The sequence below is a fragment of the Schistocerca piceifrons genome, chromosome 1 (assembly GCF_021461385.2).
Source record: "Schistocerca piceifrons isolate TAMUIC-IGC-003096 chromosome 1, iqSchPice1.1, whole genome shotgun sequence".
NCBI classification, from domain to species: Eukaryota; Metazoa; Arthropoda; class Insecta; order Orthoptera; family Acrididae; genus Schistocerca; species Schistocerca piceifrons.
In genome coordinates, this window is record NC_060138.1 from 914,705,293 (window position 1) to 915,282,008 (window position 576,716).

General features: G+C 40.8%; 1 protein-coding gene across 1 annotated transcript; it reads right to left on the minus strand.

Moving 5' to 3' along the window:
- Positions 1-42,912: 42,912 nt before the first annotated feature.
- LOC124717078 (protocadherin-like wing polarity protein stan) lies at positions 42,913-411,776 on the minus strand. The gene is made up of 44 exons (XM_047243768.1): positions 411,645-411,776; positions 409,113-410,527; positions 400,924-401,237; positions 390,561-390,727; positions 375,867-376,009; positions 362,281-362,457; positions 355,472-355,659; positions 347,808-348,784; positions 337,723-337,934; positions 328,418-328,634; positions 323,549-323,748; positions 311,148-311,297; positions 300,774-300,948; positions 297,496-297,621; positions 273,482-273,716; positions 270,325-270,529; positions 252,737-252,849; positions 240,283-240,447; positions 236,912-237,066; positions 233,975-234,141; positions 228,740-229,009; positions 209,883-210,048; positions 206,416-206,541; positions 204,659-204,798; positions 199,460-199,643; positions 185,614-185,813; positions 185,256-185,465; positions 182,486-182,672; positions 173,781-173,923; positions 158,959-159,136; positions 146,166-146,354; positions 145,806-145,947; positions 143,111-143,252; positions 132,213-132,431; positions 131,725-131,945; positions 126,767-126,913; positions 121,638-121,914; positions 118,839-118,954; positions 106,596-106,708; positions 98,167-98,313; positions 85,052-85,285; positions 84,666-84,869; positions 71,723-71,855; positions 42,913-43,697 (listed from the first exon to the last, which is right to left on the minus strand). Exons 2-44 carry the CDS (start codon positions 410,418-410,420, stop codon positions 43,670-43,672), a joined length of 9,510 nt encoding a protein of 3,169 aa, XP_047099724.1. The 5' UTR covers positions 410,421-410,527; positions 411,645-411,776; the 3' UTR covers positions 42,913-43,669.
- Between the last annotated feature and the right edge of the window lie 164,940 nt (positions 411,777-576,716).

Genomic DNA, 576,716 nt, shown 5'->3' on the forward strand with positions numbered 1-576,716 from the left:
GAACCTATGGTGGCAACATATCGTTCCCAGCAGTCCTGTTTGCTCCGCCGGATTAACCACCGAGCCCGGGCCCGCAGCTGTTTAAAGGCAACCAGATTCTCTAGGGAAGGATGATGCCGGTGTCGTTGTAGGGCTCGCCGGCGGTCCCAGATAGCGTCTGCAATCTCTGGTGTCCACCAAGGGACTGACTTAGGCCTTAGGGTACTTGAAGAGCAGGGGACAGTTGCCTCGGCAGCAGAAACAGTGACCATAGTGACCTAGTCCACTGCCAAACCAATGTCACCAGGAAGCGGGGCAATGGCCATAGTAGCTGATGTGTAGATTGCCCAATCAGCTCCACAAAGAGACCATTGTGGCAGGTGGTCAGGTGATTGGGATTGAAGAAGAGAAACCAGGATAGGAAAGTGGTCACTACCACAGAGGTTGTTGTGGATCCTCCAACTGAGGTATGGAAGAAGACCTGGGCTCCTAAGAGAGAGGTCAATGGCCAAGTATGTATCATGAGTCAAGCTAAAATATGTGGGAGCACCAGTGTTAAGGAGGCAAATGTCCTGCTGCGCTAAGAGAGCTTCAACGTTCCTACCCTCGCCCGAGATCTGGGCCCCACCCCATAAAGGGTGGTGGGCATTAAAGTCCCCCAAAAGGAGGAATAGTGGGGGAAGCTGGGCGAACAAGGCAGCTAGGTCGGCAAGAGGGACAACTTCATCCAGGGGGAGGTAGAGGGAACAGATGGTAAGTTCCATTCCTGCCCGGATTCTAACAGCCACAGCCTCGAGAGCCGTGTGAAGTAGCACTGGGGCACTAGGAACAGTGGCAAGAACATAAACACAGGCACCACCAGACACCCTGTTATATTCTATGTGGTTCTTTTAGTAACCCCAGTAGCCACACAGGGAAGGGGTCCGCCGAACAGGAAACCAGGTTTCTTGTAGGGCCAGACAAGTGGCAGGGAAGCGGCACAAAAGCTGTGTCAACTCAGCCAGGTGGTAGAAAAAACATTGGGCAATTCCATTGAAGGATAATGGTATCCAACTGTGAAGACATGAAAGAACCTTGAGGGGGGGGGGATAGGTTTCGCCTTAGAAGCACTCGCCGCCACTGATTGCAAAGTAGCCTGATCAACTTCCATAGGAGCTGAGTGTTGAGCAACATCTAGCTCCTGAGTGGACGCTAGATGCTCCACATCATCTTCAGGTGCAGTGAACTCCTTCTCTGTCTCTATGTCCTTCTCCTTTTGCTTTTTCTTCTTTTTGGTAGAGTCCCGTTTGTCCTTTGGTTTATCAGGCTGGGTGGGCTTTTCTGAACAAGTCTCATGGACCTATGAAGACCTGGAAGCCCCACAGACCTCAGATGGTGGCTTTTTCAGCTGACATCTGGAGGGGCAGTAACTGTGGAAGGGAGGGCACCAAGCAATCCCTTCCATGCGAGGGGAGCCGGAGGAGGTGGGCACTTCTCCGGCTCAGAGCTGGGGACTGAAGTCCCCAAAGAAGGAGGGGTTGTTACTCCCAATGTTGATAACAGGGGAGCAATGGAAGAGGGTGTTCCCCCAACTACCTGGGGGGCAGGAATAGACGGCCGGGCTGGAGGGCTCACAAAAAGCGGCTGAGCTTGGGTGCTCATCACCAGGGATGGCGACATTGAAGCTACTGCAGCAAATGTCGATGAAATGCGCACAGGGTGAAGTCGGTCGTACTTGCGTTTAGCCTCTGTGTAAGTGAGCCTGTCCAAGTCTTCCATTCTTTTTGATAAACCGCACAGTCTGACAAGCAAGGTGAATGTTTCTGTCCGCAGTTGACACAAACAGGGGGCAGCGAACATGGGACGTTGGGGTGGGAGGTACGTCCACAATCCCGACAGGTAGGGTTGGCGTCACATCTCGATGACATATGCACACACCTCCAGCACTTAAAGCAGCACATAGGAGAAGGGATGTAAGGCTTAACATCACATCGATATATCATCACCTTGACCTTCTTGGGCAGGGTGTCTACCTCGAAAGCCAAGGTGAAGGCTCCGGTGGTGACCCTACTATCTTCAGGTCCCCTGAAGACACGCCGTACAAAGTAGACACCACGGCGTTCCAGATTTGCAGAGCTCGTCGTCAGACTGCAACAACAGATCACGATGAAAAATAAGTCCCTTAACCATATTGAGGCTCTTATGAGGCGTGATGGAGACTGCAACATCACCGAGCTTGTCACAAGCAAGCAATACCCGTGACTGTGCTGGGGATGCTGTCTGTATGACTGCTCCAGACCTCATTTTAGACATGCCCTCAACTTTTCCAAACTTGTCCTCTAAATTTTCCACAGAAAACTGAGGCTTTGTGGTCAGAAATGAGACCCCATCTGTTTGGCTGCAAACCAGAAATTGAGGAGAATACGTCTCACCAGGTAATTAGACCGCCATTCTTCCCCTGGTGTGTGCAGGGAAGGGAACGATTGGGGGTCATTCTGTAAAGCATTGAACTTTCCTTTCTTAGAGACTCATGCTTGTGCACTATTCGTATTTCTTTTCATGGTGGTCCCACGAGCAGCTAGGGAAAGGAATGTCCACCCAGACAGAGCCCTGCTTGCCTGGGTAAGCCTAATACAACCAGGGAGTGGCAGGTTCCCCAAAGGTCGCCCGCTAGCAACTGTTCTACCTCAACAGCCATGCATCTCCTCGGCGCACAGCACACCTTCAGATTGAGGTTTTTTTATAGAGGTTTATACCATCCTCGCGACCCAGGCAGTTAAGCCAAGATACCCGGGCTCTGTACCGTACAACGTTCTACCATCGCCTCTTACGGTGGTCGTTGAAGCACGCTCAGAGCTTATGATATTGAGGACTGGTGGCGCTTCCCAGTCCCCAGCTCAGGGACCCCGTGGTTGCCAAGCCCGTACCCAGCAACTAAACGCTGAGCCCCCTGAGGGGGCCATTGTGTGGGCTGGCCTTATGGCCTCACCTATTCTCCCTGTGAGGGTTCAAGCAAGAATATGTGGGCAGGGGTTTGTTAGTTATTGGGAGCTCCAATATGAGGCGCATTATGGAACCCCGTAGGCAGATGGCGTTCAGGGCTGGAAAGAAAGCCAATGTCCACTCAATATATCTTCCAGGGGGTCTCATCTGAGGTGGCCTTCCCTGTACCTATCGAGCATATAGGATGCAATTGTCTGCAAGTTGTGGCTCACTTCGGCACCAACGATGCCTGTCGCATGGGTTCTGAGGCAGAGGTGGTGAAGACTGCTGGCCTCGCATGCTGAGTACAAGCCGAGCTTGCAATTTGCAGCATCGTTCTGAGAGTCAACAGGTTTTATTGGTTTGGAGCCAACTTAAGGGTCTCATCCACAGGCTCCATCAACTCTGTGACAGTCTTGTCTGCAGATTTCTGGTTGTGTTATCGGATGGGGATTTGTAGGACTCCCACTGATAGGTCAGCGGTAAGCAGCTACTCGGATAGTAGAGTACTTGTTGAGCATACATGGGGGTTTTTAGGCTAGGTAGTGGATTGAGGTCCTCTCATGAAGACTCGCCAATCGATATGCATATGGGTAAATCAGACTACATTCAGAATAAAAATGGTTCGACTGTACAAATTTTATCATTAAATTATCAAAGTATTTGTAACAAAGTTCCTGAATTTACTGTGCTCCATGAAAATTCTCAACCTCAAATTATTCTTGGGACTGAGAGCTGACTGATACCCAAAGTGGAGAGCTCTGAGATATTTACTGAGCTTTGGAATGTATTGGAAAGAGAGGTTAGATGCTGTAGGAGGGGGAGTGTTCATTGCAGTCAACAAAAATATTTTCTCTATTGAAAGACTGAGACTTGAATGGATTCATTGCAGGGGGTACAGACGGTCAGTCTTGTGAAGTACTTTCAAATGCACTTTCTGAAAGCTGTCTTGAGCAGCTAGTTCAGCAGCCCACACACATGGGAAAACCTCAGACCTTGTAGTTGCAAACGGGCCATACCTTATCGACGGCACCGGTATGGAGGTCTATGCATGAAGCATACAACAGCTACTACTGTCATGCATTGGCTACAGATCTGGCAGAGAAACTGTAAAAATTCTGGTCCCTTCTAAAATTCCTATGCGGGTCTAAGGATTCAATCCAATCACACATTGATCAGTCTGGTTTGGCAGTAGATGATAATAAAAGGAAGGCTGAAGTTTTAAATTCCACATTTACGAATTTGTTCACACAGAAGAATCGTACAACTGTACCATCATTTGACCATCACACAGAGTCCCAAATGGATGACATAGTAATAAGCATCCCTGGCATAGAGAAACAACTGAAAGAGTTGAAAATAAATAAGTCACCAGATCCAGATGGAATCCCAATTTGGTTTTGCAAAAAGTACTCTGCATCACTGGCACCTTACTTAGTTTGCATTTATCGCAAATCTCTCCACCAGTGAAAAGTGCCAAGTGACTGGAAAAAAGTGTAGGTGGCTCCTGAATAGAAAAAGGGTGAGAGAACAGGCCTACAAAATTACAGACCAATATACTTAACATCAGTTTGCTGCAGAATTCTAGACCAAATTCTGAGTTCGAATATAATAAATTTCCTAGGTACCCAAAGCTGATGTGCACAAATCAGCACAGCTGTAGAAAGTATTGCTTGTGGAAACCCAACTAGCTCTTTTCTCACATGATATACTGGGAACTATGGATGGATGGCAACAGGTAGATTCCATATTACTAGACTTCTGAAAAGCATTTGACACGGTACTGCACTGCAGACTGTTAAATAAGGTACAAGCATATGGAATAGGGTCGTAGATATGTGATGGCTCGAAGACTTCTTAAGTAATAGAATTCAATATGCTGTCCTCAATAGAAGGTGCTCATTGGTGACAAGTAACGTCAGGGGTGCCCCAGGGAAGTGTGATAGGACCATTGCTATTTTCTATATCCATAAATGATCTGGTAGACAGGGTGGGCAGCAATCTGTGGTTGTTTGCTGATGATCTGTGGTGTCAGGAAGTTGTCGAAGATCAGTGACTGTATGTCTGAATCAGAGGCTCAGGCGGTTCTCTGACCGCGTAGGCTGCAGATTCCTTGACTTGCGCCATCAGGTGGTGGGTTTCCAGGTTCCGCTTAATAGGTCAGGAGTCAAGTACACACAGGAGGTGGCTACATGGGCAGTGGGGGCTGTGTGCAAGGGACTGGGTGGTTTTTTAGGTTAGAGGGCCTCAGGGAACCACAGAAGGGGCGTCCGTCAGAAAGTGGGCAGGTAAAACACAGTAAGGTAGTTGTAGAAACGATTGTTGGGAAAGAACCAGAGTTCCAAGCCCTAATAGAAAGCACTGAATCTCAAATAGTTGTAGGTACAGAGAGCTGGCTAAAGCCGGAAATAAGTACAGCTGAAATTTTTTCAAACGATCTAACAGTGTACAGAAAGGATGATTAAATACAGTTGGTGGTGGAGTATTTATTGCTGTCAGAGGTAGTTTGCCTTGTAACGAAATTGAAGTAGGTAGTTCATGTGAAATAGTATGGGTGGAGGTTATACCTGACAATCAGACTAAACCACTAATTGGATCATTTTACCGACCCCCCCCTCCCCCCCCCCCCTCCCGCCTCAGAAGACATAGTTGCTGAACAGTTCAAAGAAAACTTGAGCCTCATTTCAAATAAGTACCCCACTCATACAATTATAGTCGGTGGTGACTTCAATCTACCCTCGATGTGCTGGAAAAATTATACATTTAAAGCCAGTGACAGGCATAAAACGTCATCCGAAATTGTACTGAATGCTTTCTCAGAAAATTATTTTGAACAATTAGTTCATGCGCCCACTAGAAGCATAAATGGTTGCGAAAGCATACTTGGCCTTTTAGCAACAATTAATCCTGGACAAATAGTGAGTGTTGTGACGAATACAGGGATTAGCGACCACAAGGCAGTTGCTGCGAGGCTGAATACTGTAACACATACAACCATCAAAAAGAAACGCAAAGTATATTTATTTAAAAAAGCTGATAAAAAAGCTTTTAACGCCTTTTTAAGAGACAGTCTTCACTCCTTCTGATCTGATCATGTAGAAAAGTTGTGGAATGTTTTGAAAGAGAGAGTACCGCCAGCAAGTGAGAGATATATACCACATAAATTAATAAGTGATGGTACTGATCCCCCATGGTACACAAAACAGGTCAGATTGTTGTTGCAGAAGCAACGAAAAAAGCATGCCAAATTTAAAAGAAAGCAAAATCCCCAAGATTGGCAAAGTTTTACAGAAGTTCAATGCGAGATGCTTTTAATAATTTCCACAACGAAATACTGTCTCGAAATCTGGCAGAAAACCCAAAGAGATTCTGGTCATACATAAAGCACAACAGTCGCAAGACACAATCAATGCCTTCACTGCGCACTAACAACGGTTAAGTCACTGATGGCAGTGCCACTAAAGCAGAGTTATTAAACACAGTTTTCCGAAATTCCTTTACGAAAGAAGGCGAAGTAAATATTCCTGAATTCCAATCAAGAACAACTGCCAAGATGAGAAACATGGATGTAGATATCCTCGGTGTAACAAAGCAGCTTAAATCACTTAATAAAGCCAAGGCCTCCGGTACAGAACGTATACCAGTCAGGTTCCTCTCAGAGTATGCTGATACAATAGCTCCATATTTAGCTCCGTACCTAAAGATTGGAAAATTGCTCAAGTCACACCAGTACCCAAAAAGGGAAGTACGAGTAATCCGCTGAATTACAGGCCCATATCACTAACGTCGATTTGCAGTAGGGTTTTGGAACATATACTGTATTTGAACATTATGAAGTACCTCGAAGAAAATGATTTATTGATACATAGTCAGCACGGATTCAGAATATATCGTTCTTGCGAAACACAACTAGCTCTTTATACTCATGAAGCAATGAGTGCTATGGACAGGGGATGTCAGATTGATTCCATATTTCCAGAAGGCTTTCGACACCATTCCTCACAAATGTCTTCAAATCAAACTGTGTGTCTACGGAGTATCGCCTCAGTTGTGCGACTGGATTCGTGATTTCCTGTCAGAAAGGTCACAGTTCATAGTAACAGACGGAAAGTCATAGAGTAAAACAGAAGTAATATCCAGCATTCCCCAAGGAAGTGTTGTAGGACCTCTATTGTTCCCGATCTATATTAATGACATAATCTGAGTAGCCGTCTTAGATTGTCTGCAGATGATTCTGTCATTTACCATCTTGTAAAGTCATTAGATGATCAAAATGGCTTGTAAAATGATTTAGATAAGATATCTGTGTGGTGCAAAAAGTGGCAATTGACCCTGAATAAAGAAAAGTGCGAATTTATTCACATGGCTACTAAAAGAAATCAGTTAAATTTCGATTACGCGATAAGTCACACAAATCTGAGGGCTGTAAATTCAACTAAATACTTAGGGATTACAATTACAAATAACCTAAATTGGAACGATCACATAGATAATATTGTGGGTAGAGCAAACCAAAGACTGCGATTCATTGGAAGAACACTTAGAAGGTGCAACGGGTCTACTAAAGAGACTGCTTACACCACGCTTGTCCACCCTATTCTGGAGTACTGCTGTGCGGTGTGGGATCCGCATCATGTGGGACTGACGGATGACATCGAAAAAGTACAAAGAATGGCAGCTCATTTTGTATTATCACGAAATAGGGGAGATAGTGTCACAGACATGATACGTGAATTGGAGTGGCAATCATTAAAACAAAGGTGTTTTTCGTTGTGACGGGATCTTCTCATGAAATTTCAATCACCAGTTTTCTACTCCGATTGCGAAAACATTCTGTTTGCGCCCACCTACATAGGGAGAAATGAGCATCACGATAAAATAAGAGCAATCAGGGCTCGCACCGAAAAATTTAAGTGCTCGTTTTTCCTGTGTGCCGTTCGAGAGTGCAACAGTAGAGAGACAGCATGAAGGTGGTTCATTGAACCCTCTGCCAGGCACTTTATTGTGAATAGCAGAGTAATCACATAGACGTAGATGTAGATGTTGCATTTGGATAATTGCTTCATGGTGCATCATTTTTCTTTTGTCTTAGAGTGTTTACAAAAATGAATATTTATTTTTTTGCTCCATACACAGTCCTATACCATTCATCCAACTCCAATGCAACCTTGGTGAAATGTTGTGTGCACACCGATGAGGGTTACTGAATTAGTACAAGCAATTTAAAATAAATGGAAAGTGACTCGTTTCAACAATGAAAATTTGGTGTGTCATTGCACCCACACTCGTGAAGGATTCTGAATTAGTACATCCATTTTACAATCAACAGAAGGGACATACGTCATTTCAAGAAATGTATGTATTTAATGTAGTTTAGTGATAGTTTGTCCATTTTTGGTGAACAATTGTGCATGCACAACATAACTGAATAGAATCAGAAAATGTGTGACATAACAACTGGTGTTAATGTGAAATTATAATTGCAGGTTGATATTAGATAACAGTTACATGAATTTTCTTTTCTTTTTCCAAGTGAATTTAACCCATAAGTAGGTCTACACTTGTTTGAAACAAATAAGTTTTCATGAAATTATTCAGGAAATCGGAATGTACATGTAGTCATCATAACATTCAAACATTTTAAAGATGTATTTAATGATTTTTAAAATGTAAATACTCACTTCTCATAATGACAAAAATTAAATGTCAGAATGACAGTGTATTCTGGATAATTTCTCTTACATATGTAATCAGAATCATTGCTGATACATTATTTGCAAACTGAAAATTAATGTTCCTTCACATTAACCTGCAGTAACTCTTGCACATAGTTTTATGCTACTTTTCTGGGGCACACCTCTCAACTTCCAGAAGACAATCCAGCCTTCTTCTGTCTTGGCTCTTCCACTCCAGGGATGGACCACACATCACAATAGGTAAGTGAGGGCGAGGGTTTCTTGGTTGTGCAGATCTTATCCACATCATTATATACCACTTGTTCAGTATGTGTATGATGATCACTATCTGAAATGTGGTCATATTTGCTCTCTGACCCATTATTTATCTTGTATTAGTTTGCAGTATGTTCTACATAGGCTGCAATGTTTTCACCATGTTTGAATCTGCAATCTATCACCAAGGAACGGTGGCTACAGCAGCTATGTTAACACAAGTGTGGGGTATTTTTTACCCAGGCACTAGAAGATGCACATTTACATAAGACAATGCATGAAAGTGGGGAACTTTCACATAGTTACAAGGTGGGACAGTTGGTTGAAAGGTTTGTGGAAGCTCATAGTAGAAGAATTTATCTAATAGTTCTACCAACATTATCAAAGTTTCAGTAGGATATATTTTATCCCAGTGTGTGCCTATGGATTAAAATAGTAATCACAAAGCATTCCTTTTGCTGCCACATCTCTTATGCAACCCAAATGACAAGCAAATCATCAATCCACACCTCAAGCACGAAAGAAGAGGCATCATGAGCTTTAGAAACAGACGAGCAATGGGAAGCAACACTGAAAATCGTTCAAGTGTGCACAGCTCATGTCTGTTCATCTGAAACAGATAAGCAGTGGGAGAACAGAAATCATAAGCAACGCCCCTTTTGCTTTAAAAGATAAGAACGGAAGGAACGGCAACAAAATGTAAGGGGAAAACTTAAAACTTAGCAGTTCATTCTAATCTACAATAAAAATAGAAAGCTGCTGATCTGTTGCCTGCGTCTACATAATGTGACTTTATTGCTTGTAGCTTTTGAAAACGGACAGATCAACATGAAAAATATAGTTCTTCAACCTCAGTTTTGACCCTTTTGCACTGACCATTCATAATGCCTAAATAGTGGTATGATCTTCGGCTACAACATGATTTTTGTTGTTGAAACTCTCGTCTGCAGAGAAAAAAAGGCAGACAGTGCTCCCACACTGGCATAATCAGCAGTTTGGTGGGTAAATTCAGTAAGAGCCAATCAGAATACTCCATTCATTCACAAGACATCCTTTGTGCTGGGACATAGGAGCCTCTACAGACTGGTTCAAACAAGATGGAGGCAAGGAATCTACAGAAAGTTCTGAGTGCAAGGTGATGTATTCTTTGTTCAGGTGTGCAACGACAAGTTGAAGCAGAACGTCCATCTCTGGTGTGATGGCGTCACTCATCTGATATTGTGGTATTAGTACATATCCAGACCAGTGGCTGTAGGACACTGAAAATTCCAGTCAAGCTACGCATACATCTTCTGGTGATGCATCAGCCTTGCTGGGCATGTAAACACGTGTGTGCGGCCGACAAGTTTCACATGTCCCATTAGGACTGCCAGAAACAATGCACCCTGCGCTATTCTGGGAAGAATTGCAAGATATTTCTGTATCTCGTTCAGAGGGAAGACTTGGATCTTATTTAGATAGACCTGTGATGCCAGTAGAACATTGAGAACCTTTTTGTTGCGCCTGTTATGGTGAGCCACTGTGCAAACATTTCACTGAGTGTGATCCATTATGTGAACATCTCGTTGGACTGCAGAGACAAAGGCACGAGATGTGAACATCATCGTGCCAGCAATGGTGTCTGGGTAGGCACAACTTTCGAGAAGTATTTCTCAGATGCCATGTATGAAAGGGATGCTGCTGCCTCATGTTCGCAAGACCTGAACTAACACCTGAGTGTGGTTTGGCAGCTGACAGCCGTGTTGTCACTTCACAGGGGCCGCCGGTGCATCCCGACTCCAGGGAGCATGAGTGGTGGCATTCTGTGCGCTCCAGTGGAGAGCGGATGGCAGGCGATTTCACAATCAAAAGTTTTTAACTGTGTAATTACATGTGATGCGTGCAATTGGAATTAAAAGAAAGGCGATCGATTTAATTACTTCTTACAAGACCTGCATCTTTCCAAACAGCAGAGAATGATGAGCAAGAGAAATCCAACCCCGGCAAACAGGTTTTTTTATAAATAAACAATATACCCTTGAATTTCCCTTCTGAGAGCCTTCCTCTCCACTGCCAAGCAGCCAATTTCCAGGTAGGAGAGAGGTGGGGGCGAGGGGATGGGGTGGTGAGGAGAGGGATCGATTACCTGAAAAATTCTTTAAATAAATAAGTAAACTATATTGTATACACTGCCTTGAATCCCATAAATTTTTTAAACAAACAATATTCCACTTATTGCCTAAACTGTTTAAACAATTCGATTTCCGAACAAATTCTTTAACTAAATAAATATACTATATTCCATACACTGCCATAAATAATTTAACATATTCGATACATTGTCTAAATTGTTTAAACAATATTCCATACACAGCAGTCATCCTCCAAATGACCAATCAACTGAGTCTTTTTTCCCGCCAGTTTCCGAGAGCAGAGGGGGGAGGGGTGCTGTGGGGTTTTACCAGAGGGGGGAGGTTAATTAATTGATCAGTTTAATTAAGTAGCCAGTCAAATTTATATCAAAAGTGTACCTGTGGTGGGGAAGGGGTGAGTTGGATTTTTCCTGGGGGTGGGGGATGGGGCAGCAGACAATAGGTTAAGTACCTGTCAATCAAAAGGAAGGAACCTTTTAGTAAAACAATAGGTTAAGGACCTGTCAATCAAAGGAGAACAATATGTTTGCCCCTGAGTGCATACCTGCCCCCTGATGTAGGCAACCCACACTAACAAAATGCGCTAATGTCCTTGTTGCCCTACTGCTTACTGTCGGTGTTGATGGCCCAGACGAGGCATTCATCTTTGTGTCGTGTAGACATCAAGGGTACACAAGTGGGCCTTCGGCTCCAAAAGCCCCTATCAATGATGTTTCATTAAATGTTTCGCATGTTGACACTTATTGATGGCCCATCATTGAAATATATCGCAATCTACGGAAGGGTCACACTTCTGTCACTTGAAGGATTCGATTCAGTTGTCATTGGTTCCACTCTTACAGGATTTTTTTCTGGCCACAGCAATGTCGGAGATTTGATGTTTTACCAAATGCCTGATATTCACAGTAAACTTGTGAGATGATCGTACAAGAAAATCCGCACTTCATCGCTACGTTAAAGATGCAGTGTCCCATTGCTCGTGCACCAGCTATAACATCACGTTCAAATCCATTTAAATCTTAATAACGTGCCATTGTAGCAGCAGTAACCGAGCTAACAACTGCGCCAGACATTTGTTGTCTTATATAGGCGTTGCCGACTGCAGCACTGTGTTCTGCCTGTTTACACATCTCTGTATTTGAATACGCATGCCTATATCAGTTACTTTGGCACTTCAGTGTATATGCGTGTGTAATTTTTCAAGATTGTAACAAAATATAATTGTCACCATATGATCTGAAGATGAACAGAGCCCGAAACGCATAATAAATAATGACTAGACTACTATTGCGCGACCAACCAACTATTTTAAAGCCATTTCTATTTTTGTGATTACAATGGTCGCTCACCTCTGCCACGACTTTTAGGCACGCCAACGATAGACCGCATTATGTGAAGTAGCTATTGTTGTCTGTTTTGTTGTTGTTTTGCACTTCGCTGTTGGGAGTGTTTTTCGTTGTACAATACGTTATGAAAACGAGTGATGAAGCAGTTCTGACCCATCCCGTGAGTCACCTACCGGTAGCCTACTGTTAGAAGGAAGTCCAGCGACGGTCACAACATTATACTGCGTGCGAAAGGAGCAGAAAGATTTACTCCAGTCATCTACAAATCTTCCGTGAGAGCTACGTCATAGGCGGGTCAAAGAATGGAGATTCTGTTTCCAAGAATTATTCAAAATGCTTCAAATGGCTCTGTGCACTATGGAACTCAACATCTAAGGTCATCAGTCCTCTAGAACTTAGAACTACTTAAACCTAACTAACCTGAGGACATCAAACACATCCATGCCCAATGCAGGATTTGAATCTGCGACCGTAGCGGTCGCGCGGTTCCACACTGAAGCACCTAGAACCGCTCAGCTACAGCGGCCGGCTCCAAGAATTATCCTGGTGAATTACCGAAAATGCCTGGGAAGAAAAGATGAGTTTCCATTTCAGATATTTTGTTCGAGATCGCTACGAGGGAATCCTCCAATTTGTCCGAATTACTTTATATTGTATTTCCCGTTCCTGCCGTATTGCTTTGTGTGTAAACATGGTTGCTTACTGTATTATTTCGAAACATTCTTATTACAGTGCAGACCCACAGTCAATGTAATTATCTTTAAACTTCCTACCACAAGGTGGAATATCAGGACACATCTCACAAGGCCGTGTCGTATACTAAAACTGTTTATTCCCTTATGAATCAGGTTCATTTGGCTTACATATATAACGCACATGAGCGCACACTGTCGCTTTTTACTGCGCCAGTGAGAACAACGTTTCGGATCCAACACCGCCTCTTTGGTAGAATGGTTAATACAGCCACATCACATTAAGTGATGAAGAACAAGACACATAAACGGGATAGTGACAGCGAATAGCCACATGGTTTTTACAGAAGTGTGACGGTTTCAGTCAATGCGAATAACAATCTGCCATTCACTGTGTCGTGAATTTTAATTCTATTTAATACTGTTTCGTTACCTTACAATATGTGTAGTGAACTACTACAGTCAGGACCATTATTAGCAATGTTAATTTGTACACATTTGTTTACTGCATTCACAAGGGTGGAATACTCGCAGAATACAAGAAATGTATTCGTAGTTGCGGATGTGGACAGTCTTCAACTGTATAATGGGATGATGACAATAAAAATTTGTGCCGGACCAGGACCCGACCCCGGATTTCGTGCTTATCGCGAGCGGTCACTTTACTGAGGAAACTATTATTATTGTTGCAAGTTCATTAATAAGTGTCATGATAAATGTTACTTTATAAATATATATATATGTATAAAACAGGAGACCCAATTTTAATTAACGCCTGTAGCTATTATAGATAATTTTCACGTATAAATACACTTGTATATTAATTGAAAGAGACATTGTACTAATGAGAAGATGTATTTTTAATTATCCATGAATTATTTTGTAAAGAAGTATCTATGAGTTAAAACGTGTAAACAAAACTCTGTGAAACATGACGTAGTAGGTGCATTCATTTGTCTAATGATATAAAAAGCAGAACGTGACTTGCCCTTCGTTACTGAGATAAGCTGCGTGTCACTTGCACACTTTTGTTTAACAATTATGTTAATTTGATGCTAAGTACCTGTTTTTATTTGAAAATTCCTTTCCTCGTTATTCACGTCGTATGTGATTCCATTATACATTGAAGAGATGTTCTGGTGCATTGCTTGGTGGTCAGAGATAAACACTGTCAGCGTTCGAAGCACGACTCACGCCCGGTACTCACAGCTTTACCACGGCTTTACTTCTGCCAGTATCTCGTCTCCTACCTTCCAAACTTTACAGAAGCTCTCCTGCGCAACTTGCAGAACTAGCACTCCTGAAAGAAAGGATACTGCGGAGACATGGCTTAGCCACAGCCTGGGGGAAAGGCAAAGGTTCCGAGTTCGAGTCTCGGTCGGGCACACAGTTTTAATCTGCCAGGAAGTTTCATATCAGTGCACACTCCGCTGCAGAGTGAAAATCTCATTCTGGAGACTGTCAGCGTTCATTCGCCGTTCAATCCATCAGATTATAATTCATAAATCCCTGAGATATTTTTACCGATCTTTTTCTCCCAAAATCCGGGCAATGTTATTATGCAAACCGCGTAATATTCAGAACAATCATTGGCCTCCAAAAAATGTCATCTACCAATGCACTCGCCAGTCTGATGTAATCACGACGCTGGAAGGCAGAGTTCAGCTTAATTAGGAAAGGGAGTAAAAGTTTTCTTTGCCATGCTTTTTCATTTCAATAGCATTGCCTCCTGCAAAGCAAGAAACATTAAGGTAATTTTCTCAACCAGTACTTATCAATTATTCAGTGGTTTTTTTTTTTAAATTCATTGTTACTAGCAGAGATAAAATCTATTAACATGACGTTTTAATTAATTAATCCATATCTATCTAACCAACAATAATATAAAATATCTTTTTTTTTAATTGAGAAACGGTACAATGACCAACAACAGTCCCAACATATTTCCCTGAGGCACATCCAAAATTACCTCTTCATCTGATAATGACTCTCCATCCAAGATAACATGCTGTGTCCTTCATATTAAATAGAATGTTGAATCAGATTGCCTTTCAGCTGTCTAAATTTCCAACTGCTATTACAGTTTTGGAGGTAATGAGTCAGCAAGTGATGATCGAAGGGATCGCTGCGTCAAAAGTCTACGGACACCAGTTAATGAATTCAGGCCCCTGTTTTGACTGGACCAGATGTGGGAATCTTCCTACACGTCAGTCAGAGGACCTGAAGATGGCGTAATGTAGCGCCGAAACTGGTTGCTCAAATAAAATAACAATTGGAAAGGTGTTTTGATTCGACATTCTATGAGTGTTGCCCAGAAAGTAGTGCACCACATTTTTTCTTCAACAATTGTTTATTGAACCTAATGAGAATTACACGCACAAAAAGATGGTGTTTTATCTACACACCCTATTTTTCCACGTAATCTCCATCCCATTCTATGGCCTTCCTCCAGTGCAAAATAAGGGTGTGTATGCCCGTCAGTATCACTCCTTGTTCTAGTGGCGGAGCCAGTGCTTCACTGTGTGCATTACCTCCTCATTGTGGAAGTCTGAGGCGGCTAGTTCAGGTGTGTCAGGTGTGACAGCTGTGGATGGTCTCCCTGACTGCTGCAAATCATTGAGCTCCACCGAACCGCCTTCTGATGACCTCATCCTCTGTGCCCAGCGACTATCTGTACTTCTGTCGACAGCAGATGCTCCATAGACTTTCACAAGCGTTTGTGAATATTCTCCACGGTTTCTTTCTCTGCAGGGAGAAATTCAATGACGGCATGTCGCTTGTAACGTACATCGCTTACCGACACCATTTTGAAACTTTACTGCAGCTACGCTATCTGTCGGAAGTGATGGTAACTTGGTGCACTCACTCAGGAGACTTCAAATAACACATTCGTAACGTTTCACATTCGTAGCATTGTTTTCGGCTGAACAAAAAAAAAAAAAAAAAGCGGTGCGTTACTTCCTGGGCAACCTGCATATACTGAACAGCCGAATTCCTGCAACCATCTGTAAGAAGATGTATTTACAGAACCCCTACCAAAACGTCCTCAGTCCAGTCACAAATTTAACTTGTTTCCCATACGATCCAACTTTTGACAAGAAGCATAGATGTTGAACTGAGCCAAATGCTTTTCGGAAATCAAGAAATACTGCAGCTTCCTGACCGCCTTGATCCAAAGCTTTCAGTATGTAAGGTGAGAAAAGTGTGAGTTGGGTTTCACATGATCGATGTTCTAGGAATCTATGCTGCTTGGCATGGAGGAGGTCATTCTATTCAAGATACCTCATTATGTTTGAGCTCAGAATATGGTCTAAATTACTACAAGAAATCCTTGTCAAGGATATTGGACGGCAGTTTTGTGAATCACTTCGACTACCCTTGTTGTAGACAGGTGTTACTTGCACTTTCTTCCACCTGCTAGGCATGGATTTTGGTTTGAGGGGTGTATGATAGATCATAGTTAGGAGAGGGGCTAACTCAACTCCAAATTCAGTATAGAATCTGATAGGGATTCCGTCTAGCCCTGGAGCTTTGCCGAATTTTAACCATTTCAGCTGTTTGTCAGCACCACAGACACTAATACTGATTTCACTCATCTTTTCAATGGTATGGGGATTAAATTGGGGCAATGCTCCATGATTTTCCTTGTTAAAGGAACATTTGAAGACAGAGTTAAGAATTTCAGCTTTTGATTTATTACCCTCTATTTCAGTTCCTGAATCATTCGCTAGGGACTGGACACTAAAGGCTAATTCATGCTGTCCATCATGACACTGTCACGTCCTGGCACTGTCATGTGAAGGTGCCTTCACACTGTCCAACGTCAAGTCAGTTCAAGTCACATGATCTCAACTCACATGGCTGGCCTCAACTGTTGTTTGACGGGACTTACGATCTTTGCAAGACCATTTTCTATTTTTTTAATGCGTGAAGAGTACATATAAACTGCGGTAGCGTAAATACGTCGATGCTGTAGTCCATATTTATCGAAAATTATAGTCATTAGAATCAAATGGTTTGCAGGCTGCAGGGATAGCTTGTTCGTTAGAGAAGGAAGACAGAAGTGCAGCCGGCCGAGGTGGCCGAGCGGTACTAGGCACTACAGTCTGGAACTGCGCAACCGCTACGTTCGCAGGTTCGAATCCTGCCTCGGACATGGATGTGTGTGATGTCCTTAGGTTAGTTGGGCTTAAGTAGTTCTAAGTTCTAGGGGATTGATGACCTCAGAAGTTAAGTCCCATAGTGCTCAGATCCATTTGAACCATTTTGAACAGAAGTGCAAAACAACACAAAGAGCGTGAATCTGAAAAACGTCATTACATGGCACAGAAGGGAAATTTCAAACACATACAAGGAGCTTGAGGAACAGGAATTGCATTTTATGTTTTAGAAAGTCGAAGTACCACTTTCTTCATTTGATATGTCAAATTGCTTCCAGAATTACTAAAAGGCACACAGTATATGAGCTGTCATCCCATCCCATGAAAAATTGGTGAAGTTTGGTTGCCAGTCCAGTGCAAATTTTTGTGTAATAGTCATATCTCCCTTAGTACCTTTCCCTTCAAGATGCAAGACCTACAGGTTTTCTTTCCATCATGTTTTTGGTTTTTAATATAAGGGGCGTTAAAAAAAGAAACGAGCCAGAGGCTTAATTACAGAGACCAGTACCTGTATGTTAGAAGTATTGACCCTGGCTGTTGAGACATTTGTCCCACTGTGACACAAGGCAGTGAATGGCTGTCTCATAAAATTACCGGGGCTGCGATGTTGACCAGTTCTGCAGGTACAGCTGGACATTGTCTTCTGAGATGAATCGTTTGCCCCTCACAGCCTTTTTAAGGGGACTAAAAATGACGTAATCACAGGGAGAGAAAGCCGGACCGTATGGAGAGTGGCCATGAACCCCGCATTCGAATTTCTGCTGGAGTGCCGCGACTGTGTTGGCCGTATGAGGCTTTGCATTGTCGTTGAGCAGAATGACCCTACAGGTGAGATTGCCTGGTCGTTTTGAGTTGATCACTTGGCAAAGGGTGGTAAAGGTTTGCGAGTAACGCTGGGCATTCACTTTTGTCCCATGCTGCAGGAAGTGAATCATAAGGGAGCCGTCTTGGTCAATGAAGAACGTTAGCGTAACCTTACCTGCACTTGTGCGGACAATGACATCCAACTGTATGGGTGGAACTGGTTAACATCACAGCCCCAGGAATTTTATGGGACATTCATTCACCGCCTTGTGTCACAGTGGGACAAGTGTCTCAACAGCCAGGGTCAGTACATCTAACATACAGGTACTGGTTTCTGTAATTATGCTTCCAGCTCATTTCTTTTTGAACGCCCCTTGTAGTTCAAGTGCCTTATTTGTATTGGGGTTAGCTAGTGAAACCACATAAATATTGACCACTTATGCTTGCAAAACTGTTTCACACACAATCCAGAGAGCCACTTAAACAATAAACAAACCTGCCACTATCACATATTTAAACAAACAACTTTAATACATTACTTGGTGTACACTTCGCAAGAAAAGCGTTTTCCACTGTTGCAGTGCATGAAGGTTGCAGTCCATTTCTTTATGAGATTACAAATGCCTGGCAATTTACAAACAAATTCCATTTACTAATCAGATTCTACTCATGGTACTTTTCTCAATTCATGTTGCAGCCATATTGCTATTCATTCCATTGTAAAATATTAAATACGGTATCACTATGAACAAAAATCCATGAGTGTAGTCAAGGGCAAGTAATGTGGTATGCTCATGTTATAAAATTCAGACAGCTGCCTCACTGCTTCAGTTAATCTTTCATCATTCATTTTAATTTTCACAAAGGAAGTAATGAAACAAGATAATTTATAACAAATAACAAACAACATACAACTGATATCAACCACAAAAGCCATGTCAAAACGAAATATAGAGATCTGAGCATGGTCATGTATTGCAACGAAATGAGCTTGGGGGTCACATGATCAACAACAGGTGGGTGATGTCAACAGTCAAAACTTTCTTCCCTAGAAACCTTGATGATGCCGTAAGTGACGTCATGCGGTGGGGCTGCCACAGTGGATGCAGCCATTTTGAATGCACTGCAGAATGTTTTGACGGAAAGCGGCGTGACGTGACGTGACGGACAGTGTGAATTGGCCTTAACTTTGATGCCACTAACAGCCTTTACGTATGATCAGTATTTCTTTGGGTTTTGCGAAAGATCAGTGGACAATGTCCTACTACAGTAGCCACTGAAGTCTTCATGCGCCGCTCTCTTCAAAGTCAAATGTGTTTCATTCAGCGTCTCTCTATCTATAGTCCTGTGCTTTGCTTCACATTTATCATGCAGTAGTTTCTGTTTTTTTTTTAGCAGTTTCTTTACAGTGACTGTACACTGCGGAGGCCTCCCCCATTATGAACTATTCTGCCGCAAAAGAGGGTAAAATCGAACACTGATGGTAAAATCGATAACTTGCGACTTTCTCTATATTGAGTCAATTATCTTAGATAAATTTTACTATTTTGCAGGGTTACTAAATAATACGGTTGAGCAGTAAGCTCTTCGCTCTACCATTGGCTGACGATGTGACGTCAGCGTGGAAGCAGGCGCTCACAAGCAACTGACAGGCCATGCGCATTTACTTTGTTTTTGACGAAAGGTTTTCTTTATATCAGAATTTAGATGTCAAAACTGCTTTTCTGCTGCTAAAATATTACAGTTAAAACTGATATCTTAGCTTATACCTAACGTATCGGTAAAATATCAGATCACAACTAAACTGACACACATGAAATGTGAAACGTTGATTCAAATAAATCAGAAACTGTTAATTTAATCGCACTGAAAAAAATTTACGTAACCGCATACCTGCTGTAAATTATGATTATATACATAAAAAACAAGTTTACTTACCATTTCTCCTCTGCAGTGAAGCTGCGAAGCAGTGTTGTAAATATGCATAAACATTCATAAGATCAGTCTTGAAATGCTGTGACAAAATTTGGGAGATGCTTACAAACACAGTATCACACGCAACTACACGCTATATACAGTAGTTCTGTCAAAAAAAGTATGTACCTAAACACACAACTTTTATTTATAAAACAGACTATGTACTGAATTGATTATTGTGTAGACGTATGCCATTTTCTCCCTTTTTTTACGAGCTGTCTCAGATATTCTTGCTCTGTCTTTCCTTGAAAGCCAGCACAAACGAATAAACGTGCAAGTTGTAGCGTAAATTCTATTTATCTCTTTGTGTATATCGGGGCAAAGCTCATCAAATATTGTACATAACTTACTAATGATGCACTTTTCTCTAGACAAATTGTCACTGCCATGAAGCTGAGCAAAAGTCAGCTCGAATTGGCTTTTTGTCTCAAGCCATGTTTCTGAAGGCACAAATAAACTTCCCCAGAAATCATGCACAACCAGCTGATAGGTTTTCCTCCTGCAGTTTACATTAACTCTTCCACAGGTGTGGCTAATGTTCCATCATACTACCCGCACCGATGAGCTATATATCCGGCGTGGTACTGAAATAGCTCCACGCTAAAGTAGGAACCCACAGATGCTGAGGAACTCTCAGAATTTTCTGCAGTCAGTTCTATCCTCTCAGTTTCTTTCTGACCTTCAACCACTGACAGTACTTCAGACATATCGGGAAGAATGCTACTGAACACTACTGCAGTCACAAATGTTCCTTCTTCATCAGGTTCAACAAAAGAAGCACTAGATATAGGGATATCGAAAGCATTGGAACTTAACACTAATAGCCTTATTCTAATTTTTATATCTACAAGAGTTGGATGGTCATAAAATTGTCCCAGGCCCTTTATAACAGAAAAGACGTTTTCTAGACAGTCCTGATTCAGCAAGAGTGTGTTTGACATCGTATTCTCTTAAGCCGCTCAATAGACCTAATAGTGACCAAATACATTTTATGAATCCTTTCTGTAAAGGTAACAAATGTCTTGATGATCCAACATACATGCTCTCTCAGCAGAACTTGCACAGACATTGCTCTTGTGCTTCGAAATGAGTTCCAAATCCACATGCCAGAGGTTTCTTACTTTCCAAGGTACTTGAATTGAGGACATATAAAGCATCATCAACCAGCTGTATGAAGTCGCTCGTGTCTCCTTCTTCTGGCATTAAACACCGGACAGCCTGAGAAGTTGTGTTAGACAGCAATTTGGTTGCTAAGCGAACACTCTGTCGGTCTCTACCCTTAACAGTGATGTGTTGCTGACTTAACTTTGGGCACATTTTCATCTCGCCACTGTCTAAAGCCAAAAGTCTCTCGAACAAGGATTTTGTCACTGCCTTATTGTCTACAATAATTCCTTCACCCAGCAAATGATACCATAACAGCTTAAGCAAATGTGGGACACCCACACACGTTTCCGTGTATCGCTAGGATGAGGGAAACAACTGCTTATGTGCATCTCGCCAAGCTCGTTCCAAACGGAAATGTTTTTTGCTCCACGTCAGCTATACAACCTTATACGAATTGCTGGCTAAGGCAACAATAATTTCATTCAAGGGGACAGCTGTCATGTGAATGTCAAAATCCAAATAAACAGGTTGTTTCCAACTTGCAAACAGCCCACGCACCGTAACAACTAAAACATTAGTGTGGGGTCCTAACACCCTGTCCTCTTCTAAATAATCTTCACGTGTTTGGCGCCGTGTGCAAATTCCACAATATTTTCTCAGAGCAACTTTCCGACATCTTCAAGTGGTTCAACCTCGCTGGTGGCTAGATACGACTGACGGTATCCGCACGTCGACACCCCGTTTCTAGAATATGCGCGCGAAGAATGCGCAGGCGCGGAAATCACGCATGCGCAATGATCTGCAGGTAAATGGTGCCATACTCAAACCCCCTCTGCCGAAAATCGCTGAGTGGCTCTCCAGCGCGTACGCTGTACGCTACTGTAACTAACAGTGCGGCCAGACGTTACTAGACCAATGTTTGACTGGTCTGTTATCGAAAAATCTTGATTTCCGCTTTTTGATTTAATAGCAGTCAATGCAGGGTTCCAGGCTGTGCTCAGTTGAAATCCCTCATCCCTGTTGATGAGATTGTCGGCTGTACAGATATGTATTGCTTCCTTAATGACGCAATCCCAGAAAGATGATGCCAGGGATAAAACTTTCGTCTTTTCATAAATCATACGACGTCCTGTATTCAGACAGTGTTCCGCAATTGCCGACTTTTCCGGTTGACAAAGGCATGTGTGACGCAGATGTTCATCACAGCATTCTTGTACTGTGCGGCATGTCTGGCCTATACACACTGCCCCACACTGACAAGGAATCTTGCACACACCACATTTCCTCAGTCCAAGGTCATCCTTAACCGAACCCAGCAGGTTTCTCAGTTCTGCAGAATTTGAAAAATACACTTAATGCCATATCTTCTGAGGACTCTTCCGATTCGTGACGACATGGCACCGAAATAGAGCAAAAAGGCCAAAGTGGTGGGTGTCTTCGTATCTTCATTCTGCTCCGTAGATTGAACTCACTTGGGTCTGAATGCATTACGTATCTGTCTCTCAGAATAACCGTTTTGTTGAAACAATGTCTTTAAATGTCGTATTTCACTCGACAGGCTTTCAGGATTGAATACGACATGTGCTGTGTGAACTAACATATGTAATCCACTACCGCATTGTGCAGGATGATGGCAGCTTGTAGCGTGCAGAAACAAATCTGTATGCGTTGGCTTGCGGTAGACGCTGGGACAAGGTTCCATCTGCTTTCCTTCGTACCAAAACATCAAGAAAAGGTAAACTACCATTTTTTTCCACTTCCATTGTGAAGTTTATGTTCAGATGGAGCGAATTCAGATTCCGAAGAAACGTAGGTAGAGTATCAAGTCCATGTGGCCACAGCACAAATGTATCACTCACATACAGCAGAAAACAAGAGGGTTTGAGAATGGTTGACTGTAGCGTTTTTTCTTCAAAGTCCTCTGTACAATAATTGGCCACCACAGGAGACAAATGGCTTTCTATGGCGACACTGTCCACTTATTCAAAATATTGGTCATGAAATAAGAAGTGTGTTGAAGTTACCACATGTTTAATTAATGCTACTATGTCCTCCTCAAACTTGTTCCTAATGAGCTCTAAAGACTCCTGCAAGATCACCTTTGTAAATAAAGACACAACATCGAAACTTACTAAGATATCCAACGATTGCAATCTAAGAGTTTTCAGGAGACCTATGAAATCTTTAGAGTTTCGAATATGATGGTCGCACTTGCCTATGAGAGGTGCCAATAATGATGTCAGATATTTGACAACAAAATAAGTAGGTACTCCTATGTTACTTACAACAGGACGGAGAGGCACCCCATTCTTGTGGATCTTGGGTGGGCCGTAGAGTCTAGGAGTAGCTGCAGCTAGTTGACGCAAACCATTAGCAACTTGCACTGGAATCGAGCTCCTCCTGATAAGTTCCAAAGTCTTTCTCTGGCTTCTACCCGTCGGATCACTTTTTAATTCACTGTATGCAGGATCGTCGAGCAATTTGTATATCTTACTGTTATATTCTGTGCGTGAGAGAAGCACAGTAGCATTTCCTTAATCAGCAGGTAAGATGACGATGTCTTGGTCGCTTCTCAATACTTGGAGAGCATTTCTTTCAGCTGAGGTGATGTTAAATTTGGACTTTTTAGGTGAAGCGTGAATCAAGATGTGGCGTGTTTCACACCTAATCTCTTCGGCAGCATCCTTAGGAAGTTTCAAAACAGCCTGCTTTATTCCACTAATCACATCTCAGATGGGAATGGTCCCTGGTGTAGGTGCAAAATTCAGACCTTTCTCTAGCACCGATTCTGCAGCATCGTCCAAGGCCTTCTTCGTGGTATATATATGAAGAGAGTAACTGTTCTTAAAAGAACAGATACCATTGATGACCATGTAGCTTCTCTGGAATAAATGATAATTAATTGTAACCCTTAGCTGCCGACAGGTGTTGTTGATATACCGGTACCTCGATAGGGACAGCTGAAAACGTGTGCCCCGACCGGGACTCGAACCCAGGATCTCCTGCTTATATGGCAGACGCTCTATCCATCCTTTTTTTTTTTTAATCTCATGTTGTTCGATATTGTTCGTTGAATTTGTTCGGGGCGGATGTCCGATGACACCTGTTCAGGTTCTTTGTTGATCCATTTACTCAGTTTTTTTTATTACAGAGCATAGCTAACCCTCTGACCGAGCATGCTGAGCTACCATACCGGCGTCCATCCAAGCCACCGAGGACACAGATGAATTGCCCAACTGCAGGGACCTATCCCTTGCACGTTTCCCGTGAGACCTGCATTCCCAGCTGTCTTCAATCTACATACGTAATGTACCTAATAGATATTTGCCCATTCACTCATTACTCGCGCGCACTAAGGTGAGGATTCCTGTAAGAGTTCAGGCAACCTGTACGCATTTGCACAGACGAAGGTCAATGGCTGGGTAGCCTTGACTTTACCCTCTTTTACACTACATATCTATCCATTACATGGTCAGCTATTCTGTGCTGAAAGTTTCGGGTTCCTCATAGAGATATGACACTACTGATTTTTTATCTAGTTTACTGAACATATATATCTTTCTGCTTCTTTTAGTTGTCCTTTAGTAATCATTGTTGTCACAACCACATCATGGTCACGGATGCAAGTTTCAATGTGGACTTCCTCAAAGAGGTCACGTCTGTTTGTTGCCATTAGGTCCAGTATATTTTAATCATGAGTGGGGTTCTGAATTATCTGTTTTAAGTAGTTTTCAGAGAAGGCATTTAGTAATGTTTTGCGGGATGTCTTACTATGCCCACCACTAATGAAACTGTAATTTTTCCAACTGATTGTTGGATCATGATGACGGTACAAATCCCCCCCCCCCCCCCCAAATAATGAAGTGGGTGAATGGTAGGCTTCAGAAAACAGCCACACTTATACTTGCCTTCAACACACCAGTATTGCCAGAATAGATCAAAGCTGGATACATTCATTTTAAGATGAAACTGTGTGCCAAACCAAATGAGGTTTTCAACACTGGGCACACCACTATGGGTAAAGCTACTTGTATTTAATGTAAAATTATCAGACCATTCTTTCTTTTGTTTCATCTCTTTCCCACTCCCCTTTCTCATACTGTCACACACACACACACACACACACACACACACACACACACAAGGACACAATAGAGCATAGTCAACTATTTTACAGAACATATGTATCTTTCTGCTTGTTTTGGTTGTCCATTGTACTTTGGTATCATTATTGCCACAAATGCGTCATTGTTGCTGATACCATTTTCATTGTGGGCATCCTCAAAGAGGTCAAGTCTATTTGTTGCCATTAGATCCAATATATTTCTGTCATGAGTAGGGTTCAAAACTATTTGTCCTAGGTAGTTTTTAGAGAAGGTATCTAGTAACGTTTCACAGGATGTCTTATTATGCCCACCACTAACAAAACTGTAATTTTTGCGGTTGATTGTTGGATGATTAAAGCCTCCACCGAAGATTACAGTATGATTGGGGGACTTACGTACAAGTAAACTGTGATTTTCTCTAATGTGTACATCAGGAGGTGAGTCTAGTGGGTGATAGAAGGATCCAATTACCATTTTATTCACACCGCTGATATCGAGTCTTGCCAAACAATCTTACATGCAGCTTCAATTTCTATCTCAGTGATGTGATGTCTTGTCTGTTGTGACAAATACACCAGCTAATCCTTTCAACATAAACTTAAAATTTTCCCCAAAAATCTCACTGCTATCAGTTTCAGGTTTCAACCAACTTTCTGTACCTAGTGTTATATAAGCTTCACTGCTTTCCGGAGCACTTTGAACTCTGGCACTTTACTGAAAATGCTTTGGCAGTTAACCACTAGGATCTTAATACTTTCACCCATGGAAGGCATTTTCTTTCAATCTTACACTGATACTTCTGGGTCTCCTACAGCTATTGTTATCTGGATTAGATGGAGAGTCACCTAATCTAAAAACCCCTTGTATGTCCCTCACACAGAGTCAACTACCACTCCTTATGAAATCCAAACAATGGCTTACCACCTACTTACATACACATGACCAGTAGCACTTGGACATTGTTGATCATAAAAAGCAAGACATGGCCTCCCCAGAGAAAGGGCAATATCAGCTTAAAAAGTTCCAATAACCCATGATGAATCCGATTCACAGTACCAGCATGGAGATTACTACAATTTACTATAACATAGAACCAATGACAACAATATTGCTTATATCGTGGGCTGAAATTTTTAAAAAATCTGTTAACTGGACAATCATTCTCAAAAGCATCATGAATTTCTGCACTTGTGTTGAAACAAAAATTGAAATCTGTAATGAATTTCATTGTCAGGCATCATGTTTTTGGAAACAAATAGTGTTTGATGTCTGCCATTGAATGACAAAAAAAAAAGGGCTGGCATGTGCACACATTTTGATCTGGTTGCTCAAAAAAAATCACACACCAAATTTATCAAGTTATCTCTGTACAAGTACCTATCACACTACATGAAATTAATCATCTCAGCAGGAATATCAGATGTCAACAATGACTCAGCTTTATTTGAAGTCATCACCAAAAACATGATTCATGTCCCATATGGAATACTCAACAATAATTCATCATGTGCATCAGTAGTAATGAATGATGGATATCCCCCCCCCCCCCCCCCCCGTCATTGACTATCAACTGAAGATGGTGTCAAATCCATCAGTTTTGTATGAAGCAGTGGTGTTGAAGTTGATAATCATTGGGTTGTACCATGTTCACTGTTATTCTAAAAAAAGTACAGAGCACACATCAGTGATGAGTGTTGCAATTTGGTGAAACTGATGAAATACATTTGCAAATATGCCAACAAAGGAAGTAATATGGCAGTTTTTGAGTGGGAAATGCAACAACATCTATCCATCAACATCAGCTAGGACACTACATTAATATAAGGGGGTGATCAAAAAGTTTATATCTGAAAACTGTATAGTCCAGAACTGATAAGCCAATCAAGCAAACTCACAATGAGCATTAAGACAATCATCCCACTGGTGCACCAGGTTGAAGATAGCTGTTTGTTAAAACACTGTGTCCAACTGCGTGAAGAAGTTTATAACTCCCCGCTGCGGGAATTGTCAACCCTTCAAGGCCTTTTTTAAGGGATAGAGGGCAACATATTTGCATGGAGAGAGATAGAACTAAAGGGCTAGTGCTCGAGTGTGTCTCATTTGAGACTGGCCTCCCAGTCTTCTGTCGAATTCCACCAACAGGGAATTTGGTGCACCATTGCACAACAGTGGTTGTGTCCCATACACATTCTTCATTTTCCAATGGATGTCTACCGGTGCTTGACCTCCAGCAACCTAGAAAACAGTAACAGCATGTTTGTCTTGTTTGGACACATTTAGTAATAATGTCACCACAGTTCACATTCCTGAATTTACTGCACACACCTCAGAAAGACACATTAGGCCATCTGCAGATTATTCACCCAAACAATGCAGAATGCTTTTACTTTTGTTTGCTGTTAATCAACGTATGTGGATCAAAATTCTTCCAAAAATTGATAACAAATAGTAAATGTTCAACCGTAAATGTGCCACTTATTGCAAAACTTACCAAGAATTAAATCATCTTGAAAACGACGCAAACTGGGATTCTGCGTTCACTGAGGCATCGAATACTGCCCACCCACAGCAAATATGCATGTTATTTGCAACCATACTGACAAAAAGTTTTCCACCCAATCCAAAATGTGTTTGAGAAAAACACAAAACCTACATGAGTGAGTAAACCCTACACCATTTGCATTCTATGAATAAATATCCAGACTTTCACTTCATACCAAATGTGTATAAAGAGGAGTTGATGTCGAATGAGGACATATTTTTGGCAGTTGATAACAAAGTACTCATACAACTGAGAATGGCAGCACTGAATTGACCTGCAGGTAATCTTTTCAGTCATTGTTTGCAACAAGAAATATACTTTGATGTCGATGAACTGGGTACATATTTTGAAATAAGTTTCTCAAGATACACCTCCATATGCCATTTGGACTGAAGGATGTGGCTCAGACCTGGCAAAGATTTGCAGATGAGGTGTTGAAGGGTCTGGATTTGTGCTTTGTATATGTCAATGATGAATTAATATTCTCAAGGACAGCTGAGTTGCATGAGGGACACTGTAAAGCAATACTCAACAGAATAAGGAAATTAGGCATTGTAGTAAATGAAGCAAAATGTGTTCTTCAGCAGAATCAAGTGACATATGCACCCTATCAAGGGAAAAGTGAAGGCGCTACAGAACATTCCGTAATAGAAAGATTATCAACAGTTGCGTCAGTTCCTATGAATCGTCAACCTTTTTATAGATGCCGTCTACCTGGGGGACAGCAGAGATGCAGACACCACTGAGAAACACAACAGGCAAGCAACTCCTGCTTTGGACACTGACCAAGCAGCAAGCTTTTCAAAAGGTAAGGGCAAGTTTGCAAATGCGATACTGTTGTCTCACCTATTGGCACTGTTGGCAATTGTGGACACCAACCAGATGGCTATTGGTGCAGTGCTCCAGCAAAGTGTGGGAGGAGGATGGAATCCTTTAGGTTTTTTTCATGAAAGCTACCAGAATCTCAAACTAAATGGAGTGCATATGACAGGAAGTCATTGACAATTTATGAAGCCATACAGCACTTCTGTATATACGTTTATGCATGGCAATTTATAATGTACTCTGATCATAAGCTGATCACATACGCTTTCCCGGGTATGGAAGAAGGCTGTTCTCCTCAGCAGTTCTGCCTACTGAAATTTGTAGGTCAATTTACGAATGATATTAGGCACATAAAAAGGGCAGACAACATAGTGCTGATTTTTTCCAGAGGATCAGCGCAATTTCCGCCACAGTAAATTATGACCAGTTAAGAGCTGATTAAGCTACATATGAGCAGCTACAACAACTGCTGTGAAACAACCCCACATCCCTTAAACTAAAACAAGTGCTGTGGATGAGCAGGGGAGCCCTACTTTGGTACAATATATCAAGTGCTCTACTGAGGTCATTTGTGAGGCAGTCGCTACAAAAGTCAGTTTTTGACAGCATCCACAGCCTAGCGCATCCCAGAATGAACATGACTGTCAAGCTGATGACACATAAGTTTTCTGAATAGGTATGACAGAGGGTTGCTGCCAGTGGGCAAAGATGTGTATAGCCTGTCAGAAACACAAAGTTGGCAGACAAGTGTATCAACCAGTGGGAGGCTCTCCAGAAATGACAAGTCTATTCTCTCACATGCACATAGACTGTGTGGGTCCATTTCCACCATTGGAGGGATACCGTTACTTGTTTACGGCTGTGGACACGCATACATACGGGGCAGAAGCATTCCGGTAGGAGATGTATCAGTGGAGGCGACAGCAAGGGCATTCATGTCTACATGGATTTCATGATTTAATTGTTCTGCCCGTGTCACAGTAGGGGTAACAACCTGAATCAACATTGTTTCTGGAAATATGCAGATTATGTGGATTCCAACACCATCATACAACAAGCTATGAGCCCTCAAGCAATGGAATGGTGGAGAGATGGCATAGAACTCTGAAAGCTGCACTTATGTGCCATGATAATTGTTGGTCAGCAGCATGACCACTGATTTTGTTAGAATTGTACACAGCAGTAAAACCAGACATTGGGGTGCCTACCTTTGAAATGGTTTATGCAGAAAAGTTACATCGGCTATTGGAGTTCTTTTCAGAAAAAACAGTTGTTTATGGAACCAGAGCTGCTGTACATATTACAGCAAGTAAAGCTAAATAGCAAAGCTACGTTCGACTAACGCATCACATCATGAAATTCAAAAGATGTTTGTACACAGAGACATTGCAACATGCCCATGTGTGATGTAATGAACTGATTCTGTGTGCATGCTACTGCAACCTCCACACTTAGAACTTTTCTGGATGTTAAGATGCAGTGGACATATGCTTCAAATGGAGTATAATGACCAACATTTTACAGTGTCATGGAAATGGATTAAGCCTTCAAATGTGCTCTCTAGGTACATGCATAAGCAACAGCAGGAAAAAAGGAGTACTGCAGCAGAGACTGCAGTCACGCTTGACAAATAGGCAGAACAACTGATGCACGTAAGAGAAGTTAACCAGGGCTCAAACAAATGCAGAGGGTCCGGTGATATATACAAGAGCGGGTCAACAACTATGATGTAGATCTCTGCTCTATCATTGAGAGGGAAGCTCTGCTCTATCATTGAGAGGGGGGGGGGGGGGGGGGGGCTGTGTGGGAGACGTCAGTTGATGGCAGCAAATGAAATACTGATTATCCTTTGGCCAAATGGTTGAGTTGTTTGCACTTATTTATTCTTTGATAATAACATTCTAGATACAGCATTTAGTAGCTGTCAAGAGAATTTTGGTTGTAAGCAAGTGGAATAAAGATAGTTGCCATTCAGCATTGGATAGCATTTTGATTTATAATCTTAATTATGAGTAATACCTATAATTTGATTTATGAAATTGCTTAGTCTCAGCTTTGCAATGTACAATGACAACCATAAAAAAACATGTCAGTATCACCTATTGGGTTAGTAGCTTAGTTACTTATTCACCCAGGGATCATATTATAATGATATTTAATATGTCAATCTAATTTAACAATAAAACATACTGAAATGTTAACCAACATTTAGATACACAGGCAGTTACAGTCCAGTTAATTGCAAAACTAAAGTTATATGACTGATTGACATCTCACCATCTGTTGCTCCACGCACTGAACTGTCTACAAACATTATATTTACTAACACACTTATGAAATCTAATCCCTACTGTTTGACAGGCACACTCAACAGATGAGAGACACATATGGAAGTAAGCAGTTGTCAATTTGTTGTTCAGTTTACTTATGATCCAAACTGCTCCTAGAAATGGTAGGATGTAACATCTGAGTGATTTGTTGGATGCTACCGAGAAGATGACACACACCCCTGGTTGCTTCAGCAACTTCAATAAGCAGATTTATTTGGTAAATAGAATCAATGGACATCTGCCCACGTAGATATTTATTAACAATCCACTTTGATTCAGCTTTGTCAAGGCCACTGACCTCCTTTAGCAAGTCAATTAATGAAATATGTTATTTAAATTAAACAGTGGAAACTCAATGTTGGAATATCAACAATATTAAAAAAAGGATAAATTGCTACTATCCTTAAAGATGATCGGTGGAGATCCAGACAGGCTTAATGAAAAGACTGTTACATATTGTAGCTTTCAGCTAAGGTCTTCTTCAGCAAAGAAAACACACACACATTCACACAAGCAAGCGCACCTCGTGCACCAACAGCCTCCACCAAAATATGAATGTCACATGAACAACTATCTGGAGTAGGACAGGGAAGGGTGTGGGATAGCAGGGTATGGGTGTGGGTGTGGGGAGAGAAGAGCACTGTCTGGCGCATTGTGCAGGGGCTAGAGACTGCCAGGTGCAATTTCAGGAGGTGGAGTGTGCAGGAAAAATTTAAATTAGTTATTGAAATGCATTTGAACGCTCTCTCTTTCACAATGAAACTATTTTTAAGTACTGTTAATTGCCTTAATATGTTAGTTATGAATCTTTGGTCATCATTTATTTTATTATTTATTTATTGATGATTTATTTATTTATTTATTGATGATCCTACAAATTTCATCCTCCTTATGATTAACAATTTCAGGAAGGGGTCCTGACAGGGAACAACTTTACCTGAATAGGCTGAAAAGTGTGTTCTGTGCCAATATGTGTTAAGGACAATGATGTTGATGATGTCAAGTTGAGTTAAAAATTATGAAGATATTAGTTTAGATTTTTTACCTGCTTCCCTGGAACTTTAAATATGATGCTGGCAACAATCAGAGCAAAATGCCTCGGACCTTTGGAGGTGACGGAGTCCCACTTCTAATTGACAAACCAGGGACTCCTAAGATACGACTCAGCAAACGAATGGTAACGAGATGGGGAGCTATTAATATCAATGGGGGATACTCTGAGAAGAAGGTAGAGCTAGCAGAGGCTGCAAGTAAGATGGGGTTGGACGTTTTAGCTGTTAGTGGCATTCGGGTAAGGGGGTGAGAAAGAAGAGGAAGTTGGAGAATACACGGTCTACCTGTCAGGAGTCAAAGCAGGAATAGCACAATGAGGTGTAAGGCTTTACATCAGGAAAGAAATGGAACCCAGTGTAGTTGCAATAAGGTATGTAAATGAATGACTGATGTGGATAGATTTGACAGTGTCTAGCAAGAAAATCAGGACTGTGTCAGTATATTCGCATTGTGAAGGGACAGATAAAGATAAGACGAATAGTTTTTATGACACACTCAGTGATGTAGCTGTTAGAGTAAAGGACAAGGACAGTGTTCTGCTCATGGGTGATTTTAATGCCAGGATTGGAAATCGAACAGAAGTGTATGAAAAGGTTATGGGTAAATTTGGAGAGGATATGGGGGCCAACAGGAACGGGAAGCAACTCTTGGATTTCTGTGCCAGTATGGGCTTAGTAATCACAAACTCCTTTTTTAAACATAAGAACATTCAGCGGTATACTTGGGAAGGCAGGGGAATCAGATCTGTCATTGACTATATGATAACAGATCAGGAATTCAGGAAGGCTGTGAGGGACATACGTGCGTTCAGGGGATTCTTTGATGATACTGATCACTATTTAATCTGCAGTGAAATTGGTATCGTGAGGCTGAAAGTGCAGGAAGTCAGGTCCATATGTAGGAGGAAAAGAGTGGAGAAACTTCAGGATAAGGAAATCAGGCACAAGTACATAACAGTGATCTCAGAGAGGTACCAGTTAGTTGAATGTAGTCAATTACAGTCATTGGAAAAGGAATGGACAAGGTACAGGGACACAGTACTAGAAGTGGCTAAAGACTGTCTTGGAACAGTAGTGTGTAAAGGTAGGATGAAGCAAACAGCTTGGTGGAACGACATAGTCAAGGCAGCCTGTGAAAGGAAAAAGAAGGCGTATCAAAAATGGCTACATACTAGAACTCAGGTAGACAGAGAAAGTTATGTTGAAGAAAGAAACAAAGCCAAACAGATAATTGCAGCATCCAAGAAGAAATCTTGGGAAGACTTTGGAAACTGGTTCGAGACTTTGGGTCAAGCTGCTCGAAAACCATTCTGGATTGTAATTAGCAGTATTCGAAAGGGAGGTAAGAAGGAAATGACAAGTATTTTGGACAGGTCAGGAAAACTGCTGGTGAATCCTGTTGATGCCTTGGGCAGATGGAGGGAATATTTTGAAGAGTTGGTCAATGTAGGTGAAAATACGATCAGTAATGTTTCAGATTTCAATGTACAATGGGATGGGAATGGTGATGGAAATAGGCTCACATTTGAGGAAGTGGAGAAAATGGTCAATAGATTGCAGTGCAATAAAGTGGCTGCGGTGGGTGAAATTAAATCGGGACTCATCAAATACAGTGGAATGTCAGGTCTTAAATGGCTACACAGTATAATTAAAATAGCGTGGGACTGGGGACAGGTTCCATCAGACTGGATGAAAGCAGTAATCACATCAATCTTTAAACATGGAAACAGAAAAGACTTTAACAACTACAGAGGTATCTCTTTGATCAGCATTGTGGGTAAAATCTTCTCAGGTATTGTTGAAAGGAAAGTGCGAGTATTAGTTGAAGACCAATTGGATGAAAATCGGTGTGAGTTTAGGCCTCTTAGAGGTTGTCAGGATCTGATCTTTAGCTTACAGCAAATAAAGGAGAAATGTTACGAGTGGAACAGGGAATTGTATGTATGCTTTATAGATCTAGAAAAGGCATATGACCGGGTTCCTAGGAGGAAGTTATTGTCTGATTTGTGAGATTATGGAATAGGAGGCAAACTTTTGCAAGCAATTAAAGGTCTTTACATAGATAGTCAGGCAGCAGTTAGAGTTGACAGTACATCGAGTTCATGGTTCAGAGTAGTTTCAGGGGTAAGATAAGGCTGCAACCTGTCTCCACTGTTGTTCATATTATTTATGGATCATATGTTGAAAACAATAGACTGGCTGCGTGAGATTAAGATATGTGAACACAAAATAAGCAGTCTCGCATATGCGGATGACTTAGTTGTGACGGCAGATTCAATTGAAAGTTTGCAAAGTAATATTTCAGAGCTAGATCAGAAATGTAAGGACTATGGTATGAAGATTAGAATCTCTACAACGAAAGTAATTTCAGTGGGAAAGAGATATAAACGGATTGAGTGCCAAATAGGATCAACAAAGTTAGAACAGGTGGACGGTTTCAAGTACTTAGGATGCATATTCTCACAGGATGGCAACATAGTGAAAGAATTGGAAGCGAGGTGTAGCAAAGCTAATGCAGTGAGCTCTCAGCTATGATCTACTCTCTTCTGCAAGAAGGAAGTCAGTACCAAGACTAAGTTATCTGTGCACTGTTCAATATTTCGACCAACTTTGTTGCATGGGAGTGAAAGCTGGATGGATTCAGGTTACCTTATCAATAAGGTTGAGGTTACAGATATGAAAATAGCTAGAATGATTGCAGGTACTAGTAGATGGGAACAATGGCAGGAGGGTGTCCACAATGAGGAAATCAAAGAAAAACTGGGAATGAACTCTATAGATGTAGCAGCCAGGGCGAACAGGCTTAGATGGTGGTGTCATGTTACACACATGGGAGAATCAAGGTTACCCAAGAGACTCATGGGTTCAGCAGTAGAGGGTAGGAGGAGTCGGGGTAGACCAAGGAGAAGGTACCTGGATTCGGTTTAGAATGATTTTGAAGTAATAGGCTTAACATCAGAAGAGGCACCAATGTTAGCACTGAATAGGGGATCATGGAGAAATTTTATAAGGGGGACTACGCTCCAGATTGAATGCTGAAAGGCATAGTCAGTCTTAAATGATGATGATGACCAATTTCACATCCACAAGGCAATTTTGTCTGGAAACAGTGGAAGGTACATTAGTATGAATTTACCAACACATGGTAGCAAAGAGAAATGTGGAATGAATGATATTGGCCAACACATGGCAGCACTGAGGGGGAAAAAGCCTTTCACATTGCTTAACCTTCTGAAACATTGCTTAAGATAACAATAAGTAAAATTTCCTTGGCACTAAAGTATGGCCACATTGCAGCCTGGAAGAGAGCAGTCTTTATCCTACACTGTTCATGGCAACTGATCAAGGGACAGCTGGGGATCAGTACGGGGAGATGCATAGAACTGTTAAAAAATGGGCACTGTAGTTGTGTTGTTCTAATTTCATCATCATATTTGCACTTTGCTTATATACATGGTAATTATGTGTATCTATTTCTTTCATTTCTCTTTGCATGTACAATGAACCATGGATACTATATGTTGATATGGAACACAATGCACCATGTGTAATTGGAGGGATAACTTAACAAAGACAACTCACTAAAAAAATCAGCAAAATTTATTTAAACAAATGTTTCACACATTTTGTAGGGCACAATAGTGCTTCACATCTTCTGTACATCAATAAATAATTTACATTAATTATGTTTCTGTGATCAAGCTTAAACAAATGCATGCTTGAGATCAAGGAGTATTCATGGCAAAAATAAATTATTAGCACAGTACATACTGGCTTTTAAATCTACTATCAAGATAAACACACTACTTACAAACTTACAAACATACATTACACATACATGGGCTGTTAAGGCCAAACACATGTTCCTTGATTGTGCAGCTGTGAATTTAGGCACATTAGCAATCACAACATATATGAGGCACTGACTGTATGGAACAGTTACATTGAATTCATTGCTGACAGATACACATCTATATTTATTAAATATGAAATAAATATACAACAGAAGAAACTATTTGAAAGGATGATAATATAGTTGTTTACACACACACACACACACACACACACACACACACACACACACACACACACACACACACACACAAAATGCCCACACAGAATGGAAAAGTTGGGGAAGGGAACCAATGGTTTTAATACATAATGCATGCAGCAGAATATCATAGTCTAGATACAAAAATTGTACTTTTAAAGCATGCTTATTGCAACATGAGATGCAGTGCACATGTAATGACATTATGCAGCATACAGCAGGTAAATAAATAATATTACTTTATGGAATGTACAAAGCTCTCATGGGAGCCACAAATAATAATAAATTTCAATTTGGCATCTTATTGCACAAATGAAACTTAAATTATGAACACATCAACATATGTAAAAATGAATGAGCAGTCTACAACATATCACATAGAAGTTTACAGAATAGTTAATAAACAAAATTATTCCAAAGGTAAGGCATGACAAGTTTGACAAATAAAAAAAAAATATTAAAAAGAAAGAAAATTACTAACAGTCAAATGAATGTTCTCTCTCATATCAGTTAGAGAATTCCTTACTGAAGAATTTCTAACTCAGTCATGCTACAATCACAACTGATAAACGATACAATACACTGAATAACATTTGTGACTACATAAATTATTCTACATATAAGAATACTGCCCAAATAAAATGCATTCACAACTTCAAACGTGGTGGGCCACATGCTTTGACATCATCTGGCCTTCATTGTGCCGAGTGGTCCCCTAAATCATTAATTACTTTAGTACTGTGTTGGCTGGAGTTAGTTTATGTAAAATATTCTGCACACAGAAATCAATGCAGAAACTTATTCAAGGAATATCAGAAGAGCTGATCTGAAACTGATACGCTTTTCAGAAAAGAAAGCAAAAGTATAATTTCTCTACCACCATAGCACAACTAACATCAAGAGATGCTGCCACAGATTGCCATATCATTGCAAAATATGTCTTCGAACTAATAAAACTCCTTAACACAACCTACTTCACAGTTCCATTCTCTATACTCATTCCCCTTATATACTGTTTCCAGTCTAGCTTCAGCCACATATTTACTTAGTTCTGCACACAATATAATATGATTGTGTTATGAATTACAAATTAGAAAACTCAAAACACTATTTGTCTTTGCCTCATTTGTTTCCAGATATTTCTTAATCTCTTTTTCTGTATCCTTAATAGGCAAACAAAATGCCTTATTCAATTTACAGTTAGCTTATTTTAAATTCAGAACGATAAGTAATGCAAAGTTTATAACAATCCCAAATATCTCCAGTATATCAAATAAAAAAATAAATGGCAATTTTTTCTGATGCAGTGGCTATTAAACATTTTGAAAGAATAAAATCAGGATGTTTGTCTCACAGGAGATAGGAGGCACTTACAAATGTAATGTCTGAGCTTTTGATCAGATTTTCTTAAGACATAAGGACTATTGTCTGCATCAGAAAATATGATGTGTCTGCTTATAAGGTATTATATTTGTTCATAAGCTTTTGTGTGAAGTGGCTTTTACTTGTACACTACAACTAACAATTTCACCTTGGCAAGGTTACTTTCATTGCTGAAATCAAAGTTTTCGTACTATTGTCTTAGTGTGCTTACACAGATTTAATGTCAACTGAGACATACAGAAACGCAGAGATGAATACGTAGGTGTTCCCTTGAAAAGTGTTACAGTCACTCCTACCTTGAGCACAGGAAAACTGCTTATGTTACTAATGGTCCTGATAGCCAATTGCACTGACATGGATAAGAACAGTAAGACCCCATGAACTGTTATGTGATGAAATCATAATAGTCATTATTATTCCAATGATTTCTGTAGATTGATACCTCCAATAAAAGTGTTCTGAAAATTTGCAAAAATTATTCAAGTCTGTATTATCATAAAGTGCCCATCATGCATAGCTAAATGAATATTACACAACAGCATAAAACAAGCTACTCACAGGCCATAACATGTTAGCACTTACTGGCATGACAAGCACATATAGTATCATGCACGATACTAGTCAACAGCAGTCTATGGCAATACCAGTTGTGATTTTGGGTAATTTTCTAACGTTATTTGGAAAATTCTCCCTCACATGTGTGACACACACACACACACACACACACACACACACACACACACACACACACACAGAGAGAGAGAGAGAGAGAGAGAGAGAGAGAGAGAGAGAGAGAGAGAGAGAGAGAGAGAGAGAGAGAGAGGGGGGGGGGGGGGCAGTGGTAGTGGTGGTGGTGGTGGTGGTGGTGGTAGTATGTACGTACATATGTATGAATGATTCACCCGAAGAATGTACACAGTAAAGGCTAAGGTATTAGTGTTATATTAAGAGGGTCACATAATCACTTAACCCACATGAGAATAGAAAAAAAGAAATAGAAAATTTAAATATTTAGAGTATTAAAAGATCAATGGACATAGATGAAATTCAAGAACTTAGTAAAAATATAACTGTGATTTTCAACATCAAATGATTCATTCGACTGAAATCTTTAATTTTTCAAAAGATGTGCTCATTTACAGTTTACTGTCTGATTGTGGGCTAACAGTTATGAGAACTGTCTGTAAACTTCATATAATACACTACATCAATTTATCTCCATATTTCTCCCTAATTCAATATATGACAGACACCTTTGAAAATATTTCATAGCTACCAATATGAACAATATAGATTATGATTTCCATCTCACAAGATTATCCATTCATAAATGGGAATACTATTTATGGAAGATAAAAGTGTGTAAAAATATGCAGTCACATATTCTATGAGTTGCATTTAAAACACATAGTCAAGTGACTGCAGAGTGTGTTCATTTTTAAGAAAAACCTTTGATCTTAATGCCTTGTCATTAAGGAAGTCAAAATAGACATGTCTGATTTTACAAAAGGCTATTTGGAAATTGTTAAAGGTTTTTAGAGATTGGTGGTGTACAGTACTGAAAAGTATTTATAGAAGGCTATGCACTTAGCACAAAGATTGCCATTTGAATAAGAATATCTTGATATTTGTGTTGCTAATAGCTGGACCTGGCAGTGTTATTCACAAATCCTTCAAACCTATATTTGTGCTGTGGTTTATAGAATTGTAGTGCCCTCAATCTAGTTCTACAAAACAACATGTTTTTTTCTCCTTTGTGAACTCTTTAAAATGGTATGTAGTAGAGAACACTTCAAGGGGCAGTTTAAAGTAATGGATATACAGGAAATGTTGGGAGTCTATTAGATGTATTTATAAACCAAGTTCTTGTACTCTCTTTCCTGTTCACACCTCCAAATAGGTAATTCACAGAAGTGATTCACAGTTCTTTCCTCACTCTAACTTATTCCATTATCTACGGGACAATGTTATAAAATCTCACAGAAACTATACAAACAATAATACAATTGATCAAGGAATGTCTGAAGTAGAATGGGAAACAGTTTAACACTCTTCTATAAAACTGCACAAAAGTAATATGACTGTGTGAAAAACAAACAATAGAATGAGAAAAACAAACCAATTGCTGTGTTAAATAAGAACTCCACACTCAACAGACACACAAACAATTTGGACACTGAACTCAACTTTAAAAATGTGTGTTTCTCTCTATGCAATTGTGCACCCACAGACACAACTCCCTCTCTCCCTCTGTGAGTTAATAGGCCAGTAAACAAGAAGCTGACACAGTAGCTCAGCTTTCAAATTTCCATTACAGGAGTGTGCCCCTTACTCATTTGAAAGCTCAGTCTTATTATGTCATTATGTAGCTATTGACTGCTCAACACTTCCTCTATATGATAAATGACTGTTTTCAGTTATACCATTGTTTGATAGTAATAGAAAATTACTTCAAAATCACACCCATACCTGTTAGTATGCCAAAAACTCACATTCACTGAAGTTCGAACTTAGAACCAGTCAAGCATAATTTTGCTTGAAAATAGTGAAATAGTGTTAGATATCCTGCTAATACTGTACACTTACCATTCAAAAGATAACAAAACTTTTTTGAGTTTCACTTTCATGGTCCACATACAATTCTTTTCATTTTTCATAAAACAACCTCAAAAGGCAATTAAATATTATTGACATAATTTTGTGCCAACTAAACAGACAAACAATCCTGGCTAAACTGTACACACAAAAGATAAGTTACAATATAATTATGTGAAACATTTCACTACAGATTTGCAATGCAGTCTACATAACAAGTGGAAGTTGAATTAAATTGAGAATAATAATTCCAGTACATGCATTTTATATACAGTATGTCAAAGCTGCATTGTGAATCAAATGCACAATGTGATAGGATAATATGAATGCCACCACAGTACAAAAACATCTATTATCACAGTAATCAAAAAGTCAATACCACACACACACACACAAAAAAAGAGATGGCCACAATAAGGAGAAACAGACAGATTCACAGACAGACAGTCCACGTTACTTTCAGAAGTCCAGCTCCCAGCATGGAGGACACAAAGACAAAAAAAATAGATGAAAGTATTCCTAATTCTCAGAGATCAAACACTGGAAAATTCAGGATGGAATAATGACAATATAATGAAAAGGATAGTTCCTACCTACCACATAGCGGAGGTGCTGAGTCACAGATAGGCACAACAAAAATACTGTCAAATGTAGCTTTCAGCCAACAGGCCTTCATCAGAACATACATACACACACACTTACACGAATGCAACTCACACACACGTGACCACAGTCTCTGGCTGCCAAGGCCTTATCAGACAGAGACAGTGGTTATGTGTGTGCGAGTTGCATTAGCACGCGTGTGTGTGTGTGTGTGTGTGTGTGTGTGTGTGTGTGTGTGTGTTGTCCAATCCTGATGAAGGCCTGTTTGGTGAAATAGTCTTTTTGTTGTGCCTATCTGGGACTTCGAATCTCCACTATATGGTGAATAGCAACTGTCCTTTTCATAATATTGTAATTCTGAGAGATCTTGATAACTTTCCTTCTGATAACAGGTCGGCCCTCTTAGCTTGGTGTCTAAGTGACAAGCCCCCATTGGGTCCACAATGTCCTCTTTCCTCCACTTACGAAAGAAGTTGTGGTTCTAAAAGCTAGGAGTGCTTTATCTATTTTTATGTGTTTCTACTGGGAGTTGCATCTCTTGAGGATAATTAATGTTTAACCTACCAGTATGTTTGTATAATTTTTACAATGTAATTTTCTTTTTATCAAAATGCACAAATGTCACACAAAAATCTTGGATGTTCTTAAAGCAGTGATGTACTGACTAGTATATATGGTTCATTAATGTATGTTATGGGTGCTTAAGGATATTTATGTCATCTGACACAGCAGTTTACATTGTTTATATGCTGGGGAGAGTTCAGAAGACTTATTTCCTGTAGAACCAATAGCAGATAAACAAATGTGTTACGTCAAAAGCACGTAATATTTACGACAAGAGTTAAATTTTTTGAAATGGCATAAAGAATTTTGTTCAATCCAAAGCTGAAGTGAAGATTTTATAATAGGGAATACAAAATGTAAGAACAGAATTAATCACCATGCACGTAGTTAGAAAAAAATAATTTGATACAAAATATGGAAGACTCAAAAAAGAGATATGAGAAAAAAATCACAAAAGGCTAACAGGAAGAGAATGGAAGGGAAATTTATTAAAGAAATGACAAATATGGGTGAATACGGTGGTGATATTGTCATCATGACAGGCTAAGCCCCAACATTTAAAATGGTTTGCAATAGGTAATTAAATGAGAGTTAAATTCTTTTAAATTTTCTGCCTTATAATACAGTACCTAATTCAGAAAAATTACAATTATTGCTGATTGATCCAGAGGAAGCAGAAATGCACATTCATTACACAGCTTATGTAACTCTTTAAGAAGTAAAACACATGGTTTTCCTAAAATATTTAACATACCATTAACATCTCTTGTAAAAGCTTCTAGGTAGCTTTGAATATAATGTCTGCATTAGTGTTCTACCCAGAATTTACAAAAATATTCGAATTTGTATGTTGCTCATAAAATTTAAAATTATACTTTAGTACAAGCCAATATTAAAAATATTTGTTGAGTACATCACACAATTTCCATGTATTAAAAAATTCAAATAATACCAGAAAATATACAATTTTGATTTTAAAAAACATGCAAGTTATGTTGTAAATACTGATGATATAGTATGAAGTTCTCAGGTGAAAATGCACAGAAGACATGAGTTCATATGAAAAACATAAGAATATATACAATCACAAAAGACAAAATACAAACACACCAACCAAAAGAAGTAATTTACCTCATATCATTCTCAGTATAAAATGATAAATGTTAATTTGGATTGAAAACTTCATATCCTAGCAAGAAACAATAGTTTTCTGATACATCTGTTCTGCAAGCATTCTTTAAATACAAACTGTTCTTTTTTTGCTCAAATGTTAGTTCATTTCCATACTGATAGCAATTCTTTTAGTTCAGATTTTACTTTCCTAGCAGAACAATGTTACTCAAGAGTTCCAGGGCTAAATTAGTTCACATTGTGGTAATTAAAAAGATATATACTAATTTTCATGTGTGCATATTGATTGTTTTGCACTATTAATGACTTTCTGGTCACAGCCTGTGCTGGCATCTGCACATTTCCTGACTGTTATTCATGCAATGTTCAATGGATGAACAAAATTATCTGCCCAGGTTTTCATTAAAATTGTCACATTCATAAACATTTAATAAGTTTTACAATGACACTTCTTTATGTGTGTTGACTGTCACCTCATTACACTAGAGGACCACACATCTTTTCTTTGAAGGAAGAAATTCACAGAATAATGCTATACTTTAAAAGTTAAAAAGTATTATTTATAAATGCTAGAGTATACTGATTGTTCAGTAGTATGCAAAACAAATATTTGAGGATGCCAATTTCAAAATCTGAACAATGCCTAACTCCACACACAATCAGCTGTTTTATTGTTCAAAACCTGCAACATAAGCCTTAGATGACCCAGTTATACAGCACTTTTGTTATGCTCAGGCCAACAAAGGAAATATCTTCTTAAAAATGCTACAGACTCCTGATTGCTGGATTTTCACTGAACACTGCAGATGGTTCACTGCTTGCTTTTCAGCCACATAGGATGCAGATATTTTTCTTCATTGTCACAATGGTAGCGTACAAACAATATCACAGTTAGGTACTGGCAGTCACACATGTATTAGAGACTAAAAGTGTATAAAGTTTTTCGTTGTGAAATACTCTGCACGGAAGCAACCATGTAACGTGCAAGAACCAAAGCATAATGTTCTCACTTTGCTCACTCACTACATAGTAGTCAAGAGAAATATCTCTTACGACGGGGTGCAAATCCTCTCTTATGATGGGCTGCAACTCCTACGTAGGGACCACTTACTTTATGGCACTTAGTGATAAAATACCAGTCCATCTAAGGTAATCTTCTTCCCCAACAGAGACAAGCAAGCCTAAACACAAATGTGCTTGTTGCATCATTTTGAGAGATACATATCTCTTATTACACTTTTTAAAATAAATAGAAATTAAAATACTGCAGACTCTCCTTTGTTGAGAAAAAGAAAGCAAGCAGAGGAAGGAGTAGTGTTTACATGTATGTCTTCCACATGACAGATCATGTCCATTGTTCTGTCTTTGAACAGAATATTCAAACTGGTGTCTCACTCATATCTTTCCTGCAAAAAATAAGGCATATTAAAGGCAATTAAAACAGGAAATTATTCTATCATTACATGTAACAAATGATATGTTGTACTGTGAAATTATTTTGCAGAAGGTGCATGGGTGTCATACAATATTCGTCAACAAAATTGACACCTTTTATTCTAATGAAGTAAAGCTCAGATATTTAAAAAATATTCAGTTTATAAGTGCAACAGAATAACATTTCTGTCACATTATATAGCAAATGTGATACTCACTGACGAGCCAGAACATAATGACCACCTCCTTGATAGCTAGTTCACCCATCTTTAGAATGAAATACACAACTGATACTGTTTATCAGGGATCTGACAGTTTATTGGTAGGTTCGTGGTGGTATGTAGCATTAGATGCACTGATCATGTAATTCACATAAATAATGGGCCACTAATTTGAATATGCTGTGATGGTGCCTGATAGTGACCCAGATGAGTGCCATAGAATTTACACCAGATGAATCTGGTTGCCAAAACATCAACGAGAGTTTACTACAATGCTTCTCCAACCACTGTAGCACAGTTCTGCCACCGAAACACAGACAGTTATACTGGTGAAAGATGACATCACTGTCCGGGAAGACTCTAAGCATGAAGGGATGCAGATGGTTCACAGCTATCAGTGTGTCTTCAATTACTACCACAGGTCCCATGCAAGCATAATACTGCTCCCACTAGCCTGCGTCCATGGTCCACTGCATGTTTTGAGCCGCCATTCACCTCAATGGTGGCATTTGTGGAGAGGACCATCGACATAGTGTAGCGAAAATGTGCTTCACTTGAAGAGCCGACATGTTTCCATTGATTGACGGTCAAATCCCAATGGTCCCATGCCTACTGCAATCCTAACTGATGATGTTTTCATGTCAACATGTGAACACATAGGGGCTGTCTGCAGCAGAGTTCCATGTTCAACAATGTAGGATGAACAGAGTGCTCTGAAACACTTGTGCATGCACCAGTATTGTGCCCTTTCTACAGAGATGGCACAGAACACCATCTATCCTACTTTACAGAGTGGACAGGCCTCCAAACCCCATGTTCTGTGCAGAGTCATGGGCATCCAACCATTTAGCACACCTAGTGGTAGTTTCACTGTCCTTCTGTCTCTTTCCATAGATGCTCACGACAGTAGCACATGAACATTTTAGCAGATTAGCCATTTTCGAGATGCTCATTCACAAGCTTCTGTAATAATCATCTGCCCTTTTTCAACGTCACTTATTTCAACAGATTTCCCCATTTGCAGCCCTTATCTTTGCTAGTGTGATCCCCCACCCATGTCTGTTCCACTTACAGACTTTTGTTACCACGTCATGTACCTGCAATGGCACCAGGTGGCATCCAGTGTTGTGTCGGGCAGTGGTCATAATGTTTTGGCTTATCAGCGTCAGCCACTCTATAAAATAAATAAATAAATTCAATGTCAATGTGAATTTTGCCACCTTTCCCCAGCATGGATAACAGGGATTTCAATAAAAATCTCTGTGTGTACTTTCGACTAGTCACTGTTAGTTCCACAGATGATTTCATGTCAGGCTTTTGGACATGACACAATATTTATAAAAAAAAGTGCTGTGTAGGACTTGGCACTCTGAAAAATGCAGCCATCTTTTGTTTCAAATAACCAATTTTTTATGATGATGATGACATCATGGTTTCCTCCTTGACACAGCAATTCTCTTGCTCATCTTATGGAATAAGCATGAATTTGACTATAAAAGCTAAGCTTTGTCTTAAAGATGTGGTTATAGGCCATGCAGAAAAACTGATTGCTGTCATGAACAGATAAAATTAAAATGGATGCTGGCTTTCTTATGTGCTATCACAGTGTGGTGTTTGGCATTAAGTACTTATAAGTATAGCTCCAGAAATGTCTTGGGTATATGCCCGATTTGAAATAGTCAGTGAAACAAAGGGTTATTTATCAGTGGTTTAACATTCTTTTATTTTGCATTGCCACTTGAGCTTTCATGAGCAAGTTGTTTCCTGTTGATAGAAATGTCACATTCAGCTAGGTTTCACTGTAATTGCAAGCACTGATCACCAGCTATATGCCTGCCAATCTGAGGTTCTGATAAAATACCAATTTAAGAGTCTGGAATCACCTATCTGCATAAGTGTCCATACCACCATAAATGGCCTTTAAACAGGAGGAACTCCATGCTGTGCATGTTACACAGCCTAATAAAAAAGTAAATAAAATATCCAGAAAGAGAGTAGGAAATGAAACAAAACTTCATGGGTGAGAAGACATGTGACATACTTCAACACTTAAAAAACTGAGTCAAATTTGCAATGAACTTGGCAGTATGAGCCCACTTATCAGTATGACACAGTATCCTCTTCTTGTCAGGCTGCATGCAATGATTTGGTTGCAAATGGTATCACAAAGCATTTGTACTCTCGAGGCAACTGTTGCTGCTGGGCACTGATATCCTAGATAATAGCAGTGAGATGGAGTTGTCGTCCAAGCTAGTTCTGCAAGTGTTCTATAAGGGTCAGATCAAGGCATCTTGCTGGCCAGAGGAGGACCTCAACATCATGCACACAGTTTAAAGAGATGTGTGCCACATGAGGACAAGCACAGTTCTGCTGAAAGATTGGAACATTATACTGTTGCATGAGAGGGAACACATGAGGACACAGGATGTTCATGATGAACCATTGTGCCCTCAGAGTTCCCCCAATCACTATCAGCTGTGACCTGAAGTCATACCTGACACCCCATCGCAACACTTGGAGTAACACCCTGTGCCTCTCCAGAACATTGGAAGAATGGGAATTCTCCTCAGGTCACTGCCATATTCATCAGTCATCCATAGTAATGCAGAACTGTGAAACATCAGTGAACACAATACAATTCCATTCACCAGCAGTCCATGCTATCCAGTCATTGCATCACACCAAATGCAGCACACCAAATGCAGCTGTTTGTGCTGTGGTGTGGCAATCTATGCATGGGACGATAATTCCCTAGTGCAGCTGCCGCTAGTCTCCAACCAATGGACCAATGGTACAGGATGACACAAAATATTGCAGAGTCCATTACTTGTTCTTGAAAGGAAGCAGTAGATGTTACAATATCTCGACCCTCCCTCGTTGTACTCACGCATGGTTGACTGGAACCTTGACACTGAGTATGCCTGCTCTCAAGTTCCTCTGAAGTCCAACGTTGATCTACTGTCACATCTGAATGCCCCACTAATCTGGATCTTGCAGTATTTCACCAGTTAGCCAAATGGAGATTGTTTCAAACTCTGTAAGGTGTTGATTATGTCACCTCTCATGGGTATGCGACATTTTCATGTCCTTCACAGTGATCACTCAATGTCTGATGCTATTCACACACCTTACTTCCTCCATGAGGCCTAGTAACAACACTAAACATGAACAACATTAATACACTCTAGCAGCACTTCCACCAGTCATGGAGAATTGCAACTAATCTTTTACATCCCTATGAATGGTGTGAACATGTACGAAGTTACATTGACATCTGATCATGTCTTCTGGGTGCTTCAATTTTTTGTCAGGCATTATATATCCACAGAACTTCAGCATTTTATATGTAACCTTGACATTTCAGAATTGCAGAGAGGCATTCCACATGAAAAGTTCCCAGATGGTTCGTGTCTCTTCTGTACAGGTGCCAAATCATAAAGTAGAATGGAAAACATTATTCCCCGGTAGAGGAGCAGTTCAGATTTTTGATGTAAACAACAGGCAGTTCATACCCTTTAGTTCAATTTGGTATAGGCAGCAGCATTAGGAATGCTGGTAGCAATTCCCATCTCGAAGTGACTGTCACCTACAATTTTGCTTCTAATATACCATACACAAAAGCAGTCAATTTTTCAAGCTGTTATTCAGCTAAGTTTGAAGGGGTAAGGAGGAAGAATAGGGTTTACCATGCTGTCAATGGTGTGATCATCAGAGCCTGCTTTGCATGGTACCCTGTAAGTCGAGGGCAAAAAATGATTTTCAAACCTCTGATGTGAGGCTGCCCTGAAAGAGGGGTGTGTTGTGAGAGTAGCATCGGCCTGCTTTATAAACCTGTTTTTCAGGGGCTACACATGCATATGGCGCAGCTGGGGGATGGACAGAGAATGGGCATAGGAGGGAATGGGTAGCCAGAGGGGAGTTAGAGGTGATGGACATAAGGAGGAAGGAGGAGTGGAACACAGAGAGAGGGGGAGACGTGATTAGGGAGAGGGGAGGCAGGAGATGGATACAGAGAGGGGAGGAAGGAGGAGCTGAAGTGGTATAGGGGAGGCAGGAGGTGGTGGATAGGAAGAGAGGGGAGGAGGAAATAGACTGAAAGATGGGGTCAGAGGAGAGTGACAGAGAGAGACAGAGAGAGAGAGAGAGAGAGAGAGAGAGAGAGAGAGAGAAGGACATGATTAACAGAGAGAGGGGGAGAAAGAGAAGATGGATACAGAGATAGGGGGGGAGGAGGAGGTGGACAGTGGAAGAGGCAGGAGGAAGAGGAGGAGGAGGAGGAGGAGGTGATGGTCAGATAACAGAGAAGGTGGAAGGAAGATATAGACAAAGTAGTGGTAGACAGACAGTGAGGCAAGGGTGGAAGAAATGGCCACACACACTGCATTGATAGGGAGGGGGGAGGAGGAGGTGATGGATATATTGGGAGAATGGGAGCAGGAGGTAGCAGACAGAGACAGGGATGGAAGAGATGAGCACACACACAGTGAGTGGGTGGGGGGAGCAGGAGTTGATGGGTAGATAGTGAGAGAGAGAGAGAGAGAGAGAGAGAGAGAGAGAGAGAGAGAGAGAGAGAGAGAGTGAGAGAGAGAGAGATGGAAAATGGGAGAGGAGGAAGGAGGGATGGACAGAGAAAAGGGGGTAGGTAAGGATGGAGAGAGGGGTGAAGGAGGAGGAGATGGACAAATAGAAGTGGGAGGGTAAGATGGACAGAGAGACGGGGGAGGGAGAGTTGGACAGAGAGAGGGATGGAGGAGGAGACGAGTGCAATATACGTGCAAGTGCATATGCAGGTGAAGCCGCGGGGAAAAGATTAGTTATAAATGTCAGGGGAACTGGTATGCCTGAGGTCACAGGCTGATAAAAAGTTAGAAACAGGAGTAATGGTGGTCCCCTCATTCTAGGCAGACTGCAACAGGTGTTGGCTAAGGTGAGGCCATGTGGCTAATGGCAGCACAACCTCAGTGGTGCAATATGCTTTATTGTTATTTCATCGCCGGCCGAGGTGGCCGAGCGGTTCTAGGCGCTACAGTCTGGAACCACGTGACCGCTACGGTCGCAGGTTCGAATCCTGCCTCGGGCATGGATGTGTGTGATGTCCTTAGGTTAGTTAGGTTTAAGTAGTTCTAAGTTCTAGGGGACTGATGACCTCAGAAGTTAAGTCCCATAGTGCTCAGAGCCATTTGAACCATTTGTTCTTTCATCTGCTGTTTGCGAAGTATATCCATATACAGTTGCACAAGAAGTTGACTGGTGCTCAAAAGTTGTATTTTGAACTGGTAAGATAACTAGATTTAGATGTGTTTAGATCAGATGAATAAAACTTATGTCACACTATTGCTTCATGTCACACTATTGCTTCATGTCACACACTGGTCCTGGTAAGTGAAGGTATGCTTATTTACTTGTGTTTATGCTCATTGTAGTGAAAGATAATTACAGACGGCCTTCTGGTTGCAACAGAGTGCAGAAATTTAATAGTCATGGAGAATCTTGTGAGGCTGGGCAAATCAGAACTATCCTGGTGTTTCACGTATAAAGTCACACTTAGCACCTTGGTTTGTATGATATCCCACTGGGATCACTGATTCAGCAAAGTTATATTGACGAGACAAATGTTTTGATTTAGTGGTTTTAGTCAAGGCTCCTTGAATTCTGGTGGAATTTGTCTTTTATTTGAAACTGATACTGATGTACACCGACTTAAATGGAGGACACAGGGCCTCAACAAGTTGTCTGTTTTTACCAGAAGTGTTGGGTACGGTATTTATTTTATGGTCAAACAACCTCTATCCATGCTCAGCATTTAATTCAAAGGTTTTACATGTACCACCAACTGGGATACAACAGAACAACTTGAGCAGGGCAGGTAATGCAGATGAGATTTTGGCTGGCTGGGGAGTTGCTGATGTGGACAGAGTTGCAACAATCAATAGGTAGGTTCACAGTAGTGCTAGATTCCAAATGCCTGTAACTCAGGCATCCATGGTTGTTAACAGTTCTTTTTCATAGAGATGGTGAATGTTTTGTCCTTTTCACCTAACTTTGCACAAAATTGATGCTAAACACTAATTGACAGATGAATAAGTTACAATATACAGCTTGCACAGTAAGAATAATGAAATGACCTCAAAACAGATCATTTACAGCCATGAATTAAATCTACTATCTTTGTCAAGCTAAATAAAGCTGTCCTCAACCAAAAGGTTTGTATGAACACCCCCATCCTTCACTAGGCGTGGTCCTATTGGAGGTGGTATCCCCTAGTCTGCTTCTGATCTCTGATCTAACTCTCCTAGCCAGTTATAAGGAGATCTAGTTTAATGTGGACTCGAAACCACTAGGCACCCTTGCATTTTTCGAATTTATAAATCACTGCCACATGTGAAAGAAGTGATAAATGATGATAAATTCCTAGACCAACTGGGCATCAAACATTGCCCATTTGGATTTGTAGTTTGCCGCTATCCACTGAGCCATGTCAATCAAGCTAATGACAGTCAATAATCCCAAACAACTGACGAAAATACTCTATCTTGTTTCTTCTACCTCCAAATTCTTTTAATGAATGACTGCTATAAGATGAAATTTATGCCAAAATTACACTCTTTCAATCTACTTAACTGGACAATACATTGTTAACAGTCTAACAAAAATATGGAACTAGTATATAGTCATTTTATCACAGGAGCTAAATGCATTTAAGTCACAAAGTCAGTGCAAAACATGATAAATAATACACAACAAATGGTATCAATAGAAAATACTAGTTACAGAAAACGTACTCATGAGAAAGTGCACTAAAGTCTAGTCTTACCTCTTCCCTTCATCACCAAAAAAAGGAATGCATGAAATAAAAAAGTTTTCACAGATCAATAAATGAAACTTACTTTCTAATCTATTACTCAATTACACAAACAATAATTGTACCAACACAATATATGAATAAATTGAAGAGAGGCACAACTATCTAAGGAGGAAACTCAAATATTTCATTTCAGCTGCAACAAATTGTTCTCCCAAGACTATTATATAAAGCGTGGCAGAAGCAATGACATACGTTTAGCAGAATTTCCACACTCTGAAGTACAATAAAAGACACACAAAACATGAAATGCAGTAAATGATTTATTGGGAAAATGTCTGTAATGGAATTTTCCCAGTGTTTTTCAAAAGTAATCCTGAAATGAGGGCTGGTAATTACAGTACACTGTTGAAATGATCCACAAAAGTTCTGTGGCCATAACACATGAGCGGAAGAGGAGAGGAGCAGGAAAGTGGAAAGATGATGGGCGGGTTCATTGAGGGTGAGGGGACATGGACAAGGAAAAGGTGAAAGGATAGAGGGGGCAAAAACTGCTGGGTGGAGGGTGTGGTGACAATAGGTTCGCATAGGTGAGATGGGGATAATTTTGGGAGTGGAGAATGTGTTGTAGGAGCTAGATTTGGAAAGGGGAGGCAGGGGGAGGTGGATAGGGAATGGACTGAAGGATGGGGTCAGAGGGAGAGGGAGAGGGAGAGGGAGAGGGAGGGAGGGAAGAGGCAGGAGGAGGAGGAGGAGGAGGAGGAGGAGGAGGAGGAGAGAGAAAGGGGGAAGAGGTGATGGTCAGATAACAGAAAATCTGGTAGCCGTGGGGAAGATGCATGTGGCCCAGACTGTGAGGGAACCACTGAAATCAAGGATGTTATGTTCAGCTCCATGTTGTGCCACAGAATGGTCTACTTTGCTCTTTGCCATAGTTTCATGGTTGCCATTCATTCTGGTTGACAGCTGGTTGGTACCCACATCAATATCTGGCCTCTGATGGGATAGAACAAGCCTGTGACACGACTGGCATAGGTATTACTGGGTGGGTGGATTGGGCAGTCTTGCACCTGGGTCTTCCACAGGAGATTATCCCTGTGGCAGGGGCTGGGATTGGGAGTGGCATAGGGATGGACTGGGATGTTGTGGAGGTTGGATGTGTGACTGAGTAGCACTTTAGGAGGGGTGGGAAGGATCTCAGGTAGGATGTCCTGCCTTTCAGGACATGATGACAGTTAATCAAAGGTCTGACAAAGGATGAGCACTTCTCTGTAGCTGGTGCTTGGGAATGGTGGATGGATTGGGAGTGTTTGGGGAAATGGGAGGGGATATATGTTTACAGACTAGATCTGGAGGATAGTATCTGTCTGTGAAGGCTTTGGTGAGGTCTTCAGTATACTGGGCAAGAGAATTCTTGTCACTGCAGATATACTGTCCCTGAATTGTATGGGATGCATTTTTTAGAGTGGAAGTGATGGCAACTGTCGAACTGCATGTATTGCTGGAGGTTAATGGGTTTAATGTGGACAGAGATGTGGATGGAGCCATCAGAGAAGAGGATGTCAACATCCAGGAACATAGTGGGTTGAGAGGAGCATCTGAGGAGAGAAGGTACTGAGGTTGTGAAGGAATGGGGATAGGTTCTCTTGGCACTGAGTCCATATCATGAAGATATCTTCAATGAAAGTGAACCAGAGTGGGGGTTTAGGCTTTTGGGAGGCTAGGAAGCTTTCCTCTGCATTGTCCATAAACGGGTTGCTATAGGAGGCTACCCACCCAGTACTTCCGATTCCTGTGCTGTCACAGATTTATCAGAGACTGGGCTACGTGTGAAAGCAACCATGCCATATACCAGCTCTGCTGCAATCATTGCTCAAATTTTTATATCAGTACGACTATCAACCAGTGGTCCACCATGATGAACAACCACTGCCAAACTGTGGACAGGAGCATGGTAGATCCCCTGTGCCACAATGTGCAGCTGAACATAACAGACTTGATTTCAATGGCTGCTTCACAACTCAGGCCATCTGGATGCTCCCCTCAACCAACAGCTTTGTTCTCTGCTCCTGTATTTATCCCAGTCCAAACCTACTGTAACCCACTGTCCCTATATCCTCCACCCAACAGTTTCTGCCCTCTCTGTCCTATCACCTCCTCCCTGTTCATGTCCCCTCACCCCTCATTGTGTGTTGCCCTCTGCCAGTGCACCCAACCACCTTCTCCCCTTCCCTGCTCCCCCCCCCCCCCCCCCCCAACCAAACACATCTGTGCCTCACAGCCTTCAGATCGAACTGTACTCTACTGTCCCTCCCCTATCCTGCACAACTCTGGATTGCCATTTTTTCATTCAAAGTGACAGCTGTATTGTGATCTGAGCTGTGAGCTGCCAGAGCTGGAGATGGCAGTTGTGTGCATGAGGTGTGCCAATTTGTATTAACATGTGTGAGGTTTTTTTTTCTGAAGTTGTCTTTGCCCTAAAGCTAAAACTGTAACAGTCTTTTTTTTGTGCTTGCCTGCAACTCAATGTGTCATCTTCAAGACAAGTAGTATCTATACTTTTCCTAATATTGTTGATATTCCAACCTGGAGTTTCTGTTGTTTAAGAAAAGAGATAAACCTTTTAAGTTACTATTTATGTATACTTCCTTAGGTAACTGCAGTTTTTGGCTGTCTCAGTACATCTCTGAGTTTTGCCTGCAAGGAGTGGGGAAATAGACTACACTTTAGCCACATGTAATCAACTGTTCCATCTAAACTAAATTACAACTTAATATGCTCTTATTAACACACAACACACAATACTTCAATGATCACATAGTGTTTGTCTCTTTCTCACCACTGGCACTGCTGCCATCGTTTCATACCTCCTCATTCACATATTCCCTCTCGCTCATACCTTCTCTTCTGTTGACATTCTTTATACATGTATTTCTGTCTCTAATAGCTAATAGCTGTTTAGTTTGCTCCCAGATGTATTGTTTGAGATTATGTTCAGTAACTGGAAGGTGTCAGCATTCCTAATTAGGTATGTCACTTCACCCTGAGGGTGTTCATGTCTCCTAGCTTCCGCTTGGAGTGGGCATGTGAACATACGAGGAGATCCCTTATTCGCCACAGTCACACAATGCTGACAGTCTCTTTCCTTTCTGGGTACATATTAGGTGTAACGGCTGTGTTCTGTAATGAAGCCCATTGTGTAAGCTACCATTTCATGATGTTGATCTCAGTGGGTGTTATAAATACATTTCAACAACAAATAATGTTTTTTTAAGGAATACAGAATAGGAAAAATTTATATCTTGCTATTTATGTTAACTGTAGTGGTAATTATTATGTTGCATGTATTGTAAGCAGCGTGAGCAAGGTGTAGTGGCAGCAGAGCCACCTATCAGAGATGACCTGGACCGCAGAAGCTGCTTGACATCTACAACATGAATCTGAGAAGATCCGGCCGACAACACTGGAGGCTGCTATTATTATTATTATTATTATTATTATTATTATTATTATTATTATTATTATTTTCTTTACTTTCTCAGATGATACGTCTGGTTAAAAATGGGACGTGACACGGACCTTGATCAAGCGTCACTTCCTTTTAACTGTACGGTATACGTTATATTGCATTTAGGAACTTTCGGGTAATTGAACATGTATCAATAATTACGGATTTCTGTAATTGTATATATAAGTTTGGATGTAGCTGTATTGTATTGATGTACTACTACTACTATTATTATTATTATTTCCTTCACTTTCTCAGACGTTAAGTCCGGTTAAAAATGGAGTGACGCGGACCTTGATCAAGCGTTACTTCCTTTTAACTGTACGGTATGTGTTATATTGCATTTAGGAACTTTCGGGTAATTGAACATGTATCAATAATTACAGATTTCTGTAGTTGTATATATATGTTTGGATGTAGCTGTATTGCATTGATGTACTGGTGGATATTGTGTGGTATGACTCCTGTAGTTGATAGTATAATTGGTATGATGTCAACTTTATCCTGATGCCACATGTCTTTGACTTCCTCAGCCAGTTGGATGTATTTTTCAATTTTTTCTCCCGTTTTCTTTTGTATATTTGTTGTATTGGGTATGGATATTTCGATTAGTTGTGTTAATTTCTTCTTTTTATTGGTGAGTATGATGTCAGGTTTGTTATGTGGCGTTGTTTTATCTGTTATAATGGTTCTGTTCCAGTATAATTTGGATTCATCATTCTCCAGTACATTTTGTGGTGTATACTTGTATGTAGGAACGTGTTGTTTTAAAAGTTTATGTTGTAAGGCAAGCTGTTGATGTATTATTTTTGCGACATTGTCATGTCTTCTGGGGTATTCTGTATTTGCTAGTATTGTACATCCGCTTGTGATGTGATCTACTGTTTCTATTTGTTGTTTACAAAGTCTGCATTTATCCGTTGTGGTATTGGGATCTTTAATAATATGCTTGCTGTAATACCTGGTGTTTATTGTTTGATCCTGTATTGCAATCATGAATCCTTCTGTCTCACTGTATATATTGCCTTTTCTTAGCCATGTGTTGGATGCGTCTTGATCGATGTGTGGCTGTGTTAGATGATACGGGTGCTTGCCATGAAGTGTTTTCTTTTTCCAATTTACTTTCTTTGTATCTGTTTATGTTATGTGATCTAAAGGGTTGTAGAAGTGGTTATGAAATTGCAGTGGTGTAGCCGATGTATTTATATGAGTGATTGCCTTGTATATTTTGCTAGTTTCTGCTCGTTCTAGAAAGAATTTTCTTAAATTGTCTACCTGTCCATAATGTAGGTTTTTTATGTCGATAAATCCCCTTCCTCCTTCCTTTCTGCTTAATGTGAATCTTTCTGTTGCTGAATGTATGTGATGTATTCTATATTTGTGGCATTGTGATCGTGTAAGTGTATTGAGTGCTTCTAGGTCTGTGTTACTCCATTTCACTACTCCAAATGAGTAGGTCAATATTGGTATGGCATAAGTATTTATAGCTTTTGTCTTGTTTCTTGCTGTCAATTCTGTTTTCAGTATTTTTGTTAGTCTTTGTCTATATTTTTCTTTTAGTTCTTCTTTAATATTTGTATTATCTATTCCTATTTTTTGTCTGTATACTAGATATTTATAGGCATCCGTTTTTTCCATCGCTTCTATGCAGTCGCTGTGGTTATCCAATATGTAATCTTCTTGTTTAGTGTGTTTTCCCTTGACTATGCTATTTTTCTTACATTTGTCTGTTCCAAAAGCCATATTTATATCATTGTTGAATACTTCTGTTATCTTTAGTAATTGGTTGAGTTGTTGATTTGTTGTTGCCAGTAGGTTTAGATCATCCATGTATAGCAAATGTGTGATTTTGTGTTGATATCTTCCAGCAATATTATATCCATAATTTGTATTATTTAGCATGTTGGATAGTGGGTTCAGAGCAAGGCAGAACCAGAAAGGACTTAATGAGTCTCCTTGGTATATTCCACGCTTAATCTGTATTGGCTGTGATGTGATATTATTTGAATTTGTTTGGATATTAAGTGTGGTTTTCCAATTTTTCATTACTATGTTTAGGAACTGTATCAATTTAGGATCTACTTTATGTATTTCCAATATTTGTAGTAACCATGAGTGGGGTACACTATCAAAAGCTTTTTGGTAATCAATGTATGCGTAGTGTAGCGACCTTTGTTTAGTTTTAGCTTGATATGTCACCTCTGCATCTATTATCAGTTGCTCTTTACATCCTCGTGCCCCTTTGCAACAGCCTTTTTGTTCTTCATTTATAATTTTGTTCTGTGTTGTATGTGTCATTAATTTCTGTTTAATGACTGAAGTTAATATTTTGTATATTGTTGGTAGGCATGTTATGGGGCGATATTTAGCTGGGTTCGCTGTGTCTGCTTGATCTTTAGGTTTCAGATATGTTATTCTGTGTGTAAGTGTATCAGGGAATGTGTATGGGTCTGCAATGTAACTGTTAAATAATTTAGTTAGATGTGAATGTGTTGAGGTGAACTTCTTTAACCAGAAATTTGCTATTTTATCATTTCCAGGGGCTTTTCAATTGTGAGTAGAATTAATTGCTTGGGTGACTTCATGTTGCAAAATTATCACTTCAGGCTTTTGTGGTATCATCTTGTACGTGTCTGTTTCTGCTTGTATCCATCGTGCATGCCTGTTATGTTGTACCGGGTTTGATCATATGTTGCTCCAGAAGTGTTCCATGTCTGTTATGTTTGGTGGATTGTTTATTTTAATGTGTGTGTTATCTATTGTCTGGTAAAATTTCTTTTGGTTTGTGTTGAATGTTTGGTTTTGTTTCCTTCTATTTTCACTTTTTTTGTATCTTCTGAGTCGTTTGGCTAATGCTTGTAATTTCTGCTTCTTTTCGTCTAATTGCTCTGTCGCTTCTTGTTGTGAGATTTTACCTAACCTTTTTCGTTTTTTTTCCGAGATTTCATTTCTTATAAATTGTGTTAGCTGTCTGATGTCTTTTCTCAGTTTTTCTATTTTGATCTGTAGCCTGTGTTGCCATGCTGGTTTTGTGGGTTTCTTCTGTGTGTTGGTTGGTTCTGATCTCTGCCTAGTGTGTATATTTAGTGTAGTGAGTGCTCCTATATAAACCAGTAGTTGTAACTCTTCCATAGTTGTGTTTTCATTTATTTTGTTGTGTATGATTGTGTTGATAGTTTTTATTGTTGTTTCGACTTGTGGGTTATTTGGTGGTCTATGCAAGAATGGTCTAATGTCTGTATTTGTGTCTTTGTATTCTATATATGTTAGCTGAAATTTTTCTTCTATATCTAACATCTGTGTCACTTCGTGTTCTATTTGTGCTTGTTCTGGTGGCTGTCTTAGATTTCGTTTTCCTCTGATTGTTTAATTGGTGCGTGTTGTTCTTTGTTTGTTTGCTCTGGGATGTTTGAGTCCATTACTGTATTTTCTTCTTCTTCTTCTTCTGATTGCACATTATTTTGTTCCAGTATTTGTTGTACTTGTTGTTTGATGTTTTCTAATTCTGACTGGGGTATCCTGTTATTTTTTATTATTACACGGATCTAATCAGCTAGTCGTTGTTCTGTTAAAAATTTTAATTCTGGGTATCTGGTAATAAATGTTGTGTATACTTGTGATCTGTATCCAGTTGTGATGGTTCCTAGGTTTGTTGTTGGTAATAACAGAACATGAGGTGTCGATTAACTTCATCTGACCATCTCATCCTCTGTCTTTGTTTTCCTTCTAGGGTGGTTGCAGGAAGCATATCCTGCAAAACACCTCTATTTGGATTTAAATCATTTTCCAGTTGGCTAGCAGTGTCGTTACCATTGTGGGCGAGCATAGGGTTCAAGCATCGTCCCCGACCATGACGGCGCTTGTCCGAGGCTTCTTTAGTTCTGTCCTGAACCAACTAATCACACTAAAAGGGGGGTTAGCCCTATTAGTGGTTTGTTCTTTTCGTCGCCTTTTACGACTGGCAGAACATACCGGAGGCCTATTCTTTTCCCGGGCCTCCACAGGGATTATTATTATTATTATTATTATTATTATTATTATTATTATTATTATTATTATTATTATTATTATTATGGTTGTAATGCATTAAAAGGTGAAGGTGCTTCTTTGTCTGTGGTCAAAAAGGGTCTTTTTCTTTTATTGAGTACGTGAAGTCAGAGAGAGACTTGGAAATTTGGTGATGTATAAGACTGCATACATCTATGTTAACATGTGGGAAGGTATTCAAACAAGCATATATTAATTCTCAACTTAGAGACAAGTTATTTGTTCTACTTTTCTGTGATGAGTAAGCTTAGTCTGGATGTAGTACAAAAATAGTTGGTTAATTAGCTGATTTTAACTCAACACCATGCGAGTAATGCAGATGCCAGACAGAGATTCATTGCAATAATCCTCAGGGAAAGTAGTCCATCAACAAAAGAAGTAACTCACAAAACACTCATTTGACGAAGACTTTAATATTTCTCGACAGTATCAGGTCTGTACCAGATAGGATTTGTAAAGGAAATACAGAAGATCCAAATAAGAGCAACACATTTCATTACAGGTTCATTTAGTGAACACGAAAGTATCATAGAGATGTTCAGCCAAATCCAGTGCCAGACTCTGCAAGGCAGGTGTTATGCTTTAACGTACAGTCTACCATTAAAATTTCAAGAGTGTACATTCCTAGAAGAGTCAATCAGTATACTGCTTTGTCTTAACAATATCTCACAAACAGACCATCAAGATAAAATTAGAGAGATTCAGGCCCACTTGGAGGCTTACCAGCAATCGTTCTTCCCATAAACCATACCTGATTGGAACAGGAAAAGTTACTTCGTGGTACACAAAGCACCCTCTGCCACTTGCTGACAGGTGGCTTGTGGAGTGTAAATGTATATGTAGATGTAGATTTCATAATTGTAGCTATAAAAAGTTATATCTCGTCTTTTTGGCAATTTTTAATTCAACACACTTACATGAAAGCAGAAATAATATTTAAACAATAACAGGTCAAGCAATTACAACAGATCAGATGCTTATCAATTTAAAAATAAAAATTACAGTATCTTTTTATATCTTTTGCAAAAATGAAATTATTTCTTCAATGCAATTGTCTATGCAATGAGACCTCTGAAACAGACATATTCCTAGGTGGCTCACACAGGTTAAAAAAGTATAATCTTTTCACCTCACTGAAAGAATATATACTTGGTGATTATTCAAAGGTTTCTGGGTGATAAACATGAGAACACATTACACTATGTGTATCTCCCAAAGAACAATCATACTGAATTCCACAATAAAACACGAATGCACTGCACTCAGCATATCTCATGGAAACGTTAATGATAAATATTCAACAACAATTATAATTCTCCCAACAGTTGTAGTCACGAATGACTGTGGTTGAGTTTAGGATCAGCATTCTCTGGCAAACAATGATCATTCAGTAGTGCTCTGTTGTTAATGTCAGAGACAATGCGAGCATTAAACCTGCTCGTAGCAAGTTATTTAGTAAATTTTTAGTCCATTTGCTGCAAGTTGTCATCGCTGATAATGGTGGTAAGTGATGAGTTCGGCACAAACATGCGAGACACATAATCTGCAGGGTACACACTGTCTTCATGTGCACAGCAAGTGTATGTGTGTATCACAACTGTCGTTTGGAACCAGTAATGATGCAATCTGTCTGTGCCTTGACTTGTGCGAACTGCCATCAGTCACGAACTGGAATTCATAATTAAGTCGCACTGGGTCAAAATTATCATCAGACCACAGGACATGTTTACATCTTTTGTCATGACTATTTTTCAGTAATCGGAACTACAAGAAAAGAGAAATGTAGTATCTAATAAAGTGCCAACAGGCCAATCAAGGTGTCAGAAAATAATAGCTGACATATCTGACAATGTTCTGGCATTATAGTTTTTACCTGACCAAAATAAAACAAAAACTGTAACTGGAGTAGCAACATATTTTATCATTAATAGGGTCTTACCACTCTTATAAAAGTTTTTGCAGGCTACCAGCAAGGACTGGTTGGTCAAGAGGATGCACCTATCTTCCTGCAGATCCGTGTTAGTATACTTTTCTTCAATGTTTGCAGTTTGGATGTACTGTATTTATTTATTGTCTGTGTCAGAAGTATTGAATATTGGGACTTTTGTAGAAGAGTGATTAATTTTTAAGGCTGAGTAGACAATTTTGAGAGTATAATCAATAGTCAATGTGAAAGTGAATGTGGGTGAAATGTTTAAGTAGACTGTGGAAAAGATGAGTGAGGAAAAGAATGAACTCAAGCAATCACAAGATGATGTAAAACATGAACTGTTAGTATCAAATGAAGAGAGAAAAGAATTTGTAATCAATAAATAAGGAAATAAAAGCAGTGTGTTATGATTACAAATGAGCCTGTCCCTCTTTAGAGTGGATGTTGAGGACCAATAGGATTACTGAATAGTGAAATATCTAAGCATAAACATGAATCAAATCAGAGAATTTTCAGTTGGAGGCAAGACACGGTATACTTGTCAAAGAAGTAGGTGAAGTGAAACAGCCGGAGGTCAGAATTCCATCTGGATTAAACTGAAGAAAATGACAATGGTAATGGAAGGGAACAAGTCATATCACATGTTAAGCAATTTGAAGTTAGTGTCACTGGCAAAACTGCCAAGGCCCAGAGGTGGGTCTTTGATAAGTTACAATTGAGACATGAGATGCTTGACAATGTGAGAGTGACTCAGAAGGATAAACCAATGAGTTTGCCAGCATCTGTGTACCTAGCTTCCTCTCCTTATGCAGAACAAAAAGATAGTATTCACAAACCAGTTTCACTTTCAGCAGACAAGTGGTTAGTTCAGTGTCACACATAGACACTGATAATCAACATACGGGTACACCTGTCAGTACTATGGATCAAGTGTGCTTGGAGTTAGTGGTAATGTGCAAACTAATAAGTTGGATGAGTTGCCTGTGGAGAATGTAAAATTAATTAGTAATAAAAGAATAGAGAATGTGGTTAAATTACCTAAGAAAAGAGCTAATGATAAACTTCAAGAAATATATTAACTGAATTACAAGAAACCAATCATGTCACTCCACTGACAAAGACAATGAAAGAGTATCTACAGAAGATATATGTTACTTTCTACGTAGTGTTATTTTTTATTTTGACAATATGTACTTTCTTTGTCGCAGTAAGAATCTCTCATCCTAAAGTGATAATATAAGGCAATTAAAAATATACAAAGCATGGAAGGCTTGCACAGTATGCGGACTTTGAAGAAATATGTCCATTTAAAACAGGAAGAGAGATAAAACATTTTCATTTTCATTGAATTGCAAGGAATCAGCTACATTACTTCCACCAGTAAAGATGGTAAATTTGTATATACTGAGGGATCATATATTCTTAAGGAAAGTTACTCCAATAATAAAAGCCTAGCAGAAGAAACACGATAATGACAAATACTCTGTATTAATTGTCAAACCACAATGGGACATTCCTGATTACACCATAGAGGCTAGAAAACAGATGTTGTACAAATGCAGTAGAAATCAAAAGGGTGAACAATGTAAGAGACGTTAGTGAACAATTAGTCATATCTGCCAGTCCATACAAACTATTTAAAATGGCTCTCATATGTTAAGTTTTGTATGTAACCTACTGCAATTTTGTTTTTATAGTGTGAGCCTAAGTAGGTGAATTATACAATTCTTAAGGAGTATTGAGCTGTGGGAGAACGGCTAACAATAGACTCAAGGGGAGTCTATGGTAAATATAGTACCAGCAAAGGTGTTCATCTTAAGAACGGGTTACATAAATGAAAGCATTGAGAATGCATCAGTGCCAGGTGATTTTAAGTGTGTTTGTTGAATGTATAGGAAAATTATAGAACGGATGGACTGTTTAGTGAACTAGCAGTATTGGTATTTATAATTTAGGGTTTATTAGGTAAGTTAATGACCTATTTGTACTGTTACCAGGGAAAAATTACAAGACACAGTAAATGTCCAAGGGAACATTTACCAGTGAGGAGGATAATTTGGAAAAAGAGTTTATGCTGTGAATTATAAATGGGATAGTGTATGATGGGAGGGTGCCAAGGGGGGTTCCCAGACCTATATTACCGTTTTGTTTCATCAAGCTAAGGAGCTGACGATGGTAATTACAGAATGTTGGTCGGGCTTGTAGGAAGCTGACTGTAATTTGAAATGCATAGTTATGTTGATACCTAGGGTCATAATGTAGAGGAAGTCAAATGATTACAACCTATCAACTGAAATACCTTATGCTCACATATTGACTTATGTAGGTAACCTCTCATGTGAGAGGAAGAGTGAATGTATTACAAAGTACAGTTGTGAAAGTTTGAAACACCTCTTAGTCTTATCAAAACACAAATGGATATGATAAAGTGGCAAATGGTAACACACCAGATAAAAAGGAAAATTTGAAGAATTGTTAGAAGATTATATAACAAACTGGTTTTTATTCCTGTACAGTAAAAACCTGAGGTTAAGGTATACTACCCATGGAGAAGTGGAGTTCCTAAAATAACACATGTTGACTGTATCCTTCAGCTCAGAAAACCTCTTGAAAGGAAAATGATAAAGATACAAGTTACATAAGTAGTATAATGATTAAATGACATTGTTGAGAATATCTATGTTTATTATAATAATAATTATTGTCATCTTGTTGCTGTAATGGCATTACTCAACACTGAGAGAGAAAAAAATAGGGGAGGCTATATACGATACCAGTTTGTAAGGCTGATCTCAATAGATGTTGTTAGCACATTTCCAACACCCAAAATGCCAGAGCCATTAATTTTTTATTTTTTTTTTTATTTTTTTTAAGAGAATTTGGAGAAGGATAAATTTATATCTTAGAATGTCTGTCTCCCTCCCCAAAGAACAACGGACCCTGTCACTGGTGGGGAGGCTTGTGCCTCAGCAATACAGATAGCCGTATTGTAGGTGCAACCACGATGGAGGAGTATCTGTTGAGAGGCCAGGCAAACATGTAGTTTCTGAAGAGAGGCAGCAGCCTTTTCAGTAGTTACAGGGGCAACAGTCTGGATGATTGACTGATCTGGCCTTCTGCGCTGGTACTGCGAACGGTTCAAAGCAAGGGGAAACTACAGCCGTAATTTTTCCCAAGGGCATGCAGCTTTGCTGTGTGGTTAAATGATGATTGCATCCTCTTGGTTAAAATATTCCAGAGGTAAAATAGTCCCCCATTCGGATCTCCAGGGGTAGCGGGGTGTTCTATGGATCAGAGCGTGGAATATCAGATCCCTTAATCGGGTAGGTAGGTTAGAAAATTTAAAAAGGGAAATGGTTAGGTTAAAGTTAGATATAGTGGGGATTAGTGAAGTTCGGAGGCAGGAGGAACAAGACTTCTGGTCAGGTGAATACAGGGTTATAAATACAAAATCAAATAAGGGCAATGCAAGAGTGGGTTTAGTAATGAATAAAAAAAAAATAGGAGCATGGATAATCCACTACACACAGCACAGTGAATGCATTGTCGTAGCCACGATAGAAATGAAGCCCACACCTACCTCAGTAGTACAAGTTTATATACCAACTAGCTCCGTAGACGAGGAAGAGATTGAAGAACTGTATGATGAGGGAAAAGAAATTATTCAGATAGTAAAGGGAGACAAAAATTTAATAGTCAAGGCGGACTGGAACTCAATAGTAGGAAAAGGAAGAGAAGGAAAAGTAGTAGGTGAATATGGAATGGGGGTAAGGAATGAAAGAGGAAGCCGCCCGTAGGATGTTGCACAGAGCCTAACTTAATCATAGCTAACACATGGTTTAAAAATCATGAAAGGAGGTTGTATATGTGGAAGAGGCCTGGAGACACTGGAAGGTTTCAGATAGATTATATAATGATAAGACAGAGATTTAGGAACCAGGTTTTAAATAGTAAGACATTTCCAGGGGCAGATGTGGATTCTGATCACAATCTATTGGTTATGAACTGCAGATTAAAACTGAAGAAACTGTGAGAGTGTTTCAGAGAACAAGGGCGATGTAATTGAGGACATTAAGAAACGATTGACAAGAAAGGGGGAAAGAAATACAGTAGAAGAAGAATGGGTAGCTTTGAGAGATGAAAGACTAAAGACAGCAGAGGATCAAGTAGGTAAAAAGATGAGGACTAGTAGAAATCCTTGACTAACAGAAGAGATATTGAACTTAATTGATGAAAGGAGAAAATATAAAAATGCAGTAAATGAAGTAGACAAAAAGAAATACAAATGTCTCAAAAATGAGATCGACAGGAAGTGCAAAGTGACTAAGCAGGAATGGCTAGAGGACAAATTTAAGGGTGTAGAGGCACGTATCACTAGGGGTAAGATAGATACTGCCTACAGGAAAATTAAAGAGACCTTTGGAGAAAAGAGAAGCACTTGTATGAATATCAAGAGTTCAGATGGAAAACCAGTTCTAAGCAAATAAGGGAAAGCAGAAAGGTGGAAGGAGTATGTAGAGGGTCTATACGAGGTCAATGTACTTGAGGACAATATTATGGAAGTGGAAGAGGATGTACATGAAGATGAAATCGGGATTAGACAGCATTCCATTAGAACTACTGTTAGCTTTGGGAGAGCCAGCCCTGACAAAACTCGACCATCTAGTGAGCAAGATATACGAGACAGGCAAAATACCCTCAGATTTCAATAAAAATATAATAATTCCATTCCCAAAGAAAGCAGGTGTTTACAGGTGTGAAAATTACCAAATTATCAATTTAATAAGTCACAGCTGCAAAATACTAACATGAATTCTTTACAGACGAATGGAAAAACTGGTAGAAGCCAAGCTCGGGGAGTACCAGTTTGGATTCCACAAAAATATTGGAAAACTTGAGGCAACACTGACCCTATGACTTATCTTAGAAGATAGATTAAGGAAAGGCAAACCTACGTTTCAAGCATTTGTAGACTTAGAGAAAGCTTTTGACAATGTTGACTGGAATACTCTCTTTCAAATTCTGAGGGTGGCAAGGGTCAAATACAGGGAGCGAAAGGCTTTTTCAATTTGCACTGAAACCAAATGGCTATTACAAGAGTCAAGGGGCATGAAAGGGAAGCAGTGGTTGGGAAGGGAGTGAGACAGTGTTGTAGCCTATCCCCAATGTTATTAAATCTGTATACTGACCATGCAGTAAAGGAAACAAAAGAAAAATTTGGTGTAGGAATTAAAATACATGGAGAAGAAATAAAAACTTGGAGGTTGCCAATGACATTGTAATTCTGTCAGAGACAGCAAAGGACCTGGAAGAGCAGCTGAACAGAATGGACAGTGTCTTAAAAGGAGGATATAAGGTGAACATCAGCAAAAGCAAAATGAGGATAATGAAATGTAGTCAAATTAAATCAGGTGATGTTGAGGATATTAGATTAGGAAATGAGACGCTTAAAGTAGTAAATGAGTTTTGCTATTTGGGGAGCAAAATAACTGATGATGGTCGAAGTAGAGTGGATATAAAATGTATACTGACAATGGCAAGGAAAGCATTTCTGAAGAGGAGAAATTTGCTAACATTGAGTACAGAGTTACACGTCAGAAAGTCTTTTCTGAAAGTATTTATATAGAGTGTAGCCATGTATGGAAGTGAAATATGGATGATAAGTAGTTTAGACAAGAGGAGGAGAACGGAAGCTCTCGAAATGTGGTGCAACAGAAGAATGCTGAAGATTAGATGGGCAGATCATGTAACTAATGAGGTGGTACTGAATAGAATTGGGGAGAAGAGGAATTTGTGGCACAACTTGACTAGAAGAAGGAATCGGTCGGTAGTACACATTCTGAGGCATCAAGACATCACCAATTTAGTACTGGAAGGCAATGTGGAGGGTAAAAATCGTAGAGGAAGACCAAGAGATGAATACACTAAGCAGATTCAGAAGGCTGTAGGTTGCAGTAGTTACTTGGAGATGAAGAAACTTGCGCAGGATAGAGTAGTATGGAGAGCTGCATCAAACCAGTCTCTGCATTGAAGACCACAACAACAACAACAACAACATCTGTTAACTGTACTGTAGTGGTAGTTATTACATTGTATGTATTGTAAGTGGCCTGAGCAATGTGTGGTGACAATATAGCCACCTATTAGCAGTAATCCGGACCACAGAAGCTGCTGGGTATCTACAACACGAATCTGCGAAGATCCATCTGAAAATAGTGAAGGCTATACTACTACTACTACTACTGAAACAACTGAGGATGTGCCACATTCAGGTTGGCCATTGAATGGCAGAGCCCCAGAAAAGACTGATAAAGTGTGGCAAATGCTGGCACAAGATCGATGACGGACTCTCAGATTGATTGTATAGGAATTGGGCATTAGCAAGGACTCGGTGCACACCATCGTCTGCTATGAGTTGGGTAAGTGGAAGACCTGTTGCTGATTTGTGCCGAACGAGCTAACAGACGCGTAGAAAGCAAAACGGGTGGAAACTACTGCAGATTTCATTTCCATGTGTGACCAGAATCCATTGCTTCCGAACACCATCAACACGGGAGATGAGATCTGGTGCTACCAGTTCGATCCGGAATCAAAACGGCAATCAATTTCATGGTGTCCACCGCCTTCACTGTGACCAAAGAAAAAGTCATCTGCAAAAATCAAAGCTGAACACACTGCTGATCGCTTTCTTCAATAACAACGGCATCATCCACAAGGAATTTGTTCTTACAGGTCAAACAAGTAATGATGCATTTTACCAGTCCATTTTGAACTGATTGCTGCAGCATATCCAGCAGTTTCGGTCAGAGTCGCACAGGACTGGAAAATGGATGCTGCTCCATAACAATGCCTCTGCACACAGTGCAATCTGTGTGCACCACTTTCTGATGCAGAAGATGGTAACTATTCTTGAACACTCTCCATACTCCCCTGATCTGGCTCCTGCGGACTTCTTCCTGTTTCCTTGCCTGAAGGCGGCCATGAAAAGTGAACATTGTGCAGACGTGAAAACCATCGAAAAGCGTGTGACAGCCATTCTGCGATTGATTCCACAGGTGGCCTTTGCTGATAGTTTCCAGAAGCTGTACGAACATTGTCAAAAGTGTGTTGTAGTGGGTGGTGACTATTTCAAGGGCAATTGAAAACATTTATTTGCATCTTTTGTTTTGTTTATTGTCTGATAGCACTCACCAAACTTTTTAGACACACCACGCATTGCTTTGTTCATAGTTAAAGAGCATCCACGGGAATTTTTCTTTTATCGAGTGTATGAAGTCGGAACCAGGTGCAGAAATTCAGTGATGTATAGGATTGCATATATCTACATTAATGTGAGGAAAGATAATAAAGGGAGTATATTTTAATTCTCAGCTCAGCCATGTTGTTTGGGTATGTTGGGAGAACACCAAAAAATATCATAATGGGAGATTTTTTGATAACAGGTAAAATGAAGAGGAAATTTTTTTTTTTTTTTTTCTTAATAGTTTGAAAACATGCGTTTTTCGCTTTCTTTTTTTTTCTTTTTCTTTCTTTTTTTTTTAAATTTTGCTGAATAAAGCTCCAATGGTCCAGCAGAACTTATTTTGTAACTGAAGGAGTTGTATCTCTTGCCATGTTTTGCAATTTTAAAGTCAACATAGTTATGCAGCAGCAGCAATTATATTTCAACAATAACAGGTCAAGCAATTACATCAGAGCCAGATGTGTATCAATTTAAAATACAAATTATAGTATTTTTTCTTAAGTTTTTGGGAAATATTAAATTATTCCTTTCATGCAACAATACTTCTGATACAGAGATATTGCTAGGGCAGTTCACAGTTGCTACTGAAGTTTAAGAAAAGTGTAATCCTTTCACCAAAGTAAAAGACTATACAGTTGGCGATTTGTTTGAAGTTTACTTAATGACAAATATGAAAAGGCATTGCATTTTGTGTCTCTAGCAAAAGAAGATCATACCTGATCCCAAGCTTAAATGAGAATGCATTGCACTCAGTGTGTCTTGTAGTAAAAGTAACAATAACTATCCGACTAGATTATTATGTGAAATAGTAACTACTAAACCACATCGGAGAATCTAATATGGAAGAAATGGAACAAATGAGATGTTTACAAAAGTTTGCTGTAGAGGATATGTTTCCAGAAAGTATATTAGAGTTTAACACCCTGTTGCTGATAAGGTCATCAGAGACACAGCACAAGTTCAAGTTGAACAAGGATGGGGAAGAAAATCAACTCAGCCCACTTTATAGGAACTATACCATCTCTCACCTTGCAAAATTTAGGCACATTATGGAAAATTTAAATCATATGGCTGAATGTGGATTTGAACGTCATTCTTCCAAAATGCAGGTCCAGTGTCTCAACCATTGTGCCACCACCTTCAATGAAATGCATTCAGAGAATGAGAATGGAATTGAGAATTTTCCCCTACTTCGATCCAGGAAATATGTGCAACGTGAGGTGAATTGCTAATTTTTATGAAGCGGTATAATGCAAGCTCCAATATAAACTATTTAAAAAATAATCAAAAGTGCCAGTTGACAAACATTTCCAAATGTAGATAACACAAGCCGCAATGAACAAATTTCTCATGGGCTTCTAGCAGAACAGTATAGTAGCAAAATGCAAGGAGAAAAGTGAAGGCTTCTTTCAAACAATATTACTTCATTCTGCCAGTACCTTTCATTTACACAGCAAAACACCCCTAAAACAAGTATAGTAAAACCAAATCACAATTCTGTCCATATTTCATCTGCTTAGTGACTCCTTTACCTTATGATATTTTTATAGTTCCATGGATTTTGTATAAGAACGTATGCATAAGGTACAAAAGTTGCGAAAGTCAAAGGCAGGCAATTATTTGGGGTCCAAGCAGTGGCAGCTGCTGTGAAAGAGAACAAGAGCACTTGAACACTAATTTTTGACACCTTGCAGATTTATTGGTTATTTCTCTTTGAATGCTGTTAAATGTAATTTAGATGCGGTAATCTGAAATACACGGCACTAAATCTACTGCACTGTGCTACATATTGCTCCACTAGACTTGGTAAAACTTGGCAACAGGGTCATTAGCACACCTTACTATCTTACTGTTCACGTTTTAAGGAGCTTCTGTGCGTAAACTGGTGCGAGATAATTGCCTTACGGGCCAAATACGAGGGTGGTTTGAAAAGTTCTTGGAACAGAATACGAAAAAAAGTACTTACATCACTGAAACTTTTTTTGTTTTCCAATGTAGTCTCCTTGCAGATTAATGAACTTGGTGCAACAATGTTACAGTCTCTTGATCCCACCTCAAAAATGAGTTTTCTCCAGGCCTGCAAAGGTGTGGCAACAATTCATAAGTTATTTCGCGTAATTTTGCCATGGCGACGGCACATATTTGCGGGTTCGCTTTGTCTTGATGGAAGATGACTTTCTTTCCTTGCTAAACCTGGCCTTTCTGGAGTAGTAACACATATTGGCTGGCCACTGCATGGATCATCATCGAAGTTCTCCTGACCAAATTTAAATTCATTTGTCCACTTGGCAACAGTTGAATATGAAGGAGCAGAGTTCCCCTGAGTATTCTGGAAATGGGCATGAATGTCCTTTGCTTTCATACCTTTCTTTACAAATTACTTAATCACTGCTTGGATCTCGATTTTTTCCATCTTTGCAAATCACTACACGGGAACAACAACAGATCCACGTCACCACCACAGCTCTCTTCCAAGTGCACTGACGTGGCATGTGTTTACAGGCAACAGTCCAATGAATATCACATGAATGACTCGTTGTGCTAGCGCTAACCTCTCGTGATGATTCTGGGAACTTTTCAAACCACCCTCATATATACGGATTTGATAAAAAATGTGCACGATTAATGGTGTGCACTGCTAGCCCTTACCACTCAACTACTAGTGAACATCAATGCCACCAGTAGCAGCACACTGCAGCAGACTTTTATCTACGTTCACCAATAATCCTGCTAGATGCTAGCACCCTCCACAAATATGTGAATTCAAACACTATATATTAAAATTAGATCAGATATCAGTATATGTTATAGTTATACTGACAGAAAAACATATTTTGTGGGATTCTAAATGAGACATGGTACACAAAGTCTTGGATTTTATCATAGAGTAATCCATTTCAGGTGTTGAGAACCATAAAGCACATCATCGTCGATTGTGAGACTGTAGTATTTATTTGTGCTTATGACATCTGTTGATCTCATAGTTTATCTGTACTGTAGGCTCAAAAAATGGTTCTAATGGCTCTGAGCACTATGGAACTCAACTGCTGCGGTCATTAGTCCCCTAGAACTTAGAACTAGTTAAACCTAACTAATCTAAGGACATCACAAACACCCATGCCCGAGGCAGGATTCGAACCTGCGACCGTAGCGGTCTCACGGTTCCAGACTGCAGCGCCTTTAACCGCACGGCCACTTTGGCCGGCTCTGTACTGTAGGCCCAATTGTACATATATATTTAAACATACATGAAAAGCAGCTCGCTGGTTTCTGTGATATTCACTTCAAAGGGGAAAGAGAGGGGGGAGGGGGTCACGATGGTGTGCTTTTGGCCCTTATGGCTCTCAGTGCCTCATTTGTATTCTAGTCAAGTGACGTTTTTGGCAGATAGTACTACTTGAATTGAATCATTTCTGTAAACAGCAGTTTGTGTTTGGGGCTCGCAGTCTACTGTGCAGGGATCAGCTTTCCTGTGGAGTGTCAATATGAACTCTGTTGAACCTGTATTAGGCACTAAAAGTAAAGAAAATTACCAGGAAAGGCTAGCCGCATAGAAATTGGAGCATTCCAGACCAGATTCGCTGTCTGAGAAAGTGACAAAATCAAATAAGCATGACTACAAGCGAACATTTAATAAAGAAGTGTATAATAAGCGTAAGTCATTATGTGGGTGCAACATAAGAATGCCTGATTTTCAACCCAGAAGTTAATTTGTTAACTAATACATGAATTAGAGAGTTTGTACATTTGTCCAAAAAGTAAAAAAGCACAAAAACTCCCACTTATACAAAAATGCAAAAGGGAGAGTAGCGAAAGCTTAAATATTATTTCGTTCTTACCATATACTGCACTTAATTATGCACAAAATAACAAAATTCCAGAAAAACAATTCCTTCAAACAAGTTATACATATCATTATTATTATTATTATTATTATTATTGACAGTGGCTGAAGTTGTATAAATATGTTGATGAGCATAACTGTTATAAAGCAGATGCTATTAATTTCGCACTCTCATATTTAACTGAATTTAAAAATCTGTGAACATCCAGAATTTGTGTCTATGAGCCACCACTACGTCCAAGAATTCATCATTGAGTTTACTTCTTATTGGCTAAATAGTTATAATTTATGAATATTTTGTTTATACACTATCTTCAGGAATGAATCAAATTCGTTTGACTGTACACGTAATTTAAAATCACTACAAGTACAAGAAACTGAAAAGTAATTTTAATGACTTACTCAGATTCTGAGATCACATTAGGATCATTCAAAGCAGGAGGTCGCAATAAGGGGCTAGGTGATGAACGTGCTTCAGTTTGTGGGTGAACTCTTCCTGAAAGAGGTACAATGTACGTAGTGTGGTCTTCCTCAGCTGTAATAGAACAAATATCACAGTATTCTGATATACCAAAATGTCTGATCGATGGCATTAACATGTCATATTTAAAGTTAAATGATTATTAGAAGCTTTTCCTTTTGGTTTTATAACATAGTCAGTTCAATAAAATATAATAAACTGATATAATCATTAAGAAAACATTTATCCTTTATTCATGTCGAATTCATTTCTAAGAATCAAGGAGGAAGTATACAGTGTTAACTCTGACAATCACAATATTTTCCAATTATTTTCATAAAATATTTTACTGGGAACATAACAAAATACTGCTTCAATGTGTGATCCCTTAATGCCACAAAACAATACTTGGTCAATTTAATAGTTTTACTTGCTACAGCATCTAGATAGATATAAAAGTTAAGTGAGTGACTGTTCACATCTTTTTTTATTATAGAATACATAAACTGTGAAGATGTAGCTAAAATGAATGAACATATGCTCTCTTCATTGTTACAATATGTTGATACTTAGTGAGAGATAAAAGTTTATTACTTACCGTGCTTAATAGTTATTTCCAGTTTCACTGATCCCATACAGGGCATCCCAGGAAGAATGGTCTATTTTCAAGGATATGACAGAAATAATTATTTGAAGCAAAAAACTTCATACGGACATATGCCCAATTTCAAATGGTTTCTGAGATATAACACATTTAATGTACACTGCTGTTTATTTTCTGTATTATTCAGAACACTGTCAGGTTTACACATGTGCACCAGTTAGTAATCATTACGCAATGTGTTTTTACAAAGTATCAATTGAGGAATACATATTTTTAACTTGTTTACCTCTAAGCATTATCATACACATCACACTACAGCTGTTGTACAGCTCACAACAAAAGTTTGAATATCACATCATGAACTTCAATGCATGTGTGCACTCTCAGGAGAATATGTTGTGTGGCTTGCCTCTGCACATTCCCTAATGAGGGCTGCAGCATCTATAATGCACTACCAGTCCAAAAACAAATGTCAATTAAATGTGTGCTGTCTCAGAAACGATCCGGAATAAGGCATATGTCTATATGAAGTGTTTTTCTTCGAATGGTCATTCCTGTCTCATCCCTGAATACTGACCATTCCTCTTGGGACACTCTGTATAACACAAACATGAATCAAATCTGATTACTGCCTCATAGCCCTTTCACATTAGTTACCAATAGTGTTGAGTTAACAACTGCAAACAATATAATGTACACATTTTTTGAACATGGAGAAAAACTTAATAACAAGTTATATCTGAAGGTCTCCAAGATGACTTCAACATTTCCTACAACTTTTCTGCTGGTGTGTCTTCAGGCCAAAGACAGCTCTCCATGCTACTCTATCCTTTACATGCCTCTTCATTTCTGAATATCTACTGCAACTTACATCGATCTGAATCTGCTTACTGTGTTCATCTCTTGGACTCCCTCTACATTTGTACACCTCACACATCCCTCCAATACTAAACTGGTGATCCCTTGATGTCTCAGAATGTGTCCTATCAACTGATCTCTTCTTGTAGTCAGGTTGTGCCATAAAATTTCCTTCCTCCCCATTGCTATTGATCTCCTAATTTAATCTTCAGTATTCTTCTGTAGCATCACATTTCAAAAGCTTCTATTCTTTTCTCGTCTAAACTGCTTATTGTCCATGTTTTACTTCCACACAAGGATACGATTCATACAAATATTTTCAGAAAAGACTTCCTAACACTTAAATTTACATCTGATGTTAACAATTTTCTCTTCTTCAGAAATGCTTTTCTTGCCACTGCCAGTCTACATTTAATATCCCCTCTACTTCAATCATAATTAGTTATTTTTCTGCCCAAATAACAAAACTCTCCCTCAGCTTCACCTGATTTAATTCTAATACATTCTAATACACACCAGTCGGGAAAGACAGAGAAGAGATGGCAGTGGCCCCTAGGTGAAGTGGACATATGCACCGTGCCCGACTGATGGCAGCCCACTCGATAGCAGCTTCAATGTTAGCCACTTTGTTATCTACCTCTATGTAGCACACGCTTGTGATTGTCTATTCTGAAGAAGACTGATTATTTTGTATGCCGCCAGTTGCTGGCGACACATCTATCAAAGTTAAGTATTGTAATTGTCTTGTTGTAATGAAACTAATTAATACGAGTTGTCTGATTGTTTGACTAGTGAACCAATTATGCAGGATACGTAGAAACAACAACATGACGATGAGGATGGACGAATAACATGGCGATGAAGACGTCCGTATAAGATGGTGCCGATGATATAGGAGCCATCAGCTGCCACAGATTGTCTCTGTTTTGTTTTGTCATGGGCTTTTGTGCCTTGCTGGTGCCTTAATTCTACCTTGTCTTTCCTTTGCAGAGGTGTGTTTACGTGTCTTTTCAGTGTCTGTTATAATGTTTTTGCAATTCCGTGTTTTCAGGCGGGCACTGCTGAACTTTACTTTGCTTGTGTGCTTGTTTTTCTTGCTTGCATCATCTGTTAATTGCATTTGCTTATTCCACAATGAGCAACCCACCTCTCCCACCTCCTGCTTAGGTGCTCAGCTGCAAGCAATAGATACAACACAGCTAAACACAGATGTTTCAGTTTCAGATGCACAGATTGCAACGCTTCTAAACATGGTACAGTAGTTACTGCATTGCGAGCACCTGAGCAACATGCAACAACTGTAGTTCCATGTGCCATACCACCTTTTCGCCAGTTTAACGAAAAAGAAGAGGAATGGCTTGAGTGGTTGCAACAGTATGAAAACCGCACATTCGCTCGCAAAGTGTCAGGTACTGTCAAATTACATTACTTTTTGTCAGTGGTAGGAAGTGCAGTCTTTCGCTTCATTCAGAAATAGTTCCCTAACACCACTCCAAGTAAACTTTCCTATGATCATGTTGTAGGTTCTCTAACTAACTATTATGACCAACAAGTGAATGTGGTGGCAGCTAGGTACCAATTCTTTCATTGCAACAGAAGGTCAGAACAAACTTATCGTGAGTGGGTAACAGATTTGTAGGCTATGACAACGAAATGCAAATTCAAATGTGGTTGTGGTGCTTTATATTCAGATGTTACATTGTGTGGTGTGATCGTGTACAATGTAACTGATGCTAAACTTAGAGATCAGATTTTGAAACAACCAGATCCAACATTTCATCACATAGTGCAAATTCTAGATCAGTACGATTCAGATGCCGTAGCGGCTGATAAATTTGAGCAGCCACCAATTTGTCGGGTTGGGTCGTCCCTGCTCACGACTGGCCCAGTAGGCAGCAACAGCATGCGTGCACCAAGCCATGTAAACAGGTGGCTACATCAGTGAATAGAATTAAGTCACGCCCTCGGTGCTACTCAAGGCACAAATGACAAGATTGCCCATCCAGACAAGAACAGTGTTATGCTTGTGGCAAGAAAGGTCACATAAAATCCATATGTTTGCAATGGAACAAACATAAGAATTCTGCCCATTCACAAAAATCTAGTTACAAGGCCCATGTAATCAATGCAGTGTATTCAAAGCCTGCTGCAAGCATTAGCAAAATTAGCAAGCAAACAGTTTCTTCAGTGCTACGCCAGTCTAACAAATTTTTTATTCATTTGTATCTTAGTGGAAAACGTGAAATTTCATATGGACATGAGTGCCTCTGTTACATTGCTGAATTGTAACACATATGAACTGTTAGGCTCCTCATGCCTGTCTACAACTAGTGCACACCTGACGGTTTATAAAGGACAAGATATACCCAATCTCAGAAAATGTACTTCGCCTGCTATGTATTGCTCACATACACAAACTGTGACTTTCACTGTGCTACGATCATGCAATTGTGGGACCATATTTGGACTTGATTCGTTTTATTTGTTTGGCTTCCAAATTCAGGACAATGTGTTGTCAGAGACTGCATTTAATGCAAAAGACAGTGTAGCTAGCTCGATGAAAGAATCCCCTGAACTCTTTTCTGAAGGTTTAGGCAAGACTAACAGTTTCGTTGCATGTATTACTATGAAAGACAATGCTCAGCTGAAAGTTTGCTGGGCCATAACTATTCCCATTGCATTACGGGACAAAGTGGCTGCTGAACTCACCATGGTAATGCAGGCACACTTTCACGTCTTCCGATTGGCCCAGATACAGACTTTGACACTTCCGCTGCATCTTGTTGTCACATTGATGCTCAAGATTCTGAATTGCTTTAATCCTTTTCTCTGAACTATGGGAAAATTGCACAGGCCATGGAAGCTGATTCAGATTTGAACATTTTGCTAAAATACATTCGCACAGCTTGGCCTCGCTCATTGCATATCATAAAGAACTCACATTTCAGCATAGCCTTGCTGTACAGCAAAGTGTGATTCTTGTTCAAAATGACAATGGACAGTCATGTGTGTTGATCCCCATAGCTTGGCAAAAAGAAGTGTTGCAGTTACTTCACCAAGGACACTGAGGGACTGTTCGTATGAAACAGTTAGTGCACTGACACTGTACTTGGCAGGGTATGGGCACCCTAATAGAACAGATGATGTCACAGTGTAACGTATGTGAAGGAAATCAGTCCGCTCTGCCACAAAAATTCTCTGCTTGGCCTAAGTTACAATCACCATGGCAATGTGTGCACACAGACTTTGTGGGTCCTTTTTAGAACATTCGTTGGTTGACTGTGGTAGACTCTTATAGCAAATTCCCTTTTGCTGCGCCAATGAACTCGATCACATCACCTAGCACAGTTCAAACACTGTCCTCTATTTTTTGCCTCAAAGGTTTGCCTGAAGTCATAGTGTCAGACAATGGTCCTCAGTTCACATCAAATGAATTTGAATTTGAAACATTCTGTGAACGCAATGGCACACTAGTGTACCATTCCATCCACAGTCCAACAGTGAAGCGGAACGTTTTGTCAGAACCTTCAAGCAGCAGATGGCCGAACTTTGCACTGCACTCACCAGGAATCAAACATTACAACTGTTCCTCACCTTCTATCAATCACATCCACAAGATGGGGCACTGCCAGTGGAGCTGTTTCACGGCCACTGCCATCGGACACTACTTTACCTGCTCCACCCAACTTAGAATCCAGCACTGAAGGACAGCAACAAGTACCACTTCGTGCTGCATAATATTGGTTTTCCCTGGGTTTTTAGCAGCAGCTAACGGTGGGCACGAGGCCAACTCCTTCGTTGACTTGGCACATGCATATATCTCATTTCAGGCCCAGACAGACCGCAGCACCGACATCACAATCAAATTCTCCACTTTCATGTGCACAGTGATCCTTCTGTATCTCTTCCCCCAGATTCGCAGATCCTGAGGACACCACGGCCACAGTAGTTGCCAGAGGGTGTCATCACGACACTGTGGGATGACCCCATGGAGACAGAGTCTTCGCCTCCTCTGCTTCCAGTTGTCCTACCGATGGAGATGGACCCACCCATGTCGCAGTGGCCGACAACTTCTCCATCTTGGGATGGCCCTCAGGAGGTGGACGTGTACCCTTCTGGGTGTTTTCTGGGGGACATTTCCACCAGAACGAAGGCCGGATGGCAGGGTATCACCAGAAGCCTGACATTCCCTGCAGATGCAGGTTCCAGTCCATCAGACCATCCATGCTCCTGCTCCCCCCCCCCCCCCCCCCCTCCCGTTGTTATGCTCCATATCTATGACGATGGACCATCACGCTAGGGGGGGGGGGGAGGGAGGGAGGGAGGAATGTTGGAATGTTACGGTGTAAGGTCAGCACCAGCACACCAGTCAGGAACGATAGAGAAGAGATAGCTGTGAGAAGAAGTCAGGCAATCGTACCTGAGCAACCTCCCTCCAGGATGACAATGCAACAGCAGCGGCCCCGAGGTGTAGTGGACATAAGTGCCGCACCCGACTGGTGGCAGCCCACCTCGATAGCAGCTTCAATGTTAGCCACTTCATTAGCCATCATTATGTAGCATAGACTTGTGGTTGTCTATTCTAAAGAAGACTGATTATTTTGTATGTCACCCTTTGCTTGCGACACATCTATAAAAGTTGGTGATGATGATGAAGTTTATTACTCCTTGACAGAGCGTAGGGGACGATGCGGTAGACCCGCACCGCTGTACTAGGCAAGGTCCTACCGGAGGTGGTTTGCCATTGCCTTCCCCCATCTGTAATGGGGATGAATGATGATGATGAAGATGACACAACACCCAGTCATGTCGAGGCAGGTGAAGATCCCTGGCCCCGCCAGGAATCGAACCTGAGACCCTGTGCTCGGGAAGCAAGAACGCTACCGCAAGACCGTGAGCTGCGGACTCTATCAAAGTTAAGTGTTGCCAAAATTATTTAATTGGATAGACAAAAAATCTACCCACCAAGCGGCAGCAAAACACACACATAAAACACTGTTGTAATTGGCAAGTTGTCAGAGCCAGTGAGTCCTTCTTCAGGCAGAAGGGTTGAAGGGGAAAGAACAAGGGAGAAGGAAGAGGACTGGAGAGGTCTAGGAAAAGGGGTAGATTTCAGGAAAGTCGCCCAGAACCGCAAGTCAGGGGAGACTTACCGTATGGGGTTAAACGTTAAGTATTGTAATTGTCTTGTTGTAATAAAACTCATTAATACGAGTTTTTTGATCAATTGTCTAATGAACTGAGTATGCAGGATTCCTAGACACAACACATTCCATTATCCTTGTTTTGTTTTTGTTCCTGTTCACATTATATCCTCCTTTCAAGACACTGTCCATTCCATTCAACTGCTCTTGTCAGTCCTTTGCTGTCTCTGACACAATACTCCCTGAACTTTAATTGCTATTCCAAGTTTTTCTTTGATTTCCTTTACGGCTTGCCCAATGTACAGCCTGAATTACATTGATGTCAGGCTACAACCCTGTCTCTCTTCTTTCTCAACCAATACTGAATTCAAGTTCATCTCCCTTGTATACAGATGCTCCACCATTCAAGCTTTCCCTTCTTTGCTTCGGACTGGTTTCCCATCCGAGCTCTTGATATTCATAAAGCTGCCTCTCTTTTCTCCAAAGGTCTCTTTTATTTTCCTGTAAGCTGTATCTTTCTTTCCCCTGTTGAACTTTCTTTCCCCTGTTGAAATATGATTCTAAACCCTTACACTAGTCTTCTAGCCATTCCTGCTTAGCCATTTTGCAGTTCCTGTCAATCTCATTTTTAGACATTTGTATTCCCCTCCACCTGCTTCATTTTTATATTTCCTCCTTTCATTAATTAAATTCAATATCTCCTGTGTTATCTAAGGATAAGTATTAGACCTTGTCTTTTTACGTATTTGATCCTCTGGTGCCTTTGCTATTCTGTCTCTCAAAGCTATGCATTCGTCTTCTACTGTATTCCTTTCTCCTGTTCTAGTTAATCATTGCCTAATCCTCTCTCTCTCTCTGAAACACTCTACGATCTCTGGTTCTTTAAATTTAAATAGATCTCATCTCCTTAATTTCCTACTTTTCAGCAATTTCTTCAGTTTTAATCTGCAGTTCATAACCAATACATTGTGTCAGAGTCACATTTGCCCCTGGAAATGTCTTACAATTTAAAATTTGGTTTCAAATTTGTCTTACCTTTATATAACAAATATGAAACATTTCAGTATCTCCACTTCTCTTCTCTGTACACAATCTTTTTAACGATTCCTGAACCAATCGCTAGTGATGATTAAGTTATGCTTTGTGCAAAATTCTACCAGGGGGCTTCCGCTTTGACCCCCCCCCCCCCCAGTCCGTATTCACCTACAATTTTTCATTCTCTTTCTTTCCCGATTATTGAATTTCAGTCCATCCCTCATCACAATTAAATTTTCATCTCCCTTAACTATCTGACCAATTTCTTTCATCTCATCATACATTTCTTCAATCTCTTCATCATCTGTGGAGCTAGTTGGCATATAAACTTGTATTACTGTCATGGGTGTTGGCTTTGTGTCTATCTTGGCTAGGATAATACATTCACTATGCTGTTCACAGTAGCTTACCCACGTTCCTATTTTCTTATTCATTATTAAATGTACTCCTACGTTACCCCTACTTGATTTTGTATTTATAGCCCAGTATTTACCTGACCAGATGTCCTGTTCCTCTGGCCACTGAACTTCACTAATTCCTACTCTATAGAACTTCAACCTATCCATTTCTCTTTTTAAATTTTCTAACCTACCTGTGCAATTAAGAGATCTAAATGATTAATGGAAAATCTCATAGAAAGATGTGAAACAAATACTGACAAAGAGATAGAGGGGCTGGCCAGTACTTACCTCAGCTCAGTACAGCCGATAGATAACACAAAACAAAACAGAAAATTTACGTTCCTAGCTTTTGGAACTTTGTTCCTTCATCAGGGAGAAGAGAGGGGAAAAAAGGGAAGAAGGGAAAGTGGATTTAGTTACTCACAACCCAGGTTATGAAGCAACAGGGAAAGGTAAACAGGGAGGGTAGCAAGGATGGAGGCATGGTTGTCAGAGGGAAGCCAAAGATATTCTACTGTTAAGTACTGTGCCAGCTTCAAACCAGAGAGGATGCATACAGAAGTAAAGAGGTATATAGTATAAAGATAAACACAACTATGTAGGATGAAAATATGCGTGAATGGCTAAAGAGGAGAGGGAAAAGAAGAAGACTGAAGAGTAAATGGGAGTGAGGTTGGTTAACATAGGTTCAGTCCAGGAGGATGGCGGGATGAAAGGATGTGTTGGAGTGCAAGTTTCCATTTCCGCAGTTCCGAGGGAATGGTGTTGGGTGGGAGAAGCCAAATGGCACGTACGTTGTAGCAGGTTCCTAGGTCCCTAGAATTATGCTGGATGACATGCTCTGCTACTGGGTATTGGGCATCTCCTAGGCGGACAGTTCGTCTGTGGCCGTTCATGAGCTCAGCCAGTTTAGTTGTCGTCATACCGATGTAAAAGGCTGTGCAGTGTAGGCATGTTAGCTGATAAATGACATGTGTTGTTTCACATGTGGCCCTGCCTGGAATTGTGTATATTTTACCAGCAGCGGGGCTGGAGTATTTTTTTTTTTTTTTTTTTTTTTTTTTTTTTTTTTTTTTTTTTTTTTTTTTTTGGGGGGGGGTTAAGGGCGCTCAACTACTGAGGTCATTAGCGCCCAGTCACTGTTGTTAGAGCACATGGAATCTAGTAAAACTCAAGGGGAGGGGGGGACACCAGAAAGTCCTGACAAAGATGCAGATAAAATAAGTAAAAATGTTAGATGTCTTTGGACAAGCCAGTCAAAGTTATAAAACGCAGAACATGAGCCGCTGCTCTAGCGTCATCAGCTAAAATATCCGGTAAAGTAGATGGCAAGGACAGGACAACACGAGATTGACTAAAGCGGGGACACAACATAAAACATGGCGCACTGTTAACGCTTGACCACAAGGGCACTGCGGGGCTGGGTCACCGGAGAGCAGGTAGCGGTGGCTAAACCGGCAATGCCCAATCCGCAACCTGGTCAGAAGGACCTGTTCTCGTCGAGATGGTCGGGAGGAGGTTGTCCAAGCAGTTGGGAGCAGTTTTGGCGCCCGGAGCTTGTTTCCTTGGAGGGATGACCAAGCATCCCACCACAACGACACAAGCCTCTTACAAACAACCCCACGAACGTCAGATGACGGGACACAATGGGAGGCTGGCCGAGGCAGGAGGACTGCAGCCTTGGCTGCAGCATCTGCAGCCTGATTCCCAGGCACTCCTACATGCCCGGGAACCCACAGAAAGCTGACAGGAGAACCATTATCAGCGAAAGAATGGAGGGACTGCTGGATCCGTTGCACCAAGGGGTGGACCGGATAGGGAGCTCCAAGGCTCTGAAGAGCACTGAGGGAATCAGAGCATAGTACATACGATGAATGGCGGTGGCGGCGGGCATACTGAACGGCCTGATGGAGAGCAAAAAGCTGGGCCGTAAAGCTGGAACATTGGTCGAGGAGCCGGTATTTAAAGGTGACGGCCCCGACGACAAAGGCATAGCCGACACCATCGTCAGTTCTGGAGCCATCGGTGTAAATAAAGGTGTGACCGGCAAGTCGAGCACGAAGTTCGACAAACCGTGAGCAATACACTGCAGCCGGAGTACCCTCCTTCGGGAGTGAGCTGAGGTCGAGATAAATATGAACCGGAGCCTGGAGCCTAGGTGGTGTCGGGCTCTCACCCTCTCTGAAGGTAGTAGTAAGGGGGCGGGGGGGGGGGGGGGGGGGGCTGGAGTAGGTGGTTGTGGGGGGGATGCATGGGGCAGGTTTTGCAGCGGGGTCGGTTACAGGGGTAGAAACCACTGGGTAGAGAAGGTGGTCTGTGAACATTGTAGGGTTTGACAAGGATGTTATGGAGGTTAGGGGGGCGACGAAAGGCAACTCTGGGTGGTGTGGGGAGAATATTGTCAAGGGATGATCTCATTTCAGGACTTGACTTGAGAAAGTCATATCCCCAGTGGAGTAATTTGTTGATGTATTTGAGGCCAGGATAATATTGGGTGACAAGGGGGATGCTTCTGTGTGGTCTGGGGGATAGGGACATTGTTGTTGGACGGGGAGGAATGTATTGCTTGGGAGATCTGCTTGTGGACAAGGTCTGCAGGATAGTTGCGGGAGAAGAGAGCACTGGTCAGGTTATTGGTGTAATTCTTGAGGGATTCGTCACTGGAGCAGATACGTTTGCCACGAATACCTAGGCTGTAGGGAAGGGAGCGTTTGATGTGGAATGGATGGCAGCTATCAAAGTGAAGATACTGTAGTTTGTTTGTGGGTTTGATGTGGACAGAGGTGTGGATGCGAGTTTCAACAAGATGAAGGTCAACATCCAGGAAGGTGGCTTGGGTTTTGGAGAAGGACCAGGTGAAATTCAGACTCGAAAAGGAGTTGAGGTTATGGAGGAAATTAAGAAGTGTTTCTTCACCATGAGTCCAGACCACAAAGATGTCATCTATAAACCTATACCAGGCCAGGGGAAGCAGCTGTTGGGTCTTCAGGAAAGCCTCCTCCATGCGGCCCATGAAGAAGTTGGCATATGGCGGAGCCATCCTGGTTCCCATGGCCGTTCCCCTGATTTGTTTGTAGGTCTGGCCTTCAAAAGTGAAATAATTATGGGTGAGGATGAAGTTGGTAAGAGCGATAAGGAACGAGGTTTTTGGAAGATCTTTGGGTGGGCGTTGGGAGAGGTAGTGTTCAAGGGCAGAGAGACCATGGGTATGTGGGATGTTTGTGTAAAGGGATGTAGCATCTATGGTGACAAGAAAGGTTTCAGGTGGGAGAGGAGTGGGAATGGATTTGAGGCGTTCTAGGAAGTGGTTTGTGTCTTTGATGTAAGATGGGAGTCTGCAGGTGATAGGTTGGAGGTGTTGGTCTACCAGAGCTGAGATACGTTCTATTGGGGCCTTGAAGCCTGCCACAATTGGACGGCCAGGTTCTCTTTGTGGATTTTGGGTAATAGGTAGAAGGTAGGGATACGTGGCTCAGGTGGAGTGAGTAGGTCTATGGAAGCCGTTGTGAGGCCTTGTGAGGGACCTTGGATTTTTAGGATTTTCTGCAGCTCAGTCTGGATGGAGGGAATGGGATCCTGGGTAACAACTTTGTAGGTTGAGGTGTGGGAGAGTTGACGCAGTCCTTCTGCCACATACTCCACACGGTCAAGTACCACAGTTGTGGAGCCTTTATCTGCTGGGAGGATAACAATAGAGCAGTCTGTTTTCAGCTCCTTAATGACACGGGATTCAGCTGGGGTGATGTTGGGGGTTGTCGGGATGTTCTTCAAGAAGGACTGGGAGGCAACACTGGATGTGAGGAAGTCCTGAAATGTCTGCAAGGGATGGTTTTGGGGGAGGGGAGGAGGATCCTTTTGGGAAGGTGGTCGGAACTGTTCTAGACAGGATTCAACACTGGGTTTAGTATTTGGGGGCTGTGTTTGGGTGGTAAAGTGATATTTCCAGTTGAGGTTCCGGGTAAATGGGAGGAGATCTTAAACCAGAGCAGTGTGGTTGAATTTCAGCATGGGGCTAAAGGTTTAGCCTTTTGATAGAACAGATGTCTCTGGAGGAGAGAGGGATCTGGAGGAGAGGTTTAGAACTGAATTGGGACTGGTGGTATGTGGCATTTGACTGTGGTTATAGTTGAGATTTGGTCTGTGTGGGGTATGTGCTGGGATTGGGAGATTGAGTAGGGTGGCTAGACTAGGTTTGTTGGCTATGAGGGGGGTTTGTTGAAGGTGCTGTTTTGTGTTATCTATCAGCTGTACTGAGCTGAGGTAAGTACTGGCCAGCCCCTCTATCTCTTTGTTAGTATTTGTTTCACAATTAAGAGATCTAACATTCAACACACCAATCTGTAGAATGGCAATTTTGTTTCCCCTGATGACGATATCATGCCGAGTAGCCCCACTTGGAGATCCAAATGGGGACTAGTTTATCTCAAGAATTTTTTACCTAATTTTACCTAAGATGATGCTACTATCATTTAACTATGCAATAGAGCTGTAAGCCCACAGGAAAAATTACAGCTGTAGTTTCCCATTCACAGTACCAGCATAGCAAGGCCATCTTGGTTGATGTTGGAACGTCAGATCAGCCAACCATACTGTTGCCCCCGCAACTATTGAAAAACCTGCTGCCCCTCTTCAGGAACCGCATGTTTATCTGACCTCTCAAGAGATACCCCTGCATTGTGATTGCACCTATGGTACAGCTATACAGGAATCACACACATAAAAAATCGAATTGTCTGCCTGTTCAGTACAATGTAAGTTTCCTGTTGAAACAAATGAAAGGTCTTTTGCAGTTACTTGGTACTTCTGAGTGAGCTAGAGGAGGCTATTGCTTGCGAGAACATACCTGTATAGGGAAAAAGGTACTTGTCACCTAGATGCAACTTCTCCTCCGTTTCAGAGCACTGGTCTACATCGTGAAAATTTTCTTCTGATGCTACCATTTTGTGCAGTTGGACTGAATCTGGATGTGGCAATGGATTGGGCGATGAAGTTTCATTGTCTGAGGGGGTTGCTGACCACTGGTTTGTTTGCAGGCCAGAATCCACCACTAAACATAAAACAGGCAAGAAATTACTAACTTAAGAAATTACTTAAATGTTGGAATATGAACTAATTTCATACGGGAATATCCTCACAAATGATTTTGTACTTAATTTTGGAACCAATGAGTTATTATGAGAGTTGCAAAGCATATTAGAAAGCCTTAAACTAACTGAAATTTAAGCTTACTGTTATTAGGAAGATATGCCTCTGGAAGCTGGCTAGACCAATGAGGAGCATACATGGGTTTTATGTTAGGAAAAAGCTGACTGTTGTTTATTATATTTAGTGTTGGAGGGGATTGCATTGTCCCTCTGTTAAAATTGGTGTTATTCCCACGATTCATTGCTGGAGAAGCTCTTGCACTTCCAGCATCTTCACAAATGTTAGGCAAATAACCTGTTTTGCCAACAGTAGACACCCCTGAAAAAAAAAAAAAAAATTCAGAAATTAGAAAAATAGCAACACTGCCTATTTCCAATTTTTACAAGCAATTTTATGACAATTTTTGAAAAACATTAGATTATGTTCTTCTTTGAGCCACTCCTCCTCATTTTGATATACTGTTTCATATTTTACTCTGTATAGAGTGATTCCTTTTATCAGTTTACACTAGTGAATAGACAGTAGGTGGATGACCATCATACAAAAGAAGGAGCTTCTTTTAAAGCAGAAGGCTTCCTGCGGAAGAGTGTTAAATATAAGCACAATAACAGAACTGCATCAGGATGAGACTCTCATGAAGTAAATCTGACAATTAAAACTTGCTGAAGGTTTATTGTGGTATTCAGAGGCCAAAAATGACTGCTTTTGCTAATACATTAGTGATTGCTATCACATCTTTACAGGAACTCTTTCACAACGATTTCGAATACTCATTCAATGATCCTATAGTCAAAAAATATGAATAATCGAGCACGGTACTGATGTTACAGGGTGACATGAATGTCATGATTGCTACCCTTAGCAAAAGTATATGGCTGTGATGATAACTTTCCTGACCAAAATACAGGATGGTTATAACCAAATTTTCACTGCTAGAGCCAGAATAGAAGGGAAACTATTTACATAAGAATAACCAATTTTATAGGAATGCTGTTCAGATTGTGTGCTGCATGATTTGTGTTCTCAGTAGTGTTAGTGACATGACTTGCTGTAACATGTAACACCCATCCACATGGTGATTTCATCTATGGACACCCAGACCTCTTGGTCGGCAACACTAATTCATATTTTGTTAAGCATCTCCTCAAAGTACACAGATGAAAAGTTCTTTCTCAATGTAGGTATATTTTGAATTGGAAGCGTTATGTACTCTTCCAAGAACTGTCTGAAGTGTGGCTTCTTTAGCTTCTCCAATGGGGCATTGCAAGACACCATCATCTCATACATCATACAAGTCCTTGAAGAATGACTGTATGGTTCAAGATGGATCTGTCTGCTCAAATAATAGTGTTTGGCGTCATTTTCAAATTTTCAACACTTCTCTTGACACAACTGCTGTATTTGAATTATTTAGGAAGTGCTGCAGTGTTGATAGGGATACAAACAAAAGGTACAGAGCTTAGCTAGCTTTTGGAATGCACTTCCTACAAGCTTGAAAAAGGAAGTGCATTCTGAAAGCTAGCCAAGCTCTGTACTTTCTGTTTGTTTACCTATCGACAATGCAGGACTTCTGAATTTTGGTAATTCATCTCCTTTACTCCTAAATTCAACCAGAACTTTCCATACATTATTAAACTGTTGTATTTGTAAATATTAACGGTGTTGTTGCACATTATAGTGCTTTTATGCAGCAACTTCAACTTCACACGGTTTACAAAATAACATTTTCTCATCAGTGTTGAAGAACTTCTCTCTAAAATCATGAACAAAACCTCACAAATTCATTCTGTTGGAGCAATTTATTTCTGGAATGCTGAACTAGACAGAGTTCGTACTCAAACTGAATAGTGTGACCACAAGTGTGATGTTTATTACATAGGAAGGCCCTCCGTTGGCTTCAAGTGTGTTTTGTCGGCCCTGGACAATACCTCATGTCAGCCAACTAATGTGTTACGCTTTTTGTCTACTGCAGTCCTGATAAATAATAGATGCTGTGTATGATTGTGACAATATCTCCTGACTCACTGTCATGTGAGTAACGTTTTCATGTAACTTGGTCTTGTGTCAAGAAAAAACAAATATATGCCTTTTTGGCAAAAGCTGGTTGAAATATGACCTGTTACTAAAAAATGTGTAAATATGATTTCATATCCATAGTAAAAATAGATTTTTCTACACTATGATACCTGGAATTGTGCATAAATTGTTGTAAATTCAACTTAAAAGTTCAGGAAAAAAGTATGATTTGTCAATAAAATCCTGACCTACTCATTATATACTGTCTAGTTCAAAGTTTCAAGCTTTCATATTGCAGTTCCAGCACCAAACTTATAGTAATGAGCTGGAAAAATCTGCTATAAGTTGCCAACCCTCACTCGATGCTGAACAACAGACATTTTGATCAATTCACTCTTCAGTATGTGATAGTAGTTAAAGTTGTTAAAAGTTTAGTGCAACGGGATTGGTCAGAGGTTAGTTAGCCACATTGTGGGTTTTATCAGCTGAAAAGAGGATAATAAATTAATTGTGCAATGCATAATTGTTATGTTTCACGCCCAAAAGGATTTTTTTTTTAATTTTGGTAATGTCATGTTTTAAGGTGTCAAGGAGACTTTAGTTGCTGTGGTGTAGTGAACCAGGGCACGGAGGGGCAAGTGGTCTCCACAATGAGCACAAAGCCTGTCACTGGTGGAAAGGTAGCAAGGACGGCTCAAAAAGCATGTTCTTAAATTAATTATGAAGTAGTTACAATGTTAAATTTAATAATTACAAAGAGAGGAAATGTAGACTCTAATCTAAAATCATAAATACAGAATGTTAACTGTTTTCTGAGCCATGTGAAGGCAAAATATATAAAAGAAACAGAAGGCTAAAAACACTAGCCAATGGGAGTGTCCCTTGGTGAGGAAACGCTTGACGGAAGCAACACTTTTGTCACTGCACATTACAACATGAGTGACCTGGGAATATGTCAAAGACTCCAGAGTGCTGCTAACACTCATCTGGGCCTTAGTAAATACAATCCAGCCCTCTGCCACCCTCTACCAATATTGTTGAAATGTCAGCTCTCACTTTGGAACATGAGCAAAATCTGCTTGTGCCATACAGACTGTTCAGGGAAGAGTCCCATCAATAAGCTGTCATCCATTGGTTGCAACATAACTTTCTATCACTTGGAAATGGGCAGTAGCTTCAGAGACTTTTTGGGACATCAATTAATAGTGGCCAGCAGCAGTGTAACACATTGGTTCAAATGTGTTTTGTTAATTGATGGGATAGAGTGCTCAGAATTGGTTCCTTGAATTGCTAACTTTGATTTCAATGAAGTCTTAAATATTCCTAACACTGAATTCAAATACTTTTTCATGGAAATTTGCTTAGGGCACAATACAGGAGCAGCAGAAAACAGCTAGACATAACTGCACTAAGAGCTGCATCATAAAGATTGCAAAAGTAGTGGCCATTCACATGACCTACAACTGTAGCCACGTCCTTTGACTGATATGATTCAGTTTCTGATGAGGTGTGTTTCTGGAGCTGTCAGAGCTCTTATTAATCTCTCTCTCCTAATTAGTAGTAATGTAAAGTCCATTAGAAGCTATGAGTAGTATTGACTCTTAGTGCTTAAGTTGTGTCAGACTCCTTCTGTGGAGTAGGACTGTTATTCCAGCATTGTCATTCTGGCATTTTCCTCACAGAGCTATTGTGGAGAGCGAGAAATGGCTATTTTGTATGTAAGAATTAATGTGCCGACAGCAGCAAAAGGGGCAAAAGAAAAATTGTGGTACCTTTTAATTTGTGTGTGTGTTTATAGCCACATACAGATGGGTGAAGCATGTAGGCAGACTTTCTTTTCATTGGCAGCAGCTGTGAATTGCAGTACGTGTGACAAACGTGCCAGTGTATGAAAATGAACAGATGTTTACATATACTGAAAAACTAGGTGATCAGAACCAAATCAGTTAGGTAGCTAATAGGATTCTGGTTAGTAAACCACAGACACTTTAACATGGTTCAAACACACAACGTTTCAGTGAACGGAGTGATGCAACACTTTCTTCACTAACAGAATTATAAAGTCCAATCAGAACAATAGGAAGCTAGTTAGTTAGTTAGTCACATGTTCCCTGGATAATTTTGCACGATAGATCATAATGATGTGAAACGAGTGAATTTACATTCACATCAGAAATTAATTTGTACATACAGCTAGATTCTGAACATTCCTAAGCTTTTCTTATTTTCTTTATTTACAAAGAGAAAAAAATTGTACAGGCGTTAGTAATTCCTATCCACCACATTTTACACATTACTGTAATAGAAATTCTTCTACAGAATAGGATGAATTGTCAACAAGAAACTTTCTCAGTTTATTATCAAATTGTACTTGGCTGTCTGTCAGACATTTTATGTCACTGGGTAAGTGATCAAAAATTTTTGTTGCAGCATTGTGCACGCCTTTCTGTGCTGACGACAACCTTGGTGTGGAGTAATGAATGTCATTATTCCTTCTGGTTTTATAATTATGTACTGCATTGTTCCTTTTCAAGTGGATTATTTACAACAAACTTAACAAGGGAATAAATGTAATGTGAAGCAGTAGTCAGAATGGCCAACTCCTTCAACGGATGTCTACAAGATGATCACGGGTGAACACCACATTTTTGTGCAATGAAGACTTTCTTTCTTAAAGATGAGTTACCCCCAGAACTATTATATATGACACTATTGAATGAAAATATGCAAAATATGTCAACTTACTGATTTGTTTCTCCCCAAGAATTGTGATGATTCTAAGCACAAATATGGCTGAACTAAGTTGTTATTTCCTCACCATGTGATACACTTATCACTACTGTAGTATTTCTAGATAGGCAGAACTAAATATGTTGTGTCTTTTTAAAATTGGGGGTGAGACCATTTGCAGAAACCCAGTCAATGATATTTTTACCATTTCTTCTGTTTATGTACATGTGCTTGGATTGATTACAGTACTAGTGTAACCTGCAAAAAGAATTAATTCTGTTTGTTGTATACTAGATGGAAGATCATTTACATAATGAGGAACAGTAGTGGTCCCAAGATTCAACCTCGGGGAACACCATATACGAATTCTCCCCCAGTCAGAATTATGTCCCTGGACTTTATTGCTTGAATTACTAAGTACAACTTTCTGCATTGCTTTGGTTAGATAGAACATTATCCATTGGCTGGCTACACCACGAATCTCATAAAAAATACTGTGATTCACACAGTCAAATGCCTTAAGAGGGTCACAGAAAATAGCAACCGGTACTATTTTATTATTTAATGCTTGTAAAATGTGGTGAGTGAATGTGTAAATGGCATTCTCAGTAGAGCAACCCTTCTGAAACCCAAACTATGATTTTATAAGGATACTACTGTTGCTAAGGTGAGGCACTATTCTAGAATACATCATCTTGTCAAAAGTTTTTGAAACAGGTTGGTAGTTATTGACATGTCTCTTATCACGTTTCTGAAAGAGTGTTTAACGGCAGCATATCAGAGTCTCTCTGGAAAAAATCCCTTGAGTTGGTGATGCATTACACGGGCACAAATTTTTAGTACCATCAAAAAAAGATACTTTTTATTTTTGAGAAAATGTATAATTTTCCTAATTTCAGAAGGAGACGTTGTTGATACATTCATATGATTGAATTTTATAAAGGTTACATTTTCAACATACTGTATGACTTGGCTCTTGAACTGACTGTCCCTATGTTTTCTACTATATTTATGAAGTGATTATGAAATGCGTTTGCTACCTGGGACTCATTATTTATAGTCCTTCCATTCAGTTCAATAGTGATGTTGTCTTGTTCTGTGGCTGGTGTCCTGTCTTCCATTTCACTACATTCCATATGGTCTTAACTCTGTTGTCGAAAGTACTGATTTCTGACATTATGTGCATGTTGCTTGATCTTTTAATAAACTTTCTTATCAATTTTGAGTAGTTTTTGTAGTGTGCAAGTATGAGAGGATCCCTACTCATTCTTGCCAAAAGATACATTTCACTTTTCCTTTCATGAGATACTTTAATCGCTCTTGTGATCCTTACTTTTTTTACATGGCTGTTTAGCATCCTTCCTGATTAGCTTATGGAGAAAGCTGGAGCACCCATCACAAACGAATATCTTCAGTGGATACTTAGAAATTTTAAGTACTGTGGCTGGTAGAAGCCCCTTGTTAGAGGTAAATATAATACAGGTACAGAACAAGTTTGGAAAGTAAGTACCATTTTGGAAAAAAAATCATAAAAACATTTTAACAACCAAAATTTATTTTTATAAGAAAGAGCATTTCTTAAAAAATTTTCCCACATAGTTGCCACCATTGCTCAGGCATCTGTCATAATGGGAACCAACTTTTCTATGAACTCTTCACAGAAAGATGCTGCCAGTGAAGACAGCCAGAGGTGAGAACTGGTTTTTGTATCGTCATTGCCGAATTGTTCAATACAGTTTTGAGTAACACACAAAATGGAGACATGCATTATCATAAAGCTACAAAAGTGCTTGCCTGAGCGTTCCCATGCCTTCAGTTTGAATTGAGTGCCGAAGTTTTTTCAATGTTTCACATTATCATACTGCACTGATCGTTTTACTTTTGGGAAGGAACTCAACAAACAGAATGTCCTACCTGTCCCTGAACACAGTGCACATGATTTTCTGTGCAAACAGTGTTGTTTTAAATTTTTGTTTTTTTTTGGAGGATTATGAATGGTCACAATTCTGTTTAAGAATTCATCTCCCCAGCACTGTATCACATAAGAAATGTCAAAGCACTGCCAGGTCATTTCATTTTGTGGACATCATTTATAGAACCCAACAGGAACACAATTTATGAAAATTTAAACAATTTGTAACACTCTCAGGCAAAACAGTTTTTGAAATGTGTGGAGACTCATCAAAAAGCATTATTCTTGAGAGCCATCTACTGTCATAAATTTTCTCATTTACTTTTGCAACCAAACCACCACTGACAACAGAAGGCTACCCACTCCATGTTTCATCATGGACATTGGTTCATCCATTACTGAAATTTCTGACCCAATTTCTCACCATTCCATCCATCATCACAACAAATGGGGGGGGGGGGGGGGGTGAGAGGAGAAAGAGGATGCCTTGATCTTTTGGTAATGAGATGCAGTGGGTTTGGTTTCTATGACAAAGAAACAGGGAAAGGCAGATGGTGTGGTGGAAGTGCATGACCCTGTGTAAGCAAATATGAGACTGAGAAGCATAAAACAAAAAAACTCTTTTCATAAGAGTGCTGCCTTCAGATTATATGGAGGAAACTGAGCTGGTAATATGTGAGAGGTGAGGATATAACAGCACCTCACGTAACTTATATAGTGGTTACAGAGAAAAAGTGACAGGGCTTACACAAAAGAAGATCTACTGGACAAAGTATAATAGCAGATGGAACAAAAAGGAGTAACAGGCAACAACCTCTGAAGTTCTTGCAACCAAAGGTTGCTGTGTGTCTGAGAATGTCCGCGACAATTTAAGACAATAGATACCAGCATAATGCAAAAAAGTCCTCAACAGGATGAAACTAGTGAGGTGTACATTTTGTAACTTATCTGCTTACACAAAATGCAATCTTAATGGGTATTATGCTACACTGTGTACAGGAAATTCCCATAAAACCTGAAGCAGAAAAACTTTAAAAAAAGGATAATAATGCAATCCTATTACATCTGCACCATTACACTTCATGTATCATTGTACTGACAGTAGACACCTCAATGAAAATTAGTTCATAGCAATACAATGTAAAAATTTGAAAGGAAACTCAGTTAAATACCTTGTCGACAGAAGAGGGGAAAGTTAGATAGCTTATGGAATGCTGAAAAATGGAACTCTGAAATAAGATTTGAACCTAAGGGCTTGTCAACAGATAAATGGAAACTGCAGATAAGACTACATTAAAATTACAAGGGATGAAATATGTAAAGGTGATATGTATCTTTAGGTAACAGATACAGAGAAATAATTAATATTTATACGCATCTCGGAGAGCAAATGTAATAGAGCGACAATTTCAATCCATCAAAAGATTTGTTGGAGATTAACAGATTTTCCTGGGCTGAAATTTCAAACTTCCTTGAATCAATTTTAGTTGTATATGAAAGCAAGCTTTTCTTTCCTTGTGTTCATGGCCACAAATAAAATAAAAATTTGACATATCACTCATTTCTTCAGTTTCACAAGGAACCAGTTTGACAGGGAACCAGCAACTTTATTAAATTCCTTAGAGGGTTTATTAAAGATTTTGTCAACAGTTGCAGTATTTATATTAGGCAAATGGTTTTGAACCTTAGAGTTACACTTTCAAACCTGGCCTATTGAGGCTGCACTGACAGAAGAGTTTAATTTTGAACTGGTGTGAGGCGTGTGTGGGTTGTGGCATTCATTTTGCAAACATTTATAAAGTATGTATTGCCAATTTGATGTTTATTATTAAGATCAGGCACTGTCAGTGCAGCCTCAGTAGGCCCGGCTTGAAAATGAACCTGTAACGTTTGAAACTAGTCACCTAATATAAATGCAGCAACTGTTGACAGACTCATTAATAAAAGCTTTAATGATCTCACTCATTTGCAAACATTCTGGATTCACCTAGAACTGATAATCAGATACATGCAAAACTGCATATTTTATATTTTTCTCGAAATAATATTTTAACTTAAGACTACGGTTGTAGCAAAGAACTTAAAACATTTTATCATAATACAACTCTCACTGATAAACTCCTAAATAGATATACAGTGTGTATGACTTTTATCTTTCAGGCTATGTTAAACTATGGCTGAAGTCAAGGCATAAGAGGCACACAATGTCACAGAACTGATATAACTTTTGTACCTCAATAAACAAACTGACAGGGTCATTAAGTTCTTTAATACTGTCTCTGATCACAACATAAAAAAAAAAGTAATAGCTACTGTGAGGCAGTCAGACCTTCCCACAATAAATGAAACGTTTACAGTGTAAACAGTAGGCAGTTAATTCATACCTGGTGACTCGACTTTGATCAAAAGTATTAAATATTGCAGGCCCATTACCATACCAAGTCCTGTCATACCACTGCTGCAAAAGGATATCAATATCCTTCTAGATAGGGTTATTTATAGGGACTCACAATGTAAATAATTTTTTGTTTGATCCAACATAACAAGTAATATGGCTGCAGGAGCACTATAAAAGGTGTCCATAAGTAACCATTCTCAAAATATATCTACATCTATGCTCCTGGTGGTGTGTACTTTGTGTACCACTGTCCCAGTGTCCTCCCCCCACCTTTCCTGTTCCAGCTATAAATGGTTCACAGGAAGAAAGATTACTGGTAAGCCTCCATGTGAGCTCAACTCTTTCTCATTACATCTTCACAGTCCTTTTATGAGATATATGTACAAGGAAGTAATATGTTCGTTACCTTTCCTAGGAACATACAGACTCAGAAATTTAATAGCAAACCACACTGTGATGCAGAATGCCTCTCTTACAGAGTCTGCCACTGGAGCTGATTGATCGTCTCTGCTACACTTTCACAATTACTAAATGAATCTGTAACAAAATGTGCTGCTCTTCTTTGGGTCTCCTCTATTTTCTCTGTCAATCCTATCTGGTATGTAGGAATACCATACTGATGAGAAACATGCAAGAATTGCATGAATGAGGGTTTTGTAAGTTATCTCCTTTGTTGATGGACTACATTACCTAAAGATTCTTCCAGTGAATCTGACATCTGCCTTTCCTGTGATTATTTTTATGCAGTCACTCCATTTTAAATTGCTCTGTACACACACTTGTAGATATTTTATGGAAGTAATTGCTTCCATTGATTGTTCTGCAATCATGTAGTATACAATAATGGATCTGTCTGTCTACATATACACAATACATTATTTGTAAGATATATGACTTTTTCCATTTCTTAGCTTTCCTGGGGAGTTTTTTTTTTTTTTTTTTTTTTTTCATTACTATTCTTTCGGACTGACAAAATTATAATATATTTCCACATGTAAAGCTCTCTAGTGAACTAAGTTCTTCTTCCTGATTGATTGTATATATTTTTTCCCACGTGGAATGTTTCCCTCTATTATATATATAATGGAGGGAAACATTCTACGTGGGAAAAATATATCTAAAAACAAAGATGATGTGACTTACCAAATGAAAGTGCTGACAGGTCGATAGACACACAAACAAACACAAACATACACAAAAAATTCAAGCTTTCGCAACCAACGATTGGTTCGTCAGGAAAGAGGGAAGGAGGGGGAAAGACGAAAGGATGTGGGTTTTAAGGGAGAGGGTAAGGAGTCATTCCAATCTCGGGAGCGGAAAGACTTACCTTAGGGGGAAAAAAGGACAGGTATACACTCGCACACACACACATATCCATCCGCACATACACAGACACAAGCAGACATTTGTATGTGCGGATGGATGGATGTGTATGTGTGTGTGTGTGTGTGTGTGTGTGTGTGTGTGTGTGTGTGTGTGTGCGCGAGTGTATACCTGTACTTTTTTCCCCCTAAGGTAAGTCTTTCCGCTCCCGGGATTGGAATGACTCCTTACCCTCTCCCTTACAACCCACATCCTTTCATCTTTCCCTCTCCTTCCCTCTTTCCTGATGAAGCAACGTTGGTTGCCAAAGATTGAATTTTGTGTGTATGTTTGTGTGTCTAGCAACCGGCCAGCGCTTTCGTTTGGTAAGTCACATCATCTTTGTTTTTAGACACATTTTTCCCCAGGTGTAATGTTTCCCTCAGTTTTTTGAGGTGGAGGGTGGCATGCTGTTGTAATTTGCGGTTGGCCTGTAGGAGGATGCTCTGAACAGCCGGTGTGGATGTGGGAGAGGAAAGATTGAGGACTTTTATTACGGATAGGAGTTGACGGGTGTGTTCATTGGCTGAGTTGATGTGTAGGTGAAGGATTAGGTGGGTGAGGGCAATGGATTGTTCAGTTTGGAACTGGTATAGGGACTGATGGAAAGAAGGGTTGCAGCCAGAGATGGGAACTTTAAGTGTGAGGCCTTTGGGGGTAATGCCAAATGTCAGACAAGCCTGAGAAAATAAAATATGGGAGTGTAATCTGGCTAGGGCGATGGCATGTTTGCAGACGGAATGTAAATAAAACTTAATGGGGTCCTTGTGGGAGTGTTGTGAGGGTGACATGGTATTAGAAGGTGGAAAGTGTAACATGAGGCTGAAATGAAAATGAAAATAAAAATATATGGGGAGAGATAAGAGTGAACTAGAAAGCAACTGGAGATCTGGTGTGAAAAAAGGCGAAAAAGTGTTGGTTAAAGCTGGGCTATGTTGATCCTGTGGTGAACTTGGGTTGGTAGACAACGATGTGCATAAAGGTTAGGTGGTTGTGTTGCCACCAAAACACGTTAAAGGGTGGAGAAATTCGGGAAAATTTCGAAAAAACTACGTGTAAATGTATTAAAAGGAGTGGTTTTGTGGTGGCAGATTATGAAAATGAGGCTAACAATTGTCTGACGAAGAAATAATGACGTTAAAACCTGCGGGAAGCGGCTAAAAATGATCAGTGATGTGGGAAAAATGGAAATGGAAATAAAGCAAAAGTTATTAGAACTAGCCGAAATGGTAGTTTAATAGGTGAAAGGAACTGTTTGTGAACTAGAAATGATGGATATTATAGCAGCGGTAGTGTTGAAAGCGGAAAAAAATTTGGTTATGGTTTGGAAGTGGCTTACGTATTAATGAGTATATATAGGCGGGATAAAATTGTATAGTAGATTACGGTAAAAAGAAGAAGGTGAATACAAAGTGAAACTACTGGTAAAAACAGAAAGAGTAAATAACATGACAGAAAAGATTTGGAAATGCAACAGTGACAATAACAAACGTAATTGTTGGGTTCAAATTAATGATATGAATATAATAGAGGGAAACATTCCACATGGGAAAAATATATCTAGAAACAAAGATGATATGACGTACCAAACAAAAGCGCTGGTAGGTCGATAGACACACAAACAAACACAAACATACACACAAAATGCAAGCTTTCGCAACCAACGGTTGCTTCATCAGGAAAGAGGGAAGGAGAGGGAAAGACAAAAGGATGTGGGTTTTAAGGGGGAGTGTAAGGAGTCATTCCAATCCCGGGAGCGGAAAGACTTACCTTAGGGGGAAAAAAGGACAGGTATACACTCGCACACACACACCTATCCATCCGCACATACAGAGATACAAGCAGACATTTGTAAAGGCAAAGAGTTTGGGCAGAGATGTCAGTCGAGGTGGAAGTAAAGAGGCAAAGATGTTGTTGAAAGAGAGGTGAGGTATGAGCGGCGGCAACTTGAAATTAGCGGAGGTTGAGGCCTGGCGGATAACGAGAAGAGAGGATATACTGAAGGGCAAGTTCCCATCTCCAGAGTTCTGACAGGTTGGTGTTAGTGGGAAGTATCCAGATAACCTGGACGGTGTAACACTGTGCCAAGATGTGCTGGCCGTACACCAAGGCATGTTTAGCCACAGGGTGATCCTCATTACCAACAAACACTGTCTGCCTGTGTCCATTCATGCGAATGGACAGTTTGTTGCTGGTCATTCCCACATAGAAAGCTTCACAGTGTACCCACATAGAAAGCTTCACAGTGTAGGCAGGTCAGTTGGTATATCACGTGGGTGCTTTCCCACGTGGCTCTGCCTTTGATCGTGTACACCTTCCGGGTTACAGGACTGGAGTAGGTGGTGGTGGGAGGGTGCATGGGACAGGTTTTACACCGGGGGCGGTTACATGGGTAGGAGCCAGAGGGTAGGGAAGGTGGTTTGGGGATTTCATAGGGATGAACTAAGAGGTTACGAAGGTTAGGTGGACGGCGGAAAGACACTGTTGGTGGAGTGGGGAGGATTTCATGAAGGATGGATCTCATTTCAGGGCAGGATTTGAGGAAGTCGTATCCCTGCTGGAGAGCCACATTCAGAGTCATATCACACACATTAAAAAGTAATTTGAATGATATATATTGCACAATATTATTAAAATTAATTTCTCTATTCTCTATTACTGAAGATAACATGTAAATCTATATTCTTCTATTCTCTAATTTCATAACACTCATGTTCCCTTAATGCACTTAGAAAATAATTCTATTTGTTTTTGTTCAATGAAAATCTCATTTGAACTAACCGACATCACGGTGTTGCTGCCTGCTGGAAGATTCCTCTTCATCACTGCTATGGCTTGAAGCCAATTCCAGACTGCGGCCATCTACTGATACTTCCGACTCTGAATCCGATTCTCGATGACGTTCTCTAACAGGACTTTCTTCCAAAACTGGAAAACCAAGTAGCAGGCATCATATTAGTGGAAAGACTCAAACTTTTCATGTTTACATCTGAAGAAAATGTTATGGAATTAGTAGCAATAGACGGCCATTCTCTTCAACTTGCAGATATATATATATATATTAGAGGGAAACATTCCACATGGGGAAAATATATCTAAAAACAAAGATGATGTGACTTACCATACGAAAGCGCTGGCAGGTCGATAGAAACACAAACAGACACATACATACACACAAAATTCAAGCTTTCGCAACAAACTGTTGCCTCATCAGGAAATATATAATACAGGGAAACATTCCACGCGGGAAAAATTATATATAAAAACAAAGATGAGGTGACTTACCGAACAAAAGTGCTGGCAGGTCGATAGACACACAAACAAACACAAACACACACACAGAATTCAAGCTTTCGCAACAAACTGTTGCCTCATCAGGAAAGAGGGAAGGAGAGGGGAAGACGAAAGGAAGTGGGTTTTAAGGGAGAGGGTAAGGAGTCATTCAAACCCCGGGAGCGGAAAGACTTACCTTAGGGGGAAAAAAGGACAGGTATACACTCGCACACGCGCACATATCCGCTCCCGGGATTGGAATGACTCCTTACCCTCTCCCTTAAAACCCACTTCCTTTCGTCTTCCCCTCTCCTTCCCTCTTTCCTGATGAGGCAACAGTTTGTTGCGAAAGCTTGAATTCTGTGCGTATGTTTGTGTGTCTATCGACCTGCCAGCACTTTCGTTCGGTAAGTCACCTCATCTTTGTTTTTTTATATATATATATATATATATATATATATATATATATATATATATATATATATATATATATATATATATATTACTTCTCAGATACTAGTTAAAGATGTTAGGATACATTAATACCAAGTACTCACAGTTTCACCAGTTTTCAAGTATAAATACTGGCAACAAAGTACCACATAGAACTGGCTACTTTCCTGAGAGGAGGGATAAGTACTAGATATAACGTTTCCCAAAGCGACAAAGCACGAGTTCTGAGGCTCTTTATGATCTAACACCTTGGAGGTCAAATATGATCGTTGTATAACAGTAAGAAGAAAAAGGCACATTGCTAAGCAATCTACATCTACATGCATAACCTGTGAATCATTGCTTAGGTGCAGGGCAACAGATTTGTCGAAATACCACTTGTAAGGGTTTCTTCCCATTCCCTACACATTGGAGTGTTGGAAGAATGGCCAAAAAATAAATGCCTCTGTGTGCACTGTAATTGGTCTAATATTGTCTTAGCTGTCCCTACAGGACTGGTAGTATACTTCTAGATTCTTCTTGGAGCTTAGTATGCAGACTTTTGCGGAATAATCTTGTAGCAGTAGTTGTCCATCTTCAAGTGTCAGCCACATCTGGCTTTTCACATTTGGCTTTTCAGAACTTCTGTAACACTTGCCTATTGGCCAGATAAACCTGTGGCCACTTGTGCTACCCTTCTTTACATACATTCAATACCCACTGTTAATCCTATCTGGTATAGGTCCAACATATTTGTGTAATCTTTAAGGATGACTTGCAAAAGTGTTTTGTAAACAATTTCCTTTCCCAGTCTCCTACCAATCTTCCAATTGCTGTTGATTATGGGTTTAAGAAGACTACATAGGTTTTTAGTCTCCCACCACTCCCCAGGACAGAATCAATGTACCCCATTTGTCTGCATCTAGAATAAATTCTATATGCAAGTGTAAGAAAGTGTTTTAGATGTTTGCAAAACATATATCTGAAATAGAATGTGGTTGCCAGCCCACTATTTGCCTCATGGGATGTGGGAAACGACCTAGAAATCACATTCAAGCAGGCTAGCACACCAGCCCTCATGATCTTTCACATGGATTCGAATTGAGGCATGAGCATCTCTCCATCCTGGAAGCAGACACTTTAAAGTGCATAGCTATCAGGTAGGTTCTTCCAGCTCTTTTACCTAAAACAGGGCCTATGTGATCTTTCCATTTCATATGCCTACAAAATGTTACACTAGGTATTTGTGTTAGGTAACAAATTCCCTATGTGATTCATCTATACAGTAGTCACATAATACTACAGTAAAACTTATTTTATATGTTTTTCACTTATACTTTTTTTTCCTGTCAAAATATCCATAGTGTGCACAAGTTATGATGCAGTGTTTCAGAGTGGATTGCTGGGAAGTGGATTGGTAAGGCTGATATTAGACTATAATAAAATTTGATAAGGAACTTTGTCAAAGTTATGCATTGGTCAATCAGGTTGGCTGCACAAGTTTAAGGTAAGATATGGCATCAGCTGTCAGAATGTATGTGGCAAAAGCAAAAGTGTCGATCTTGAGACAGTGCGAGATTGGAAGGAAACCTGTTTGAAAGAACTGACATCCCAATATGCTCCTAAAAACATTTTCAGTGCGGATCCTAAAAACATTTTCAGTGCGGATGAGAGGGACTTGTTTTACAACGTAATGCCGGACCGCGTAATGGCATTTAAAGGTGAGAACTGCAACGGAGGAAAACAAAGTAAACAATGTGTAACAATGCTGCTACGTGCTAACAGTGATGGGAGTGAGAAACTCCCCATACTTATGATTGGGAAATTTGCAAAGCCCCGTTGTTTTAAGAACATTGTCACATTTCCCACAAAATAAACTAGTATCAAGAAATTATAGATTATGACAAAAGTTTTCGAAAGCTGGTTTTGAAATGTCAATGCCAAAATGGATGCAGCAGGCCGGAAGATTTTATTGTTCGTACACAGGTGTGCAACACATCCTCCCCTTACTTCCTGTTTGAGAAATGTGACCGTGGAGTTCTTTCCACAAGTGAGCTCAGCCACTTGAACTTGGAGTAATACATAATTTCAAGTTGCATTATCACAAAATGCTCGTGCAGCATGCCATCAGGTGCGTAAACATCGAAAAAAAGGAAGAAATTAAAATAAACATTTTACAGGTAAGATTTTTATTTGCCATTAATTTCATGTTGTGCTACCGGAGCCAAAGAACACTCCAAGAAATTATTAATGAATTTGTTTCTTCTGATAGGCACTTCACTACATTGGAGCTTCATGGCACAAAGTTTCAGACGATACCATTCGTAACTGTTTCCGAAACGCCGGATTTGGAAATGAAGTCCATGATCATGGTGGAAATGATCATACTGATGATATTTCACTTAATGATGAAGACTGGAATCGACTTGAAAAGCAGGCATCATTTGAGGATTACGTGAATGCTGATGAAAACCTCGTCACTACAGAACCCATGACTATCGCTGAGATAGTTCAATGTGCACTGCGGGACATGGACGAGCAAGAAACTGATGATGAGGATGATAGATGATACAGAAGAGCCTCAGCATTCCTCTGTGACGTTTAACGATGCAGTAAATGTGTTAGAAATAATAAACAATTTGTGACACACCACAATGTTTCTGACGAAATAATGACAAAGGTATCGCGTTTTGAGGGTACAGTGTACACTATTGCCGCATCAAAGAAAAAACAAGGAAAAATTATGGACTTTTTTACAAAATGACATTCTCTTCTGTGTAGAGGTTTACATTTTTTTTACATCTTTGTTAAGTATGATACCTTGTAAGCCTATATAACATTTTGTAGAATGTAACTTTTTATTTACTGAATTTTTAATTTGTGTTTACCAATTAATTTGATAGTATGGTGCTATATTTCATATATACGTTTTTCACACTTACACTTTTTTTTTTGTAGGCTGTTCAAAAACGTATAATTGAAGTTTTACTGTACATGTTCGCATTTTTGTGAAGTACACAATTTTACATTTCTGAACATTTAAAGCAAGTTGCTAATATCTGCATCACTTCGAAATATTATCATGATCTGATTGAATATTTATGCAGTTTTTTTTCCAGTTAATACTTTGATATGGATATCTGCATCACCTGCAAGAAGTCTAAGGCAACAAATAAATGTTCTGCCGGGTCATGAATATACTACTTGAACTGCAAGGGTGCCAACTACATACATGTGGCACACTTCGAGTTACTTCTACATCTGTTGACTCTACATGCACTATAAAATGCTGTATCCTCCCAACCAAGAAGTCCTCTATCCTGTCACAAGTTTTGTATGGTGTCCCATAAAATCATACTTAGGTTAATAAGTATTGTAATTCAGTGAGCTGCAAGCACCCTACTTATCCCTCTTTTGGACTTTTCTAGGCTGTAGAAATAATGGAAGAAAATTAAGAACTAGTGAACATCCAGTGTTGCTTCTGCTTTCTTTGGTTACCAGACTGCAATATTCATTCAGTTTTCTAACCACTCAATAAATACTACACAAGCTGATCTGAAACAATGGTTAAAACACTTTATTTTGGCTTGGAAGGAGTGAGGTTCAAATCACCATCCAGCCACCCTAAAGGAGATTTCACTAATTTCCTTTATTCATGTCACAGAAATGCTGGAATATTTTTTTATGTGAGTAAGATAATCCCCTCTACACTTCTTGTTAAATATCATTAAACTTCCAGCTAAGAAATGGTGGTACATAAAATTTCCTTCCTTCCTAATGCCAGTAAATGTAGACAGCTTGCAAGCCTATTAGTGTGGTACAGAGATTTTTGTATTATCATTGTATGCTTTATTTGTTTATATTGAATATCCTAATATTCTTTTAATGTTTGCTCCAGTCTTGAACCTGTCGTCAGCTCTCAGATTAAGCCTTTAAAAGCATATGATGTTCCTATTCAACTCATGTGCAGATATGTGTACCCATCAAATTCTGATAGCGAGTTTATACCAGTCTGATACACATCAGAGGATATAGGCAATTCAATACAGTTTGGGCATATCTTTACATAGGTAATCATGAAACTGAACACAATAATAATTGCATTATAAAAAAAAACTGAGAGAAAATTGCTGGCCAGTACTTACCTTCCCATCTTAACTTATCGCTCTGCCATAGTCTCTGAACTGAAGCCAGCACTGTGTTTCCCAATGTACTATTTGCTCTCCTACTTTCTCTGACACTTTCCCATTGATATTTGTCTCACCCCACTCTCAAAACAGATGAATCCCTCTCATTTATGGGTCTCATAGCCTGTCCTTAAGTTTTAAATTGCCTCCCTCTCTCTCCTGCCTCCCTCCGCTGTCACCCCCCCCCCCTCCCCTCCCCAAGGAAGCAACTAATAGTTACGAAAGCTAGGAATGTATGTGCACTTTCTTATGAGTCTATCAGCAGTACTAAATATTTCACCTCTTTAAGGTAATTACTGCCCAACAATTCGTTACTTACCTTGAGTGGATTTTCATTTTCATACCAATATGAGCATTATTTATTTGTGCTTCCAACATTTTTCCACTGTCAGGTAATTTATAGTGAACGATGTTGGATTCATCCAACACATCAATTTCACATGAATGCACTGCACTTACACACTATAATCCAAACAGGGATTCTTACTTCTACTAAATCTGGTGGGATGAATTCCTTTACAAGATTTTAACAATGTACTACCCTTGTTAATTTTGCTTCACTGATTTTGACTTGTGCTTATATCACTGTGTGGCCGAAATGATTGAGCTTAAGTGTTGTGTCCTTATCTTAAAGCTTAGCAAACAAATGGAATACCATTTAAATTGATATTTCCCTGCTAATGTCACACTGTTAGCAAGTCACAAAATATTAAAAGTGGGTACCATAAGGGTCACAATTGGCTCCTCCTCTAACCAGTCTTTTTACGTGTGGCATGCCACAAACTGCATTGTAGAAAAACTTCTGGAATGAAACAAAGAAACAAGCACCCAAACAAAAGATGTAGGCAAAAGAAAACTCCTCATAACATCAAAACTGGGAAAGATGAACAATAGGTCAATTAAAATAACTTTGTACTTCACAGTTTGCAGTAGTGAGTGAGGGGGTGGATGGCAGTATTTGCAGTAGTGGAGCTTGAGAACAAACTACCACAACTGATTGGTAGCTGCCCCCCACCAAACAAATTGCTGAAATGTCAATCACAAAATTATTTTAATTGAGGTAGAGTGGCTATATAAACATTGAAAAAAATAATTACTTTTCCTATAGTAAAAAGTTAACTGTCATCAAACTTAAGGCTGGTTTGAATATGTTTTAGTAAACATAGTTCTAATGGAGATGATATGCTGGTACATTCCTCTGACCTGCAAACTGACTGTAGGAAGACCTACATTTAACTTTTACACCTTTCTATTGTTCTTGGTGCTTTTAAGGGATACACAGCATAATTTTATGTTGTCTGATTTAACTGACTCCTGAGACTGCATTGTACCAATTATTACTTTGTTTTACATTATCGATTTTGGGACACCTTGATATTTTGTTTCGCATTATCGATTTTGGGACGTCCTGTCCATTGTCAAATGTTCCTTAAAGTAAGGTACATCTAATGTGGGAATCGATTTATAGATCTAGTCACCATTCAAAGACCACAATGCCACGATTTTGTTAAAACTCTTACCATGTCAACATACTGAGCCTGACAAACCAGGCATTCACACACACACTAGTCCTAACAACTGCTGATGATTTATTACTGACCTTCACTTGTCCATATTTAGGTATCACATTGTGCAACTGACACTATGTGATGGTATTGATGGTGGTCGCAATGTGTATTAGCTGAAATATGATTTTAAGATACTTATGTAATGGTTCCATTTACTTGAATGGTATAAGAATTTTAAACTGTCCTAGAGATTCTGAGGGCACACAGCTATAATTTTAATAAGCTTGCTCAATTGAGTCTTCACATTACACTGTTTTCACATTTTTTTTGTCTCATTCTCTACTAGAAAAATATCCCAGGAATTTGTTGTGACACTGGAAGCTGTCATTACAGTCCATAACTGTTATCAAATAATATCATAAATCTATCACTATTCTAAGCTGCTAGTACACTTTCAAATCTGATTCATAAAAATAGATGCATTTCGAAAAAGCAAGACTCTACCTTCAGACACACAACTTTATAAGTATGTGAATACCTCACTGAATGAAAGCAACATACCTGTTCATTAAGAAAACAAATCAAAATCAATAAGTTTTTTTCTTCACTTACTTGGTAATCCTCTTTGGAAGTAAACAAGTACAACATATTCTGAAGTAGTAGTTTTTCAGTTTAGGAGGTAATTCTTTGTTTTTATTCAATGAGGTCTTCTTAGAGACAGGAAAAAATATTTTTATCACTAAATTCAGTGTTATTTTGTCCAATTTCAGTGTTATCTTTAGCAAAATTCAATATTTTTTATTTCCAGATTCAGTGTTATTTTTTGATAATTTTGGTGCTATTTTTTATCAGTTGTGGTGCTATTTTTTGCATATTCTAGCGCCATTGTTGACAAATTCGATTTTTTGGCAGATTTGCTGTTACTTTTTTTTCACAGATTTAGCATTACCCTTTTCTTTTTTTTTTTTTTTTTTTTTTTTTTTTTTTTTTTTTTTTTTTTTTTTTTTTTGCCAGGTTAGGTCTCACTTTTTTGGTCAGCTGCAATTTTGACATAATGTCATAGTTTGTTATGTCTTTTTAAGGCTCTACATGAACATCAGAAGGCTGCACACTGAACCTCAGTGTTGAGGGAAAAAGAAGGCAAAATTAAGTTTCAACATTCAATGACTATCAGTAATGGATATTGGTAAACTATCTTCCTCAGATTTATAAAATTTTGGCCACGGGAAAAGGACAAATGTCATGATAATTCGTAAAAATTGCCTATTTCACCTTTTCTTGCAAAAAAAAACTGCCAATTTCACCTTACTTTTCACATCATCATTTTCTCAAAATTTTCCTGTCCCTAGGTATTCTGATTTCTGTTTTGGTGCATGTCTGCATTAAAGGTGGAAGCTTGCTCTTCTGAAACACGTCAACTTTAATGTGATCATGTTTTAAGGTGATTAACATTAACTGCGACCAAGCTGAAAAATTACTTTTGATTGTTTAATGACAACTCATTTTCAACTAAGTGCTGAAAAAATTTTATCTTTTTGATATTATAAAATTTCTAACACTGAAATTGTGAAAATTATACTTCTGTGAATATTACAAAAATATTATACTTCTGTGAATATATGATAACAGAAATTCCCATGATGGAAGCAACGCACAAAAAGTGAGGGCAGGCAACCACTCACTTGCAGGCGAGTGGTGGGTGATGTAAATAAATACTTAAAGAGTGTACACTTGCACTAAATTTTTGATTTTCAATTTTTTATTTAATTTTAACACTGCATATTGATTTTACATTAATCACTTTACTTACTGTCTCCATGTCTGTGAAGGCCTGGCTCAAATCCTCTCACATATGATGGCATATCACTGTTTGAGTTGTAATTACTTGTACTTGTTGATGTGTTACGTAACTGTGTATCACTCCTTGAAGAAACAAAAAACAAATTCTTATTATTCACAGCTAAATTTTATTAGTTCAAAAACAGAGATAATCAAATGTCATGTTTTATTTTATCATTCCATTTGTGACTAAGCTAAAATTCCTATCTTTTCTTAATTGCCTTCTGTTCAGTTACACCATTCTGGCTTTTGAACAATAAAATTTCTCAATAAAACTTCTCCAATGAAAGCAATATCTTAAAAATGAATCCTAATTCCTAGTTTCCCAAAGATAATGAAACATAGCAGTTTGGTGAACTTCTACATCTGGTAACTGAATTTCTGTAATTATTGCAAAGAGAAAATGTGGGGCATATCATTAATTAAGATTAATGGAACACCAGAAAATGTGTCATACATGGAAAACAATATGTTAATTTAGTCCTGAGAAACCCGATACAGAACAAGATACATGTATCATATAGTTTACTGGCAATGAGGTCCTAAATTACATAGTAACAAGGATCAGTTTCATAAAAATCTGAACAGTCTAAACATAAGACTTGAGTAAATGGTCTGCCACATTGGATCACACTCACTGGTGCACCACCATTCAGCTATTGTTTTACATTTTGAGCAAGGTGGTCAGAAACTGGAAAATGAGAAATATCAAAGATGCAAACTTTGCCAACCTAGTTAAGCCCTCTACCCTCTGTTGTCTGTAACCTGTGTGGCCACATGTTTCATGCCAGTATTGGTCTGCTAAGCCATCAAAGCCATCTCTATACCTGAACTGTGAGGCAATACAACGAAAGCTTGGATATGTGAAACAGCTCATGACGACAACATAGGAGAAAAAAGTTCTACAAGATGTTTCAAAAGAAAGCTTATATCTGAAGAAATATTTGCACATGCACAACAAATCAGAGGAGAGTGGTTTTTAGGAATTCAGCTGATATGTAGCGTTTCTTGGGAGCAGACCATGCATCCCAGCAACCCAAGTGTGAGAATTTTACGAAAACCGTGATCCGGCAACCAGTCACCAACGTAATTTTGCACCTGCAAACAGCAGTAGTGCTTGCTCAGCAATGTGCAATGCAATGTTCTGCCATCAGATTTGCACATGCTGTAAGTGGAACACAGTATTTCCACAGCCGATGACATGGTGGGAGGCTACCTCCTGTCATTACACATCCAGCTCTATCACTAGTAGCATTCCTTCAGTGTTGTGAATTCAACAGATGCAGTCCCAGGATAGTTGCCTATCAAATCTAAGGCCAAGCCACTAGAGCTTCATCAGTTGGCGTCATCAACTAAGTGAAGCCACTGATTGACAAGCCTTCAACTGCGCTGATGCTTCCTGGCTCTGAACTGGATCCACCAACATGAGGCCACCCCACATATTGCTTTGCTCCTTGTTTCCTTTTCAATGGATTTTTCTATATCACAGACTCACCTCTTCCTCGAATTTAAATTCTTCCTTTGTGATCAGCATTTTATTTTATTTTTTTGAAAGCAGGAGGAAAATACAGCTTAAATGGATACTCAGCAAACCTTTTGAAAATTCAATACAATGGCAAAATAAGGAACTGGGGCAAAACTTTGCAGAGATCATACTAAAAAACACAAACTTTTTTTTAAAATTATGCCTTGTTTTCATTGTTACACTAAGAGCATTTAGATGACCATCAAGTGCATACCATCAGTTTAATGAGTAACATTCAGTAGTGGCCCACAAATAAGTCTCCTTGATTGATGTGATGAATTTTAACACTCAATAAGGCAATTTGCCACTTGGAACCCCATACTGTCTCAGTTACTTATCACTTCTTTCTGCGACTTCTACAAACTCTTTCCAAGATAGCCTCAGCCAATTTCTTCAGCCAATTAAAACTGACTACTCACTGTGCATGCATGTCGTGTGTTTACAAGTAAATCAGCTACTAGCCATATCGCGAGTAAGACAGTGGTGACAGTGATCAGTTGACTATGCTGAATGTGGAATTCTAAAATCTTGAAAATGCTGCAGACTATGCACGCACAGAAACATGAGACTATGGCATCATATGCTGACATCGGAAGTTAACCTACAGTTGCAGAGCTCACTCCTGTTACGAGGTGTGAGAGAAAAGTAATGAGACTGATTTTTTTATTTACAAAAGTTTTTTTCCTTCTCTGTTCTTTTTTTTTTTTTTTTTCAAACAACAACATTGTCCCTTTCAGAGTAGTTCCCTTTGGCAGCTATACACTGGTGGACTCATTGTTCCCAGTCTTGGTAGCAGCATTGAAAGGCTTCAACTGGTAAGACCGTTAACATTTCGGTGACATTCTTTTGAATGTTCTCCAGAGTCCCAAAATAACATCCTTTTAAGACATAATTTCAGGAAAAGGAGAAAGTCACGACTAGGACCAGGTGAATAGAGGGACTGTGGAACAATCGGAATGCCTTTCGAGATAAAAAATTCTGTGATGGAAGTGGCTGTGGAACATAGAAAGTTGTCATGTTGCAGTCCACTTGCCTGCAATGTCTGGTCTCACTCGATTCAAACTTTTCTGAATATTTATGTTTAACAGGGCACTTATTGCGCTTATTGTTAAACATCAGTCGGTCTTATATCACAAGAACATGCACACGTTCGGTGTTTTTTGTTTGATTATGAAGTTGAATGTTCCCTGAGCGAGGTTCATCTTCAACATGTTCTCAACATCCCAAAAATGATTTGTGCCAGTGAAAAACTTGTGCTCTTGATACGAAATGTTCCCCATATGCCTGTTTCGACTTTTCAAAGACCACACTCTCAAATTTCCCAAGCACATGTAGTCTCAGATGCAGACAGTTTTACCTAGTGAGCTACAATGCCTAAGAACGGTATTCCACTAAAATTGCTATTCTGATAGACAGATATGCCATGCATATCATCAGTCACCTCTTGCACCACTGACAGTAGCAGATCTCATCACCTGAAGATGTCAAGCAGTTGTGCTGATAAAATATTGTGGATTTTACACAATACAATTTGGTGGCAAACCCAAGAAGTTCATTTGCAACAGATCCATCAAGAAAGTCTGAGAAGCCACATTAATTATCGTTTTATTTAAATACTCCCAGCTATACCTCGGTAACTGAGAAAGTCATAAACATTTGAACAACAGCATTTATTAATAAAATGGAATCATTACCCAAACACCAGTTTGGATTTTAAAAAAAAAAAGCTGTTAATGATGCATAAGTTTTTAATCAAAAGAAATTTTTCTCTGGACTTCTGATTTACTGAAGTAAGCCTTTTGACCTCATTAAGTCAGAATCATATGGCACAAAAGGTACTACAAATCTGTGCTTTCAGTCTTATGTCACCAACCGTAAGCAAATGATAGAAACAACAAGCTCTGGGGAAAAAGATTTTAAGTGAAAGCCTTGATGAGCTGTGGTGTGCCTCGAGGCTCAGTACTAGTCCCTAATCCTCTTCCTACTCATTATCAATGAACTTCCACTAAATCTCTCAAATACTTCCCTTCTGTTGCTTGCAGATCACACAAATTTCCTCTTTCTGTCTGATGCAGCTCATTAAATCGAAGTACAAGATTAATGACACACATGACTCAATGACAAGAAATTGTTCGTAAACACGAATAAGGAAGCTCAAACACTCTTCCATCCATACTGAAACCATCCTGCCCTCACAAACTGATGGTAAAACAGATTGAGCAAGTAACAGAAACAACGTTTTTGGTGTGTCAATTGACAGTTTACTCCAGTGGGACCACGACAAAGAGAAACTTGAACAATATGGGCAGTCTCTGGTACGTGTTCAGTATCCTTGGAAACTCAGGAACTGTGTATCAGGGGCTTGTACACTCAGTAATAGCATGTGACATTCCTTTTTGGATGGCCACCAAATCTTTCTTCAAATAACTTAATATATTAAGAACTATGAAACTTTCCTGGTGTAAAAATTGTTCTATTATAATCTAGAAAGAGCGTTTCTTTATTATTATTTTTTTTTTAATACACACGCACACAGGCAACCTACTCTTCAACTATTACACTTCAATAATCACCGAATGGTCTTGCTTTCGAAAGAGAGCCCCAACATTATTCTGTAAGCATTTAGGAAGTGATGCCAAATGGTTCTAACAAACCGAGACACTGTTGTCTCTTCTCCTTGCGCCAACCAATCAAAAGCAATCTGCCTCAGATTCGCGCATGCACCCTGCAGTGCCACAGTGGCATGAGCCCGAAGCAGCTAGCAGCCAACACAAGCATGCTACTGTTCACAGTACCAAAAAGTGTGGTTAGAGTACGTACTACTGTTCAAATTTCGCTGGCCACATGCTTCCATAAATGCATGATAACAATAGGATATTGGCTGTGTTCTGGAAACTGTCATAAATGTAACATTATGTCATTTTATTCTCATTCACATTGACATCTTGTTTGATTTTATGTTTCGGAATATGAGTTAGGAATGGAGCGTAGTAGCAAATTGTACAAATATATTTACAGAAACACTCAAAAAATTCATCACTTTTTCCGTTTTCCATCATCCTTAGTTTCTTCAAAATTCATGGAGGTACATTCTGTTTATGCAACTAATTTTTTTTTTTTTTTTTTATTTTGTGGTTTTAGGGCGCACAACTTCAATGGTCATTAGCGCCCTGACTACTCTAAGAATGCACCGCGAGGCACAAGTTGACCACAACAACTAAAAGGGAAAACACGATAAAAGACAGACTGACAGGCATAGGATTAAAAAACAGCATCATCAAATGTCCTTAGCGAGGTTTGTCAAATTGATAAAACGAAGAACACGAGCAGCTGCTCGTGGGTCATCCGCTAAAATGGCATCGAAAGTATTTGGCAGGTTAAGATCGAGGCGCAGTGTGTTAAGATCTGGACAGGACATTAAAATGTGTCTAACCGTCAGCAATTGCCCACATGGGCAGAACGGCGCCGGCGCAGCCGTCAGCAGATGGCGATGGCTAAACCGGCAGTGTCCAATTCTTAACCGGGCTAAAACGACCTCCTCCCACCGAGAAGGGCGTGAGGAGGACGTCCAAGCCACGGGAAGAAGTTTTAAGGCCCGAAGCTTGTTGTCGGTAAGTGCAGCCCAATCGGCATGCCACAGAGATAAGATGCGCCGACAAATCACCCTGCTAAAATCGGACGAAGGGACGCAACAAGAAGCTGTCCGAGGCTGGAGGACCGCAGCCTTGGCCGCGGCATCTGCAGCTTCGTTCCCAGGGATACCGACATGGCCAGGAACCCACATAAAGCTAACTGGAGAACCGACGTCCACCAGCTGCTGAAGAGAGTGTTGGATCCGGTGTACGAAAGGGTGGACCGGATACGGATCACTGAGGCTCTGGATGGCGCTCAGGGAATCTGAGCAGATGACATAAGCAGAATGTCGGTGGCGGCAGATGTAAAGAACAGCCTGGTAGAGGGCGAAGAGCTCAGCTGTGAAGACCGAACAATGGCCATGGAGCCGGTATTTGAAACTTTGTGCCTCGACAATAAAGGAACACCCGACCCCGTCATTGGTCTTAGAGCCATCTGTATAAATGAAAGTCATGTCGATGAACTTCGAACGTAGTTCCAAAAAACGGGAGTGGTAGACCGAACCGGGGGTGACCTCTTTTGGGAGCAAGCTGAGGTCAAGGTGAACGCGGACCTGAGCCTGGAGCCAAGGTGGCGTGCGGCTCTCGCCCACTCGAAAGGTTGCAGGGAGTGAAAAATTAAGGTGTTGAAGGAGGCGACGAAAGCGAACTCCAGGGGGTAGAAGGGCAGAGACATACAACCCGTATTGACGGTCAAGAGAGTCGTCAAAAAAGGAACGATAAGACGGATGGTCGGGCATTGACAGTAGCCGACAGGCATACCGACAAAGCAGTATATCGCGCCGGTAGGTGAGCGGCAATTCGCCAGCGTCAGCATGAAGACTCTCTACGGGACTGGTATAAAATGCTCCGATCGCAAGTCGTAAACCCCGATGTTGTATGGAGTTCAGGCGGCGTAAGATGGATGGCCGTGCAGAGGAGTATACGAAGCTCCCATAATCCAGCTTGGAGCGGACGATCGACCGATATAGACGAAGTAGGACGGTTCGATCCGCTCCCCACGACAGACCACTGAGAACACGAAGGACATTTAAAGAACGGGTACAACGGGCGGCCAAATATGACACATGTGGAGACCAGCTAAGTTTCCTGTCAAATGTAAGGCCTAAAAATTTGGTTGTCTCCACGATTGGGAGAGCAACGGGACCGAGTCTTAAGGACGGTGGGAGAAACTCTTTGTATCGCCAGAAGTTAATACAGACCGTCTTCTCGGCAGAAAAACGGAAGCCATTGGCGACACTCCAGGAGTAAAGACGGTCAAGAGAACGCTGAAGACAGCGCTCCAGGACACGTGTACACTGCGCGCTGCAATAGATGGTAAAATCGTCCACGAAAAGGGAGCCTGATACATCAGCTGGGAGGCAATCCATTATTGGATTGATCGCGATGGCGAAGAGAGCGACGCTCAAAACTGAGCCCTGTGGCACCCCATTCTCCTGGCGAAAGGTGTCGGACAGGACATAACCCACACGTACCCTGAACTGTCGATCCATTAAAAAGGAACGAATAAAAAGAGGGAGGCGACCGCGAAGGCCCCATGTATGCATGGTGCGGAGGATGCCCGCCTTCCAACAGGTGTCGTAAGCCTTCTCCAAATCAAAGAACACAGCCGCAGTCGGGCGCTTCCGCAAGAAGTTATTCATAATGAAGGTCGACAAGGTAACCAGATGGTCAACAGCAGAGCGGCGCCTACGAAATCCACATTGTACATTGGTAAGTAGGCGTCGAGACTCGAGCAGCCAAACCAATCGAGAGTTAACCATTCGCTCCATCACTTTACAGACACAGCTGGTAAGCGAGATAGGTCGATAACTGGAAGGCAAGTGCTTGTCCTTCCCCGGCTTAGGAATCGGGACAACAATAGACTCGCGCCAGCATGCGGGAACATGTCCCTCAATCCAGATGCGATTGTATGTACGAAGAAGAAAACCTTTACCCGCAGGAGAAAGGTTCTTCAGCATCTGAATATGAATAGAATCTGGCCCTGGAGCAGAGGACCGTGATCGGCCAAGTGCGTTTTCGAGTTCCCGCATGGTGAATGGGGCATTATAACTTTCACAATTCGAGGAGCGGAAGTTAGGTGGCCTAGCCTCCTCTGCCTGTTTGCGGGGGAGGAAGGCAGGGTGGTAATGAGCGGAGCTCGAAACCTCTGCGAAAAAGCGGCCGAAGGCATTGGAGACAGCCTCAGGGGCCACAAGGACGTCATTCGCGACCTTCAAGCCAGAAACTGGTGAGTGGACCTTAGTGCCAGATAGCCGGCGCAGGCTACCCCAGACAACAGAAGAAGGAGTAAAACTGTTGAAGGTGCTTGTGAAAGCAGCCCAGCTGGCTTTCTTGCTTTCTTTGATAATACGACGACACTGAGCACGTAATCGTTTATAATTGATACAATTCGCCACTGTAGGGTGGCGTTTAAAAGTGCGTAAAGCACGTCGACGAGCACGTAAAGCGTCTCTACATGCTGCGGTCCACCAGGGGACCGGTACGCGACGTGGAGAAGAAGGAGGGTGAGGGATGGAATATTCAGCAGCAGCGAGAATGACTTCCGTGAGGTGTGCGACCTGACGATCGCAGCTTGTAAAGGTTTGATCCTGAAAGGTCGCCCTGGAAGAGAAGAGCCCCCAGTCTGCCTTGGAGATGGTCCAATTAGAGAAGCACGGAGAGGGGGTATGCTGCAGGAGATGGATAACACACGGGAAGTGGTCGCTCGAATATGTATCAGAAAGTGCATACCACTCAAACCGGCGTGCAAGTTGGGGAGTACATATAGAGAGGTCTAAATGGGAATAGGTGTGAGATGTGTCCGAAAGAAAAGTAGGGGCGCCAGTATTGAGGCAGACAAGATCGAGTTGGTTGAAAAGGTCCGCTAACAAGGAGCCCCTCGGGCAGGATGCTGGAGAGCCCCAAAGGGGATGGTGGGCATTGAAGTCTCCAGTTAACAAAAATGGTGCAGGTAGCTGAGCAATAAGTTGCATCACGTCTGCCCTGGTAACGGCAGATGACGATGGAGTGTAAACGGTACAAAAGGAAAACATAAAAGTGGGGAGAGTAATGCGGATGGCAACTGCCTGCAGGCCGGTGTGCAACGTGATCGGATCGTAGTAAATATCATCCCGGACCAGCAACATAACCCCTCCATGAGCTGGGATACCTACCACAGGGGGTAGGTCAAAACGCACAGAGGTGTAGTGTGCCAAGGCAATTTGATCGCATGGGCGTAGCTTCGTTTCCTGGAGGGCTACGACGAGCGGACGGTGCAAGCGGAGCAGCAACTTCAAGTCCTCTCGGTTGGAGCGAATGCTGCGAATATTCCAGTGAATAAGTGCCATCGTAAGAAAAGAAAGATGAGAGAAGTGGTCACCTCGAAGGCCGCTTAGGGCCTGGCTTCGAGCGAGCACTGCCGCCGCTATCAGTAGGCGGACAGTCATCGTCCATTGGGTCTATAGGGTCATCGGCCATCTCGGGAGGATGGCCGGGAGGGGGAGCTTCCTCCGCCAGTGAACGGCCAGATGTACGGCGACCAGCGGTGCGGCCAGGCGAAACGGATGACGGCCTGGGGCGGCAGCCGCTGGGTGGTGCAAGAGAAGAATTGCGCCGTGGCGGGGAAGGAGAACTGTGCTTCCTATGCGCCTTTTTGGAAGGACGTGTAGTGGAAGTACCGGTCGAAGGCTGGGAGGTCGAGGTACGGAGGAAGTCTGCACGGGATGGTTCCTTCTTGAAGGCCCGTGCATCTGACTTCGGTGTCTTCGTCTTAGCAGAAGCTGAGGAAGGTGCTCGTGTCTGTGGGGTGATGGGAGGAAGAGGAGACGTCGACCGCGTGATCTTAGCACTGGCCGAACGGACGACCGTGGTGCTGAAGGTCAGATCGCATGTCTGGGTTGCTACCTCCCGGGTAGTCCGAGGAGAGGCGAGGACAGTACTGTATTTCCCCGCTGGGAGCAGCGTGGGCTTCCTACTAGCCAATAGCTTGCGAGCAGCCGAGGTGGACACTTTCTCTTTGACCCGAATTTCCTGGATACAGCGTTCTTCCTTACAGACAGGACAGTCGCGGGAGGATGCGGCATGGTCACCCTGACAGTTCACACAACGAGGAGACGGAGGTGGACAGTCACCCTCATGGGCATCCCTGCCACAGGTGACACATTTAGCCGCATTGGAACAAGACTGTCGAGTGTGATTGAAACGCTGACACTGGTAGCAGCGCGTAGGTGTCGGGATATAGGGGCGAACAGAAATAACCTCGTAGCCCGCCTTGATGCGCGATGGCAGCTTAACACTATCGAAGGTCAAGAAAATTGTCCGGGTCGGTACAAGGTCATTGTTGACCTTTTTCATGACCCTATGGACAGCCGTCACGCCCTGCTCAGCGAGGAATGATTGAAGCTCCTCGTCAGTCAATCCGTCGAGGGAGCCAGTATAGACCACACCACGAGACGAATTCAAAGTTCGGTGGGCCTCCACCCGGACAGGGAACGTGTACAGGAGGGTGGCCCGAAGCAGTTTTTGTGCCTGAAAGGCACTCTCAGTTTCTAGTAATAAGGTGCCGTTACGCAACCTGGTACAGGATTTGACAGATCCGGCTATGGCATCTACGCCCTTCTGAATAACGAATGGGTTGACAGAGGAAAAATCCTTTCCGTCCTCAGTTCGAGAAACTACGAGGAACTGTGGGGCAGGCGGTAGTACTTTTGTCACTGTTGGCTGGCCACGTTTCCGTTTTTGGGTCGAAGTCGAAAGAGATGGAGTAGAATCCATTGCGGAGGAATCCCCCATGATTGCCAGCGTCTCCGATGGCGCGCTCCTTCCTTGTGGGGACCCTCTCAGAGGGCACTCCCGCCTTAGGTGAATGTTTACACCTCAGGTCACACCTCCCGAGAAACAGACGGAGGGACCAATCGGCATGGTCAGAAGGTATCAGCTCAGGCAATCACCCCTCCCCGGGCCTGGCCTTTACCAGGGGGTACGCGCGTGCCTTACATGTCTACCCAGGGCGGGGACTTACGCGTTACCCCGTCACCGGCTACGCGTGCGAACGCGTGGGTCGGCCTTCAGGCACGCACAGGGAGGAAGGAAGAAGAGGAAAAAGAAGAGAGAGCGGGAGAAAGAGGACAGACTGTCTCAAACGCCGAGGCGGAGACCAGAGAAGGCAAGGAGAAGAAGGCAATGAGAAAGCAAGGGGAAGAAGGCAATGAGAAGGCAAGGAGAAAAAGGCAATGAGAAGGCAAGGAGAAGAAGACAATGAGAAGTCAAGGTAAAGAGTAAGGAAGACAGTGAGGTGGAGAAGAGCAAAGAAAGGAACCAACAAAAGGAAGGAAGAAACGAGAAGTGAAAAAACCAAAAGGACCACGATGATAGGTCGTGGAACCGTCCGTCTCCGGACGCAGGCGCGAACTACCCCCGTGAGGGGGATGGACTCCTTTTAGTCGCCTCTTACGACAGGCAGGAATACCGCGGGCCTATTCTAATCCCCGGACCCGCAGGGGGGATGCAACTAATTGAAGGCAGCTTGTTTATTACCATACACGTTTCACTTCTTTTATTTGTGAATGGCAATAAACAAACTGTCTTCAATTAGTTGCATAGACAGAACATACCTCCATGAACCCAAAAAATTGTTTGAGAGAGTGTCAAAGAATAAGAAGAGGCATAGAATGTGGTTGTAACTCACTCCTAGAGATCCAAATGATGAAGTAGCCTTCTTCCCTATATGATACCTCAACGATTGGGCTCTTGAAAACAAAATTAAAAAATGCCTTTCCAAGGGCATGTGGTGAGTGCAGCTATCGAAGTCTGTTGCAGTTTATAACATGCATCTGATGAATCAAAATGTTTCATATATGATGGTAAAGTCTAAAAATATTATGATGGGGATCTTTTGTCTCTGTCTACTATTTTTAAGGATTTGATCTCAGATAAATACTTGTGACAAGCAAGAGTATAAACATGATAGCTGCTGGTTTCATTTGCAGTAATTTAAGTTGTGCTCTTAGATTCCTGTCTGACCACACACTAGGAAATCGCTACATATTCAGAAAAAGATGGTGAATTATTTGAGACAAGAAAAATGTAAATGTCACTGTCAGTTGTTTCACATTTCTTAAACATACGGAAGTCATGAAATTGAAGATACTCATTACTGAGAATGCATGTTCTTACATGTAAGTAACAATGAATATTTCAGGAAAATACTCAAGTTTGACAATTAATGAAGTCTTAGAATGCGTTACAAACATGAAGAGGAAAAAATATTTTCGTACCCAGCAGTAAGCGAACCTACAGCCTTTGACACTGCAGTTCGTTGCCTTATCTGTTCACCTACTACAATTTGTATGCCCTCAGCACTTTATTTCCAATAATTCCAGTCAATAGAGATGCAGACTGACTTTGTTGCTGAACGATGCGGGCATAAGATGTAAATGCAAGAAATTTTGGAAGTTTTCCTACATTGGGTTTCGCAAAATTCTTCTCCACTGTTACTTAGAAGTTTTAGAAACTTTTCAATAATTAATAAGTAAACCATTTGCAGAAAAAAGTACACAAAATCACCTGCAATTTCAGCTGACAATCATGTGATATATGTAAGCAGAGCCAACCTTTTGAAATTTAATGATTTTTTAAACTCTTTAATTACGTAAAAATAACAGGTATTCAGTGAGAATATTGACCAAAACTGTTTTTTTTTTATGTTATAATCATTCACAGTAACAATAATACATAACAAATTCTAAATTTAAATAAGTCACACCAAACCTCTCGGTACAGTTGTCGAAAAATCGGCAGGAAGACCGATCAGTAACAGCTCTCAGAAGCTTACAGAACAACAACATCGGACAAAGAACCAAAAATGACATACCTACTGAGGCTAACCTACAGCACCGATTGACATGAACAACACAGAATAAGGAATGAGTTGCTGCCCTCCACCTGGTCCTCTCATCAGTTTATAGGCAAAGAGAATTCAAATATTAGCAAAACATGGTTTCAGCAACAGTTTTGATGAAAAGAGAAAGAAAACACATTTTATGATTGTTATAATCAAACAAGGATTTTCACTTGCCTGTATGGGCTACTGCTAGTCTTTGTTGTAGAGCGAGATGTCGTACTGGATGTTGAGATGCCAATATGGCGGCGTGCTACATCTATGGAGCTGCTGTGATATGCCAGAGCTGATCGCTGAAAGAGAAATGAAAATATCACAATACATGCAATTTTTCTACCGACAAAAAAATAATTATGTAACTACTGAAATTCATCTACAGCTATATCACTACTCTGTTAACTAGTAAAAGCACTTGTTTGGACCAAGTGAGAATAACATATTTTATGTGCCTCTACAGCAGTTTCAGTGGAAATGATTCAATGGCTTCTGCTTACTCTCTGACTGCCACAATGAATTCACACCAGAATGAAGAGTAAAAACTGACAACACATTCAGTGAAAATATTTCATGCACATTACAAAACTGTCATTATTACCTAATGGAACAAGACACATCAAAATTATTTATGAAGCAATAGGAAGTCTAGGACGGAATAACAACATCATGGAAAGCATAGATTGCTATTTACCACATAGAGCAGGCAGTGAGTCACAGACAGGAACAGGAACAATGAAAAAACTGCTAAAATATTTACTTGTTGGCTTTCAAAGTTCCTCTTCTGAAGCAGAACGGACGTGCGCACTCGCACCCACACCCACACGCGCGCGCAAGTACGCACGCACACAAGCGCGCGCGCGCGCAAGTACGCACGCACACAAGCGCGCGCGCGCACACGCACACGCACACGCAAAAGCCCCAGTACCTGGAGAAAGTGGTTGCACGCACGCACCCTGTGTGTGTGTGTGTGTGTGTGTGTGTGTGTGTGTGTGTGTGTGTGTGTGTGAGAGAGAGAGAGAGAGAGAGAGAGAGAGAGAGAGAGAGAGAGAGGGAGGGAGAGGGAGGGAGAGAGAGCGAGTGGGAGAGAGAGAGAGAGAGAGAGAGAGAGAGAGAGAGAGAGAGAAACAAAAAAAAAGTCAGTGGGAGCCAGGTCAGGACTGTAGGGAGGCCGGGGAACCAATGGGGCCTTGGTCCTGGCCAGGAAGTCGTTGACAATGAAGGAGCTGTGACTCAGTGTGTTGTCATGGTGAACTTTCCACATGTCCTTGATATCGCTTCGGCAGTGCGAGACCCTCCTTTTCAGTCTTTTGAGCACTTCCAAGTAGAAAGCTGAGTTCACTGTAGTCCCGGTAGGTATGAATTCATGGTGGACAATACCTCTGACATCAAAGAAGACAATGAGCATGGTTTTGATTCTGGACTTGCTCATGCGTGCCTTCTTGGGATGGGGAGACAATGGGGTTTGCCACTCTGAACTCTGCCTTTTTGTCTCAGGGCCGTACTCAAAAATCCACAACTCATCACCAGTGATAACTGAGTTTGAGAAATGAGGATCATTTTCACACATTTCCAACATTTCCCAGCAACGAAACACCCGCATGTGCTTGTGTTTGTCGGTCAACACTTTTGGGACGAGTTTGGCACACACCTTTCTCATGTTCAAATCTTCAGTCACAACGCAGAAAACGGGTGTTTTTGACACATTTAGAGTTTGTGCTATCAATTGAAGGTTGAACCATCTGTCAGGGTTCAAACAATTGCACACACACACATCACATTTTCGTCAACTCGTGCGGTTGATGGCCATCCACTGTGAGGTTCATCGGTGATCTCCTCTCAGCCCTCCGTGAATGACTTGTGCCATTGGAAAACTTGTGATTTGGACAAGCAATCAGTTCCAAAGGCATGCTAAAGTAATGGAAACGTTTTGGTGGTGGACTTCCCAAGTTTAACGCAACATTTGATAGCATACCATTGCTCTACAGAACGATCCATTGTGCCGTGTCCCATGAATTCAAAATGGGGTTGACGGAAATGCATGTCTTGACTCTACGGCAGCTCGCAGCCGAATGAAACAGAGTGTTTTGAAGCTAACACCCCCCTCCACTTAGCCCAGCCGGTTACAACACGCTTGGTGTACCGTTGCGTCAGAAAAAAATTGAACACATTACTTATGGAATGCACTCTGTATGTTTCATGCAGACTTCTTAGGCAAATGTCAGAATTGATATACAGAGTTCACAAATATTGAAACAAGTGGCATTTGATGATCATTGAACAAAACCAGTCGTGACATAATGAATGTACCTTAATACAAGTGAGGTGGTTCTTATTAACATTATCATTTAAATAAAGCTAAAATTGCACTAAAATTAACAGCACAGACACACACAAAAATTTCCTGTGCTGTACATATCAGTTCTTAAGAATATACTAAGTTTAAAATATAAAAGTTCGATAGTGGTACTGCACTATAGTACTGTTAAAAAGTTACAGCTGCTGATGCATGTACACTACTTGTCCATAGCTTTCCAACTAGTGCCAACTGAGGACTAGTAGTGCACAGGACACTTGCAGATGGATAAATTTTGTTCCTTAGTGCCTACTGGAATTATTACAGTGTTTGTGATTCTTCATTTACTATGGCTACCCATAATATGGTGCATAAAATTATATTTTTCTATAACATGAAACTTCTCGTGTCTGGCAGGCGGGGTGCCACCTTCAACATATTATTTTACTAAAACTGTCACTGAGGTATTACTTTTCACTTCAATAACTTTATTTTCTCAAGAGCTGTCCCCTAATCCAGATTAAAAAAAAAAGTGCAACACCGTACACTATATATACACTTAGCCCTGTTGATTGAGTGTTGCACACGGTCATACTAACAGTAGTATTAATACACTACGAAACTAAGAGAAACATAGATGCATTTGTCAAAACTACCAACATGCTGAATTATAAATTTTCACTTACAGAAGCATGACCCGAACTAGCTGGCTGACTGCTAGTTTGCTCAGAAACTTCTTGAGGCACTTTGTGGCCCATGCACTGAAGGATGGCTACTTGCAAGTTTCGACGCACACGCACATTCAGGAAGCAGTAGCCACCAAGAGCAAATGTAGAATGGACGACTACAGCAACTGACAGCATGTAGAACAGTAATGGAGAATTCTCATTAACAGCCATAACAGAGAGAACCCATGCAACTCCCAAAAGTGGTAGAGCCACTACAGCTAGCCAGAGCAGCATCCTGCAACAACAATCAATGGTTATTCTACAATAGTTTTGTGGTATAACTACGAAATTTTATTCTTCTTTTATTTATCTGGGAAGACATATATGGCGGACATAAACAATTTTATTATAAGAAATACTGATAGCAATCAGCAAAGCAATACTCTACCTGAAAAGACTCAACTCTTTAACAGAGTATACATTGTGGCATACATTTGTAACAAGCTAAATACATGCACTGGATCAGGACTCACGCCTAGATCTGTGCCTTTTGCAGGCAGTGTGCTACCAATTGTGACTGTGTGGGACCCAGTTTGAGACCCAGTTTGGCACACAATTTTAACCTCTTACAAATTTTCAGTGTCATAATTATTCATTCACACATCAAACTATGTGAACTTTAATGTTTGTGAAAACTGCTACACCTTGAATACCAACATGCTTTGTTGCAGGTAGATCATATTATTATATCACTAATGTGCATTTGGAACCACTGGATAGAGGAGGATTGTACCCAGTACCATGCACTTACTAGATATGCATTGCCATTACCTCATCTACATGGTCATGACTGGACAACAACTTTGTATGCACTACTGGCTCAATACTGTAGCACTACAACTGGTTTGGCTTTATTGCGTCAATGACGATACATGCTGTGGGCCGGATTGGTAGCCTGCATATCATTGCTGAACTGAAATCTGATGTTTCATCTAAGTCCCTCTTCAACCTTTTTTTAAGTATCTCCTGTCAACAACTTAAGATTGTTTGGTAACAAATAGCAGCTCCTTTGTCATGACGGCTTTTTGCTGTTAAAGTTAATCTTCTGTTAAATCTATAAAAGTTTGATTTATACCTTCTATAATGGTTGTGAATTTCCATGTTCCTGTTTGTGACCTTTGTGTGTTCTTTCACTTGCACAACTGTTTCTAGCATGTACACCACATTAACTATGAGAATACTGATTCTACTGAATAGGCATTTACCAGATGTTCCTCGTTTCAGTTTTGCTATGATCCTCGAGGCTCTCTCCTACAGTATGAAAACTGATTTCATATTAGTGTAACGCGTCCAACTCCACAGAACTGTTTCACAAGACAAGAAAGAGTATACTAATCTAAAATATACTGTTCTTGGGGTTTCAGAATTAAAGTATTTTGAATTATTTTTATATCTTTTGTTGTGGCTACGTTGCCTCTCCACTTACTCTTCTCTTCCTCCTCAATTTTACAATCCTTCATATCTCATTTCTTATTAACTGAGTCAATGTTGCTACCCATTCATTGTGTTCACATTTATATGTTTTTTATTTATAGAAAGGTAGGTTAAAAAGTTTGCTTAACATAGTAATAAATGATAGTAGTTCACTAATGACTCAAAAAACGAAGAATACATTGGAAAATTTGTAAAACAGAGGCGATATCTGACTTTTTTAAAAGCTCAACAGATATAAGAAACAGGTTAAAGAAGGATAATGTGCCTAGATGCATAGAGCCAGTTTTACATCTGATTTGGTGGCCTCAACCGCATGGGTGGTCAACTGTAAGTGAAAAATGCCTAATAAGTGTGACACATTTATGTGTGTATGTTGTGTGTTTTTTATGTGTGTTTGTTTTATTATGTTGCAGAAGTGGGAGCAATGTAATGCAGTAGTACAGTGATGAGAAGGTGGTTTGAAACAAAGCAGAACCCAGGGCCGCAGGGAATAAACAACTGCACAGTTGTCCACACCAGCATCAGCAGGCAGCTGCAATCAATAAAGAAACTTGATTGTTAAAGGTGGAGGAGAATACTGTTAATTTACTTGGAAAATGGTTTTGAATGAAATTAACATAAGGCATATGGTCAGTACGGTCTTAGCTACAGAGATGGGTAGTTCAGTTTTGGCTAAAGAGTAAATCATTTGGAAGTAGTGGTCAATTGGGAGTGGGCTGGGGGAATTGTGGCAGTGCACCAATGATTTGTTTAAGTCAAATTGCTCATCCGGTAAGTCTTCTGAGATGCGTGTCTCACTGATTATTAACGAACTGAAGTTTCAGCCTATCAGTGTAGTGCAGTATTAAGGCTTTTTTGTGAGAGAAGTTGTTTACATGGGTGCGTATTGGAAGCTGAGCATTGAGATTTGAGTCTGCCAAAGGTTAATTTGAGGATAACTTAATGTGATTTATTTCAGTAATACTGGATGCACTGCAACTGCTGTCAGCCTTATGTGTGTTGGAGGAAGTTTTTGATTTGTTTGGTGATATTTGGTCCAAAGTAATAAATGTAGCGTGCATCTAACAAGGTCACTTAATGTTGATTGAGTCACAACTTTTGTGTATATTGTGGTATAATTGTGGCTTTGGGGCGATGTGCGAGACTGTGGCTCCATTGCGTGGGGAGGTAATTTTTTTGACAGACACTACAAGCAAGTGGGCAGAACGTTACATGGAAATAGCAGCTGGTGACTGATTTAGTCTGCAACTCTGATTTCAAGGTTTAATTTTGTCCTCATGGCAAGTAACCATGGAACCATTTGGCTGAGAAAATACAGTTGGCCCATTCATTTTGAATAGAAAGTTACGAGTGGCTTAAATTAGCATCTTTAGTTTGTGAGATATATTGGTCCAATGCCTGAAGTAACTCTGTAGCTTAGCCTGTTAAATGTTCGAGCTTACCGATAAGTGGCGATGACCTTTAGCGGTGAAAGAGAAACAAAACACTGTTGTTTAAAGAAAAAATTATACCCCAACTTAAAATAAATTGTAACCATCTGCTCTCTGTTGACATAACGAAAGGAAAATAAATGATTAAGGACAGCAGTAATTTTAAGAAAGAGAATATTATAAAAAGAAAAATCAGAATGGTTTACAAAAAGAAATAATTTACAAATAAGGGTCTAAAAAGTAATATGAAGTAATTCTGATGGATAGAGCAGGAGTAATCTTAGTATGTTTGAACAGTTAAAGTAACAAAACATTCTGTACTGGTAGTAAAGGAAGATCTTATCGATGGTAAGTCTGGCAAGGGTTTATTGCTGATTTGTAAATACATTCATTGCTAAATTTAATGAGAAGGTTTGTACTCTTTAAATGAGAATATTTAACCTTGAATTGCTGTATGAACAATATCAGGTTTGCCTTTTTTTTTTTTTTTTTTTTTTTTTTTTTTTTTTTTTTTTTTTTTACTGGGTATTCAGGTAACTTGTCCCACAAGATGGGCTTTCTGTAGGAAACTAATATTATTTAGGCAACAGAGTCTTATTATACTGATGATGGAAAGTTGCATTAACAAATTACATTATTGTGAAATTATTATTTCATTTGTTTGGGTGATATGATTATACGAGAGGTATTCTGCACAGCATCTGGTCATAAGTGACTAGACTAGTTATGAGCAGATTAATTTTTCAATCATATGTTCTTATCCTTGAATAGTTTTGCGAAGTTATCAAATGAACCACGTATGTGTTGTAAGCACAATATGTGAGTAATTAACCTTGAAAGTTGAGCATAGAAAAGGCTGAAGTCAAAGTAACCACAGTCCCTGAAACAGTTGGACTGTAGGAGAGATCACATGACAAGATCCTGTGATCTGCTAAAAGAAAAGCAGTCAGTAAAGATTTAGCATTTCGCTCTTATGCAAACATTATGACGGCGCACTACATTTGTTGTTGGCATGGCTAACTGTTACGTGCAGCACTGTATGATTGCAGATGCCTCAAGTAACACAATATTTGAACTGAATCATTTTATCTCATCACAACATCTTGTAAAGCTCTATTACCTGTGATTAATGTTGGTTCTCTTGGGTGGGTGAATCAGAGCAATGTGAGTAATCCAAGACACAACAAGAGCTACCAATAATGTTTTGTGCTGAAACGCTACATCTGGTGTAGACAATTTGTTCGTTATATTATGCATTACTAAGGCAGAAGTTCTTGCGAAACGTAGTGTTTGTGATCCCATCAGTGAATACTGGTTGTACTACACTCAGTAGAAGTGTTGTCTGATGAAGATTTATGGAGTGTTTGTGATCCCATCAGTGAATACTGGTTGTACTACACTCAGTAGAAGTGTTGTCTGATGAAGATTTATGGCTATCATACTACAATACACATAGCTTGCTAATGTATAGTCTTCGTAGCTGTGTGTTATAATACTGATCCTATAACAAATAAAATGAAGAGTAGCATATATTCAGTTGACTCCTTAATAAGGCCAGTGACCAAAAGGCGTACATTGATATTTAGACAAATTTACAGAAGTTCAAGTACAGTGTTGCTCATATGGATAGCGATTCATTTGCTAATTCAAGAACAGGACAGTACAAAAGGTAAAATTACTCCAAACCGTCTATCAGAAAACACTATGTGTGCCGCCAAGGTTAACATGAAATTAATTTTGTCTATCTCGAAGACCCATATTACTGTTCTTGAGATACAGATTGACACAATATGTAGGTCATACGCAACACATTGTATACACACAAGTATTAAATAGATTGGATATTTTAACACTGTCTGACAATAATTGTACAAAGTCTGAAATTCACCATCATAAAAACAAAGGAATTTATTTTTATTTCTACCCTAATACTTTAAATTTCTTTTTATCCTTGATCTGTTTCTTTCAGATTATTTCATACTTCACATACCCAGTATCCTCTATTTTTGAACTGTCACTATTATAAAATTTTTGTTTCTTTTGTAAGTTTACCTTATGTGCTGCAGGAAGCATGTATTTCTTTCAGTGTGATGTTCTCTGGCAATTATCAATTTTTCTTTGCATAATCAAGTTTATCTAATAACTTAGTAAGCACAGAAAAACATGAATATTTCTTTTGTAGTAGCATAGTCTTATGACATCTTATGAATGTACAAAAATTACCGTAAATTTCCAAATCCAAGAACATGGTCCTTCAAAGTAAACGCAGCACGAATAGAAAGCATCAAAATCCCCACGTTGCATGTGACAAAAACACAAATAGGTCCAATCTGACTCCATATAACAGATTCATACAGAGACAGCCAGCAACTGAAAATTTAAAAGTATTGACACAATCATTGTGGTACTATTGTCCTGATAACAAAGAACTATTTAATTAAGAAGTCAACAGCACTTCAATTTTGACAAAATTGAAAGACAAACAACAGAATTTAGCACTTGACGTAGATCAGATACTAATATTCCTATAGTTCAAGTAGATCAAATTTATAAAAGTCACTGTTACTCAATGCATGGACAGTACTCAATTATTACAGAATAAAATTTAATTAGTACACTAGAACACACATAAAAATAGAGTAACTTAAACTGCAAGTTTCACAACACAAGCAATAACTACTTGGATGATGAAAATTTCAAGTTGTGACGGTCAAAAGTCTTTGAAAAAAATCACATTTTATAATGAATTAAATTGTGAAAGAAGATAAAGCAAAAGCATGTAGCATGGAGAAATCAAACCAAGAAAAATATTTTATTTAATATAAGAGATTGAAAGCTAAAGACCATCAAACATCTTTTATTGCTCGCTGTACCCAAATGTATTTTGAACAATTATTTTATAATGCTGGGATTCAACTCAATGGGACTTGCACAAAGTCCTTTGAAACACCTAAATGATATGATTCTATAATTACAACACTAGTAGCCTAGTCCGAAGAAGTGGATGTAAATATGGAACTATAACTAGAGCTGGGTAATTACAACAGCAAATGGTGAGCTACTGAAGGAGGAGATGGGCTAGCACCACAACAGGATGACCATAAACAGCGAGGGCACGGCAGAGACCACAGATACACAATGGTATTGTGGCCATACCTGCCATAAGCCCATGCGATGTAGGAAGTCCATCACCTGCCTGTTATTGTATATGGGCTAACACAGCAGAGAATGCATGGTACGTGCTACCTCCACTATTCAACAGGTTGTGCTCAATTAGTTTCACTTGGGCTTGGAATCAATATGAATATATATTGGGTACTGATGCCTGTCAATGTGAATACATTTCTTACTGATTTCTGGTAATTTATGCTTCAGACTCTCATAATGCTTATGATAACAAACAGTATGAATGTTTAGGAAGTGCAGACCACTTGATTACCCCTGTTGAGTACTCTGTTCACGTTAATAAATATGATAGCTCACTAGAAAATATACAAGAAAATCTAGGGCACCATGTACAAAACTGTCTCACCAAGGAACAATAAAAACATATAACTAAGACAGTAAATAGCTTCTCATGTCACCAGTGACTACTACAATCCAAGCTTTCTGATACCTTAATTAATACACCACAAAATTTTGACATAACAATAACTTCGGGAGCCATATAGAACCCATCTCTGAACTGTGCAGGGTTCATTAGTATCTGAGCAGATGATTAACTGTACTGATATAAGAATTTTGTTTTCATTCTTTGCACACCCTTGTTTCCTAACTTTTTTGTTCTTTAACATCTAATTTTTCTCTCATGACTTCAGGCGACATGCTCCCTTAATCTTCTTCCCCACTTCCTACAGCTAGACCTCAACATCTCTGGTTTGTAAAGGTCATGACAGATTAAAGCTCTAGGCTAGATCATGACTCAAACTGCAGAACTGTTGCCTTTTGGAGAGTATTGTTCTTATTGATTGAGTTATTCAGGCATAACTCACGACACAGCATCACAGCTTCGATTCTGCAAATGTATCTACACAATGTTTCAAAGACTTTGCATCAAATGTCTAGGACTGATATATCACATTATGAAGAACAACTTTTGTAAGAAGCTAAATGTTTGCTGATGCTTCCTGGTGACACTAGGCATCCTTTAGTATTTATCAGTACTGGGAACATCAGATTTCACCGAACTAGCATGGTCTGTTAACCAGATGCGCTGCATATTACCTACCCCAGTACATTGATAGCAATTTCCAACAGGAAATCCTTAAGAATCAGTGTCTCTAAGCAGTGAAAGACATTTTAGAAATGAATCAGGAACTTTAATCTTGCTGAGCCTGCCCTCTCTCAAATCGAACAGACGACTGGATTATAGGCAATGCTCTGCCACTTCTCAGGCACACAATCAATACAAAGGAACACCTAGTGTCGCCGTGAAGTGTTCGTGAATATTTTTTCTCTAGCAAAAGTTGTTCTCCATGATGCGATCTTTCACTCCTAGAGGTTTGATGCAAAGACTTTGAAACACACAGTATATTCTACTTTCCAAATGTCACAGATACTTATCCACAACTTTATTTCTCCTTAGAGCATCATTCAGTGCCATATCCAAGAGAACTTTGAAATTCAGAAAGTAGGTGGTACAGGGTACAGCCAAAATCAAAGCTGTAAAGACACAATGTGAGTCTTGCTTGGATAATCAGTTGTTTAGAGCACTACTTGTGAAAAGTATGTGTCAAGCAAACAATTTTAATTTATAAGTAAGTTTCACAAAAGAGCAGTGACAATATCAGGACTTAAGACATTATATCCTGTGTACAGTGTTTTGATGTATGTCCCTCTCATAGGCTGCAACCTCCAGCAAATTAAGTGACTTGAAGAATAAAACCCACTTTAGGTAAGATTTTGTCAACACTAATTACTGTTTAAAGCTGTCTGTTCCTACCTCCAACCTGCGACCCAACACCAATAAAATTTCCTCATGATGACTGGCATCAAGGAAAGAATGGAGCTCACTGTTGCAGAAATGCGTACAATGTAATTGTCTCCCATATCATTCACTCATGAAAGTTTCCCTTATTCATACTAGAGACGCTATCAATATAAAAGGCAGTTTGCATTACTAAACACAATGCACTGCAGTACAGAGATAAAAATTAACAAAGGAAACATGTCTGTAATAAACATTACAATTTGAGTTTGTATGCCTTAATAGTACAGTAAACCAGTACATCAAAAACACAAGAATTCTCAAGACACTGTCAATGTCCATGTGAAAAATGCTTATTGCCCAATACAAAGAGCTATCCTGGCTAAAATAGTTCCTCTGACATGGTCATAACTCATTTCTTTGCCAGTTATTGCTTAACTGACCTTGTGGTCAGAATCTCTTGGCACTGCCGCTGACAAGAAATTACCCCCTGCCATTCCATTTATAAGTGAAGTAAACCCAGCAGTCAAATTTCCATGTCTTATAGTCTGCTACAGCTATTTTATCAATTAAGAAATCACAACTGTGCAGACAACTATAAAGGAAAGTAATAAATTAATAGGTAAGCTGTCATCAAACCCAAGTTTTGTCTGAACACCACAGTTCTTTGGTAGGCATGGTCCTATTGGAGGTTGTGTGCCATTACCTTCCTGCAATCTTCCGTACTGACTTACCCAGCCAGTCATAAACGCAAATTGTTTAGTACTGCCAATATGCATGCCTGACAGGTAAACATGGAAACACTATCCTAGTTTTTAGAAATATTAGTTCCTTCCTTGAGAAGATACAGGGTGACAATTATTGAACTATATGAAATAAAATTGTCATAACTTCTGAACAGTTTGTGTTAGAACATTCAAACTGCAAGGTTGCCTGTGGGGCATGACGGTAATTAATATGCACAGACATGGTTTGGTTTAGTGACAAAGTCCACTTTCATTTGGATGGGTTTGTCAACAAACAAAACTGGCACATGTGGGGGCTTGTGAATCTGCATTTCATGATCGAGAAGTCTCCCCACCCTCAATGGTTTGCAATGTACAGTCATGGAATAAGTGGAGCGATATTCCTTGAAGGAATTGCGACTACCAATCGATACATGAATGTTTTGGAAGATGATTTCATCCGCATTATCCAAAGTGACCCTGATTTCAACAAGATGTGGTTCATACAAGACGGAGCTCGACCCCATTGAAGCAGGAGTGTGTCTGTTGCCCTGAAGGAGCCTTTGTGGACCGCGTTCTGTCTCTGAGGTACACAGATACACAGAGACCATTGGCATGGGCCTCAGCTGGCTGCCATATTCTCTGGATCTGAACCCATACAACTCCTTTTTGTGGGTCTATATTAAAGACAAGGTGTACAGCAATAACCCCAAAACCATTGCTGAGTTGAAAATAGACATTCAGAAGATCATCAACAGCATCGATGTTCCAGCACTTCAGCGGATTACACAGAATTTCGCTATTAATCTGCACCACATCATTGCCAATGATGGCAGACATTTTGAACATGTCATAACTTAAATCCAAATATCAGTAAGAATTTCACATGTTGAATAAAGTGCGTGCACGTTGTAGTTTGTAACTAACTTACTTTTTTTTTTTTCTCCCCCTATAGTTCAATAATTGGTACCTTATAAGTTGGGGTCAAGTCACTCAGACTCCAAGGATGAGGGAGCCAACTGTTAATTTTGGGTCTCAACCTTGAATCTGAGTGAAATGCCTTTCTTTTTAAACTCTCCCAACATATCCTCCTCTCTTCCCTGGGGAAGGAACTAACACTTCTGAAAGCTAGGGTAATATAGTCACTTTTACTTCTATACATGTCTACTGACATTACTCAACATTTTGCATTCTGAAGGTAAGAACTGGCCAGAAACTCTGTTTCATAATTTATTGGTTTTCTCAACTGAATTTTCCCTTGATACAAGTACCTATAGATACAGGTATGCACATATCCAGTCTAAGTTCTGAGATTAGGTTACATATATACAACACAAATACTCAGTTAAGATGTGAAGTATCAGTCTCAAAATGGCAGGAACATACAAGTATAAAAGTTCATCTTCATTACCTTGTGATTCCCCATCAAATTTCTGTAATTAGATTCAAGTAACAACAGTAATTATTTGAATAGATTTATTAAGTTTTGTGTGAAGGCAGCAAATGTTAAAGAGGCAGTAAGTACTCACAAATAAATATTTCCATACTGATCAGCTCTTACACCAATCGATAACCCAACAATAACAGCTGGTAATCCATAACCAATGCTATAATAAAATCGCATTTGCCCATGATTTACATCACGCATCTCAGTGAGCATTCGATATAAATGCAGTGAGTCTACTAATGTCCAGCTAAAAGCAGTCAGCCAGAGGTAATGTAGTGACATTGCAATCAATTTACAGGGCACCTGAAAACAACAAGTGTGAAAAATTATGAGAACAGTGATTTGGTGTTCCAAATATTTAATTTATTATACGAGAATTACTTTTTATAATCTTAATTTGAAAAGCCCCCCCCCCCCTCCCCGCCTACATTAAACTTAGTCTTTACACTTCAAGATCTTTCAATACAAAAGCAGTTCAAAACCACTCAGGGTTCCCTCTTATATTTTGATTACATTATTTTTATGCTAGAAAAATGCAAAAACTGTACAGAAAGAAATTTACATACTGACCTCTTTCTGCACTATGGTTCGGCGTGCTTTTAATGCTACAAAGAATAAAAGTTCTGCCAAAAACACACAAAGTATCAAATTTTGATGAATTGAGTTGGAATTTGTTGCCACACCACGAAGTAGGGATAATGTAATTAATGACACAAGAAGAATCATTAAAGAAAGGCAGAACCCCGTATAAGTTGCAATATCTTCTCCAATAGATGGTTCAGGTACGTACTGCAAAAAAAAAAAACAACTTAAATGGAAACAAGTACAATAACAGTAGTACAATGAAACACAACTAGCATACAATGCCAATTATTTTAAAAAAGTAAGACCACTGTTTAGACAATCAGCTAGTCCTTTAACATCATATTTTATTCTCTGTGTAAAAGTATAAGCCACTAGCATTAATTTTTTATTAAAAATAATAGATGTATTCGGGCCTTGAACATTACATTTGGATATTGTTAGGGGTTATGATAATTTTTATGAGTTGCAGAGTCTTCACAAAGGTATAGTGTTGTGGCTGCCAGGAATCATGTTCCAGAATAAAATACAGGTACACATCATTGTTAATAGGATCTTAACAAGATAAGATTATTTCGAAAGTTGACACAAAGAACCTGGACCTTAACACAATAAGTAGAAAAGTTCATTGATAAAATCTTAATTTATGTTTATACTTTCAGCTACCTTCATTCTGGTTGCAGCAACAGTGGCGTAACTAGGATGCGGCAGCTGGAACATGTGTCCTGGACACAATTTTCCTTGGCACAGATTTGTGACAGGTGGAATCAATGAGGAAGGGTAAAAGAAAAGAAGATGGAGAGTGAAGATGGAGAGATAGAAAGAGAAGGAGGAGGAGGAGGAGAAGAAGAAGCAGAAGGAGGAGGAGGAGGAGGAGGAGGAGGAGGAGGAGGAGGAAGAGGAGGAAAGAAATGGACAGGTTGTCACTTAAATGTGAGGGGGATAAGATGAGTGAAAGAAAATCATGTAGTTCAGATTGGACTATGTTGACCAACAAGCTCACATCTCCCACGTATGGAGACACATGTTTCTGGTTTTTAATTTCTAGATGGAGCTACCCTTAGCGCACCAAATAAGCCAAGGTAACAAAAGTATAAAGAGTATATCTGCATTTGTTATTTTGTTAATTACAGATTTGCACTGGTTGGCAATGAAGCAATGAAAAATTTATCACAACATTGTTACATGTAATGTGACTTTGACTGTATGTTATTCAGTGCTTTGAATTGTGCCATACAAAAACCAATTATTGCAATATGTACCTTTTACACCATTTTAAAGTAATGTTGAGATCGATAAACAAATAAACAGAATAAGTAGCAAAGTGAATTCAATGGGTAAAAAAAAGAAGAAGAAGAAGAAGAGAGGGAGATGTCAGCAGGAAGCAAGTGAGGGCAAATCTGAAGTCAGTCTGGGTGTCAGTTACTGTTGTTACGCCACTGCATAGCAACCAATATTCTATGCAATGAAGTTTGTGTACAGTCTTATATTGCAGGTGCCATCTTTAATTTTTAGTTTGTCTACTATCCCCTCAGCTGTAGCTGAACAGAGACTCAGTTTCAAATGTGGAGATGGATTGCAAAATTTTATGTTATTTAGCAAAAAAGTGCCCTATGTATGACTTGAGCAACTCAGCTCTTAAATCACTGTACATCTTTGATGATATGTTCTTCATGTAAGTACTATTTGTTTTACACTTGTTTATATTAATGTAAACTTTTATTAGATAAGATATTTGATCTGACATATTCATTTTAGGTAATTACCTTACCTTCTGATGAGGTCACCCTTAGAGGTGACGAAACCTGGTCAAGGTATAGAGAAAACCTATGCAACCGGTTGGCAGATTTCTACATATTTTTCAAAAAAAAGTAAAAGAAAATAATTCCTCACATTCAAAAATGGTCAAGATGATGATATTAGTGCACTTTCAGTGAGAACAAAAGTTACAATGATGGTTTTGACATATTTATTTCTTGTAGAATATTGACATGCATGCAGGAAACTGCTCAATAGAAGGAGTAGTCACACAGTTTTAATTTTCACTTTGAAAAAAATAGTTATGTAATTAATTTTTTGTTTGTTTGCAGATACACATCTGCTATCCCAGAGCACAACTAAATTCCCACACAGTAGTACTTTAGTATGCTGCTAGAGGAGGCAAAACAAAAGGTGGAGCTCACTAAAATGTAGATTATTGTGTGTAATTCATTCTCTGCGTTTGAAGGAAAACAATGCACAACTATTCATGCTGAGCTGGTAGAAGTCTACAGCAACAATGTACCATCATGTGATACAGTGATATGGTGGCGGAGAAGGTTCCAGTGGTCAAACAAGTATGAAAGATGAAGAACAAAGTGGCAGACTATCTCTTTGTAAACAACCAGGAATCCCAAGAGAAGTGAAGGTCTTGGTACTTGAAGACTGGCGTATGACAATTGAAGCGATAGTGGAAAAAATTAAAATCAGTCTTCAATATGTTGCACGATGTTTTCAACATGACAGAGATCATCACCTGCTGTGTTCAATGACAACTCAAACTCATTCAAAAAGAATGTCGAACTGGGACAGCTGTGGAAATGTTGCAGCTGTGTTATGTCAATTCAGAAGACACCTTTAGCTGCCTAATCACAAGTGAAAGTGCTGGACGTGTTGTTATATTATGGTACTAAGGCAAAGAAGCTAACCAAGCAGTGGAAACATTGGTCCACCATCGCCAAAAAAGGCAAATATTCAACTATAATCAGGCACAGTGATGCAGAGTTTTTTTTTAGTGGTGGGGGGGGTCAACTGCCATGGTGTGGTGCTAACATATTTTACTTGTAATATGCTCACTAGTAAAATCTCCTGAGAGCTTGTCAAGCCAAAGCAACATCCACAGCTGTTCCAGGAAGCATTTTTTACTCCTTGAAAATGCTCCAGCTCATTCTGCACATGATGCTGTCACTCATATTCCTTCTTTGGTTTATCAAATTTTTCTTCTCTTTCTCTTTCCTTGGATGAAGAAGAAATCACTGCATTGTAGGCATTTTGAGGATTACTCTCCTTAAACAGCATTCACTGAGTTCTTTCTCTTTCTTTAAATGAAGAAGAAACTATTGCATGTTTAGTGGATTGTGGGTGAAAATGATCACAACCAGTTGGTGGGGGCCGTCTTCTAGTGTGTCCAGATGGACTCGGACCCCAGCTGCACTATCAAAGGGGCTTTTTGATGGGTTGGGAGTGATGATGTGGGTAGCTGTAGAAACAAAAACCGTGAACATAAGCAGTTCTCCATTAATTCATTCAATTTGGACAGTCATTCAGGTGCATCCTCATCTCTGGTATGGTTTAGTGTCCTCTTGTAACATTCACTTTTGAAGCAGGTGGCAAGGCAGTGCAGCATGTGATGCACAGCTGAGAAGACAGCACACTCAGCTGGTGAATCTGGCACAGTGGGACCTGAGCTGACAGCAGTCAGTGACCGATGCCCATCTGTAGTCATGTGGCAGTGTGTCAAACTGTAGAAGCTTCCTGGATGATGGTCAACATTCCAGTACGTTAGTATGCAGAAGCAGTGGTATGGAAGCAGAGCCTTGTGTAGCTCAGATGGTAGAGCACTTGCCTGTGAAAGGCAAAGGTCCCGAGTTCGAGTCTCTGTCCGGCACACAGTTTTAATCTACCAGGAAGTTTCATATCAGCACACACACTGCTGCAGAGTGAAAATCTCATTCCAAAAAACTACTTCTCTGAAGAATAATGCTGGTTACGAGAATTTATAAGACTCTCTCTCTATGTTTGAAATAATTTAGTAGTCGAAGAATACTTTTAACTCATAGTATATTTCAACTTCCACAGAGAACAAATTCAATATTTCCCACATACAAATATTTAAACTTGTGCAAGTCAACCAACTTATCTCACGTCAGATCCGATTAAATACATTTGCAAGCAGTGTATTTTTTTACAACCACATAATTTATGAACATGTCTTGCTTCTACTAAGTCCAACACGTGAAGTACAAGTAACAATTTTTCAACTGTTCTTTTTTCTCTTTACAATAATCAACAATATAAAACACTCCTTGTTCTTCCAATATGACTTCCACGGCGCGAGCAGCAAACACTTGTTGATGCCATTTGACCGTCGCGTCTACTTTGTGCTCGTGACTCCTTTCCAGCCTGCGCACACAAACATGGGTCGCGCAGTATGTACGTTCTCTCATACTTATTTTTAAAATATCATGGTAGAAGGACGAATGGTCCTCGAATTTACGCAGAATTTCTCAAATCACTACATGTCCCTCCTCTCAGTTCGAATATGAAATATTTTATACATAATCATTATGTACATTAATATTACATATTACAACAATTCACATTTCAAAAGTATGCATCCCACATTTTTTTTATTAACCATGCATAACCCTTTTATTTACTATTTAGTTTTTCTTTTTTCATTTTACTTTTATTATAAAACAGGAGTACTTCACTCAATGTTGGAGTCAATTCTTTTATATCTAGGAGTCGTGAGGCCTAAACCTTTGGGTTTCCAACCATACGCTACAGGTGTTCATGACACTTTAGTATTTTACTTTTTATTCTAATTCTTTGTACTGCTTCTTTAGTACGTAATAGTCTCATTAATTATAGACTGTTTGTAGTCTAGAGGAACTCTGGGCAAATGAACGTGTTCTTTTCGACCCTCGTAAACTCACATAAATCATAATAATGCTAGCGGAATATAGAATTCAAACTTACCAGAAAAATTCCCATAAAAATGTGTGACTTCTGTCACAATACTGTTCCTTTCCCCTAAGATCAGTACCTATACCTTACATGTGGGTTGACCGTATGAGTGCAATTCCTCCGTACATTCTGGTAGGTATGCTCCTTTATAACAAATCCCTATTCTTCAGGCCACAGGTCATCCTATCTCCATGTAGGTATGCCTGCCCTATATCCTTAGCCAATGTCGGGTACAGCCCCCTTATCCCTTATGAATAGGCCTCATGGTTCATTGCCCTATTATACATCTTCATGTATACTATAATTAAATATTCCCTGGTAAAAATAAAAATCTATTTAACACTTCACACTCACTTCTCAATAATTCATTTAATACCCTACAGTCCTTCTCTACTTTTCAACTTCTGTCATCTTTAGTAGATACTATGTCTACTCATATTATTCAACTCACAGTAGATACTATGTCTATACCTAATGATCAAGTCCCACTATTCTATGACACATCACTCCATCAGAGTATTTGCTACACTGACTTTACTTAATTAAGCTCCATAATTAACTCCAATCTGGCTTGTGTTCTCCTTCATTGCTCATGCCTCCTCCTTATGTATACTCCTTGTAAAATCATCATAGTTTTCTATACTTATGTATATATGTGATACGAAATCATCATAGTTCTCATATGTATATACATAGCATTTACAAATGTCTGCTTGTGACTGTGTATGTGTGGATGAATATATGTGTGTGTGTGTGTGTGTGTGTGTGTGTGTGTGTGTGTGTGTGTGTGTGCGCGTGCGAGTGTATATCTGTCCCTTTTTCCCCCTAAGGTAAGTCTTTCCACTCCCGAGATTGGAATGACTCCTTACCCTCTCCCTTAAAACCCACATCCTTTCGTCTTTTCCTCTCCTTCCTTCTTTCCTGACGAAGCAACTGTTGGTTGCAAAAGCTAGAATTTTGTGTGTATGTTTGTGTTTGTTTGTGTGTCTATCAACCTGCCAGCGCTTTCGTTTGGTAAGTCACATCATCTTTGTTTTTAGACATATATATATTTTCCTATATATACGTGCGATGTAGAATTGTTAAAATAAAAAACAATGTGTACATATTTCCTGATGTACACATACCTTCCCCCTACAACAATTGATGGTTCATTTCTCTCGACAGGTTTCTACTTGGTAGTTTCATTGTTTGCGTACTCATATATCTTTGTGTATGATGATGTGTGTTTGTGCAGCCTGATTCTTCGGCCTTCTTATCTGGAGATAAGTTGTAGGTTACTGGAAACCACGGAGAATATGAAGGACTTCTGTGACAGAAGTAGATGAATATGGAAAGAGGGAAAAAATAGGCAGATACCCAAAAGAGAAGTAAGAAAGGAAAAAAAATAGAAATGGTTGCTAAGATTGAAGAAGAGAAGGAAGATAGGCCCAAAGACAGGAAACCCTTCCCATCCCCCATCCCCCATCCCCCTTCCCCAGGATCCCTGCCTCACTGGTACTTGAGTGAGAAGCCAGAGGAGGTATGGTGTTAAATATCTCCTACAGAACGGCCATTCTCACCTTCACCCTTGAGGTCCCCAAAGAAAATCTTAGCAACCCCTACGGAACGGCAAATGGCGAAGAATCAGTCGCACTTGTGTGCGAGGTTTGTTTGAAAGGTGTGGTGTGTGTGTTCTGTGTTAGCCATGATTTATATGTTGGTGTAGATCATGTTTTAATCTACAATACCCACTCAGTTCAAAAATTATACAAACCCTCCCATTTACATCACATTTCATAAAAGGTATAAAATAATCTGTACCAAATAGAAAATTATACACTACTATAAAATAGTTTTCATACACACATAAAATCCTGTATTCATTTTATGTCATCTCAACATCACTCTGTTTAAATAGTACCATCATATTATACTTTTCACTAATATTCATTTCATTTCGTGTCTAGAGGTCACTGTTCGTTTGTGATCCTCTTAAGTTTTCTACTTGACTGTCATATCTGGTTTCCTACAAACTAAAATTATAGTATAGTTTAAGATTTCAGTAATAGACTAGTGGATGGTTTAAAAATAAGATTTGAAGGGAATTCAGTGCATGAAAACTATTTTGGAAGAAACACCAAAAATAACTCTGGATCCGAAGGTCGTCACTCCGCTCGTTAACACAGAATGTTAACGTCCCTGAGGATAAATGTGACTCTGCCCGGATCCCTGGTATTAACTTTACTTGAGCAAGTGCAAACCAGTACTTCTCATTAAATTTTGTGTAACAGTCTTCCCATGGCAAAACAATCATCACTTTACTAGGAAACATAACATCAGGTAAAGTTATTCTATTTTCTACTCTATCTTGGATAAATTTGAATCCTTTCCATAGTTCATGCATACCTCTCTTCGTATTACTAAACTCAGAAGATAAAACAGGAGATACGCTCAAGGAGATTACTACTGCAGCAACTTTTCGGTTTATCATTTCCTCTGCCTGTTCCTCCAGGCTACTTATATTTATCATATCTGAAGTTGCTAGTTTCACTTTAAAGTTTCATTCCACATTATCTACTCAAGTATTGATGCCTGAAATTTGCGATTGGGCCAGTTGTAATAACTTGTCCTGTTTCTCAACACTCTCTTTTAAAGTGTGTAATCTATGTTTTACAACATCAAACTTAACATTACATACACTTTGAAATGATCCTAATTTTTCACCAAGTTTATCTTCAATATCCAATTCTAACTTTTTAGCTAAGTCTTGAAATTGGTTACTCTATGTCTGACTAAAGTCAGTGAACAGTTGGTTTACATGACTGCTTAACGAACTAGTTAATTCCTCATTCAAATCTATTTTAAAATTTTCTACTTTAGTAGTTAAAGCGTCAAATTAAGTCTTCAAATTTCCCATACCTTCACATAAATTACTAAAGTCTTTACTTTGAGAATCTACTTTAGCACTTGACAATCCTAAAATTTCATTCTGAACATCCAATTTATTATTTAATTGAATATTTACTGAGTCTAATTTAAGACTTAGTTCTTTTCTTAAAGCCTCTGAATCTGCTCTTTGGGCTTTGATTACATATACTCCTTCAGACCAGTCAGGCACCTCCTCATTCACTTTCATTTTCATGGCTGGTTCTGAGTTTTTCCCCAATTCTCTGTGTATTATCCATAGTTCTCTTAGTTTTTGATCTAGTAATCATAAAAAAAAAAAATTGTACACTGAGTATAATAACTATACTAACAGTCTATTATTAAATAGTTTCTTTTTAACTTTACACTCAAACAATCATCATTTTGCGCTCACCCAGTATAGAGTTCTAGCTGTGTTGGTGAGTGGATGCGTAATCAGCACCGGTGAACAGCACTGCTGCCAGCGGTGTCAAATGTTGGTTTCAGCGTTGGCGAGCGTATGTGGAATCAGCACTGGTGATCAGCGACTGGTGCCGGTATCATCGGACTTCGGCTGGTTTCCACATCTGCATCCCCATGATGTGGGTGAGAGCCACTTACTCCCAACACCGGATCATCTTTGATGAATTATTATCGTCATATTTCTTCTAAGTCTAATATGTTGAAATCTTCTCACTTTTCTTTTACCATAATATCTTTCTTATGTCTTCTCTTTTATTGCATTTATTAATTCTCACCATTTGAACTTTTAGGCCGAATTCAATTCCATGAAACAGTTCTCGTCTTATTATACCTGGTTGCTATGGCAACGCATCATATCTTCTGCTTCGATTTTCTCTCAAAATACCCTTTTTTTTTTAGTGCTTTTCACTGGTTGCCATGTTCTAACGCTTTAGATGATAGAATGTGTGCAGCACATATACAGACTTTATGTTTTCACCAATGACTGATTTTTGGACTATGCAGAATAACATTCTCATATTCCACATATAAATATCTTCATCTTCTCATTTTTCACTTGCACTTCGAGCTTTAGAAACATGTTTAATTAACATTTGTAAACGAGTTGGTTTAACAACCACTAATAATTTTTAACATGTCTTGCTTCTAGCAAGTCCAACACGTGAAGCACAATTGACAATTTTTCAACAGTTGTTCTTTTTTCTCATTACAATAATCAACAATATAAAACATCATAAGATACATAAACAATCCTTGTTCTTCCAGTTCAACTTCCGTGGCGCTAGCGGCAAACACTTGTGCTGTCGTGTCTACCTTGTGATCTTGACTCCTTTCCAGCCCGCACACACAAACGTGTTGCACAGTATGTATGTTCTCTCACACTTAGTTTTAAAATATCATGTATTTAAGACGGTAGAAGGATGAGTGGTTCTAGAATTTACGTGGAAATTCTCGAAATCACTACAATATGTGCAATTCCGTCGATGAAATGTGTAGCACTGATCTCTTGTGCTGCAGAGAGGTCTTTCTCTGCCTACGAAAATGTACTGAGAGATTACAGAAAAAAAAGTTTCACTTTACAAAACTTAGAAATGTCGTTAATTGTGTACCTCTATACCAAATGTAACAGAAAATTTCTTGTTAGTTGTAGTGTTAGGACAGGGATTGTGGTCAAACAGATACACATTTCAAGTGTGTTTGTCTTATGCAAGTAACATACGAAAAGAATTTTTCAGTAAAAAACTTTTTGTTAAAATATTATGAAAAGAGAAAAGATTGCATCACAGGTAAGTATCTCAACTGTTTATACACTTTTTCGAGGGTCAGAATAAGAAATATTATTTTCCATAAGGATCTAGAACGACTGTGTCACAATTATAACAAAACTTTCCATGTTAATATTAGTGTTTATTTTTCATTAAAAAGACACCAAAAGGGCTAAAACTGTTTGTTTGAATCTAAAAAATGCTAGTCCAAGAAAATAAAGGGCTAAAATCTATCTTTTAAAATCCTAAAAATCCAGGCCCTAGCAATAATATACCAACACAGCAAGCAAAGAAGACCGAGAAACTTGAAGACAGGAGGGCCAGTTTAAAGCAGGAAAAAATTGAATCAAAAAATAGAAGATAAAAAACTGTAGAAAAAATGGAAAAAAAAAATCAAGAGAAATTAAATTAACTTGATGAAAAGACGTAATTTTGTTCTGCAAGCTTTCTAAGCAGATGATATAACCTACTGTGACAGACAACTTCAAAGAAAATTTGAGTAAGACTGCAGATAATTTTATTGGTCATGCTACTGTTATAGTGGGAGGTTTGTACACTGCTATTGCACAGACAAGGCACTGATTGTGTCTTGCCACTACCAACAAATAGTGTTGAGACACAGCAGCTGATGTTTCGATGTCAGACTACATGCAGAGAGACTTCATCGCCAACTGTAGCTCAAAGGAATATGTTAGACGGAAGAGTATACAACTGTCTTTACCATTCCATCTGTCTCCAACTCTACTTAGAATTGTTACTACTCGTATTTGGATATTCATGCACTCTCCTCTCTCTAACTTACTTTTTTACATCTTCTTATACTTTTCAATCACTGAGGCACGTCCCATAGTCATCCATCATATTCATACATCCCATATTCATCCATAATATTCATACATATCTACCTCATAAATATGAACTATATAATCCAGTATTATTATTGTTGCTATCAAGTTTATGATTTAGGTTTCCAGTTGTCAATATTATAACCGATAATTACAGTTTTCCTTTACTTCATTGACTCAAGCTTTCCTTGCTCCATTTCGTTTCATACTACAGTTTTTGGTGAGAAATGTTTTTGTTTTGATTATATCTGACACATCTCTTACCACGATCTGATCTGTGTTCCACTTTGCCATTTCAATACATGTTTGCATTCTTTCCCTTTCTGTTGGAAAAGTGGTGTAATATCATGGATGTGGAAAACTACTGCAAAGCCGTAATTGCCTAACATGATGCACCATTCATTTGCTTACATGTATGTTATATGCATATCAGATTGTAAAACATTTTCTTAAATTGGAATATAAACCATGGAAAGTGCTTAGCAAAATGATTATTGTTCACTGCACAACCCATTTAAGAAAAGAAAAAGATGTTCAAATATTATTACTATTACTATTACTAACAACAACAACAACAACAACAACAACAACAACATCATAAAGAAACAAATAGTAGCATTTAAGTATGTTAGTTAAGGGCTTATAGAAACTAGGGTCTACTTTAATTTTCCAAATTTACCTGTTGATCAACAATATCTACAAGAACAGCAAATATTGATAGGTGATTGCAGGTACAATTAATAAGAAATGGCCTGGTTATAGAAACTGTCCAGTCAGTAGGTATGTCTGTCAAACAGCCAGATCGTGACCATTCACCAATCCTAAATGGAAATCAAAAGACATGACAAAATTAAAATTTTGGGACAGCATTTGTGAAAGTAACATAATATTCCAGTTACCATATCAAAAGAATATGATGAATAATATTAATGTAATAATAACAGGAAAGTCAGATACCAATATATGCAAAAAGAACAACTGAAATTGTTGTGTAGTGTGGAAACTGTGGGATAGTGGGGAAGTGGGGAAAAACAGAAAACACACACACACAATAGTGAACTTTTAAACAACAATATTTTCAACTCAATTAAATTCACTGATATGAAATAAATGGAGGTAATGAGGATGAATCAGTGAACACAAAAACAATGCAATGACATGAAATGATATCAATTACATAAACTTAGAAACGCTGTGACTTTGCCAGACAGAGTCTCAAACTCTGGTTTCCTGTATTTCATTAGGCAGTCTGAGCACTCATTCCTGCTTTACATAAACTGTCCTTCCTATTAGTTCAAAACAAACATTGACTGTTCTTGATTCCAGATTAGAGAAGCAGATATGATGGGGAATCATGGCTTTCTCTGTCACACAGGTTATATATAAACTGAATTAATTTAAGTTTCAGTTTCACAGTTTAAATTTGCAAATGAAATCAATACAAGGATGTAGCCGCAGAAGTATGGTAGTTGACTGAATCAGGTTTGAATAAAGATTTTCATCTGGTTTGAATAAAGATTTTCATTAGGTACAACAAGATCATTTGACAGTGCAGAGAGAATACAGCAGTCTGTATTCGCTATCTAAAATTGTGTTCACTATGCAAAATACCTTACTGGAAGTAGTACGATGTAATTCATGATGTTTCTGGCAAGAAATCCGAGATCATGACAGTACCGCTGGAACGGTCTATACTTGCACAAAGGATGTGACAAAAAATGAACAGGCATTTCTCAACAGCAGTAGCCAAGAAAGGATATTGTTGTTTTTGCTATATTGGTACAAGTAGAATAACAACACTAATCAAAACTGACATCAACCTGAAAAAATTTTTTATTTATATGGCTTTTAATGTAGTTGTGTCACATGCGCCTCCTTCAAATTAATAACTTCGAACACCAAGCCATTAGAAAAATATTTGTTCTGGAACGCAAAGCATTATGGGACACTCAACTAAACTGGAAAAAGGTTCATAAGGAATCTGCTTGTTTATTTTCAAGAGTTATTAATTCAAAAAGTCCATAATTTTCTAGAAGAATAATCATATGACAAGTATGTCAAAACATGATTACTGGCAAACGAAAAAGTCAAGAAAGCACTTAATTTGGTAGTCGATAACAGGTGACTAAATTATACTTTACAACAAGTATTAACTGTGAGAAAGTTTAGTGCTTGGTAGGTTTTCCACAACTGATGAACGCCAACGAAAAGCAAATATTGAAATTAATTTTGAAAAATATCAAATATACTGTGCAGTAGCCTATTATTGTAGGTTATATGAAGATCAACTAAAGCATGTCAGAAATGAATATTTTGCAAAAATTTGGGTCGCTTTACAGAAATACTGTTGCACTCAATGTACTGACCTAAAATGGAGCTATGTAGAAAAATGAGTCACTTTTGAAGTTTTCTAAAAAAAAAAAAAAAAAAAAAAAAAAAAAAAAAAAAAAAAAAAATGGTATGGCCTAGACAAAGTTTCGAATCGCAGATCTCCTGAATACAAGTTCTATGTCATGTGCCACTTAAACCAACATAATATGAGGTAGTAAGCAAACAATACAATTTATTTGTTGGAGGATGAGGTTAGCTGGTCGAAGTGTTGAGTCAGCAGTTCCTTCAAAACATGCTATTTTTTATGCATACATAACGCACGAGCGTAATGGAAGTGAAGACTAAATTTATATTTTAGATATACATTTATGTTTTAGATATATGGGGATCAACTGGTTAATTATAAGCACATAATTTCAATGTGATTGCCAGGTGAACATGAACTATCACTGCAGATTATAGCTTTCTGGTAAATACAGGATATCACTGAGAGTGAGTCTGGCAAAGAAAGAACACATGGATCTAATCTAATGCAATTGCTTTTATGACTACAGACACAGTGAAGCCTTCATTGAAATATATGACTGACTGAGAAAATTTTGGATATTTGAGAAGACAATCCTTGCAGATTTCTTTACTATTCTATTCACTGTAACTGTAATATACTATCCTCTGATTAACACATTAACTGCTTTTTTATTGCTGTTCTGTTCCAAATATGATAAATGTTAAAAGTACATGGAGAGAAAGAAAAACAAATGGTATGTCACAATAAAAGTGAAAACAGATACCTACACAAACAAAAAAGCATGCACAAATCAAAACAATTGTGTGTGTTCTTCTGGGTCTACAAGTTTTCTCAGATGAAGAATTATTCTAATCCCTTCATACCCTTCATAGGAGGGACACCAAACAACACAATATAATCAAGTAAATGAAAAATGAAGAATCAGTGATTAATCAAGTCAGCACATTACTGCATTTAAGTCAATGCATATGAAGAACAAACAAGAAACAAAATAAGAAATAAAACACATACATACCCTTTCACAGTACTCCAATGGACACACTGTGGATTTATACGAGGAGAGATTGGTTGAATATCTGTATCCAGCCACATTCTTAGCAGTATAGGAGAAGGCAGAGGACCACTGTCTGTCAATGATTTGTACTTATTATCAGAACCTGTGAAGAAATATGGATTTTCAAGCAGTGCTGTAATTGTACAATGGATTCCCATAAGAAATAATAAAATAAACTACTACTTTAGTACACAATTTTATAAAAAATACAAAAAACTGCAAAAAAAAGCTACACTATTCAAGCGACTGAAACAAATCAATACTGAAATTTGAGGTCTTCTAGCATTTCACTGTCAGTTAAACATAAAGTTTGAAGCATACCTTGGTCATTAACTGGTACCAATATTGCAAGAGATATTATAGGTGATCCAACACGTAGTTCAACACCCCATCTTCGAACAACAGTCTCATCATATCTTTCAGGCAGCAATGTACCTACACTGCGATACTCTGCGTAACTCAGTACTGCCTGTCTGCTACCAAGAAAGCTTGTGTGTGTAGTCAGTTCCCCTGTGAACAATTTTTTTCACAGCATTAAGAGTCACAGAAACATGATTTAAATATTCATTTGCTGGCATTCAGACCTTGTATCAATTCAGAAAAATTCTAACAGAATTGATATTTGAAAATATAATGTAAATGGACAGACAAAAAATGTATTCACCAAGCAGTGGCAGGAGAACATATATATAAAGGTATTAAGCTTTTGGAGCCAGTGGCTCCTTTTTCTGGCAGGAATGTTGAAGGGGATGGAAGAGGGATGAAGGAAAAGGACTGGTGAAGTTTGCAAAAAGGAGTAGAGTTCGGAAATGTCGCCCAAAACGCCAGGTCAGGGAAGACTTAATGAATGGCATGAGAAGGAAAGACTGATTGATGGGGACTGTACTGGATAAGATTTCAAGAATTGATATTTAGTTTCAGCCTACCGAACAGAGTGGCTTCAAATAATTTTTCTGTGAGAAGTCTATACCTGTATGTTGGGTAGAACCTTAAGATTCAGTATCAACAATTAAGCACTGCGGCAGGTGTTTCTACCCTCATATAAATAAGTATAAAAAGAAAGTGTTGCCTTTCATCTTTTAGATAATCTTTTAATTACGAAATGGAATTAATCACACTATAAGTTATCACTGTGGGTCAGCTCTACTTGGTTTGATACAAAATCCGAAACTAACGGTTTTAGAACATTGTCAAGTTAAGTGGTGTACACTGTCACAATGTTTTACCATGTACTTCCATGTACTTCAGATTGGATCTTTCCAACTCAAGCTTCTTTCACTCTGTTTCTCAAGCTAATTGAAAAGCTCCTAGCAGTATAAGAATTACAATCATGGAAGTTGCGTTCATTCATAAATATTTCTTACTTTACAAACAAATCTCTCCATTACACAATCTTTCACTTTCTCGACCTTTAGTTATGCCCATCGTCAGAGGTACAGCTTTAAAATGATATGTTACAAGGGTGGTCCCATATGTACCTGGCCTGACCAGGAGATGGCAGTAGTTGTTGAAAAATATCTCTGGGTTAGAAAGTACACGATCTATGAAGCATATGTTTCAAGTCTGAAAACAGCACACTGTTTAGTATTTGTTTGGCAGCCATCAATAGCGAACATTGCGAGTGAACTTGTGAAAATGGAGAAAATTGGTCATCGTTATGTGATACAATATTCTTTTTCGAAAGGCCTCAGCGCAACCAATATTAAAGCAGAGCTGAATTCTACTTTGGGAGAGTCTGCTCCTTCATTGACAACAGTAAAATATTGGTTAGCTGAGTTTAAACGAGGCCGTACGAGCTGCCAAGACAAGCTTCGCAGTGGTCGACCAAATGAGGTAACGACTCCAGAAATGGTGAAGAAAATCCACAAAGCGGCACAGGATGATCGTCGACTGACAGTGCGCGAGGTAGTACACATAGTAGGAATTTCAAAAAGCATGGTACATTGCATATTATCTGAAAATTTGGACATGAGAAAACTGTGTGCAAGGTTTGTGAAGACGTTCCAATTAAGTTTTTAGCGAAGTTTCGCAGCAACAAAGCTGATTTTTTGTGCCGTTTCATAACCAAGGGTGAAACATGGGTCCACCACTTCACTCCTGAGACAAAAGAACAATCAAAACAATGGACACAAATTGGAGAACCAAATCCAAATAAGGCGAGGACAGTTTCATCTGCAGGCAAGGTCATGGCGTCAGTTTTTTTGGATGTTCGTGGGATAATTTTCATTTTGTAACTTTAAAAAGGAAAAATTATCAATGGCAAGTATTATGTAAACTTACTGCAACATTTGGGCAAAGATATCAAGCAAAAAATGGCCGTATTTGGCCAAGAAGAAAGTGTTGTTTCTTCAGGACAATGCACCGGCTCGCAAGTCCGTTATTGCAATGGCCAAAATTAATGAATTAACGTTTGAATTGCTACCCTAAGCACCCTGTTCACCAGACTTTCCTCCCTTGGATTATTTTCTGTTTCCAAACTTGAAAAAATGGCTCGGTGGTCGAAGATTTTCAACAAATGAAGACGTGATGTCAGCAGTTAGTGGCTATTTCGAGGAGTTAGACAGTTCTCATTATAAAAATGGCATCAAACTTACTGAACATCACTGGGAAAAGCGTACAGAGCTGAAAGGAGATTATACTGAAAAATAAATACATTTTTTCCAAAATTTTTGTGTTTTCTGTGTTGGGTCGGGTACTTATGGAACCACCCTTGTACATATGAAGAGCCTCCTTACGCATAAAACATCAGTACCACAAACTGTTCTACTGATCCAACTTTAATTTCAGAATACACCTCATCAATAATAACATAAATGGAGCAAAAATTGAAGCAAGACCACCTCCAACAGGAAATTTATCTCATTTGTTGAAGAGTGACTATTTTCACCAGTGTCATTACACTCCTGATGCCATCACACAATGTTAATGTGAGGCCAACATTTCTGTTAAAGTTTATACGACATTTTCATATTTCAACAGCATACCTGATAATGGAGTCCTAAACTTCAACGTCTCTACAAAATTTCTCTACTTTCTGCTTAGTGTTATGTCTGTCAGTAAGTTTAAATACTGAAAAATAAATCCCAATCATTTTTTATATTTAATAAACTAGGAATATTCAGTAGAATAGTCGGTTACAGTCTCAACTGGTTGATCTAAGTAGTATGCAGCAAATTTGCAAAGAGTGCACAGCTTTCTTTTGAATATCATGTATTACTATAGATCTTGTTATTGTAGGATGCATCGCAGTAACGCAGTTATTGTGCAGAGAAATGAATGTCTTTTTCTTGAAGCAGTCTCATCTTGGCTGCTGTTGAGTCAAAGAAAGGACGGCAGATCATTTGCTTTCCCTCCTACTTGTACACAGTACTGCAATTACATGTACTGGCCACTGTCCATTGAAAATTTACATTCACATACCATGCAACTGATATTCCAAAAACATGCTCCTCATATTTCAGTTCAGCTTGTGGGAGTTTCTTACGAAAAACACTTCTGGTCATTACACAATATATACAATATTGCAGTGCCTGTGCTATTCTGACTACGATGCATGCATATCCAAAGGAACAGGCACACCACAGCCATTACGAAACAATTCAAATGAATTCGCAATTACGAATAAGGACTACAATCAGCTGTAGAATGGAATGACAACAATGAAAATTTCTGCCAGACCGGATCTCGAACCCAAATTTCCTGCGTATCGTGAGCAGTCTCCTTACCATTTGGCTATCCGTGCATGCCTCATGGCCAAACCCAAACTTCCATATGTCTCAACCATTCGTTTACGACCTGTACTCGTGTATCCAATATGTATATTCCTGTACAGGTCAGATATTGTAATTGAAAGTCACTTGCATGCATGCATGTACAAAAGAAGTTTGTATCATAATCAGAATAACACAGGCACTGTAATATCATATTTATCTGCCGATACCAGGCAAGAGACTTTCAGGTACAATGTCTGACCTGTACAGGAATATACATATTGCAGGTATGATTATAGTTCATAAAAACATGGTTGGTGACATATATGCGTGTCCAAAGAAACTCTGCATCGTAATCAGAATAACACAAGCATTGCAATATTGTATTTATCTGCCGATACTGGGCAAGCAACTTTGAAGTACATACGGGAATATACACAACGGATGTACGAGTACAGGTTGTAGACGCATGGTTGATGACATATGGAAGTTTGGGTCTGGCCGTGGGTCATGCATGGGTAGCTAAATGGTAAGGTGACTGCTAGCAATATGCAGGTTCGAGTCCCGGTTCAGCACAAATTTTCATTGTTGCCATTCCATTTTACAGCTGATTGTAGTTCTTATTTGCAATTGTGAATTCATTTGATGTTCTTCTGATGATTATTTTTAATGTTTGCAGAAAAGATTTCTTATTGGACAAAAAATTACAGCAATGCCCATTTAAATACATATCTGTGTGTATTGGTTTACACACTGTACTATGTAGCTCTGTATCTACAGTAAATTTAAACTACACAGCTCTCACTTTACGTCTTTTTCTTCTTCCTCCTCCTTTATTTAATGTCTCAATTCTCCTTTCTTTCCAACTTTTCTTTTTTATTCACATCTGTCACAACACCCATCCAAATTAATTCACAATTTTCTTGTATTGTCTTGTTTTTTCTGTATTTGCACCATGTCATTAATTTTCTTTCACATTACAGTGTCTGACAAAAATGTGGAGCACTCGGAAGACACTGTTAGATGTCAACATGTACACATCATTAGCAGGTATGTAAGCGATTGGAGATGTAATGTTCTCTGATACAAAGAATGGCACCAGCATGCATTAATGTTGTTTTTGTTCAGTACTGTTACCAGGACTGGTAGGGTATATAAGTGCAATGAACAGTTTCAGGAGCTCAGTGATCACTGTGAAGGACACAAGAGATGGCACATACTCACGTGGGACAGCCTTATTAGCACCTAACAAAGACTGTAAGGGGCCTCATTCTGAGTCTCCATTTAGCCAGGTGGTCAAATCTTGCAATATCCAGATTTGTGGAGCATTTGGGTGTGACAGTGGTCCGACGATGATTTGTATGGGAACATTAGGGAAGACATAATCATTGTCAAGTTTCTACATCTACCTCTACCATATCTGACCACCACAAGAAAGGATCGCTGTATTGTGCACCAAGCACATCATAAACCCTTCACATATGTGCCTGCCATCTGATAACAAGTAATGGACTCCCTGCAACACTGTGTGTCAACCAACACTATTGGTTGGAGACAAGCACCATCCGGACTAAGGAATTACTGTCCCATGCAAGGGTAGGGGGCATGGGGGGCAGCTGCCTCCTCCTAAAGATTTAAAGATTTTTTTTTTTCCTATCGTTAATTCGTACTGGTCGCCCAGTTGGTGACACAACTCAGACCTCCTAGTCATGGCTGCCTTAATCTGAAGAATAATTGAAAATAAAAATTAAATAGTTCTGTATCTCAAAGTCAAATCTCACTGCAAGCAAAGAAAGTAGAGACATTTGAAAAAGAGCACTATCGGCAAGGTGCTCTATTGGACTGTGTAGTGTGGTTTATTTGCTTTTACTTGATCTGTGTGGCTCTACATTACACTAATTTTGGCCGCTGAATGTTGTTTGTCGATGTACTATAGATCCAGCACAGATGGAAGTAACGTTTCATATTTTTGAGCTAGTGTTTCACAATATAGTAAAGCCTCAGAAAAGTAAAAACCAAACCATTGCTTGGAATGAGGCTTGGTGTAGACAACAACCATTTGGTATGCAGCAAGCAATAAGAACTTCAAGAATAAGTTTAAAATGTGTTTAATTTGAGACTCGACAGGATAGCGATGATGATTATGTTTGGTTTGTGGGGCACTCAACTGCGCGGTTATCAGTGCCCATACAAAGTCCCAACCTTTGCTCAGCCCAGTCTCGCCGCTTTCATGAATGAGGATGAAAGGATGAGAACAACACAAACACCTAGTCATCTCGAGGCAGGGGAAAATCCCTGTCCCCGCTGGGAATCGAACCCGGAACCCCGTGCTCGGGAAGCAAGAACGCTACCGCGAGACATTGAGCTGCAGAAACCGACAGGATAGTGAAAAGCGTGATATGTATACAGTCATTACATCATCCAAGTAATACACATAGACAATCTAGCCTCTATCTGTGATTGAGCTCTCAATTTGCTGTTATCAAAGGTAAAAAAAAAGTTCATTTGTTCGTGAAAAGTTGTCATGACTCATGCAGTAGAGCATTCAACACAGGAGGGTTTCTTGCATCAATGGTAAACACACGGGATATTCCTCTGGAGTAGATTTTGCATTGTCACAACCAACAAGCTTCACTCTGTTCCACCAAACGCCCAATAAACTGATGCATTATCTGATGTGACATCACATTCTGAAGTGCTATCAAATCATTTTAAAATAGTAGCCTCCAAGTCTGTACTGGATAAGACAAACAGCAGGTGAACGGCTGGACACTGAAACCACTCTGCAGAACCTACATCTGGTGTCTGAGGCATGTAGCACTCTAAATCCCTTTTAGTGGAAATGAACTTTTGCTCAGGAAAGAAAAACCGACAACACTCTAATCCCCTACCCCACCAATAAGCATTAGCAAAAGACTGGCACTCAATGCTAGTGGGCCGTGAGATTGCACCTAGGACGGCAACAGTTTGTTGGAAGTACAGAGCTGCAGACAGATGTATAGCCACACAACATGGGTATCAGAACTTTTTTTGTGAGTGATTGCTTTCTGTTTTTATACACATACATTTATGATTACTTGTTAATGTTGATATAAATGTCTGCTATTGCATACTGTTGATTTGCAAAAAATAGTCATTAATATTTTGGCACCATATTTATAACCCTGTTTAAAACTGGGGCTTTGATTATGCCCTTTAAGCAGCAGAGCAGCATTAAACCATGTGTAAGGAGGAGGTATAGAAAATGGGGGTGACCCCTGTTGATGTCATGTACCAGTAGGTCTAATTTATTTTTGTGCTCTAAACAATACTGTCACACAAATTAGCAGTTTCACTCTCTAGCTAAAATTTGGATATAAAAGCAGTGAATAAAATGACAAATGGGTGACAAGTTAGAGTATCTCACAGCTCACAAACATGTCAGATCTCTTATTACTGTGGTTAAAGTCAATACCCGAATCCGCACATACAGAATGGGCAGAAAGAGAGGGAACCTCTTGACTTAAAAAGAACTTGCCCATTGTGCACCTACACAGTGACTTAATTTTTCTGCTACACTGGAATTCTATATTCTATAAATACATGAGACTATAGAATACTTACAATGTCAGCCAAATGGACAGTAGGACACAGAGACAGTACTATATGTGGAGCCCAAATTAAAACTAATGTATTGTGACGTGGAACCAATGCATTTTCTGTAATTACAATCAATAAAATCTAATTCGTTGTTTGAAAAATAAGTACTGTCTCTATGACATTCCAACTGATTTCTCGATACATTTTACTTGACTTAGACCTGCGGCAAAACATGTTGGCGATACCTGCTCTAACCATTAATGAAAATTAAAGAGCAGTAAAGTCACACCTCACTGGTACTTCTTAGTAGGCCTACATGATTGTTTTTAAGCAATTGTTTCTAATACAAACTTTTTCCTACGAGCAGATGTGCTATAAATAGAGTCATACTATTATTGTCGATGGAAGGTTTTATTCGAGCGTCTTGTGATTTATTATTAACCAGCTTTTTCTTATGACCTTCCGTGCATGTAAAGTGCCAGCCCGTCCTACAGCCACCAAAGCTTTGCTGTGCGGGCACAATTCATTTTTCACAACAGGTGACAATGTCCTGCGGTGTGCAGCTGTGTACACTTTTATGACAAAAATGTGATAACTCGGCTTCTAGGTTTAGTACCAAGATGGAACATGAACCAAGATGAAACATGTACCAGATTTTTTAGTTTTTGCTTCATGCTCCTATTAGCATACCAACAACAGGCAAAAAGTCTAAAAATAATAGTTTTGTTGTTTATTTCTGTTATAACGACTGCTCATATTAAGTTTTCTCAAATATCTCCTACGTATACACATAGGCCAATTACAATTTTAGTTATATGTATAGATGAGATACCGGGAAAGAGAATCTGCACAGTTATTACTAACGATTCCATATTTCAACAGTTGTTTGAAAATTGTCAGTTAAGGAAATGCTTATCCCAGTTCAACAGAGTTGCTCTTGGATCAACAGCTAAGGATGCACAAATCTGGATGAACTAGAGACTTTGATAATCTAGTCAACAGTGCCTTTTGTTACTACCTCCTCCTATTCACTCATATAAAAATAGATGAATAAATATTAAATTTAAAAAATAAAATTAAAAAGACTTCTGAAAACTGTCTAAACTGAAAAAAAAAAAAAAAAATATTTTTTTATTCTTATTCAGAAGCCAGTACACATTTTAGCAACTAATCTAAAAATAACTTCTTAGCGATCTACACAATGATAAATTTAATGCTGGTGTTTGCTTTCTGAATTTCACTTTGCTGTAGTTATCAATTTGCGAGTTCTGACTGGTAATTTATTTCATTAAATATCCTCAACATACTTGTTGCTATAATATAGTACAAACTAAATGACAGTCGCTGTTCATTTGTACTGGCAAAAATAAATGAATTCATGACAACTTCCCTGAAGCAGATAGTGTCTCAATAAGTGTTTATCTATTTTTGTGTGACTGTGGGAAAACTTATATGTGCTAATTATTTTTCGTAATATCTCAACAATACTAGGCTGTGATGTACAGTTTTTCTGTTTACTATTATACAATAAATCTAAAAAACCCTTATACAAATGATGTTGGCGTATAAGGTAAAAGAGATGTTAACAGAACACAGAACTGTTACCTGTAATCACTTTAAAAAAAACTTCTTTGCAAAGATGTTGTTGGTTCCCCCCGCCCCCCCCCCCCCCCCCCGCCAATGGCAGATCAACAATGTTAGATAGTTTGAATAAAATCTTAATAAAAAATGTATCACCTCTATGGTATGCAAACTAACAAATTTTATCAATAGGTAAATAAAACTTCAATGCTATAGTAAATTTCTGTTATAATTTTGTAGTAGGAGTTAAGAGAAAAAGGACAGAAGACAGAAACATTGATAGCGAGGAGCTGGATAACGATAGCGATCAGCAGGATGAAGGAGTACAGAATGAGAAAGACCAGGATTTTACAGCAGGAGATTCTCAATCTAGGAAACTATCTCAAAAGTCTGGAAGTGACGCTCTACCTTGTAATGATTATGTGGGTGTCATCTTGCCAAAATCCAGCAAAGGTATGTTTGTCATGGAGTCTAGGGGGAAAACTTTGGACATTGTTGACTTTTCCGGTTTCCCCACAATCTGATACCCAATTGCTACTCATTTTAAGGCTAATATTATAGCGAATGTGAAAAAGGCTGAATCATTCAGTATATTAGCAGATGAAACAGCTGATATTTCTGGAAGCAAATAATTATCGATTGGTATTCAGTATTTCGATGAAGAATCAAACAAAGTCGAAGAAATGTTTATTGGCTTTGTCTAGCTGAAAGCTCTAGATGCTAAATCCATTGCACAGACCTTCGACAAATTTTTGTCGAAAGTAAATCTTGTCCCATTAAAATGTGTTGTTTTGGGATTTGATGGCTGTTTGACCATGGCCAGTAAAGACATGGATGTTCAAGCAATCTTGCACAAAAAATACACGCAAGTTTTATTCTTTCAACGCCCTTCGCACAAACTTAATCCAGTGATCAATGACCTCAACAGACTTCCTGGGATTCGGAATGCCATGGGAACATCAAAGACATTTTTTTTCGTGAATCAGTACTCCAGAGGAAGTTTATACCCAACGTTTCATCTATGTGTGAAACAAGACAGAGTGAGAAACACAAAAATGTCAGCCTTTTCGAGGAGAATTCTCCCACTGTAATGGAAGCCTTAGAAGTCTTATCAAGTGGAGGAAATGGTTCAACCAGAAAATAATCTTTTCAGCACCATGGGCTGCTTCTGGCTTTCTGTTTATTGTTAACATAATTTTAATTGTCAAATATTCTGATTTGATGGAACCTGTGGTTAATGTTCTGCAGTCCATAAATTAGACACAGTCAAGGACTCACAACACACAAAATTAATTTTGCAATTGCTGAAAACTCACCATGACAATGCAGAAAAAATAACGGATGAGATTTTGAAAGAAGCTATGGCCACTGCGGAAATAATCAGTCTTGAAGACATAAATACAATGCCGCGTGTTGCTAGAAGTCAGCAACATTGAAGCAGAAAATTCATCGGAACTTTGGAGGTCATTTATAATACCTTACTTGGACTCCATCACTATCTGTCACGAAGTACGTTTTGCTAATGAAAACACTCTAGCATTCACTTCATCTAAATTACATACAGCCAAATGGAAACCACTGATAGGAGCTTGTGAAACCTTCACCTGATCTTATGATTTGTCAAACATTACAAGTGAATCTCAACTTTGGAAAAAATTTTGGCAGAATACACAGAATCAAGAGGAGCTAATTATTTGTGATATAATTAACAAGCCAAAAACTTTTTTCCAGAAACCCAAAAAGCTTTTAAAATTTTGATTACTCTCCCTTGTACAACATGCTCTGTCGAACGGTCTTTTGGCAGTTTAAGATGAATAAAAACTTGGTTGATAAGCACGATGGTAGAAAGTTGACTCAATGGCCTAGCAGTGATGAGCATACACAGAAAATTTATTTTTGATAATAAAGAAGTTTTCATTGACAAATTGTTGCAGGAATTTACAAAAAAATCCATAAAGATTGTGTTTTAACTAATTCCCTTTAAATGCAAGTCGTTTAAAACATTCATTTTAATTGTTAGTAATATTAACTGTTAATAAACAATTTCCTACTTGAATCACTGTACAAGAATTTATTCACTCCCTCATCCTCTTTCTCATGCTACTCTCCTAACACATTGGCTGGTGATGGCTTTGTACTCAGGGCTGGTGCTAGGACCTGTAGCCTCTGGGGAAGCGTTCTTGGGCCCCTTCCCACAATTTTTCATTTAAACTTTGGTTTTTTGGATATAGTCAGTAAATTTTAATGCAAAAAATCAAACAATGTTTTTTTTAGAAACTTTTTTAATGCTCACAGTTTACATAAATTCAACAGTATTTTCCATCACTTTAATCACAAGTTATGTATGTATATGTGTTTTTTAAACAATCCAGCAGGTTCTTCCCCCAGACTTTAGTTCAAAATCATAGTGCAGATACTAAATTTGCGCTTCTTGTGTATTTGTTTAGGCATCTGGGCTGATGATCCCCCTTTGGGGACCTGCATTGAGGGTACTTTTGCCCCGCTTACGCCCCCTCCCCCTAATGCCAGCCCTGCTTGTGCTGTCTTAAACTGTTTTGGCTGTTTGGATTATATTTCATGGCAGTGGAAAAAGTAACAAAAGGTTCTGAAATCTACCCACAACTTTAAAAAACAATTAAAAACACTGAAGTGAAAAATTAGTGAATACTGTGGCACAATTAACAGAATTCAACAAAAGTAACTGTTGTTGATATCTCAAAACAGTCGGGAAACATTTTCTCTGACATGGGAAAAGCATTAAAATTTTGGTGCTCTCTGCTGTACAGTAGTACTGTGGCGTGATATTAAGCAGATTAATAAAAATTCACATAAAGCTTATTTTAAGAAACCCTGAAGATTATATCTGATCTATTCACCCCCCCCCCCCCCCCCCCCCCCCCCCCAAGTCGTTGGGCTGGTGACGCCCTTGGTCCAATGCACACATTGCCATTACGGCCACAAGGTAACAACTGTGTTTGGAGCGATGCTGTGGCTGGGAAGCATGGACTGCTGATGAATGGTTCTGCATCATGATCCTTGATGAATCCTAGTTCTACACTACCCCAGGTGACCTTTATCAACAAGTATGGCAGTGACATGAGAAGAGGCCCCATTCTAACAAAGTTTTGCAGAGACACAGATGTGTTACCCCTGGTACAATGGCATGTCATGACTTCCTGCTTCCTCATGTGTTACCTCTCATGCAACAATACTGGAGTGCCATTATTTAACAGGACAATGCTCCTCCACATGTGGCACATGTATCTATAAACTGTCTGCTTGATGTTGAGGTACTCTCACAGCCAGAAAGATCCCCAGATCTATCCCCAGAAAAACATACGTGGCGCAGCTCAGTTGTCAACTCTGTTGCAAACCAGTATCCAGGAAATTGAGGACCAGTTACAGCAGTTGTGACCCAGCCTGCCTCAGGAGACGATACAACAGCTCTATGACAACCTCCCAAACCAAAGAAAGAGTGCAACTTCATATTGGTAAGTAGCCTCATACAGCCAAGTTCTTTGTAAATTTGACTGTATTTTATAAACACAGAAATAACACAACATACCATCTCAACCCATGTTCATTTCATCCCCTTCCCCCTTCCTGGATGATTCACTTTTTGTGCCAGGCAGTGTGTTTCCTTCAAAATAGTCATTATTTTTCAGCTCATTATGAGTTGTGTTTTACAACTTTGTTTTCTTCTTGTTTATGCTTTTGGAGCACTTTCTCCTCTAATCAACACCTGTGTACAAAGCTCTTCTTTTTTAGGTTTCCATTTGCACCACAATGAAGTAATTTTAGGAAAGTATAAAAGCAAAGATCCAGATACATTTTTAAATTTGTATTTCTGCTCCAACTGTTTTCACTGTGACAGTTTTAAGTATCACGCTGCTTCTCTCTTATAAATATAATTAGTAACCGCTTAAGACTTCCATTTAATTTTGAATCACTAATAAAAATTAATTTAATAAGAAACTTACTGTTCTTACAGGAAAGGTAGGAATAGATGACACTATAATGAATGCGCATATGTGGTTTTTGCATTGTTTGGGCACATGAGCAAACATCATAGAATTATGTTTTCCTTAAATGGATTTGCTCTAGTACAACTGATAACTAAATTGCTTCATAAACGGTACACGCATACGAGTTATTACTGTCAAGTAGTTAGTGTACTTGAATGTACACTATAAAGTCACTGTTTGAAAGATTTTATATTAATGAACTATGTGTGAGATACCTACCTTCGTCAAGCTGCTTTATACCAAGTAGATCTAATGGTATAAAAACTCTTGAAAAGGTATCAAACTTGGTGTGATCAAGCAGATAGTTATTATATTTAGGAAACGCCAGAAGAGGGCTAGACCTGCTAGGGTCACCTGTAAGTCGTAACCCTCCACTCAGACTTGAAGCAGATGAAGACTGAAATATAATAACAATAACAAGTCTTTAGACTAGAGAGATAAAGTAGTAATTTATTTGTGCACCATAACAAGTGATACACTCATTGTGAAAAACCTATGTAGCATGAAACAAACATTTGACAACAATCAGAAATGATAAATGCATAAGTGCTAGTCACATACACAAAAGATTCAGCTTTCAGCACAAGGGATAATAGGACTTTGCATGCACAAAATTTAGTAGAATCATATTACCAAATTACTTAAATAAAAACATGGTTACAAGAATCATTCAGTCCAACAAGAATTAAATTGGAACTGCATGCAGTTATAGAGTCCATGGAAGTGCATGGAGATGAGTTATGCTGTTCATCAACAATGTTATTACAAAATTTTCCAGTGATCTGTCTCTGTTTTGTTGTTGGTAGTCTTTAGTTTCAAGACTGGTTTGCTGAAACTCTTCACACTAGTTTATTATGTGTAAATCTCAACTTCAAATAACTGCTGCAATCTAGATCCATATCAACTTACTATATTCATGTCTTGGTCTCCCTCTATAAATTTTAATTTTAACCCTCACACTTCTCTCCATCATCAGTGCCTCAGAATGTGTCCTATCACCCGTCCCCTTCTTTTTAGTCAAGTTGTGCCATAAATTTATTTTTTCTTCCAATTCAATTCAGTGCCTTCTCTAGCCATCTAATCTTCAGCATTATTCTGTAGCACCACGTTTAAAAAACTTCTACATATCCCCTTCTTGTTGGCACTCTAACCATCCATCTTTCACTTCCATGCAACACTACATTCCAGAAAAATAGCTTCAGAAATGACTTCCTAACACTTAATCTGATATTAGCTGATAATAAATTCCACCTTTCCCGGAAATTATTTTCTCACTGTTGCCAGTATGCATTTTCTAACCTTTCTATTTCAGTCATCGCCACTTATTTTGCTGCCCGAATAGCAACACTCATCTAATCTAATTCTCTCAACATCACCTGTTGACTGAACTATGGTCTGCCAGTAAACTCAAGAGCGAGCAGTGCTTTTGTTGAGGGAAGGGGGAAGTGGCCTTTCCCAGAAGAACCCTGCCACGGCTACAGGGGCACACTAAATCAGTGCCCGTTACCTGTCTAGTGATGTAGGTTGGCGTGCAGTGGTATACATCATATCTGTTCATGGTAGTTCATGCTTAGTTGCCAGTTCAGTCGGTTAACTTTGTATACTTACTGACATACTTCGGTATCTGGAAGTGATGGATAATCGCTCTGCATTGCAAGAAAATGTGCTGAATACAAAGAAGAGAAGCTGTTTGTGGAGTAACGAGCATTCGATCATCTCCAATGTTATTACAGCATGTGTTAAAGAGGAGACACAAAAAGAACTGTAGGCTAATATTACCAGTCTCAATCAAAGGGCTGCAATTTATGCAAATGTCTGCCCCCTCCCCCCACAATAGGATGCATAAGGGAGGAATGTGAAAATAAACTGCATGGTTAACTGGAATTGTCACAATGGAAAACTAGTAATTTTGGGAGGAAACCCATCATTATAGACAGTTTCACAAAACTGGTCATTCGACAAATGACGGAGGACTTTTACATAAACCAAAAAATACTGGCAACATGACGGAAATTACTTGCTGCCGTGAAACAAAAAATTCATTTTCTTTGGCAGAAAGATGTTTTACGCAAGACACTGTGTGAAATGTGATTTACCTGGAAAAGATCTGTAAGTATATGAAAGATTCTGGTAGGCGGAATGGATATAATTGACTGGCGTTGTAAGTACCTGATCCAAGTGAGTAAATTAAGGGAGCTAGGCAGAAAATTCATTTATATTGATGGAACTTGGGTGGACAACAACATTACTTACAGAAAATGTTGGCAGGACCCTGATGTGGATGGCATTATGGACAATCTTAGCAGAAGAAAATGATTATACTGGTAAATATTGGATCAAAAGATTGGTTTTTACCCAGTGCACAGCTAATTTATAAAGTGGGATGTGCAACAGGAGACTACGATGGGCAAATGAGCTATGGAAATTTTTCAAACTGGATATTGACTACATTAATTCTGAATCTGCCATCGAACTATGTTATTGTTATGGACAACACTTCATATCAACAAGGAGCATAACAAAGCTCCAACTAGGCCCTAAAATAAAAGGGAAAGGACTGAATGGTTATTAAAAAATAAGGTGGAAGCTGATTTGTCAATGAGAAAAACAAAATTATTTGATTTAATTAAATAACATTAGCCAGAAGACAAAGTATTAGAAGTTAATAAAATACTTGAAGCTCATGGATATGCTGTGCTGCGAAATCCACCATACAACTGTGGCTTAAATCCAACTCGAATGGCATGGGCAAAACTCAAAAATTGCGCCAGAGGAAGAAATATTCTTGGCGATATTTGCATGACGAAGTTGCTGCAGTTGGTGAAAGAAGGTATGTAGCAATTTTCTGAGTTTCTGTTTTTTATTCCAAACTAAATTTTGCAGTAACTGAAAAAAGCATATACAAATACTTGTCCCAAGTGTTACAGATTTTGAAATGATAACTCGAGATGACAGTGGTGCATACTGCTTACACATGGTGAAACTTGAAAAAAAGTGACGACGACGACAATGACAGTGACATTGTTGATGATGACCTCTAAAATATGATGTATGTAAACAGGCAATGAATAATTTCTCTAAAAATGTGTTGTGTATGCTTTCAAGCTTGACAATGCTCATCCACTATAAAGTTTCTTTACTTAGAAATGTACTACATGGTAGTAAAAGTGTTAAACAGTTTTCCAAGATAAACACAATAAAATGTGATCCAAAGCAGTAAATACCTTTATCACTAGTTGTACAAAATCAGTAATAATTTAAGAACTTTATGGTAAAATTAATTAATTTTTCGCTATTAGAATGTGATCCAATCACATAAAATCTTTGACGCTTATGGAACAGCAACATTTGAATGTATTCTGTCACTAAATCTCTATCTCTGTTACTATTCACCTGATTCTAAGACATATTGCTTAAAACGTGTGCACAATAGGTATTCTAAACACTGCTGAAATTTCCTTTGGAACGTGTACACCGATTCTGGACTTCTATGTAAAAAGCTTGCGTGATGACTGGGTGTTGTGTGATGTCCTTAGGTTAGTTAGGTATACGTAGTTCTAAGTTCTAGGGGACTGATGACCATAGATGTTAAGTCCCATAGTGCTCAGAGCCATTTGAACCATTTTTGTAAAAAGCTTGACATATGAGGTGCGTTCACATATTACTCATTTTTTGGTAAGAACTTTATTTGTTAATCTACAGCAATGTTATTCTCTTCAAAATGTTCCCAATTACATACTATACACTTATGCCAGTGCTTTTTCCAATTCCTGAAACACTTTAGGAACTGTTTTCTCGGGATAGTTTCTAGGTCTCTTAACTGCGCATTTTTAATCCCATCCATGCATGTAAAACCACTGTCCTTTAAAGCCTGCTTTGAAATGTTTATACCACTTTTTGCCCTTGTTTTACTCATAACAGACTCACAAAAAGCAATATTTAACATTTCCAAAAATTTGATACATGTTATTCCATTTTTACAGCAAAATTTAATACAGATTTACTAACTTATTTATATACAAAACAAATAATCATTGATACTACCAAAACAGATCGGGTTGACGGAGGAGATAGAGAAGATCCAAAGAAGAGCAGCGCATTTCGTCACAGGGTTATTTGGTAACCGTGATAGCGTTATGGAGATGTTTAGCAAACTCAAGTGGCAGACTCTGCAAGAGGCGCTCTGCATCGCAGTGTAGCTTGCTCGCCAGGTTTCGAGAGGGTGAGTTTCTGGATGAGGTATCGAATATATTGCTTCCCCCTACTTATACCTCCTGAGGAGATCAAAAATGTAAAATTAGAGAGATTTGAGCGTGCACGGAGGCTTTCCGACAGTCGTTCTTCCCGTGAACCATACGCAACTGGAACAGAAAAGGGAGGTAATGACAGTGGCACGTAAAGTGCCCTCCGCCACACACCGTTGCGGAGTATGAATGTAGATGTAGATGTAGAACACATGTAACCTTTTTGACAGCTGACAACAGAATAAATACTCAATATGCCTAACATTGTACAGATAGTTTTCACATGTTTATGAAGACAGTGACAAAAAAAGCAGTGCAAATCGGACTAATACAACACATGAAATTAGAAATTTCTCGTTCCTTTTTTAAACACTCTTTGTGTTGCAAGAACAGTTAAGTTTCAGCGCAGCCCTTCAAAGAAAACTTCTACCTTTTAGTAGAAACGCAAAGTAAATACAAACCTTAAATTCTACAGATTGATTGCACTATATAGGGTCCATTTTATGAATAGCAGTAGAGGAACATACATCCACATGAACAGGCATTTGGTTCTGTGTTTGTAGTAGAATTCTGACTTCCGTTCTTATGTTAATATTATTTACTCTATAACGTTGTGTTTCAGTAGAAGCTATCATCTTTTGTGTTCATAATAGTCTTAACGCATTTGTCTAAAAATAAACGCTGCCGGGTCATATCTGTACATGGCATCGCCACAGATTTAAAGCATACACTGTGGCAGGGTCAGTATTATGTTGTGAAACAGCCTGTAGAAGCACCTTGCTACGCAGCTGGGCAGGCAGAATGGAGACTCGCTCGCTCTTCAGTTTACTGACAGACTATACTTTCGATTATCTTTATTTTACTTTTGCTGATGTTCATCTTATAACCTCTTCCGAGGATCTATCCATCCTGTTCAACTGTTCTTCCAAATTCTTTGCTTTCTCGGACAGAATTACAATGTCATCAGAAAACCTCCAAGTTTTTATGTTTTCTCCCTGAACTTTAATTCCATTTTCAAATTTCTCCTTGGTTTCCTTTACTGTTCACTCAATGTACAGACTGAATAACACTGGAGACAGACTAAATCCCTGTCTTATATTGTTCTCTGTCACTGCTTCCCTTTCATGTCCTTTGATTCTCATCATTACAGTCTAGTTACCACACGAGTTGTAAACAGCTTTTCGTTCCCTGTATTTTATCCCTACTACCTTCACAATTTCAATGAGTTTATTCCAGTCAACAATGTGGAAAGCTCTCTTTAAATCTTCAAATGCTATGGACATAGCTTTGACATTCTTTAACCTGTTTTCTAAGATAAGCGGTGGAGTCATTACTGCCTCACATGCTCCTGCATTTCTCCCTAAGCCAAACTGATTTTCCTCCAGGTCAGCTTCTGCCAGTTTTTTTCTTTTTAAGGTAGGATTAGAGGCACAAAACTAGCAAGTTTTTTTTCTCTCTCTCTCTTTTGTGAGGTGCCTGTCAGCGACTCAATGTTTCTGCTATTCTGTAAGTGATCTCCTTTACTGCTGAAGTATTTACATTCTGCCAGAATTTTTCTTACTATATTTAAAATAATATTTCAGCAGTACTCGGACCCTTCAGCACTGGCCTTCTTTGGAAGTAGAATTATTACATCCTTCTCGAAGTCTGAGGGTATTTTGACTATCTCATACATCTTGCACACCAGGTGGAATAGTTTTGTCATGGCTGGCTGGCTCTCCCAAAAATGTAATTAATTTTGAGGGGATGTCATTGGATAAAAACCAGGAGCGGGCCTCTGAGACCCTACTCGTACAATGTGGCAATGATATTATGTCGCCAGGTGGTGTTACACGCTTTTCGTAAATAAAAAAAAAACAGCAACCAGGTGTTGGCGGTAGGTGAGCCAGTATGCCATGTGACTCCAGGACCCAACCCAACCGCTGACACTCCATACATTCCAGCAGGTTACAAAGAATGGTGGTAAGGCTGATGGGTCGATAGCTATCCACTACCATAAGAATGATCCTGATGTAAGCAAACACATATGCCGTGATTGGTCAGTGGTCATAGCACACATTCACGTGCTGTTATGTCATTGGAAGTAGACCCTAACTATGTATTTGATATTTTGTGTTATACTACTGCTGATAAAACTTTAAGACTTTCTGAAGCATTAACAGACAGCAATGGTTTTTCTGATCAGTATGCTAATGCTTACACCATGTATTTCTTATTTTAAATCTCAGTGTATAGTCACTTTCTCTGAACAGTTCTGTGCACAATATTATGGGTAGTTCTGATCGGTACATGTTGGCTTGGTTTAAAAATACTTTCTCAATTTCTTAAGTTTTCATTTTCTTTTTAATAAATTTTAGAGGCATGCTACAGTATCATTACAAAAATATCACCAGACATACAGAGTTGTGGTAGCTTAATGGATATAGTAATTGATTTATAAAAACAAGGTTGTGGGTTTGAATTCATTCTAAATAATTTTTTAAAAAATATTTATTGAAATAACATTCTGTGCTGTACACCTGAGAGTAAATGGAGTGTGTGGAGGAAAATCAACCTCTTTATGTGACAATGCTCTGTTCACCATTCTTCTGTTTGTAAGTGGTCATCTTCCTGTACAGGAGCATTCAGTTATAGAAGTCATTCTGAAGAAACATCCGAAGGGTGCAAAGATCTTCTCCCTTTGTGAGTACTGAAGAAAATAGTGGGAAGCCTTCTGCCCCCACCCCCACCAAACAGCTTCTCAACAATCAGGTGGGCAGTCATTGTGGCGCTTCTCATTCGTTTGTGTTTCCCATGTGTAAGGTGACAGTGGCTAAAACTGTGTTACATTCTTTTACTCTTATGCTTTTGTTCTTGTGCTCTTAAAATCATACACTGCTCTTACAGATAAATTACTGTGTTTATGCAAGTATTTCTCTGGTGCTATTTTTAAGGTAAAATATGGTTTCTGCCTGGTGCCTTAAGAAGTGTATTACTGCATATTAACTTATCCCTTTTGAAATTTAAATGGCATTTCAAGTTTTATTATTTGTCTACTGTTTGTTGATTTTTATTATTTACCTGCATGTGTAATGTTTGGTCTAATGTGCTTCTGAATCTTTCATTTTAATACTTTTGATGCAAATGATTTCAGTGTTCCAACATTTCCAAAAAGTGTTAAAATAAAGAAACTGGAAACAGATTAAATGAAGAATTATTAACATTCTGTTTCAGAATGTCAAACAGAAACAAATACGCTTCTATCTGATCATCTGCAGTTGCTCTTGTCACTAAAGGCTTGATAGACCTGCTTCCCTGTTTAAATGTGCTGATAAAGTGTTGTGTGTTGGGTTATCTTTGCTATGTAATGCGGGTGAGCTACACAGCCACATAAAATATTAGTTCATTATTGTACCTGGCTACACACAGCTGAAGCTGTGAGGTGATGACAAATGTGGAAGAAGCCATTGTTGTCTGCTTTGTTACTGTTTTGTACTTTATCCTATTTCATATGGTTTCGATTCCCTGTAACACGTGTACGTGCTTGTTACAGTTAGGAACTTTATTATGCATGTCAATACATATGACAATTTCAGTTTTGATTAACAACATTTGACTGATTTTTACTTCTGTGCATGACTTCTATTTGCAGAAGCATGAAGTACAGGTCAAGATGCCTGCACTGTGGGAGACAAACATGGCCTGTTAACCCCCACACAGCTCCTCACCCTGCAGCAGTGGTCTATGAGGGGATTGGGTTTGCTTCCACCATTTCCCACAACCCATCTGGCAAATGGCCAAATTGCAGTTAGCACAATACACAGGTGCTTCTCCTTCCTATTTCCCTACAAGAGGCATCTATTTTTCCCCTAGTCAGGCATGCTTCTACAGCCTCCCATTTTTCATTTACCCATTCCTGCTTTGCCATTTTGGATCACCTGTCAATTTTATTTTTCAGACAGCTGTATTCCCTTATGTCAGTTACATTTGCTTCATTTTTATATTTCCTCCTATTGTCAGTTACATTCAGTACCTCCTGTGTCATACAAGGATTCCTTCTAGAACTTGTTTTCCCCCCTATTTGATCTTCTGCTGCGTTCACTATTTCATCTCTCAAAGCCAACCATTCTTCTTCTGTTGTACTCCTTTCCCTCATTTCAGTCACCCCCTAGTAAGTATCACTGTGCAAGTTAGCTCTTTTGATGATGTAATGGAAATGAGCACACAAAAAAATCTTCTCTCCAAGCAGCAGCAGGGGAAAACACACACACACACACACACACACACACACACACACACACACAGATTGACCTTTCACAAGCCAGTGGCTCTTTCTTCTGGTGGAAGAGTTGAAGGGGAAGGAAGAGCGGTAAAGGGGAAGGACTAGGGAGGTTTAGGGAAAAGGACGCAGTTTAGAAAATTCAGCTAGAACCCCAGGTCAGGGGCGACTTACCAGATGGGGTGAGAAGGAAAGACAGACTGTTGGGGACTGCTCTGGACGAGATCTGAAATCTTGAGAGCTTAAGAGTGGAAGACAGGGTAATACGCAAGACAGAGATTAGTACTAAAACATTGTGCACGAGTTAATAAGAGTGAAAAGCTAAGCGCATTGTAGGTAACAGGGTTCGGAGGGGAGATGGCAAAAAACAGACAAGTCAGAAAATGAAAGATGTAGGAAATGGAAGAGGGATGAAGAAAGCATTTATTCACAGTAACTACTCCTTTCTTCACTCCATTTCAGTTTTCTACATCTTTCATTTTCTGACTTGTCTATTTTTCGCCGTCCCCCACCTCTGTTGCATACAATGGACTTAGCTTTTCACTCTTATTAACTCGTGCATGATGTTTTAGTAGTAATCTCTGTCCTGCATATTACCCTATCTTCCACCCCTTAAGCTTTTAGGATTTCAAATCTCATCCAGAGCAGACCCCAACAATCAATCTTTCCTTCTGATCCTGTCCAGTAAGCCTCCCCTGACCCCGGGTTCTGGGTGACTTTTTTAAAATCTATCCATTTTCCTAAACCTCTCCAGTCCTTTTTCTTCACCCTTCTTCCTTCTCCTTTAATTTTTCCACCAGGAGGAGGAGCCATTGGTTCCGAAACCTTGTGAAAGTTCAATCCTTTTGTGTATGTCTTCCCCTGCCGCCGCCTGGCGAGTAGATTTTTCTATCTGTCCTTTTATATTATATTATCAATAATTGATTTTGTTGTTGTTATCTTTTGATGATGTGCAGCATTTTCTGTCCTCCTATCACCACAAGCAGACACACATAGTCACTGCTTGTGTTGAGTTTTACCAGTGTCATACACAGCCACAGCAATCGTATCGAGCTTCGGCGGCCAGACTTCATGGCTTCAGTCATGAGTATCAGGTCATTACTGCTAAATCTCAAGAGTGTTATGTAGACACCATGGTCCACAATGCAATCATTCGTTCAGCCTCAGATAAGGTGCACATACCCTTCAGTTTGAGGACCCTAACTCGGAAGAGGTTGACTATTGCACAGTCATTCAAGGTCTCCCACACTGTAGGCCATCAGTTAAAGGTTGGTGTGATGCCACCATTGTTGAAAGCATGCAGCCTAGTGCAGTGGGGGAAAAAGAAGCCAACTTGGCTGATGCAGACAAACAAGCCATCAGTAGCAGGGACAGTGAATGTCATTTCCTTCAAGTCCCTCTCGTTTAATGCAGCATGAGCAGGCATCCTGCCACATGTGGTGGGCCTCTTGGTGATGTTAAAAAGAAGAAGAAGAAAAGAAAAGGTCACACTGGCAACCTGTCAATCTCAGTCCTCCTCAAGAGTCATTGCAGGAATCAATGGATAGTGATATTCACATTGTTTTGTCATCATATTCGCTGTTGGCTGCATAACTTTTTATTGAAGTTCAAGTGATGGCTCAGCTATTATGCCTACAAGTTTACACAGAAGCCTCCGTGCCCCTATTCAATTCCCAGATGTACATCACTCACAGGTCCTCACTGTTGGTGCATGTAAAATATTGCTTGATAAACTATAACGAACAGCATATTCCTGACATGGTTTACAGTTCAGCTGCCCATTCTGTTATGTGCTTGGCTGCTAATGATGCTAGTACTGAAAATTTGTTAAGATTAGATGCCTCTATTACTTTTGGCTTTTCTATTATGGATGGGATACACCAGGTGTCAGACCAAGTGCCCTATCACAAATTGGATTCCACATGTTCTGAGTTTTCGGATCTGTTTTCCCCAGGGTTAGGGTGTACAAAAAATTTTGCAGCATATATCATCCTCAAACCCTCTGCCCACCTCTTTTTTTGGGCACAGCCAGTGCCAGTAGCTCTACACGACCAAGTCAAGCTGGAAACATATCACTTATCATCATTAGGAGTTATTAGACTGACTTCCTAGTGAATGGGCTACAACCTTAGTGACTATAGAGAAGCCATCTGGTCAACTCCAGCTCTGTGACGACTTCAAGGTCAATACTGATGCACAGGCAGTCACAAATATGTACCCCTACATCGTCTGCAGGAATTGTTCACATAGTTGACTGGGAGTAAATTCTTTTTGAAAATGGACTTGGCCAGAGCCTACCTTTAGGTTCCGTTGGACGAAATATCAAAACAGCGTCAATGGGTAATGTTTCGGGTCACTAGTACACCTGCCATCTTTCACTGTTTTTGAACAAGTTACATCAGTTATCCCTCAGTGCCTCAAATACCTTGATGATACTGTCATGACAGGTAATACCATGGAGGGCCACCTACAAAACCTCCCTTCTTTGTTTACTGTTCTACAGGCTGTGGGTCTCAAATGTAATTTTGCTATGTCTCACTTTTTACAGCTTTCCGTTGTTTATTTGGAGCCATCATGAAATTCCCCGGCAGAGTATGTGCTGTATGGACCAGCATACAGCTTTGCCCTGTATGTGCAAGCCTCACCATCATTCTGTGCTATATCTAGATACAATAATTTAAAACTGAAAATGAAATGTTTAAGACATATAGCAGCCAGGAGGTCTCCTATTACTCTAAAAATAATATTTAAGACCTTCTTTTGTTCTAAAAATGTAGTGACCCCTGTCATAATCTATCAGGACTTCAGACATTCCTAGGAAAGGTGCTGTACTACCATAAGTTCATTCCCAAAGCAACTACTATCATCCACCCCTTACATCTCCACAGGGAGACATGCTCCTTTCATTTGGTCTCCCTCTTGTGAGTGTGTTTTTGTGCAGGTCAAGGATAGTCTTCACTCCGTGTTGTGTCTTGGAATCTTTCAACATGGCAAGCATCTGGTCCTGGTAATGGATATGTCTCAGGGCAGTTCTGTCTCACCACCATTTAGATGGTTCTGAAAAGCCTACTGTCTTTGCATTGAAAACACTCCGCTTAGCTCAGCAACATTATTCTCAGGCAGAAAAAGAAGCTATTGGTATTCTCTGTGCTTTAAAAAAATTTAGTTTGAATTTGTATGGTATAAAATTTCATTTAATTAACAACCATAAGCCCTTGGGTTCCTTGTTTGGCAAATCAGCATCCTTACCAGACAAAGGTGCTTACTGTTCTTGTCCCAGTATAATAATGAGACCCATTTTTATCCCACATCACAACTTGTGAACATGGATTTTCTGTCCCAGCTCTTCATAGGCCCTGACCCCTCATTCAACCAGTAGCAACTGCTTTGTTTTCAACTGGATATGGTCAGTGAGGCACACAGTGGATGGTTTCCTTGTCACCAGTCTCCGTATTGTTGCTGCCGTGGCGAACAATCTGGTGCTCTTGCAGGTCGAACATGATACAACAGGGATAGCCACCTGTCCTTCTGGCTGGGCATCGGACCTGCTCCAGAATTTTTATGCGCAGCACTATCAAATGGTTCAAATGGCTCTGAGCACTATGGGACTTAACTTCTGAGGTCATCAGTCCCCTAGAACTTAGAACTACTTAAACCTAACTAACCTAAGGACATCACACACATCCATGCCCGAGGCAGGATTTGAACCTGCGACCGTAGCGGTCACGTGGTTCCAAACTGAAGCGCTTAGAACCGCATGGCCACACCGGCCGGCACAGCACTATCGCCTCTCCCTCTTAGACAGCATTATTCTCCCTGCTTTGTGGTTCCAGGGCCCCTGTGGTGGGAGGTCCCCCACTTACTACATAGTGTCCCTGGGAATCTGGTGCACAAAATTGTTCGCATGTCGCTGTCAATCAGTACGTACAACATCTTGTCAGTGTCTACCACCAGCATTCAGATTGTAGGCTGTGTCTCACACTATTTTTTCGTCATGGCCGGCCCCTACAAAGGCTTGGGAAAAAGAGTACACATTGATTCTGCTGGTCCCTTTTTTTAGACACTTTCTGGTTAATGGATGTTGATGCTTTTTCTAATTTCCCATATGTCATTCATTGTCCTTCTGCGATGGCAGAGACAAATGCCAATGCCCTGTCAAGATATGTTCTCCACAGGAGGCTTGCTTTGCACCCTGGTTTTGGACAATGATCCTTAGTTTATGCCACAATCTCTCAAGAACTTTCAACCACATAATGTAATTCAACACATCACTTCACCTCTCTTCCGTCCATAGTCAAATAGTGAGGCGAGAATGCTTTTCCCGAGTGTTTAAGAAACAGACACCCAAGTATGTAAAAGACTTCCAATCAAGGAGGCTCTCACATCTTTTTTTATGCTCTTACAGAGCAACAGCAATTGGAATCAAGAGTCTTATCAAGTTCCTGCATGGCCATCAACCATGGGTGCCTACAGCACACCAGTCTCAGACGGAGGTTTTGGATGGTGTGCTTGCTGGATCCCAGCTGTTGTCAACATCTAGCATTATTACCATTTCTTCATGGTTCACACTAACAATTGACTCGTGGCATGCCACAAGAACCATCATGGGCTTCGCACCTCATTTTTCATTGCCCTTTCCACTACAGGGATCAGACAGACCTGGCTGTGCTCGCCCACCCATGCATTGGGGGTTTTGTAGCACCAGTGGCACCTCCCACTGCGCAGAGCCAGCCCTGCTGTTAGCCGGCATGGAAGCCAGGTCTCCATCACCAGGGAGTACCCTCTCCGGTCCACTGTCATTGCTGCATGTATTGATGGCCCTCGTCGTGGACTCTGACACCCAGAGGCTTCTGCCCCCTATTACCAGTCCTGTCAGCATGTCATCCTGGGGTCCTTGGGTGGCTGGGGTGCCATAATCCCAATCACAGATGGCATGGACACCTCTGCAGTCACAGCATTTTGGATGGCAAAACCTGGTCCTTCCCCCTCCACTCTGCCCAGAAGGAAGGTGGTGTGTAATAACCAAATGGTTACTACACCTACTGCCTACAGCCGATGTAGTGGGATCATTATGGCAAGTGTAGTATTTGTCAGCATGCCAACCACAGTCACCTGGTCTGCATTACATTCACAGAATGACTACAGTGACACCAGATGAAGACAGCGGCTTTATAAGGCCATACACAGGCCTCAGTGTCCTCAAGTTGCCAATGAATAAGGTGTGTGTGTGTGTGTGTGTGTGTGTGTGTGTGTGTGTGTGTGTGTGTGTGTGTGTGTCTGACTAGTCCCAGTGCACTCTTGTGGTCACTCCGAGAACTAATAAGTAACATTTCTTTGTGACTATATCTTTCCTTGTGATCCTACTTAGGACAAGAGGTGATATTGTCCAGAGGATATTCCAGAAGTCTGATGCTGTTTTGGTAACAAGAAATCGAGGCTATCCGACTTCTGTTATCAGCAATATCATCAGTGGAGGAGAAGAACATACTCCAGAGGACATCTATTTAGGAATATTTCATCTCCAAAAATTTGCATCATCAATGTTCTGTGACATGATGAGATCATTTTCTTCTACAAAAACATTTTTTCCTGATTGGTAACATTCTATGACTGCAGAAGTCTCTGGTTGTACACTGCACTTCAAAATGAAATATGTAATTCTAGTGAAGATGGGCATTTTACTAAACATACTTGACCAGAGAAAATTTTCTTTCATTAGCGCAGTATAGACCTTCAAAACAAAAAATTAAGTAATGTAAAATTTAACTCCTTAATGTACTTTCACGTTTCTGGCTCAATTAAATGCATGTACAGATAATAGGTGGTGTCTAAGAAGAAATGGCCAGTATTCAATGATGACAGGAATGGTCATTTGCAGTAAAAAAAAGAGGTCTAGAAAATATGGGCTCTAAAATGAATTCCTTAAGAGCTATGAGCACTTTGTCAGTAGAAGAAATGTGTTTACAGTAACTGTTTCACATAGCTGTTAAGGTATGCAATTTAGAGCCCATGATTACTGTACAGTATTTTCTAGTCTTGCTCCATACTATCATCTCTCAAAATATGGAAAGCAAAGAGCTTGCAGTAGAAGAGATCTGGTTCACAATATCAATGATGTAGAAGTGTTCAATAGCTCATAAGGTACGCATTTTAGAGACCATGTTTACTAGATGTTTTTTGCTTTGAATGTTCCTCTTTGCCATATGCCTGAATACTGACCATTCTTCTTGAGACACCCTGCATAGTAGGCTATGGTGTAATTCAGAAGTTGATTTCAGTTGAAATTATTGTTGTATATTAGATGTGGAACAAAATATTAGATGTGAAACAAAATACTTTTGTGAAATTACATTTTTATTATATTTTTTACCCATATTCATTACATAAAAATGTTAATATTTTGCGTGTTGATATCACATAAAAATCCAGGCTCTAGTGATGAAGAAAAGCAATGTAAATTTTTTGAAGTAAAATAATTACAAAGTATGAGACATCAATTATTCTAAAGCTATTAATTAAATAAGTACAAAATAACAGACCTGCAATGGGGACACAAGAAACTGTGATGTATCTGGTATTACTACACGCCTGTCTCCCGGGTCCATGCTACCAGGTAATGCAGTCTTGCTTACAGTCTCATAACCATACAGGCTTTCAGCTGTCACAATGTCCAAACCCAGAACTGAAACACATATACAGTTATGTGAGCATGAAAGATAGACAGATAGATTATGGTCAAAAACACCAGGGGATTCTTAAATGCAAATTATTCGTTCAAACATATTTAAAACCATATTTCTCAACAGTTAAGTTTGTCAACTACTCAAATATATCAGTTGCAGAAATCATGAGCTCATGTTCTACAGCCATTCTGGGTGAGAGGTGAGGGGCGAGGGACAGCAGTGTATAGGCGAGGGGGAGAGAACAGCACTGTCTGGCGGAGTGTCCAGGGACTAGACTTACAACAAGCACAGCATCAGGAGGCTGTAGAGAGGGGAGTGGAGGGAGTGGGAATGGGAGAGTGAAAAACGAGAAGAATGAGGAAGGGGAAAGATAGGCATGTGCATTAGCAGAGAGGGGGGGGGCACACAAATGGGTTGAGGGGATGAGAACAGGGAGGTGGAGGTGAAGAACAGTGGAGGATGGAAACCGCTGGATGGAGGGTGTGGGAACAGTATGTTACCATAGGTTGAGGCTGGGACAATTTTGGGAGCGGAGAATGTGTTGTAAGAATGACTCCCATTTGTGTAGTTCAAAAAAGCTGTAAGTGAAGGGGAGGATCCAGATGGCTGGGGTAGTGAAGCAACCACTGAAATCAAGCATGTTATGTTCAGCTGCATATTGGGACACAGGACAGTCTACTTTACTCTTGGCCACAGTTTGGTGGTGGCTGTTCGTCCTGGTGGACAGCCGATTGGTAGTCATACTAATATACAAGGCTGTGCAATGATTGCAGCTGAGCTGGTACATAACATGTCTACTTTCACAGGTGGCCCAACCTCTGATGGGGTGGAATAAGCCTCCCCCCCACACCCAATGAAAGCCTGGGCCACCTGTAAAAGCAGCCATGTGATAAACTAGATCTGCTGCAATCACTGTACTAAATTTTATACTGGTATGACCACCAACCAGCTGTCCACCATGATAAACAAACACTGACAAACTGTGGCTACAACCATCTTTCTCCTTCCTCCTCATTTCTTTTTTTGTCCACTCCCCACCGCTCTGCCCCACAGCCTCCTAATGCTGCACCTATTGGCAGTCTAATCCATGCATACTCTTCACTCCCCCACCTGTACACTGCTATCCCTTCCCGTTCTCCACCCCCTCCAGATTGCTGCTCCTGTTTTACATGACAGATGCATTCCAGTCCCAGCTGCCGGAGATGGTGGTCATGTGTGCATGAGGTGTGCTTGCTTGTTTGAAAGTATGTGTATGTGTGTTTGCTTTTCTGACAAAGGCTGTGGCCAAAAGTTAGTGTATAAGTGCTTTTTACTTGTGCCCATCTGCAACTTACAGTAAGTAGTAACCTATGTTTTCATCGTACTGTTGACATTCCAACCTGGAGTTTCCATTGTTTGATATAGATGGGTTCTATGTAACTCTCTCCACACTGTTCTATACTGCTAGAAGGGAACTGGATTCTTAGTCATCATGTATGACAGCCGTAACATTTTTCCAGGAAAGACACCTTCACCCCACCATGAGAGATGCTTGCTTTCCAATTAACAGAGAGACTATATCTCCCCAGAATTTCCTGCCCAGTTGTCTTATCTAAACAGATAAAATAACGTAACTAAGCTTGTGTTTATATGGTGGAGTTATTTTCATTGTAATAAGTGAGAACTTATTAGCAGTTGTTAACTGTGATTATATGTAAAACAATGTTCCTATGAACAATGGCAAAAAAGTGTTCAATTTGTAAGAAAGATATGCCAGTGTACTATTTAGTGAAGGCAGGAAAGGGATTGGATCGGTAAACATGGCATGCTGTGTGTCATTGACAGCATATTGTAAAGCCAAAACATATTGTAGTCACTTGGAGGTGAACTACTGAATGTCCAGAAAGCTACTACACTTCTCTCACCAACAACTGCATTATTGGTATGCTGCATAAATCTCTTCCTTTCAAGAATTGTTGGCACTTGAAGAGTGGGCTGTACTGAGTAGAGTCACTTGCCACACATCCAGAGTACATCTTCCAAAATGGGTGTGAATATGTTTGATGGAATAGTATTGATCATGTTCATGGCTAATGCTGAAATATCTGAAATTCCATAACATGTAGGAGATCTATGTCTGTTGCATGGAGAGCCAATTTAAGCCAACGGACCTCTTCAGGTGGGAGAGCTGAGGCTGAGGTTGTACACTTGATAACTCTCATGTTGCAAAAAGTATTCCAGCCATTGATAGTGGAGAAAATGAAATCCACATAGTTGAATACATTTTGCAGGCATGTTACACCTGGGACAGGCCCTTCACTGTGGTAGACAGCTGACAACTCCAAATAACTATTTACATAATAGCTCACTTAACAACTGGAAATAATTACTCACTTAATAAACTTAAAATAACTTCAAATATCTAAATATGAACTCAATAAAGCTATTTTGTCAATTCACGTGAAAGAACTGGACAGGAAATGATGGGAAGGTACAGTCAGTCTGTAAACTGCAAGCTTTACCCAGAAAAATTCTAAAGCTGCCATACAGGATGACTAGAAATCAACTTCCCCTCTCACAGGGTAAAACAGTGTCATGAGATTTAAATTATTTCTGTCCTTATGTGTTTCTTGCATTAATATTATTGGTAATTCACATCTTTGTTCCACATAGATTTGACACACATTGTGGAAAGTACATACACCCCCCCCCCCCCCCCCCACTATGTCAGCACATTTTACTGCCAGTGGTTCATAATGTGAGTTGCAGAAGGGTCAGTATAACGTTGTGAAGCACAGTGCCCTGTAGTTGCTTTCTGTGATCTAGTGGAGTGGAGAGAAAAGGGAATTGCCTACAGGTTCCTCAGTTTGTAAGCCTATGAAGGATGACCACAATCTGTCAGCCTACCTTCCCTCACGCCTGTAACCTGCAAATCACCTTTCCATCATGTTGTACCCTCAGAACACAATTTATCCCTTGATGTGATTCTATTGCACTTAAATGTGGTACACACATTTAATAATTTTTTTCTTAACCCAATTCACCCAACGATAAGGATTAATCTTGTACCATTGAAACACTATTTTTTAATAATCTGCAAGTCTTCCATTTCTTTCAATGCGGACACTATTAGTCCTGGAGAAAAGATGTATATGATGAGTATGAACTTTCTTTGCAGGAGATTTAATGTAGTTCAATTTTGTAATGGGAAACATTTTTCCTACAACCTGTAATTTTTTAGATATTCATGAAAAACATAAAAAAGCAACCTTTAAAACGAAGTGCCCTTCTCCCCCCCTCACACCCCACCGGTCCCACCTTTTAGAATTTTGTCATGACGTTTCTCCCCTATCATTGTACAAAAAATTGTGGGTAAACAATTTTTTTCACTTAAATTTTCTTTGTCGACTGGACTATAAAGCTTTTAGCTCCTTGTAAGTACTGAAGCAAGATGACACAACACACTCTGAGCGTGAAGCACAAAACAGGGCCAGTATGGAATAATCAGGTGTCATGATGTAGCAGCTTCACGAATGATCTTGCACAGAAATACTTCAACGGGGTGAATCCATTGTGTGGAAACTGTGATGAAACACTCCTCTTGGAACAATGTATTTAACCAAAATGGGTAGTCTGGGGTAAATAATAAAAAATTGCAGCGAATGATGAACTCAGATGTCCCATAGCGCTTAGAACCATTTGAACCATTTAAAAAATTGCATCTCTTAGAAATTTATTTTAAGGAATGTTTAAACACATGAAAGATGTCCACAAATGTTCAATTGCTTCTGATCTAACTGATCTAAGTAGAGACAGATGAAGAATTAACAGCTAACAAAAGGTTATTTAATAGATATTACAACACCAGAGAACAATATGACCAATGCATCAGAGTGCCAAGCCAGTGTTAATGCTTCTTGTAATGACAGTGCCCACATAGTGTAACATGATTATGGATTTCTGCTCTGCTGACACTCAACACCAGCATTGTGGTGCCTGTTCAGGAGCAGTAATCATATCGGGATTGCTATGCAGCCATTGTTGGTTACTGCACTGCCATCGACAGTAAGCTGCAACTAATCTATATTCACACTGCCATTGCCATGTATTTGAAAAGAGACAACTATGTTATATTCACATTTAGCAAACTTCCATTATCTGCATATGATCACAACAACCATTTGACAATGACCAGCCATGTATCACCATGGCCATAATCCTTTTTTAAAGAGTGTTCACATGGTGCAGCAGTTTAGTACTGCATCTAAGTCATGCATGGCAGCAACAACAAAAACTTAGTATACTGAGCCAAGGTAAGCTTATATTTGCAAGAATGGAAGTGACCGTTGATGACAATTTCAGTCCAATATGTTTCATGGCTTCAAAAGTATCATTTAGAAGTGTAGCAGAAATGGGAACCCACTGAAGCATAATACTGATTACTGTGATGGCTCTCTTGCTCTCGTGCCCAGCATACCGTACAAGAAGAATTGTCACTATATTAAAAATTAATGCTTAGAATAAAAATGTTCTGGTAAATAGTGTCAAAGTAATTTTAGGAGTAAAACATCACCACTTCTTTCCTGCCTAATTCTTAAACATGTGTTATAATAAAAACAAAGATAAATTTATCAGGTAACAGATTAGAGGGGCAAACATATTCAACACCAAAGTGAAAATGAAATGTGGCTAGGCATGACATGTAAACAGGTGAATGGATAGTGGATGGTCCAATGGAACTCATTGTTGCATTTCAAGAGATAATAAAAGACAAAAAGGATGACCTAAAAGAAGGTGAGCAAATAACAGTAGAAACATGTAGGATCGGGATAGGTGCCAATAGGTAAGGACACAAAAATTTCATGAAAACAATAATGTGAAATTAGCAGTTTCAAGTGAAATAACTTGAAACTGGTAATTTTCACGAGGCATCGCTAAATTTGTGATTTTGGCACATAAAAATGTTATAAATCTGAGGATGTCAGTTTACTAATACTTGAAACTAAGAGTTACTGAATGTGAGAATGGCATTTTGACTTGCAATCTTCTAAACAGTGAGGTCTGAATACAATCCTAAACTGACAGGTCATTTGCCACATAACAGACTTCGACTTGATGATGAATATAGCAAAAACACACACACACACACACACACACACACACACACACACACACACATGGAATATGGCAAAAAACATCAAATTTTGCAAAAAAGCAATCTAGAATTTGAGAATATAACACCAGATTAATAATTCCCATTCCAAAGAAAGAAGGTGCTAATGGATGTGAAAATTACTGAGCTGTCAGTTTAATAAGTCACAGTTGCAAAATACTAACATGAATCCATTTTGAAGAATGGAAAAACTGGTAGAAGTTGACCTCAGGGAAGATCAGTTTGGATTCATGAGAAATGCAGGAACACTTGAGGCAATATTGACCCTACGACTTCTCGTAGAAGATAAGTTAAGGAAAGGTAAACCTACACCATGTGGTCAAAAGTATCCAGACACCCCCAAAAACATATGTTTTTCATGCTGGGTGCATTGTGCTGCCACCTACTGCCAGGTACTCCATTCCAGTGACCTCAGTAGTCATTAGACATCATGAGAGAGCAGAATGGGATGCTCCACGGAATTCGCGGACTTCGAATGAGGTCAGGTGATTGGGTGTCACATGTGTCATACTTGTACATGAGATTTCCACACTCCTTAACATAACTCGGTCCACTGTTTCTGATGTGAAAGTGAAGTGGAAACGTGAAGGGACACGTTCAGCACAAAAGCATACAGGCCGACCTCGTCTGTTGAATGACAAGAGAACCCCGACAGCTGAAGAGGGTCGTGATGTGTAATAGGCAGACATCTATCCAGATCATCACACAGGAATTCCAGACTGCATCAGGATCCACTGCAAGTACTATGACAATTAGGCGGGAGGTGAGAAAACTTGGATTTCATGGTCGAGCAGCTGCTCATAACCCACACATCATGCCAGTAAATGCCAACTGATGCCTCACTTGGTGTAAGGAATGTAAACATTGTACAATTGAACAGTGGAAAAATGTTATGTGGGATGACAAATCACGGTACACAATGTGGTGATCCGATGGCAGGGTGTGGGTATGGCGAATGCCTGGTGAAAGTCATCTGCCAGTATGTGTAGTTCCAACAGTAAAATTCGGAGGCAGTGGTGTTACGGTGTGGTCATGTTTTTCATGGAGAGGGCTTGCACCCCTTGTTGTTTTGCATGGCACTATCACAGTGCAGGCCTACATTGATGTTTTAAGCACCTTCTTGCTTCCCACAGTTGATGAGCAATTCAGCGATGGCGACTGCATCTTTAAACACGATCAAGCACCTGTTCATAATGCACGGCCTGTTGAGGAGTGGTTACGCGACAATAACAGCCCTGTAATGGACTCTTCTGCACAGAGTCCTGACCTGAATCATATAGAACAGCTTTGGGATGTTTTGGAACGCTGACTTCGAGCCAAGCCTCACCAACTGACATCGATATCTCTCCCCTGTGCAGCACTCCATGAAGAATGGGTGTCATTCCCCAAGAAACCTTCCAGCACCTGACTGAATGTATGCCTGCAAGAGTGGAAGCTCTAATCAAGGCTAAGGGTGGGCCAACACCATACTGAATTCCAGCATTACTGATGGAGGGCACCATGAACTTTTAAGTCATTTTCAGCCAGGTTTGCAGATACTTTTGATCACATAGTGTATATTTAAAGCACTTGTAGAATTAGAGAACGTTTTTTGAGAATGTTGACTGGATTACTCTCCTTCAAATTCTAAAGATGGCAGGGGTAAAATACAGGGAGCAAAAAGCTATTCCCAATTTGTACAGGAACTAGATGGCAGTTATGAGTTGAGGGGGCACAAAAGGGAAGCAGTGGTTGAGAAGGGAGTGAGACAGTGTTTCAGCCTATTCCCGATATTATTAAATCTGTATACTGAGCAAGCAGTAAAGGAAACAAAAGAAAAATTTGTAGTAGGAATTAAAGTCCATGGCAAAGAAATAAAAACTTTGAGGTTTGCTGATAACATTGTAATTCTGTCAGAGTCAGCAAAGGACTTGGAAGAGCTCTTGAACCGAATGGACAAAGTCTTGAAAGTTGAAATAATAATAAAAAAAAAAATTTAAAAAAATGTAGACTGGTAATGGCAAGAAAAGTGTTTCTGAAGAAGAGAAATTTGTTAACATCGAATACAGTTTTTTCTGAAAGTATTTGTGTGGAGTGTGGACATTATGGAAATGAAACATTGACAATAAACAGTTTAGACAAGAAGAGAATTGAAGCTTTCGGAATTTGGTGCTACAGAAGAATGCTCAAGATTAGATGGGTAGACCACGTTACTATCGAGGAGGTATTGAATGGAATTGGGGAGAAGAGAAATTTGTGGTACAACCTGGCTAGAAGAAGGGATTGGTTGGTAGGATACGTTCTGAGGCACCAAGAGGTAGCCAATTTAGTTCTGGAGGGATGCATGGGATGGGTGCAGGGGAGGGGGTAAAAATCACAGAGGGAGATGAATACAGTAAGCTGATTCAGAAGGATGTAGGTTGTACTAGCAAGGACAGTTGCATAAAACTAGTCTTTGAACTGAACACCACCACCACAACAACAACTTTGGCAAAATAAACAACACTGCATTTGGCATAAAGTAACATCAAATTTGGCAAAAAATAACACCAAATTTGGAAAAGAAAAATTGAATTTGTCCAAAAAGTAACACCCAGTTTGGCAAAGAAGTTATACCGCATTTAGCAAAAAAGTAACACCAAATTTGACAAACAAATAAGCAAATTTTGCAAAAACTAACAACGAATTTGGGAAAAACAAGATCGAATTTGGCCAAAGTATTAACTGATTTTCATAAAGAATAATGAATCTAGCAAAAAAAATCCATTTTTGGAAAAAATAACACTGGTTTTGGCAAATAGTAACACCAAATTTGCTCATAAATTAGAATCATGTTTTCCTGTTCCCACTTATATGTAAAAATTTTAATCAAAGGAAAAGTCTAGAGGATGTCTTTACTCAGCTATGCAAGTCAAATGGCTGCTGGTGTTGGTGGTGATGAAGTTATACCAGAAGCAGATGGTAGGGGAGCTCTGTTTACTATGTAATTTCTAGAGAATAATTTCTTTGCAGTGAGTAAAGATATATAGTTTCTGCAGTGCATTCCAATGCACATCAAAAATAAATAACCTCTCGGGGGGAGGGGGGGAGATACATATGCAATAATAAGTAAAAGAAATTCCACTGAGCAGCTAGTATAGCAGTTTAGTTGTCAAATCATACTGAAATTTCATAATATTATTCTGACGGAAAAAGTAAAAACTGTCTCAGTACTCAATATGGCAGACAGTGAATGACATTCATGAAAGATTAATGATGGTGTGAGACTGAAGTTACAAAACAGGACAAAAAATGTAGTTTTAAATTTTTACATCTACATGATTACTCTGCAATTCATAATTAAGTGCCTGGAAGAGGTTTCATTATACCACAATAACAACATTAATAGTAATAATAATAATAATAACAACCATAAAGTGCACAAACCTACCCATATTGTCAGCAACAATTTCAAATGGATCTGTGTAAGTGTCTTGCTGACTTTTGGTTAATGTAGCAATGTATTTATCAACAGACTGGAGCAGATCTTCTGCAGTGTCACCAGTTAGGCTTTCAATGCGTTCCCAATGTTCCTCATATTTGGAATCTAAAATGATACTTGTTGTTTCCACCATATTCTGGAGAGAGAAACATTAAGATATTCATTGTGTGTACTTTATACATGTAAGAACCACAGAAAAATCATTAATTTTCATATACTTAATCATTCTCAAGATAGGTTTTATTTCTAATTTTAGTTATCTCTCTCTTACATATGCATTATGCATATCTGATATTTCAACATTGTCCTAAGAAATACACCACATCATATTACAAACTACCATGTATTATCCATCATCAGCAATAATTATCAAAGCAAAATCTGTTGATAAAGAACCTAAGTCAGAGAATAAATCTCAATGAAATAGCCAATTTGTCTACGATTCAACCATTTCCTAGATACTATGTTAGCCTAATTTAGCAAAACAAGTGAAAACTGAGAATAAGAAACTAAAATTGATAATGATGCCAAAGTTGGTTAGTTGTAATATGTTATTTTTCTGTACTGAAATCAATGTTATTCATGTGGTGAAGCAGACACTATTATCACAGCTAATATAAAACAGAGAAGACTTTAATGGACAGGTATTTTGTGTTACAAGTATGAACCCTTCCTTATAGCATGGTGATTAGCATGTAGCATAAAAACTGAGCAGTAGTTGCAAAAGAACTAGAGTGTTATGTGAATCATAACACATGTGGCTCTCTCTTTAACAGGGTAGGTCTTACAAGTCTTGGAATTATAAGTCAGTGTTCTGCTAACCTTGAGCAGGATGTAAGAGATAAAAAGAAATCCATGTCTTCATAATAACTTGCTCATTTGTTAATGTGTTTTGTGTCTGAGCTTGTGTAATTATAAGTGCATAATTTTAAGCAATCATTTGATGTAAAATGTTCAAAAATAGATTCCATCACCCTAATACTTTGCATAGCTTGTGATCTTCCTGGCTTTAAACTGTGTACAGGACACAACATCCTAGAATTTGTTTCCCACGGCCATTAAAGAATAAAAATCTTATAAAAATTTGAAGAAGAGCCAAAAGCATATGCCAAACCATACAAAATATTATACAACATACCACAATCATATAATATGATGGAGAGACTATAAGGATGATTGAACAAATGTATGACAAACACAAGAAATACAGTCAACTCGAGTAACCAGCAAACTTGCCTGTCACATAAGACAGCCTTGCCTGCGAGCATGAAATGCATTATGAACATAGCAGCAATGTGGTGTAGGTAACAAACACACTTCAAGGAAAATGTGATAAAGGTGACGATCAAGATTAGAGTAGGGCATGTTTTAATTAACTAGGGTGAAGGCTTCAAGTCAAATAAAGAATGAGAGCCAGCACTCTGACTGCTTAAACCACATATGAAAACAGATCGACATTCCCCCTCTGTTCGTAGATTAGTGCCTATTATGACATTTTTTGCTGAGTTGCACTGTTTTGCAACTGTTTTCTTACTTATATACAGTTCATATGGCCTTTTGGCTCATCTTAAAATACTGTGCTACGATTTCATTCTGTAACAGCCCCAGGGCAGCATTCAGTGTGTCCCATGGGTTGCAGCCCAAATGGTGAGAACCGGAGGAAGATGACTAGGGATAGTAGTCAAAACAATATGACAGTAAAATAACAACTTGGCAGCAAACCCCAAACTTTCCAACCTTTTATTTAAACAATTTTTTTTTTTTTGAAAACTTCTTTTTCAGTACTCTTTCAACTGCTGCAGCATCATGGTGCAAGAAGAGGGTGGGCAAGGGAAGATTTAGAATGGAACTCTGATCAAGAGAGTTGGGTTCTCTTTGTAGACAAGTGCAGAATTTGTCCAATAGCTTATGATCATCGCATCGTACATCTGTGTGCAGTTGGCCAGATACCAACACATGTCTCAGATGTACAGTCCCACAGTAGGGAGATGGATCAGTCTTGCCCTAGGCTGGTATCATGTATGGGTGTCCAGTGCTTTTCTTCTCTATTGAGGATAACCTGAGGGTTGTGCAGGATCCTGGAGCCAGATGCACAACTTCACAGCTCCTCATCCGTAGGTACCTCTCTCCTACTTTCCAATCATCACAAAAATTTTCCCACATACCTTGCAGTACTAGTACTCCCAGAGGAAATGGATCACTAGTTTCACAAGGTATGCAAGTGAACTCTCGTGAAGTTTGGAAGGTAGATAAATGTACTTGTGAAAAGAAAGCTCACTCAGCAAGAGCCACGAATGGTCATTGTTACAATTGTTACTACACCCAAGTCCCCTTCCTCTAGCTGGAGGAAAGACAAGATCCCAGGTCCAAAAACCAAGTCTAGCACAAAGCTTTTATCTGCCAGATAGTTTCACTTGTCCTAATGGTTGTAAATTTGTTGTGGTCCATAGCTACCCAAAAAGTAAAACAATCCACATTACAAAGAGTGAAGATTGTCAAATCAGCCAGTCCATGCAGCTTCAAAGGGACTGACAGTGAAATAAAAGATTATTCAAGTAACCAAATCAGAAACTTGTATGGATCACCATCTACTCGGAGAACAAAGGAAATTATAACTTAATGAACAGGTGCACTCTCTTTTGACTCATCAACAAACATCTCACAGGTGTCTTAATCAACAAAGCCACAATTTCACACAAAAACTGTAATTGTAGAATACCTTGATATAATCCTTGTCTTGACTGTGTGTGAGATTAAGACCATTTTCATTAGTTTCATGCATCATAAGCTCTCTTAGCAACTGTTGTGATATGAGGACATCTGCTCCATGCAACATCTCTGTTTTATTGGTTGCACGATGTAGGTCAGATGCAACCTTTATTGCAACAAATGTTGTTACACTCAAGTCCCCTCCCTCTAGCTGCATCAGCTGTAAAGTGCAGGACACGATGAAAATAACAGTACTATAAATTTGTAGAAGCTCTAATTAAATGTGTTTAGAATTGCCACAATGATTTTGGTACAAACAGACAATTACTTTAAAATTTTCTTTAAAAAGTGTAAAATTAATGACATACCACTTTCCGCAAATCGAGGAAAGGGTCTGATGTGCAATTAAATAAATCTGGTTCTTGCCAACCTCCCAACTCTTCATCACATGCTCTAGAAGCTTTGCCTTGTGAATGACTTGGACATGATTCTAAAGCAATGTGTCCAAACTTAGTGCGTTCCCACCATAGACCACCAGCAAAACTCCGAGGGCAACCATCGTAAACCACTATAACGCAAGAGACAAAAAATTATGTAAATGATATCTAAACCATGAGCAACCACCTTATACTCAACATTAATACACTCACTCAACCTAATTTGTGGACTGTAGAGTTTCAAGAACAGGAGAAGTATGTTAACCTTTTATATTATTTACTTACTCTCACATAAGATCTCCAGACCATTAACAATGCTGCTTCAACAAACTTTTTGAATGCAAAGGTGCAACTAAAGATACATGAACACACGCACATGAACCATTTAAAGAATGTTCTCTGCTTCTACTGAAGCTCATGTACAGTTCACTGAAATCTGAGAATGAGCATTAGCTTAAATGAACAGTACAGTTTGGAGAATAATTGTTGATACAGAGATAATAGACTAGATACATAGGTAATAAACTGTACTTGGGAGAATACCATCACAGAGCAGTTGAGAAATGATTTTCTCATCCAGTCTGTGATGGTCTTGCCTCAACTACGGTCTATTATCTACGTATCTCTTCAGAAATACGGATCAAGCTTGCAAGTTCTCTCTCTCAGGTCATGAAAGTGGCCCCTCACTTTCACCACTATTTTAAGGTTAAGACACTTTTTGAAATGAACAAGCATGTTAAGCTCACACCAAAGACACCCTTACAAAGTCATTCTTGACTGTCAATCATTTACACATTGTATTAAATAGATGTTAACTGGCTCCAAGTATGCTGAGGCTCCTCTGAATGAGACAAATAATATTCATTTAATTAGCGACTGCATTTTCAGAACAACAAAGAAGGAATGGTAGGTTAATGTATATGGCCCAACAACAGTATCATTAGGGACGATGTTTTTTCCAGTTGCTTCGAATTATTGATGATGTAACTGTTGAGAAAATTAATGAACCCAATCTAAATCTTATTCAATACTTGCTACAATGCAATGTTCAAAATGAAATTAAATGCATTTCTAACAAATCATTGTTTCTAGCCTGTAAAAGAATTTCTAATTATTTAATAAAAACATTATCTAAAAATTTAATTATAAGAATAGGTACTTAATTTTTAATTTGCCAACTATCTTGCTGATACTGTGTATTCCTGTAACTTTCTTTTGACCTGAACTTCAATAGTTACTGATACCTTATATCATAGGAATATCTACCTATTTAATTACTTTCACTTCTTTTAGTTGATATTAAACATAACTGTGTCCTCATTTTGACCTTCCAATAACAGTTGTACAATTTATGTAGTGTGATAAAGCTGGACCAATAAAAAAATCAATCAATTGATACTGCAATGTGGTTACTTTATTTCTGCTCTAGGGGGAAAAAAAGGGGTAATGTGCACTGGAGAAAAAAAAATACATCTAATCAAAATTGAGCAATGACACTAAATTGTTACTACGAGATCACTATTTCAAAACAATATTTCAATTTTTTTTCTTTTTTTTTTTCCTGGCAGTTATGACAACTTCGTTAATGGAGGAAATGTCAAAATTTGGAATTCACATGGAAATTCAAAATAAATGTGAACAAACTCTAGCTTAATCGAGAGGTGTCAAATCATATAAAGAAACAGATATTGGCAATGCAATGAATTTTCTTTTCTGCTCTGTCCCCTTGTATTAACCATGTTCATTATTTTGAACTCATTTCTGTTCTGCCAAACTAGTTTAGCATAGATATATAAAGAAAAAAAAGTGAACTATCGCCAAATGACATCTCTCTTTCAGCAGTGGTAGCAACAGTTGAATCTGACCAAATGAACAACATTTTCATTTAAACAGGTTACATAAGAGTAAATAAAAATACTGACATTGGTCCAGAGAATAAAAATGTGCCATAGACCAGGAGTGACACAAAGGTGGGGCAAGGTCACTGTTGAAGAAAAGAGACAAGCAAGACATCTACAATGGACATACCGTAGGGAGGGGAGGGGGTGGGGGGGGGAGGGGGGGGGGGGCAGAGAGAGAGAGAGAGAGAGAGAGAGAGAGAGAGACGAAAATAAGGGAAAACAAAAATTACTGGAAAAATTGCTCTGGATAATATCTATGCAAAATGGATGCATAGAAAAACTATGATGTTAGATCTCACTTTTCTTTGAAGTGGTGCATTTTAATTCCTAAGCAAACTGTATCCGACATTTTCCTCATGAGCTCCTTTACCACTTTACACTTAGCTTCAATGGTGATCAAGAGTTTGCAAACATTCAGGAGGAAGTACCTAATTCTATCTATCTACAGGAGGTTACAGATGCACCATAACTATATTTTATGTTTATACAGGAGAAGAAAAACAGTCTAGAGAATATTACAGTGATACAGGTTGTGTGTAGCACTGAACGCATTGACTGGACAACAGTAATGCAATTTACAGAACAGGCCAAGCACATGTTTATGATCATTTAAATAATACTGCTTCTTTGGCAGCTCAGCGGAGCGCACCAGGGGGCCAACCCAGGTGGCCTCTGTAAGCGGACCTGTGAACTGTAGGGACGTGCGATCTCTGTAATCATGCGCATCATGAGGGAAGGTACATTGCTCCTCCCTTCAATTGGCTGGGAAAACCACATACATAAAAACACTAGGTACAGAAAAAATGGATGGTACATAAAAAAAAACACTGGTACCAAAAAAGCACAGGTGCAAAAAATAAAAAATAAAAAAAATAAAAAAATAAAAATAAAAAAAGCATTGGTTTCACAAGGCATCAAATGTAGCAATTCAATTGAAGGGAGGTCCGTGGTTGGGATCCATGTAGCAGGTCTGCTCGGCTCTTGTCCCCCACCCGAGTGTAATTGATGAACTCAAAAATTAGTCTACAGCACTTTCAGGGGACCTGCTGGATACATACTTCCACATCTGAGTTTTAAACATCAAAACCATGTTGTGACAAAGCAAGCTGGGATGTTTTTACTTCCCCTCTTGTTTTGCCAGATGCCTACCTAAATTTGTTTTTTCAGTTTTAACTAATTACCATTAACATACGTGAATATAATCGGAATTTACATAAAAGAGAAAGGTTGACCCTCCGTTTTAAAGAATATAATACCAGTTCTAATTTTGTGCATAGATTTAAGTATGCAACTGATTTTCTAATTTATACCAACTATTCCTAGTTAGTATCTTTTGTTATAGGGTGAAATCAGTAATTGTTTCGTAACTTAAATTCTATTGTTGACGCATAAACAAATATAAATTCTGTATTAATTATAAACATTTGGGGGAACAACTAATTGTATTCTTTAACGATCTATTTGGCTCTATTCAAAAATATGCTAGCAAAGCCAGCCCTTAATTAATTCCAAAGTAATTAACAGTTTTGTCAAAAATATTGTTTACATAATGATATCTGTTGGTTGGTTTGGGGAAAGGAGACCAGACAGCGTGGTCATCGGTCTCATTGGATTAGGGAAGGATGGGGAAGGAAGTCGGCCGTGCCCTTTCAGAGGAACCATCCCGGCATTTGCCTGGAGTGATTTAGGGAAATCACGGAAAACCTAAATCAGGATGGCCGGACACGGGATTGAACCGTCGTCCTCCCGAATGATATCTGTTAATTTCGTCATTTAAACAAATAATTTGGCCTAACCCTCATAGCAGAAGAAACTGTTAATAGGAAATTTTTTTTCAATTTATTCCGTTAATTTAATGAGTTAACTCTTTGATGCACAGATTTTATGTTTAATTAATTTTTTAATAAAACATGCATTTTCTATGTCTGGTGGGGTTGCTAATAAAGGAAAACATGAATTAAAATTTTTTATTGTATTGATTTTGGTTTTAGATGGTGGTATATATAATATACCACCATGCCACTTAGGGCCGTACCTAAAGTTTTTGAGATATCTTGGTTTGTGCTTGTAACTCACCTTTAAATTCTACTCTAAGCAGTAATAATTAGTATAATTAATGTAAAATAATTTTATTTCTGGCAATTGGTCATTTACAATACAAAATCAAATTACAAACCTTACAAATAAAATATGTTTCTTATTCCTTTTTGTGAAAATCTTGAAAGCACCTTTTTGTTTTGCTAAGGCACAAAGGCACTTTGCATTCAGCGCACATCCAGAAAGTGCGCACTTGCTTCTTTTTTGTACTGCATTTCGCACAACGTCTGGCGGTAGTACGCTCTGGCTGGTGGGATGAATTGTCGAGACGCTGGCGTGAGGAAACATATGGCTTGTTTTTCTTTACGTGGACTTGACTCTCATGAAGTCTAGATGGCCTCAATGGTGTTTTCTGGGTTACTAAGCTTTGCAGGATACTCATCCTGAAGACTTTGGCAGTCATTTTTTCTCTATCGCCTAGTTCCTTCCAAATTATATAGCTGTTGACGATACTGACATCAAGCAGGTGAAAGAATATTCGGTGCCACCACTTTTTACTTCTCCGGCTTATTTCATATGATTTTTTCAGTTGGTCGAACTTGTCGACATTGTTCATGTGTGCATTGTAATCCATCACTGCTTGAGGACAAGGTAGCTCTATGCGTGAACCATCTCTTTCACGGCGAGTCACTGTAGTAACTTCAGGACTGTGAAAATTTGAAAGGAGATGAACAGCTCTCTTATCTTTCCACTTCAAGTAGAGGATGCCACAGTTGCTGACCCTCCAGTCAAATTCACCTCTGCTTAATTCTTTGTCTGTTTTTAATTTGGGTAAATGTTTCCTTGTTGGTTGAACTGTCCCACAGGCATATATGTTTCTCTGCTGTAAACCAGCCAACAAGTTATAGCTATTGAAATAGTTGTCGAAATAAAGATAATGGCCTTTATTTACGAGTTCAGAGGACAAACTCAGCACTACATGCTCCCCAAGGCCTGTTTGCACTGTGTCACCTACTTTTCCGGTGTAAATATCAAATTTCAAGTTGTAAGAGGTCTTGTCACACAGCATCCACACTTTGTAACCACGCTTTATGGGTTTATCTCTCATGTATTGTTTCATACTGTTGCGGCCTTTGAATTTGATCATTGACTCATCAATTGCTAGGTGTTTGCTGGGTTGGTAACACTTGGAAAAAGATTCAGATAGTATCTTGATCACTGGTCGCAGCTTGTACAGTTTGTCATAACCTGGGTGTCCTTTTTCTGGATGCAATGTGTTATCATTCAGATGAATGTTCCTCAGTAACCATCCAAACCGATTTACTGCCATCAGAGATGCAATATAACGATCATGAAGTTCTGGGGCACTAGACCAGTAGTCTCTGTATGCTGGCATACGCTTTATACCCATCAAAATGTTGATTCCCAGGAAAGTTCGTATTTCATTGTCAGTTGTTGGAGTGAAAGACTTGCCAGATTGCGTCGCATATAAATTTGTTTGGAAAACGATTAGCTGAACTAGCTCTTTTGGAAATATTTTTTCGAATATATCGATAGGTTCTGGATCATCAATGTCCCTAATAAAAGCACTTGGTCCTGATTCACTGTCGAACTGCATTCCTGAGGTAGCATTGAATTGTTGTCCCCAAGTTGGCGCTGTGTCAGCAGCGCGTTTTGGCGGAGTGGACTCACTTTCTTCCTCGCTCTCTGAAACTTCGCCTTCAGACGACACAATAGCCTCCGCAACAATGCTTGCTTCATAATCAGATTCGTCATCTGTGGTGTCAACAGTGGAATCCTCGTCTGATGGAATTTCACACAATAATCGTTCGATTTCTTCATCTCGTAAGCCTCTTCTTGACATTTTCATTTTCAAACAACAGCCTGAATCCAAGTAAAGAATACGTAAGCAAAACAAAATGGAGAAAGAGCTAAAATAAGTCACAACACAATTAAAAACTAAACTTTGTAGCGGAGGATTTCGAATTTTATACTAGGAAACGAAATGCAATAGAATACTGCTACATGCACGGTGGTACAAATAATATACCACCAAAATAAATTGTATATAAATAACGGAAGATTGTGCATATGAATGTATACATGGGTTCATACCGTAGCTGTGACGTCCAAGATATGGAAAAAACACAGGCGCAACAAGAAATTCGTTATAAACCACTATTCACACGCAAAAACCATGCACAACTCAGCACGCAGCTTTCACAGTTGTAATCTATGCAATTCTTGGCGGGAACTGATTCCTTATAGGCAGTGAGTGCCATCTGTCTGATAAGTAGAGAACTAGGTGAGCATATTAGAGTGGTGGTCGTGCAGTTAAACCACTGTGCAAAGAGCCAAGAAAATTTTCAAAAGGTGGTATACTATGTATACCACCGTGCTCCAAAGAGTTAAGCTTCAATTGTAATTTATGTAAATTTAACTTCGAACAATGTGTAGTTTCAGCACCTATTACTGTGAGGATATACAGGGTGGTACAAAAAGGTACGGCCAAACTTTCAGGAAACATTCCTCACACACAAAGAAAGAAAATATGTTATGTGGACATGTGTCCGGAAATGCTTACTTTCCATGTTAGAGCTCATTTTATTACTTCTCTTCAAATCACATTAATCATGGAATGGAAACACACAGCAACACAATGTACCAGCGTGGCTTCAAACACATTGTTACAGGAAATGTTCAAAATGTCCTCCGTTAGCGAGGATACATGCATCCACCCTCCATCGCATGGAATCCCTGATGCGCTGATGCAGCCCTGGAGAATGGCGTACTGTATCACAGCCGTCCACAATACAAGCACGAAGAGTCTCTATATTTGGTACCGGGGTTGCGTAGACAAGAGCTTCCAAATGCCTCCATAAATGAAAGTCAAGAGGGTTGGGGTCAGGAGAGCATGGAGGCCATGGAATTGATCCGCCTCTACCAATCCATCGGTCACCCAATCTGTTGTTGAGAAGCATACGAACACTTAGACTGAAATGTGCAGGAGCTCCATCGTGCACGAACCACATGTTGTGTCGTACTTGTAAAGGCACATGTTCTAGCAGCACAGGTAGAGTATCCCGTATGAAATCATGATAACGTGCTCCATTGAGCGTAGGTGGAAGAACATGGGGCCCAATCAAGACATCACCAACAATGCCTGCCCAAACATTCACAGAAAATCTATGTTGATGACGTGATTGCACAATTGCGTGTGGATTCTCGTCAGCCCACAGATGTTGATTGTGAAAATTTACAATTTGATCACGTTGGAATGAAACCTCATCCGTAAAGAGAAAATTTGCACTGAAATGAGGATTGACACATTGTTGGATGAACCATTCGCAGAAGTGTACCTGTGGAGGTCAATCAGCTGCTGATAGTGCCTGCACATGCTATACATGGTACGGAAACAACTGGTTCTCCTGTAGCACTCTCCATACAGTGACGTGGACAACGTTACCTTGTACAGCAGCAACTCCTCTGACGCTGACATTAGGGTTATCGTCAACTGCACGAAGAATTGCCTCGTCCATTACGGGTGTCCTCGTCGTTCTAGGTCTTCCCCAGTCGCGAGTCATAGGCTGGAATGTTCTGTGCTCCCTAAGACGCCGATCAATTGCTTCGAACGTCTTCCTGTCGGGACACCTTCGTTCTGGAAATCTGTCTCGATACAAACGTACCGCACCATGGCTATTCCCCATGCTAATCCATACATCAAATTGGCATCTGCCAACTCTGCATTTGTAAACATTGCACTACTTCAAAACCACGTTCGTGATGAACACTAACCTGTTGATGCTACGTACTGATGTGCTTGATGCTAGTAATGTAGAGCAATGAGTCGCATGTCAACACAAGCACCGAAGTCAACATTACCTTCCTCTAATTGGGCCAACTGGGGGTTAATCGAGGAAGTACAGTACGTCCTGACGAAACTAAAATGAACTCTAACATGGAAATTAAGCGTTTCCAGACACATGTCCACATAACATCTTTTCTTTATGTTTGTGTGAGGAATGTTTCCTGAAAGTTTGGCCGTACCTTTATGTAACACCCTGTATAAGGGCCTGATTTTTTGGTCCAGAGGCAGTCAGTCCACGCCCGAGTTTCAGACGAGAAATCTGTACTGATTAGAACAACGATGCTTCAAATTAACTGTGAAATAAGTTTTACACAATTACACAATTAGGGCGTCTGTTAAAACAATGACAGTGTCTGTTCCATACGTACCTGATTATTCTGAAAAAACTGTGGACTATGTGGTTATGTTTTTTACTGCTCATTGATGTTCAACAGGAAACTATTGTAGCAGTATGTGGATGCTAGCCTGCAACCTATTAATGAGGTTTATTGAAGGTTAAACAACAGTGCACTGGCCATATAACTGTGTATTATTGTGGGGTTGTGAACAGTGAAAGTAAAGTGCTGTGAAACGCAAATTTGCACCTGTCAGCAAAGTAGTCAATGTTGTACTTCCAGAACCCATTTTACAGCCTGTGTAGCAATGCACAGAGTACAGTCAATGAAGAAATAAAAAGAGAGCAAACGTCATCACAATGGGTCAGCCTGACCAATAGACTGAGGCTGAAAAGGGGGAGTTGTGAGCTGGCAAACGCCATTAGCTATACAAAAAAATCAAATTCTCAAGAAACAAATGGGAGCCATTATCGGTAACCACAGCATACGGAAGTGCATCAATTGCAAAGACCTTAGACAGGGCTGAAATAGTGGTTGTCGCAGACGAGGACAGACAACGTGCCACACAAGTACACTTGGAACTGGCGTGCATTATAATAAGCCAATTTTTATTTAGGAAGGGCAAAGCAAAATTCACATGCAGACACTCCCATGGCTGCTGCAATGTTGACCAGAGTAAAAGACATCCGTGGGGTCACAGTTGCCGAACACAATGAGTGCAAACAGCAATAAGCCAAGTAATGTCCCCGTCTATGCCCAGCCAATACGCATGCTGGCAGGCCAAAGCTTTGGTGTGAGAGGTCCTCCAATGGTAGACATGCAGAAGCCACAGTACATTACAGCATAAGGAAGTGGGTATTACAACTGGAGGAACAATATCCTCCATAGCTAACAAAACTATCCATCAAACACAGAAAGGTGGAGTCGGAGGGAGATGTAATCATTCTAAGGATCCGCAGCATGGCCCATAGGTTTTTTTGGCCAACTGTGCTGCTTGGAAGAAATGACCTGACTAAGTAAAGGATTCTTGGTGATGTCCGATGGTCACGTGGCACTAGTGATGGGTAAACTATCACATTCTGGTTTCAATACCTAAACAGAAACAAAGCAACTCATCCTGAATGAAAGCCGGGTTCAGCCCAATTGAAAAAAGACAAAGCACCTGCGTTAACGTGTTGCATCATCAGCCAGTAATGGATTTGATAATGATAATGGGAGAGGAAGAGACGACACTGCTGCAAACAATGTGCTTCCTTGTCCAGCATGGAAGCCAAAAGGTTAAGAAAAGCAACTAATGGCTTTTGATTCAAGATTAGATACAACTTAGAACCATACAAGGAGACACGGGGCTTCTTGAAAGCAACCAAATCTCTAAAGCCTCCTTTTCAATCTGAGAGGGGTGCTGCTGAGTGGGAGTTAAAGTCTTAGAAGCATAAGTAAATGGTTGTTCAGACTTGTCTACTTATTTCTGTACCACACCATGCCAAGATTGTGCTGAGAGGCATCTGTAGCCAACATATGATGCTGACCTGGCTGAAAAGTGGCAAGACATGGGGCAGAGTGAATATTAGATTTAAGCAAAGCAAACGATCATGCACACGCTGGGGACCAAAAACAAAGGAACATTTTTACACACAAGCACATACAGGGTCTGAGCAATAGTGGAAGCATCAGGTAAAAACTTATGGTAGGACGCAACTTTACATATGTCCTTTACCTGCAGTTCCATAATGGAGGTCAGCCACAATAAAGCTACAATTGCATCAACAAGGTGACACAATGGTTTGACACCTGTCTGAGAAACCTCAAAACCTAGGTACTCAATCAACATGAGAAAAAACTGAGATTTGGCAAAATTGCACTTGAGACCCGCAGACTCAAAACAGAAAACAACAATTGGAGATTTCTAAGGTGGTCTTTGGTAGAAGAACCCGAAACAACAATACCATCAAGGTAAATTATGCAGCCGAGCATAGAGGGTGTCAACAGTTCTAAAAAAATGCTGAAAAATTGTGGGCGAGCTAGCAATGCCAAAAAGCCAGCTTTGATATTGTTATAGGCCAAACAACGTAAAGACAACGAGAAGGTGCCTTGAGGCCTCATCCAAGGGAGCTGGAGGTACGCTTCTGACAAAATGATCTTGGAAAAGCAATGGACGTCCAATAATTTTGTGAGCAATTTGTCATGGCAGGGCAAAGTGCACATATCTATCATGGACTGTGTATTAATTATGACAGTGAAGTCGCCACAGAGGCAAAGATTACCCATTGACTTCTTAATGATGACTAGTGGTGTAGCCCACTCACAGGAAGAAATAGGCTGAATAGACATCAAGCGACATCAAATGGTCTAATTTGGCCTTAACAGAGTCACGCAACATGATTGGCACCTGCTGTGCACAGGAAAAAAAATTTTACAAGGGCAGACGAACTCTTTCATAGTAATGTGGGCAAGAAAACCGGTAGCACAACCAAGCCCAGGGTAAAACAGAGACAAAAACTCAGAGCAGAGAGACTCCAGTTTCTGATACGGAACTTGATCTGACACTAAATTTATCTCGCTGACAATGGAGAAAATGAAAGCATGAAACGCTTTCTAACCCAAACACATCTGTGGTATGCAAATAGCCCCACAACAAGGAAGGTGAGAACGTGAAAAACAGATTTGTAAGAGACAAGAGAAGAGAAATTACCTAGGATCGGAAACTGCTGTTTATTGTACCTAACAAACTTCCATGAAACCTGTGTGAGGGGATGGGAACCCAGTCCATGCACATTTGTGCACTTAGTAAAGTCACTGCAGCTCCTGCATCCAATTGTATTTTTAGTGGTTTATTGAACATGCACAAGTCAATAAACAATTTGTTTGCTGAGACAGTCATTGTAGAGATACAGCATGTTATTGTAGAGATACAGTTAATGTCCATCAGTACTACTGTAACAGCCACGTTTGAAGAGGAGTTACACACTGATGCAATGTGGCCTTTCTTTCAACACTTGTTGCAAAGAGCCCAATGATTAGGGCACACAGCATGACCATGTTGGATGAAGTAGTACAGGCAAAATGGGAGAGGCTTGTTGCTGATGTTGTGATGCGGTCTGTTGTTGCTGTGGCTGTAACCGACACAACCCCATGCAATGCTGAGTTGAAAGTTGTATAGCTGCAACAGCTTCCCCATCATCCTGATCACTTGCAGTGTACCTAACAGGGTTTGATTGAGCAACTTCTGATACCTTCCCCCAGGCAACAATCTGACTGGCTGTGCCCTGTGACACTTCAAAGGATTATGCTATACTGAGCACATCTGTATGCGTTGGATTCTTACAATGAAGTGCTTTTTCACAGAATTCCCTATCCCAGTCCATACAAATAATAACATCATGCACCATGTGATCACAGAAGGATTCGTGATGGGTACTAGCAACAAGTTTACAATGATGGCTGAGCCCATGGAATTCTGCAGCCCAGGCTTTGTAAGACTGGTGCAGGTGTTTCTGACAATGCTGAAATTCTAAATGAGTTGCAATGACATTCATTCTGTCTCAGTAACATGCTGAGAGAAGCTTGCACATTTCATCAAATAACAACTTGGCCAGTTCTTACAAAGGTGCAAGTTGGTACAACAATGATAAATGTGCGCCCAAAATCCAGGAAAGAAAGAAAGTACTACAAAGATTTGCATTGGCCACCCAAAAAAAAAAAAAAAACTAGAAATGTTGGTGTAACCATGAGACCACTTGATAGAGAGCAGTGGCGAGCACCAGCTGTTGTTCCGTGAAAGTTTGCTGCTGAGCAATGACACGTTGGAGTGTTTCTCCCATCAAGATGTTTTGTTGGGTGACTTTCGACTGAACTAACAGCCGGAGAAAACGTAACCCTCACTCATAGTATAGTAAGAACAAACACGCTTTATGGGACATAGTACTTTATAGAGCAATACGTAAGATACAATGAAGTACAGGTTGTGCGTAGCACTGAACATATTGACTGAACAACAGTAATGCAGATCACAGAATAGACCAAGCACTCGTTTGTGACTATTTAAAAAATATTGTTTCTTTGGCGGCACACCAGAGCTGACCCAGGTGACCTCTATCAGCATGCCTGTGAACTGCATGGAAAGCGATCTCTGAAATCATGTGCTTCATGAGTGAAGGGATCAAATGTATTACATTCTTCATTCGTAATTGTAATTCACTGTGCCTTATACTTTTTACCCTCTCCAGTCACATTACTGTGACTTTTGCACCATGGACCACTGCGATACAAGCTGGAAGATGTTCTGGAAGCTACCAACAGGGATGTGGAACCATGCTGACTCAAGTGCCATGACCAGTTGCACTGTTTCTCGGTTTAGGATCTATGGTGCGAACAGTCTGATCGAGGTGCTCCCACTGATTCTCAATTGTGTCTAAAGTCTGGAAGTTTGGTAGCCAGGACAGTATAGTACACTCATCCTGGTGCTCTTTGAACAATGCACATACACTTTGAGCTGTAAGACACATTGCATTGTCCTGTTCGTAGACACCATGTGCCAAGGAAAAACAAACTGCACATAGGAATGGATATGGTTCCCACAGATAGGTGCATCCTTGTGTTGATGTACCACGCCTTCCAAAATGAAAAGATCACCCAACGAACACCACGAAAACATTCTCAAGGCTTTAATGCTCCCTCCTCTGGCCTGGACCCTTCTAACAGTGGTTGCAGTGTGTTTCCTTTCAGACGTTTCATGCCATACACACTAATGGCCACCTGTCACCTGAAAAAGTCACCTGCACCTATTTAGTGAAAGTCCAGTTATGGTGCTGATGTGCAAATTTCAGCCTTTGTTGCCAGTAAACAGCAGTCAGCATGGATGCACGAACATGATGCCTACGACAGAGGCCCATATGCAGCAATGTTCGCTGTATGTTCGTTGAGGAGATATTGCTGGTAGCCCCTTTATTCATCTGGGTGATCAGTTACTCAACAGTTGCACATCTATTCACCCATACACATCTCCGCAGCTGTTGCTGACCCCTGTCACCTATGGTCTGTGGTGCACCATTATCCACCAGTTTTGTATAGCACAGCATACTTTAACCACGGTGGCATCAGAACAGTTTACAAACCTAGCCATTTTGCATTTTGGAAATGCCTTCACCCTTGGCTCAAAAGTCACTGGACATCAGATAAATTGCTCTGTTTCTGCATTGTCTTCAGAATATTCTGACACGCTTTACATACCCTCCACTGCTACTGCTGTCACCTGTAGTTCGTGAGTTGTTATTGCACACTGACATCAAACATGGATGCAGTAGCCACCAGAAAGATCGCGGGAGGCGCACATCGGCACGGCGTGTTACGGACAGGAGATGCCGCAAGTAAAGTCCCGTTCACCAGAGGGCACGCAAGAATTCGGTCGCGCCCTCTGCCGGCGGAACAACAACTCAGGCAGCGCGGGCCGTGCCCAGTCAGTTTTACATCGGACATGCCTAGCAGACAGTTCCTGCTCTACACTATGTGAAGTACGACGGACCACGTGAATCGTGTTACGACAATGGACTTGTAGTGCTCATATTATTGTGACTGGACCATTACCTGAGGAAAAAAGTCTTGCTGTGAATTTTGGTTAACTTCTGTTTTCAATTTACCTTCACATCCTCTGAGTGTTACTTCTGCATATGGGTTTGGACATGAATCACATCGCCTCCCTATCACACCTGTACGACAGCTGCATTGACCTGTAACTGAGTCACACTGATTCCCAAATGAACCAATAGAATAACATTCACAGTCAAAGCAGCGTTCAGACTCAGGTGGTTGGAAATGGTTTTCCTGTAAAACAGAATAAGACATACTAATAACAAAATGCTTAGAACAAAGATCCCAAATTTTTCTCATATTTCATAGAAAACACACAACATAAATATATTTCAAATTAAATGCAGATCACTAATGTATTGAAATAAATGAGCATTCTCAGTTGATGTCAGAAACTGATCTAAAGGGTCCTTACTGACGTGATCTTATAGAGCATTACCAGGTACTGTGTGTTACAACCTTTTCTATTGCATGTTTTTCAACACTGTCTCAATGCAAATAATGGTTAAAATTTTTAAAAACCTATCATAATAGATGTGAAAATACACTGAAGAACTGTAATTAACAGACCACTTAATGATAAAAAGTGTAGGAAAGAATTGCATATATGATCACGGGGTGATGGGACCAACCTTCATTGTCGCCTCCCTTTCTTTTTTAGAGTTTTATAAATATTTACAGAGCTGTTGAGTGCCGAGAAAGACTATGATACACCAATTATTCACTTTCTTTTCAAAGTGATTTTTATTTCCATATGAGTCAGTATCACTAGAGGCAGAATTGGCTTATGGAAGAAATTAAATAAACAGCTTCATCAGTCGTATCAGATTAATATCTGACAATAAACAAATTCAGTTCGCTATCCTGAACTAAGATATAGTTTTCAATTTTGTAATGAGCAAATTTCTTGACTATTGCTCAATTCCTTTGTGTACTACAAGTATTATGTCTTTAAATCTAAGATGCAGCAAGGAGAAAATAAGAGCAAAAATTAATGCCCAAGTCTTGCAAATTTTATTACTAGACTACAATTAAATGAAAACAATGAATCACACTTGAATTGACTGAGGTAGTAAAGCTAATAAGTCGTAACTTTAATTAACACAAAGATGGAAGAAAGAAAATAGGAAGGTCACAAAAATCTGTTCAAAGACAACACTGAATATTTCATTTTTGTGCATATTTCGAGCTATTTTTAATGTAGCAGAGGTATTTCTAATCCTTTTGCTATAGTTTCATACATTTTTATAAATGGTATTAGTTAAACATTATAAACATTAGTTTTAATGTAATTGGATAGATAAAAAAAAAATCTACTCACCAAGCCATGGCAGGAGGAAAAACATATAAAGGTATTGAAATCCGCAAGCTTTTGGAGCTAGTGGCTCCTCCTCCTGGCCGGAAAGTTGAAGAGTAAGGAACAGAGTGAAGAAAAAAAGACCAGTGCAGTATGGGAAATAGGGAGAGCTCTGAACAGTCACCTGGAACTCCAGGTCATCAGAAACTTACTGAATGGGAAAAGAATGAAAGACTGATGGTTGGTGACAGCACCAGACAAGATATGAAAACCTAATAGCTTAATGGTGGAGGGTAAGCTAATATGCAAGACAGAGACTAGTTACAAAAATCATGTATGAGTTAAAAAGAGTGGAAAGCTGAGTGCATCGTATATGGTAGAGATGCGGGCAAGGAAAAATAGGTAGGTCAGAAAATAAAGATACAGAAAACTAAAGCAAAGTGAAGTGAAGAAAGGAACAGTTGTTGAGAAGAAGTGCTGAGACCAAACAAATTAATGTAAATTATGGCCAGGTGGGAGGCAAGAATGAATAACACGTTATAATGCTTCCTCGGGGCTTTCCTGGGATCTATAATTCTTCAGCCCCTGGTCTGGTTTAGATACATTGATGACATTTTTGCCATATGGATTCATAGTGAGGCTCACCTGTTAAAATTCTTGGAATTTCTAAATACATTCTCTCAATCAAGTTTCATGTAGTCCTATTCCAAATCCCATGCCACTCTCCTTGAATTTGATCTCGTCCTCAGTGAAGCCCAGATAAACAATTTTAAATCTACTACGGAACAACAATACTTACATTCTGACCATTGCCATCCTTTCCATGTCAAACGATCCCTCCCATTCAGCCTTGACATTCAAGACAAACATATTTGCTCAGATGCAGATTCTTTACAGCAATACACCACTATTCTATTCACCTCAGCCTTCACTGGAAGTAATTACCCCACCAGCCTAATTCAAAAGCATATTTGGAAGAACTGTCGCATCCAGTCCTGGTATTGCTGATCCTGTCAAAAAACAACTTAGAAGTACACCTCCAGTCACACAGTTTTATCCTGGTCTTGCCTGTACTAATCAGCTACATCGACAGGCTATAACTTCCTTCAATCATACCCTGAAATAGGGTCCATTCTATCTGACATTTTGGCCACCACAACTAAAACAGCTTCTCTCAGCCTCCTAATCTCCGCAATATCTGTGTCAGACGCTATGGCGCTTCTGCACCCATTTCCTTATCGTATGGCTCCTACCCCTGTGACCATCCCCACGGTAAGATTTGCCCTATGCTCCCTCCTACCAGCTCTGTAGCTGGCAGAACATATTCTATTGAGGGAGAGTCATCTGTGAAACATCACATCTTGTGTACCAACCGCTGCACAGTATTAGCCTAGTGGTCTAAGGCGCTGCAGTCATGGACTGTACTGCTGGTTCCGGCAAAGGTTCGAGTCCTCCCTCGGGCACAGGTGTGTGTGTTTGTCCTTAGGATAATTTAAGTTAAGTAGTGTGAAATCTTACGGACTGATGACCTTAGCAGTTAAGTCCCATAAGATTTCACACACATTTGAACACATTTTTGAGTACCAACTGTTACGCAAACACTGCTCGGCCTACCAAAAAGTTACAATATAGGATGAAGGGGCATAGGCAGAAGATGGAGACTGGCAACACACAATACCCTGTTGCACAGCAGGCTATGCAACATGGCGGTCATGATCTCATTGCCTGTTTCGCCTCACATGTCGTATGAAATTTTCTCCAAGACATCACTTTTTCAGAAGTCTGCAGATGGGAACTTATGCTGCAGTACGTCCCTGGTTCTCACTAACCACCTGGCTTAAATTTACATTAATTTCTTTGATCTCAGCATTTCTTCTCAGTAAATATTCCTTTCTTCACCTCATTTTCTGACCTGCCTATTTTTCCCTGCAAGCCACCTCTACCACATACAACGCACTTCGCTTTCCACTCTTACTAATTTGGGCATAATATTTTGCCAATAATCCCTGTCTTCCTTATTACCCTATCTTCCTCTTTTATGCTCTCAGGTTTTCAGATCTCATCCGGTACAGTCCCCAACTATCAGAATTTTCTTCTAATCCCATCCAGTAAGTCTCCCCTGACCGAGGATTCCAGGTGACTTTTCCAAATTCTTCCCCCTCCCTAAACCTCACCAGTCCTTTCCTTCACCCCTCTTCCATTCTCTTCAACCCTTGTGCCAGAAAAAGAAGCCACTGGTTCTGAAAGCTTGCAAATTTCAATAGCTTTATGTGTGCTTTCTCCTGCCACTGCTTGGTGAATAGATTTTTTATCTATCCCATTACACGATATTTTCAAAAATTGATTATTTTCATTGATATATCAACTAGTAGCTAAGATTGTTCAAAATACTGTTTCAGCCTTTGTGCCACTGTTGAATAATTTCTTACATTAGTTTATAGGAATTCCATACCATTTGAGAAGTTTCATTTCATGCTGCTAGTTAAGTTATAAAGTGAGCTGACAAAAGTCATGGAATAGCGATATGCACATATACAAATTGTGGTAGTACAACATATACAAGGTATAAAAGGGCAGTGCATCAGTGGAGCTGTCATTGTACTCAGGTGGTTCATGTAAAAGGTTTCAGACATGATTAACAGACTTTGGACATGGAATGGTAGTTGGAGCTAGACACTTAGGACATTCCATTTTGGAAATCATTAGGGAATTCAATATTCTGAGATCCACAGTGACAAGAGCGTGCCCTGAATACCAAATTTCAGGCATTACATATCAAGATGGACAACGCATTGTCCGACAGCCTTCACCTGACGATCAAGAGCATTGGCATTTGTGGAGAGTTGTCAGTGCTAACAGGCAAGCAATGCTGCGTGAAATAACTGCAGAAATCAATGTGTGATGAACGAGGATGTATCCATTAGGATAGTCTGGTAAAATGTGGCATTAAGGGCTGTGGCAGCTAAAGATCAATAAAAGTGTCTTTGCTGCCAGCACGTCATCATGTACAATGCCTCTCTGTGGCTTGTGAACATTTCTGTTGGACCTTAGACAACTGGAAAACTGTGGCCTGGTCAGATGAAACCCGAATTAGTTGGTAAGAGCTGAGGGTAGGGTTCAAGTGTGGCACAGACCCCACAAAGCCACGGATCAAAGTTGTTAACAAGGCACTGTGTAAGTTGGTGGAGGCTCCATAATGGTGTGGGCTGTGTTTACATGGAATGGACTGGGTTCTCTGGTCCAACTGAACTGATCATTGACTGGAAATGACTATGTTTGGCTACTTTGAGACCATTTGCAGCCATTTATGGACTTCATGTTCCCAAACAACGACTGAATTTTTATGGACGACAATACATCATGTCACTGGGCCACAGGTGTTCACGGTTGGTTTGAAGTACTTTCTGGGCAGTTCGAGTGAATGATTTGACCACCCAGATCACCCAACATGAATCCCATTGAACATTTGTGGGACATAAACAAGAGGTCAGTTCATGCACAAAACATGTACAAAATCCTTCACCAGAAACACTTTCTCAATTATGGACAGCCACAGTGGCAGCATGGCTGCTAAAATGAAGGTCCAACACAGTATTTGGAATATTCCCATGACTTTTGTCATCTCAGTGTAAAAGCATATATGCCCTTTTTTGTAAGGAGTAACAAAAAAATTTAAACATTAAAAAGGTAGCGTAATAATTCAACACATGGTTACTTTAAAAAAGAAAAAAAAAGAAAAGAAAATAGATTATAATGGTAAAACTGTCTCACTCCAATCAAAGTGAGCCATGCAATTATGATCCATAGCATATGCAAATAACCAACTAGCTAACACAGTGTTGGGCAGCTTCATGTCTGCATCAAGTCTGATTATGAAATAGATGGAGGACCACATCTTTTTACAAATGGAAAATAGATGATAAAATAGCAAAACTGTGAGGAAAAAGCTTACTTTGCAGTAACATTCTCCTGTTGTCTTATTACAGTCAGCATTATAACCTTTGCTAGTGTCACAATGGCAAGGGCCACAAACAGGGAAACCCCACCAACTGGTAGGGCAGGGCTGATCCACAGGGACTTCACAGTAGTGGCCTGTAAATAACACAACTCAAAGTAGTTTCCTTAATTGAAACTTGGATATAAATACATAAAAGGCAGATTAAATACCCAAGCAGGATTAATGAAGTTGGCAACTTACTATCCTCACTGGACAACAAGTAAAAAAAGAAAAAAAGTTGGAAACGGAATCATAAGACAACACAATCATGAGAAAGACAACATGCTAAGAGAATTGCAGAGGCTGCAGGACAGTAGTGTAAAAAGGAATCACCATATTAAAAAATTCAAAATTTATTTGCTGACTGTGAATTCCTTGACATCAGCAGTATTAGTTATAGATTTTCTATTGAATACTGACATATGAAAAATTTGTACCAGACTAAAACTTGAACCACTTCAGCTATCCAGATAACTGCATGTAAAACAGGATAATCACAGAGCAATGGGGCCATCCCTTATTGGCTGCTTCCTTGAAATTTAAATAGTTTTATACACATTTACAGAACTATTGAGTGGCAAGTAAGGAGTATGTTACACCAATTATTCACATATGAATTAGCCAAGATAAGAAACATAAATACAATAAAGCAGAAGTTCTATTTAATGCCTTACTGTCATATACATTTTTAACAAAAGAAATATAAAATTAAAGAGTATGTTCTTTCCAAACAATGTTTTCTGGCTTGAAAATTGTGCAGAGGAACTGAATTTAGCTTTTGCTAGTCTCCATACTTTTAAGAATATCGCACACAATTAAGTCTTTTCAAACTCTATAAGAAGTGGCTTCAGTAACACTAACAGTTCAATTGTAGTCCACCTGCTTACTGTAATAACTGAAAGACTTAACATGCTGATAGCATATAAACCTTGCTACTGAAGGGACAGTGGTGAACCTACATATTGACAAGGATTTAACCAGTAATATTTTATAATCAGCGAGTCAAATTTTCTTTAAAGACACGAAATAATGTTTGTCCCTTTGTTCCCTTGAAATGAAACCAGTTTATTCTTTTACATAAATTACTACAAACAGACAAATGAGGTCTCCAATATCAAATTTTGTAGCAGTCAGCTTGCTAACAGGGTGGCCCATGTCCACTTCGCCTGGTATCAAATAAGTATACATGATTTTTTGCAAGGGTAAAAGGTGCATGGAGCGATGGGTGTACCACCCTTCCCCTCCTAGTGCCATGGTGAAGAATGGTTGTGCTCTTTCTACAAGCAGGCCAATAGACTGGTCATGGGTTTGCACCACAGACTTTTTCACAAAACATTAGTCTCAGGCAAAAATATTTTGTGTGTGTGTGTGTGTGTGTGTGTGTGTGTGTGTGTGTGTGTGTATACTGTACACTGCTGGCATTCATTTTTATTCTGTATATTGTTCATTTTCCACAGTTCTTAGTCATCTCCAGAGTCTGTCGAGTTTCTTTACTATTTATTTTTTCCCCTCTTTTATCTTCCTGCCGTATCTCTGACAGCAAAAGTGTCAATACTCCTTTTGCATACTTTATCAGTGATGATATAATTCCTTGTCAATGGACATGGAATAATAATGTCTCCCGAATCTTGTAGCTACGTCTTCATCCCTTCATTACTCCCAGCCCCCCCAGCCCCATGCACACATAGAGAAACTTTACATTGAAAACCTACCTGTATATTGACTAGAATTGCACTGGCAATGGTAACCATGGGGGGGATTATTGTCTTTGATGCATCGAGCTGAATTGGCACAGGGATTCATCTCACATACTCCAACACATGATGTACCAACATATCCTGTAATTAAAAACCAATTATGAATTATAAGTACAAGAATGATACTGAAACCTTATGTTTAATGCTATGTAGAAATTAACTTAAATGCTGGAAATGAATATTTCAAAGAATTTCAATCTTCAATAAACTATTTTTAATTATACCTATTCTCTAAGAGCTATTTAAAAATAAACTATTTCTGCAGTAAACAAACTGAAAGTATAAAAATTTAGTGTGGAACTTCCTTTACTGTGCTGGTTCAAAGAAGTCATAGTTACAAAATAGAAATTACCATTTATTATTTCTTCTCAGAAGCAGATCTTCATACCTATAACTTTTGTACCACCAAATGATCTTATGATGCCTGCAGTATTTTACAACTAAAAGTGATCAATTAATTCTATGTTTTCAAAATCAGTTTTTAGAAATTATCTGCCATTCCTTTAATTAGGTTGTCTGTTAATTACATGAATTCAAAGTTTATGAATACACATGTATTCCGTTGGCTTTAAAACATCCCCATATCTAATGAAGCAAGCAACCTGTATCAGTTTCAATGGAAATGTGCAAATCATGTACATGATGTTGCTTATGATGCCTCAAAATGAAAATGATAATGAAAACTAAGTTTCCCACATAGAGTAAAAATATATTTCTATGTGAGACAGTCGAGGAGACTCGGCTTACCAGCTGCTGAAATGGAAAGCTGGAGGAACAGAGACAAAGTAATCATCTAACACTAAATCTCTAGTATCATGATTGTCATGCAGTTCTTCCCCTTTAAGAAAGATGCCAATACAAGGGAAAATTGGTTACTTCTAATTCTTAAGATGCCAATACAAAGGAAAATTTGTTACTTTGTATTCTTTTTCTTATTAATATGTCTCTCCTGTCCTGAGTTTCCATGATCTAAAAATTTCTTGGATGCTTATACCTTGTAGATTCTTCAGACAAATTGTTTTGGGTCATAACCTTAAACAGTCCTTCTTCAAAAGTCTTGATGATCCAAACATGATTAGAAGTTTTCAAACTATAGTAAGCTGAAATCAGGTGACTAAACACACACTTCCTGCACATCAATGTCAACAATCCAATTTGGTGCTAAATGATAGATCAATTAATATCGTATTGCAAAAATAAGATTTTATAGTTTAATATGCCTCCTCAAAAGTGGATGGGGGTTGGGGATGGGAGGGGCGGGAATGGAGGCAAGACATATTATTGACTTGCTGATACCAAGATGAACTTGCACTACATCAAACATGATGTTACTTGCTGCACATTTAAGACCACTCATACAACTGATTTGATGTTACACTAAGATTTTAGCTTGTCAATCTAAAGGAAATGTCAGAATCTGCCAACAATCAAGTAAGCTAACAAACTTTGTTGCCTATGGGTACCACACATTAGTCTGGGTATGTAATCCTTACAGCAAAAGCAAGGAGAATTTGAAACAGCAAAAGCAAGGAGAATTTGAAACCACAAAAGCAAGGAGAATTTGAATTTAATGACTTTTTTGTGACAATGTCATTAGAGAAATCCTGGGGGACATAAAATTTCTGGGATTTAGGGGATTCGTGTGGTTTCAGCTCTCTGAGACTGCAAATGTGTGTGCAAGTTGCATTTACGTGTCTCTGTGTGTGTGTGTGTGTGTGTGTGTGTGTGTGTGTGTGTCTACTGCTGACAAAGGCCTTAATGGCTGAAAGCTTTAATTGTATGAATCTTTTTGTTATGCCTATCGTGACTCAGCATTTCCGCTATATGGTTTGTAGCACTTTCCTTCCTGGTATTGTGACACATGAATTACCCACTGACATAACTGAATCAAAATTTAACAACTGGACAAGGGACCATAATTATAATGTCTAACCTTGGCACAGGTGGGTGAGCATGATAAAAAGCATAGTTATGAGAATAATTTGCATATATTACCAATGTCTGCAAGTATGGTTTGTGTATTACAGTAAGAACACGAAAAAATAGCTACTAACACCAGTAAAATCTCCAAAGTGCTTCATGAAAGCAACTAGATGGCTGTGAGACATTAAAACTGTGCTACTGCCTCCAGAAGGAAGTTATCTAACATTGCGTCGCTACTGCATCGGGATTTGCAATGCTGGCCTATTTTTGCAGCTTGACTGCAGAAAGCAGCAGCAGTAGCAGCAGCAGCAGCAGCGGCTAGAGACTTTGAGTTCAGCCTCCCTTCTGCAGTCAGTGCTAAGATGGAGACATATTTCTATATGACAGCAAGGCTCCCTCCGTGAGTTTAATCTTCCACCACCTAGTAGCACGTATTTTCCATCTTAATGCTCTGAAACATGGCTGTTTGTTCTGTAGCAGGAATCTCGCTGGTCAATGGTAACAGATACCCACTGAGAATTCAATAATATGGTTAAACAAACTCCTATTCTTGCAGATTTCATGTTTATCAACCAATAGTGCTGTGGTGTGAGGAGGAAGCCAGAATACTACTTCCACTCCATGATATAATTCTGAAATGGACCTACTGAAAGCTTTACCCATAGCCCTGATTGAGAAAGCATGGGTTCTCTGTAAAATAGCACTATGTCAATAGGAATGCTTGTTTTTAAAAGTTAAAACAGAACATTCTTCCACTATGTGGCTACTGAGGCAACAGCATTTCTCACACTGGCCTCTGTGACTGCTGAGACAACATTGTTTTTTCATGCTGACCTCTGGAGAGTGACAACTGGCTACATTTTTATCTTTGTAAAAGGATTCTTCAAACAGTACCGCTTTTTTGTGGCAGATAGCTCTCCCTGTAAACTGCCTGGAGTGCAGGGAATGGAGGACACAAATGCCGTGTTGGTTATCTGGACTGAAACCCAGCTTTGGACTCTTAAAAAGTATATGATCCTGCCCATTCTTTTATGAAATTTCCTCCCTTTTGCCAGACAGCTCAAAGGCTTTCAAACACTGCAGTCACTCGCCATTATAAAAGAGAAAGTCAAAGAAAGCAATACAATAGACGGCCACTGGTGGTACTGAATGCTGTCTGCAGTTATGAAGTAGCGTAACAAAACGACAAATTGATCAAGAGAATATGCATATGATATCCTGAAACATGATGTGTGACAGTTCCTGCTGTGTAACAGTAGCAATGTATACTTTTCATAATATTTTTGCACTGCATGATCATTAAAAACTATTGACATTCAAACTACACACGAAAAATGGGTGGTTCTTTCTTCTTAACAATCATGATAGATTCATTCACCATCTTTATTGTGGATAGTTTTAACAACTCTTAGTAAATAAAATGAAGCTCTTGAATTGATATTTATTCTCAGCATAGCTGTTTAATATGGCAACGCCTTCTACAAGCTAGTACCACTCACCTAAATCACACTGACACCAAAACTGCTCCCAGTCAGCTACACATGTGCTATGAGGTGGACATTTATCTTTCTGGGCACAATGATCCACACCCAGACAACCCTCAGCCACATTTTCCTTTTCTGTGGGCCTCTGCAGAGTTGATTGTGTTGTTCCAACTCTCACATCCTGCAAATATTATTCAGAAATATATTAAAGTTTTGAATCAGAAATCATATAAAAAGAGCTAATAATATCAATTATCAAGGATAATGCAATAGTGCTTATAAATTATATCTCTCACACACACACACACACACACACACACACACACACCATTCGTACACACATGCAAGCACACCTCATGCACGCACGACCACCAACTCCACCATCTTGAGGATTGGGGGTGGGGAGGCGGTGGGTGTTGGGAAAGAGAAGAGACAGTAGTGTACAGGTGGAGATGCTGTCTGTCTGGTGGAGTGTGCTGGGACTAGACTGCCAACAGGTGCAATGTAGGGAGGTTGTAGGGCAGGGATGTGGGGAAAAAAGGAGCAAAAAAGGAGAGGAGTGGGGAAAGATGGGCAGATGCATTTGCAGAGGGTGGCAAATAAACAGGACTGGAGATGAGAATGGGGAGAAGATGATAGGACAGAGGGGGCGGAAATTGTTGGGTGGAGGGTGTGGGGACAATATGTTACTGTATGTTGAGGTTGGAATAATTATGGGAGCGGAGAATGTGTTGTAAGGGTAACTTCCATCTGTGCAGTTCCAGCTGGTGTTGGAGGGAAGGATCCAGATGACTCAGGTAGTGAAGCAACCATTAAAATCCAGTGTGATGTTCAGCTGAATGTTGTGTCACAGGGTGGTCTACTTTACTCTTGGCCACAGTTCGGCAGTGGCCCTTCATTCTGGTAGACATTTGGTCGGTAGTCATACTGATATAAAAAGCTGCACAATGATTGCAGCACTGGTAAAGGACGTGGCTGCTTTCACAGGTGGCCCGACCCCTGATGGGGTAGGATAAACCCGTGACAGGACTGGAATAAGAAATGCTGGATGGGAGGACTGGGTAGGTTTTGCACCTGGGTCTTCCACAGGTATATGATCGTTGTGGCAAGGGGTCGGAATTGGGAGCAGCATGGGGATGGACTAAGATGTTGTGTAGGTTGTGTGGATGACGGAATACCACTTAGGGGGGTCAAGGATCTCTGGTAGGATGCCCCTCATTTAAGGGCATAATGACAGGTAATCAAGGCCCCTGAAGAGGATGCAGTTCAGTTGTTCCAGTCTGGAGCGGTACTCGGTGATGAAGGTGAAATTCCTATGTGGCTGATTCTTGGGGTAGTAGGGCAACTGGCAGTGAGGGGAAATGGCACAAGAGATCTGTTTGTGGACTAGATCTGGGGGATAGTGCCTGTCTGTGAAGGCCTTATTGACAACAGTCAGCTCATTTGAGCAAGGGAGTTCTCGTCACTGCAAATACACCAGCCAGGGTGGCCAGGCTGTGTACGAGAATTTTTTGGTGTGAAAGGGATGGCAGTTGTCAAAATGCAGGTACTGTTGGTGGTTGGTGGGTTTAATGTGGACAAAGGAGCACATGGAGCCATCAGAGAGGAGGTAGTCATCCTGGGTTGAGGAGGACCATGTGAAGCGAATGGGAGAGAAGGTGTTGAGGTTGTGGAGGAATGAAGATAGGGTGTCTGTTTTGTCTTGATTCACTTTGAGCCCTACCTTCCATGCATAACTGTACATTTTCTGGTACATTCCTTTCAACTCATGCTTTGATTCACTTAGTAGTACTATGTCATCTGCATATGCGAGACAATTGAAGTTACCACCCATCTCTACTCCAGCCCACGCCTGTTGCGTACACTCTATTACTTTCCCTCAGATGACATTGAACAGAACACATGCAGATTTGTTTATATACATTCTCTTCAAATGTTCTGGATTAGGATAATGTTAGTAAAGTGTATGAGGAATGACGTAGAGGGTTTGGCGTTCGACGGATGATGGGAAAGGTAGTGTTCAATAGCGGTAAGACCATGGGCATGAGGGATGTTGATGTATAGGGATGTACAGGGGTGAGGATGATGGGGAGTTGGTGAAGGAAGTGGTTGGTGTCTTTGATGTGGAAGGCTAGATTAGGGGAATTGTTTGGAGATGTTGGTCAGTGATGGCCAAAACTCTTTCAGTGGGGGCACTATAACCAGCCACAGTGGGGTGTCCAGGATTGTTATGTTTGCAAATTTTGGAGCACATGTATAAAGTGCGTGGGGTGTCATATGGGTGAGGAGGGAAATGGATTCAGGGGAGATGTTCTGGGTGGGGCCTAAGGGTTTATGCAAGGATGTTGTGTTGGACTTCTCAGATGGGATCACTCTGGCAGAGTTTATAAGTGCAGGAGTCAGATAATTGGCAAAGGCCTTCTGCCAGGTCATTCATTCATTTCATTCATTTTCATGTCCAGTCAGCATTTCCAAAATACAGTAGCTGCGATAGCTTTGTCATTTCCTTCATAAACATCCAGGAGGTGGCATACAAGTACGTGGCTCGGATATTCTTCAGCCCTGCAGTCGCAAGAGGTGTGTGCGCTTGCTGGAAGGATTCCCCGTTTCTTCAGGTTGGTCTTGCATTGGGGGACGTCCACTCTTAGGTGACTGAGGCACCTCCATACAGGATATTGTAGGTTTGCACCAGAAACTAGTTCTTCTTTTGGTGAAACATCTGTGAGCAGTGAGCCCTTCCATGTTGCAAAACAAATTGCCTCCGGTGCTCCCTCCAGTGGCACAGTCCTAGCAAGGAAACTACAGCGGGATTTAAGGCGGGATCTTGCTGCCTGATGACCATACAGAGGATGTTGGCAGTCATCTCCTGGTTTGTTCTCTCACTGTCTGCAGCAATGGCCCTCCGGATATTGAGTGGGGCTATTCCAACAATCGGATTCAATTTCTGCACTGGTGTTGGCTTCAGTCATCCTGAGATGATCCTTGCAATATCATTGACCTCAATATTGACTTGCTTAGCATTAGCTGAAGCATTCCACACAGAAGCAGCATACTCAGCAGCTGATACACAAAGCTCAAGTGCAGAAGTCCTCAGGAAGTGTGGATTTGCTCCCCAGCTGCTGTCAATCAGCTTCTTAAGTATCTCATTGCAAGCAATACTTTCTGTCTCACGTTTAGACACTGCTGCCTGTACGATCAAGCCCTGTCTAGTGTGACACCTAGGTAGACTGGTGTTGAGCAATGTTTCAGTTGCTCTCCCCGCCATGTGACGTCCAGCTTTTGCTGCACTTCCCTGTTTCGTAAGTGGAAGGCGCTCACTTGAGTTCTACTAGGATTGGGCTTCAGGTGGTTATCACTGTGCTTCATAAAAATGTTGGTAGAACCTTTGTCTGCAGATAGGATGATTAAGTCAGGATTTGTTTTGAGGTTGTGTATGGCTGTTCTTTCTTCTACTGAAAGGTAGGTATTCTGAAGAAATGACATGCAGATGGATGGTGAAGTTAAGATGGAGGTAAGGAATTCCTGGAAGGTGACCAGTGGGTGGTTAGGTGGGAGGGAGAGGATCATTGTTGGATGATGGTGTGAAATGGAAGAGGCAGGGTTCAATGTTCAAATTAACATGGTTTAGGGTGAAGGGATTAGTGGCAAAGAAGTGTTTCCTTTGCAGGGGTCCGAAGAAGGCAAGTAGGTCTTTGACAAGTCCAGTATGGTTGGATAGGACTGAAACTTCTGTGGAACTGGGGGTCTTGGTGGAAATTTGGCAGGGAGTTCTGAGGGATGTGGTAAGTCAAAAATGTCAGCTGGGCAGTGTTTATCAGCTATGCTGGGTGGACAAGGAGGAACACTGTGGATACAACAGGGATTGGACAGTGGTGCCCTGAGGCAGCAGTAAGATGACAGCAAGTTGGATAACTTATGGAGGTGGTGTCTGGAATGCTCCTCCAGATGGTCAAAAGCAAGGGATACAATTTCAGACATGTGATGTGTGGAGTACAGATTGCAGAGTATAAGTATCTCGCAGAGGGAGCACAAGTGGTTCTGGGATGCCTGTGTCATGGTGATGAGTTTTTGCAGTGGCAGTTTTGTGAGGGCAACAGATTGATTGAATCTTAATTTTAAAAAAAAATCAGCAGTAAACAACTAAGAATTGGATGCCAAGACAGCATTAATATGAAGCTCTCCAGAAAGCATTTTAGTACATGTTCACTAAATGGATTTCGCTGTGATTCACTTAATTATTATATAATAAGCACCACCTACCTTCTAGGGGGCGACATGCTATTACAGAAACTAACAACGCATGCTCCAGCATCAGATGAGAAAGGAAAATTCAAAACAAAACATACAAGTTAGCACACTTAGTATCGTGGTTAAACTATCAAGGAAAATGAAACTAAGAATTATTACACTTATACAGTAATACAATGGCTTGATTTTGATACCATATACAACTAGAGTGAAGAAGGGTACACTTGGAAATAATGTTGTTGTTGCTGTTGTTGTTGTTATATTCAGCAAAGAGACTGGTTTGATGCAGCTCTCCGTACTACTCTATCCTGTGCAAGCTTTTTCATTCCCCACTACCTACTGCAACCTACATCCTTCTGAATCTGCTTAGTATATTCATCTCTTGGTCTCCCTCTACGATTTTTACCCTCCATGGTTCACTCCAGTACTAAATTTGTGATCCCTTGATGCCTCAGAACATGTACTACCAACTGATCCCTTCTTCTAGTCAAGTTTTGCCACAAATTTCTCTTCTCCCTAATTCTGTTCAGTACCTCCTCATTAGTTATGTGATCAACCCATCAAATCTTCAGCACTCTTCTGTAGCACCACATTTTGAAAGCTTCTATTCTCCTATTCTCTACACTATTTATCATCCATGTTTCACTTCCATACATGGCTACACTCCATTAAAATACTTTCAGAAACAACTTCCTGACACTTAAATCTATACTCGAGGCTAACAAATTTCTCTTCTTCAAAAATGCTTTCCTTGCCATTGCCAGTCTACATTTTACATCCTCTCTACTTCAACCATCATCAGTTATTTTGCTCCCCAAACAGCAAAACTTATCTACTACTTTAAGTATCTCATTTCCTAATCTAATTCCCTAAGCATCACCCAATTTAATTTGACTACATTTCATTATCCTCATTTTCCTTTTGTAGATGTAGATGTTCCTTTCAAAACACTGTCCATTCCATTCAACTGCTCTTCCGGGTCCTTTGCTGTCTCAGACAGAATTATAATGTCACTGGCAACCTCCAAGTTTTTTATTTCTTCACCACAGATATTAATTCCTACTCCAAATTTTTCTTTTGTTTCCTTTACTGCTTGCTCATTATACAGATTGAATAACATTGGGGATAGGCTACAACCTTGTCACACTGCCTTCCCAATCACTGCTTACCTTTAATGCCCCTCAACTCTTGTAACCGCCATCTGGTTTCTATACAAATTGTAAATAGCCTTTCGCTCCCTGTATTTTACCCCTGCCACCTTCAGAATTTGAAAGAAAGTATTCCAGTCAACATCGTCAAAAGCTTTCTCTAAGTCTACAAATGCTAGAAACGTAGGTTTGCCTTTCCTTAATCTATCTTCTAAGATAAGTCGTAGGGTCAGTATTACCTCACGTGTTCAAACATTTCTACAAAATCCAAACTGATCTCCCATGATGTCGGCTTCTACCAGTTTTTCCATTCATCTGTAAAGGATTCGTGTTAGTATTTTGCAGCCGTGGCTTATTAAACTGATAGTTCGGTTATTTTCACATCTGTCAACACCTGCTTTCTTTGGGATTGGAATTATTATATTCTTCTTGAAGTCTGAGGGTATTTCACATGTCTCATACATCTTGCTCACCAGATGGTAGAGTTTTGTCAGGGCTGGCTCTCCCAAAGCTATCAGCAGTTCTAATGGAATGTTGTCTACTCCTGGAGCCTTGTTTTGACTTAGGTCTTTCAGTGCTCTATCAAACTCTTCACGCAGTATCATATCTCCCATTTCATCTTCATCTACGTCCTCTTCCATTTCCATAATATTGTCCTCAAGAACACTGCCCTTGTATAGATCCTCTACATACTCCTTCCACCGTTCTGCTTTCCCTTCTTTGCTTAGAACTGGGTTTCCATCTGAGCTCTTGATATTCATGCAAGTGGTTCTCTTTCCTCCAAAGGTCTCTTTAATTTTCCTGTAGACAGTATCTATCTTACCCCTAGTGATACATGCCTACACATCCTTACATTTGTCCTCTAGCCATCCCTGCTTAGCCATTTTGCACTTCCTGTCAATCTCATTTTTGAGACGTTTGCATTCTTTTTTGCCTGTTTCATTTACTGCATTCTTTTATTTTCTCCTTTCATCAATTAAATTAAATATTTCTTCTGTTACCCAAGGATTTCTACTAGCCCTCGTCTTTTTACCTACTAGATCCTCTGCTGCCTTCACTATTTCATCCCTCGAAGCTACCCATTCTTCTTCTACTGTATTTCTTTCCCCCGTTCTTGTCAATCATTCCCTAATGTTCTCCCTGAAACTAAAAGTGAGCTGAGTGGAACTGAATGGAAATGGATCAGTTATACATTCAGGTGGTGAAGGAGTGGAAGAGGCACAGTAAGGAGGGGGTGGACTGAGAAAGGGAGAGAGGGAGGTGGGTGGTGGGGTGGTGGTGGAAGAGGTGGAGAGAGAGAGAGGGGGAGAGGGGGAGGGAGAGAGGTGGAGCGTGAGAGGGGGGGACAGGGGGAGGGGAAGAGGTGGGGAGAGCAAGAGGGGGAAGAGGGGGAGGGGGAAGAGGGGGAGGGGGAAGAGGGGGAGGGGGAGAGAGGGAGAGGGAGAGGGAGAGGGAGGGAGGGAGAGAGAGAGAGAGAGAGAGAGAGAGAGAGAGAGAGAGAGAGAGAGAGAGAGGGAGGGAGGGATGGAGGGAGGGAGGGAGGGAGGGATGGAGGGAGGGAGGGAGAGAGGGAGGGAGGGAGAGAGGGATCAATTTGTATGGCACGTAGTAACTGGTGAAGATGTTGTCATGCTAGGAAAATTAATTCACAGGCAATTAATATGACTAAATAATGTATCCCTCGCAAAGCAATGGAAATTTCTTGGCCAACTTGCAGGGTCATGTCCTGCAATTTTCTGGTAGTGACTGTACATCCCAAGGAAAAAGGGAATTCCTCCCCACCACTGTTACAGACCACAATAATAAGATATATCTGTCATTGAGAAACAAGTGCCAGTTCATTATGGAGTTCACTAAAGAGTACGTTGTTGGACTGCCAGAACCATGTTCAATATTTTTATATTAGTACCTACCTACGGACAAAGGGAGCTCTGAAACTGACTGAAACAGCACAAAGAGCCCAAACGCACATTATACATTATATGCAAAAACTAGACGCAGCACATCACCCAACTGCATCTATAGTCTAATTAAAATTACTTGATAGCTGACATGTCACATTCTGGAACTGGTTTCTTCCAATCAGAGCACTCAGCATCACACCTGAACCATTTGCTGCTGCCAAACTGCCGCAACAATTGGTCAGTTTGCTGCCAATTCCTTGTCCAGCACTCTTTCTTGATGTGTTTAGTTCCCGAACCACAGGCCTGTCATTGTTATTCACACACACACAGACACACACACACACACACACACACACACACACACACACACACACACACAAAAAAAAAACAATGCTAGTGAAAAATACACATTTCATACAAACCACTGACTAAACACTACTCAATATTTCTGCACAAGACGTGATTCAGTGGCACATATACAGTGAGCATCATTAATGAGATCAGCTTATATTAGATAAGCTTCACACGAAATTGTGTGAAGTCCAATTTTTGAAGGCTGAATTCATCACCACAACTGGCTGACCATGCTCATAAATGTAAAAACTTAATTCAGTATTGTAGCATAGCACAATGGATAGCTTATTAACCTGCTATGTTGAAGATAATAGGCTCAAATCTTGCAACATGCAATGATTTTTTTTTTTATTTCTCAATCTAATCAAAAGACTCTGATTATCATTTTTTATTAGTTAACTGGTTTAAATGTAATTTTTTTATTTATAATTCTTGTCACACCATTTTCATCATTGTACTGAGTTTTTTTAACTGCTCTTATTTTTCTTTCTGTTATTCTTTTTTCATCTGTGTTGCCTATAATCTGTAACCAAGTATGAACAAGGACTACTCATTGGTTGGTAGTAAGGCAACTCGTATAGCCAGTATGATGATACTTTCTGGTAACTAATGACAGTAAGAAATTACAGTTTGCTTTTAGCACTGAAACTGATTTTTTTACGTTTTGAGTTTGCCTATAGAGGCTAGCTTTACTCACAGAGAACAATGCAATTGTGATTTTAGTTCTGCCTCAATTTGTTGACTGCGGCTTTCTCAGATACACAGCATATCAGCTGTAGTTAGCTTAAGATACAAGTTTAAATTCAGAGCGACAAAACATGTCATATGCCGCGGTTCAGTCATTGATCACTTAAAATCATCTGTCGACAGAGCATTTCACATTTCTGACATATCTTGCGGCAGCCACTTCCAACACTGCTCCATGTTACACATTAACAGCATTTACGAAGTGACCCGCTATGTCGTGTGTCACCTTTCCACCACCTGGCTCCAGTACCAACACAAGCAGGAGTGATCTGAAAGAACTGCACCCAATTATTCTTTAGCCAAGGCCAATGGTGTGTGGAATATTGCATTCTGGGCCCTTGGTGCCACACCCGACTCTTCTCTAGCCAATGCCAATGGTGAGTGGAGTACTGTATTCCGGGCCCTTGGTGCTAGGCTGTCGGGACTGTACACATCTCTCCACCCAATGTCCCCCTTTTCACCACTCTTTTGAGGCAGCTTTTCCATCCTTATTTGCAACATTTTCATTTATTCAATTAAATGTGCTATCAATGTCATAATTCATGTGACAATAATAGAAATGGGGGAGAGTTTGGTAGGGTGACTAGCTGTTCTCGTAACTAACATATTTAACCGGTCAATTAATTTTTATATTTAAGCCATAATTTTTCAAAGAGAGGACAGCAATCCAGAAATGAAGTGCTACACACCATTCGCAGTAAATGCAGATAGTGGCCAAAAGTTGTTACTGTAGATAAATCATAAAAAATAGCAAAGACAAAAATTAAAAAGAACACTTTTTTATCAGGGTTAAAAGATCTCACAATGCTGACTGGACACTATGCCATTCTCTGCCAAAGGTGTAATTAAATGCACTAAGAGGGGGAGGCAGTGAGGGGGAGGGTAGTGGGTTCACAACACTTAAAGGAGATCAGGCGGTAATCTGATTTTGTAATTTTTTATATTTATCGTACATAATGTACACAACACATATATCAACCCCAGGAAGTATGTCAATGCAAAATTTAAAAATTCTTGAGAAAATCAACTTTGAACGTTTTCTGAGTGCCTATAATACCCTAAAGTAAGATTGACTTTTCAACAGGGAGCATGGTGATGTTGTAGAATACTTGTCTGCCACATGCCACATGAGCAGGAGCAGTCTGAGTTCGATTTTTGGCCATGGAAAACTTTTAAACAAAGATGCACATTCTATGTGCATTTCCGTGAAGAGTAAAATACATAATGAAGGAAAAAGTTAATTTGTGGCATTTTTCTTTAACTTTCACAAACTTTATTTAACAATATTTTATAGCACATCAGTAATTAAGAAAGGATATTTGCAATGACAACTATATTTTTGTGTGTGATACGTAATTAGAAATAAGAAGATGGGCATTCTTCATAAAAATGACACTTAGACATGTCAATCAGCACATATTTGATGAATTTTATATTTAAACTTGGCTGGAAGAAAAAAGAGAGAGGGAGGGAGGGAGGAAGGGAGACAGGAGAAGAGGTGGAGAGGGAAAAGAGGGAGAGGGGAAAGGGGAAAAGGGGGAGAGTGGAAAGGGGAAAAGAGGGAGAGGGGAAAGGGGAAAAGGGGGAGAGGGGAAAGAGGGAAAGGGCGAAAGGGGGAGAGGGGGAGAGGGAAGAGGGAGAGAGAGAGAGGGAGGGGAGGGGAGGCGTGAGATGGGGAGGGGAGGGGTGGGGAGAGAGAGGGGGAGGCAGAGAGAGAGAGAGAGGGGGGAGGGGGGGGCGGGGGAGGGAGAGAGAGAGAGAGAGAGAGAGAGAATGACTGATAGGAGGCTCTAACCAGCGATTACCAGTTAGGGCGCTAATGAATCTTTTCCATGTTTATGCATTTTACATTTCACAGAAATGCTTGCAGAATGTGACCATTTCATTAAAAATTCACACTGGCCAGGAATCAGGAATCAAACCCCGATTGCTCACCTGGCAGATGCGAACTCTGCCACAGATCCACAATGTCTGACAAAAAAATCAAACTTGCTTTAGGGTATTAAAGACACTCAAAAAACTTCAAAGTTGATTTTCCCCAGGATTTGTATTGTGGCATCTAACTGCTTTGTGTGACTGATATTTCAGTTCTGAGTTTCACTTACAATAAAAATAAAGAAAATTACAAAAACTGGATTGCCATGTGGTCTCCTTGTAAGTGCAACATATCCCAGTCCTCCCATCAAGGAAAAATCACTGGAGATTCGCGGAATTCAACCTAGAGCACACGGCAATGACAGGATGGTTCGGTGTCTGTAAAACTTCAAGTCTAAAATGTACGCAATATATACTGGTCATCCACAATTGCTGAACCACCTCCACAGGCTGCACTCAATTACTGTAACTGCTCCCTCTTGGGTCATCTTAGTTCAACTTCCCTGTCGGCGTTGGATAAGCAGCTGAGCAGCAAGTCGTATACTCCTAGCTCACTCGTTTGTTACATAGTTTAATTCTTAATTTCTTTGCGTGTTTTTGGTACTTGCATTGTTTAATTCATAAATTTCGGGCGTATTATAGTATTTGAGAGTTGTAGCATCGCGTTTTAGTACCTGAATAGTGTAAATTCGCGTAGTCATTTGTCTACTGTTTTTGTTTTGAACGGCCAGTGTCGGTTGGTCACAGTCAGTGTGCTCCCTGCCGCCGTTGGATAAGCAGCTGAGCAGCAAGTCGTATACTCCTAGCTCACTCGTTTGTTACATAGTTTAATTCTTAATTTCTTTGCGTGTTTTTGGTACTTGCATTGTTTAATTCATAAATTTCGGGCGTATTATAGTATTTGAGAGTTGTAGCATCGCGTTTTAGTACCTGAATAGTGTAAATTCGCGTAGTCATTTGTCTACTGTTTTTGTTTTGAACGGCCAGTGTCGGTTGGTCACAGTCAGTGTGCTCCCTGCCGCCGTTGGATAAGCAGCTGAGCAGCAAGTTGTATACTCCTAGCTCAGTCATTTGTTACATAGTTTAATTCTTAATTTCTTTGCGTGTTTTTGGTACTTGCATTGTTTAATTCATAAATTTCGGGCGTATTATAGTATTTGAGAGTGTAGCATCGCGTCTTAGTACCTGAATAGTGTAATTTCGCTTAGTCTCCTTCCGCCGCCGAGCAGTGTCAGCAGTGCGCAAGTAGCAGCATTACTGCATTTACTAGGCAATCTTGTATTTTAATAACCGTTTAAATTTTGTCGATTTGTTTGCGCTCTCTGTAGATTAGTTCAGAAGTTCTTTGTAAAACAGTTTTTAGCATGGATAGGGACTGCAACTGCTGTGTTCGGATGCAGGCTGAGTTGGCATCCCTTCGCTCCCAGCTTCAGGCAGTGTTGGCTTCGGCCACACGGCTTGAGGCTGTTGCCAATGGGCATCACTGTGGGGGTCCGGATGGGGGTTTGTCGGGGACGGCCAGCTCGTCCCACGCATCCCCTGATCGGACTACGACTGTGGTTGCCTGGGATACTGCCCGCATTGAGGCTGATCCCTCACCTGTGGTAGAGTGGGAGGTCGTTTCAAGGTGTGGCAGGGGGCGAAAGACATTCCGGAGGGCTGAACGGAAAGCCTCTCCAGTTTGTCTGACGAACCGGTTTCAGGCTCTGTCTCAGGCTGATACTGATCTTCGGCCTGACATGGCTGCTTGTCCTGTTCCAGAGGTTGCCCCTCAGTCTGCAAGATCTGGGCAGTTGCAGAGGGTGGGCTTACTGGTAGTTGGGAGCTCCAACGTCAGGCACGTAATGGGGCCCCCTTAGGGAAATGGCAGCAAGAGAGGGGAAGAAAACCAATGTGCACTCCGTGTGCATACCGGGGGGAGTCATTCCAGATGTGGAAAGGGTCCTTCCGGATGCCATGAAGGGTACAGGGTGCACCCATCTGCAGGTGGTCGCTCATGTCGGCACCAATGATGTGTGTCGCTATGGATCGGAGGAAATCCTCTCTGGCTTCCGGCGGCTATCTGATTTGGTGAAGACTGCCAGTCTCGCTAGCGGGATGAAAGCAGAGCTCACCATCTGTAGCATCGTCGACAGGACTGACTGCGGACCTTTGGTACAGAGCCGAGTGGAGGGTCTGAATCAGAGGCTGAGACGGTTCTGCGACCATGTGGGCTGCAGATTCCTCGACTTGCGCCATAGGGTGGTGGGGTTTCGGGTTCCGCTGGATAGGTCAGGAGTCCACTACACGCAACAAGCGGCTACACGGGTAGCAGGGGTTGTGTGGCGTGGGCTGGGCGGTTTTTTAGGTTAGATGGCCTTGGGCAAGTACAGAAAGGGCAACAGCCTCAACGGGTGCGGGGCAAAGTCAGGACATGCGGGGACCAAGCAGCAATCGGTATTGTAATTGTCAACTGTCGAAGCTGCGTTGGTAAAGTACCGGAACTTCAAGCGCTGATAGAAAGCACCGAAGCTGAAATCGTTATAGGTGCAGAAAGTTGGCTTAAGCCAGAGATAAATTCTGCCGAAATTTTTACAAAGGTACAGACGGTGTTTAGAAAGGATAGATTGCATGCAACCGGTGGTGGAGTGTTCGTCGCTGTTAGTAGTAGTTTATCCTGTAGTGAAGTAGAAGTGGATAGTTCCTGTGAATTATTATGGGTGGAGGTTAGACTAAACAACCGAACTAGGTTAATAATTGGCTCCTTTTACCAACCTCCCGACTCAGCAGCATTAGTGGCAGAACAACTGAGAGAAAATTTGGAATACATTTCACATAAATTTTCTCAGCATGTTATAGTCTTAGGTGGAGATTTCAATTTACCAGATATAGACTGGGACACTCAGATGTTTAGGACGGGTGGTAGGGACAGAGCATAGAGTGACATTATACTGAGTGCACTATCTGAAAATTACCTCGAGCAATTAAACAGAGAACCGACTCGTGGAGATAACATCTTGGACCTACTGATAACAAACAGACCCGAACTTTTCGACTCTGTATGTACAGAACAGGGAATCAGTGATCATAAGGCCATTGCAGCGTCCCTGAATATGGAAGTTAATAGGAATATAAAAAAAGGGAGGAAGGTTTATCTGTTTAGCAAGAGTAATAGAAGGCAGATTTCAGACTACCTAACAGATCAAAACGAAAATTTCTGTTCCGACACTGACAATGTTGAGTGTTTATGGAAAAAGTTCAAGGCAATCGTAAAATGCGTTTTAGACAGGTACGTGCCGAGTAAAACTGTGAGGGACGGGAAAAACCCACCGTGGTACAACAACAAAGTTAGGAAACTACTGCGAAAGCAAAGAGAGCTCCACTCCAAGTTTAAACGCAGCCAAAACCTCTCAGACAAACAGAAGCTAAACGATGTCAAAGTTAGCGTAAGGAGGGCTATGCGTGAAGCGTTCATTGAATTCGAAAGTAAAATTCTATGTACCGACAGAAAATCCTAGGAAGTTCTGGTCTTACGTTAAATCAGTAAGTGGCTCGAAACAGCATATGCAGACACTACGGGATGATGATGGCATTGAAACAGAGGATGACACGCGTAAAGCTGAAATACTAAACACCTTTTTCCAAAGCTGTTTCACAGAGGAAGACCGCACTGCAGTTCCTTCTCTAAATCCTCGCACAAACGAAAAAATGGCTGACATCGAAATAAGTGTCCAAGGAATAGAAAAGCAACTGGAATCACTCAATAGAGGAAAGTCCACTGGACCTGACGGGATACCAATCCGATTCTACACAGAATACGCGAAAGAACTTGCCCCCCTTCTAACAGTCGTGTACCGCAAGTCTCTAGAGGAACGGAGGGTTCCAAATGATTGGAAAAGAGCACAGATAGTCCCAGTCTTCAAGAAGGGTCGTCGAGCAGATGCGCAAAACTATAGACCTATATCTCTTACGTCGATCTCTTGTAGAATTTTAGAACATGTTTTTTGCTCGCGTATCATGTCATTTCTGGAAACCCAGAATCTACTATGTAGGAATCAACATGGATTCCGGAAACAACGATCGTGTGAGACCCAACTCGCCTTATTTGTTCATGAGACCCAGAAAATATTAGATACAGGCTCCCAGGTAGATGCTATTTTTCTTGACTTCCGGAAGGCGTTCGATACAGTTCCGCACTGTCGCCTGATAAACAAAGTAAGAGCCTACGGAATATCAGACCAGCTGTGTGGCTGGATTGAAGAGTTTTTAGCAAACAGAACACAGCATGTTGTTATCAATGGAGAGACGTCTACAGACGTTAAAGTAACCTCTGGCGTGCCACAGGGGAGTGTTATGGGACCATTGCTTTTCACAATATATATAAATGACTTAGTAGATAGTGTCGGAAGTTCCATGCGGCTTTTCGCGGATGATGCTGTAGTATACAGAGAAGTTGCAGCATTAGAAAATTGTAGCGAAATGCAGGAAGATCTGCAGCGGATAGGCACTTGGTGCAGGGAGTGGCAACTGACCCTTAACATAGACAAATGTAATGTATTGCGAATACATAGAAAGAAGGATCCTTTATTGTATGATTATATGATAGCGGAACAAACACTGGTAGCAGTTACTTCTGTAAAATATCTGGGAGTATGCGTACAGAACGATTTGAAGTGGAATGATCATATAAAATTAATTGTTGGTAAGGCGGGTACCAGGTTGAGATTCATTGGGAGAGTGCTTAGAAAATGTAGTCCATCAACAAAGGAGGTGGCTTACAAAACACTCGTTCGACCTATACTTGAGTATTGCTCATCAGTGTGGGATCCGTACCAGGTCGGGTTGACGGAAGAGATTGAGAAGATCCAAAGAAGAGCGGCGCGTTTCGTTACCGGGTTATTTGGTAACCGTGATAGCGTTACGGAGATGTTTAATAAACTCAAGTGGCAGACTCTGCAAGAGAGGCGCTCTGCATCGTGGTGTAACTTGCTCGCCAGGTTTCGAGAGGGTGCGTTTCTGGATGAGGTATCGAATATATTGCTTCCCCCTACTTATACCTCCCGAGGAGATCACGAATGTAAAATTAGAGAGATTAGAGCGTGCACGGAGGCTTTCAGACAGTCGTTCTTCCCGCGAACCATACGCGACTGGAACAGGAAAGGGAGGTAATGACAGTGGCACGTAAAGTGCCCTCCGCCACACACCGTTGGGTGGCTTGCGGAGTATCAATGTAGATGTAGATGTAGATGTAGATAATGATGTCCAACCAAACCAACATCAAAGCATTTTTAGTGTAGCCTACAGTCCTGTAGACTGAAATTCCTTCATCAATTTCTACTGTGAGACTACTGTTAACTTTAGTCACATGCTGAAATGGAATGTCCTAAGTTAGTCTGAATCAGTTACCATAAACTCAAGGATATATCTTCTTTTCCTGTCCACATCACTTCAAATTCCTAACCTCGCAAACAAACTTGGTTCTCAACATTCAGTACTTTTTTCCTTGTCTGGTCTTTTTCCTTTCCTTCCATTCATTTTCTCTCCCCACTGTACTTATCAGATTTTTTCCTGCCACACTCAACTACTACATGATGTCCCCTTTCACATGCCCCATTTCTCCATCTATTTCTGTCCTCAATTTTGTAGCCTGGCACCAGGTTGGCACCCACGCAGTGTTCAATTTTAATGCAACTTCACTGAGCAGTAATTTAATTATTAAAAATGTTATAAAATGTAGTTTTTTACATTAAGGATTCTTTTTGTGTTCATCTACATGTCTCAAATCAATATCACAAGCTGTATATAGCTTAAGTTATGCACAAAAGAATGAATAGTGTCAAAGTGTGGTGGAGAATATGGCTGCCATAGCAACATTTCTTCAATACATGATGAAGCTACCAGCTGATGCAACAAGGGAAACACCAAGGCAGGCTCTGATTTCTATAGCACGCTTGGTACTGGATGGACTACAGGTTTCCAGTCTCAAATATTTTCAAACATTGCTCCACTGATAACCCCAGAAAACAGATAATTTATTACATAGTGTATCTGCAAGGTCACCCTTTTAGTACAGTTATGTTCATTCAGGTAAACTGGATTGTCCCTGCTTTGGTGCTACATACAAGTGTGTTTAAGGAAATACTTTCTGGTAAACTGTCCCTCTACGAAGCTCTGCACCTCCAAATGTAATGTGGTGCACAAAAATGGGTAAATTTGAAGTAAATTTTGGTAGCTCTGCAGAGGTAGTAGAAGTACAAGGGAAGTCATCAAAATGTGTAGTGGTAATGGTTATTTAGGTTATCATGGAGGAGCTGAGTGACATAGGGCTTGCAGTCACCATACACAGTTTTTAACGACGTGGAGTCAGTTTTGCAACTACACAATGATAGTTTCAGCATCACTATTATATCCCGCCTTGTGTTAAAATCATGTTACTACATGGAATTGCAATTTCGTGAAAAGACTAGTTCTGCCTTGAAGAAAATGTCTAATGAGGTTGTATGGTCTGTAGAGACCCCCGAAAACACTAATATATATTAAGGTGCCATAGAGTCCTTGTTGCTGTAAGTGAAAACTTGTTTCAACATTGCAACTCAAATGTCTGAGAATCTCCATCTGGTTCAATTTCACCCACACAAATTTGAGACCATGCAGCGAATGAATCCTAATGAATGTGTCCTGCATCTACATGTTTGTGAAAAATTGTTGTTCAGTCAGTGAGAATCCAAATTTGTTCAAGTTTTTGTATGTCCAACGGAGTCCATTTCCACTTAAATTTTGCTGCCACAACAAATACTTTCCTAATTTAAGAATCTGATATTACTAATGATTTGTGTTATGAGAGAAACATTAAATGCATATATTTTAGCTATTACCTAACAAATAGCAGCTGTTGCAGGTCGACAGCACAAGAGGTAGCATGGCCTCTCTTTTTATTTCTCCAAATAATGTTCCCTTCTGCTTTGATACACATACTAAATGTGTGACTCAGAGGGCAAGTGTTAAATTACACATTCAAAGATTCAGATTTCAATTCTCAGTTTGTCCTAGACTTTTCTGTCAGTTATCACCTCTTTCATTTACATAAAAAATTTGTACATGTGAAAAATATCAAGTTGTACCATAGTTCAAGGCCCTCACTTAACTGTAAGAGATTAGAAATGTCAGTTCAATAATTTCGGGAAGGCAAGGACAAACCACCTATAATATAAAAAAAAAAAAACCATGGCTGGTAAAGTACTGAGGTGTCCTTCAGGTAGAAGGGTGAAAAATCAGGATTTAAATCAAATTAGATTAGCTTAGATTAGTACTTGTTCCATAGATCATGAATACGACACTTCGTAATGATGTGGAACGTGTCAGGTTCATAAAAGGTGTCTATACAAGATATTACATTAGACAAAATACATCTAATGAGTAGAAGGAGTTGCCATTAAGAAATTCTTTTAATTTCCTTTTAAATGCTATATGGCTATCTGTCAGACTTTTGATGCTATTAGGTAAGTGACCAAAGACTTTTGCGGCAGCATAATTTACTCCCTTCTGAGCCAAAGTTAGATTTAACCTTGAGTAGTGAAGATCATCCTTTCTCCTAGTGTTGTAGCCATGTACACTGCTATTACTTTTGAATTAGTTCGGATTGTTAATAACAAACTTCATAAGTGAATATATATATATTGTGAGGCTACAGTGAAGATTTCTAGCTCTTTAAATAAGTGTCTGCAGGATGATCTTAGATGAGCTCCAGCAATTATTCTGATTACACGCTTTTGTGCAATGACCACTCTTTTACTCAATGATGAGTTACCCCAGAATATGATGCCATACAAGAGCAGAGAATGAAAATAGGCGTGGTAAGCTAATTTACTCAGATGTATATCGCCAAAATTTCCAATGACCCTAACAGCATAAGTAACTGAACTCAAACATTTCAGCAGATCCTCAGTGTGTTTTTTCCAGTTCAACCCCTCATCAATGCATACACCTAGAAATTTTGAATATTCTACCTTAGCTACCGATTTCTGATCGAAGTCTATATTTATTAATGGTGTCATTCCATTACCTGTGTGGAACTGAATATACTGTGTTTTGTCAAAGCTTAATGAGAGCCCATTTGCAGAGAACCACTTAATGATTTTCTGAAAAACATCATTTACAATTTCACCAGTTAATTCTTGTCTGTCGGGTGTCATAGCTATACTTGTATACTGTATACTTGTAAATTGTTAAAGGCGTCATTAGTGTGTGAACACAAGCCCCCAATGGAGGAGGAAATTGGCTGTCCCCCTTTCAAAGGGACTCTCCTGGAATTTACCTTAAGTGATTTAAGTAAATCATGTGAAACCTATACTTGGCTGCCTTCCTCATAATACAAGTTCGGTGTCCCACCACACTGTCACCTCACTCCATCTTTAGATAGAGGAAGCTTTATTTTATTGACCTATCAACAGCGTTTGTAGATGAAAGCAAGTAGATATGTTTACTGCACACAATATAAAAAGTGAAACAGCTATAATGGAGGCAACATGAAGCAGAAATCTGGTGAACAGCAGCCCCTGAGAAAGATCATGCTTTAAAGATTATATTGTAACATTATAATCAGCCAAATTTTAATTACCTGTATGCACCCTTCAAAATATGCCAAATCTGTTGTCAGACTCCCGAATGACAAATCAGGTCCTCCAATTTGTATTCGATTAACATAGAGTCCTTGAATTTTACTGCTGACTGGCACTGTTGTCTCTCTCTGCCCATAGTCCAAGTTAATCCATACTTCACCACTCATCCATTTTATTTCCACATGATGCCATTTCCCATCACTCACATAACCATTTGGAAGCACAACCTTCTCTCCATTATAGCTGTAGTGTACAAATCCTCCTGAAATCTGAGACATAAAAATATTTTCTGTTTAACAAGTACTGTACACAAAGATGAACTATTTCCTCTATTCTCCATGAATAAGGAAACTGTGGCTCCAGAAGCTAGAAGTACTGTCACACACTTTTTTTTTGTGTGTCTGAGGGTATTTTTGTTTCATCATTACAATTGCAATTTTTCTCACCAGGCGCTTTTCGCTTTATTGAAGTATAGCATCATCAGTAGTCTATAATTAAAGACATTTACAATTGCATTCATTTTCTAGATCAAAAAACAGTTCGTTAAAAAGTTGTTGGCTTTCACTTGCGGTAATTTTTTGTTTGGTTTTTAGTTCCTTTCTTTATGAGGCACTGATAGTTGTGGTCTAATTTTATGCTGCTTTGCAGAATTATGCATTTGAAATTTAACAGGGCACACTTTCATACACGACTGTTCACTGTTAATTTTTATACTTGTAAATGTGTATCGTGTTTTGTAATGTTGCCAACACTGTCAATAGTTTTTCTTCGCTCTATTCTTTCAATGTGCTTTCCTCAGTTGTTTTATGTAATGTCTGGTTTTCAATATTTGTTTTGCCATTGAGCAATTGTATATTTTGTATAAATGCTTTTTGTAAGAGAAAGTTTTCTTGGAAAGGAATGAGGTATCTATCTCTACCGATTCTTATGATGTTCACATCTTTTTCAACTGTGGTTGGTCTGTCATATTCCTGTACACGATGGTCTGCAAATGTTGAATGGTTTTCACCGTATTTCCATGCTCTGTTGTGTTCTTTATATCTTGTGTCAAACATCCTGTCAATCATTCCAATGCATTATTTTTCACAGTCTCCGCAACTGAGCTGATAGATACCAAATTATTGGTATGTCTAGTTTATATATATGTTACCCATTTTATGTGTGAATTTATGATGGAAGGTCATTGCAGTCCTTTTTTGGGATTTTGCAGTTTGTATGTGTTGATGTGATATGGTTAAGATTTTTTTTTCTTTATCTTTCTGTTTAGTTGGCCTACCAGTGTTTCTTTGTATCCATTTTAGTCTTATTTGTTTTATAATGGCCAGCTCTTTTTGGTAATTAGAAGTGTTTAGGAGGATCCTGTTCAGTGTTTTTAACATGGATCTGATTGTGACCCATTTCTGATTCTGTGGGTGGTTTGAGGGTGTATTAAGATAGTGTCACTTGTTGTGGGTCTTCTTTATATAAATGGTGAACAGCAGTGTGTGAAATTGCGCTGTATTAAAGGAGCCAAAAAACATGCTAATAGATGGCATTTCCTGATTAGGCAAAAATACAAGAAGAAAATTACCATAAGTAAAAACCAACAATTTATTAATGGGCTTTTTTTTATCTACGAAACACATCAAATTGTAAATATCTTTAATTACAGACCACTGGTGATGCTTTATTCCAATAAAGTGAAACACGTCTGGTGAGAAAAACAGGCATTTCCTGTAGTTTTAACAAAAATACCCTGTGATATTGTAAAGCAACTACAGACAATGTGGCCACACATTGATGACTTTTTCGTATCTCTCTCAACTGTTCTGGGAGTCCCACTTCCAGAAGACAAGGTTACAGTACCTATCTCTAACTGAATTCGATAAATTTTTAAATAAATTGTCCGTTCTTTAACATAAAGTTATGTACTCCATGCACACTAATAAACAACTTCAACATAAACAAGTTTAGAACAATAGTAATGGTATGCAATAATGCTGCAGTGTTAGAGAAGGTAAACATTCACTGTCAAAACATTATGACTACTGCATTGTAAATATTTACCAATGTGTCCCAGAGAGAGTAGCATCTGACACCACCATAACAAAAGTTATTACTAACCAATCACTGAGTTTGTCATTCTACATTAACTGAACCAGTTGAAATCTCCCCCTTTTCTCTCCTTGGAGTACTTAATTTGCATGATTGAAAATAAAATTCCTATTCCCATGCCAATGTGTGTCTTAATTTAAATAATAATAGTAGTAGTAGTAGTAGTATAATCTTCTGGCCTTCATCAATTTAGTTGAGATCAGTTTATAGGCATGGAAATAATATGAATATACTTGACTGTACAAGATAAAGTATAATTACTTGCCCTGCATAAGATAATGATGAAAATTTTGAGTTTGACACTCAAAAATAATATTACAATCATTTAACAAAATTCTATTGAAGCTAGTCAAGGACATCTAACAAAATTACCTTCAATCAATGATGCCAAATTAAAAAATCCACAAAATTGAAGTACCGGTAAAGCAGTCTCATAATAGATGGAACAGAGTGTGAACCCTAGAGACAGTTACAACTGTGTGTACATAAATGAATGTGAGACTAGCAAAAATACAAGACTGACTCCAAAAGAACCATAATCTCTCTTCATCAATAGTCCATATTAGCTATCATTTTCGGTCAGCTACATACTTTTCAACCACATAAAAATGAATTGCATGAGCACAGCAATGACATTTTAAAACATGCATAAGAAACTGTAGAAAAGGTTGTGTCAAATCATCTATATTTGCTACGTACAACGAAATGCAATTACTAAACAGCAACAAATGGAAACATGTAGAAATATGAAAAATATACTGATCAGCCAGAACATTATGACCTCCTACCTAATGGCTGAAATGTCCACCTTTCGCACAGATAGCAGCGATGCATCGTGGCATGGAAGCAGTGAGGGCTTGGCAGGTCACTGGAGGGAGCTGGCATCACATCTGCACACACAAATCACCTGATTCCTGTAAATTCTGGGGGGTTGGGGGCGATGAGCTCTGATGCCACAATCAATCACATCCCAGATGTGTTCAATGGATTCAGATCTGGCAAGCTGGGGTCCAGCAAATCAACTGGAACTTGCCACTGTGTTCCCCGGACCACTCCATCACACTCCTGGCCTTGAGACATGGCATATTATCTTGTTGAAAATGACACTGCCGTGAGGAAACATTACTGTCATGACGGGTTGAAGGGTTTACACTGTCGGCAACTAGTGTATGATACTCTTTGCTCATCAGAATGCCTTGAAAGAGCTCCACTGGACCCATGGATGAGCACATGAATTTTCCCCAGAGCATAATGGAGCACTCACCAGCTTATCTCTGCCCGGCAGTAGAGGAGCCACGGAGCTGTTCCCCAGGAAAACAATGAAACTGTGCCTTCCCATCGGCTTGATGAAGGTGTTAGGATTCATCAGACCCACAATGGTCCACCACTGCACCAATGTCTAGTGCCGATGGTCATGTACCCATTTCAGTCTTAGCTGCTGATGTCGTGGTGTTAACAATAGTACATAAATGGGTCGTTGGACGCAGAGGCCCATCACTAGGAGTGTTCTGTGGATTGTGTCTTCAGGTACACTTGTACTCTGCCCAGCATTAAAGTCTGACATTAGTTCCACCACAGTTTGCCGCCTGTGCTGTTTTACCAGTCTGCTCAGCCTATGACATCCAACATCTGTAATGAAGGGTGGACGCCCAACCCCGCGATGTCTGGACATGGTTTCACCTGGGTTTCGTTTTGTGTTTAAGATATTCCCCACAACACTCCTTGAACACGCAGCAAATCGTGCAGTTTCCAAAATGTTTGTGCCAAGTGTCTGGGCCATCACAATCTCCCCTCAGACAAACTCAGATAGATTCCCAATTTTACACACGGACAGCACACTCACTGATGCTACATGTACTGTGTGTTTGTTTGACTACAGTCATTCCTCGTCAGGTGATGCTGCTATCGCCTGGATGGGTTTTACTGGTAGTAGGTCGGTGGTCATAAGGTTCTGGCTGATCAGTGTATGTAACTTCTGGAATCAGGCACACTGTCTTCTGGCAGGATAGAGGAAAAGATGGAAGAAAGTGAGAATCTTAAACCTTAACAAACCACAAGAAAAGTCACCCAGAATCCCAAGTGAGCCTTACTGAACAGGATGAGAGGAAAATTGGGTTGTTGGCGCCAGATTAGCCTTTAAAATTATATAACTAAGAGCTAGCAGAGAGTGCAGAAATGTAGTTGCAGATAAATGGAAATGAGGTAAAAAGAAGAGAGAAAAAAAACTAAGTGCAGGAAATATGGTTCAGAAGGAGAGAAAATAAATAAATTAAAAGGAAAGGAAACAGTAAAAGAGGAAAGTAGAAAAGGAGCATAAAAGTTAACTTAAACTCAATCTGAATAACTATTTTACAGCTTCTACAATTCCATCTGTTGCAATTTAGAGAGAAAAACAAGTCTACCCATATTACAAATATTCTCAGTTCACTGATTACTAAAATAGAATTATTATTTGAAATTCCGTGTGATCCAACAGCATGTTGTAGGTTCTTCAACTGGACGCCATGTCAGCAATTTGCACTCCCTCCCACTATAGCAATCATATTGGGAAAAGGTGACATAAGAGTTTAATGGTGAATGTTAATCATGAGTCAGTCCTGGTGAATTTTTGCATCACGAAGAGGTGAAGACTAGGTTACAGATGAACTAAAATATTCTGTGGATCAACCAGGATTCGTTCTGTGAGCTTTCGGTTCCTAGGAATGCACTTTACCACTAGACCTGCAGGCCTTGGCTATTATACTGTATTTCCCAAAGATCTATATGCATCCCAGCACTCTCTGCCCTTTCCAATAGTGCATCAAAATATTTCTGTTTAAATGATTTAACTTATCTTCTAATTCAAATACTTCCCCTCCTGCTAGCTCTTATAAGCATAATATAGTGTTCATGTCAGCTCTGTGTTTCAACTCTTACTGACTCTTACATATGTATATCTAACAGGTTTCTGTTTAAGCATAACTTACAAATATTATTTGATAATTGTTTCTGGAAATAGAGATTTTAGGAAAGTAACAAGAACCCACATTCTTCACACCATAAAAGTTGAAAAAGAAGCATTAACAATATCTGAATTCACGTAATTCACATATAACAGTGACCAATCTAAAAAACAGAACAGACCATTGAACTGTACTTACACTTAGCAATGCAGAGTTGTTCTGCCCAATCTGAATGCTCATAATGAAAGCATCTTCCTGTAAGGTTCGGACTGATAGAGCATTGAGCCAGGGGAGCTGTATGGGACGGAGCAGAGGATTGAATGAAATAATTCCGTCACCTTGAAATCGCCAAGGTGGTTTCACAGCTGCAAAAAATGCCACGAATAGCATGTACAATACTGTTATCAATATGGAAAAGCAACTGACATCACTCAATAGCATGAACTGGTAAGACAAAAGTTTTAATTAATATTTAGTTTTCTACATGGATATCTCAAATTATTAATACATGAGTAATTTTCTTTATTTGTAGCCACAATATGGTACTTGACTGTTTTCTGCAAATTGTCTTAAATGCTTAATTATATCATTTTATGCTCCTAACATGTTTTTTCCGTCTCGAATTTCAATACTCTTTTATAAAAACGGAAACAAAATTCAAATAATTTGAAAGTCCACTAAAATGCTCCATTCAAGTTACGCGATGCCTGTGACGGCTGCTCCTGCTGTCATAATGCTAATTCACAGTGATGTCTTGTTTTGGAATTTACGATTTGGAAAATGGGTTACAAATAGCATGTAGTACCATATTATACAAATATATCTATAAAAACTCCTAAAAATTTGTTTTTGGTTGTTCCAGAGAATAAGATGCATAAAATGTGGTTGCACTGTACAGACAAATTTCTGCCATGTTGACACACAAGTTTACTAACTTCATTAAAAATGTGTTACACTGTGAAGTTGGCTGTTACATTGAAGGATAGCATCATTCAACGAAATTAAACATCTAGTGAAAATTGTCGTTTTACCCATCTGCACCTTAATTATTTGGTAGATCAGTTGTTAGAGTGATAGACTTTCAAATTTTATAAGATGAGGTCCATAGATCGCTGGTTCGAATCTAACTCGAAGCAACATTTTTAATTTATTTGTAAAACAACTCGACAGTCCTCTCACATGAAAATGAAATCACAATTACAAAACTTCATCAAGCCAATTAGAAACAGAACATTATTGTGTTTTGCTTCCCGTTTACATGCGCTTGCATTTGCAATTGGTGTTCACACACATCACGTTCAGAAAGATATTTTTTAGTTAATGCGACCATGCACTTTTTACTTTATTAGAAACAATGTTTTTATCTTCCTACTGTCCAGTTAGGATCCTTACTGTTTAAATTTTCACAGTTTCATTATCTTACAAGGGCCAAATGAAAAGTAATGCCTCCACCTTCGTTAATTGAGTTGGGATGGGAATATTTTAATAAATAAAATGCACAAATAATCCTTAGAATGTGATCTTTAATTACTAATATTCACTTTTTCCACATAATCATCAGCCAATGGGATACATTTCTGTCTACAATGAACAAGTTTTCTGAAGCTGTCACAGAAGAAGTCGACACTCTGTTTGCACAACCACAGTCTCACAGTTCTCTCAACGTCATCATCAGAAGCATAATGATGTCCCTGCAGATCGTCTTTCATTACTGGGAACAGATGGAAGTCAGATGGTGCTACTGCGGCATAAGCCCCAGAGATATGCACAGGATATACACCACAGTGGTTACACCTAGAATTTTCTATGGGGCCGTAGTGTGGTGGAAGAAGGTAGAACAGTGGGTTGCAGCTAAGGAGCTTGCTAAGGTGCAGAGACTGACCAGCTCAGCCATAACAGGCAGAATTAGCAGCACACCATCCACTGGGATGGAAGCCATGTTGGACATGCCTCCACTACACCAGCTGGGGCATACAGACTTAAAACAGGCAAAAACTGGATCTCATCGGGATATCCATACTCACACACTAACATAGTGAGTGAGGTAAACATAGGAATGGCTGAGGAAATGCCTGCTGACTATACAATAGCTCCCAACTGCTTCAACAAGCCTTACAATATAATAATTGGAAGCAGGGAGCAGTGGGAAAAAACAGTATGCGGGACACTGTTTGGTTCACCGATGGGTCGAAATCAGACCAAGGCATTGGGGCAGGGGTGTATGGGGTTCAGCCAAGACTGTAGGGCATCATCTCTCTAGGAAACCTGGCCTCTGCATTCCAAGCTGAAATTACTGTTATCAGGGCATGTGTGGCGGAGAATATGCGTATGTGCTACAAGGACCGTATCATCTACATCTATTCAGACAGCCAAGCAGCCCTGAAATCACTGGCAGCTCCTGCAACACGATCTAAGATTGTCGCAGATTGCCACAGGGCTCTGGTGGAGCTAGGGGGGAAGCATTAGGGTAAACCTAGTGTGGATCTCTGGCCACTCAGGGATCTGTGGCAATGAACAAGCCGACAGATGGGACTGGATGGGGGCAACGACTTGATTTATTGGAGCGGAACCTGTCCTGACAATCACCAAGGCTATGATCAAACTAGAACTATGGAACTGGCTCACGAAACAGCACGTAGAATGTCCATTGTTGTACATATCACCACTCTAACAGGTGGAGCATAAACGCATCAACTTTTGCAACGTTTCCACTATCAGCGTTCACAAAATTCCTTTCTACTGTTACTTAAAGGTTGTAATTGATTTCTCCATCACTAAATAGCTAAATTGTTTGCAGAAAAGTACATAAAAACCTTGTAGCTTCAGCTAACACTCCTTAACACACGTGTAGTGCCTAGTCTGTAACATCACCAGAGAATCAGCCAATAACAGAGTGTGTTTTTGATCATGTGACCCAATCTTGATATTTAATGACCTTTTTAAGCTTTAATTACATAAAAATAACAGATTTTTGTGAGAATATTGACCACAATGCTATAAATATGTCAGCAGAAATGAATAAATTTACACTGGAAAGTAACATGTACAAAATCATATCAAATGAGTCAAAAGAAAGATAAAGTTTATGACAGCTCATGTAATTTTGAAAAGATGGTTTCATACTAGTGGTCTTACCTCGACTACAGTCTTTGTCACTCCACCCTTCACTGCATTCACACAGATAAGTTCCCCATCCTTCCACACATTTCCCTCCATGATTACATGGATTGGACTGACAGAAAAACCGTTTTTCTGGACAACCAGCTATTGTTCCATTTTCTGCAACATAGCTGTATAACAAAAGACATTATTTTTGTAATTACAGAGTTCTCTAAACAGGACAAAATAATACTTCAATAAAGTGGTTGATGAGGAGAATAAAAAAAAGGAAACATGCTCTACACTGATCCAAAGTTTCTAAATTTATACAATGCTCAAAGTAATGGCACGTGGGATGTATACAACAATTTCAGTTATTGTGTAAATGGATAGATAAAAAATCTACTCACCAAGCAGCGGCAGGAGAACACACACAAAAACGTTTAACTTTTACAAGCTTTTGGAGCCAATGGCTCCTTCCTCCGACAGAAGCATTTAAGGGGAAGGAAGAGGGGTGAAGGAAAAGGACTGGAGAGGTTTAGGGAAAGGGTTATAGCTCATAAAAGTCACCCAGAACCCCAGGTCAGAGGAGACTTACAGGATGGGATGAGAAGGAAAGACTGATTGTTGGGGACTGCACTGGATGAGATCTGAGAACCTGAAAACTTAAAAGTGGAAGACAGGGTAATATGCAAGACAGAGATTACTACTAAAACATCGTGCATGAGCTAATAAGTGTGAAAAACTAAGTGCATTGTATGTAATAGTGGTGGCAAAAAACAAACAGATCAAAAAATGAAAGATGTGCAAAACTAAAATGGAGTGAAGAAAGAAATAGTTACTGTGAAGAAATACTGAGATGGAAGGAATTAATGTAAATGATGGACAGGTGGGTGGCAAGAACCAAGGACATGATGTAGATCTAGTTCCCACCTGCGGGCTTTTGAGAGACTGGCAGGATATTGTGGGTTGCCGGTAGACACCCTCTGCCTATGCCCATTCATCCTGATTAATATCTGGGTGGTAGTCATGCCAATGTAAAAGGCTGAATAATGTTTACATAACAGGTGGAATGTGATGTGTCATGACACAGGTGGCTCTCTCTTTGATAGTGTATGTTTTGCCAGCTGGGTGGAACAGGTGGTGGTAGGAGGATGCACACGGCAAGTCTTGCAGTGGGGATGGTCACAGGGGTGCAAGGATATTGCGGAGATTGGGAGGGTGATGAACAGTTATTCCTGATGTAGTGGGCAAAATCATAAGACAGAATGGATCTCATTTCTGGGCATGACTTTAGAAAGTCGTGGCCTTGTCAAAGTAGATGATTAACACATTCCAGACCAGGATAATACTGAGTGACAAGTGGTGTGCTCTGAAGTTGATTTTTTGAGGGATCAGCAGTACCAGGATTGGACGTGATGGCCCAGGAAAGCAGATTTCCTGGGCCATTACTACCACCCAGTTATCAATCAGGATGAATGGGCATAGGCAGAGGGTGTCTGCTGGCAACATACAATATCTTGTTGCAGGGCATGTTCTGAAACATTACAATCATGACCTCAGTGCCTGTTTCACCACACAAGCCATCTGGATTCTTCCCCCACTCTCAGAACTCCGCAAGGTGGGAACTAGCACTACAACATGTCCTTATGGCCTTAATTTATGTTAATTCCTTCCATCTCAGCTTTTCTTCACAATAACTACTCCTTTCTTCACTCCAGTTTAGTTTTGTACATCTTTCATTTTCCGCCCTGTCTATTTTTCACTGTCCCCCATTCCACCACTGTTACAGACTATGCACTTACTTAGCTTTTCACTTTTATTAACTCATGCACAATGTTTTAGTAGTAATCTCTGCCTGTATATTACCCTATCTTCCATCCTTGCGTCTGCAGGTTCTCTAATCTTGTCCGGTGCTACTCCCAACAATTCTTTTCTTTCCCTAAACCCCTCCAGTCCTTTTCCTTCACCCCTATTCCTTCTCCTTCAACTCTTCTGCCAGAAGAAAGAGCCAATGGCTCCGAATGACTGTAAAAGTTAAACCTTTTTGTATGTGTGTGTTCTCCTGCCACTGCTTAATGAGTATATTATTATTAGAAATGTATGAGAGTATAATATGTAACCAGCCTTTTTTGTTAGTTTTAATAAGATTTATTGCACTGTTAACCAGTTTTCAAGCTACTGCAAGCTCATCATCAGATGGAGGAACACTATCTGGACCATGTGCAGATATGTACTAGGGTCATGGTGCCTGCAGAAATAAAAGAAATTGAGTTGATGAAATGTTTATGAAACAAAAAGATCATTATGTTTTAGCAAACTTACATTGCAATGCCTCATGATATCCATGGCAAATTCATTCCAATAATGTACATTTTGCCAGCTTAGTTACTGACACACACACACACACACACACACACACACACACACACACACAAATGCAAATGCAAATTTGACAAAAACTGATGGAATGATGTCGAGGAATATAAAAGTGAAAAGGCTGTTACGAGAATGTTTAAGGGAATAAAAGAGATAAAACAAGGATGGCAGCTGCAGACAACAATATGCAGGGATAAAAAGGAAAGTTAATCAGAGAGGAAACTAAAATCACAGAAAGATGGGAAAAATATTTTAAAGAATTGTTGAACTTTGGGGGAATCCTGAAATTTCAAGAAGAGGAACAGGAACAGATGCAACAAGCTGGTATCAGAAGTGATGAAGGGCAACCAACACTGAAGAAGTGAGTGTAGCTGTTAAGGAGATGAGGAACTACAGAGTTTTGGGAGAATGACGACACACCAAGTGAAATTTTCAAGTATGCTGGTGTAGAGACATTCAAGAAAATACTTGAAAGTTCAGAAAATATGGAGAAGTGAAAAAATTCAATAAGTTGATGCAATTAGAAAATGGTGACATAGTCAAATATCTGTAGGCAACAGGTGTTAATACTCCACAGTTTGAAATTGTGGCACTAAAGGCTATTGAGATTCCGTGTTCCAATGTTACCAGCAAGAGGATAGTTACAACTGCTCTGAAGTGTTGACAGATTGGCAGAAAAATCTCTTGGGAGATAAGCTATATATCATGACAGCATGATCACATTTACACAACAAAGTATTGTAGCATAAAATGGCATATAATCACAAACAACACAATTCACACAGTATGTATCAACATTAGCATTAGTCATCGTTCATCAAGCTAGTAAGGAAAGACAGGTGATTTTCTGTTCTAATTAAAAACTCTAAGCAAATGTTGGAGCACTTGTTACTTAAATATGCAAACAAGAAGTAAGTACAAATTCTTCAAAAACAGAAAATGCAAAAACTAAGCACATTTTTCCAAACATTATAACTACATGTCCTCTAAAAAGAACATCTTACCAACAACACAATTTCTACACTTACCCATTAAGATCAATAAACTTATGATCAATGTATAGATCACTAATACATCCAATAAAATCTTTGCTGTTTACTTGAAAATGTGTTGGCAGAGATGGTAAGCCACCAATTTGAAGTGGCCCAGTAAGGTCCAAAAATCTGTAGCATGTCTCTGTGAAAATAGCACACCTGGAACCAAATCAATTAATATCTGTACTATAAATCACATAAAACTGAAAACTGACTGTGTGAAAATATGAATATGAATGACATTTTTGGTCTGAATTACACAATAATTCACAGCAATTATTTTAATAATTCACAGTAATTATCTTCAGCAGCTATAGGTATGTATCGACATGTTTTCATGGATACTATTTCAATGCATTGCATAGAGAATTGAAAATGTGCAAGCATAACCACAAGAAGAAAAGAGACTAATTTTGAGCACTGAGTTCTGCAGATTATAAAGAAGAATCATGTGTGTATGATTCAAGCAGCTGAAGGACAACTGTATAAAGTGGAAAACAGTCTTTCATTACTTTTTCCCCTGCCACTTGTGGCAACACAAAACTAGAAATTATGACTCTGAAAAATTAAACAATTGTTTCATCCAGATAATATCAACAGAAAAAGACAGGATAATTACGACGAGTGAGACAAGCTTGATAAAGTGTCTTCTTTTATTTGTACAGAGGTAGTTCACATGTTCAGTGAGAAATAACTATAGAGAACGAGCAATTCAGAGCAAATAGTGGCAGAATTGTTGCTTGATCACATGCAGCACCTCTTCCTAATATTTGGCCACAAAAAACTGGTGTGTGGCTAATCTGTGCAACCCTACAAATACTGATATATTTTCACATTATATAATCCTCAACTGTAGTGGTCATTCCTTAGGTCAAAAGTTCAAAAGTAACTGAAAATTATTCAATGCATATTGAAAACATGTTCAATTACTGATGTTCATTTATTTGGTGACTAGCGAAGCACCAACAGTTCTGTTGTTTTACATGAGAGGAGAGGCATTGTCTTCCTCTGACTAAACAGTAAAATTTAGTCTTCATAAATGACTTGTAACCTCGAAAGAAAATTATTCAGCAGAGCTATTATGCAGACTTCAAACTTGCAATTATTTGTTATGCTAAGAGTACATCTAATAGAGAAGCTGGCAAAATGAATGCATGAATCTAATGTGTAGCACTGGATTGCACTTGAGAATAAGCTGAAAACTTCCGTTTCATCACAGAAATTCTACTGAGGGCCAGACACTGAGAAACATCCCAAAATTGTTGCTAGGATTCTTTCCTTCGTACAGAGAAAAAGGACAGGTGAGACACTTATCTCATGATAAATAATTTCATTAAATAACTCAGAAGTTGCAAAGACCTTAAACATACCACAGACTGAGTCCCTTGGGAGTATCAATAGATACTGCAGATTTATGCGTAAAGTGATCCCCCCTACATAATGAAGTACTTGATTAGCACAGACACTGCCTGAAGATTCAACTGAGAAACTTGTCAACTTCCAAAGGTAAATAATCCAAATATGGCAGTGGCATTGTTGCTCTTTACACCAGAGATGTCAAGTAAGGTGATAGTAGGTGAAATGTATCTCATTAAGAACAAAAAACTATCATAATATTAGCAATTACTGCAGAGAGGAGAAAGCTGCCAGTAACTTATTCTGCAGGTTAAAACTTTGTCCGAGAAAAATTTCCTTATGGGGTTGGTGATTCAGTGCCAACAAAACTATTGACTGATGAGACTGCATTAATAATAGACAGGTTAGCTACTGTTTGAAATTGCAGCAATGGTGTGTTGCTCAGTAAGACAGCTATGCTAATGTTTGGTGTTGTCAAAGACCACCTCACACCTGAAGTAAATAATGGAGTTGCTGCTTTGAAGGCAGATCTAGTCATTATATTTGTTAGTATGACTTCAGTACTGCATGTGAATGATATCATTGCAAACAAAAGTAATTTAAAAACCGTCTCTGATATATATATTTACTGGTGATTAATAAATACATAGCAGTTGCAGACAGGAACAACAAAAAGACTGTTACACAAAATGGCTTTCAGCCAAAGCCTTCTTCAGCAAAGAAAACAGACACAAACTCACACAAGCAAGCACACATGACCTCTATCACTGGCTTAATATATTGGGTAGTCTACAAAGTTATTCTTGTTTTAACTTAGACTAAAGCTAAAATTTGTTTGCCATGAGTGGGAAGTGTATGACTTGCCATAGGACTGTTGGTTCTGGGGTGTGGTGTGAGGGTTGTTACAGTTTCTTTCATGTGGGCGACTGCAGCGGCATGGGAATTGGGGAAATAAACAAGGCTCATTAACTGTGTAGGATTTTCTGTAGAGACAGGAAGATAGTGGAACAGGAGGAGAAGATTGCTGCCCTTCAGGCAGAACTAGATAAAGTGCAACAAATTTGGAAAGGTTGCTGCCCTTCAGGCAGAACTAGATAAAGTGCAACAAATTTGGAAAGGTTAAAGTTGGGTTGGGTTGTTTGGGGGAGAAAGCCAGACAGCGAGGCCATTGGTCTCATCGGATTAGGGAAGGACGGGGAAGGAAGTCAGCTGTACCCTTTCAAAAGAACATCCCAGCATTTGCCTAGAGCGATTTAGGGAAATCACGGAAAACCTAAATCAGGACAGCCGGATGCGGAATTGAACCGGCGTCCTCCCGAATGCGAGTCCAGTGTGTTAGCCACTGTGCCACCTCGCTCGGTGAAAGGTTAAGGGGGGAGAAGGAAAAAGAGAGTTGGGAAGTGACAACAGGTTATAGAAGAAATAGAAGTAGGACGTTTTCAGACAGTGTGGTTGTGAATGTGGAAAATGGGTTTGATCTGTTGTCACAGTTGGAAACTGATGAGCCACAAGTAGATGTAGGAGTACACAAAACACAACAAACTTTTAAAGTGTTTGAAAACTCTGAAGTCAGAAAAAGTTGAGAAGAAGATGAAAGTTTTGTTGCTAGGTAGTTCACATGGTAGAGGTGTTGGCCAACTGTTGCAGGATGAACTAGGGTCAGGTTACAATCATAAGTTTCTTTTAAACCTAGTGCAAGTCTGGGTCAGGTGATAGAGGATGTAGGTTCACTTTGCAAAGACTTCACAAAGGAAGACACGGTGGTAATAGTGGGTGGGGTGGTCAACAGCATAGATAGGAACCCTAATTATTCAATTCAGAGTGACCTGGTAAAGATAGCTTCAGCAACGAGACATACTGGTTGATTGGTTGGTTGGTTGGTTGTTTTGGGGAAGGAAACCAGACAGCGTGGTCATCGGTCTCATCGGATTAGGGAAGGATGGGGAAGGAAGTCGGCCGCGCCCTTTCAGAGGAACCACCCCGGCATTTGCCTGGAGTGATTTAGGGGAATCACGGAAAACCTAAATCAGGATGGCCGGACGCGGGATTGAACTGTCGTCCTCCCGAATGCGAGTCCAGTGTCGAATCACTGCGCCACCTCGCTCGGTGACATACTGGTGTTGAGCTGGTGTCTGTTCTGAGGCGCCATGACCGGCTTCATTTAAATTCTTCTGTTCGGAGAGTTAATTTAGAGGTGGAATGGCTGCTTGGATCAGGTATGGGATCTCATATCAGGGTGGTTCCTGTTGACTCTGTCAGTAGGTGGAACTCTACAAGGCATGGCCTTCACCTCAGCAGTAAAGGGAAGGGAAAACTGTCTGGGCTAATAACAAGTAACTTGGGGGGGGGGGGGGGGGCAGGGCAACTGTCACAAGTGGTAAAGTACCAGTGGTTACAAGTGACAGATGAGCAGTTTTTTTTAAGTAGGGAGGGCAGAAACAAAAGACGCTCAGAGACAGACTGAAAATGACATTCACATTGATAAAATAGGCAGCCAGAAAGCAAATTTATATGTACATAATTCATGCAGACAGCCTCTGATTCAAAATAGAGATACTCAAAAATTGACAGGAAAATTAGGTTCATCCAGTTATAATTCAGCCAGTGCACAAAATCAGTTATCCTTATTGCATCAGGATATCCAAGGACTAAGGGGTAAGCTTAATGAGTTGCTTATTTGTGTTGAAGAATTAGAGTTGAGCAAACCAGTTGATATAACTGCCTCTCTGAACATCATGTGACCACTGGTATAGATATGTTAAATGTTACACGATTCAAGTTAGCTTCTTACTTCTGTAGAGAATATTTGGAGAAAGGAGGAATTGCCACATTTGTCAGAAACTGTTTGGATTTAAATAATATTGATATTAATAAATTTTGCTCAGAGCAGCACTTAGAAGCTTGTACAAAAGAAGTCGTATTTCATAATAAGTCCTTTATAATAGTAGGTATATACAGATCACCTTCAGGAAATTTTAATCTCTTCATAAAAAAATCTGAAAGCTTTGTTATCACAAGTCACGGGGGGTGGGGGGTGGGGTGGGGTGGGGGGTGGGGAGGTGGGGGGGGGGGGGGGAGGAAATAGTGGTTTCTGGTGATTTTAATGGGAATTTATTGAAAAGCTCTGTCACTCAACAATTATTGCAGTCAGTAACACTATCATTCAATTTAGTTCCTACTGTGAACTTTGCAACTAGGATATGTAAATGCTCTGAGACTACTATTGATAATATCTTTGTAGACAAATCTAGGAAAAACATTCACATCACAAAACCAATAGTAAATAGGCTATCTGATCATGACAAGCAGCACCTTGTGTTCAATACTGAAATTTGTCAGCATAAAAAACCTATTAAATCTGAATCCAGGAGGGTAATAAATAAGTCAAAAATTGAGAAATTCAGGAAATTGCTCGAAAACATGAACTGGAGAGATGTTTGCAGTACTTCTGACTCAAATGGAAAATACAAAGCATTCATTAATAAAATTACCTCCACTTTTGAAAATTGTTTTCCCCTAAAGATAACTCAAATCACACAGAAGTCAAAAAATAAAATGCGGATCACTCAAGGATTAAAGATATCATGTGGGACAATAAGGACACTGTATCTACTATCTAGGAACAGCTCTGATGTTAGAACTGTAATGCATTACAAAGAATACTGCAAAAATATTGAAGCAAGTAATCCAGAAATCGAAGGCAACAAAATAAAAACTGTATGGGATGTAGTGAAGACAGAGACAGGTGGGGCCGAAAAGGAAGAGGAACAGATAGCCAACATGAAACAAAGGGTGCCGTTGCAAAATATTTATGCAGTAAGCAGTCAGTCTTCATCTGATTGCGAATTAATTACATGTGATGTAATTCCACCTTGGGTCCATTGCTTTTTCTTGTGTATATTAATGACCTGTTACATTGCCTGATGCTAAGTTTGTTTTGTTTGCAGATGATCCAAACTTTGCAATAAGTAGCAAGCCAAGTACAGATTTAGAAATAACTGCTAATCAAATTTTCACTGACATTAATGAATGGTTTAAAGATAATTTACTGTCATTAAACTTTGAGAAGACCCACTATGTGCAGTTCAGAACCTCTAAGAGATTTCCTTCCAGCATGTGTATAACATATTAAGACATGCAGATCGAAGAGGCTGACAAGTGTTAAATTTCTGGAATTACAACTCGATAATAAATTCAGTTGGGAAGGGCATGCCACAGAACTGTTTAAGTGCCTAAACAAGTCTGTATTTGCAGTGAGAATGAGTCAGATGTAGGAGATATAAATATAAAAAAAAAAAAAACTTGCATACTTTGCTTACTTTTGTTCTATTATGTCATATGGGATCATATTCTGGAGTAACTCAGCAAGCTGAGCAAATATTTTTAGGGTGAAAAAGTGTATGATATGAATCATTTGTGGTGTAAATTCAAGATCATCATGTAGAAACCTGTTCAAGGAACTTTGTACTCCAACCACTGCTTCTCAGTATATTTCTTCCTTAATGAAATTTGTTGCAAGTAATATATATCTATTTCCAATCAATAGCTCAATACATAGTATCATTACTACGAATAAGAACAATCTACATAAAGTCCTAAAATCATTTACCTTGGTTCAAAAACGGGTCCAATATTCAGGAACACACACTTTCAATAAATTGCCAGGAACCGTTAAAAACTTGGTTTCAGAGAAAGCACGGTTTAAATAGTGTTTGAAAGACTTTTTGATAGGCAACCCCTCCTACTCTATAGATGAATATCTTAACAGAGGCTGTTAAGGGGGGACGTTGATGAAATTGACCGAAAATGTCAATTTTCGATTTATTTTTTATTTGTTAGTACAATTCATGGACAATAAGTTCCCAAAGTTTTAATGTTAAAATCACATCCGAACTGCCTGAAAATTAATTAAAAGTGTGACACGGCCCCTCTGCCACACCCACGTTTTGAAGCCGCACTCCAATACCAGCTCAGTGAACAACGATTCTGTGTATTACTTTCAACCAAATGTGTGCGGGATACATCTAGAAGGGTGTGATACAGACTCTTTGGTTTTATGGATCACCTTTGACTCTGTTCTGTATCTTATAAACACTAACAAACTAGCTGCATCGTTTATGACGAAGCAATTCTTTTTTTTGCCTTGTGATACTGACGTAAATTTATACAAGTGTTCGATTCTTTCTTCATTCAGTTATGCCACGATCACAAAGAGTGTATAAAAAACTGGATAAACTGGGTTTGAATAAGTTAGTGAATGGAAGACGTGAGAAATAATGACAAACCAGCAATGAGGCTATGTCCGAAATAAGAACATCTGCAGAAAATGTGAACTCATCTCCAAGCAGCTCCAAGCGAAAAATTGGTTTAAGACCTGGTAAAGGAAAGCAGGCAGACAACATGAAACCAGAAAAGAAGCCTTGAAGGGAAAGACGACCCAGAGTACAAATGTGGTGCCTTCTGAAAAAGTGACATAAGGAAAAAAATTAGGTTGAACTTTAAATTGTGTTTCCTGAAAAGTTTGTTTTTTAAAGTTTATGTACCTTTTCCTCAGATTCTATGAATACTAGAACTATGAAATTTTGTACACATATTTCTGTAAACCTAATAAACTTTGTCTCAAGAGCAAATTTTGAAATTCTGACTGCAAGCTGAGATATGGGGCAAAGTGCTTGGAATTTTGCATGAATTTAAAATTGTACTTCTGGAATTATAATTAAAAAATTATGAAAATTCTCCTATTTGACCTATTCCAAAAACCTCACGAGAGAAGCTTACAACATATATACAGGGTGGTCCATTGATAGTGACCGGGCCAAATATCTCATGAAATAAGCATCAAATGAAAAAACTACAAAGAACGAAACTCGTCTAGCTTGAAGGGGGAAAGCAGATGGCGCTATGGTTGGCCCGCTAGATGGCACTGCCATAGGTCAAACGGATATCAACTGCGTTTTTTTAAAAATAGGAACCTCCATTTTTTATTACATATTCGTTTAGTACGTAAAGAAATATGAATGTTTTAGTTGGACCACTTTTTTCCACTTTGTGATAGATGGCGCTGTAGTAATCACAAACATATGGCTCACAATTTTAGACGAACAGTTGGCAACAGGTAGCTTTTTAAAATTAAAATACAGAATGTAGGTACGTTTGAACATTTTATTTCGGTTGTTCTAATGTGATACATGTATCTTTGTGAAGTTATCATTTCTGAGAAAACATGCTGTTACAGCGTGATTACCTGTAAATACCACATTAATGAAATAAATGCTCAAAATGATGTCCGTCAACCTCAATGCATTTGGCAATGCGTGTAACGACATTCCTCTCAACAGTGAGTAGTTCGCCTTCCATAATGTTCGCACATGCATTAACAATGCGCTGACGCATGTTGTCAGGCGTTGTCAGTGGATCACGATAGCAAATATCCTTAAACTTTCCCCACAGAAAGAAATCTGGGGAGTGAAAAAGCTGAGGAGTGGAAAAGGTGAGGAACAAGGAAGGAGAAAGGGAGCAGGGAAAGAGAAAGAGAGCAGGGAAGGAGAAAGGGCAGAGGGTGGCACACAAAGATAGTGAGGGGATGTGGAAAGGGAAGAGGTGGTAGGCCAAGGGGGCAGAAACTGTTAGATGAAGGGTTTGGGACAATAGGTTACCGTACGTTGAAGCCAGGATGATTTTGGGAGGAGAGAATGTGTTGTAAGGATAACTCCCATTTGCACAATTCCGAAAAGCTGATGGTGGAAGGGAGGAGCCAGATGGCCCAGGTTGTGAAACAACCATTGAAATCAAGCATATTGTGTTCAGCTGCATGTTGTGCCACAGGTTGATCTACTTTGCTCTTGGCTACAGTTTGGTGGTGGCTCTTCATCCTGGTGAAAAGCTAGGTAGTAGTCAGACCAATATAAAAAGCTGTGCAACGGTTGCAGCAGAGCTGGTATACAACATGGCTGCTTTCACAAGTGGTCAAGCCTTTGATGGTGTAAGATAAGCCTGTGACAAGACTGGAATAGGCAGTGCTGGGTGGGTGGATTGGTTAGGTTTTGCACCTGGGTCTTCCACAGAAATATAATCCCTGTCCCTGTGGCAAGGGGTTGGGATTGGGAGTTGTATAGGGATAGACTAGGATGTTATGGAGGTTGGGTGGGCAATGGAATGACACTCTAGCAGGGGTGCAAAGAATCTTGGGCACAATGTCCCTCATTTCAGGGCATGGTGATAGATAATCATTTAAGCTCTGACGAAGGACGTGGTTCAGCTGTTCCAGTCCACGGTGTTATTGGTGACTATAGGGTTTTGTAGTTGGCTCTTGGGGTGGTGGAAGGATTGGGGGGGTGTGGGGAAATGGCAAGGGCAATGTGTAATGTGGACCTTCAGCATAATGGGAAAGGGAATTCTTGTCACTGCAGATACACCATCCCTGAATGGAAGGGGCAGCAATTGTCAAAATGTAGGTACTGTTGGTGGTTGGAGGGTTTGATGTGGACAGAAGTGTGGATGGAGCCACCATAAAGCACGAGGTCAACAATCTAGGAAGGTGGCACTCTGGGTTGAGAAGGAGCAGGTGAAGTGGATTGGAAGAAGGTGTTGAGATTGTGAAGGAAAGAAAATAGGGTGCCTATAGGGTGCTTTGGTCCTGAGTGTACATCATGAAGATATCAATGAACCTGAACCAGCCAGAGGTTTGGGAGGCTACAGGAGTTTCCTCTAGATGGCCCTTAAGCATAATGGCATAAGAGAGTTACATGCAGGTGTCCATGGCTGTGCCACGGATCTGTTTGCGTACCTTCCCTTCCAAGGAGATGTACTTATGTGTCAGGATAAAGTTGGTTAGGTGACTGAGGGATGAAATAGTGGGTTTGGTGTGTGGCTTCTGATCAAATAGACACCTATTTCAAATTTTGAAAACTTTAACTCTCAGCTAAAGAAACATGAAAGACTAAGCTTTTTCCACCAAGATGAGCTACATGCCACACATCTAGGTAAAGGCTGTATTACGTTCATGAAGCCTCCACAGAATAATGCACAATAAGCAAATGTTTCTGGCCGCCTCATTTGCGATTTGCCAGATCTGTCTGCTTGTGATTTTTTTCTGTGGAATACTCAAAAGGAAAAGTGTATGAAAATGAATATGAAATGGTAGACTAACTGTAGGGAAACATATTCCAGAGTAATGAAACAACCAATATTGAAATTCTGTCTAAAGTGAGCATGATTGTTATTTTACAAGTACAAAAATGCATAGAGGTGCCTGGCAAATATTCTCGATATATGTTGCTGTTTTTAAAGTACTTTAATTCTTAAGAACATTTTCTGCTTTTAAAATGAAATACTTATTACTATGACTAAATGTGCACATTATTGATGCAGTGCAGGTTGTTAAGCTTTTTTTTTTTTTTTTTTTTTTTAAAAAAAAAAATGTGTGAAGGGCTACGCTCTGCTGAAGTCGATAAAACATAACATTCATCTAATTGTCAGTTATTATGCAGATTTCAGATGGAACTGATAAAAGATATAGCAATAATGGTATTGAAATAGCAGGTGATCATCAAGAGGTCTGCAGTTATCATTCTGTTCAGAGGTCAGTGAGACAGAAATTATGTCGGTGTAACTGAGGGCACCGAGAATTAGTTGGAAGTCGCTAAGTACTCTCTTTCTTAAATACTACATCAAAATCATTACACGTATTTACATGCCATCAGTCAAGCTGCCATAATAAAAACTCACAGTTGTTAACTGTATTACTTGTCTTACTGGGTTAAACTGTTAACATAAAAGTAGACATCTCAATGAGTAGACTGTGACAGTATTTTAAATGTTTAATACGCGAAATACCTTCCCATGGTTGACTTGCAAACTGTGGAAAGAGCACTACAATGAGCCGGTACAGAATATCCAAGCAAGTGGATAAAGCGACATCTATGTGTAGAAACATGCACTACATGAACGCTGACAGCTGTGGCATGCACGCTGTGACCCGGAAGTTGCACATGTGAAGGAGAATTTCTGGCCAGCCCTGGTCTAGTGTTTCAGATTCATCACTAATAAATTCAACTAGGAAGATAAACCAATTACATATTATAATAAGTCCAATGGTCATGAAACATAATGTAGAGCACACTATACAACATAGCATGAGCATTTCCACTTGCATGCCCTTCTATACTTCTTTCATGTCTCATTTGAGATTATAGATACCTTATGGCCCTGCATAAACTGGATGGATAAAAAAGTCTACTCACCAAATGGAGGCTGGAGAATACACATACAAAGGTATTTAAATTTGCAAGCTTTCGGAGCCAGTAGCTCCTTTTTCTGGCAGAAGGGTTGAAGTGGAAGGAAGAAGGGCAAAAGAAAAGGACTGGTGAGGTCTAGGAAATGAGAGCTCAGAAAAGTTACACAGAACCTCAGGACAGGGGAGACCTACCAGATGGGATGAGAAGAAAAGATTGATTGTTGGAGACTGTCCATCTTCCGGGAGCACTAACATCAATGATTATTATCAGTTCACAAATATGACCTCAAGTGTATCAAAATCCCTGCTGTTCATATAGTCTCCATCGATAAATTTCTCCTTCTCCTTCTTCTTCTTCTTCTTTGTGACACATTTTATCATACAGACAAATATTACTCTCACTCATTCCACAGAAGTCACTCTCCTGTCTAATACCAAAGTATGCCATGTTTCTCAGTCAACTTTGGCAAAATCGGTTGTATGTTCAAGCTGGCTACTGGGACTATTTGACTGTCCACCGGCCAATTTGTTATCATTGTAATCATATATTAACAACACAATTTTGAGGAGAAAATTTCTTGGCCTGGCAAAGACTTGACACTTTGAGTGCACAGTGCCTCTCTCTCTTTTTTTTAAAAAAGAGGAAGTCTTATTTGAGCATTTGTACCCTCAGTGTCTCTTATGATTGAGCAAGTGTAAATATTACAAACTAGGTCTAGCAAAATAAAAGTAGTGTTTGTTAAATAAAATATTAGTGTGATGCTGCTTTTGTTTGGTGGTAATTTTCAAATCTGAGGTACTCTTGGGACATTTTGTGGTGACACCAGGTCTCCTTACAACATGCTTACATCATCATCATCATCATCATCATCATACAATGTGTCTCTGGAGTCTGCGCAACACCATATCTTGTGCCTTGGAACATCTCCAGGAGCAGTTCTTTGCCACGGGGCTCTCAACAAAGAATGGAAAATCCAGGATGGAATGTAACAATATCAAAAAGAAAGTTGCTACTCATCTTATAGTGGAAATGCGGAGATGCTGAGTGCAGATAGGCACAACAAAAAAGACTGTTCCAAATAACACTTTCAACCTGTAAGGCCTTCACCAAAAATAGACAACAGATACATACACACACACACACACACACACACACACACACACACACACACACACACGTGCAAACACAACTCATACCCGCACCACTGCAGTCTGTCTACATTGGAGTCTGGTAGTGTGGCGACAGCTGCCTTCGACTGCAGCCATTTGTGTGTGAGTTGAATTTTGCGTGCATGTGTGCGTGCATGCGTGTGCGTTTTTGAGGAAGGCCTTACGGGCCGAAAACTTTATTTGGAACAGTCTTTTTGTTGTGCCTATCTGCAAGAAGCTGTACTTCATCAGCACAAACCCTCACACACTGATATCTATGATGTTTTCTTCCTTCCACTATAAAAGTCATGTTACATGGGTTTCCTTCAAATATGAAAGGTAGAACAATGAACATTGACAGAATTCTTTGTTTTTGATAGTTTATTCCAACAGAAATATGTCAAAAGGTAGTGAAAGTTTACAAGCAATCTGTTCCTTCACTTTTAAGTAGCTAAGAAAGGATCTGCTGATTTCAAACAAGGTGATAGTTCTCTCAGACACGATCCATATGTAGGACATGCCAATACTGTAATATTTTTATGAAATCATCAAGAAAGTGCACAACATAGTTGAGGAAGATCAGCTGTTATAAGGCTGTACAAAGCAAACACAACAAGCATATCACATGAAAGAGTGTTACACAGTTTACAGAAATAAAGTGTGAAAAAGGCAGAAATCACTTTTAATCAAGTACTCACAAAAACATACCTTGGTTCCAGAAAATGATGTGTATAGTTTGCACAAGACCACTGTGGACCCAGTTGAGCCCCATACTTTACAGCCAAAGCAGTATCACATTCATCTACATTTAATGTTGCACTCTGCAAAATTATAGATTTAGTTAGTGGCAGTAAACGATATACACACACAAATAAATTTCAGTGTTTGTAGCACATTCAATGTAATTGTATTCACAATTCCAGTATTTCCTTAGACCAATGTTTCAGCATTTTTTATTTATATTTATTTATTTTGGACAAAACCTTAGTTTCAAAGATTTAATAATCTAGTTACACATGATCATCTGTGCAAGGTAAGTATTATTTTTCTTACACCACTTGTTAATTTGTACACTGAATTTTCTCACACTCTTTCCCTTTGTGCTGGCAGTCAAATGACTATTTTCTTTGTGAACTTGAAAATTCTGTATTGCATATTCTATGTATTATATTAAGTGAAATTTAAGACAAAATGGATACCAATCCAGCAAATGCACTAATACCATATCCAGGTTAAATGCCTATGACAACTAATTGTTATGTTATATTTATTTTCATTGATTTGGTGGTCTACAAAAGCAACTTTTGTGTGTGGTGAGAGACATTGGACAAATCAGCTCTCTCTCTCTCTCTCTCTCTCTCTCTCTCTCTCTCTCTCTCTCTGTCTGTGTGTGTGTGTGTGTGTGTGTGTGTGTGTGTGTGTGTGTGTGTGTGTGTGTGTAGAAGTAATTCCAATGCATAAATTTTTAAAATTACTAATAACACACTTCATACCTATACATATTCTTCAATGTAGTAAAAGCAATGATGCTGAAAATACGAATTTAAAGATTTTCCAAAGGTTGCGACTTCAGTATTTGCTTTTATGTTTGAGAGAAGTTTGCTAAAAAGTTAAATCCTCGTGTGGAGAGTACCATTTTAGCACAGAGATGTGATACATGGTAAAGGAAAAATACCAGAGACCTTAAAGAGTGTTCTAGGTTTGCATTCAATGGCCCTTTTTTTGAAGTTTGAATGTGCTCATAGCTGCTTTAGAGTTTCCCTAAAATATGACTACATATTCAAGGTGGGAACAAAATAGGCATGATATCCGCTAATTACTGTTTTCTCATTACAACAGGATTTAAGTAAGCAAAGAAGACACCATGTCTTGCTCAATTTTGCATTAAGACATTCTACATGCTTATTCCATTTTTCATTGTCAATACAGTGTATTAAAAAGTACAAAAATATAGGTCAAATTCAACACCACCAATATTCCGCCCAAATGTAGGTTTTAACATGATAACTCTCCATGCTCTCCTGCCTTCTGCCATCTTCTTCAGGTTCACGTAATTTCCACTTCCCTTTATACCATCTATCATCTTGCAGCTCCTCTTTTCTCTTCATCTCTTCCCACAAATTAGACATTCCACAGTGTGTGTCAGCAAGCACTCCCATCTCAATGAATGTTCCACCCAGTTTGTCTTCCTCTCTCTTATAACCTGCAGCAGTCTTCTCCTCACACCAACATTTCCAACATTCTTTCATTATTCATGCTTTCCATTCACCTTATCCTCTCCATTCTTCTCTACATCCATGTCTCAAATGCTTCTAGCTTTTTTGTACCTTCAACTAAGTGTCCATGTTTCTGCCCCACAGAGTGCCACACTCCAGACAAAACAATTGCCAAGTCTTTTCTTCAGACCTTTATCTAGTTTGCTACATTTCACCTCCTGATGGCATCTCAAGTCTTCACAGTGATTGTACTCCCAGGTATTTAAAGGCTCTTACTTGGCTAGTAATAACATTTCCTATCTTAATATTTGTCAGTCTCCTCTCTTTGTCTTTTTTGCTATTTTGATTCTCATTCCGTATTCCACACAAGCTTGATTCAAATCTTTTAGCATTTTATTTACAATTTGTTAGCTCTCTGCCACATACACCATGTCACTAGCAAATGTTGTACGTTCAATTCTCTTTCCACCAATACACACTTCTCTTTTTCCATTGAAGCCTTTTGCAATAATCTCTCCCAGGTATAAGTTGGGCAATAAAGGGAAGAGGCAATAACCTTGTCTAAAGCCACTTCTAATGCTGCTTCTTTCCAACATTTCATTTCCAATCCTTACTCTCACTTTCTGTTGTAATTATAGATTCTGTACCAGTCATCCCTCCTTCCAAACTACTCCTTTCCTCTCCAGAATATCCATCAGCTTGTTCCATTCTACTCTGTGAAAATCTTTTTTCCAAATCAATAAAAATAACATAAATTTCTCTACCTCTTTCAATATACTTTTACTCGGTGATTCTTAAGAGGCCAATAGTATCTCTCGTTCCTTTTCCTCTTCTAAATCCAAACTGTTCCTCCCCAATCCATCTTTTCAACTTGCCACACAGCCTTCTATCCAGTACTCAGCAATACTTTAGCTGCATGAGAAATCAGGCTGGTAGTCCCATGCTCTTCACATTTTGTGGTATTTCTATTTTTCTCCATTTGTATCACTACTATTGTAAGAAAGTTATCAGGCCATTCCGCTTTGTCTTATATCTTACTACAGAAGTAAACTATATCCTTTCTTCCCATTTAATAAAGTTTTCAACACTTCTGCTGGCAAGTTATTGGTTCCATGTGCCTTCTGATTCTTCTTCTCCTTCAGCGCCTTTTCTATTTCTGCTTCCAAGATGCTGTGGCCCTTCCCATCTTCAGGCACATATTCCTCCTCTTCAACCTTATTTTACTTGGCATTTCATCCACCTTATACAGACATTCCATATATTCTAGACATCTACTAAAAACCTCCTGTGGTTCTTCAGCTAATGTAACGTCCACTCTTTCTATTTCCATTTTAATCTTCCTTTTATTTTCTCTGCTTCCTCACATTCCTCTTTCGTCCATCTTTCTCATGCTTCTTCAGTTTTTCTTCTTAATATATTATTCAGTTTCTAATGCCTGTTTTTGCCTTCTTCATTTCCCACACTTTTCTACTTTGCCTATTATTCCAAGTTTTTCAACATGTTTTCCATTGTCCATTCCTTCCCAATGTTTTTGTACATCTTAATTCCTAGTACTTCTTGGGCAGAGACCCTGAGTCCTTCCCTCATTTTTATCCATTTGTCATTTAGGCATTCATTTTTCCATAATCCTATATTCCAACTCTGAGGCATTGCCTATCTCCTTGAGTATCTCCAAGTTTAATACTGCTTTTGCTTTACCTCTCCACACTTTCTTTAACTTCACTTGTATTGCAAGAATGTGGTCTAAATTTATGTCTGATTTCCCACTCCTAATCAAAATTTTCCTACTACATTTTCATCTCTTCCTTTGCCCACCGCTGCATTAGTGCCCCATAATTACAGTGCAGGCATTTCTATTTTATTGCTTGACAGTTTCTTGAATCTTCTCATAATATTCTTCCACCTCCTCAACTGCTGGCTGGCTCGCATGTATTCTTGTATTAACACCACATCTTTTGAAGTACCCTGCAGTCATATCATCATCAATCTTCCATCAACATATATTTCACCTTCACTTATTTTTCAGTTTCTTTCTTATCAGTATTTCTATTCCATTTTCATCATTCTTGATTCCCCTGAATAGAAAAGCTTATACTCTCCACTTTCTACCTGCTAGTTCTCTACCCATCTCACTTCGCACATTCCAATCTGTTCCTTTTCATCTCTTGCTTTGCACTTTCTAGTTTTCCTGCTTGCAGTAGTGTGTGGACATTCCATGTTCCAATCCTTATATTTCCTTCCTTCATTCTCTCTTTCTTCCTTTCATATATGTTTTCTATAAATGCATTCCCCTCCACAGACACAAGTGAGGAGAAGTTTTAACTCCGGAATCTTTCATATGGAGAGCCATCCCATGTATTGTTTGTGAAATTAATGTGGTATACCCCGTTACTTTCCATGAAGGCAGCATATTGCCTGCCCTAAAATCAGGCTTTCACTGTAAGTTAGATGCTGTCTGCAGCTGCCCCAAGGGGGTATAGTCACTACTTGTACTCACTACGCACCCAGAGAGAAAAGGTGCCTCTTCCACCAGATTCACTGCTCTGAAAGAAACTTTCTCCACTATCGCCACAGTTAATGTCTTCAACCTTCCCTGGCAAGAGGCTCTTGTATGATGCAATCAACCAGAGCCAGTTGAACAAAGATTTTTAAATAGGTGTTACTCCTCCAACTCCTCCTTTCGCATTACTTGCAAAATGGGGATTTGAGCTTGCCACCAGCTTAGCAGTCACATGGAGTTTTCCCAATGTAGGGAGACTGCATTCCAATATTTATTAAACTCACACAACACAAACAGGTTGGGAAGTGCTTGTCTTCAGAAAGCACAACTCCCAGTCCAGCCAATAGAAAACATACACATAAATACAACAATACTCTTTATGATACTGCAGCACCTATGTTATTCCAAATATGATGCAAAGTTCCTTTGGACATGCGTGCAACCATATCGTATTTATCTGCCAACACTGGGCAAGCGACTTTCAACTAAAATGTCTCACATGTATGGGAATATACATAATGGAGGCACGAGTACAGGCTGTTGACACATGGTTGATGAGATGTGGAAGATTGGGTCTGCTCATGACTCATGCACAGGTAGACAAATGGTAAGGCAACCGCTTGCGATATGCGGGAAATCAGGGTTTGAGTCATGGTCTGGTACAAATTTTCATTGTCATTATTCCATTCTAGTGCTGATGGTTGTCCCCTATATATATTTGAAAAGACAATTAACGCATACCCTTTACCTTCCTGAAAAGGTTCCTTCTTCAAGATACAAGAGAGAAATTAGTTGGCAACAGCCAGGAGCAACGAAGTTATTCAGAAACTGTAAACCGTAGCTCATGAGGTATAACGAAGACAGAAAACACAGCAAGTTCATCAGCCACTCCATGAGGAGGGGGGAGGAGGAAGGGGAAGACACAATACATTAACATATGGATTTATCAAGGAAAGAGGGAATTAATAAAATAACAAAAGGAAAATATCCAGGAATTAGGAAGGACATTACATTTTGATAGGAAATTAGATTATGAAACGTCATTACCAGCAGAATTTTAAACCTAGAAAAGTTACAGGGGATTTAACAATGGAAAATACAAGATGGAATGTAACAATATTGTGAAAAGGACAGTTGCTACTCACCAGACAGCAGGCAAGCTGAGTCTCAAATAGGCGCAACAAAAAGACTGTCAGAAATTGAGCTTTCAGCCAACAATGCCTATGTTGAAAATAAACCACACACACACACACAAACACACACACACACACACACACACACACACACAGGGATGAGGTACAGAGGGTGTAGGGCAGCTAGGTGCAGTCTGGCAGTTACATGGAGGGTGGGGGGAGGGGAGGAGGAGTGGAAAAGGAGAGAAATAAAAAGACTGATTGAGTTGGTAGAATAGAGGGCTGTGTAGTGTGGAATGGGAACAGGGAAGGGGCTAGATGGGCATGGTCCTATCTCATCAAAGGACTAACTGACAGATTCCAGATAAGGGAAGGATGAAGTGGAATTAAAGTGTAGATGCAAAAGAAAAGCAGCTGCAGAGAAGAAGAGGAGAAGACAATTGAAATAAAAGACAACAAGACAATTACAAGTATATTAGAAATGGAAATTGAGAATCAATGAAACAAAGTGGAGAAGGAAAAAGAAAGGAGGAGGAGGAGGATGACATAATGGAGTAGAAAAAATATGGACAACTACAGGAGTACTGAATAAGATGAAGTCAGCAAAAACATTAGATGCTACAGAAAACATTCCCTCATATTAGATACTGCTTAAGTGGGGCATTCACCAACATCATGGTTCTAAAGACATACTCTGATACAGAGTACTGTGTGCTACAAATACAGGCTTTATCCAAGTCCACTCAACTTTATCACAGTCGACAGGAAAATTGAGAGTTTAACATCTCACTGATGTCAGTTTATTAACAAACAAAAAGCTCTGACTGGATAAAGATGGTGATGGAAAATTGGTTGTGGTCATGCCTAAGGCATCTCACCATTCACTGAAGCGATTTAAGATGTCACAGTGAGCCCAAACTAAGGTGGCCAGCCAGAGATTTGAATCTTGCTCCTACTGAGTATGACTTCAATACCTTTGTAGATCTGCTTCACATAGTATCACTGACAAAATGCATCTTACTAGTGACGGAGTTGGAGCAGACACGGGTGTGATAGAGCACAGGGCTACTTCCACAGCAGGAATGGTCGGAAGGATATGAATGGGTGAAATGGATCTACAACTGAATGTTATTATGGGCGGAGAAGAGAGTGTATTGGGTAGTGTACCTTCATTTTCTTCCAACAAATTACTTAAAATAAAATTAAAAACTGTCCCTGTAGAGAAGATGGCAGGCAAGCCAGTATTCTATTACAATATATTCTTTTGTTATTTACGAGATGAGTTAGTAGTTGTGGGTTTTTCAAGAATAGTATTGTATAACTGTGCCTGTCAATCAAGCACATTAATTAATCGCAACAAAGGAAGACAATGAAGAATCTTGACTGAGTTTTTCATTGGGAAGTCTGAAGATGTGTTCACAGTGAATACCACAGCCAAAGGGGAGGAAAACATCATGTGAAAAGATTGTAGACTGTAAAAATGTACATAAACCACACCGCTGATTTTTACGTATCCTCTGTTGTTAATAATGGCACAATTATTGACTAGTATAAATGAATTAAGGTGAGGATGAAATAGGTGATAACTTTTTTTGATGTGGGTGATGGTTGAACAAACAGATATCAGCAGTCAACAGGCCACTTTGGTGTGCAGAAAGGTGTCATCAACAATGACTACCAAGGAGGCATTTGTGTGGGAGCAGCACAGACATCAGCCAGTACGTGAAATAGTGTGTTTGCAATAAAAGTTTCCAGGTACTTAATAATTAAGTGTGACTAAGAAACAAGCAATTATAGAGTGGTTAGGATGGTTAATTTCTTATATCTTTGGAAGATGGTACAAGATGAGAATATGCAGTAAAACATGAGAATATGCAGACTATTGATTTGGGTAAAAGGTCTTGGATGAAATATTCCGAATGTAGTGGTTTTTAAAGTGGAACATGCACTACAGAACTTGGTGTGGAGGAGTTAGTGTCCAAAGTTATTTTGTCAAAAATATACTCTAAGACACAATATTGGTAGTTATCCTCAGTAGTTGTCATAGTAGTCATATTTATCAGCATTATAGCATATGATTGTGAAGCCATACAAACAGCTTCATTTTGTGTTTTCTATAGTTGATTCAATTTCGTGACTGGATGAATAGAACTGCTAGTCCAGTGTACCTATGGGATAACTTAAAAGCTAACACTGTGGTAAGAGACATAATACTGGTTTAAATGGCTCAGCTATTTAGGAAGTAAAAAAGTAAGGAAATTCTTATGGAAACACAAACAGAAATAACAGAATTTTTATTACATCACTCTTTAAACTGGACGTACATAGCTTTTTCTGCCATAGTTGCAGTGGGTCTTCCCTCAAAGGAGGACAAGAAGGTTTGGCGCTTTCTGGAGCACCTTAAGAAGGTAGTGTTCAGGGCTGGAAAGAAAGCCAATGTGCATGGGTATGTCTACTTGGGGAAGCAATTGCATGTTGTGGCTCAGGTCGGCACAAATGATGCCTGTCACTTGGGTTCTGAGGCCAGCCTCAGTTCATACAGGCAGCTTGTGGAGGTGGTGAAGGCTGCTGGCCTCATGTGCAGGATGCAAGCAGAGCTTGGAATCTGCAGCATTGTTCTCAATGTCAATCGCAGTCCTTTCCTTTGGAGCCATGTGGAGCGTCTCAACCAATGGCTTCTCCAACTCAACAACAGTCTTGGCTGCAGATTTCTGGACCTACGTTATCGAGTGGGTAATTGTAGGTCTTCCCTTCATAGGTCAACGGTACACTACACAAAGGGAGCAACTAATTGGGTAGCAGAGTACTTGTGGAGTGCACATGGGGGTTTTGAGGCAATTGAGGTTCTCTGATGAACACTCACCAGACGTACTGCAGATAGCAAAGTCAGCCCGTGTTCAGAGAAAAGACACTTTGACTGACAAAATTTTACCAGTAAATTGTCGAAGTATTCATAACACAGTTCCCGAATTTACTGCCCTCCAGGAAACTTCTCGTGATCAGACTATTCTCTGGATCGAGAGCTGGTTGAAATCCAAAGCTCTGAGATATTGAGTGATTCATGAAACATATGTTAAAAGGCAGATAAGGTGTCATAGGAGTGTGTGAATTCGTTGTGAAGACAAAAATGTTCTCTCTCTTGAAGTTGAATTTGAGTGTGACAGTTAAGTTATATGGAGGTGTACAACACGTCTAGGTGAAATCAAGTTAACTGTTGGATCTATTTACCAGCCACCCAATTCCATTGTGACGATTTTAGAGTCATTGACAGAAAGATCACAGTCAGTAGTGCAGAAATACCAAGAACACGCAATATTAGTTGCAGGTGACTTTAACCTACTGAGTATGGACTGGGGAGTCTATGGAAAAACACGTCTTCTGAAAATTGCCTTGAGCTACTAGTTCAACAAACAGCCCACACACACTGGAAATATCTTAGACCTTGTAGACAGAAACAGGCCGGACCTAATGAATGGTGTCAGTTCAAGATGGGACTAGTGACCATGATGTTAGCATAGTGACTTTGGCTATTAAAGTTAATAAATCAACTAAGAAGGTTAGAAGAATATTTCTGCTACAATGAGCAGATAGGCAGTTGCTAACATCTGACTTAGATAATGAATTAACATCATTTAGTTCCAGTATACGGGACATGGAGGAATTATGGGCAAACTTTAAACAACGGGACCTTTGCCTTTTGTGGGCAAGTGCTGTACCATCTGAGCTACCCAAGTATGCCTCACAACCTGTCCTCACAGCTTCAATTCTGCCAGTACCTCGTCTCCTACATTTCAAACTTCACAGAAGCTCTTCTGTGAACCTTGCAGAACTAGCACTCCTGGAAGAATGGGTACCGTGGAGACATGGCTCAGCCACAGCCTGTGAGATGTTTCCAGAATGAGATTTTCACTCTGCAGCAGAGTGTGTGCTGATATGAAACTTCTTGGCAGATTAAAACTGTGTGCCGGACTAAGACACTCGAGGCTCAGTCCGGCACACAGTTTTAATCTGCCAGGAAGTTTCATATTGGCGCACACTCCACTGCAGAGTGAAAATCTCATTCTGGAAACTTTAAACAGATTGTAAACCTTACTCAAAGTTTGTGGTGAGTAAGTGGATTACAGACGGAAAAGACCCACCATAGTTTAACAACAAAATTTGAAAAATGGAGAGGAAGCAAAGGCTGTTACACTCCTGGTTCAAAAGAGAACACACAAATGACAACAGGCAAAATTTAACAGAAATTGATGCATCTCTAAAAAGACTGATGTGCGAAGCTTGTAACTACCACCATCATACCTTGGCAATAGGTCTTTATGAGAACCTGAGAAAATTCCAGCCATACATAATATCACTAAGTGGGTCTAAGGTTTCCATCCAGTCACTTTTTGATCAGTCTGATGTGGAAGTAGACGACACCAAAAGGAAAGCTGAAATTTAAATTTCAGGATTTAAGTAATCTTTCACACAGGAGAATAGTACAAACATACCATTGTTTGATCATCAAATAGACTCCTGTATGGAGGACACAGTAATAAGCATCCCAGGTGTAGAGAAACAACTGAAAGAGTTGAAAGGAAATAAGTTGTCAGGTCCTGATGGAAACCCAATTCAGTTTTACATAGAGTACTCTATGGCATTAGCCCCTTACTTAACTTGCATTTATCACAAATCTCTCACCCAGTGCAAACTCCAAAGTGATTGGAAAAAAGTGCACGTATATAAGAGAGGCAAAAGAAAAAAAAACCGCAAAATTACAGACCAATATCCGTAACATCAGTTTGCTGCAGAATCCTGGAGTATATTCTCAGTTCAAAAATAATAAATTTCCTTGAAAGGAAAAGCTTCTGTCCACAATTAAGCACAGTTTTAGAAAGCATCACTCATACAAAACTCAGTTTGCCTTTTTCTCACATGAGATCGTGTAAATCATAACGAAGGGCAACATGTGGGTTCCATACATCTAGATTTTCCTAAAGCATTTGACACAATGCCACAAGGTCGACAGTTAATGAGGTGCATGCATGCAGAATAGGTTCCCAGATATGTGAATGGCTCAAAGACTTCTTAAGTAAAACAATCCAGTATGTTGTCCCTGATGGCAAGTGTTCATCAGAGACAAGAGTATTGTCAGGAGTGCCTCAGAGAAGTGTGATGGTACTGTTATTTTCTATATACATAAATGATCTGACCAACAGAGTAAGCAGCAATCTGTGGCTGTTTGCTGATGATGCTGTGCTGTATGGATGATGTCATGTTGATTGTCTGCAGGTGGATACAAGATGACATAGAAAAAAATTCTAGTTGATATGATGAATGGCAGCAAGCTCCAGATGTAGAAAAATGCAAGTTAATTCAGATGAAAAGGAAAAACAAAAGTACGATATTCTAATACAGCATTAGAAATGTGCAGCTTGACACAGTCATGTCAAAAAATATCTAGGCACAACACCGCAAAGAAACATTAAATGGAATAAGCATGTGAAGATTGTAGTAGGGAAGGTGAATGATCAACTTCAGTTTATTGGGAGAATTTTAGAAAAGCGTGGTTCCTCTATAAAGGAGACAGCATGAAGGACACTAGTGCGACCCATTGTTGAGTAATGTTCGAATGTTTGGGATCAGCACAAGGTTGGATTATAGGAAGACATGTAAGCAATTAAGAAGCGGACTGCTGGATCTGTTATGGGTGGATTTGAACGACACGTTAGTATTATGGAGATGCTTCAGGAACTCAAATCAAAATCACTGGAGGGAAGGCGACATTCTTTTTGAAGAGCACTATTGAGAAAATTTAGAAAACTGGCATTTGAGGCTGACTGCAGAATGATTCTATTGCCACCAAAGTACATTTCATGCAACAACCATGAAGATAAGATTATACAGATTGGGGCTCATGGAGGCATACAGACAGACATTTTCCCCTCTCTATTTGCAAGTGGAACAGGAAAGGAAATTACAAGTAGTGGTACAGGATATCCGCTGCTATGCATCACTGAGTGACTTGCAGAGTATGTATGTAAATGTATACGTAGAAATTGAACTAGTCATATGCAACATAACAAACTCTGAATTCCAGTTCCACAATAAATTTCTTGCTTGGGTCTCAACATTGTTCAACATAATTTTGAAGATTTTATCATCATCAAAACAATACATGCTGTTCAGACAGAAGAAATTGAACAGTTTCAGCTGCTATACTCACCATAGTAAAGCATATGTGCAATTTTGTACAGAAACAAAGCAAATATGGACTTTTTAATAACTTTTTTTTTTTTTTTTCCCCCCCCCCCCCCCCCCCCCCCTTACTCTTAAACACTGATCAAGAAAGAACTGGTTGATAATATTGAGGAAACTATGCACCACGAATTTGCCGTGGGAATCAAACTAAACGATATGACTGTGTATAACGTGTACAAGCCACCTTCAGAAAAATGGGAACAACCTGTTTTACCTAACCCACAACACCCTGCAGTCATTATTTGGCGATTTTAACTCCCACCACCCCAGATGGGGCTATCAGTCTTGCGACAAAGAAGGACTCATGCTGGCAGACTGGGCAGATATAAATAATTATACATTAATATACAATGCAAAAGATACCCCCACCTTCTGTTCAGGAGCGTGGGGCACAACATCAACGCCCGATCTTTGTTTTGTCTCATCTGGAGAAACTGGAATAGCACTTCCGTCCAAGAGAACTGTACTGAGCCGTATTCCTCGGAGCCAACACAGACCAGTTATTACAGACCTTGGGATCCAAATACCAGTAATAAAGAGCCCCCCTATAGCCCGCTGGAACCTCAGAAAGGCTAACTGGGTTAAGTTTAAAGATACCATTGAAAATAATGTAAACAGAATTCCCCCAATTCCAGAAAATTACGACAGATTTACGAAGTTAATTATTAAAGCGGCACATAACTCAATACCAAGAGGAGCGCGGAAAGAATACATCCCATGCTGGACAAAGGAGTGCGAACAACTACTCGATGGATATAACAAAACAGAGAATCCAGAACTAGGAGAACAGCTCATAAGAGCTATGGACGAGGAACGCAAACAGAGATGGCAAAAGCGGATGAAACAAATGGACTTTACGCACTCCTCACAGAAGAGCTGGAGTCTACTGAGGAAACTTGGCGGAGCACAATTCAAGGGACGGAACATCAATAATAAAATGACCCCTAACAAGATATGCTCTTCTATACTACAAACATCCAGAATCCATGCCTCCGCCTCGAAGAAAAAAGAACTGCACCAACTGATGAACGAAGAGCTAGATGCAAGCGAGGAGGAAGCAGGTTTAGCGAACTGGGTAACACAAGAAGAGATAAATATAGCACTAAAGAAAATGTCACCTGGTAAAGCAGCTGGCTGTGACGGCCTTCTTCCAGAATTCTTGAAGAACCTCAGGCCAAAGGGAAGAGCATGGCTGTCTTCTCTTTTCTCTAATATCATAGATACCAGCCGGTTACCAAAGCAATGGAAAAACGCACAAATCATAGCCATCCAGAAACCAGGGAAAACAGGAGAGAATGCTAAAGATTATAGACCGATATCTTTATTGTGCACCACTTACAAGCTGTTTGAAAGAGTCATCCTAGGCAGAATAGAAAGTAAAATAGAAGCTGCTCTTCCCCCAGAGCAAGGCGGTTTTCGAAAAGGAAGAGATTGTTGCGACCAAGTTCTCGCCCTAACCACTTTCATTGAAAGAGGTTACCAAAACAAAAAGAAAACGGGCATGGTATTATTAGATCTCACCTCAGCATACGACACCGTATGGACAAAAGGGATACTGTATAAACTGTCAAAAGTCGTGAAATGCAAGATCATAGATCTAGTCAGAAATATGTTGATAAACAGGAGATTCAAGGTATCTCTGAATGGGAAAACAAGCAGCTACAGGACACTACAAAATGGTCTCCCCCAAGGGTCTGTGCTGGCTCCATGCCTTTTCAATTTATACATAGCGGACATCCCAAACCTGGAATCTCATTCTTTTACGTATGCAGATGACATCGCTATCGCGGCTCACGCCAACACTTTCGAAGAACTGGAAGAAATTTTAAACAGGGATCTGGAACGACTACAACAATATTATGACAACTGGCACCTCAAAGTAAATCCGACTAAATCCGTGGCATCAATAATGCACTTGTGTAACAAAGATGCAAATCGTGAGCTAAAAGTGCAAATAAAAGGTAAATTGTTGAAAAACGATAGAACGCCAAAATATCTGGGTGTTAAGCTAGATCGCACTCTCACATATAAGAGCCACCTGTACGAAGTCGCCCAAAAAATGAAAACAAGAAACATCATCATAATGAAACTGGCAGGAACAACCTGGGGATGTTCCACTGAAACTCTACGCACATCAGCACTGGCACTTCTGTATAGTGTAGCGGAATATTGCGCACCCGTCTGGGCCCGCAGTAGGCATGTCAGATATATTGATGTGCAACTTAACGAGACAATGAGGCTCATAACAGGAACAGTAAGACCCACCCCGAAACCTTGGCTGCCCGTCCTTGCCAATATCGAACCACCCTCGATTAGACGTGAAAGAGCAATCCAGAGGTACAAAGAAAAGTTCAGGGACCTACCTCCTCCCCCTGACAGATTGATGTCAAGAAATCCCTTCTGGAAAGAACTCAAACAACAGATTGATATCGATAACCTGTGGAAACAGCAATGGCAGGAAAGCAAAGTGAATAACAGTTTCCTTATTGAGGACCCATCTCAACGAGTTCCAGGCTTCCAACTCCAACGTAGAGTGTGGGTAACTCTAAATCGTCTGCGGACAGGTGTTGGTCGGTGCGGATATTTGTTGGAAAAGTGGGGTTTCTCCCAGGACCCCAATTGTGAGTGCGGAGAGAGTCAAACCATGCAGCATATAGTTGAGTGCGACGTACATGGACTTAAGGGAGGAAATCTGATGGACATACATGTGATAAGTGACCAAGCACTTTTGTGGCTGGAAACCCTGAAAATTTTATTGTAAATCATTGTTAATGTTAATTTAAATTTTTATGTTGATGTTTGTAAGTGTATCACGCTTTGCCTGTAGCTGAACGAGAAATAAATAATAAATCTTACTCTTAATGTATGGATAGATTTTCTATGTTTCAAAGCACAGTGGCCTTGTTATTTCTAGAAGATAATTGAAACAAAACTGTCTTTTCTTCATTGGTGAGTGTGTTTAACTGAACTTTTTAGTTGGATTTCCACTACACAAAACTTGAGGAAGACAATATACTTTTTATGATTTGTAACACTTAGAAATAATTTTTTATACATAAGAATATGTGCTGTCTTAAGACGTGATTTACCTGTGATAAATGTATATGAAGGCATATGAGAAAATAATGAGTGCAAAGTAAAAATTTCTGATGCGATACTTCTAGAGCACATATTAATTTGTGAACTATGTTACATAACTACTTTTGTTTCACAACAAATGACTTTTCATATGCTTACAAGAAAGATACAATACCCTCTTCACTTACTAATTTTAGACACAAATTACAGCATGTTTTTTTCAGTTCTAGAGGCTGTCAGTGGGCACCCAGGTGCCCACAGGCAGTGATAGGCACGGGCGTGCAAACAGCTGACATGCAGTCAGGCTGCAGCTTATGTACTCACACTTCCCTGGCCAAGTACCCACAGGAAGGGGTGATCAAGTAACATATACATGTAAATAGGGTACCTTGGCAGGTAGCCTACACTACTTGCACGTACCCATGGGCAAGCTGAAAGGCAGACTCTCACACCCCAAGGAACAGAGGCAGAACAGCATGGATTGCAATGTTCATGTTAATAGCATTTTTTCTTTGCAGCCTTTAAAGTATATACAAATAGAAAGCTTAACCACTACTGACATCTCACAGTTACCATATTTCTATAATGCATAAGTCAGTTTCCAAAATGCATATGCAAGAACAATGCAGCTCAGCCCCTACGTAAACTATATACCATATCTACCCGAGTACAAGATGACCCAGAATATAAGACGAGACTCCCCCCCCCCCCCCCCCCCCTCTCTCTCTCTCTCTCTCTCTCTCTCTCTCTCTCTCTCTCTCTCTCTCTCTCTCTCTCCTTTTTATTTTTTTAAAATAGAGGTTCCTTGAGAAAAAAATTATTTTTCAACATATTCTGACTAATCAATATTATGAACTTTTATTGACATTAGATAAGTTAACATTACACCTATTCTAAACTTACATCATTTATTGATTTTCTAAGATTTGATAATACAAAAAGGAATAAAATAAACAAAAAGAAATTGTTTACATTAATTTTTATCTTAACTGTCTTTTTTATTTAACCTGTCATCTGTGGCACCATTATTTTTAATCATCATCCTAACAGGACAACTGTGAAACTTGTATCTTTACTGTCACAAATATCTGGCTGTTTCTTCCAAATATGTTGTGATTTTTTTTTTTCCAAACATGTAGCATGTTTCGCTTCTATATTGACATGAAAGTGTTACAATGTCTTTTGATACAAAAACATGTCATCTGCCCACTGCTCTCTCGCTGGCTGTGTAGAACCACAGCTAACACATCCTCTATCATCCCCTTCATACCTCAAGGCAAGCACCAACATTGCTGCAGGTAACACGTAAGCACACCACTGGCCCCAGTCTAGATTTTTAGCATCTCTTTCAGACATGTATACCATTGTTGAGTATTTGTCCAGTTTTAAAGTCATTTCAATTCCAAAGTATAAATGGATTTAGCCAAACGAGTTTAAAAATTGTTATAAATGTCAAATCACACAGAATAGATTCCCAGACGAAATTTGCTGCCCGCCCCCCCTCATGATAAACCTCAGCCAAGTTGGTGTCACTGTTCCCCTTCCCCCTGCAGGCTTTCCGTAGCGCTGTGCTTGAGCAACAGTAAAACACAGACGGAAACGTCTTCTACGGTGCAGGTCATATGTAACAATGGTAGCAAATACATAAATACAAAAACGTAATCACGATTCAGTCCAATTCTTGAAGTTTCACACATTCTGCGATCTAGTGACATCTGTTGGTACTATCTCTACAATGAGTCTTTCAACTGTATTTTATTCTTGTGATAACAACTGCTGTCAGTATAATGTGATTTGTTTAATTTGTTAGACATTTAATTCTGGATTAATTTTCTTTCTCATTCCATCTGAATGTCACCACTTTGTTCTAAGGCTGATTAAAAGGTCATAATGTTTATCCTCAGTATTCTAAAACATGAACGGCAACTGAATCTCTCATTTGCAACCCACTTCATAAGTCGTTTGTTTCTCATAACCAAATAAAATATTTACTAGAGTTCAGAATCAGTTTTCTTTAAGCACAATTTTTTTACCTTTAAACATTACCTTCACTAACAAGTCAAAACTAAACTCCACCTGAAGGCCCAAAAGTACCAACCATCCACCATGTCACCCTCACCCCATAGGTATCACTGGATGTGCATATGGATGAATATGTGGTCAGCACACTGCTCTCCCGGCCGTATGTCAATTCATTAGACTGGAGCCACTATTTCTCAATCAAGTAGCTTCTCAATTTCCCCTCACAAGGGCTGAGTGCACCCCACTTGCCTACAGCGCTCAGCACACCGGATGGTCACCCGTCCCAGTGCTAGCCTGTCCCAACAGTGCTTAACTTCAATCATCTGATGGGAACCAGTGTTACCACTGTGGCAAGGTCATTGGCTACTTTCACTTATAAAGCAGCATAAATGTATGTGAACAGTTATCAATACATGTAAGAGATTTTTTAATGCAAACCTGTTCAAATACAACAAAAGTTTGTAAGTTGATAGTATTTAATGCTATTTCCGCTTGTGTTTCATAAAATTGTTAATTTTTTACATAGAGTATTGGATTGCTATAGTGGCTATTTCACGGTTTCTCGTGCATACATTCTCTAGTGCCATAAGCCAAAGGTCACATGACTGTTCGAGCAAGATCAATACTACCAAGCACTTCGACATATCGGGAAATCTCGAGTGTATTTGAATGAAAGTGCTGTATGCTAAGCCTTAACCTTCAAAATTCTTTAAAATAAATTTGTAAAAAACCTCGACAGCCAAAGCTTCAACTGTAAATGTAAGATGACCCCTATATTAATCTACCAAACACTGTAAAAACCATTACACTAGCAGCACTAGTTTAATCTGTGAATATAAGACGACCTTGTATCTTTCGAACGATGAATCTGGGAAAAAACCTTGTCTTATAGTCGGATAAATATGGTATTACATATTCCTAATACTTCTTAAAATAACATTTAGGGGATCTACATATTAAAAAAGTATTATAGTATTTTGGAATAACAAAGGATTTGCTTTGAGATACTGTTAATAAATCTTAAAACTTTGTTTTAAATTATGTAATTTGCTTTCTGAACAGCCTATCCACAATCAGATAACTAAGAAACTTATAAAAAATACAAACCTTGTTAAAATAATCTACTTCAACAGAATGCCAGTTACCATCAGTGACACCGCCTGGAATAGATACTAATGCACTGGAGACATTTGATCCTAAAGAAAACGAGAACCGAACTGAACCATTCACTATCTCCAGTGCAATAAAATCATGTTTCTCATTATATCGTCCATTATATAGTAACAGGCCTGATTCTGCTTGAGTAGCAAACCTGTAAAGTTTAAAACAATATCAGAGTTTGTAAATATATTCTTAACGTAACAGCTCAGAGAGACTTTAATTATAAGCTATCCTACATGCATTTCAACAAGGAGACATATTTGCTGTTCTTCCTCCCCTCCCCCTTTTCTCTCTGTCCAAAATTTCCCTAGTGTCACCCATCAGCTTACCACTGGCTGCCAGTTGTAAGCATACTGTAGTATAACTGCCTATCCCGCATGCCTATATTGATACTCGCCCCTCTGCGGCTTAGTTTTGATGGCGCATGCATCACACAATGTCAATGCCACGATTGCTAAATGCAATTTGCAGTAATCGTGTTGAAGTACTGTAATTAAAATTTTTGCTAGGGAAGTTGTGTATTTGATATCAGTGTTGATAGTTAAGTGTTGGTGATTTATTTGAGAGTGGTAATTCTGAAACTGTGCACTATGTCATGAGAACAACAATAAACCGCAATGTCACAGTTACAGGACAAGTAATGTGTACTGAACAATTATCTGTGAGAACATTAAAAGTAAGAGAGACATTTATCCATCTGACTATTAACCAGAACAATGCAAACCACAAAATAACAACACATGCCAGAGAATTAAATTCCCAGAAAGGTAAAGTTTTCAATGGGGTAATTTAATTTCAAGAAAACATTCTGTAGGACAAAAGATCAAAATATGTTTACACAAATGTGTATTTAAAAAGAGCTAGTGTACAATGAAACAAGAATGCAAGTAAAATGCTGAGTAAGAAGAAAAATTACCATCTGCACAGAAAGACAAACATAAGTATAATCAGGTCACCATGAGACATGTATAGCTTCATTACACAAAATGAATAAGATGAAAGGAAGTCTACAGCTTAATGTTCCATCTATGACCTGGCCATCAGAGGCGTCACAAGTTAAGACTGGTCAAGTAAGAGGAAAGAGACTGGCCACATACTTTTGGAAGGGGGAAAAAAACCATTCCTAAGCTTTGCCCTGTTTCAAGTCTGGCATATTAGCCATTGTGCAACCTTACTCAAAAAGATTTAACACTATTTTAATAAATGGAAGTACAATATGCACCAACAATTTGAATAGCAGAGGGTTCTTAACAGAAAGCATAGAATGAAATTACCAATGTCTTCAGCATAAACATATCCTTTCCTTAAGAAAGTAATCTCAGTGCCCAAAATAATGCTGCCTCAGCTTAATCATGCAGAAAGTTCTACAATTTCAGATTTTGCCCAGTATCATTATACAAGCGACGTCCAACACATAATTTTTCTTGGACAATTTCTGTTAAAAAATGTATTATTTCTTGTGAGACCTTCTGGAATATTCCCACTTCAGCCCCCATAGTACCATGAAATTTTGATAGATGGCAGTGATATATGTAGGCTTCAAAACAGCACCTGCAACAGAGGTGTATTCCAAGCAGGAAGCTGTCATCAAGTTCCTGTTGGCGGGAAACCATAGTATTACAGATATTCAGAGGCACTTTCATAATGTCTATGGAGACCTGTCAGTGAAGAAAAGCACTGTCAATCATTGGGCTAGGTATCTGTCGTCACTGCAAACCTGTCCAATCACCTCTGTGTCAGACGGCTGCATATAGCTATGACTCCTGCAATGTTGGAACATGCGGGCACATTCTTTCGAGGTCCAATCAAACACCTCATTACACAACTGGACATCTCTGTTGGTATTCCTGACACACACTTCCACCAGTTGGGGTTTTTACAGGCATGTGGCAACTGGGTTCCTTGCCGACTAACAGAACACTGTAAAGAGCAATGAAGGACCATCTGTGCACAATTGCTCACATGTTACGAGGCTGATCATAACAATCTGAAGTACCAACTGTGAACAACTGTTTGCATGTTACAAGGCTGACTGTGACAATTTTTTGTCAAACACTGTCACAGGTGATGAAACATAGGTTCATCACTTTGAACCAGAAACAAAATGCCACACTACCTCTCCTCCGAATAAAATTTACAAAGCCGCACCCTCAGCTGGTAAAGTCATACGGATGGTTTGATGGGACTCTGAAGGAGTTATTCTGTTTGATGTCCTCCCTCACGGTGCAATGAACAACCCAGAAGTGTATTATGCTACCATCACAAAATTGAAGAAACGACTTCAATGTGTTCGTCACCACAAAAATGCAAACAAACTTCTCCTTCTCCATGACAACACAAGGCCTCAAACAAGACTGTGCACCCAACAGGAGCTCACAAAACTTCATTGGACTGTTCTTCCTCATCCACCCAACAGCCTGGATAGTGCACTTTCCAACTCCGACCTGTTTGGCCTAATGAATGACACACTCCGCAGGAAGCACTACATGGATAAAGGATAGATTATTGATGCAGCAAGACATTGGCTCCAACATTGACCAGTAGAGTGGTACCATGCAAGCACACAGGCCATCCCTTTAACGTGGCATACGGCGTCACATTTAATGCATTTTATGTTGAAAAATAGGGCTTTGTAGCTAACAGAGTGGTAAATAATACAGTGTATTGGAATCCTGAATAAAACAAACATGCTTTCAGAAAAAAAATATGTTGCATTACTTACTGAACGCCCTTTGTAGTTCTGGCGGCAGAAGAGCTGGGAGGAAGGGGGGGAGGTAATGTTTTTCTAAGTACAAAGAGGAAGAAGAATCGATGCTGTACAATATGGTGTAGTTGATTCAGGGACAAATTAAAAGACTCACTCATGTATTTCTAGTTTCTTTTTTATACATAATAATGTTTTCTTGAGCTTAAATTTTGACTGTTCCACATCTTGAGATTTCCTGTCATCATCCACTTCTTTCATTTTTCAAAACAGGAATTCCCACTCCAAAAATTCATATGATTTATTGTTTGAATGAAGGCAGTTTTTGTTGTAGGATCTACCTAAATACCAACTAATCACATGAACAATCACTGAAAACAAAAGTATAATTTAACTCACCGCAGTTTAATGTGGAGTCTGTGACGCTGTCTAAGTGATGGGAATGTCAGAAAGGAGGCTTTGTTGAAACTACGACTGCGAAGCTCACAAAGTGGAGTGAAGTGATTAGGTGCCCTGGCTGGTGCACATCCTTCACAAACAAAACCACCTCGTAGCAGAGGTGCACATACAGAGTGTGATCGACAAAGACCAGGCTGGCAGGTATCCATGTTCATGTCTATTTCACAGCTTTTACCTGTAGATATATACACAAACATGTTACTTTTCTGGATCAATGAGGTTAAACTTCTCAATTTATTCCAGGTTTCAACATTCAGCATACAATGTTTAAAAAATGGAGTATCTTACGAAAGAAAACTTCAAATATAGCTGTGATTTACACTCATGTGAAACTAGGTAGAAGTTTAACCTACACATAAACACAGTAATTACAAACATATGCAAACGCGGAGTATATCATGTTAGAGATATGTAATATAACCATATGCCTTCTCACTTAAAAAGCATAGCGACATTAAATACATTGACAGTAAAGTTAAAACAGTTCTTGCTTGATAATTCTCTGAATTTATGGAACACCATAAAAAGAAAATCTGGTTGACCAAATAGTGTTGATTATATAATTATGTCTTATGTTACTTTATACAGGGTGTTACAAAAAGGTACGCCCAAACTTTCAGGAAACATTCCTCACACACAAAGAAAGAAAATATGTTATGTGGACATGTGTCCGGAAACGCTTACTTTCCATGTTAGAGCTCATTTTATTACTTCTCTTCAAATCACATTAATCATGGAATGGAAACACACAGCAACAGAACGTACCAGCGTGACTTCAAACACTTTGTTACAGGAAATGTTCAAAATGTTCTCCATTAGCGAGGATACATGCATCCAGCCTCCATCGCATGGAATACCTAATGCGCTGATGCAGCCCTGGAGAATGGCGTATTGTGTCACAGCCGTCCACAATACGAGTACGAAGAGTCTCTACATTTGGTACCGGGGTTGCGTAGACAAGAGCTTTCAAATGCCCCCATAAAAGAAAGTCAAGAGGGTTGAGGTCAGGAGAGCATGGAGGCCATGGAATTGGTCCGCCTCTACCAATCCATTGGTCACCGAATCTGTTGTTGAGAAGCGTACAAACACTTCGACTGAAATGCGCAGGAGCTCCTTCGTGCATGAACCACGTGTTGTGTCGTACTTGTAAAGGCACATGTTCTAGCAGCACAGGTAGAGTATCCCGTATGAAATCATGATAAAGTGCTCCATTGAGCGTAGGTGGAAGAACATGGGGCCCAATCAAGACATCACCAACAATACCTGCCCAAACGTTCACAGAAAATCTGTGTTGATGACGTGATTGCCCAACTGCGTGCAGATTCTCGTCAGCCCACAAATGTTAATTGTGAAAATTTACAATTTGATTATGTTGGAATGAAGCCTCATCTGTAAAGAGAACATTTGCACTGAAATGAGGATTGACTCATTGTTGGATGAACCATTCGCAGAAGTGTACCCGTGGAGGCCAATCAGCTGCTGACAGTGCCTGCACACCCTGTACACGGTATGGAAACAACTGGTTCTCCCGTAGCACTCTCCATACAGTGACATGGTCAACGTTACCTTGTACAGCAGCAACTTCTCTGACGCTGACATTAGGGTTATCGTCAACTGCACGAAGAATTGCCTCGTCCATTGCAGGTGTCCTCGTCATTCTAGGTCTTCCCCAGTCGCAAGTCATAGGCTGGAATGTTCTGTGCTCCCTAAGACGCCGATCAATTGCTTCGAACGTCTTCCTGTAGGGACACCTTCATTCTGGAAATCTGTCTCAATACAAACGTACCGCACCACGGCTATTGCCCCGTGCTAATTCATACATCAAATGGGCATCTGCCAACTCTGCATTTGTAAACATTGCACTGACTGCAAAACCATGTTTGTGATGAACACTAACCTGTTGATGCTACGTACTGATGTGCTTGATGCTAGTACTGTAGAGCAATAAGTCGCATGTCAACACAAGCATCGAAGTCAACATTACCTTCCTCCAATTGGGCCAACTGTTGGTGAATCGAGGAAGTACAGTACATACTGACGAAACTAAAATGAGCTCTAACATGGAAATTAAGCGTTTCTGGACACATGTCCACATAACATCTTTTCTTTATTTGTGTGTGAGGAATGTTTCCTGAAAGTTTGGCCGTACCTTTTTGTAACACCCTGTATTATTATCTACGTTGACTGTGTTAAACATGAAGTCTCACTTACAACTGCTGTAATATAAACTAATTGTGTTACCCCAAAAACTTGTCCTATTTAAGGCCAAAATACCTTTCTGGCATGCGTTAATAAATTATACACACAAAACTTCCTCACGAATCAGTCTATCTTTTTGTGAAAATTATATCAAAATCCCTACCGTAGCCCCTGAGATTAAACAATGAGATAGGAAGCTTTCATTTAGTAATATGTACAGATATGTACACATATTTTGGATATTTTTAGTCCACACCAGTCTGCCTTCTACTGATGAGGAAGGAACAAGTAACATACAAAATTTCGATTTGCACCAAAAACACAGTTCTCAGCCACTGGTCAGTATTCTTTCTTCTTAAAATGTCGAGCTTATTCTTCGAAACTGTGAAACAGCAGTCATTAAGTTTGTCTATGATAATCAAGCAGCTAATACAAAATTCCTGCAAGAAAATCATATGAAATGATCACATGTGGAAAATATTAAGAAGGTAACTTTTTCGCATTATGTTCCATGCTGAGATGATGTGCATAACTGTTTATCAGTTTTACTTATCCCTTTACTTTATTAAATGTTAAGCCATAATTTATTGAATTAATTTAATGAATTATTTACTTTTCATGTCTAAGAGTTCAGTAGGAAAGTCATACTGTAAGTAGTTTTCCATTGTTGTTCTATCACACATTGAGGCCATCTACAGTGTTGGGTGAGCCTGTCTGGATGAATGTTCAGGTCTCTTGCTGGGTATTACTGGCAAACAAAGTGGGTGAACATGATATTGCATCCTTCGCTGATGAGACAATGACTAGTGTATCCAAGGTCTCACTTTGACCTACATGAGCCCGTGCAAAGTGGCTTTTGATGTACTCATACCATCTATCAGAGGGTGCCACAAACATCAGTCGAGGTAACCTTTCACAGGCTTGAAAACTCAATAGTTGTGTCACAGTGGTCCTGTTAACTACTGTGACTTTTGACAGTCAGTGAGCACAGGATCATGTGTGGGGTGTGACTTTTGTACACACTGGTAAGAACATGGTTATAGCTTCTCTTCTGTTGTTGTCCAGCACTGAACTGGGAAATGATTTGCTGCACTGTGGCCCGTCTAGCCACCGTTATAATACGCAATGGTAAAACGCAACCCCCTCTATCACCAACATGTTGTTGCCCAAAACAGTTGACTCTGGTGGCAAAAGTTTATCCTAACTTATTGAGGTCATCACCATACAATCTTGACACAGTGGCATGTTAAATGCCTAGTGCCTCAAAAATATCAGAGATGAGATGTTCCGTGTTTTGGGCGGCCACTGGTCAAGTGATAATATGGCATGTCTTGTCCAGCCTGTGGTCGACTCTCAGACTAACACTACTCATTAGTGCAAGGTTTCCTGACAATAATTTCTTATTCAATTACTCAGGAGTGTATTCCACCTAACATAAACTCTTTGGCTAGTTATGAACCACGGACCTTGCCGCTGGTGCGAAAGGTTTGCATGCCTCAGCAATACAGATAGTCATATGGTAGGTGCAACCACGATGGAGGAGTATTTGTTGAGATGGCCAGACAAACGTGTGGATCCTGAAGAGAGGCAGCAGCCTCTTCAGTACTTGCAGGGGCAACAGTCTGGATGATTGACTGATCTGGTCTTTTAACACTAACGAAAACGGCCTTCTGTGCTGGTACTGCGAAGAGCTGAAGGCAAGGGGAAACTACAGCCGTAATCTTTCCTGAAGGCATGCAGCTTTAGTGTATGGTTAAATGATGACGGCGTCCTCTTGGGTAAAATATTCCGGAGACAAAATAGTCCCCCATTCGGATCTCCGGGCGGGGACTACTCAGGAGGACATCATTATCAGGAGAAAAAAAACTGGCATTCTACAGATCGGAGTGTGGAATGTCAGATCCCTTAATCAGGCAAGTAGGTTAGAAAATTTAAAAAGGGAAATGAATATGTCAAAGTTAGATATAATAGGAATTAGTGAAGTTCGGTGGCAGGAGGAACAAAACTTCTGGTCAGGTGAATACTGAGTTATAAATACAAAATAAAATAGGGGTAATGCAGGAGTAGGATTAATAATGAATAAAAAAATTGGAGTGCAGGTAAGCTACTACAAACAGTATGTTGTTGTTGTTGTTGTTGTTGTCTTCAGTCCTGAGACTGGTTTGATGCAGCTCTCCATGCTACTCTATCCTGTGCAAGCTTCTTCATCTCCCAGTACCTACTGCAACCTACATCCTTCTGAATCTGCTTACTGTATTCATCTCTTGGTCTCCCTCTACGATTTTTACCCTCCACGCTGCCCTCCAATACTAAAATGGTGATCCCTTGATGCCTCAGAACATGTCCTACCAACCGATCCCTTCTTCTAATCGAGTTGTGCCATAAACTTCTCTTCTCCCCAATCCTATTCAATACTTCCTCATTAGTTATGTGATCTACCCATCTAATCTTCAGCATTCTTCTGTAGCACCACATTTCAAAAGCTTCTATTCTCTTCTTGTCCAAACTATTTATCGTCCATGTTTCACTTCCATACATGGCTACACTCCATACAAATACTTTCAGAAACGACTTCCTGACACTTAAACCTATACTCGATGTTAACAAATTTCTCTTCTTCAGAAATTCTTTCCTTGCCATTGCCAGTCTACATTTTATATCCTCTCTACTTTGACCATCATCCGTTATTTGGCTCCCTAAATAGGAGAACTCCTTTACTACTTTAAGTGTCTCATTTCCTAATCTAATTCCCTCAGCGTCACCCGATTTAATTCGATTACATTCCATTATCCTTGTTTTGCTTTTATTGATGTTCATTTTATATCCTCCTTTCAAGACACTATCCATTCCGTTCAACTGTTCTTCCAAGTCCTTTGCTCTGTCTGACAGAATTACAATGTCATCGGTGAACCTTAAAGTTTTTATTTCTTCTCCATGGATTTTAATACCTACTCCGAATTTTTCTGCTCAATATACAGATTGAACAACATGGGGGAGAGGCTACAAGCCTGTCTCACTCCCTTCCCAACCACTGCTCCCCTTTCATGTCCCTCGACACTTGTGACTGCCATCTTGTTTCTGTACAAATTGTAAATAGCTTTTCGCTCCCTGTATTTTACCCATACCACCTTCAGAATATGAAAGAGAGTATTCCAGTCACCATTGTCCAAAGCTTTCTCTAAGTCTACAAATGCTAGGAACGTAGGTTTGCCTTTCCTTAATCTATTTTCTAAGATAAGTCGTAGGGTCAGTATTGCCTCACGTGTTCCAATATTTCTACGGAATCCACATTGATCTTCCCTGAGGTCGGCTTCTACTAGTTTTTCCATTCGTCTGTAAAGAATTCGTGTTAGTATTTTGCAGCTGTGACTTATTAGACTGATATTTCGGTAATTTTCACAACTGTCAACACCTGCTTTCTTTGGGATTGGAATTATTATATTCTTCTTGAAGTCTGAGGGTATTTCGCCTGTCTCATACATCTTGCTCAACAGATGGTAGAGTTTTGTCAGGACTGGCTCTACGAAGGCTGTCAGCAGTTCTAATGGAATGTTGTCTACTCCCGGAGCTTTGTTGCGACTCAGGTCTTACAGTGAGTGCTCTGTCAAACAATTCACGCAGTATCATATCTCCCATTATATCTCCCATTTCATCTTCATCTACATCCTCTTTCATTTCTATAATATTGTCCTCAAGAACATCGCCCTTGTATAGACCCTCTGTATACTCCTTTCTGCTTTCCCTTCTTTGATTAGAACTGGGTTTCCATCTGAGCTCTTGATATTCATACAAGTGGCTCTCTTTTCTCCAAAGGTCTCTTTAATTTTCCTGTAGCCAGTATCTATCTTACCCCTAGTGAGATAAGCCTCTACATCCTTCCATTTGTCCTCTAGCCATCCCTGCTTAACCATTTTGCACTTCCTGTCGATCTCATCTTTGAGACGTTTGTATTCCTTTTTGCCTGCTGCATTTTTATATTTTCTCCTTTCATCAATTAAATTCAGTATTTCTTCTGCCACCCAAGGATTTCTACTAGCCCTCATCTTTTTACCTACTTGATCCTCTGCTGCCTTCACCACTTCATCACTCAAAGCTACCCATTCTTCTTCTACTGTATTTCTTTTCCCCATTCTTGTCAATTGTTCCCTTATGCTCTCCCTGAAACTATGTACAACCTCTGGTTTAGTCAGTTTATCTATGTCCCATCTCCTTAAATTCCCACCTTTTTGAAGTTTCTTCAGTTTTAATCTACACGTCATAACCAATAGATTGTGGTCAGAGTCCACATCTGCCCCTGGAAATGTCTTACAATTTAAAACCTGGTTCCTAAATCTCTGTCTTACCATTATATAATCTATCTGAAAACTGTCAGTATCTCCAGGCTTCTTCTATGTATACAACCTTCTTTTATGATTTTTGAAGCAATTGTTGGCTATGATTAGATTGTGCTCTGTGCAAAATTCTACAAGGCGTCTTCCTCTTTCATTTCTTACCCCCAATCCATATTCACCTACTATGTTTCCTTCTCTCCCCTTTCCTACTGCCAAATTCCAGTCACCCGTGACTATTAAATTTTCATCTCCCTTCGCTACCTGAATAATTTCTTTTATTTCATCATACATTTCTTCAATTTCTTCGTCATCTGCAGAGCTAGTTGGCATATAAACTTGTCCTAGTGTGGTAGGCATGGGCTTCGTATCTATCTTGGCCACAATAATGCGTTCACTATGCTGTTTGTAGTAGCTTAGCCGCATTCCTATTTTCCTATTCATTATTAAACCTACTCCTGCATTACCCCTATTTGATTTTGTGTTTATAAGCCTGTAGTCACCTGACCAGAAGTCTTGTTCCTCCTTCCACCGAACTTCACTAATTCCCACTATATCTAACTTCAACCTATTCATTTCCCTTTTTAAATTTTCTAACCTACCTGCCCGATTAAGGGATCTGACATTCCACACTCCGATCCATAGAATGCCAGTTTTCTTTCTCCTGATAACGACATCCTCTCGAGTAGTCCCCGCCCGGAGATCCAAATGGGTTACTATTTTACCTCCGGAATGTTTTACCCAAGAGGACACCATCATCATTTAACCATACAGTAAAGCTGCATGCCCTCGGGAAAAATTACGGCTGTAGTTTCCCCTTGCATTCAGCTGTTTGCAGTACCAGCACAGCAAGGCCGTTTTGGTTAGTGTTACAAGGCCAGATCAGTCAATCATCCAGACTGTTGCCCTTGCAACTACTGAAAAGGCTGCTGCCCCTCTTCAGGAACCACACGTTTGTCTGGCCTCTCAACAGATACCCCTCCGTTGTGGTTGCACCTACGGTACGGCTATCTGTATCGCTGAGGCACGCAAGCCTCCCCACCAACGGCAAGGTCCATGGTTCATGGGGGTAGGACAAACAGCATAGTGAATGCATTATTGTGGCCAAGATAGACACGAAGCCCATGCCTACCACAGTAGTACAAGTTTACAGGCCAACTAGCTCCGCAGATGATGAAATGTATGATGACATAAAAGAAATTATTCAGATAGTGAAGGGATATGAAAATTTAATAGTCATGTGTGACTGGAATTCGATAGTAGGAAAAGGAAGAGAAGGAAACGTACCGTATTTAATCGAACCTAAGCCGCACTCGAATCTAAACCGCACCTGAAAATTGAGACTCGAAATAAAGGAAAAAAATTTTCCCGTATCTAAGCTGCACCTGAAATTTGAGACTCTAAATTCAAGGGAAGAGAAAAGTTTTAGGCTGCACCTCCAAATCGAAACAAAGTTGGGCCTTTGTAATATGAGACGGTACAACTATAGTAGTTTGGTTCAAGTCGTAAGCTTAGCAGTTAAGCTTTACCAGGTAGTCAATGCTATGTGTCAGACACTCTGTCCATATATACCCTTCCTTTTTCATGTGCTTCGTATGGTTTGAATTGATTGCTAATTTTTCTTTGATCTGATAAGTGCCGTTCTTTGTTATAGGTGTTTACGTCGCTTTAAGCTGAAAATGCATTGTTGTACTGTGTCATGCATTGTTTGTCACATTCTGATAATGAGCGTTTACGACCTGTCGCCGCTCGTGGCATGGCTTGCATTTCATTTGTGCACACTACCGCCGTTTACAACAATAATTAAAAAAAAAAAAAAAAAAAGAAGAAGAGAGAGAGAGAGAGAGGAATCAATCGTCTCATTAGTGAAACAATGGCAAGAGAGAGCTATTTGTTGTTACTTACACTGCTGCTTTCTTTGATAATGATCAACAAGAACCAAATAATAGACTGCGTATGATAGAAGATATTCTGAACGAGAGTCTAGCGAAAATTTTTCTCCGTTTGAAAATCTTTGCAGATGCCTCTTTAGTACATTAATTTCTGGACAGAAATTAGAGTCATCTTAGACTTAAAAATCTAGTCAATTGCCGTGCTTCATTTCTGACTGTATCACTATTAGGCATAAGAATAATACGAATATAAACATGACATGATATGTACACTCCTGGAAATGGAAAAAAGAACACATCGACACCGGTGTGTCAGACCCACCATACTTGCTCCGGACACTGCGAGAGGGCTGTACAAGCAATGATCACACGCACGGCACAGTGGACACACCAGGAACCGCGGTGTTGGCCGTCGAATGGCGCTAGCTGCGCAGCATTTGTGCACCGCCGCCGTCAGTGTCAGCCAGTTTGCCGTGGCATACGGAGCTCCATCGCAGTCTTTAACACTGGTAGCATGCCGCGACAGCGTGGACGTGAACCATATGTGCAGTTGACGGACTTTGAGCGAGGGCGTATAGTGGGCATGCGGGAGGCCGGGTGGACGTACCGCCGAATTGCTCAACACGTGGGGCGTGAGGTCTCCACAGTACATCGATGTTGTCGCCAGTGGTCGGCGGAAGGTGCACGTGCCCGTCGACCTGGGACCGGACCGCAGCGACGCACGGATGCACGCCAAGACCGTAGGATCCTACGCAGTGCCGTAGGGGACCGCACCGCCACTTCCCAGCAAATTAGGGACACTGTTGCTCCTGGGGTAACGGCGAGGACCATTCGCAACCGTCTCCATGAAGCTGGGCTACGGTCCCGCACACCGTTAGGCCGTCTTCCGCTCACGCCCCAACATCGTGCAGCCCGCCTCCAGTGGTGTCGCGACAGGCGTGAATGGAGGGACGAATGGAGACGTGTCGTCTTCAGCGATGAGAGTCGCTTCTGCCTTGGTGCCAATGATGGTCGTATACGTGTTTGGCACCGTGCAGGTGAGCGCCACAATCAGGACTGCATACGACCGAGGCACACAGGGCCAACACCCGGCATCATGGTGTGGGGAGCGATCTCCTACACTGGCCGTACACCACTGGTGATCGTCGAGGGGACACTGAATAGTGCACGGTACATCCAAACCGTCATCGAACCCATCGTTCTACCATTCCTAGACAGGCAAGGGGACTTGCTGTTCCAACAGGACAATGCACGTCCGCATGTATCCCGTGCCACCCAACGTGCTCTAGAAGGTGTAAGTCAACTACCCTGGCCAGCAAGATCTCCGGATCTGTCCCCCATTGAGCATGTTTGGGACTGGATCAAGCGTCGTCTCACGCGGTCTGCACGTCCAGCACGAACGCTGGTCCAACTGAGGCGCCAGGTGGAAATGGCATGGCAAGCCGTTCCACAGGACTACATCCAGCATCTCTACGATCGTCTCCATGGGAGAATAGCAGCCTGCATTGCTGCGAAAGGTGGATATACACTGTACTAGTGCCGACATTGTGCATGCTCTGTTGCCTGTGTCTATGTGCCTGTGGTTCTGTCAGTGTGATCATGTGATGTATCTGACCCCAGGAATGTGTCAATAAAGTTTCCCCTTCCTGGGACAATGAATTCACGATGTTCTTATTTCAATTTCCAGGAGTGTATATTCTTCCGTGTTTGCTGTCGTCTCACTCTAGTTTCGTAGTTTATTAGGCAGACAGGATTTAACTGAGATAGCAGCACACACGAAAGAATACACAGCAAAATGTTTATATTCGTATTATTCTTATGGTGAAGAGAATACTGCATGTGATTCACAATTCATAAAAGTTTCTATAACCAACCATCTCTTCTCACAGGTAGGAAAAAATTCAGAACGTAGAGTTGGCCATATTGACAAACATCCCAAACAGTTTTGCCAGGCGGATTTTCGTAGTACATTGAAATGCTGCTGCATTCGAAGATGAACAATACGGAAACTGTATTTACTTTGTTGGATAATGTATGAAAATGCAGTGGTCAAAACTCGGGGCGGAGAAAAAAAGCTCGTCTTCCACCTTTCTTTAAATTTATTTACTGATGCAGAGGTTTTGGCGCCAGTATTTATCTTTGTGCCTGCAAAGCATGCCTGTGTAGCGCTACATATATTGAACGACAGAAGTTAGTTGTGGTGGCACCTACCAACATTTTTCAGAACTTCCACTTACTTCGCACTCGATTCTAAGCCACAGGCGATTTTTTGGATTACAAAAACCGGAAACAAAGTGCGGCTTAGATTCGAGTAAATACGGTAGTAGGTGAATATGGAATAGGGGTAAGGAATGAAAGAGGAAGCCGCCTGGTAGAATTCTGCACAGAGCATAACTTAATCATAGCTAACACTTGGGTTGGGGTCGTTTAGGGAAGGAGACCAGACAGCGAGGTCATCGGTCTCATCGGATTAGGGAAGGATGGGGAAGGAAGTCGGCCGTGCCCTTTCAAAGGAACCATCCCGGCATTTGCCTGGAGCAATTTAGGGAAATCACGGAAAACCTAAATCAGGATGGCCGGACGTGGGATTGAACTGTCGTCCTCCCGAATGCGAGTCCAGTGTCTAACCACTGCGCCACCTCGCTCAGTCATAGCTAACACTTGGTTCCAGAATCATTAAAGAAGGTTGTATACATGGAAGAGGCCTGGAGATACTCGAAAGTTTCAGATAGATTATATCATGGTAAGACAGAGATTTAGGAACCAGGTTTTAAATTGTAAGACATTTACAGGGGCAGATGTGGACTCTGACCATAATCTACTGGTTATGAACTGTAGATTAAAACTGAAGAAATTGGAAAAATGTGGGAATTTAAGGAGATAGGATCTGGATAAACTGACAGAACCAGAGGTTGTAGAGAGTTTCAGGGAGAACATTAGGGAACGATTGAGAAGAACGGGGGAAAGAAATACAGTAGAAGAAGAATGGATAGCTTTGAGAGATGAAATAGTGAAGGCAGTAGAGGATCAAGTAGGTAAAAAGACAAAGGCTAGTAGAAATCCTTGGGTAATAATAGAAATATTTAATTTAATTGATGAAAGGAGAAAATATAAAAATGCAGTAAATGAAGCAGGCAAAAAGGAATACAAACTTCTCAAAAATGAGACTGACAGGAAGCGCAAAATGGCTAAGCAGGCATGGCTAGAGGACAAATGTAAGGAAGTGGAGGCATATCTCACTAGGGGTAAAATAGATACTGCCTACAGGAAAATTAAAGAGACTTTTGGAGAAAAGAGAACCACTTGTATGATTATAAAGAGCTCAGATGGAAACCCAGTTCTAAGCAAAGAAGGGAAAGCAGAACGGTGGAAGGAGTATACAGAGGATCTATACAAGGGCAATGTGCTTGAGGACAATATTATGGAAATGGAAGAGGACGTAGATGAAGATGAAATGGGAGATATGATACGGCATGAAGAGTTTGATAGAGCACTGAAAGACCTAAGTCGAAACAAGGCCCCGGCCCCGGGAGTAGACAACATTCCATTAGAACTGTTGATAGCTTTGGCAAAACTCTACCATCTGGTGAGCAAAATGTATGAGACAGGTGAAATATCCTCAGACTTCAAGAAGAATATAATAATTTCAATCCCAAAGAAAGCAGGTGTTGACAAATGTGAAAATTACCGAACTATCAGTTTAATAAGTCACGGCCGCAAACTACTAACGCGGATTCTTTACAGATGAATGGAAAAACTGGTAGAAGCCGACCTCGGGGATGATCAGTTTGGATTCCGTAGAAATGTTTGAACACGTGAGGCAATACTGACCCTACGACGTATCTTAGAAAATAGATTAAGGAAAGGCAAATCTACGTTTCTAGCATTTGTAGACTTAGAGAAAGCTTTTGACAATGTTCACTGGAATACTTTCTTTCAAATTCTGAAGGTGGCAGGGGTAAAATACAGGGAGCAAAAGGCTATTTACAATTTGTACAGAAACCTGATGGCAGTTATAAGAGTCGAGGGGCATGAAAGGGAAGCAGTGGTTGGGAAGGGAGTGAGACAGGCTTGTAGCCTATCCTCGATGTTATTCAATCTGTACATTGAGCAAGCAGTAAAGGAAACAAAAGAAAAATTCGGAGTAGGAATTAAAATCCATGGAGAAGAAATAAAAACTTTGAGGTTCGCCTATGACGTTGTAATTCTGTCAGAGACAGCAAAGGACCTGGAAGAGCAGCTGAATGGAATGGATAGTGTCTTGAAAGGAGGACATAAGATGAACATCAACAAAAGCAAAATGAGGATAATGGAATGTAGTCAAATTAAATCAGGTGATGCTAAGGATATTAGATTAGGAAATGACGTGCGTAAAGTAGTAAATGAGTTTTGCAATTTGGGGAGCAAAATAACTGATGATGGTTGAAGTAGAGAGGATATAAAATGTAGACTGGCAATGGCAAGGAAAGAATTTCTGAAGAAGAGAAATTTATTAACACTGAGTATAGATTTAAGTGTCAGGAAGTCGTTCCTGAAAGTATTTGTACGGAGTGTGGCCATGTATGGAAGTGAAACATGGACGATAAATAGTTTGGACAAGAAGAGAATAGAAGCTTTCGAAATGTGATGCTACAGAAGAATGCTGAAGATTAGATGGGCAGATCACATAACTAATGAGAAGGTATTGAATAGAATTAGGGAGAAGAGAAATTTGTGGCACACCTTGACTAGAAGAAGGGATCGGTTGGTAGTACATGTTCTGAGACATCAAGGGATCACCAATTTAGTATTGGAGGGCAGCGTGGAGTGTAAAAAATCATAGAGGGAGACCAAGAGATGAATACAGTAAGCAGATTCAGAAGGAATTAGGTTGCAGTAAGTACTGGGAGATGATGAAGCTTGCACAGGGTAGAGCAGTATGGAGAGCTGCATCAAACCAGTATCTGGACTGAAGACCATAACAACAACAACAACAACAACAACAACAACAACAGTAAAGACAGGGGTGAATATTTTGCGATGTGATTAATACTCCTAACTTTTTTTATCTACCACAGGTGATGTAACAAAGTCCGAAACAGAGCAAGCTAACCCTATGCATGCTCAAATCTGTCAGTAAGTAATTCAGACCATATTTAATGCAAATGCATTACTTAGAAAATAATTTTTAGTATGGTGAATACAGTGGCACGTTTATTTTTACTGGGAACAACATTGATTAAAAGTAATGAACAACTGAAATTATCATAAGAGCTCATAATGGTAGATTATGACTGAGCTAATCAGTTGTTTTGGAAATACTGACACAAACCATTAACGAGCTATGGCTCCAGACTTTAGAGTAAGATTCTTTAATTTTCAAAAAACTAATCATCTTACAAGATAACTGGTATTGGAGTTCAAACACATCCTAAATTACTGTTGCATTTTATATCATTATATCTGTCTTATTTCCAAGTTTATCAGCATACTCCTGTTGCAATAATTTCTTGGACTCAAATGACACACTTTATTAATAAATCACACTATTAATCACAAATTTGCACAAATTATCCTAATTTATAATGTGGCAACTGTACTGGTAAATATGTAATGCACAGTGTAGACATACAAATTAGTTACGTAAGCTTTTGTATTTTGTTAAATAACTGCTTATTACATGAACTAAATTACTTCCTTAACCAATAGCTCATCTAAAATAGTAAATACGCAGCAAACAGTTTTATAAAAAGAAATATGTAATAGAAAAACTAAAAATAATCCTATGCAAGTCTTTAAATAGTCCACCACAATGAAAATTCTTCAGTCCCAAGTGAGCTAGCACACAAGTGTCATCTATATGTGAGTCTACAACCAATATCGCTGTGAAAGTTTGGCTCACTTTAAGAGGTTCAATAAGTATAAAAGTCTGTCGATCATCACAGTTGGATCAATTAACATTCTGTACCATCTCCCTTGTTAACAACATCTCTTAGTGAAGTACCTGTGGAAACTTCTTTGATTGACACACGTATAAACTGCATTTTCCAATCCACACTTTGTGGATGTGTTTTGTGGACCCATGCTGCAATACATGTCTATGATAAATTATGTAGAGAAGTGTGATGAACTAAGCGTTTTTTTTATAAATTGCAATTTGTGAAATGAGGTTTATGGCAACTATTCTGACTGAAACTGTCATTGGATGTGTAGAAACTTAGGAAACTTAGGAAACTGATCATTGTCCAATATGTCAATTTAAAGTTAGCAAATAAATGAAAAGTGAAACTTAAAAACAGTGGTGGTGTTTCCACTATTGTATAACATCATTCAATAGCCAACAAGTTTTCAGTGGGTGGCACTACTGAGAAGATGATGCTTTAGCCAGGTTAGTACCATCACAAGTTCTTCCTCACAACACAATGTTCTTGTTGTAATAGCTTTCAATATCTTTTTAACACAGACGTACAGTGGTGTAACGCTAATAACATTAACCGTTAAAAATATTTCACAATGTTTTCCACAGAACGTGCTAAATTTGATGCTAGAATCTGATAGCACAGTTAAGTTTCATCCCAGTTAGGGTGTGAACCTGCACTGTGTTGGTACATCTTACATTTAACATCTTCCTTTGGGGGGGGGGGGGGGAAAGTGAACATGAACATTACATCACTTTCGAAAGGCTCCCAAATTGTTTTGTAAAGGAAATTTTCTTTTTCTTTTTAATTAGTTGCTTCAGCAAATACGTAGATGAACATGTTAAAAGTCTTAATTGTGCAGTGAATTACAAACTCCTCTCCGGGGGGACACCATCTTGATGAAGCACTGTGTATCTGTGTGAAGCTGAGGGCTATGCCGAAGGTAGAGGACCTACTGCCAGAAAGGCCTCAGCTGATGGATCAGACTAAGAGTGTCCCACAATGTCCCATCTTCCCTATCCACTACTAGTCCTTATCCAATTCCCTTTCCTAACCCAAGGTGTAATGTGATCTGTGCTGAGGGGTGCGTGGCACGTGGGAAGATGTGTCACAAATGGGGCCTCAGGAATACCGGGCGACCTCCCTAAGTAAGTAGCCTTACACCGCGCGGGGTATTCGTGGTGTGGACTGTGTAGATCCCCAAATCTTGTGGGACCAATATGGACACGACTAAAGAAAATAAATTAAAACAAACAGAGGCAAACTGAGACCTCAGACACCCAAACATCGGAGTCAGGACCGATGGAAGGCATTCCCACTACTGAATCAGGGTCTAGACCCGAGCCAGAAATGGGAACTGTAACTGGAAGGCGGACCAGATCAAGTTTAAAGCCTTGTCTGGGGTTGGGACGAGGAAACTACTTGGGGAACAGAGAAAAAAGGAAGGGAAGGAATGGCTTCCTAAAGATAAGTGGACGGAATTACAGGGGCTTGAACCTAAGACCCCAAGAAAAAACTGTCTCAGGTTCAAGGGGATACACAAACTCAACAATGTTGAAGACAGGCAGCAAGAGGATAAGGGAGGAATCAAAGACTCCATCCTCCCTGGATGAGCGAGCCCAGAAAAAACAGAGGCAAGAAATAGGGAAACAGTTCCACAGTACTGCAGTCTCAGTTTTTCAGATGGCAGTTATCCACGAAGGCTATCTACTGGTAGCCACTGGGGGAGTGGGGGGGGGGGGGGGGGGGGGGGGCGGGCGGCGGCACTGGTCCAGGACCCAGCTTCAGAAGGGTCTATCTAGATCCTGGTGCCCTCATTTTTGTCTGTGAAGGGGTGGAATGGCTTAAGGACAAGGTGCCCATGATATCCCCAAGGGAAGCTGCAAAGCTGCTGGTCAAGACGGTAGCAGAGCTGCTTAAGACCGCAAAGGTATCAATATCGGTACCAAAGATCCTTAAGGATGTCTTCCCTACGACCATTCAAGAAAATAGGGGCTCAGAACCCGAAAGTCTTGACAGAAGACTGGAGAGTGATCAACCAGAAGGTTGTACCAGAAGGACGAACTCTGGTGGTGGAGGTCGGAGAGAAGTCCCTGAAGGCGATGCGAAAGCAAGACCTGATATTGTTTATATGGTTCTCGCAGGCCACCGTCAGGGTTATCAAAGAACTCAAAGGCAATGATGGCAGCAAAACTGAGACTGGAGGTGCTGCAAATTAATCTGCAGCACAGTAAAGGGGCCTCTGCTGTTCTGTGCCACTGCCTGGGGAGGCAGGAAGTGGATGTGGTCCTGATACGAGAACCCTACTTACATAAAGGGGGCGTATCAGGCCTCAGTGGCACTGGAGGTAAGCTGATTTATGCTAGAAATCTAAGCAACTCCAGATCATGGATCTACGTAAGAAATGGAATTTCTTTCATGCCAATGACGGATTTCTGCTACAGGGACCTAGTGACCATTAGAATGCAGCAATGTGAGGAAGGTACCAAAAGGGAAATTGTTTTGGCCTCAGCATACCTTCCTTATGGAGACAGCTCTCCTCCTCCTCCTATGGAGGTGAGGAGGTGGGTAGAAGCTTGCCATCGGCAATGTGACCAACTGTTGGTGGGACGCAATGCCAATGCACACAACCAAGTGTGAAGCAGCAAGGACACCAGAGGTAAGTACCTTCTCGAATTTCTTTTAGCTAACAACTTGGAGGTCCTGAATAGGGGCAAAGAACCTACATTCAGGAATAGCAGAAGGGAAGAAGTAATTTACATAACTTTTAGCTCCATGATGATGGGCAGCTATGTCAAACAATAGCATGTGGTGTTAGAGCTATCCTCATCGGACCACATGTACATTGAACTCAAGGTTGAAATGGGAATCAGACAGACCATGACCTACAGGAATCCCAGGAAAACAGACTGGGAGACTTATGAGAGGGACCTTGACTTAGGCTTATCGGAAATTAAAACATCCATAAGGAAACCATTAGAGTTTGAGGAAGTAGCAGAGGCCGTTACCTGTGCCATAGTGACCTCATATCCGGACAACTGCACAATCATGAAGAAGTGCACAAACAGGGGTGTACCTTCGTGGAACAATAACTTGGAAGCACACAGAAAACAAGTATGAAGACTGTTTAATCTTGTGAGACGAAAAGGACAATGAGCAAAACATCGTGAGGCACTTGTCAACTACAACCTCGCAATCAGATGAGCAAAGGAGGCATCCTGGAAGGCATTCTGTGAGGAAGTGGACAGCATGGCTGCTCAAGCCAGACTTCACAGAATCCTCACTATAGTAACAACCAATCCACGAGGTACGTTGAGGAAGGTGGATGAGGAATATACAAAGACAGCACATGAGATGCTGGAACTGCTCTGCCAGCCAACACAAACCAGAATGTAATCCTGGAGAGAGAATGGTTCTCAGACACTCGAAGAGAGGACTGGGAATTGGCCAAGGAGAGTGTGGACTTCAATAAAATCCAATGGGTGGTGGGAACATTCCAACCATTCAAGCCACCTGGCCCAGATGGAATCTTTCCAGCTCTCCTGCAACAGGCAGGAGAAAATCTCATAAGAGTCCTATGCAGGTTATTCAGAGTTCGCCTAGCAGTAGGAATCATTCCCAATGCTTGGAGGGCAGTGAAGGTTGCCTTCATTCCAAAGCCAGGGAGAATTGATATGCATGGCTAAGGATATGAGACCAATCAGTCTGTCCTCCTCCATTCCCAAAACATTGGAAAAAACTGGTTAATGTGTACGTTGGGGAGAGGAGGCTAGTTAGGGCCCCTCTACATTCAAACCAACATGCATTTACCTAAATCATGTGAGACAGCTCTCCATCAACTCGTTGGGAGGATGGAGAAAGCACTTCACTTTCAAGAAATAGCCCTCTGCATCTCCTTGGATATCGAGGGGGCCTTCAGTAACATGACCCTCAATTCCATGGAAATGGCAGCAGAGGTGCATGAGCTGGGGACCACTATATGCACGTGGACCAGGGCCATGCTTAGTGGAAGGAAGGTAGAGGCTACCATGATGAATGAAAAGATGGTAATTAACACCACTAGGGGTTGCCAACAAGGAAGAGTTTTGCCCCTTTATTGTGGAATCTAGTAGTGAACAAACTCATTGAACTAAATTTCAGACAATGCTTCTGCCAAGGATATGCAGATGACCCTGTCATAGTAATACTTGGCAAATTTACTGACACAGTTAGAAAAATGGCACAAGGAGGATTAGACATTGTGCAAGATGGTGGATTAAGCAGGATCTATGGGTTAATCCTAAGAAGACTGTTGTGGTGCCATTGACGAAGAGGCATATCCAACACTCAAGTTGGAATCTAAAGCTCTTCAATGAAACTCTACCTGTGACGGGGATAGTGAAATATCTAGGGGTAATCTTATATGAGAAACTAGCATGGACCTCTCAAATTAAGAGCATCTGCTCCTAGGCAAAAAGTACTCTAGTAAGTACCAGAAGGGCTTGTGGTAAAAACTGGGGTCTAAGCCCCAGAGGTATGCACTGGATACACACCACAGTCGTTACACCTAGGATTTCCTATGAGGCCGTAGTGTGGTGGAAGAAGGTAGAACAGCGGGTTGCAGCTAAGGAGACTGGCCTGCTTAGCCTTAACAGGCAGAATTAGCAGCACACCAACTGCTGGGATGGAAGCCATGCTGGACATGCCTCCACTACACCTTTAGGACAGGTTGGAGGCAGCAGCTAGGGCATACAGACTTAAAACTGGTAAAAACTGGATCTCATTGGGATATCCAGAATCACACACTAAGATAATGAGTGAGGTAGATATAGGAATGGCTGGAGAAATGCCAGCCGATTATATAATAACTCCCAACTGCTTCAACAAGCCTTACAATATAATAATTGGAAGCAGGGAGCAGTGGGAAAAAAAGGTTCGATACAGTACGGGGGACATTGTTTGGATAACCTATAGGTCAAAATCAGACCAAGGTATTGGGGCAGGGGTGTACGAGGTTCAGCCAAGTCTGGAGGGCATCATCTCTCTAGCAAAATTGGCCTTCGACTTCCAAGCCGAAATTATTGCAATCTGGGCATGTGTGGAGGAGAATTTGCGTAGGTGCTACAAGGACCGTAGCATCTACATCTATTCAGACAGCCAAGCAGCCTTGAAATCAGTGGCAGCTCCTGCAACGAGATCTAAGATTGTTGCAGAATGCCGCAGGGCTCCAGTGTAGCTAGGGGAAGCAATAGGGTAAACCTAGTGTGGGTCTCTGGCCACTCAAGAATCTGTGGCAATGAACAAGCTGACAGATGGGACTGGATGGGGGCAACCACTTCATTTATTGGACTGGAACCTGTCCTGACAATCACCAAGGCTATGATCCTATTAGAACTAAGGAACTGACTTAGGAAACAGCATGTGTAATATTGGACCAAGGCCCATAAACAAAAACATGGTAAGGTAATGACACCCAAGCCATGGGACTGAAGAGGACTGATGAGCAGCCATGGGAATTTCAAAAAACACCTACACAACACAAAGGGTATAACGGAGGAAGACCCTAAATGTAGGATCTGTAATGGGGGTGAAGAAACTGCATCACATGTAATCTTTGAATGCATAGCATTGGAGAGCAAAAGATACAGATTCTATTGGATAGCCAGACCTGAAGAAATTGTGTCTAACAAAAAACTGGCAAAGGGACTCCTTGCACTATTTAAGGGCAGTGGTTAGCTTTACTAGATACACAGTGGGCGAGTGATACCACACAATAAACTTGGTATCGGTGCGGGCAGTGACGAGTTAGATCTAAGCTGTTTTAGTTTCCCTGTCTAAATCAAATCAAATGACTAACTTCTGTGTGTACTGTTGTTGTTGTTGTGGTCTTCAGTCCTGAGACTGGTTTGATGCAGCTCTCCATGCTACTCTATCCTGTGCAAGCTTCTTCATCTCCCAGTACCTACTGCAACCTACATTCTTCTGAATCTGTTTACTGTATTCATCTCTTGGTCTCCCTCTACGATTTTTACCCTCCACACTGCCCTCCAATACTAAATTGGTGTTCCCTTGATGCCTCGACAAATGTCCTACCAACCAATCCCTTCTTCTAGTCAAGTTGTGCCACAAACGTCTCTTCTCCCAAATCCTATTCAATACTTCCTCATTAGTTAGGAGATCTACCCATCTAATCTTCAGCATTCTTCTGTAGCACCATATTTCGAAAGCTTCTATTCTCTTCTTGTCCAAACTATTTATCGTCCATGTTTCACTTCCATACATGGCTACACTCCATACAAATACTTTCAGAAAAGACTTCCTGACACTTAAATCTATACTAGATGTTAAAAATTTCTCTTCTTCAGAAACGCTTTCCTTGCCATTGCCAGTCTACATTTTATATCCTCTCTACTTCGACCATCATCAGTTATTTTGCTCCCCAAATAGCAAAATTCCTTTACTACTTTAAGTGTCTCATTTCCTAATCTAATTCCCTCAGCATCACCCGACTTAATTCGACTACATTCCATTATCCTCGTTTTGTTTTTGTTTGTGTTCATCTTATACCCTCCTTTCAAGACACTATCCATTCCATTCAACTGCTCTTCCAAGTCCTTTGCTGTCTCTGACAGAATTACAATGTCATCGGCGAATCACAAAGTTTTTATTTCTTTTCCATGGATTTTAATACCTACTTCGAATTCTTCTTTTGTTTCCTTCACTGCTTGCTCAATATACAGATTGAATAACATCGAGGATAGGCTACAAGCCTGTCTCACTCCCTTCCTAACCACTGCTTCCCTTTCATGTCCCTCGACACTTATAATTGCCATCTGATTTCTGTACAAATTGTAAATAGCTTTTCGCTCCCTGTATTTTACCCCTGCCACCTTCAGAATTTGAAAGAGCGTATTCCAGTCAACATTGTCAAAAGCTTTCTCCAAGTCTACAAATGCTAGAAACATAGGTTTGACTTTTCTTAATCTAGCTTCTAAGATAAGTCGTAGGGTCAGCATTGCCTCACATGTTCCAACATTTCTATGGAATCCAAACTGATCTTCCCCGAGGTCGGCTTCTACTAGTTTTTCCATTCATCTGTAAAGAATCCGCGTTAGTAGTTTGCGGCCGTGACTTATTAAACTGATAGTTCGGTAATTTTCACATTTGTCAACACCTGCTTTCTTTGGGATTGAAATTATTATATTCTTCTTGAAGTCTGAGGGTATTTCGCCTGTCTCATACATCTTGCTCACCAGATAGTAGAGTTTTGTCAGGACTGGCTCTCCCAAGGCTGTCAGTAGTTCTAATGGAATGTTGTCTACTCCCGGGGCCTTGTTTCGACTCAGGTCTTTCAGTGTTCTGTCAAACTCTTCACGCAGTATTATATCTCCCATTTCATCTTCATCTACATCCACTTCCATTTCCATAATATTGTCCTTAAGTACATCGCCCTTGTATAGAGCCTCTATATACTCCTTCCACCTTTCTGCTTTCCCTTCTTTGATTAGAACTGGGTTTCCATCTGAGCTCTTGATATTCATACAAGTGGCTCTCTTTTCTCCAAAGGTCTCTTTAATTTTCCTGTAGCCAGTATCTATCTTACCCTTAGTGAGATAAGCCTCTACATCCTTCCATTTGTCCTCTAGCCATGCCTGCTTAGCCAGTTTGCACTTCCTGTCGATCTCATCTTTGAGACGTTTGTATTCCTTTTTGCCTGCTGCATTTTTATATTTTCTCCTTTCATCAATTAAATTCAGTATTTCTTCTGCCACCCAAGGATTTCTACTAGCCCTCATCTTTTTACCTACTTGATCCTCTGCTGCCTTCACCACTTCATCACTCAAAGCTACCCATTCTTCTTCTACTGTATTTCTTTTCCCCATTCCTGTCAATTGTTCCCTTATGCTCTCCCTGAAACTATGTACAACCTCTGGTTCTTTCAGTTTATCCAGGTCCCATCTCCTTAAATTCCCACCTTTTTGAAGTTTTTTCAGTTTTAATCTACACGTCAAAACCAATAGATTGTGGTCAGAATCCACATCTGCCCCTGGAAATGTCTTACAATTTAAAACCTGGTTCCTAAATCTCTGTCTTATCATTATTTAATCTATCTGAAACCTGTCAGTATCTCCAGGCTTCTTCCATGTATACAACCTTCATTCATGATTCTTGAACCAAGTGTTAGCTATGATTAAGCTGTGCTCTGTGCAAAATTCTACCAGGCGGCTCCCTCTTTCATTTCTTACCCCCAGTCCATATTCACCTACTATGTTTCCTTCTCTCCCTTTTCCTACTGCCAAATTCCAGTCACCTATGACTATTAAATTTTCGTCTCCCTTCACAATCTGAATAATTTCTTTTATTTCATCGTACATTTCTTCAATTTCTTCGTCATCTGCAGAGCTAGTTGGCACATAAACTTGTACTACTGTAGTAGGCATGGGCTTTGTATCTATCTTGGCCACAATAATGCGTTCACTATGCTGTTTGTAGTAGCTTACCCGCATTCCTATTTTCCTATTCATTATTAAACCTACTCCTGCATTACCCCTATTTGATTTTGTGTTTATAATCCTGTAGTCACCTGACCAGAAGTCTTGTTCCTCCTTCCACCGAACTTCATTAATTCCCACTATATCTAACTTTAACCTATCCATTTCCCTTTTTAAATTTTCTAACCTACCTGCCCAATTAAGGGATCTGACATTCCACGCTCCGATCCGTAGAATGCCAGTTTTCTTTCTCCTGATGATGACATCATCTTGAGTAGTCCCCGCCCGGAGATCCAAATGGGGGACTATTTTACCTCCGGAATATTTTACCCAAGAGGACGCCATCATCATTTAACCATACAGTAAAGCTGCATGCCCTCGGGAAAAATTACGGCCGTAGTTTCCCCTTGCTTTCAGCCGTTCACAGTACCAGCACAGCAAGGCCGTTTTGGTTAGTGTTACAAGGCCAGATCAGTCAATCATCCAGACTGTTGCCCTTGCAACTACTGAAAAGGCTGCTGCCCCTCTTCAGGAACCACACGTTTGTCTGGCCTCTCAACAGATACCCCTCCGTTGTGGTTGCACCTACGGTATGGCTATCTGTATCGCTGAGGCACGCAAGCCTCCCCACCAACGGCAAGGTCCATGGTTCATGGGGGGAGGCTGTGTGTACTATGATTTGCCAAATAATTTGTTTTCATACCTTGTCTTTTCAATAATGCTAACATTACTTTTATTTATTTCTTCTTCCAGACTATTGGTTTTTATTTCTTTTACAAAAATACTTATTTTTTCTGTGTCACTATGGAAAATAAACACACAAGAAGTAGGTTCTAATTGGTTTCAGACACAAATAATACAATTTATTGTTTTCATTACTTAAAATAATTTTCTTTTCTCAAGGGTTATGATGTGACAATATCAACGACATGAGATATAGCTTGTATGCTCAGTTAGGACAAAGGCAGTGAATGGAAATGCCTTAACTTTATTTAAAGAATAAACACAGCACTTCTTGAAGTAATCACCAGAAAGTTAATATAACTCTCTCTTTATTAATACAATGTGAATGGCATCAAAAAGTTAGGAATTAATTCACTGTTGTATGGCAGTGTGGACAGTTTGAACAAATTAATGCAAAAAAGCATGAGACAAAAATACACATACCAGTGAATCCAGGTTTGCACACACATGTGTAACCACCTTCTTTCCGATAACACTGCCCATTATTACCACATGGATTAGAGTAACACAAATTTACCTCTGTATCACAAAGGTAATGTTCTCTGCTACCTGAAAGTATGACAGAAAAAAGAGACAGAGTTTAGAACCATAAATTGCAACAAAACATGACAATAGAATACACAAACAACATTTTACAGAATAGATTCTTCCCTTCACATGCTCGTCGCATAAAACAGCAAATATTCTGCACCTTTAGAACTGAAACTGGCAAATATTCCAACCCTAAATTTTATTTGGTTCTCTTCCAAATGAAATGGAAGCTTTACTGCTATGCTCCAGGGAAAATCTGAAGAAACTTGTTGCTTCTCATGTGTGTTATCAAACAGCTACACATGCCTGTCACTGTTAACTTCTCAGAATATCATAGCTGGTCATTTGCAATTGGCATAATGTTTAATAGCATGCTCACACTACTAAATTTTTTATAATGTGTTTGGTCATTGAGAGACACTGACCAAACATTAATAATGTGAAAATACTACAATCATTTAAATACATTTCACAAACATGCTAAATGCCAGAAACCTCTCACAGGGTCTCCACAATACCCATTATGATATTCTGAGTAATATATATACGTGTGTGTCAAAATATAATATGGATAGCTAAAATTTTACTCAACAAGTGACAGCAGGAGAAAATGCATAATATGGAAATGTGCAAACTTTTGGAGTTAGTAGCTTCTTTTTCTGGAAGAAGAGTTCAAGGATGAGGAAGAGGAATGAAGGAAAGACTCTCCCCCCTTCTCATCGCATCCAACAGTTTCTCATGATCCAGGATTCTGGGCGATTTTTCCATAATTCTTTCCATTTCCTGAACTTCACCTTTATTTGTCTTCAACCCTCCTCCTTTCACTTTAACCCTTCTGCCAGAAAAAGAGGCCACTGCCATTGAAAGCTTGCACATTACCAAATCTTCTATATATTTTCTCCTGCTGCCACTTGGTGAATGAAAATTTTTTTCTATCGATATTATATTATGAAAGTAATATGATATTGTAAACTATTCCCCAATACCACATACTCAATTCACTGTCATCACTGATTAACTTGACCATTTATCATCCAAATAACACTTATTATGACCCTTTATATGCAGCAGTTCACTTGCAATTTATTTTGGGGTATTCTATAAAGTCACCCAACATGAACAAGCCTGTGAAAAATGCACATAACAGGTCACTAGCCTGTTTTGGCGGTACTTACAAGCCTTTTACAGAACACAATCTAATCAACAGTAGTTTAGTGTACAGTCTGAGAACTTTTGCTCTGAATCCTATCATCAAGTTCTTCTGATCTGTCCGAGAGACATAGCTGTCAAAAGTAGTCTGACTTTCTACATTGAATTTGGAACTATTTGTCTTATGTTGTAATTTTTCCTCTAATATCTTTTACAATCCTTGGCAAAAAAACAGTGAAGTGTCAAGAAAAACAGGGTCGGACGTCAATGTAACTTCAAACATGTACACACCATTGGTGGGGACGTAAAAGATTTTAGTTGCAACTCTCTCTGACAGGTAGAATGGCCACCGGACTGCATTAGTGATGTTCACGTATATTGTTATTACCAGGCCTGGTAGAGTATATAAGGGGCATGAACAGTGTCAGATGTTCAGTGACCACTGTGAACTATATGGCGATGTCACATATTCATGTGAGACAGTGTTATCAGAACTTCAGAGTTTTCATGGGACTCATTCTGTGTCTCCATTTGGCTGCCTGGTCAAATCGTGCAATATCCAGATTTGTCAGTTATTTGAATGTGACAGTGGCCTTGATGTTGGACTACACAGGAACATGAAGTCAAGCATACTCGTTGTCAAGGTTCTGTTCAGCTACATCTGACTATCACACACACACACACACACACACACACACACACACACACACACACACACCACATTGTAAACCCTTCATATCGTTGCTGCCATATGATAACAAGTGATAGACTCCCTGTAATATTCTGAGTCGTCCACACCATTGGTCTAACAGCAGCCAAACTAAGGAAATAATGTCCCTCAACACAAACTGCTGTGTTTGGAGTGGTGCCATGACAGAAAGCACTGATTGCTGCTGAGTGGCATTGCATTGTATGCAGTGATGAATTGTGGCGAGTATGGCGGTGAGCTGTGTGGATAGGGTCCATTCTTACAATGTTTTGGAGAGACGCAGCAGCATTAACCTTGTTGTCATGGAGTGCGGAGTTATCAGGACAACTTTAGATCAAGGCTGGTAGTTAGGGAACTATGACAGCACAACTGCATATCACAGAACTGCGTCCTCACGTCTTACCTTGCCTGCGACAGTATCACAGCGCCTATTTTCAACATGAGTGTGCTCATCCTTCCTTACACAGTACATGTCTTTATGAACTGTCCAAGTGGTGTTGAGGTACTCCAGTAGTCATATCCATTCCCAGTAAAATATGTGAGAGACCATCTCGGGCATCAACCCCATTCCAGTGCCATTATCCATAATATCAAAGAGCAGTTACAATAGTTATGGGCCAACTTGCCTCAGAATAGGACACACTAGTTTTATGAACCCTTTCCAACCAAATCAGTGCATCCATTGAAGCCAGAGAGGGTGCACTGTCACAGTGATATTTGGGTTCATATTGCCAAGTTCTTTGTACACTGATTTCAATTTAAGTCATTGCAATACCACCACACACCCTTTCAACCTGTGAAGCTGTATTTCATTTCTTCCTCCCCTTCTGGGTGCTTCACTTTTTTGCAAGGCATTGTATTTACTATTTTGTCGCATTGTTTCTGTCCTCTTCCCCTTCCACAAAAAACATATCTAAACACAGTTCATATTTAAACTCTGATACCTGAATTTTATAGGCCTCATAATAAAGCATGAATGCTTCTTTCCTCATTTGGCATGCTATTAGAACAAGGAAAAAGGTGCTCCATATCATGTTTAGCAAATCAACAACTAAGCAAACATGGGGAGTAGACAGCACTGTTGTTAGTTCTTGTTTAACAATAGTTAATTCATAACTAGCACACAGCAAATTTAAAATAACAATACCAGCAAAAAATAGTAGCAATTAATAACAATTATCTTCAAAGTTCAGCCAATTGTTTGTCACAGGCTAAAATTATTTATGCAAAGTAATAAATTTTCTACTCTGCAGTGCACTCTCAAGTTTGGAAAAAAAAAGAAGAAGAAAAACTTTCACAAGAATCTACTCACCTGTAAACCCCAAAGGACAGCGGCACGCAAATGTTGTTACTGGGTATATTGGACGAAATAAAACAGTATCACTGCTAATGAATCCTGATGCATTGCCAAATTTAAGTACTGTCAGACATTCTTCATAGTTCAGGCATGGTTCGCGAACACATAGATTGTCATCGAAGGGTAAGACCTATGACAAAAGGGCAAGATTATTCCAGTACATCATAAGTGCATTTCTTGCACCAACTAAAGGCTAAAAAAGGAAAATGCATGAAATGTAATAGTCTGTTTATACAATGTGAACCAACCTACATTTATATATCCTAAATTGGATTAATAACTAGCTTCATTGAACACAACATCTTACATCAAATCAATAAAACACGGACATTCCAGCTATAACTTACAATTACTTATGACCTAATGAGTACTATACCCAACTACATAATTCTATAACAACAAGATAATCATATTATCAGTGAACCAGCCAGATTACAATCTTAACATTAACAATATGCAAAAGGCTTTCTTGAAATAATCACAATTATGTGTACAAACCAAGAGCTGCTGACTCCACTATAAGAATGCACTACACTATCATCGATACTGAAAAGTGGAAGCTTCTTTTCTATTTCTACATCTACATTTATTGTTTTCAAACCACACTGAGGTGCATGACAGAGGATACATCCCATTATAGCGGTTACTAGGGTTTTTTCCTGTTCTAGTCACGAATGGAGCACAGCAAGAATCACGTTAGAATGCCTCTGTGTGTGCAGTAATTACTCTAATCTTATCCTACAACCCTTATGTGAGTGATATGTAGAGGGTCGCAATGTATTCCTACAGTAATCATTTAAAGCTGGTTCTTGAAACTTTGTTAATACACTTTCATCTACATCTACATCTACATTGATACTCCGCAAGCCACCCAACGGTGTGTGGCGGAGGGCACTTTACGTGCCACTGTCATTACCTCCCTTTCCTGTTCCAGTCGCGTATGGTTTGCGGGAAGAACGATTGTCTGAAAGCCTCCGTGCGCGCTCTAATCTCTCTAATTTTACATTCGTGATCTCCTCGGGAAGTATAAGTAGGGGGAAGCAATATATTCGATACCTCATCCAGAAACGCACCCTCTCGAAACCTGGCGAGCAAGCTACACCGCGATGCAGAGCGCCTCTCTTGCAGAGTCTGCCACTTGAGTTTATTAAACATCTCCGTAACGCTATCACGGTTACCAAATATCCCGGTGACGAAACGCGCCGCTCTTCTTTGGATCTTCTCTATCTCCTCCGTCAACCCGACCTGGTACGGATCCCACACTGATGAGCAATACTCAAGTATAGGTCGAACGAGTGTTTTGTAAGCCACCTCCTTTGTTGATGGACTACATTTTCTAAGCACTCTCCCAATGAATCTCAACCTGGTACCCGCCTTACCAACAATTAATTTTATATGATCATTCCACTTCAAATCGTTCTGTACGCATACTCCCAAATATTTTACAGAAGTAACTGCTACCAGTGTTTGTTCCGCTATCATATAATCATACAATAAAGGATCCTTCTTTCTATGTATTCGCAATACATTACATTTGTCTATGTTAAGGGTCAGTTGCCACTCCCTGCACCAAGTGCCTATCCGCTGCAGATCTTCCTGTATTTCGCTACAATTTTCTAATGCAGCAACTTCTCTGTATACTACAGCATCATCCGCGAAAAGCCGCATGGAACTTCCGACACTATCTATTAGGTCATTTATATATATTGTGAAAAGCAATGGTCCCATAACACTCCCCTGTGGCACGCCAGAGGTTACATCTATCTTCAAGAACCTTCCCGTTCACTTCCTTCAGTATCTCTGTGACACTCTCCCTCAGATTAAACAAACCTGTGATCATTTGTGCTGCCCTTCACTGTATATGTTCAATAACCACTACTTTCTGAAGTCCATAAACATATCCATCCAGGACACCCCATTGTAGCCAGTTACTGTGCCCCCACTGAGAGAATCTCTGCTCTCAAGGACTAACACCTTCAACCTATAACCCGAATCTACCCACCTATGTAAAAGATACCAACCATTTCCTCCACTGACTCTCCATAGTTCCTGTCCCTTTACCACACGGTGCGCTGCTCATCATTATTGATGCCACCTCCATGTACATTAACATTCCTAATGCCCATGGCCTTACCAATATTGAACACTACGTTTCCCAACGCCCGACGGATCCCAGACCAATAACCTTCTTCCTGGTCACCATGACCAACTATATCCTCACCCACAATTTTTCTTGTTTGAAGGCATTACCTACAAACAAATCAGGGTTATGCCTATGGGTACCCGCATGACACCATTCTATGCCCACCTATTCATGGGCCATCTAGACAAATCTTTCCTAAAAACTCAGAATCTTAAATCCCTCACCTTGTTCAGATTCAATGATGACATCTTTGCTACATGGATCGAAGGTGAGGACACCCTAACCACATTCCTCAAGGACCTCGGTAACTTCTCCCCCATTTGCTTCACCTGGTCCTACTCAACCCATGAAGCCACCTTCCTAGATGTTACTCTTCACCTCAAAGTTGGCTACATCAGTACTTTTGTCCATATCAAACCTATTAACCATCAGCAATATCTCCACTTCGACAGCTGCCACCTGTTCCATACCAAGAAGTCCCTTCCACATAGTCTAGCTACCCATGGTCGTCGCGTCTGCAGTGACGAGCAGTCCCTCTCGAAATATACCGAGGGTCTCACTGAAGCCTTCACTAATCATAATTATCCTCCCAACCTTGCACAAAAACAAATCCCCCCTGCTTAATTCTTCAAGCCTCCCACCACCTCCCAAAGTCCCACTGTCTGGCCACAGAGGAGCATTCCCCTCGTAACTTATTAACACCCAGGACTGGAGCAACTGAATTACATTCTCTGCCAGGGTTACAATTACCTTTCATCGTGGCCTGAAATGAGAAATGTCCTGCCCACTATCCTTCCCACCCCTCCCACAGTGGTATTCCACTGTCCACCGAACCTACACAATATACTCGTCCACCCTTACACAACCCCTGCTTCCATTCCCTTACCTCATGGCTCATACCCCTGTAATAGGCACAGATGCAAGACCTGTCCCATACATCCTCCCACCACCACCTACTCCAGTACTGTTACTACCATCAACTATCCCATCAAAGGCAGGGCTACCTGTGAAACCAATCATGTAATCTACAAGCTAAACTGCAATCACTGTGCTGCATTCTATGTAGGCATGACAACCAACAATCTGTCTGTCTGCATGAATGGCCACCAACAAACTGTGGCCAAGAAACAAGCGGACCACGCTGCTCTTGAGCAGGCTGCCCAATACATCATTCATTTCGATGACTGCTTCACGGCCTGTGCCATATGGATCCTTCTCATCAACACCAGGTTTTCTAGACTGCACAGGTGGGAACTTTCCCTGGAATACATCCTACGTTCCCATAATCCTCCTGGCCTCAACCTTCTTTAGTCACTGTACTCACCCATACAGTTTCTTCCCTGTTCCCATTCCAGCATTACACAGTCTTCACTCCACCATCACACCCAGTCTTTTTATTTCTCTCCTTTTCCACTACTTCCCCTCCCCATCTCTCCTCTGCCCCCCATCTAACCTGCAGCACTTCACTGTCTGTCACCCCCACCATACTATCCCTCCCCCTCCCCCACCCTGCTCCAGCCTCCTCTTTATCACCACCCAGTCTCCACTCCCATCATGCACTGGTGCTGCTGCTCACAGTGTGGTCTCAGTTGCCTGAGACTGCAGTTTTGTGTGTGTGTGTGTGTGTGTGTGTGTGTGTGTGTGTGTGTGTGCGTGTGCGTGTGGGGGGGGGGGGGGGGGGGTGGCACCCCCGCGCGCACCTCTATACATTTGAGTTTCTTATTTCTTATTTACTGCGACAAAACCACCACCTCCATTTCCCATTTTCCCATCCTTTTGATATACACTTAAATTTTCCCCCAAACTCGCACTGCTATCAGTTTGTTGTGAATGCTCCGGCAGTTTACCATTAGGATTTTAATACTCTCACCTGTGGGAGGCATTTCTTTCGATCTTACACTGATATTTCTTGATTTCCTACAGCTATCATTATCTCAATTGGATGGAGAGTTGAGTGATTTTTTTATATATATATATATATATATATATATATATATATATATATATATAAAAAAACAACCTTGTGTGCACCCCACACACAGTCAGCTATCTGAGTAGTAGGCTCTCATGTGTAGTACACACCAGACCAATTTAGGGGAACCTTACACTTCTCAACCATATGGCACATGTCCAGGAAGCTGCAGCCTAACTTGTCACAGAACTTTCAAACTCTCTGGTTCAGTCTTTCCATTTAACTTGGAACCAAAATGTCACGATAAATTCTGGGGACAATGCTGCAAATTGTGAGCTTCGTTGAAACTCCACACATACAGCTAGTCTTCTAAACCTTTTTTGCCAGTCCCTGTAATAACCCAAGAATGACCTTGGAGCCCAGATCACAGGCATCATTTGTTCCAACATGCACCACAATCTGCAGTTGGCTGCACCCTGTTCTCTCAATGGCTCCCAGAATAGCCTCTTCAACATGCTGAATGAGGTCCCCACGCATAAGTGCTGAGTGCACCAGGTGTCCTTTCCTGTCCTTGCTGCCATTTCCCTTAGAGGTACCATCATTTGCTGTACATTTGAACTGCCAACGATTAATAGACCATACCTTTTTGTGTTTGTCACCTCCTGACACTGGACAAAACAGGTTTCCCCAAAACGGGTGAAGTGAGTCCCACTGGTTCAGTTTCAGTATTACTCCCTATGGCATTACATTTAGGGGCAACTTTTGTTTCTTGACAATGAATTTCCTTACGTCAGAAAAAAAGGTAATCAGAAGGATCTATGGTGTCAGTTAATGATCTTTGTACAGACCACTGTTGAGTACCTTGAATTCTTACCGTGCCACCCCTGTAAATATATTTTCTCATGGGATTCGTGATAAATGACATGGAATCATTCAAAGGAACTACACAATTAACTTAGTGAAAAGGTAACATGCATCATAAACAGCAAGGCAGAGTGCATGTGACCATTTGCAAGCTGGCCATCTATGGTTGTATCTAAGTTGTCATTTGGAAAGAAGCCTGGGATAATAAGAAATCGCCTGGTCTGTGCATGTAGGGGGTTAGCTATGTGGCGCCGAGGAACTCCTCAATCCCCGGAAGCCATGAGCAAAGGTAATGGCATCTCATGTTGGACACTGAGAAAGGTGGAAAACTGGTAATGCCCTGAGTCCACAATTAAGTACTAACCAGTAGCAGGTTACAGTCTTGAAGGAACAATTTATGTTCCCTCCTATACACCTAAGGAGCGCACATGCTTAAGCGGTGTGCTAATTACGAAAATGGCAGTACATAATGGGGAGCACTGAAAGAGCCTTGCGGGCTGGTTCTAACACATTAACACAAAAGATAACAACTACGGTAACATTTGAAATTGGCTAATGCCTCTTAATCGAGGAGGGTCTGGACAGATGGACCACGAGTGGCCTGTAACCTACATTTGGTGTCGTCCAGTGGCATGGGAAAACTGCTTCAACAGTGTGCTTGGCAGCAAGGGAGTGCCTAAACAGCTGGGGATAGTATAGTAATAAATGGGACTGGTAGTCCTAGTGCGCAATGCATTATTTGCACTACACTGCACGCAGTATTCCAATTGCTGATACCGAGTGGATGAACCAGGCATCCAGCATAAGGCTTTGTACTCTTGTAGTCAGTAGAATCGCCTCAAGAAGATGCAGCTCAGGAAGGTGACATGGAAAAATCTCAGTAGCACTCCTCTTATTAAATGGACCACAACAGGGCAACAACAATGAGCACAGGTAAGAATTCTGTGGTTTGCACGTACCCCAGTGAAACGCGGCACATGATACACGGACCATGTGACATTGCGCAGGCGAGCTGGCGAGAGCACAGCCGGGGATGTTGCTTGTCGAAGTGGAACAAGGGACTGGTCAAGTGACGGTTCAGCTTGCCTAACATCCAGAAAGCATGGCCGTCTCAGTCCTCCCTCTGGCGGGAGTGACCAGCAGAGGTGTTGTAGGACTGGTTTCCAGTCCACGCAGCCTGCCATATGCTGCTACAGATGGAGGTAAGGGAAGGAGTCAACACACAGTTCCCCCCTTTTGAGAGGAAAACACTGGTATCAACTGCTCAAAGGGTACTTGAAACTGACTGACATGCTTGCTGTGAGGCATGCAAGGGTTGTTGCTGCTGTGCTTGTGCTGTGGCTTCCAGTGAAAGGAGGGGCATGGGCAGTTCCTGCATACAGTGTTGGGAGCATTTGAAGTAGTGTCGTTGCTCCAACCGTGCAGGTGCTAGCGGCGGTGGTGACGACACTGTTGAGCATGGCGGGCGCCTGTGTAGGAGGGGCTCTGCCTGTGTCGGTTGCGAAAAGGGTAGTGCGGTGGCGACATCAGGGTCCCAGGCAATGGGGCGTGTGTCACTCATGTAGCCAGTTGGTGGTGAACAAGTGTCAGCTTAAGCTGATGGTGTGTCAGGCACGACATCCGCGGTTGCATCAGCTGGTGGTATGTCATGGACACCTGATGGGAAGGTGTTGGCCTGCGTTGTATCAGGTGCATTTTTGATGGTGCTGTGCTGGATACAGTGATAGGTGAGGGCAACCCTGTCTCAATGGTGCTGTGCTCATTAGGAGACTAGAACATAGGCTAGATTCAGCCTGCCTATGGAGAAAATTTTCACGACCCCTTTCAGACAAATGGAGAATGTCTTGTCACAACGTTGCAACACAAAGTGCGGACCTGAATAGTGAGGGCAAAGAGGCAGCTGGTATGCGTCCATCGAAAACATGACGTGTGCGTGCTGTCAGGTTCCTGAGGATAAAGGTACAGTGCACACCATGCTGTTGTGGAGGTGTTGGTCGCAGTTGGGCCACGTAGCCTTGGAGATGCCACATGAAACCTGGAATGGGGCTGTCAGGAGGGAACGGGGTCACTTCCAAAAACTCACCGGGAATGGTAGGTGGGTGTCTGTATACCAGCTCGGTAGCCAAAGTTTCCACAGGTCTAGAAGTACCAGGGGCAGGGCAGCAGACCACTCACAAGAATAGCATGCGAGGGCAGCTTTAAGTGTGTGCTGGAACCACTCCACCATTCTGTTAGCTGCAGGGTGGTAGCTGGTGGTATGGTGGAAATTGGAGCTGCAGGTAGCTGCCAGAGATCGGAAGAGGGCCAAGGTGAACCGGCACCCACTATCTGTAGTGATGTCACATGGGCATCTGAAGCAGGACAGCCAGATTGGAACGAAGGCTGCAGCAATGGTTTCGGCTGAAATGTCTGGGATAGGGATGGCCTCTGGCCAGTGAGTAAATATGTCAATAACTGTCAACAGATATCGATACCCATTGGAGGATGGTATTCCAATTTCTGGTACCAGGCAGACAAACTGGGTGTCCAGTATCAGGCTTTGTACTCCTGCAGTCAGTAGTACCACCTCGAGAAGACGCAGCTCAGGAAGACAGCGTGGAAAAAAAACGTAATAGCACTGCTCTTATTAAATGGACCACAACAGGATGACAACAACAAGCATGGGGTAAGAATTTTGTGGTTCATGCATATCCCTGTGAAATGCGGCGGCGTTGCACAAACGAGCTGGTAAGAGAATGGCCGGAGCTGTTGCCTTGTCAGAGCTGAACAAGAGACTGGCCGAGCGATGGTTCAGCACGCCTAGCATCTGGAAAGTGTGGCCATCTAAGTTCCCCGTCCAGTGGGAGTGTCCAGGGAGGCTGTTGTAGGGCTGGTTTCCAGTCTTTGCAGCCTGTTGTCTGCTGCTACAGATGGAGGCAAGTGAAGGAGTCACCACAGTTTTGTTGCATGGAAATAAAACTGTCTTATTTATGATTAATATGTCATATGCCACCTTCACTCAACACACCCATGACCTTTGATTTCTAAATTTTAATTAAAAGTTTGAGGAGCTGCACATATCAAATTTCAGGGATGTATTGCAGCGTGTATAGTCACTCTTTGACAATGAGAAAGCAATAGTTAATGACAGGGACCATACCTTGTTTCACTGACTTTCTGGCAAGTTGCCAAGCAATTTATTTTGTTACATGGTGTTAAAATTTATACTTCAGGTTGGCGTCTCACAAATAATTTGCAAAAATTAGTTTGGACTTGGACAACACTTCCTTAACAATTTTACAGGATGCTGTTCACAATTTTCAGCAGGCTTCCAGCAGAATTAAAAAATAGATATGATGAACCCCAGATTTTCAAATCAAAGTTGATAGACTTCCTGGTGGAATGTCCATTTGTTATACATTAGAGTTTATTACAATAAATCAGAGCTTCTACTGTATTATGTCACCTATTTTTAAAAAAGGTAAAGCTCTCCTAAAACTGATGGTTGGTTTGAACAATGCAGCACTTTACTTGCCATGATCCTGTTCGAGGTAACACTGACATCCACAAACCTTTGAATTGACTTGCCCTGTTTATTATATGTGGAAACATAGCTTAATGGTGACTGTAAACCATTGTGCAACTTAAAGTCTTTCACATACAGATATTACTGAGAGAGGTGAAGGGAGTGATAAATGACAGGAAAAGCCCCAGGATTTGTAATATGAACCTTACCTGTACAATAATTTTATTTGTTTTAGTGAAAGTATTTTTTTAACCTGTTTTATCAGTATCCTGCGGATTGTTTAGTGTCTTATTCTATGAGCAAGTGGCTTTAGTGCAAATGATTATATGGAACTTAAGGTGAAATAAAATAAACAGGTCAGGAAACAGCTCAAAGTTTCTGGGGTGTGTAGACTATGAAGCAGCCATTGAATCTACCCACACTGTGCTAATGACTATACTCTACAAGTGAATAGAAAAGACTGCTCTAGTCACAGGATGAAATTGACAAATCATGTGTACAGATTTTGTTTTTCTACTCATTTCTTGTTTGGAAGGGTGATTCCAGTTAAATTTTCTATGTAATGTTTATATTTCAAATAAAAGGGTTTATCTCAGAATTTCTTGAGGGTAATTCTGTATTTGTGAATATATTCAATTCCTTCAAGACTACTCACATTGGTAGTTCTTGATTGTTCAATGTGTAAAACCTCGATGGCTCATTCTCCACAGTTCACTGTATGTCGTTCTGTTTTAAAGTGGTGAAAGAATACTGATGGGTTACTATCGCTATCTCTAATGTGTTCTCGGTATTGAATACTGACATTCCGTCCAGTTTGACCAATACAGAATGTCAAATGCTTTAACGGAATTTTACATATTGCACAGAAAGGACCGCTAATGAGTATTCTTGAAGGAATCAAAATATATTCATTCACACAAAATTACCCTCACAAAATTCTAAACAGACCGATTTGAAACATAAACATTACATAAAAAATTTTATCGAAATTGTGTGTGTGTGTGTGTGTGTGTGTGTGTGTGAACGGCACATAGTTGGTTTATGATTACATCCACATAAAAAGCTATAAGTTGTAATGTGCGTGTTTCAACCAAATAAATAACATGAAATATCATTCCAATATACATACAAATTCATCTTAACTTGGTGAAGGTTGATACTGAGTTTGCTCCTCCATTTTCAACAGTTAAAAAACTGGCAGACAGATTCACATGAAATTGTATTTGTCTTGAATAGCTATTTCACAATGTACGAAAAATGTGTGACAAAATGTTGTGGCCCAATTAAAATCATGATTATTTCCTTCCATGTGCAAGAACACTTACTAGTATCTTAGTGTTGCTAAATGACATTATTTGCTTATATAGACTCGGACAACACTGCTTGCTGCTTTTTATATTTTTATTTGTCCAGTCTGGTATCGAGCTACATGCTCACTGTTAGCAGTGTTATAGAAGATACACAATAATATAATACACAATATTACAATACAGTAATTATGTGTTATGGAAGTTAGGATGTGTTTATAATTTTGCATATTTTGCATTAGAAAGTCTAGTATTTACTTTCATCTTATTTTTATAGCTTCACAGAATTTTTGCAAATGTTTATGGAGGCATTCTATTATCTGGTTTCCAGCATGTTCTCATATTGGTATGAATGAGGCAAACTGTGCTGTATAATAATACCAGCGATATATTTTGCAATCAAAGATATTCCTTTCTGTGTATCGCTGCCTTGTCTATACATACAAATAATGTCATTTATCAACTACATAAAGGCTGCAAGATACTTCGAATAACAATAGGTATCTTAATGAACTACGAAGTTTTTATAAAAAATTAATGTGTTGCTATATTACCAGAACCCACTATCATTTCTATTTTTCATTATATTATTACTCACCTGAACTGTTGATAGCCTGGCCAAAATAGTCCGTTTAAGATAAACTTGTTCCTGCAGAAACTGTGGTGAATAAAACTCATCCCCATTCAAATCTGGTCGCCGAGCAGAGAAGCTCACATTCAAGATTTTTGCATCAACATCAGTATCATCCTAAAGTGAAAACATATCAGTCTTTGTTTATGAAAGCCAAATGATTGCTTTTACATTTTCAATGGTAAATCTCTGATCAGATTTAAGGGATGGAGAACAGAGCAAAACCAGATTAACATACCATTTGACATAAAATACTCATCTACTAAGTACAAATTTATAATGCAAATGAAGAGTCAGTATAAGAGTTAAAGAGATAATAGTCTCATGACTAAATGTATCCTTAGCGTTAATGAAAACAGTTTCTCAACCCTGCATATGAAGTTGTTCTAAAAAAAAAAAAAAAAAACACACACACACACACACACACACACACACACACACACACACACACAACGTACGATCCTTAAGGTCCTGAATACACCATTAAGAAATTAAAAAACAATGATGTGCAAGCATTCCTTACTAGCTCAAAATACGTTACGTTTCATAATACAGCGCTTGGCATATGTTTTAATTTCTTCATGGCGACAAACAATCCTCCTTTACAGATTCTCTATAGTCTTTTGATCACAACAGTCTGAGTCTCCACAGAAGAGTTGGATCTTGCATCTTTCATGTGTACTTTCAGTTTAGGGAAAAGAAAATACAAGTGTCTGTCCAGAAACTCATGAATTGCACTGAATATCCAGTCCTGTGTTAGGCAGACATGCAGCATGATTAACAGTGTTAGAAAAAGAGTGTTGACAGAAGTTAGAAATTAGTTTAAAGATGACAGTTTCATCAATCACAACTGATACAAAAATAAAGTATTACATTATGAAAAAAATCTCCTCAATCAAAGAGAAAGACAATAAATATACACACACACACACACACACACACACACACACACACACACACACGTCTCAAGGCTATGGGCATGATTCAGAAAGAAGGAACTTAGGTCCCGTGTGAGCTGAAACCAAGAGACACTGAACGATATTTGTGTGTTTGTGAACAGTTGCTTAAGAGGCATAAACGGAAGGGATTTCCACATTGCATTGTGACTGGGGATGAAAAAATGGGCTCATTATAATAACCCTAAACGCAAAAAATCATGGGGATATACCGGCCATGCTTCCAAGTCGACGGCCAAACCGAATATTCACGGCTCCAAGATCATGCTCTGCATTTGATGGGACCAGCAATGTCTGCTTGTGACTGTGTATGTGCGGATGGATGTGTGTGTGTGCGCGCCGAGTGTATGCCTGTCCTTTTTCCACCCCTAAGGTAAGTCTTTCCGCTCCCCGGATTGGAATGACTCCTTACCCTCTCCCTTAAAACCCACATCCTTTCGTCTTTCCCTCTCCTTCCCTCTTTCCTGATGAAGCAACCGTTGGTTGCGAAAGCTTGAATTTTGTGTGTATGTTTGTGTTTATTTGTGTGTCTATCAACCTGCCAGCGCTTTCGTTTGGTAAGTCACATCATCTTTGTTTTTAGATATATTTTTCCCACGTGGAATGTTTCCCTCTAATATTATATATATATATATATATATATATATATATATATATATATATATATATATATATATATATATATATATATAAAAAAAAAAAATAGAGGGAAACATTCCACGTGGGAAAAATATATCTAAAAAGAAAGATGATGAAACTTACCAAACAAAAGCGCTGGCAGGTCGATAGACACACAAACAAACACAAACATACACACAAAATTCTAGCTTTCGCAACCTATGGTTGCCTCGTCAGGAAAGAGGGAAGGAGAAGGAAAGACAAAAGGATATGGGTATTAAGGGAGAGGGTAAGGAGTCATTCCAATCCCGGGAGCGGAAAGACTTACCTTAGGGGGAAAAAAGGACAGGTATACACTCGCACACACACACATATCCATCCACACATACACAGACACAAGCGGACATTTGTAAAGGCTTTACAAATGTCTGCTTGTGTCTGTGTATGTGTGGATGGATGTGTGTGTGTGTGCGAGTGTATACCTGTCCTTTTTTCCCCCTAAGGTAAGTCTTTCCGCTCCCGGGATTGGAATGACTCCTTACCCTCTCCCTTAATACCCATATCCTTTTGTCTTTCCTTCTCCTTCCCTCTTTCCTGACGAGGCAACCATAGGTTGCGAAAGCTAGAATTTTGTGTGTATGTTTGTGTTTGTTTGTGTGTCTATCGACCTGCCAGCGCTTTTGTTTGGTAAGTTTCATCATCTTTCTTTTTAGATATATATATATACACACACTTAAAAAATAAGATGATGTGACTTACCAAATGAAAGTGCTGGCACGTTGATAGACACACAAACAAACACAAACATACACACAAAATTCAAGCTTTCGCAACAAACTGTTGCCCCATCAGGAAAGAGGGAAGGAGAGGGAAAGACGAAAGGATGTGGGTTTTAAGGGAAAGGGTAAGGAGTCATTCTGTGTGGATGGATATGCGTGCGTGTGCGAGTGTACACCCGTCCCTCCCTCCCTCCCTCCAAGGCAAGTCCCTCCGCTCCCGGGACTGGAACGACTCCCCACCCTCTCCCCCAAAACCCACATCCCCCCCCCCCTCCCCCCCGATGAGACAACAGTTTGTTGCGAAAGCCTGAATCCCGCGTGCATGCCTGTGTTTCTGTGTTTGTCCGTGCGTCCATCGACCCGCCAGCGCCCCCGCCCGGCAAGTCACATCATCTTTGCTCCCAGATACATCCCTCCCACGTGGAATGTTTCCCTCCATTATATATATATATATATATATATATATATATAATGGAAGGAAACATTCCACGTGGGAAAAATTATATATAAATACAAAGATGAGGTGACTTACCGAACAAAAACGCTGGCAGGACGATAGACACACAAACAAACACAAACATACACACAAAATTCAAGCTTTCGCAACAAACTGTTGCCTCATCAGGAAAGAGGGAAGGAGAGGGGAAGACGAAAGGAAGTGGGTTTTAAAGGAGAGGGTAAGGAGTCATTCCAATCCCGGGAGCGGAAAGACTTGCCTTAGGGGGAAAAAAGGACAGGTATACACTCGCACACACGCACATATATGTGCGTGTGTGCGAGTGTATACCTGTCCTTTTTTCCCCCTAAGGCAAGTCTTTCCGCTCCCGGGATTGGAATGACTCCTTACCCTCTCCTTTAAAACCCACTTCCTTTCGTCTTCCCCTCTCCTTCCCTCTTTCCTGATGAGGCAACAGTTTGTTGCGAAAGCTTGAATTTTGTGTGTATGTTTGTGTTTGTTTGTGTGTCTATCGACCTGCCAGCGTTTTTGTTCGGTAAGTCACCTCATCTTTGTATTTACATATATATATATATATATATATATATATATATATATATATATATATATATATATATATAGGGAAACACTCCACATGGGAAATATATACCCAAAAACAAAGATGATGTGACCCACCAAACGAAAGCGCTGGCACGTCGATAGACACACAAACAAACACACAAAATTCAAGCTTTCGCAACAAACCGCCGCCCCACCAGGAAAGAGGGAAGGAGAGGGAAAGATGAAAGGATGTGGGCTTCAAGGGAGAGGGCAAGGATCACCCCAATCCCGGGAGCGGAAAACCCACCTTATGGGGAAAAAAGGACAGGTACACACCCGCACACACACCCACATCCATCCACACATACACAGACACAAGCAGACATTTGTAAAGGCAAAGAGTTTGGGCAGAGATGTCAGTCGAGGTGGAAGTGCAGAGGCAAAGATGTTGTTGAATGACGGGTGAGGTATGAGTGGCGGCAACTTGAAATTAGTGGAGATTGAGGCCTGGTGGATAACGGGAAGAGAGGATATATTGAAGAGCAAGTTCCCATCTCCGGAGTTCGGATTGGTTGGTGTTAGTGGGAAGTATCCAGATAACCCGGACGGTGTAACACTGTGCCAAGATGTGCTGGCCGTGCACCAAGGCATGTTTAGCCACAGGGTGATCCTCAGTACCAACAAACACTGTCTGCCTGTGTCCATTCATGCGAATGGACAGTTTGTTGCTGGTCATTCCCACATAGAAAGCTTCACAGTGTACCCACATAGAAAGCTTCACAGTGTAGGCAGGTCAGTTGGTATATCACGTGGGTGCTTTCCCACGTGGCTCTGCCTTTGATCGTGTACACCTTCCGGGTTACAGGACTGGAGTAGGTGGTGGTGGGAGGGTGCATGGGACAGGTTTTACACCGGGGGCGGTTACAGGGGTAGGAGCCAGAGGGTAGGGAAGGTGGTTTGGGGATTTCATAGGGATGAACTAAGAGGTTTCGAAGGTTAGGTGGACGGCAGGAAGACACTCTTGGTGGAGTGGGGAGGATTTCATGAAGGATGGAGCTCATTTCAGGGCAGGATTTGAGGAAGTCGTATCCCTGCTGGAGAGCCACATTCAGAGTCTGATCCAGTCCCGGAAAGTATCCTGTCACAAGTGGGACACTTTTGTGTTTCTTCTGTGGGAGGTTCTGGGTTTGAGAGGATGAGGAAGTGGCTCAGGTTATTTGCTTCTGTACCAGGTCGGGAGGGTAGTTGCGGGATGCGAAAGCTGTTGTCAGGTGGTTTGTGTAACGGTTCAGGGATTCCGGACTGGAGCAGATTCGTTTGCCACGAAAACCTAGGCTGTAGGGTAGGGACCGTTTGATGTGGAATAGGTGGCAGCTGTCATAATGGAGGTACTGTTGCTTGTTCGTGAGTTTGATGTGGACGGATGTGTGAAGCTGGCCACTGGACAGGTGGAGGTCAACATCAAGAAAAGTGGCATGGGATTTGGAGTAGGACCAGGTGAATCTGATGGAACCAATGGAGTTGAGGTTGGAGAAGAAAATCTGGAGTTCTTCTTCACTGTGAGTCCAGATCATGAAGAAGTCATCAATAAATCTGTACCAAACTATGGGTTGGCAGGCTTGGGTAACCAAGAAGGCATCCTCTAAGCGACCCATGAATAGGTTGGCGTACGAGGGGGCCATCCTGGTACCCATGGCTGTTCCCTTTAATTGTTGTTATGTCAGGCCTTCAAAAGTGAAGAAGTTGTGGGTCAGGATGAAGCTGGCTAAGGTTATGAGGAAAGAGGTTTTAGGTAGGGTGGCAGGTGATCGGCGTGAAAGGAAGTGTCCATCGCAGCGAGACCCTGGACGTGCGGAATATTTGTGTATAAGGAAGTGGCATCAATGGTTACAAGGATGGTTTCCGGGGTAACGGATTGGGTAAGGATTCCAGGCGTTCGAGAAAGTGGTTGGTGACTTTGATGAAGGATGGGAGACTGCATGTAATGGGTTGAAGGTGTTGATGTACGTAGGCAGAGATACGTTCTGTGGGGGCTTGGTAACCAGCTACAATGGGGCGGCCGGGATGATTGGGTTTGTGAATTTTAGGAAGAAGGTAGAAGGTAGGGGTGCGGGGTGTTGGTGGGGTCAGGAGGTTGATGGAGTCAGTTGAAAGGTTTTGTAGGGGACCTAAGGTTCTGAGGATTCCTTGAAGCTCTGCCTGGATATCAGGAATGGGATTACCTTAGCAAACTTTATATGTGGTGTTGTCTGAAAGCTGACGCAGTCCCTCAGCCACATACTCCCGACGATCAAGTACCACGGTCTTGGAACCTTTGTCCGCCGGAAGGATGACAATGGACCGGTCAGCCTTCAGATCACGGATAGCCTGGGCTTCAGCAGTGGTGATGTTGGGAGTAGGATTAAGGTTTTTTAAGAAGTATTGAGAGGCAAGGCTGGAAGTCAGAAATTCCTGGAAAGTTTGGAGAGGGTGATTTTGAGGAAGAAGAGGTGGGTCCCGCTGTGACGGAGGACGGAACTGTTCCAAGCAGGGTTCAATTTGGATAGTGTCTTGGGGAGTTGGACCATTAGGAGTAGGATTAGGATCATTTTTCTTCGTGGCAAAGTGATATTTCCAGCAGAGAGTACGGGTGTAGGACAGTAAATCTTTGACAAGGGCTGTTTGGTTGAATCCGGGAGTGGGGCTGAAGGTGAGGCCTTTGGATAGGACAAAGGTTTCGGATTGGGAGAGAGGTTTGGAGGAAAGGTTAACTACTGAATTAGGGTGTTGTGGTTCCAGATTGTGTTGATTGGAATTTTGAGGTTTTGGGGGGAGTGGAGCTGGAAGTGGGAGATTGAGTAGATGGGAGAGGCTGGGTCTATGTGCAATGAGAGGAGGTTGAGGTTTGCTGGAAAGGTTGTGAAGGGTGAGTGAGTTGCCTTTCCGGAGGTGGGAAACCAGGAGATTCGATAGTTTTTTGAGGTGGAGGGTGGCATGCTGTTCTAATTTGCGATTGGCCTGTAGGAGGATGCTCTGAACAGCCGGTGTGGATGTGGGAAAGGAAAGATTTGAGGACTTTTAATAAGGATAGGAGTTGACGGGTGTGTTCATTGGCTGAGTTAATTACACCAACAACCTGACAACAGCTTTCGCATCCCGCAACTACCCTCCCGACCTGGTACAGAAGCAAATAACCAGAGCCACTTCCTCATCCTCTCAAACCCAGAACCTCCCACAGAAGAAACACAAAAGTGTCCCACTTGTGACAGGATACTTTCCGGGACTGAATCAGACTCTGAATGTGGCTCTCCAGCAGGGATACGACTTCCTCAAATCCTGCCCTGAAATGAGCTCCATCCTTCATGAAATCCTCCCCACTCCACCAAGAGTGTCTTCCTGCCGTCCACCTAACCTTCGAAACCTCTTAGTTCATCCCTATGAAATCCCCAAACCACCTTCCCTACCCTCTGGCTCCTACCCCTGTAACCGCCCCCGGTGTAAAACCTGTCCCATGCACCCTCCCACCACCACCTACTCCAGTCCTGTAACCCGGAAGGTGTACACGATCAAAGGCAGAGCCACGTGTGAAAGCACCCACGTGATTTACCAACTGACCTGCCTACACTGTGAAGCTTTCTATGTGGGAATGACCAGCAACAAACTGTCCATTCGCATGAATGGACACAGGCAGACAGTGTTTGTTGGTAATGAGGATCACCCTGTGGCTAAACATGCCTTGGTGCACGGCCAGCACATCTTGGCACAGTGTTACACCGTCCGGGTTATCTGGATACTTCCCACTAACACCAACCAATCCGAACTCCGGAGATGGGAACTTGCTCTTCAATATATCCTCTCTTCCCGTTATCCACCAGGCCTCAATCTCCGCTAATTTCAAGTTGCCGCCACTCATACCTCACCTGTCATTCAACAACATCTTTGCCTCTGCACTTCCACCTCGACTGACATCTCTGCCCAAACTCTTTGCCTTTACAAATGTCTGCTTGTGTCTGTGTATGTGCGGATGGATGTGGGTGTGTGTGCGGGTGTGTACCTGTCCCCATAAGGTGGGTCTTTCCGCTCCCTTGAAGCCCACATCCTTTCATCTTTCCCTCTCCTTCCCTCTTTCCTGGTGGGGCGGCAGTTTGTTGCGAAAGCTTGAATTTTGTGTGTGTCTTTGTGTTTGTTTGTGTGTCTATCGACGTGCCAGCGCTTTCGTTTGGTGGGTCACATCATCTTTGTTTTTGGGTATATATTTCCCATGTGGAGTGTTTCCCTCTATTAATATATATATATAATGGAGGGAAACATTCCACGTGGGAGGGATGTATCTGGGAGCAAAGATGATGTGACTTGCCAGGCGGGGGCGCTGGCGGTTCGATGGACGCACGAACAAACACAGGCATGCACGCGGGATTCAGGCTTTCGTAACAAACTGTTGCCTCATCGGGGGGGAGGGGGAGGGACGAGGGGATGTGGGTTTTGGGGGAGAGGGTGTGGAGTCGTTTCGGTCCCGGGAGCGGAGGGACTTGCCTTGGAGGGAGGGAGGGACAGGTGTACACTCGCACACGCACGCATATCCATCCACACAGAATGACTCCTTACCCTCTCCCTTAAAACCCACATCCTTTCGTCTTTCCCTCTCCTTCCCTCTTTCCTGATGAGGCAACAGTTTGTTGCGAAAGCTTGAATTTTGTGTGTATGTTTGTGTGTCGATCGACATGCCAGCACTTTCGTTTGGCAAGTCACATCATCTTTGTTTTTAGGTATATTTTTCCCATGTGGAAATATATATATATATATATATATATATATATATATATATATATAATGGAAGGAAACATTCCACGTGGGACAGATCCACGTGTCCAGATCTCCTGTTTCTTTCCGTTTCACCTTTATCTCTCCCCATATATTTTTATTTTCATTTTCATTTCACCTCATGTTAATACTTTCCACCTTCTAATACCATGTCACCCTCACAACACCCCCACAATGACCCCATTAAGTTTTATTTACATTCCCTCCGCAAACATGCCTTCGCCCTAGCCAGATTACACTCCCATATTCTATTTTCTCAGGCTTGTCTGACATTTGGCATCACCCCCAAAGGCCTCACACTTAAAGTTCCCATCTCTGGCTGCAACCCTTCCTTCCATCAGTCCCTATACCAGTTCCAAACTGAACAATCCATTGCCCTCACCCACCTAATCCTTCACCTACACATCAACTCAGCCAATGAACACACCCGTCAACTCCTATCCTTAATAAAAGTCCTTAATCTTTCCTCTCCCACATCCACACCGGCTGTCCAGAGCATCCTCCTACAGGCCAACCGTAAATTAGAACAGCATGCCACCCTCCACCTCAAAAAACTATCCAATCTCCTGGTTTCCCACCTCCGGAAAGGCAACTCACTCACCCTTCACAACCTTTCCAGCAAACCTCAACCTCCTCTCATTGCACACAAACCCAGTCTCTCCCATCTACTCAATCTCCCACTTCCAGCTCCACTCCCTCCAAAACCTCAAAATTCCGATCAACACAATCTGGAACTACAACACCCTAATTCAGTAGTTAACCTTTCCTCCAAACCTCTCTCCCAATCCGAAACCTCTGTCCTATCCAAAGGCCTCACCTTCAGCCCCAGTCCCAGATTCAACCAAACAGCCCTCGTCAAAGATTTACTGTCCTACACTCGTACTCTCTGCTGGAAGTATCACTTTGCCACGAAGAAAAATGATCCTAATCCTACTCCTGATGATCCGACTCCTCAAGACACCATCCAAATTGAACCCTGCCTGGAACAGTTCCGTCCTCCGTCACAGCGGGGCCCACCTCCTCTTCCTCAAAATCACCCTCTCCAAACCTTCCAGGAATTTCTGACTTCCAGCCTTGCATCTCAATCCTTCTTAAAAAACCTTAATCCTACACCCAACATCACCACTGCTGAAGCCCAGGCTATCCGTGATCTGAAGGCTGACCGATCCATCGTCATTCTTCCGGCGGACAAGGGTTCCACGACCGTGGTACTTGATCGTCGGGAGTATGTGGCTGAGGGACTGCGTCAGCTTTCAGACAACACCACATACAAAGTTTGCCAAGGTAACCCCATTCCCGATGTCCAGGCGGAGCTTCAAGGAATCCTCAGAACCTTAGGCCCCCTGCAAAACCTTTCACCTGACTCCATCAACCTCCTGACCCCACCGACACCCCGCACCCCTACCTTCTACCTTCTTCCTAAAATCCACAAACCCAATCATCCCGGCCGCCCCATTGTAGCTGGTTACCAAGCCCCCACAGAACGTATCTCTGCCTACGTAGATCAACACCTTCAACCCATTACATGCAGTCTCCCATCCTTCATCAAGGACACCAACCACTTCCTTGAACGCCTGGAATCCTTACCCAATCTGTTACCCCCGGAAACCATCCTTGTAACCATTGATGCCACGTCCTTATACACAAATATTCCGCATGTCCAGGGCCTCGCTGCGATGGAGCATTTCCTTTCACGCCGATCACCTGCCACCCTACCTAAAACCTCTTTCCTCATCACCTTAGCCAGCTTCATCCTGACCCACAACTTCTTCACTTTTGAAGGCCAGACATACCAACAATTAAAGGGAACAGCCATGGGTACCAGGATGGCCCCCTCGTACGCCAACCTATTCATGGGTCGCTTAGAGGAAGCCTTCTTGGTTACCCAAGTCTGCCAACCCAAAGTTTGGTACAGATTTATTGATGACATCTTCATGATCTGGACTCACAGTGAAGAAGAACTCCAGAATTTCCTCTCCAACCTCAACTCCTTTGGTTCCATCAGTTTCACCTGGTCCTACTCCAAATCCCATGCCACTTTCCTTGACGTTGACCTCCACCTGTCCAATGGCCAACTTCACACGTCCGTCCACATCAAACCCACCAACAAGCAACAGTACCTCCATTATGACAGCTGCCACCCATTCCACATCAAACGGTCCCTTCCCTACAGCCTAGGTCTTCGTGGCAAACGAATCTGCTCCAGTCCGGAATCCCTGAATCATTACACCAACAACCTGAAAACAGCTTTCGCATCCCGCAACTACCCTCCCGACCTGGTACAGAAGCAAATAACCAGAGCCACTTCCTCGTCCCCTCAAACCCAGAATCCCCCACAGAAGAACCACAAAAGTGCCCCACTTGTGACAGGATACTTTCCGGGACTGGACCAGACTCTGAATGTGGCTCTCCAGCAGGGATACGACTTCCTCAAATCCTGCCCTGAAATGAGATCCATCCTTCATGAAATCCTCCCCACTCCGCCAAGAGTGTCATTCCGCCGTCCACCTAACCTTCGTAACCTGTTAGTTCATCCCTATGAAATCCCCAAACCACCTTCCCTACCCTCTGGCTCCTATCCTTGTAACCGCCCCCGATGCAAAACCTGTCCCATGCACCCTCCCACCACCACCTACTCCAGTCCTGTAACCCGGAAGGTGTACACGATCAAAGGCAGAGCCACGTGTGAAAGCACCCACGTGATTTACCAACTGACCTGCCTACACTGTGACGCATTCTATGTGGGAATGACCAGCAACAAACTGTCCATTCGCATGAATGGACACAGGCAGACAGTGTTTGTTGGTAATGAGGATCACCCTGTGGCTAAACATGCCTTGGTGCACGGCCAGCACATCTTGGCACAGTGTTACACCGTCCGGGTTATCTGGATACTTCCCACCAACACCAACCTATCCGAACTCCGGAGATGGGAACTTGCCCTTCAGTACATCCTCTCTTCTCGTCATCCGCCAGGCCTCAATCTCCGCTAATTTCAAGTTGCCGCCACTCATACCTCACCTGTCTTTCAACAACTTCTTTGCCTCTACACTTCTGCCTCGACTGACATCTCTGCCCAAACTCTTTGTCTTTAAATATGTCTGCTTGTGTCTGTATGTGTGGATGGATATGTGCGTGTGTGCGAGTGTATACCTGTCCTTTTTTCCCCCTAAGGTAAGTCTTTCCGCTCCCGGGATTGGAATGACTCCTTACCCTCTCCTTTAAAACCCACTTCCTTTCGTCTTCCCCTCTCCTTCCCTCTTTCCTGATGAGGCAACAATTTGTTGCGAAAGCTTGAATTTTGTGTGTATGTTTGTGTTTGTTTGTGTGTCTATCGACCTGCCAGCGTTTATATATATATATATATATATATATATATATATATATATATATATATATATATATATATATATATGGAATTTGTGCACTATGATGAAGATAACAGCAGACGGGAATAATAAGCAACTAATACGAAGTGAATAGAAACTTTAGTATGCATTTTCTAATGGCACAAGCACTGTGCAGCTGAAAAATCACAGCAATTCAGCAAGTATCCTACAATAAAACTGTAATCACAGTATATATAGTCTTGTGTGTGACCGTTCAAGTGTGTGCATGTTTAAATGGTCTTATTACACTGATCATGCAATACTGAAAGTGAATTGGAATATATGTAGGGAAATACTGTTTAATATCACATGCAGCTCACAAATGACAAGGGGACATTAATGCATAGTAATAGAACAAAAAATATCCCAAGTCCTGATTTTTACCCGATATCCACGTGTCAGTTAAAGACTGTATCAACTCGATGGAAACACAAGGCTTCGTAGTAACACTGTAGTACACTACTCACTGGATTACATTTCTGAATGCCTTAATACGGATCAGACTTCTGGAATGCTCATGTACTGTAGTGTCCAAGATCCAGTCCAGTATAAATTTGTAACTTATCTGATACAGTTAACACATACAGTCCACAAAAGGAGCAGAAAAATTCCATCTTAATAACCTAGCATTGCAGAAACACTCAACCTATCTTCATAATCTAAAAATTAGACAGTGTCATTGCCTAACAGAAAGTCACTAAAGTAGTGATAAACACTAAGACTTGTACTGGGTAACTGCACAACAACATGTTTCCCTTATTTTATCAATATTCTTATTTATGAAGCCCATCAATGTCAGTAATAAAAATGTCACTAAATAATTTCTTACCTGTATGCTAAACACAAAAATATTTTCCTTTGGACATGGGATGATAGCTGCTAATCCTTCAATGAAAAATGTGAGCAGAGGTGAAAGGAAAGCCTCTTCAGTCATATCATTTAGACGCACTGTTATCGAGTTAAAAAGCATTTCTTCAGTAACAAGACGAACTGTCAGCTGCATAAGTGCTTTCACTTCATTCACTCCATCTAAAAGTGAAACAATATATACATCTAACTACTCAGTTGCACTTAAAATCTCAAAAAGAAAAAAAAATTAAAACATGCAACAACTAGAAAACATTAAACATGAATTATCATTCAACTAATAAGATTTAAAAATGTACTGTATACACTTCTAAGCATTTCGGTGGAAATGAAAAATTTTCTACCATGTTTTAAAATAAATGCTTCAAACTGGGGTCACAGCCTGCACGAAATTAAGTGGTACCGCCTTTCCTTTATTTGTCTGCAATTACTAGACAAAAATCTACACATTTTACAGTATAACACAAGTAGATGATGGAAATTTGCAGGTAATCCTCCAGACGGACATATATCACTGGAATAAGGCCATAGAGGCCAAATTCAGTTCACTGTTTAAAATAAAGACTTTTATCTAATGATTACAGCTAAAGACAAGAAAAGTTGTATCACTTAATAATTTTTGATCTTCATCTGCTGGAGTTTGTTTTAAGTACTTTTCTTTACAGTCAACTAATTGTTTAATCGTAATATTTTAATCAAAGACCAGCAATAAGTCTTTTGGTAAAGATGCATAGGAACTTTCCATCATTACTCACTTAGTTGGTTAACTAATGTAGTAACATCAGTTATGTAATGAAAAATAAAGGACTCAAAAATGAAACAATGGGAACTCCAGGTAGAAATATCAACAATGTAGGAAACGACAGATTGCTACTTACCATAAAGAAGATACGTAAATTTGCAGACAGGCACAATTAAAAGACACTTGTATGAAGCTTTCAGCCACAGCCTTCATCAGCGAGAAAGAAACCCACACCATTCATACACACAAGTTAGCACACTTCATGCACACATGAGTGTCAACTCCAGCATCTCTGGCCCATACGGAGTGCTTGCTTGTGTGTATGAACGGTGTTTGTGTGTCTCTCTTTCACTGATGAAGGCTGTGGTCGAAAGCTTTATGTAAGTGTCTTTTAATTGTGCCTGTCTGCAACTTAATGTGTCTTCTCTATGGTAAGTAGCAATCTGCCTTGTCCTACACTTTTGGACTCAAAAATGAATTCTTCCAATTTTATGCAGTCAGTGAAGTGTTTACAAACCTCAAGTTTGAGAGTTATAGTAGAAGGGCAGCAGTGTCAAAAACTTAATCTCTAACTTTTACAATTCTCTTCAAAGAACAACATATGAAAAATGTCTGATAAGGTTAGGAAATGAGAAGTCAGTGTCATTCCTGGTTTCCCTTCTGCACATCATTCTTAAAAAATCAAGATTTAAAAAAAAAAAAAAAAAAAAAAAAAAAAAACCGGTTAGCATACAGCCATTTATAAAGCATTTCTTATAATTTTTTTTCTTTAACTGCTGAATAAAACTTTTCTTTGTAATAAAGGATCATATATACATAACAACAGCCTCACATTACTACTGGATCTAACACAATGTAAGATCTGCCTACTGTAAATTGACCCCCCTGTGTGTGTTGAGAAAGGATGCATATGCTCCAAGGGTTCAGCAATATCTGTACAGGTTCAATGTTTGAGAAAAAAAGATTATAATAGAGGGAAACATTCCACGTAGGAAAAATATATCTAAAAACAAAGATGATGTGACTTACCAAATGAAAGTGCTGGCAGGTCGACAGACACACAAACAAACACAAACATACACACAAAATTCAAGCTTTCGCAACAAACTGTTGCCTCATCAGGAAAGAAGGAAGGAGAGGGAAAGACGAAAGGATGTGGGTTTTAAGGGAGAGGGTAAGGAGTCATTCCAATCCCGGGAGCGGAAAGACTTACCTTAGGGGGAAAAAAGGATGGGTATACACTCGCGCGCGCACACACACACACACACACACACACACACACACACACACACACACATATACAGACACAAGCAGACATATTTAAAGACAAAGAGTTTGGGCAGAGAAGTCAGTCGAGGCAGAAGTGCAGGGGCAAAGATGTTGTTGAATGACAGGTGAGGTATAAGTGGCGGCAACTTGAAATTAGCGGAGATTGAGGCCTGGTGGATAACGGGAAGAGAGGATATATTGAAGAACAAGTTCCCATCTCCGGAGTTCGGATAGGTTGGTGTTAGAGGGAAGTATGCAGATAACCCGGACGGTGTAACACTGTGCCAAGATGTGCTGGCCGTGCACCAAGCCATGTTTAGCCACAGGGTGATCCTCATTACCAACAAACACTGTCTGCCTGTGTCCATTCATGCGAATGGACAGTTTGTTGCTGGTCATTCCCACATAGAATGCGTCACAGTGTAGGCAGATCAGTTGGTAGATCACGTGGGTGCTTTCACACGTGGCTCTGCCTTTGATCGTGTACACCTTCCGGGTTACAGGACTGGAGTAGGTGGTGGTGGGAGGGTGCATGGGACAGGTTTTACACCGGGGATGGTTACAAGGGTAGGAGCCAGAGGGTAGGGAAGGTGGTTTGGGGATTTCATAGGGATGAACTAAGAGGTTTCGAAGGTTAGGTGGACGGCAGGAAGACACTCTTGGTGGAGTGGGGAGGATTTCATGAAGGATGGATCTCATTTCAGGGCAGGATTTGAGGAAGTCGTATCCCTGCTGGAGAGCCACATTCAGAGTCTGATCCAGTCCCGGAATGTATCCTGTCACAAGTGGGGCACTTTTGTGGTTCTTCTGTGGGAGGTTCTGGGCTTGAGAGGATGAGGAAGTGGCTCTGGTTATTTGCTTCTGTACCAGGTCGGGAGGGTAGTTGCGGGATGCGTAAGCTCAGATTCACCTGGTCCTACTCCAAATCCCATGCCACTTTCCTTGATGTTGACCTCCACCCGTCCAATGGCCAGTTTCACACGTCCGTCCACATCAAACCCACCAACAAGCAACAGTACCTCCATTACGACAGCTGCCACCCATTCCACATCAAACGGTCCCTTCCCTACCGCCTAGGTCTTCGTGGCAAACGAATCTGCTCCAGTCCAGAATCCCTGAAGCGTTACACCAACAACCTGACAACAGCTTTCGCATCCCGCAACTACCCTCCCGACCTGGTACAGAAGCCAATAACCAGAGCCACTTCCTCATCCTCTCAAGCCCAGAACCTCCCACAGAAGAAACACAAAAGTGCCCCACTTGTGACAGGATACTTTCCGGGACTGGATCAGACTCTGAATGTGGCTCTCCAGCAGGGATACGACTTCCTCAAATCCTGCCCTGAAATGAGATCCATCCTTCATGAAATCCTCCCCACTCCACCAAGAGTGTCTTCCTGCCGTCCACCTAACCTTCGAAACCTCTTAGTTCATCCCTATGAAATCCCCAAACCACCTTCCCTACCCTCTGGCTCCTACCCCTGTAACCGCCCCCGGTGTAAAACCTGTCCCATGCACCCTCCCACCACCACCTACACCAGTCCTGTAACCCGGAAGGTGTACACGATCAAAGGCAGAGCCACGTGTGAAAGCACCCACATGATTTACCAACTGACCTGCCTACACTGTGAAGCTTTCTATGTGGGAATGACCAGCAACAAACTGTCCATTCGCATGAATGGACACAGGCAGACAGTGTTTGTTGGTAATGAGGATCACCCTGTGGCTAAACATGCCTTGGTGCACGGCCTGCACATCTTGGCACAGTGTTACACCGTCCGGGTTATCTGGATACTTCCCACTAACACCAACCTATCCGAACTCCGGAGATGGGTACTTGCTCTTCAGTATATCCTCTCTTCCCGTTATCTACCAGGCCTCAATCTCCGCTAATTTCAAGTTGCCGCCACTCATACCTCACCTGTCATTCAACAACATCTTTGCCCCTGCACTTCTGCCTCGACTGACTTCTCTGCCCAAACTCTTTGTCTTTAAATATGTCTGCTTGTGTCTGTATATGTGTGGATGGATGTGTGTGTGTGTGTGTGTGTGTGTGTGTGTGTGCGAGTGTATACCCATCCTTTTTTCCCCCTAAGGTAAGTCTTTCCGCTCCCGGGATTGGAATGACTCCTTACCCTCTCCCTTAAAACCCACATCCTTTCGTCTTTCCCTCTCCTTCCTTCTTTCCTGATGAGGCAACAGTTTGTTGCGAAAGCTTGAATTTTGTGTGTATGTTTGTGTTTGTTTGTGTGTCTGTCGACCTGCCAGCACTTTCATTTGATAAGTCACATCATCTTTGTTTTTAGATATAGAAAAAAAGATTAGTTTTATTTATGTGTATCTGAAAGCCTGTGACACTTTTCTCATATGTTTTTACTGTGAAGTTCTTCACCACTAGTCTCTTTTGTAAAGCCTTGCTCATAAGACTGAATATGATCCAATATAACTAAATAAAATATGTTGTTAGTATTTAACAACGAAAATCAATTCTTCAAACACTATGTTTAGTTCAGCAAACGCAAATAAAAAATTATATTACATGTGTTGTATCTGTCAGAATAAAACTTCACTCCTACACTCACTTGGAAATCAAGGCATTGGTCTCAATCAAATGAATCAATGAATGTGGCTAGCAGAAACTATGAAAGACTGTACACTGGGAAGACCAAGTTGTACTTTATCTTCCAATAACTCAATAACCTTATCATCAGTTTCCGCCTACTTACTAGTTTAAATTGCCCTAACACCTCAACTATTCTAATTTCTACTGAACTTACCATGAATATAACAACAGCAAAACCAAGTGTAACAGTTTACGTACCTGTAACTGAGACTTCCATTGTTGCTAACTTTGGAACATTTGTATTAAGTTGAGGAGATAATGACAACTGTCCAGAGCTTTCATTCAGATGCACAAGATTTGCATTATTTCCACTCAGAATTTTAAATTGTAGCTTATCCGACACATCTGCATCAAATGCAGGAATGCGGCCAATGGCTCCACTTGGAAAACAATCACGAAAATTGTTGAACATAACCTGGAAGAAAGTGTGATTTATTATTACATTAACACAAGTTTCGGGATGAAAACAATAAATACAAACGAGGAAAAGCAGCTACTCACCACAATCTGATCGATGTGTGATACATAATGGATAGCATAGGCTAGCCTAACTTTCAAGAAACTATTCTCTTTTATAATTTTAAGTATACACTCTTACTCACAACCTAACATGCATCCAAACACACATCCTTCTGGCTATGAAGCAGCTCCATCTTCAAACAGTACTGCTCTAGACCTATACAGGTGCAGCAAATCATCTGTCAAGGCTTTGGTCACTAACTATCCATATACATGAATGACCACTGCCAAAATGAAATAAAGATGAAGGTTGTCTACCCTACTGCAGAGCATGTAATGATTATGGTGCGTCCACAGCTCGTGGCCTCGCGATCCCCTTCTCGCTTCCCAAGCATGGGGTCCCGGGTTCGATTCCTGGCGGGTCAGGGACCTGCCTCGAGATGACTGGGTGTTTGTGCTGTCTTCATCATTTCATCATCATTCCTCAAAGTGGTGAGACAGAACTGAGCAAAGGTTGGGAATTTGTACGGGCGCTGATAACCGCGCAGTTGAGTGCCCCACAAACCAAACATGATCATCATCAATGGTTATGGTTGACTTTAATGGCTGCATCAACTTGTGTTATCTCTGCCTGCCTCGGCCCCCCCCCCCCCTCCCAAAAAAAAAAAAACACACACACACACACACAGCTTCTTCTCTGGTGGTAACCAACCATCTAACACATTCTTAGATCAAACTGTACTCTTGACCTCAATCTCTAGTAGTCTCTGTCCTTCATCTGACTCTGCTCCTCACCTAAATTCTTGCCCTTATCTCGCCATGCTCATGCTTCTTACTTTAGTTATGTTTGGAATCTTACGATTCTTGTATCACTGTATCTCTTCATCCTAGCTTCTATCCCCAGAAACACAAGTCTGCAATGTGAAACTACCCATCCCACACCTAGATTCTACATCTACATACGTACACCATAAGACATCATATGGTGACTGGCGGGGGATAACCTGTACCACTACAAGTAATTTCCTTTCCTGTTCCACTCGCAAACAGTGAGGGAAAAACAACTGTCTATATGCCTCCATATGAGCCCTAATTCCTTGTATATTATCTCCATGGTCCTTTTGTGAAAAATATGATGGCAGCAATAGAATCATTCTGCAGTCAGCTTCAGATACCGGTTCTCTAAACTTTCTTAATAGTGTTTCTTGAAAAGAATGTTGCCTTCCCTCCAGGGATTCACATTTGAGTTCCCAAAGCGTCTCCATAATAGTTACATGTTGTTCAAACATACCGGTAACAAACCTAGCAGCTCATCACTGAATTGCTTCAATGCCTTCTTTTAATCCTGTCTAATATAGATCCTGAACACTCTAGTAGTACTCAAGAAATATGTCACACTAGCATCCCACATGGGGTCTCCTTTACAGATGAACCACACTTTCCCAACATTCTCCAAATAACCAAAGTAGACCATTCACCTTCTCTACCACAATCCTCTCATGCTCATTCCATTTCACACTGCTTTGTGACATTACACCCAGATATTTAAATGATGTGACTGTGTCAAGCAGGACACTACTAATGCTGTGTTCGAACATTAAGGGTTTGTTTTTCCTGCTCATCTGTATTAACTTACATTTTTCTAGATTTAGAGACAGCTGCCATTCACCACACCAACTAAAATTTTTATCTATGTCATCTTGTATCCTCCAACAGTCAGTCAATGGCCAACACCTTCCCATACTCCATAGCATCATCAGCAAACAACTGCAGATTGCTGCCCATCCTGCCCACCAGATTATTTATATATGTATTGAAAATGTTTGTGGTCCTATCACAGTTCCCTGGGGCACTCCTTGTGACACCCTTGTCTCTGATGAACATCTGCCAGCTGCCATTCACCACACCAACAAAAACTTTTATCTGTCACCTTGTATCCTCCTACAGTCAGTCAATGGCCAACACCTTCCCATACTCCACAGCATCATCAGCAAATAACTGCAGATTGCTGCCCATCCTGCCCACCAGATTATTTATATATGTATTGAAAATGTTAGTGGTCCTATCACATTTCCCCGGGGCACTCTTGTGACACCCTTGTCTCCGATGAACATTTGCCATCAAGGTCACGTTATTGATTTCTATTACTTAAAAGTCTTTGAGCCACTCACATATCTGGAAACCTAATCCACATGCTCATACCTTCATTAACAGTCTCCAGTGGGGCACCATGTCGAATGCTTTCCACAAATCTACAAATACGGAATTTATCTGTTGCCCTTCATGCATAGTTCATAGTAATCACATAAGAAAAGAACAAGCTGACTTTCGCACAAGTGATGGTTTCTAAAACTGTGCCGATTTTGACGACATAAGCTTCTCCGTCTCCGGAAAATTTATTATATTTGAACTGAGAATATGTTCAACAATTCTGCAGAAAATCAATGTTAGGGATACTGGTTTGTGGCTTTGCGGGTGTAGTCTTTTTCCCTTCTTACATACAGGAGTCAACTGCACTTATTTCCAGTCACTCAGGACTTTAATCCATGCAAGAGATTCACGAAAAGTGCAAGAGAAGTAAGGGTACAATGCCACAGAATATTCTTTGTAAAATCAAATTAGGACTTCACCTGGACATGATGACTTATTGGTTTTCAACTCTTTCTGTTGTTTCTCTATCCCAGGGATGCTTATTGCTGTCATCCATATAGGAGCCAGCTTGATGGTAAGAGAACAGTAACAGTATACTTTCTCAGGTTCTCAGTCAGACCTTATGCTAAGGTATGACGATGGTAGTTGTATGCTTTGTGCATAGATCTTTTCACAGATGATGGTAAGAGAACAGTAACAGTATATTTTCTCAAGTTCTCAGTTTGACCTTATGCTACGCTATGACGATGGTAGTTGTATGCTTTGTGCATAGATCTTTTCACAGATGCACGTATGTCTACTACCTTTGCCTATTGTCATTTGCACATTCTCTTTTGAACCGAGGGTGCAGCAGCCTTAGCTACCTCAGCATTTTACAAATTTTGTTGTTAAACCACAGTGGGTCTTTTCTGTCCTTAATCCACTTACTAGGCACGTAGTTCTCCAGACATGATTTACAATGTGTTTAAATTTTACCCATAATTCTTCTACAGCCACCTTACTGGAACTAAGTGATGTCAATTCACTGTCTAAGTGAGTAGCTACAACTGCTTATATGCTCTTTCTAGCAGAAACATTCTCCTAGCCTTCCTGACTGATATACACTATGCGATCAAAAGTATCCAGACACCTGGCTGAAAATGACTTACAAGTTTGTGGGGCCCTCCATCGGTAATGTTTAAATCCAGTATGGTGTTGGCCCACCCTTAGCCTTGATGACAGCTTCCACTCTCGCAGGCATACGTTCAATCAAGTGCTGGAAGGTTTCTTGGGGAATAGCAGCCCATTCTTCATGGAGTGCTGCCCTGAGGAGAGGTAGCGATGTCCGTTGGTGAGGCCTGGCATGAAGCCAGCGTTCCAAAATATCGCAAAGGTGTTCTATAGGATTCAGGTCAGGACTCTGTGCAGGACAGTCCATTGCAGGGATGTTATTATCGTGTAACCACTCCGCCACAAGCCGTGCAATATGAACAGGTGCTGGATCATGTTGAAAGATGCAATCGCCATCCCCAAATTGCTCTTCAACAGTGGGAAGCAAGAAGGTGTTTAAAACATCAATGTAGGCCTGTGCTGTGATAGTGCCACACAAAACAACAAGGGATGCAAGACCCCCTCCATGAAAAACACAACCACACCATACCGCCACCGCCTCTGAATTTTACTGTTGCTACTACACAGGCTGGCAGATGACATTCACCAGGCATTTGCCACACCCACCCCCTGCCATTGGATCACCACATTGTTTACTGTGATTCGTCAATCCACACAACTTTTTCCACTGTTCAATCGCCCAATATTTACATCGTTATACCAAGCGAGGCGTCGTTTGGGATTTACCAGCGTGATGTGTGGCTTATGAGCAGCCGCTCAACCATGAAATCCAAGTTTTCTCACCTCCTGCCTTACCGTCTGGAATTCCTGGGTGATGGTATGGGTAGATGTTTTGCCTATTACACATTATGATCCTCTTCAACTATCGGCACTTTCTGTCAGTCAACAGATGAGGTCGGCCTGTACACTTTTGTGCTGTACGTATCCCTTCACGATTCCACTTTACTATCACATCGGAAACAGTGGACCTAGGGATGTTTAGGGGTGTGGAAATCTCACGTACAGACCTATGACACAAGTGATGCCCTATCACCTGACCAGGTTCTAAGTCCATGAGTTCCGCAGAACGCCTCATTCTGCTCTCTCACGATGTCTAATGACTACTGAGGTCACTGATATGAAGTCCCTGGCAGTAGGTGGCAGCACAATGCACCTAATATGAAAAACGTATGTTCTGGGGGTGCCCAGATACTTTTGATCACATAGTGTATTAACTTCTGAAACCACAGTTGCTTTAATGACATCGTAATCACCAATACCCCTCTCTAAACTCATGCTTTCAATAAGGTCTGGCCTGTTTGTAACTACAAGGGCTAAATATTTCCGTTGTGTGGGGGCTCCCGAACTAACTGCTCAAGACAGTTTTCAGAAAACATGTTCACAAGAACTTTATAACACTGTCTGTCTGTACCCCTGCAATGAGTCCATAGGCTGACACTACCAAACTTTATATGCTCTCCCCCTCTTACCATCCCCCGCCCCCATCTCCTCGTCTCCTATTTACCGTCCTTGTTCGCCTTCACCTCCAGCAATTTTATCCCATTTGCTCCAACCACTTTCATCCTCTTAAGCCACCACCATCTGAAATCCAGTGTTAGATAAAGACCTGATCCAGAGCACTCTGTACATTACAGTATTCAGCTGTACGTATCTATGTTGCTCCATCATGTTTTCTAATTTCATCAACCCACCTACCTTTAAGGCTGATGGTCTCTTGATATCTAGCAAAATACTTCTTTGGTCCTGGCTACATGTCCTCTCCACCTTCACTTAATTTCCATTACAGTCACAATTATGTCTTCCACTTCTGTTTATTCTCTCACTCTTCACCCCCCCTCCCCCTCACCCCTCCTTGGCTTTTGCAATATTTTCTGTCAAGTGTCTTTCCATTGTCAAATAAGCTGCTGAAAACTTTCATCTTTTTCTTTTGCCTTTATCCTGCACCTACATGGGGTCAATGTGGTTATTATTGGATGTGGCATTGTTAATGATAGAGGGTGGCCAGAAGGCCTACATATTGCCACCCCTCCACCCCGCCCAGGAGAAAATTTGTGCATCACAACGATCTGCATGTAGTGTTATCCATGTGAAAGGGTGTGAGCATTTTCTATATGTTTGCAAATTGTGTAACTGAGGTGGGACATGGGTACAAGCCCAGTATTCACCCACTCAGATGTGGAAAATCACCTGAAAACCACATCCAGGCTGGCCGGCATCCTGACCCTCAATGTTAATCCACAAGAGGAATTCAATCCAGAGCAAGCACATCTGCACAAATCCTGGCAGTGAGGAGCTAACATGCAAGGCTCTCCAGGCAGGTAATGAGCTGCTGAGAACAGTTTTGCTGATACAGAATCTCATTACCAGACTCCTCTTTAAATTATGAATTTTCTCACTTCTGTGATGAAGTTAAAAGGAAGCTGCTGCACTGACACTTATTCTTTATTCTCTTTATTCGTATTGAGTCAAAAACTTTCTCAAAATCTGTGAATTCTACATAAAGTGGTAATTCATATTCATCAATCCGTTCCATTATTCCATTACAATTTGCACATGCTATATTATCCTATACACATTTTAAAAGGCAACTTGATCCTTTGTTTCATTAAAATTCAATGTCTTTTTCATCTATGTGATTGTTAATGAATATTTCCTACATTACAGGAAGGAGGCAGGTAGCTAAGACGTTAAAAACTATAGATCACTCTTTTTTCTTGGAAATGTAATAATTACAGCAGTGTTTTCAGTTTTCAAGACATCTTCTTTCACACACATTCTGCAAAAAATTATGCAGATTATTTCTGTACTACTTTCCATCCAGCAGTAATCTTTTCTGCTGAAAGATCATTATCCTTTAGTGTCTTCCCCTTTGTCATACTCTGAATGGCTTTATATCTCTGGAATTACAACCAGATGTCATTATTTTCATTTTTATCTACCCATTTTTTTCTTCCTTTCTTCCTTTTTTTTTCTCTTCTAACATACAAATATTCAAAGAAAAGGATGAATGCTTGTCCAATTTCCACTCTGTTGCCTGTAACTGCACCATCTGTCCTCTTAACTAATGAAAAGCAACAACTGCCCAATGTAAGTGTCTACCTTTTGTTCTTCATACGCTGATTGTTTACAAATGTTTCTGTTATCAAATTTTCATAATATCTTCTCACATTAACTTGACAACATTTCTGAATACAGGGTGTTTATAAATGAATATCAGGGTTTTGACACTTTATCATATTTATTACATTAAATTTACAGTTATAAATGAAGTCTCAAATGAAAGTGCAACTCAAACAGTTGTGTTTGGCACCAGTGTGCATGCGCTGGCATAGCGAAGTAAGCGATTGGTTGAACTTCACTGTACCCATTATGCCATGCGATTTTTTCCTTTGGGGCTTCATCAAGGATCGTATGTACGTGCCTCTGCTACCAGCAGACCTCCCTGAATTAAGAAACCGGATTGAAGCAGCTGTTGCTACAATCACTGAAGACACACTTAACATTTGGGAAGAGCTCGGCTATAGGCTTGCCATGTGCCAGGTGGCAAATGGTGCTCACATTGAACATTTATAAGGCTCTTGGTAAAACTGTTTGAGTTGCTCTTTCATTTGACATACCATTAATATCTATAAGTTTAATATAATAAATATTATAAAGAGTTAAAACCTCAATATTCATTTCTAAACACCCCGCATTTTCTATAGTTCAGCACATACTGTGATGCTACTATTATCATTTACTTGAAACTTTCACTTTTGTTTAGTAGCTGCAGAGTGTCGTTTTAGATTTTTAATTTCATTTACCTTCTTCATGCCCACAACTTCTTGTGCTGTTTCCCTAAGTACCTTTGTTAAATAGTTACACCTATGCTCTATGCTGACAATTTCCGTTTTATAAGATTCTGAATTTGGGCTCAATTTGATCTGGTTTTCCACCATGTTTCTGTATGAATGGCTGTAAGCTACATTTTTGATTCCTGCCAAATGAATTTGTTTCTTGCAAAATTTATGGTATTTTCACTTTGAATTTTGCTAGTCTACACTTTGAGATGGGCAGATATCTTTTTCTTCTTAATTAATTCAACTAAAGTATAATTTTTGCAATTTATGAAGTCATTTTTTTCTTTTAATCTTGATTTACAACAAAGTCTGTCAAGCTCCCCACCAGAGAATTGTTTTGTTTAAATTCTTTTTTCCTTAATACTGTATTAAAATTTCTCGTAATCTCATAATGAGGTTTTCTATCATTTATCAATATCTGTAATTCTTCATAGAGGTCCGCTACCTTGGTACCACAACGTGAGCATATTGCTGCATATATCTGAACAACTTTGACGAAATTTCTAAACACGTCTGTCTTCTGTCACAGCTATTTTTATTTTCTTCTTTGCAATAAAGATTGTTCCTCAATAATAAAACAGATGATCTGATTTTAATTCTATTTAATCTTCAATTTTTATTACACTTGTATTTGTCTCAATTTAAAGGTAATTATTGCTGAGCAATTACCTTGCTCTCACAATGATGAAATCTAATATGAATTGATGGATGTAACCTCCATGTTAAATGAAAGGAGTGGGAAAGTGCCAGATTATAGATCCAAATTTCTTGAGTTCGATTCCTGACAAATCCTAGGGTTCTTTCACATTTGTCAGTATTTGTTATTGTGAAAATGTTGACTTGCACCATAGTTTGCAGTCGACATCAAACTGTCAGTCTGCTGCCTAAATCAGTTCAAAGGTGAGAAGAAGGCAACAGCATACCATCTCTATAAGGACCGTCATCAGTAAAGCACTTTGATGTTCAAACCAACCTTTGGGATGATGACCTTTAATTCAACTGTATCCCATTTGATGTTACTTTTTAACAAAAGCAACTGGACAACTAAGACTCATGGTACTGTTTATTCCATGCACATCACACACATCATAAACTTACGTATGCAAATGTTTAAGATTTGACCTACTTAAAACAGTTTCACAATAAATTTATTCTTTTATGCAGTTAATAGGGAAGAATTAAATATAATTTGAAAATAATAGTAGCATTCATAAATATAACACTAGTATGACGATAGCCTCCACAATTCACAACAACTTAACTTTACAAAAATGCTGGCAGATATTAAAAGTTTTAGAAACAAACTGAAATAATTTCTACTTGACGGTCTTTTACTACACAGATGAATTCTAGTTGACAATATGTTTGTAGTTGGACTACATTTATCAATTTTTGTTGTAGATCAAGACTAATAACAAAAAATTCCAATTCTGTAAATGGATAGAGCATAGCAATGTATCTTATTTGTAAATCTCCACTGACACATTCTTCATCATGGGGAACTGTCACAAATGAGCCACAGTACAGGCAAAAAATTTAGCTAAACTTAATTACAATGGCTCGTTTGCCAGAACCATTGTTTATCCCCCTCCATTTATTCTATACACATGAACAAAATATGTAGAACTCCACAGAAATTTATTTTGTACCTACATGTGAATTTCATTGTTTCCGTGTTCACACTAACTGTGTAGATGCTAAGAGATTGTATAAAGCTGATTAGTCAGAATTCAAAAAAGTAGCTGTTTAATGCAAGTAACAATGTGTAACTACTGGAATGCAATTTTTTTCTTGAATTACATGTTATTAACATTAACTGTTTATAGTAGCATTAAGGAGCACCTTACATAAACTAAATGACACAGAATTAAAAACAAGGAGTATTTTATACATGAACATCACAAATTAATTTCGAATGAGGAAAAAAAAAAAAAATAGAATTACCTGAAAATCTTTCAGAACAGGGGCATTGTCATTTTCATCAGTCACCAGCACTTCAACATGTGCATCTGCCCGCAGAGGTGGTGAAGATGCTCTAATTATCAAATCAAATCTCTTATGAGGTGACTCGTAGTCAAGATCTACCATTGTTAACAATTCTGCTTTGTTACTTCCTTGTCGTGTTACAAGGGAAAAACTATTAAAATCGTCACCCCCTGAAATAATGAGAACAAAATATATTAAACCTACAAAAATTGAAAAACATCAAAGATGTGATTTTCAGAACAACCAGGATTCAAAGAAGTGCTCAATCAAAATAAAATGAAAATAATGGAAATTCCAGATAGGAATATCACCAATGTAGGAAAAAGACAGATTGCTACTTACTGTAAAGATGATATGCTAAGTTGCACACAGCCACAAATACGAGCCACTTACACATAAGCTTTTGGCCAAAGCCTTCATTGGAAAAAGAGAAACACACGCCATTCACTCAAACAAGCAAGCACATCACATGCACACATGGCTGCCAACTCTGGCTGGCAGCTCGGGCCAGAACGCATTCTGGCCTGAGCTGCCGGAGTTGGTAGTCATGTATGCATGAGGTGTGTTTGCTTGTTTAAATGGATGGTGCATGTTTCTCTTTTTCCAACAAAGGCTGTGGCCAAAAGCTTGTGTGTAAGTGTCTTCTAATTGTGTCTGTCTGCAACTTAGTGTATCATCTTTACACTAAGTAGCAATCTATCTTTTCCTACATTCTTAAAATGAAAATAAATTCATTAGATAAATCATGTTACATAAATCTCACTGAAGATGAAAACATGGAAGTCAAAGATGTACATTTTACTGACAAACATTATAAGAAAATGACAAAGTTACAAATTACGTGGTTTAAAAAGATTAATATTAATTGTATACGAACAGAAACATTGATTCAAAAGCTTAATTATGTAGTTTCAGTTTAATTTTGTGAAAATACTCAATAGAGGACGAGTTGCCCAAATAAAAGATCTCTTATTGGCTCTTAATCCTTATAGTATTTCCCACAAGACATTTGACTCACTTTAGTAAGTTGTTAAAACATGTGTAGTTGTTCACCCGATTTGTTTCTGAACTGATACCATTTCTTTGAAGTATTTGTAAAGATTTCTTGTCCTGATATTATAATCATTCACTCTACTATTTTTTGGACAAAGAGAAACACTTTTAACAACAAAGGATAATTATTTTTGTGTTGTCATTGGTGTTGTGGTCTTCAGTCGGGAGACTGATTTAATACAGCTATCGGTGCTATTCTGTCTTGTGCAAGCCTCTTCATTTTTGTGTAACAACCTAAGTTCATTTGAACTTGCTTATTGCATTCAAGTCTTGGTCTCAGCTGATCATTTTTAATATCAACTCAAAAGCCTTGTAAAATAATGTTTTATTAGATTAAAAAAATCAGTATGTGCACTGCAATAACTATATATATGCACAACTAAACCTATGTGCAACAACCACAATGTAACAGTAAAAACAAGGAGTAAAAAGAACTCTCTCAATATCAATTAACATATTACAACACATCCCCTTAAACTGACACTGACACACAATGTGAAGTTCAAATGCACAGTCATTCCTTAACTTCTTTCACGTGACTACAGTTTCATGTTCAGCATTACACAGAATCAACAAACATTTCTTCAGAAGGCAGATGTTCAACATCGGTAGCACCTGACTCAACACGCCTTCTTGTAAACTGATATTTCAAATCTATATGCTTGGATCTAGTATTCGTCACTAGATTATTGGCTAACTGAATAGCTCCTTTATTTGGAACACTAGGATCTACCACAGACATACATTAATCACAGTATTATCTTGAACAGTTAACACCAAAGCCACATATTCAGCTTCAAAAGTAGAAAGTGCAATACCACAAAATCAAAGAATTTTGCAGTTCTATGAATGAACCAGCTACACAGAATCTGCCATTGATTTTACTTCTTCAACACGCATTACTGAAGGCCATTATTCCTCTAATGCTGTTCCTAGAAAATTCTAGGTTACAGCCCATGTTGCCTTTAAATACCTACAAATTCTCTTTACTGACGACCAAAAGACCTTTTTAAAATTGCGATTATATCTGCTAAGGAGACTGCCAGCAAAACATGTCAGGTACGGAAATTTGGGATGGGTATTTACATCTAATCTACACATATTTTCTGCAAACTGCCCCTTGCTCCATTTGCAAATGGAGCAAGAGGAAAATATCTGTCTCTATGCTACTGTATGAACCCTGATTTCTCTTATCTTGTCTTTGTGGTCCTTATTTGAAATGTAGATTGGTGTCAGAATAACTGTTCTGCAGCTTCAGCTTCAAATTCTGGGTTTATTAATTTTCTCAATACAGTTTTGTGAAAAGATCATCATCTTCCCTCCAGAGATTCCTTATCAAATCTATGTGTAAAAAATCTAGCAGCACACCTCTGAAGTGCTTCGATGTCTTCCTTTAATCTGATCTGGTAGGGACCAAACACACTAGTAGTACTCAAGAATGTGTCATACTCTAGTGCTCTACAAGCGATCTCCTTTACAGATGAGCTACATTTTCCTAGAATTCTTCCCATAAACTGAAGTCAAACATTCATCTTCCTTATCACTGTCCTTATGTACTCATTATATTTTCTATCCCTTTGAAGGGTTACACCCAGATACCGTATCAAAATGACTATGTCAAGCAGCACACTACTAACACTGTATTTGTATGTTATGCTAATGCTGTATTCATACATTATGGGATTGTGTTTCCTATTCAGCTGCATTAATTTACATTTTTCTACAATTAGAACATGCTTCCATTCATCACACTACAAATATCGTCCAAGTCATCTTGTACCCTTCAACAGTCCCTGAATGACAACACTTTCCCGTACAACACAGTATCATCAGCAAACAGCCACAGACTGCTCCCCCTGTCTCTCCCATCATTTACGCATATAAAGAATAAGAATGGCCCTATCACACTTCCCTGGGCATTCTTGACAATTTCCTTGTCTGTGATGAGCACTCTGTATTGAGGACAACATACTAGGTTCTATTTCTCTAGACATAGACACTAACTCCACCTGACACTCTATTATAGTCGCTACGGTTCCTGTAACATCCCTTATAGCCGTGGAGGGCAGGAGTCCACATTGCCGAGAACCAGGTTTTCTGGAGGGCAACGCAAAAGCAGGTGTAAAGCTTAACAGTTGCCATAGGTCAGCCAGGTGGTGGAAAAAAATCACCGCAATTCCACTGGAGGATTACATGATCGTTCGACTGGGAAGGCATGAAACACTCAATGAGACAGTCTACACCTCAGGGTCACCTGCTGCCACCAGACGAGTACCTGAGCGATCGACAGCCATTGTGTCTCAGAGCCCAGCGAGATCTAGGTCATCAGCGGATGCCAGAATCTCCACCACATCCTCAGACACACAGCTTGTGGGTAGTGGTGGTGCGGGTGCCACCGCAGTGCCTTGGTTCTTGGGGGACTTTCATTTTAGGTTTATCTCGCTGCTCCTTAGGTTTGTCCGGCTGGGAGGGCTTCACTGATTCAGTCTCAGGTACTGAGGAGGACCGTGAAGCTATCTGCAGTTGCTTTAACCACTGGCGGGTGTCAGCTTTGCCACTGGTGGGAATCTGGGAAGGGAGTGAGCCAAGGGATCCCTTCCTGGTGAGAGGAGCCAAAGAAGACTTATGCTTCTCGGGCTGAGAAGTGGGGACTGATGTCTCCGATGATTGGGGGGAGGGGGGTTGGATCTGAAGCAGGTTGTGCAGGAGCAACATGGAGGGAAGTGCCCACCACCATCAAGGGGGCAGGTGGAGTCTGACGGTTCTGAGAGTCCACTGTACATGGCAGAATGGAAGATGGCTGAACCATTGTCATAGCGGTGGCATAGGTTGACCTCATATGCACAGGATGTAGCCTCTCATATTTTCTCTTAGCCTCGATGTAGGTCAGTCAGTACAGGGTCTTGTATTCCATTATTTTTCTTTCTTTCTGGAGAATCCTGCAGTCTCGTGAGCAAGGCAAATGACACAGACGGGAGGCGGGGCACATAGAGTATTGGGATGTGAAGGACCTCCACAATCCTGATGGGTTAAGGCTAGTGGTTCACCTTCTTTGGAAGATTGTCGCATTGTGGGCGACTGTACAGTGTATAACCATTGAAGCAGTTCTCAACAAAAGGCCCTTTTCTAAAGCCAAACTGAGCATCATCTAGCACATTCTCAATTTTCTTTTCCATTCCTCTGTATATTAGTCTTGTCAGCAACTTGGATGTATGAGCTCTTAAGCTTATTGTGTGATAATTCTCGCACTTGTCAGCTTTTGCAGTCTTCAGAATTACGTGGATGATATTTTTCCGAAAGTCAGGTGGTATGTCATCAAACTCATACATTCTACACCCCAATGTGAATAATTGTTTTGTTGCCACTTCCCCCAATGATTTTAGAAGTTCTGAAGGAATGTTGTCTATCCCTTCTGCCTTATTTGACCTTAAGTCCTGCAAAGCTCTTTTAAAGTCTATTTATAATACTGGATTCCCTATCTCTTCTAAACTGACTCCTGTTTCTTCTTCTATCACATCAGACAAAGCATCCTCATCAAAAACTTTCAATGTATTCTTTCCACCAATCTGCTCTCTCCTCTGCATTTAGCAGTGGAATTCCCGCTGCACTCTTAATGTTACCCCCCTTGCTTTTAATGTCACTGAGGGTTGTTTCAACTTTCCTGTATGCTGAGTCTCTCTTTCCAACAACCATTTCTTTTTCATGCAGCCATTTCATCTTAGGTTCCCTGCCCTTCCTATTTATTTCATTTCTCAGTGACTCGTATTCTGTATTCCTGAGCTTCCCTGAACATTTTTCTCCTTTCTACTTTCATCGATCAACTGAAGTATTTCTTCTGCCACACGTGGTTTCTTCACAGTTTTCTTCTTTGTACCTATGTTTTTCATTCCAACTTCTGTGATTGCCCTTTTCAGAGATGTCCATTCCTCTTCAACTGTACTGCCCACTGAGCTATTCCTTACTGCTGTATCTATAGCCTTAGAGAACTTCAAGTGTATCTCGTCATTCCTTAGTACTTCTGTATCCCACTTCATAATGATATTTATTCTTCCTGGCTAATGTTTTTAACTTCAACCTGCTCTTCATCACTAAAATATTGTGATCTGAGCCTATATCTGCTCCTGGGTATTCCTTACAATCCAGTATCTGATTTTAGAATCTCTGTCTGACCATGATGTAATCTAACTGAAATCTTCTAGTATCTCCCAGCCTTTTCCATGTATACCACCTCCTCTTGTGGTTCTTGAACAGAGAATTCGCTATTACTAGCTGAAATTTGTACAGAACTAAATCAGTCTTTTTCGTCTCCCATTACTTGTCCCAAGCCCATATTCTCCTGTAATATTTTCTTCTGCTCCTTCCCCTACAACTGCATTCCAGTCCCCCATGACCATTAGGTTTTCTTCTCCCTTTACACACTGCACTGTATTACCCTTTCAATATCCTCATATACTTTCTCTCTCTCTTCATCTTCACCTTGCAACGTTGGCATGTATACCTGAACTATCATTGTTGGTGTTGGTTTGCTGCCAAATCTGATAAGAACAACCCTATTACTGAACTGTTCACAGTAACACACTGTCTACCCTAACTTCCTACTCATAACGAATCTACTCCTGTTATACCATTTTCTGCTGCTGTTGATATTACACTATACTCGTCTGACCAGAAATCCTTGTCTTCTTTTCCATTTCACTTCTCTGACCCCAACTATATCTGGATTGAGCCTTTGCATTTCCCTTTTCAGATTTTCTAGTATCCCTGCCACATTCAAACTTCTGACATTCCTAGCCCTGACTCATAGAACATTATCCTTTTGTTGATTATTGAATCTTTTTCTCATGGTCACATCCACCTTGGATCCTGGAGATCCGAATGGGGGACTATTCTGGAATTTTTTGGCAATGGAGAGATCATCAAGACTAATTTTCAATTACAGGCCACATGTCCTTTGGATACACATTACGTGTCTTTGATGCAGTGGTTTCCATTGCATTCTGCATCCTCATGTTGTTGATCATTGCTGATTCTTCAACCTTTAAGGGCAGTTTCCCATTCTTAGGACAAGGTGTGCCCTGAACCTCTGTCCACTCCTCCACCCTCTTGGATAAGGCCATTGGCAGAATGAAGATTACTTCTTATGTTGGAAGTCGTTGGCTGCCAATGCTGATCATTAATCAAAATTTAAGCAGTGGCAGGAATCGAACCCGAGACTGAGGACGTTTTGATCACAAATCAAAGACGCTACCCCTAGACCATGAGTGCAACACAACTAAGCATAAATCGCTCTATGTATGTGTCCATTTCAAAAGAACCATTCTGGCAACTGTTTTATACTGACTCAGGGAAATCAAACAAAACCTAAATCTTGCTGGCCAGTGGAGATATGAACCCCAACTCCTTACACACAAGAGTTCAGTTCTTCACCCTGTGATTAATACTTTCAGTACCATAAACTGAAACAGTAACTAAAAGTACTGAAGGTGGTGAGAAAGAAATAAAATGCCCCCAATAACTGCAAAGTAACTTATGGACAATACGGCCACTCGAATGAGGAAACCAGAAATTACTGAAAAAGTTTCCTCTTGAGCATAACCAGCTCCTGTCCTCCATCGCTAATATGACGGTTACTGATATGAATCAGCTACTACAAGGTTATGAACCATAATAAATTGTTAAATGTATATAAGTGACTAATGGAAAAAAATAGAGGCAGAATTTATAAGAAAAATCAACACAAGAGTGCAGAGGACTGTCAGAGGGAAGATATGAGTGAAATAAAGGTACAAGAAAAAAAACTGAAGGAACAAAGAAAAACCAGGAGGAAATAGAAAAGGAAAGAATAAACAGGCAGCTGCGTAAGAGACTAAGAAAGTACAGGACAGAACTGTAGGGGGGAAATCCTGAAATGAACGCAGTAAGGGTAATCAAAGGGGAAAGGTTATGGAAGGGAGCAAGGGAGCTTTTCTAGGAGCTCTTTGCAGTGTGGGGGAGTAGCCATGTATGTGAAAAACGGTATCCCATTTGAGTCAATTGATGTTTCAAAGTACTGCACTGAAAAGGTGTTTGAATGTTGTGCAGGTGTGGTTAAATTTAGTGGAGTTGAACTTCTAACTGTTGTTATTTATAGATCCCCAGACTCCGATTTCACAACATTTTTGCTAAAGCTAGAGGAGGTTCTTGGTTCACTTTATAGGAAATACAAAAAGTTAGTTATATGTGGTGACTTCAATATTAATTGTATAAGTGATTGTGCAAGGAAAAGGATGCTGGTAGACCTCCTTAATTCATATAATCTTATGTAAAGCGTATTCTTTCCAATGAGAGTGCAAGGGAACAGCAGAACAACCATAGACAACATTTTTGTTCATTCCTCATTACTAAAAGGGCATTCTGTTAGCAAAAAAGTGAATGGCCTTTCATCATGATGCACAAATTTTAAGTCTAAAAGATTTTTGTGCTACAACTCATGTTAAATATAGTTATCAACTTTTTAGGAAAGCTGATCCAGTTGCTGTAGAGACCTTTGTAAACCTTATCAAGGAACGAGAGTGGCAAGATGTTTATAGTGCTGATACAGTAGACGATAAATATAATGCTTTCCTTAAGACTTTTCTCGTGCTCTTTGAAAGTTGCTTTCCATTAGAACGTTCAAAACAGGGTACTAGCACAAACAGGCAGCCTAGGTGGCTAACTAGAGGGATAAAAATATCCTGTAGAACAAAGTGGCAATTATATCAAAACGTGAGGAACAGTCAAAATCTAAATGCAGCAGCCCATTATAAACAGTATTGTAAGGTGCTTAAAGTTATTAGGAAGGCAAAAAGTATGTGGTATGCAGATAGAATAGCTAAGTCTCAGGATAAAATTAAAACCATATGGTCAGTCGTAAAGGAAGAGGCTGGTCTGCAGAGACAGGTTGAGGATATAGAATCAGTGCGTAGAGGGAATGTTACTGATAAGTCGCATATATGTACAGTATCTAATAATCACTTTCTGAATATAGCAGGTGAACTAAATAGAAACCTAGCCCCAACAGGAAATCATATAGCGCTCGTAGAAAAAAGTGTTCCGAGACTGTTACCTGAAATGCTCCTCCATGATATTGACAAGAGGGAGATTGAGTTAATAATTAAATCACTAAAGACCAAGAACTCTCATGGATATGACGGGGTATCTAGCAGAATAGTGAAGTATTGTTCTATGTATGTTAGCCCAGTACTTAGCCATATCTGTAACTTTTCCTTTAGGAGTGGTCGGTTTCCTGACCGATTAAAGTACTCGGTAGTGAAGCCACTTTATAAAAAGGAAGACAGGGATAATGTTGACAATTATAGACCTATTTCTATGCCATCGGTGTTTGCTAAAGTTATCGAGAAGGTTGTATATACACAAGGTTACTGGAGCATTTAAATTCACGTAATTTGCTGTCAAATGTTCAGTTTGGTTTTAGAAATGGTTTAACAACTGACAATGCTATATTCTCTTTTCTCTGTGAGGTTTTGGATGGATTAAATAAAAGGTTGCAAATGCTAGGTGTTTTCTTTGATTTAACGAAGGCTTTTGACTGTGTTGACCACAAAATATTACTGCAGAAGTTGGACCATTATGGAGTAAGGGGAGTAGCTTACAATTGGTTTGCCTCTTACTTTAAGAACAGAAAGCAGAAGATAATTCTCCACAATATTGAGAGTGGTAGTGATGTTCAGTCCCAATGGGGCACTGTTACGTGGGGCCTTCCCAAAGGGTCGGTGCTGGGGCAACTGCTATTTCTTATTTATATAAATGATATGCCTTCTAATATTACAGGTGATTCAAAAATATTTCTGTTTGCTGATGACACCAGCTTGGTAGTGAAGGATCTTGTGTGTAATATTGAAACATTATCAAATAATGTAGTTCATGAAATAAGTTCGTGGCTTGTGGAAAATAATTTGATGCTAAACCACAGTAAGACTCAGTTTTTACAGTTTCTAACTCACAATTCAACAAGAACCAATATTTTGATCAGACAGAATGGGCATATTATAAGCGAGACGGAACAGTTCAAGTTCCTAGGCATTCGGGTAGATAGTAAGCTGTTGTGGAAAGCCCATGTTCAGGATCTTGTTCAGAAACTAAATGCTGCTTTATTTACCATTAGAACAGTATCTGAAATAAGTGACAGTTCAACACGAAAAGTAGTCTACTTCGCATATCTTCATACGCTTATGTCATATGGTATAAAGGAGTGCACTATTCTGCTGCATCCATTTTCAATAAACTACCACAAGAACTCAAAAATCTTAGCAGTAGCCCAAACGCTTTTCAGTCCAAACTGAAGAGTTTCCTCATGGCTCACTCCTATTCTGTGGAGGAGCTCCTGGAAGAGCTGAAAAATTAAGCAAATTCCAGTGTTACATCGTTGATTTTCTTTATTTAAACTTACAAATTGTCGCCTGAATACGTTTCTTATATTTCATTTTATCTGTTTCTACTATCGTGTTAGAATTTCATGTACTGACTCGTTCCATGACCATGGAGACTTCTCCTTAATTTGGTCCCACGGAACAATAAATAAATTTTAAAAAAGTAAAAAAAATAAAAAAACTACAGCACAAAATGGTTCCAGAAAAGGATAGCCTGCTTTAGATGGCTCACTGGGCCCAAATCACTATCAAAATCAACAAATATCCTGGACTTTTTTTTAGCATTTAATGTCCCACAGACAGCAAGGGAAATATAGACTTACTGAAATACCTAAAAGCCCATTAAAAATTGACTAATGATGTGCTAGCAAGTACACTTCCTTGAGTGATTCTCCCTGTTGCTAACATAAATGTTTGTGTCAATAATATTTTAGATGATGAAACAACATAATACTGCAAGTTCAAGGATTTAGATATGGTCACACTACCCACAAATACTTTACGCATTGCTATGACCACTGTAATGGCAAAAGCTTCAACATTTTTAAAAATACAGAAAATATTAATATATGACTGACTTACCAATTATTGCATAGTGTACCACTGCATTCTCTCCTTCATCTGGATCATGTGCATAAATTTCTCCTACTGTGGATCCTATTGGTGAATTTTCTTTTATATACATCACTATCCTGTCTGATTCAAATGCTGGTGGGGAATCATTCACATCTTCTATTTTAATAGTTACAGGAACAGAGCCCGATAATGTTGGAGAGCCCTTGTCTAAAGCATATGCGATCAAATCGTACTGAGCAACACTTTCTCTATCAAGAGCTTTGGCAGTTCGAATAACACCGCTTGCTGGATCAACAGCAAATGAACCCTCAGTCACATTTTCTTCACTAAGAGCATACTGCACTCTTCCATTAAGTCCCCTGTCTGCATCTGTCGCTGATATCTGCAGAACACTTGTACCAACTGCAGCATCCTCAGGTACTGAACCAAAGTAAGACGATTTCCTAAACACTGGTGCATTATCATTTACATCAGCAACAGTTATCTCCACATCTGTTGTATCAGACAATGGAGGAACACCACCATCTTTTGCTGTCACTGTTAGCAAATATCCACTCACTTTCTCACGGTCTAAAAGCGCTGTTGTCACAATGGCACCTGTTTGAGGATTAATTGCAAATTCCTGTGTAGACTGTCTCTCATCAAGGGTACCTAATGTGTAAGTAATCTGTGCATTTTGACCAACATCTCCATCTGTAGCACTTATGACTAGAACTGTTGTTCCCAAAGGAGCATCTTCAAATACACTGGCTGAATATGGAGCATTTTCAAACACTGGAGCATAATTATTTGCATCTGTTACATTAACATATACTGTAGCTGTATCCTGTCTCCCACCAGAGTCAGTAGCTGTAACAGTCAGAATAAACCGCTTCTCTTGCTTGTAATCGAGAGTTTGTGCGATTGTTATTAGACCTTGGCCATTTTGTGATGTAATAGCAAATCTTCCTCTCATGTTGCCACTGGATATATCGTAATGTAACCTGAAAAGAAAAGAAAAACCTCCATGTTACGTTTATATTTAGCTGGTGTTAAGAGTCATGGTGGATAATAATTCATAGTAACAAAGAACTGACTCATCAAAAAATTGTCCTCTGGAATAAAATGTAGTGTGATGTCATAGATCAGGCACTGTTTCTTCAAGGAATTATATATTTTCTTTCTGTCTGCAAGCAAAATTATTGACTAAGCTGAAATTGTTCTCAAGAAAGAAAGAAAACAGACTACTCATGATCCATCACAGGTCAATGTTAACAACAAATCAGGCCTTGTGCATGTTCCATGCCTAGCTATCATAGAGTCAGAAAATTACGTTCTATCCTTTTCTTTTATGGCATCTAAGCTGTCTGCAAATTACAAGAATTAAGATCAGGAAAGGTACAAAACATGGGGGAAATGCTTTTACTGGCTGATACAGTCTATACAACATCTTTCAGTACTAAGATGGAACTCACATACAGACTGAATATTTTTTTGATGAAATCTACAGTAACATATCTAACTTATTTGAGTGTTATTGGCAAACATAAATATAAATGGTGCAAAAGTACAGGATTTTGTATCAAAAAACTGAATTATGATGGAAATATATCAGTGACCATAGCGTGGTTGTGGCAACAATGATTACCAAGATACAAAGGACAAATGAAACAAGCAGAAACATACATTTGTTAAGTAAACTAGATAAAAAACCAGTGGTGTCATGTCTCAGTGAGGAACTTGAAACTTTCTGCACAAGTCTGGACCATGTACAGGAACTCTGGCTCAAGTTTAAAAAGATAGTTGACCATGCACTGGATAGATATGTACCCAGTAGAGCAGTTCACAGTGGAAAGGAACCTCCATGGTATACAGCCACTGTGTAAAGAAACTTGAAAAGAAACAGAGATTATTGAATAATAGGTTAAAAAAAAACTTAGGGCTATAGATATGGAGATGCTGAATTAAATGTTTGGCTTTCAAAAAAGCAATGTGTGATGCCTTCAGTGATTACCACAGCAGAATATTGCCAAGTGATCTTCCAAAGAACCCAAGGAAATTCTGGCTGTATATGAAGGCTGTTAGTGGCACCAAAGTTAATGTCCAGCTCCTAGTGAATCAGACAGAAACTGAAATTGTGGGTATCAAAGCAAAAGCTGACATTCTTAACTCCGTTTTCCAATGTTCCTTTACAAAGCGAAACCCAGGAGAATTGCCCCAATTTAATCCTCAAACCATTGAAAAGGTGAATGAAATAAGTATTAAGGTCAGTGGTGTTGAGAAACAGCTGAAATCGTTAAAACTGAACAAATCTCCAGGTCCCGAAAAAATCCCTCTCTGGTTCTATACTGAATTTGTGGCCTATTCTAAAAATAACGTATCGTAGAGTCCTTGAACGAGAAACCATGTCCATTTCTTGGAAAAAGGCACAGATTACACCCATCTACAAGAAGGGTAGCAAAAATAATCCACAAAACTACCATCCAATGTCCATATTCTGAGCTCAAACATAATGAGGTATCTTGGACAGAATGACTTCCTCAATGCCAACCAGCATGGATTTCAGAAACATCAATCATGTGAACCCCAACTCACACTTTTCTCACTGACATACTGAAAGCTTTGGATCAAGGCAACCAGGTAGATGCAGTATTTCCTGATTTCCGAAAAGCATTTGACTCAGTACCACACCTATGCTTATTGTAAAAAGTACGATCATATGGGGTATCAGGTGCAATTTGTGACTGGATTGAGGACTTTTTGGTAGGGAGGACACTGAATGTTATCTTGGATGGAGAGTCATCATCAGGTGTAGAAGCAACTTTGGGTGTGCCCCAGGGAAGTGTGTTGGGACCCTTGCTGTTCATATTGTACATTAACGATCTTGCAGACAATACTAATAGTAAAATCATGCTTTTTGCAGATGATGCAGTTATCCATCATGAAGTACTATCTGAAAGAAGTTGCATGTACATTCAGTCAGATCTTGATAAGATTTCAGCGCGGTGCAGAAATAGGCAACTTGCTCTAAATGTTCAGAAATGTCAAATTTTGCACTTCACAAAATGAAAAAACATAGTATCCTATGACTATAATATCAATGAGTCACTATTGGAGTTTGTCAATTCATACAAATATCTGAGTGTAACACTTTGTAGAGATATGAAATGGAATGATCACATAGGCTCAGTCATGGGTAAAGCAATGTACTGGGGAAGTGCAATCAGTCTACAAAAGAGATTGCTTATACATCATTCATTCAACCGATCCTAGAATACTACTCAAGTGTGTGGGACCTGCACCAGACACGACTAACAGCATATATTGAGCATATACGGAGAAGGGCAGCAGAAATGGTCACAGCTTTGTTTAACCTGTGGGAGAGTGTCACAGAGATATTGAAGGAACTGAACTGGCACACTCTTGAAGACAGACATAAACTATCCCAAGAAAGTCTATTAACAAAGTTTCAACACCCAGATTAAATGATATCGCTCACACAGGAATTGCGAGGATAAGATTAGAATAGTTACTGCATGCGCAGAGGCATTCAATCATTCTTCCTGCACTCAATACATTACTGGAACAGGGAGAAACCCTAATAACTGGTAAAATGGGAAATACCCTTTGCCATGCATCTCACGGTGGTTTACTGAGTATAGATGTAGATGGGTAAAAGTAGGGATATGTGCATTCTTGTGCATCATAAACAGATCCTCCTCAACCCAGTCTTCTAGGCAGACCTATCCGACCTATCACATCACACTGCACAGCTGTTCCAGATCTCCCATATAGTAATGGAAAATATCTTTGGTGCCCTCGGGAATGAACGTCATGGGGATCTTACTTCGAAAAATTGAATAATGTGAAAAGAATTACCTTTGTCATTTTGTAATAAAATTCATACTGAAAACATTATTCCTCCTCACAGCTGCACAGTTGTAAAAGCCAGCTAGCTCTCTCTCTCTCTCTCTCTCTCTCTCTCTCTCTCTCTCTCTCTTCCCCCCCCCCCCCCCCCCAATCAATTTCAAATTTTTAGCATTTCTGTAAACATTTTGCAAGGGGAGTAATAGTCATTATTGAAAATTTGGTTTCTACCTTGAAAATTACATATTATAACACTTTTGAAAAAACATGTAGCTTGCCAGTAATTTTGTAGCTGTGTTGCTGTGTGCATTGTTAATTACAGAGGATAATGGGGAACTAATGAGGTTTTTTGTTCAATATAACATCTGTGAAATGGTAAATTCTGCCCAAGTGTGGATTACTGATATAGGGGAGTTATGTAGGAATTTTACAAAGGAATATCAGGTAGTGGCAGTGGATGGAGCCGGGAACAGTCTTGATAGGGACGGGAATATGATGTAGGTGGTGACCTGGTAAAGACAGCTACTCAAACTGGTGACACTAATGTGCATTTCGTGCAAATGTTTCCACGTCATGATCAGCTTCATCTTAATGTGTGTGTTAGGTGTGTTAACATGGGGATGGACAAAGCACTGATGGCAGAGGGAATGGGTCACATTGCAATGGTGCTAGTTGAGTCCATCAGCAGATCGGGTTTTACTAGGCATGGCCTACACCTCAATAGGTATGGGAAAGGGAGGCTGGCAAAGCTTATAGGTGACACTGTAGTGGGGGATGGTGGTACCGCTCATGGAAAAATTCCTGCAGTAGTTGGTGTTACAGCTGCACCTTTTTTAGATTGAAGTCAGCTGATAGGTATACCTGCTTAAAGAAAGTCCCTCTAACTAAGGAATCACCTTCAGAGGACGTCCTCTTTCAAGTAGAGAAGGAATTAGAATATTTCATCAAAATATAAGAGGTATTACAGATAAAGTTAGTGAACTGCTGATAGATCTTGGTTCTGAAATTATTGGTATATCAGAGCACCACTTAAAAAATTTGACAATTCAGAGGCTTCCTTTACCAGGATACTGATTAGCTGGGTGTTTTTCAAAGAGCTCCTTGCGGCATGGCGGAGTGGCCATGTACGTAAAAAACCATATTTGAATGGTGTGTAGGGGTAGTTGAATTTAATGAAACTAAACTTCTAATTTGTGTTGTTTACAGGTCCCCTAACTCTGACTTCAGAGCATTTCTGTTCAAGCTAGAGAGTGTTCTTGATTCACTTTATAGGAAGTACCAGAAATTAGTTATATGTGGTGACTTCAATATTAATTTTGTATGTGATTGCACAAGAAAAAGTATGTTGGTAGATCTGCTAAACTCACATGTTCTGGTGCATATTGCGTTTTTCCAACTAGGGTGCAGGAGAACAGTAGCATAGCCATAGACAATATTTTTATTCGTTCTTCATTACTAAATTTATTTGATTGTTTTGATCCATGGCTTTTAGGATATCATGTGTGAAAAGAGCAAGCTGGGTTTTGCATGGCCAGTATTTTTGGAATCCATGCTAGTTGGCATTCTGTCTGAGATATAAATAAACTCACAATGAGTTTGGAATAGGTGAATTTGTGGTACCTTAAATTTAAATGGGAGGCTAACTCAGTTGCAAATTTTGTGTAATATATGATAGGGATTCCAATGAGAACTAGGCACATGACAGATTTCAGCTGTTTGTCTCAACGCTATTGATATTAATATAGTGGGTGTCTCTCCTAAGAGTCACCAGATGCATTTTCTCTGCTGTTTCAACAGATATTTGCAATTTCATTTGTACATTGCTTATCCGGAGTCAGCCCAAACAATTATTCCTCGCCATGTCTTTTATGTGATGCCCAGTGACAACAGTTTGTTTCCCATTACAACCAAAATTCTTTACAAATCATAATTTTACATGCCCATTCGGTACAGCAGTCTCAAACTAGTCTATTATGACATTCTGATGCATATTAACAGGGTCAGTAAAATATGCCGTATAAGCAACAATCCAGCAGTGACTCAGTAGTGCTGGATGCTTGGTAGTAGCAGTCAGCATGAGACAGGGCAGTGCTGTCACTGCTGGGGTACTGGTTATTCTTCATGTTTTACTGTCCCTGTTAACATATATCGATAAAACAAATATTGGGCTAGACTAATCTAGCATAGGTCTATTGAACGTGCACATAAAATTGCACTTTAAAGATCATTTTATCTGTAACTGGAAACAAACTGATGCTTTCCGTCAACACTGGGCTTCAACATGAAAGACGTTTGGACTGATTCCAGCTACACAATGCAAAAACAAAACTGCAAATAACTGTTGAAACACCAGAGAAAATGCACCTGACTCTTACGAGAGACACCCTGCATACATCATGCATCTTTGTAGTCATGCAAGAATTAATCTGGGGCAGTAACTGCATATTTTTATTTGTAAAGGAACATCTGAAATTGAAATTCAGTATTTATGATGCTGCCTTGCTGCCCTCAGTTTCAGTTCCTGTCTCATCCATAAGTGTTTGGACACTTAACTTTGAAATGACCTGACAGCCTTTGCATACAACCAGAATTTCTTTGGGTTTTGTATGAGGTAAGATTCTGCTAAAGTAGTCATTGAAAGCTTCACACAGTGCCCTTTTGAAGTCAAATGTGTTTCACTTAACATCTCTTTATCTATACTATTACACTTTGTTTTACATCTGTTGTGTAGTACTCAGCGTTCCTTTAGAAGTTTCTTTACAGAGATTGTGTACCACAGAGTTGTCCTCCAATAGTGAACTATTCTACTAGAGACGTATATCTCCAGTGGTTCATCAGTTTCTAGATTATCACTGCTGATTTTAACTATAGGAGACACAAGAGAACTGGGCCTTTTGTCACATAACAGACAATAGTATGGGACAAGCAGAAATGTGAAGCAACATTGTGAGAATGAATATACCAGCTTTTAACTCCAAACAATGGAAAGTTTAGTATGTGTTAACAACAATATGGAAATGATAGATTACTACTCACCACAAAGTGGAAGCATTGATACACAACACAAAAACAAAACTGCAAATATCTGCTGAAACATAAGAGAAAATGCACCTGACTGCTAAAATATTACAGATTTCAGACAAAATCCTTCCTCCAAAGTAGAAACCATATACACACTCACATAAGCACAACTCTCACACACATGGCCAGTGTCTCTGGGTGAGGGAGCCCAACTGGCAGTGAGGCTCCAGTGCCCGGAGACAGTGGCCGCATGTATGCGAGTTGTGCTTGTGTGAATGTGTATGTAGTTTCTACGTCAGAAGAAGGACTCTGCCCGCAATCTTAAATATTTGTAGTCTTTTTCATTGTACCTGTCTGCAACTCAGTGCCTCCTCTATATATGGTGAATAGCAATCTATCATTTTCATATTGTTGTAGCCTTTAACTTCAGTTAGATAATTTCACTTTCAGAGGAGTTTGTGCTGAAATTCTCTTCCTGGCAAATCAATAAACAGCAAACTGAAGCCGTTAGGCTATAAGAGCCTACTCAGATGGCAGAACACTGCCTATTGTGAAAGTGTAACTTTTTTATTCTTCCATTTATTTGCAAATTTTAACATTTGTAAGGAATTCACAGGGTTACCCCAGTTTCTTAAATTGTAGGCAATGTGAAAGATTTGAAATGTTGCCATTTATAATTAATAATTATTTAAAAATTATCCAGCTCATCATCAGCAACCAGAACTGAGTCATACAGTATTTCAATTCATAACTGACAAATTTAAATGGTAACAGAAACCATACCAATAGCTATAAATTATTACCTGGGATTCTCATCTTTGTCAGTAGCTGTAACAGTTGTCACAGGCGTTCCAGGAGGATCATCTTCAGAAACTACAGCCTCATATAGTTTTGGTTCAAACACAGGATCATTGTCATTAACATCCTGTACAGTTATAACTACACTAGCCGATGCACTTTTTGGAGGTGTTCCACCGTCTTTAGCTATAACCTAGAAGTAAAAAAAAGATCTTATCAATATCACTTACTAATTTCAAATTACATAACACAGCAATCAGATAAGGCTAATGCAAAAAAGATCGTCATTAGTGAGCAATAAAAATACAATATGTTAAAATGCAAAGTCCTCAAGCATCTTGTATGAACTGATAACAGAAGTTCATTACAACAGCTATGATGTACCTGTGTATTCATCATGTGATTGTAAAATAATACCAGTGTAATCTACAAAAGTTTTTTTCTATTCTTACAATACACAATCAAACTTTCTGTCAGCACAATTGATTTTTCAATATGTGTTCATGCACACATTCGAACATCACCAATTTTACAAATTTTCCTGTTTTAAATTTTTTGTAATTATTCTTAACTTCATAAAATGTGGTTGTAACATTACACATTTGGTGAAAACAAAATTGTATCCGTATTGTACTGCACTGCCATTCCTCTAGTACATCTAATTTTATGCCTTACGTAGTATTTTCAATTGATGAATAATTTTGAAAGTTTTTGAAAAGGAAAATTTGTAACGAAATATCAGAGACAAACCAGTATGGTTGTACGATGACAGCACAAATGAACACATACTGAAAACTGATAGCATCTGTCAAGTATACTCAATCATATTTGTTAAGTTGACCTAATGTATGGAAGTCAATTGTGCCAAGGACAGACAGTTAAAATGTACACTGTAAGAATAGAATGAAACTTTTCTATATTACACTGGAATTTTACAATCACACGATAAAGATGCAAATGTGTCATAGCTGTTGTAATGAAGTTCTGTGATCTGTGCTTGAGAACTTTTACATATGTCAGTGTTTTGTATTTATATTATTCAATAATGGTGTTGGGAATGATTCAAAAATGAATGGACCTGTTCTAAACTAGTCACCATTAAGGAATGTGTATGCTACAGTGACAGGAAACTAAATAAATACTAAAATTTTGTTGGTGATCCTTTAAACCAACACAATGTTGAAATTAAACAAAGTCGAAGGAGAAATGGAGAGTTTACCTCCGATTTATTTTGCTATACTGCCTCACAAATGATACTGAAGCTCTCATTCATCACAGGGCAGTACTGGTCATACAGTGATGCAAAAGCCAAAGCCTCTCATAAACTCTAGTATTTTATCATTTTCTGGTATCTGTTTTCTGGCCTAACATTATGAATAAGCTACTCACTTCCAAAGAAAGGTACTCAGTCTTCCTCTTCCTCCATAGTTGATTACAAGGACTTAACCAACAATTTAATTTCAAAAGTCAGGCCTGTGAGGCATCATGCACTAAATCTCTTATCGAAGACATAGTTTTATAATCAACACCTCAACATGATGTATGCAGTAAGGCATTAAGTATGCTAGGATATGGAATGACAGTATTATGAAAAGGATAGTGTGCTACTCACCATATAAAAGACATGCACAGGCAGGCACAACAAAGAGACTGCAATACATTTGAACTTTTGGCCCACTTCTAAAATAAAAAAAGATACACACATTTACACAAGCTGAGGCAAGGACCAGAGGCAGTGGTCATGTGTGTGCGAGCTGTGTCTGTGTGTGTGTGTGTGTGTGTGTGTGTGTGTGTGTGTGTGTGTGTGTTTTCTACTTAAGAAGAAGGCCTTTTAGCCAAAAACTCAAATGTACAACAGTATTTTTATTGTGCCTGCCTGTGACTTAGTCTCCTTTATATGGTGAGTAGCTATCTATCCTTTTCATAAGACTGTCATTATTCCATACTGGGTTTTACAATGTATGATATGTAATGAGTCAGTACACTTCCTCAGTGAAAAATACAGCACCATACTGACAGTTAACATGATTTCTTACATTAACCTGCCCCCCCCCCCCCCTACCCAAGCATATAGTGATTTATTGTTAACTGATTAGTCTCTCTCTCTCTCTCTCTCTCTCTCTCTCTCTCTCTCTCTCTCTCTCTCTCTTCCCCCCCCCCCCCCCCCACACACACTCGCCCTACCACCACCCCGAGACCCATGCACTTGCTCATCCACATGTGGTCGCGCGCGCACACACACACGAACACGCACACGCATGTTTCTCAAACTAGGAAGTTCTACGGTATGTTGATGATTTTCACTTATGGACCGTCTGGCAGCAACTGAATAAAACACAATTTTAGTGCCATACGCGTTTCGCCTTTATTTTCTGCAAGGCATCATCAGTGGCAGGTTGCGTAGACAGTTTCTTACATATTACGCTCCTGTTGCATTTTTGGTCTTGTTCTTCTTCCTATGAGCGCCAATTTGCTGTTTTTTCCGCATTCCACAGCACTATGCACTGAACGCTTGTTTTAATGTTCTCTGCAATGTTTTATGTTTAACTCTTGGATGCATGAGTGGTTGGACACAGAAAACGCTTGAAACATCTCTGTGAAGTCGTTTCATAAGACGCTTGTCGAATTCGGTACAACTATTCACTTTACTACCTGATTTTAGCTCAATTCATGAACTCTTCCAGAAAGTCTGAGCACTCAAATAAGGCCTATTGAATATTATATGTGTGTTTTAATGTGGGGTTTCAGTTTTCTTTTGTGGGAAACGCTGAGTTGGTCATCATCTGCTGGGAGCAGACGATGTTGCTTCTCATTCGAAGAAGAGCACAGGATGACCAACTTAGGTATCAAATACCCGAACAGAGAGGTTTACCCATCTTAGTCAAAAGCTGTGTCGAAGGCTGTTTTTGTGTGTGAGGTTGGTGACGGAGGGCTACCCCACTGGTAGCTTCTGCTGCAGGGGGAGCTAGGTAATCTCGAAAGAGAAAGCGACACTCTTCGGTGAACACTTCGTGAGTACGGATCGTAGCTCTTAAGGGGGGTTTCAGCTGATAGGAAGCAGGTTGAAGTAGGACGTCGTTATGTTTAACTGTTGAAATACTTCAGAACTTCAGCTTAACTGAAGCGTGAGAAGAGTGTTATTTTTCGAATGGGCCATAATTATATTGCTTTAAATAGGCGATTTTTGGGTGTTTGAGTTAAAAGTGTGGAGGTTACTTTGTTCATGTTGAACAACGATGAAGTAGAATATCAAACGGTAAATCTGATTAGGAAAAGCTGGTTAGGATCACTTCAACCATACGTGAGTGTAATACTGTGCCAAAGTGAGTATGTTTTTTAATCTTATATTTTTTGGAAGTTGCTTTCGTCTTTGTGCGTCAATTTTGTGCTACGTCTTTGGTAGTCAATAACCCTTCTGGTCCACCATGGCACCGCAATAGGCTTTATTTTGACAGTTTGCTTGTTTAATGAGTATGATTTCAGCAAGAATATCTGTTCTTTCATGATCTTTCTACAAAGCAGCACAACAGTTTGATTCAGAATGCACCACATGCTCTAGTTTGGCTGTTAGTATGATGAATAATTATCACACAACCTCGTGCATTGGTTAAACCTCTGTCCAGAATAGTGCATGCATAGAATCATAATGCGAATCTCACCGAGATATTTTTATGGTATGAATGCAAAGGAGATGATAGTATCATTGTCTCCCACCCCTGTTTTCTGTGTTTCTTCTTGCTGTAGTTAAATTGTGCTCTGTTATATTCTCACGTAATTCTTACTTAAATATTTCTACTCAGGCACCAGTTATGTGTAGTTAGGATGTGCAACCAAATACTCAGAGACAATAAATAATCTATGATAAAGATAAATTCTGTGGTGCTGATCTTACTCCAATTTCCAATCCTTAATTAATCAAGTTGCTTCATGCACGACACGGAGTGCTATTTATCTGGCTACTTAAAGAAATTTGCATACTTGTAACTAAATTATTAAAGCAATTAAACCAATAATTTTCCAGCTCCATTTTTTTTCTAAATGGTTAGGAAGGGCTTGGGCTGGTGGCAACCCATAATTTCTGAATTTTTATCATTATTTGTGTGAGAAAAGCAGCTAGAAATGCGAGATAACGTATATGGCTCGATGAGCAACGCCGTAAAGATAGTAATACGCTACATGCTTCCTCAACACAAATACAAGAACATATTTATTAAAACAGTATTATCAAATTATGATGAGTCTGGTGGCATGTAATGAGTAAGAAAGTATTTATTATGATACTGTGACTCTCACTTTAGTGCATGAAATACAATATTATAAATTATGTTGCAATTTTTTTGAGAGTAAACAACAAATTTTCTATTTACTGTGCTTGAACCAGAAGTTCTGCTCATTAAAAATACGCCTACACTGCATTTTTGCAAATACTTTTTGAGCATTTTCCATGCAGCTTTTACTATACTCATCTGGATGTGTGGGTTATTTACTCTTATCTCCACATGAGGTCATAATGTTTCTTGTCCTAGTTGAGGAAAATTCTCCTTTTATCAGATTGCCTTCCTAGTAGTTGGGATGTTGCTGGGAAAGAAAACAGAGTATTTATGAGTGCTACACCCATTACATTTGTCCGTAAGTCAAAAGGCTATCTTCTTGATTGTCTTTTGTACTGAGAATCAAATCATGATTTAGTTTTATTACTGAGTAAAACCATGTATGACTTCTTCTTACGTCCTCCATCTACTGTGGCACTTTGGTGCAGAGAACTGGGAAGTATGTACCTTTGTTCTTTCTGGGCACATAACCTACAGCTGTAAAACTGTCTTCAAAATCATATGATGAGGATAAAAATTCTACGGCCATAGAAGCCTCAGTTTCTTGTGGAATGTTCTGATATTTTGTCTCAAAGGCCACACTGCTCTAACATTTTCCTGCAACAGTTCTTCAAATAACAGAATGCTTGTGCAAAGGTTGTCCATTTTAATATTTTTTGAGATTCCTCTCAATGTCTTTGTTAGTGTTATTACTGCATTAGAAGCAACACTGGTCTTTTCTCTGGTCAGAGTTCCAAAAATTTATTCACTTTTTCAGGCATAATATTCTGCCAATTTTTTCTTCATACTATCAATGTGCCTATTTTATAAATCAATACAAAGCTTGATCCTTTAGCTTTCTTTGTGAGAATTCCCATGCACTTCTATTGACAGCTACGCAATCTGTTACTGGTTCAGATGGAATTTTCATCAAGTTGTGCATGATGACTGTGTATTACTTCACTGAGTTCTAACACAGTCAATAAAGAAATCAGCACTTCTGTAGTCCGTCTTCACTTAGAATGTTGGCAGACACAGATTCATTAACCTGGTGACCATCAGTGTCCAAATCACTGTCATTTTCCTGATCAAAATGTGCTTCACCTTCAAGCCATTCAGAAATAGTTAGTTAAATTCTGGTCACTTGTGCTGACTTCAAATGATGTTTCTTCGACTGTAACATGCAATATGGAATCCGTGTTATAAGTGTCTTGCATAATTATTCTGTTCATGAATTACACTAATGCTCATCCGCAACAATTTTGGTGTATAGAAATACATCTCCCCTGTAAAAAGTATAGGTACGCCAAACTGTTCGTTGTTGTCAGTAATCTTGCCAACAAAAAGTGCCATCCTGACTAAAGATAAGTAAATAAAATGTTTGAAATGTGGCTTGTTCGCTAAGAGGTCTAAGGAACCCTGCCACACATCACCCATTTAGAATTTCAAAATTAATAAAGAAAAAAAAGTAATTTTACTTTCACCAAGTAATGTTTTTTATAACGAAAGTCAACAGTATTTCCAACGCATACACAGAAAGTAAACTACTATAACCTACTTTTACAACAATTTATTGATAAAATGGAAGGCTACCGGTTCCAAAAGGCTTTTGTTATGCATCCACAAGTTAATGCTATGGGATGTTTTATGAATAAATGATTTCAAGAATTTATTTTTAGTCCATTATAACATGCAGAGAGCACTCAATAGCACTACAGGCTTTTTTGCACCAATGAAATTTCTTTTAAATTTTAATATAAAGTGACAACACACAAGTTTCGCTTTAGTATATGTCAGTGAAGCGGATAGTGCTTCCTTTAACACCGGTTACTGTGTAACAGCGAAAATGGTATGTTATACTATACTTGTATTTTAAATGGATAGAAAAATGTTTTGTCTCTTTAATATTGTAAATTAGCATTAGAATTCATACGTATATTTCTTTAACAGAGCTGAAAATGGGCTAAACTGCCCAAAACAGGTAATTTTAAGATGATAAAATGGCAACTGACAGCTGAAAATAAGCTTATTTTGTAAAACAAAAGCAGTGTAATTAGACTTCATGTTCTATTTTAATCCATTCTTGCCAAGTATGTCTAAATTGACTGGGCAGCTGCTCTCCATCCCAACCCTGTTACTGCAGCTAATGTCTTTTATAAATAATTAGTCACAATAATAAACAGGACGAGAAACTTAAAAGGTCATGCTTTTTCAGCAGGGCATATTTGTAACTTGCATTCACTCAACCATCCAAACTTCAGACTGATCTTTCTGGTTTGCTTCCTTTAGCAGAATTTCTTGTGAACTAGTCATGGCTTACTTAACATCTACTGATAAATTTTAGTTTAAGCTGCATTACAACTGGTCACAGTTCTAAGTTCCATTTTCATATTTAATGTAAATACTGATGTTAAATATGTAAAAAAAAAATGTAATATTGAATGACACAAATTATCATTATTTCACACAATCACTTCATCTATTAAAAACTGTACTGGTAGTACCTGAAATTGGTAACGAGGAGTCTCTTCCCTATCCAGTTCTTTTATTGTGTATATCCAACCACTCTTTTCATCAACAGTGAGTGGAAGATCACTTGCTGGCCTGCCTGCTTCATCTCTGGGAGCTATGCTGTACTGTATTGCAGCATTTTCACCTTCATCAGTGTCAAATGCCTGTACCTGAAAAGCAAAGAAAAAAATATTCAAAAACCATGACTCCACTGTATTACTTCTAGAATACAAGCTCTGTGTTTCACTTCAGGAATAGTTACTATTTACCAATGTTGCAACTTCATTAAATGCATAATTAGCAGGTGATAAAAATTTTGTGAAACAAAGGATCATTCTAAAAGTTTGTAAGAAGCAGCATACATTTAGTTCAGAAAACATGAGTGCAGTGTTATATAACAAAAATAGTATAATCATTGAAAATGTCAGAGAATGGTTACTGGAAACAAAAGTGAATCTCTACGACACTTTTTTGTTACCTTTTTGAGATAGTCTCTCTCTTGTCCTGACAAATGTGTGTGCTGGACAAACCTCGATTTGTATGAGAAGATGAAGCAGAATTTTGTGTAATCTACATGCAAAATATACAGTAAAAAACATACAAGAGGTTGTGAATTAATTCATCATACGATACTGCAGTCAGTATCAGTTCCAAACCAAGAAGACTTGGCAACATTAATGTGCGATTCATCTCCATTAAGACTAACACAACGTTGGAATTGTGACATAATAGACCTTACGGGGTTGTAATAGACCTTACAAGGATCAGAAGACATAAAAAACGTAAATAGTCAAACTTTGCAATATTTACAGACACTGGACTGCGTGAGTGCATGAACAAACTGATATACGGAGCTTCTTAAGACAGGAATCACCAGAGCCTCATAATATCATGTAAAAATAGTGTTTCAATTAATGATGTATGGTTGACTTTTACATATGAAATTTTTCCCTGTAAGATCATCCACAACATGCCTAGATAATTTTATTAATTAATTATACATACCAAGCACATAACTATGAAAAAGCTCACTTGAGTCAGATACAAACAGTAGTGTGGTTGTGCAACCACAGAAACAAATTGTGATTATTATGATATAAGAAGTAGTTTAACGGTTAAAATGATGCATTATGCAAATGGTCTCAATGTTACGTTTTTAATGAATTTAACTTGGTTTCACTTATATATATATAACATGCCTTCGCCCTAGCCAGATTACACTCCCATATTTTATTTTCTCAGGCTTGTCTGACATTTGGCATTACCCCCAAAGGCCTCACACTTAAAGTTCCCATCTCTGGCTGTAATCCTCCTTTCCATCAGCCCCTATACCAGTTCCAAACTGAACAATCCATTGCCCTCACCCACCTAATCCTTCACCTACACATCAACTCAGCCAATGAACACACCCGTCAACTCCTATCCTTATTAAAAGTCCTCAAATCTTTCCTTTCCCACATCCACACCGGCTGTTCAGAGCATCCTCCTACAGGCCAATCGCAAATTAGAACAGCATGCCACCCTCCACCTCAAAAAAACTATCGAATCTCCTGGTTTCCCACCTCCGGAAAGGCAACTCACTCACCCTTCACAACCTTTCCAGCAAACCTCAACCTCCTCTCATTGCACATAGACCCAGCCTCTCCCATCTACTCAATCTCCCACTTCCAGCTCCACTCCCCCCAAAACCTCAAAATTCCAATCAACACAATCTGGAACCACAACACCCTAATTCAGTAGTTAACCTTTCCTCCAAATCTCTCTCCCAATCCGAAACCTTTGTCCTATCCAAAGGCCTCACCTTCAGCCCCACTCCCGGATTCAACCAAACAGCCCTTGTCAAAGATTTACTGTCCTACACCCGTACTCTCTGCTGGAAATATCACTTTGCCACGAAGAAAAATGATCCTAATCCTACTCCTAATGGTCCAACTCCCCAAGACACTATCCAAATTGAACCCTGCTTGGAACAGTTCCATCCTCCGTCACAGCGGGACCCACCTCTTCTTCCTCAAAATCACCCTCTCCAAACTTTCCAGGAATTTCTGACTTCCAGCCTTGCCTCTCAATACTTCTTAAAAAACCTTAATCCTACTCCCAACATCACCACTGCTGAAGCCCAGGCTATCCGTGATCTGAAGGCTGACCGATCCATCGTCATTCTTCCGGCGGACAAGAGTTCCACAACCGTGGTACTTGATCGTCGGGAGTATGTGGCTGAGGGACTGCGTTAGCTTTCAGACAACACTACATACAAAGTTTGCCAAGGTAATCCCATTCCCGATGTCCAGGCGGAGCTTCAAGGAATCCTCAGAACCTTGGCCCCCCTACAAAACCTTTCACCTGACTCCATCAACCTCCTGACCCCACCAACACCCCGCACCCCTACCTTCTACCTTCTTCCTAAAATTCACAAACCCAATCATCCCGGCCATCCCATTGTAGCTGGCTACCAAGCCCCCACAGAATGTATCTCTGTCTACGTAGATCAACACCTTCAACTCATTACATGCAGTCTCCCATCCTTCATCAAAGACACCAACCACTTTCTCGAAAGCCTGGAATCCCTACCCAGTCTGTTACCCCCGGAAACCATCCTTGTAACCATTGATGCCACTTCCTTATACACAAATATTCCGCACGTCCAGGGCCTCGCTGCGATGGAGCACTTCCTTTCATGGCGATCACGTGCCACCCTACCAAAAACCTCTTTCCTCATTACCTTAGCCAGCTTCATCCTGACCCACAACTTCTTCACTTTCGAAGGCCAGACATACCAACAATTAAAGGGAACAGCCATGGGCACCAGGATGGCCCCCTCGCACGCCAACCTATTTATGGGTCGCCTAGAGGAAGCCTTCTTGGTTACCCAGGCCTGCAAACCCAAAGTTTGGTACAGATTTATTGATGACATCTTCATGATCTGGACTCACAGTGAAGAAGAACTCCAGAATTTCCTCTCCAACCTCAACTCCTTTGGTTCCATCAGATTCACCTGGTCCTACTCCAAATCCCATGCCACTTTCCTTGACGTTGACCTCCACCTGTTCAATGGCCAGCTTCACACATCCGTCCACATCAAACCCACCAACAAGCAACAGTACCTCCATTATGACAGCTGCCACCCATTCCACATCAAACGGTCCCTTCCCTACAGCCTAGGTCTTCGTGGCAAACGAATCTGCTCCACTCCAGAATCCCTGAACCATTACACCAACAACTTGAAAACAGCTTTCGCATACCGCAACTACCCTCCCGACCTGGTACAGAAGCAAATAACCAGAGCCACTTCCTCATCTCCTCAAACCCAGAACCTCCCACAGAAGAACCACAAAAGTGCCCCACTTGTGACAGGATACTTTCTGGGACTGGATCAGACTCTGAATGTGGCTCTCCAGCAGGGATACGACTTCCTCAAATCCTGCCCTGAAATGAGCTCCATCCTTCATGAAATCCTCCCCACTCCACCAAGAGTGTCTTTCCGCCGTCCACCTAACCTTCGTAACCTCTTAGTTCATCCCTATGAAATCCCCAAACCACCTTCCCTACCTTCTGGTTCCTACCCTTGTAACCGCCCCCGGTGTAAAACCTGTCCCATGCACCCTTCCACCACCACCTCCTCCAGTCCTGTAACCCAGAAGGTGTACACGATCAAAGGCAGAGCCACGTGTGAAAGCACCCACGTGATTTACCAACTGACCTGCCTACACTGTGAAGCTTTCTATGTCGGAATGACCAGCAACAAACTGTCCATTCGCATGAATGGACACAGGCAGACAGTGTTTGTTGGTAATGAAGATCACCCTGTGGCTAAACATGCCTTGGTGCACGGCCAGCACATCTTGGCACAGTGTTACACTGTCCAAGTTATCTGGATACTTCCCACTAACACCAACCTGTCGGAACTCCGGAGATGGGAACTTGCCCTTCAGTATATCCTCTCTTCTCGTTACCCACCAGTCCTCAATCTCCGCTAATTTCAATTTGCCGCCGCTCATATCTCACCTGTCTTTCAACAACATCTTTGCCTCTGTACTTCCGCCTCGACTGACATCGCTGCCCAAACTCTCTGCCTTTACAAATGTCTGCTTGCGTCTGTGTATGTGCGGATGGATGTGTGTGTGTGTGCGCGCGAGTGTATACCGCTTCTTTCCCCCTAAGGTAAGTCTTTCCGCTCCCGGGATTGGAATGACTCCTTACCCTCTCCCTTAAAACCCACATCCTTTCGTCTTTCCCTCTCCTTCCCTCTTTCCTGATGAGGCAACAGTTTGTTGCGAAAGCTTGAATTTTGTGTGTATGTATGTGTTTGTTTGTGTTTCTATTGGCCTGCCAGCGCTTTCATATGGTAAGTCACATCATCTTTGTTTTTAAATATATTTTTCCCGCGTGGAATGTTTCCCTCTATATATATATATATATATATATATATATATCTGTGTGTGTGTGTGTGTGTGTGTGTGTGTGTGTGTGTGTGTGTGTGTGAACAGTATAACCCTGCTTTTACATTCCCGAAATTAACATTTTTCCCACCATTTATGACATTTTTTTATCAGTCCCATCAAACTTCCTATGCCCATAATGTTAATTTGCACCTGATTTTGTGTCAGCATATTTATAACTTTCTTGTAATTTACGCATTACAAAAAAATGATGCTGGCCTAATGTTGAGCATCCAGAAGTGTTTACAAATATTATGTGGTAAAGTTTTTTAATACCAGGGCACTCTACTCAGTGGATCTGAACTGGTAAACTTGTAAAAGTTGGAACAATTCATGCCGTATCTCCTGCTGCTGCCAAGCTCTACTTGGCGTTGTGGCTGATGGGAGTAACTACGTTTGTTCAAATAAAGATGTCATGACCAATCACAACAATTTCCAAACTGTATGGCCACTTGGAGCACTAGTTGACACTGCCATTCACTTTGCGTTGCTCAAATGTTTTTAGTTAAACACAGCGCTGGTTACGAATTTTATTCATGCTGAGCAAAATGTGTTTCGTGAATTTATTCTTGTTGTCAAGTGCAATATTTACGTACCATCAAACAGGGTGATTTCGTATGGTTTTGTCGTTATTTTGATTGTAGCTTTCATATATATTGTTGGATTAAATTGATTGTTATGGAAGTGGTAGGGTGTATGTGTAACCTGAGGTATATTTATCCGAGGCAGTTAAATAAAGTGTCCGAAGTCACCCCATGGATTGGGGTGATTTCGGACACATGTGCTTTTTAAATCTCTGTCCGAAGTTACAGTATATACAGGGCAAATTCGGACAGTTACTGCCTTTTTTTAAAATTCTACATGCTTTTTATTTCATTTTGGTGACATTTTACACATTTTAAGGTAGCCCTTTGTTACGAATAAGTGATATGGAATGATATAATGAATTTTATATATTACAGATAAGTTTTTGTTTTGCAAGAATTTAAATAAAAATATTTTACAGTTCTTAACTGAAATATTAGAAACAGACAGAAATAAACAAAGTATTTTAACTAAAAGGTCAAAATAATTTTTCTCATTCATCATTCTAAATTAAGTTGCAAACACTTTAAATAAACATTGTCTTCGAGTCTAAAGCACATCTTCTCGAAAAATGAACATTCCTCTCTTCTCGACTGGTGTGGGAAGTATTCTCAAAATTTGCATTTTTTGGGTTGTCTCTTCATCAGGCACATTAGGAAACATAAATATGTTTTTACTGTTCTCGTGTGGGCGCAAGAATTTCACACTTACTTCCGTAGCACCAACATATATGGCCACTCCAACATACTGCCTTGTTTGCTCCTTGATTCCACACTTATATTTGTACTCTCCAACAAGAAAAGCATCTTCCTTCAGCAGTAAAACTTCATTGGATTATGTGTTGTTTTCACTTTCACTACTGCTAGAAGCAATCACTACTTTCAGCACTGTTTCCGTTTCCTTGAAAATCTCGACCAGTGATTGATTTTCCAGGTTGAACGTCTAGTTTGCGGCGGCGGCGGGAGCTACCAAGCTTATTTGGAGGATAACAAATTTCTTTGAGCATTTCTTCAAAACTGGAAGACCATGCATCTGCGTTGCTTTGCTGGCTCTCCTCATTATCAGGCAATTTTCGTAAGACATGATCTGGATCAAAAGGGATTAGGCCCATGGCACGAAATCCACCCTTTATGTTTTCCTTGGCGTTTGCTGACATCTTAGTCAGTGTCTGCTTCAGAAGAGATGGGAAGGCATCCCTGGAAATGGTCCCATGAGTGTGTTTCTTCCAATCAGTTAATACAGTTCACCACGCTGCTTTCATTGGCCTGAAGAAGCTTACATTGAGCGGTTGGAGGAGGTGCATGCTATTGGGGGAAAGGAGAATGAATGAAATATTGTTCTGCTCGCACTCTTCAATAACATGGAAAGACACGTGACTGGATAAGTTGTCTCCAATCATGACTGTTGGCCTGTTTTGCCTCTTCAAATAGGGCCAAGCGATTGTAAAGAACCAGTCTTCAAATACTGGCAGGTCAAATCATCCAATTTTGTTCCTATTGAATCGGGTTCCTTGTGGTCCACCTTCTTGCCACGTGTCCCACAAATGCTCTGATTTGTAAAGGATGTACAGAGGAAGCAGTTTACCATCAGCACTAGCTGCCATCGTTATTGACACACTAGATTTTGATGAGTCCATCACTTTTTCAGCATGCTTACTCCCTCGTTTCTTAAATATCTGCTGCTTGCCTGGATCATTTGACATGTTGGTTTCATCCCAGTTGATCATGTTAATATGTGGGATATTTTCCAGCTTTGTCTTGATATTGGAGAAAAACATTCTTAACTGTCTCTTTGTTCACTTCTGCAAGAGCTCGTTTAATATTTTTGCTTAAGCGAATGGAAGGACATGGGTGTACTAAAAACTGCTTATCATGCCCTATTCTCATCAAACTTAAACTATGCTATAGAAATATGGGGTGCAACAACTCAAGCCAACCTAAGTACATTATTAATACTACAGAAAAAAGTTATCAGAATTATTTGTGGTGTCAAACCTCGAGAATCATGCCGGAACCTGTTCCCGAAATTAGGTGTGCTTACCATTATGGGTGTGTACATATTGAAAGTTATATTGCTTGTGAAAACAATTAATCCAAATTTCAACTGTGACCTGCACCAATATGATACAAGGCAAAAGTTCAGATACCATGTAAATAGCCACAGAACAGCTTTATATGAAAAAAATGCACTTCATGCTGGGCTGAAGCTAGCCAATGTCCTACCAAAAAGTCTCACAACCCTTCCTGCTAACAAATTAAAAGATCAGCTAAAAAGAATTCTAATTGAAAACCCTTTTTATTCCCTAGACGAGTATTATATCTGTATGAAAAGTCTTTCATAAGTATGTCAAGCTCATAGTTTTAAGTAACCTACAACTAATATAATGTTGATAAAAACAATATTTGTAATATCGTGATTGTATACTACCAGACGTAAAATCCATCAAAATGTAAAATTTATTAATACAAACAAATCTTTTAGTTTGTAATTTATAAACTGACTTATTCAGAAGAATAATCTGTATGATGTCCTGAAACTGTATTATTTCTAGGGATTGTATTTGATTATTCGATGTTGAATTATTATTATTATTATTATTATTATTATTATTATTATTAAGATCTTCTGACTGTCGTTTGAGGAATAAATGCGCTCATTCTTCTCCTGTCAAGTTATTACAAAATTTCTTCTCCTTTCGGCCAGATCTATCAAGGTAGCCTTTAACTAAATATCTAATATCCAATTTAGTGAAGGGAAATCCCCAATGTGCAGCCCTCAAGATACCTTGTTTCAACATTTCTTCTTCTTCTTCTTCTTCTTCACTTAGCACTGGCTGTCCTCTCAATTTTTTTTTTTTTTAATGTGCTCCCTGCACTTTATTTTGAAGGATTGATTTTGGTATACCATACAAATCACACGCTTTTCTGTACAATAATTTACCTCTCTGAATATCACGAACAGCTTTATCTAAAAGTTCCAGGACCTACTGTAGCACCTCTCCTGCTTTTATACATTCTTGGCATTGTCCAAAATCACCCCACACAGTACACAGTTTTACAAAAAAACCGGCATTATTTTATAACCTAGCAAGAGAAACTAGACAAACTTGTACAGAAATTGTCTCAATGCTGTTAACTTCTGAGCGCATCAACAATTACGGTTACAATAGGGTGTCCATTTCATTTTCATTGAAAAAGGGGACATTTAAAAGAAATTAGAGAAAAACCTGGGACAAGGAAGAAAAAAAAAAAGGGGGACATAAATATTGTATTGACTAAATTTAATACACATACAAGTTTACCTTTACAATGTACACTCAGATGATCCAAAATCACTTTTTACAATTATTCTGCCACACTATCACCATACTTTTCACTTTTATGTACTTTATCAAGAAGTGCATTTTTGTTTGAAATTGTATCATAAAAGTCAGTATACGCAAGCAGAAGTATAAGCAAACAGAACACAGCATGTTGTTATCAATGGAGAGACGTCTACAGACGTTAAAGTAACCTCTGGCGTGCCACAGGGGAGTGTTATGGGACCATTGCTTTTCACAATATATATAAATGACCTAGTAGATAGTGTCGGAAGTTCCATGCGGCTTTTCGCGGATGATGCTGTAGTATACAGAGAAGTTACAGCATTAGAAAATTGTAGCGAAATGCAGGAAGATCTGCAGCGGATAGGCAGTTGGTGCAGGGAGTGACAACTGACCCTTAACATAGACAAATGTAATGTATTGCGAATACATAGAAAGAAGGATCCTTTATTGTATGATTATATGATAGCGGAACAAACACTGGTAGCAGTTACTTCTGTAAAATATCTGGGAGTATGCGTGCGGAACGATTTGAAGTGGAATGATCATATAAAATTAATTGTTGGTACGGCGGGTACCAGGTTGAGATTCATTGGGAGAGTCCTTAGAAAATGTAGTCCATCAACAAAGGAGGTGGCTTACAAAACACTCGTTCGACCTATACTTGAGTATTGCTCATCAGTGTGGGATCCGTACCAGATCAGGTTGACGGAGGAGATAGAGAAGATCCAAAGAAGAGCGGCGCGTTTCGTCACAGGGTTATTTGGTAACCGTGATAGCGTTACGGAGATGTTTAACAAACTCAAGTGGCAGACTCTGCAAGAGAGGCGCTCTGCATCGCGGTGTAGGTTGCTCGCCAGGTTTCGAGAGGGTGCATTTCTGGGTGAGGTATCGAATATATTGCTTCCCCCTACTTATACCTCCCAAGGAGATCACGAATGTAAAATTAGAGAGATTAGAGTGCGCACGGAGGCTTTCAGACAGTAGTTCTTCCCGCGAACCATACGCGACTGGAACAGGAAAGGGAGGTAATGACAGTGGCACGTAAAGTGCCCTCCGCCACACACCGTTGGGTGGCTTGCAGAGTATAAATGTAGATGTAGATGTAGATGTAAAGTGTGTTTTGACAATGAGCATGGCCCTCACTGTTTCAGCTTTCATTCTGTTTTTTTCATCTGACCACAAAGAGTTCACTAACGAAAACACACGTTCCACAGCAGCATTTGACCCATGAATTGCCAGACAAAACTTCACCAAATGAATCCTGTTTTTCATGTTAATGTTTTTACTTTTGAAATGAGCAAATATTTTACACCACGTTGCACTAACACTTTGTTTGTCTCCTTCTTCACTTTTTATGAAGTTCTGTGCACATAAAAATTCATCAAACAGTTCGTCTTCATCAACAGGAAAAGTTGGTACAATACTTTTAACAAAAACACAACACTCCTGAATATCCTTCCACTGTAGCTGCTCCTTTTCAGTATTAACCCAGTCAAATGCTTTGAAAGGTGTGAGAAATGGTAAACACCATTCTTTAATATACTCAATGCAAGAGTCATAGAAGATGTCAGCATAAATATGAAATTGTTCTACAGTAATTTCACCCTCTCCTTCCAGCTTTCTTATAGTATCATGTACAAAGGATGTGAGAAATCTTTCAGATTTTCTACATTGTAATTTGCGCAATAATTTGTTTATTTCTTCATAAACTTTCACTAGTGTGATTTCTTGTTTCTCAATACATTTAATTGTTGTGGAGAAAGGTTTTAGCTGGCTAACAGGAAAATGTAGAAGAACAATAGACGCAGGGCTATCAAAGAATTGTTTAGGGATAACAGGACACTTATCAAGGGAAATGAAATATGATTTCAAAGCAGGAAATATCTCTACAGTTCTTTCCAATGCTGTAGCAGAGATAGCCACCTTGTCTTGCTGTGCCCAAGAACAGTTTTGTATTCAGTTTCAGTAATCTTACAGAATGACTTCAGAGATTCAACCCTTACTGTATATATGTGGATATGCTGGTAGATTTTGTTTACAATTAATTGGCAGTCGATGGGTAGGCAATCTGAGCCAGTTTGTAAGGAATTGTGCACCACATGTGCTGGACAGCCGACACCTACTATATTATTCACTGTGTTCTGTTGCAGTTTATAGAACAAATTGTTTTTTCCTTTCCTCTGCTTACCACCAAAATTGGTGTTAGTCTTGTCTGCAGAAACTGCTATCACCTTTCCCTCACGATCATGTTTCTTTAAAACCTCCAGTACATAATTTTGAAGTAAATCTGAAGTTTCTCCAGCTAAATTAACCAATTTGAGCACTTTCACCACGCTGCCATTTTCAGGGTGAAAGTACCTGATAACGAGAGGAACCAACTTCAAATCCGGATGATTCGATGTATCAATCATTACAAAAATGAATCGAGCACTTTTCAGTTCATTTAAAACATGCTGAGCTGCATACGGTGCAATAACATTTGAAATGATTGCATTACATTTTGTGTGTCCACTTGTGAATTTAGGATAGAAAATTTTTTTAACAACTGCTGTAGTACAGTCCATTGACTTAAAGCATTGCACTGTGGTATGCAAACGTAGCTTCTTGTGCTGCCAACTGCCTATCCATTTCTGTTATTGATTTTAAGTTTACATAGTAGTCACTCACGCATTTATTTGCTCTTTTCGTTTGATCACTCATGCGATGTTTCTTCGCCTTAATGTGATTCACAATGTCAGACCTTCCACCATGACTAACAGCAAATTTTGATCTGCACAACGTACATTCTACAGTTTCTCCTCTAGCAGTGATAAAAGGAAACTTGCTTTTTATATTGCTGTTAAAATTAGACTTTCTTTTTGGCATAATGAAACAGTGATTGCACAGTGCAAAACATTAACGGTGTGGTGACGAAAGCCAGAGAGCAAGTATCAGTGGTGTAGAGTATCTCTGAACCGAGAGGACGGATTCAGTGGATCAATTTAGAAGAGAAGAATCTTCGTTGTTATTCGTAACCTATAGTGCGTTTAAAATTACTTGCGAATTTTGACAGTTCGGTACATATTTGGGGTATGCTGAAAGTCATCACACCCTTCCTAGCGTAAATAATTGTGCAGCTAATAGCAAGTCAAACAACCAGTAGCGTAAAATACTCTAGCCAAGCGGAACCATAAAAAAACGGGACATTTGGGCGTCCCCAAAAAACTTTCGGGACAGCGGGACATTTTGGTAAAAAACGGGACTGTCCCAGGAAAAACGGGACGAATGGACACCCTAGGTTACAATAACTTCCCACTTGGTGCAACAATAGAAAGTTTCCACTTTACAATAATGCATGGATTTTTAACACTGAGACTGTTCGTCAATTATTCACCTAGGGAAACAATTTACACAAAATAAAAGTTGTGGAAAGCGCTAAATGCAATGTTGCACTCAAAATAACTGGTGCATGGACATTAAAATAAGTAACTCTTTGTTTCTATGCAGTGGCAAACAGCAAATAAGCCATACTGTCCGAGTTCGCCCCGGGGTCTGAAATCACCCCATTTGACGGTATTTATTTTTTGTGATGTTACACAAACAATGTGAGTGATAGTTTGTGTGTGTGCATGTGGTTTTCTACATAATTGATGAGCCACAGTACCTGGTAACCTCAAAAAGATGACTACAATGCAAGAGGCTCATAACAATACATATTGAAACACGATATAAAATACTTATTTACATATCTGCACTTGACAACGAGAAAAAATTCTCGAAACATGTCATGCTAAGCATGAAAAAATACATAACTAGTGCAGTATTTCATTATTTAAATAATAATGACAGCTGCAAGCTTTCAAAAACATCTGTTATGACATATGAAATTGAGCTCCGAAATGATCAGGGTAGTAAGTATTATATTCAAAAGTTTTATGTATTTATGTTATACTTTCTGACATATTTCACATACGCAAGAATCATCTCATTTTTGGATCTATGGAATGAAAACAAATCAAATCTAATCTAATCTAAAAACAAAATCATACAATACCTGCATCCTACTAGTACTAACTCACAGTATAGAAACATTAGCTGTCACAAAGGTGAAAACTCATAAATTACAGTGTCCACAGAGAGCAATGGAGATGCACTGTTGGAAAACAGCTTCAGGGACATAATCAGAAATGAGGTCATCAGAAAAACAACACAGCTATCAGACATCCTAGAAAGACATATATGCTTGAAATGGCAATGTACGCACAGCAAGGCAAGACCCTAACATATAGACCAAGTAAATGGATCATTCAGGATGTGAAGAACACAAAAGAAATATTGGATGCCCCCGGAGGGGATGGCTTAATTATACCAAGTGGTTCCCGATGACAATTGATACGAAATAAAGTCAAAACTTTTCGATAAAAAGCTTCACTATATAAGACCACAAGTTATTGGTAATACCCACTACAAAAATCAAAATCAACTATAGATACATAACCATTCTACATATCAAATCAAAAGGCAGCAAATACAAACACTATTGATAGAAATAAAGGGGTGGGGGAAAGAGGGAGGGAGAGGGGTGACATAGGAAGGGGGAGGGAAATGGGGAAGGGGGAAGGGGAGGGAGAGGAATGAGGCGAAGGGGGAAGATGGGAGATACGGTTAAATACCAAATCAGACTTACTTTACATACACTGCTTTCTGATATATCAGTTTAGTAGGTAATTAATACTATATGTTTTTATGTGTGTGTATCCAGTGGCTGTAGAACTTTATGTACTGATGTTTTCTTTTTTGCTTCCTGTGACAATAAATTTTCTGCAGAAAAGTCACAAGTTGCTTCTGGTTACTAAGAGATCAGGAGGCTGATCCTAAGTTAACTATTACGTGAATAAAATGCCTCTAATATTACTTATGGCAACAATTCCTGTTACAGGTATCTCCCAAGAATGATCAGCTAGCATCAATTAAAGACCCACTGTAAGTTTCTTCTTATGAAATATAAATGGCCTCATAATGAAATGTACTTTAGTAGGAAACCAGAAGCAAGAGAAAAATAAACCTTTAAGAAGAAACAAATAACAAAACTACAGAAAGATCTATAATAGTGTATAAAAGTTGCATAACTGATTTACAGAATACAGCAATAAAAAATTTCAAACAAAAGCTGCTACTACAGCTACTGCAGCTAATACTACTATTACTACTATTACTACCACAATCACCACCACCACATTTGGAAACTTACTCTCACTATACTAAATCCAACTGGAACACTTTCAGACACAGATTCTTGGAATAAGTATGTAAAAAACCTTGGAGCATTATCATTCACATCTTTCACATTAACTAACAGTTGTGTAGTATTGGAACGACTCGGACTTCCACCATCTGAAAAATATATTAAAATATTCCTAAATTAATCAATTACTATTGTAATAATGAAAATTCCAGGAAGGAAAAAAATAAAACGGCAACCACACAATGGCAGATGAGCCATAGTTGCCACAGAAATATACAACAAATCAGAAAATAACAATAGCTTTAAAGATAGACTCTTGCCATTTTTCCAGTTTAGTCTCTCTCTCTCTTCCTCGCCCCCTCCTTGATGTTTCTGACAGAAATGGAGAGAGATAAAGATAGATAGATAGATAAAGAGAGAGAGAGAGAGAGAGAGAGAGAGAGAGAGAGAGAGAGAGAGAGAGAGAGAAATCAAGCTGGTCTTGTTTTTCATATGTGATATTACAAATAAATTTTAAAAGAAAAGAAAATCTTTTTCTGCAAAATAACATATAAGTTCTGTTCAAAAAATTCTTGAACATTTGTAATTTTGTGCCAATAGTGAGTTGGAGCAAAAAGAATGAAACTCAAGAAAACCTTTACACACACAAACACCAAATGATGCAGGAAGGCTATGATGATGAGTGCTAAGCCATACTCCAGTGTTATGAATTGTCCACGTTTTAAAAATCGCCAGACAAAGTTAAAGTTGACTCTCGTTGAGGACGCCCTTCGACATCTGCCGACTACACTCATGTCAGGAATGACGACAAAACTGTGCATGTCAATCGAAGACCAACTGTCCGAGATATTGCAAATGAATGTAACATTTCAGTTGCATCATGTCATGAAAGCCTGACACAGCATCTTGGAATGCATCTTGTTGCCGCCAAGTTCATCCCATGGCTCATGAGCCATAACCAGAATGACATTCGCCTCACAGTCTGTAAAGAGCTTTTGGGATCATGAAAATGAGAACGAGATATTCCTTCAGAGAATCATAACTGAAGATGAGACGTGAGCCTACAGTTATGATGTTGAGACCAAGGTTCAATCTGCACAAGGGGTCAGGAAAGGTTCTCTAAGAAAAAGAAAGCTCGTCAGCTCGTCAGGTCAGGTCAACAGTAAAAGCCATGCTGATTTTATTTATTTATCTTTTTTTTTTTTAGAGATTAGTTCAACGTGAATTCAAGTCACAGGGACAAACTGTTAATCGATGTTTCTATTGGGACTTATCATGACGTCTGTGAAAAAATGTGAGAAGGAAACGGCCTGAAATGAGGCGAGACAATTCATGGCTCTTGCATCACGATAACGCACCCACACATTCTTCCCTGTTGGTGCATGACTATTGCACAGAAAACGAAATCACTGTGCTGCCACATCCTCAGTACTCTCCACACCTGGCCCCTGCAGACTTGTTTTTATTTCCAAAGTTAAAAACTTTCTTAAAAGAACAAAGATTTGCAATGATAGACTAGATAAAAGAAAATTCACAGATGGTACTTTGCAGAATCCAGCAACAGGAATAACAAGCCTGTTTCCAGAAGCGGAAACACCGGTGGGAGTGGTGTATCAATTGTGGAGGAGAGTATTTCGAAGGAGACCATGTACAATAAGAAGGGAAGCGTAGAAAAACTTTGTGGACAATGTTCTGGAATTTTTTGAACAGATCTCATAATTAAGAGTTTTACTCAAATATCACCAGTGCAAAACAATTATTTACAATGCAAAAAAAATATTAGAAGAAATGAAAAAGTTAACTACCTGTCAGTTTTAAAGATGGCATAGGACCAAAAAGCACACAAAATGATAAACGGATTTCACTTTTTTTAATTGTAAGTCAGGAGTTATTTTACCTGGAAGATAAAACGAGGAGGATTAGATGTAGTTTAAGTGCTATTAATAAAGAGGCCATTCCAGGTGAAGGTGTAAATGAATTCAAAAATGCTTAACATCTTAAAAGGCATCTTCCTCTAAGACAAAACATAATAACATATTTGAACAATTTAACAAAGTTAGAAAATTTGTGAAGAGTTCAGATTTCATCTTCAGGTGAGTATTCAAAATAGATGCCTGACTTCAGAAACTAGTATGCTACCAAAACTCTACAAGTTCATATTTCCACCGTCATTAAAGTTTGAATTTCTAACTTGTTTGCCACTTCAGTATTCCACCAGTGGACATCACAATGGATAAACTGGCATGGGTAGAACAGCGGCGTAGTTCAGGAAACCTGCCATGGTGGGCGCACGTGTCGCATCTTATCTGCAGCCTCCCTGATGTCAACGTTTATTTGTTACTGGCAGCAAGTAGAGCAGGCAATGCTCCTGCAGAGTTAAACCACCACAGACCTAGCCTAGTACTCATGCTGAGAGGGGTTGCGTACCCAGTCTTTAGATGCTAATGTCAACCGCATGCTGAGTTATTGTTGTGTTTGTGTCTCCATGGGTATGGGTGTTCTGTTTCCTGAAGTTCATACGGCAAGTTAGTTCCATTCACAGAGTTCTGCTCCCTTGCTGTTACTGAGCCACCATTGGCCTGTGAAGTACCGCAATGACCAAGTCAAGTAGTGGAGCTATCACACCTTCTGCAGATACTGAAGTGTTAACAAACGACATTCTTACATGTGTGACACCCCTGTTTTCTTTTTCTTTCCCCATGTTCAGTTTGGCCAACCATGAACATGGCATTTCTGCAACAACAACAGGAGCAGTCGCAGGCACTAATAACTCAGAATGCAGACTTGCTTTGCCACCTTTCCCTGCCTTGATGGGTGGGTGGGTGGTGGTGGCGCGGGGTGAGGGGGGGGGTGGGGGGGGGGGGGGGGGGGAAGGGCAGTTTTCTTCTCCATTCTTGCCGTCCCTGACGCCATTTGCCAGTTCCGATGAGTGATAATTGCATGTGCTGGTTCTTGCTCCTCAGTCACATGCAGCATATCTTCAATCCAGTGGATGTTGTCCAGCAGCCTGGGTTTATATGAATTTGTCCAAAAACTGAACTCCTCCTCTGAGCACAAGAAGCTTTTCTTTGATGAGTTTTATCAGTTGCCTGTGCTTACGCAATATTACGGCCATCAAACTTATCTGGTAGCTGTACTGTTGTGGTTTAACCAGCACCATAAGTGCCCTGGACAGTCATATGTTGCCTGGATTGGAGACTTGCAGGGCCTCTCGCACAAGTGTCCTTTCAAATGCCCAAGATGTGCAACCGCTTATGATTGTCAGATTAGCTCCTGACCACAAGGTTCAGTGGTGGTGGTGGTTAGTGTTTAACGTCCCGTCGACAACGAGGTCATTAGAGACGGAGCGCAAGCTCGGGTTAGGGAAGGATTGGGAAGGAAATCGGCCGTGCCCTTTCAAAGGAACTATCCCGGCATTTGTCTGAAACGATTTAGGGAAATCACGGAAAACCTAAATCAGGATGGTCGGAGACGGGATTGAACCGTCGTCCTCCCGAATGCGAGTCCAGTGTGCTAACCACTGCGCCACCTCGCTCGGTGCAAGGTTCAGATGAGGGTGTTGACCTTGTCCGAGCCTTCTTTAGCTACTGCTGCCCAACTTGCAGAATTGTATGAGCTTATGGTGGCAGTGAGGAACATCCTTCCTGATAGTTGCAGATGGCTCAATTGGGTGTGCACGGTAAGCAGACCTTGGTACCCCATGGGATTCCTTGCGGCCTCACGTCCCGCCTAGTTGCCTCGTGTTGCTGCCATTAAAAATGCCCATTTAGAGGTGTCACGGCACACCCTGTCTTACCTCAGCAGGTTCACACCACTCATAGTGTCTTAATTCCCTCCAGCAGTGATCTTTGGGTCCTCGGCATCGTTCCCCCTACTCACTGGGCATGTCAGTGGTCCCGCCCCAACTGTCACTTGTGGCATGTGGGGGTCATGTGTGGAGTATGCTGATGGATAGGTCACCTGGCAAGCTGAAAGGCCATGAGTCCGTTATCAGGCACCATGGTGTTTTCACTGGACTTGGGGGCTGCCTCCAAGGCCCCATGCACGTCACCGCAGTGTATTTCGTTGCACTGACTGTGGATGGGCTACTGGTCGAATTTCTAATAGACACAGGGGCATCAGACAGTCTCATTGATTTGGATACTTAAAGGATTTTGGGGTGCTCAGAGTTCCAGCCACTCCATCAGGTTGTGTCTTACAACATACAGTGCATTCCCTTGCGACGGCAATTCTCCATCTCCACACATTACAAGAATGTGTAATCCCAACTTACATTGTTAGTGGTCTATTCACCGTTGGCCCAAAATATCTTCAGACCCAACATCTTTCCTGTTTTCACCATTCAAATCATGAATTTAGTGTCCCAATCCATTCCTTTTCGTGACCTGGACTCTTTACTGTGGTCATATAGCCCACTGTTTGAGAATATATTGGGCCAGGCAGACAATTTTGAGGTATGTTTCTCTCACGCCGGCAGTGATCCTGAAATTTTGTTGCCCCCACTCTATTTCCTTCATATGCATGACAAGGTAAAGGCCGAGTCGCTACTCCTTTGGTGGTAATTCAGAAGCCCAAAGGCGCCATCCACTTTAGGTGCGATTTTAAACAGATGGTCAATGTGCAATGTGCTGCAAATTCATATCCTATTCCACGGAAGACGAAATTGTCAGAGGGTCAGTATTTTTCCTGCATCGACTTGTGCGATGCTTACCTGCAGATGCCACTGCAGACAGTTTCCTGGACTTTCCTGGTCCTGAACATACCTTTGGGCTTTATCTGTTTCACCACCTTGTCTTTCGGAATTTCATCTGTGCCGGTAATTTACCTACACTATTTGGAGCAGTTGAGTCAGAATATTTTCTGTTGTATCAGTTACCCTGATGATATTTGAGTGACGGGCATTTACGGAACCTTCAGTCAATTTTCCAACGCCTCCTACAGAATGGCCTTTGCAAGCTGGAGAAGTGTAGTTTTTCTCCCCGTGAAGTGTAATTGTTTTGGATCCTGTGCTTAATACAGGTGGTATCCCTCCCATGGACAACCACATCAAGACCATTGTCAGGTACTAGAGGCCAATGACTTTACACAGCTCCAGTCTTTTTAAGGTAATATTTTATATTATGCTCAGTTCATTCCACAGGCTGCACTGTCTGCCAGCCTCTTAACTGGCTTTGTCAGAAGGACATTAAGTTTGTCTGGTCTGTGGATTGCCAATGGCCTTTTCAGTCTCTCAAGTAGCATTTGTGTTGTAATCCCTGTTTGGATTCTTTTACATCTGGTAAACCTTTTCTCCCTAGTCTGTAACATATTCCAGTAAGGCATATGTGTCGTCCTGCCCCACTGGAACCTGGACAGCAACCACTTGCACTTCAAAGATGCTTCCAGTATCAGAACTACACACAGGTGGAAAATGATGCGCTAACTACTGTTTTCAGGGTCAAAGACTTCGGCATCTTCCGGTACGGAGCAAAGTTCCTGTTCATCACTGACCACAACCTGTTGGTTTCCTTATTTGGCCCTTGCCCCCCCAGCATGCCATTGTTGATGCATTTTTGTCGCTACTGTTGGGGTCCACCCAGCAAGAGGCTCTCATGTTTGCATTGGGATGACGCCTTGTAGCAGACTCTGCCAGATTTTCCATGGACAGCACGTGAGCCACTGACTCACTTTTCCAGAAAATTGTTTCAGCGGTTCAGAAGAGTTGGTCAGAGTGTGTCTCGTCAGGTGTGGATATTTTCTCCTCCATTCTCAACTCAATGTTGTTCAGGAGGTCCTTTAGATACTCTTGCTTACCACAAAGGAGCAATGTTGTCGAGGGCTGAGCCCTGGCACTGCAACATCATATTGTATAGTTGCTGCATGCTTCACACTGGGGTATGACTCAGATGAAGGTGTGAGTGCGACATTAGATGTACTGCCCAGTGATTGATCATAGCATTGAAAATCTGGTATGGCCTTTGGGGGCTTGTGCTCAGAACGAGGACATACTGCCACACCAGTTGTCTCCATGGTCCCAGAGCGCTCTTGGGACAGGGTACACATCAATTCACTACATTTTTGGGAAGCATGTGGTTGTTGGTGCCCAATGTGTAGTCAAATTTCCCATATGTAGCCAACCTATCGTCCAAGTTGTCAACTGCCACTGTTCATGCACTGTCAGTTAGTTTTGCCATTGAGAGATCAGACAGCAACCTTGTGCACGGTAATGGTAAGCAGTGGGTGTTGTGGCCGTTTGAAGACTTTTGCAATGGTATTCAGCATATGGCTATAGCCCCATTTCATCTGACTTCTCACTCTGAGGTGGAGCACTTTTTCGCTACACTCCAGACCCAAATGAAGAAGTCTATGTCTGCCTCTTCCTGTGACAATGCATTGTCAACTTTCTTGGCTAATCAGTGGAAGACGCTGGTCAACAGGTGCAGTCCAGTGGAACGCTTGCCTGGGCACCAGCAGTGGGGTCTCCTGTATTTGTTGGACGGACACTGATTTTCATGCCACGGATCACCATGGCACGCCACGTTTTCCTCCTGTGGCCGCTGTTTAGGTCTGGTCCTCCAGCCAGCAGCTGGAGTTGCTACTGGGTCTCAAGTGGGCCACAAAGGTCGGCACTTGTTTGTGGCGGATGTTGGTGAGAAGCTGCTGACTAATCATGCCAAGCATCTGCACCCAAGCCCAGTTGAAGTATCTCCTCTGCATCCTTCCAGTTGGCTGAGTGGGAGAGTTGACTGCAACGTTGTTGCCAGAGCAGGCACCAACCTGTGGCAGAATGCCCTAATGTTGCCACCGCCTTCGCACCCACCACCTGCCTCCCATCACCTACATCCTTGGACCCAGTGTTGCTCGTGTCCCCACCTGCCATTGTGGAATCCAAGAATTTTGAATCCCCCCCCACTCCGCTTCCACTTCCTCTTTGACAATATAGGTGGCCTCCTCCCTACTGCCACTGGTGGACTCATCATTGCTGCAGCCTCCACGTCCTTCCACTCTTCTGCTGGACCTGGCAGTGTCTATGTTGCCTTCTTCGGCAATCGGTCCACTGCTGGGTTCCCCGGCACTCTCTCCAGTTCCACACAAGAGGTCGTGACCCAAGCCTGGTCATTTTTGGCAATACATGGCTTATTAAGGGGGGATGGGTTTAGTATCTCCACCAGCAGACATTCTGATGGAGGCAGATGAATTGGCATTAGTAGAACAGTGGAGTAGTTCAAGAATCTGCCTTGGAGGGCACACACCTTGTGTTATATTCACAGATCTGCTAATGTCCGTGTTTACTTGCAAGTGGCAGTAAGCGGAGCAAGGAAGCACTCCTGTGGAGTTAGTACACTGTGGACCCAGCCTAGCACTCATGCTAGAGAGTTGTTGTGTGATCATTCATTAGCCATCCATGCCAGCCACATGCTGAGTTACTGTTACGTGCACATTTCCACATCCCCAGTTCAATTTGCATGGCGAGTTAGTTCCATTCACGGCAAGCTGTTCCACGTTTGTTATCAAGTCACTGCAGGCCTATGAAGTACCGCACCGACTGTGCTGAATAGCGGCGTTGTCACGCTTTTTGCATATATTAAAGCCATCATATCTTCCAAATTCACATCAAACAAATAAAGCACTTTAATTTAATCTTTGGACAGTAATGTGACCAGTGAACTGTCTGCTACATAATTCACGTGTGCAATATAAACTTTTAGATTCTTGGGCTGCCTCTGAGCTAAAAACAAATACACAATCTTAGCAAATCTTACGATTATGATTACTCATTGTAATCACCCATTACGTTGTGCATGTAGATATTTTGTATTTTCACATGACATCTGATGGCCTCAAATTCATGAATCATGAGCCAGTGTGATTGCATCACACCCTGGAAAAATTGAGTCAGACACCAGAATAACAAAGCGCATTACACTTAAGTTTTCGTGTCAACTATGACACGCAGAATCTCTCATGAACAATTGTGTCGCACAGACAATGCTTGCCATGACAAACACAGCATTACTAGCAAGAAATTTACTTGTTGGTCCAACTGTGGTGAAACCGCTGCACTTCTGGTCAGACAATCTAGTACTGTGATTTGCCCCATTTGAGAGCTTAGCTTCACTGCCAAGCACTGAAAAACACACATCTATCGAACAAGTGCCTGCAACACAATTATTGCAGTCAGAAGCTGAACAACTTGAAAAATTGCTCCTTAGTGAAGAATTCGGCTACCACACAACATCTCAACTGCTTCATCACCTTCACATGCTGGCGGGCAATGAAATTAGCAATGATATTCAGTAGAATATTTGGCTCTAGAACTTACCTGCGGATTCACACAAAATGCTCACAATTTGCACTGGTAACCTTAATATTCTCACTCAAATTGCTGACAGATTAGTCCAGATGTATCCTTTGACAAGCACTGCAACTGCCTCTGCCAAAACAGAGACGTCTCTGGAAGCAGTGCAAGCACAAGCAGCTGAACTGTCTATCAGTCTTACAAATATAGTACTCCACATAAGCGTCATGATGGTGATGCTCTTCCGGCGGAAACAAGTGTTCGTGCACCAGGGAAAAAAACCTGCTGGTATCACAAAAAATTTTGAGCTGAATCTCAGCAGTGACAACCACTCCGTGACAAGGGAAATGCCATCAGAAATCAATAGTAGTAGTGACTGATTTCAAACCATTCAGCCATTGACTGTTCATAACAAAGCATTCTGCTAAGCTGCAATTTCTCACTGGGCAGGGCTGATCTCCCAGTTAACCCTTCTTCTCATCTTCCATGGCAGAATACCAATGGCAATCAACTGTATACTGAGAATGGATGTTCCATTAGGATTTACTGTTACACAGCTTATATCTTAATTTCAATCTTTGATGAGAATTACTGCTGAAGTGCTGTACCCAATTGTTGGAGCGAACTTCGTATATTTTTACAGTCTCCTCTCAGATCTTTGCAATCGACACCCTCCTGAAACTACAACACAGCTGTCTACTCATTGGCACCAATAATGGGCCAACAACACGGGCATCAAAGTGATTGCAGGTGATTCACTGTACAATAACCTGCTTCATCAGTTTCCTGTAGTCACCTGTACATTCACTAGTACAGCACTGGTAACACACTCAAAGGTACATTACACTGTCACTACACCATTGCCATTAAGTATTGACATAGATGAGCTTGTAATTAACCATTACACTGTGCGTGTAAATAAATTGCGTTTGCACCCTACAAATCTGTGAAGATGAACAAAAACATTAGTTTAGTAAAATATCTGGAGAGGTTTATATGTCCACCTCATACCTTTTCAGATATGGTAACTCTTTTACCCACCAATGTATCTTTTCCCAACATACTATAATAAACTCGTGCAAAAATGATACTTTAAAAAAATTAATTTAAAAATGTGTCAGCTATTTGGAAATGCACATTATTATAGCTTGAAAATTGTAATACAAAACTACAGCACTTTAGCTGAGTCCCTGGAAGTAGCAGTAACTAGAAGTAACAGCCTGTGTCTATAAAGTAATCTTCCACAATTCACTATCAGTTCAAGCACAGCCTCTTCATCTACATCCAACTAAAGATGACAAAGCAAGAGTTTTCTTTTATATCAGCACAAAGGATCTATTACACTTCAAATAGTAGCTAGGCCCCTCCACTTCATATAGTTCCTAAGAAGAATAACGGGTGACGTCCATGTTGTGACTATCATTAGCTTCATGCCAAAACAATACCTGATCATTATCCTCCACCACATATTGAAGACTTTGCTCTGTACAATCATGGTAAGACTGCTTTCACCACAATCTATCTTGTCCATGTTTTTTATCACATACCAATTGTACTGGAAGATGTATCTAAAACTGCTGTTTGCACTTCATTCAGACTTCACGAATTTGTGCAAATACCATTTGGACTGTGCAATGCCACCCACGTTTTCCTGTGCTTCAAGGATGAAGTAACTAGATGTTGAATTTTTCGACGTCTTCCTCGATGATCTGCTCGTAATGTCATCTAACGAGACAGACCATCTAGCACATCCACAGCAACTAGTGTCTGAACTACAAGAACATGGGTAACTTATCAACAGACAAGGATTACTGCTACCTCAAAACAGAGTGAAAGCTATTTCTCAGTTTCCCCAACCCGATACAATATGAGAATTATGTCATTTCTTTGGCTTAACCAACTTCTATAGAGTTTTATATGCAATCTTGCATTCTTGGTAGAACCTCAATGAAATAGTAGAAAGTCCACTTAAACCTGGACATGCTGTAGTGGACTGACATCCTTGGTCAAAGTATAACCTGCTATTGCAGAGGTTTGATTTTAGCTCCTCCTCTTCCTGACATACCTCTCTCTTAGTTGTGGTAGATGTATCATCAACTGCAATTGGAGCCCTGTTACAATGACATATGCAAAATGACTGGCAAACCTTTAGCTTTCTTCAATAAGAAATTATTATCTTTGCAAGCAAATTGGTCACAATATGACTGCAAGCTCTATGTAGTGTATGCCTCAATCAAAAAGTTTAGGCACATGCTTGAAGGCAGACATTTTACATTCCTCACAAATCATAAACTACTGGTGTTTGCTTTCTTTCAGAAGCCACACAAGGCATCACCACACCAGTTACAACATCTGGATTCCACTGGGTAATGTACTACTGACAGTCATCATTTTGATGGTCAGCAGAATGGACCACCTCACACTGATGCACTTGCAAAGGAACTTGACTTCATATACTTGCCAATGGCCAGGAAACTGACAGCAACCTGAAGGCAGAAGGCATGCCTTAAAGCATTGTCGGGCTTACAGTTCCAGTGCATCTAAATACCAAAATCGAGTGTAGTACTTGGATGTGATGTATCAATGCCACAAGTGCAAACGTTAGATACTGCTGATTTGCACAAACAAGTGATTTTGTTTCTTCTCAGTCAGTCTCAACCAGAAGTAAAAGGTACCATATGACTGATGATGATGCCATTTATTTGGGCAGTATTAAAAAAGACTGTAAGGCATTTGTTCACCAGTACAATGCTTGTCAGTGCAACAAAATAATTCAGCATGTAACAGCTTCACTTGGCACATTTGTCCCACTGAGACAATGCTCTGAACATGCCCACACTGACTTCATTGAACCTTTGCAACCGTCGGAATGTTACCAACACTGCTTGAAAGTAACTGACGATTTCTGTCGTTGGCCTATGAAAGACACAATGGCACCAACTGTAGCCACAACCTCATTCCATGAGTGGTTCCTGCACTTTGTGGTTTCTCTCCGTGTCACTACTGATCATGGCAAGCAAGTCCAGTCATATCTCTTTAAAGCACCATCAGAATTACTCAGCATGAACTGTATTCGTGCCTCTGTATACCACCCTGCTGCTACGACCTTGTGGAGCAGCTTTATCAGCAATTAAAGCCCTGCCCAGATGCCATGCCACAGAGCCTTGCACTGACAGCCCACACATTGTTCTACTAGACCTTCAGACAGCCTTCAAAGAAGATCTCAGTGCAACAGCAGCTGAATTAATGTACGAGCAGACACTCTGAATAGTGGAGAGTTCTTTGCTTACACATCAAACTTTATTATTGATATGCTATTTTCCTGTATTAAGGAACTGTTGTTATTCTGAGTGATTACAACATACAAATAGCATTTTTGGTCAATATTCTCACAAGATATCTGTTAATTTTATGTAATTAAAGCTTAAAAAAATCAATAAATTTCAAGATTTTGTCATGTGAGCAAAAATGCTCCATTGCTGGTTAAGCTCTGGTGACATCACAGACTTGTAATAGGGCAAAGGCCTACATGTGTTATACGACCGTTAGTTAAAGTCACTCGGCTGCAAACAGTTTAGCTATTTAGTGATGGAAAAAGCATTTACATCTTTTAAGTAACAACAGATAATAATTTTGTGAATGATGATAGTGGAAACCTGAAAGTTGATGCATTTTTCTCCATCCAATTAGCGTGGAGACAGGTGCAAGGATGGATATTCTCGCTGCAACATCATTAAAATCGTTCAAACTATGGAATTGTAGACCGTTTTACAAGCGAGCCCATATCTAACATATAGACTGTTGCCCATCAGTTATGAACTACGAACCAAAGCACAATAAAATTCTTGGCAAATCTTAGTTCCGATTTCTTTGTATACAAGGCAACCCAACAGAGCTACACCTGTTGTGGGCCTCCATGGCACAACAGATAATATGTATGATTATGAAGCAGATGGTTTTAAGTTTGAATCCTGGTAGGGTTGTAAAATTTTTAAAATGTTATGTGAAATACAAAGATAGTATTATCAAGAAATGATTGTGGCAGTTGTTTTGATGCTGGGATGTATTATATACAGTATTGCATTAATTTTAGTCTGAGAAATGGACAGCTGAGGACAAATGCATTTAATTTGTGTACATACATTCAATATTTGGACAGCATTGCTAGTGGTGAAGGTATCACCACATGCCCACAATATAACAAGGTGTAGGATGTTGAGATTTTGTATGTGGAGAGATACAAAGCACCTACACCACGCATGCAACACAAGCATAGGGGCTATGATGTTTGGGAGTGGAAACTAACATCAGTGTCTGAAGCAGACTTAGTTTATCTTTACATAAAATGATGAAAATGTAGAGAATAGGGATCCTAGTTGGCCAATACAAAGATAAAATAAGAATTGTTTCCAATGAAGTAAAAAGTGCATAGGTACATTAACTAAAACTCTTCTTGAAGGTGACATTTCTGAACAGCGATTGCAAATGTAAGTGCATGTAAACAGCAAGGAAAAATTGACAATACCATGTTTCTGATTGGTGGGGTGAAGTTTTGTAATTGTGATTTGGTTTTCATATGAGAGACTGTTGAGTCATTTACTAATAAGTTAAAATATTCTTTTGGGCCAGATTTGAACCATCACTCTAAGAATAACTACTTATAAAGAAGTACAGACCATTGCTCTCCCAACAGACCTACTAAATGACGCTTGTAACTTTTACTATAATATCAGTCAATTCTTCCAATTTTCACTGCGAGTTGAATTTTGTTGGATGACGCTGTCCTTCCTTGCGACAGTGGGAAAGCATATCTCCGAGGTGAATTAAGGTCAACTTCAGAGTGCAAGACATTTTTAATTAAATTGGGGAACTTGTGAATTGATGTGGTGGCACTTTCCAGCAAAGTCGAACCACTTTTTATGCATATTCTCACTCTTTGGAACACTCAAAAACAATTTTTCATGAGTTTTTATAGATGTATTTGTACAATGTGGTACTACACACCATTTGTTACCCATCTTCCAAAACGTAAATTCAAAACAAGAAATCACTATGAAAGAGCTTTTAAGACTGCAGGACCAGCAAGCCAGCAAGTGACATCACAGGCACCACACAATTCCAATGGAGCATTTTAGTGGGCTTTCAGATTATTTGAATTTCATTTACTTTTTTTTAATGTTGACATTCAAGAAGAAAGAAAGCATGTTACCAGCATAAAAAAACCACCACGATTAACCATTTAAGGCGATGTCCAGAAAACAATCAAATACCCTGTTATTGAAACCTCAGATTATGCTCAACATTTTCATCGCAGATACACAAGCTCCATCCTGTGATTTCTGAAGAACATTCTAATCAATGACCATTCATTTTCTGTGATTTAAAACCATGCAAAGGGGTTTTTGTCTGACATCATGCTCTTCAAAAACTTCTCCGTGGTCCCTACACAATATTAGCAAGCAACAACAAAATGTTTCACGTCAATATCAAAGGCTCATCTGTCACAATATCCACTGACAGATTCAAACGAGCCTGCTCCCTGCTAACATCGAGAACATGTAGTTCTGCAAGGATGTTTGACACACCTAGTCTTACAGTGTACCATCCATGCCTCCAAGTGTAAACCAAGTCACAACTCGCTTTGGGCACCATAGTTTCAACATCAAATACTTGTGAGCTTGGGGAGGAGGGGGTGGGCAGAGGGGGGGGGGGGGGGGGGGGCAGTAAAGTAAACAGTGAATCATCTCCTACAAGTTCAAGCATGCAGTCAAAACCCTTTGATTTTCTGAGCTGTCTCTGAGCTAAAACTGAAGTACTGATACAGATGTTCCTAGCAGTCTTACGATTACTTGTTTGTAATTAATCATTACATTGTGTGCATAAATAAATTATATTTGCACATGACAAATCTGTGAAGATGGACAAAAACATTAGTTCAGTAAAATATCTTGAGAGGTTCATATTCCCACCTCACATCTTTTCAGATGTGGTAATTCTTTTACCCAATAATGTCCCTTTTCCCAACATATATAACAAACTCTAGCAAAAATGATACTTTTTTTTAATGTGTCAATTCCTCATAACAAAGTCTTTTATAGTTTCAAAATTCTGATACACAACCACCAGATACAGCACTTAGCTTTGTAAGCTGGCTTCTAATATTTTGAGCCCCCGGAAGTAGCTGTGTGTGTCTACAAAGTAATCTTCAACAATTACCGCAAAGGCATGTACTCCTAAGTCTATACAGTGTTATTTCTGAGAAATCATAGATGCATAGGACTTGGCAATGACTATATGGACAATAGAAAGGAAGTAAATTTTTTTGCATAATTTTCTCAGAACTCAAGTGAATCACATATTAACAAAATTTTAATAAATATTGACAGTTCTGAACACAGACCTTACTTTAATGTAATAATTACCTTGTGCGCGTATCACCAGTCTATAATTTCGAGTTGTCTCATAATCAAGAGGTTTCATCAGAGAGACTTCTCCACTAAGACTATCAATACTGAATTGATTCTGGGTATTTCCCCCAATGATAGCATATCTTACTGCAGCATTATTTCCTTGGTCAGCATCTACAGCCCTGTTAAATAGACAGTTGCATCAAATGAAACAATGAACAAAGTAGATAAAAATGCAGAAATATATGCTTCATGCTTGCGAATAATAATGAAAGCTGTACAACTCGCATCATGATTATATTATGCTTCCGAGGTCCCATAACTATAAACCTTTGTGGCTTCCTTTTCATATGAAGCTGGTAAAGAAAATAAAATACAAATTTGGTTTTTCTGGCAGAATGCAAATAATTTAGGAGTAAAGTAGATCACTCCCTGAGTAACGCGCGCGCGCACACACACACACGCACGTGCACACACACACACACACTCTGTTACAGCTGAATACACACTACTGAAATTGCTGTTCAAAGAGTAGGCTTGAGTGATGGGTGGAAAAAGAAAGAGGTTGGAAACAGTAGCAGGGGGTGGGGAGAGGTACCTGACAGCTCGGTCAGAGGCAGTAGATGGCTAGGTTAGGAATGAGGGAAGGAGAGGCAGCATGTGCACAAGCTAGGACTGTGACACACAGGCATTGGAGCCAGTGAGTTCATGCCACACACAATGACGATGACACGATGGAGTGGATTGGGAGAGGGTGACAGGACAGAGAAATAGGAGACTGTAGGACAGAGAGTGTGGATGTAGCTGGTTAGCAGAGGTCAGGAGAATTATAGAAGCAAAGGATGAGTTGCAAGGATAGCTCCCACCTGTGTAACTCAGAAAAGCTGGTGCTGCAGGAGAGGATGCAGTTGAAGCAGCCACTGAAGTTGAGCATGTAGCACACCACTGTGCCATTGGGTGATCAACACTGTTCTTGAACACAGTTTGGCAGCAGCCATTCATTCTGATGGACAGCTGGTTTGTCATGACCACGTAAAATGTTGCAGTGAATTTCCAGCTGGGCTGGGATATGACATGGCTGCTTTCACAGGTGACACAGCTTCTGAAGAGGTTGGTAAAGCCTGTGACAGGACTGGAGCATGATGTGCTGTATGGGTGAATCGGACAGGTCTTGAACTTGGATCTACCACAGAGATATGGTCCCCGACCCCTATGGCAAAGATTTTGGAGTGGCATAGAAATGAACAAATACTGTCCTGTCTGGGATTGTGGTGGAATACTAGTTTAGGGAATAGTCAAAGCTGTGTAAGATTATGTGATAGGGGAAGCTCCTTTGCAGCTTTTTCTTGGGGGTGGTGGGAGGATTAAAAATGTGTGAAGATATGATGTGGGAAATCTGTTTGCGAACTAGGTTTGGGGGATGGTGTCTGACTACACAGACCTTTGTAGGACCTACAGCATACTGGGCAAGAGACTTCTCATCACTGCAGATACACCATCCACAAGTGACCTGTCTACTAAATGGGAGTAAGAGTTGTCAAAATGGGTGTACTGTTGATAGTTAGTGGTTTTAATATGGGATAGAAGTATGGATGGAACCATTAGAGAGGTAGATGTGGCAAATTGGTCTGACAATAACCAAATGAAGCAAATGTGACAGAAGGTGTTGAGGTTGCAGAGGAATGAGGATAGGCTGTCTCAGTACTGGTTGCAGATCATGACAATATAATCAGTGAACCTGAACCACATGAGGGGTTCAGGGTTTTGGGGCACCAGGAAGGTTGCCTCTAGATGGTCCATAAACAGGGCCCTCATACCAAAGATACAAACCTCTTTCTTCATTGACTCTCAGCCATCTTCATCCCATTACAAACTGGATTCCTACTAGTCAGTGTTGATGCCACCTTCCCCCACGTCGACATCCATCATGCCCATGGCCCTGCTGCAACTGAACACTGCTTCTCCCAAAATCCTTATGACACCAAACACACTTCCTCATTCCTTTCACATCTTACCAATTACTACTACTCCTTTGAGGGGAAGATACAGCAACACATTCGTGGCACAGCCACGAGCACCTACATTATCATCTCCTATGCCAACACGTTTATGGGTCATCTAGAGTAAATCTTCCAAGACCCCTGAAACACCAAATCCTGTGTGTGGTTCACATTGACTGATGATATCTTCATGATCTGGAGCCAGGACCATGACATCCTCCACAATATCAGCATCTTCTCTCCCATCCACTCTGTCTGGTCCTCCTCAGCCCAACATCACACCTTCCTGGGCATTCATCTCTACCTCCCTGATGGCTCCATCCATACCTCTGTCCATATCAAGCCCACTAACCACCAACTGCATCTTCATTTTGACAGATGTCAACCCTTCCACACCAAAAAGTAACTTCAGTTCATCTGATGCTTTCACAAAGGTCTTCATAGACAGGCACTAACCACCTAGACCCAGACTGCCAGATATTTCCCGCACTCCTAATCCTCCTCCCATCAGCCCTAATAATCAGATGCAAAGGACCACTGCATTACCCTGGACTGGAACAACTGAACCACTATGTTTGCCAGAGCTTTGACTACCTACCATTATGCCCAGAAATGAGCACATCCTACCCATGATTCTTCCCACCTCTCCTAAAGTGAAATTCCACTGACCACACAAGCTACGCATCATCTGGGCCCATCTCTGTGGCACATCCCACTCCCATGGAAGATGCGAGTACAAGTCCTACCAAGTTCACCCATCTGGCATATCCTACTCTAGTCCTGTCACAGGCTTATACTATCCCATCAGAAACAGGGTCACCTGTATAAAGAGCCACATTATACACCAGATCTGCTGCGATTTCTGAACAGCATTTTATGTGGGCATGACAACCAACCAGCTGTACACCAGAATGAATGGCCACTGCCAAACTGTGGTCAAGAACAGAGTTGACCACCAAATGGCCCCAACAAGCTGCTGAGTGCAACATACTCAAATTCAATAGCTGCATCAACACCCATGCCAGCTGAATCCTCCCCTTCAGCACCAGCTCTTCTGAAATATGCAGACAGGAACTATCCTTGCAAATTCCCTTTGCTCCTGTAATCCTGCAGCCATCAGCCTCTACTAACTCGCTGAACCCACAACCTCTATCCTACAGTCTCCCTTCCAGTTCCAGTACCTGTGTGTTGCATTCCTAGCCCATGTACCTGTTGCCTCTGCCTCCCACATTCCTATCCTACACCCTACACACCTTCTGCCTCCATCCAAGCTACCTGTCACCCCTTCCCCATGTCATCCTCTTTTCCACCTCTTTCTCCCTATACCTATCTCCCCCCTCCCCCCCCCCCCCCCCTCCAACATAACATCTCAAAACAGAAAAGTGAATATTAAAATTACATTCCATATATTCTGTCACCTGAGATGCAACAGAAAAGCATTTTGTTGTAAACTGTACACTACTTTGCACCATTCATACAATAATGTGTTTTATAACAACACTATCTTTTTTGTTGTTAATCAATAAAATGGACGTAAAAAAATTAATATAGGCAATTTATGCAATAAATCACAAGTGTTTATTTACCAGTCACTGAATGAAACAGATATATGACCATAGCTAGGCAGGTGTCCACACAAATATTTAAAAATTTGATGGAATCTAAATTTCAAATTTATCTACAATTTCTACATCAGAAAAATGCAGAAAAGAAGGAAATGAAAGATTAAGGTGCATAAGTTCTGAGTGGAATGAAACAGGATGTCAAATTCATAATTAGGAGTGACATATAATGCCAGAAATAAATCCAATAGCTATTACCAGGCTATTGGTCAGAATGACTGGACAACTGCAAACTTGTTTTACACACAATATCCTGTTCAACAGCACCCTGATGACGTTAATAGGATCCTGGTGTCATTTCTGTTGCTGTGGTTATGCATAATATACCATCCAAGAAACTTCCTTCCAACTGCTTGTGAACAACAGTGGTGGGAATTTTCTCTCAGGATGTACTTTGCTCTTACCATTCACCTGCATCCTAATTGACAATAGTCTTTTCACTTTCATGACTGGGAAAATTAACCATCAGCTACAAGTGAGGAGAGACTAACAGCCAATAACTGTGAGAGCAGTTAAGGTAAGTTTATTTATTTTTCATATTAGGCCTATAATGACCATTCCACAACAGCCTAATGAGCATTACATTAGTTATTTAGAAGATAAGCAAAGAAGGTATTAATGGCAGGGTTGGTTATCAAAACACTGCATCCTAAAGAACAAGCTGATGACACTATACCCAATGTACTCGAGAAATCTTAAAATAAGATGCCTCTATAAATAAGGAGTACTGTAACAGGAGATCAAACATTGCTTACTTCACTGGCATGCCCAATAAAACCTATAAGGAACAATATCTGAAGACAAAATTATGGTGAAGCATGGAGATGTTACGATACTTGAAGGTGAGCAAGACAATTGCATTGCCCAGTGTCAAAGTTAGGACAGTATGCTTTAAACACAGAACAATCTTCATAACATGGTTTGAATTGCCCAAGCATGCAACAGGGGTCCTCTTGACAGTCCTACATTCTGCTTTATGTTGATTACTTTCAAAGTACTGGAGTGAGAATGATACAATATTCTTCCTATGGTTTAGATATTATCTACAAATCCTTATATAACTGCCCTCGACCAAGAAAAATCTTAAACAAAGGCTGTTGCGTATGGAGGGCTGTCCCCTGCATATTTCCACCACCATACTTATGTGTACGTTTTGTGGGCCAGGTACAGCCACTACCTCATGTGGGAGGTTGTTTATAAATAAAAGTTGAGGTACAGAGTACAGTCAAAGCCTCTTGCAGCTACCACAGTGTCCGGATATGCCAACCAGTCCACTATGTTGCAAGCTAGCTGCCAAAAGCAGCACTGTGATCGTGGGAGCCTACTTACAGCCAAGGGGACATGTGTCCTCTTGACACTGTTGATGTGTCCTTCCGCTGGCTTACTTTGGTTAGCACTCCACCTCTGGAGCCAGTTAAGTTCCGGGCTACAACGGATCAAGAACTGCTCAAGTCTCCACAATGAACACCGCCTGCCACGGCCGCCCCCCACCAAATTGTTGTGCCACTTTCACTGTGAACCACATCTGCCACTGTGCTTCCAACACTCAATACCGAGGGCACTGCTTCGCCATGCTTATCAGTGGCTGCCTATAAGCACCTCACCTTGTTGGTCCATGAAAAACTCTCTTCACTGCTCGTCTAGGCATTGTTCAGTTATCAAGTTGTGAAGATTTTTTACTCTCAGAAGTTAACTTTCTTTAATTCTTGTAATAAACAGCAGTCACTGCAAAATGTGCATTTTTCTACAAACAGCAACACTGCTCAGTAAAAGATGGAACATTGGCTATAAGGTAAAGAGGTTTCATGTTGCTGCATTCTTCAAGTGTGTTTTTGCTGCATTTTGCTGTGACTAGTTAGTTTTGCTGGAGCAGGAATTTCGTTTTCAAGTTGGTTCAAGTGGTTTTCAAGGGGCTGGATTGTTGCTTGTGTACTAGTTCTTTCTATGGGAGAGTCTCTTTTTGTTTCTTGTGTTATTACAGTTTGTAGGCTGTGGTGTTCATCGCATTCCACAATTAATCCAACAAGGCAAGTTTCTCAGTTTTCTCAGTCTATGCATATTTGTGAAAACTTTGTTAGTAGTTGTCTTTTCTGCATAGTTTAAGTGGCCTGTTCAATTGTTGTACACATGTGAATTCTCTTCACTGATGCTGTTGATCTGAGTTTCTTCAACATTTCAAGGTTCAAGTTTCAGTTCAGTGGCAGCGTACTTTCATGTACAGCTTTGTGTGTAATTTTATCTTGTCATATCTGCCCCATTGACTGGGCTATATACTGTCAGCAGGTGGAGATGAATTTTCTTGCATACAGCATACATGGTACGCAGTGCAGTGCTTGTTTTATTGCACTGGTACAGAAATCTTTCAGTTGTGTTGTCAGCTTTTCCAAGTCTCATCAGCAGAACACAGACTATGACTCATTGTCAAAACAGTTGGATGCACATTTTTGTACCAATAGTCACTTCCAGCCAAGGAAAGTGCACGCCTCGTTATGGGCTCTAGGCAAACACTTTCCCCCACAATGTTTGAGGGTGCTTGTCCATGAAAAGTGTTAAGACAGTGTGACAAAGAGTGTTGTGTGTATCAAAAGGAGACACCTTCAGTCAGGTTGTTTGCAATGTTGTTGCACCATGCAGCTTGTTGTGTTGGGATCATTTTACTGTGTTAATTAGTGGTTCAATTCTGTATCTTCCATGCAAATAGCACTGAGATTCACGAAGCTGCTATGCAATGTTTATGTACTTTTTCTATTCTCGTCTATTAGATGTCATGGGTCATACACCCCATGCTCAGCAGTCTTGTCCATTGTATCGAAGTCTTGTTCAAATTTTCATGCCATGTCTGGATTCTGTTTCTGTTTAATGTTTTGCTTCAGTTAATTGCTTATGGGATGCAAGGTCGTGTTAAAGTTCTTAGCCACATGTCCGTCATTTCTACGAAATATGTTTGCACACTGGCTGACTGTACTGTTGTTTAGTTTAAGTTGTTTGGAAGTCAGTGTTGGCAGCCATGGTGTGCCTCTTCCCTTGTGTGTGATGCTTCTTTGAGTGGGTTGCACCATCTCTTTCTAAGGCAGGAGGGATGTGGTGTATGCAGGGCGGCCCCCTGCATATTTTGGTCACCACACTCACATGTATGTTTCGTGGTCAAGTACTGTCCCTACCTCATCTGGGAGGTTTTTTGTAAATATAAGTCAAAATACTGGGTACGGTCAAGCCTCTTGCAACCATCACAGCATTTGGGTGCACCCCTATGTGGTATGCTGCCACTGTACATAGCGATAGTGTTGCGATCATGGGAGCCTAATTAAGTCTGTGTGGTCACTTGTCATGACACTGCAGATATACCGTTCCGCCAGCATTACTTAGGTTAGCATTTCACCTCTGGAGCTAGCCATGTTCTGGGCATAACTGAATCAGTAAACACTCCACAATGGACCCTGACTGTCGCAGCTTCTGTCACTCTAACTGCCCAATTCGTTGTGCTGCCTTCGCTGAGTGCCACATCCACCACTGCACTTCCAACAGCCGCTCCTAAGACCCTTCTTCACTGTGGTTATGAGTGGCTGCCTATGAGCTACTCAACTCATAGAACCATGTAAAACTCACTTTCCTGCTCCCTGACATGTTGTCCATGACAGACAATTTTCTGTTATTGAGTTGTCTAGTCTACTTTGTTTAGTTCCAATAGTAAAAAGTTGTCACTGCAAAGTGTGCATTTTGCTAGGTCCAGCCACATCACTCAATAAGGACAGAACAGAGGCAGTCTGCTGATAAACATATAAATAGCATTGGACAACAAGTGCATCCCATTTCCAAAAGAAACAAAGAATGGCTTGTCTAGTGATTGCATTCATGACAATGATTGTGATTCAAAGTGCCATAACATTGAGGTTTTCAGTACCTCTAGCCTCTTGAAGTCTGTGGAAGATGGTACAAATAAGTTGTCAGATTTCTAATCTTAGTAAGCCTCTCATCTTGGTTAATTTCTATCACATTTCACTTTCATAAATAGGGTTAAAATGAGAAGCAATACACTCACTAGTAGTGTGTTACATTAGCCACTCCTAGGTGAATTGCTGTTGTGAAGGAAGGCAATGCCTCACCACACTCCCCACTGATAATGTATACGTCAAGTTCACTGCCTGGATATCCATGTGACTCAGTGTCCAAAGAAATGTTATTGAGATTTCTGTTCCACGGAGGTCAAATATCATGAATGTTGGGGACCAGCAAATTCTGTGCACAGCAATCAACTCAAGGAGTCCCTACATACAAGGAGGTTCAGGGTTGGTAGCATTCTGATACATTGGAGAGCTAGAAATTTACAGCTCTCAGTTCTACAGCTAATTTGCTGCACTTATTTGATAGAGAGCATTGCTCATAACTTTCTGCCAACTGCACTTATGGTAGAACAGGTTAATAGACTAAACTGCAAAATAGCACTGGGCAACAATGAAAATGTTTCGGGCTTAAAAATAGTAAATTTACATGTATTTCCATCTGCTGAATTCAAAAATCACCATAAAAATGATAGATTAGCTCTTGTTTTGAAGATAAAGTGACATTTCATTTTTTAGAGAAGATTTTAAATTTGGTGGATTTTTTTTCTGAGTTGGCACACCTGTCAAATAACAAAACACAAATAATCTTCAGCTGTTTGTAAGTCATAAACATAGATACTGTTGCTGTGACTGAGAATTACATGTTGTTCCTACTCAAATTAGTGCAAAATTTCTGGTTCACAAGTGCTTTTTTAGTGTAAAATTTGTAAAAATGCCACAAAAATGTGTAAATATGGTGAATAACTTTTGTTATATTTGTGGTGAAATAACATTTTCTCACAGAATCACAATCTGACGCCTCTTGTAAAGACTGCCTATTAGTATTATTTTGGTATGAAAGTAGTGGACCAGGATAACTCTTGGCTCCACATATATGTTGGAACACGTTTAGTTACACAGCGAGAATGGCTGAAAAAGAAGAAACGATCAATGGCTTTCGCAGTGCCTATGATTTGGCGGGAGCCTACAAACCTTACAGATGACTGCTATTTCTGCCTGACTCCACCTATAAAGGCAGGATTGTCTATGAAGAAAAGAAGAACAGTTCAGTACCCGATTTTGAGGGAAAAGATGATAAACTGCACATACTGAGTCAAGCGGAATTGAGTGACCTCATTAGAGACCTTGGCCTGTCAAAGGAGAATGCAGAAATTCTTGGATCTTGAATACAGCAATGGAATCTTCTGCAAAGTGATGTGAGACTCTCACAGTACAGAAAACGTCACATGGAACTGCTTCCCTCTTTTGAGAAGAAAAATAATCTTGTTGTTTGCTGCGACATTAAAGGCTTGATGAAATCTTTGAATCTGAACCATGATCCAACTGAATGGAGGCTATTCATAGACTTCTCCAAGCTTAGTTTGAAAGCTGTGTTACTTCACAATGGGAACCTTCTCTCATCTATTCCTGTTGGTCATGCTGTTCACATGAAGCAGACATATGCAAATATGACAGCTCTCTTGGACTCAATTAAATATCATGAACACAAACGGAAAATCTGTGGTGATCTAAAAATCATTACCATACTCTTAGGAATGCAACTGGGTTACACAAAGCATTGCTGCTTCTTATGTAAGTGGGACAGTCGAGATACAAAATTGCATTATATTAAAGAAGACTGGCCTGCAAGAAATCTTCACCCTAGTGAGAAAAATGTCGTTCCCAAGCCTCTTGTGGACCCAAAAGACGTTCTTCTTCCACCCCCGGCATATCAAGTTGGTTTGATGAAAAACTTTGTCAAAGCTATGAACCAAGAAGGACAGACCTTTAAGTACATAAGAGAGAAATTTTCGAAATTAAGTGATGCAAAAGTTAAGGAAGGCATTTTTGTCGGACCACAAGTAAGAGAACTTGTAAAGGATCCTGCATTTGATCAAGTTTTGGAGGAGAAAGAAAAGGAAGCTTGGGAAGCCTTCAAGGATGTTGTTCATGGATTTTTAGGCAACAAAAGAGGTGACAACTACAAGCATTTGGTGACAGTGCTCCTGCAAAAATACTGTAACCTCGGATGCAACATGACCCTTAAGATACATTTTCTCCGCTCCCACCTAGACTTTTTCGCTCCTAGTTGTGGAGCTGTTAGTGATGAACATGGTGAGAGATTCCATCAGGACATATCTGTTATGGAACAAAGATATCAGGGCTGTTGGAATGAAGTAATGCTTGCGGATTACTGTTGGTCTTTGTGTAGGAATTCTGCGCAACTCCATTACAAGAGGCAAGCTAAAAGACGACGAATTCAATAGGCCACCACATGATTCTCATCTGCGAAGTATTTTTCCAGCAATTTAGAACTCTTAGCACGTAATTACCAGTTAAAAAAATCAAATGCACTTTCATTGTTGTTAGCATATATGTAAATAAAATGTATCCATTTCTCTCAATCTATTAATATGTAATGCTTCCACCTTGTGGAAAAGAGCTAGTAAAAAATTTCATTGTCATATTTGTTTTTCTCGACCCAAAATTATTAGGAATTGCCTCATGAAGTGCTCAAAACATTCAAAAATTATTTTTTGTTTCCCAGTGTAATCTGTAAGAATCTGAGAATAAAGCCAAACTGCCAAACTTTTTAAATGGCAAGTATACACGCTGCACATGGGCAAGTTTCATTGTGTCATGCATCAATGCACATAATCAACTTCCCAAGACTATACATTATGTTAATTTCTTTTTTAAAAATAAATTTACTTACTTAATAGTTGCTATCACAGGATTAACTGTCCAATTGATGTTCTCAGGCACTTGTACACTGTAAGTTCTTTCTGTAAACTGTGGATAGTTATCATTGTCATCAAGCACTCTGATGACTACCATTGATGTAGAAGATCTTCGCTCACTTACGGGAAGGCCTTGATCAGTGGCCATAACAGTTAATGTGTATACTTCTGAGCGTTCTCTATCTAATACGGAACGTGTTGTCACTATGCCAGACTTTGGATCTATCCGAAAGACATCAGTTTCTTCTTCTGTGCCACCACTATCTTGTCTCACGATGGAATATTCAACCTGTAAGATAATAAAACCACTTTTATTTTAAAGGAATGAAAATGATAATAGAGTGGAAATGTCTATATCAATGAATACAGTGGAAGCCTGCATAGTGAGCATAATTCATTCCAGAATATTACTCATAATGTGAAACACTCATTAAGCAAAACAATTTATCCCATATAAATTAAAGTAAAATACGATAACACATTCCATGCAGAAAAAGCACTACATGTTTTATCTTATTTATGCCATTTATTCAAAGAAAATTATATATACAGTATTATGTACTTTATTATTCACCATACATAACTAATTATTTTTTATTATGAATCTATCTTATAGTCATTTGTTTCTGCAGACTTGGCAAAAATGTGACACAGCATTATTGTCAAATAAATTTGTAATGCTTTATTGGGATGGTGATTTTCAATGTAAAGTGCAACCGATTCAAATGCCTCCAGCATTTCTCTTATTGCACCAAAAGATTGCTGCTTTGCTGTTACCGCCACCTCCTCCTCCTCCTCTGACGAACTCCTCTCCACTACCTCCTGCTGAGAAAAAAACTACTCCATAAGCTCTTCGGTGGGCATTTATTGGGTGTGAACTTCCATAAGCTCATCAATATCATTGTTGTCCACTTCCAGTCCCAAGCTCTTTGCCAAAGCCACACTTTCATCAATCACAGGCTCCACAGCTACTGACTCAAATGTCTCCGAGTCATATTCAACAATGCAAACTGGCAAAAATTCTTCCAAGCAGAAGTGAGAGTTCTCTTGGTAACCCCTTCCCATGCCTTTTCCGCCATCTTGATGCAGGCAACGATGTTGAAATGATATTTCCATAACTCTCGAAGAGTGAGATTGGTAGCTTCTGTCAACTCAAAGCAATGCTCGAAGGATGTAGTAGTGAAGAGCTTCTTAAAGTTAGAAATAATCTGCTGGTCCATAGGCTGGAGTAATGGAGTGGTGTTGGGAGGAAAAAACTGGATCTTTATGATTTGAAATTCTTCAAGGTGGTAATCATGTAGGCCTGGAGAATTGGCAGGAGTGTTGTCCATAACATGCAAGACATGAAGTGGCAAATTCATCTCAAGCAAATATTTTTTTACCAAAGGACCACACACATAATTGAACTAATCACAAAAAAGATCACTTGTCAACAAAGCCTTGTCAGTTGACCTCCACATCACATTTAACCTGCTCTTCGGGACTTTACACTTCTTGAAGGCTCTCGGAGTTTCTGAATCGTAAACAAGCAGTGGTTTAATTTTCAGATTTGCACTTGCATTGGCACAGAACAGCAGTGTGAGATGTTATTTCATTGACCTGTGGCGGGCAATGCAATCCTCTGCTGTTATGAAAGTACGCTTTGGCATCTTTTTCCGTAATAGATCTTCTTTTTCCGTAATAGATCTGTCTTGTCACAATTAAAAACCTATTGCAGCAGATAATAATCAGAACCTATGAGCATCTTGAAGTTGCTGATGAAGTTCTTTGCTGCCTTTACGTTGGAGCTGGCTGCTTCGGCGTGCCTCACACTGCAGTAGATGCCAGTTCTTTTCTTAAACTTCTCGAACCACCCACAGCTTCTCTTAAAAATTTCTTCAGCCGCTGATGCTCCTCAAGTCTTCTTAACAAGGTCAGCGAAAATCATTCTCACCTTCCCACAGATGATGTTCTCATTAATAGTGTCACCTTGCAATTGCTTTCAATTTATCCATATAAGGAGCAACCTCTCAGCATTGTCCAGAATACCAAACTGCTGTTTAGATAATCTTGTATCCTTTGATGCTTCTATCTTCTTACTCTTGTCCTTGTTCTTGAGGATAATGCAAATAGTTGATGTAGATCAACTGTATGTGTGTGCTAAATAAGCAACACTCACATCATGTTCGCGTTTTTCAACAATTTTACGTTTCATTTCGAAGGTCATTTTCTTTCTCTTATGGTCATCTTCTTGTGGCTTTGTCTTTGGGGCCATTTCTGCGATGGTTATTAAAATTTGCACCAAAAATAAATATTGTATGAACACAAGTTTGGAAAAATGTGTGATCATTAGCTGCACTAAGATCATAGCAGATAGACCGCTTACTCAGACTACAGTACATACTAAAGACATTGTTCATAAGCCACTGCCTGCAATGAACAATGCAAGGTGTTCATGTTGTTGTTTTCTCCCACAGCTGGTGACATCACACTCATCGTTGTTCATTATGCGAAACATTGTTCATTAAGCAAGTCATTTTTTTTACAATTTGTTTTGCTCATTATGCAAATTGCATATTATGGGAGATGCTCATAAAGCAAGGTTCAACTGTATAGTGGACTTTTATACAGACAAAATGTTATGGTTGATGCCAAATCTGTTATTTTTCTCTTAAAAAAGGTGCCCAACTATCAAGAACCCACAGCCAAATTCCAAAAACAAAAAGAAAGAATGATGTGATAAATGAAAGTTATTGAAAACACATTCAATGAAAATCCCCTAGAATAAGTTAGCTAAAGACAGTACTATGCGTATTATCAACATAATATAGATGTCTGTTGATAACCAGCCCAAGAAGAAAAATCACAATAAAGTTATAATTACATTCTCATGCAGAATTATGTCGTAGTCGACATAAACACCAAAGCATTGTGAGATATTTCAGGTTCTCTTGGCATAATAGATTAATAGTACGTCTTCAGCTCTTCAGCGCAGTAGTTGTTTCCACTTTATTGAACATTTTGACAGCCAACCAAGTCATCAGTGCTGTAAGCTGTGTTATTTTGTATACTCACTCCTGGTTTACAACCAGACTGCTTAGTAGTGTAGGTGGCACAATGTTATTTACAGCCAAGTTCAACTCCTGGTGTCAGCTATACCCTTTGGTGCTCATTTGCCTTTCAGAAGCCACACTGTTATTCCATGAAATACACTTCACTCTGTGTTTCCCAGCTCTGAGAGATGAGATGATCAGTGAGAACTGATTTGCATGGTTGTTTCACATTCTTTTGTTCCATGTGTCCACATCACAAACAAACATTGTTCCCATATTGACAGAAACACTTTGGCTAGAACTTGGGATATTCTAGTGTGTTTGGGTCAAGGGTTCCTTGCATAGGTTTAACACTACAGGTCATAAGATAACTCATTGCTACACCATTGGTTTGTTCATAATACTTTCCATCAAACAACTTGCCTAAAGAGTTCAGTAAAAAAAATCATTGAAATATTTTCCAGTTATGGTACTTCCAACGGCTCAGAAAGTGTGTTCTCATAAAGAATACCAAATTGATGCTGACCAAAACTTAATACCTGTTTCCTGGAGCCAAAATTGACTGAAGGGGTTTAACATATGGAATAAAGTACAAGGGGTGTTCAGGAAGTAATGCAATAGAATTTTTCTTGGCCAATTTTGATTTTTTTTTAATGACATTTCCAGTAACTCCCTGTATATGACAGTGCTGTACCCAATTTCCAAAATCGTGTCAGTAACTGAGGTCTGTTTCAAGCAAACAGCAATTATTGAATTTCTCTTGCCACAAAACCAGACCATCACAAATATTCAAAGGCATTTAATGAACATCTATGGACAATGGGCAGTGGATAAAAGCGTGGTAAGTAGCTGGGCAAAGCATCCGCCATCAACAGAATAAGGGGAGAGAAATCTGTCTGATTTCCGAGATGCAGGATGGCTGCACTCAGCTGTGATGCTTGCGTTGTACAGGCACTCTTATCCGAGGTGGACTAATGAATAACAATTAAGCAACTCAGTTCTCAGCATGACATCTCTGTTGGCAGGGTTTACACACTTGTACACACCTGGGTTCTTCGGTAACTAAATGAAAACCATAAATAAGAAAGAAGGAGCATATGTGACGAATTGTTTGCTTGTTTGTTATAAGGTAGTGATTTCTTGTCAGACATCATCGCAGGCAATGAAACATTGCTTCAACACTTTCAGGCTGAAGCAAAACAATAGCCTCAGGAGTGCCACCACACAACGTCTCCTTTGAAGGTAAAGTTCAAAACAGTACTCTAGCTGGCAAAGTCACGGCTACAGTCTTCTGGGACTCTGAAGGGGTTATTCTGTGCACTGTCATCCCTCATGGTCAAACATCAATACAAATGTCTATTTTGAAACTTTAAGAAATTGAAGAAATGTTTTCAGCGTGTTCATGGATGCAAAAATGTGAAAGCACTTCTCTTTTCCGTGATACTGCAAGGCCATGCACATCTTCACCCCCAAGATGAAATCACAAAATTTTGTGGACTGCTCCTCTTCATTTACCCTACAGAACAGATCTCACATCTGATTTCTATCTCTTTGGCCCATTGAACAATGGACTCCACAGAAGTCCATTGTACTACAGGAGTCCACCAGGCAAAACAGTAATGGTGGGGACGGTACTGAGGCTAAGACAGATGAATACAGCAGTACAATGACGGCATACAGGATCTCGCATCAAGATGGTGAAAGGACGTAGACCTGAATGAACACTAAACTAAAAACTAGGGTTTTGTAGTCAAAGGGAATTGGGCAGCAGGATGGTGTATTTAAATTATGAGTAAAACTGTGCTGCTCTGAGGGGGGAAAATGTGTTGGATTACTTACTGAATGAAACTTGTATATTCCCAGATTACTCACAAATTTTGTAAGTATGATTTTATGGGATTGTTGACATCTACAATCATCTGTGGCTTCCGGTTTTTTCAGTATTTCCATTACAGTCTCTGGTCAACCAAAACATTCTGTGACCATTCATGTTGCCCTCCTTTGAAAACCGTCAACAACCCCTCTTAAACCTCTTTGGTACAGATCACTTTGAACAATATCCTGTGATGCATCACACCAGTGTTTTGGAAGCAATCTCCTTTTTAGAATGTTGGTGCTTCTCCAACATGCTACCAATGAACGAAATTCAGCAAAATGCTTTACCTATGACTGAACCTAAGTGAACATATCAGTTCATATCTCTATTGTTACAGTCAGGTATTTGTGTGAGTATATTGCCTGCAATTGTGACTCACTGATGTTTGTAGCTGCAGGATTTTATTTTATTTCTTTTTTCCCCCCATGAAGCATTAAACCTTACATTGCCTAATTTTAAAGGAAGAAAACACTCCTCTACAGCATGCCTGAAATTACTTCTACTTCTGTCACTGACACTCTATCCCACATAACATGCTGTCCCCTCTGCCAACAAATCCTCAATAAGTCACAAATTTTGTTTGATAACCTATATGAACATATTTTCATTTAATGGTGTGGTACCATGTCAAATGTTTTCAAAAGTCTAATCAATCTACTCAACTGCCTTGATCAATGGCTTTCATGTTGTTAGTGAGAAATTTTTGGGTTGGGTTTTGCAAGACTGTTGTTTTCGGAATCCATGGTGGTTGGGATAGAGGAAGTCATCCTGTTCGAGAAACCTTACTGTATTTCAGTTCAGTGTGTTTGGTAACAATCTGCAACATACACGTGCCAATGATACTGGATGGTAATTTTGTGTATCACTTTAACTACTCTTCACAGGTGTCACTTGTTCTTTCTTTCAACAACTGGGCACAGTTTTCTGTTGGCAATAACTGCTATATTATTGGTAAAAGAGAAGTGACACAAACTCAAATTCTGTACATAATCTGATAAGGATTAAATTGGATATAGGCCTTGTTCAGTTTAAATGATTTCACCTGTTTCTCAATGCCACAAACAATAGTATCTGCTCATCTTTGCAGTGACGTAGAAATTAAACTGGATCAGCACTTCTGAAACTTCCTTAAATGGAGTTCTCCATTTCCGTTTTTGCTTTGTTACCCTAAGTTTTAATTCCTTTATCACCCGTGAGCACCTGGGCACTAACTTTGATGCTACTGACATCTTCCTCTTTCTTTCCTGAATGTTATCTTCATGGGGATCACAGATATATATTTTTTTAATTTGGAAATGTTAGTCATACAGAATGGGCAGATGACTTTCAAGTCACCACCACCTTTGAGTTTGAGAGTTTGTGTTCATAAATACATTAATACAAGGAAAAATGAGCTCCACTTCCCTCTAGTGAACTAACTTTGTCATGGAAAAGAGTGACATACACTGCTAAAAATTTTCTAGCAGTCTGCCCACAAAAATAAAATTTCTGACATTTCAAACATAGATTGCAGCAGTCTGTCCTTAACAACTCCTTCTGTACCGTGGAGGATACATAACCATTGCAAATCTGCAAACGGCCAGAATACAGAAATTTTGATATAATGTTTTCTTTAATTCTGTATGCAATCTTTTGTACACTTGATACAGTCTGCATCATAATGTATATTGTTAATATGATCTACGGACAATGAATCTAAGGTGAAGATCTCTGTGCCACGGGTAGACAGAATAAACAGTACATGTAATTTAATGAAATTGTAAGTTCTCTTCAGGAGTCACTGTGAAGTCAAATGAGAGTGAACTGATCTAAGGAGATAAGAAAGGAAGTAAATCCAATAATCTGCATGGTTGGGTTCTGTATAATCCTTGAATGCAACATTTATATAATTTTAAAATATAATTTTAATTATAAATAAAAATGAAGACTTAAGTCTCAAAATGATGCAGTTCCAGACACTAACCACACAAGAAACACTGTATGCAGTATAAACCCACACAATTTTAAAAGTGGGGTGGTTGGGTGGTCAACAGAAGGAATCAGCCCAATAACAATACCAAGTGCAATGCTTGTTATTGCATGAATGTACCAGAGTCCTGATGAGAAACTATATCTTTAGCATGAAATACTAACGGGTAAAAGTTACTTATTGGTTCCCCCTTTGCATTTTTCAAGATGGCACGGACGTAAACTTTCGGATTTGCTACCAGTCATTTTGTAATCACAAGAAGATTTTTCGCTTTCACATTCACTGACTTTGCCATCGGACAACAAAATTGTCACCTTCCAACCTAACCTAGATCTAGGAAGCTTTCAAAGCAATTAACTTAAGGATCTTTTGGGGAGAAGTGGGGGAGGCAACTGACTCGGGGCCAGATAAAAGGTATTCTCTTGATAAAGCTGATTCAAGAAAAAGGAAGTGTAATGGGCAACAAAAGCAGATTTTCAAGAATATTCATTGTAAAGGCAAATGGGAATGAATTGCTCAGATTAACTGAAGTCTTTGATAACATCATTTCACCTTCCAACTTAACCTAGGCACTCTTCTACACTCTATACCAGTATTTCACATCAAATAAGATCTCGTATTCACATTCACACAAACAAATTGTCACCTTTAAAATGGACCTCAGGCTATGCTATAGATCAGTCTGTCACTGCAACTTAGATTCCAAAACAAAATATAGAGACAGCAGGCACCAGCAAGCATCAGACTCTCACTCAACAATCCAGCATAGCCAGCAGAAGAAATGGGTTTAGTACTTTGATGTTTGAAAAGCACCTAGGCCTTTGCCACAGATATAGGACTGGTTACTCATTTTGGTTTAATACACACAAAACAAAGTAATAAAATTTAACACAATGATATATTATACAATCACTGTGATTTGGTACTTCGCACGGGAGACACTGGGAACAGAAGAATATGTAGAATGTCTTACAGTCAGTTACAGAAGCCCCTGAACAAATGCCTACATACATTACTCAGTGGTGTCACCAAGATATGTATCTTAAAGGAGAATGTGCAGTTGTAGTCTCTACAGTTAGTATACCTGAGGTAACTGATTGTTATTGGGCAGGAGGATGTACTTTTACACGCAGTAATAACCTACTGTTATTACTTGATTAAATGAACTGCAGAGTACAGCAAAGAAGCTCTAATACTGGTACACAATACTGTTCCACAATTGCCTTTACTTACAGTTATTTAAAATAAAATAAGCCTACTTACTACTGCATAAAATTATAAACTCACTTGGCCATTTCTTCCAATGTCCAGGTCTGTGGCTCGCACAGTAATTACAGTTGACCCTACAGACACAGATTCTCGAACAGCTGCGTCGTATTCACTTGCCTCAAACACTGGTGCATGATCATTGGCATCGAGAACATTTATCTGTAATGTAGTTGTGCCACTGCGAGGTGGGAAAGAGTCATCTACTGCCGTCACACGGAAATAGTGAACATCGAGTAGTTCTCGATCTAGACTGGTCAGAGTTGTCACCATACCCGACCGTGAGTCAACTGCAAACATTGACTGTGATCGTGAGTCTACAAGAGAAACCATTGAGTAACTAACTGGTGAATTCTCAGGATCTCTTGCTTTAACTGTTATAACCATTGTTCCTGGAGGCTTTTCCTCCATTACAGATGCAATGTACAAAGCCTGTTCAAAATATGGCGACTGGTTTCTCAATTCACGTCTCACTCTGTGAGCAATATCTGTGTCATTTAAATCTTGATGATGATACACTATCTTCAAACGATGCTCAGCAACTGAAACAACACCACGGGTAGTCCTATGATCCTGTGGTTGTCCACCAGCACTGCACTTGTACTCTAGACGCACAGTGACCTTCCAGAGAGGTTCAACAATACACTGATCACAAGTGGAAACCAAATCACCAGCAGACTTTTCAATACAGAAACGTGGATCACTTGAATCCAAATACTGAATGCGACACATTTTGTGGATTGTCAATGGCAGAAAAGATGCTATGCTGTTTATGAACTGGCTTTTCCGCAAGCAGATTGGTCTCCAGCCCTCTGTGCCTGGTATTGCATATGAAGCAAATGTTTCACTAATCCATTTCTTAGCTTCAGAAATTTTTAATTGAATCCTAGTGTCATAATTCACTTGCTCTGTCTCATCATGCTGTTGTTGACACCTCTTTCCATTCACAAATACTCTTAATGGCAAGGAATAGTAATCAACACCACGAGTGTGGTTTGAAAAAGAGTCAATGTAGATAGTGAATAAATTTGAATAATATATTCCATCACAGTCAAGATGTCTTCGAAGGGATACTCTTCCAGTACTTTGATCAACATGCAGTAGCCTATGCACAAAGTTTGCACTTTTGTGTGTGTTTATTTTGTAATGGCGATTGGATCCAAGCCTTGGTAATGTTGCATTGAATATTACACTTCCAGGTGGTTCGTCTTCTGATACAATTATCAGGTACCCATTTCCACAACCAATGAAATTCAGCACAATCACTACGACTGCAATTGCTATGCATGATGAAAGTGATGAAAATAAAGATGATTTTCTAGAAAGCATTCTGGAGCTATCTCATCCATAAGTGCAAGTCCAAACATTCTCTCCCGTTTAAGCAGAACCATGAACAGAGTTCTGCTTGCTTGTGATAAAATTTCATTCCATAGCTTCTGAAAATAAAAACAAATCAAACGTTAGTATAACAGAAAAACCGTAAATTTCTTATACTAACATATCACTTTCTTTACATCTTGTAAAATTGCCCATTTAAATTCTATATTCCTGTAAATTTTGCTAAAACACAACCACATAAGAATATAAACATAATAATAATGATCCACAGGAGACACCTGATAGTACAGTACAATCAACCACTCATATCCACATTATTAATATAGTGCTGCTCACTCACATCACATTGATGTACTTGGTGAACACTTGGAATAACTTAAATATTTTTCACAAACATATTAGCTACATCGTTGTAGCTACATTTGATATAACAAGTAACGGAGCAACTACCGTGTTATGAGTGAAAGAACAACCTCCCGCTTGCTTGCACTCTCGTTATATACTTCGCGTTACTCCGTTTCTGTCAGCAGGTAATAACATTATTCTTACTTGGTACAATGACAATGTAAAACATTACATTTTGCAAAAGCGCATTGGCAGATGATCCTCACATAGTCTTAAGAAAACATTAACTTTATGACTTGAAAAGAGTATGTAGTTACAATGAAGCATGAGCTAAAAACTGCTAAATCCCCTCATAAAACATGAAAAGTATATTTTCGTCACTCACTTACATCAACGGCAGAACATTATTGGCGAATAGATGCGAATCAAGCATACTACATATTGCCTAGCATGTTCATGCAGCTAAGCCATAAAAATATCGTTAGTTGCAAATGTATTTTTACCAGAATACTGCCTTGTACATTCACTGCCACATTCCTAAAATAAAGCGTAAATACGACGCGTCACTGTTAACTTTACAAACTGTCAAACTGACAATCGCATGTCATGTTTTGTACCTGTTTTGAAAATAGTGCAACAACGCACTCGGCGATAAAAGTTCAACAGATGGCTGATGCATCATTAGCTGACGAGGTGTGCATAACATCTCATTACAATGCATTCTTTACGACACAAAATGAATTTAAAAAATGCATCACAACACATTTCCTTATAGGTTAGGAAATAAACACTCGGTGTATGACTATGGCCCGACTGTTTCAGCCTATTTCCAGTAACGACAAGCAGCTCCAGAACATGACACACACTTACACTTTAAACAAGTCCTTAGACTTCAAATGACATGTTTTTTCACCCCATTTCATTCAAAAAGTAGTTCATTTTCACTCATCCAGGAAGCGCTTCAGAGGTTGTTGTACGCAAGTCCACCGCAATTTACTACCGAAGCCCAGCCCCACTCCTCTCGCCCGAAAAATCAATGGCCTTCAACTCAACCTTGCCGTTCAGCTCGTCGAGCATCGCCCCCTACACATACCAAAGAGAAACACACGCACACACTCACAAACGCATCTCCGCGTTTCGGAGAGTATTTTGTTGTGATCCCACAACCGGTACCTCTCTGTACCGTGCATCGGTGTCACTACAAGGTTACGGGCATCGCAGTTCATTCGCTGTCTGTCTGCTATCTATCTCTGTTGACTAAGCGTTGTATGACCACGAATTTCCTCGGCTACTGACTTAAGTCTGAAGAACACTGAAAGGTACTGTGGTTTTAATCATAAAGCACTAAGCTATCTTCTATGTTTCTGTTTTATAGGTGGTCGTCACTGGAATGAGGCAGCTTCAACACTTTAACTGTGAATACAAATGTAAGAATGATACCTCGAAAAATAACATTGCAAAATAGTTACATAGGAATGAGGGTTTGGGTTTAGCGTCCTGTCGACGACTAGGTTATTAGTGACTGAGCACATTCTCGAACAGGAAAGAATAACGTACTTCTCAGAGGGACCATACGAGCATTTATCTTAAGGGATTTACAGAAACTTTTAACACAAATCAAGATGACTAGACGGACCTCTGAACCTCGTTTCTTTCGAATGCTAGTCTACTCGGCTCTATCAACACGCTCCCTAAGAAATAGTTCTGATAAAACAGCTTCACCTAATAGCTATAAGCGTTCTTCACCAAGTAGAAGTGCCGTACGTAGGAATTGCTAGTAATGTTACTTGTGGGGTGCTTCTACTGATGAACAACATACCGTAAATTTGAATATGCATTACCATAAAGCTACTATATGATATTTATAAGTAGGATATGGGCGAGGTAGTTTCGCTAAATGCGAATTTCACTACATTAACTGCAATGGGTATAGACGTTCACAGTCCAGACCCTTATATCGTACTCTGTGCACTGTGAGATGATGGAGGTTTGGGTCGGGTCCGAGAAGCGTGCCCAGATAGCCGAAGTTGTTAAGGCGACCGCTCGCTATAAGCAGGTGCTTATACTGTACTGAAGCACATGCAAATTTCTTGTGCATGTAAAATCTGACTTGAGGCGTAAAATCAGTCTTGCGTTATTTCAGTTTCACTGTAAGAGAACTATCAACATTTTACTGCCTCATTAATTTCTTTTCTTACGAGTGAAATGCCATGTTGTAGAAGGGAAAAGAAGGGAACCAGCAGAAAAATGCTTCTATTGTAGCACAAAAAAGGCGAGTATGCTCCTGTTTATTAAGAGTAACCGAAAAGTGGGGTACCAGCTGCCTCATTCTATCTTCCTCAGCATCTTTAAAGATTTTCCCAAAAACGGACACATTCGTGCTTTTTATGCCAAGAGAGAAGGAGACAGTGGGAAAGAGATGGAAAGTACACTACTGGCCATTAAAATTGCTACACCACGAAGATGACGTGCTACAGACGCGAAATTTAAGCGACAGGAAGAAGATGCTGTGATATGCAAATGATTAGCTTTCCAGAGCATTCACACAAGGTTGGCGCCGGTGGCGACACCTACAACGCGCTGACATGAGGAAAGTTTCCAACCGATATCTCATACACAAACAGCGGTTGACCGGCGTTGCCTGGTGAAACGTTGTTGTGATGCCTCGTGTAAGGAGGAGAAATGCGTACCATCACGTTTCCTACTTTGATAAAGGTCGGATTGTTGCCTATCGCGATTGCGATTTATCGTATCGCGACATTGCTGCTCGCGTTGGTCGAGATCCAATGACTGTAAGCAGAATATGGAATCGGTGGGTTCAGGAGGGTAATACGGAACGCCGTGCTGGATCCCAACGGCCTCGTATCACTAGCAGTCGAGATGACAGGCATCTTATCCGCATGGCTGTAACGGATCGTGCAGCCACGTCTCGATCCCCGAGTCAACAGATGGGGACGTTTGCAAGACAACAGCCATTTGCACGAACAGTTCGACGACGTTTGCAGCAGCAGGGACTATCAGCTCGGAGACCACGGCTGCGGTTACCCTTGACACTGCATCACAGACAGGAGCGCCTGCGATGATGAACTCAACGATGAACCTGGGTGCGCGAATGGCAAAACGTCATTTTTTCGGATGAATCCAGGTTCTGTTTACAGCATCATGATGGTCGCATCCGTGTTTGGCGACATCGCGGTGAACGCACATTGGAAGCGTGTATTCGTCATCTCCATACTGGCGTATCACCTGGCGTGATGGTATGGGGTACCATTCGTTGCACGTCTCAAGTCACCTCTTGTTCGCATTGATGACACTTTGAACAGTGGACGTTGCATTTCAGATGTGTTACGACCCGTGGCTCTACCCATCATTCGGTCCCTGCGAAACCCTACATTTCAGTAGGATAATGCACGACCGCATGTTGCAGGTCCTGTACGGGCCTTTCTGGTTACAGAAAATTTTTGACTGCTGCCCTGGCCAGCACATTCTCCAGATCTATCACCAATTGAAAACGTCTGGTCAATGGTGGCTGAGCAACTGGCTCGTCACAATACGCCAGTCACTACTCTTGATGAACTGTGGTATCGTGTTGAAGCTTCATGGGGAGCTGTGCCTGTGCCTGTTTGACTCAATGTCCAAATTGCGTGAAAATGTAATCACATGTCAGTTCTAGTATAATATATTTGTCCAATGAATACCGTTTATCATCTGCATTTCTTCTAGGTGTAGTAATTTTAATGGCCAGCAGTGTAATAAATGCTGGAAGATAGTAGACAGTGGTTGTGGAATAGAAAGAGCGAAGGAGACAATGGCATTGTGAGAGAAAAAGAGGAACGAACTGGCAGAGGAACATAGTTGACAGTGACAGGATGGGGCTAACGCAGTGCCAGAGCGAGAGGAATAAAGGGAAGGAGAATGTTGAAGTGCTTAAGAGCCAGTGACACTAAAGAGGCAGAGTCTATGGCAATGACAACGAGGAAGAGAGAGGTAATGACAATGAGAAGAGTCACCAGCAGTGTGAGTGAATGAATGAGATAGTAGCAGTAAGAGAGATGGAGACAGTGGAAGTGAGAGGCGACAGTAGTGGTAGGAGAGAAGGAAGGGGACAGGAGACAGTGACAGAGAGAGACAAATAGATAATGAAATGAGTAAGAACGGACAAGAGGGAGTGGATGGGCGTGAACAATGGACTAATGAGTGTGAGCGAGTTACATTTTCAGGAGCTTGTGAGAGTGAGAGAGTTGTATATTAACAAGAGCGCGAAGATGGTCGCCTGCCAAAATTTTTGGGAAAAATTTTGAAGGTGCTGTGGAAGGTATCCCACTTTTCAGTCAGAATCTTTTAATAATCGGTAAGTTCTCATAATTTATTACAGGGTGAAAGTCCGTCTTGATCATACAACCGTTGTACAGATTTCCGGTTTTTACTTTCATAGCGCCTCAGTTCGTCCCAAAGCTTCGCCGTATTATAATATATGGTGTACCATTCGTTCTAATACCCACACTACTGCATTGTACCGGCCTACAGAAGATCCTGGTGTTTCAGAGATATTTCACCGGTCAGTGCAAAACAAAAAGTAAAAAGAAAGTGAAGTCATGACTCTGCTATTTTGCAGAACACACGCTGTTGTCTTGGCGCTATATCCTCCTCTGCCATCTGCCGCATATGGGTGCAGTGTAGTGGGACATGTCAGCTTACTGCTCCTTTAACCAATGTCAGTTCTTTTTTAAAAAGCACGGTGGTCTCATTCGTTGTATTGGTTGATAATAATACTGAGGAAATGCAACGGCAAGCGCTTGAGAAATGCATGTTGTGTTTAATTGTTGTGACGTATAAAAGGAATGTTTAAACGTCTCCATACAGGGTGGAGATAGACAAGCTGATAAGCAAGTGAGAGCACAAGCGTAATGGATGTCAAATCGAGCAAAATTATCCAAATAACCACATTAAAAAGTTGACCATTGTGGAGCTACTGCCAAAAAAGACAGCCAATCTGTGACGAGCACGTGGACTTTTACCCGGTAAGCGAATGTGTTTTGACGTGTCTGCAGTTTTTGCCACACTTAGTGATCTACTGTATTTACTAAAAAAAATGTTCTTTCACGCTCTGTGTACACTGACAGAAATTAAAACACGTGACCTTTAGATTTCATTATTAAAAACATAGTACTGTACAGTAGCACGCACCGACTTTCTTACTGCGCATTGTTTCTACAGTACAGCTTATTTACTTTCATTTTTATATTTTCACGATACTATCACATGACAATTCGAAATATTATTGTGTCGTGAAAAACATAAAAATAAACGAACGTAAGTCAATCAGTTAACTTCCAAGACAATATGTTAGTTTTCCAAAGTACAGCTTATTATCTGAACAAATAACACGAATGCTATTCGAAAAATAAGGTCCAGTCACCAACGAAATGGAAAACACCGTGAAATTACGATGAAGCTTTGCACACATGTGTTGGACAGTGTGTCTGATACGTCCGTCGATTGCGTCACGTCCCTCTTTTCAGTTCTGCGCGCACAGTGGACGCAGAAAGATGCTTAGGAAATAGTGTCTTCCGCCAAGTATGAGGGGCTGGTGAGAGATTTCGCTTGATGTCATGCAGCCCACATAACTGCCAAACGTATCCTTCTTCATGGCAATGCTGCCCATATTCTGTAGGGGCAATGAAGATGCTCCTGCAGCGTTTTCGATGGGAATTGTTTGTTCATTCACAATACCGCTGATAATTGGCTCCCTCTGCGTTCGATCTCTGCTCAGCCGAACCGCTAGCTACGAACGCAACACTCCGGCACAGACAACTAACTGTATATCAGTGTAGAGCAGGGGTTCCCAACAAAATTTTCTCGAGGACCCCCTCATCGAGCATGACTGGTACCTTGTCACATCACAGTATTAAGTACCTAAAAAAAGCCAAATTAAGGGTCTTTTTATATGTTTTCTATTTTTGGTACTTAGAAAAAACATTGACATATTCATTATTGAAAAAACATTGAGCTTAAATCTTTTTCAATTTAGCCATCATTGTTATTGTTAAACTTTTGATTATTGCTCAAAATCCTTGTCTTCAAATCTGGGTGTTTAGTATAACAAACTCCTTGCCGGCCGCGGTGGTCTAGTGGTTCTAGGCGCTCAGTCTGGAACCGCGCGACTGCTACGGTCGCAGGTTCGAATCCTGCCTCGGGCATGGATGTGTGTGATGTCCTTAGGTTAGTTAGGTTTAAGTAGTCCTAAGTTCTAGGGGACTGATGACCACAGATGTTAAGTCCCATAGTGCTCAGAGCCATTTGATTCATTTTTGAACAAACTCCTTAAAAAAAAAAAATGGCCGATTGTCATCTGAAATGCGAGTTTCTGTGTAAAGTGATTGTCAGTTGTCAGCTGCAAAGAAGCAGAGCGCGCAGTCTAACGGCATACAGCAGAACTATTTGCCTCTATCTAATTCTAGTTTTGCGCTATAGTGTGCTAGTGTCAGTTGGCTCTAGGAAGACGCTAGACGCAGAAGTTAGCGTTCGCAGAAGCTCTGCTCATGCAGGAAGCGGCCAACATAAAAAAATCTGTTATACGAAATATATTTAATATATTTTTTATTCTAATAGCATCTTGAGGACCCCTCTGGCATAGCTCGCGGACCCTTGGGAGTCCGCGGACCACCTGTTGGGAACCACTGGTGTAGAGTGTTGGTGGAATGCTCAGACGGCTACCTTTTAAGACTGGTGTACTGTAAAGTTGGTACAACGCTACGACAAATTTCTAACGGCGGCTATGCAGAGACGTAGCTGGAAAATGTAACTAACTGCTGCTAATAAAACATTTTTGATTTTCACAGTGTTTTCCATTTCGCGACCGATCTTCTGAATAGCCCTCATAGCATTACGGTATTTTAAACCGCCCACACACGGAGCAATTGAAAAGGAACACAACGGGCAACCGATCTACTTAGGCAACGAAGTTTGGCGCTCTCAAATGAGAAACTGCAGTTACCGTGTCTGAGCGTGGAGGGGAAGGAGTATAGTTTGTCGGAATCTAGCATTTGGAAATTTGTGGTAAGGCCTTATGGGACCAGACTGCTGAGTTCATCGCTCCCTAAGCTTACGCACTACTTAATCTAACTTAAACTAACTTACGCTAAGGACAACACACACACCTATGCTCGAGGGAGGACTCGAATTTCCGACGGAGGGAGCCGCGCGAACCGTGACAAGACTCCCTCAGGCCGCGCGGCGGACCCTGGCATCTTTTCGTTATACTCGACATGTCAGGTACAGATTCATACTTAGAGGAAAGTGCGGTTCTCAATTATTTTTACACACGAACAAGAAAACGAAGAAAATCTGTACAGCCAAAGAAATATAAAATGCAGGCTGGATGTGGCAGCCAAGGAGCCACAACAGACTGACTAGAAACTCATAGTTTTTATAGAACGACTAACCAGGGCTGCTTTGTTCCGCCATAACACAATGTTACTTTTGTTTTGAAAACCCAGATGTCTCCCTCTTGATCTCTCTTGTTGCTCCTATACCGATGAGCCAAAGCATTATGACCACCTGTTTAATCGCGTGTTGTTTCCACTTTTCAAACACAGTACAACAGAGATTCTGGTTGGCACGGATTCTACAAGTCCTTGACAGGATTCCAGAAATGTGTGGCACCAGATGTCTATGCACAGGTCAAGCAGGTCCCGCAAATTACGGGATTGCAGTTTGCCGACACGCAGCTGGCGCCCGATGTGTGTTCCAGTGGGTACAGATGAGGCACATTTGCTGACCAAAACATCAACTTGAGTTCACTACAATGCACCTCAAACCACTGTAGCACGATTCTGACTTTGCAACACAGGTAGTTATATTACTGGAAGATGTCGCCGCTGTAGGGGGAGACTTCAAGCTTGAACAATGCAGGTGGATCGCAGTAATGTTCTCAGAGTTCATTGCTGTCATGAAGTCTTCGATTTTATCACCACAGATCCCACGGAAGCCCAACTCAGTGTACCTCATAGCATAATTCTGCCTTCACCGGCCTGCATCTGTGACGCGATGCGTGTTTCCCGCAGTCATTCGCCTGGCTGACGGCATCTAAGCGCCCAACCACCGACCTGGTGCAATCAAGAAATGCGATTCATTCGACAGGCGACATACTTCTATTGATCCACGGTGTAAACTCAGTGATGCTGTGCCCACTGCAACCATAACTGACGATGTCGTTGGGCCAACACAGAACTCGTAGGGTTGTTTGGTGTGGAGCTCCGTGTTCAACAATGGCCTCCGAAATCAATGTGCTCCGAAACGAACGCCAGCTGGTGACCAGCCTCGCCGTTTCAGAGATTCTCGTTTCCAGTCGCAGCGCCACAACAATGTGTTCTTTGTCAAAATCGCTTTATCCGTAGATTTCCGCACTTGAGGGCTGAATCTTCCCTATAATGACAGCCCATTCGCCTCTCTTCCGCTTACATTCTTTCCTTTCTGCGTCATGTGCCCGCAACACCACCAGGAGGTATTTAACCTCACGGTGGGTGGTGGTCATAATATTTTGGCTTATCAGTCTATCTCATTGATTTGTTGTTGTTGTTGTCTTCAGTCCAGAGACTGGTTTGATGCAGCTCTCCTTGCTACTCTATCTTGTGCAAGTTTCTGCATCTCCCCGTACCTACTGCAACCTAAATCCTTCCGAATCTGTTTAGTGTATTCATCTCTTGGTCTCCCTCTACGATTTTTACCCACCGTGCTGCCCTCCAATACTAAACTGGTGATCCCTTGATGCCTCAGAATGTGCCCTACCAACCGATCCCTTCTTCTAGTCAAGTTGTGCCACAAATTTCTCTTCTCTCCAATTCTATTCAGTACCTCCTCATTAGTTATGTGATCTACCCATCTAATATTCAGCATTCTTCTTTAGCACCACATTTCGAAAGCTTCTATTGTCTTCTTGTCTAAACTATTTATCGTCCACGTTTCACTTCCATACATTGATACACTCCATACAAATACATTCAGAAACGACTTCCTGGCACTTAAATCTGTACTCGATGTTAACAAATTTCTCTTCTTTAGAAACACTTTCCTTGCCATTGCCAGTCTACATTTTATATCCTCTCTACTTCGACCATCATCAGTTATTTTGCTCCCCAAATAGCAAAACTCATTTACTACTTTAAGCGTCTTATTTCCTAATCTAATTCCCGCAGCATCAATCGGAGATCTGTGGCTTTTCTGTCGTTTTTCCGCCGTTCTTACTGTTCATTTCCACTTGACAATATAGTTTTACAGAACGACAAAGGCTAATACGCAAACAAAAGAACTCTTCCCGTGCGATTTACATTTTTTGTACATTTGCTCCCACTGACGTACCGGTAATTTTGTAATGACAATTGAATACAGTGTATGAAATATGAAATTCTTTTCCCAGTTCATACCACGCGCTCTCTGTCAAATCCCTCCTGCCGTAGCCTGGGAGTTTGTAGTTGTATAAAATAGGATGTTCTTTCCGTTTCCCGTACAAAGCCAATGTTTTCAACCTGCTCATTCATGTTCGAATTGAGCTGTGCTCAAGGACACGGCACAAATCAGGTCGCTGGCAACTGTTTGGTACGCGTTGCAAGTGATTTGCTGGCGACTTACTCTACAGTCAGGCAGTCTGCGGAGCCCAGGTAGTAATTCTCAGTCGACTGGTTACCAACGGGTTACATTTGAGTCGCTCAGTTTATGGAGGGCCTTAAAGCTGTTGATTTGATAGTTAAGCTTGTTTTATCCAGTAAAAAGCATTTGTTGCTCAGAAATGAGCAGCCCGACGATTAAGCGCTGTTAACGGAAATCACTAATGCAGAAGTACTGTATTTTTTAAAAACGTAAAATATTATCGTTGACTTCACAGTGTATCCTATCCTTTCTATCTTTGATAATTAAGAACCACTCCAGGTACAAAATCAATAGAGACTACACGACAGCGCTACAAACTTGAATCTCACTGCTCAAGCACAATGGTGTTCCTGTATGAGGTAAAAGGTCTTACCTGTGTAATGCCACAATGTAAGAGTACATTGAACGAATATCTACTGGAAAACTTTCTTCATTCTCTTGATGACTTTTTTAGTGTGAATATATCTCTGTTGTAGCTTAGGAATGACACACTTTACATGTACACTGAAGCGCCAAAGAAACTGGTATATGGGCATGTGTATTCAAATAAAGAGATATATAAACAGGCAGAATATAGCGCTGCGGTTTGCAACGCCTACATAAGACAAGTGTCTGGCGTAATTGTTTGATCGTTACTCCTGCTACAATTGCAGGTTATCGAGATTTAAGTGAATTTGAACATGGTGTTATAGTCGGTGGATGAGCGATGGGCCACGGCATCTCCGAGGTAGCGAGGAAGTGGGGATTTTCCCGTACGACCATTTCACGAGTGTACTGTGAATATCTCGAATCCGGTAAAGCGTCAAATCTCCAACACGCTGCGGCCAGAACAAGATCGTGCAAGACCGGGACAAACGACGACTGAAGAGAATCGTTCAACATGGAAACAAGTTCAACCCTTCCGCAAATTGCTGCAGATTTCAGTGCTGGGCCATCAAGTGCCAGCGTACGAACCATTCAACAAAACATATCGATATGAGCTTTCGAAGCCGAAGGTCCACTCGTGTACCGTTGCTGACAGCACGACACAAAGCCTTACGCCTCGCCTGGGCCCGTCAACGCCGACGTTGGACTGTTTAATGACTGGAAACACGTTGCCTGGTCGGACGAGTCTCGTTTCAAATTGTACCGACCGGATGAACGTGTACGGGTATGGAGACAACCTCATGAATCCATGGACCCTTCATGTCAGCAGGGGACTGTTCAGACTGGTGGGGGCTCTTTAATGGTGTGGCGGGTGAGCAGTTGAAGTGATATGGGACCCCTGATACGTCTAGATACGACTCTGACAGACGACACGTACGTAAGTATTGTGTCTGATCACCTGCATCCCTTCATGCTCATTGTGCATTCCGACTAACTTGGGCAATCCCAGCAGGACACGTCCAGAACTGCTACAGAGTAGATCCAGGAACACTCTTCTCAGTTTAAACAGTTCCGATGGCCACCAACACGCCACACATCAATAGTATTGAGCATATCTGGGATGCCTTGAACGTTCTGTTCAGAAGAGATGTCCACCGTCTCGTACTCTTAACGGATTTATAGACAGCCCTGTAGGATTCATGGTGTCAGTTCCCTCCAGCACTACTTCAGACATTAGCCGAGTCCATGCCACGTCGTATTGCGACACTTCTGCGTGATCGCGGGGACCCTACACGATATTAGGCAGGTGTACCAGTTTCTTTGGCTTTCAGCGTAGTATTTATTTTTACCACTTCGTAAAGGAATATTACAGCCTCTCTTATCACTGAAATTGTTTTAGCTCAGTTTAAGGATGTACTTTAATTTTAGCAATTGGATACTTGTAATGTCCTATTACCGTAATGTACGTATTTTTTTTTTTTTGTTTTTCCGTTTCGCTGTAGTAAATGCTCAAGTTTGTTACTATTAGCATATTTTATTCTTGTACACATGTTACGTTACAGCTTGAAATTATCATATTCAGTTACTGTTGACATGTATGATTACAGTATGCCGCGAGGGATAGCCGGCACGGTAACTCAGCGTGTTCGGCCAGAGGGTTAGCTGCCCTGTGTAATAAAAAAACTGAGTTAATGGATCAGCGACGAACTGAAACGGGTGTCTCGCGACGTCCGCACCGAGCAGATACAACGAACAAAAACGGACAAAATGAGATTAATTTAAAAAAAAAAGCGGTCAAAGGCGCTGCAGTCATGGACGGTGAGGCTGGTCCCGGCGGAGGTTCGAGTCCTCCCTCGGGCATGGGTGTGTGTGTGTGTTTGTCCTTAGGATAATTTAGGTTAAGTAGTGTGTAAGCTTGGGGACTGATGACCTTAGCAGTTGAGTCCCATAAAATTTCACACACTTTTTTTTATTACAGTACATCTAATATTGTTTGGTACTTTGTTAAACATGACTCGTTCCATAGCCAAGCAATTCTTTTGTTTGCTAAATCAACAGAACATGAATAAATAAATAAAAAAACACAAATAAAAATAAACATCACTGAAAATTCTCATCTTACGTAACCAGCCATGAATAAAAATTTAAAGTTGTCTAGCTTGAAGTGTTCAGTTGAAATCATTATCTTTAGCTGATTTAATTAGTTTCTGCACTCTTTAGCGGGTTAAGATAGTTTAAATGCACACTCTTTCGTTCGCTCATCGCTCGTTGGCTGTCGTTTTATGGCCGCAGCTACACAACAGTGCGTTTCCGATTTAAAGGTTATTTGGAAAATTAAGCTTCATTTGATGTCACTTTGACATCATTGGCCGGATGATTTTCTTCACCCTGTGTACTATATGCGCACTGTAGCTTGGTACTTCAAATGGTTCAAATGGCTCTGAGCACTATGGGACTCAACTGCTGTGGTCAAAAGTCCCCTAGAACTTAGAACTACTTAAACCTAACTAACCTAAGGACATCACACACATCCATGCCCGAGGCAGGATTCGAACCTGCGACCGTTGCGGTCGCGCGGTTCTAGACTGTAGCCCCTAGAACCACTCGGCCACACCGGCCGACTCTTGGTACTTCTTGGGAGACTTGCTCAGATTGGTGGAATACACAAAACACCAGGCAACAGATTCAACGTCTTTCAGGGGGCCCGCATCTCGTGGTCTTGCGGTAGCGTTCTCGCTTCCCACGCCCGGGTTCCCGGGTTCGATTCCCGGTGGGGTCAGGGATTTTCTCTGCCTCATGATGGCTGGGTGTTGTGTGCTGTCCTTAGGTTAGTTAGGTTTAAGTAGTTCTAAGTTCTAGGGGACTGATGACCGTAGATGTTAAGTCCCATAGTGCTCAGAGCCATTTGAACCATTTTTTTTCTTTCAGGGGATTAACACTCAACTGTGATGGTATTTTTAAGTTGCACTGACATGGTTCAGGGGTGGTACAGATCCCAAAAATGATTAATCAAAATGAAATCGACAAACATCGGAAAAGTTATTCACTGCATGAAATGTGGTAAAAATATACAATATAATTTCTGACTAGACTAGACAGTTGCAGTTTTCACATACAAAATCAACATGTTGGATACAAATAAATATTTCGCACCGGTTTTTAGGTTTTCCTATCAGTACGAGTCGGTCAAACTTCACATCTTGATTTTCTTTGAACCTCTCGTGTCCCTAAAAAAATTGGTACTGATTTCTTGAAAGACCCGAAGAAGCTGCGCCAATTCTATTCTTCCGATATGTTGCTGAACAAGATCTTTCAAAGCTATTATCTGAATTTTCTGAACGCTTCAGAATACTGACTCTGATTGCCCCAGCAAGTAATATTACCATTGGCTATCTTATGATTTTTTCTTTTTTAATATTCAATAATTACTGCAAAGCTGACCCACACTGTAAACCACGCACTTACGGTTTTAGTCATTTAGCATGCATGATATCCCATTTTCTCACTTCATCTCTTGATCGTGGTGCACCATTGATAGCAATACCACTGTCCAATTTCGTTTAGGAACTTTGGAGTAGAATGCCATATTGTCCGCAAGGCCAAAAAATGCTATACCCACAGAATGTTTGCAGGTATATTTAAATTCCAACTACAAATACATTTCATTAAGGGTTAAACTGTCTTCTGTCGTTCCGTAGACGATGTCCACCTAAACTGTTCTTGTTCGTTAGCACCTCTGAATGACAGAATACAGGGTGTTCAAGAATTCTGTGCTCAAAATGAGATAAATTACGACAAAGTCACCAACAAATACATTTCGTTAAGCAACCAGATATCGGAAACGCACACTGAGCGAGCTCTAAGTATGGGTAAGTACGCCCGTGCCGAAAGAGACAAACAAAAAAGTACGTCTTTGAAGTATGGTTACACCAACGTTGATGTGAGATGGGTAGTATCGTTGTAATGAGGTTCGCACTGGTTCAGAAAGCAGCAGACAGCTCTACAGTGCCTGCTTGATTGTCGCAGCAGATTTACTTGGAACATTGTACATGCCGAGAGAACTGCAAGACAACGCATCCTATTAGGCTTCTTTCTACATATACGTCAAAATCTTCAGCCAAACTCACAAATCCTTTCTCTGGGACTACATGCAAGCCAAATGCGTTCTACTTCTGTAGACTCCGACGAGGAATATCATTGATGGAAAAAAAATCGCCGCACCACTTTCGCCCTAACAGCATAAGATGACCCTAGTAGCGGACTATGAGGATGCAAGTCAGGTTTGCTTTAAATAAACGCTGTAACGGTCGTGGGCGTTATTTACCCTTGAGATTTGACGTGCTGAGCTACTTTTACTCAAGGATGCATTTAAGGCGACAAAGAAGCTATTATCGACACCTCACTGAGTTTAAACGAGGTCGTGTAATGGAGCTGCGAGAAGCTGGATGTTCCTTCTGCGATACTGCAGAAAGACTTGGAAGGAGTGTAGCCACTGTACATGATTGCTGGCAGCGGTAGTCTTGGGAATGTACGGTCGCAAGATGACTCGACTTCTGGCAGTCACGTGGCGCTGCTGAGACGGAAGACCATTGTGTTCGGCGTATGGCTTTGGCGCTTCGTACTGCATCTGCAGCAGCAATTTCAGCCGCAGTTGGGATCACAATGACACAACGAACTGTTACAAACTGGTTACTTCAGGGACAGCTCCCAGCGAGGCGCCCCGTAGCGTGCATTCTACTGACCCCAAACCAACGCCATCTGTGACTACAGTGGCGTCAAGCGAGAGCTCATTGTAGGGCAGGGTGGAGGTCTGTTACGTTTTCCGATGAGAGGTAGTTCTGCCTTGGTGCGAGTGATGGCCGTATGTTGGTTAGAAGGAGGCCAGTTGAAGGCCTGCAACCAGCCTGTCTGCGTGCTAGACACACTGGACCTAAACCTGGAGTTATAGTTGAGGGTGCGATTTCGGATGACAGCAGGAGTGCTCTCGTGGTTGTCCCACTTACCCTGACTGCAAATCTGTACGTCATATGGTGATTCGACCTGTTGTGCTGCAATCATGAACAGCATTTCAGGATGTGTTTTCCAATAGGACAACGCTCGCCCACTACCGCTGTTTTAATCCAAGCTGCTGTACAGTATGTCTTGGCCTACTCGATCACGAGGTCTGTCTCCAATCGAGCACATACGGGACATCGTCGGAGGACAATTCCAGCGTCATCCACAACCAGAATTAATCGTCCCTGCGTACTAACCGACAATGCAACAGGCATAGAACTCCAGTCCACAAACTGACATCCGGCATCTTTACTATGCAGTGCATCGACGTTTGCATGCAACATTCTGGCGATTACACCGGTTATTAATGTGCCAGAATTTCATATTTGCAATGGCTTGCCTCGCGCTAATACTAACCTGTAATGTTGCAATTACACTACTCGCCATTAAAATTGCTACACCAAGAGGAAATGCAGATGACAAACGGGTATTCATTGGACAAATATATTATACTAGAACTGACATTTACATTTTCACTCAATTTCGGTGCATAGATCCTGAGAAATCAGTACCCAGAACAACCAACTCTGGCCGTAATAACGGCCTTGATACGCCTGGGCATTGAGTCAAGCAGAGCTTGGATGGCGTGAACAGGTACAGCTGCCCATGCAGCTTCAACACGATACCAAAATTCATCAAGAGTAGTGACTGGCGTATTGCGACGAGCCAGTTGCTCGGCCACCATTGACCAGACGTTTTCAATTGGTGAGAGATCTGGAGAATGTGCTGGACAGGGCAGCAGTCGAACATTTTCTGTATCCACAAAGGCCCGTACAGGACCTGCAACATGCGGTCGTGCATTGTCCTGCTGAAATGTAGGGTTTTGCAGGGATCGAATGATGGGTAGAGCAACGGGTCGTAACACATCTGAAATGTAACATCCACTGTTCAAAGTGCCGTCAATGCGAACAAGAAGTGACCGAGACATGTAACCAATGGCACCCCATACCATCACGCCGGCTGATACGCCAGTGTGGCGATGACGAATACACGCTTCCAATGTGCGTTCACCGCGATGTCACCAAACACGGATGCGACCACCATGATGCTGGAAACAGAACCTGGATTCATCCGAAAAAATGACGTTTTGCCATTCGTGCACCCAGGTTCGTCGTTGAGTACACCATCGCAGGCGCTCCTGTCTGTGATGCGGCGTCAAGGGTAACCGCAGCCATGGTCTCCGAACTGATAGTCCATGCTGCTGCAAACGTCGTCGAACTGCTCGTGCAGATGGTTGTTGTCGTGCAAACGTCCCCATCTGTTGACTCAGGGATCGAGATGTGGCTGCACGATCCGTTACAGCGATGCGGATAAGATGCCTGTCATCTCGACTGCTAGTGATACGAGGCCGTTGGGATCCAGCACGGCGTTCCGTATTACCCTCCTGAACCCACCGATTCCATATTCTGCTAACAGTCATTGGATCTCGACCAACGCGAGCAGCAATGTCGCGATACGATAAACCGCAATCGCGATAGGCTACAGTCCGACCTTTATCAAAGTCGGAAACGTGATGGTACGTATTTTTCCTCCTTACACGAGGCATCACAACAACGTTTCACCAGGCAACGCCGGTCAACTGCTGTTTGTGTATGAGAAATCGGTTGGAAACTTTCCTCATTTCAGCACGTTGTAGGTGTCGCCACCGGCGCCAACCTTGTGTGAATGCTCTGGAAAGCTAATCATTTGCATATCACAGTATCTTCTTCCTATCGGATAAATTTCGCGTCTGTAGCACGTCATCTTCGCGGTGTAACAATTTTAATGGCCAGTAGTGTATAATCACTTGAATGTGTTACACAGAAAAATGTATTCACGAAATTTCATAACTCTACGTTAATTATTATTTGGTCTTGCGACCTTTTTTTCCGTCAGTGAAGTTGCAGGAGCTATTGCAACATAATACACGTACAGAACAGGTCACTCATTTTCCATCGCAAGCGGGACGCGCAACCACATTAATACCTGCTCTGTGCGTAAGGTAATTCAGCATGTTGATCATTTATTAGAATTGATCAGAACAATAAGGGACTGAAACAGATTGTTTTATTTTCAGTCACAACCAGGACATGCCAGATACCTCGCACGGATACTCGGTTGCTTAATGTAATATAACTGTTGCTTTCTCTGGCATAGTAACTGTCAGGCCGTCCGCACGTGGAGAGACTGAAAGGAACGGAAAGGGTAGGCGTTCTACGTCGGCCAACTGTTGCCGACTGGCTGACAACTCAGTTCCGCAAACAGGCAACTCAAAAATGGGGAACTGCAGCTGCCGCGTGCGAGCGTCGAGGACAGTAAGAATTGTTTGTCGCACCCGACCATCTCCTGGTTACACTCGCCATATCGAGCACAGAAGAAGATGTGGTTCTCTGTTATTACTATGCACGAATAAGAAAACGAAGAAAATCCTGGATACATCCATACATTTAAGGAAGTATAAACTGCTGACTGTATGTAGTAGCCAAGGATCTGTAACAAACAGATACGAAATTCGTTGCTTTGAATAGAACGACTAAACAGTGCTACAGTGATATGGCGCAGTTGACTCCTCCCGCCATAACCCGATGTATCGTTTTATTTTTAAAACTCAAATATCTTGATATTTATATGCACGGAAATCTGTGATTGTGGTTTGTGCACAGTACACTACGTATACAATATGAAATTTTTCTCCCACTTCGCACCCCACTATCTCTATAAAATCTCTCCTGCAGTAGCCTGGGAGCTTGTAGTTGCATAAAATGGGATGTTATCTCCACTTCCCGTACAAACCTAATGTTCAGAACGTACTCGTTCACCTTCAGATTAAACCAATGGAGTGCTGGATTCGATGACACGACGTAACCATTGCCAACGCCAACGCCGAGTCGCCGGCAACTAGTTGGCAACGTGTTGCAAGCGATGTGCTGGTGAATTAAGGTGGATTCGCACATGATGGAATGTCACCGCCACGCCCGTCGCGTTAAAAGATTCTCCTCTGTAGTCCAAATGGTGGCATTCATACTAGCCGTCAACGGAAGGTCATCGACACGTCATGTCACGTCAAGGTTTCGGGGGAAGAATGTTTCGTTGGGCCATTGACGGAGCCACGTGATGCTTCCCAGTTGCTGCCGGCAAGTAGCAGCTCCATATTTGTTTTTTTTCCGTTCAGCGGAACGGTGCATGTAGACAAACCTTAAACCATCAGTTTCTGCCGTGGTGATGTTGGACGCCTAAACCTTGAATTTCTCTTAGTAACTTTTATTTGTATGTTGTATAACAGGTAAAAAAACTTTGTTTAACACTCTGAAATATTTATAGGACGATGACTACTCCTATTCCAGCTCCTCGTAAAGAATGTGGAGCTCTCCTTCACTGTCTCGATTATTTAACTTTTTTTTCTAACACAGACTCTTTTTGCTTGCTATTGCTGTTCCTCAACATCAACGACAACAGCAATCATTGCAAGCTGCTTTAAACTAAATTTCGGCCTTTCACGACGATCTACCATGCACTACGAAGTAGCGCCTCTAATGTGTATTTTATGAACCAGCTGTAACAACACGACGTTTTTTCGACGTTGACGTGCCGTGTAGTGTCAATGCTGGTTCCTCTAACCGTCAGTGCTCAAAAACGCGACGGTTACGTGATGGCGACGTTCCGATAAGTGTGAATCCTCCTTTCCGCTGCAGAAGCGCCGTCTATCAGCCCCTACTATACAGAAACCGTTACCAATTCAAGTCGGCAACGAGTTGCTTTTGAGTCGCTCCGTTTGCGAAGAGCCTCAGTTTGCGCAATGAATTTTTGAACACTCTGTATATTCGTGGGGAATATAGTGGTATACTATGTAGCAGCGAGGATGGTGGTGTATCATAACTGTGTGACAGCCCGAACGTTGACCCAATATTCCTGCTTTTCGTTAGCTGCATCACCGCTGTTTTTCGGATCTACAGAGCTCCGGGCTGACGTGGTGCAGTCTCTACCAGGAAATATTTTGTGAAAATTAACTCCCAAAAATTGCATTTTAGAAGCAATCTTTTAATTAAAATAATTCGGCATTTATGATTTGTTATTTAATGGTATGAAACTTTACTGTACAAGTTATGACTTACGGACCAGATGAAATAAAATCAACGAACAGAATTTCGTGTGGCATTTTTTCTTCAAATTCCCCTTCCTGTTAAGGGAATTTGTTTAGTAGCTTATGTCTGCATCTGGTGGCCTAGTTGTTAGCGTCTTTGCCACTTCGATTCTCGGCCGAGTCGGAGATTTTCTTTGCCCGAGGATTCGGTGCTCATGGTACCCCAATCATTTCATCTTAAAGATGAAATCATAAAGGCACGCAAGTCGCCGAAGTGGCGTCAAATAGAAAGACTTGCACCATTAGGCCCAACATCCTCAGACGATGTCTGTCACATTGTTGTAATTCGCCTACAACGACAGGTATAGCCACCACGGAAGTTCTACAGCGGTGGTTTGAAATGTTCCCGGAACGGAATAGAAAAAAAGTACTTAAATCAGTCATACTTTTTATTATTTTCCAATGTAGTCTCTTTGTAGATTAATGCACTTGGTCCAATGATGTTCCAGTGCCTTGATCCCATCTCGAAAATGAGTTTCCTCCAGGCTATCAATTCTTCGTTTGAAGTGAATCTTCGTCCACCAAGAAAAATTTTTAGTTTTGGGAAGAGATGGAAGTCTGACAGAGCCATAGCAGGTGAATAAGTTGGGTATTACAACAATTCTTACCTTAGTTCGTGTGATTTTGCCACGGCGACGGCACATGTGTGCAGGCTCGCATTGTCTTGATGGAAGATGACTTTCTTCCTTGCTAAGCCTCGACTTTTTTCGCGTATCTTTTGTTGCAGTTTGTCCAGGAGGTTAGCATAGTATTCTCCAGTAACTGTTTGCCCAGTTGAGAGACAATCTACAAACAGAATCCCCTTTGCATCCCAGAACACTGATGCCATGACCTTTCCCGCTGAAGGAATTGTCTTTGCTTTCTTTGGTGGCGGAGAATCAGCATGTCTCCACTGCTTTGACTGTTGTTTTGTCTCTGGGGTATAGTAGTGCACCTAAGTTTCATCTGTGGTCACAAAACGGGGCAAAAAAATGTTTATTTCTCCTAAAACGGGCCAAACATTGTTCCGATATGTCCATTCTCATGCGTTTATGATCCAGCGTCAAAAGTCGCGGCACCCATCTTGCAGATAATTTTTTCATTTCTAATTCTTCAGTTAAAATGTGATATACCCTTTCAGATGACATCTGGCAAGCGTGAGCAATTTCTCGCACTTTCAATCGGCGGTCCTCCATGACCATTTTGTGCATTTTTGGAATGATTTCTGAAGTAGTGACACATCTTGGCCGCCAACTTCGTGGATCATCATCTAAGCCCTCCCGACCATATTTAAATTCATTTGTCCACTTGGCAACAGTTGAATATGAAGGAGCAAAGTCCCCCAGTGTATTGTGGAAATCGGCATAATGTCCTTTGCTTTCATACCTTTCTTTACGAAGTGCTTAATTACTGCTCGAATCTCGATTTTCTCCTTCTTTGCAAATCACTACGCGGGAACAACAGCAGAACCACACCACGGCCAAAAGCACTGACGGGACACGTGTTTACAGGCAACAGTCTTCTAATGGATATCACGTGAACAACTCGTTGCTCTAGCGCTGACCTCTCGTGGTGATTCCGAGAACTTTTCAAACCACCCTCGTATATAGGGTTGTTACAATTAAGCTTCCGCTACTTGAGTCAGTGTAGATGGAACACCATTCACCTTATGGGTACTCAACTTTATAGGAATGATGCTCAGATTGTGCACTGCAGGATTTGCGGTGGTAAGTGTAAGGCTAAGCGCCAATTGAGACGCGTATAGCACGTGTGAAGTGACAATACAGCGCGACGCTCACGTTCCGCAAGTACCGCGCAGATCCTGCGCATATTGAGATACGCACACAAACTTTGCCCGCGGCGGTTGGCAACGCGCTGCGCTGACAGAATCGAAGAGTGCAACCTGTAATCTTTCTTAATAGATTTTGCAGAAACTATTCGGTAAAAATGTTTCAGATATTTAAACAAGACACCTTGCAAAATTCGAAAAGTTTGCTCTGAACAATAGCGGTCGGTACGATTTTGCGTTTCGTGCATATTACACCATATGTTGCTGCGTATGCATTTAGCTAACATATTGAATTTTTCTTTAGACTTAGGGAGAAGGTCTCTATCTGTCTCCGAACTCGAGAAAATGGACCGTATGTAGCGCGTTCACTCCCGATGGCACGCCTGCGAGTATGAAATATTCACAATATCACTCATATCTCCTGAACGCTTCGAGACATCGAAACGAGATTTTGATGAGTGATAGCACACAAGGAGGAGAGTATATTGCCAATACGTAAACACACAGAACTTTCTGATCTATGGCGATATATCAAGAGTTATGCTTTTCATTTTATTGTATTTGTTCCGGCATATCGACAAGCGCCGGCACGAAGATGAACACGAGAGCAGAGAAGGCTATGAGACGACGTCAGCCGATAGCCCCCTGACTAGGACCGCGCCACGACCGGAGGAGCCTTATTAGTGATCCACATCCATTGCTTGTATGGACACAGTATACTGAGAAAGACACTGACTGTTTGCCTGTCGACCCTCGCTTGCGACACGTTCTTGTAGTACAAAGTTAAGTATTGTCTATCTTCTTTATTGTAATAAAAACTATTAATATGATTTGCTTGAATTGTTGTATAGCATGCGGCATCATTTAGGCACCCTATACGAGACGAGAGGGCAGGAGGTCCCCACAGTTTTCACTCCAGTGAATAATTTTTTAAGAGTCATCGACATCTAGTGAAACGAGAATTTCCCAGTATGAAAATAAACATGAAATTTCTTCTCTTATGTTGTTGCAAACCGACACAATGAGGTTGTCCGTAAGCTATTGAGCCCTTTGGTCGCCAATTGCTTGATTAATCAGACACTTTGTTTCAGAAATCCGTCGCAATAGCTGCTACAAGATGTGTTAGTGCAAATTATACCGTGATTTGGCAAAAGAAGCAGAATTAAACCTGTCAACAAGAGAAATGTCGCCGTTACTCATAAATGGTGATGCTTCTTCGAACGGGAAAAGGTTGACTATTCACACAAAAATAAATCGCCAGTTCTGCTGCAATTTTGCTCGTAACCCATCGTATTTTTAACACTGAACGACTGGAATGGAAACTTACTAAACAATTTTATACATTTTCTTCATCTGAGCAGTGTTAAAATGACGACGAGCGTACTCTTCCAGCGGAATGGCGCGCACATGCTGGTTACTCACATTCGGCTTGCCAAACTGACGATGTGTGATTCGCGAATAAAATAGCTGTTATTGAGGAAAGTAAACAACCGATCCGTCGCACAGCACAATGGCCACGTATTGTCAGCAGCTGTGAACAATGCGCGCGACAGGAATGCAGAAGCTAGCCAGGTGTGCCTTGTGAGGAGAAGGGCCACGTCGTTAGAAAAACACTGTCATGACTGCACGTCTGCCTTGTCAGCAATACATTTCAACAAATTAAATATATCAAATCACCACACTGTTTCAGGATAGCCGGCCACGGTGGCCGAGCGGTTCTAGGCACTTCAGTCCGGAACCGCGCTGCTGCTACGTCGCAGGTTCGAATCCTGCCTCGGGCATGGATGTGTGTGATGTCCTTAGGTTAGTTAGGTTTAAGCAGTTCTAAGTCTAGGGGACTGATGACCTCATATGTTCAGTCCCATACTGCTTAGAGCCATTTGAACCATTTGTTTCAGGATACTCATACTTTCGGAATAATATCGACCACTTCTTCATTTGTGTAGCCTATTGTATATTTAGTTTATCAATACTAGTAGTGTGTATGCAACCACTAAAGTGATTTTCCTCGTCACGACGAGCCAATTAAAACATTGTCATTCGTGAGCGTTTCTCGGCTGTTTCTAGCTTGCAGTCGGCAGCTCGCTTGCCGAGCACAGGGTCCTGGGTTCGATACCCGGCGGGGTCAGGGATTTTCACCTGCCTCGAGATGACTGGGTGTTGTTGTGTCGTCTTCATCATCATCATTCATCCCCATTACGGTCGGAGGAAGGCGATGGCAAACCACATCCACTAGGAGCTTGCCTAGTAAGGCGGCGCGGGTCTCCCGCGTCGCTCCCCTACACTCTGTCAAGGATTATGGGACTTCATCACCATCCACGTGTATGTGTATGTGGTATAATGCCTCTTATAAGCAATCTGAGTGAAACTTGAGTCATACCTGTGGAAATTACCCTCTTCTGACTTTTTTTAACAGATTGCCGCGCGGGGTAACCGTGCGGTCTAGCCGTCTTGCTCCGGTTCGCGCGGCTCCCCCCATCGGAGGTTTGAGTTCTCCCTTGGGCATGGGTGTGTGTGCTGTCCTTAGTGTAAGTTAGTTTAAGTTAGATTAAGTAGTGTGTGAGCCTAGGGACCGATGACCTCAGCAGTTTGGTCCCATAGAACTTAACACAAATTTCCAATTTTTTGTAACAGATCTTAGAGATACGCCACCTTAATAGGCAGCAAGTAGATAACCTTGATTTACTTTCCCACCTTGCTTCTTGATCACATGATTTTATGGTAATCCGTATTTCCTTACTCACTACCCTCACGATGAATCGTCTGTCCCTCCTTACGATCTGAAGAAAACTATACAGATATAAGAAACTGAAAACTATGATGTACTAACGAAAAGAAATGGAGCGCTTAGACGGCGAAAAACGAAGCAGAACTCAGTGATAATAAAATTCATTATGCTGTAAGGCTGTGTTTTTCGGATGGGCGGTACTTCCACTGACCATATGCGTCACGCCTAAGTGAGCATATGGGAGGACTGCGTCGCCGCTCCCCGCTTGAACCCTCTCATAGTGTTAGCTAGTGTGGCGCGTGGGGCGAGACTGTGCCACAACCACAAAGCCGAGCGACCTGGCGCACGCAAATCGCGTCGCGTCCCCTTCGTGTGGCGTGCCAATTTGCGCGGTCCCATTTGAGTCTGTGAAGTTACAAAACTGCGTGCTGCCTTGCGCCGCGCCACAGGCGCTATACGCGTCTCTCTGCGCGCCGAGCGTTTAGCGTCATGGTCTGCCCTTAGGCGCCGCTACAGCCACTGCGACGATGTTTGGAACGTAAGTATCAGTGTGCATTACAACTGCTGACAGCCAACGTGGGTCTGGACGAGGTGAGCAAGGCTTTACTCGTGGACCTGGTTTATCAAAATAGCAACAATGTTGCTACTGCTCCTCCCGCGTATCGACGCATTAATCATAACAATATCAACGCATGTTACATAACACGTACTACCGGGAGAGGGGAGGGGGGGGGGGGGAGTTTCTATATACACACTACAAAAAAATCAAATTGCAAAAAAACGAACTTCATTAATTAGTATTAACTTTTATTACCAATATCCTTTTTCCATAGGTTCTGATGTATAAGTATTGTACAGAACCTGAAAATGTCTTTTATCACAATCTTAGCAGTACCAACGTATTTTTCATAATGTGTACACAGACACAAGGGGTACTTATCGCCATCACTAAAAATTAAAAAAGAAACCATATTCTTTAATTGACGGTGAATTTTATTCACAACACACTTTTTAAAGACATTTAAATGTGTAAGAAGTGTCCTGAAATCGAAAATATGAGTATGACGTTTCTTGCGAAAAGCCGCAATCAAGGCTAATCCTCAAGTGGTTTCAGAAATCATTCAAAACAATAATATTTTTTTTAATTTTAAAATATAAATCACTTGACAAGAACACAATATTTTCAAAAGGTGGACATAAAGTGCTTAACCCCCCCCCCCCCCCCCCCAGGTACTGCAAGAGTTAAAGAAATACGGAGAGATCCTCTTTCCGCACCAGGGTTGGACAACATGATTCGGAAGTCCGAATTAACTACGGATTTGACAATAATGGGAGACGCTGACGGCCAACTGCGCCACAAACTGTTGAACAAGTTAATATTACCATAGCTGAGAATGCTGGACACAATGTGCGACCTTCAAGCGGTGCACGAACTGTGTCACGACAGCTGAACATTCCATGGTCCAGTGTTCGAAAAGTGCTGTGAACAATAATTGCGAAATGATATCGGCCGGCCGCGGTGGCCGAGCGGTTCTAGGCGCTTCAGTCCGGAACCGCGCGACTGCTACGGTCGCAGGTTCGAATCCTGCCTCGGGCGTGGATGTGTGTTATGTCCTAGGGGACTGATGACCTCAGATGTTAAGTCCCATAGTGCTCAGAGCCATTTGAACCATTTTGAAATGATATCTATAGTGCATCCCACGCTGTCGTGGATACAGATGGTTGTCACACTGAGCAAAGTTCGTAATCTGAAATGTAAACATGGTATGCAATTACCAAATGTTATCCTCTCATGTAGTAGTTAAAATGTGTTACTTCTAACAGTTTATTCGTTATTTCTCTTCCACAAGTCCTTACAGTGTCATACGATGACTCGTTTTTCCTGGGGGCCCTTTCAAGTAGCAAAAGTTTAATTATAACCACCCTATATACTGCGCTAAAATGACGGGTACGGATACGTTGACAATTTTTTGAGTCGTTTCTATTTGCCAGCAGTACAGTTACTACTACCAAAAACAATTTTCAATTTCAATAACTTCTTATTTAAAAATCGTATTTGCCTGACTTTTGAATTTCCTGCTAAAACGATCGCGGAAACGCCTGACCTTGCCATGGCACGACGAGTCAATAAACCATCAGTTACACACTATAAACCCTTCTACGACATCTTGCATGTTTCCCGCACATCTAGCTAACGAGCACGGTGATACGAAAGTGGTTTTCCCTACCTTCAAGAGTTCAAGAATCTGCTTCTGGCGACATGAAGTTAGGAAAATTAAGAATCATAGTTTGAATGAGGTAGAGTATGAAAGAAATAGGCTTTCCAAAAAAGCCAGCTTACTTTAAACTGCCACAATTCCGTTAACTGCTCTGTTAAAAGTCTAAACGATTTTGCTGGTTGAAGTACATGCATTTACCGGGCTGCCATTGTGAATTTGAGGCCCATAGTTGGGGGCAAGAGGAGGGGGGATCTCCCCTCCCCAAATTGGGCCAGGAAAGGTATAGTGTAGTCAGTTGTTTTTCTTTCAAGGGAAGTTTTAAAGTCAGTATTACGCAGGTTTTCAACGGGATAGGAACTGTAACCTTTTTATACCGACGTACAAGTCGCCATTCGTCTTTCAATATATTAAAAATACACCATACCCCAGGTCTAGGCCGGCTGCTATGGCCGAGCGGTTAAAGGCGCTTCAGTCCGGAACCGCGATGTTGCTACGGTCGCAGGTTCGAATCCTATCTCGGGCATGGATGTGTGTGATGTCCTTAGGTTAGTTAGTTTTAAGTAATTCTAAGTCTAGGGGACTGATGACCTCAGAAGTTAAATCCCATAGTATTTAGAGCCATTTGAACCATTTTGTACCCAGGTCTATCCCTGCCGCCCCCCCCCCCCCCCCTACAAACTTTAGTAAGGGCGCCTTTGTATGTGAGGCAGCACAGGGTTTGAGAGGTTAGTGTTGACAAGTTCACATCAGCTGTCCAATGATAATTTTTATTAAAAATGAAACTCCTCCAGCTGTACTGAAGATTTTATGTTTATTTGGCTACTAGATTCGACGTTGCGTCAACGCCATCTTCAGGCCCGTACACTAAGTGTGTATGGCTGAGTACTAGAAGTCCGCGGTGAGATCAATATGTGCTCCACAACGTGGTCTCACAGCGGTCTTCTAGTACTCAGCCACACACAATTGATTTCATCAAAGTGTACGGGCCTGATGATGGCGTTGACGCAACGTCGAAACTAGTAGCCAAATGAATATATAATTTTAAGTACAGCTGGAGGAGTTTCATTTTTAATAAATATTATACCAGCTGTGTCCCGCCATAATCCAATCTAAATATGGATGTACAAAGGTCCAATAAAAAATTCAGCCGAATAAGCCCTTACAGCATAATTACGTCTACGTCCAAGTATGTTACGATTTTAAGAGGACCCGTGCCAAGATATTGAAACAAACTAAAACTCCGTCCGAACAGGTCTCAGAAGGCCCAACAGTACCGACAAAACACCGTGTCACCCTCAATCGATAGGCGTGACTGGATGCGGATATGGTGGAGCGTGTGGTCAGAACCTAGCTCTCCTAGCCGTTGTCAGTTTTCGTGACCGGAGTCGCAAGTTCTTCAAGTAGCTTCCCAATTGGCCTCACAAGGGCTGAGAGCACCCCACTTGCCAATAGCTTGCGGCAGACCCAGACGATCGTCCATCCAAGTGCTAGCCGAGCCCTACAGCGCTTAGCTTCGGTGGTCTGACTGGAACCGGTGTTACCACTTCGGCAAGACCGTTGGCTATGAAAATAAAGACATTTTTAATTAATATTTTTGTGGTGCACGTCCTTAGGTTGCAGCAGAGACAGAGTGCGTCTAAATGTGGTCCTGAGCCGCAGTATTTCAAAGCAACGAGGTCCTTGCGGCAGTCTAAAGCTATGGCCTTCTAACTACTAACTAACTCTCTTCAAATGGCTCTGAGCACTATGGGACTCAACGTCTCAGGTCATTAGTCCCCTAGAACTTAGAACTACTTAAACCTAACTAACCTAAGGACATCACACACATCCATGCCCGAGGCAGGATTCGAACCTGCGACCGCAGCGGTCTCGCGGTTCCAGACTGCAGCGCCTAGAACCGCACGGCCACTTCAGCCGGCCCCTTCAGTCTCCGAAGAGGTTTTCCTAATACGGTACTATGACGACTTCATAGGGAAAATGGCACGTGGAGAATGTAGTAATACGAGGCTAGGCGGCGGTTAAGAAAGACAGTTACAGCAGTGTCTTCGCTGGATGGAGCTGTCGTAGCAGTCATAAACTGCCGAGCTGAGACTCTCGCTCGGTTACATACCTTTGACAGTCAGTGAACGTTCGTTGTACACATTCATAAGAAAAATAAATAGACGAATATATGGCAACAGCTGCCACACTACATGTCTACTTGCACATGGTCAAGTACATTTATTGTATTTTATTGACTTGTCAGATCCCATGGAAATATATGATTCAAACCTAGTTTGTCATAGAAAGAGTTAGTACATAGTGGATGAAAATTTATAAACTAAAGAATTAGTAAAACACTGCAAGAGAGTATGGGAATGAATAGCAATTATTGAGAAAAGTTTTCAACTACTGTTAGGATCTCCTGTACAGAACAGAACTTCAATTTATATTTGAAGACTTGGCGTATATCATTCTTTTATTTAGGTCACCTGGAAGCCTGTTGATAATGGAATCATGAACAACGAGCATCGGTCTGTACAGTTGTCAAGGAAGTGAACTGAGTGTACGAAAAAGTATCTCGGTTGCAATCAGTCGTCGTCAACTACACTCAACGATATTTTGACTGCGCATCTGCCAGTCATACTTAGGTGAGCCATCGTAGACTGACGTGGACGTCCTCCGTCCCGCTATACACAGGGTATCCGGAAATTCCTGTGACAAACTTCTAGAAATTGTAGACAGGAGTGACTACGTAATATTTTGAATGGGAACCGATGTCCGGAAAGTTCAGATATGTAACGCGTCCACGTCTGGTGAGGGAAAAAGAAAAATCTCAGAGATGCTTGTCCTGGTGTGCAGCTGAGAAGACAGGACGACGTGTTTTATGTCAGACGGTCCGGTCAAAGATGTCACCTAACGTCTGCCTTGATGCGGTTTGGCAGGTGTTCTGGACGGTCATGTGACTGGGCCATACCTCCTTTCACACAAGCTAACTGGTGCTGCATATTTTATCTTCCTACAAAACGTACTGACCTGTTCTTGGAAACTATGCCACTGAATGTCCGCCAGGAAATATGGTTTCAGCATGATGGGGCACCATCTCATTTCTCACGTGCTGTTCGGAGATACCTCAGCAGACGATATGGTGAAAGATGGATAGGCCGATGTGGTCCAATCGCGTGGCCGCCGCGGTCACCGCATTTAACTCCTATGGGCTTCTTCTTGTGGGGTCGTACGCAGAGAATAATTTATGAATTTCCTGAAGAGACAGAGGAAGATTTGCTGGCACGGGATGGGATGGAGTGTATGTACCAGAACATGCTTCGTACGGACCATATCTGTACCAGCGTTGGTGGTCGCCACATCGAGCCGCTGTTGTAATGCATCAGTACTGTTCTGCACGTATAGCTTGCCGGGTTCTTTCTTGTTTTGGAGTAATGTAAACATGTAATGTTTAAGTTTTAATACAAACAAAATTTTTAAGCTATAAATGGGTGTTTCATTATGTTTCCTTTCAAACTGTACTGCGTCACGCCTAATTCAATTCCTCAAGCAGAAGTGAATGAGTTAAACATCTGAATTGAAACCGTCATAGAACGGTAAAGGATCGTTTCCGGACGTGGGTTCCTATTCAAAATATTATGTGCTCACTCCCCTCTACATAAAACTAAATAAGTGACTGGGTTGAGGATTTCTTGGTGGGGACGACGCAGCACGCTATCTTGGATGGAGAGCCATCGCCAGAAGTAGAAGTAACATCATGTGTGCCGCAGGCAAGTGTGTTACGTCCCCTTATTGTTCATGTAGTGTAGTATATTCCTGACGAAACAGGTAATATTAATAATAATCCTAGACTTTTCGCAGATGATACAGTTACCTAGAATGAAGTATTGTCTGAAAAAAGCTGCAGAAATATTAATCTAGATCTTGGTAAGATTTCAAAGTGGTGCAAATACTGGCAACTTGCTTTAAATGCACAGAAATAAAAAATCATGCGCTTCAAAAACGAAAAAAAGAACAAAAAACATCGTAATGTTCTATGACAACAACGTCAACGATTCACAATTAGAATCATTCAACTCAACAAATACCTGGGTGTAACAATTTGTATGGATATGAAATGGAACAATTATACGAGGGCGGTTCAGAAAGTAGCCTCCGATTGGTCACAGTGCGGGTTGTGGGGGGAGTAGCGACGCCATCTGTGCGTTCACGCACTCAACAGGTCAGTCGGCATCAAGCCGTGGTCGAGTGAACGTTGTACCTGCGCTAGTTTAGTTTTTGTGGCAGTTTGAAATGTGTGCTGCAATAGAAAACCCCGCCAAATCTGAAGTGCGTGCTGTCATAAGGTTTTTTACAGCCAAAGGATATTCTGCAGCAGCTATTCATCGTGAGTTTTGTGCCGTGTACGGACCAAGAGTTATGAGTGAAGGAGTTGTCCGTGAAGGGGTACGTTTATTTAAAAGTGGACGAGAAAACGTTCATGATGAAGAGAGGAGTGGTAGACCATCATTGGTGACTGACGAACTCGTTCAGACAGTTGATGCAAAAGTTCGTGAAAATCGACGTTTCTCAATGTCGGAGTTGTCTACTGGTTTTCCACAGATTTCTAAGACTCTCTTGTACGAGATAGTGACAGCAAGATTGGGTTACCGTAAGTTCTGTGCACGATGGGTGCCCAAAATTCTTACCGACCACCACAAAACTCAAAGAATGGCCTCTGCATTAGACTTTCTGTCACGTTATGAGGACGAAGGAGAACCATTGTTAAACAGAATCGTGACAGGTGACGAAACCTGGATTAAGTACGTGAACCCTGAGACAAAAGAACAATCAAAGATGTGGGCACATTCAAATTCGCCTACCAAACCAAGAAAAGCCTCGCAAGATTTTTCTGCCAGAAAACTGATGGCAACGGTGTTTTGGGATGCCAAAGGGGTGTTGTTGGTTGAATTCATGGAACGTGGTACGACCATTAATCAAGACGTGTACTGTGAAACAATAAAAAAGTTACGACGGGCTATACAGAACAAACGCCGTGGTATGCTGACTTCCGGTATCGTTTTATTGCACGATAACGCCCGTCCTCACTCTGCTCGCAGAACAACGGCCCTTCTTGAGTCCTTCAAGTGGGACGTTATCAACCATCCACCTTACATCCCAGACCTGGCGCCAAGTGATTATCACCTCTTCATGCATTTGAAGAAATGGCTCGGGTCACAGCGGTTTGATGACGACGAAGAGCTCAAAGATGCGGTCACAGGCTGGCTCCAGGCACAAGCGGGTGATTTTTATGCAGAAGGAATTTCAAAGCTTGTGAAGAGATACGATAAGTGCCTCAATCGCTATGGAGACTATGTAGAAAAATAGTGCAAAGATGTAGTTGTAAGATGTATATATTAAAATATTTTTATTTAACTTGGTGTATTTTTTTAAATCAACCGGAGGTTACATTCTGAACGGCCCTCGTATAATCTCACTAGTAGTTAACGCAAGTAGCAGACCTGTTCATTGGCAGGACACTGGGAAAATTCAGTCAGTTTACTAGGAGGACTGGTTACAAATCACTTCTGTGGCCTATCTTAAGATACTGCAAAAACGTGCAGTACCCCTACGAAATAGGACTAACAGGGGATATCGAACGTACACAAAGAAGGTCACAGGTTTGTTTGACACACATTATTGTGTCATGGAAATGTGGAGGAACCTGAATTGGAAGACCCCTGGTGGTTGACGCCAGTTATCCCAGGGAAAACCTACTTACGGAATTTGAAGAACAAATATTAAATGAGGAATCTGAAGATATTCTTCAGCCCATTAGGTATCGCTCCCGTAATGACTGTGGGCAAGATGAGAGTAATCACATCACGCACAAAAGTACTTAGGCAGTCATTCTTCCCGAACTCCATCGTGATTCGATTGAAACAAGAAGAAAGTCTGAGTGGTATCATGCTAAGTACCCTCTGACATAACTTCACACTGGTTTGCAGAGTGGACATTGCACTGTTGAGTAAATAGATTGCACTAGTGTTACTTTCAGCCGTCTTTTCTCGATGCATATTGTAATTTTATCATTTAAAATCATACCGCACATCGATGTACACGATAAGATGCAGTTTTGATTCAAATAAGAAAATATGATACTGCGAGTTTTGGAAAATACACACATCAAAAACAGTTTTGCATCATCCCGGTTCCCAGAACTCCTGAAGATAGACGTTGACTGTGGATATTGTATCACAGACACAGTCCCTTTGACTGTTCAGAGATGTCATTAAACCCGCCAAAAGATATAAACAACCATGTATGAGCAGCGTCTATTAGACAGAGGGGGTCCGACAGCCGATCAGTTCCAGTCATTCCACCAGGAAGGTGGTACACGGCTCGTGTTGTCTGTAGTTCAACCATGCCTAGACGGTCAATACTGCGGTTCGATCGCGTCCGCATTGTTATTTTGTGCCAGGAACGGCTCTCAATAATAGAAGTGTCCAGGTATCTCGGAGTGAACCAAAGCGATGTTTTTCGGACACGGAGGAAATACAGAGAGACAGGAACTGTCGATGACATGCCTCGCTCAGGCCGCCTAAGGGCTACTACTGCAGTGGATGACCGCTGCCTACGAATTATGGCTCGGAGGAACACTGACAGCAACGCCACCAGGTTGAATAATGCTTTTCGTGCAGCCACAGGACGTCGTGTTACGACTCAGACTGCGCGCAATAATAGGCTCCATGATGCGCAGCTTCATTCCCGACGGCATTGGTGAGGTCCATCTTTAAAACCATGACACCATGCAGCGCGGTACAGATGGGTCCAACAAGATGCCGAGTGGACTGCTCAGGATTGGCATCACGTTCTCTCCACCGATGAGTGTCGCATATGCCTTCAACCCGACAATCGTCGGAGACGTGTTTGGAGGCAATCCGGTCAGTCTGAATGCCTTTAACACACCGTCCAGCGAGAACAGCAAGGTGGAGTTTCCCTGCTGTTTTGGGGTGTCATTACGTGGGTCCGGCGTACGCCACTAGTGGTCATGGAAGGGGCCGTAACGGCTGTACGATACGTGAAAGCCATTCTCCGACCGATTGTGCAACCATATCGGCAGCATATTGGCGAGGCCTTCGTCTTCATGGACGACAATTCGCGCCCGCATCGTGCACATCTTGTGACCAACTTCCTTCAGGATAACGACATCGCTCGACTACAGTGGCTGGTATATTCTCCAGTCATGGACCCTATCGAACATGCCTGGCCGGCCGGTGTGGTTCAAAATGGTTCAAATGGCTCTGAGCACTATGGGACTTAACATCTGAGGTCATCAGTCCCCTAGGCTTAGAACTACTTAAACCTAACTAACCTAAGGACATCACACACATCCATGCCCGAGGCAGGATTCGAACCTGCGACCGGAGCGGTCACGCGGTTCCAGACTGAAGCGCCTAGAACCGCTCGGCCACAGCGGCCGGCCGGGATGGTGTGGCCGTGCGGTTCTAGGCGCTTCAGTCTGGAACCGCGTGACCGCTACGGTCGCAGGTTCGAATCCTGCCTCGGGCATGGATGTGTGTGATGTCCTTAGGTTAGTTAGGTTCAAGTAGTTCTAAGTTCTAGGGGACTGATGACCGTAGATATTAAGTCCCATAGCGCTCAGAGCCATTTTTTTAACACGCTTGGGATAGATTGAAAAGGGCTTTTTATGGACGACGTGACCCACCAGCCACTCTGAGGGATCTACGCCGAATCGCCGTTGAGGAGTGGGACAATCTAGACAAACAGTGCCTTGATGAAATTGTGGATAGTATGCAACGACGAATACAGGCAAGCATCAATGCAAGAGGACGTGCTACTGGGTATTTGAGGTACCGGTGTGTACAGCAATCTGGACTACCAGCTCTGAAGGTCTCGCTGTACGGTGGTACAACATGCAAGGTGTGTTTTTCATGAGCAATGAAAAGGGCGGAAACGATGCTTATGTTGACCTCTATTCCAGTTTTCTTTACAGGTTCCGGAACTCTCGGAACTGAGGTGACGCAAAGCTTTTTTTGGGGTGAACATAATAACATCTTAGACAAAAGAAAGCGGGGAAATGGTATTGAATTGTACTATGAAATGATTGCCCGAAAAGCATTTAAAATAACAGTTCTTTTGCAACCTGTTGTGTTGTTGAGTATGAACGATTATTTTAGAAAAATTGATCTGCGGGCAAAAACATGCAGCAAAATCTATAAAGACATAGTAAGTAACAACTTTATAATACCAGACGTCTTACGCTAAGAACAGTGTCACGTGGCAACAGGCAAAGCTGTTCAATTAATTATAACTACGTTCTGACCGTTCAGCATATTTCCTAGAGAATAAAGGTGTTCTTAATCGCCATAAAATTATTTTGTTCGTATTGTGTTTAAGATATCTGCAGCCGTATATGGAATCGACATCGGAGAGACGTCCTGAAGGAGTCAGGAATCCCTCTAGAGCCTTCATTAAACGAAACCGGTTTCGTGAGAGCCGCCCGACTCCAATGGCACAGGCTATAATTTGTACATTTTTAAACAGGCGCCCGAAAGTGTGGTAGCAAGCTGCATCGTGTCAGCTGGGACGAAGAAAGGCCACCAAATATATGTTCAGACAGCATGTCAGACGCCTCTCTGCGAAAGACTTCGCAAATGATCAGTGAGATAGTTCTAGAACTGAAAACTGTATCAAGCATACTCAGCTGATTTTAGACACTCGTCACTTCGGTGTTCAATGGAAATTATTGCTTCCAGAAGGGGACAAGTTTGTTTCTCTCCCAAACTGTACCCTACTTCTGCCACGCATCGCATACCTTGTTACTTCGTGCCTGTGGCCGAAAGCAATCATCCCTCTTTCGTTCGTTATCCCAGAGAGTGTAGTGTCGTGCACATTACCCCTATGCAAATTGTGTAAAATCTATTGAGTGAGCTTCCGCATCTTCTACACCTATATGGATACTCTGCCAATCACATTTAAGTGCCTGATAGAGGGTTCATCGAACCACCTTCACAATTCTCTATTATTCCAATCTCGTATAGCGCGCGGAAAGAACGAACACCTATATCTTTCCGTACGAGCTCTGATTTCCCTTATTTTATCGTGGTGATCATTTCTCCTTATGTAGGTCGGTGTCAAAAATTATTTTCGCATTTTGAGGACAAAGTTGGTGATTGGAATTTCGTGAGAAGATCCGTCGCAACGAAAAACGCCTTTCTTTTAATGATTTCCAGCCCAAACCCTTATCATTTCTGTGACACTCTCTCCCATATTTCGCGATAATACAAAACATGCTGCCTTTATTTGAACTTTTTCGATGTACTCCGTCAGTCCTATCTGGTGAGGATCCCGCACTGCGCAGCAATATTCTAAAATAGGACGGACAAGCGTAGTGTAGGCAGTCTCCTTAGTTGGTCTGTTACATTTTCTAAGTGTCCTGCCAATAAAACGCAGTCTTTGGTTAGCCTTCTGCACAACATTTTCTATGTGTTCCTTCCAATTTAAGTTGTTCGTAATTGTAATACCTAGGTATTTAGTTGAATTTACGGCTTTTAGATTAGACTGATTTATCGTGTAACCGAAGTTTAACGGGTTCCTTTCAGCACTCATGTAGATGACCTCACACTTTTCGTTATTTGGGGTCAACTGCCACTTTTCGCACCATTCCGATTTTTCTAAATCGTTTTGCAATTTGTTTTGATCTTCTGATGACTCTTTATTAGTCGATAAACGACAGCGTCATCTGCAAACAACCTAAGACGGCTGCTCAGATTGTCTCCCAAATCGTTTATATAGATAAGGAACAGCAAAGGGCCTATAACACTACCTTGGGAAACGCCAGAAACCACTTCTGTTTTACTCGATGACTTTCCGTCAGTTACTACGAACTGCGACCTCTCTGACAAGAAATCACAAATCCAGTCACATAACTGAGACGATATTCCATAAGCACGCAATTTCACTACTGCCGCTTGTGTGGTACAGTCTCAAAAGCCTTTTTGGAAATCTAGAAATACGGTATCAGTTTGGAATCACTTGTCAATTGCACTCGACACTTCACGTGAATAAAGAGCTAGTTGTGTTTCACAGGAACGATGTTTTCTAAACCCATGTGACCGTGTGTCAATAGAAAATTTTCTTCGAGGTAATTCATAAAGTTTGAACACAATATATGTTCCAAAATCCTGCTGCATATCGACGTTAACGATGGGCCTGTAATTTAGTGGATTACTCCTACTATCTTTCTTGAATACTGGTGTGACCTGTGCAACTTTCCAGTCTTTGGGTACGGATCTTTCGTCGAGCGAACGGTTGCATATGAATGTTAAGTATGGAGCTAATGCATCAGCATACTCCGAAAGGAACCTAATTGGTATACAGTCTGGATCAGAAGACTTGCTTTTATTAAGTTATTTAAGTTGCTTCAGTACTCCGAGGATATTTACTTTTACGTTACTCATGTTGGCAGCTGTTCCTGATCCGAATTCTGGAATATTTACTTCGTCTTCTTTTGCGAAGGCATTTCGGAAGGCTGTGTTTAGTAACTCTGCTTTGGCAGCACTGTCTTCGACAGTATCTCTATTGGTACCGCGCAGAGAAGGCATTGATTGTTTCTTGCTGCTAACATACTTCGCATACTACCAGAATCTTTGGATTTTCTGCCAGGTTTCGAGACAAAAGTTTTGTTGTGGAAACTGTTATAAGCACCTCGCATTGAAGTCTGCGCTGAATTTCGAGCTTCTGTAAAAGATCGCCAATCTTGCGGATTTTGCGTCTGTTTAAATTTGGCATGTTTGTTTCGTTGTTTCTGCAACAGTGTTCTAGCCCGTTTTCTGTACCAAGGTGGATCAGCTCCGTCGTTTGTTAATTTATTTGGTATAAATCTCTCAAATGCTCCCGATACTATTTCTTTGAATTCAAGCCACATCTGGTCTACACTTATATTATTAATCTGGAATGAGTGGAGATTGTCTCTCAGGAAGGCGTCAAGTGAATTTTTATCTGCTTTTTTGAATAGGTATATTTTTCGCTTATTTTTGGAGGATTTGGAGGTTACAATAATCAGTCTCGCTACAACAACCCTGTGTTCACTAATCTCTGTATTGGTTTTGATGCTCGTTATTAACTCAGGATTATTTATTGCTAAGAGGTCAAGAGTGTTTTCACAACCGTTTACTATTCGCGTGGCCTCAAGAACTAACTGCTCGAAATAATTTTCAGAGAATGCGTTTAGCACAATTTCGGATGATGTTTTATGCCTACCTCCTGAATTAAACATGTATTTTCGCCAACATATCGAGGGTAAATTAAAGTCACCACCAACTGTTATCGTATGAGTCGGGTACGTGTTCGAAATCAAACTCAAGCTTTCTTTGAACCTTACAGCAAACTGTATCATATGAACTGGGAGGTCGGTAAAAGGATCCTATTATTATTTTATTCCGGTTCGTTGCGTTTAAAGTTGCATCTGAGCCAGAGGCGGGGAACGAGTTCGATGTTTGTAAATGGGTGTGGAATATCCTTAGAAACCACATCCAAGTTGACTTGTACATCAGGCCAGCGATGCTTGCGTGTACCGCTGGTAGGTCCTTTAATGTATAAGAATATCCGAGAAACAAAATGTATTTCCCGATGCCCTTCGGGTTTCCCACACACTACGTCTTTCCATAAGAAACTAGTGTGAAGGGCTGTGAAAAGATACCGATATTGACAAAACATCACTTACTTTGGCGTTGAGTGAAGGATAGTCATGAAAATTATTGCTTGTAGAAGTGGATGAGTTTTGTTCTGAAACATCGATGGTTCAATATCGATACTAAAGTCTTTGAAAGATCGTTAAATACAAAATATCGACCTTAGAAACTGGCAAAGAAACCAGCCTACTTGTTACAAATGTCAATAATTTTTTCGACGCTTAAACGAATCTTTTTCTGAACGTATTTGATAACGACACCAGTGCAGTGGTTAAAGCAGTAGATATAGCATATACAACAAAAATTCATGCATCGTATTTTGCTCACGTGCTCAGTTTGGTAGGAAAAAGGTCTATTAACATGAGTGACATACTGCTGAGTTGATTACTAACGTGAAAAGTATTGTAATGTGCTTTAAAGTAACGGTAGTAACAAGTGAACAGCTGAGAAAAAAAATCAGACCTTAAACTAATTCAAGAAGCACTAGATGAAATTTAACGTTCTATGTGATTGAAAGATTTTCGCAGCTGCGTCCAGCGGTTAATAGTTGCAATGCTAGTGCACAACTCGTTCTAATGGCTGCAGATATTGTAGATCTAGCAGATGGTTGACATTCTGTGGCCTATGGAAGTGGCTACTCGTGAAAGTTGGGTAGAAAAGTACGTTGTAGTAATCAATTAATCCCAATAACTAGTACGTTGCGTATCAAAATATCTGGCAGCCAACGAACAGAGCGTACTGGAGAGAATCGGAAGAGTAATATCATAAAAAAATGAAAAAAGCGATTGCTTCCAGCTGAACGTGTTAACATACAAGGACGAAAAAAAAAATCGCAACATCAAGAAGGAGTTGTGTGACATAAACGAAAGTTGTAAGGCGTGTTTCTACATCTGAAAGATCGTGTCTATCCACAGTGACAAAGCGAACTGTTACGAATCGGTTAGTCCAAGGAAAACTCAGAGCGAGACGCCCTGTAGCGTGCATTCCACTGACCCCAAACCACAGCCATTTGCGATTTCAGTGGTATCAAGCGAGAGCTTATTGGAGGGCAGGGTGGGGGTCTGTTGTGTTTTCTGATGAAGGCTGGTTCTGCCTGGGTGCCATTGATGGCCGTGCGTTAGAAGGAGGGCGTGCAACCAATCTGTCTGCGTGCTAGACACGCTGGACTTACACCTGCAGTTATGGTCTGGGGTGCAATTTCGTATGAAAACAGGAGCACCCTCGTGGTTATCTGACGCATCCTGACTTCAAATTTATACGTCTCTACATTGACCGACCAAGTGCAACAGATGTGGAACTCCATCTCACAAACTGATATCTGGCGCCTGTACAACACAATACCCGCGCATCTGCATGCCTGTACTACACAATATCCGAACATCTGGATGCTTGCATTCAACATTCTGACGGTTGCACCGCTTATTAATGTATCAGCATTTCACATTTGGTATGTCTTACATCGCGCTTACATTAAACTGTGATCTTGCAATGTTAATCACTTAAATATGTTACCTATACGAATGTATTCCCGAAATTACATTACCCTACATTAATTATTTTTTGGTGCTGTGATTTTTTCCGCGGCTGTAGCAAACATATTGACATTGTTCTAGTGCATATTCAAAAACATATACTTTCAAGATGTTTTAGAATGTACGAAGGTAATCAAAACAATCAATGATTTCCTTGCAGCTGTTGAAACGCTTGGAGCAGCCCTTTGGTACAGGAAAACAGAGAAACCAAATTAGATTTACGGAGGAAACATTATAAAGTGGTACAAGAAAAGAATAATTTCTAAACAGGAATGAACATATTATCATAGTTTAATTCGTAAACATTTCTGGCTCAAGGAGACCTAACATTCAATCACAATTTTCACTCTGTCGTTGAGAAAGAATGTATTAGCTAAGGCATGTCGTAAGAAGTTAAGTGAAGATTAAACATACTTTCAAAAATGGTTCAAATGGCTCTGAGCACTATGGGACTTAACAGCTGAGCTCATCAGCCCCCTAGAACTCAGAACTACTTAAACCTAACTAACCTAAGACATGACACACATCCATGCCCGAGGCAGGATTCGAACCTGCGACCGTAGCGAAACATACTTTCATTTTTCAATATTTCCGTAATATAAAAGTATGTTTTTATTGACGATGACAGTAAGGTTCCTCTCAATAGTAAGCTGTCATACACTATATTAAGATTCTTTTCATTAACAGCTTCAATATTACGTAATACAGACGAAGCACTCCATGTATCTTCGGCCCGCGTCAGTAGTGCGCACCGAGCGAAGTGTTTCGGGGGCTGATCAGTCGAGATCCGGGGGAGTCGAGTATGAGCCTTTGAGTAGATTGCTTCGGTTGCAGGTGGCGGGGAGTACCTATCCTAGCTACGCACAGTCTATGAAATTATCTGGATGAATTGCTTCTCCGCCAACGGTGCAGAGTGGAGTGTGTAGATAAGAAATTATTTTGGTATGTGATTGTAATGTATGTAGAATATCTTGTGAAGAAAAATTCTAATTGTTAAAAACTTGTACTGTGTGTTATGTGTGTTACTGTAGGCTTCACTTTATTAGATCATTTGTTAACAGTTTACGGATTTGACTGTGACGCTGGCCGTCACTTAAATGCCGTTGGCACCCATTTCTGAAATTTTGTGTTCTCATTTAATAGTATAGAACGCCTTAGCCCAGTCGCTAGACAGTTTCTTACAGCTTCACATCAAGAAACACCAACCTACGACTGTGTGCTGGAGTGCTGCTTCTGGTCTGAGACACCCGCCAAGTGGACGCTCTCGGGCAGGGAGGAGCTGCTTGGTTCCCCTCTCTTCAGCTTATGCTGTGCGAGCAACTTTGCAAGGAGTAAAAGACACCACGTAGACTCTGTCATTAACAGCATGACGTATCGCTGAGTGTGCTGTATTGTTGTTTTAGGTAATCACGCTACGTGTAAACATTACTCGTGCTATATCAAACTGAGACACTGATTTTGTACATTCCAAACACTGGACTAGTGAATATTTTTAGTATGGCATATTGTTTCCATTTTTCCTCGATCCCGTATTTTCTTCATTTTGGTTAAGTTTCTTAACATCTGAGTAACAGTTTTTTGTGCTGTCATTACCGTGTAACTGTTGTCTCGTGAGATATAGAAACCACTGTGGCTATAGCGTAGGTTAACAGAACAGGTGCCAGAATTAATAGCAAGTACAATTTTGGTAAACATTTTTGCAAACAGTGATCAATATTATATTTTAACTAAAGTTCGGTCTTGATCACAACACTTATGTCTCAGTAACATAGGTGACCGGTTTCGGTTATATTTATATAACCATCTTCAGACCTGTGAATTAATTTTAGAAAATACTAGAGACCAATCTCAAAATAAAATGAAAAGTGTCTCATGACGACAAAATTTTAACAAGATAAAATAAAACTTATTATACCCATGGCTTCCTTGGAGGATGGTGGGCGGAGCTCTCCTTAGCTGCTACGAAGTCAACAGCTGAGGAGAGCTCCGCCTACCATCCTCCAAGGAAGCCATGAGTATAATAAGTTTTATTTTATCTTGTTAAAATTTTGTCGTCATTAGACACTTTTCATTTTATTTTGAGATTGGTCTCTAGTATTTTCTAAAATTAATTCACAGGTCTGAAGATGGTTATATAAATACACTCCTGGAAATTGAAATAAGAACACCGTGAATTCATTGTCCCAGGAAGGGGAAACTTTATTGACACATTCCTGGGGTCAGATACATCACATGATCACACTGACAGAACCACAGGCACATAGACACAGGCAACAGAGCATGCACAATGTCGGCACTAGTACAGTATATATCCACCTTTCGCAGCAATGCAGGCTGCTATTCTCCCATGGAGACGATCGTAGAGATGCCGGATGTAGTCCTGTGGAACGGCTTGCCATGCCATTTCCACCTGGCGCCTCAGTTGGACCAGCGTTCGTGCTGGACGTGCAGACCGCGTGAGACGACGCTTGATCCAGTCCCAAACATTCTCAATGGGGGACAGATCCGGAGATCTTGCTGGCCAGGGTAGTTGACTTACACCTTCTAGAGCACGTTGGGTGGCACGGGATACATGTCCTGTTGGAACAGCAAGTTCCCTTGCCGGTTTAGGAATGGTAGAACGATGGGTTCGATGACGGTTTGGATGTACCGTGCACTATTCAGTGTCCCCTCGACGATCACCAGTGGTGTACGGCCAGTGTAGGAGATCGCTCCCCACACCATGATGCCGGGTGTTGGCCCTGTGTGCCTCGGTCGTATGCAGTCCTGATTGTGGCGCTCACCTGCACGGCGCCAAACACGCATACGACCATCATTGGCACCAAGGCAGAAGTGACTCTCATCGCTGAAGACGACACGTCTCCATTCGTCCATCCATTCACGCCTGTCGCGACACCACTGGAGGCGGGCTGCACGATGTTGGGGCGTGAGCGGAAGACGGCCTAACGGTGTGCGGGACCGTAGCCCAGCTTCATGGAGACGGTTGCGAATGGTCCTCGCCGATACCCCAGGAGCAACAGTGTCCCTAATTTGCTGGGAAGTGGCGGTGCGGTCCCCTACGGCACTGCGTAGGATCCTACGGTCTTGGCGTGCATCCGTGCGTCGCTGCGGTCCGGTCCCAGGTCGACGGGCACGTGCACCTTCCGCCGACCACTGGCGACAACATCGATGTACTGTGGAGACCTCACGCCCCACGTGTTGAGCAATTTGGCGGTACGTCCACCCGGCCTCCCGCATGCCCACTATACGCCCTCGCTCAAAGTCCGTCAACTGCACATACGGTTCACGTCCACGCTGTCGCGGCATGCTACCAGTGTTAAAGACTGTGATGGAGCTCCGTATGCCACGGTAAACCGGCTGACACTGACGGCGGCGGTGCACAAATGCTGCGCGGCTAGCGCCATTCGACGGCCAACACCGCGGTTCCTGGTGTGTCCGCTGTGCCGTGCGTGTGATCATTGCTTGTACAGCCCTCTCGCAGTGTCCGGAGCAAGTATGGTGGGTCTGACACACCGGTGTCAATGTGTTCTTTTTTCCATTTCCAGGAGTGTATAACCGAAACCGGTCACCTATGTTATTGAGACATAAGTGTTGTGATCAAGACTGAACTTTAGTTAAAATACTAGCAAGTAGGTGTGGATTTAATGTTGGATTTGGGGGTTTGGAGATCACAGTTGATTACTGTTTTCCCCACTCTCCACCAAAGATAACATGCCAGCCACAGTTGATTACTGTCTTCCCCACTCTCCGCCAAAGATATCATGCCACTATCCCTACTTTTAACATGCTGCTGGTGCCTACGATCCTAATAATAATTACAATAAAATACATAAAATGTTTAACAACATAATAATCATTTGCTTAGTACATCATTTCAGCGTCAAGTTTAAGGATCTGAAAAGCATTCGTCCCAAAATTCGAGAAGTACATGTGTCATGCAAATGATTTAAGGACTATAATAACAACAAAAACTCCTAACTCTGACAACGTCGTATTTTACAACATATGCAATCGAGGTTTTCACTCGTCATTACCGAGCGAGGTGGCGCAGTGGTTAGCACACTGGACTCGCATTCGGGTGGGCGACAGTTCAATCCCGCGTCCGGCCATCCTGATTCCGGTTTTCCGTGATTTCCCTAAATCGCTTCAGGCAGATGCCGGGATGGTTCCTTTGAAAGGGCAAGGCAGACTTCCTTCCCTAATCCGATGAGACCGACGACCTCGCAGTTTCGTCTCCTCCCCAGATCAACCCAACACCAACCCCCCTCGCCATTCTCAATAGTTCACTTAGCACAACAATTCTGAACACAGATCTGCAGTCTAAAACTACGTCACCATGTAAATGACGGGAATGTTCCTTCTTTACGCTGTGTCCACACGAAAAAGTCAGCTAAAAGGCAGGGATCTAATCTTTCGCCATTATCCCAACTTACTTTGGTTTTCTGTTTCTGGGCTGAAGAACCGTATCGAATTTGTTATTGGCAGCAGGTGCGGTCAACCTGTAAACAGGCACCTTTTATGGCTGGAATGTTTTCTGCAGGCGGTCAGGTGGCAAGCGCAGCCACGTGGGTTAGTTCTCACGCGAGCAACTGGAAAGTAACCCGTGTTAAGAATAGCTGGTAATGTCTACATTGATTATCGTTTTCGATACTGTTAGTTTTCGTGCTACTTTATTTCCTGAAAGTTAGCTGAGAATCTTGGAAACTAATATATTTAAAAAATAGTAATAAATGCTTTTAGGGGATAGGTGGTGCGGGGGGTAGTGGGGGCGGATGACACCCACACGACCCCTTCCCTTGGATCCGCCCCTACTCTTGAAGAGATGTCACGCGATGGCCCGCGTGTGGAGTAGCTAATGGCGCACACGAGGCGCGGGCAATGACCGTCGCATTTCTACTGACGCAGCGCAACTGAGAGTGGGACCGGACCGCTGCAGCAGCGGAGCAAGGTAAACACCAGCTGGCTACCCGCAACCCACTAGCAGCTCGTATGACGCTTCTCCTTCGCAGGCCTCACGTGGCTTGTGTCCCGTAAAAGATGCTGGTCCAGAGAGCTCGCGCAACGTCACTCATTCACTGCTTACACTTATTTCGTTCACACGGAAAAAGTACACGAATGCTTTGGAATGCACCAACACATAAGTAAAGGAAAAGAGTAGAAGTGTGCTTAAAATGTCTGGCTGTAAATACTCAGTACATAGAACAGTTGAACTCTACGACACTGCGTTACATGGAAAACAACTTGCGGTAGTCGAAAATCAAATTCCGAAAACCTATTTAAGCTCTCGTGCTTGTAGAGTACATTGTGCCTGAATCGATTTTGTGAGCACGATTAAATATAGATTTTTCCAACATCAGTTGTTTTACTGAACAGTGTCTGTAAATCACCTGTCCGATTTCAGCATTACGATGAAGAGATGCCGCGCGGGATTAGCCGAGCGGTCTAAGGCGCTGTAGTCATGGACTGTGCGGCTGGTCGCGGCGGAGGTTCGAGTCCTCCCTCGGGCATGGGTGTGTTTGTTTGTTCTTAGGATAATTTAGGTTAAGTAGTGTGTAAACTTAGGGACTGATGACCTTAGCAGTTAAGTCCCCTAAGATTTCACACACATTTGAATTTTTTTTTTTTTTTTTTTTTTTTTTTTGATGGAGTGATATTATCGGTACGTTCGTAACATCTTTAATAACTAGAGAATACGATTTTATTATGCATGTTCGTGAACTCTGAAGGAGAATGAGACTGTACAAGAAGAGATGTGTACATATCTTCTCCAATTAATGCGTGTGAAACTATGACACCTCAAATATCACGCGTTTTGTGGAAAAAGTGGGAAGTGATCACCGGTGGCTGTAGATTGTTATAGTACTTCAACGTTTTGGAGACTCGGAATCGTTAAAAAACTTCCGAATTATTAAAATTTCATCCCTATTTTTGTGCGTAGAGTTAGAGAATCTTTTGCCACCAGCCATTGCTTGTGTAAGAAGTCTTCACTCTGAAAGAGAGACAGGAATAGCAGATTAAATTTTGAAATTTCCTGGCAGATTAAAACTGTATGCCAGACCGAGACTCGAACTCGGGACCTTTGCCTTTCTTCGGGAAGCGCCCTGCCAACTTTTTTTTTCCATTGTCGTTCGTTGCATTTGCTCGTAGCGGATGTCACATGACATTCGTTGAAGTTCGTTGTTGATCCTTTTACTCAGTTTTTTTATTACAGAGAGCAGCCAGCTCTCTGACCGAACACGCTGAGCTACCGTGCCGGCTCCAACTGAGCTACCCAAGCACGACTCACGCCCCGTCCTCACAGCCTTAATTCCACCAGCACCTCGTCCCCTACCTTCCAAACTTCACAGAGGCTCTCCTGCGAAACTTGCAGAACTAGCACTCCTGGAAGAAAGGATATTGCGGAGACATGTCTCTGCCACAGTCTGGGGGATGTTTCCAGAATGAGATTTTCACTCTGCACCGGAGTGTGCGTTGATATCAAACTTCCTGGCAGATTAACACTGTGTGCCAGACCGAGAATCGAACTCGGGACCTTTTTCTTTCGCGGGAAAGTGCTCTATCAACTACACACAGTTTTAATCTGCCAGGAAGTTTCATATCAGCGCACACTCCGCTGCAGAGTGAAAATTTCATTCCAGTTTACATCTTAGCCAGCTGTGCGGAATTTACGTTTCTTCCCACTCAGTTAAATTTTGCTTATTCAGCAAATACATCAGTATCTGTGTGCCTCCTTTGTCATAATGTACTTTTCTTCAATTAAATGAAGGAAAGCAGTAGCTTCCTGGTCAGTCCACTACTTGCATTTTTTTCCATGCCACCCCAAATTACTTCATCCGTTTAAGCCAGCACTTTAAAACGCATTAGCAATCTGACAAACCCAATCATAACTCACATACAGTAGAGCGTTTACATGGAGCGAATATCCACTGTGAGAGCTGAAATCTCGCAGCCAAACCAAACACGCTCGCAAAAATGTGTATTCCCCTCCCCCCCCCCCCCCCCCCCCCGAGAGGGCTGCGGACGTTGGATGTTTTGAACCTACTACTGGACGCAGCTGAGGTAGTGAGAGTCTAATTAAGTGTATCATGGCCTGCACGGACACAAATGGAACATTATATTTTCATTAGTGCTTACGTATAGTACTAATTAATCTTAACAGTACTGTCTACGCAATCCAGTGTTGTTGTTGTGGTCTTCAGTCCTGAGACTGGTTTGATGCAGCTCTCCATGCTACTCTATCCCGTGCAAGCTTCATCTCCCAGTACCTACTGCAGCCTACATCCTCCTGAATTTGCTTAGTGTACTCATCTCTTGGTCTCCCTCTACGATTTTTACCCTCCACGCTGCCCTCCAGTACTAAATTGGTGATCCCCTCATGCCTCAGAACGTGTCCTACCAACCGATCCCATCTTCTAGTCAAGTTGTGCCACAAACTCCTCTTCTCCCCAATTCTATTCAGTACCTCCTCAATATTTATGTGATCTACCCATCTAATCTTCAGCATTCTTCTGTAGCACCACATTTCGATTGCTTCTATTCTCTTTTTGCCTAAACTATTTATCGTCCACGTTTCACTTCCATGCATGGCTACACTCCATACAAACACTTTCAGAAACGACTTCCTAACACTTAAATCAATACTCAATGTCAACAGATTTCTCTTCTTCAGAAACGATTTCCTTGCCATTGCCAGTCTACATTTTATATCCTCTCTACTTCGACCATCATCAGTTATTTTACTCCCCAAATAGCAAAACTCCTTTACTACTTTAAGTGTCTCATTTCCTAATCTAATCCCCTCAGCATCACCCGATTTAATTTGACTACATTCCATTATCCTCGTTTTGCTTTTGTTGATGTTCATCTTATATCCTCCTTTCAAGACACTGTCCATTCCGTTCAACTGCTCTTCCAAGTCCTTTGCTGTTTCTGATAGAATTACAATGTCATCGGCGAACCTCAAAGTTTTTATTTCTTCTCCCCTACTCCGAACTTTTCTTTTGTTTCCTTTACTGCTTGCTCAATATACAGCTTGAATAGCATCGGGGAGAGGCTACAACCCTGTCTCACTCCCTTCCCAACCACTGCTTCTCTTTCATGTCCCTCGACTCTTATAACTGCCATCTGGTTTCTGTACAAATTGTAAATAGCCTTTCGCTCCCTGTATTTTACCCCTACCACCTTCAGAATTTGAAAGAGAGTATTCCAGTCAACATTGTCAAAAGCTTTCTCTAAGACTACAAATGCTATAAACGTAGGTTTGCCTTTTCTTAATGTTTCTTCTAAGATAAGTCGTAGGGACAGTATTGCCTCACGTCTCCAACATTTCTACGGAATCCAAACTGAACTTCCCCGAGGTCAGCTTCTACCAGTTTTTCCATTCGTCTGTAAAGAATTCGCGTTAGTATTTTGCAGCTGTGACTTATTAAACTGATAGTTCGGTAATTTTCGCTTCTGTCAATACCTGCTTTCTTTGGGATTGGAATTATTATATTCTTCTTGAAGTCTGAGGGAATTTCGCATGTCTCATACATCTTACTCACCAGATGGTAGAGTTTTGTCAGGACTGGCTCTCCCAAAGCTGTCAGTAGTTGTAATGGAATGTTGTCTACTCCCGGGGCTTTGTTTCGACTTAGGTCTTTCAGTGCTTTGTCAAACTCTTCACGCAGTATCGTATCTCCCATTTCATCTTCATCTAGATCCTCTTCCATTTCCATGATATTGTCCTCAAGAACATCGCCCCTGTATAGACCCTCTATATACTCCACCTTTCTGCTTTCCCTTCTTTGCTTAGAACTGGGTTTCCATCTGAGCTCTTGATATTCATGCAAGTGGTTCTCTTTTTTCCAAAGGTCTCTTTAATTTTCCTGTATGCAGTATCCATCTTACCCCTCGTGAGATAAGCCTCTACATCTTTACTTTTTCTCTAGCCATCCCTGCTTAGCCATTTTGCACATCCTGTCGATCTCATTTTTGAGACGTTTGTATTGCTTTTTGCCTGCTTCACTTAGTGCATTTTTGTATTTTCTCCTTTAATCAGTTAAATTCACTATCTCTTCTGTTACCCAAGGATTTCTACTAGCCCTCGTCTTTTTATCTACTTGATCCTCTGCTGCCTTCACTATTTCATCTCTGAAAGCTACCCATTCATCTTCTACTGTATTTCTTTCCCCCATTACTGTCAATCGTTCCCTTATGCTCTCCCTGAAACTCTGTACAACCTCTGGTTCTTTCAGTTTATCCAGGTCCCATCTCCTTAAATTCTCACCTTTTTGTAGTTTCTTCAGTTTTAATATACAATTCATAACCAATAGATTGTGGTCAGAGTCCACATCAGCCCCTGGAAATACCTTACAATTTAAAACTTGGTTCCTATATCTCTGTCTTACCATTATATAATCTATCTGAAACCTTCGAGTATCTCCAGGCCTCTTCCATGTATACAACCTTCTTTTACGATTCTTGAACCAAGTGTTAGCTACGATTAACTTATGCTCTGTGCAAAATTCTACCAGGCGGCTTCCTCTTTCATTTCTCGCCCCCATTCCATATTCACCTAATACGTTTCCTTTTCTTCCTTTTCCTACTATTGAATTCCAGTCACCCATGACTATTAAATTTTCGTCTCCCTTCACTACCTGAATAATTTCTTTTATCTCATCATACATTTCATCAATTTCTTCATCATCTGCAGAGCTAGTTGGCATATAAACTTGTACTACTGTAGTAGGCGTGGGCTTCGTGTCTATCCTGGCCACAATAATGCATTCACTAAGCTGTTTGTAGTAGCTTACCCGCACTCCTATTTTTTTATTCATTATTAAACCTACTCCTGCATTACCCCTATTTGATTTTGTATTTATAACCCTGTATTCACCTGACCAAAAGTCTTGTTCCTCCTGCCACCTAACTTCACTAATTCCCACTATATCTAACTTTAACCTATCCATTTCCCTTTTTAAATTTTCTAACCTACTTGCCCGATTAAGGGATCTGACATTCCACGCTCCGATCCGTAGAACGCCATTTTTCTTTCTCCTGATAACGATGTCCTCCTGAGTAGTCCCCGCTTGGAGATCCGAATGGGGGACTATTTTACCTCCGGAATATTTTACCCAAGAGGACGCCATCATCATTTAGTCATACAGTAAAGCAGCATGCCCTCGGGAAAAATTACGGCTGTAGTTTCCCCTTGCTTTCAGCCGTTCGCAGTACCAGCACAGCAAGGCCATTTTGGTTAGTGTTACAAGGCCAGATCAGTCAATCATCCAGACTGTTGCCCCTGCAAGTACTGAAGAGGCTGCTGTCCCTGTTCGGGAACCACACGTTTGTCTGGCCTCCCAACAGATACCCCTCCGTTGTGGTTGCACCTACGGTACAGCTATCTTCTGTGTCGTTGAGGCACGCAAGCCTCTCCACGAACGGCAAGGTCCATGGTTCATGAGGGGGGGGCTATCCAGTGTACGAAAGAAAAATGGTAAAGGGATGAGTAGGGTTTAATTGCACGAATAAATTCCAATAAGGAATCAATTTTACTTTCACAGGTACTTGGATCTGGTTAGATGTTTTGTATTAGAGACTTTCAGTCACACAGCTTACATTTTCAGAAGAGATATAACACTGACTTTACAGTCTTTTTTTTTCGAAAGTACTGCTGTTGTTGATAGTACTGGTGGACACGATGCTCAAAACGTTCATTTTGTAGCGCTGCAAAATAGCTCAAATGTTGGTGGACCCCCATGCAGCATTCACCAGCACACTTCATATGGCACAAAAAAGGTAATGATGTATACTAGATTTCGGAAAAAAATTGTGATGCTAAATATATTTCACATCAAAAATTTGGAGCTCTAAAGAATGAAATGCTACAATTCCCAGGCATGCTAATGTAATAAGCTGCATTAAGTTGTGAACAAATTACGACACATTTCTTGTAGTACGTAAAGATATCGGTAAATAGTGTGTGGTTGCCTTTTTCTCATAAAATAACTTGCTGTCTTATAGTTACATACTTAAATGAAACATTATGTTAGTGACGTAACTGAAAGGAAGATGTGTCATAACCAAATTCACGTAAGTTTACCACCACGATGGACGTCGAGGCACCTTTCCATAGACAGCTTACGGAATTATGAGGCCTTGAGCCAAATCCGCAGTTTGCTGAATCGATACTGGAGAGTTTACATACGTAATCATCCAAAAGCGGCACTGGGAAATCGATTTACCTCAACCGAGTTTGGGAGCCTACGTAAAAGTAATAGCAGAAAGATACTGTTTACCCATACATAGTTTCATCAGCTATTTATCAAGTGAAGATTTAAAGTCTGAAAATGAGTCCGTTGAGGCATCAGCGTCAAATTATACACGTAGGTACACAGTAAGTGCTGGTGATATTCTGGATGCCTCTGATATTTATACAAATAACTGAGACTAGCAGAGTGCATTATGGCTAGGGTACATGAGTAGCCTGCATCGCAAATTTAATAGTTGAAATGCAGTTTGTAGATTTTAAGTATGGATATAATTCCACATATTGTATATCAGTACAAGCTTTACTGTTAGACGTTCATTTTGCCATGCGAAGTAATTTTAATTAATGACTGCACATACCGCATTTTAATTATTAAATTTGCGATACTGGTTACTCATATACCCTAGCTATAGTGCCCCCTGCTAGTCTCAGTTATTTGTATAAATGTCAGACGCATCCAGATCATCACCAGCTCTTATTATGTACCTACTTGTATAATTTGACGTTGATACCTTCATCAGGTATGTATGGCTGGTGTGCGTGGCGGCTGGTCATTTATATGTCATATGACATATAAGTACTGCCAGTCTTTCACGATGATTCTGCACTTATACTCTGTATCATACGTTTTTAGTCATAATTCTGTGACCATGTTATAGACCATTCTTTGATTTAAATTCTGAGGAAGACACTCCTAGCTGTGTTGAAACCCGGTTAATTCGTTAAAAATAGTGACCGAGGGCTGTTTCTTTCAATTGTAACTATTCACGGTCTCTGAACGTGCAGCCATGTACAAAATTTTGCGTCCTGTTTTCGTTTGTAGCAGATCCGAAGACGGCAGTAGCCGAAATCGCTAATAGTGAAGTGTAAAAGCTTTTGTGTGATCAAGACGGATTAGTCTTAGCTATTTATCTGTCACTACATACTAAACTACCAGTGGAGGATAAATCAGTGGATAATGAAAAATAAAGCTCCGTAGATGACACCACGATTACAAGCGACGCAACTTGTTGTTGTTGTTGTGGTCTTCAGTCCTAAGACTGGTTTGATGCAGCTCTCCATGCTACTCTGTCCTGTGCAAGCTTCTTCATCTCCCAGTACCTACTGCAACCTACATCCTTCTGTATATGTTTAGTGTATTCATCTCTTGGTCTGCCTCTACGATTTTTACCCTCCACGCTGCCCTCCAATACTAAATTGGTGATCCCTTGATGCCTCAGAACATGTCTTACCAACCGATCCCTTCTTCTAGTCAAGTTGTGCCACAAACTTCTCTTCTCCCCAATCCTATTCAATACCTCCTCATTAGTTATATGATCTACCCATTTAATCTTCAGCATTCTTCTGTAGCACCACATTTCGAATGCTTCTATTCTCTGCTTGTCTAAACTATTTGTCGTCCATGCTTCACTTCCATACATGGCTACACTCCATACAAATACTTTCAGAAACGACTTTCTGACACTTAAACCTACACTCGATGTTAACAAATTTCTCTTCTTCAGAAACGCTTTCCTACCCATTGCCAGTCTAAATTTTATATCCTCTCTACTTCGACCATCATCAGTTATTTTGCTCCCCAAATAGCAAAACTCATTTGCTACTTTAAGTGTCTCATTTCCTAATCTAATTCCCTCAGCATCACCCGACTTAATTCGACTACATTCCATTATCCTCGTGTTACTTTTGTTGATGTTCATCTTATATCCTCCTTTCAAGACAGTGTCCATTCCGTTCAACTGCTCTTCCAAGTCCTTTGCTGTTTCTGATAGAATTACAATGTCATCGGCGAACCTCAAAGTTTTTATTTCTTCTCCATGGATTTTAACTCCTACTCCGAATTTTTCTTTTGTTTCCTTTACTGCTTGCTCAATACACAGATTGAATAACATCGGGGAGAGGCTACAACCCTGTCTCACTCCCTTCCCAACCACTGCTTCCCTTTCATGCCCCTCGACTCTTATAACTGCCATCTGGTTTCTGTACAAATTGTAAATAGCCTTTCTCTCCCTGTATTTTACCCCTGCCGCCTTCAGAATTTGAAAGAGAGTATTCCAGTCAACATTGTCAAATGCTTTCTCTACGTCTACAAATGCTATAAATGCAGGTTTGCCTTTCCTTAATGTTTCTTCTAAGATTAATCGTAGGGTCAGTACTGCCTCACGTGTTCCAATATTTCTACGGAATCCAAACAGATATTCCCCGAGGTCGGCTTCTACCAGTTTTTCCATTCGTCTGTAAAGAATTCGCGTTAGTATTTTCAATTCGTGAGTTATTAAACTGATTGTTCGGTAATTTTCACATCTGTCAGCACCTGCTTTCTTTGGGACTGGAATTATTATACTCTTCTTGAAGTCTGAGGGTATTTCGCCTGTCTCTTGCGGAAGCAGAAACTTGTTCTCTTAATTACATGTAAGGCCACATCTTTTTTTCCAACTCAACCAAATGTCGATTTTCCAGGTGTCAGGTATTTTACAACATGGTGTCTGTAAATTGGTTGATTTTGTCAGCACGATGATGTGAGGTTGTCAGTTCCTTCGTAATACACTAGCTAAAAAAAATAAAAAAAATGCCCAAAATGGTAGGAGGAGACGAAATCAGATTCCGGGAGAAAACATGTAATTTACGTCAGTGATTATAAAATCGAGTCAAATTTACGTATAACTTGCCAGTATGATTCCACATATAAGTATGACGCTACACTACCTCTGGCGCCGCGCGGTATTAGCCGAGCGCTCTTAGAGGCTGCAGTCATAGACTGTGCAGCTGGTCCCGGAGGAGGTTCGAGTCCTCCCTCGGGCATGGGAGTGTGTGTTTGTGCTTAGGATAATTTAGGTTAAGTAGTGTGTAAGCTTAGGGACTGCTGACCTTAGCTGTTAAGTCCCATAAGATTTCACACACATTTGAACATTTTGAACACCTCTGGCCTGGATGCATGCATAGACTCAGTTGTAAATGGCGTTATAAAACCGTAGTATCTTATCCTGAGGCAAGCTGGCTCACAACTCTTGTAACTGGCCTTTGATATCCTGGACACTGGTAGTGGGACGGAGTTGAAGCCCGAGCTGGTGCAGGTCCCACATATCTTCCATAGTGGACAGATCTCGGGATCTTGCTGACCACGGGTGTACCTCAACAGCTCACAGACAGTTCATGGAGACAGATGCCGCGTGCAGACAAGCATCCTCCTGTTGAAAAATGGCACCATTATACTGTCACTTGAGAGGCAACACATGAGGACGCAGGCTGTGGATGTCGTATCGTTTTGCAGTCAGAGTCCCTCAGCCGTGACCGGAAGTCATACCCGATGGCTCCCCACAGTACGAGGTCAACCGCACACTCATCCCTCACCAGTCAGGATTTCTAGTACCGGTATGTTGTTCGTGGCATTCCCTCCTACCGCTGTACAGAAATTTCCGACTACATGAACTACTTCCGACAATCGACCTTGAAACATCTCTGTAGAGTCGTTTCATAAGACGACCATCTCACTGGGTTCTGTGCATCCTATTCTGTCCACCTCCTGACTGCGGTTTAATTTATTAACCCTCCCAGAAAGACTGAGCAATCAAACTAAGGCTTATAAAATGTTTGATTCTTTTGTGTTCCGTAGGATATCATGACCTGCATTTATTACGTTTTTCCCTTCACCCTGCCCTATGTGTGCGTGAATGTGAGTGAATGAGTGTTTTTACAAGTGGTTTCGGGTTTCTTTTGTGGGGGACGCTGAATTGGTTGTCGTCTGCTAGGAGCCGGTGATGTTTGCTTCTCGTTTGGAGGGTAGCATGGGATGACCAACTTAGGATCCCAGTACCTGGACAGAGAAGTTTACCCGTTTTAGTCTGAGGTTGGTTTGTCTGTCAGGTTGGTGGCGGAAGCCTACCCCTCTGGTAGCTTCCGTTGCACCGATAGTTAGGCGAAGCTTGGTGGAGAAAGGACTCTCTGCAGCTAGCGGTGGGTGAGTACAGTTCGTAACTCCTAGAGAGGGTTTCTGCCTTGCCTAGTTAATTTTATTTCGTGACGGCTAAATCATTCTGCTACTGCACCATTAAAATTTCTTATTTTTGTGCCTAGTTTAATGTCTGATTTCTGAACAGTTAACTCGTAATCAAGTTTACCACATGCTGAAGTTCGGCCGTTCGTAAGCGGCAGGCGCGGATTCCTTGTCGTATATCTACTATGCAAACCTTGCGAATCGGATAAACCTCTTTCCAAGCTAGTGTATGAGCATAATGGTGATAGATATCTCTCTGAACTATTTCTGTCGTGGATATGTAGATGGAATGATTGAATTATTGTGATCCACTTCCCTTTTGTCTGTTTTTCCTTTTTTAATTGCGCTATTCTACCATTTTTGGCGAATTATTTAGTTAAATTTTTCATTCAGGCACCAGTCACGTTTATTCATAGGATGTGCATCAAATTCAGTAATGAAATAAATGTGCTACGTAAAAGATAAACTCTGCGTCCTTTATCTTTCTCATTGGTGCCAGTTTTCAAATTAATTTTCTATTCCCTGATTTTTTTTAAGTTAATCTGTTTGCTTGTGATGAACAAAAATTGGATGAAAAATCAGTTTAATTAAACAAGCTCATTGATATAAGACATACAATGCTGTTCATGTTGTTAGTGTCTTTAAATAAAAATTGCATTCTTATAATTAAATTCTTAATTTAATTGATCTGATAATTTCTAGTTCGGTCGTTTCTTAATTATTAGGAAGGGCTTGGGCTGGTGGCGACCCTGTAATTTTAAATTTATATTTGTCCTTGTGAGGTGGCTTAACCAGAAATTGCGCACAAGGGTTACATCTCTATTATTATTTGTACGTAACGTAAGTCGAGCCTTGGCTTGCATCCGTTTACAGTTCTACATACATACTTTACAACCTTTTTTGGTTTCTATTGGTTGGGATACTATGCCACCAACATATTCGGCTACTTTCTTAACGTTAGTAATTTAAATGTGCCCATGACGGTAATGAAAAGAAAAATGACTTTCGTAAACGTTACGCTAAAACTAATTACGTTGAGAATTCGATCCACACCAAGCCCTTACAAGCAGAGTAATTTCGAAGTCAGAAGATCTGATGAATACAACGGCGTAATTGTTTATTTTATGTCGTTAAAATTCACGAAACTGTTAGGTAAAATTTTTTACAGTAAGTGCTCGACTAAGCCGGTGGCGTAATAAGTCCGCTCAATGGAGACCAAAAAAGGTGGAAAATGGGAAATAATTCGTGCAATCGCAAAATCAGGAGTAAGAGGGACTGCCATGAACTACATACTGGAAATCTTGACAGGTGGGAACTGAATGTGGCAGTGGGGGTGCGTTTGAAGGTTACTTTTGTACATTTTTCTTGAATAAATCGATAACTACGGCCTCTAGCGAAAACATATGTCATTCCTAAATTTAACTACAATGAATTTTCTACGAAAAGGTCCTGTTCATTATTTTCTGCAGCACTAACGGCTTGCGCGTTGCGAGCGACAGGCTTTGAAAATATCGCGTGTGGTTTATGAATAGGGATACAACATTGCAGGTCGGATAAAACATCAGTAGGGGTAGCTCAATCACACTGGACGTGTTTCAAGGCAAATCAGAGGCGGAACTGCAAATCCATCTACGGAAAACTGGATTCGGAAGCCCATGTAAACGTAGTGTGAGGATGTTAAATGAAAACCTCTCATCTGTATGGAGCACTGGTAAGGGTCAGCAAAGACAATAGTTTGAATCGTAGCGATGCGGAAGGAGCAGGAATCACGCAGTGAATATGTGTCCTTAATCACTGCGTTTGAGACGCTGTGGTATTGAGCATTATATTTATTTATTAAACACTGTAGACATGACAAAATTACGATTCAACTAGTTCACTGGTTTCAGTGAATTGCCTTCTACATCGTATTGTGGGCAGGCAGAAGGCTGAAGGGGTCCTTCTAACTCTTCTAAATCTTAGACGTGAGGTGTCCACTGTGTATCAGCATTTGCACCGCCGCTTCTCCAAGGAAGATACACACATCTCACTCATCTTCCGGGCAGCAGAAGCATACAGATTTTCGCCTCAGACGAGTAGCCGCAGAGCAAATTAGGAGCAATGCTTGCACAAAGCGCGTTGACTACAGTCATTAGGAACAGCTTGCTGTAAGCTGAGCTATGAGCAAGGCTGTAGTTCTCCACGCTGCCATCTCAGATCTTCTCAACTTGCAATCTGCATCTGATTACAAAGGAAAGACGTCACTGAAGGAACCGGTAGGTGAAAAATTGTGTTTTGTGTTGAGAGTGGTATCTTCGTTGGCATTTCTGATGGCCATCTGCGAATGTGGTGTTGACGAGGTAAGCGGAAGCTATTGCAGAGTATCAGTATCACACCTGGGTATCATATCACGGTGTGGGGACCGGTAGCCGAAATAATTTTATTCTTCATTTGTGGGGAGATACAGCCCACAGTTGCTTTATAATTACAGAAAGTTGTTTTGAATCCGTCTTTGCGACTACAAGAAAATGCATATTTTTTCATCAAACGTGTTTCGTTTTATTAAAATAGAACATCATCAGTGGACCGTAATGAAAGATATTTGCAATTTGGCTTGCTTTCCAGATCGAAAAACAGTTCGTTACAAAAGATGTTGATTTTTACTTACGGTATTTTATGTCCGTTTTTCTGCGTAGCAATATGGGATTAGGCAGAAAACAACAGTACCAAAAAAAGAAATGCCTCAAAAACGTGCAATCAGACGGATGTTTCTGATGTAAGCGAAAATCGGACATAAAATACTGTAACTAAAATGGACATCTTCTGTAATAAACTGTCTTTCGAATTATGAAGAAAATCAAATGGTAAATATCTTCCATTACAGGGCACTATTGATATTATACTTCAATAAAATGAAACCGGTGTGATGACAAAAATAAGTATTTTCTTGTAGCTGCAAAGACAGATTCGAAATACCTTTAATAATAAATTATTTTAGGCCCTAAAATGATAGCACACTTGTAGAGTTTGTTAACGGAACACGACAAGTGTATGTACAGCGTATTACTGCCTGTCGAAGTAACTGGGATATAGTAGGCAAAATAGAAACATAGGTACCCAATTTTCGTACCAATAGTCAGGGGTTGTGTTCAGAATTTTTAAGTTTTGTAAACTTAGAATTTGTATATGAAACTTAAAAGCTGTGGAATGAGAACCAGTTGCCTGCTAGACGCAACTATTCTACACGATATGTTTTTTGATACTTGTGTCATCTACAAAGGTACAGGCCTACTATAAGTATAGATTAAAAATACACGCATGAGTGCAGTGAAGAGTTTTACCAGCTATTTATTAATTTTTAACGAAAGTATTACATTTTAAAAACTACTGTTACAAAGGATATACATATTTATTTTATAGTGTATTTTATGAATGTGAAAATCCAATCAGGTAAACTAGAGTACAGTCATCTAGATTTAAGCAAAGGTTTTTACTAGCTGTTGACATCAAAATCAACATTAGAGTCATCTAGACTTCATACGCCGGAAATAACTATAGAAAAAAGTTCTGCAGCTTTTTTCTGCTGAACACACCCAGTATCGCATAAATCTTACCTAGTTATAGTCAGGGCCTTAAAGGGGTGCACCCCACACACCGTACGGCCGCATCGGCGCAGAACAAAAAATGAACAACAGTGAAATTACGTGATTCGTTTCGCAAAAGGAACACTATACCTGTTAAACAACAGCAACGAGGACAATCAATATGAACGTTATTGTCGTAAAATTATGTTATAATCTGTAGCTTGATAGGAGAACAAATGAAGATAGTAGGCCCTGCGATACTTCCATACCATTTCCTTCTAAAAATCTCGGGGAAATACCTGCCAGAATGGGAAAATCAAAATAGTCCACTCCCCAAACGCTCTAGAATATCTTACGTTTCGTGTTAACTTAATTTGTCTTCATAAAGCTGGATTAGAAATACTACGGAATTAATATGATGTTTTGTTTGATTGTTACTGTGGCGTGTTAAATGAGTTTAAACAGTGATTGTATTATCAAGTATCTAAGAAGAGCCCAAAAAGGGATTACCTACATTTCTAATTATGTCATTAGTATCTCAAAATTTTCTAGCACATACTATCAGTACCAGAAATGCATGCGCACTAAAGGTTCTATAATCATTTGAAAACATTAGATTCTTTCTTTACACTGTCTGACAGCAAATAATTCTCTGTTGTAATATCGAAATGTGTTATAAATCGTAGAATAATGATGTTTAACAAACAAATAATGGTTCATCAAATAGTAAAGTACAAATAATCTTTTTATTCACTGAAAAAATTATTGTCAACCGTAACATAAATACAATACAAAGTACCTATCTGCTCATTATTATTAGGTTACAGGCTACCCGGAGAGAAGAAATTACTGTTAATGCACAAGTAGGCCATTATCTGTTAGAAATAATTTTGAGAATCACTTTTTTATGAAAAGAATTTACCCATCTGATTCTCAGAAAAGAAAGCTAAGAAATGCAGAGACGAAGAGATAAATTACTCGCTGGATCCTTATCCAAATACCTGCTGAATCTGGCTACGGGGTACAGATAATTACTGCTATTGATACTACAAACACGGGTGAAAAGCTCACGGTAAATGTGACACTGAACACAAAGATGATAAAGACAGTAGTGATGAGAAAATTACTGATATTCAGCATATTCCTGATGCGTCCAACTTCGTCTCCTCTTCATCCAATGATACTGCACGTTGGCAATTACCTGTTCCAGAGTATAACAGAAACGAGATAATTGAAAAGGGTAATGAAGTGTATCAAAACAAGGAGGGATCTCTTGAATTTATAGAAAGACCACAGAACACACTAAAGGAGGATATCAGTTGTTTAATTTCAAAGAGCATTGTTTAAAACTTCAAGAGGCACAAGAGTACGCTGGTGGGTCAAAGAGCGTACTTTCTTATTTGTCAAAAGGGATAAAAAATGAATCTATTTTAATTTTGGGTGAACATGTTAAGAAAAAATTATTGCAGATACAAAAAAGGCTAAATATTACGGAATAATTTTTGCAAGCACTCCAGATGGAAGTAGAACCGATAAAATAAGTCAGGTAAGTATATACGTCTATACAGAAGGCATCATCGTGAAAGTTTGAGAATCCTCATTAGTTTTTTTATGTCGGGAAAGACTGCAGAGGAAATGTCAAAAGATATTCCACAGCAGCTGGAAAAGATGGACTGGATATTGCGTTGTGCTGGGTTCACTGCCAGGCGAACGTGGAGGAGACAACGAAATATTTGAGAAGTAAATCTAAAAGCTCTGTTCAGTCCTGTGCTAATTATTCCTTAAATCTCTGTAGAGTTCAATGCAGTGTCATGTGTTCCTTCCAGCGTCACCTGATTTGCAGCTGTGAAGAAGTTATATTCATTCTTCTCGTTTCCTACATAAAGATACTCGCTGGAGTGATTATTACATTTCAGTTAAATTCATAAAAAAAACGTGTAAAGCGCTTTGGAAGATATAAAACATCCACTCAAGGCAAATCTTGACACTAGATCTGCCACAAGCTTGCTCTTTCCATCTACAAGTGATTTTACTGTTTTGGCCTACACCAACTTTTGGCAGACGGTATGGAGAAACTAAATTTAGTCCCACAATATCTACAGTCTCTAATAATGACTTTGGATAAAGAACTCACCAAATTAAAAACTTAGAATGAGTTTCTAGTGACGGAACAAACTACTATTACAGACAATGTTATTACTTTTGGCACCAAAAAATGCGGTGATATGTACATTAACAGTGACCGACGAGGAAGAAGTGGGCGTAAATAAAACAATGCCGGGTGAGCTATCTCAAGACGCTGGATTGACGATTCAGGAAGAAGTTCGTCAGCTAATGCGTAGACCGATTTATACAAGAAGTGCCACTACGATACGTTGCCATGAAGGAAATCACCAAAATTTTCCAGATTGTTGAAACAAAGTTTAAGTTTGAGGCTTCTGATGACGTTCTGGCTGTAGGACTGGAGTTTGTAAAGGAGCAGATGCTGCAACAGATAAAAAGGTATCGTTGGCATCTACGTGGAGCTGATACAAGTGTGGGCGTTGTTGCTAGATGGTGAGAATTTCCGTAAAATAAACGCACGAAAACATGTACTGTGGTAATATCAATAATAACTACTATCTCGTGCTAAACTCATAACATGTAAAACAGAGCATAATTTTCTTATTCTGTTCTTTGTTATTTCTTTGCGCTCTACCTGAAGGTTGCTGTGCTAAATGTTACTCCTGTTCTGAGTTTCTCACTTATATCTTAAGAGTACAGAAATTATGAACACTTGATTTTTCATCAGTCATTAGATCTGAATTATTCATTTTTTTTAAATGTACACTGCAAATAAATCAATTTCTAAGCACACCAGCGGGCCCATTTACACTGAGGAGCCAAACTGGTACATCTACCTAATATCCTGTAGGGGCCTCGCGAGCACGCAGAAGTGCCGCAACACGACGTGGCATGGATTCGACTAATGTCTGAAGTAGTGCTGGAGGGAACTGACACCATGAATCCTGCAGGGCTGTCCATAAATTCGTAAGAGTACGAAGGGATCTCTTCTGAACAGCACGTTGCAAGGCATCCCAGATATGCTCAATAATGTTCATGTCTGGCGAGTTTGGTGGTTAGCGCAAGTTTTAAACTCAGAAGACTATTTCTGGACCCACTCTGTAGCAATTCTGAACGTGTGGGGCGTCGCACTGTCCCGCTGGAATTGCCCAGGTCCGTCGGAATGCACAATGGACATGAACGAATGCAGGTGATCAGACAGGATGCTTACGTATGTGCCACCTGTCTTATTGTGAGTCGTACCTAGACGTATCATGGGTCCCACATCACTCCAACTGCACACACCCCACATCATTACAGAGCCTCCACCTGCTTGAACAGTCCCCTGCTGGCATGCAATGTCACTGGATTCATGAGGTTGTCTCCACGCCCGTACACGTCCATCTGCTCGATACAACGAGACTCGTCCGACCAGGCAGCATGTTTCCAGTCATCAACATCCAACGTCGGTGTTGGCGGGCCCAGGCGAGGCGTAAAGTTTTGTGTCGTGCAGTCATCAAGGATACACGAGTGAGCCTTCGGCTCCGAAAGCCCATATCGATGATGTTTCGTTGAATGGTTCTCTTGCTGACACTTGTTGATGGCCCAGCATTGAAATCTGCAGCAGTTTGAAGAAGGGTTGCACTTCTGTCACGTTGAACGATTTCCTTCATTCGTCGTTGGTCCCGTTCTTGCAGGATCTTTTTCCGGCCGCAGCGATGTCGGAGATTTGACGTTTTACCGGATTCCTGATTTCAAGGCACACTCGTGGAATGGTCGAGCGGAAAATCCCCATTTCATCGCTGCCTCGGAGATGCTGTGTCCCATCGCTCGTGCGCCGACTATAACACCACGTTCAAACCCACTTAACTCTTGATAACCTATCATTGTAGCAGCGGTAACCGATCTAACAACTGCGCCAGACACTTGTTGTCTTATATAGGCGTTGCCGACCGCAGCGCCGTATTCTGCCTGCTTACATATCCCTGTATTTGAATACGCATGTCTATACCAGTTTCTTTGGTGCTTCAGTGTAGTCTCGCCGCCCTGGGAATCCGACGGGCTTAGTCCGTCACTGGCGTAAATTATGTTGACATTTATTTACAGTTTAACTGATCGGGAAATTATTTAACCTGTATTACAGGTCAACATATTACGTAGCATCATTTAGACACATAGATTAGGGACAGCTTTTTTTAATTTTTTTATTTTTTTTACTGGCTTATCAGAGACGTTATTACATGTTAATGTATAATCCATCACAGTGTTTCAGTTACCTTTCAACTTTAAATATTATTTCCAGGATTCATTTGCTACAGTCATTTGTTTGAAATGGCGTAATTTAAGTATTTCGCTTATCGTGTTGCTTGGATCTGCAGTAGTCGATATCAGGCTCATTATTGCCAGACTCGTCCAAATACCTTGTTTTAGTCTATGGTGATTTTCCCTAGAATGCGACCAAGAATTCCCTCCCTATTTTCGTCAACTCCTGTCGGATAAATCGTAAAATTTTTCAAAAAAAAGAAAAAAGAATGTGTGTGGAATCTTATGGGACTTAAGCGCTAAGGTCATCAGTCCCTGAGCTTACTCACTACTTAACCTAAATTATCGTAAGGACAAACACACACAACCATGACCGAGGAAGGACTCGAACCTCCGCCGAGAGCAGCCGCACAGTCCATGACTGCAGCGCCTTAGACCACTAGGCTGATCACGCGCGGCTTGAATTTTTCATTTAATTAACTCGTTATGCCTACTTTGAGGTTCTTTCTTTAGAAATGTTTGGTTTTCAGTTTATAATTAAGTAGACTCATATTAATTTGTCCTACTATTGTCCTTTCATGTATAGTTGTTTCCTTTGATTGAACTTCATCGCATTTTTGCCTTCTTCGCCTAAATTTATTTTGATGACGATCATGAAGAAGCTTGCACAGGATAGAGTAGCATGGAGAGCTGCATCAAACCACTCCAAAGACCACAACAACAACAACGACATCTTTAAGAGAATTCTCTCGAAACTATTCTAGAAGCGCGCAACTTGGCCATTGTGAGGAATGTGCAGTAGCTGGAATCCTGATCAGGGTAGTTAACACCAACGATGTATCACACTACATGAACGTCAAGCAATTAACATTTCGGAACTTGATGTACGCAAGGCATGCTATTCAACGGGCCTTGGATGAAAGAAGTGAGTAGCCTTACATATACAAATTATACAGGGTTTATGTTTTAACTTGGGACAACTAAATATTTTATTTATTTATTCTTCATTATTACAACCTGTTATCTTAAAAGCTAAAGTAGGCCATGCAAATCACATTTACTTGGATAGTAATAAATTATGCATTAACTATTAATTTCTGATACTTAATTTTTAAAACTAAATATGTCGATAACGACGTAGTGTCCGAAAAAATGTTCTAGGTGAGTAGGTAACATTAAAAATGAGGACATCTGTCTGTGCTACAAGTGGTTACCTCCTAAGCACTCCTTCTACATGGGCGGGGTGAACTTCGTATTTTCAAATGGGAATCGCCCATTTTTATTGGATACTCGGATTCTACACCAAAAAATACGTGCAGAACATTCAAACTATTGTTTTCCATTCGTGGTAGATGGGACTGTAATCGACAAATGTCAATTTTTTGCAAATAAGAACCAACATTTCGTTTACGATGTAAATGTGAACCCTCGTGTTCTAACGGCTGATGCTGATGTTCAAACGTTACGTGAGTGTTGCAAATGTTATTGTACAGCACAAATAATATTACTAGATATAGATATTTCTGGCAAATAAGCTACATGCATGGTAACTTATTTTTCTGTTCCCTATGGGGTTGATTGTGATGAGTCATCAAACTACTGGAATACGTGATTTCGGTGGCCGCACTCGAACCCCGCCATCAGGGTGACTGTTTTCGGTGTGTGTTTCCATCCAATTGCCGTAACTCTTGCGCTGGAAGCTACGCGGCTACTGGCGAAATACAAAACACAGCCATTGGAATAAGGTAAACTGTCCATGAAATAATAGTCCGAGGCGCACCAACCAATGGATACACACACATTGCGTGAGCGCCCACACGCTCGCCCCATAGCTTACCGCTCTGCCACGCAGTACTCTCCACTACAGTACCGAGACTTTTACAAGCACGACCGCCGAAACTCTCGACACCACTTCTCTGGAGTCTGTTCTGGCACAGCTTGCGTAATGGATGTTGTATCTGTTACAGAGAAGATCGAAATAATTTTAATTCATGGCGAGGCTGCAAGAAAGTTGGACACTGCTATTGCTCTTAGTGCCGAATGTTTTGCGAACAGGCCATGATCCCGTGTAACTATTCGTCAAAGAAAGTGTGACGTCTAGAAAACGAACTCGCAGAGCAACTGTAACGGGCAACATCAATAATAAAACTACTGTGGTGGCTCATAATCCACATACAAGTAGCCGAGCCGTATGCAGCAATCTGGAATTGCTCACACAAGTGTTTAGGCGTTTCTACACCGTCAGAAATACCATCCCTACCACATCTCTATGCATCAAGAACTTTATGGGAATGTTTTTCAGAATCAGATGCTGTTTTGCAATTGTGAACTAATACAAATACAAAGAGACACGCATGTCTTTTGTCAGGTAATGTTTATTCTCTGACGAGTCAACATTTAGGAACCACGGCTAATTTGATCTGCGTAACATGCATTATTGGAGTGTGGAACACCTGCGCTGGATACTTGAGGTTGCTTGTGAGCGTCCGTAGTCTGTTAACATCTGGTGCGGCGTCACAAGCGACAAACTAATCGGCCCCTTGTTGTGCAAGGCACATTGAACAGGGTAAGACACCGGAGTTAGTGCAGGGTGATCTACTCATTCTGTTGGAAGCTGTACCCCTGGTAGTGCGACAGAGCATGCGGTTGCAACATGTAAGTTGTTTACTCTGCAAAAGCCAAAGAAGCAATGAATTGTGATTTCAGTAGTCGCCGGATCGGTAAAGTTGCCCCAGTAAAGTGGCTTGCCGGACCACCGGACCTTACGTTGCCGGATTTTTTTAATGTGGGGTTATCTGCAAGACAAAGTGTATGCAACAGTACCAAATACTCGACAGAAAATGACAGAACGCATCAGAAATGCTTACGCAAACATTCCACCAGACATGCTTTTAAGCTGCGTACATGCATTACCGAACTATCTGTTTAATAAGCCACGGCTGCAAAATACTAACACGAATTCTTTACAGACGAATGGAAAAACTGGTAGAAGCCGACCTCGGGGAAGATCAGTTTGGATTCCGTAGAAATGTTGGAACACGTGAGGTAATACTGACCCTACGACTTATCTTAGAAAATGGATTAAGAAAAGGCAAACCTACGTTTCTAGCATTTGTAGACTTAGAGAATGCTTTTGATAATGTTGACTGGAATACTCTTTTTCAAATTCTGAAGGTGGCAGGGGTAAAATACAGGGAGCGAAAGGCTATTTACAATTTGTACAGAAACCTGATGGCAGTTAAAAGAGTCGAGGGACATGAAAGGGAACAGTGGTTGGGAAGGGAGTGAGACAGGGTTGTAGCCTATCCCCGATGTTATTCAATCTGTATATTGAGCAAGCAGTAAAGGAAACAAAAGAAAAATTCGGAGTAGGTATTAAAATCCATGGGGAAGAAATAAAAACTTTGAGGTTCGCCGATGACATTGTAATTCTGTCAGAGACAGCAAAGGACCTGGAAGAACAGCTGAACGGAATGGACAGTGTCTTGAAAGGAGGATATAAGATGAACATCAACAAAAGCAAAACGAGGGTAATGAAATGTAGTCTAATTAAATCGGATGATGCTGAGAGTATAAGGTTAGGAAATGAGACGCTTAAAGTAGTAAATGAGTTTTTCCGTTTGGGGAGCAAAATAGCTGGTGATGGTCGAAGTAGAGAAGATATAAAATGTAGACTGGAAATGGCAAGGAAGGCGTTTCTGAAGAAGAGAAATTTGTTAACATCGAGTATAAATTTAAGTGTCAGGAAGTCTTTTCTGAAAGTATTTGTATGGAGTGTAACCATGTATGGAACTGAAACGTGGACGATAAATAGTTTAGACAAAAAGAGAATAGAAGCTTTCGAAATGTTGTGCTACAGAAGAATACTGAAGATTAGATAGGTAGATCACATAACTAAAGATGGAGATATTGACTAAAATTGGCGAGAAAAATTTGTGGCACAACTTGACTAGAAGAAGGGATCGGTTGGTAGGACATATTCTGAGGCATCAAAGGATCACAAATTTAGCATTGGAGGGCAACACGGAGGGTAAAAATCGTAGAGGGAGACCAAGAGATGAATACACTAAGCAGATTCAGAAGGATGTAGGTTGCAGTAGATACTGGGAGATGAAAAAGCTTGCACAGGATAGAGTAGCATGGAGAGCTGCATCAAACCAGTCTTAGGACTGAAGACCACAACAACAACAACATTCATTCCAAGCACGAATTAATAAATGTATCAAAATGGAAGGTTGTCAGTTTGAGGATTTATTGCGAATTATAGTTATGGTGAGAAGCAAGGGGACTCATCGAAATCAAGCAGCCCAATAGTGAGAGGCAAGGAGACTGAAAGAAATCAAGCACCCAATGGTGAGAAGCAAGAAGACTCACCAAAATCAAGCACTCCATGGTGAGAGGTAAGAGGACTCATCGATAACAAGCATCCCAATGGAAACAGAAAGCTATTACATCCAAGTCGTTGTTCCTGGATCACGATAAACGTAGTTTCTAACCAGACATTGTAATGGCTAACCATATTGTACTGTACAATGAAATTTGTAACACTAAAGTGAATTTCGAACATAAATATCAACCGTTAGAATGCAACGGTTTAGATGTACATCGTAAATTAAATGTAGAATCAAATGCGTCGGCTCTTAATTGCATGAACAAGCGCACTTGACATTGTCGATTACAACGCCATCTATCAAGAATGGTTTGAGTTAGTCGTAGTCTTCTTTTGGCGTAGAATCCGAAGATGCAATAAAATGGGGGTTCTATATGAAAATTCAAAGTTGACCGCGTCCAAGCAGGAAGGTTACTTCGGAGCTGGGCAGTTGTAGCACAAACAGATGTCCCCTTTACTGATATTAACTTTTTACATAGAACATTTTTTTCGTATGATGCGCCGTTTTCGATATGTTTAGTTGTTTCAGTTTAAAACAAACTTCTTGTATCTTAACGGGGACACTAGAACACAAAGCATAACCAGTACTCCAGCAACGACTAAGCAGCGCTGAAGCATGTCGGTGCAGTAAACATGGACCAGGACACTGCACATCGCTGCTAGAATTTTCAAATGTCCCTGTTAATGCATAACGATGAAGGTATATTAATATGGAAACGCTCTATCGAATGGGCACTTAAAGTTCCGATTTAAAAATAATTGTATTTGTAACGGGAAACAATCGATGGATGTGACTTCATGGAGACCCCAGTTTAGAAACTTGCATTTTGGCTATTCTGGAAAAGTTCCACTGCGAAAATCACTTCTATCTCGCACTGGAAATGCTGCTACGCAATGGTTTCTTCATCTGAGGAAAGACAAAGAAGTAACTGGGAGTCGTGACAGGAGAATAAGGTCGGTGAGGTAAAATTTGGTAGCAAAGAACGATACGTGGCAGTGTATTATGGACAAAAAGCTGTATGCCCCTCGGACATCAACCCGTGACGCTTTGTCTCGACAGCCCACCGCAACCTCGTCAGGAGGTTTCGGTAGTATATCACTGCGATAGTTTGCCCCTCAGGAGCATAATTAGTTGGCACCAGATCACGGTAGTCCCAAAAAACACTCAACACTACACAAATTGATGCTGGTTTGGTCTTCGCCTATTTCGGCAGTGGTAAACCAGATGTTTCCAATGCTTGTTTTGCTCCTTGGTCTCGGGGTAATAGTAAAACACCTAGGACTGGGCTATGGTGGTAAGTCGGATAAACAGACGAGCTATATTTGTCTAAGACACCCGTGACATTTCCGCTGCTGCCTTAGTTTTTGAATGTTTGTGAGCAGTCCCGGAACCCAGCGGGTGGCAACCATTGTCGTCTCCAGAATGTCTGCCAAATGTTGGAAATTGATCCAAGACTGTCTTTCACTTTTTGGACCATTGCTTCGACTGGTACACTACAATCGCTGAGCAGCAGGGCCTCCACGTGTCATGCAATTCCTGATTCTTTACGGAGAGATAGTATGTTTCTTCCAGTTTCGTCACTCAGTGTCGTTTGACCACAATGAAGGCGTCTGAGCACCTAACTGCTGTATCGTATGATAGTACATTATTGCCGCACACTACCACCAATTCAGCATGGATTTTCGCAGCATTGTTCCCCTTCAAACACAGAAAACAAGTTAACGCACGATACTCCAGTTTATCAATGGGATATGCCGTTTTATTTTGGCTCCTCTAATTGCTTACTACAGTTCCGTGTCACGGGGATTTTAATGTGTACCAGGACTGCAGGCATGTACCTACAAGCAAACAAAAAAATAATTACGTAAATTTATTTTTTCGAGATGATAATTAAAAATACAGGACAACTCCTTCTATTGCACGTGAAGTAGCTACTATATACGAGTAACACGTAAAATGTTAACACAAAATTTGAAATGTATCAGTTTAGTTCAGAAGTCTGCTGTTTAGCGATGGAAAGTAAAATGCAAGGCCGTGCTGAAAAGTAATGCCTTAGAATTTTTCATGTGAAAGCTCTTAAATCTTTTTAGATAAAACAAACGTTATTAACATTCTACACATTTACTGTTTATGCCTACATATTTATTTCTCAATATAGTCACTCTAGCGACCAACACATTTCTTCCAACGAGAGACCATTTTGCTGATACCGTCACTATTGACTTTGTTGACGAAGCCACAACCGCACCTCTGCTTGCATCGCTTCGTAACTGTCAGAGTGAAGTCCTCGAAGGTGTTCTTTAAGTTTTGAATTAATATGAAAATCAAATGGGGCCAAGTCCGGGCAGTATGGAGGTTGACCGATGACACTGATCCCGAGACGTAGGATAGTTGCAGACGTCGCAGCACTCGTGTGTGACCTGGTATTGACATGCTGAAGGAGACGGTCCTGTGGACGAACTTTTCCAATTCGAAACGAGATTGCACCACGGTGTGTCTCACGCACAGACGTAGTTATGTTACACACCGCCATTTTGCAAGCTATAATTCTGTTGCAAATATGTAGACATGAATAATAAAGAGGTAGAATGTTAATCAACATTTGTTTTATTTGAAAACTTCTAGGAGGTTTACGTAAAAAATTCGGAGGCATTGCTTTTCAGCAAGCCCTCTTAGGTAGGAGAGAAGAGGAAACGGGAAACAGAGAAAGAGAGAAGAAGAGAAAAGGAAATAAAGGTACGCATAAGCCTTTTGACCCCTGATACATAAATAGCCTTACTCAAATTCCAAAAGGCTCTTACTGCCTTGCTAGTGTACTAGACTCCACTGTTACACCACAGATTAGTAACTTGTAATCCTGCACTATATTACACTGCATAGCACTACACTGCACATCACTCTTCTACTTGGACTTACTTGTTAGAAGCAAAACTAACTCTCCTCTTCATTTCTCAGAGTTACAGGACCCTTGCTGCGATGTGGCCTTTACTTTTCTCCCTCTTACAAGGAAAGACAGGGCTGTCAGGGTCATAGGAAATACTTCCTTGTCATTCTCGACACTCATCTCTTTGCTGCTTCCAAAAGGACGTTAAGGTTGGACGTTTCATCTGCTGCATCTCATTGTCGTGATGTATAGCTGCTTCCAGTCTGTTCCCCAAACCAGGTACGCCTTTCCTACAGCTTCTTGTCAATGGACAGACTCCCAGAAGATGTGCTCTAGGGTTTTCCACATTCATCGGTTACTATGCTGCGTTGACATGTTCTTGGTAAATAAGTGAGTTACGGCCCATGTCTTGTCAGGTAGTGTGCTGCAATGATATGCATATGCCAAATAACAGCTTGCAGCAGACAGCGTTGGAGTGACGTCACAGTCAGGTTCACTCACGCTGCAGCATTTAGGCGACACATTACAGATGTAAAGACGTGGTCACTCTGTACCGAGGTAGCACAGTGACTGCTCCTCGCTGCGTACGAACCTCGTTTATCTACTGATTTCACACCCGCAGCAGCCTAGATATAATGGTATTGTTAACTTATTCCTACGACCCCAGTCATACCGTCCCATTCAAACGCACTCCCACGCAGATATTGCGACCTCTGATGTCGATGAGACGTACCGAGACGTGCTCTCGTGTTTCCACTTTCTTTGGCCTCTTTTCTTTGACAGAGCTTGATACTGCACGAAGAACTGCGTAGACTGATTTTTAGGAGCACGCCGATCTTGCTCTTCAGTGGAGGTAGCAAGTAGCTGAGTACGTTTCTTTGGCAACACCGGCTGCTGGTTTCTCCCAGAGGCTGGGCTTGCGTGCATTCCGGCAGCTACGTGACAACTGTAGTCAAACGGTTGAGTCCGCCGCGTACGCTGCTTGGCGGCGGTGTCTTGTTCTGGCTGCCAAGGACACCTCAAGGCAATCCTTTACAATACTGTCTTCCACCTTGTCTAAAGAAAAGAGTACGAGGAAACATTTGTTTCTTCACCGTCGCTCAATTCTCTGCCTGAGAGTCACTATAGAAGAAGATACTTCTTACTGTTACACGTACTAAGTTTTCCTTCCCATTTCATTTACAAATGGATCGAGGGCAGCATGACTAGTTACTAACTTTTGCGCTAGTTCTTATTAGTCTCATTTTATCCGTACTGTTTCCATACGAAGAACAGTATTCTCGAACATTCCGCAATGACAATAGGTCCTACATGTTTCCTACTTAAGTTCTTGTGATATATTCATTCTCGTTCTCATTATGTAGCATTTCTGATACACTCTGTCGGTAGTCGCAAACCTTTGAGCATTAGTGCCACCATTCTTTTTTTATTCTTCCGTTGCTCCCTAATACTGTGATTAGTATCCTAGACGATTGAGCAAAATTCCAGCATGGGCAACACAATTATTTTGTAAGTAATTCCTTTAATGGACGTCCTGCAGGTTCACAATGTCCTCTCGAACAGTTTACAACCCTGTATATGAATGACATGACTGACACCATTTGCAATCCATTAATAGTGCCGTAAAAGCCCAATAATTTTATACGTTCTGCCAACTGTCCAAATTTAAATTTCCCTACGTTAAAAAGCAGCTACTAGTCTTTGTAACAGGCTGATATTTTGTCATGGTCTAACTGGACATTACGCTATATTTATATCGGATAAAACTTTCTCTTAGATAAACACATATCTGCAACTACCTGCTGAGTAATGTACAATATTAATGCAGACGCTTCTCAGGCACATCCAGTATTAATCCTGTTTCCGTGGGTGACTTTCATTTCTTCTTCTTCTTTTAAGGAAGGTTTAGATACTAAGATAGCATCTCAGTGTAAGGAAAATACTTGTGTGGCGTGCAAAAGTCAAACAAAAATATTATTTTATTAATTAAATACTTTAAACGAAGTATATAATGTTACAAAGTGCTCAAAGTTGAATACATATTAACGAAATGGTAGTCATGTACACAATCTAACTGAACGAGCTTCTCGACTTAAAACGTCCTCAACACCAAAGATATTTTGTCTATTCTGCAAAGCAAGAACAGTAACATACGGCTTACATTCAAGATTGGTTAGGACCTGTTCAGATTACTGTTCCCATTATCAGAGGAAATCTCTAGGATTGTCGTTCTGGCAGTCGTAAATAATTCTAATAAAGCATTTCTACGTGGAACAGAATGCTAGAAAATATTCAGAGTTCGAACCTAATAGTCTACATGAAACAAAATCACCTTGTTCACGGCATGCACTGTTATCATAAGATATTTTCAGAGCCATTGATTGAGTCAAAGATTCGGTGTTTTCAGGCTTTCGAAAAACCATAGATTCTGTTCTACACACGCCTGACAAAGAAAATACGTCCATCTAGTTAAGTTTATGACATAGAGTCAAATAGTAGCGCGTTATTGTTGTTGTTGTTGTGGTCTTCAGTCGGAAGGTATGGTTGACGCAACCCTCCACGCTAGCATATCATGAGCACGTCTCTTCATGTTTGTGTAACTACTGCAACAGACGTCCAACTGGACTTGCAAACTGCATTCGTGCCTTGGTCCTTCTCTACAGTTTTCACCCACACCTTCTTCTGCTACCGAGCAGATGAATCCTTCATGTCTCAGCATGTATCCTATCAACTGATGCTTTATTTTAATCAAGTTGTACTTTACAAAATGTTTTTCTTTCTCCAGTACTGTTTGGCACCTCTTCATTAGTTATCCGATCTACCCATCAACCATCAGCATTCTTTTGCAGCACCACATTTCAAAAGTTTCTGTTCTCTTCTTGTCCGAATTGTATACTACCAACTGTACAATGCTACCCTCCATACAGATACCTTCAGAAAATACTTCCTAAAGTATTTACTCTATTTAAACCAATTTATCTTTTTCAAAAGTTCATTTCTTGCTGTTGACAGTCAGCATTTTATATTCCCTCTACTTAGGCCATCATCGGTTGTTTTGCTGTCCAAACAGTAATACTCATCTACTACTTTTAGTACTTCATTTGCTAATCTAATTCCCTCAGTATCGCCTAATTCGACCACGTTCTAGGTCCCTCGTTTTATTTTTGTCAACGTTCATCTTATATCCTCTTTTCAAGGCGCTATCTATTCCTTCCAGCTCACTTCCAAGTCTCTAACACAATTACCTAACTTTTCTTTTTCTTCTCCCTGAACCATCATTCTTCTTCCAGACTTTTCCTTTGTTTCCTTTACTGTTTGCCCCATGTAGAGACTAAATAATAATATTGGATATTGGCTGTTACTGCTTCTGTGCTGACAGCAAAATACTCTCGCGTCCTTTTATACTGGACGGTATGCTTCTGTCACATCTACTTGTCATATCTAGTAGTCAGTTAAGCATTACATGGGTGTGTCCATCAGGGACGTTTCACCTGAATGAAATTTTCACTCTGCAGCGGAGTGTACACTGATATGAAACTTCATGGCAGATTAAAACTGTGTGCCAGACCGAGACTCCAACTGGAAACCTTTGCCTTTCGCGAGCAAGTGCTCCAACCGACTGAGCTACGAGGGGCGTTTGAAAAGTCCATGCAAAAATAAAAACTGCTTTTGTGTTTGGGGTAAATCTTTTTTATTTTTCGACATAGTCTCCTTTTAGATTTATACACTTCGTCCAACCCTCTTCTGATTTGTTGATCCCTTCCGAATAATAGGAATTGTCCAAGTCTGCAATATAGCTATTAGTTCCTGCAATCACCTTCTCGTTTGAATAAAATCTTTGTCCCGCCAGCCATTTCTTCAAATTGGGGAACAAAGAGCAGTCCGAGGGAGCCAAGTCTGGAGAACAGGGGGGATCTGAAACGAGTTGAAATCCTCTTTCCATTAATTTTGCGACCACAACTGCTGAGGTGTGTGTTGGTGCATTGTCGTGATGGAAAAGGACTTTTCTGCGGTCCAATCGCCGGCGTTTTTCTTGCAGCTCTGTTTTCAGACGGTCCAATAACGATGAATAATATTCACCTGTAATAGTTTTACCCTTCTCCAGATAGTCAATGAGGATTATCCCTTCGCCACGCGGGTTTAGCCAAGTGGTATAAGGCGCTGCAGTCATGGACTGTGCAGCTGGTCCGGGCGGAGGTTCGAATCCTCCCTCAGGCATGGGTGTGTGTGTTAGGATAATTTAGGTTAAGTAGTGTGTAAGCTTAGGGACTGATGACCTTAGTAGTTAAGTCCCATAAGATTTCACTCACATTTGAACATTTTTTTGATTATCCCTTACGAATCCCAAAAGACAGACACCATAACCTTTCTGGCCAAAGGAATGGTCTTCGCCTTTTTTGGTGCAGATTCTCCCTTGGTAACCCATTGTTTAGATTGTTGTTTGGTCTCAAGAGTATAGTAATGTATCCCTGTTTCATCCGCAGTCACTAAACGACACTTAAAGTCCTGCGGATTCTTCCTGAACAGCTGCAAACCATCCTTGCAACAGTTCACACGATTCCGTTCTTGGTCAAGCGTAAGAAATCGCGGAACCCATCTTGCGGATAGCTTTCTCATGTCCAAATGTTTGTGCAAAATATTATGTACCCGTTCGTTCGAGTTGCCCACAGCAGTAGCAATCTCACGCACCTTAACTCTTCTGTCATCCATCACCATATCATGGATTTTATCAATGATTTCTGGAGTCGTAACTTCCACAGGGCGTCCAGTAAGTTCAGCATCTCTTGTGCCCATACGGCCACTCCGAAAATTTTGAAACGACTTATAAACTGTTCTAATCGAAGGTGGAGAGTCACCGTAATGTTTATCAAGCTTCTGTTTAGTCCCCTGAGGCGTTTTGCCTTTCATAAAGTAATGTTTAGTCACCACGCGAAATTCTTCTTCGTCCATTTTTTGAAACTCGACTTCCTTGATTCACCGGAATTTCAAACACAAAGAAATAGACCAATATGGCTGAAACTTGGAGTGCGTTCTTACCAAAGATGCTACTAACTAAACATGACCTCGATACGATCCTGTGGTGCTAGCTCTCGGACTTTGCGCGGACTTTTCAAACGCCCCTCGTAGTTCTGCAAGTTTCGCAGGAGAACTTCTGTGAAGTTTGGGAGTTAGAAGACGAGGTATGGGCGGAAGTAAAGCTGTGAGGACGGGTCATGAGTCATGCTTGGGTAGCTCAGTCGGTTAGAGCACTAGCCTGCGAAAGGCAAAGGTCCCGACTTCGAGTCTCGGTCCGGCACACAGCTTTAATCTGACATATCACCTATTCTAAAGTTGCCTAAGTTGACTGCTAACGGCGAGACTGTGAAATGAAAACCCAAAGGAACGGCCACAGCTACGCCAAGATCAGGAAGACCTCATATACTGATTGTCATGGACCGTGGAGCATTGTGAAAGCGGTTGCAAGAAATCGCATGAAATCAGCGGAAGGAGTCATTCGTGAGTTCCAAAATGCTGGCGGCAGTCCAGGTAGGCCAATGGCTACGTAGGTGGTTTCTGAAAATGGAGCACAATGGTCGAGCGCCTCCTCACATCGCCACGCATTTCTGTAGTCGGTGCTAAGTGACGCTTGAGGTGGAGTAAGGGGTGACGCCACTGGACAGTGGATGACTGGAAGTGACTACTTTGGAATGGTGACTCACACAACAACCTCCGGAAGCACGATCCAGAGGGGTTTGGCGCATGGGGGCAGAAAGTAACCTTCCATCAAGTGTAGCGCCAATAGTGAAGTACGGAGGTGCTGGTGTTATCTTGGTTGGTGTTTCCGTGGTTGTGATGTGAACCCTTACTGTGCTTAAGAAAACGCTGAATACGGAAGAACATGGACACGTTTTACTACATTGGAGGAACAGTTCAGAGACGATGATCGTTCGAACAGTGTGATAATGCACCCTGTCATAAAGCAGCATCATTGAGCCAATGTTTTGAAGACAGCAACGTTGCTGAAATGGACTGACCAACCAGATAGGCCAACCTGAAATGAATGGAACACATTTCAGATGTGTTGAAGCGTTAACTTCTACCGAGACCCCAGCGTGAAAAAAAAAAAAAAATGGTTCAAATGGCTCTGAGAACTATGCGACTTAACATCTGAGGTCATCAGTCCCCTAGAACTTAGAACTACTTAAACGTAACTAACCTAAGGACATCACACGCACCCATTCCCGAGGCAGGATTCGAACCTGCGACCGTAGCAGTAGCGCGGTTCCGGACTGAAGCGCCTAGGACCGCTCGGCCGCCGCGGCAGACCCCAGCGTCCATCAGTACCTTTTCCGGTTACGGCTGTTGAGGAAGAATGGGAAGCCATTCTTCCACAACCACTCATAAACCTCAGTGAAAATGTCCTCAGTAGAGTTCAAGTCGTCATGTAAGCGAAGGATGGTCACAACCCTTATTGACGTGTAGCAATAGGTGTCTAGATACTTTTGATCAGGTAGCGAATACACTTTATCATCTAAAAAAATTTAATGTCATCCAACTGTGTTCCGGGGCTATGTAATTTCTCTCTTTTAGCAGTCACAGTGATTCCAGAGGAGACCTGTAGCTCCACAATCGAATAAATTTAATGTCTGCTCTAATCAGCACGTCATAACCACCACAGTTGATCCATCTACGGGAGACGGGGGAATATCGATCACATAAGAGATTTTTCGTTTTGTTTCGGAAACTGTCAGTTTCACTGGAAAATTCATGGGACTCTGTGTCACCTAGGAATGTTAGACGGATAGTTTTACGACATAAAAAAAATCGAAAAATTCTGAATACCTTTGGAGCTATATAAACAGTTTCTCAAGTCTGCAACCTGTATGTATTGCCCCGTGTACCTGGGTAATATCGATGCTACAGAAATTGGACATTATGACAAACCTTTTATAATGTGCTAGTTTGTCCGTTTGACGTCTTGTGCGTGAGTCAGCGTAAAATGAACATGTTCTCAACAAAAAGATTAAGGTGTGTAAATGTACAGATCCTCTTCCGGTCTGTACAATACCAATATAAAACTTTTATATCAAATGTTACATCTTAACTTACGAGACACATTCCATTTATATGCAATTTCTTACAGACCTGAACATGACAGTAAAGGCTGTTGAAACCGGTGGTCTTTAACAAAAAAATATGTTATGCGATCTTGACTGTTGAATGGTTTTTAATATCAAATAGAATGAAATTCCTGTTCTAAGACAGTAGTAACACATTTTATTATCTTAAAATGTATCAAAGTAAGTACACAGCATGTTTTTCGGAAATGGTGTTAAAACTGGAAAAAAATTAATGAGCTTCAGCTTGATTGAAACCTAGAATTCTGTGGATACTTGTCTCTGATGGTTTTCTTAAACTTATTTTCAGTTTTCTCTTTGTAAAACCAGAAACACAGTTTTTTCCAGTCATTTTGGTACTTTTATTGAAACTGTGCGTAAGGCTTAGTTTTACAGCAAGGCAGTAGGCAATTTACCGCAGCTCGACCACGGAAATGCCACAGAGTAAGAGTACAATGTACACGTAGGTTGACTGATTCTTGGTCTTATTCATGAATAAAAACAGATCGTATCCCCAAGGAAGGTTTCTTGTCTGAATTCAGTTTTAATCAATCATGAAGTATAATTTTTAGTATGTCAGCTCCTTTGATATACTGTTCGTGATCAGCTGATATTACGAAATTTAATGCCTTTTTAGGGATTTCTTCGGTCCATTTAGTTCTCTTCGATTTTTTTGTCTACGCCATCTGGAACTAGATACAAGATTTTACTTAAGTGTAAACTGCTTTTTTCTAAAGTTTATATGAGGAAATATTGACACCCTGTCGACATTGCTCCATATTCATCTGTCGATATTACCGCTTTCAGACATCATGGCACCACCAGACATTAATGACTTTGCTAATGCTAGAAAAGTTACTAAACTCATGCTAAAAGATACACTAGAAAATATACTGTCTACAGACTAAACTCGTGCTAAAAGATACACTATAAAACATACTGTCTACAGACATTATAATTATTTCCGATGAAAAAGTATTGAAACGTTTACTTTAGTTTAAGCACAAACCAATAATAACATCAAAACTCAATAAACATTAATTTTAGCACCGCAGTGAGACTGTTTTTTGCAAGAACTCGTTATCTCTGCAGCTTACTTCTAGCATCATCTGCCATGCTGTAAAACTATCTCCCACTGATTACAGGACCACTCAGTGGAGGAAACGATGGTGTCGATCTTGACTGGTACGTCGGCATGCCCTCGGTCTCCACTATAGACGTTTCTGATACGTTGAGTAATACCCAAAAGGTTGAAATGGAGAGTCTTTTTCAGTCTGATACGCTGTCGATTAAGTCGATAGTCCTGTATTCTGGAACAGTGGATTTCAAATCTTCGTTCAGCCTAATTTAATTTTACCTGTGGTTTTCAAAACTCATTGTAGGCGAACAAGATGATGGTCCTCTGTATAGGGCTAAAATCCCGTAGCCGATCAGTTTTAGCATCTTTATCCTGACCTATTGCTCTGTATGTAAAGATCTATCTGTTAATGAGAGGTTAACTGGTTGGTTAATTTTGTTCCATGGATCATTTAGCAGTCTCTCTCTAAGATGTAGATCAAGTCAGTTAATGATTACAGTACATTTCACCCGTAAAAAATACAGCAACGTGTTGAATATTAACTTGATTGTTTTACCCTTTCGCGTTTCGTTGGACACATATGTCCCATCAAACCAGTACACAGCTTTAAGCGCTGTGACGTTTATATCCCTTAGCTCTCTACTTATATCATCTAGCGAGAAGCTTTCGGAGCTTCGATAAAAATGCTACAGCCAATAGAGTGGAGATATATCAGGCTGTGGGTGATCAAATGATACGAAAGCTGGCACAGTGCACCTGTTCACAAAAATCTGACCAAATCACCTTCTCCGATTTAAGACTGAAGTAACTAATTGTGTGTTTCCTTAGACACTGGGACGATCATGGAATACCTCCTAATATTGTGTAAGACCTCCTTTTGCCAGGCGTAGGGCAGCAGCTGGACGTGGCATGGACTCAAGTAGTTGGAAGCCCCCTGTGCAAAAATATTAAGCCATGCTACCTCTATACCAATTGCGAAAGTGTTGACGGTGCAGAATGCTGTGCAGGTCCCATAAATTTCGATGGGATTCATTTAGAGCGATCTGGGTGGCCAAATTATTGGCTTGAATTGTCCGGAATGTTTTTCAAACCAGCTGCGAACAATTGTGGCCTGGTGACATTATATCATGTGTGGGAACATGAAGTCCATGAATGCAAATGGTCTCCAAGTACGCGAACGAAACAATTTCTGTCAATGATCGGTTCAGTCGTACCAGAGGACCCAGTACATTCATGTATACACAGCCCGCACCATTATGGAGACAGCACCACTCGCGACATTGTCAATCTCAGAATATTAAATTTCCCAACGATTTCGAAAACAGAATGTCTCATGCATCTGGCTCCAACTACCATTACGCGTACAAAGTCTGTTAATTCCCATTGTGTGGCCACAATCACATCAGAAACCTTTACACGTGAATCACAAATGACAGCTCCACTAATGCTCTTCCCTTTTATGCCTTGTGTGCGTCATACTCAACCATCTGTATATGACTAGTGGGATAAAGCGGTTTCTGGTGCAATTTTAACATCAAAATAAATAAGTGATCAATTAATTACCCCCAAACCCTGATAACGTCATGGGCTTTCCCCAGCCAGCACGTGGGTTCCCCTCAGGGAACTTCCAGCCCCTCCTCTCCCCCTACCCTCCTGTGACGTAATCTAGGATGGCGGTCCGGGAAAAAATGGTTAGAAATTCAAATTTATTGTCGAGAATATCAAATTTTGTGTTTACCTTGAGGTATGGAGAACAACTAACCTAGTTCACAACACCACCACCAGAGGGCGCTGTTCGCCCTCCCTCATCCCCAACTCCCAACTCCGTATCCTCCCCTCCCCTCCGCCATCTGGAAATTAGTGGGAAAAGCACTCAGTCTGTGTTGGCCGCTGAACAGAATGGATGTACAGGGTGTGATCAACAGGTAGTAGTACTGAATAAATTAAATTTTTTTTTTATTGAACTAATTGGTACAAATCCTTAGTATTCCTCAAAGTAGCACCCTTGTGCTTCAACACAAAGCGTATAACGTGATTCCTACTGCATGTACACCTTCTGGAACTCGCTTTCTATGATCCTCTTTAGAGACGCCATCACGGCGTTTGGGACGACTTCTAGGGAGCTGAATCAGTGTCCCTTGAGATCCCACTTGAGCTGGGGAAAGAGGAAGAAGTCGGCCAGTGACAGACATGGACTGTAGGGATGGGGCAGGCAACGTAGCCAGGTGTTCCAATACCCGCAGCACACAGTGACATGATGCATTGTCGTGGTGCAACATCCAGCAAGTGGCGATGTCTGGCCACACTCGGAGGACGTGTTTGCGCAACCTTTCAAGCACTCCCACGTAAGATTTAGCATTCACAGTTTGTCCAGGGAGCACAAACTCCCGGTGAATCACACCACGATGGTAAAAAAATCAGATAAGCACCATTTTGATCCTTGACTTGCTCATTTTGGCTTTCTTCGTACACGGGGAATTGGTGGTGTGCCACTCAGTGCTCTGGCATTTGGTCTCCAGGTTGTACTCATAACACCATGTTTTGTCACTGGTAATCACATTGTGAAGAAAATTTGGGTTTTCTTGGGCACAGGTCAGAATTTCCTGGGAAATTTGCACACAATTCACTTTTCGTTTGTCACTCAGGATTTTTGGCACAAACTTGGTGCACGCCTTTCTCATGGCCAAATCCTTCGTAAAATTTTTTTGGATGGTACCCTACGATATCCCCAATTCATCAACCATCAGACGAATGTTTAAGCACTGGTCACAGTCCAGGGGCGCCTTCAGTTTGGCCACATTTTCATCAATCCTTGAAACTGACAGGCAACCAGCGCGCTGGTCGTCTTCGACGAGCTACCGCCCCTTCCAAACAGCTTGTGCCATTCGAACATTGCTGAGCGACTCAGGGCAGCATCCCTGTAGGCGTCCTTAATCATTCTGAGGGTCTCCATCGTGGTTTTCCCGAGTTTTGCACAGAATTTGATGGCGTAGTGCTGCTCGAGATTTTTCATCATCTTGAAATGCGACCGCACTACTGAACGGAGGACCACAAAAATCGACTTGCTCGCTCTCCGCTTCCCTGCCGGCAACTGGAAAAAATATCAGTCTCTCCAGAGAACTCTCCACTACCACGCCCAGGCAGTCAGACCCCCATCTACTGCTCCGTTAGCGCTACAGAAATTCAGTCCTGCTACTTATTGATAACACCCTGTAAGTCTTTATTTTGTATGGAGTGTGGTATATTGTTTATTTAAACAATTTGAGTAGCCATTGATCGATCACTAGACAGTAGCTCCATACAGTTTCGTCAATAACAGCTAGATATGGAGTGGATATTTTCGCCATTAGTCTAGCACTGGAGTGTTGCTCCAGGCAGTCTAAACAAAAGCTCTGGCCACTAGCCCTATATGGAACGGATGGGTAGTAACAGTAAGTAATAGGACATCAAGCTATCACTGAGGTGCAGGGGAGTAGCTTTCTGCTGATCTGCAAGTGAACACCTGCTGGATGTGGAGAGGATATTTTCGTTTTTAGTCCAGCACTATAGAGTTTCTCCAGCCAGTCAGTCCAATAGCCCTGTATGGGAAATACTGATAGCACAGCAAGCTTTCACTGAAATACAAGGGAGTAGTCTCCTGCCGATCTACATGTGAATATCTGCTGCTGCTGGGAGGAACTCAGGGATGGGTATGATATTAGAACAGCAACCTACTGTCCCACTGTGCCTGTAATAGCCTGCTCTATATAGAGAACTCGTTTAGCAACATCATTTGAGAACGAAACACACTTATATCTATTTATAAGTTGAAGTCATAGGCACCTCAGTCTAAAAAATACAGAATGGGGATGTTCTTTTGTAAATACACATAGAATTTCTCAAGTGAAATGTAGATTTCTCCCTTTTATACGAGTTATTTTCGAAGATAGAAGAAACTGGACCACACACACGTTTTCATATCGTTAAAGTATCGTTACCTGTTGTGAAAATCCTGTACAACACTGTGGCATAGGCTATATTTTCTCTAAGTATTTTCTCATCAGGTAGAAAAATATCCTTTTTATCTATCACATACTGCATCACAGGACTAGAATATTAAACTTATTTTTGCTCGTGACAGAATACTGAGAGCTTGCTACCTCTGTCATGGGATACCTCCTCACTTTCAAACTGTCTCTTAAAGTAAACAAATGTCTCGTCATATGTGAAGCCTCTCAAGGCAATAGCATAGAGAAGTTGTAAATATCAGGTTTATATTACATATCACTCTATAAATTCGGTAATATAGCTCATTTTATTATTACGGTCATCTCTCTCTGTGTAGTTGGGAGATTCCATTAAAAGATTTTGCCGCAACGAAAAAACGCCTGATTACCGCTACCTCGAATCATATCCGTGATACTCTCGCCCTCGCTTCCACCCTCCCAGTGGCACATCAAAGATATAAAATTGATAGCCTAATTAATTAATTTGGTGATGAGAGATCCTTTTCCTGATGAGTAATTTTTTCCCACAGTCAGTTTACACTCGCCAAGTAATCTTTACAGACGCTTCCACGACGTCCCTAGTGGCTAGGTAGTCACTCCCTCCAATAACAAATTGGGTGGTAACTGTCATCAAATAGCTGAAGACATTCAGTACTAACCACGTCCTGTCTCTTGGTTGTGTTGTCATGCAAGTGAAAGAAAGGCACTTAAAATTCAGGTATAATGTTCCCGGACTAATCCTGCTGAGACCTGTTGGTCTATGGGGACAGTAGGATGTTGCAATGTCTTCTTCAGCCCCGTGACCCCCCAACCACTAGATTACATGTGAGCAGCTGTCACCAGGTTGCGAGCCTCTGCCCATGCCTCAGGGTTGTACTGCTCCCAGCCAGGAACCCACTGCTCACCATGCCAGACCGCTGTTAATGAATCTATACTCACGAAAGTTGTCCTATCCATCTCAGAAAGACTGGGTGCTTAAATGTCGTTGAGGTAAACACTGATTTGTTGAGAAATATGCTCCCCTCATCCCAGCTGCAAGCCAAAATGTTCTGAGATGTGTTCAAATGGTTCAAATGGCTCTGAGCACTATGGGACTTAACATCTGTGGTCATCAGTCTCTGAGATGTATTTTCGAAATATCCTAGAAAAGTTGATGAAGTGAGCAATAAAAAATTTCCAGTCTATTGACTGTTTCATCCCAAAAGCATATGAGTGTGCAGACCTAAGTTTTCCTCAGAGTACAGCTCTATAGAAGCCTTCCTGTAGGCTCCCGCCAAATTAGTGGTTAGATGATTTGAGAACTTGCATGGGAACCCCTAGAGGGAAGATGATGTTCTTTTTGAGGAACACTATCCAGAACTGAAATTTGAAGCTGATTGCTGCCAATCTACACACATCAAAAAAAGTTTTGCATCATCTCGGTTCTGAGATTCCGGAACCTGTATAGAACATTGGAATAGAGATCAACATAAACATCATTTCCGTCCTTTTTATTACTCATGAAAACCACACATTGCATGTTGTACCACCTTACAGCGAGACCTTCAGAGGTGGTGATCCAGATTGCTGTACACACCGGTACCTCTAATACCCAGTAGCAGTTCCTCTTGCATTGATGCATGCCTGTATTCGTCATCGCATACTATCCACAAGTTCATCAAGGCCCTGTTTGTCCAGATTGTCCCACTCCTCAGCGGAGATTCGGCGTAGCTACCTCAGAGTGGTTGGTGGGTCACGTCGTCCATAAACAGCCCTTTTCAATCTATCCCAAGTATGTTCGATAGGGTTCATATCTGGAGAACATGCTGGCCACTCTAGTCGAGCGATGTCGTTATCCTGAAGGAAATCATTCACAAGATGTGCACGATGGAGGCGCGAATTATCGTCCATGAAGGCGAATGCCTCGCCAGTATGCTGCCCATATCGTTGCAGTATCGGTCGGAGGACGGCATTCACGTATCGTACAGCCATTATGGTGCCTTCCATGACCACCAGTGGCGTACGTCGGCCCCACATAATGACACCCCAAAACAGCAGGGAACCTCCACCTCGCTGCACTCGCTGGACAGTGTGTCTAAGGCGTTCAGCCTGACCGGATTGCCTCCAAACACGTCTCCAGCTATGTCCAGTTGAAAGCATATGCGACACTCGTCGGTGAAGAAAATGTGATGCCAATCCTGAACGGTCCATTCGGCATGTTGTTGGGTCCATCTGTACCGCACTGCGTGGTGTCATGGTTGCAAACATGGACCTCACCATAGACGTTGGGAGTGAAGTTGCGCATCATACAGCCTATTGCGCACAGTTTGAGTCGTAACACGACGTATAGTGGCTGCACGAAAAGCATTATTCAACATGGTGGCGTTGCTGTCAGGGTTCCTCCGAACCATAATTCGTAGGCAGCGGTCATCCACTGCATTAGTAGTCCTTGGGCGACCTGAGCGAGGCATGTCATCGACAGTTCCTGTCTCTCTGTATCTCCTCCATGTCCGAACAACATCGCTTTGATTCACTTCGAGATGCCTGAACACTTCCATTGTTGAGAGCCGTTCGTGGCACAAAGTAACAATGCGGACGCGATCGAGCCGCAGTATTGACCGTCTAGGCATGGTTGAACTACAGACAACACGAGACGTCTTTATCCTTCGTGGTGGGATGACTGGAACTGACCAGCTGTCAGACCCCCTCTATCTACTAGGCGCTGGTCATGCATGGTTGTTTACATCTGTGGTGGGGTTAGTGACATCTCTGAACAATCAAAGGGAATGTGTCTGTGATACAATATCCACAGTCAACGTCTATCTTCAGGAGTCTGGGAAATGGGGTGATGCAAAACTTTTTTGATGTGTGTACATTTCACATAAGGAACATAAAGATAGGATACGAGAAATTAGCATTCAGAGAGATGCATATAGGTAGTCTTTCTCCCTCGTTGTATTGGGAAGGGACTGAAGGGACTGACTAGCACTGGTACAGGATACCCTCTGCCACATGCTGTGCAATGACTTGCAAAATCAGTATACAGATGTAAATTTAGTCTACCTATTAAGACGTCAGTCCATCCATTTACAGGCACACAAAACTCACGGAAGAATGTTGTCTCTCATTTATTGAGAAAACAGAAGACGGAACTCCTGCTGCTGATTGGTTCTCTGTAGAGACCTTTGTATTAGCCCCTAATTCTCTCATGAAGTCAATTCCTGGGACGTGTGTGAGAGGTTGTAATATGTTTGCCCACAGTACTCCCCCAGTATCACAGTATCGCTTACCTGCCATGTTCTCACGAATCTTCCTGTCTTTGATATATAACATTTGAACCCACCTTATTTCGACGAGTAAGAGATGTCCCCCACCAAGTTCGAAATCCCATCACCCTCAGACAGCGTTGTTCCGTTAGTTATAAGACCGTCTAGCTCTCCATCCGTCACTGACTAGGTGGAGAGCTATCAAAATGAGAAAAATAGCACACTAACGTTCAGTAGGAAATTCATAACGAAGCAGAGTGTACATGAACTGCACAAACAAATTCAGAAGCATAACACCTGCGCTTCATCGATGATGAATGACTGACTATAAATATCCCTCCTGTAAATTACCTAATCTCCTTTATCGTGCATCTATAATTACGGCGCTAGAAATGCGACAGTATAATGGTGTCCAAGTCTTCATTGATACCACAGTTTCTCTCCCATCATTATTTGTGTAACATAAAACTGAAAGCTACGAACTACAACAACTTTGTTAATGTCACCTGGTAGAGAGCTTTATTTTACCACATCTCTCTTTCGGTGTATCAGGAAACAAATACTGACTACATGTTGACGTTAATGTCACCTGGTAGAGAACTTTATAAGATTTTACCACATCTCTCTTTCGGCGTATCAGGAAACAAATACTGACTACATGTTGACGTCAGTCATATGTGTTGATTCCATTAAATATACATGTATTGGTCCACTGGAGCAGGCGAACAGTGATCGGAGGCACTTCCGCGGACCTGTGTAAAGCGTTGTTGCCTGTACTGGAGAAAGACCACATCGATTATCAGATGTAAAAAATCCTATGACCAATATACTGGCGTTTCAGATATACAGTGCTATACTTTCTGATACAAATATTATCTGCGATTTGGAATCAAGTCTCTACATTCAACAACAAACTTGTGTTGGATCCTATAGAGCTGTCTTTTAATAATTATAGCCACTGGACAATCATATTCTTGCCACTCTCATGTCTTGAAACGAGTCATCTTTTTCGAACCTGTCTGCTAAGGAGGCCTTACAGCAAAACCCCAGCATGGTTTTAGACAATCCCTCTGCATCCTGTAACTGTTCCTCAGTCTCTGCTCCAATCCCCATGCAGCTTTGTCCATGTGATCATCTCAATTTAAGTCGCAGCTGAGTGGAAGTTGTAAAGTGCTATATCTACCACCATCTGCAACCCATGGAGAAACAGGGTGAGCTGAATGCAAGCGTAGGCTTCCAAAGCCATTGTCACTGTCCATAAAATACTTGTGGGCTTTTGATCATATTGTCAATATATAAAGTTGGCCGGTATTTCGGCCATGGCACAGCCCTGAGGAAGGCCATTTACAACAGTGACGGCAATGTCCCACAGTTTTATATATTGACAATGTGGTGAATAGCTCAGAAAAATTTTACTGACAGTGTGAACTGAGTTAATGCAATGGGGCCGTGTTCTGATTACTCGGTGGCAGTGGGAACATAATGTTGCAGCTACGCCAACTGTGTGCAATGTGTAACGCAACTGCCAAACAAAGCTTTCTCCTGCAACACAAGGTGATAAAAAGACAGTATGCGCGGTTACAGTGGTGTTTCCTATTACGAAAATTAGGAAGACTTCACATCTTATGTAAACTGGAAGAAGGATGAGAATTTTGCTACAGTATTGCAGTGTGTTTCCCAACTACATACAGGTACCTCATTATTTTGCACTACCCCCCAACAGAGAAGAACTATAAACTACAAAAATTCTGCTAACATCGCCCCTTAGAGAATCCAAAAAGATATTACCACACCCCTCTCTTCTGATACATCGAAAACAAATACCATCTGTCTGCTGACATTGAGCATATATGGCGATCCTGTTAAATATACAGGTATTGGTCCACTGGAAGAGGTGGCCAGTGGTCAAAGTCGCTTGCACAAACCTGTGTAAAGTTTCATCACCTGTACTATACGAGGACCATGCCCCACAGACTATCAGTTGCAAAACTGGGTCCCTGTGTTGTTCTTTGATAAGCAGTTTGATACACTGTTTTTCTGCTGTAACGTGTCCAAGCAGTGTATGACTACAGTTTTGTACACTGGCATACATTTTGTTTTTTTTTTTTCACCATGACTTCAAGGTTTATGCCAGGTGCTAAACTGATATTAACACATTTGATCCATTTACTCTCTCAGAAAGCTGGATGTCACATGATGTAAACTATACTGCTCCCACAACACATGGGATGGTTGAAATGAAAGACAGAGGCGATGTTTCTTATTGACAAAGATGCAGAAGACATCACAATATATGGAAACTGGAAGAGTTTGCAGAATTATGAAGCCTTTTCAAACAGCGGCCTGAAGGTGATGACCTTTACATTTAATCTCATCATTCACAGTGATAGGATAGCAACCATCTATGTGTTCTGTTTCAAAGAGACCAAGAGCATTGATTCCTTATATTGCATCCATGTATACAATTACTTTTTTGGTGTTGTCCATCCCCAGAAAGTGTCGCTCCCACCAAGACTCTCCATCTCAAAGAAGTAGTATCAGTCAATCTTTATGTGGTAACCAACAGCATACCACTGGATGGATGGGGTGTGAGAGACACCATCGTTATGGGGCAATTTACTGTCATAAGCACCACAATTGATACTGTGACCAGTTTTAACAATTTTACCAGTTTTTCTGTAATGTCATCACTGGCCATTGACATGGTGGCATGCTTCCCTATTTTTCTGTCATCGCTAAACCACCCCACACTACTTTGTGTGTCCCATATACTAGATTGTGAATGTAGAGCGGTGATTGTGCAGTCCATTCATTCATGGTTAATCCTTGAACATTTACACCAAAGTATACCAAACAGCATTCTATTCCAATGCAGTTAGGTTATATGTATATTTCTAGCACTTCAATCATAATGTATAATTTACAATTACAATTAGCCAACTTTCCCTATGTTGATGGGAGTCATAGAGCATTCTCGCAATCTTCAGATAAATTTGGAGATTGAAAGGTCACCCAGTGTTGTCTTTGACCAACCCTCCCTCCCTACAACCCTGTCATCAATTTAATTTGCAGCTGACCAGCAGTAAGAGTCTACTATACCCACTACATTCCACATCTCATGAAGGAACGGAGCGAGCTGAGTCCATAACTGCTGCTCAGTGAAGCCTGTTCTGCACCACTCTTACTCATGGCACCCATCCAAGTGCATAAGATCTCTCTAGGTGTGTACATGTTGAGGAGGTTAGCACCCTTGATCGGTGTACAGTAGCTCTGAGAGTGTTGTGATGATGTAATGGATGGTTAAGAACAAATGTGAAGTTTATACATGACGGAACACCAGACAGACAGTGTTTGAAGCATTTTATGTAAATCAACTGTGCTATCAGTTTTAAAGCATTGTTCCAATGTCTAGGGTCAGTACCAAGAAGCTGTTGGCAAGAGAGAAATGTTAAAGCCATGTGGTTTCCGAAATATTCGTCATGCAGAGTGTGATGCTCTTAATACTCTGATGCAGGACATGTATCTATATCTACATCTACATCTACATTAGTCATGTGGACGTTAGTCATTAGTGATGCAGAGTGCAATGATCTTAATACTCTAATGCAGGACATATATCTACTTTTATATGGATACTCTACAAATCTCCTTTGAGCGCCTGGTAGAGAGTTCATTGAACCATCTTCACAATAATTCTCTATTATTCCTATCTCATACAGTACGCAGAAAAAATGAACACCTACATTTTTACATGTGAGCTCTGATTTCCCTATGTAGGTCGGCATCAACAAAATATTTTCGCAGCTAGAGTAGAAAATTGGTGATTGAAATTTCGTGAGAAGATTCTGTTGCAATAAAAAACGCCGTTGTTTTACTTATGTCTACCCCAAATCCTGTATCATTTCACTGACACTCTCTCCCCTATTTCACGATAATACAAAACTTTCTCGATGTAATCCATCAATCCTATCTGGTAAGGATCCCACGCAGCATAGCAGTATTCTAAAAGAGGACAGACAAGTGCAGTGTAGGCAATCTCTTCAGTAGATCTGCTACATTTTTCTAAGTGTCCTGCCAATAAAACAGTCTTTGGTTAGCCTTCCCCACAACATTTTCTATGTGTTCCTTTCCATTTAAGTTGTTCATAATTGTAATTCCTCGGTATTTAGTTGAATTTATGGCTTTTAGATTTGTCTGATTTATCGAGTAACCGAAGTTTAACGGATTCTCTTCAGCACTCATGTGGATGACTTCACACTTTTCGTTATGTTATTTACGGTCAATTGCCAATTTTTGATCCATACAGATGTCTTTTCTAAATTGTTTTGCAATTTGTTTTGATCTTCTGATGACTTTACTAGTGAATATATGTCCAAAATGTGAGATACATCCACCCTGCAGGTTTTCCATCCTTCTCACTATGGTGACAGACTTTAAGATGATAAAACTACTCCCTTCTACACCAAATAAAACCATAGAGCCCTTGCGATACATGCACTATATAGCTTTCTGCATGTATATAGTGTGCATTGCTCACGTCCGATTAAGGTTTGGAAATTATGCTGTACTCACAACACTTCTACAAAATGATTATCAGAAACTGAAAATGTATGAAACAATGACATCTTATGAGGAAATAGATAAACGCATAGCAGCACTGTTTGACATATAAAGTTACACGCCATGCTGCTCTAACTCTGGGAACAGAACACACACACAACATCTGCAATACCTCATAGACACCTGCCACTAACTTAGGATCACCATAGTTATGAAACTGAAGGCTCGATTTATGTCGAAGGTGGGGAAGGCGAATGAGGTATGTTGCAAAAATCTTTGTTTGTCTAGAGGAGGGTGCCAAAACAGGTTTTCCATCAATGGACATGTTTCATCACACATGCATTGGAAGTCCTCTGCTGCCTGTGGTGTGGAGAGGTATGCTATTAACGACCACAGGTAGATAACGCTCTAAGTCAACACAGAAAACAAGTTGTGACAACAGAAAAAAATGGTTAAATGCGTGATAAATGACCTGCAGAAACATCTTCCTCTCTCTAGAATGCATCATCAGTCTACCATTAAATTATATCTTGTTACAATCCCTTCTCATCCAATAGCTTCATCCACTTTTTATCATTCTTTAATGTAGATCCAAGTCAATTTAGAGGCAGATGGTTCTCTTTTCCAGGAAAGAATCAAAGACAGGAGACAACTTGCATGCATGACTACTGTCTCAAAGGACATACTGTAAAATGTTGTTTAAAAAAATCATACAATAACTGTTCTGTAAGGCACTTGATAGCCGACACTGCGTGGTTATGATTGGTGGAGATTACAGAGGTGCAAACCATGATATTGTTTTTTAGGGTGAAAAACACCTAAACAGTCATACACAGGGTCAAACAAGTAATCCATTCTGTAGCTGAATGTTGCAGACCCTCAGCTGATAATACAATGCTCTTTAGTTAAGGACACTTTACAAAAATCTATAAGGTGGTTGCTGATAACTTTGGGATCTCACCTGGGCTTATGATCTGACATATATAAATTTATTACTCTACATTTGGTTGTCATCCTCATTAAACATTGTATTCCAACTGTCTTATCACTGTCGATGAAAAATGACTGTTTCCCTGGATCCCGATGCTTCCATGTAAACTTATTCTCATATTCCTCTTGCTGCTACATACTCGTCCCCATGTACACGAATTTTCTTGCACCAAGCAGAAGAAATACAAGTTTTCCCTCATTCTACCTCAATTTCCCCACATTTTGGCATACTTTCCTCAATTTAGCCGTAATTTCCGTCAACTATCGTAATTTCATCGATTATATGTCACTTCTGTCCATGCAATCACAACATCACTTCTCACCGCATATTCTAATATTGCTTATGAATGTAGTACAGTTATCGACACTAGCTCAAATGCACTATTTTTCCTATCTGGCAGTATAGTATACTATACTCGAATGCATCCAGTCACTTCCAACTACATATTCTGCAGTTGCAGTCATGGTGGCACAGGGTAGGGGGAGGAGAAGGGGAGTGTAGGGGGCTTGGAGTTCCTTGAGGGGGACCCACATGCCAGCTGGAGAAAACCCATGAAGTCATCTGGGAGGTAATTAATTGAGCAATTAATTAATTTGCATAATTAATTAGATAGCAATTTGATATCAATATCGTACCAGAAACTGCTTTGTCCCACTACTTAAGTGTGCATATCACTGTCCCGCGAATTTTGTCACATCAGAGACACAGACATTGTTTTGAAACATTACTGTGCTTGACAGGAATTCTGTTAGTTAGACATACTTTGTACTTAGTGGGATGGATACACCTCAACAAATGTCATGGAATGTAGAAATTAGATTAGATTAGATTTACTTTCATTCCAATTGATCCATAGTGAGGAGGTCCCCCCGGGATGTAGAACATGTCAGAGAAACAACAATACATGACAAATATTTACAACTCAAACAAATGAGCTAATGTACCATTTCACAGGTCGCAAGTGGAATGATCGTCATTTTTAATGAACACTATATGAAAGACTCATTTTACAAATACTAATGCACTGAATTTAAAATAAAAAAGTTTTTTTTATTTATTTATAAGGTATGAAAATGAAATGATCGTATGGCATTGTTGGCCGGGAGGTCCCATGCGGGGAAGTTCGGCCGCCGTATTGCAAGTCCTTTTGAAACGTATAATACAACTACTACAATACTTATTTACAATGAACACATTACTGCACTGAAATGGTGCAGAAGTTAGACTGTACTTACACACACACACACACACACACACACTTATTTACAATGAACACATTACTGCACTGAAATTGTGCAGAAGTTATACTGGTTTTATATATATATATATATATATATATATATATATATATATATATATATATATATATATATATATATATACACACAAAAATCAGTTGGTTCTACTGAGAAACTCATCAACGGAGTAGAAGAAGTTGGCCACCAATAAATCCTTTAGGCTTCTCTTAAACTGAATTTCATTGGTTGTTAAGCTTTTTATGGCTGCTGGCAAGTTATTGAAAATGTGTGTTCCTGAATAATGCACACCTTTTTGTACAAGACTAAGTGACTTCAAATCCTCGTGAAGATTATTCTTATTTCTAGTATCGATTCCATGAATTGAGCTGTTGGTTTGAAAAAGTGATATATTTTTAATGAAAATTTCATTAAGGACTAAATATATTGGGAAGCAGTAGTTAGTATCTCTAGTTTCCTAAACAGGCTTCTGCAGAATGTTCTTGAGTTCACACCAAATATCTCTTACTGCACGTTTTTGTACCCAAAAAACTTTAGCTTGGCTTGATGAATTACCCCACAAAATAATCCCATATGACATTATGGAATGAAAGTAAGCATAGTATGCCAGCTTTTTCATTTTTATATCCACTATGTCTGACACAATTCGCATTGCAAATAGAGATTTGTTAAGACGCTTCAGCAGTTCTGTGGTGTGCTTTTCCCAGTTGAATTTATTATCAAGCTGTAATCCCAAGAATTTAACGCTGTCCACTTCTTCTATCTGCATGTCATCATATGTTAGGCATGTAGGCGTGGGACACCCCTTGCAAGTTCTGAACTGCATGTAGTGTGTTTTCTCAAAGTTTAGTGACAAAGAATTGGCTAGGAATCACTGATTAATGTCCACAAATATTTTATTAGCTTGCTGTGTGATATGTCAAAGGCAACTTGAAATTTCATATTGAAAATCTGTGTGCGATATTTCATGTTTTCCATCGTCACAACAATAAATGCGTTTTGGTACTGATTTGTTTTCTTTTCTTCATGTTTGCCCTCCTGATTAAACCATGCATCAAACAAAAATTTAAGTATGAAACTCCTACGTTCACATGAAGGCATAGACCGAGATAGATTTTCACACTCGGTCAAAATTTGTTTAGCAGTGAAAGTGTACTATCGATCATAACGGAAGACAGTTTTAGACCTTTTATTTTCCAAATATAATCCTCTCTCTCACTCGAACTCTCACTCACTCACTAACTCTCACACACACATATATACGCACCCACTCACGCACATTATATTATTACCTACAAAAAAATGATTCTATGGAGTAGAAGAATTGTCAAGAAGATAATATTTCAGATTTTGTTTAACGTTAGTAGTATTATATTCTATATATTATAGGGTAAGTGGTATACAGACTTTTATGGCTGGATATCTCTCGTCTTTCTGAGTTACAATGATGTTAAGTGATGGATAGTCTATTTACTATTTCAAATATTTACGAGTGTTACAACTTTTGTTATTTTCAAATTGCTTGACAACAAATGGCCGACTTCAATTTTTGCAAAAGATGTAGTTATCTATGAGAAAGTGTCATCTGACAAAAATTGTGGTAATGTCCAACTCTAGCTTGACATCATATGAGACCTATGGATATAATGGAAACTGATTATTAATGTAGAGAAATGTAAGGCTGTGTAGTTCACGATACATAAAGAAAGTAGCGTTATGTGGCCATACTATTCAATGACTCACAACTGGAAGAAGTCATGCCACAGAAAAAGTAGAAGTATTAGTGTTTTACAATACGTACTGTAATGATTACGTAAGTTCAGCTGCAGGTAAGAACATGGTGCGACATCGGTATTCTAGTAGTATACTGGGGACTACAGTTTGCCTTTTGGCGAGACGACGGACTTGCAACACGACATCAAGCGAACACAAAGAGGTGCCGTGCAAATGGTTGCAGGCTTGTCTGCCTCATGGTAGAGTGTAACATTTCTGGAAAATTTCTGTAACAAAATTCTGCAAATACAAAACGGCTGAATACTCCAAAATCAATATGGCGTCTGCCACATCGATTCAAGGTAGTATCGGTACGGAGTAATAATCTCTGGCCCTAAATGGAAGTGATGTAATTTTGCCGTTAGCGTAGTCTGAAGCAACAAGTTTAAGATCATCTGCTTCTAACAAAATGTGGTGGTAACACTGACGAAGACATATTACAGTGGAGCAATTTGTTTTGGTGTGTGTTTAATCAAAACAAATAAACATTACGCAAAGTTTTCGTTTGTTTACAAACATCTGAAATCACGACGCACATATGTAGCCATCTACTAGCGTCAAAGCAGCGAAACATAAGAGGAGTAAGGTCGGAAAAAAATAACTGACTGGACAGCATGGGGGCGCCCCAGTAAAGCGCGAACAGCAAGAGATACTTGAACATTTATTACAAAAAACAAGTAATCGATTTTTCGTAGTTGGATTGGGTAGCTTAGAATTTTACGGTAATTTATCGTCTTCTGTTGATATACACTACTGGGCATTAAAATTGCTACACAACGAAGACGACGAGCTGCAGACGCGAAATTTAACTGACAGGAAGAACATGCTGTGATATGCAAATGATTAGCTTTTCAGAGCATTCACACAAGGTTGGCGCCGGTGGCGACACCTACAACGTTCTGATATGAGGAAAGTTTCCAACCGATTTCTCATACACAAACAGCAGTTGACCGGCGTTGCCTGGTGAAACGTTGTTGTGATGCCTCGTGTAAGGAGGAGGAATACGTAGCATCACGTTTCCGACTTTGATAAATGCCGGATTGTATAGCCTATCGCGACTGCGGTTTATCATACCGCGACATTGCTGCTCGCGTTGGTCGAGATCCAATGACTGTTAGCAGAATATAGTATCGGTGGGTTCAGGAGGGTAATACAGAACGCCATGTTGGATCCCAACGGCCTCGTATCACTAGCAGTCGAGATGACAGGCATCTTATCCGCATGGCTGTAACGGATCGTGCAGCCACGTCTCGATCCCTGAGTCAACAGATGGGGACGTTTGCAAGACAACAACCATCTGCACCAACAGTTCGACGACGTCTGCAGCAGCATGGACTATCAGCTCGGAGACCATGGCTGCGGTTACCCTTGACGCTGCACCACAGACAGCAGCGCCTGCGATGGTGTACTCATCGACGAACCTGGGTGCACGAATGGCAAAACGTCATTTTTTCGGATGAATTCAGGTTCTGTTTACAGCATCATGATGGTCGCATCCGTGTTTGGCGACATCGCGGTGAACTCACATTGGAAGAGTGTATTCGTCATCGCCATACTGGCGTATCACCCAGGGTAATGGTATGGGGTGCCATTGGTTACACGTCTCGGTCACCTCTTGTTCGCATTGACGGCACTTTGAACAGTGGACGTTACATTTCAGATGTGTTACGACCCGTGGCTGTACCTTTCATTCGATACCTGCGAAACCCTACATTCCAGCAGCATAATGCACGACCGCATGTTGCAGGTCCTGTACGGGCCTTTGTGGATACAGAAAATGTTAGACTGCTGCCCTGGCCAGCACATTCTCCAGATCTCTCACCAACTGAAAACGTCTGGTCAATGGTGGCCGAGCAACTGGCTCGTCACAATACGCCAGTCACTACTCTTGATGAACTGTGGTATCGTGTTGAAGCTGCATGGGCAGCTGTATCTGTACAAGCCATCCAAGCTCCGTTTGACTCAATGCCCAGGCGTATCAAGGACGTTATTACGGCCAGAGGTGGTAGTTCTGGGTACTGATCTCTCAGGATCTATGCACCCAAATTGCGTGAAGATGGAATCACATGTCAGTTGTAGTATAATATATTTGTGCAATGAATACCCGTTTATCATCTGCATTTCTTCTTTGTGTAGCAATGATGACATTGTAATTCTGTCAGAGACAGCAAAGGACTTGGAAGAGCAGTTGAATGGAATGGACAGTGCCTTGAAAGGAGGATATAAGATGAACATCAACAAAAGCAAAACAAGGATAATGGAATGTAGTCGAATTAAGTCAGGTGATACTGAGGGAATGAGATTAGGAAATGAGGCACTTAAAGTAGTAAAGGAGTTTTGCTATTTGGGGAGCAAAATAACTGATGATGGTCGAAGTAGAGAGGATATAAAATGTAGGCTGGCAATGGCAAGGAAAGCGTTTTTGAAGAAGAGAAATTTGTTAACATCCAGTATTGATTTAAGTGTCAGGAAGTCATTTCTGAAAGTATTCGTATGGAGTGTAGCCATGTATGGAAGTGAAACATGGACGATAAATAGTTTGGACAAGAAGAGAATAGAAGCTTTCGAAATGTGGTGCTACAGAAGAATGCTGAAGTTTAGATGGGTAGGTCACATAACTAATGAGGAAGTATTGAATAGGATTGGGGAGAAGAGAAGTTTGTGGCACAACTTGACCAGAAGAAGGGATCGGTTGGTAGGACATGTTCTGAGGCATCAAGGGATCACCAATTTAGTATTGGAGGGCAGCGTGGAGGGTAAAAATCGTAGAGGGAGACCAAGAGATGAATACACTAAGCAGATTCAGAAGGATGTAGGTTGCAGTAGGTACTGGGAGATGAAAAAGCTTGCACAGGATAGAGTAGCATGGAGAGCTGCATCAAACCAGTCTCAGGACTGAAGACCACAACAACAACAACACAACAACAACGTAGCAATTTTATTGGCCAGTTGTGTATGTATTTTCCGTCGCGTTAATCATATTAAAGTTTAGACTTTTCATTTGGTTTTGCACCTACAGTTGAAAAGTTCTTAATTGACTATTTATTGGAGTGCGCACCGGGTTCAGGTGCATCAGCTACATCACAACCAAGGAAAGAAGTTCTAACATGTTCACTAGTAAGATGCAGCGCCGTTGTACTAGATGTACCTCACTGGTGTAGCGCGCGCTGACAGGGCAGGCACGTCCGTTACGTGAGTCATCTCCGAAGCGCTCATTCCTGCACACGAGCACTTCCTCCGCCGCGCTGAGGGCCTCGCTCGTGCAGCCACAGGAGCGGATAAGTGGGGGGAGGGATCGACAGCCGGCAGAGGGGAGCCCGGAGCTTGGCCGGGCCCGCTCCTCGCAGCCGCTCGCCTGCCGGCGGCAGTTCAGATCGATGAGAAATGTGCTGTGAAGGCGCTCCTTTGATTTTCCACGGTTGTGGAAACGGCTCCATCCACGCGTATCGCGTCGCAGCACGCGACGTGCGTGACAACGGAAATATGGCTGCCCTTTACTAACGGCACATTACGTGCATTAAAGATTGAGATCCTGATACGCTTTAGCGCTCTACCGTGGTGTGGCTATGCGCACGAACAGTACGCTTTCACAGATAGCAGAGAAATGTCTACTCGCAATTAGATGCAAATCTGCTTATTCATTTCAAGGTGACTAACTTAAATCAGCGTTGTTTTTTTCCTTTAAAGATCAGCTCTGTAGAACGCGTACAATGGAAAGAAAAGAAAAAAAAAACTGAGATGAAAACAAACAGGAGTTAACCCTTGCCAAGCACAATGCATTGACTAACAGACTGTACGCTGCTCAGCCTTTTGCTCGGGTTCGATCCTTACTACCGTCCCTTGCCCAATTTTTGCACCGCTCACTTGTTCAGTGCTAGGAAACCAAACGAAGTATGCTTTTGGCGACACAATCATAGCGGGACGCTTGAATTTGCGTGCGCAGTGGCCTGATTGTCTAGCTCCAATGCTAATTAACTCAGAAACGGCGCAAAATGTTGAATTTTTTCTTATCAATAATTTCTCACCACAACCTACCCCCCAGCACCACAAAAGTTTTTCAGACTGTTTCCCCTCAATAACATATAACGTTATAATCGATAAAATACCTCCTCTCTGGTCGATAATCGTTTGATATTCGTCAGTTTTTCAACTTGTTTGACCAGCCGTGAATCACTTACAAAGGAAGTATCCCCACACTATCACTTTTGACATAAATGAGTTAGTCCGTTGCGAGACATGTCGTGCCACATAATTATTGGTTGCACAAAACACGTTTTATATTCCTGAGATTTTATGGCTATCCATTTACTTCTAGAAATGTCTGATATTTCTGTAAAGAATGAAACCTCTATACCCCAGGTTACAGGGCCATGGGCATGTGCCCATCCCCCCCCCCCCCCCCCTCCTATTCGGCCGACTTGCGGGTGCTTGTGCGCCATTAACACAGCCTATGTTGGGCGGTCCGCTGTCAAACGTGCATCTCTGTTGTCGCGTCCGTGGAAACCGCGACAACTGTCACAGGTCATTATGAGGTTGCAGAGCCGCCGGTATGATGCCAGGAAAACTTTCCGAATCACATGGTGATCTTCTCACGCTCAGAGAAAGAAAATAATTTCGTGCAGAAATGACATCGGTGGATAGAGCACTTCATTAGTACTCTGATTGTAGCAATGTAGTGCGTAGTTTTAGTGAATAGTTATATTTTGTTGGTCTTCAATGATAAGAGTCTGAGTGCTAGAACAACCAGCTCCTCCACAGTCTTCTTCTTTTGCTTGTGCCTTTATCCCACATTATCGCAGGGTCAGCGTGGTTAAGATTGCATTTAGCTTGGTTAATTTAAGGGGTGGCTGGATGCCCTTCCTGTCGCCACTCCGTTGGGTGAGATGATGAGGACAACACAACCTGCAATCGAACCCGGCCCCCTTGGCATGTGATTCCGCCGCGCTGACCACTCAGCTACCAAGGCGGACATCACCTGCTCCACAGTATCAGGCCTAATTAATATATAAATCACAGATGCGATTTCTGGCGTTCCCCAAGCAAGTGTAATAGGCGCTCTGCTGCTCCTTATCTGTATAAACGATTTAGGAGACAATCTGAGCAGCCGTCTTAGGTTGTTGGCAGATGACACTGTCGTTTATCGACAAGTTAAGTCTTCAGAAGAACAAAACAAATTGCTAAACGATTTAGTAAAGATATCTGTATGGTGCAAACATTGGAAATTGACTGTAAATAACGAAAAGTGGGAGGTCATCTACATGAGGGCTAAAAGGAATCCGTTAAACTTCAGTTACACGATAAACCAGTCAGATCTAAAGGCCGTAAATTCAACTAAACACCTAGGAATTACAATTACGAACAATATAAAATGGAAAGTACGCATAGATAATGTTGTGGAGAAGGCTAAGCAAAGACTGAGTTTTATTGGCAGGACACTTAGGAAATATAACAGATATACTAAAGAGAGTGCCTATACTACGCCTTTCGCCCTCTTTTGGTTTACTGTTGCGCGGTGTGGGATCCTTACCAGATAGGATTAACGTAGGACATCGAGAAAGTTCGAGGAAGGGCAGCACGTTTTGTATTATCGCGAAATAGTGGACAGGGTATCACTGAAATGATACAGGATTTGGGGTGGACATCATTAAAACAAAGGCGTTTTTCGTTGCGGCAGAATCTTCTCACAAAATTTCAATCACCAGTTTTCTCCTCCGATTGCGGAAATATTTTTTTGACGCCGCCATACACAGGGAGATGCCATAGTAAAATAAGGGAAATCAGAGCTCGCATGGAAAGATATAGGTGTTCGTTTCTTCCGCCCGCTGTACGAGATTGAAATAACAGAGAATTATTGTGAAGGTGGTTCGATGAACCGTCTGCTAGGCACTTAAATGTGATTTGCAGAGTACCCGTGTAGATGTAGACATAAATAAGGGCTAGCTGAAAAGTAATACCTCCGAATTTTGTATGTGAAAATTCTTAAAGCTTTTTAAATAAAACAAACGTTATTAACATTCTGTGTCTTTATTCCTCATGTCGACGTATTGATTTCTCCCAGCCAAAGACCTGTTTGTTTGTATGTTGTTGTTGTGGTCTTCAGTCCTGAGACTGGTTTGATGCAGCTCTCCATGCTACTCTATCCTGTGCAAGCTTCTTCATCTCCCAGTACCTACTGCAACCTACATCCTTCTGTATATGTTTAGTGTATTCATCTCTTGGTCTCCCTCTACGATTTTTACCCTCCACGCTGCCCTCCAATGCTAAATTTGTGATCCCTTAATGCCTCAAAACATGTCCTACCAACCGATCCCTTCTTCTAGTCAAGTTGTGCCACAAACTTCTCTTCTCCCCAATCCTATTCAATACCTCCTCATTAGTTACGTGATCTACCCATCTTATCTTCAGCATTCTTCTGTAGCACCACATTTCGAAAGCTTCTATTCTCTTCTTGTCCAAACTAGTTAATGTCCATGTTTCACTTCCATACATGGCTACACTCCATACAAATACTTTCAGAAACGACTTCGTGACACTTAAATCTATACTCGATGTTAACAAATTTCTCTTCTTCAGAAACTATTTCCTTGCCATTGTTAGTCTACATTTTATATCCTCTCTACTTAGACCATCATCAGTTATTTTACTCCCTAAATAGCAAAACTCCTTTACTACTTTAAGCGTCTCATTTCCTAATCTAATTCCCTCAGCATTACCCAACTTAATTCGACTACATTCCATTATCCTCGTTTTGCTTTTGTTGATGTTCATCTTATATCCTCCTTTCAAGACACTGTCCATTCCGTTCAACTGCTCTTCCAAGTCCTTTGCTGTCTCTGACAGAATTACAATGTCATCGGCGAACCTCAAAGTTTTTATTTCTTCTCCATGGATTTTAATACCTACTCTGAATTTTTCTTTTGTTTCCTTTACTGCTTGCTCAATATACAGATTGAGTAACATCGGGGAGAGGCTACAACCCTGTCTCACTCCTTTCCCAACCACTGCCTCCCTTTCATGCCCCTCGACTCTTATAACTGCCATCTGGTTTCTGTACAAATTGTAAATAGCCTTTCGCTCCCTGTATTTTACCCCTGCCACCTTCAGAATTTGAAAGAGAGTATTCCAGTTAACGTTGTCAAAAGCTTTCTCTAAGTCTACAAATGCTAGAAACGTAGGTTTGCCTTTTCTTAATCTTTCTTCTAAGATAAGTCGTAAGGTTAGTATTGCCTCACGTGTTCCAACATTTCTACGGAATCCAAACTGATCTTTCCCGAGGTCCGCTTCTACCAGTTTTTCCATTCGTCTGTAAACAATTCGCGTTAGTATTTTGCAGCTGTGACTTATTAAACTAATAGTTCGGTAATTTTCACATCTGTCAACACCTGCTTTCTTTGGGATTGGAATTATTATATTCTTCTTGAAGTCTGAGGGTATTTCGCCTGTCTCATACATCTTGCTCACCAGGTGGTAGAGTTTTGTCGTGACTGGCTCTCCCAAGGGCGTCAGTAGTTCTGTATTGGTTAATAAAAAAAATGGGAGAAGAGAGACCGTGAAAAAGGGAAAGAATGAAAGAAATGCAGATCGGACTTTGTATTACGGAAAAGCTATCGGACTTCGTTATTCGGAAAAGCTATTGTTGGGGTATTCCTTGTGGCGTTTTTGAGCAAAAGTTAAACAAATTTTCAGTACAAAAGTTATTGAAAAGAAACAGAGAATAACAGAATGTAACTGACAGGGGGAAATGGCGTAGCTTAGAGTTCATTCTTTACCAGGTTAACATGTCTTCTTTCGGGCGGCGTCCAGGTCTTCAAAAATCTCCTTCATTTCTGCGTGAAAAATCTGCTCCGAAATCTTGCAATAGTCCAGGAATCACTAATTTATACCAATTAAAATCATCTTGATACTGTATGCAATTTAATTTACTTTGCTACTTCCATCCTCCGAATTTCTTAACAACTTCCACAATGTCTACACATTACAATCAGATCAAGATTAGCCATTAAGTTTTTACGTCAGCATCCGATCACGTCTGCCTTAAGCTACCGCTATCAAGAGACAAACAAAAAACGGATAGAAAACAAAAAAATGTTACCATTTTAGTATTTTCTCTGCCGTCGAGCGCTCATACCGCTGCGACGGGATATTTTTTATCTGAGGGAACGAGTGTAGCGCGGCGAAATTTAAAGCCCCGCTACATCGCCCCCTCGACTGTCACGCTAAAACATTTAGCGTGGCAGGCTAGCAAACAATAGAATAGATATACCTAAATGTCTATTATACATATTTTCCCAGGAAACGCCACGTGCATACTTACAGAATTATCTTTGCCAATACTTGGTTTCTAAATCTATATACTACATACACTTGTTACAGTTTTGATTCTTTTTAGACAATTAATATATATATGTTTACATAGTGTGTGTTTGAGCAAGCTGCTCACCAGCGCAGTTAATGTTGTGCGCTTCCAGCGTTGGTTTCCCAATTCACCTATGGCAGCATGTAGTCTTTGCGCATGCGCAGTAGCATCACTGAATTTCGCGTGCGGCAGTTTCAAAATCGCTGTGTTATGACAGTCTTCAACAGTATTCGCTCTCACATAGTGTCCATTACAAGTTGTTATTCCAGCATAAATGGCGTGTTAAGTTCGGTGACACCATAAGATTGAGCGTGTGCGTGATCTGAAGCAACGTCCATGTCTTCTGTTACGACACAACACTCCAGGTCCTTGTGCGTTTTCATGACTATTTAGCCTCCACATCGCCTACGACAGGTGCTGAGTTTATTGTCTCCAAGCATCTGAAGGCCGGCGAGGAACAACGGCGTCGATGTTCGCAAAGGTAGGTGTTTCACCACATTGTTTACACTTGCCAACAAACGTTCATTTGCAGTGTGAAAATCCTCATTATCGTCGAAGTAAATTGCAGTTTATATCGATTTACAAACAGTTATTTGGTTTATGCAACATAAGTTTCACAAACAACACAAAATTCGTCGTTTATAACGTTCACAGTTTAACACAGTTTGCAACACTTTTTGCCACATTTACATTTTAACAGTTCACTTTGTCCAAGCATGTTTACATCGTTAATTATGAAAGCTTACATTTCGTGGTCACGTTTCAAAATATGTTGACAATATGCAAAGTTTTAACACATATACAAATACATATAAATTTACAAGAATATACACGTGAAATATTTACACTAAAAAAAAATTATACTAAGTCCCATTGGCTTTCTTTTATTGGGGTTTATGGTCATTTTGATTTTCTTTATTAAGGTTTTGACGTGCCAAGGGATATAAGACTTAATGTTTAAAGCACGGGCTTTCCTTCATTTATTATTTCTCTTTTTTTTTTTTTTTTATTCCATATCTTGGCTAGTCGTTGACCAGGCTTGTAATGCCATACTCAGTTTTCTTCATGTCTTTTTATTCATACCTGAAAGTTTACTGTCACACAATATATTCTTACATTCCATAAACAAACAATACCCAGCTGCAGTATGTGGTAGGATAATGGAGAAAGAAAGAAAGATAGAATGGAAGAAACTATTCACTACCTAAAAACTACCTAATCCTACAGCTAATACATTAAAAAGAGTACACAATACGTTATAATGTTTGCATGACCTTCAAGGGGTGTGTGAAAGGGGGTGCTTACAATTTACCAAATCATGGGTAAATGTAAGTGTCCTGACGTCAAGTCTGTGTAGCGTAACATCATGACAGATTCTCTGTTTGTGTTGTGATTGTTCATATGACTTAGTGTATTATACCGTAACAAATCCTTGCATGAGTGAATCGCATATCTGCTCAGTACTTCCTCAATATCTCCACTTCTTGTGGATACCGTCTATACAAATGGAAAATGTATCTCAGAGATTGTCTCTCTCATAATGTGTATTATATGATAACATATCAAATTTCCTCTTAAGAGTTCAACCATGAACTTTCTTCTACTTTAGTGAAGGTTAAACATCATGTATGTGGTATATATATATCATTTCTATCTATAAATCATAAATAAAGAACATATTATTATAATTGACAGTAAAATGTCTCTTTCTCACTGTCCGTTGTCTTCAACGTAGATGTAATTTTGTCATCTGTTCGCTTAAGTGGAGGTGTTGTAGATTAGATTAGATTAGATTTACTTTCATTCCAATTGATCCGTAGTGAGGAGGTCCTCCAGGATGTGGAACATGTCAGAAAAACAACAATACATGACAAATATTTACAACTAAAACAAATAAGCTAATGTACCATTCCACAGGTCCCAAGTGGAATGATCGTCATTTTTTAATGAACACTAAGAGTCATTTTACAAATACTATTGCACTGAATTTAAAATAAAAACGTTTTTTATTTATTTATAAGGTAAGAAACATGTAATACAACTACTGTAATACTTATTTACAATGAACACATTACTGCACTGAAATGGTGCAGAAGTTAGATTATACTTACACACACACACACACACACACACACACACACACAAATTTTCAGGGAACACGTTACTGCACTGAAATTGTGCAGAAGTTATGTTGTACTTATATACAAATCAGTTGGTTTTCCTAAGAAATTCATCAATGGAGTAGAAGGAGTTGGCCACCAATAACGGCCTTAATAACTCTCCCATCTTTTGCTTCCTCAGGGTTTTCTGTCATATGTAAGTATAAGTATAATAAAGGCTAACATGGCACTAAATTTCACTTTCGTAAAAAAAATTTTTATACAAATGCATTCACATGAGGGCTGTGTAAAAACTATATTTCAACTTAAGTTCCTTAAAATATCATTCTCCTGTCTGAACACGAACTATAAATGTTTTCTTCCACACAGTGGCTTAACAAAACTTAACGAAAGGTTACTAAGTTACACTTCTGAAATAAATTAAAGCTAATGTGTTTCCAAGTTATATTCTTATTACACTTCTTTCAACAGCTGTAATCACCATTATGTTCACTCTGCTTTTCTTGCATTCATTCATTTTCAAGGGCACTGTAAATAGATTCACTTTTAACGTCTTGTACTCACGTGTTCTAACTCATCACAAATGTTTTCTTTCAAACTGAAATTCTTGTATAATCTTACAGATGTAGACTGTTTACTCACTTCTCTATGTAGCACAATATTACCAAAACATTCTCACTCATTCCTTACTCACATATTCATCATAATATATATATATATATATATATATATATATATATATATATATATATATATATATATATATATATATATATATATACATTAAACATATTCCTCATCAAACATTAATATATCACATACGTGGGGCCATTTGGCACGTCCTTTCTCATAAAACTCCAATAATATTTTCCTCAAATAATCTCTTGTCTCCATCAACTACTTCACAGTAACTTACCTTCTTATATTAACCTAAATATTAACTCATTCATACTGATCATTCATTCTTACGTCCTCATTCATTCTGCTACATACCTATGTCATTACTGATCTCAATAGCTATTATTTCCTCTCATTATAGTGCCTTGAAATAACTAACTAGTTGTTGATTCACCTTATAATTTACAATTAACAACAAATGTAACCTGTGTAGATCTCATTCCTATATGAAATCTTTTCTCATTCAGTAAGTGTACTCACCTTGGTTTACATTCTCTTCATAATTATGTGTGCAAGCGTAACTGCAGTATATAATTTCCATAAATGAATGTTTGTGTTCTTAGGCTGTATAACTTAATGTTCGTGTATTCAATACAAATATTTATGATCTCGTTTTCACAGCAACTTGCTCATGTTCAACTTAGTTATCATTATATTATGTTGTTTTAGTGCACAAAGGGTTTCAAATGTCTGTGGGGATGCAGCCCCCTCGGCTTGTGAGATAACGGGTATTCTAGGGAGTAACAACCTGGGTGAGGTATGCTTGCTATTTTGAAAGGACCTGAATATAATAGCTGCCATTTTCTGTTCAGTTGTTTTAATTTTGTAGACTTGGGATGTGAACGCAAAAGAACAAGGTCATCAACCTGATAAGTTTGTTAATTCCTGTTCTGCTGTCATTCTGTCGTCGTACCTGAGGAAACAAATCGTCTCAGCCGTTGCGCTCTTACAACACCTCACGACCGAAGCACGAGCGCTTAGCTCGGTCGTCGACTGTTTTTCCGTCGTCTGCTGTGTTTGGCCGGGTTCATTGACCAGCTCCACTATGTTTACATTCCGGCCGGTTGGCGCCCACGCGTCAGCTGATGGCGCGCCGCAATTGTTATTGCTACTTTGTGGTGGGGAGTGCATAACTGTATTGGGAAACGGCGGCGGTTTCCGTGGAGGGTTATGATTTGTCATGCGTGAATTTTGTGTGTTCCACATATTCTGTCGGTGATTGTTGGGATTGTAATTGTTTTGATGGTAATTATGTCTGTTATATGGCATGTTCCTGTCAAAGTAGCCCGGGTTGTACCGGTTATTCTCACGTCTCCTATTGTTGTTGTTGTTGTTGTTGTACTGTCTGTAATTTTCATTTTGCTTGTAGTTACCTTTTGATATAGGTGATAATTATTGTTATTATTCCACGAATTTCTGCGGTTGTTCCTACCATCATACACGTTTCCATTTGAGTATGTTTCGCGCGCAGGCACCGTATTGTGTCGCGGCGCGGACGGATGGTTCCACCAACCACCGTCACTACGGTTCCTTTGGGGTGGGTGCTGGTTTTGGTTACTAATATGAATAAAATTTGAATGGCGTGAATCGCCTCTGTAAACTACGTCCATTTGATCTAAGAAGTTTAAGAAAGTCTTAACGTCATTCTCCGGTACTCCTATTAATCTGTCTCGGTATGGAAATGGTGAGTGGCTCTTTAAAGTGTCAATTATCGCTGACAAGTCGGCTGGTTTGGACCAGTACAGTGTCTTGTCTAAGTACCTCTCAAAGTATTGTCTCAATGTCTCTTTTTTAGGGTCATAGGTCTCGGGGTTACACACTTCTCTCCTTAGACTCTGTTGCTCATTCTCGGACCAGAATTCGTCCAAGAAGGCTTGTTCGAACTGTTCAAACGTAAGGCACCGCCGTTTCATAGCGGCACCCCACTTAGCTGCTCGTCCTCTCATGAGATTGGTGACGTATCTGATTTTATCGACTTCTGACCAACTACGTGGAAAAACACCGTCAAATGATCTAATAAACACAATAGGGTGGACTTTGTGCTTGTCCTCACTGGAAAATGTCTGGAAATACCCATGTCTTACAAACGTGTCATCGGCCATGCCGGTTGGCATAACTGTATTGATGTGATTTAGGTCACTTGCTACTCTAGGTGTGGTAACGTAATATTGCTCGTTCGGTGGAAAAGAAAACGGCACATTGTAATTTTGATTTGAAATAGGTGAGTCCACAATAGGTGGTGTTCTGTCTGTGTCATTAGCCATGGTTTTAGCTGTTTTGTCGTTTCCTGACGATGCGTTTGCACCTATCGCCAAACACGGCACAACATTGTCTCGTAATTTTGTCACTTCGTCTTGTATGTGTTTTGTCTCGTCTTTAACATGTGTCTTTGTTTTTGAAAGTATGTCCTGTGTAATTGTTTCAAGTTTTTTGTCCAGGTAGTCGTCACACAATTTACATTCATGTACAATTCTTTCGGCCATGTTGGTGTCGTTGTTTAGTGACGCGAGGTCCGCTCGATCTTCTAGTTTTTCTATCTTTTCTTTGAGGTGGGTTTGTTCAAGAACTACCATTGTAAGTTGTTGGGTAATATTTCCCACTTCTTCAGTCAGCTTTTCTTGGGTGGAGCTAGCTGAAGTGTGGGCCTGAGCTAACTCCTCCACACGAGTGTTCACTTCCTGCTGCACATTAACTATTTGAGTTAACTGATTCTCACATCGGGTGATATTGTTTTTTGTTTCGTGTGTGAATGTAACCAAAGTTTCTTCCTGTTTAGTGACTCGGTTGGACAAAGTTTCAAATCTCTGGCTGAGCTTTTGAGTGGTGTTATTTAATTCTGTCATCTGTTTTGTCGTTCGTTCAAAAGTTTCGGTCATAGTACGGTTTAATACGTCAAATTTTTCGTCGCTTTTATCTAGCCTTTGTTTAAAGTCCTGACCAAGTGCGTCCAGTTTTGCTTCAATTTTCTGACTAACGTCTCGTTTCATGTCTGCAAATAACTCTAATAGTCGGTCCAGTTTGTCAGTTTCCTGTGTCCGATTTGTGTCACATTGCTGAATTTGTCTCATATTCGGTTCTGACATTGATGTTAACAATGGCGCTGACGGTCTAGTCTCGCGTCCATTCCACATTTCGTCATTTAAAGTCGCCATCTGTGTATTATCACAAATGTTGCGAGTTTGAGGCAAAATCATTGCATTGATCTGTGAACTCGTCCATGGAGGGAAACGCGAACTTTCTTGTTGGTTGAAAGATGAATCTACTTCACTTAACTCATCTGCCGAAACTATCTCTACCTTACCGCGTTCCATTGTAATAGAATGTATAATCGTAAGTCAAAAAGGGAATAATATAAGTCTGATTAATAAAAATTTTACTCAGATTTAGGTTGAAATATTTTCTCGTCAGTGTAAATGATTGCTCTATTGCAAACAATGATTGAGAAAGCTGCAGCAGGGCGGACAAAATTCTTCGTAACAAATGACTGTTTGGCTGTCAAATTCACGATCTTCATATGCTACAACAATACTATAATTACCACAAACTACAATAGAGATAGATAATTTTGGAAAAATCTAGAAGAAAACTACAGGATGTGTGGAAAGGGAAAAATGGATTCTGCAGTTGGCTATTGAATGCTTGAATGAAACATAATTGTGTGACTCACCATTAAATTTTCTGTCCTGCAGCGGCTGGTCAAACACTTCTGCGTAAATCGTATTCGTCAAAATATGGATTTTCTTAATACATCTCCATCGGATAATCACCAAAAGTCCTCAAAATAAGTTTCGCATCAATATATGCCATGAAAAGAAAAACAGATTGAATCAGTTACAAAAATTCTTTACAATATTGTGGTATCATTTGCTTAGGTACAATAAAGTTTGTGTTTTAGTTACCATTTAAAGTTCAGGATTTTGGGAAAAAATACAAATTACAGTTTCAAATTTGCTCAAAAACGACACATCCGAAAATTGCGTCCTGACGCGGGAGCCAGTTGTAGTGTTTAATAAAAAAATAAATGGAGATGAGAGACCGTGAAAAAGGGAAAGAATGAAAGAAATGCAGATCGGACTTTGTATTACGGAAAAGCTATCGGACTTCGTTATTCGGAAAAGCTATTGTTGGGGTGGTCCTTGTGGCGTTTTTGAGCAAAAGTTAAACAAATTTTCACTACAAAAGTCATTGAAAAGAAACAGAGAATAACATAATGTAACTGACAGGGGGAAATGGCGTAGCTTAGAGTTCATTCTTTACCAGGTTAACATGTCTTCTTTCGGGCGGCGTCCAGGTCTTCAAAAATCTCCTTCATTTCTGCGTGAAAAATCTGCTCCGAAATCTTGCAATAGTCCAGGAATCACTAATTTATACCAATTAAAATCATCTTGATACTGTATGCAATTTAATTTACTTTGCTACTTCCATCCTCCGAATTTCTTAACAACTTCCACAATGTCTACACATTACAATCAGATCAAGATTAGCCATTAAGTTTTTACGTCAGCATCCGATCACGTCTGCCTTAAGCTACCGCTATCAAGAGACAAACAAAAAACGGATAGAAAACAAAAAAAATGTTACCATTTTAGTATTTTCTCTGCCGTCGAGCGCTCATACCGCTGCGACGGGATATTTTTTATCTGAGGGAACGAGTGTAGCGCGGCGAAATTTAAAGCCCCGCTACAGTTCTAATGGAATGTTGTCTACTCCCGGGGCCTTGTTTCGACTCAGGTCTTTCAGTGCTCTGTCAAACTCTTATCTCCCATTTCGTCTTCATCTACATCCTCTTCCATTTCCATAATATTGTCCTCAAGTACATCGCCCTTGTATAAACTCTCTATATACTCCTTCCACCTTTCTGCCTTCCCTTCTTTGCTTAGAACTGGGTTGCCATCTGAGCTCTTGATATTCATACAAGTGGTTCTCTTCTCTCCAAAGGTCTCTTTAATTTTCCTGTAGGCAGTATCTATCTTACTCCTAGTAAGACAAGCCTCTACATCCTTACATTTGTCCTGTAGCCATCCCCGCTTAGCCATTTTGCACTTCCTGTCTATGTCATTTTTGAGACGTTTGTATTCCTTTTTGCCTGCTTCGTTTACTGCATTTTTATATTTTCTCCTTTCATAATTAAATTCAATATTTCTTCTGTTACCCAAGGATTTCTATTAGCCCTCGTCTTTTTACCTACTTGATCGTCTGCTGCCTTCACTACTTCATTCCTCAGAGCTACCCATTCTTCTTCTACTGTATTTCTTTCCCCCATTCCTGTCAATTGTTCCCTTTTGCTCTCCCTGAAACTCTGTACCACCTCTGGTTCTTTCAGTTTATCCAGGTCCCATCTCCTTAAATTAGCACCTTTTTGTAGTTTCTTCAGTTTTAATCTACACTCCATAACCAATAGATTGTGGTCAGAGTCCACATCTGCCCCTGGAAATGTCTTACAATTTAAAACCTGGTTCCTAAATCTCTGTCTTACCACTATATAATCTATCTGATACCTTTTAGTATCTCCAGGATTCTTCCAGGTATACAACCTTCTTTTATGATTCTTGAACCAAGTATTAGCTATGATTAAGTTATGCTCTGTGCAAAATTCTACAAGGCGGCTTCCTCTTTCATTTCTTCCCCCCAATCCATATTCACCTACTATGTTTCCTTCTCTCCCTTTTCCTACTGACGAATTCCAGTCACCCATGACTATTAAATTTCCGTCTCCCTTCACTACCTGAATTATTTCTTTTATCTCATCATACATTTCATCAATTTCTTCATCATCTGCAGAGCTAGTTGGCATATAAACTTGTACTACTGTAGTAGGCATTGGCTTTGTGTCTATCTTGGCCACAATAATGCGTTCACTATGCTGTTTGTAGTAGCTAACCCGCACTCCTATTTTTTTATTCATTATTAAACCTACTCTTGCAATACCCCTATTTGATTTTGTATTTGTCCTGTGACTGTAAAATGTTTGATCTACTTGACGGAGCCACAACCTCACCACTGCCTGCACCGCTTCATGACTACCAAAGTGAATTCACTGAAGGTGTCCTTTCAATTTTGGAAACAGATGAAAATCGCATGGGGCTATGTCGGGACTCTATGGAGAATGATCGATGACAGTGAACCTAAGGCGTCGGATTGTTGCAGATGCCGCAGCGCTTGTGTGTGGTCTGGCAGTATCATGATGAAAGAGAGGATGTTCCAGGTGTGAACGAACTCTTCGAATTAGAAATTCGATTATAGCCCGCTGTTTCTCGCGGACCAACAAAGTTACATTACACATCGCCAGTTTACAAGCTGTAATTCGGAGCCCTCTAGCGGCAGAACGCTGCAAATATTCAGACGTGAAAAATAAAGTTGTACCATGTTACTAACATCTGTTTTATTTAAAAAGCCTTAATAGTTTTCACGCACAAAAAATCGGAGGCATTACTTTTAAGCACACTCTTAAAATGTGATGTCTACTCAAAGTGGGTTAGGTGGTGTGCTCTTAGGATGTATTCTTCTTTATTCTTCTTTGCGGTCCAGTCGCATTAATGCGACCGCCTGTCAGAAGCCTGAACAACCACCTTTTGCAGCGCAGACGTGCAGGGAAAGAGTCAGTGAGTTTCTAGAAGGTATTGACGGAGATGTGGAGCCATGTCGACTCCAGTGCCGTGGCCATGAATGCTAGGTTTCATGGTTGAGGTTCCATGGCGCGAACAGCCCGATCGATGCGATTCCACAGATTTCCAATTTAGTTTAAATCTGCGTGGTGTAATATTTCTGGCATATTCAGCCATCATATTAGGCTCCAGGAAGCTATTCCCAGGGCAGTGGAGATGCAAGAAGCATAGAGATGACGCAATGCGGGATGAGGTACCGGTGACAGATGTTAGATTCGGTACCATTCCCGTGAGAAAGACCTCCTGCATGATGCTGCTGCTCTGTGATTGGCTGCTGTGTTCGGCGGAAGGGCGCCAAAACGTTCAACTTTAGTTGCTATTATTAATTAAACCTGTTATCCAAATTACTTCATTTTTTAAAAGAAACATCTCTCAACAGCCACCTATCAATCAGTCATTTCAAAATTATTAAAATCAAAGTATTACTAAAACAAAAGACTGACGATATTACTGCCGATGCACTTCGGTGGCGTTCGGGTCACGCCTTGCTGGCTTGGCGCGCGAAGTGTCTCGGGCAGTCCGGCTCTCCAGTTCTGACCGTTCCAGTAGACAGACATGTTGTCTGTTATAGCAGTATTTGTTTCATGCAATTTTATTTACTACAGTTCCGACCGTCGCTAGGTACAGACATGTTGTCTGTAATTTTATTCTCCAGTTCTGACGGTTCCAGTAGACAGACATGTTGTCTGTGGCAGGGTGTATTTCATGTCATTTTAGCCAGATATAATGACTGTGGAAAGATATGTTCAATACGTTGTGATCAAGAATCGTTTCTCGTGTCTATATCAATAAAAACGCGAGTGGCATCCCATATAAGTTATAGTTTATTCGTAGCAGCAGTTCCTTGCGAAGTTAATTTCAGCTCGAGAGAAAGAATCTACGACCTGCGTGCTGTTTTCTGCGCTGGGGACATCATCATCATGAAGACAGCAGGTTAATGAAGTGTACAAGAACTTATGTATTCCACACAGGGCAGTGGAAACAAGAAGGCACCTCACGTGTAATGTATGCAAAGTACAAATGTGCTCAGTGACGCGTCATCTGCAGTAATGCAGAGGACATAAAGAAGGATGAAAGTAATAACACTATCTCACTTTTTTTCCTTTTTCTTGCCGTAGTGGGCGGCGGAAATGGGAAAAATTCATCCTGTTGCTCTTGAATCACTACGTACGCTGCGACCTGTGTGCCAAGTTGCATTTACCTGCTGATAGATGACAAGGAAAGACAAACTACGTGCCGAAGTGGACATGATCCCCAAGGATGGATGTATCTACATCTACATCTACATCCACACTCCGCAAGCCACCTGACGGTGTGTGGCGGAGGGTACCCTGAGTACCTCTATCGGTTCTCCCTTCTATTCCAGTCTCGTATTGTTCGTGGAAAGAAGGATTGTCGGTATGCTTCTGTGTGAGCTCTAATCTCTCTGATTTTATCCTCATGGTCTCTTCGCAAGATATACGTAGGAGGGAGCAGTATACTGCTTGACTCTTAGGTGAAGGTATATTCTCGAAATTCAACAAAAGCCCGTACCGAGCTACTGAGCGTCTCTCCTGCAGAATCTTCCACTGGAGTTTATCTACCATCTCCGTAACGCTTTTGCGATTACTAAATGATCCTGTAACGAAGCGCGCTGCTCTCCGTTGGATCTTCTCTATCTCTTCTATCAACCCTATCTGGTACGGATCCCACACTGCTGAGCAGTATTCAAACAGTGGGCGAACAAGCGTACTGTAACCTACTTCCTTTGTTTTCGGATTGCATTTCCTTAGGATTCTTCCAATGAATTTCAGTCTGGCATCTGCTTTACCGACGGTCAACTTTATATGATCATTCCATTTTAAATCACTCCTGATGCGTACTCCCAGATAATTTATGGAATTAACTGCTTCCAGTTGCTGACCTGCTATTTTGTAGCTAAATGATAAGGGATCTATCTTTCTATGTATTCGCAGCACATTACACTTGTCTACATTGAGATTCAATTGCCATTCCCTGCACCATGCGTCAATTCGCTGCAGATCCTCTTGCATTTCAGTACAATTTTCCACTGTTACAACCTCTCGATATACCACAGCATCATCCGCAAAAAGCCTCAGTGAATTTCCGATGTCATCCACAAGGTCATTTATGTACGAGTATATTGTGAGTAGCAACGGTCCTACGACACTCCCTTGCGGCGCACCTGAAATCACTCTTACTTCGGAAGACTTCTCTCCATTGAGAATGACATGCTGCGTTCTGTTATCTAGGAACTCTTCAATCCAATCACACAATTGGTCTGATGCTCTTACTTTGTTCATTAAACGACTGTGAGGAACTGTAGCGAACGCTTTGCGGAAGTCAAGAAACACGGCATCTACCTGTGAACCCGTGTCTATGGCCCTCTGAGTCTCGTGGACGAATAGCGCGAGCTGGGTTTCACACGACCGTATTTTTCGAAACCCATGCTGATTCCTGCAGAGTAGAGTTCTAGTCTTCAGAAAAGTCATTATACTCGAACGTAATACGTGTTCCAAAATTCTACAACTGATCGACGTTAGAGATATAGGTCTATAGTTCTGTACATCTGTTCGACGTCCCTTCTTGAAAACGGCGATGACCTGTGTCGTTTTCCAATCCTTTGGAACGCTACGCTCTTCTAGAGACCTACGGTACACCGCTGCAAGAAGGGGGCAAGTTCCTTCGCGTACTCTGTGTAAAATCGAACTGGTATCCGATCAGGTCGAGCGGCCTCTCCTCTTTTGAGCGATTTTAATTGTTTCTCTATCCCTCTGTCGGCTATTTCGATATCTACTATTTTGTCATACTTGTGTTGATCCACTGTGCCTTCCGTAATGACAAGATCACCCGGAAAATGGCACGAAAACATTTTCCAGACCACAACGCTCCTCCTGCAGCCTGGATCCTTTCAACGATTGTTGCAGGGCCGTACATGCCAACGACCCATCTGTCCGATGGAGCATAAAACGTGACTCACCTGAAAAGGCTACCTGTCGCCGCTGTGGCTGTCCAGCTGCGGTACTGAGGTACAAATTAAAGCCATCCCCGCCGATGAACAGCATTCAGCATGAGTGCATGAATAGGCGCACGCTGCTGAGGCCCACACACAGCAACTTTCGCTGGACGGTCGTTGAGGAGACACTGTTAGTAGCCCCATTATTCATCTGGGTTGTCAGTTGCTAACAGTTGCACACCTATTCACTCGTACACATTTCCGCAGCTGTCCTTCATCCCTATCAAATGGTTCAAATGGCTCTAAGCACTATGGGACTTAACATCTGAGGTCATCAGTCCCCTAGGCTTAGAACTACTTAAACCTAAGTAACCTAAGGACAGCACACACATCCATGGCCAAGGCAGGATTCGAACCTGCGACCGTAGCAGCAGCGCGGGTCTGGACTGAAACATCTAGAACCGCTCGGGCACACACTCCTATCATCTATGGCCTGTGCTGCACCACAACTGCCGCGGCACCGGTTTTAGATAGCGCCATTTTGCCTTGAACAGTATACTTTAACCACTGGAGCACGCCAACAGTTCACAAACGTACCGGTTTCGGAAATGCTCCCACCATTGGCCCGAAAGCCAATGTTCATGCCCATTTGGGCGTCCAGTAAATCGCTCTATTTCCGCATTAGGACACCGACTCCAATATTTCCCGCGTCCCCCCTACATGCTTTATATACCCTCCACTGCTAGTGCTGCCAACTGGCGTCTATGGGTGGGTACTTTACGTTGACGTCGAACATAGACGGTTGTCTCATTAACGTGGCTGGACCGTGTTATTCAACACTGAGCAATGAATGTACGATTTGTGTTATACAACATCCATCATATAGCAAGACTGCAGGTTTAGTTTGTTAGCAGCAGGAATTAAACAAGTATTCGTGTGGATACTTGTCTTCCCGCAAATTGGCCCATTTCCTTACCACAGATATGCGACGCAGCTATATGATCCTACACAGCCGTGAGAAGATGCGTCTATTGTCTCGGGCGATAAACCGCAGTCTCACGATCCTGCCGCTGTCGAACTCCATCACGTGCGAGTAGACGTTTTTCCTGCGTAGACGAGGCACGTAACATGATCTTCTCATAAGCAATCATCAGTCATCTGGGATTTCTGAATGAGGAACGCTCTGCATAAACTTTCGTTATGCACATAATGTAAATGATCTTACTTCGACCTAGTTGTTACGACTGCTCTTGAGTGCCGATTTCAGGTTTTTTGCAAACCGCCTTCATGATGTCAATTTTTTGCCCAGCAGTGTCCGTTAACACATACAATATTTACGCAGTCACATTTCTCAAAATATAAGGGGCCGTCAGAAAATTTGTGTTCGAAGACCGTACAGGCCAGAATCGGCATGCCACTCAGGAAAATTGCCGTGAGCTTTGAGCCAATCATCCCACCAGTTTCAAGACACCTGTCAGGTAAAACGCAATGTCCTGCAGCGTGAAGAAGTCCGTATCTGCCTGCTGCACATACTCGTCCAAAAGGAATCATTGATACTTCAACGCATTTACTACTTTTTTCTGTTATTCTTTTAGTTTTTTCTGTTTGTCGGGGGGTCTTTAGGGCTTTCTGTTTTAGTTTCAATAATTGAGTCTCATGGCAATGACTTCTTTAATCCTTTTGGTTTATCTTTATGTCAAAGTATTTAATTTTTGATCCTTCTGACCGAGGCCGTGATTGTTGCATGGGGAGACATCAGCACTATAAGGCTGGTGCTCGAGTGTCTCTCATTTGAACCTCCCAGTCGAGGCTGCCCTCCCAGGACAACCGCCAACTTCTGCCGAATCGCGACCAGCACAGAACTTGGCGCACCATGTGGTTTTCGACACACAAGCTGCCTCTTGCACATTCTTCATTCTCCGATGGATATCTGCTGGTGTATGTACTTCAACAGCCAAGAAAAGAACTAAAAAAACTTTGGTCGTGTTGTAAGTAGGATGTTTAGGTTATTATGTTGGTAACGCCACGTAGTGCTCTGTATGAAAATCGCTGACTGCTCTGTGTGCAGCCTGTGGCTGGTTGGACTTATTGTTGGAATATTCGCTTGTATAGTGTTGGGCAATTGGATGTGAACAGCGCGTTGCATTGGCCAGGTGAGCCGCCAGCAGTAGTGGATGTGGAGAGATAGATGCCGGAGTTTTGAGCAGATGATCTGAACGTGTGTCCGTCAGAAAAAGGAAATTTGTAAAGATAGATGCCATGAATTGATAGATATATATATATATGATGACTTTTGTACACTTAAGGTAAATACATTGTTTGTTCCCTATCAAAATCTTTCATTTGCTAACAATGCCTATCAGTAGTTAGTACCTTCAGTAGTTAGAATTTTTTATTTAGCTGGCAGTATTTGCGCTCGCTGTATTGCAGTAGTTCGAGTAACGAAGGTTTTTGTGAGGTAAGTGATTCGTGAAAGGTATAGGTTACTGATAGTCAGGGCCATTCTTCTGTAGGGATTATTGAAAGTCAGACTGTGTTGCACTAAAAATATTGTGTGTCAGTTTAGTGATGATCAGAATAAGTAAAGAGAAACCTGTTTGAGTACGTTGAGTTTTACTCAGGCGTCTCTGTATCAAATAACGTAAGAGTTTTAGCAGCACAGTCAACCATAATTTTTCAAAGGGGCCGTTTCAGTCTTTGGACGCATTTGGTAATAATATTGGAATCGTCACATTTCCATATTTGCTGTAAGCACGTTTGAAAGACATGAATGCCACACTAATCCACTGCTTACATATCGGTGCTTATATACTCGCATCGGAGTTGTGCTACACTGCATATACACTGCAGCAACATCCTTAAACAGAAACTAGTTGATTGCATTTTACAGAAGTTGCTGTGCTGTCTGGCGTTTTTCCCTTATACGCCATCGATGAACAAATGAAGAATTTCAGTGATTAAAACTGGAATGGAACAGAATGCGTCCTTGACAAGAACAATTCGTGATGGTCTAACAGTAGGAGGCAGGAAAATCACTAGAAATGTAGGGGAAAGTGGTGGAATTTGGAGCACCTAAGACATTTTGACTATATCCGTTTTCTATAATACCTAGAGGCTCCAATTTTCGTATAGCTTTAGTCACATGTGTTCACTGTACCGTATCTTAAAGCCATAAATATAAAACTGATAATTATGACATCACTGCATGGCATCATTTTAACGGACATACCGGGTAGAATGACGCAGTAAGTGGGATAAACTGGCGCAAGTAATGGTGTTGTTGTGGTCTTCAGTCAGAGACTGGTTTGATGCAGCTAACCATGCTACACTATCCTATGCAAGCCTCTTCATCTCCGAGTAACTACTGCAGCCTAAATCCTTCTGAATCCGCTTAGTGTATTCATCTCTTGGTCTCCTTCTGCAACTTCTGTCCTCCACGCTTCCCTCCAACACTAAATTGGTGATCCATTGATGCCTCAGAACGTGTCCTACCAACCGATCCCTTCTTTTAGTCAACTTGTACCAGAAATTCCTCTTCTCTCCAATTCTATTCAGTACCTTCTCATTAGATACGTGATCTACCCATCTAAATTTCAGTATTCTTCTGTAGCACCACATTTCGAAAGCTTCTATTCTCTTCTCGTTTAAACTGTTTAAGGTTCAGTTTTCACTTCCATACATGGCTACACTCCGTACAAATACTTTCAGAAAAAGCTTCCTGGTGCTTAAATCTACAGTCGATGTTAACAAATTTCTCTTCTTCAGACACGCTTTCCTTGCCACAGCCATTCAACATTTCATATCCTCTCTGCTTCGAACATCATCAGTTGTTTTGCTCCCAAATAGCAAAACTCATCTACTACTTTAAGTGTCGCATTTCGTAATATAATTCCCTCACCATCACCCGACTTAATTCGACTAAATTCCATTATCCTCGTTTTGCTTTTGTTTATGTTCATCTTATATCCTCCTTTCAAGACACTGTCCATTCCGTTCAACCGCTCTTCCAGGTCCTTTGCTGTCTCTGACAGAATTACAATGTCATCGGCAAGCCTCAAAGTTTTTATTTCTTCTCCATGGATTTTAATTCCTACTCCGAATTTTTCTTTTGTTTCCTTTACCGCTTGCTCAATATACAGATTGAATAGCATCGGGGAGAGGCTGCAACCTTGTCTCACTCCCTTCCCAACCACTGCTTCCCTTTCATGTCCCTCGACTCTTATAACTGCCATCTGCTTTCTGTACAAATTGTAAATAGCCTTTCGCTCCCTGTTTTTTACCCCTGCAACCTTCAGAATTTGAAAAGAGAGTATTCCAGTCAACAGTGTCAAAAGCTTTCTCTATGTATATAAATGTTAGAAACGTCGGTCTGCTTTTCCTTAATCTATCTTCTACGATAAGTCGTAGGGCAGTATTCCCTCACGTGTTCCAGTGTTCCTACGGAATCCAAACTGATATTCCCAGATGTTGGCTTCTACTAGTTTTTCCATTCGTCTGTAAAGAATTCGCGTTATTATTTTGCAGCCGTGACTTATTAAACTGATAGTTCGGTAAGTCTCAGATGTGTCAACACCTGCTTTCTTTGGGATTGGAATTATTATATTCTTCTTAAAGTCTGAGGGTATTTCACCTGTCTCATACTTCTTGCTCACAAGGTGATAGAGTTTTGTCAGGGCTGGCTCTCCCAAGGCTGTCAATAGTTCTAATAGAATGTTGTCTACTCCCGGGGCCTTGTTTCGACTTAGGTCTTTCAGTGCTCTGTCAAACTCTTCACGCAGTGCCATATATCCTATTTCATTTTCATCTACATCCTCTTCCATTTTCATAATATTGTCCTCACGTACATCACCCATGTATAGATCCTCTACATACTCCTTCCACCTTTCTGCTTTCCCTTCTTTGCTTGGAACTGCTTTTCCATCTGAGCTCTTGATATTCATACAAGTGGTTCTCATTTCTACAAAGGTCTCTTTAATTTTCCTGTAGGCAGTATCTATCTTACCCCTCGTGAGATATGCCTCTACATCCTTACATTTGTCCTCTTGCCATCCCTGCTTAGCCATTTTGCACTTCCTGTCGATTTCATTTTTGAGACGTTTGTATTACTTTTTGCCTGCTTTATTTACTGCATTTTTATATTTTCTCCTTTCATCAATTAAATTCAATGTATCTTCTGTTACCCAAGGGGTTCTACTAGCCCTCGTCTTATTACCTTCTGTTGTCTTCACTATTTCATCCCTCAAAGCTACCCATTCCTCTTCTACTATATTTCTTTTTCCCATTCCTGTCAATAGATCCCTAATGCTCTCCCTGAAACTCTCTACAACCTCTGGTTCTGTTAGTTTACCCAGGTCCCATCTCCTTAAATTCCCACTTTTTTGCAGTTTCTTCAGTTTTAATCTACAGTTCATAACCAATAGATTGTGGTCAAAGTCCACATCTGCACCTGGAAATGTCTTACAATTTAAAACTTGGTTCCTTAATCTCTGTCTTACCATTATATAATCAGTCTGAAACCTTCGAGTATCTCCAGACCTCTTCCATGTATACAACCTTCTTTCATGATTCTTGAACCAAGTGTTAGCTATGATTAAGTTATGCTCTGTGCAAAATTCTACCAGGCGTCTTCCTCTTTCATTTCTTACCCCCATTCCATATTCACCTACTACGTTTCCTTCTCTCCCTTTTCCTACTATTGAATTCCAGTCACCCATGACCACTAAATTTTCGTCTCCCTTCACTATCTGAATAATTTCTTTTATCTCACCATACATTTCGTCAATCTCTTCGTCATCTGCGGGGTTAGTTGGCATATAAACTTGTACTACTGTTGTAGGCATGGGCTTCGTGTCTTTCTTGGCCACAATAATGCATTCACTATGCTGTTTGTAGGAGCTTACCTGCACTCCTATTTTTTATGCATTATTAAACCTACTCCTGCATTACCCCTATTTGGTTTTGAATTTATAACCTTGTATTCACCTGAACAGAATTCTTGTTCCTCCTACTACCGAACTTCACTAATTCCCACTATATCTAACTTTAACCTATCTATTTCCCTTTTTAAATTTTCTAACCTACCAACCCGATTAAGCGATCTGACATTCCACGCTCCGATCCGTAGAACGCCAGTTTTCTTTCTCCTGATAACGACGGCCCCCTGAGCTGTTCCCGCCAGGAGATCCGAATGGGGGACTATTTTACCTCCGGAATATTTTACCCAAGAGGACCATACAGTAAAGCTGCATGCCCTCGGGAAAAATTACGGCTGTAGTTTCCCCTTGCTTTCAGCCGTTCGCAGTACCAGCACAACAAGGCCGCTTTGGTTAGTGTTACAAGGCCAGATCAATCATCCAGACTGTTGCCCCTACAACTACTGAAAAGTCTGCTGCCCCTCTTCAGGAATCACACGTTTTTCTGGCCGCTCAACAGATACCCCTTCGTTGTGGTTGTACGTAAGGTACTGCTCTCTGTATTGTTAAGGGACGCAAGCCTCCCCACCAACGGCAAAGTCCATGGTCCATAGGGGGCAAGTAATAGTATAAGAAATTTAATTCTACACATGTCATAATAGAAAATATATGTGTTGAATATTATGTTTACTAAACAAAACACTGAGCACCATAATTTACAGAACGAAATAGCGAAAATTCTTCGGACGGAAGTCACTGTTACAGTTTTCAGAACAGTCCCACCCTCTGCATTTAGAAAGACACCAAAAAGCACAAGAAATACACCGTACAATTCCTTGCTATCTTTGCCGAATTCACCACATACTATGCACACATCTTTGCCTCTAGTGTGTTGTGCTCGATAGTGCTCTGTCTAATGGAAGTCCCATTATGGAGAGCACTGAAGGCCTTTCGCAGTCCAAGAAGCCCTCTCTGTTTTACGGGTGTACGTTTTTATGAAAAAGATGATGATTTTAGTTGTGGGTCATTCAACGGTGTGGTTATCAGCGCCCGTACAAATTCCCAATCTTTTCACTGTCCAGTCTCGTCATTTTCCTGAATGATGATGAAATGATGAGGACAACACAAACACCCAGTCCCCGGGTGGAGAAAAGCCCCGACCGGGGAGGGAATCGAACCCGGGACCCCATGATACAGAGGCAGCAGCTCTAGCCCCTAGACCAAGAGCTGCGGCCTCTTAGAAAAATGATGCACTACGTTGTTTAGACTTTCATTAAACATACATTAACGTGTCTTTGTTAGCTACCTACTTTCATTTGTGTGAAACTGAAGTGGGGTAAAATGACGCACTCGGCCTCAGTGCGTAGCTTTTACAAGTATAAAACTATAGTTCCACACTCGCGCTATGCTTAAGAAAAATAATACTTGCATAATTGTGAATGTTAATGTGGAGAGATAGGCATAACAACACAAACTTGTACTTCAACATAAGAGGAAATGGTTTAACTCTTTGAAATTAGAGATAAAATATTAGAAGAAACGAAGTCTTGCTTCTAGCGCTAATTACTGGCAAGTAACGGTTCCCGTGTTCTGTATGTTTATTTGTAGAGCTGAGCATCAGATGGCAGCATCGATCAGATAAGACTAGCTCTCACACTTAACGACATATTGACGTTCGTCATTTTACCCTCTGCGCCAAGTTCTCCCACTCTCCCCTAATCTCTGCACATTACAGTCCAATTTCCGAACCGCTGTCATTAAGTGAGTGGACATCCTCGTACGTGACCATCAATAGCAGTGCCGGACGACATGATTCCTGTGGATATTCACAGGCGATTGGTGGTGATGTGTGGAGAATGTGCTCCGTCACGAAAAGTAGTCTTGCAACCCGACAACGCTCATCCCCATACTAGTATGAAAACCACGGCTACCATAGCCGAAATGGGATTCTAGGTACTGCTACACTCACCGTATTCTCCTGACTTGGACCCCTCTGATTACTACCTATTCGGGGCTATGCAGAAACTTCTGCGCATGCACCATCTGACACACTTTTAAGAACTGCGAGCAGCTGTCTTACACTGGATGCGACAGACTCTAGATAAGTGGTCCGAGGAGGGCCTACAGAAGTTGAAGTGGCCGAGTCAGAAGAATATGTTGCGTGTGGCAGCAGCTGGAACCCCTTTTCAGTGATGGTAAGCCGTGGTTTTCCGACTCGTATGGGGACGGGCGTTTTCGTGTTACAAGAGCACTGTTCGTGAGGTTGTACACTCTCCGCACACTACTGCCAATCGCCCGTGAATGTCTGGCAGTGTTGACACCCTCCTTCCACATAAACATAAGGAATGCCTCGCCTAAATCATTTTCAATGCATCCGCGGTGCAGTAGTCCTGTGTAATATCGGCAGCGATTATATTATCCCCTTGTTTGCCACAGGCTGTTCCAGGGCTTTCACGTAAGTGCTTTTGGTCGTGAAAGGGGTCTTTGTGATAAGGTTCCGTTCTACGTGGCAACGCGGCTTAATGGACGTGCACGGGGAGAGCAGCGTCCGATACGTCGTATATTCAGACGGTGCAATGATTAACATGGTGGACTCATATTCAGAAGTAGTGATTCATATTATCAACAGTTTCCCTAAATTGTGACAGCTGTATATCGAAACGACTCATTCAAGAAAGCCACAGGTAGTTCTTTTCGTTTTCAGATATAGACCACTGACTTTGCTGTCGACTTAAGGTCAATATTTCATTCACGATAAAAACTATTTCTGACTCTAAGTTGAGTCTCTCCGTAATTGCCCTCTTTAGGGGATGTTAAGGGTCCTCTCGCATTTGCGTTGCTTAGAAGCTTTGCGTTGTGTAGAGACACCTGCAACAAGCAGAGGTTTGTTTTCCCGGTAATAAACCCAGCTCCCTGATATACCGTGTAGCTAGTTAATAATTAATGTACAGGACAAATAAGAAAGCAATTTTTTTCTTTTTTTTCAGAGAGAATTGTAGAAACATAATGAGTATCCATAAACTTACAAGAGCTCGATGGCTTACTGGCCTGATTAATTAAAGTTGTTCACCATATTTTACGTTGAAGGAAAACATTGCAGACATTTGTTACTGAGAAACTTGCTAGAAATAAAACAACATTGTGAAATTTATACCAAATACGCTTAACAGATAAACGTACACTTGATTCGTAATGTGTCAGCTGATGATAGAGATTAACCTCTGAGGCACAGTTTAAGCAATGACTGGTTGCATTGGGTGCTGGAGTATGCTGGCCGCTGTGGCCGAGCGGTTCTAGGCTCTTCAATCCGGAACCGCGCTGTTGCTACGGTCGTAGGTTCGAATCCTGCCTCAGGCATGGATGTGTGTGATGTCCTTAGGTTAGTTAGGCTTAAGCAGTTATATGTTCTAGGGGACTGATGACCTCAGATGTTTAATCCCATGGTGCTTAGAGCCATTTGAACCATAGTTTTTTCTGGAGTATGTTTTCCATAGTCTCTTGTTTCACCACAACATCCTGTTTATAGGACGGCGAATGTACAGCCTTACTGATTGAGGATATGTTTAACAGCTTAAAATTAATTTTATCTTCGACAGTGGTCTGTGTCCATAAACATTGCCAAGTCGTAGCGTGATTAAGATTCCATCTTAAACTGAGGTGTCCCTTCATATCGCTTGGTGATTTGTTCTCAAATTAGCTGAAGACACGGACCATGCCAAGAGACTTACTAAGACATCCAGTTGGATCTTCTGGTTGATAATTACGTTATGGAACGTCCTTTAAGACCAATACACGCCATTCGAGTTTCAAATCTTCCAAAAACTTTCGTTACAACCGCTATCCGAAACAGAAGTTTTATTTTGCGACAGTCTCTTCAGTCTATAAAATTTGCTTTGTTCGAGCAATTTCTCCCGTAATTATTCACAAGGGCCGAATCATGCTAAAAGGATGATGAGATCGTGGCGCTTCATTTATGGCCACGATATTTGCAAACGTGTTAGCGACAATATTGTCCAGGTGAAACAGGATCTTTTTCTATACAAAATGGGATTACTTTTTCATCAGTTCCTTGGGTGATCTTCATGGTCAAAGGATTATTTTTTTATTTTCCGGATAGTGAGTAGAGCCACGATTCGCGAAATGTCAAAAACTTTAACCACTCCTCGGATCGGTAAAACGTACTTTCTGGAGTATATGCGGAAGGACGCAGCAATCGCTTCGATTTTTACACTAGTTTGCATTAGAAGTGACGTTGGAACGATTCATCCAACATAAGGTAGCTCCTCAGACAGTCATTTGGATTGCATGTGAATATGGGCAGACACTGTTGGAAAATGGTCACACGATACCGCTTTTGATCAATTGCGGGCTGTTGTAGAAGCATCTACCTCGAACTCAGACGTCCATGCAAGATCTTGAACATCATTTCACTATATTTGCAGCCTTCGAAGCCAGTGAGTACAGGATTGGGCTGAATTAAATTCGAGAATTTTCCCATAAGCATTAGCGATGCGAAATTTTCTGTACTATCGTCGTCTATAAATGTGTCTGCAACAACTTGTTTACATTTTCTGTGGTAGTTAAATAATACAGAATCGAATTCCTATGTATAAAACAGCTTCAAACGCTTGATTGCTGTACAAACGAGTTAAAGCGTTGATATTTGACTCTAAGCATGTAAGCGAGAAAAAGTTCAGGAGAGGTTTGAAATTATGCTTAAAGTTTGTTGGAAGTCGCTAAGCGCTCTCATTCTCAATCACTGAATGAATTAAGTCCAGGTATTTGTGAGCCATCAGTTATGCTGCCTCAGGAAAACACAGTTACTAACTGTAATATTTGTCTTACTGTATTATACTCCAACATCAGATTAGACCTCTTAATGAGTAGATTGTGACAACATATATTTTTTTAATTCGGTCAATAACTATGCAAAATTTGAATATCAAATCTTTGTTGCCCCTGGATGTCCTTAGGTAGACACCATGCAAAATGAGGCAGCCAATATAGTGGCAAAGGCTGCAGTCTCCCTCCCTCGGCCCGCTGTTCACATGGTTCCCTTTGCCAATCTACAGAGCGTTTTATGTCTTCGTGTTGCTCTTTTATGGCACGCACATTGGTCTGCACTTCCCGATAATAAGTTACGGGACGTCAAACCTCTTCCCTGTGCTTGGACCTTTTCCTCTCGGCCTCGTCGTCGGGAGGAGTAATTTTAACTAGACTCCAGATAGGGCACTGTCTTTTTAGACATCGACATCACTTAAGTGCGAACCTCCTCCGCTTTGTCCCCACTGTTCTCAACCGTGGACGGTAAGACACCTTTTACTTCAGTGCCCCTATTTTAATCCGCTAAGCGTCCGGTTACAGCTGTCGCCTGATATACACTACTGCTACTGCAGACGTCGTCGAACTGTTCGTGCACATGTTTGTTGTCTTGCAAACGACCCCATCTGTTGACTCAGGGATTGAGACGTGGCTGCACGATCCGTTACAGCCATGCGGATAAGATGCCTGTCATCTCGACTGCTAGTGATACGAGGCCGTTGGGATCCAGCACGGCGTTCCGTATTACCCTCCTGAACCCACCAATTCCATATTGTGCTAACAGTCATTGGATCTCGACCAACGCGAGCAGCAATGACGCGATACGATAAATTGCAATCGCGATAGGCTACAATCCGACCTTTATCAAAGTCGGAAACGTGATGTTACGCATTTCTCCTCCTTACACGAGGCATCACAACAACGTTCCACCAGGTAACGCCGGTCAACTGTTGTTTGTGTATGAGAAATCGGTTGGAAACTTTCCGCATGTCAGCACGTTGCAGGTGAATGCTCTGAAAAGCTAATCATTTGCATATCACAGCATCTTCTTCCTGTCGGTTAAATTTCGCGCCTATAGCACGTCATCTTCGTGGTGTAGCAATTTCAATGGCCAGTAGTGTATCTTCCCTTTTAGCAGAAAAGACGCGCTCATCCGGTCGCGTCATTGAGTTTATCATTGTCAGTGAGATGACATCGGTCATCTGAAGCTCTTTTTCGGGGAAAACAACCCACCTTCAACAGCAGTTTTCTAAGAGTTTCTTCCGCTTTTAGTTTATCTTCTTCTCGAGTTTCGCTCCCATTGCTGCTGATTTGAAATTCGGTTTTTTACCCTTCAATAAGCCATAGAATGGGCGCTTATGACCGTAGCAGTTTCACGCCCTGAAATCACAAAAAAATCGTGCGACTGGTCTCGCATTCGGAGATAGTGGTTTAGTAAGATACGAGCGCATGTTGAAAAAGTAATGGCTCCGAATTTTTCATTCTGTGGTCATTATCAGTTGACATGCATATTACTCTGGTGATTTTTCCACTTTGCTGACGGAAGTTGCAACCCTCTGCCCGGAGAGGGCTCCGAATTGTAGCAAGCAAAGTGGGTGCAGAATAATGTGGCCAGTACATGCGCAATCGCTAGGGCACATGTGGGGAGAGCAGTAGTGGTGGGGGTTACGGGCGGGCGCTGCAAGGGAAATATCAAGTGAAGCGCTTCCATGTCTACACTTGCATGGTGACCATTCATAAAGATGTCACCTCTGCTTTGGTCAATACCTCTGAAAATGCGACAAAAGCAGCGATTTATTTTCGCCTGACTTGGTAACCATTTGCAACTTTCAGACAGGTGTCATGAGTGCAGAATTTTGAATGAAACGTAGATTTCTCTTGTTGCTATGTTAAAATTTGCTTTTTTGTCAAAATGCAGTGGGGCTTACACAGTGTCACCTCACAAACATGTTATGCAGACGCAATTGCGAGAGAATTCTGAAACAGTGGTTTATTGAGTGAAGAACTGAGTAAAAGTTGGATCAACAGTTTATGAAAAACCGAATCCTCAGCACAAAAACAACCCTTTAATGTCTTACTTTTGTTGTTCCAAAACCCACAGCATTTCTCGTTCCATCAGCTGCCGATGGCCATTAAAATTACATTCTTTCTTCGAAAATGGCTGTAGTTAGTGAAATAACATGGTAGATAATGGAGTTTTGCATAATAATCATACGGCAAAATAGTTTCCTCTGCGCGTTCTATAATTTGCCAAAATCTAATTTCGGTAGCTCACATCGTTTATGAAACATGAAGTATGCTATAGGTAGTGCAACTTGACTACATCGCTGCTGCGGGCGATTCAAATAAGTGTGCTACATCAGGTTAGTTTTCTCAAGATTGGTGACAGACATAAATCTCCACCCAAGCCTAAAGAAAAATTCAATATGTTAGCAAAATTTCATATTCAGCAACGTGTTAAATTTTCTTTAGGCTTGGGTGGAGGATATCGTCTGTCTCCAATCTTGAGAAAACTGATCTGATGTAGCACACTTATTTGCAGTCGCCCGAGCCAGTGATATAGCCAGGGTGCACAACGCACCAAATGCAGAATAATAGTGACCTACATTTTTCAGTGCAAACCTTTTCATGTTTCGTGCAGTCTTTTACTTACATGTAAATATCACAATAACTGTGACCATAACGAAATGATTGGTAAATCATCATAAAGCCGACATATAAAGCTGTAAGTAGCGCAAAAATGAAATTTTCATACCGAATAGTTTCTGTAAAATCGTTAGAGAAAAATTGCAGAGCTACGCCTCGATTCTGTCATCGCCGAAGGGCCGAAAGGGGTAATACTTTCGGACTCTCCATCCAAACAAACGAACGAAATCGCCCAGCGCCTTGAACGAAAATCGGCCACTGTATCTTGCGCCGACTGTAACATGGTGATGTGTAACGTAACGATGTCAGTGCACGAGCAAGCTTCAGAAAACTGAAAGCACAAATTCTAAGAGTTAGTCCATACGTGCAGCATGACAATGCCAGACGTCACACTGGCGTTGCAACATCTGGAACAATCCGACTTCTTGGGGTTCATTGTCACTGATCGTCCTCCATTTAGTTTCGACTTTGCTCCATTCGATTTTCATCTGTTTCTAAAATTTAAGTACACCTTCATGGACTTAATTTTGATAGTGATGAAGTGGTGCAAGCAGAGGTGAGGTTGTGGCTCCAACAACAAAATCAAAAATTCTACAGTAACGGTATCAACAAACAGGTCTCTCGTTGGGACAGAAGCGTTCGTTGTCAGGGTGACTATGTCGAGAAGTAAAAATGTACACATGAAAAATAAAGATGTAGAATGTTAAAAAAATTGTTTTATTTAAAAAACTTTAAAAGATTTCACATAATAAATTCGGAGGTATTACTATTCAGCACCTCCTCATGGATTGTAGCCTGTCTGTTAATTCAGATATTTGTTTTGTAGTTTAATACTTGTTTGAGGTAATCGCTGGGCAGTATGCGGCGGATAGAGTCCATCAGCGGACATACAAGGTGGTAATTATGCACTATATGAAAAAAACCTAAATAAGGTACAAACTACGGCGTGCATACACTTTATTCAACATGTAAACGTCACTACACATATTCCGATTTAGATTATGACGTGTTCGATATGACTTCCATCATTGGCGATGTTGTGGCGCAGACGAATGACGAAATTCTGCACGACCCGCTAAATTGTCGGAACATCGATACTGTCGATGACCTCCTGAACTATTTTCAGCTCAGCAATGGTGAATTATTGCTGTACACCTTGTCTTTAATACAGTCCCATAAAAAGTATTCACATGTGTTCACATCTGGAGAATATCACGGCCAATCGAGGCCCATGCCAGTGGGCTCTGGGTACCTCAGAGCCAGAATGCTGTCCCCAAAGCGCTCCTTCAGGACATCAAACACTCGCCTGTTTCAATGGGGTCGAGCAGGGTCGCTTTGGATAATGGGTATAAAATCATCTTCCAAAAACTTTGCATACCGTTCGGCAGTCACCGTGCCATCAAGAAATGTCGCACCGATTATTCAGTGACATTGCGCACCACACAGTCACTCGTTGCGGCTGTAGAGACTTCTCAATCGCGAAATGCGGATTCTCAGTCTCCCAAATGCACTAATTTTGCTTGTTGACGAACCCATCCAAATGAAAGTGGGCCGAAATCAACAAGGTACCTGTGCATGAACATACTAATTCCCATCATGTCCCGTGACCAACAGTGCAGTTTGAACGTCCTAGCGTAAACCGTTCAGAAGTTATGAATTTCATTTCCTATACTTCAATAATTGTCACCTTGCAGCTGCGTATAGCAAGTGTTCCACGAAGCCTTACGGAGCGCCGAGAGGACCTCAGGGTACCTCATCAAAAGAGTCTTCTACAATAATATCAATAAGAAAAAATATTCAAAAACGCAGTGAAGTCTGTAGTTGGATTCAAGCTCTTGATCGTATCATATACCTGTACTCAAGCACGTAATAACTGCTGCAGTCGTCAAAAATCATTTGGAGAAGATTGATATTAGAATATAGAGAATTAATTACCAATTTATACAGGACCGGTACCAAGAATTTGTTTTGGTATCTTCCGGGTCTCACAGATCCTTACTCAGAAGTCGTCCAACACAATATTTTTGTTTGCCATCTCTTTAGTTGTAGCGTTGCCTGCAAGGATAGATGACATCTACCATGCTCGTACTTCCAATACGAATACTGTGTAACACTTGTGGAGCACAATAAGTGACAGCGAATATAGCATGACCGAGCGAGGAGGTGCAGTAGTAAGAAAGTGGGCTCGTATTCTGGAGAACGACTGTTCAAGTCCCTGTCCTGCCATCCAGATTTATGTTGTCCATGATTACGGCGACTGCAAGGGTAGTTCCCTTGAAAGAGCACGGTCGGTTTATTTCCCTGTCCTTTCCCAATCTGAGTTTGTACACAGTCTCGTTGTCGACGGGACGGTAAACCCTTAGCTTCTTTCCTTCAAGAGAAGAGCTTCCGTATTTCTTTTGGTTTCTTTGCCATTTATCAAATAAGAATCAGTACTTTATAACCACCTTAGTTTCGCTTTTGCCTTTTTATAAGGAAATACACTAGTCTGCTTTCCACTTGTTAACCCTGTGAAAAAGCACAATGCAGCAGGACGAAACCTTTAACCACTCGTGAACACCAGCAGAAACAAAGCCCAAGCAACTCTCTCTTCCGTTACCTCCAACTCCCCCCCGATACCCTCTTGCACAGAACCACAACAGTTAAATTACAAGTAATTTAGGCACGTACTATCTCGAACCAAGATAAATCAGATTGCTCGCATTACTAAAGAACTATATATTGTGCGGTATAAGTGCGCAACTATTGTTTCATCCTGAATTATATCGTTACACAGCGGTAAGTTTCATCAAAACTGTACAACTCAGTGGCAGAGGTCTAACGCTGTGTTACAGACGTGTTGTTGCACTCCGCCAGCTGCAAAAAACGACGGAGCTGCAGCTCAGCCTAACGGAAAATATCATTCGGAAAGGTTTTGGGCAGTACTGAGAGAAATGAAGGGGGTTAGGAACAGGGAATAACGCAGGAATATTTTTAAACAATTTAAAATTTCAACTCTTCCGTGGTTGTATATACGTAAATCGCATAGGCAATTTTCAGTATTAAACAGCCAAGTATACAATTATGAAACTAGAGGTATGAATGATTTTTATAGAGAAGTACACAAGAAGACCCTGCATTAGAAATGTATGCGATATGTACAGTGCCTGCATAAATGAAAAATAAAACTTTAGATGTTTACGAAAGACAATTTTGGTAAACATTTTTGGAAATAGTGATCAATAATTATATTTTAACTAAAGTTCAGTCTTGATCACAACACTTATGTCTCAATAACATAGGTGACCGGTTTCGGTTATATTTATATATCCATCTTCAGACCTGTGAATTAATTTTAGAAAATACTAGAGATCAATCTTAAAATAAAAAGTGTCTAATGACGACAAAATTTTAACAAGATAAAATAAAACTTATTTTACCATCCTTGGAAGATGGTAGGCGGAGCTCTCCTCAGCTGCTACGAAGTCAACTGATGGTAATGAGTGCTGAGCATGAGCTTAAATATGCAGAGGCTCCGCCTACTTCCTCTCACACTAAATCACAACTGCCAATAACCGTTCATAATATGACGCTATCGTTAAAGTATAAAAGTACGAAATACACTAATAACATAAAATTGATTCAATTAAAATGTCTGATTAACATTTGTCGTCATTAGAGACTTTTTATTTTAAGATTGGTCTGTAGCATTTTCTAAAATTAATTCACAGGTCTGAAGATGGTTATATAAATATAACCGAAACTGGTCACCTATGTTATTGAGTCATAAGTGTTCTGACCAAGCCTGAACTTTAGTTAAAATAGTTTACGAAAGAGTTGAAAAGGATGATAACATCTAATAGCTTTTATGTCAGTGAGGAATACATGCGTCTTTTTCACATTGGCATTGGCCTATGTTCAACAAGACACGTGACATGTCATATTACGTCTTACACATAGGAAAGTTTTTGCTGGCTGCTGCTTTGTTTTGATTGTTTCAGGCAGTTGAACTAGAGAAAGCGTTTGAATTGAACTGGCGAAGAACATTAATAATTGCGTGAGTCATACAGTATATGTGTGTTCTTATCAGTGTACAAATGGATCAAACGATGAACAAATATTATTATTATTATTATTGCTGTTGTTGCTGGAGGAACTAATGCAGACATGAGTGGACTCAGATGGGTTCTAGTTTGAAGGTAACCAACACTGATGAAAGACGTTTGAAAAGTACACAAATAAACTGGGTGCGTCCCGTTCCTCTCGTGTCAGACGTCGACGGAGCACAAGAATACTTGTGTAATAAATTTCGCTTCCAATACCAAGCTACTTAGCAACTGCGAAGGTCTCTCCGTGACGGTGAGCTGTGCAATGTGCCATTAGCAATTTATGAGGCGATATTCAGCGCGACTGCAGTTGAGCCATTGGCCGAAGAACGAGCTCTGCCGCTTACCTGCAAGGCGCGCGCAGGAAGCCATGTGCTCGCCGACGCGGTGCAGGGGAGGACCGGCCAGCTACTGTGGCGGCCGCAGCGGCTACGGTTACCGCCCCGAAACCCGATACTATTCTTTCGATTAAGTTCGGCCCACGGGAGGAGCACAGATGGAGCGTCTACGTGACTCACCACAAAGAGTGAGTCCGACGCAACTTTTTACTGCATTTACCATTCGTATACCTGCAGTCGCGGACGGACTATAATACGTGGACGGACATCTTCCAGCCTCGACTGTGATGGTTACTATCCCCGCGTCAATGGGTAGTTCCACCAACTTTTGGACATGTCACTTTGTGCCCAAGTTACACGCTGAACTACCAACATTGGTCCACTTACCAAGCTAACAACAAGACGGCTGATTTTTGCTGCAAGGTCTTCACTGCTCGAGTTGCGCAAACACACAGGGCACTTTTCTATAATGGTACCCATCGTGACGCTACCATGGTATCGAGTACTTATACACTACTGGCCATTAAAATTACTACACCATGAAGATGACGTGCTACAGACGCGAAATTTAACCGACAGGAAGAAGATGCTGTGATATTCAAATGATTAGCTATTCAGAGCATTCACACAAGGTTGGCGCCGGTGGCGACACCTACAACAACGTGCTGACTTGAGGAAAGTTTCCAACCGATTTCTCACACACAAACAGCAGTTGACCGGCGTTGCCTGGTGAAACGTTGTTGTGATGCCTCCTGTAAGGAGGAGAAATGTGTGCCATCACGTTTCCGACTTTGATAAAGGTCGGATTGTAGCCTATCGCGATTGCAATTTATCGTATCGCGTCATTGCTGCTCGCGTTGGTCGAGATCCAATGACTGTTAGCACAATATGGAATTGGTGGGTTCAGGAGGGTAATACGGAACGCCGTGCTGGATCCCAACGGCCTCGTATCACTAGCAGTCGAGATGACAGGCATCTTATCCGCATGGCTGTAACGGATCGTGCAGCCACGTCTCAATCCCTGAGTCAACAGATGGGGACGTTTGCAAGACAACAAACATGTGCACGAACAGTTCCACGACATCTGCAGTAGCATGGACAATCAGCTCGAAGACCATAGCTGCGGCTACCCTTGACGCTGCATCACAGACAGGAGCGCCTGCGATGTTGTATTCAACGACGAACTTGGGTGCGCGAATGGCAAAACGTCATTTTTTCGGATGAATCCAGGTTCTGTTTACAGCATCATGATGGTCGCATCCGTGTTTGCCGACATCGCGGTGAACGCACATTGGAAGCGTGTATTCGTCATCGCCATACTGGCGTATCACCCAGGGTAATGGTATGGGGTGCCATTGGTTACACGTCTCGGTCACCTCTTGTTCGCATTGACGGCACTTTGAACAGTGGACGTTACATTTCAGATGTGTTACGACCCGTGGCTGTACCTTTCATTCGATACCTGCGAAACCCTACATTCCAGCAGCATAATGCACGACCGCATGTTGCAGGTCCTGTACGGGCCTTTGTGGATACAGAAAATGTTAGACTGCTGCCCTGGCCAGCACATTCTCCAGATCTCTCACCAATTGAAAACGTCTGGTCAATGGTGGCCGAGCAACTGGCTCGTCACAATACGCCAGTCATTACTCTTGATGAATTGAGGTATCGTGTTGAAGCTGCATGGGCAGCTGTACCTGTACACGCCACCCAAGCTCTGTATGACTCAATGTGCAGGCGTATCAAGGCCGTTATTACGGCCAGAGGTGGTTGTTATGGGTACTGATTTCTCAGGATCTATGCACCTAAATTGGTGAAAATGTAATCACATGTCAGTTCTAATATAATGTATTTGTCCAATGAGTACCCGTTTATCATCTGCATTTCTTATTGGTGTAGCAATTTTAATGGCCAGTAATGTAATTAAAAGTGCAACTACTCACGGAAGTCCAGTGTGGGCTGTAATTATCGTATGGCAGCGAAACTTAGCAGATAGGCTAATGTGTTGATGAGGAACCGATGGAAAAAAATTAGTTACAATTTTGACCGCCAAGTGTAAATCCGACACTGTACAGCATCTCGTCGACGTGTCTGGTGCTGATATTGAACAAATTGTGCAAGCGGCGGTTATTAACAAAATCAACTTTATGCCTTTTTCACTTGTTTGACTTTTTCTGCCCACATATCATTCCTGACCCACTTCATATAGAAACATTTTCTAAACGTCTTTCTTGCATTCGTACTGCCAGATTTGCATCTGGTATTGTTAAATTGGGACTAATTTTTTTCCAGCATAAATTGGTTCTGCGTTAACACTTCGAATATCGATGAAGTTTCGCTGCCATACGATAATTACAGCCCACACTGGACCTCTGTGAGTACCTGCACTTTAATTATAACCATCTGGTATTTACTGTCTGTTATTGACCTGTTTCGACTGTTACGTTATTTTCAAGCTGCAGTTGCAAAGAATAGGCCGTTCTTACACACAACGCTCACAACGAAGAAAATAAGTAAAGATTACCAAAATTACGATCAGTGACAGTTACACCAGTACAATGAGAAGTACTTGTGCTCAAGCCACCAAACAATTCAGCTACAGCGCATGGCGAGCAAACGTAAAACCTAGTAGATGTTGTCATGCGTAGAATCGTTGTAAAAACGCTTCAGAAATAGTAGCTGAAACGAGAACACCGTCCAGTGCGATCTGTTGTGTTGTGGCCTTCAGTCCAAAGACTGGTTTGATGTAGCTCTCCATGCAAATTAACTGTTATGAAATAAGCTGTCGCAGCACTGGTAATCGTCTTACAAATAATAATATTAGCAACGTCTGGTGTTATTCTCGTTCACGTCAACACAAAGCAAAGCCTGTCGTTACTGTAGGAAGTGGTTGCTCAACCATCTCACCATACCTCACCACTATCGAAGTGAATAAAAAGGTTCATAATGATTTGTTACACAAGCATACCCACTAACGTCGTGGTATATACAGAAGTTCCTATAATACACTCCTGGAAATGGAAAAAAGAACACATTGACACCGGTGTGTCAGACCCACCATACTTGCTCCGGACACTGCGAGAGGGCTGTACAAGCAATGATCACACGCACGGCACAGCGGACACACCAGGAACCGCGGTGTTGGCCGTCGAATGGCGCTAGCTGCGCAGCATTTGTGCACCGCCGCCGTCAGTGTCAGCCAGTTTGCCGTGGCATACGGAGCTCCATCGCAGTCTTTAACACTGGTAGCATGCCGCGACAGCGTGGACGTGAACCGTATGTGCAGTTGACGGACTTTGAGCGAGGGCGTATAGTGGGCATGCGGGAGGCCGGGTGGACGTACCGCCGAATTGCTCAACACGTGGCGCGTGAGGTCTCCACAGTACATCGATGTTGTCGCCAGTGGTCGGCGGAAGGTGCACGTGCCCGTCGACCTGGGACCGGACCGCAGCGACGCACGGATGCACGCCAAGACCGTAGGATCCTACGCAGTGCCGTAGGGGACCGCACCGCCACTTCCCAGCAAATTAGGGACACTGTTGCTCCTGGGGTATCGGCGAGGACCATTCACAACCGTCTCCATGAAGCTGGGCTACGGTCCCGCACACCGTTAGGCCGTCTTCCGCTCACGCCCCAACATCGTGCAGCCCGCCTCCAGTGGTGTCGCGACAGGCGTGAATGGAGGGACGAATGGAGACGTGTCGTCTTCAGCGATGAGAGTCGCTTCTGCCTTGGTGCCAATGATGGTCGTATGCGTGTTTGGCGCCGTGCAGGTGAGCGCCACAATCAGGACTGCATACGACCGAGGCACACAGGGCCAACACCCGGCATCATGGTGTGGGGAGCGATCTCCTACACTGGCCGTACACCACTGGTGATCGTCGAGGGGACACTGAATAGTGCACGGTACATCCAAACCGTCATCGAACCCATCGTTCTACCATTCCTAGACCGGCAAGGGAACTTGCTGTTCCAACAGGACAATGCACGTCCGCATGTATCCCGTGCCACCCAACGTGCTCTAGAAGGTGTAAGTCAACTACCCTGGCCAGCAAGATCTCCGGATCTGTCCCCCATTGAGCATGTTTGGGACTGGATGAAGCGTCGTCTCACGCGGTCTGCACGTCCAGCACGAACGCTGGTCCAACTGAGGCGCTAGGTGGAAATGGCATGGCAAGCCGTTCCACAGGACTACATCCAGCATCTCTACGATCGTCTCCATGGGAGAATAGCAGCCTGCATTGCTGCGAAAGGTGGATATACACTGTACTAGTGCCGACATTGTGCATGCTCTGTTGCCTGTGTCTATGTGCCTGTGGTTCTGTCAGTGTGATCATGTGATGTATCTGACCCCAGGAATGTGTCAATAAAGTTTCCCCTTCCTGGGACAATGAATTCACGGTGTTCTTATTTCAATTTCCAGGAGTGTACAAGCTGACAGCATAATCCGCACAAACATACAAACATGATACTTAGAACCAATTCAATCCACATTCTATATATCCCCGCCCCATAAAAATATCTTGAGCGCCTTGGTTCTAAATGTAAACAACGAAATGAAATGCTGATTTTTGCATACAGTTACTTACTAACACACCCTTAAAAATCTACATTTTTCCTAATAAATCTTGCATGTAATTATGGCCCTTCTTTGCAGCTACCACTTGAAAAATGTCGTAACAGCCAAAATTGACCAACAGCTGAAAGAAAACAAATAATAACTACAAATCTTTGTACATATGAGGCACCTGGCCAAAGAAAAGTAATCGAAATATAACATAATCCAAACAACTACGAAAAAAAGGCAAACGTTTATTCTTTACAACATCGTATGTTTTACATTGTTTGAATAGTGGAATGTTTGTTTGTCTCTAGCTTAGACAGAAAAACCAAAACAAAATTTACTACTGCATTATATCTTCAAGCATAATGCTTAATTCGGATAAAAGTAATGAAGAACTTCATTAAAACTAAGCTTAAAGTACAGAAAAATGACATAAACAAACAAATTTACCTATCAAATGGTTCAAATGGGTCTGAGCACTATGGGACTTAACATCTGAGTGCATCAGTCCCCTAGACTTAGAAGTACTGAAATCTAACTAACCTAAGGACATCACACACATCCATGCCCGAGGCAGGACTCGAACCTGCGACCGTAGCAGCAGCGCGGTTCCGGACTGAAGCGCCTAGAGCCGCTCAGCCACAACGGCCGGCATTTAAGTATCCGGATTGAATTTTCACTCTGCAGCTGACTGGACGCTGAAACTGCCTTGCAAATTAACCTGGCATCTTTGCCTTTTGTGGACAAAATTTAGTTTGAGTGCTCTGTGAAACCCAATGAGACTTAAATATAAAAATGAGTAAAATGGACGTGAACCACTACGGTGCGCTCCTCGTACAGCCGAGTACAGAATTTCACATTTGCAATGTGAACATTTTAAATTTAGAGTCAGTTATTAATCTTTATTCCTGGATGAAATCTTGTCAATCCGTAAATTGATACTCATGAAGGTGTATTTAGTTTAATTACACTTCATCATTGATAAGCGCGTCAATTACAAAAAATCTCAACGTAATATAACACTCTTAATCGATAATATGCTGTATAAAATGTTTAGTACGTTCGCTATTTAAACAATAGACAGGCAGGTGGGACGACAGCTTTGTGATGTAGTTAGGGTACCGCGCAGTCACACGTGTAGGGTGTCTGGACAGTCTTGGTTTGACTGCAAAGTTTTATTTTTTGTCATAAACAGGATATATACATTGTTGTCTAATTAGCCATATTTAATGAGCTACAGATAAAATGTTCAAAGGAATTTCGGGGCAGCCGGTTGTCGTTCAATTCATTGCACGATATTTCGACTAGGCACCTGCCAGTCATCTTCAGGTGAGCCACCGAAGACAGAGGAAGACCATATTTTCCCTTTATTGTTATTTCATCCCCCTCGTCAGCAGTACCATTTTCCGCTCTTCAGCCAAGCGAATTAAAAAATTTTTCAGGAAGAAAGTATAAACAAAACTTGGCGTTTTCCCCATTTTAGATTAAAAATCAAAGAAGGGCAGTCAGAAAACGGAAATATTTACATTTTGATAACATATCACAGGACTGTCAAATTCTGATAAAAACACCAAAGCACTGCACTTTCACTTGAAAACTGAAGGACCTGCATTAGGGTAAGAGGCACTGCTGGAGGAAAGCGTATGGTCCCTAGGATTGAAGGGGGTAGAAAGACCTGTTAGATTTGAAGCACTATGGAGATGAGAGGTAGGAGCTGATGTGGATAGCGGGAATACTATTTATGGGAATGTCAGAAGGTGAGGGGTATTGTGTCATGTAGGTAGGGCAGTGGTTGCAAGAGGAAAGGGATGTGGATGGATGGAGAGGGAAAGGAGGGAGGAGTGGGACAGATGGGGAAGAGTAACAGTTAGTAGGAGGGATAAATACCAGGGAGGATCTCGTTGTCAGGGAGAGGCAGTTGGTTGAAGTTGCGTTGGGACAGAATGTAGAGTGTGTGGAAGTTTAGGGATATGGAGTGTGTGGAGGCGTAGGGACGGAGGGATGTGTTTGTTTAGGTGCGACAGCATACGGGGTTGGCGAGCAGAGTGGAGACAATGAGATGATTGGAATCTAATCTGCGGACCGTATAGGAGATGCGAAAGTGTTCGATGTGGGTGAATTTGATGAGATCCTAGAGGAGCCAGGTGGGGGAAAGTAAACGGATGCAGAAAGAGAGACTGAGTGCATGACGTTCGAGGATTTGGAGGCACTTCTAGGACTTTGGTGGGGTGGAGATCCATGCAGCATCTGCATAGCATAGGATGGGTCGGATCAGGGTTTTGTAGGTGTGGAGAATAGTGTTAGTAGTTTTAGTCTAATGAGGGCTTTCTGTTGGACGGTTAGTAGATGAGGTTTCCACGTTAGTTGCCGGTCGAGGGTTTGTCCAAGATATGTTAGTGTGTTACACGAAGACTTGCTTCGTTCCGCCTTATATAATGCGCTGCGATTATTCCGCTAGTGCGTCAAAAATGTTGACAGGCGGAGCACACACACAACATGGCGGCAGAGCCCTCGCTGGTGTAGACACGGATCTCAGCTGTACCCTGTGTTGCAGCTCATAGCGGCCGTTGCCGCACTATGGCGTCTTCGATTGGAACATATCTTGGAGGTGATGGGGTTCCAAATGGCAACTGCTATCACGATTCATCAGATTTTCCGCCAAGTGTATTTCCAAGGATTCCTTAATAATTGAGTCGAAAAAAGATTTAGATGTGGTCAGAATCACAGTTCTATCGTACTCCACTGAATGTCAATGGAAATCTAGTGCTCGGCAACAGCGGACTTGCTTGGTTGCTAAAGGCGAGTGCAACGTTGATGTTCAGTGTGTTTGGTCTGTCCTACGTAAGCCATAGCACACTGACAAGGTATTTTGCAAATTCCGGCCTTCCGCAACAAGTCGTCGTTTACCGACCCCAAAAGGTCTGAAATCTTAGATAGTGGACGGAAAATAACTTTCACTTGAAATTTACAGAGGATTCTATTTAAAACGAAATGTTGCGCACAAAAAGAGAAAAGCTAAAGATTTTACTGGCGTGTTCTCCTCTTTATCCACTTTCTGATTCTTGACTTTAACTGACAGTACCCTCTTAATCTGCTGGGTGGAATACTCATCCTTTCTAAACACTGTCTTTAGGTGGGCGAGCTCTTTGGGTAAACTGTCTAGACCTGAGACAGTGTGAGCTCTGTGTACGAGTGTTTTAAGCAAACTCATTGTCTGTTACGGGTGATGACAAATTGACACTTGCAAATATAAATCAGTATGAATAGGCTTTGGGGATCATCATTCTTTCGTCTAACCAAGCGATACAAGAAAATCAGACAACCATCTTTCTCTACTTCCATGGTGAACCGAATTTTGTTACGAATGGAGCTGAGGTGATGAAGAAACACCGTCACTTTATTTTCTCCACAAGGCTACACTATGCAACTATCGTCCACATACCCCCAAAGTATAGTTGATTTAAGGGCAGCTTATTCAAGCACTCTCTCCTCGAAAGTCTCCATAAAATGACTGGCCACCAGGGGGGACAGACGACTGCCCTTGGCGACGCTGTCAGTCTTTTCAAAATATTCTTGGTCGAACATAAATTAGGTTGACGATAGAGCAGCTGAAAAAAAGCAGCGATGTTCGTCGGAAACATTATGCCAATTAGTGTCAGAGACTCTGCGAGAGGGACCTTTGTAAAAAGTGGTACTGCATCAAAGCTAACCAGACGGTCAGAACTGCTTAGACGGAGAGCCCCCAGTCTACTGATAAAGTCATCTGAGTTACGGATGTGACGTGAGCAATCTTCCCCAACGGTCTCAACAACGAAGCGAGATGTTTGGCTAAATCAGATGTAGGCGCTCCAATGTTGCTCACTGTTTGACGTAATGCAACACTTTTCTTCTGAATTCTTGGAAGATCATACAGTCTTCGTGGTACACAACCATGTAGTCTCAACCTCTTGATGATCTCTTTAGGTAAGGAGAAGGAAATTAATAGTGCAGAAATTTTCCGTTGCACACGTTCTGTAGGGTCGTAACCAATCCTCCTTCACGTAGAATCACTTAGTATAGGTGAAGGTGCAAAACTTAGTCCCTTGCATAATACAGACAGCGTCACATCGTCCAGATTTTTCTCCGTGAAATTCACAATGGAACGTCGTGCGACTACCTGTTGTGGCAACGACTGCTGTGGCAACAGGCGATCAAATTTTAACATCTGCCGAAAGCTTGCATCCTTTTGGATCCAATCGAAATTGGCCGAAGTAATTCCATCAACCTAAACCCATGATACAACAGAGAGCTGTGCTGCAACCTTTAGATGTAACTGGTACAATTCTTCTGAAACGGCATCCAGTCTTCGTCTTGTGCAGCGAATCCTCTCCTTGACTATCGCGTGACTAACATTCTTAGTATTCTTCCGTGTAGCGGCAGTCTTAATAAAATGCGTCGCTCTGCAACTTTTGGTATTATGCCAAGCTCCCAGCATTTCAACAAAAAGCTCAAAGAACTTAACAGTTTCGCTCTCTTACCACGCCTAGCTTGTCGAAACTTCGAACATGTGAGGCCATCCCCTCCCCGTAAAGGCGTCTAACGTGAATTTCAAAATTTTCTCAGCGAACTGAATGTTCAAACAAATTTCGGGCTTGTATTCGGTCGTCGTTTGATTCACTGGTCATCTACCAGCCATCTTCAGGTCACCCACCGAAGACTGACGAAGACTTGCTCCGGTCCGGCCTATCTAGCGCGCTGCGAATATTTCGCGCATGTGTCAAAATTCAAGTTGACAGATGGAGCACACTTCACGGCGGTGGAACCGCAGAACTCAGCTATCGTCTATGTTACCGATCGCCGCGACCGTTGGCGCACTCTGTAGTCTTCGACTAGAACAAATCGTGGATATGTTGGAGTTCTACCCACTGTCTAACTGGTTGCCTCTCTCGCGGTTCATCAAATTTTCCGCAAGGCGTATTTCCACGGATTCTTTAATAATGGAATCAAAAAAGATGTTCCTGTGGTCTGAATCACAGATGAACTATTTGGAGGCCTGCGCGTGAGCATTCTTTATAGCATACAGCACATCTAATCGATATTTCATTCCGTAAGGCACAGCACTATGAGAATAGTCGATTGAATGCGTTCTGGTGTCCTTTGCCCCACAATTTCGGTATCTATTACAAGTGTTTTGTTGGCACTGTCGTTGATATATTCACTAGGAAAGGACATCGTTCCACCAACTGCGACATGGTCGCGTATACAAACAGTAATCCAATACTGTCAAATGTTTTTTATTCCAGTCTTTGATCGCAATATGAATTCTTTAGACGAAGACCGGTTTCAGTCCGTAATGACAACAAAGGACATCGTTGATTGTCCGGTTTACTCGGTGCGTCAGCATCAGATCCTGAAATCGTACTTTTCTAATCTTTGAGGAACATGCACTGCGTTTATGAAAACTACGAGATGGACAGGGATTCGAAGTCCTGTAGGATAAGATACCCTATTTTCGGATGGTAGTCTAATTCCAGACAGGTGGATATTTGCTTTCTGGTCAGTATTGCTGATGCGGAAACTAACTGAACTCCTTGTGCTCCCGTCATTTTAGTGACCTGCTAACCGCCAAGAGTGTCTGTCGCATTCTGTGCTCGGAGTTAATTTTTTCTTAATATCATAAAATTTAACGTAATATTTTCAGATGCAACGTAAGCATCACAGCTGCATGGTAAGTAGTTTGGTATTTTAGTCTTATTTGTTAGTCATATATTTAATGAAACTTTGGAGTAGCTTTTAAATGCAATGTTTCATTACATATTTCGGTAGTTCAGCTATGTTTGTCAAATGGTAAATATGCCTAATTTCTGATACTGGTAGTGTGCCGAATTCCGATCATCCGACAAATGGGCCCCTTTATAGATTGGGTTTTTTATTTCTTTTCAGGAGATAGCTAAGAAGAAAAGAAAGTGTTGAGCGGAACAAAATGAGAGGAAGGCAATGGAATCCTTTAGAAACAAAGAAATGGGACTCTTAAAGAAATTCAAAGTGTTTCAAGTACCATAATCTACACTTTTTCATTACGTAAAGGCAGGAAACTTGGAAGAGAAACTGATCGTTAGGATAGGCAGAAAATGTGCTTTAGGAAGCGATCTTGAGAAAGAACTTCCCAAATATTGCTAAGTAATGGATGGTAGATTTTATGGGCTACAGACGAGAGATATTCGAACTGTAGCTTATCAACTAGCTGTCCACAATAATCTTAAACATTATTTTGCTCCAGACAAGCACATTGCTGGTAAAAAATTGTTACGGGGCTTTTTAAAAAGGCATTCAGTGCATTGCTTTAGAAAATCTGAGCTTATCTCAATAGCCAGAACAAAGGGTTTGACAGAAGGAAAATACGAGGGCGGTTCAGAAAGTAACCTCCGATTGGTCACAGTGCGGGTTGTGGGGGGAGTAGCGACACCATCTGTGCGTTCACGCACTCAACAGGTCAGTCGGCATCAAGCCGTGGTCGAGTGAACGTCGTACCTGAGCTAGTTTAGTTTTTGTGGCAGTTTGAAATGTGTGCTGCAATAGAAAAGCTCGCCAAATGTGAAGTGCGTGCTGTCATAAGGTTTTTTACAGCCAAAGGATATTCTGCAGCAGCTATTCATCGTGAGCTTTGTGCCGTGTACGGACCAAGAGTTATGAGTGAAGGAGTTGTCCGTGAATGGGTACGTTTATTTAAAAGTGGACGAGAAAACGTTCATGATGAAGAGAGGAGTGGTAGACCATCATTGGTGACTGACGAACTCGTTCAGACAGTTGATGCAAAAGTTCGTGAAAATCGACGTTTCTCAATGTCGGAGTTGTCTACTGGTTTTCCACAGATTTCTAAGACTCTCTTGTACGAGATAGTGACAGCAAGATTGGGTTACCGTAAGTTCTGTGCACGATGGGTGCCCAAAATTCTTACCGACCACCACAAAACTCAAAGAATGGCCTCTGCATTAAACTTTCTGTCACGTTATGAGGACGAAGGAGAACCATTGTTAAACAGAATCGTGACCGGTGACGAAACCTGGATTAAGTACGTGAACCCTGAGACAAAAGAACAATCAAAGATGTGGGCACATTCAAATTCGCCTACCAAACCAAGAAAAGCCTCGCAAGATTTTTCTGCCAGAAAACTGATGGCAACGGTGTTTTGGGATGCCAAAGGGGTGTTGTTGGTTGAATTCATGGAACGTGGTACGACCATTAATCAAGACGTGTACTGTGAAACAATAAAAAAGTTACGACGGGCTATACAGAACAAACGCCGTGGTATGCTGACTTCCGGTATCGTTTTCTTGCACGATAACGCCCGTCCTCACTCTGCTCGCAGAACAACGGCCCTTCTTGAGTCCTTCAAATGGGACGTTATCAACCATCCACCTTACAGCCCAGACCTGGCGCCAAGTGATTATCACCTCTTCATGCATTTGAAGAAATGGCTCGGGTCACAGCGGTTTGATGACGACGAAGAGCTCAAAGATGCGGTCACAGGCTGGCTCCAGGCACAAGCGGGTGATTTTTATGCAGAAGGAATTTCAAAGCTTGTGAAGAGATACGATAAGTGCCTCAATCGCTATGGAGACTATGCAGAAAAATAGTGCAAAGATGTAGTTGTAAGATGTATATATTAAAATATTTTTATTTAACTTGGTGTATTTTTTAAATCAACCGGAGGTTACTTTCTGAACGGCCCTCGTATCTTGGGACCTGAACGACAAAAAGTGAACTTTGACCCTTCGAAGGTTTACAGTGTGGACAAAACCGGAGTATTTTTAGTTAAGAGAACTCGGTCTAAAGTACTGAGTGTGAAAGGTAAGAAGAAACTTGTTAAACTGTCTTCAGCAGAGGGAGGCTCCTTGATTACAGTTGTTACCTGTATGAATGCTGTAGGACCATTAATTCCTCCACTTACAAGATTTTCACGAGTAAGAATGAAGCCAGAACTTTTGAAAGGCACATTACCAGGGACAGTAATGGCCTTGCACGCATCTGGGTGGATACAGGTTCACTATGTCTGCAGCATTTTATCGGAACTGTGAAAATATCCTGCCATGATCCAGTTATGCTCATTTTGGATGGCTACTACTCGCATATAAAAAATCTGGGCATTATTCAGATGAGAAGATATCACGGAGTAATACTGTTGTGCCTACCAGTCCCATAGTACCGATAAGCTACAGCCACTAGACGTCAGTTTCATGGGGCCGTTCAGAAGGGTTTACTCACAAGAAATTCATCTCTGGCTTGACAAACGTCCATTTCAAGCTCTGACTATGGCTAAAGTTCCTCCCAGAAGAAACCAATGCAGGAGAAAAAAAGAACAGATGAAGGTGATCGCATTCTGCAGCCACTGTTTCACAATTTCAAATGCGCTCACCGCCAATTTTAACTCAGTCTTCTACAAGTGGAAGACAAAGGGAAAAGCCAGCGGTTTTGACATCTGCTCGCCATATCAGAATGAGATGTATGTCTGCGGTAAGTCCACAGTCTTCAGCTCAACACAAGCTAAAATGCAAGAGGGCAATTTTAGAAGAACTAGAAGAATCTTTGGGGCAAAACATCAAAGCACCCAACAGGCCAGTCAGAAGAATACATAGGTGGCTAAAATGAGTAGGCGACAAAGAAAATCCACATGTGAATTATCATCTGCTGAGGGGTTCTGAAAGTTCTGTTTCCTTGTCTCTACAGATTATGAAGACAGCGCGGACAAGAAATTCATCTTTTTTCTGTCCCTTACCAGAAAGATAAATCTGGAGAAGATTGGATAAGGTGTTTAGGACGTTTGCGTTGGGAACATGAACTGTGAGCTGGGATTAAAACATGGCGGGAAGACGTACAAAAGTAAAAAATGCAAATGACAACCTCAGTGTAGTTATAATCAAATTTGAATATCTCAATACTGCTTTCTGTAATAAAACAATATTTCTATAGGTATGCGATCTTGAACTTTCCTTATGAAATAACTCGATTCTAAATTAGGAGAAACACTATCTGAAATTGTGCTCTTGTTTAGTACACTCTCCAAAATGCACAAGTTTCTTTGTCATAAATTACCAAATATAATCTGTTGACTTTCGCTATAAAAGGATATACACCTGTATACCCAAAAGCTATCATGTATTTCATACGTCAGTCATTATCTGGAGCTTTCGGGTGATTTTTAACCAACCATATCCTTAGATTTCCTTAGCTGTCCGAAAACAGGGCACCTTATCTTACCCACTTTTTAGTGGCACCAATCGCGTTATTGAAGCACACCTTGTTGACCACCCTCATGTTTCAACCCACTATAGGGTCTTCTCCAATCATGATAGTGCAAAGCTGGGATTCTCGACGGATCCTTCAAGTGTGCTCGGGCTGTGTATTTCACAACACACTACTCATAAAAAGCAAGGGGCCCGGGTTCATTACTCAATTCGGCAAACAGTTTTAATTTGACTCGTATGTTGTATTCGAAAGCATCTTAAAGTTTTCGGCACCGAACGGTGTCTTTCTGTACTGCCTGCTGTTTCTGTTTTACTGTTATTGGTGACCTGGTTTCACTGCCACTGAGGATACACCGACCTTCATCCAGATCAGTGAACATTGCCGGTTTCATGTCTTCTGCTACTGTTACAGCAAAGCCTTGATAATGAAACCTGCAATCAGATAAATTGGAAAGTGAACGCGATAGTCTGTGACGTACCAACTAAAGCTTCACAACAACTGGTTTGAACAAACAAGACGTCGCAGGTGACACGACGGTTGCTCAGACCACTGTGATATCGATGTTGCTTGCATCAGCACCTGAGGCCAAAGTCAAGTGCGTGTCGGATTAGTTTGCGAGACGTTAAGCCAGCCACGCCCTATCCTAGTCGCGCGCAGCATTAGATACTATTGGACGGTCTGCTGCACGCACCTACTTGTGGCTTGCCCGCAGCCCATTTTCTGCAACTGGATTACATGAATGCGAGGTTGATTCTCTGTATCTCTCTCATCCGTAGCAGTCAAATAATGCAGTTTAAAAACGCAGGGGATGTAGTGTACACTAGCTACAGACACGTGTCGCTCCCAACATACACTATTTGATCAAATGTCCCCACATATCTATTAGTGGAGATTAATATGAGCTGTGTCCACTCTTCGGATTAATGACGTCTTGGTGTGAGTTTTCAATGAAGTGTCTGAATGTATGTGAATGAATGGCAGCTCTTTCTACATCTACATCCATACTCCGCTAGCCACCTGACGGTGTGTGGCGGAGGGTACCTTGTGTACCTCTATCGGTTCTCCCTTCTATTCCAGTCTCGTATTGTTCGTGGAAAGAAAGATTGTCGGTATGCCTCTTTGTGGGCTCTAATCTCTCTGATTTTATCCTCATGGTCTCTTTGCGAGATATACGTAGGAGGGAGCAACGAAGGTATGTTCTCAAAACTTCAACAAAAGGCCTTACAGAGCTATTGAACGTCTCTCTTGCAGAGTCTTCCACTGGAGTTTATCTGTCATCTCCGTAACGCTTTCGCAATTACTAAATGATCCTGTAACGAGCCGGGTTGCTCTCCGTTAGATCTTCTCTATCTCTTCTATCAACCCTATCTGGTACAGATCCCACACTGGTGAGCAGTATTCAAGCAGTGGGCGAACAAGTGTACAGTAACCTACTTCCTTTGTTTTCGGACTGCATTTCCTTAGGATTCTTCCACAAATCTCAGTCTGGCATCTGCTTTATATGGTCAATCCATTTTAAATTACTCCTAATGCCTAGTCCCAGATAAGTTATGGAATTAACTGCTTCCAGTTGCTGACCTGCTATATTTTAGCTAAATGATAAAGGATCTTTCTTTCTATGTATTCGCAGCACATTACGCTTGACTACATTGAGATTCAATTGCCATTCCCTGCACCGTGCGTCAATTCGTTGCAGATCCTCCTGCATTTCAGTACAATTTTTAATTGTTACAACCTGTCGATATACCACAGCATCATCCACAAAAAGCCTCAGTGAACTTCCGATGTTATCCACAAGGTCATTTATGTGTATTGTGAATAGCAACGGCCCTACGACAATCCCCTGCGGCACACCTGAAATCACTCTTACTTCGGAACACTTCTCTCCATTGAGAATGACATGCTGCGTTCTGTTATCTAGGAACTCTTCAATCCAATCACACAGTTGGTCTGATCGTCCATATGCTCTTAATTTGTTCATTAAACGACTTCTTCAAGAGTCGGAACCAAAGAAGGTGGTGATAAGTGGACGTTGGGGTCTGGACCGAAGTCGACGTTCTAACTCATCCCATCGGGTTCAGGTCGTGACTCCAGGAAGACTAGTCCATTTTAGGAATTTTACTGCCCACGAACCATTGCCTCACAGAAGCTACAGAAGCTACTTTATGACAGGTTGCATTGCCATGTGAGTACGAACAACAGTCATCTCGAATTGCTGCTCTTCTGTATGCAGCACACAGTGCAGTAAAATGTGTTCATATCCTGCCGCATTTAGCGATTTCTTAAGCGCGATAAGAGGATCACACCATAAACACGAAAGCCTCTCCTGTACTGAAACCACCTCCACCGTACTTCACTGATTGGCACTAGAGGTAATGTTCTCCAGGCATTCGCCAAACACGAACGCTTCCATCAGATTTCCACTGGACATAGCGTGATCCATCACTCCAGATCACTCGTTTCCAGTCATCCACCGTCCAGTGGCGTCCCTCTTTACAGCACCTCAAGCGTCACTCACCGCTGACTACAGAAATGCGTGGCTTTATTTGGAGCTACGCGGCCACTGTACGTGATTATTTTTAACTCTCTACGCCCAGTCATTGTGGTAGCTGCTGGCAGCACTTTGGAGTTCACGATCGAGTCCTTCCGCTAATTTCCTGCTATTTTTTTAGAACCACCTTCGGAATGCCCGGCAGTCCCTGACCATCAATACATGATATATGAAGGTGGTATCTGTTCTTTCGGACATGTCCGAAAGAACAGATACCATCTTCGTATATATGTAGTTAAGGCTCACCGGCCATTTGACCATCTTCTTATGTGCGGACGCACAGGCAGTGCCCGAACTCTTACAGGTATCGGCGGTAAAGCCGCGAGTAATGAGTATGATGGGAATGGGCACTATGAATATAGTGTGGGATAATAAGCTGCGAATGTGGGTCTCGCGGGAGGCGTGCCAGAGATAAGTCACTGCAGTTGCACTACCCTTGTGTTCTCGGGGGCTCAGATGGGCCGCCGTCACGGTAGCTCAGGTTGTTCAGTCAGAGGGCTGGTTGGCCTCTGTAATAAAAAACTGAGTGGAAGGATCAACAAACGAACTTTAACGGATGTCATGTGACGTCCGCAACGACCAAATCCAATGATGAAAAAAAAAAAAAGAAAAAACGGCCCATACATTTTCAACTGTCCCCGTTGACTTATATCAACGCCTGTGTGCAGCTAAGGGTATTCTTTTCATTGCAATTTCGTCAGTACATGGGGCCTGCCGGGTCTTGTTTTAGCTGTGGTTGTTCCTTCGCGTTTCCACTTCACAGTCACATCACCAACAGTCGACTCAGGCAGCTTTAAAAGGGTTGAAACGTCTCTGATGGATTTGTTACTAAGGTGACATCGCTGTCCTGATCGGCCCATTCAGATTCCCTGCTGAAAACACGATATGCTCAGTCTCCTCTTATATTGGTGGGTTCTCCTCTCTTGACATTTAGTGGTCAATTCCACATTACATAGGTGTGTCTAGGTACTTTTGATAAGACAGTTTACATTATCTTCCTTCATTTTCGCAATGTCCCCGTGATCGAATTCACGATGTGCATACCTTCAGTAGATGGTTTAACATGTGGCAGGGGACGGGAAAAATGGCAATTGGTCTGCGAAACAGGCTGCTTATAAAATGCGATTTCAGAGTCACACAGTCTCGTTGGATTTCATGCGACGAGTGCCTCTGTCTGCGTCGGACACAGCACCTGGCAAAGGAGACGCACTCGATTCTGGTAAGTGGGGGTTCATATCTTCGTCCAAAGATCTCAGATTAGACTTTCTGTTGCTTGTCTATATCAGGGACAATTGTGTCAGCAGGGCCATGGCTGAATGCTTCCCTTACCTTCCTGAAACTGAGCTACTGTATGTAGCTTCGTCCAAAGATCTCAGATTACATTTCCAGTTGTTTGTCTATATCAGGGACAATTCTGTCAAGAGGGCCATGACTGAATGCTTCCCTTATCTTCCTGAAACTGAGCTAGTGTTAGCTGTGATGATGTAGACTTCGATAAGGAAGTAAATTCTAACGTCTCTCCCTTCTTTCTTTTGTTACAAAGTCTACATTTGCATATAAAACATATATTTGATAGTGGGAGAGTTTTGCTTCTAGCTGTGACAACCTAAAATAATATTGGCTGTAGTCATTTGAAAGAGGATGGAAAATGTGGCCACATAGATTCGTTTCTAGTGTGCTACTGTATGATTGTAAACTTGTACTAATTTCTTAAGTATTCTGTTTGTGTTACATCATCAGTTACCATTTATGACCAAAATTTAAAGTACTGTCTTTATTTATCTCGCTAGTTCTCACGTTCTCTCTCTGTCTCTCTCTATCTCTCGATCTTTTTTTAATTTTTTACATGGGTGTAACCGTCTTTTATGTGTCTTGTTTTACACCTATAAACTTTGATATTATAGTAAATGTATATCTATAGACTGCTAATCATTTCAAGGTTTATCAGCAACTGCCTGATAGGTTCAGTTCCAGTAAATCGGATATAATAATGTCGTTCGTAGCTGGCGGTGAAACTTTACAAACCCGAACCAAAGACGAATGGGCGACCGTGATCCTCGACCTACCACAGTGAGGCTCGTCCAACAAAAGCTAAACCAACAAGGAGCACGGACAGGAGAACAGTGTGCACATTCCTCGCCGTAAGCGCATACTTGGCCACAATTACGTGTGATGAAGGTAAGGTAGGAGCCCCAGATTGCCGTGCTGGAGTATTCCTCCATAAGATTTTAGGAAGGATTCAGGAGAGGCGGCGAGAGGCAGGTTCGTGTGAGATCTTGTCCCGCCACAAAAATGAGGGAATGTCTAGGTTATTAGAGAAAAAGCAAAAGCATTATTCTTAACTGCCGTCCCAGTATTCGGCACGTCTGAATTAGAGTGAGTGGTATGAAGTCAATTACTTAACCACTGTGCGACGTTGGTCGCTTGTTCAGTACAACAACGCACCCGACCCACTGTGGTCAAAGCACAGGCAAATTTAAGGATACGACGAACAGGGCGCTTGGGTTCCTGATCTTGCAATCCATATTCTGGCTCCAAGTGGCGTTTCTTCCCAATCAGTCCGCAAGAGAGAACGACTACGAGTAAAAAACGACATTGTGAAGGAAATATTAAGTTTATCTACCAGTGAATGATTCGAGAAGATGCATCCGTGAGTGCTTGTTGAACTGAATAACGTGAGAGTTGTCTAAACGAGGTGGCCAACTATTAAAACTTCTAACTCTCATTCGGCAGAAACTGTGTTGAACTGTATTCAAGAGGAAATGTATTGGTTATCCTGATTATGATTTTCATTATTTCGCTAAACATATAAATGGTCTAACTTCATCTGAGCGAATATAATGTTAGTTTATGTTGAAACTTCCTGGCAGATTAAAACCGTGTGCCGGACCGAGACTCGAACTCGGGGGCAAGTGCTCGAGTTCGAGTCTCGGTCCGGCACACAGTTTTAATCTGCCAGGAAGTTTCATATCAGCGCACACTCCGCTGCAGAGTGAAGTTCTCATTCTGGGAACATCCCCCAGGCTGTGAATAAGCCATGTCTCCGCAGTACCCTTTCTTTCGGGAGTGCTAGTTCTGCAAAGTCTGCAGGAGAGCTTCTGTTAAGTTTGGAAGGTAGGAGACGAGGTACTGGCAGAAGTAAAGCTGTGAGGACGAAGCGTGAGTCGTGCTTGGGTAGTTCTGTCGGTAGAGCACTTGCCCGCGAAAGGCAGAAGGTCCCAAGTTCGAGTCTCGGTCCGGCACACAGTTTTAATCTGCCAGGAAGTTTCATATCAGCGCACACTCCGCTGCAGAGTGAATTCTCATTCTTAGTTTATGTTATTATCCATACTGAAGTGTTGTGACGAGTGAAGCTTGAATACCATTTTTAATTTTGTTGAACTGATTTCGGTATTCATTTAGTCACCGTACAAGTTTCACATACAGCAACGTAATCATTAGCTAAATAAATCTACGTAATGCATAAGACTGATTTGTCATAGGCTGCAAATATCTTGTATGTTTGTAGTTGCATACTAGATCGGCAATGCTATTTTTTGTTTCACCCGGCAAGTTCATGTTTGTGGTTAACACCCAGTACTCATATTTTTAAAAAATCGGGATAAAAATCCCAGCACATCATCCTAGTTTAGGAACTATTCAGTTTTTTCTAAATCACTCCAGACGAACGGCAGTACTGTTTTTTCAACAAAGCCAGAACTGTTTCCCTAACCGTGCTCAACCTATATGGTAAACTGTTCCATTTCGACCACTGTCTCGGCGGACGTCAATCATCAACCCTCTTTCTTTTGATAAGAAAAGTCGTTAATGTCGATTTAGAGCTGGAGTGTCCAGGTCAGGGGTCGCATGCGGCCGTGAGCAAGTATCAATGCAGCCCAAGAAGTGAGCATCTATTACATGATCGGCTAAAAAAATGCGTAAAAATCCGTTTACGTAAAATTATGAGAAATTGATTATTTTCATTATTTATTTCTAGTTTCTGCTACCAGTCACTTTTTTATTTTATGTTTAATCTAACATAATACAACTTGTTTCGAACATGTTCTGTTCATCTTCAGGGATTTATACATACATACATACAGAGAAATGTTACTTAAAGTTAAACATTCTTAAACTAGATTAATCTAGAACTCTTTGTCCATTGTTTGTTACTGTAGCGGCTGGTGTGGCATTTGGAGGAGGGGGAGAGGGGGCAGTGTATGGCTAGAAATCGAAATCACTTATGTCATCTGCTGGTTTTCTTCCTTGTGGTTGACTACGTATATCACAGTCTGTATAGGATGCAGATAGATTTGCATCAGTTATGTGTTACGAAAATAGTGTGAAAGGCTTTTATGACAGTTGATCACTTACGAAAGTGATCAACTGTCGTAAAATGCCGCATCAGCCGCTACAGTAACAAACAATGGACAAAGAGTTCTAGATTAATCTAGTTTAAGACTGTTTAACTTCAAGTAACATTTCTCTGTATGTATAAACGCCTGAAGATGAACCGGACATGGTCGAAACGCGTTGCATTATGTTAGATAAACATAAAATAAAAAAGTGACTGGTAGCAGAAACTAGAAATAAATAATTATCCCACACAGTCACGGTTCACAAACATAGCCACTATGGCAGAAAATAATTGATTATTTTCAATTTGAAACTCCCGCCACACGATGCTATCCTCTCATAGGTCCATCCCGTTCTTAAAATTGCCGCCCGTGCTATAGTTGAATTCTCAGAGTCTAGTTTCCTAACCGCCCCATCTCTCGGAAGCGCTGGTCTTTTATCTTACTGCTGCTTCAGTTGCAGCTGCGAACTAGAGATTTAGAGACATATAGTGATATTAATTTATGGAACTACAAGGCAAATCGTAGTTCTTATCATTACAAGTCGGATGAAGTTAGAAATCTTCATGTAGATTGCAATTACTGCCACGCACGCTATGTAACAGTACTGTAATTCTGTAAGTACCGTAAGTCACATTAATTCTATGATCTAATTTATTAGTGAAATGTCACAAAAATGTCAAATTAATTCTGCCTTGCTTTTTTAGAATAGAGGATCATAAATTAATAAGTTTTAAATTATTTAAATATGTTAACTATTCAGATATTTTAATACTGGTTCACTTCAGTGTGTTGGTTGTTTTTTCTCTGCGCCCAGCAGTCTTCCCACAAACACGTCACAAACTTTACGACCTGAAGTTTTCTGCACAGTCGTAACTGCACCACAAACTGACGACACCAGTCAGTATAATCTAACCGTTTTGCATCCACACGTCCATCCTTCGACACCTCAGCTGCAGCCTAGGGAAAAATAAGCAATAATGGCTTGCTCTTACCAGCATGTACTTGGAGGTTATAACTAACCTTAAAAGGTACTGCTCCTGATAGCTAAATATTTGACGCGCCTTTGAATGATGCTCGGAATTACAGCAAATAATGCGTGAAGAATATTTCGCTAAACTATTTTGTTTCTTACTTTTAGACAAATCATTTAACAAGACACGTGACCTTTTTTCTTCAAATTTTGTTTTCGATCGTCATTCAAGCAGAGAACTATCAGTTTATGTTTTACTTTGACATTTATATTATTTTTTCAACGTGAAAGAAAAATTTCAGCAATTTCTGCACCAAATTAACGTTTTGTACGCAAAATAACTAGGCCTTATATATACATAGCTAGCGGAAGTTGTACGTGAAATGTTTCATTTTTTCCTCAAATCACTAAATAAATTTTTCTTAATTACCCTGATTACATTCTACCAATTAAACTTTTTTTTTGCAAAACTGGTCATTTGATACCCCATTTGTCCATTTAGAACTCTTTGTTTGGCAATGAAAGTTCGGGCAAAACTCGGTTGTGTCACTTTCATTCAAACCAATAATTAAGTGTCTCTTAATTATGCTACTTACTTTCAAGCAACTCAACTTTTTTTCCAAAAGTAGGTTTCACGATGGTCAAATTGATACACCATTTGTCCGTTTCCGACTCCTCCTTCGGCTATGAAAAATCAGAAAAAAATCCATTCTGTAATTGGAAGAGGTCTTGTTTTCACTCCGCTCAAACATTTGACCAACAAGAGTTGGATATTAAGCCGATATTTTTATATTTAGGATTACATCCAGGAAGCGATAGACAAGTTCGTGAAACTGCTTAGGTGGGGTTCAAAGTTAATGGGCGGAAGATAAGACATGCTGAGTTAAGCAGAAGATATTGCTGCGGTCAGATGACGAAATATCTAGAGAAAGTCCTCAGCACAATGCAAGACATTTTCTGTAATCAGTATGGTATGAGAATAAACAAGCGAAAGCCTAAAGTAATGGTATGCAGTGCTGAAGAAAAATATGAACCTTTAAAAATAAGAACTGGAAGAGAAATGTTGGAAATGGTAGAGCAACTTACCTACTAGGGAAGCAGGAATACAAGTGACGATAGAAGCACGAAAGAAATTGTGAGCAGTAAACAACAGGCCAAAATTGCATTTAATTTAAGAAAGGACTTACTCGCCAACAAGAACATCTTGGATTACGTCCTATGCAGATGTGAAAATTAGGCAATAGGAAAACAAGAGAGATGACTGCTAGATGCCCTGGAGTTTGGTGCTACAGAAGTATGAGGAACATCCGTTGGCGAGACATAGTTATCAATGAAGGGGTGCTGAGTGGGGTACGGTAAATCGTATCTCTGTGGAGGCACATCCAAAGAAGAAGAGACAAACTCGTAGGACATATTTTGAAACACAACAAAATCATGGGAACAATAGCAGAAGGAGCTATTGAGGAAAGGGATCTCCGTGGCGACCAAGGATGTCATACGTGCAGAAGATTATGAGTGTTGCTTGGTTGATATGGAGCAGACCAAACAACGAGGTCATCGGTCCCATTGGTTTAGGAAAGGATAGGGAAGGAAATCGGCCGTGCCCTTTCAAAGTAACCATCCCGGCATTTGCCTCAAGCGATTTTAGGGAAACCACGGAAAACCTAAATCTGGATGGTCGGACGCTGGTTTGAACCGTCGTCCTCCCGAATGCGAGTCCAGTGTGCTAACCACTGACTGCGCCATCTCACTCGGTATTATGAGTGTACGGACGAGGGAATGCAGACAGAAGAGGGGAACGGCGCATTGCTGCAAACCAACCTCAGGTCTGAACACTAGAGAGCGAGGGAGAGGGGTCATCTTTTTAGATACACAAGTAACTTCCCTAAAAAGGAATTTTGGAGTCTTTACCAAGAAGAAGATGCCATATAAATGAAGACAACAGCAAACTCACACAGCTTGGTACTGTTAGTGATGTTTTAGAAACTGCAGCAGAAATACTAATCTTTAGTATGGTTTACAAACATTCGGTGCGCTTAAGGTGTAAGAATTTTGTGCCCTGTAGCTGAGCAGTCAGCGTGTCCAGCATCCCTACGGAGGAACCAAGATCAATTCGTAGTAGAGGCAGGGAGTTTTCTCTTGGCGTGTGGACAGCAGTGGGGTGCACTCTGCCTCGTGAGACCAATATGAAGGAGCCACTGGAACCAGAAGCAGCATCTTTCTTAGTAAATGAATCGACTTCATTTACTTCCGGTACGATGGACGTGGAAGAATTATGGGCAAATTTTAAACACATTATAAATCACGCATTGGAGAAGTATGTGCCGAAAAAGTGGGTTACGGACGGAAAAGACCCACCGTGGTTTAACAGCGCAATTCGGAGAATGCTCAGGAAGCAAAGACAGTTGTACTCGTGGTACAAGAAAGATCGGGAGAATGAAGACAGGCAAAAGTTAGTAGAGATTCGTGCTGCAGTAAAAAGAGCGATGCGCGAAGCATACAACCACTACCACCGTCGTACCTTAGCAAAAGATCTTGCTGAAAACCCAAGGAAATTCTGGTCTTACGTAAAATCGGTAAGCGGGTCGAAGGCTTCCATCCAGTGACTCACTGATCAGTCTGGCCTGGCAACGGAAGACAGCAAAACGAAAGCTGAAATTTTAAATTTAGCATTTGAGAGATCTATCACGCAGGAGGATCGTACAAACATACCGCCGTTTGAGCCTCGTACAGATTCCCGTATGGAGGACATAGTGATAGACATCCCTGGGGTTGTGAAGCAGCTGAATGGGTTGAAAATAAATAAATCGCCAGGTCCTGATGGGATTCCAATTCGGTTTTACAGAGAGTACTCTACTGCATTGGCTCTTTACTTAGCTTGCATTTATCGCGAATGTCTTGCCCGACGTAAAGTCCCGATCGACTGGAAAAAAGCGCAGGTGACGCCTGTATATAAGAAGGGTAGAAGGACGGATCCTCAAAATTACAGACCAATATCCTTAACATTGGTTTGTTGCAGGATTCTCGAAAATATTCTCAGTTCGAATATAATGAATTTCCTTCAGACAGAGAAGTTGCTGTCCATGCATCAGCACGGCTTTAGAAAGCATCGCTCCTGCGAAACGCAACTCGCCCTTTTTTCACATGATGTCTTGCGAACCATGGGTGAAGGGTATCAGACGGATGCCATATTCCTTGACCTCCGGAAAGCGTTTGACTCGGTGCCCCACTGCAGACTCCTAACTAAGGTACGAGCATATGGGATTGGTTCCCAAATATGTGAGTGGCTCGAAGACTTCTTAAGTAATAGAACCCAGTACGTTGTCCTTGATGGTGAGTGTTCATCGGAGGTGAGGGTATCATCTGGAGTGCCTCAGGGAAGTGTGGTAGGTCCGCTGTTGTTTTCTATCTACATAAATGATCTTTTGGATAGGGTGGATAGCAATGTGCGGCTGTTTGCTGATGATGCTGTGGTGTACGGGAAGGTGTCGTCGTTGAGTGACTGTAGGAGGATACAAGATGACTTGGACAGGATTTGTGATTGGTGTAAAGAATGGCAGCTAACTCTAAATATAGATAAATGTAAATTAATGCAGATGAATAGGAAAAAGAACCCCGTAATGTTTGAATACTCCATTAGTAGTGTAGCGCTTGACACAGTCACGTCGATTAAATATTTGGGCGTAACATTGCAGAGCGATATCAAGTGGGACGAGCATGTAATTGCAGTTATGGGGAAGGCGGATAGTCGTCTTCGGTTCATTGGTAGAATTTTGGGAAGATGTGGTTCACCTGTAAAGGAGACCGCTTATAAAACACTAATACGACCTATTCTTGAGTACTAGGACATAGAAGCAATTCAGAGGCGGGCTGCTAGATTTGTTACTGGTAGGTTTGATCATCACGCGAGTGTTATCGAAATGCTTCAGGAACTCGGATGGGAGTCTCTGGAGGAAAGGAAGCGTTCTTTTCGTGAATCGCTACTGAGGAAATTTAGAGAACCAGCATTTGAGACTGACTGCAGTACAATTTTACTGCCGCCAACTTATATTTCTCGGAAAGACCACAAAGATAAGATAAGAGAGATTAGGGCTCGTACAGAGGCATATAGGCAGTCATTTTTCCCTCGTTCTGTTTGGGAGTGGAACAGGGAGAGATGATGTTAGTTGGGGTACGACGTAACCTCCGCCACGCACCGTGTGGTGGATTGCGGAGTATGTATGTAGATGTAGATGTACTCCAAAGCTGCCAACAGCCGGGAAAGCGATGTGCTACCTCAATGCCCATCCATGTCGCACACAAATAACGCCATTGGCAGTGGATGAATGGATGAAACGGTGGTCGGTCGGCATGGAGCAGTCCTCCGGGCCTGATCGTGAAGTTAGTTTTTTGTTACTGAGAATAATGAGGCGAAAAATAAATGAATCGCTATACACCTAACAGAATTACGGAGATGTAAGCACAGTTACCACGGAATTTATGGGATACACTTCACCAAAGGAACACCATTTATTATCACATTACATTCAGAAGGTATTCTCGTGAGCAAGTGTCGCAGAGTGATCCTCTTCAATAATCACAGAACTTAGTCTGGGTGAAATGCTGAAGTGAAGCTGATGACGTTTGGTTTGTGGGGCGCTCAACTGGGCGGTCATCAGCGCCCGTACAAAGTCCCAGTTTTTACACAGTCCTATTTTTTTACCCAATCCAATCTTGCACACGTCACGAATCATGATGATGATGATGATATGATGAGGACAACACAAACACCCAGTCCCCGGGCAGAGAAAATCCTCAAACTGGCCGGGAATCGAACCCGGGACCCCGTGATACAGAGGCAGCAACACTCGCCACTAGACCACGAGCTGCGGACAAATGCTGAAGTGTTCTGTCGATCAGTTTACGTTAGTTAAGGAATGCATTCATGCTGGTCTAACTTGAGAATGATAACTGATGCAGGATAGCTAACGAGAATTTGGCATTCGCTTTGTTTAGCTTAAAGCGACTGTAAAGTGCGACTGATAATGAAACCGTAACTGATTTGGCTGGCGTAGAATAAACCCGCATCAGGAAGCTGAACTAGTGTCGAGGTTTCAGCTTTGACACCTAACGCGAGCTCGGCACTATCTAATATTCACATTTCTTGAAGTTTAAAATGGTTGATCTGTAGGGGACCTGGATAAACTGAAAGAACCAGAGGTTGTAGAGAGCTTCAGGGAGAGCATTAGCGAACGATTGACAAGAATGGGGGAAAGAAATACAGTAGAAGAAGAATGGGTAGCTTTGAGAGATGAAATAGTGAAGGTAGCAGAGGATCAAGTAGGTAAAAAGACGAGGGCTAATAGAAATCCTTGGGTAACTGAAGAGATATTGAATTTAATTGATGAAAGGAGAAAATACAAAAATGCAGTAAATGAAGCGGGCAAAAAGGAATGCAAACATCTCAAAAATGAGACCGACAGGAAGTGCAAAATGGCTAAGCAGGGATGGCTAGAGGACAAATGTAACGATGTAGAGGCACATATCACTAAGGGTAAGATAGATACTGCCTACCGGAAAATTAAAGAGACCTTTGGAGAAAAGAGGACGACTTGCATGAATATCAAGAGCACAGATGGAAACCCAGTACTAAGCAAAGAAGGGAAAGAAGAAAGGTGGAAGGAGTATATAGAGTACATAGAGGGTCTATACAAGGGCGATGTTCTTGAGGACAATATTATAGAAATGGATGAGGATGTAGATGAAGATGAAATGGGAGATATGATACTGCGTGAAGAGTTTGACAGAGCACTGAAAGATCTAAGTCGAAAATAGGCCCCAGGAGTAGACAACATCCCATTAGAACTAACGACAACCCTGCGAGAGCCAGGCCTAACAAAACTCCACCATTTAGTGAGCAAGATGTATGAGACAGGAGAAATACCCTCAGACTTCAAGACGAATATAATAATTCCAATCCCAAAGAAGGCAGGTGTTGACAGATGTGAAAATTACCAAACTATCGGTTTAATAAGCCACGGCTGCAAAATACTTGCACGAATTGTTTACAGACGAATGGAAAAACTGATAGAAGCCGACATCGGGGAAGATCAGTTTGGATTCCGTAGAAATATTGGAACACGTGAGGCAATACTGACCCTACGACTTATCTTAGAAGTTAGATTAAGGAAAGGCAAACCTACGTTCCTAGCATTTGTAGACTTAGAGAAAGGTTTTGACAATGTTGACTGGAATACTCTCTTTCAAATTCTGAAGGTGGTAGGGGTAAAATACAGGGACCGAAAAGCTATTTACAATTTATACAGAAACCAGATGGCAGTTATAAGAGTCGAGGGACATGAAAGGGAAGCAGTGATTGGGAAGGGAGTGAGACAGAGTTGTAGCCTCTCCCTGATGTTGTTCAATCTGTATATTGAGCAAGCAGTAAAGGAAACAAAAGAAAAATTCGGAGTAGGTATTAAAATCCATGGAGAAGAAATAAAAACTTTGAGGTTCGCTGGTGACATTGTAATTCTGTCAGAGACAGCAAAGGACTTGAAAGAGCAGCTGAACGGAATGGACATTGTCTTGAAAGGAGTATAATATGAACATCAACAAAAGCAAAACGAGGATAATGGAATGTAGTCGAATTAAGTCGGGTGATGCTGAGGGAATTAGATTAAGAAATGAGACACTTAAAGTAGTAAAGGAGTTTTGCCATTTGGGGAGCAAAATAACTGATGATGGTCGACGTAGAGAGGATATAAAATGTAGACTGGCAATGGCAAGGAAAGCGTTTCTGAAGAAGAGAAATTTGTTAACATCGAGTTTAGATTTAAATGTCAGGGAGTCGTTTCTGAAAGTATTTGTATGGAGTGTAGCCATTTATGGAAGTGAAACGTGGACGACAAATAGTTTAGACAAGAAGAGAATAAAAGCTTTCAAAATCTGGTGCTACACAAGAATGGTGAAGATTAGATGGGTAGATCACATAACTAATGAGGAGGTATTGAATAGAATTGGAGAGAAGAGAGATTTGTGGCACAACTTGACTAGAAGAAGGGATCGGTTGGTAGGGCATATTCTGAGGCATCAAGGGATCACCAGTTTAGTATTGGAGGGCAGCGTGGAGGGTAAAAATCGTAGAGGGAGACCAAGGGATGAGTACACTAAACAGATTCAGGAAGATGTAGGTTGCAGTAGGTACTGGGAGATGAAGAAGCTTGCACAGGATAGAGTAGCATGGAGAGCTGCATCAAACCAGTCTCTGGACTGAAGACACAACAACAACATGCGTTAATCTTCCTTCATCTCCATAGTACTGTGCATACGTAATTAAATTTCATCGTATATGTAATATGATGTATATTCTTTATTGTTGTAGATGATTTCCTGGCAGATGAAGAAGGGGGACAGGGAGGGGAATGTGCTGGAGATATGCAGGAGACATCGCAGATCTCATGTGTCTGTATATTCTAATGAAATTATTTTTCTTTCTCGTAGTTTCTGTGTGTGTGTATATGTGTCCTTATTTTTTGATCATTATGTTATAGGCGATATAGGGGGGATGAATCAAAGGGCCCTCCGCAATTCAGGCGAGGGCGAAATATCAAAGTGGGTGGAGAAGATGGAGGAAGGCCTTCGTCGTCATGAGGAGATGAGGGAGATGCCAAGGAGCCAGAGTGAGATAGATAATACATTCTCACTCTGCTTACAAATAATCAGTATTCCTTCTTTCCCTGCAGCAGCAGCGGCAGCAAGTGATGCTTAGAACGTTGTACTTAATTTTTTTTCTTTATTCTACAGCAGCTGCGTCAGGCGGGGACAATTCTCGCAAAACGGCGTGGCTTGGGTACCAGGGGTGGCGAAGCCTATAACATTGAAACAAGGCTCTGTGCAGCACGCTTCGCCAGCAAGGGCGCTGACAGTGGCTGCGTGGGAAGCCGTCGCCGTCGCCGCCCCCGCCGCGGCCACAACAGCACTGCTCTGGCGTCCATGGACTGCCCTCCCTCAGGCTAGCGGGTCAGGGCTGCAGCAACCAGGCTGCTTGCAGCGGCCCGATTCCGAAGCGTCTCCTCCTCCTCCTCCTCCTCTGCAGCCACGTCCTCGTTGATCTCATGAGATACAGCACATACCCTACAACATATCACTGCAAGCAACTTCATCGACTAGTTGTACTTAAAGTATTAGTTATAGCAACGATCCTGTAGCTAGTGGCACTCTCGTCCTTTTACTGAAGGACATCAGGTCAATGACAGCATACCGCAGTTAGAATAATCGGTGGTTGTAGACGCCTTTGAAGAGCAAATCTCATTCACGGGGATCGGGAACCCAGCAGGAGGGTACGATGACACTCTTAGTTTTCTAAGAGTGTGCCTTTCTGTCATGGAAAAGGAGCTCTTCAAGGCAGTCAATGATCCGCACAATCCCACCACTAAATGTGGTGCGCTGCTCTGCATCGAACTATTGCACCCCTCCCCCACTCCCTAACCCTCCCAGAGGGGCACCAAAAAGACAAGCCGTTATTATCTTTGGGGGGGAAAATGGCGTCATAACGCGGAGATCAGCAACTGCCAAGTAGTTTTGTAAATACACCTTGAGTCCTTTACTGGCCCGGTTTTCCAAGATGTAAGTCAGAGGGTCAGCTAAAGCACTCAACCCAATACTACACCTGGACATCCATACATGTCTGCTACCACTAAATGGGGGTTCCACCTATATCAAGCTACCTTAAGATGTAGCTTATAAGCTGCTGAACAGCACATGCTGGATACTGGCAAAGTTTCGGTGTCAGAGTGCAAAATAATATAGATTGTGTAGAAGTGTGTGAAGTGATATACCAATTCGTCATCAAAATGGAAGCAGACAGATGGACACTAAGGAAAAAAGCCGTCTATACTGTCGCAAGCCAGCACCCAGCATTATGCTAGAATGATGTAACCTCCAGAAACCAACTGAAGGTGAACCTAAAATGGTTTGAAAACCGGTTCATGGAATAAAACATAATTATTCAAAAACTTATTTACCTAAATTACTTTATATGGATACAGATACTTCTTCTATTGTGTGCAGAACTGTGATCCATATGAAGTAATGAGGTACAACAATAATGAATTCGCCACGTCCTCATACAAAGCTGATTATCCTTACGGTGTAGTTCCACAGAACAAGAATGTTTTTGGCCTTATGAAGGACGAGGTGAATGGATTGCTGATTGTGGAATTTGTGGATCTGCGATCAAAAATGAATGCATACCTCACACTGGAAGGGGCCACCCAGACGCAGGTTAAGGGTGTGCGTCTTATGGCATCGAGGGCCCTCTCTGTCAAAGACTATTAGTGGTGCCTGTACACCAGTGCCACATATGGTATGGCAGACCAGTATTCGGTCGAGAGGACATGAGGTGTACACTGTGCTTCAGTCTAAAATTGGCCTGTCGCTTCATGACAATAAAAGGGTCATTTGTGATGACTGGACTGAAACTCTCCCGTACTCACACTTCTCACTGGTAGTGATAAAGTGAGAGATAGAGAGATTTTGCGGAGTAATAGTATGACCCTTTTATCATAGTGTAAGTATCTTTGTGTGCGTATGTGTGTGCGTGTGTGTCATGTAAATATTTATGGGTGCTATGTACACGTGTGTAAATATACACATAGACCATGTGTGGAAAAAAAGATAAAAAGAAAAAGAAATAAAAATGTATATATATACACGCCACGTGCGTGAAAAAAAGTTTTAAAATATTTTATAAAACCATAACCAAAAAATTTTAAAAAGCATAAACAGAAAAAAGATATTTTTATATTTATTTACTCATATGTAATGTACAGGGTATATGCACCCTGTAAATATATATCTACGCACCATGTGCGTCTTGTTAATAGAATAGTTTTTAAGTTTTTCGTCTGCTGCTAGCCATCCAAGTTAGGATAGTATTGAAATGTATATATGTATCTGTATAGTTCATAGTCCATCAGAATTATTATTATTGTAAAAACTTTTTCTATTGGGGCTGTTGAAATTAGATTCTAAGTGTACACAATCCATCAAATTATCGTAAAAGCTATGCTACTGGGACTGTGGAATTTAGTTGTAGTAAAAGTATCTCTGCATTAGTTTTTAGCATAGATTCGTAAAACAAATTTCTGTGCTACTAGGAAAAAATGTAAAAAATATTCTCGACCTGTGTTACTATTGTAGTGTGTAAGTTAAAAGCATCTCTGCATTGGAATAGCAGAGTCAAATTGTACCTCAAGAATACTATATTGTAATCTCAATAATTGAATTGTAAACTCAAGATTTCTATTGTATTTGTGTGAACTGAATAAACGAAAAACTTTGTTACCATACGTCTTTGTTGTCATTCAAACATGTCTAAAATTATATCTCCTGTGCTTGAAGAAAACCACAGACATAGCATCTGGGCAAAACTATACACTGTCAAAGCGGGAACGGGGTTGAAAAAAGCACACATAGGTTGTGAGGTAAAAATTCGTTTGTTTCTCATACAACTTAAAAGTAATTTTACATTTTCATACGCAGACACAGCAACACTGTTTTCAAACATCTTCTTCTCCTTCTTCTTCTTGAGTCGATGGAGAGCAAGATACCTGCAGAATTCCAGGTCTTGAATAGCAGCAAACTTGAGGATTCGAAGTATTCATGAGATCTTCTCCTTCCCCTTCATGTAGACGATGGTACTCGTGTGGTCGAATAATCGAACCGACGTCGCCATATGTTTATAGGGTATGCCAGGATCATTCCAGTGAATTCCATGGTAGAAATGTGTTAACCACTTTGTACACTTCCATGTTTTAGCGCACTTCACATCCTTGAAAGACCTCGGTGATGCAATGTTTGCTGAGAATGTCTCTGTTATTCTGGATTCTTCTGTGTACGCTACGAATGCAACATCTTTAAATGTGAACTGTCTACGCTCATCGTCATAGAAACCCAGAGCGACTGCAATGATGTTCACACCTTGAGATGCCATTGAGGAACGCTCTCGGTACGTCGCAACGCCTGTTCATTTATACAGCTCATTTCACAACACAGGTGAGAGGGCAGTAGTTGATCAAATGGTCACGTAGAATAGAGCATACGCTGCAGTGTGTTCCAGGAAATTTGTCGAAGATTCAAATTCAGTTCATACATCTATAGGTCCAGACTTAATTACCTCGTTCTATTTCGAGCAGTCTATTACAATGATCGGTGATAGCTCCTTGAATTTCCGTGGACTGAGTAGACACCCCTCTCCTTCTTCAGCACTTTCATAGTAAGAAGCACAAAACCTCGCATATGGGTCATATGCTAGACTGTATCCATTTTCATCCCACTGCAGGTATAAATTGTCATATGGGTAGAATTCTGAATTCAGGTAGACTCTGGCATTGAATACAGTGGAATCATTTGCTGTATTCCCTCTTCTATCAGACTGAATCGCAAGTATGATGAATCTAGGTGTTTCTAGATGCGAAGAGGTTGTAATAGCCCATACTTGTCTGCTTGCAGTCGGTAGCACTGGGTACTCGAAAATCTCCCACGAGCAAAATGTTAGTGATACATATGTATCGGAATTCAAAACTTTTAAAAGCTTCAAACACTCCTCACAGATGTGAGGCATTTTCCTTATTATTTTGCTGATTGTGATCATATTCTTCTCTCGAGCTCCTTGAATGTATGAGTTATTATCCATCGCACTCCGTCCCATAATGAGTTCATGATTAGCACTCATAAGCAGTTTTAGAGGTATGCATGCACTAAGTCACTTGTACTCTGCAACTGTTCTAACCGTTGGATCGTCTATGAACCATCACGCATTTTCTAAACCATTCAAATCCGTGGGTGATCCAGAGACGTATATTTTAAGGGTTGATGTTATGTCGACATTGCGTGTACAGTCGATCTCAGACCCATTAAGTTCATAGCGTATCTCTTGAAACAGGAATGCTAAAGTGTTACATGTAAGCTTGGACCCCCTGTATCGCTGCTGTCGGTTTTCTTGAATGACCCCTTCAAATAAATGAAATCCTTGCATGGAAGCGCCAGTTCATCTTGGTGCTGGATGACAACCCTGTTAAATGTGGTTGAAGCATAAGGTTTATGCTCATCATACTCTACAGGACTGGTTATACTGAGTGAGGGCGTCATGCCGAGGTTTCAAGCTAACTGATTTAAGAAACTCGTAGTCTGCATATGTTATCACGTTGCGATTCGGCAGCAAAGTGATATGCTGTGGATTGCGT

Coding starts and splice junctions, on each gene's coding strand:
- LOC124717078 (XM_047243768.1), bottom strand. CDS start 410,420: ATGCTTTCTAGAAAATCATCTTTATTTTCATCACTTTCATCATGCATA. Junction 185,466..185,613: donor TCCTCGATTTGCGGAAAGTG/GTATGTCATTAA, acceptor TGCACTTTACAG/CTGATGCAGCTAGAGGGAGG. Junction 106,709..118,838: donor ACTAGCAGTAGCCCATACAG/GCAAGTGAAAAT, acceptor TGTTTCTTCAAG/GAGTGATACACAGTTACGTA.